Below are 576716 nucleotides of genomic sequence, written 5' to 3' on the forward strand. Positions count from 1 at the left end.
AAGTGTTTCTGTTCTCCGTTTCCTGACAATGTTGTGCAGCAAGTATGGTCTGCTGAAAATAAGACTTGATTTTAAAAAATTGCAGCTGTAATCTGGATCATGCTGAGATGGCAGATTATGAAAAACAAATTGTGAGAAATCACATTTGGGTGAAAACCAAATACATGAAAACCAGGCAAGACTTTGGTGACTTTCGTTTACCACAGTGCAGCTGTCTGCCAAGCAAAAAATAATAAATCAACAAGGGATTTTTGTGGCAAGGCAACTATCTAGTACCTTCACTGTGGTGGTAGATACAGAAACCTACTCTGGTGATAAAACTGTACAAAGCCTGATATGGGGGCTTCCCAGGTGGCACTAGTGGTAAAGAACCTGCCTGTCCATGCAGGAGATATAAGACATATGGGTTCGATCCCTGGGTCAGGAAGATCCCTTGGAGAAGGACATGGCAACCCACTCCAGTATTTCTTGCCTGAAGAATCCCATGGACAGAGGAGCCTGTGGGCTACAGTCCATGGGGTTGCAAAGAGACATGACTGAAGCAACTTAGTGTGCACTCAAAACCTAATAAACATGTACTCACACTCAAATGAGGACAAATATAAGAAAATCTGAATAAGATTACTAGATTGTACAAGGTCAATTTTCTGTTTGTGATATTGTATTGTAGTTTTGTGAAATGTTACCATTGGGAAATGTTAAATTGGGAAAAGTTTACAGAGGATATCTCTCTCTATTATTTCTTATAACTGGTTATGACTTTATAATTATCTTGATAAACATTTTGATTAAAAAAGACTTGCAGTGAAATATATCTGGTTTCAGTATTATATCATGATGATTTTGCCTCTGAAAAATAAGTCAGAGCAGATTCTTTTAAACATTAGGGTGTAAGGATATAGTTCCAAAGGAAAACCATTTCTGAAAATTTTAGCTAACTCATTTGCTTAGAAGAAGGATGATATCTTAATCTAACAATTTCTCCAAAGGAGGTAAAGTTTAAAATTTTCAGAGTCATATAAGCAATTTGGAAATAATGCATAAAGATTCACTTTCAGTGAATTTGTAAATAATGTGATATGCTATTTTCATATGTGAGAATTTAAATTCAGTTAAATATAATTACACAATTATTTAGAGATCAGAGTCTATATTCACTGTTTCCTAATCTGTAAAAGATGAGTTCTTTCCCAGCACATCCAGAATGTAATCTCTACATATCAAATCAAGTAATAAGTAGTAAAACACTAAGTTTACCATTCCAGGTCATTGTTTGCCATTTGAGAGCCTGTGTGTTTATGACCCCAGGAGACCAAATATTTAGTCCAGCTGTTCTCTTACTCAAAACTTTCTCTGAACTTTCTGAAAATGCTTTTGGACTCTATGACACATTAATTTGGATATCATCAGGGGAAGGAGTGTTTGCTTTTCGAGGAGAGTGAAATAGTCAACATCTACCAAGTTAAGTCTGGTAAATAAAGTGGTAGATGAGATTGAATCATATTCTCTCGGGTCAAAAACAAGGAGTTACTATAAAGCAATGCATTTATTTTTCTTGTGTGGTTTATGTATTGGTTCTGAAAAAAGTAAGAAATGTTTAGAGCTCAAAGGGGTAAGTATAATAAACATACTCATTTGTGTATGTTTATTATAGAACCAGAGTTTTAAGACTCTGTGGGCAAATCTGATGCATAAAATGATTTGATACTCTGGGTACAGACCAACCAACAAAGACATATTTGCTGAATACCTTTCTATATTCCAAATGGTGAAGGAATTGAAAAAAAGAGTATTAGATATATTTCAACCCCATGAAATAATCCCATTCCATATATTTAATTTAATTCCTATACTTAATGGGCTTCCCAGGTGGCGCTAAGTGGTAAAGACTCCGTCTGCCAATGGAGGAGTCATAAGAGACGCGAGTTCGATCCCTGGGTCAGGAAGGTCCCCTGGAAGAGGGATTGGCACCCCACTCCAATTTTCCTGCCTAGAGAATCCCATGGACAGAGGAGCCTGTCAGGCTACAGTCTACAGGGTCACTCAGAGGTGGACACGACTGAAGTGATGTTCAGTTCAGTTCAGTTCAGTTCAGTTCAGTCGCTCAGTCGTGTCCGACTCTTTGCGACCCCATGAATCGCAGCACGCCAGACCTCCCTGTCCATCACTAACTCCCAGAGTTCACTCAGACTCACGTCCATTGAGTCAGTGATGCCATCCAGCCATCTCATCCTCTGTCATCCCCTTCTCCTCCTGCCCCCAATCCCTCCCAGCATCAGAGTCTTTTCCATGAGTCAACTCTTTGCATGAGGTGGCCAAAGTACTAGAGTTTCAGCTTCAGCATCATTCCTTCCAAAGAAATCCCAGGGCTGATCTCCTTCAGAATGGACTGGTTGGATCTCTTGCATTCCAAGGGACTCTCAAGAGTCTTCTCCAACACCACAGTTCAAAAGCAGCAATTCTTCGGCGCTCAGCCTTCTTCACAGTCCAACTCTCACATCCATACATGACCACAGGGAAAACCATAGCCTTGACTAGATGGACCTTAGTCGGCAAAGTAATGTCTCTGCTTTTGAATATACTATCTAGGTTGGTCATAACTTTTCTTCCAAGGAGTAAGCGTGTTTTAATTTCATGGCTGCAGTCACCATCTGCAGTGAAGTAATGTAGCACACATAGCTATTCATGGAGAGACCAGCTGCTGCTGCTGCTGCTGCTAAGTTGCTTCAGTCGTGTCTGACTCTGTGCGACCTCATAGACAGCAGCCCACCAGGCTTCCCCATCCCTGGGATTCTCCAGGCAAGAACACTGGAGTGGGTCCAGCTACTACTGACCAATTTTATTGAGACGTTAGTGATTACTGCATTCTGTGTACGCAGCATGGAGTACTTAGCAGGTGTGTGTGAGACCGGATCCTTGTGGGCCAGAGCTGCTGAGTGGGAGGAATCCTTGTCACTGAGCAGAAGGCATCCTGTGAACTCCTAGGATGAGCTGATATAAAGAACTTGTGAGGACTCTTGCTCTCAACAGTCTGGGGAGATTTCCTTGTTCCCAGAGAGAGCTGAGAAGCTCTTCTTGAGTCCTTTACCCTAGGAAGGTAATGCTCCCCTATTTCTCCTCTGAGGGTGCCCAGGCCAGTGCTGTGTTCCCTGTAGTTGAGTGCAGTTCTGTTCCAAGGTCAAGCAATCAGGGAATTCTCCAGGTGTTAAGTGTTGAGCTTGAGAATGAAACCTGTAGACTCTGTGTAAACAGGAATGAAACCTTCATTACATTGGGGGCTGTGAGTTACTCAAAGGTTCCACTCTAGGCCCACAAATTGTGGACTGTGATCAAGTTATAGAATATCTATGTTGCTCCCCCAGTCACCCTTGTTTTTGAATGTTGATATCTTTGATCAAGGATGCAAAGTGATTTTAATCTACTTGTTTACCTGTGGAAGAATGGTTTATTTGCCATCTCAAGTAGGTCATCTAAATTTTTAATTTAATGACCTATTGAGTTCCACAGACTTTAAAAATAAGCATTATATCAATGTAAAATAATGCATATATAGAAAAATTCCTAATAGAAATATTTGGGTTACAGATATCACAATAGGAAGGTTCACTTTTAGAGCATGAGAATACATAAGGTAGACAGCATGGTGTGTTAAAAAAGAGAGGGGAATCCAGAAAAAGGAGAATTGGAATAACTTGTATTTTTCGTTTTTTTTGTTTCTTTATCTTAGGTTTTGTGGGATCCAATTCCATGATAAAATTTTCCCTATTATTCTCCTGTTGAGCCTTATCATTAGGAAAAAACTAAAAATGGATCCTGCCTTGCTACATTTTGGTTTAGTAACCTTAGTTTTGGACTTAGCATGAATACTAATTCACTTCATGGGAAATAGATGGGGAAACAGTGGAAACAGTGTCAGACTTTATTTTTTTGGGCTCCAAAATCACTGCAGATGGTGACTGCAGCCATGAAATTAAAAGACACGTACTCCTTGGAAGAAAAGTTATGACCAACCTAGATAGCATATTCAAAAGCAGAGACATTACTTTGCCGACTAAGGTCCATCTGGTCAAGGCTATGGTTTTTCCAGTAGTCATGTTTGGATGTGAGAGTTGGAGTGTGAAGAAGGCTGAGCGCCAAAGAATTGCTGCTTTTGAACTGTGGTGTTGGAGAAGTCTCTTGAGAGTCCCTTGGACTGCAAGGAGATCCAACCAGTCCATTCTGAAGGAGATCAGCCCTGGGATTTCTTTGGAAGGAATGATGCTGAAGCAGCTGAAACTCCACTACTTTGGCCACCTCATGAGAAGAGTTGACTCATTGGAAAAGACTCTGATGCTGGGAGAGATTGGGGGCAGGAGGAGAAGGGGACGACCCAGGATGAGATGGCTGGATGGCATCACTGACTCGATGAATGTGAATCTGAGTGAACTCCGGGAGTTGGTGATGGACAGGGAGGCCTGGAGTGCTGTGATTCATGGGGTCACAAAGAGTCGGACACGACTGAGCAACTGAACTGAACTGAACTGAATACTAATCAAATTAAGTTTATTAAATAAAATACTGTTTCCTTCAAAATTTGCCTCTGTAGCCCCCATACCTCATTAAATGTCAAGATTAATTCAGTCATAATGGTTACAAGGATTATTCTTTGCATAAGAAAGAAAGAATTGTTTTCCTATAAGTGAGTAGAAACTGCTGAAAGATGAGGCCCCAGCATCGTGCTTTTATCTCGAGTTCCTGGGGGAGTCAAGGTGCTAAGAGATATTATCCATTGCCCTCCAAGGTATTTTTAAAGATCCTTAGGCCTCCCATGTGCTAGAAGGTGAGAGAGGATTTAAAGTCTTTCTGAGAACGATTCCTCACATTACTGTGGGTTTTTTTTTTATTACTAATACAATACTTTCCCAACATCTGTGATAGTTTTTTTTCCCCCCTTCAAGGTAGTGAACACAGCTAACTTCTCTTAAGAAACAGAATAGTTAAGTATAAGTACCAGATTGTTTATACTTAGCTTCAAGTGGTTCAAATCGTTCATCCTCTGAAATACTTTTTTTTCCTAAGAAAAGTACAACTATATGTTTATGAATACTAGAGAAATTCAGCTTTGGAGAGGAAATGTAGCATTCCAGTTGCTGTAGCCTTTTTATTGGGGTGTTAGTTATTATTTATAATAAGAAGCTCCAAACTTCTCTCCTGGGTCTATCTGTTGTAAAGGGTTTAACTTTTCCCCCTCCCCCCACCCCCCACCCCCTGCCCCAGAGTCTACAGAAGTGAGAATGAATCCCCTTTGGCAGTAGAAGTGAAAGTGAAAGTGTTAGTTTCTCAGTCATGTCTGACTTACTCTTGGTGACTGCATGGACTGTAGCTGCCAGGCTCCTCTGCCTGTGGAATTCTCCAGGCAAGAATACTGGAGTGAGTAGTCAATCCCTTCTCCAGGGGATCTTCCTGACCCAGGGATCAACTTCCAAAATATGGAATGTAGTTTCCATGAGGAAGGAGATTGTTGTCTCTCTTGTTTGATGTTCCATCCTGATAGTTCAAATAGTGCTTGGTATGTAGTGGACCCTCAGTAAATATTTGTGGAATGGATGAATGAATCCTTAAGAAAAACTGTGCGTTGTGGGTCTGCTGGAGCTTGATTTCCAGGGACCTTCATATGGGGAGAAATATTATCAATGAGTTGTACCAATGTGTTGTTTCTCCTTTATCCTAAGAAAAGCTCACCCCCTTCTTCCAAGTTTGGTACCTGAGGGAGCAGAACTCTGTGGCCAAACTCTGCAGCTCTTCAAGGGGCTGTAGTTGAGAATTTGAAAGCCCTCAGAGTGGCTGCATCAATCTTGTAGAGAGATGCCCATCAGCAGAGGGACTGTTCCAGGGCCACATGGCAGGCTGGGCTGGGTGCTGGCTAGGTGTGGAAGCCTTTCTCAGACTCATCAAATGCATGCTGTAGGGCTGGTTAATAAAGTATAAACCAGCAACCAACAATTCTATTTTAGAGTTCTTATTTCATCATAAAAAACCCAAAGTATGTGAAGATAGGTTGGAATGTGTAAAGAAAAGCTAAGAAAGCAGATTTCTGATAAGACCAGCATGTGACTTGTATAACAGCTGAATTATAGTCTGAAGGATGGAATGCTGACAGTTCCTTCTTGTGACTGCTAGGATTTTATTCCTCCCTGAAACAGGCCACTTTTGAGCCAATCTTAAGATGAGAAAATACTTTGAAGAATTATGCTTGACATGGAGTGTATCTCCCTTGTTATCAGTGGGGTTTCCACTGCTTACGGGGTGGGTGGAGATAATGCCCATGTCTTTGGACATAATGTCTTTTGACAGACAGACCAAAATAATTCCTTTTTAGCCACGCAGTTGTCTGTAAATCTGCTTAGTTGGTCATTCAAAGTGACGACATTCGAGATATAGTTGATGCACTGTTTATCTTAAAGAAACATTTTAAAATTAATTCATCAGACCTGTGCAATATTTTATCTTTTCAGTTTAATAATATCCAAATGTGCTTTTGGTTGCTTTTGTGAGGCAAAAAAAACATGTGTGTTTCCTCATAAATCAGTCAGTTAGCTTTGAAAATACAGTACATTTCAGATATGTAGCAAAGACCCTCAGAACAGTTATTAAAGCAGCATGAGGAGTTGAGTTTGCTTCAGTTTTGGATTTTTAATAGACTTCACTGTTATGTAGTGAAGACAGAATTGTGCCATAGAAGTCTCTGGTTAAGAGCCAAGATATTTTCTTTTCTATTATTTTCGAGGCCTTTGTTTCTTTTCACAGAAGGAAACATATGCTTTTATACTGTTGGGTAGAATTTGGCTCAGACAGTAAAGAATCCGCCTGCAATGTGGGAGACCTGGGTTCAGTCCCTGGGTTGGGAAGATCCCCTGGAGGAAGGCATGGCAACCCACTCCAGTATTCTTGCCTGGAGAATCCCCAAGGACAGAGGAGCCTGGTAGGCTACGGTCCACGGGGTCACAAAGAGTCGGACACGACTGAGCGACTATGCACATTAGAAAAGATGATTCCTATAAACCTACTCTCTTGACTCTTTAGATGAATATGTTGGCACATGAATTCGAAATTTCAAGTTATGACTTTGTAAGAAATTTCCATGTACTTCCAATGAAGGCATTATTGCACTGGTATTCTTTGCTTGATTTAACATAAAATTATGTGAGACCTTTATGTTTGTCAAGATATATTACAATGTAACTTGAAAGTTATTTTAAAATACACATCAAATTCATCACTTTATTCTGTTAGTTGTCTCTAGATAATTCTATTTCCTCATTTGTTTTAATTGTACCTCTTGTCACACCAGTCCAGATCATCATCTCTTTTCATTAAATGATATACTCAAATAGAATCCTCTCCTAATGTACTGTGATAGTTCATGACACAAGAAACACTTTATGGTTTCTATGTAGAAAAGCAAAGTCTCAATTGAATATTCAAATAAATTGTTGTGGAAACACACCAAAGTGTTAACACATTGATAGAATTAAGACTGTAACTTATTTTTCCCTCATACTTTTAAATATTTTCTAAAAGTTCTACAATAAGCATGAATACTTTTATATATTTTAAGATCCATTCTCATTTAAAAAATTTCAAGCAATACAGAAAAGTTAAGATGAGAATATATGGGGCTTCCCAATGGCTCAGTGGGTAAAGAATCCACTTGCAATACAGGAGACACAGGAGATGTGAGTTTGATCCCTGGGTCAGAAAGATCCCCTGGAGGAGGGCATGGCAACCCACTCCAGTATGCTTGCCTGGAGAATCCCATGGACAGAGAAGCCTGGCAGGCTACAGGCCATGGAGTTGCAAGAGTCGGATGGACTGAGCAACTGAACAGCAGCAGTAAGATGAGAATATATTATCACCTAAAATCTTACGACTTCAAAATAATAGTCAGCAATTAGATGAACACCATGCCAACACTGCTCTCGTTCACGTATATACTCACAGACATACCTACACACACGACATACACATACACACTCAGAGGGCAAAGGACAACTAGCCAACTAGTTCAGTTCAGTCGCTCAGTCATGTCCGACTCTTTGCGACCCCGTGAATCACAGCACGCCAGGCCTCCCTGTCCATCACCAACTCCCGGAGTTCACTCAGACTCACGTCCATTGAGTCAGTGATGCCATCCAGTCATCTCATCCTCCGTCGTCCCCTTCTCCTCCTGCCCCCAATCCCTCCCAGCATCAGAGTCTTTTCCAATGAGTTAACTCTTCGCATGAGGTGACCAAAGTACTGGAGTTTCAGCTTTAGCATCATTCCTTCCAAAGAAATCCCAGGGCTGATCTTCAGAATGGACCGGTTGGATCTCCTTGCTGTCCAAGGGACTCTCAAGCGTCTTCTCCAGCACCACAGTTCAAAAGCATCAATTGTCTGGCACTCAGCCTTCTTCACAGTCTAACTCTCATACATGACCACAGAAAAAACCATAGCCTTGACTAGACGGACCTTAGTCAGCAAAGTAATGTCTCTGCTTTTGAATATACTATCTAGGTTGGTCATAACTTTTTTTCCAAGGAGTAAGTGTCTTTTAATTTCATGGCTGCAGTCACCATCTTCAGTGATTTTGGAGCCCCCCCAAATAAAGTCTGACACTGTTTCCACTGTTTCCGCATCTATTTCCCATGAAGTGATGGGACCAGATGCCATGATCTTCATTTTCTGAATGCTGAGCTTTAAGCCAGCTTTTTCACTCTCCACTTTCACTTTCATCAAGAGGCTGAGTAAGTTAGAGACAGGCAAAAAGCAAAGTTTTATAAATCCAGGATCAAACTATACATGCTTATTTTAAATAAAGGCTTACATTTTGTATTACCTTAATAATTAAAAAAAGCTTTTAATTTTATATTGTAGTATAGCCAATTAACAATGTGATAGTTTCAGATGGACAGCAAGAGGACTCAGCCATACATATACATGATATACGTGTATATTACCTTAATAATTTATATCCCCCCAAATTAAGCCTTGTTAAAAATACAGGGTCAAATACTATCAAATACTGGAACAGAAACATCATACGACTATAGTTTTTTCCTTTATGGATTTAGATACAGGCTGCATCAAGCTTATTGTTGTTATTTTTCAGTTGGTAAGTCATGTCTGACTCTTTGAGACTCCATGGACTGCAGCATGCCAGGCTCCCCTGTCTTTTGCTGTCTCCCAGAGTTTGCTCAAATTCATGTCCATTGAATTGGTGATGCTATCACCCCCTTCTCCTTCTGCCCTCAATCTTTCTCAGCATCAGACTCTTCACATCAGGTAGCCAAAGAATTGGAGCTTTAGCTTCAGCATCAGTCCTTTCAGTGAATATTCAGGGTTGATTTCCCTTACAATTACCTTGATTGATCTTGCTGTCCAAGGGACTCTCAAGAGTCTTCTCTAACACTATTGTTCAAAAGCATCAGTTCTTTGGCACTCAGCCTTCTCGATGGTCCAACTCTCATATCCGTACATGACTATTGGAAAAACCATAGCTTTGACTATTATACAGACCTTTGTTGGCAAAATGGTCTCTGCTTTTGAATATGTTGTCTAGGTTGGTCATAGGTTTTCTTCCAAGGAGCAAGCATCTTTTAATTTCATGGCCGCAGTCACCATCTGCAGTGATTTGGGAGCCCCCCCCCCCCCCCCCCAAATCTGGCACTATTTCCACTGTTTCCATCTATTTGCCATGAAGTGATGGGACCAGAGGTGATAATCTTAGTTTTTTGAATGTTGAGTTTTAAGCCAACTTTTTCACTCTCCTCTTCCACCTTTATCAAGGGGCTCTTTAGTTCCTCTTCAGTTTCTGCCATTAAGGGTGGTATCATCTGTATATCTGAGGTTGTTGATATTTCTCCTGGCTGTCTTGATTATAGCTTGTGATTCATGCAGCATGGCATTTTGCATGATGTACTCTGCATAGAAGTTAAATGCTTTGCCTACTTTCTCATATAAAGCATATAAAGCTCATGCTTCCAGCCCCAGAGGTTGTGGCAAATACCTGATTCCACCTCCCACTGCAGTGACAGCTTACCACTCTGGATTGAAGTTCTCATTTCATTTTTTGGCCTTTGAAAATTTCTACCCCCTTTAAAGTTAATTATATTATTATTTCTAGCTCAGCAATATATTTAAAAGAATCTGAAAATATTATTTAGTATTTCTATGTATCTATATGATGAGAATTTTTTAGAACATTTATTCTACAATATTATTAAAAATGGAGCATACAATACCCTTTTAATTGGTTTTCCCCTTCTGCTTTAGCCTCTTTCCAATCCATTTTCTACATTATAGGCAATGTGATATTAAAATACAAATATGATCATGTCACTTCCATGGTAAAATAGCTTCAGTAGCTTCCTTGTTGTGGGCTGAACCTTTCTGGTATCTGTGACTGTGACCTTATCTGGAAATAGGATCTTTGCAGATGTAATCAATGTAAAATGAGATCATACTGAATTAGTTCAGTTCAGTTCAGTTCAGTTGCTCAGTCGTGTCCGACTCTTTGCGACCCTATGAATCGCAGCACGCCAGGCCTCCCTGTCCATCACCAACTCCTGGAGTTCACTCAGACTCATGTCCATCGAGTCAGTGATGTTGTTATTTAGTCGCTAAGTGGTGGCCATCTTTTGCAATCCCATGGACCATAGCCTGCCAGGCTTCTCTGTCCATGGGATTCTCCAGGTGAGAATACTGGAGTGGATTGCCATTTCCTTCTCCAGGGGATCTTCCCAACCCAGGGATCGAACCCTTGTCTCCTGTATTGGCAGGCAGATTCTTAACTGAGCCATATACTGGATTAGGGCAGGCCCTAATCCTTGGATTAGTGTCTTTAGTAAAAGGGAACTTTGAAGACAGATGAACACCCTGGGAGAGGCCTTGTGGTGCTTGCTGGGAGTTTTGCTGCCACAAGCCAAGGAATGCCAAGGACTGCAGGCAGCCCCCAGAGGCTGGGAAAGGGACTTACAATAGTCTCTCCCTGTGAGCCTCTTTGTAGGAGCCAACCGTGTGATCAACTTGAGTTCGGACTTCTGGCCTCCAGACCTGTGAGAGAAACAAATTCCTGTTGTTTTAAGTTACCCACTCTATGGTAGTTATAGTCACCCCAGGAAGCGAACACACTGGTAAACAGATGGGCCAGTGAGAACAAGGAGAGCAGACCAGAGGAAACTGGACACAAACATGTTCAGAAGTGAAGCCTGGAAACAAGCTGACCAGCACCGCAGAATGAACACTCTTCCTGCGGTAGTTAGTGTGAAATAGAAGAGCCTCAGTATGCGCTGTTATGCCTTGTTGATCTTTCCTGCTTTAGTTTTCTGCCTTCACCTTGCTTCTGCTGCTTTCACTGGCCTGTTGCGGTTCCTTGAATAAGTCAAGCTCCTGTCTGACTCAAGGATTTTTGTATATGCCTCTCTCTCTGCCTAGAGAACTCTTTTCCTATGTTCTGCTTGGATGACTGTTACTCATCATTTATGTCTGGTAAAATGTCACTCCTCAAAGACCTCTCCCATAATATTTTCCCCCCATTTGAATTAGGTTCCTTAGTTACATCTTCTCATGTACTCCCCACCCCTGCTTCCTAGCATTTATCAAAGATTGTGATTAGAATACATATGTTATTTGTATGTTTTTTTAATGTCTGTCTTTCCTGCTAGACTGTATGCTCCATTAGGCAGCAACTGTATCTGTTTTACTCTTCTGTGTTTCCCTAGCTATCAGCATCATGACTGGTATGCAGTAAGTATTTTTGAGTCAATGAAAGCACATTTTGAAGCTTATAATTAGATGGAAGGACACAAAGAGAAAAATATCCATTTTTCAAATTTTCTTCATTATGGCCAGAGTATAGTTGAGCCATTTCAATCATTTTTACTTATGTAGCGATTCTGACAGGATAATTATAAATGACATCATAGTAAAAAGAGCAACTTCTCTTCATTCATCAGAGTCAAATTTTGAAATATATTTGAAATGCCATTTTTAGTATAATTAATATTTTCACTGGTTGCTTATAGTAGACACCATTTAGATACTTAAACTAAGTTGGTTCAGTATTCAAACTCAGTACTCTATACCAAGATAGCAGAAACACTCAGTGAAGATAGCGTAAAATGTGTGCTTTCTCTAAAACTTGAGTACTTTCATATAAACTTGTCATTTTGTGCTTAATTACAGGCAATATCTAAGATTACCCAAGATTTCCTATATGACAGTTCTCAAAATTCTTTCTAGAATGTGGCTCGTGAGGCCCGCATGATGGAATTCTCCACCTGCCTTGGTTTGGCAGAAGGCCAGCTCACTGACCCTTACAGCAGGCTGTGAACTCACCTTTAAAATGATGTATGTTTCCTGAGTGTTTTCTCTGTACTTGTGCCCTGAGACACTTAAATTATGGAGGGCACCGTTCTATAAGTCAAAATATATCACAAATAAGTGTGGCCCAAGGAATTCTGAGAAAATACAACTGAAGGGACAGCTACCATGGCCAGCCCCAGCTACTCCATTAAAGAACAGTCTGCTCTAGCTGGCCTCAGTTAGTAAGGATGGTGTTTTTTTGAGTTTTTTTGACATATGCACCCTGTCTTATTTGTTTGTTTGTTTGTTTTTGGCTGGGTCTCCACTGCTGCCCGGGCTTTTCTCTAGCAGTGGGGAACTGAGGCAGCTCTCTGGTTGTGGTGCACGGACTTGTCGTTGCAGTGGCTTCTCTTGTTGCAGAGCACAGGCTCTAGGCACGTGGGCTTCAGTAGTTGCGACACATGGGCTCCTTCGTTGTGGCTCACGGACCCCAGAGCATGCAGGCTTTAGTACTTGCGGCTCATGGGCTTAGTTGCTCTGAGACATGTGGAATCTTCCCGGACCAGGGATTGAACCTGTGTCCCCTGCACTGGCAGGTGGATTCTTATCCACTGTGCCACCAGGGAGGTTGCAGCAAGTACATTTTAAGGTTATTGAAGAAAGTAAGCAAACATTAGGAGCATAAAGACAGTTTTTTTTTTTTTTACCAACTTAATGGAGACATTGCTGCTGCTGCTGGTGCTGCTGCTGCTAAGTCACTTCAGTCATGTCTGACTCTGTGTGACCCCATAGACGGCAGCCCACCAGGCTCCCCCATCCCTGGGATTCTCCAGGCAAGAAACTGGAGTGGGTTGTCATTTCCTTCTCCAATGCATGAAAGTAAAAAGTGAAAGTGAAGTCGCTCAGTCGTGTCCGACTCTTCACAACCCCATGGACTGCAGCCCACCAGGCTCCTCCATCCATGGGATTTTCCAGGCAAGAGTACTGGAGTGGGGTGCCATCGCCTTCTCCAATGGAGATATTACTTATACACAATAAAAAGTATACATTTTAGAGGTAGTTTTGATGTAGTGGGATAGTGCATGTGACATCACCAGCATGTGGAACACTTACGTCTACTCAGAAATTCCCTCTTGTCCCTTGTCAACCTCCCTTCTCCAGTCGTCTCCCAGCCCCAGGCAACCACTGATCTACTTCCTATCACTATAGGTTAACTTTGCTTCTTCTCAAACTTTGTAAACATACAATCATACAATATTCATACATTTGGGTCAGGCTTCTTTTGCTCAGCATGAAAAAAATCGCATATTTTATCAAATATTTTTAAGAAGGATGATTTTATCTACTGTATCATACAAAATACCAGTTGGCCATTTTATCTTGAAAATACCTCCAACAAGGCTCTCAGCTTGGTCTCCTCTCTGATCATCTTCTGATAGTCTGCTGCAGCTCTATGGGTTTTTGATTGGAGTGGGAAGTCCAGAGGTCCAGGTCAATTCTCAACTGAAAAAAGATTCTCCACCAGAAAATGTACGGACACTCCCCATATATGATGGTCCAATACCCCCATGACTGCGACTCTGAACTTTCAATGCTCCACATTTCATGGCTGTTTGTAATGCTGGAAGCAACCAGGTCTCTTTTTTCCAACTTGGTCACCTTGGGTCTGCTTAGGGAGATCTCTAGTGAAAACTGCAAAGCAGGAGAAATCAGGCTCCGGTGCTTCCCCAATGACCCTGCGTGTTTCCTCCCCTTCCTGTGTCGTCTGCATCACTCTTGCGCCCCAGCAATCTCCCGCTGCCATTCCCACACAGGCCTGTCTTCCACTTGTTTCCCTGCCAACAGAACCCTGGTCTTCAGGGTTTCGTTTCACCCAACGCTGCTTTCAGCTGGCTCCCATTTCAACTAGCTCCCATTAGCTGATGGGCTAATCAACTGCTTCTTAACTGGGACGCAGTCTTGTGCCTAGCACTACTAGAAGCTGTGGTGAGTTAAGATGTGGTCTTGTTCTCAACGAGTCCAGAGAGTGGTGGGGGACCTTCCTTCAGACAACAATTCTAATCCACAAACAATCTTCTCTCCTCTTCTTCAGGGCCCCTGTTGTGTGTTTGGGAAGCGAGGGGACTTGTGGGTCCCCACTGCTCTGCTATTCATGTGGCCAGCCGGTCTCCATGTCATGTGTTTCTCTCTGCACAGCTGTGGGACACTGCTCACTTTGTTTACATGTGTGACTTGGAATCCAAGAGTGTGAACCCTCTCACAGTCACTGTGATACCAGTGCATGAAAAGGAAGTGAGGGACTTATGTGTAAATAAGAAGTTAGTCCCACTTCTAATGGACCCTGGAAACCTGTTCTGTCACCACCCTTCAAAGTTATGTGGACAAATCAAGGAAATGATGGTGCACTAGGGAAGATTTAAAAACCGTCTCCTCATTATTACTTCTTTACTCATCCAAAAGAATAGTGCCCAAGAAGTTAAACATGTGTGTTTTCTTCCTGTTTGTAGTCAAAATAGTCTGTTAAGAAACATAGCTTGCTAAGAGGATTTTCCAAGACCATAGGACATTAAATTTCTGAACTCATTGTATGAAGAGTTCATTTCAAAATTAAAGGTTTAAATAATTTTCTCCCAGAAGTAGGTTTTTAAAAGCATAGATTTGGAAATTGTAGAAAAGCATGTTAAGAAAATTTAAGTGCGCCACTTTTATTTCTGTGGCCCCCAAATTAATATAACACTGTCATTGTCAACTAAAATAGGAGGCATTTAAGGGGCAGAGCAGAGGGCCATAGTTTAGGTGATCTGAAGTTACCTTAATATGATTTTAAGCTCCTGGAATAGGGAGAGATTTGGAACTTAAGGATATATAGGGATATATTAACCTTTTCTCAGAGGTTATATAGCAGAGAAGAAGAGCTCTAAAAAAATTTCTGGGTCTAATGCAGTGCATTCAGACAAATGCTACCTCCAAAATAGGCATATGGATGAATAGATTGGCCAGGAAATTAAGGTCGAAAATGAACACTTTTGGAAATGATGAGTTTGGAAAACAAATGTGTTTTCACTGAGATGTGGAGTGGAAGAAAAAGGGAAAGAGGATATGATTTATGAAGATTTTGTAATCTGGTTCTAAACAAGGTGGACTAGTCATGGTGATTTGGCCTTCAGATAGATACTATCATACCGTGATTTATAGCCGGTCGTGTGGTTTAGTCGCTAAGTTGAGACCCCATGGACAGTAGCCCGCCAGGCTCCTCTGTCCAAGGAATTCTCCAGGCAAGAATACTGGAGTAGGTTGCCATTTCCTTCTCCAGGGGATCTTCCCGACCCAGGGGTCAAACCTGGGTCTGCTGCACTGCAGGCAGATTCTTTACCAACTGAGCTACCAGGGAATTCCCCTGGGAGTGGGTAAAGGATGCTATTTGCATTGACAGTCTTATTTCATCAGAATTTAGATCTTCAAAATAAATGGAAGGCGTTTGATAACATTTGTGTAGTAAATTGCAAAGAATTAATTACAAATGATAAAATAAAAAAGATGTTGAGAATGAACTGGTGAAAAAGATTAAAATGTATATTTGCATGTGGAAGTAAAACTGGCCTATTCAGCTCTGGGTCCAGACTCTTTATTTTCTTATGGTGTGACAGGCAATTTGAACTACAAAATTAAACAGTAAGGGATATGGCTTTAAAAACAAATGAATTTAAATCTCGAAAGAAATCCAAACTTCTTAAAATGTACTTCGTTGTTCCAATGTTCCTTTTATTTAATAAAAGCTTTTGTTTGCAAGAGCTTATAGTGGGTGGCCAACATGGATTTATTGTAAGATTTTGTCACTGAAGAACAGCTTTAATGAAATATCAGAAGATGTGATTTTTGCCTCAGATTCACCACCACTAAGTTGTTTAAGTGATTATCACTTACAAAACCTTTGAGTTTTCTCTCTCTCTCTCTCTCTTGTTTTTTTGGTATTAGTATATTTTATTTGTTTTTTTTTGATGTGCTGGCTATTTTTTTCTTGCCTGCGTCCCCTCTCCCAGAAGCAAATAAAGGATGGGTTTCCAGGGATTTTTCACAATTATCACCCAAAGCAGTTCCTAAATCAAGGATCAGGAAGGTGGTTTTGCCCTGGACCTAGACCTGAGTCGGATCTGACCCAGTGGGCATCTGCTCTGTACCCTTGCTTAGGACCCTGTGCTTAGAAGCATCCTGCACTTGATTTAAACGTCTGCTGTCAAGGTCCTGAAACTCTTAATAATTTTTGAACAAGGATTCCGCATTTTCATTTTGCACCAGGTCCCACAAATCACAGCGCCATTCTTGCTGACAGTAACATGAGAGCTGACATTTATTGCATTCGCACTGTGTACCAGGCATTGTTTTAACTTTCTCATATATATCAGCGCATTTAATATTTATCACAACCCTCAGAGTTCGGTGTTATGGTTCCCACATCATAGAGGAGAAACAGCCCAGAGAGGATAAATAAGGAAAACGAGGCTGCAGTGGAGCAGAGATGCTGGCCCGCGTGGCCTGCTCCTAGTGTGGGCGTCCCTGGCCGCTAACCCCCTGCCTCCATCCCACATGGTTTCTCTTCCAGCTCTCACACAAAATTCTCACTGCCTGCAGTCTGCTGAAACAGGCAACCCTTTGGAACCCCGTGTAAGGTGTGCTTTCTGGGAATGCGTGTGACAGGTACCACCTTGTGACCCAAAGAAGCCAAGCATGATTCTTTAATCTCCTCTAAAGGAAGTAGCTGTTACTGTGGCCGGGCTTCTGGGGGAACAGACCGACAGAAAGGAACTGAGTGAGGGAAAGAGCTTAAAAAATCTAAAAAGGCGAGAGCGTGGGCTGCAGACACGCAGGGAAGGGCCTGGGCAGCCAGCTAGCTCGGGAGGAACGAGGGGCAGTGGGACCCAGGCAGGCTGCTGGAGAAAGGAAAACATAAAGAAGAGCAGTCCGTGTTGCCTGCTTGGCAATTTGATTGCGGCAGATGCTGGAGACCAACACAGCCAGCTTTTAGACTGTTTTAGGGGGACTGAGTGAGAACACTAATTTTCTAATTTGCAGGCGGCTGGGTCTGCGAGGCTGGTGGGCATGTGACTGGATGTGGCTAGTGGAGACCCAACTGCCGGGAGAGGCAGGGAGAGGCCTTCTTGCCGCTGGAGCTGGGTAGAGGGTTTGCAAGCTAACCCGTTTCAGGCCACCCAGGGAGGCCTTCTAGCTGCCCCTCAGATCATGTTATCTAGGACATGGCACCCAGTAGGCACTCAATAGTATGTGAGCAGTGAATGGATGAATCTAGCCACTACCCACTATGTTAGTGTTTAGTGAAAGCAAAAGTTGCTCAGTCGTATCCGACTCTTTGCAACCCCATGGAATATACAGTCCATGGAATTCTCCAGGCCAGAGTACTGGAGTGGGTAGCCTTTCCCTTCTTCAGGGGATCTCCCCAAACCCAGGTCTCCCACATTGCAGGCAGATTCTTTACCAGCTGAGGCACAAGGAAAGCCCAAGAATACTGGAGTGGGTAGCCTATCCCTTCTCCAGCAGACCTTCCTGACCCAGGAATTGAACCAGGGTCTCCTGCATTGCAGGTGGATTCTTTACCAACTGAGCTATCAGGGAATCCAGCTAGTATTTAAGGCAGGCTCAATACTGCAGTCCACTGGGTCTCAAAGAGTCAGACACAACTGAATGACTGAACAGCAACAATACTGAACAAGTATTTTTCTGACTGATTGGGGCTACCAAGTTATAATTGGCCATACTTCTCCACTCTGGCCCTCCTGTAATTCTTGGTGTGCCAAGTGGGCAGGGAGCTGGGATACTTGTGCCTTCTTGGGTATTGTGTTCCCAGTGCCCAGCCTGGCACATGTTAGGAGCTTTGATATTTCCTGAAAAACAAAATGAATGTTGTTAATGGGGGATAACAATCCCAGTTAATATTTGAGGTCCCAGGTTCCATATTTTCCATCCTAGGCTAAGCGCCGTGATCTGCACTGCATTTTTGTATTCTGATGTAGCTTGTTCACTACTGATAAGCTCAGATGCAGGCTGTCTGTTTTGAGGTAGTTAGAGTGCTAAAGGCTGGTAAACTCCCCATTTGCTTTGAAAGAGAGTCAGCTATGAGGAGGCTCTGAAGTATCTACCTTCCAGACAGTGTCATCTTTGGAACGGTATTTTTCTTCTTTAATACCATCAAGTGTAGAGCTCAAAGACCCCGGCAGCCATGTGATTATAGTTAGCTATGTTAGATGTCTGTGCCATGCCTAAAATTTCTATTTTGAGCCTGGCCCCATAATATGTACCACAGCACTCCTAAGTCTATAACAAGGCAGTCCTACATGGGTGCCTTCTTCCTAAAGATTTTACCATCTCCCTCCTCCCCCTGCCCTTTTAAGAACTAGACCTGATCAGATTTTTGATCAGAGAGGTCAGGGACTATTGTTCATGTCACTTCTGATTATTATCACAGCCAATTTCAGGCATATTCTATCACTAGAGCATCTCAGAATATTCTAGTGTTAGAATATTTGCTGAGTCTTCCTATCTAAAGATTCTATCACTTAGAATGGCTCACTATTCATTTCTGGTGAGAAAATGTTCTCTTACTAAATTTCAGTAGCGATCTAAAAGGCCTGATACATTAAATAAAAGGAAGTAACAGAATATTCTCAAATACTAAGCATTTTTAGTTATGTGAAAAATGATTGATTTGCTTAAACATCTGCACATCTGAAAATTCAGACATTTAGACTATGAGCAGGGACTCTGATCATCTTGCGTCTAGCTCACACCGACTGCTAAGACTGTGCCTGGAAAATACTAGAAATTCAGCATTTGTTGACTGACTTCTCAGAATTCTGAAATCATTTTTGTATTAAAAAGCTTTGATCTTGATTTCTGAGGATAATAATTGAAAATGCTGCAGTGAACATTGGGGTACATGTGTCTTTTAATTGTGGTTTCCTTAGGTTATATGCCCAATAGTGGGATTGTTGATCATATGGTAGTTTTATTCCTAGTTTTTAAAGGAATAATCATAATATTCTTCATAGAGGTTGTATCACTTTAATACATGCTCACCAACAGTGCAAGAAGGTTCCCTTTTTTCCATATCCTCTCCAGCATTTATTGCTTGTAGATTTTTTGATGATGGCCATTCTGACTGGTGTGAGGTGATACCTCATTTATAATAGCTAGTACATGGAAGCAATGTAGATGTCCATCGATAGATGACCAGATAAAGAAGTTGTGGTACATATATACAATGGAATATATCACTCAGGCAAAAAAAGGAACACATTTGAGTCAGTTCTAATGAGGTGGATGAATCTAGAGCCTATTATACAGAGTGAAGTAACTCAGAGAGAAGAAAACAAATATCACATATTACCAAATATATATGGAATCTAGAAAGATGGTAGTGATGAACCTATTTGCAGGGCAGCAGTGGAGATGCAGACATAGCGAACAGACTTGCAGACACAGCAGAAGAGAGGGAGAGACTACTTGAAAGAGTAACATTGAAATATACACACACACATTACCACATGGACAATAGACAGCCAGTGGGAATTTGCCGTGTAACAGTGAGCTCAAGCCTGGTGCTCTGTGACAACCTAGAAGGGTGGGATGGGGTGGGAGGTGGGAGGGAGGTTCAAGAGGGAGGGGACATATGTATACTTATGGCTGAATCTTGTTGATATATGGCAGAAAATAACACAATATTGTAAAGCAATTGTCTTCCAGTTAAAAATGTTTAAAAATCTAAACAATTAAAAGTGGATAATTAATAAACTGATAAATTTATTATTATCCACTCCTACTGTGTGTTCTTCAGAGTGATGGATTATGCCCCTAGATGCTGTGATGTTGTAAGCAGGGCTGTTGGATGCCTTGAGGAAAAAAACAAGAGGACAGAATCGAGAGGATAAGAATTGCTATCACCACTAGTTATCCCCTTTTCCTCATTGAATATGGGGCTAGTGAAGGTGGAGGGAGTCAGCATTTCCAAGAGGAATGTGAACGATGACAGGGCACGCACCATTTAGGTGTGGTGTGACTTGTCTGTGTGTACATGCTCAGTTGCTTACTTGTGTCCAACTCTTTGTGACCCCATGGACTGTAGCTCACCAGGCTCCTCTGTCCGTAGGATTTCCCAGGCAAGAATACTGGAGTGGGTTGCCATTTCCTTCTCCAGGGGATCTTCCTGACCCAGGGATCGAACCCAGGTCTCCTGCGTCTCCTGTACTGGCAGGCAGATTCTTTACTACTGCACCACCTGGGAAGCCTCATGGCTTGTCTACCATCTAGTTATTTATCTCCTTAGCCTAAGCATCAGGGGAAAAGCATGGTATCTGAAAGAACATCTTAGGAATGTGATGCAAACAAAGGATGTGCATCTGGTCCACGTGGGAATGTTCTCTGCTACTTAGTTTGGCAGATGGGAATGCTTTTGCAAAAACAGAATCCTGAGTCCTAGGAAATCATTTTCTCTTTCTGTAAGAAAACTCAAGAGGCTGTACACTTACCTTCAGTGGCATAATTCTAGGTGTCTATTAAAGGTTTAAAACCCAATCAGGTGCAAAGTATCCATGTGGTGTCAAGGCACCAGGGAGCAAGGCATTTGCAGTCTCTATCAATTCTAACAGTGCTGGCATCTGCTGTCTCTGTGGGTAGCAAAGACTTTTACAAGCAGTCCTTCACTTCTCCAAGCATGCTAGAAAGGTAAAAATCCTTAAGGGAAATTCCGGATTTAGGGGGAGTTTGAAACTGTACTGGGCTTCCCTGGTGGCTCAGAGGTTAAAGCGTCTGCCTGTAATGCAGGAGACCTGGGTTCGATCCCTGGGTCGGGAAGATCCCCTGGAGAAGGAAATGGCAACCCACTCAAGTATTCTTGCCTGGAGAATCCCATGGACGGAGAAGACTGAAACGTATTATAAATTGCCTCTGCTAACTCCTTGTTGCCAGTAAGCCACAGACTTGGCAATGGAACACATTTCACAGTTTGGGCTTTCCCATCATTTCTTTCAGGTAAGCAGCTGTCCTATTTCCTCTAAAAAGGTAATAAGCCTAAGGACGCACCGCAAGCCTTCAGGGTGTGTGACTGGAGAGGCTGGAGTGGGAGTCCTGTGGTGACTCCTCCCTCCATTAGCGCCTTCACTGTGGTGGACAGCAGGCCCTGGGCAATTCTGTTGTTATGTTTATGCGGACCAGCTGTAAGAATGTTGATTTCTAACCACAGAACCAGACTTCAGAGAACCATTTTAGAATCGGTAGGAATGTCATATTCATTTACGTATTTCTGAACCTCCCCTCTGTGGCTCAGCTGGTAAAGAATCTGCCCGCAATGCGGGAGACCTGGGTTTGAGCTGTGGGTTGGGAAGATCCCCTGGAGAAGGGAAAGGCTACTCACTCCAGTATTCTGGCCTGGAGAATTCCCTGGACTGTAGTCCAGGGGGTTGCAAAGAGTTGGACATGACTGAGCGACTTTCACTTTCACTGGTGGTTCAGTGACAATGAATCCACCTGCCAACGCAGGGGACATGAGTTCAATCCCCGATCTGGGAAGATTCCACGTGTCACAGGGCAACGGGGCCTGTGCGTCACAAGTACTGAAAGCTCACATGCTCTGAGCTTGTGCTCTGAAACAAGAGAAGCCACAGCAGTGCGAAGCCCGGGGCATCGTGGCTAGAGAGCAGCCCCTACTCACTGCAACTAGAGAAGGCCCGTGCACAGAAATGAAAGACTCAGCTCAGTCAAAATATTAATAAATTAATTAAAAATACTTATTTCTGACCACAGAGAGCAAGTTCTAGAATGGAATTATAGAAGAAGCTCTGTATAATCGACACTCAGGGTCCATGGGTTCCATAACTGTGGAGTCAAACCAACCTTGAACTGAAAATATTTGGAAAAAATCTTCCAAAAAATTCCAAAAAACAAAACTTGAACTTGCTGCACACTGGCAATTATTTGTATAACATTTACATTTTATTTATGGCTATTTACATAGAGCTTATATTGCATTAGGTATTCTAAGTAATCTAGAGGTGATTTGAAGTATATGGTACAATGTGTATAGGTTAAATGCAGATACTATGCTGTTTATATAAGCAACTTGGAGGATCCTTGGATTTTGGTATCCAAAGAGGTTCTGGAAACAATCCTCCATGGATATCAAGGGTTGAGGGGCGACTGTTCGTGGAAACCAGATGGACTCTTTGCTTCAGTCACTGGAGTGGGGGAGGAATTCAGCCCAGAGAACTTCTGAAAGAGCCAACATAAGGAAAGAGAAATGGCTCTGAGAGGAACTTGACTCTCCCTGGGCTCCAGACTTTTTTCAGATTCAGTTTTCAGGCCGAGCCAGATATTCTGCAGATTACAAGTGACTGCTGGCTCTTCTCACTTGCTCCCCCAGCAAACTCTGTTGTTCGTAGATAACCCAGTACAGAAGATCCCTGGGGACTGTGATTGCCAGGGACCTTTATCTTTAAAAACAATTTGTGCAAAGTGATAAAAATAATAACATTCAATTATCAAGGGTTTCCTGTGTGTCAGGTAATGTTCTAAGTGCTTTAAAAAAGAGGATGTAACTCTTTCAGTGCTTACCCTTGCCATACAAGGCAGGTGTTGTAGCTTTAATTTTGAATATGAAAAAGAGCAGGCTTAGGGAGGCTTAATATCTGGTCCAGAATCAAACAGCCAGTAAATGATAGAGCTGTGGTTCAAATGTATGTCAGCCTCATTCCAAAGCTGTTCTTGTTAACTACTGCCTCTAAGATGAAAATAAAAATGGGAAAGTACTACACAATATTTATACAGTGCAGTGGTTTCAATCTGGGGGAAAATATTTCTCAATGATTCCAGTTCTTCCTTCTCTCTTCCTTGCCGCAATCCATTGAGAACTACTGGTATTACACTTTATAAAGTTATAAAGGGCTTTCATGAACATTTTCTCAGCCAGAACTTGGGGCTTTTTCAGCTTTTCTATCTCTGATGGCTCTCTTATTTCTTTAATGATGGAGTAAGTTCTAAAATATAATGTAAATTGTAAGGGCATATGAAGTAAGGTTGCTAGATAAAATACAGGGAACCCAGTTAAATATGGATTTCAAGTAAACAATGAATAATTTAAGAAAATATACATACGTACCAAATATTTCAGGGGATGTACTTATAGTAAAATATTATTGCTTGCTTTTCAAAATGCAAATTTACCTAGCATTCTGTATTTTTATTTGCTATATCCAGCAGCCCTAATTAAATCAGAGAGGCTTGCGTATAAAGGCTGAAACTTGAGTTTGCTATTTCACACCACTTGCTCATCAGCCAAAGGAAAACAAATGAAGAAAAAGAAACCTTGGGGCAACTACACTGAGTGCTTAGATCTACTTATTTTATATAACTACCCTTTCCATCAAATCTTGCTGATACCAAGTAGTGTTTTCAGTCATTGATATTTTGTGTAGTGTGGAAACGATTAGAAGCTTTACAAGGGTTGTATTACTTTTATCAATAGTTCAGCTGAAGCTCTACCCAGACAAGAGATTCAGTGTAAACCTTGTTTTAATATTTTCATTAAATGTACTGCAGGGACCTTGATGTTTTCTGGGAAAAAAGTCCTTCCATCAGCAGGGACAAGGACTCTCTGAATTGAGATCAGCATTTCTGCTTTTGAAGGCTGGCATGCAGGGAGCCAGGATTGTGATCCTCAGTGGTGGACTGTACACACTGAGTTCTGGAGTTATTCCCCTAATCACTTTGACTCTGATTCAGAAAAGCTACCTCTTTTTAATAAAATGAAACCACGAATATTTCATAAGTGCCTGCTTTTCTGGGCAAAGGAAGCTTCTTTGTTAATAATATCTTGGTGGTGGTGGTGGTGGTGGTGTGTGTGTCTCTGTGTGTGTGTGTGTGTCTCTGTGTGTGTGTGTGTCTCTGTGTGTGTGTGTGTGTGTGTATCTGAAGAGGTGGATGAAATGGGTGTGTATTTCTTTGCTAGAGTGATATTCACAGAAAAACTACTCATCTCTGGAAGTTTACTTGAAGGATATCTTAGAAATATATCTGTTCATTGAGCAGTACATATTTTAAGCAACAAACCAACTTGTAAAACTGCATTGCAGCAACATTTATTAAAAAAAAAAGTTGCACCTGGTATAAGTAGTGAAACATAAGTGGGACTTAGTGAAAAGAAAGAAATCAAGAAAAGCTTTATTTTCTGACAGCATTTATGGGTTTTTAAGGCCCTGGTTGCCATTGCTTTTTTTCTGAGTTGCCTTCTCTATGATTGATGATGTGTCTCAGATTTGGTTACTTTTCCCCACATGTTAATTTCAGATGTTTTCCACTGGGTGAATATGGATTGATAATACACAGGGAAGTAAAAGTGCACAGGAGAAGTTTAATATATAATAAAAAAGGAATTCTGTTGTAAGTGATCTGAGAGTTCACTTCTTTTATCCACTCTCTGTTTTATTTAACAACTCCCAGTCTATTAAGACTTTGCTTCACTCAACGATTTCATGTTAATCATCTTTTGTTTTATAACCCCTATTTTCCTGCTGCAATCAATATCCCATCAACTTCATCCACCATCTACTCTGTGATCTATGAGAAGGTGCCCGTACGGGGTTGAATTCATACCAGAGCGATTGGCAAATGTTACCAGCATTTTATCCAAAACATTTCTTCCAGCTTATTCCCATAATTTTGCTACTTTTCACAAACTTGCTTCCCTGCTTTCAGAGAATAAGGCGTGATAAGTAAAATATAAAATGTCTGTCAGAAGCTATAAAAACTGGGCTCAAAAACACAAAAGTTAAGTTCATGAAATGATGATACAAGTTAAGCGTGGGCTCTGTTTTCACACTGTGTGGTGATTGCAACACAAACCTGATGAATTCATTTCCACTTTGCTGGCAAAACTGGATCTTTTCAGTGAGACCGTATTTTAAGCCATTTTTTGGATCCTGCTGGTATATTCAGATTGCCTCGACTCAAGCAAAATCAATCAATTTGGCACCCTGTAGATGCATCACACTGATAATCTCAGATCTTTTTCCTTCTCTGTATTTGCCTTCATTTGGCTGGTGGCAGCTGTCCTTTATATCATTAGTATAAATCCAAGTTGCACACCACAGGAGGCTCTGGGTTCTTTGTAAAGATTAATTTAGAAATTAAAAGTGCATTATCCTCCTCTAAAAATACATTACCCAAACTGTGATGCCAGCATTTTTAATCAAATTAATGATTAAGTTACCTCATTTAATCTTATCATCAAATGTAATTGTTTCCTTATCACTCAGAAGTAGGCAATTAATTCTTTCTTGATGTTTGTTAGAACATTTTGTCTCACAAAGGGCTTTTAACAGTAGTGATGACACCTTGTACTTTTCAATGATTATAATATTCCTTTTAGAAGATACTATTTTCTTCTTAAATCTTAAATTTAATTCCCAGTGTCTACATGAGGCAAGTATATTTTAATTTGCTCCAAGATGTCTTTTTATTTTGAGTGTATAATAAAACATAATGAAAAAGCAAGTTCAGCATGTGTGTAAATTCTCCTTCTTGCTGAAATTGGTTAGATCCTTTATGAGGAAGTTCCAACAGCAATTTATTTTAGTGGCCTAATTTGAAGAAGTTAATAATCGGTGCCCTGATATTCTCTCAGGGTTTCTTGGGGAAAATGCTTAAAAAATAAAATTAGTACACAAAGGCAGACTTATTTTAAAAAGTGAGACACATGAGGGATAAACAAGATAGAGTATCTATCAACATACATAATGTCCAGTTATGTTGTTGAAAATTATTGTTAGGAATATGTTAATCACACTTAATGCTCTCTCTGTATATGTGTGTGTGTGTGTGTGTGTGTATAAAATTTTTATTCTGCAACTCTTATTGCATTTTGTCTCTTGATAAGAAAATCCCTTTTGTAGTTGTTATCACCCTCTTTTTTTTAAAAAAAATTTTTTTTGGGGGGTTCATGCTGCATGGCTTGTGGGATCTTAGTACCCTGGCCAGGGATGGAACTGGCCCCCTGCGAGGGAGGCACAGAGTCCTAACCAGTGTACTGCCAGGGCGGTCCTGGTATCACCCTCTTAACCCTGGAATTTTGAAATCAACTTTTACAGTCTGTTGTGTCTGGAACCCAAGCAGATGTTGCTTAAAGTAGTAAATGACATCAGATTTTTCTCTGGGCATCTGAGCTGTAGGTGACCGGCATGCCGATACTTGAGGCTAATTCCTTTCACTGGAAGAGAAGATTGCTTCATAGGAGATTTTCTTTTCCTGGTGCACCGTCTGGAGCTAGACCAGACACAGCCCACAGGGTCTTGGACACATTCATTCAGTTCTTCTTTTTTTTTTTTTTTTTTTAAGATTTTAAACTGTTAATTTTATATTGGAATATACCTGATTACGGAGAAGGCAATGGCAACCCACTCCAGTGTTCTTGCCTGGAAAATCCCAGGGATGGGGGAGCCTGGTGGGCTGCTTTCTATGGGGTCGCACAGAGTTGGACATGACTGAAGCGACTTAGCAGCAGCAGCAGCAGTAGCATAGCTGATAAACAATGCTGTGATAGTTTCAGGTGAATGCTGAAGGGACTCAACCATACATATCCATGTATCCATTCTACCCCAAACTTCCCTCTCATCCAGCCTGCCACATAACATTGAGCAGAGTTCTCTGTGCTATACCGTATATCCTTGTTAGTTACCCATTTAAAATAAAGCTGTGTGTACATGTTGATCCCCAGCTCCTTAGCTATCCCTTTCTCCCATCCTTCCCCCGGCAACCATGTTTATTCTCTAAGGCTATGAATCTGTTTCTGTTTTGTAGATAAGTTCATTTGTATCATTTCTTTTCAGATTCCACATATAAGGGATGTCATCTGATATTTCTCCTTCTCTTGGTGTGACAGTCTCTAGGTCCATCCATGTTGCTGCAGATGTCTGCCACATTAATTTAGCTCTGATCTTGTACCACACCATGCCCTCACAGACTCATGCTGAGAACAACTACCATCTACAAATGAAGATATTTGCTGAGGATTTTGTGCCTTGCTAATAAAATATGGAGAAAGTTAGAGCTATTTATTTGGCAGCAATTACTCAAAAGCAGTGTCATACATTTATGAGAAAACTCTTATATATCTAAAGAAAAGTGATTTACTCACAGTGGGAATAGATTTAACACAGATTAGAAACATCTTTTCCTCCTTGTCTGCTTTATCTTTTGTATTTTACAAGAGGTTAAGACCCACTCTGCAGTATTATTAATATGTTTTACTTTTATTGGCAGAAAGTCATTTTAGCCATGTAATGAAACTCCACCATTTACTAATGATGTCTGCCTTTGAAGTATAACTCTTTCATTGCAGATACAAATTATGTTATGGATGTTATATTGTGCTGTCTAAATGTGAGTTTCTGACATGCCAATTTATAGTGACTGGCAGATGAGGAGAACTTAGGGGAAAGACAAGATCGGCACTTGGACAACTAAAAGGTGCAAGGGTGATGGATTCAAAGATCCATTTTCAGGAAAGAATTATTCTTAAAATATGTATTTAAATGGGAGTAAGTAGAGTAAGTAGACCATGGTTCTTCTTTAGGGTTTATGGATGCCGAATGCCAGGATTGAAAAAAAAAAGAGGTGAAAGATCAAGTAATTTGGGAGACTTTGAACTGATCCTGATTCCACTGTGAACCCAGCAAGAAGCAAGAGTGTCTGAGGAAATGGGTATTGACAGGACGTCAAGGTATCAGGCCAGTTCCCTGAGGTGGTTCCCCAAGTTCCTCCTCCTCCTCTTCATCTGCCTGCTTGCTGCTCTTCTCATCAAAGGGCAAAACAAGATTCCCTCTACTTGAACCCAAGCTGGCCTTGTGACTGCTGTGACCCACAAAATTTGGTGAAGGTGGCATTCTGGTACTTTTAGGCCTAAGCCTGAAGACAAGCTTCCACTTCCTTTCTCTTGGAATATTTGCTCTTGAAGCCTTTAACTGTCAGAAACCATTTGCTATGGACTTCCCTGGTGGTCCAGAGGTTAAGACTCCATGCTTCCAATGAGGGGGTTGTGGCTTTCATCTCTAGTCAGGGAACAGGGATCCCACAAGACATGAAATTATAAAAAAGAAAAAAGGAAAGTGCTTGCCATGTTGTGTAAAGCCCAAGCTGCATGAAGAAGTCATGTAGAAGACACTCAAAATGTTCTAGAATTGCACCAGATAAGCTCACAGCACCAACACAATCCATATGAGTGAATTACTTTGGATATTGCAACTCTAAGCCCCAGATGAACTGGAGTCCAAACTGTTATCACAAGTGGCAGAAAACCCACCCAGCTAAATCCAGCAACCTACAGAGTCATGAAGGGTGCTGCAAGATCTACCCCATGGGTACCTTCTTCTACTCCCAGAAGTATAGTCGTAGGTTGGGCGTGGCTCTGGGTTTTACAGTGGACCAGTCACCAGAAAAGGTTTCTGTGTATCTGTAGTTTACCTGCCTGCAAAGAACTTAAGCCTCCACAGTCCACATGCTGTGCTGTGCTGTGATAAGTCACTCAGTCATGTCCAAATCTTTGTGACCCTATGGACTGTAGCCTACCAGGCTCCTCTGTCCATGGGGGTTCTCCAGGCAAGAATACTAGAATGGGTTGTCATGCTCTCCTCCAGGGGATAGTCCCAACCCAGGGATCGAATTCAGGTCTCCCGCATTGCAGGTGGATTCCTTACCTTCTGAGCCACCAGGGAAGCCCATGAATACTAGAGTGGGTAGCCTATCCCTTCTCCAGGGGGTCTTCTCGACCCAGGAATTGAGCTGGGGTCTCCTGCATTGGTGGATTTTTACATTTTAAAAGGATGGTTGGTGTGTGCTGGGCTGATGCTAGTCTATGGTACCAGGAGGGTTCTCGAGGGTGAGGTTAGAGGTATTTCCTTTATTCTTGGAGGATGATTTTGGATGTGAAAGTGACAGTGGGAGAATGTTGACTTTTAGTTGAAAAAATCTTCTGAGATGTTATCACAGACTTCTAAAGAAACCTTGATCTTTAAGCAGGAAAATGGTGCTTTCGTATTCGAATCCATGTGGCAGAGTTCACAGTTCATGTATTGTTGAAGCTTGGAGAATTTGAGCATTACTTTGCTAGTGTGTGAGATGAGTGCAATTATGCTGTAGTTTGAGCATTCTTTGGCATTGCCTTTCTTTGGGATTGGAATGAAAACTGACTTTTCCAGTCCTGTGGCCACTGCTGAGTTTTCCAAATTTGCTGGCATATTGAGTGCAGCACTTTCACAGCATTATCTTTTAGGGTTTGAAATAGCTCAACTGGAATTCCATCACCTCCACCAGCTTTGTTTGTAGTGATGCTTCCTAAGGCCCACTTGACTTCGCATTCCAGCAGTCTGGCTCTAGGTGAGTGATCACACCATCATGATTATCTGAGTCGTGAATGCTGGCGATGGAATGAAACACCAACACTGCAAAGTGGTTTGAATCTTTCTGCCACTTCTTGCAGCTGCTTTATTTTATATCTTTTGCACAACAATCTACAGGGCAAGTTGCCAAGCACTATGATTCAGCGACTACACAGTGCGCAGATGCGGGGCGAGATAACCTTTACCTTAACTTATTTACTGCAGCTAAGACTTTGTTTTGAGAACTTCCTTATCAACTTAGAATCCATTTTGTCCCTGGGTCTGTTCCTTTTGAGGAATCAGAGAAACATCCCTGTGTGCGAGAAATGTTCTTTTCCCACGGGAACAAACAGAGGATTCTGGGCAGAACATCTCGTTTGCAAGAATGTTCAGCCCTGGTTGACAGTCTTGTTTGCAAGCACTTCCCAACCTTTCTTATACCTTGTTCCCTACACATGAAGATCTTTTTTGTAGTTCTTCTGTGTATTCTTGCCACCTTTTCTTAATATCTTCTGCTTCTGTTAGGTCCACACCATTTCTGTCCTTTATTGTGACCATCTTTGCATGAAATGTTCCCTTGCAATCTCTTATTTTCTTCAAGAGATCTCTAGTCTTTCCCATTCTATTGTTTTCCTCTATTTCTTTGCACTGATCACTGAGGAAATCTTTCTTATCTCTCCTTGCTATTCTTTGGAACTCTGCTGTTCAAATGGGTATATCTTTCCTTTTCTCCTTTGACTTTCATGTCTCTTCTTTTCACAGCTATTTGTAAGGCCTCTTCAGACAACCATTTTGCCTTTTTGTACTTCTTTTTCTTGGGGATGGTCTTGATCCCTGTCTCCTGTACAATGTCATGAGCCTCTGTCTATAGTTCTTCAGGCACTCAGTCTATCAGATCTAATCCCTTGAATCTATTTTTCACTTCCACTGTATAATCGTAAGGGGTTTGATTTAGATCATACCTGAATGGTTAGCATTTTATTCTGTTGCTTTCCTATGTCCCACCCTCTCTTTGTGGTTGTGAATCTATTTGTGTTTTTTAAATAATTTTTTCCTCTTATACCATTTGCGAGTAAAGTCTTTAGTGTGTGTTTCCAAAGAATAAGGATATTATCTTAAATACAGTAGTTATCAACTTTACTACATTTAATATTGCTACAATAATTTTGTCTGGTCTACCATTTATTTTCCAGTTTTGTCAATTGACCTAATCATGTCCTTCATTGTCCCTTTTTCTCCTGAAGTACATAATCCAGTTTAGGAACAGATTGGCAAGCCTCTTTAGTCTCTCTTAACCTGAAACGTTTCCTCAGCCTCTTTTTGCCTTTTATGACTGTGACATTTTGAAGAGTACAGCCCTTTTTTTAGAAACGGAGTGTTTCTCATTTTGCATGTGTCCGATGGCTCCTCATGATTCCAATTTAGGTGTGCATTCCATGACAGAAGTGTATCCTTTTCCAGAGGCACACAATGTCCACTTGCCCCTTGATGTTGGCATTAATTTTGATCACCTGGTCAAGGTGTTCTCCAATTTATCCGTATACTGTGTCCTACCCCCCCTCACATGCAACTAATAGGCTATCTGGGGAGACCCTGCAAACATTCCACTTCTTATGAACCGCCCCTCCCTGCCCCCACACCCTGGATTTGGTCTCTATTGGTGACTCATGCCCAAACCAAAGTTTAGGATGATGGTTGCAGAAATCTGTTTTCTACATTCACCACTTATTCCACATTTACCAGTAAGCATTCAGCATTCCATAAGCAAGAGCCCTTTTCCCTCCCAACTGAGCTTTTATATATATATATATATATACACATATGTATTTTTTATTCAACAAACATTTATTAAGCCCCTACTTTATACAGGTAAGCATTTGTTACACATATGTTAGATGCTTCATATATAAACACAATTTACTCTCATAATTGATGCTTTACAGCCAATGATGAATAAAATGTGAGCATTGTTCTTATGGTAAGTTCAAAGTCCTTCACATAGATTTCTACGCTTCATAATTGCTAAATTAAAGGGCACTTTTTTCTTTCCTTTTGGTCTTTACCACATTCACGTTCTGAAACAATCTGATGTACAGCAGTTATCAGGAACTGGGCCAGGTACTGGGAATGTTCAAGACAGAGTTTGGACTCTAACTCTATGTTTTCAAATGTCTAAAATCCATCACAGTCCTTCATTATTTTAGTATTTAAATTATCTCAAATTAGGGTCATGAGAACATCATGAAGTGTCCTTGTGATGCCCTCATTTTTAAAAAGCACTTTCTTACCTTCTGGCATAACAAGATTTCCAGGTTCATCTTGTATCCACTCTACTCTAGCCCTGAAATCAACCATTTCTTTAAGGAGCCCTAGTTTCTTTTGGTGGGAAATTGTATTACATATAAAGATCTCTTGGCATTAATGTGCTGGGAGCGTGACTTTTGATGGTTAAATTGGCTTTAGAAGAATGCCTTTCACTCCAAATTTTATTTAAGAACTATGGCCAAAATGATATCTACCTACTTTTAGATTTAAAAAATATTTATTTAATTTATTTATTTGGCTACATCAGGTTTTAGTTGTGACAGGTAGAATCTTCATTCTTCATTTGTGGTGTGCAAATTCTTAGTTGCAGCATGTAGGATCTAGTTCCTTGACCAGAGATCTGGGTAGTAATGTGATGCTACTATAAGAAAGCTCTGAACACACAGGTATTTGGGAGAAGAGTAGTAACCTAGTAACTGTATGGAACAAAGGATAAAAAAGTACAGAAAATTTGTAGGGGATTTTTTTTTAAATTTAAAGAATAGGGTGATGGAGATGCTTTTATCTCTCTCTATTTTGAAAATTTGTTTGGCTGTACCAGGTCTTAGTTCTGGCACACAGGAGCTAGTTTCCTGTCTAGGGATCTGGCTCAGAGCCTCTGCATTGGGAATGTAGAATCTTAGCCATTGGACCAGCAGGGAAATCTCTATCTATGTTTACAAAAGGCAAATGACTAATTTTCTGCCTTACACTGAAATTGATACATAAATTCAGGTGACTGTATCAGAATGAGGTGCATATTTGAGGACATCATCTAGTTAAATCTCTGAGTCTGCTCTTAAGGATAAAAATTTCATTTATTTCTCTCTAGAATCTTTTATTATTAGCACTTGTAGTGAAAATGTAAGAAAATTAATGTTTGCTCTATTCTAAGAACATAGACTATGTTACTGAGCACAGATAAGATGTTGAGTGTATTATTTATTGATATTTTAGAAATACTCAGGGGGTTGGCTATAAACTCCTATAATTTCACTTCATGTTGAAATTATTTGCTTGTCTTTGTGCCATTTGTCCAGAAAATTCTGAGATTCAGTACATTTGATGTGTTATGAAAAAAGAATGAAGAAAACCTCAAGGTCCAACACTAATGGGAATATAACAGTCAGAATTAGAATGTAAAAAATTTAGGACCATAAGAAGCAAATCAGGATTGAGTGTATGCCTGAGGAATGTGTGATGAAATTGGTTATAGGGACGCCATGCCACACCCTAGCTGTCAGTGATACGTGTGATATTGAATGGAGTATGTAATAGAATTTCTAAAGGGCAGTTACGCAACGTGGCTGAGAGCAGCTGAGTGTGTGTGTGTGTGTGTGTGTGTGTGTGTGTGTGTGTGTGTGTGCATGCATGCGTGCCTATGTAGGGGAGTTGTGACAGAGGGAAGGAATTTGCCAAGTTTCAAGTTTTTGTTTGTGAGGATGCAGTGGACTGCAGGTTTTCCTTTTTCTAGTTTCTACTATAATAGGGATGATATTTGGAAATCTAACACTATGCTTTTCTTTTTCATTCAGAGGAGCTAATTTGCTTCAGCATGCATTAAAATTATTACAGAAGGAATGTTTTACTTTTGATATTTGAAACAGTATTTCTGAGTCTACGGTAAGCCCCGAAACCAGGGACTGAAGAGTTTAAAATGAGTTTTTAAAATTTCTTTAACTTCCACAAACAGGTCTGTGATTCGACTAAATCACAAAGGTTTACTGTAGGCTGTGGGGCAGAGAGAATCAGAATAGGATGTCAGAAAAATTCCTGTTGTAGAAAAACTGGAGAGCCTCTTTCTCCTGGCCTGGGACTCACAGCGGGCGAAGGGGAGGGAGACGGGACAGATAGGAGGCGAGGCACAAGCGTCATGGTGAAATCTCACAGGAGAGTCATCAGCCAAGCTGAGGGGAAAAGGCAGAGGGACTTTGCTCACCGTTCTGAACTTTGGTGGGGAGACCGAAGTGCAGGGCCACCCTGTAATAACAGGGGGCTGGCATCATGGAGTAAAAGCAGCGCGGTTGGGCAGAGGGAGCTGGAGTCAGCACTTTGGGTCCCTGCTTGGTCACTGTGGCTCAGGCGGTAGAGAATCCGTCTGCAGTGCAGGAGACCTGGGTTCGATCCTTGGGTTGGAAGGATCCCTTGGAGAAGGAAATGGCAACCTACTGCAGTATGCTTGTCTAGAGAATCCCATGGGCAGAGAAGCCTGGCAGGCTACAGTGCATGGGGTCGTAAAGAATTGGACACTACGGAGCGACTAACACTTTCACTTTAAGTCTTCCCTGGTGGCTCAGATGGTAAAGACTCTGCCCACAGTTTAGGAGACCCATGTTTGATCTCTGGGTCAGGAAGTTCCCCTGGAGCAGGAAATGGCAACCCACTCCAGTATCCTTGCCTGGAGAATTCCGTGGACAGAGGAGCCTGGCGGGCTACGGTCCATGGGGTTGCAAAGAATCAGACATGACTGAGCAAATGACACACACTTGGCCATAAGGGGAAAGCAGATGATCATTAGCTCTGTTGATAGCCAGGGCCTTGCTTCCAGGGGTCACTAACGTAAGCAGGGGTGACCCTACTGCAAAGGCCATAGATAAACAGTTCTTTAGGAGAGAGATGGTGACCATGGATGAGAACGAAGGGATGGGGGAAGAATCAGCACTGGTCAAGAAAAGAGAATAAATCACAATCTTTCCAGGCATGTCTTGGAAGAAGTTGTGGTAAGGGACCAGGGAACAGGCAGGCTGGTAATTTTACGCAGCCATCAGCAAAGATATAAAGGACCCATGCAGACCCAAAGCTGCTTCCTTAAATTGCATATTCTCTTCTCCATAAGCCACCATTGTGGATACTTTCAAGACTGAATATTTACCCCCCAAAGACAGAGTCAGTTGCTGAGAGCTGCTATTTGAACTGTAAGATTGACTCACCATTAAATGGCAAGTTGAAAGCATTTCTCTGTAATTCCCTCATGGTACCCCAGTATGATAGAGGTTTGAGAGAAAGATTCAATTAGTCATAGATAATGAAAATATTACATTTTCTTTGCTTGAGTAGAAATGTATGACTTAAGATTCCATTACACACTCTTTGGCAGAGGAAGGGCAGAGACCATTCCAGAATCCTGGCAGGCAGTTTATCTTAATGGGCACCCCCACACCACTCCCTCTTATGGCAGTTCCCACTAATTTTGGAAGCCTGAAAATTGGATGGCTATGCCTGTTGCCCACACTGTGTTATGAGGCTCCATGGAGAGCCCCATGTATATATTTTGAGTTTTCCTGGGTAAGTTGTCCATAGTATTCAGTTATGTGTGAAATAGATTTGGTCCCAAACCGTCTGAACTCAGGAGAATCAACTATAATTGGTTCTGGGAGATAAAATATGTGTCCCCAGGAGCTGATGATTTTGAAAGGGCAGTTTTTCTTCTGGGCCAGATAGACATGAATCATCAGATAGGTGTATAATGCATTATCTTTGTTTCTGCCCACAGGATCCAGACGTATGGCTCTGACTAGTGGTTCCAGGTTTCTGGTCAGTCTCACTGGGTTAGTAATAATTGCTAACATTTGGCTGGAGCTTTAAAGTTTTCCCAGTCCCTTCATGTGCGTTTGTCACATTAGAGGCTGCCTCTAGAAGTGCATGATTTGTTCCTCCACTTTCTGACCCACACTCCCTCCCATGGGGTTTTGTCTCTTCGTAAGAATTTCTTCACGAAGTCGATTCAGTTACTCAAAGCTGTCGTAGAATAAGACAAAAATGAATGATTAGAGAGACCCTTGGCCTTTCCTGCTCTAGAATATCCCAGTTCCCTGTTTGTGGTCATAGAAGATAAACTTTAGTTGGTATTGGGAAGTGTTTTTTCCTCTAGTTTGACCTGAGATTGCTTTTCAAGTACAAGCAGCTAAGACAGCTTAGTTCAGCTAACTTTTTTCAAATTGCCTGTAAGGATTTCTTTGAAAGCATTGGTAATCCATAGCTGTTCTATGACAGGGTGAATCTTAGATGCTGGCCTTTTACTTACATAGGTGGCTAAAAATGATCAGGATTGGAAGAATTCACAACAATTAAGTCCATTTTTAGAAGCACATTAGCATGTGGCTTTGTAAATTCACATTTCATTCCTATAAAAACCAGCAAGCGCTGTCATAGAAAATACTGTCAAGATTTACTGCTTCTTCATGAGGCCCAGGGCCAAGCCAGAGGGACACCAGGTACCCTAAGCCTACTTATAGCTGCCGCCCCTGAAACCCTACTCTGTAATTTGGTAAGTGTTTAAAAAAAATTCTGCTAAATGGCTACCACATGGTGGAAAATTAGCAACCTGGGACTGAAACTTTTGTGTGATATTAAATCCACATATGGAAAAAATTAAATATCATCCTCAATGCCCTCCATGTGCTCAGTTGTATTAAATGAAATGCTTAAAAAGTGTGACATTATTTAACTTTTATAAGGTTTGTCACATCTAGTAAAATTATTAGGGTTCTTTTGAAGAGCTTCATACAGGTGCCTTCTGAGCTCACATCAGTCTGGCTGTCTTATGATATACATATAATTTGTTACCGAGTATAGCGAAAGGCAATCAACAGAACTCCAACCAGGGCAACATAATAGAGCACAGAATGCGGTAACTGGCAACAGGCAGTGCCGCAGCAGTTTGGTCCCTAATCATCTTCTTTTCTATGGAAAGGATTTTATAAAACATAAAGGGTGAGGTATTTACCATAAATTAAGAAAATCTGACACTTTAAATGACTCCAAGTATTTTATATTTTCGTAGATTTTAAACAGTGCCATGCAACATTTGCAAATGTGCCTCTGTTGCTCAAGAAATGTCATAATCATATTGATACCGCTGATAAAGAGGACTTTTCAAGGAAATTTGTCAGCTCAACTCCGTTTACTTTGGTGCAGGGAGGTATTTCCTGAGCTTGAGGGCTAGTTTCTCCATTTACCAGAGGGTGGCTAGTAATGGTGGTGGCTTAGAACCCAGCTGTTCCTGGGAACCTTGAGCTCAGTTTCAACAGGTGTGGTTTACAGCCCATCTGTGTCAGAATCATCTGGAGCAGTGGTCCCCAACCTCTTAGGCACCAGGGCCTGGTCTCATGGAAGACAATTTTTTCCACAGACCAGGGGTTGGGAAGATGGCTTTAGGATGATTCAAGTGCATTACATTTATTGTGCTCTTTATTTTATTGATTTACTTTTGGCTATGCTGGGTCTTCATAGCTGAGCGGGCTTTTCTCTAGTTTGGGAGAGCAGGGGCTACTCTCTAGTTACGGTATGTGGGCTGCTCATTGTGGTGGCTTCTCTTGTTGTGGGTCTAGGATATTTGGGCTTTAGTAGCTGTGGCACATGGGCCCAGTATTTGCGGCTCCCAGGCTCCAGAGCACAGGCTCAATAGTTGTGGCGCATGGGCTTAGTTGCTCTGCGCCATGTGGGATCTTCCCTGATCAGGGATTGAACCCATGTCTCCTGCATTGGCAGGTGGATTCTTTCCCACTGAGTCACCAGACAAGTCCGTGTGCACTTTCTTTCTATTTCTCTTACACCAGCTCCACCTCAGATCATCAGGCATTAGATCCCAGAGACTGGGGACACCCTGACCTGGAGGATTTGTTGAACATGTGTGATCTGGGTTTCATCCTTGATCTACCACATCTGCATGCATATTAAACCCTCCAAGTGATTCTCGTTCATTCTAAAGTTTGAGAGACTCTGACAGTCTAAAGCCCTTTGGTTGTAGAGAGAAAACCAAGGCTGTGAAATCTATCAAGTGGCTCAGCTATATACAGCTGTGTATGCAGTGTGCAATGATGTTTATTATCCAGCAATCCCTGGAGGTTTTCAAATGTGCAAATATGGTCCACAGAGAATTGGCTCCCTGGGATAAGGTGAATTGTAAAGGTGTGTTGACTAACCTACTGTCATGGCAGTCCATGTCAGAAGAACTCAGTGATTTCAGAGTTTCAGCCTGGTGGACAGTGAACAAGGAAACCATTTGTACGGAGACTTCATACCCAGAGGCCTCAATCTCTCCATACAGTTTATGCAGTGTCCTTACATTTCCTACATTTAGATTCCTGTCCTGGAGAGTTAAAAAAAATTTTTTTTTTAAACTGTGGGCCAAAAGAGTTTAATCTGCTCAGATCTGTAATAGATCAAACTTCCAGACAGTTTAAAAGGTGTACTTGGTTTCAAACAGAGCATAGAAAAATTTATCAAACCCAATTCATCCCTGTAAAGAACAGGACTGAAGTCCGTTTTATGGCTTCATACTGTGAGACAATGTCTGCTGGGCAAAAGCTCCAGGGGCTGGTTAAACAATCTTAATGTCATGAGAAATACCTGGGCTCTAATGGCACCCTGAGACGAGCCGGAAGGAGTCAATGACTATGTCTACAGGAAAACAAATGGGCTGTTTTCAAGGAGGATTTTGAGGTTCTCAGGCACAGTTATTCCTATCACCCCATGTTGCTGCTGTTCTCAGTGATAATGTCATTATGGCTTATGTTACAATACCTTTGGCTGCCGCGGTCTAGATTCCCCATGGAGCAGCAAACTGCTCAAGGCAGCTGGCATATGATCAAATGCTCAAAGAGCCACTAAAAATGTAACCACTTGTAAATGTCAATGTTTTCCAAATAAGTGTCTTCTCTTTGGTTCCAAATTTTGTGTGGTACATTCATGTCACTTGGGAGTGGGCATCAGGGTATCTGATGGGACCACTCCTGTGGTTACTTGTTCTCTGTTTCTACAGGACTTCTTCACAAAGCAGTGGTCAAAGCCTGTGAACTGTGTAGTTTCACCCCACAAGTACCTCTTTGTTGCTGTTGTCCAGAGTATTCCTTCCTCTTGGGTTATCTGCAAGGAGTGACTGTTAACTTCTCATGTTAACTTCATGTCTTTGAAGTTCCAACAGAATCACCAGTGTTGGGAGGCAATCCTTTTCCTTCCAACAATGGTTCAGGCTGAATTTTGTGGTACAAAAATACTGTTTGTCATCTTTTGCCACTATTGACAAAAAAAAAATGAGCATTTACCCTCCAGCAGCCAACAGTTTTCAAAAGATTAGTAAAATCCATGATATCTGCTTATTTATATTTTCGGTTGAGAGTGCAGATGGATAACTCTTGGATTTTGCAATCAATTGTACTTTTTAATGAAATATATGGTTCCAGTTGTCAGGAATAGAAGAGTCAACCACCCAATTTTGAATGTGGCAGTTGGCCTTTGATTGCTTTGAGGGGAGATGATGGGGGCTGGGTCCAGTTGGAGTGGGCTGTAGCTTCTTTCCCTGAAGCAGAGATCTGGCATGGTTGGGTCTTGGCTTTCACTTGCCAGGACAGTGTGTGTATTGAGCAGAGGAGAGCTGTTGCATTAAATGAAGCTTTGCTCCATGACAGGGCTGCCTTCTGCATGGGTTAGAGCCCCACAGAAAGTCTCCATGCCATCTGGCTCCAGGGAGGGCTGGTGGGGAGTGCTTCTGCTGCATGAAACCTTAAGTCCATAGTCCAGATGAGATCTGCAAGGACCACTGACAGTTTGTGGACACTTGAAGGGAAAGGAAGTAAAAAAACACAGACGTGTCCTACATTGCTTTGGAAAATACTAGTTAGGAGAACAGTAAAATACTTCAGAATTGATCTTATGTGACAAGATTAAGATGGATAATTTGTTGATTAATTAGTGTGAAGTCATTTGATATATAAGACGTATGTGGTTGTGTTTGTACATCTGTCTATATACATGTGCGGTGCTTAGTTGCTCATTTGTGTCCAACTGTTTGTGACCCCATGGACTGTAGCCTATAAGGCTCCTCTGTCCATGGGGTTCTCCGGGCAAGGATACTGGAGTGGGTTGCCATGCCCTCCTCCAGGAGATCTTCCCAACCCAGGGATTGAACCTAGGTCTCCCACATTGCAGGAGGATCCTTTACTGTCTGAGCCACCAGGGAAGTATATAGAAGTCTGTATACATATTTATAATGGCACCCCACTCCAGCACTCTTGCCTGGAAAATCCCACGGACGGAGGAGCCTGGTGGGCCTCAGTCCATGGGGTCCCTAAGAGTCGGACATGACTGAACGACTTCACTTTCACTTTTCACTTTCATGCATTGGAGAAAGAAATGGCAACCCATTCCAGTGTTCTTGCCTGGAGAATCCCAGGGACGGGGGAGCCTGGTGGGCTGCCGTCTATGGGTTGCACAGAGTCGGACACGACTGAAGCGACTTCGCAGCAGCAGCAGCAGCATACATATTTATGCACATGTGCAGCATACATATTTATGCACATGTATGCACATATATTATTTTAACTTAAAAAGCACACACATATATTGGTTTGATCTGTTGATACAGATCCAAGGACTTTTAAAAAAATTTCTTGTTGGCTGATTGGAATCTTGATTGTCTTTCTTCCAGAAGGCACCACCGGAAGTCATTTTTCATTTCTTTAAAATAGAATGAGAATTTACAGGGACTTGCAGAGCAACCTGAAGGCAGATTCCTTATGAAGTTTTACCTAATCTGATGACTATTTTAAAAATGTGACTCATCTCTATTCTAAAACAATCACCTTCACTTTATTACAGAAAAACAATTCTCTTTTTACACTCTCAATTTCAGTAATAGTTCCTTAATTTAGATAGTTAAAAATGCAGCTAGTATAAAGGGGTTGGGTACAAACTCAACTGACTCATGATACCCAAACAGCCCCTGGGATGGGAGGAGAAGGTAGCAGGTACAGGAGGGTTCTGCAGCCAGAAGTAACATTGCTCAGCTAGCTTTGTAGAGGAAATGGAGAGCATTGATTAATGGAGGGGCTTGGATAAAAGAAAAGTCATTTAATAGATGTTCTGTTGTATTTAAGAGGAGAAAGCCGATGTCTTTCACCTATCTCTGTGATGGACCCACAACTTAGAAAAGTGGTGAGTGAAGGACCTTTCTGAGAATCATGTAGACATGATTCTAATTAGAACTGTAAACCCTGAGTGTATAAACTGTTGTAACTTCTCTGATGGACATAAGCTTGGTCAGATAGGCGAGCACTAGGGTGTGGACCGAGTCAGGCTTCCATTCTTGGACCTCACTTGTCCCAGTCTTACTGGGAAAGTAGCCTATAGAATGCCTTTGCCCTTCTATATATGAAAAAAATTGAGACTTGACAGCCGCATAGAGGAAAAAAAAAAAAAAAGATATTAGTTGAAGAGCAGACCCGAGAACAACATCTGGTTTTGGTAAAATCTGGCCTTTGTGCCCAGTTTTACAGTTAAGCTGACTGAAGTACCACAAGGTCATGACTCGTCTAGGGTCAGCTCGTCGGTCAATAGCTCAGTTGCTATCTGATCCCCAGACTCTCGTAACTTTCAACCCCATATTTTAGCTATTAAGCCACGTGGCCTGCTACAGAATATGCCACAAGACTTCCCAGATGTGCACCGAGAGAAATCCTTCCGCGACCCGGCTAGCATCAAGGCCCCTCCGGACATCCTGGTTATTAAACGTTCTTGGAGACCTCTCCTTCAGTGTAAGCGCATTAACCCGCGTGTCGTGAGGATTTCCCCAAATGACAGTGTTGTAAGATTTTCTTATGAGGTCACTTCCTAGGAAGGCAGGGATTTAAAAGCTGCCACAACCAGCAGTGAAGCAAGCAACATGTGGATTTGCTTTCTGTCATTTTGAGCAATAAAGAATTTATATAGATAAGATTTCTAAGACAGCTGATGTTAGCTTTTTGTTTGTTTATAGGCTTTGGTTTCACCTTGAAAACATCCTCTCTGAACATCAGAAGTGCATTTCATCCCTGAACGGTATATTAACTTCCAACATTTCTGACTTCCAGTCATGAGGATTTCAAAACCAATTCCATATAGCACTGAGGCTTTTCACTTTTAATGGTGCGTTCAGAAGGCCAGCTTTCCCCATTTTCTATGCTATCTCCATCCCATTAACTACTATCAGCTCTGATAGAAACCATCCTTTCGCCTTGAAAAAAAAAATGAACCACATTCTAAAGTTACATCTTGCCTCTTGAAGACAGTATTCATACTAAGAATACGTTGACTGCTGGCATTTATTTTTCCCCAAACCATCACTCAAACTAGTCTGTTATTTCCATTAAGATTGGTTGGTGACTTTTTGCTTGGGCCCAAACAATGATGGGCCCTGTGTAGCTCAGTTGGTAAAAGCATCTGCCTGCAGTGTGGGAGACCTGGGTTCAATCCCTGGGTCAGGAAGATCCCCTGGAGAAGGAAATGGCAACCCACTCCAGTATTCTTGCTTGAAGAATCCCACGGACAGAGGAGCCTGGCAGGCTACAGTTCATGGAAATCGTGAGAGTCAGACACGACTTAGCGCTTTCTTTCTTTCAGTGACACAAAATACAGGGCATTCTTTTCAGAAATGTCATGGAATTTTTATGGGACATTCTGTTTTTATATTAAAAAATTCCCACCTAATTTGTTAACTTAAAAAAAAAGTTTATGAACTTGCTGGGACTTTTTTTTTTAAAAAACACAGATTGACTTCCTCATACTGTCCAACTCTGCATAGGATTGAAACAATTTGCTAACTCTGGGTAATTTGGTATTTTGTTTTCTCTAGAACACACTACCAATCTTGTGTAACCAGCAATTAGCAGCAGGCCACATGACACCCAGAGATAAGGAACATGGCAGGAGAGATGTAGGAAGCCAGGCTATGGGATGAAACGGGCCACCCTGCCAGGAGGCCTTAGAACTAACAGTTCAACCACATCCTTCGGGATGTGCTTCTCTTTTCCCAAGGTGGTTCTGCAAAAAGTCAGGATACCACAAATAGCCTCTGTTCCCAAATCTAACATAGGTTTCTTCATGGAAATCTAGTAGAGCCAAGGTGTGTCTGAGATAATATTCACAAACTTCTGTCACTGCTTCACTCTGGGGCCTTGGAAAACCACTTCAGTTTCTGCTTCTGTCTTGTCCCATGGGTTATATTCTGGAAAAAACATGACCTAAACTGAAATGATGAAAGTCAAATCTAAGTTTTTCATAGAAATGGTGTAAGAGGGAATTATGCCCATTTTAATAAGAAACATCACGTTTCTTTCTTTCTTCCTTCCTCCCATTCCTTATTCTTTCCTTAAGAAATATTGAGTATCTGTATGTGCAAGGCATGGAATACAGTGGGAAACAATACATCATGTGTCCTTTCAAGTCACATATTGTTGTTGTTCAGTTGCCCAGTAGTGTCAGATTCTTTGCAACCCTATGAACTGCAGCACGCCAGACTTCCCGGTCCTTCACAACCTCCCAGAGCTTGCTCAAACTCATGTCCATTGAGTTGGTGGTGCCATCCAACCGTCTCATCCTCTGTTGCTTTCTCCTCCTGCCTTCAATCTTCCCCAGCACCAGGGTCTTTTCCAGTGAGTCAGCTCTGCATCAGGTGGCCAAAGTATTGGAGTTTCAGCTTCAACATCAGTCCTTTCAATGAGTATTCAAGACGGATTTCCTTTAGGGTTGACTGGTTTGATCTTGCTGTCCAAGGGACTCTCAAGAGTCTTCTCCAAAACCACAGTTTGAAACCATCAATTTTTTGGCACTCAGCCTTCTTTATGGTCCAGTTCTCACATCCATACATGACTACTGGAAAAGCCATAGCTTTGACTATACGGACCTTTGTTGGTAATGTCTCTGCTTTTTAATACACTACCTAGTTTTGTCATAGCTTTTCATCCAAGGAGCAAACTGTTTTCCATGAACAGTATGAAAAGTCACACATTATAAATCTTTAAACAGTATATACAAATTAAACATTTATATGCAATACTAAGCAAAATTAAGCAATTCAGTCATTAGCAATAATTATACTTAATTAAGTATTTAATCTGGAGAAGGAAATGGCAACTCACTCCAGTACTCTCGCCTTGAAAATCCCATGGGCAGAGGAGCTTGGTGCAGGCTACTGTCCATGGGGTCGCAAAGAGTCGGGCACGACTGAGCGACTTCACTTTAAATGTTTAATCAAAGTACTTAATAAATTTCTTTTTACTCTCCATCAAGCCTACCTTATTTTGATGGTAATCATTTGTACAGTATAAGAACACTTCCAAACAGGAACCCAACTTAATCATCAAAACATGTTTATTGAATTAAGTGGTGACCATAGACTTCAGAAGGACTTATTTGGGACATTTTAAAAGAAATATATCATTTATTATTTTCCTGACTACATAATATTATTTCATTGCTGAAAAATTTGTAAATTCTAGAAAACATGAGGAAGAAAATAAAAATCATTAATAATTCTGTTACCCAGAGCTAGCTACCACCACTGGTATTCTGATATATTTCTTTTGGCCTTGGTAATGTGTGTTTGTATATAAACAAAGAAAAAAGAGAAATATTATCATATTTATTTATATAAAACAAAGCTGAGATCACATGGTCCATATTGATTTTAAACTTGTTTTTAAAATTTGATTAATAAAGTATGACTTAGTGGACTACAGAATATGGCATCATGTGAATATACACATAAATTGGAGGCTATTTAAAATTTTTAACTGGTATAAATAAATCTGATTATATTTTTTGTTGTTTAAATTCATTTTCTAGATGATTTTAAAAGTTTTATTGAAGTATAGTTGATTGGTAGTGTTTCAAGTGTATAGAAAGAGTTATCCTTATATATAAACCTTTGTGTACATCTTTGGATATTTCTTAGATAAATTCCTAGAAGAATTACTGAAGTTACTGAGCCAAAGGAGATGATTACTTTTTAAAGCTCTTAATTTCCCTCCAGTGTATTTAAATTAGCAGTGAATGAAAATAATTGCATCCTATATATTTTTTAATGTTGTATTCAGAAATTTTAAATGATTACATTTTGGAAATATTTACACAGAAATTATATTCTGATTATGAAAATGGCAATAGGCATGATCTGAGAGAATGAATCTTGGAATATTTTTCAGCTAAGCTTACATAAGTACTATTTACTTTTTAGTTGCTGTGTACAGACTATTCAAACCAGCTAAGTCACTGAGTTATAGAGAATGACTCTGAAGACCTTAAAGATTATATAGGCCAATATCTTACCAAAATGAGACTGTAATATTTCTTTTGTTTTTGGGGGGACTGTGATATTTCTTTTAGAGGGTCATTTAGTTTGTGCTTGAACACTTCCAGGGACCAGGAGTTCACAATTTCACCAGGTAACCCTGATATTTAGTCTTTTCTTATGGTAGTTAGGTTTTTTTTAAAAGCAATTTTTATTGGAGGATAATTGCTTTACAATATTGTTCTGGGTTCTGCCTTACATCAACATGAATTAGCCAGAGGTATACATACAGCCCCTCTCTCTTGAAGCTGCCTCCCATCTCTCTCCATCCCACCCCTCTGCTTATCTGCCTTTGGGTCCTTGGAGGTGATCCAAACAGACTTCATAGCCAGTGAACCATATTGTTGGTTTACATTTCCCAGAAGTCATGTGTGGTACATATTATCTTCAACCCATATTTAAAAATTAATGGTAAACTAGGGACAATTCTAAAAGAATCCAGCAAAATAATGGCACTAGATATAGGTCAGTTTCAAGTTACCTAATTATGGTGTACATGACTATATTGGACCGTGTGCCTCTGCCCCCTAGAATGATGAATTTGCTATTAAGGGGAATGTCTTAGACTGTATATATTCCCTGAAATATAATCCTGTGATAGGGACACTGGGGATTGTGTCATGGAGAGTTTCCTGGTATGCAGAATTCTTAGAAGAAACACTATATTTGTAGGGTTGGTCAATATGATGCCTTCTTATTTATTATTTAGTATTACCATGGTAAATAGTAACATTTATATAGTACTTTTTATTTAAAATTATTGCACTAACATTATTTTCTACTTTGATTTCCCAAATAATCCTGTGAGGCAACTATAATGTGTTCTTGCTATCCTTTTTCTTATTATTAGGTATAACTACTTTTTCTCCACTTTGTGAATGAAGTCAATGTTTTGCCAAAAGTCATAGCTAACTTGAACTGAAATCAGTGCTAAGTTCAGGAACAGAATTCCTGATTCCACATCTTGTACTCTCTTCACCTCTTAATTTAGTCTAGTACTTTGGTGGTTCATTGTTTCTTTTTTTTTTTTCCTTACAGATAAAAAAAATTGATTGTTTGGCAGTGTTGGGTCACTGTTGCTGCGCACAGGCTTTCTCTGGCCGTGGTGAGTGGGAGCTTCTTTTCCTTGTGGTCTGTGGGCTTCTCACTGGAGTGGCTTCTTCCCTTGTTGCAGAGCACGGGCTCTAGGGGCATGGACTCAGTAGTTCTGGCTCATGAGTTTAGTTGCTCTGGTGGAATCTTCCAAGACCAGGTATTGAACCCATGTTCCCTACATTGGCAGGCAGATTCCTGTCCACTATACCACCAGGAATGTTCCATTGTTTCTTTTTGTTAATTTTTACTTTATTTTACTTTATAATACTGTATTGGTTTTGCCATACATTGACATGAATCCACCACGGGTGTACATGAGTTCCCAAACATGAACCCCCCTCCCACCTCCCACCCCATATCATCTTTCTGGACCATCCCCGTGCACCAGCCCCAACCATCCTGTATCCTGCATCGAACATAGACTGGTGATTCGTTTCTTACATGATAGTATACATGTTTCAATGCCATTCTCCCAAATCATCCCACCCTCTCCCTCTCCCTTAGAGTCCAAAAGTCTGCTCTATACATCTGTGTCTCTTTTGCTGTCTCACATACAGGGTCATCATTACCATCTTTCTAAATTCCATATATATGTGTTAGTATACTGTGTTGGTGTTTTTCTTTCTGGCTTACCTCACTCTGTATAATCGGCTCCAGTTTCATCCATCTCATTAGAACTGATTCAAATGTATTCTTTTTAATGGCTGAGTAATATACCATGTTCATGGATCAGAAGAATCAATATAGTGAAAATGTGTATACTACCCAAAGCAATCTACAGATTCAGTGCAAACCTTATCAAGCTACCAGCGGTATTTTTCACAGAACTAGAACAAATAATTTCAAGATTTGTATGGAAATACAAAAAACCTCGAATAGCCAAAGCAATCTTGAGAAAGAAGAATGGAACTGGAGGAATCAACTTGCCTGACTTCAGGCTCTACTACAAAGCCACAGTCATCAAGACAGTATGGTACTGGCACAAAGACAGAAATATAGATCAATGGAACAAAATAGAAAGCCCAGAGATAAATCCACACACATATGGACACCTTATCTTTGACAAAGGAGGCAAGAATATACAATGGAGTAAAGACAATCTCTTTAACAAGTGGTGCTGGGAAAACTGGTCAACCACTTGTAAAAGAATGAAACTAGATCACTTTCTAACACCACACACAAAAATAAGCTCAAAATGGATGAAAGATCTAAATGTAAGGCCAGAAACTATAAAACTCCATTGTTTCTTAATGCTTATTGATTTTCATGGTTTTACTACGAAGTAAGAGTTCTCTATGGGTCTTAGGATTTCCTTAATCCAAAGATTGCTTTCAAAGCACCCTGTGGACTTGGGTCAGATGGAATCTTTTTATTTTTATTTTTTTAAGAGAAGAAATTTGCATTTGTATACCATGTCCACATGGCCAAAACCAATTTTTTTTCCAGACTAGTACAAATTTTATCAACAAGAGTGAATAAAAGTCAAAGTCTTTCATTAGATTTGATTGACTGTCACATTTATTGGGAGGAATTAAAAAAAAAACTAGAAAATTCTGTGACTGGCATGTGGTGAGTATCTGCTGATACTGGGCACCTTCACTGTTGAGGAAGAGAGGGCCAAGTTGGAGAGGGCAAAGATGACCCTTTTTGGGTCTAGTTAGTATTTATTTATATCCATATGCTGTACATTTATAAATATTGGCATTCAAAAGTTGGAAGAAAGAGAGAGCATAGATTCCTTGAGCCACGTACGACCTTTAGCTCCTTGAATGAGAAATGCCAGGGTGAAGATAAAGGTCATGTTGGAAGTGAAGTATCAAGACTTCCATTAGTCCATGAATCAGAATTTTATTTCAGTCTAACTCTTCATGCCGCACCCTAGGGTGTAGTAAAACAGAGTTCTAATCAAAACAACATAATGAAATATAATCTAGAAAAAATAGGTTTATAGGTGAGCCTTCAAAACAGATGTGTTTTGTTATTTTAATAATAAAAGTGTCTAACCAACAAGCTTCTTTTGTAGGTCAGTATGATCTGTAAGGTGCGTTTTTTTCAGAACTTCAAGCAGTCCTGCAGTTAGTAAGGCATTTAAAGGTCACATAAATAGAATGAAATTGGAACTTGGAAAGCTTTCAAGTTAGGAGCAGTGTAGGTAGAGATAACATTAACTTTCTTAGGCATCACTATGTATTTTTTTCTGTGGACGGACTGATTGAACTCAATGAATTTGTTGATTCAGTTAATCAGTAAATATTTATTAAGTGGTGGCTATGTGTCAAGAACATTATTAGATCTTGTACCTTATGTAGTCCTTTACTGCCACAAGTGGACAAGAACGTCAGGAAGTAAAAGGGTAATTGTGAACTGAAACAAATGCATCATATGGTTGCACTAAGCTGTTTGCACAATCTCATATTCTCAGGCACATTGCCTCCCAGAAAATGTTTCAGCTAGGTTTAACTGTGAAGATTTAAGTACCTAATTCCAGAATTATAAAGAAATTAGAAGTTTAGATCCTGTATTTCTCAATTTTTGTACATGTTATCCAGCTTTTGAAAGCAAAGAATTATCAGCAGTCGTAGTCACCATATCAGTGGAAATTATTTTATGGAACTGGTGTTTTTATTATTTCAAAATCCCATGACTCTAACATTTATAAGACAAACAGCTTTCATAGATTAAAAATGTATTAATAGCAGACAATTGAAAAAAACTGACAATAGCATATATTTATTTATGCAAATTTATTTCATATCCTGAAGTTTGGTTCTAAACCTTTGTCACATTCAAAGTCTAGGATTTCTCCTGAATCATTTTTAGTATCTGCAGTGATGCATAGTGTCATGATAATGTATGGCTTTCTCTAACCCACATTCCTGCTCTGTATCTTCTTAGCACTTGGAGAGTTTCTGGCTACTATACCTTGGAGACATATTGAAGTATACTATGTTTAAATATGTTGTTTCACTTTTTCCTTATTTGATTAATAAATCTCTGGAAGGTAGACAACCTGACACTTCTGATAGGTAGATATTTGGAACCTAAGAGAGGAGCCTGTGTGGATTCAACAATAATGTTTCCTAGCTCTGAAAACTCTGTTATCTTTCCCAAGAGATTTGGCTACATCCATATAGGCAATGGGCTTCCCTGGTGGTGCTAGTGGTAAAGAATGCATCGGCCAGTATAGGAGATGTGAGAGACGTAGGTTCGATCCCTGGGTCATGAAGATCTCCTGGAGGAGGGCATGGCAACCCACTCCAGTCTTCTTGCCTGGAGAATCCCATGGACAGAGGAGCCTAGTGGGCTACAGTCGTAGGATTGCAGAGTTGGACATGATTGAAGCGACTTAGTATGCACATGCATATAGGTGATAACAAATTGTAACACTAGTTGCAACAGTAACTTGCACATGGAAAATTTCTTTTGATTTAGATTGCAATATTAATCTTTATTTCAGAAATGTTAAAATATGAAAAACATGATCTTAGAATCAAGGATATAGAGCAATTAAAGCAGAGGTGGCCATGTTGCTTCCTAGGAACTTGACCAACTGGGCAAAAGAGTTGGGGAATTTAGTCTGTTCTTGCGTGATGTCTGATAACCTTTTAGCCACATTGATTCCTCTGAGGGTGAATGTGTATGTTTGTGGTTGACTGCTTTGATATAATTCCATTTCAGTTTCAAAATACCAGAAGCCAAGAGTGACTAAACCAATTTTATCAGTTGTTCACAAGAACACAGAAACCAAATGAAGATCTAGAAAGAGTAAGATGCTTAAAGAAATTATGTTTTTCTGTTAACATTAATGTTAAAAATAGCACTGAAACAAAACCAAAACACAATTCCTTCTCTTCCTAAGAAAAAGTTCAACACTCACACTCATAACTTAAAAAAAAATACAATGGTTATTAAATAAAAAGTATGTTTAATTTTTTTTACAGCATTGATAGGCTTCCAAAAAATATATACAGCTACTGAAATAAAAAGAAAGAAAATCAGCAGGTATTATTTCTGATGCTTGTTACAAATAGTGTGTAGATAGAACCAAATGCGGCTGGCTAGTTCTTTAGCAATGACACATTAATTATCAGTATCAAAAGGAATTTATATAAGTATAAATTATAAAAGTACCGGGCCTTTATTTCTAGTTGTGGTGGGGCTTTTCCTAGTTGCGGTGAGCAGGAGCTACTCTTCATTGTGGTGTGTGGGCTTCTCACTGCAGTGGCTTCTTCTCATTTTGCTGTCAATCTTTCCCAGCATCAGAGTCTTTTCCATTGAGTTGGCTCTTCTCATCAGGTGGCCAAAGTACTAGAGCTTCAGCCTCAGCATCAGTCCTTCCAATGAACATTCAGGGTTGATTTATTTAGGACTGACTGATTTGATTTCCCTGAAGTCCAAGGAACCCTCAAGAGTCTTCTCCAGCACCACAATTCGAAAGCATCAATTCTTTGGTGCTCAGCTTTCTTTGTTTCAACTCTCACATCGTACATGACTACTGGAGAAACCATAGCTTTGACAGACTTCCATCCGCAAAATGATGTCTCTGCTTTTTAATAATACACTGTCTAGGATTATAATACACACACACACACACACACGTACACTTTGTATGGTTTTCATTCTAAAATGTACAGAAAAGTTACAAGCATAATGCAAAGAACCTTTTCCCAATCCTTTTGAGAGCAAATCACTTATGTAATGCCTGATCATTTTTGAATACTGTTTGGTATATTTCCTATAAATAAGAACATTTTTGTACATGTCCTTAATATAATTATCAAAATCAGAAAATTAACATCGATACATTATTACTGTAAAATTTGAAGAAGCCATTCAAGTTTGTTAATTGTCCTGATAATATATTTCTGTGTCACAGAAGGATTCAATTCAAAATCTTGTGTTATATTTAGCTGTCATATATTTTTTGTTTCCTTCAGTCTGGAAAAGTTTCTCATTCTTTTCTTGACCTTCATCATCTTGACACTTTTGAAGATTACAGACCAGTTATTTTGGAGAATGCCCATCAGTTTGGATTTATCTGATAATTCCGCACAATTACATTCAAGATATGCATCTTTGGCAGAAACACCAGACAAGTGACACTGTTCTTTTCATTACATCATATCAGATGGTGCAAATTTCAATTTGTCACATTACTGATAACAAATTGATCTCTTGATTATGAAAGTATCTACCAGTCTTCACTAAAGTTACTCATTTTTCTTTTGTAAATAGCAAGTGTTTTGTGGTGAGGTACTTGGAGACTTTGAAACTTTCACATTCCCAATCAGACTTCAATCAATGTATTTATTTATGTTGGGATGGATTAATGGTTTTCTACTTTATTCAACTGATTACCATCTGTCAGTATCATTTGTTTGATGTTTCATTTTTCCTTGCTTTTACTACTGGGTGCCCCTTTAAGATGACATTTTTTGTCTTTTAACATGTCTGTCTGAGGAGGCCTTTCTCACCCCACTTGGGAGCTGGCACCTTCATTGGGTTTCCCCCCTGCCCCACCTCTTGGATGCCCTCCTTCCCCTGCTCACACTCTGGCACCCTCCTCTGGGCTACTTTGGTTCCATTCCAACCCTCTGTCAGTGGCAGAGACTTCTTTCCTGCCCTGGCTTTTTGACTGAATTGTTCAGGAAGGAAATAGGAGGATGAGCTTTTGTTCTCGGTCCTGCCCCTCAGTGCCTCTTCAGAGCTTCACTAATTCATTTAAAAATGTATTTGGAGCCACAGTGTAGTGCTGCATACTGTCTTGGTCTAGACAGATGAAGTCACATCACTGTCCTGTGTTGAGAACACAAAATCTATCAGGGAAGCTAACATATAAATACAGCCATCTGAAGTTTACAGTTCTAGTGTTCTTTTTAAAAAATTCATTAATTAACTTTGGGCTCTGTTGGTTCTTTGTTACTGAGTGGGGGTTTTCTCTAGCTGTGGTGAATGGAGGCTACTCTTTGTTGCAGTGTGTGGGCTTACCGTTGTGGTACCTTCTCTTGTTGTGTAGCATGGGCTCCACAGTGTGTGAGCTTCAGTAGTCTGAGGCCTGGGCTTAGTTGCTCTGCAGCATGTGGATTCTTCCTGGACCAGGGATCAAACTCATGTCCCCTGCATTGGCAGGTGGGTTCTTAACCATTGGATCACCAGGGAAGACCTGATAGTGTTTTAGTAGAGGCATAAAAGAAGAGACCCTCAAGGGTCATTTTGCCCACAGTCACAAGGGAGACTTCAGAGAAGGGGTCACACCCAAGCTAGTCAAGGACAGTCCAGGCTAGATTGAGGCAGTACAGATCAAGGCATGAAGGCCTGAATATATGTAAAATCTCTGGGGAATAATACGTGGTCTAGGATATGTGGGACCTGGGAGAAAATTAAGGGAAAAACAACTGCATAAGTATAGATTAAGATTATAGCAGAAAAATTGGGGCCAGGGTAAAAGATTTTGAATGTCATGTTAAAGTTCAGAATTTGCAGAGTAGACGAGATTTGTGTTTTAGAAAGATAACTGGTAGCATTGTGGAGAGGCCACTGAAATTACATGAGAGACTGATTTAGGAGGATATTACCCAATCTTTCTTCCTAAGCAAGAGACCCAGCTATGGTCTACATTAAAAAGCCTCCAGAGACAGGGAAGTTGGGAGAATTCTGTCTCTAAGTTTGAGCAAAGACAGTTGTGTGCTGATAAATTTGTTGTTCAGTCACCAAGTTGTGTCCGATTCTTTGTGATCCGATGGACCCCAGCACACCAGGCTTCCCTGTCCTTCACTATCTCCAGGAGTTTGCTCAAACTTGTATCCATTGAGTAGGTGATGCCATCTAACCATCTCATTCTCTGCTGCCCCTTTTTCCTCCTATCCTCAATCTTTCCCAGCATCAAGGTCTTTTTCAGTGAGTCAGCTCTTCATATCAGGGGGCCAAAGTATTGGAGCTTTAGCTTCAGTATCATGCTGGTAACCCAGCTCTTCAGAAAAATACAAAGTTCTAATTTGCAGCATTTGCTGAATGTCTGAGGTATAAACAAATACACCCACTTTCAAGCTGCCAGCATCTCATGACTGAACAGAGCTTGGAAAAGATGAACACAATCTGCTGTCCCCAGTCAGTGCAGGCCAGCTCTAGCACAGTATTGGAAGGTGAAGAGGCTTCCTCTACAGGAAATGAAGCTAGATCATTCAGGTGGCTGCAACAAAATACCGTAGATGGAGTGGTTTAAACAACATTTCTTTCTCACAGTTCTGGAGGCTGGGAAGTCCAAGACCAAGGTGCCAGCAGAGCCAGAATCTGGCAAGGGTCTGTTTCCTTCTTCATAGATGACTCTCTTCTCACCATGTCCTCACCTCAGGAAAGACAAGGCATCTTTCTGAGGTCTCTAAGGGTATTAACCCCATTTGTAGGGCTCCACCCTCACGATCTAATCAGCCCCCAAATGTCTGCCTCCTGATACCATCACATTTCAGTTTAGGATTTTTGACGTATGAATTTTGAGGAGATGCTGGGAAAGACTGAAGGCAAAAGGAGAAGGGGGTGGCAGAAGAGGAGATGGTTGGATGGTATCATCGACTCAATGAATATGAGTTTGAGCAAACTCCGGGAGACTGAAGGACAGGAAAGCCTGGTGTGCTGCAGTCCATGGGGCCACAAACAGCTGGACATGACTTAGAGACTGAACAAACAATTATCTTACAGACACTGTTCTAAACACTTTACATATACCAACTCTGTCATTGTCACTCATGTTATAGATAAGGAAATTTACATTCAAAGAGATTAAGTAACTTGCTGGAGTCTCATATTTGGTGAAAGTGCAGCAGCAGCAGCCTGACTCTACCACCCACTTTCTATGGAATAATCACTCTGCTACACTGGGAAGAGGAAAAATGCAGGGAGGACAAAATACTGCTATCCCCGAATATAATCCACTGCATTAATTATTAATAGGTCAGTTTAAAACTTGGCATATAATAGGTGTGCAATTAAAGTTTTTTTTAAAATAAATAAATGAAAACCTCCCTCACACCACTTAACCTTTTTGGAATGAGTGTTTTATAGTATTATACTTCTGTCTTGCTTTTTAATTGGGGATATTTTATAATTAAGATGATCTTTGAGCATTGTATTTTCCCAAGCAAGAATTTGAGATACATCAGAAGAGTACGTATTTCTTCAGTTTTGAAACCTTGTGCCAAATGTGCTCCTAGACCATGGTGCTCTTCTTTATCAATAGATTTAGTTAGATCAATAATGCATTTAGAATAGCTCTTTCTCTCTTGATCTATTTTGCCCTGAAAATTCTTTATGAGGCTGGCCAGGCTACTACCATGGAGGGTTTCATGAGGTGACAATCAGTGCTCTGAAAATCTGCCCTGATCTATGAGCAGTGTTGGTATACTCTGCCTGACACAAGTGCTCTGGGGTCTGTCTTTACCTTCCTCTGAGCTTGTTGCATCCAAAGAGTCTACTTTTCAGGAGAAGTCAGGAATACATTGTTCCATCTCCATGATAAGAGGCAGATCTTCAACTAAAAGAAGAAAACCTCTGCATTTTGAAAGACCAAATAGGTTAGCACTTAAAAGGGAATTCTAGCTGGTTAATTTAGGGCGCTGAGAAAAACATCCAGCATAAAAACGCTATCTGGCAGTGGGCCCACAACATTTTCAACTGGTTGTGAAATGGAGAGATTTTCATCACGTCGGGGACTTTGTTTTTCATTATCATGACCTCTGACACAGGAGGATAAGTGAGGATGCACAGATTGGTCATGGTATCATGACTACAGTCATGAACATGATCAATGCCAGTTGTAGCAGAACCAGAGATGGCCTCATGCTTGCTGACATATTTGAAGTAAAAACAACTGAACAAAAATTTCAAAATGTTTTCCCTAAAGGTCATTTTGTTCTTTTAGATTTTTGCCTTCTAATTTTTTTCCCCTTTTGTGTCTGAGAAGATATCCTGAAAATGTGAAGAGACTTTAGATAATAGAAGGCTTTAGAAAGTTGTCAATTTTTGTTTTTTTTTTTTTTTTTTTTTTCCAGTTACTTGGCACACAAAATTTATATGAATCCTCTGTGGTACTGGGCAACTTTCCAAGGCAGCTGTCATCCACATGATGACTCAGCAATTCCGACTACTTTAATCTTTTTGTCTGTGAAGTCCATGTAAGACCTCCATGTTCTTGGATGAAAAGAGAATCTTAGAATTGTGCAGAGGTTTTTCATGGCTTCAGGCTGAAAGTGACAAATGTATCACATCTGCTCTCATTTCACTGGCTGGAGGTTTTCATGTGGCCGTGTGTGACTGCAGGGATCTTGGAAGTACAGTCTTCCATGTTCCCAGAAAGAAGAGGACTAGATGTCGGTGAGCACTGATCACGGCTGCCATAGCCATGTTGTCCCCTCAAGCTTGCTAGGCATCAACAGAATCCAAGTGACATGTGATCCAAGTGAATCTATTAAACTCCTAAGTTTTCTGCCACCTGTAAAAGCTAACACAGTGAAACTGCTGCCTTTGTGAAGTCCCTTACTTTTGTTTTTTTCATTTCTTGTTTCTATAAGTTGTTTGAGTTTCTGCAAATGAATTCTGCCTCCCGTAGAAATTTTTTCTTTCTTGTTTGTCTATTATTCTGTTGTTTCAGACAGAGGAATGTTGCTCGAGGCCTTGGGTAGAGTCTAGATTTCTTTAGCTGCAGCTGTAGCTCCAACAACTAATGTACTTACTCATCAGCACTTTCAAGTCTGAATTTCTTCAACTTAAATCTTCCATGCACTGTTTGTAAGAGCATTTAGAGTTGTGTGATGCAGTTGGCCTCAATAGGACTAGTGCACTTTTTCTGCACTCGCAACCTGGGTGTTGGACTGATCTTTTTCCCAGTACATTCTTTAAGGCTGCTTAGTGTCCAAAAGGAAATGGCCAATTTAGGGATGACTGGGGCAGGTGTTTGCATCCAATATTTGTTTATTCCATTTCTAACACTCTTCATGGCTTTGTATAAACTCAAGTTTCTGATATAATTTTCCTTTTTCTAGAAAACTCTTTTTAATATCCTTATAGTGTAAATCTGTGGGCAGTGAATTCTCTCAGTTTTGGTTTGTCTGAGATTTTATCTCCCCTTCATTTTTGGAAAGCTATCTTTATGGGGAGTAGAGCACTCTATTGACAGCCTTTTCTTTTAGCACTTTGAAGACATCACTCCACTGTATTCTGTGTTGCACGTTTTGTGATGAAGAGTCTGTATAATCTTTTCTTACTGTGAAGAACGGTGAAGGGTCTGAGGTTTTACTCTATTCGCAAGCTAAAAACTTAGTCTGCTACAGGTTCATAGGAGCTAGAGGAAGACATGAGATTTCTGAGTGAGAAACAAAGAACTCTGTTACTCATAGCACAGAAAACAGAATGCTGCTGCTGCTGTCATTTCAGTCGTGTCCGACTCTGTGTGACCCCATAGACGGCAGCCCACCCCATCCCTGGGATTCTCCAGGCAAGAACACTGGAGTGGGTTGCCATTTCCTTCTCCAATGCAGGAAGGTGAAAAGTGAAAGTGAAGTCGCTCAGTCGTGCCCAACCCTCAGCAACCCCATGCGCTGCAGCCTTCCAGGCTCCTCCGTCCATGGGATTTTCCAGGCAAGAGTACTGGAGTGGGGTGCCATCGCCTGCTCCAGAAAACAGAATGAGCGCCAGCATATCTGCATCTGTTCCCCTTGCCCCCAAGTCCTACAAGGATGATGCAAATGATCCCAGATGGGCTGCATTATTGGAGAGGAACCTGAAACTTAGGGGACCCAAATCTTTGAAAATGAGCAGTAAAGGTATCTACCTTTTATTGTGGAGAGAGACAGTCTATCTTCTAAGACTGTAAGCAAACCTGCTTTTTGCTCTGGGAAGAGACACCATTTCTATATCATCAGGCTGTTTCCCAGACAATATTGTATGGGTAGTCTGGAATAACAGCCAATCAGTGTTTCACTTACAAAGATATTCAGAAACACATGTGACCTATAGAGAGTTGTCTCGCTACAGAAATATGTCTCTCTCTCTCTCTTTTTTTTCTGATCGTCTTCAGGATTTCCTATTTGTTTTCAGCACTTTGAATGTGAGATACCAGGTGTGTATATGTGTTCATGCCTGCATGTTTGTGTGTGTTTTGTTATTTATTTCTGTTAGTGTTCTCTGAGCTATTGGATCTGAGGTTTGGGGGTGGTCATTGATGTTGTCACACTCTTGGCTAGTATTTCTTCAAATAATTCTTCTGTTCTATTTTCTCCCTCTCTTCTGGAATTCCAGTGATACACATATTAGACCATTTGATATTATCTCACAATCCTGGTTGCTCTGTTCTTTTCCCCCGCCTCATTCCTTTTTTTTTTTTTTTTGCTTTGTCTTTCAGACTAGGTGATTTCTATTGACTTCTCTTTATCTTTGCTGAATCTTTCCTGGGTTTTATGAGATTATTTATGAGGCTATAGAATGTATTGTTCATCTTTATTACTGTGTTTTTCATTTCTAGGATTTGAACTTCTTTGCTTCTTTTTTCCCTTCCAGATATAATTGACATATAACATTGCATAAGTTGAAGGGATACAGTGTGATGATTTGATGTAGGTGTACACTGAGATAATTACCACAGTAGGGTTAGTTAACATCTCCGTCATCTTACATAAGTCCCCTTTTGTGTGTGTGTGTGTGTGGTGAAAACATTTAAGGTCTACTCTCTTAGTAACTTTTAAGTATACAGTACAGTATTGTTAACTACAGTCACCAGGTACATTAGTACATTAAATACAGTGCGTTAGATCTTCAGAACCTATTCATCATGTAGGTGGAAGTTTGTACCATTTTACCAATATCCCCTCATTTCCCCTTTTCCCCAGCCCCTGGTAACCACCATGCTACTCTCTGCTTCTATGTGGCTTCTTTAGATTCCACATATAAAGGATATTACACAGTATTTGCCTCTCACTGTGTGACTTATTCCACTTAACATAATGCCCTCAAGGTCCGTCCATGTTTTGCAATACACACATATGTACCCATATGTGTCATAAATGCATATATATAGAATTTTTAGACACTCAAAAAATAGAACCTGGCCCCACAATCTTTTAAAGCAATTTCGTTCACTATTTCAGAGAAATTATATGTAAATGCCTTAATACACAATGCTATATATAAATCGCCTTTGAGCCTGTCATGGGTTGAATTGTGTTCCCCAATAATTCATATTTTAAAGTTGTGACTTCCACCACCTTAGAATGTAACTGCAGTCGTAAACAACATCTTTAAAGAGGTAGTCAGCTTAAAATGAGGTCATCAGAGTGTGCCTCAGCCAGTATGACTTGTGCCCTCATGTAAAGGGAAGCACAGGACACAGACAGGTACAGAAAATCACATGATGGCAGAAGGAGATGGCAGTCATCTACAAGCCGGAACGAGGTGTGTGGGGCAGATCCTCTCTTCTTAACTCACCTTGAACTTGACTTTCTAAGCTTCCAACATCATGAGACAAATTTTTGCTGCTTAAACCACCCAGTTTGTGGTACTTCATTATAGCTGTTCCAGAAAACTATAATGGGCTTCCCAGGTGGCTCAGTGGTAAAGAATCTGCCTGCCAGTGCAGGAGATGCAGGAGATGCAGGTTTGATCCTTGAGTTGGGAAGATCCCCTGGAGTAGGAAGTGGCAACCCACTCCAGTATTCTTGCCTGGAGAATCCCAAGGACAGAGGATCCTGGTGGGCTACAGTCTGTGGGGTCACAAAAAGTCAGACAGGACTGAGCATGTATGCATGAAAACTAGTATAGGACCTATAGGCATAGACTTCTTTCAGTTACTAGCCCTGTGTAATGAGTTACCCTAAAAGTTTAAAACTTGGAATAACCATTTTATTTTGTTCTTTGGTTGGTCAAGCATTCAAATTGGACAGTAAGGATGAATTTTCTCTATTCCATGCTATCTGAGTCTTCAGCTGGAAAGACCAAAAGACTGGTGGATGGAAATACCTTAAGACTCATTCATTCACATGTCTGGTGCTTGGGCTGGGAGGGTGCAGACTAGAGCTATTGACTGAAGAGCCTGCATATGGCCTTTCCATGTGGTTTGCTTTCCTCATAGCTTGATGGCTTTACAACAGATGTGAGCATGGCTCAGGACTCCAAGCATGAATGTTCCAGCATGCAGGCAGAAATTGTATCATCTTTTATAATCCACCTTAGGAGTCACACAGTCACTTCTGCCATACTCATTTGATCTAAGTGATTATAAGCCTGACAAAATTCAAGGTTGGTCAGGAGGGGGCCGATCTGGACAATGTTTTAGAACCTTCACAACCTCCTGAAATTATTTCCTTGGGAAGACTGGCATGTTTAGCGCAAAGCATATTTTCTTTTAATATAGGTCTTTGTAAGCCTTGGCCTATGTGAGATTAGACAAAAAGGGTAAGGTCAGATTAAATAAGGTCTGAAAGTCAAGTGGAGAAAGTTCTGTGTGGTTAGGTAGGAAAATTAAGATTGATTTAGCTTTTTAGAGATATATGAATGCAATGAATAGAACCTCTTTATCTCCTTTTTAATAAGAAGATCAAATACACCAAAGTCATCCTCTGAGAGTATTAATATGGGGGAACTTTCAGATGAACACATTAATCAAAGCGTCATGCCCTGATCTAAGTAAGAGTTTGCCTGAGCCAGAAGCTCATTTGACAGAATCAGAAACGCTGAAATGCAAACGTCAAAAATATGGTTACAACTTGTAGTTTTATTTATATGAAAGTCAGGGCCAGACAAATGTCTCTTCTCCCTGATAAAAGTGAATTCATGATATATCCAGCATTTAAAAGGACACTTGATCTAGTTGCAAATCAGTTTAACTCCTGGGCAGGGAGCTATGCTAGGTGTTATGGGAAGTGTTGAGATGTGTTAGAACATTGGTGCTCCTTTAAGGAATGTGTAATTTAGTTAGGACAATTCCCATAATAAGCTGAAATAATTAAAGCACAGAAAAGTTAAGTATTCCTTGGCTAATAAAAAAATTTTAAAATGATTCAGGCAGTTCCATATCTTAGAATTTATTTCCCAGGCTATTTTCATATTTTTACTACAAAGAAGAGTTTGATGGGTTTAAAAGATAAGTGAAGGAAGAAGAAGCTTCCTTTCTTTTTGAAGGCTGAAGTCCATTCCTCTGCCTTTCTATTCTGCCAAAAGAGGATATAAGACAAGTGTATTTCTATTTTGCAAATGTTCTTTATAGTGAAATTTGCTGTTTGAAGGATCTTACCAGGGATTCCATCCAAAGGGTTGAGTCACTATTTTATTAAAAAGGCCTCTTCTCTAAGGTGGTATTTTGAATGGGTCTTAAGGACAAGTGGGTTATTGTGGGTCTCTTTTCATAGAAGTCTTAGATTGGCACACCTGTATTTTCCCACTTCTAGAGATCAACAGAAGCTTGAAAACAAATCTTTGTCTAATGCAGACAAGTGTACAAATGTACATGCCACTAAGTTATAAGCAATACAGGAATGTTGCCTGGCTGTTTATGAACTTCTCCAGCAGGAATAACTTCTGGTTTTACAATTTAAAGGGAGATTGAGACAGATAAAAGGAAAGTTTAGATTTGTGTTTATGTATTGTTCTCTGTGGCAGAGTATTTCTTTTTAACATATGTTTGGTTGGTATTTGAAATTGCTGGGTTTGTACAGTGCTATACTGACAAGTCAATACTCCTAAGAAGAGTCATACATTATGTTACCATTTGCTTAAAAAGCACATGGACACAAGATGCCACAAAAAATACTGTTGGTTTTTGAGAAGCAATTTATCTACCTTCATAATTATATGTATGTGCATGTATGACACCGAAGATGTAATGGTAATAATTTCTGTTTTCTAATGCAAATGCCTGGTGCTGCTGCTCTGGCATAGGCAAGTAAATAAATCAGCACTAGCAAACCTGAAATCATTCTCCAGGCAGGGATTCTACTAAACTTATCACCCAAGAAAACAAACACACCAAAAAGAGTAACATGGAAACCTGTGAAATATGGGGGAGTTGGGGCATGCTTGCTGGGAAGCAAGGAAGGAAGAGGAATTGACACATGATAGGTAACCCATTATTAAACCTGGGAGACAGATCAAAGCTCCATTCCACCCTAATTAGATCAAATATGGCGCCATTTGTATTCATTTCTGAATGACAACTGCGTTTATAGTGAAATATCTTTGTAATATATTCTGGGAGATGGAATGCTGAGAATATGGGATGTTGGCAAGGACTAAATTGTATATTACATTATAGATCTTAGGCAAGGCTCTTTTTTTTTAATGCTATAATGAATTCAGGAAAGAATAAAGTGAGGTAGAAGGCGACTTATGATGTGACTGGATGAACAATACTTTAGCATTCCAAAGATGGGGGAGGCATCAGGATATGTCAAGGGATGGGGGCATTTCTGCAGTTAAAAGTCACTTTTGCACAGTTGTGCCAAAGGCAATTCTTCTCTTTCCTTTAGACCTCATGGTTTTATTTATTTAGTTAGTTTACATTAACGTGTTCAGCAGCAGCTTTTGGTAATGTATTCACATTCCCAACACAAGGCATAAATCCTGCAGATTAAAAAAAGTGTGTTTAAGACTATAGGTTTATTTTTACTCAGATTAAAATAAAAGTCCCTCTTCTGATGCTCATTTGCAGGAGTTCTCATATCGGTTGATGCCTCTGATTTTCATCTTTCTTTTGGAATTTGAGGGGTAGCTCAATCTACCGACCCCATATTATAATAGCCTGTCCAGCAGTGTGTGCTCTACCAAGATGGGTTATGACTGGGCCAAAGCAGCATCATTATGTCTTTTGGAGCCTGCTAGACTAGAATTCTATAACTGGCTCTTTCTTGGAGTGAGTCCACTGGGCCAAGTTTTCTTATATCTAAGGTAAGGGGACTGAACCAGGTGCCTTTTAAACTTCTTCCAGAACCTATAATCACTCTGGAATCATAGAAGTGGCCTCTTACTTGTTTCCCCTTATTTCCTAAGCACTTAGAAACAAATTGCCAAATAATGTTTATAAGAGTATAGGAATGGAAGGGACCCTGAAAAGAATCTGGTCCTTTTTCCTGGTTTGATTTGAATACTTCAGATAGATCAAGAACTGATCACATTTGAAGGTAACTGGGCCAAGCCAGGCTTCAGCAATACATGAACCATGAACTTCCAGATGTTCAAGCTGGTTTTGGAAAAGGCAGAGGAACTAGAGATCAAATTGCCAACATCCACTGGATCATGGAAAAAGCAAGAGAGTTCCAGAAAAACATCTATTTCTGCTTTATTGACTATGCCAAAGCCTTTGACTATGTGGATCACAATCAACTGTGGAAAATTCTGAAAGAGATGGGAATACCAGACCACCTGACCTGCCTCTTGAGAAACCTATATGCAGGTCAAGAAGCAACAGTTAGAACTGGACATGGAAAAACAGACTGGTTCCAAATAGAAAAAGGAGTATGTCAAGGCTGTATATTGTCACCCTGCTTATTTAACTTTTATGCAGAGTACATCATGAGAAACGCTGGGCTGGAAGAAGCACAAGCTGGAATCAAGATTGCTGGGAGAAATATCAATAACCTCAGATATGCAGATGACACCACCCTTATGGCAGAAAGTGAAGAGGAACTAAAAAGCCTCTTGATGAAATTGAAAGAGGAGAGTGAAAAAGTTGGCTTAAACCTCAACATTCAGAAAACTAAGATCATGGTATCTGGTCCCATCACTTCATGGGAAATAGATGGGGAAACAGTGGAAACAGTGTCAGACTTTATTTTTTGGGGCTCCAAGATCACTGCAGATGGTGACTGCAGCCATGAAATTAAAAGACGCTTACTCCTTGGAAAAAAAGTTATGACCAATCTAGATAGCATATTCAAAAGCAGAGACATTACTTTGCCAACAAAAGTCCATCTAGTCAAGGCTATGGTTTTTCCAGTAGTCATGTATGGATGTGAGAGTTGGACTGTGAAGAAAGCTGAGCACTGAAGAATTGATGCTTTTGAACTGTGGTGCTGGAGAAGACTCTTGAGAGTCCCTTGGACTGCAAGGAGATCCAACCAGTCCATTCTGAAGGAGATCAGCCCTGGGATTTCTTTGGAAGGAATGATGCTAAAGCTGAAACTCCAGTACTTTGGCCACCTCATGCGAAGAGCTGACTCATTGGAAAAGACTCTGATGCTGGGAGGGATTGGGGGCAGGAGGAGAAGGGGACGACAGAGGATGAGATGGCTGGATGGCATCACTGACTCGATGGACGTGAATCTGAGTGAACTCTGGGAGTTGGTGATGGACAGGGAGGCCTGGCGTGCTGCGATTCATGGGGTCGCAAAGAGTCGGACATGACTGAGCGACTGAACTGAACTGAACTGAACTGGGGAGATAGAAATGAACAAATATTGTTGAGCATTCACCCTGGGACAGGCTAATTGGATCCTCAGAACAACCCTGGAAGAGGGTGGTTACTGTCCTGTCTGGCAGCTGGGGATCTTGGGCTCAGAGCTGCACAGGGTTAGTTAGCTGGCAAGAGGCAGAGCTTCGGTTTGTGCCTGGCTCCATCTACTTCTGGGCTTTCCTGCTGGCTCAGCTGATAAAGAATCCACCTGCAATGCGGGAGACCTGGGTTTGATTCCTGGGTTGGGAAGATCCCTTGGAGAAGGGAAAGGCTGCCCACTCCAGCATTCTGGCCTGGAGAGTTCCATGGACTGTATAGTCCACGGGCTCACAAAAATCTGGACATGACTGAGCGACTTTCACTTTCTGTTTATTTCTAGAGTCACCGCTCTTCACCCTAACTAGAGCCTTAAAAAAATACTGATCAAAATATGTTCTTCACAGTACCAAGAATCTGCTAGAAAAGCAATTTATTTGAATGACTATGATGTGAAGAAGGTGTGGGACAAGAACTGTTCCCACTGAGCAGATGTAGATGCTGAGACTTGGGAAGGTTGTGATGTTGTCAGTGGCAGCTTCAAGGGTAAAGCTCTAGACGTTTTCTCCTCAAATGACCTTCATTTCTCCACCTACTGTAGCAAAGACATATTAAAAAAAATTAAATTGTCTTAATTCATTTTATTTTTTAATTAAAATGTATTTCTTTATTTGAAAAATATGTTATTTTCATAATGAACTTTCTAACCACAAATGTTCAAATCAGATTGAACTTAAAAAGGAAAAAAAATACCTAACATTTTCATACAGCTTTTATCATAAAATTTTTCCAACATATTTTCACCTAATCCTTTGGATATCCAATGGACTCATCAATACATTTTTCAAAGCCTAGTACTCAGTTGCCTCAGCTGTTCTTGCTTCATTTAAAAAAATTATTTATTTTAAATTGGAGGATAATTGCTTTACAATATTGTGTTCATTTCTGCCGTACGTCAACATGAATCAGCCATAGGTATGTATATGTCCCCTTCCTCTTGAACCTCCCTCCCATCTCCCACCCCGTCCTACTCCTCTATGTTAGCACAGAGTACTGGATTTGAGCTCCCTGCATCATACAGTAAATTCCCACTGCCTATTCATTTACATATGGTAGTGCATATGCTTTTGAACTGTGGTGTTGGAGAAGACTCTTGAGAGTCCCTTGGACTGTAAAGAGATCCAACCAGTCCATCCTAAAGGAAATCAGTCCTGAATATTCATTGGAAGGACTGATGCTGAAGCTGAAACTCTAATATTTTGGCCACCTGATGGGAAGAACTGACTGATTGGAAAAGACCCTGATGCTGGGAAAGATTGAAGGCGGGAGGAGAAGGGGACAACAGAGGATGAGATGGTTGGATGGCAACACTGACTCAATGGACATGAGTTTGAGTAAACTCCGGGAGTTGTTGATGGACAGGGAGGCTTGGCGTGCTGCAGTCCGTGGGGTCACAGAACTGAACTGAAGTGCATATGTTTCCATGCTATTCCTCTCAATTCATCCCAGCCTTTCCTTCCCCCACTGTGTCCACAAATCTGTTCTCTATGTCTGCGTCTCCACTGCTGTCCTGCAGATAGGTTCATCAATACTGTCTTTCTAGATTCCATATCTATGCTTCTAAGGTAGAGGTGAGATCATATCTTGGGAGCCAGAGCCATGTTGGGGGGTGTAGGGGAAATGAGTGTTAGCAGCTCTTTCTGTGTGTGCGTTTTGACTGTCTCTCAGCTGTAAACTGCACACAACAATGTGCACCTTGATGTATTGTGAGGTTACCTGAGCTCATGCTTCGGCTGGGAAGGGGCTCAATAAACTCCTTCCCCCATCTTCTGAATGTATTGCATTCAGATGCGAGCAGACATCCACGGCTTGTCTCCACAGTGACACTATTATGACTAGAAATTAGACACAGTGCTTTTGCAGTTTTTTTTTGAAAATAGAAGGCCTTCACAGAACTGTATTAAATTAGTCAGCTCCTACAGGGCTCCATTTTAGGTGTCCAGGGTGCTGCCACTGTAAAAGCATAATCACAGACACAAAATGATTTTCAAAATAATTCAACCCCATTGAAATTTACGCATAAAGACAACATTTAAAGAAAGTATTATTTTCAAAAACAAAACCCAAATCTATAAACAACACACATACGTAAGTATCCTTAAGGTTTGTGTAGTGTTACTGAGCTGTGAAATGAAACTGTCGGCTCCTCTCACCTGAGTGCTGGCATCTCCATCTTTCTTGATGTATGTTGGTGTTAATTATTTAACATCATAAATAAGCATCAATAGGAATCATTCACATTGATAAAAAATTCCTCTTAAGTATGTTCGGTTGGCCAAAAACCTTTCTTTGGGTTTTTATGGAAAAACCCTAATGAACATTTTTGGTCAATCCAATATAAGAACTACTCAAAAAGGAACAATTAGAATATTAAAACAAATATTTTCTTGATTTTAATAATAATTTAGTTAGATGCGGCTGAATGTGCACTGGATTACTCATGTGTACATTACAGTACACATGATTGGAGTCATGTGTACATGGCACAGATTAAGTCTCATGTGCCCAAGATTGCTCATTTTAAGTAAAGTGTCTCTAGCTATATATAGTGAATTCACAGCACTTCTCAAAAATCCTCTGAAGAGAATGCAGAAATAGTCCTTAGCCTGGATATCCAGCAGAGGACAGTAAAGTCCCAGTTTTATTTTCTGAATGCTTTTCTTTCAGATGACTGCAGTTGTAGAGTGTTGAAGCACTGGGGCGGCTGACGTGTAATTGCAGACATTAAACATTTCCGAGGAGAGACATAAAATGTATTGTGAGGTCAATGAAATTCTTTGTCAAGTCTTCTCTGCAGGTCTGACCCCTTAACATGACAGTGCAGACCTGAAGGATAGGCCCAGCACTCACTGACTTGCAGTATCAAGTGTATAATGAACTTCACTGGCCAAGCACTTCCGTGTTTTATTTTGTTTAAACAGCAACAGCTTTTTCTGCAACTGTGTTAGTGTACAATTTCACCAAGCTATTCATAAATGAATTCTATTGTTTTCATATCTTATCCAGTTGCTTTTGAATTTCAAGTTCTCTTAAGCAACAGGCCATTCGGATTTGGTAAGATGGAAGGAGGTTTCTGTTCTTTATCCTCACCCTCCATACCCTTTCCTGCCTTCAGATTTTTCTTGGGAGTTGTCTGGCAATTCGGCATGAGCGGAAAATGAAGAACATTTTCTTTTTTTTAAAAAAATAAATTCTCAGAGGGCTAAAGGAAAATAGAGAACTCTGGTGGAAGTCTTTGGTGAATTTTAATCATGTTTTGGGTGTCAATCCTTGATCTAGGTGAGTAGAAATGCTGTATCAAGGAGGTTGATGCCTAATGCAGGGGCCACACTGAGCTATTTATATGGTCAAATTGGAATAAAATGTTATGGGCATAAGTCGTTCAGAACCACTAATTCCTATGTTTCTTTGGAGAAAATCATGAAAAATGTTGGGCAGTAATAACACGTTCTGATAAACCATATGTTTATCTGTCTTCTGTGTAGACACTCTACTGTTTGTGGTCCATGCTGGAGCTGGCCAGTGGGTAGTCACATTACATATCGTATCAAAGACCTAGTGAGCAAAAGGAGAAAAAAACTACAATGGGCAATATGTATGTATTTTTAGCTTAGAAACTCAGAAAATGACTTGTTGACTATGGTGACTCCACTCAGTGTTCCACTGGTTCTGGACATTAGGAAAGCCTTGAGGGCTGAGATTTTGTTCTTTTTGGAGAGTTCCCAGAACATATGTTCTTAATCTTCAAAGCAGGCCATTTTGCTTACCTGATGAAAGAAATGCCACTGTTTAGATCATTGTCTGCTCTCCACATAAATTGTTGGATGAATGAAATGGATTATTATTTTAAAAAGTCAGGACCAAATCAATTGAAGAGTTTTTTATTAGGCATATGCAATCTATATTTTCCATTACAAACTGAAATTTTTTCCCATTAAAAACTTATTTAGTCCATTATTAAATTTTTGTATTACTCCTTTGGAAATGATTGAAACCTAATATTTATGTTGGAAGTACATTGTACTGTAAGCTTAGATGAATATAAATGTTTTAATAATTACTCACTATGCTAGATATAGAGAGGTAAGCAAAGAAATGGGAAGGCATTATCCTTATCCTTGATGTATACAATGTTACTGGGGAGATGAGGCCAAGTCATGTGAAAGTACTAAGAACAGGATAAGACAGTGTATCATTTAGAGCTTTATTTCAGATTAGCAGCAGCAGCAGTATAATACAGATTAGGAGAATATAAGATCGCTGGAGACGTGATATAGGAAAACTTGTTGTTGAGGTAGGACTTGAACCAGGTAGTGAACATGGTCTGCTGTGGGGCAGAGAAGATGAAGGGTATTCAAGATGTTTATTCTCCTTGGACCTTGAAATAGGTTTTACCTCTACCTTTGTTAGAGCAAGTATCATACTCTGGAAATTATTTACATGTGGGTCCCATATCCCATATTAGAAGTGTAAGCTGTTGAGGAACAGGGCATGTGTGCAAGCTCAATCACTTCATTCGTGTTTGATTTTATGACTGTATGGACTGTGGCCTGCAAGGCTCCTCTGTCCATGGAATTCTCCAAGCGAGAATACTGGAGTGGGTTGCTGTGCCCTCCTCCAGGGGATCTTCCTGACCCAGGGATTGAACCCATGTCTCTTACATCTCCTGCATTAGCAGATCAGGTTCTTTTCCACTAGCACCACCTGGGAAGCCCTCAAGAAGGGGCAGGGACATTATCTTAAATAACGGGGAGTCCTCCACTTTGCCTGGCTCAGAGTAGAAAGTTAATAAATATTGTTGAATTTAAAAAATGGAGGCTGAGCATGGAATGAGCGTGACATCTGTGTGTAGGTTTAGGGTGAAGTGGAGAAGATAGGGCTCTAAGGAAATCCTACCAGCTGAAGCAGAGAATTTGTGTTGAGAGTAGTAGAAACAAGTTTGAAGCAATTGAGGGATGTTACCATTAAGGAAATAAAGGAAGAATTTTGATGAGATATGGTAGCAATAAGAAACCACTTAAGCAGTAATGTGACGTAAAGTTAATGTTATAGGAAATTAATCTGGCTGTGATACAAAACTAGCATCAAAACACTAAAGTATTGGAATTTGACAATAGAAAGGCTTTTTTCCATTTTTTATGTTTTTCTTTTTCTTAATTTTATTAAAAATTTTTTTATTGGAGTATAGTGGCTTTACCATGTTAACCATTATGTTAACCCATGTATTAACCATTGTGTTAACCAAAGCCATTATATGTTAGCCATTAACATGTAAATGTGTTATTTTCTGCTGTACAGCAAAGTAAATCAGCCATACGTAATACAAAGACTTCTAAAGCAGTCATACTTTTCCTTGCAACCTAAAATGATGAATATACACGAATGAATTGTTGGTCAACATAGTTTCACAAAAATAACTTCTTTTTCTATAAATAAGAAGAAAAAATAGTCGCTAAAAGAGAGAGATAAAGCCAGAAGAGTTACCTTGAAATAATGTGAACTCATTTCTTTAGCATGTTCTAAGCAGATTCTTATTACTTTGCAATTTCTAATTTTAGTAGTGAACAAGCAGGTAATAAATGACAACCATTAACACGTAGCAAATAGGCTTCCATGGGATATGGTGGTGGTTTAGTTGAAAGTCTTGTCCAACTCTTGTGACCCCACGGACTGTGTAGCCCACCAGGCTCCTCTGTCCATGGGATTCTCCAGGCAAGAATACTGGAGTGGGTTGCCATATCCTTCTCCAGGGGATCTTCCCGACCCTGGGATTGAACCTGGGTCTCCTGCACCGCAGGCAGATTCTTTACCGACAGAGCTATCAGGGAATTCCCCTCCATGAAATATGCTGCTGCTGCATCGTTTCAGTTGTGTCTGACTCTGTGTGACCCCATAGACGGCAGCCCACCAGGCTCCCCCGTCCCTGGGATTCTTCAGGCAAGAACACTGGAGTGGGTTGCCATGGAATATGGGGGAGCTTCATTTTGAAGCCAGAGATGGTAACTTTAACAGGGTGATGTTGAATGTTCAGGAGGAAAGTCCCTTTGATGTAAATATGGTCTTACTAGAACAGTTCCAACCATCTGGAGAACAGCATTAAGGTTAGGGTTAGGGTTAGGGTTAGCACTACAGAGTGCTGTGTTGTATGTAAACAGGGAGTGTCAGAGAACAACATTAGCAAATTACCTGTGTGACACAGACACAGACACATCACGTTGCTCACAATGAGCAAAACAGCCAGGACTCTAGGATTAGGGGCTGAATCCCACCTCTGCTGGGCCGCACGGGCAGTCAACAGTTGAGGGCTTTAGTGGAAAGACACGTTTGGTTGGCAGGCTTTAGCCTTTTCATTTGTAAATGTGGGAAAAAAATCATCATCACCCATCCTGAGATCTATTCATTCTGTATGGTCAGTTCAAATATTCCATCCCAGCTGTCATTTTCTCTTTCCCCTTGACTCTCTTCCCTTTCTGTTCTTACAGATTTTATACCTACTTATTTGAACTGATCATATTGTATTTTTCAGCACATTTAGTGACTATATATGTCTCTCTCCTCCCACTAGACTCTGATTTTCTTGAGAAGGGGATCCACATTTCATTATCATTATTTTTGTATCTGTAGAACAATTACCCTGGGAAGAAAAATGAGTTAACACTTTACTGACGACAGCATGGTGCGATGATCAGAGATTAAGCTTTAGGCTCAGGTAGGTTTGTGCTTGCAGGTCAGTCCAGGAAAGAGTTAATAACTTAGGCAAATTACTGAACATTTCTGAGCCTTGTTTTCCTCCTCTGAGAAATGAGGAGATTGATACCTATCACATAGGGTCAGAAATGTATTAGAAGAGCTAGTATGTGCCACTGCAAAGCTTGGGTTGCAATTATGATCTCTAACTTCACTTCAGACCTCAGGGTTGAGCAGAAATCCTGTTTCCTTAATAGCGTCTCTTTTCCATTCACTACAGCAGTCCTGTGCATTCACTAGCCCACTGGTTATTTACAGGTAGGTGACATATATATGTACATATTGAGCTCATATGTCTTAAGTTGAACACCTTATCCCAAACCTGTTCTGCTTCTTGTGTCTCTACCCCAGTAAATGAAACTGCCACTCACTCAGCAGGCCAATCTATGGATTTGGATTTTTTTGTTTTAGTTTTTTCAGAGTTCCTTTTTAAAATTGAAAAGTATCCCTTATTAGTAGAATTATCAGAGATATATGTAATAGTCTACATAGTTTTCATCTATTCCCCTTTTCTTTGGCTTACTGCCTCAAAGCTTTTATTTATTTTTAATTTTATGTTGGAGTATATCAAGATCTTCTAGAACTAACACACACACACACACACAAAAGTTCTTTTCATCATAGGGGACTGGAATGCAGAAGTAGGAAATCAAGAGATACCTGAAGTAACAGGCATGTTTGGCCTTGGAGGACAAAATAAAGCAGGGCAAAGGCTAACAGAGTTTTGGCAAGAGAATGCATTGGTCATAGCAAACACCCTCTTCCAACAACACAAGTGGGCTGTAGGAAGCATCACTACAAACAAAGCTAGTGGAGGTGATGAAATTCCAGTTGAACTATTTCAAACCCTAAAAGATGGTGCTGTGAAAATGCTGCAGTCAAGATACCAGGAAATTTGGAAAACTCAGCAGTGGCCACAGGACTGGAAAAGGTCAGTTTTCATTCCAGTCCCAAAGAAAGGCAATGCTAAAGAATGCTCAAACTACTGCACAATTGCCCTCATCTCACACACTAGTAAAGTAATGCTCAAAATTTTCCAAGCCAGGCTTCAGCAGTACATGAACAGAGAACTTCCAGATGTTCAAGCTGGATTTAGGAAAGGCAAAAGAACCAGAGATCAAATTGCCAACATCCGTTGGATGATGGAAAAAGAAAGAGAATTCCAGAATAACATCTGCTTCTGCTTTATTGACTATGCTAAAGCTTTGACTGTGTTTATCAAAACGAACTGTGGAAAATTCTTCAAGAGATGAGAATACCAGATCACCTGACCTGCCTCCTGAGAAACCTGTATGCAGGTCAAGAAGCAACAGTTAGAACTGGACATGGAACAACAGGCTGGTTCCAAATTGGGAAAGGAGTACGTCAAGGCTGCATATTGTCACCCTGCTTATTTAATTTATATGCTGGGTACAACATGTGAAATGCTGGGCTGGATGAAGCACAAGCTGGAATCAAGATTGCTGGGAGAAATATCAATGACCTCAGATATGCAGATGATACCACCTTTATGGCAGAAAGCAAAGAAGAACTAAAGAGACTCTTGATGAAATTGAAAGAGGAGAGTGAAAAAGCTGGCTTAAACTTCAACATTCAGAAAACTAAGATCATGGCATCTGGTCCCATCACTTCATGACAAATAGATGGGGAAACAATGGAAACAGTGACAGACTTTATTTTTTTGAGCTCCAAAACCACTGTGGATGGTGACTGCAGCCATGAATCTAAAAGACACTTGTTCTTTGAAAGAAAAACGATGATTAACCTAGACAGCATATTAAAAAGCAGAGACATTACTGACAAAGGTCTGTTTAGTCAAAGCTATAGTTTTTCCAGTAGTCATGTATGAATGGGAGAGTTCTTTCTTTCCATAAAGAAAGCTGAACACTGAAGAATTGATGCTTTTGAACTGTGGTGTTGGAGATGACTCTTGAGAGTCCCTTGGACTACAGGGAGATCAAACTAGTCAATCCTAAAGGAAATCAGTCCTGAATATTCATTGGAAGGACTGATGCTGAAGCTGAAACTCCAATACTTTGGCCGCCTCATGCGAAGAACTGACTCATTGGAAAAGACCCTTAAGTTGGGAAAGATTGAAGGCAGGCAGCAAAGGGGACGACAGAGGATGAGATGGTTGGATGGCATCACTGACTAGATGGACCTGAGTTTGAGCAAGCTCCGGGAGTTGGTGATGGACGAGAAGCCTGGTGTGCTGCAGTCCATAGGGTTGCAAAGAGTCAGAAACAGCTGAGCGACTGAAATGAACAGAACTGATAGTTGATTTACAATGTTGTGTTAGTTTCAGGCATACAGAAAAGTAATTCGTTTATACATATACGTTTATCTGTTATTTTTTGAATTCTTTTCCCATTTAGGTCATCACATAACATTGAGCAGAGTTCCCTGTGCTATACAGTAGGTCATTGTTGGTTATCCATTTTAAATATAGCAGTGTGTACACGTCTTTCCCAAACTCCTTAACTATCCTTCCCCTCACCCACCCTGCCCCGGGTAATCATAATTTGTTTTGAATTTGTCTTCTTTGCCCTGCATGCCTAAATTAACCCCTGAGCTTTGTCAATCTGTCTACTCCCCTCTTTATCCACTTCTACTCCCCAAACCCCCACTATCAACATTTCTTGCCTTGTTCTCCAACAACAATCTGTAAATGGTTATCTTGCCTCCACAACCATGCCCCCCTCTATCAATTCATTCATATAACACACAAATGTGAGACCATTCATGTTTGGGACTTGTACATCTATCTAACCCTGTGTTCCCTTATCAAAGCACTTATCATGATATATTAGGACACATGTTTGTAATCCTCCCTGTGAACTCCCTGAGGGAGGGAAAGCATGCTTGCACTGACGGCACTGTCAACAAACACTGTAGATGGCAGGTATACCATAAATGGGGAAAGAAAGAACAAAGCAACTAGCATGGATCTTGAAAGAGTAACTCTTCTCTTCATACTCTTATTTTCCCCACCTTCCTTACCTTTTTTTTTTTTTTTAATTTTATTTATTTATTTGGTTGCACTGGGTCTTAGTTGCAGCACTTGGATTTTCAATCTTTTCAATCACTGGGGCCTGTGAACTCTTACTTGCGATATGTGGGATCTTGTTCCCTGACCAGGGATTGAAGTAGGTCCCCACTCCCCTCTGCACTGGGAGCATGGAGTCTCAGCTGCTGGGCCACCAGGGAAGTATTCCCCAGTCCCCTTTTCTTTTCATTCTTTCTTTTTCTCTCCTACATATAGTCATTGGTTTTAATTTGTATCATTGTTTTAACTACGATTAATATCATAATTATTATCATCATCAGTCATCACCTAATGTCCCTTCTAGCAACAGCTAGAACCTGGATGGGGGCCCAGCAGAAAAGGCTGCAGGGACTCTGGTGAAAGCTACTCAGGGGACTTTCGAGAAGAAGGAAGGCATTCTGGACCCTCTTCAGTTACTCATTTAAAGGCCTCTTATGGAGGCAAGAGGGCTTCCCTGGTGACTCAGATGGTAAGGAATCTGCTGGGAAAGCAGGAGACTCAGGTTCGATCCCTGGGACAGAAAGATCCCCTGGACAGGGAATGGCAACCACTCCAGTATTCTTGCCTGGAGACTTTCATGGAAAGAGGAGCCTGGCAGGCTACACTGTCTGTGGGGTCGCAAAGAGCTGGACATGACTGAGTGACTGATACTTAAGGAGGAGAGTAGCAGGTGCACTCCTCACATTGACCTACCTGGAGCATCAGCCTGACTGCTTTCAGTGGAAACAGAATGTCAACTCCATCTCCAGTGGCCTAGCTACTGGGCTCCATCTCATTTGTCCACAAAGCCAGAGGGTTTTGAATGAATTAAATGAACGTAACTCTCTACTCCTTGTACTTTGGTCCTCAATTTTTCTCTTTCAGTATTTTCTTGCTCTCTTTGTCCGTAGGGACCCAGTATTCTCCTGCCTAGAAATTTTTAAATCTACACTCATTATATAGAGATTAAATGAAGAAAGATTAGGCAACTTGTTGAAAGTCACATACAACTAGTCATTTGCAGAACAGGGACTCGAATTTGGGTTTTCTGAATTCTAGTTTTTCCTACCATAACAACTTGCCCAATGTGAAAAACAGAAGTGAATTCAGAATGGAGCAATGGAGATTGTCTATGAGCGTGTGTGTGTGTGTGTGTGTGTGTGTGTGTGTGTGTGTGTGTTTGGTATATGGTGTGTTTGGAGGTGAGCAAGTGTTTTCTGTTGCTCATTCATGTCTTCCTGCCCTCTGCCACCATTTTTACTCCTTCATGCTCCCCACTCCTGTTATCATCTTATTTCCCCCCATTCAGTTGTCCCATTCTCTGCCTGTCTTTGTCTCTCCCCATAAATTGCCCTTTTTCAAATGCTCTCTCATTCCTTCCCCAATCCTAATCCCTTTCATCTTTTGCCTTCTATTTCTCCTTCTCCTTTCTCTGCAGTTCTGAAGGTTCAATAGTTCCCTAAAATATATGAAATGTTGGAGCTTTAAGGGACATTAAAGATGTATAATTTTGATTAATTTATATCATATCCAGTTTTATAAGGACTATTTGATATCCAATGAGCCTTTGGAAAGTCTTAAATTTTTTTTTTCTAAATTGGTAATATTACATTTTTTTTCAGTAAAACTAAGTCAAGCACTTGAAGACCAATTTCTCCCTCGAGAACTTTATATCTCCTCACTAAAGGATGTCTATGCCAATCTTTGCCAGTACAGAAGGTGTATGAAATGAACTCTTCGAAAGTTGTAAATAAAGTTCTATACTATGTATCTATATCAAGTCTTAGGGGGCAGTGGTAGGTGTAGGAGGGCAAGATTTTGAACACAGATTAAGCAGAATGTTGTCAAATTGAGGAATGGTGATAGTGGGACGAAGTCGCGAAGAATTGGTAAAGGCAAGAAGACTGGATGAAGGAAATTTGGAAACTTGTTTGACAAATGGGCAGAGATGAAGGCTGGAAGAACTGTGAAGCAGGCTGTGCTGCTGAGGTCTGAGGTCAGCTCGGAGTCAGGAGTTTTCTCTGTTGGCATAGTGTCCCATTACCATGTGCACCTCCTGTCTTCCTCTACCTCTCATGCTCTGAAGCAGAGCCTACTGAAGAGTCAGGCTTATAAATGCAGGACTTGAAAATTAACAGAAAATGCCCTTATTTATAGCAGATTGCTTATTGTCTGTGATGGATGATCATACCTCCTGGGAATGGATGTTTCAGGGCCTCATATTTTCCTTTAACAATCCATCCATCCTGTTCATTCGGGCCTTTTTTTTTTTTTTTTGCTTTGCCACATGTGTGGTTTGTAAGATCTTAGTTCCTGGAAAAGGGAAGGGACCCTGGGCCCACAGCAGTGAAAGCATGGAGCCCTAACCACTGGACCACCAGGGAATTCCAGGGAAATCCAGGTCTTGATGTTGTCTTTTAGTGACCTAACTTCTGGGGTCCAACACTTTCTGGGAGGACAGTGACAGGAAGTTCTTACTTCTCCTTCTACCTAGGTTTCTTCTTAATAAAAGAGTAACGTAGGGGGCTTAGTGAAATATCAGAGCATCTGAATTAGCTGATACATGGTTTTGGTTAAACATCGTAGACCAGCCTCATACATCTCCCAGTCTGGACACTCGGGACTGCAAGTTCTTTGGTTTCTATTTAAATAGTATAGAGATTAAGATCACAGACTAGGTGTGGTGGGAGGTAGGGGGGAAGTTCGAGAGGGAAGGGGACATATGTATACCTGAGGCTGATTCACGTTGATGTTTGGCAGAAACCATCACAATATGGTAAAGTAATTATCCTCCAATTAAAAATAATATAAAATTTGAAAAAGTCACAGATTAGGGATCCAAATTGCCTCGGTGTTTCTTGTGTGACCCTGGACACATTATTTTACCTGTTTCTTAGTTTTCACAACTTTAAAATGAGGATAATAATAGTAAAAGTAAGGGCATGTTCAGTTCAGTTCAGTTCAGTTGCTCAGTTATGTCCGGCTGTCTGTGATGCCATGAACTGCACACCAGGCCTCTCTGTCCATCACCAACTTCCGGAGTTAACTCAAACTCATGTCCATTGAGTCGATGATGCCATTCCAATCATCTCATCCTCTTTCGTCCCCTTCTTCTCCCACATTGAAGGCAGAAGGGCATATTTCAGTTCACTTCATTTCAGTCACTCAGTCGTGTCTGACTCTTTGCGACCCCATGAATCGCAGCATGCCAGGCCTCCCTGGCCATCACCAACTCCCGGAGTTCACTCAAATTCATGTCCATTGAGTCAGTGATGCCATCCAGCCATCTCATCCTCTATTGTCCCCTTCTCCTCCTGCCCCCAATCCCTCCCAGCATCAGAGTCCTTTCCAATGAGTCAACTCTTCGCATGAGGTGGCCAAAGTACTGGAGTTTCAGCTTTAGCATCATTCCTTCCAAAGAAATCCCAGGGCTGATCTCCTTTAGAATGGACTGGTTGGATCTCCTTGTAGTCCAAGGGACTCTCAAGAGTCTTCCCCAATACCACAGTTCAAAAGCATCAATTCTTCAGCACTCAGCCTTCTTCACAGTCCAACTCTCACATTCATACATGACCAATTGAAAAACCATAGTCTTGACTAGACGGACCTTAGTCGGCAAAGTAATGTCTCTGCTTTTGAATATGCTATCTAGATTGGTCATAGCTTTTCTTCCAAGGAGTAAGCATCTTTTAATTTCACGGCTGCAGTCACCATCTGCAGTGATTTTGGAGCCCCCAAAAATAAAGTCTGACACTGTTTCCACTGTTTCCCCATCTATTTCCCATGAAGTGATGGGATCAGATGTCATGATCTTAGTTTTCTGAATGTTGAGCTTTAAGCCAACTTTTTCACTCTCCTCTTTCACTTTTATCAAGAGGCTTTTTAGTTCCTCTTCACTTTCTGCCTTAAGGGTGGTGTCATCTGCATATCTGAGGTTATTGATATTTCTCCCAGCAATCTTGATTCCAGGCATATTAGTAATAGCTATTATATTTGTTGTGGTTATGGCCAGCGGTGTGTCCAAATTGGTATCAGGGAAGAAGTCTTTTGAGGCTGCTGGGAAAATCTTGCTTTTAGATCTGTGTGATAGATGATATCTGAGCACCCATTTCCTTCTACTTCACCTACCTGTACTACAGAGGCTGCAAAGCCCAAAGCTACATCTTTCTCAGACGTCTTTCTGCTGGAGGTTCTGGATGGAAATTGGCCTTACCGATTAGGTTCTCTCAAGTTAAGATTTGGAAGGCAGAAATGAGAAGGAACTAGTGGATTCATTAAGTGAGCAGCTCTAAAGTATTAGAGGTGAAAGAGGAACTGTTTAGATTGGGCCTGTGTTCTTGTCTTCTTATTTGGACAAAATGTCAAGTCAGATCTCAAGGGATGGGAAAGAGATTCTGGAGGAGCAGTTAAATGAATTGATGCCCACAGGTGAACATCTGGCTGAGGATGAAAACCCCAGATGAGCTTTGAAAGGCAGCTCCCACTGTGGGGTTCCCACGTCATAGAACGAGGTGGGCACGGCTGTACTGATTCCTTCAGGACCTGAGTAAGATGATCCATGCCACCTCTGTGGAGGGGTCTTTCGCCTCAGTGTGTGTCACTGGTAGCTTGGAGTAGTTCCCTTGGACAAGTTAAGCCATTAGCATATTTCTTTAAATCCTCACTGGGAGTGCCTGCATAAAATAAGGCCCTAAAATGTTCATGCTAACCACTTGTCCAAGAAGAAAGAGAGGCTGAAGGTAGAGAACCTTGGTGTGAAATTCCTGGGGCATCTTTGCAAATCAAACGGTGCTGTGCACCTCCTTGTTGGAGGGTTAATGAGTATCTACAAGTGAGGGCGAAGATCAGATTCCTAAGAAGTTTAGTCACACACCCTGGGCCTGGGTGGGGGGTTGCCAGGAACCAGTTTAGCTGGGGACTTGGACAGTCTGGACAGATTTGTAAAAACCCATAGCTTCAGGCTTATTCACTCAGCCAGAGGGCTTCAGTGGGCTGAGAGCAGCCAGCAGATGGAACGATCAGGGTAAACAGTGAAAGTGGATTCTAGACAGTGGGCCAAGGCAGCTCCAAGCCAGGTTTGTGCTCTCTGTGGCTTGACTTTCCTGATTTGAGCCAATTTCTTTCCTCCTTTCCTCTTCTTTTCAAAAACTCAATCTCCTCCTTTTTTTTTAATCCTTTGTTTCTCTCCCTTCCTTCTTTTCCTTACTCCTTCTCTTTCTACCTTCTTCTATTTTTAAAATTTTTAAAAATAAAGTTACACATGGTTTGAAGAGTCAGATAATTGCATTTGGTCTGTTATGAAAAATAATCTGCCCTCCCTCTTCTCTTACCTCTTTCTCAGAGGCAACAGTTTCAAACTTTAATTGCCCTCCCCCTTTTGGTTCTGCTACTGTATAAAGATAGCATGATTTTATTACTATTCCCATATTTTCAATTTTAGGTATTATTTATGGGAGTTAAGGTGTTTTTTTTCTTCTTTCCTTCTCTCCTCTCCACCTCCTCACAAGCATCCTTTCCATTAGGTTATACTTTTGGTTAGATCCACAATCATTGTTTCACGATTGGTGCTATGTAATTACCATCTACTGCTGAGCCTGTGGCAAGCTGTAAATTGCTTTTCTTTTATGGCTTTTTGTCTTTTCTGGATTAACGACTGTTTTTTCATGTGGTTACTTCTGCGTGTTTTTTTATTACTAATACAACCCCAGGCTCCCCAGTGTTTGTCTAAATCCCCTCTGTAAAAGTTCCGATCTGGTGGATGAACCTAGAGCCTGTTATACAGGGTGAAGTAAATGAGAAAGAGATAAACAAATATTGTATATTAACACACATATATGGAATCTAGAAACGGTATTGATGAACCTATTTGCAGTGCAGGAATAGAGACACAGGCCTAGAGAACATGGGCATGGGGAGGAAGGAAAGGGTTGGACGAGTTGAGAGAGTAAATACATAACCAGGTATGAAATAGTGGGAAGTGCTGTATAGCAGGGGAGCTTAGCTTGGTCTCTGTGATGACCTAGAGGGTGGGGTGGTGCAGTGGGAGGGACGCTCATGAGGGAGGGGATGAATGTATACAACTTAAGTTGTTCTACAGCAGAAACTAATATAATATTGTAAACTATTATAGTCCAATTAAAAATATATATGTATATATGTAAAAGTTCTCCTCTGTTAAGTGTTTTGAGTCTCCCATCTCCTAAGTAATCTTTTCCAGAATCTTCAGAGCTGATGCCATCCGACCCTGCTTCCATACCCCACAGTCCGCTGTGCGATCCCCGGCACTCCCTTTATATTATTGTGGGCATTTCATTGACCACTTTGCTTCTCTGTTTCCTGTATCTTAGTTTTCCTTTTAGTCCAGATTCCTTCTTTCTTCCTTTTTTTTTTTTTTTTTTTGGTGATGCACATCCTCCAGGATCTTACAGATAAAGGATTCTGGGAACATCGTCATGACAGGATTCAGATGGCAAACTGAAGTTAAAAACTTCAAGGAGTATCTAATAAACAGAATGTTTACAAAGGTGTAGGAGGCTGCAGTATGCTGGAGCCAGTAAGAGTAAGGCTTTTTTCCCTCCAGTAAGTAAGCCTGCAGGGCAAGGGGAGGAAGCAGTTATTGGAACCTGGAATCAGAAAAGACATTTGAGGGATGCCGTCAGCCCAAGGACTAAAGACGCTTACTCCTTGGAAGGAAAGTTATGACCAACCTAGATAGCATATTCAAAAGCAGAGACATTACTTTGCCAACAAGGGTCCGTCTAGTCAAGGCTATGGTTTTTCCAGTGGTCATGTATGGGTGTGAGAGTTGGACTGTGAAGAAAGCTGAGCCCCGAAGAATTGATGCTTTTGAACTGTGGTGCTGGAGAAGACTCTTGAGAGTCCCTTGGACTGCAAGGAAATCCAACCAGTCCATTCTGAAGGAGATCAGTCCTGGATGTTCTTTGGAAGGAATGATGCTAAAGTTGAAACTCCAATACTTTGGCTACCTCACACGAAGAGTTGACTCACTGGAAAAGACTCTGATGCTGGGAGGGATTGGGGGCAGGAGGAGAAGGGGACGACAGAGGATGAGATGGCTGGATGACATCACCGACTCGATGGACATGAGTTTGAGTGAACTCCGGGAGTTGGTGACGGACAGGGAGACCTGGCGTGCTGCAGTTCATGGGGTTGCAAAGAGTCGGACACGACTGAGTGACTGAATTGAACTGATCAGCCCACATTGATCCTGTTTCTCTTTTCCCTCTTTCGTTGACTCCTATTAGTCAGCCAGTGGTCATCCTGGATGGACACTGTCTTCTTTTTTATTTTGTATCTTTTAGACCCTTAAGGAGATCAGAGCATGCAATGTCAACACGTGCTGCTTTGTTATATTCATTAAATTGAAGACTCTTGAAAAACTGCAATGCAGGGAGAGGTTTTCTCTGAAAGGTCTTTACCTGCCTAAAGACCAATGTCCCCAAAGGAAATCTGTGGTCACAGATCCCCTCCAGGAGTTTCATTATCCAGGAAAGATGGACTTGTCACCAGAAGAGGAAGCTATAAATGACACCATCCTCAGACCCACATTGTCACAAACTATCGTGCCTCCTATCTTCTTCTTATTATTATTTTGGAGTATAATTGCTTTATAGTGTTCCTTTAGTTTCCACTGTAGAACAAAGTGGATCAGCTCTGTGTATACATACACGCCCTCCTTTGTGAGCGTCCCTCCCGCTGCCCCATCCCACCCTCTAGGTCATCACACCGAGTGAGCTCCCGGTGCTATACAGTGCTTCCCTCTAGCTATCTATTTTACACATGGAAAGTGTATACATGTCAATGCTGCTCTCTCAACCCATGCTCCCCTCCCCTTTCCCACCATGCCCCCACGTCTGTCTCTGTATTGGCGTCTACATGCTTTCCCTTCATCAGTGAACCTCCTGTCTGTTCTGCTAGGGCCCATTCAGCCTCCTAAAAATCATCTCCCCTCCCCTTGCCTTATTAAGATGGTATTTAAGCCTGAATTCCAAGCCACCTCAGGGAGTTACTCCTTTTCCTCTAGATAGCTTTCACATATACATGAAGTAAGCATGTTAATAAACTTCTGTTTGTCTCTCTTTGGTTAATCTGTTTTTTTTTTAATTGCAGGGTTTTCAGCCAAACACTCAGAAGGGTAGAGGGAAAATTATTTTTCCTCCCCTACACTATCCTATTGGTGGTGTTCTGAACATGTATACGTATGTTCGGGATCTGGACGTCTATCTGTTTTCAAATAGGCTTCTCAACATTCCTCTGCCCTCACTCTATGTCCAGAGTTATGTGGTTCCGTAAACCTATAGGGATCTTGGCAAGTCAAGTCAAATTGATTATTGGCTTTCCTTACTGCTGGTTGAGGAGTTGTCTTTCTGTGGTCTGCCAATAAATTGCCACATGTCTTTCTGCTCTCCAGCTGTGTTTTTTTTTTTTTTTTTCCTTCTCCCCTTCTCCCCATCCCAGTAGGTCTAGGCCCTGAAAAGCTTTTTTTTTCATGATATTTTAGTGGAATTTTGTGAGGGTGTGAAATTAGATGTGTGGGATTCTTAGTCTCCTTCCTAAGGCAGTTTCCCAGTCCTGAGATTAGGGAGAGACTTTCCCCACTCAGAAAGGCTGCTTTCTCTTCTGGAGGATGTGAGGTTCACCCAAGGATTGGCTGCCTGTGGGCTAGTGAAGGGCTTCCCAGGTGGCTCAGTGGTAGAGAATCTGCCTATCAATGCAAGAGACGTGGGAGACACTGGTTTGATCCCTGGGTGGGGAAGATACTCTGGAGGAGGAAATGGCAACCCACTATGGTATTCTTCCGGGGAAAGTACTACAGACAGAGGAGTCTGGTGGGCTACAGTCCATGGGGTTGCAGAGTTGGACAGGACTGAGCACACGTGGGCTAGTGAAGATTCAGGCCTTTGTTCATGGCTGTGTTCTCTGAGGCTCAGTGTACCTTCTAGGGCCAAGACAGAGGACCTGACAATACCATGCTTGCCTTGAACCTTGGCACCATCTTTTCTTTTTTTTCAAAATTATACCTTTCATTTTTGTGACCACATGCAACCCCAGTTCCTCCCCTGTCTCAGGTGACCCGAGTTGAGTGCACGTCTTCCCGAGGGAACCAGAAATCATTTTCTTTTTTAAACTTTATCTTTTATACTGGAAATATAGCTGATTAACAGTATTGTGATAGTTTTAGATGGACAGCAAAGGGACTCAACCATACATGTATCCATTCTCCCCCAAATTCCTCTCCCACCCAAGTTGCCATGTAACATTGAGCAGAGTTCCCTGTAATATACGAGTGAGCTAGGTTGCTTCAGCCATGTCCAACTCTTTGTGATCCTGTTGACTGTAGCCCACAAGGCCTCTCTGTCCATGGGATTCTCCAGGCAAGAATACTGCAGTGGGTTGCCATGCCCACCTCCAGGGGATCTTCCCGACTCAGGGAACGAACCCAAGTCTCTCATGTCTCCTGCACTGCCAGGTGGGTTCTTTACCATTAGCACCACCTGAGATATGTTCTTGTTGGTTATTCATTTTAAATATAGCATATACATGACAGTCCTAAACTCCCTAACTATCCCATCTCCCCAGCAACCATTAAGAACCAGAACTCATTTTCTGAAGGGCCTCACTAGGGCTAGAGCTCCCAGAACTTTTCCTTTGCCTCTATCATATTTCTCATTCTTTTACTGCCCCTTCACGTTATGGCTTAGCTATTTTGCTGGGTGTATTTAAAAGACTAATAATGGCTTCATGCATTATACCTTAAAGCCCTTTTGCTTTCAAGCAGTAACTCTCTCATGCTTATAGCTCAAGGAATGCTAAAGGTGAACTATTCAGGCAGTATTTGTGACTGAGAGGTTTTCCTCCAGCGTCTGTTTATGTAAAGCCACCCCAGGGGTGACATCTTTGTGACTTTGTTCCCATTTGGGAGCTAAACTAGCTAAGTTTATTGGAAGTAAAGCAAGGTAAACCTTAGGAGTACACAGTTTTTATGGCCGAAAGAGAAGACGCTGTCTTGAAACTTGTTTCTACAGTGTTTCAGTGTACCAATATTCCAGTCTTGCAGATATTGACTGGATTTCATGGAATTTGAAGTCCATTGAAAGACAATCTGTTGGAGTCATTTCATGAACTCAAAGCATTCAGAGAAAAAGTGTTTGCTCAGCTATGGTGATTGAGAAATTGAAGGCAGCTAGAGTGAAATGTCATGCTTGGTTATCTGTTGCTCTGACGCCAGATGAGAGTAAAAGCTTAACTTTGTTTTTGAAAGCCACCGTGGAAAGTGGAAACATTGATTCTGGATTGCTGAGTGGTGGGGTATTATTCATGTATCCAGAAATAGAAGCACTCTTGCCTCAGTGGGCTGAGGTGACAGCATCAGTTCTTATTATTGCAATATACCCCAGTTGCCTTCTTCTTTTTTTTTTTTAATTTTGAAAGAGTAAATATTTAAATAGGTAACACAGAAACATTATTGCCAGTTTTCCTCCACAGGCCATGCCTGGTTAGTGAAAAGAGAGAGTCAGGCAGAATTCACAGGTGGAGAAAAAAATATTGTAGAAATGACATGTGATCCTTTTAAAGCAAGGGCATTGGAATTCTCAACTTGCAATTGGCCAACCTGAGCAAACTTTTCTCTGAAAAGGCATTTTAAGGGAAAAAAATTATGAATTTTCTTAAGCCCTGTGATTAGAGTATAATGCGTATTTATGGTCCCCCCAGGTGATACACAATAAAAATGGTTAAAACCTTTAGTCCTTTTAGTAGTTCACAGTTTTATTGCCAAAGTTATTTTGTAGATTTTATGCTTAAAGCAAGGTCAGTGTATTGCACTGTATAAATTATTCTAAGTAATTGCTCAGTTATTTTATAGCTTAGTCACAGGATTTTTTCATTATTAAACGTAGCCTTTCTTTTAAAGTTAGGATGGGAAGGGCAATATAAATCACAGGGCAGCTTGCCATTGGGGGTTTCAGTTTTACCTGTGATAAGGGTTTAATAACAATCTGGCCCAGACACCAGTTCCCTCTCAATTACCTTTCCACATGGGCATTAGTTCACACTGTTTATTAAAAACTCCCCTTGTAGTTTTTAAATGGAGTGTTTCAGATTAATGGCCCCCATGGAGTTTAACTTCATTGCACTTCATTAAAGCTAGATTGCACAAAAGGTTACTTCAATTAAATCCAGAACTCGACCTTAAATCTGTATAGATTTTTTTTTCAGAAAATGTGATAAAATTGTTCTGCCAATCCTTTGAGATTAACAAGGCAACATCCCTTTTAGTTACCCAAGTGCAAAACTCGTGAGCCTGTTCTGAATTTTCCTGTAGCTATATATTTGGAGCTTTACGAAATTAGAAGCCAATCCATGAAAAGAGCCTGGGGTTATAAGTGGATGAAGTTACCGAAGACCAGACCCACCATGTGAGGCTAGAGAGTTTGTGAAACCTTTTGTTAGAATTTGAGTGGATGCAGTAAGTTGAGTACTTTAGAAAAAAATATTTTTGTTTCCCATATAATAAAAATATATTTCTAAATAGCTTGATTTGTGTGTTCCAGTAGAGAAAGTGATACAAAATTTTCACTCTTCCTAAGACTTTTTCTCCCCTGGCTACAACAATCTGTAAAGCATAGCTTGTGGCAGGTCCTAACTGTTGTTTCCTCTGAAGATTCATGATAATTGGAAGCATTAATTACTTATCCTACTCTGTGAGAGTATGGCCTCATTATCTTCAGGCAATGTGTGAATGGATGCTCATTAATATCATAACTCAATAACTCAATTTTTTTTTCTTTTTGTGAGTTTCAAATGACTCAGTGAAACCACCCCAGATTCATTTTCTCCTCCTTTTGGGTTGGTGAGATGTCAAAATTGTGCCTTTAGCCCATATTTGTATCTAGCTTATAATTTTAAGAGCTCTTATACTTTAGTTTTTTTTTAATGCTTTTGATTTTTATTCTTAAAAAAAAGTCCAGTTGAAAATGTCTACATGTTTAAAGAACTGATACTATCATTGTTTGTCTTTCAATATGTTCCCGTATCCAAGTTTGTTTGTTTTTTGATTTTTGTTTTTCTGCTTTTCTGCTGGTATTTTTGCTTTTTACTGGGATTTTATCTGCTTTTTTGCTTGAAAGTGGCACTTAGTAAAGGACGCAAAATAATCTAAGTATTTATTCCAATACCTCATATTTATACCTGACAATATTCACTGCATGTTTGCATGCAGGGTCAGTACTCAGCAAAGAGAGAAGAGCATTGGGCACCTTTTGTGAGTTTTCCCAGGAGGCTACCACACAGGCGAATTTAGGGTCTGGCTCTCAAGCTGGTAGGCTCAGAGACTAGATTTTGTCAACAAATCATCTACAATTTTTCACAGAACTAGAACAAATAATTTCAAGATTTGTATGGAAATACAAAAAACCTCGAATAGCCAAAGCAATCTTGAGAAAGAAGAATGGAACTGGAGGAATCAACTTGCCTGACTTCAGGCTCTACTACAAAGCCACAGTCATCAAGACAGTATGGTACTGGCACAAAGACAGACATATAGATCAATGGAACAAAATAGAAAGCCCAGAGATAAATCCACACGCATATGGACACCTTATCTTTGACAAAGGAGGCAAGAATATACAATGGAGTAAAGACAATCTCTTTAACAAGTGGTGCTGGGAAAACTGGTCAACCACTTGTAAAAGAATGAAACTAGATCACTTGCTAACACCGCACACAAAAATAAACTCAAAATGGATTAAAGACCTAAATGTAAGACCAGAAACTATAAAACTCCTAGAGGAGAATATAGGCAAAACACTCTCCAACATAAATCACAGCAGGATCCTCTATGATCCACCTCACAGAATACTGGAAATAAAAGCAAAAATAAACAAATGGGATCTAATTAAAATTAAAAGCTTCTGCACAACAAAGGAAAATATAAGCAAGGTGAAAAGACAGCCTTCTGAATGGGAGAAAATAATAGCAAATGAAGCAACTGACAAACAACTAATCTCAAAAATATACAAGCAACTTATGTAGCTCAATTCCAGAAAAATAAACGACCCGATCAAAAAATGGGCCAAAGAACTAAATAGACATTTCTCCAAAGAAGACATATGGATGGCTAACAAACACATGAAAAGATGCTCAACATCACTCATTATTAGAGAAATGCAAATCAAAACCACAATGAGGTACCACTTCACACCAGTCAGAATGTCTGCGATCCAAAAATCTGCAAGCAATAAATGCTGGAGAGGGTGTGGAGAAAAGGGAACCCTCCTACACTGTTGGTGGGAATGCAAACTAGTACAGCCACTTTGGAGAACAGTGTGGAGATTCCTTAAAAAATTGCAAATAGAACTACCTTATGACCCAGCAATCCCACTGCTGGGCATATACACCGAGGAAACCAGGATTGAAAGAGACACATGTACCCCAATGTTCATTGCAGCACTGTTTATAATAGCCAGGATATGGAAACAACCTAGATGTCCATCAGCAGATGAATGGATAAGAAAGCAGTGGTACATATACACAATGGAGTATTACTCAGCCATTAAAAAGAATACATTTGAATCAGTTATGATGAGATGGATGAAACTGGAGCCGATTATACAGAGTGAAGTAAGCCAGAAAGAAAAACACCAATACAGTATGCTAACACATATATATGGAATTTAGAAAGATGGCAATGACGACCCTGTATGCAAGACAGCAAAAAAGACACAGATGTGTATAACGGACTTTTGGACTCAGAGGGAGAGGGAGAGGGTGGGATGATTTGGGAGAACGGCATTGTAACATACTATCATGTAAGAATCGAATTGCCAGTCTATGTCCGACGCAGGATACAGCATGCTTGGGGCTGGTGAATGGTGATGACCCAGAGAGATGTTATGGGGAGGGAGGTGGGAGGGGGGTTCATGTTTGGGAACGCATGTACACCCGTGGTGGATTCATGTCAATGTATGGCAAAACCAATACAGTATTGTAAAGTAAAATAAAGTAAAAATAAAAATAAAAAAAAAACCAAAAACAAAAAAAAACAAGAAAAACAAATCATCTACAATGAGGGTAGAACTCGCAGAAGCCAAACTCATAAGACTAATTTAAAATTCACTTTTCCAAAGTGAACTATAGTGGTTACATCAACAAGAATGCTAATTTGAACATCATCCTGTAGACAAACCTGCTTTAGAAATCTAAACATTTCTAGATGGTCACTTGCCCACCAAGAGGCTAAGAAAGTTCTAAGTTTGGTATTTTTAATCTCTGCCATGCAAGGGGTCTTGCTAATGTAACCATTATGCTAAAATCCTTCAGCTAAGGTTCTCTGTTTGAGACTGCCCTCAATGTCTTCATCTCTGACTTTTTGTTTGCTGCTTTTGACAATCCATTTTACCACTGCCACATCCAATTGTTAAGTTCTTTAATGTGATGAATCAGATTATTGTTTATTTATTTATTAAATTTTCATTGGAGTATAGTTGATTTGCAGTGTGGTGTTAGTTTCTGCTGTACAGCAAAGTGAGCCAGTAATACATATACACATATCCACTCTTATTTAGATTCTTTTCCCATATAGGTCATTACAGAGTATTGAGTAGAGTTCCTCGGCTATACAGTAGGTCTTTATTAGTTATCCATTTTACATATTATAGTGTGTATATGTCCATCCCAATCTACCAATTTATCTGTCCCTCCTTTCCCTCTTGGCAACTATAAGTTCAGATTATTGCTTATTTTGCTGACCTGCAATTTATTCTGTCTCCTTAAGGTGATGTTACTTAGCTTGGTTCTGATACTTTGGGTCTTGATTTCATAATTTAATTCATGAAGAGCGATATTTTAAAGTTTATCTTTGTTAAGATATAATTTGCATATAACATTGTGTATGTTTAAGGTGCTCAACATGTTGATTTGATACATTTATGGGCTTCCCTGGTGGCAGAGCTGGTAAAGAATCCTCCTGCAATGCGAGAAACCTGGGTTCGATCCCTGGGTAGGGAAGACCCCCTTGAGGAGGGCATGGCAACCCATTCCAGTATTCTTGCCTGGAGAATCCCCATGGACAGAGGAGCCTGGCTATGGTCCATGGGGTTGCAAAGAGTCGGACACGACTGAGCAACTAACGCTAACACTATATTTCAATATGGTTTTTCACTGCAGTGTTAGTTAGCACTTCTATCACATCATTTCATTTTGGTGGTGGGTAGAATTAAGATCTGCTCTCTTGGCCATTTTATTAACAAGTTTATAATATAATATTTTAAAATCTGTAATCACTGAGCTGTGCCTTAGGTCTCCAGGACTTACTTATCTACTGGTTTTAAGTTGTACCCTTGAATAACATCTCCTAAATTCCCTACACCTTAGCCCCCAGTAACCAACATTCTACTCTCCATTTTTATGAGTTTGGTTTTGTTAGGTTCCATATATAAGTGATATAATACCCTTAGAGAGTGATCTTAATTTTCTTGTTTCCAAGTACTTGAAATAACATTTTATTACTTTACTGTCAACAACTAACATTTAACTCTCATAATGGCTATGCCAGGAATACACAGCAGATGAGTATCATCCCCAGTAGATAAGGAAACTGAGGCTTTAAAAAATTTATCCAAATTCACACAGAGTAATTGGGCAAGCCAGAATTGAAAGTGACGCATTCTTACTTCAGGCCTTCCTAACGGAAGACTGTTTCTTTCTATCAGCTAGAATACCTGGCAAAGTGCTGGGATCATTGCAGGTGCTTACTACATATTCATACAAAAATAAATGAGAGTCCATCTATGAAAACAAAATGAGACAAATTATTAGTACCTTGAGGCAACATTAATTGTGGAAATCTAGGCTTCTTGCTCCTCACTTAACTCTGTCAAGCTACTAAACTAATTTCAGTTTTATGATTTGGAAAATGAGCATCATAATTCTTCTTGATGTAAATTAGTCAGGGTGTGACTGGACCATGAAGATTCAAGACAGGTTATTGGAATGGCCATGAGTCATAGACATATGAATGAAAGTTTAGGAATATATTAAGCAGAAAGTTTAGGATTATAACCAAGGCTTTCTAGGTCATAGAGTTATAATGGAGGTCAGAACCCTGGATAGATCCCTGGTCTCCAGCAATTGGTAACTGTGAGAAAACTCATCCAGATTCAGTTCAGTTCAGTCGCTCAGTCATGTCTGGCTCTCTGCAACCCCATGGACTGCAGCACACCAGGCCTCCCTGTCCATCACCAACTCCCAGAGCTTGCCCAAACTCATGTCCATCAAGTCGGTGACACCATCCAACCATCTCATCTTGTCGTCCCCTTCTCCTCCTGCTCTCAATCTCTCCCAGCAGCAGGGTCCTTTCCAATGAGTCAGTTCTTTGCATCAGGTGGCCAAAGTATTGGAGCTTCAGTTTCAGCATCAGTCCTTCTCATGAATATTCAGGACTGATTTCCTTTAAGACTGACTCTTCCAGATTAACACCTTTTATTTACATTTTGCTTTCCTGGGTGACCTTTCCCCAGGTAAAATTCTCTGGCTTGAACGTTGAAGGTTTCTAAGTTTGGAGAGAGATTTTTATTAATGAGGTGTGTGTGTGCATGCTAAGTCGCTTCAGTCCTATCCGACTCTATGTGACCCTATGGGTTGTAGCCCCACTAGACTCCTCTGTCCATGGGATTCTCCAGGCAAGAATACTGGAATGGGTCGCCATGCCCTTCATCAGAATATCTTCCCAAGCTAAATCGATTTGGGTCTTTTGCATCGCCTGTATTGGCAGGTGGGTTCTTTACCACTAGCACCACCTAGAAAGCCCATTAATGAGATGTTCAAGTTGCAAGCATCAGAAATCAACTCTGGCTGACTTCAGTAAAAATTAATTAGAAGTAATGTTCATTAGAAATATTTTAGAAGAATCAGTGACAAGTCTGGAGAAGCATACTCGTAAAATAGGGAGGAACCAAATGAAACTAGGCAGCTGAGAACACAGCCATTAGCCCTGCTGCTAATGAACAGTTACTGCCCTGATGCTGCTGTGCTCTTAACTCCTCTGTCACAATGACAGAATATCTACCATCTTCAGAGCTTTGCATCACTTTCTCTAGATCCTAAACCTGAGCAGAAGCTCTGCTTGTTCAGGCTCCGGTTGTTCAGGCTTGGGTCATGTGTCTCTGCCCTGCTTTCTGGGAGCAAAAATATCACATATCTGTTCTTTCTTTGGCTTCTGTAAAGGAAAGCGTTCCAAATAGAAAATGTGGGGAACTTTTATTTTATTATTTTATCTTAATGAATCTTCTCTCTGAATTTCAGAATTCCCACTCTTGGAAGAGATTTTGGACTGGCTTTAGCTTTGGCTCTGAATCTCTTCCACCCACCCGGCCATAAATGTTGTAGCTGAAGCTCATTGACTATGGCTAATACCCAATGGTTACAACTTGATTTTAGTGCTCTGCTTACCTTTCCAGGTTTCTGATTTGACTTAGATTTATAATTCTTAGTATTTCTTACTTTCCTGCCAACTCACCAATATATTCTTAAAAGATTTACAAATACTGTATCTACTACTTATCTTTATTTCCAGTGTCCTTAAAGTGTTAAAAGTATAGTTAAAGGGTTAGTTGCTCAATGGTGTCTGACTCTTTGTGACCCCAGGGACTGTAGCTCACTAGGCTCTTTTGTCCATGGGATTTTCCAGGGAAGATTACTGAAGTGGGTTGCCATATCCTTCTCCAGGGGATCTTCCCAACCCAGGGATCAAACCCCGGTCTCATGCACTGCAGGCAGATTCTTTACTGCTGAGCCACCAGGGAAGTCCCTATAAGTTCAGTTCAGTCGCTCAGTCGTGTCCGACTCTTTGCGACCCCATGAATCGTAGCACGCCAGGCCTCCCCGTCCATCACCAACTCCCGGAGTTCACTCAGACTCACGTCCATCGAGTCAGTGATGCCATCCAGCCATCTCATCCTCTGTCATCCCCTTCTCCTCCTGCCCCCAATCCCTCCCAGCATCACAGTCTTTTCCAATGAGTCACTGTAATCAAACATGCAAAAATAGGAGTTAGGACTAGTTCTTTGAAACTATGCCATTAAAAAGAACAAAAGGATGCATATGGAAATAGTGAAGAAAGTGATTCTTGGAGGTGAGAGGAGGAGGAGTGAATGCATTTAAAGAGACATGCTCAGATGATAAATCGAAAGGACTAAAGAACTATCAATCAATGCTCAGTAAACAGAACCAAATATAAACATCATGACATACTTTACTTGGATTGTTCATTGTGTCCCTGCTATTTCTTCAATTTAAGCACTTCCTTAAAGAATAATATCCCAAGAACACACAGACTGGTGAAACAAAAGAGCCATGCAGTCAAATCTGAATTTAATAACCATGTCAAACCCATAGTATATATTGGAGTTTAGCACCAGGATCAGCTTCTGGCTGAATTTTGAGCATATATTTGGACTTTGCAGCTCAAGAAAATCCCCACAGGTAGATCTGCATGATGAAAGCTATGCTGAAGTCAAGATGGGAGTCCTGAGGTTCACTTTCCCAGCTAGGAGAAGGGAAGAAATTGTTTCTATTTTTATGATTGGTAGTATTTGGTTACTTCTGATGAAGTTAAAAAATGTCTAGCTAATGGAGTCTATTGATGAGGGAAAACATTATTCAGCATGTTAGTCAAGTTGTTCTGAGCTTGGCAGAATGATTTCAGAGGAATCCTTGACTCACTCCCATCTCAGTAGATCTCTTGGTGATTGTGTCAATGAGATGTGCTCCCTAATGTAAACCTGAACTAGCCACACAAACTCCTCGTGCCTCTGATTCTCTTATGGCGAATTTTAGAACCTTGTTAGAAGACTATTTAAAATAGTCATAAAACTTTTAGGTATTGTGTTTAATACATTGATGGTAATTGATGCAGTGCATTGATACTAACGTTGGGTTGATTTTTCATAATTCTGCCATTTAAATGATCAGCTTGAGCAGTATGGAAAATATAGAATTAAATTTCACTGTTGAAACAGCCCAAGGTCAAATAAATACCTTTTCCCTTATAATATGTGCAATGATGTTTCATTTAACCAGCAATAAAGGAACTAGGTATTTCATATAAATGACTTTTTCAGGTAATTGTAGGTTACTCCTTAAAGAACTGTAACTTCTAAATATTTTAACTTGTTTGAATGGAAAGCATTAAAAAGTGCATTGTCCACCTTCTGAATTTGGAAATAAAAGCACAGAAAAGTACAGAGACTAATCAAATCCATATTTCCTTCACACAGATTTCCCTTCTTTATAAATAGAGGATATTGAGTGTAATTTAATATTTACAAAATTACCCTGTTATTATTATAAACATTGTTATTACACCATGCTGTGTGATAAAATATCACTCATGTTTGTGGAGTACGTGGATAGTTCAAAATTTTATTGAAGTGCTTGCAGAAAATATGAAAAATATTAAAAAAAAAACCCAAATGTCTACAAGCTCACTGGGCAGAGGTAATCATTTCTAACATTTGGGCATTATTACTATATCTTAATAAAATTAAAGTATTACTCTGTCTACAATTTTCTAATCCTTTTCTAACTTTTTAATATATTATGAATGTCTTCTCATAGCCTTATATATTCCTGATGATTTATTTGCTAATGGCTACATGATACCCCATTGTGGCACCATTATTTTCATAACCAGTCTCCCACTGTGGTGGCCATTTACTTTCCCAGTGTTTAGCTATTGTAAGTATGCTTCAGTGAACACCTTTGTACATAAATCTTGGTGGATATCTTAATTAACATATTCAGCAAGTGTTTATGGAGCATTTACAACGTATTAGGAAATACTCTCGGTGTTTGGGATACAAAAGTGAGAAATCCTTGTCCTTGTAGGACTTAAATTCACTGACAATAAACACAAATAAGTAAATCATAGAGTATTAGAAAATGATAAGTGCTATGAAGTTTAACAGCATTCCCTTAGGATAAATTCTCAGAAGGCTCTTGACACATATTCTAAAGTGTCTTCCCAAATGGTACTGATTTGTGTTTCTACCAAAAATGTATGAATGTCTCCTTTTCTGCCCTTGAAAACAGGTGATTCTAAAGAAAAAAAAAATACTGTTTTGTTAAATGAAATGTATCTTATGTTTAAATTTGCATTTTCTGGATGCTAGCAATTTTTGAACACATTTTAATATGTTTGTTGATTATGTGCATAATCTTCTTCTGTAAAACTCTCTTTCATGTCTTTTGAATAGTGCAGAGTTTGGGTGGCTCAGTTTTCTAGAGCTCTGTAACAAAGTACCATTAACTTGGCGCCTTAGGACAACAGAAATATTGGGTTGGCCAAAAAGTTTGTTTATCCATATTATAGAAAAATCTGAATGGAAATTTGGCCAACCCAATGTATTGTGTCACAGTTCTAGCGGCTATAAATCCAAAATCAAGATTTTGGCAGGGCCGTACTTCCTCTGAGGGGTGTAGGTGAATCATTCCTTTCCTCTTTAAACTTCTGGTGATTTCCTGGCCATCTCCAGGGTTCCCTGGTTTCTGGATGCTTCCCTCCAATTCCCTATTGTCACATGATGTTCTCTTTTGTGTGCGTGCCTCTTTCTCTTTGTCCAAATTTTTCATTTCTATAAGGACACAGTCATATTGGAATAGGGCCTGCCCTAATGCCATCCTTGGAGAAGGAAATGGCAACCCACTCCAGTATTCTTGCCTGGAGAATCCTGTGGATGGGGGAGCCTGGAGGGCTGCTGTCCATAGGGTCGCACAGAGTCGGACACGACTGAAGCGACTTAGCATGAATGCGTGCATTGGAGAAGGAAATGGAAACCCACTCCAGGATTCTTGCCTGGAGGATCCCAGGGATGGAAGAGCCTGGTGGGCTGCTGTCTATGGGGTCACACAGAGTTGGATATGACTGAAGCGACTTAGCAGCAGCAGCAATGCCATCCTATCAACCTTATTTTAATTTGAACATCTGTAAAGGTCCATTTCCAAATAAGGCTGCACTCACACGTACTGAGGAGTTAGGACCTCAGCATATTTTAGGGAGACACAGTCCAACTGATAACAGTACCTAAATCCCATTCTTTATTCCTTTTACCTCCTGGAGGAAGAAATGGCAACCCACTCCAGGATTCTTGCCTGGAAAATCCCATAGGCACAGGAGCCTGGCAGGCTACAGTCTGTGGCTTCACAAAGAGCCAGACATGACTGAGTGACTGAGCACACACACCTCCAGGCCTTGGAACAATCAATGACAAACGGGAAGTGAGACTTACTTTGTTAATTTGTGTATGCACTCTATGATTCTCTGAGACCAAAATGGAGCAAATTTAATCCTCCAATTTTGGTCAATTCAAGCTCCAGCCCGTCTGCATAGACAGGTCCGAGTTCACAGTGCCCACTTACAATTTATCTACTCAAACTCATTGGCATAGTCAAGGAAGATGGTTGGACTGAGCCACACACCCATTCGTGGGGAGGGGGCAGAACATCTGCCTACAGGGACGTTATGTGAGGGGACAGAGAGAAGAGGACTGTCCACAGTGTCCAGCAGGATATAACAAGTAACTGCTACGTCTGAATCTAGATGCTGAATGAAAGCAACTCAACTGTCTAGCTCTTGCTTCTGAGATTTTGACACACCGTTTTAAACTCTCTTGGCAAGCATTGGATAAAGAGGTAAAGGCAGAGATGGAATTGTTTTCTCTGACACCTTCTGTCTGCTCTCCCTGAGTAGGAGTGGCAATAGAAGCTCCCCCTTCCATGGAAGTGTAAAGAGAAGGGATACGACCAGGTTTTATCCCTCTTCTGTCCCCTACTTGCAGTTCTTGTTCTCTCTGTTCTATTGTCAGGCTATTTGCCATCACTTATTTCTGACAATGTCTGCTTCCAGAAATCTATTTTTTGTTCTCTTGTGCAGAAGCCAAATCATCAAACATGATAATTATACTCTTGGTAATGCCTAAAGGCAGTGCTATGACTTAGTGTAAAAGTTTTGCAGAGCTCTTTTTCAGTAACTGCATTTTTGTCTACTTTTGAGTTTTTAACTGGTTTTAGGATGGGGTAAGCCCATCCTGGAAAGCCCACCACTAGGTAAGGTAGAAGTTTTTTCATATAAAGTGAATATTATGTAGCAACAACCTTGACTAATGAAGCAGCATGTAAACAGAAGACCATTTCCCTCTAGAACTAAAGGGCAGCACCTGTACAAAAACAAAAACAAAACGTAAACAAGTTATTAAGAAAACTGTTAAAATAAATGCGATCTAAACACTAAACTTTGAAATGACCCCAGGAAATCTGAGCTGCAAGAAGTCAAAGGGAAATGTGTTTTCACTTGACAAATGATGATGATAGGAACTACTCACAGTATTGGATAGAAGGACCAAATTCTTTGAACTATCCCAGCCAGTACTAAGGCTGTGAGCTGGTTTCTAAGTAACCCCATTCCACAGTCATCTCTTAGTTCCTCCCTTGTTTGTGTTAATGTTGGTGATCTTTGAAGTAAGAATGAGCTGGTAATTCAAATTTCCTGACTCATTTTTTTTTTTTTTTTTGGTAAAAGGACTAATATTACAATAGTAATTATATAGCTAGTATATTCTGGAAAACTTGGTCTTCTCTCATTTTTATATGCTCATGGATTTGAATATTGATAAGGTAGTAAGTGCTGAAGTGATTTTATCACCTCTTTGGTTCTCCCTTCATTTGTCTACTTTCCACAGGAATGAGATTTCAAAGTAAGCACCTAATGAGCCAAGTTCTCCAAGTGTGAATCTTTTTTTGGAAGGAAGCCCTCTAAGAACTTCTTCAGGAGAATATTGTATCTGCCTGGGCAGGAGCAGAACAGTGTAGTGTAACTCCACTCTGTATGATCCTAGAATTAGAGAGTTGTGTTTGGAAGTCTAACTCCAAAATGAGAACAGAAAGGAAGAGAGACCAACTCATCTTCTCAGGAATTCTTTCAGCCCCATGATAGCAATCTTTCAGTAATTTTTTTTTTTTTTTGCCTGATATTTTGAACTTTCAGTTATCAAGAAACAATATCAGAATCAACAACCGAACAGCAGGCAGCTTGTTACAAGAGAGAACTATCACTTTTGTTAACAGGAATCTTATTTGAGCAAAATGTTGAGAATGACTTTGGAGGAAGGATATGCAATTCATTGAGACATCGCTTCAGTCACACAGCAGTGCAGATTGTATCTCCTTTGCCTCTCCCAAAAGATTCCTTTTCCTTCTGCTCCTGCTTTAGTTTAAGTGTCCTTAATCTCATTTCACTTAGATTACAACTAAAAGCTCCAACCAATCTTCTTGACTTCAGTCTGGTAGCCTTCATTCCATTATAGACTCAACCCCGTACTTATCTTCTAAAAGATAAACCTGATTACATCATCTCTTAAAAAATTTCAGTTACTTTTTTCCCCTTTCAGAGTAAAGTCCAAATCCTAGCCAAGTATCCAAGCTTCCCATGACCTGGCTCCTGCCAACACATTAGACTTCATCTTTCTTGCGTATGGCAGGCATTCGATGCATTTTACATTCTGAGTAACACTGATCACCCCTCAAGGAGGTCTTAATGGTTGGGTTAGTCCTATGTCCTTGGGGTTGAAGTGCACTTCCAAACGATAATGACATATTTTGTGAATAGTAGCTCAGAAATTTTTCACTCTCAGGATCCCTTTACACATGTAAACATTATTGAGAACCCCTAATGGAGAAGATCCAACCAGTCCATTCTAAAGGAGATCAGCCCTGGGTGTTCTTTGGAAGGAATGATGCTAAAGCTGAAACTCCAGTACGTTGGCCACCTCATGTGAGGAGTTGACTCATTGGAAAAGACTCTGATGCTGGGAGGGATTGGGGGCAGGAGGAGAAGGGAACGACAGAGGATGAGATGGCTGGATGGTATCACCGACTTGATGGATGTGTTTGAGTGACTCCGGGAGATGGTGATGGACAGGGAGGCCTGGCGTGCTGCGATTCATGGGGTCGCAGAGTCGGACACGACTGAGCAACTGAACTGAACCGAATTGGACTGAACTGAAGGAGCTTTTGCTTTTGTGGCTTACACCTATGTATATTTAATCTATTAGAAATTAAACAGAAATTTAAAAAATATTTGTTAACTCATTTACTAATGACACTAAGTCCAACGCATTTTTAACATAAATAGCATATTTTTTATGACAAACATCTATATTTTACAAAAGCAGAAAAATCAGTGGAATAAAGCAGAATTATGTTCATTTTTTTCTAAACCTTTTAAATGCCTGATTAGTGATAGATGGCAGATATATTGCTAGATCTGTTTCTGTATTCATTCTGTTGTGATAAATTGTTTCAGTTGATGTATAGGAAGAAAAGTTTCATATGGATATGTAGTTAGAAAAAGGAAGAGTATTTTAATAATCTTTTTATATGATTGTGGACATTCTTCTTTGATATTTTACCAAAACATGACAAGTGGTAGTTTCTTAAAAGTTAGTTGCAGTGTGAAATCTGAAAGCATATCAATACATTTTTACACTTCTACATAAAAATCCACTTGCTATTTTGAATGGGTCTATTATACATTGTGATTTTGTAATATTATGCTTTAATCATTTTGAAAATATTAGTTCATGATTTATACACTTCTTCTAAATATTGACCCATTTAAAAATTCAATATCCAAAAATTACATTCCCTTCTATCATCATCAATCTCATTACAAAAGCCTGAAAGTATCAGGAAAGTTCTCAAGTTGGAAATTTATCATCAGCAGTGAATGCTTTCCTTGAAGTGACAGACTCACTTTGTCCATTTTTGTGAAAATGTCTGCCAAAGGCCCAAGTCTGAACAACCATAGTTTACCCATCATTTTTTTTATTAAAAAATGATGTTTCCTGTAGAAAAAAAAAAAACAAAACAACTGACTAGTTCAGCTCATGACTCAATCACACAAGTGATTTTCTTCAAGCAAAAACTTTAATTCAATATGTATAGCAGAAGCACTGTCCATATATTTCCCATTTTATCACACAGAATATTGAAATAACCCATATCCAAGGATTAAATTGATTAAATTAATAATCTATGTTGCTTCTTTAAGGAGATCCCTAAGTCTCATGGACCACTGTTTGGAAGTGAAAAATACGATAATGCCTGTAGAGTTTGCTGCCTCTGCCTTGATTTGTGCCATCAGCCAGCAGTTTACCTGCCATCGCTACTGCACCATCAGTGTGAATGTTGACACAATGGGAAAGGCAGCCACGTCTTAGTACTATTATGAAAGTAGTTTTGACCTTGCTTACCCCTGATAGGGTTTGTGGACTTCGTGGGTTGGTAGACCTCACCCTGAACGGTACCGTCTTAGAGACCAGCCAGTAAGTACTTTTCCTTCCCAAGAAAGGACTTTTTTTGAATCTCAAGAGAAACAGCAATTTGCATATTTGATCTAACTTTTGTAACCCTAACTCTAAAAAGAATTTTTGATAATTATCTCTGTTGGAGTTAAAAAAAATCAAATTATGCAACAATGAATATTCAGAAGAAAAAGTGTAGCAGTAATAGTATAATTTGTTGAATGCTTTTTATGCTCCAGACACTTTCATCAAATTTTACATATACTTCACTTAATACACACAACAACCTTAATAGACAGGTACTATTTTTTTTTCTCCATCTACAATGAGGAATTGAAGTTGTGTGTGTGTGTGTATGTGTGTGTGTGTGTGTGTGTGTGTGTTAGTTGCTCAGTCATGTCCAACTCTTTGTGATCCCATAGACTGGAGCCCACCAGGCTCCTTTGTCCATGGGATTCTCCAGGCAAGAATACTGGAGTGGGTTGCCATTTCCTTCTAGTGATGTTAAATAATTTACCCAAGGTTCACATAGTTATGGGCTTCCCTGGTAGCTCAGCTGGTAAGGAATCTACCTGCAATCCAGGAGACCCTAGTTCAGTTCCTCGGTTGAGAAGATCCCCTGGAGAAGGGGATGGCTACACACTACAGTACAAAGAGTCGGACAAGACTGAGCAACATTCACTTTTACATAGTTATTAAGTGGCACAGTTAAGTGTGTCAAACTCAGTTCTAACTCAAACACTACACTATTAATCATTACTAAAGTTTCTAATAAACTATTTTCCATCCTAACTGCATAAATGAAAGTTTGGTATACTTTCAGGCATACATTTTGACTTATTATGGATGCTCCTAACTGCAATTATTCAGTGTTACCTCTTCTAGGAAGTCTTGTCCACTTGACTCGATTTAAATTCCTCATTTTGGGGCTTTTATAGTTTCAGTGATTGCGTGTATTGCTGTTTTCCATTATTACTAATATTTTTACCCCTCCTTTATTTCCACTTACTGTAAGCTCCTTTAGGTCAAACATAACGTCTTATTCTGTGTCTATAGTATATTCCAGGCTTCTCTGGTGGCTCAGTTGGTAAAGCATTTGCCTGCAATGCAGGAGACCCAGGTTTGATCCCTAGGTCAAGAAGATCCCCTGGAGAAGGGCATGGAAATCCACTCCAGTATTCTTGCCTGGAGAATCCCAAGGACAGAGGAGCCTGGTTGGATACAGTCCATGGGGTCGCAAAGAGTCGGACACAACTGAGTGAATAATACTTTGCTTCATAGTATATACCAAGTTAACCACTGCAGCAATAGTGTCCCACTCACAAACATTCTGTGAGCTTCAACTCAGCTGTGTGGTGTCTTGCACATTGCCACAATCCTATTGTAGCGCTCATCGTTGAGAGGTAGAACATGTTTTACTTCCTCTTGGATCTGGTCTGACCTTATACCTGCTTTGGGCATAAAATGTAATGGAAGTAACCTCATGCAAATTCCAAGCCTGGGCTTCCAGAAGCTTTGCATGCTTCAGCTCATTGTTTTGGAGACCTATTCAGCTACCAAGTGGATAAGACCCACCTAACCTACTGGAGGATGACAGGTCATGTAGAACAGAAATGAGTCCTCCTAGTTAAGCCATCCCAGAACAGCCAGACCCCAGCCCACCAAGCAGCTGAGCCCATGAAAGTGAAAGTGAAGACATTCAGTTGTGTCCAACTCTTTGCAACCCCATGGACTATAGCCTATCAGGCTCCTCCATCCAGGGGATTTTCCAGGCAAGAGTGCTGGAGTGGATTGCCATTTGCTTCTTCAGGGGATCTTCCTGACCCAGGAATCGAACCCGGGTCTCCCACATTGCAAGCAGATGCTTTACCCTCTGAGCCACCAGGGAAGCCTGCATATGTATGAGTAATCAGCCCAGATCAGCTATATCCAGCCCATATATAATTTATTTATTTTAAGGAATTGGCTTATGTGAGGATGAGGCTGCACAATTTGAAAACTGCAGAGCAGGCTGGTAGGCTGAAGACCCAGGGAAGAGGTGATGCTGTCACTCTACTCCAAAGGTAGTCTGGAGGTAGAATTCCCTCCTCCTCTGAACTCAGTGTTTTTTCTCTTAAGGTCTTCAACTGATTGGATGATGCCCACACACTTTATGTGCTTTACTCAGTATCTGCTAATTTAATGTTAATGTTCAGTTCAGTTCACTTGCTCAGTGGTGTCCAACTCTTTACGACCCCATGGACTGCAGCACACCAGGCTTCCTTGTCCATCACAAATTCCTGGAGCCTACTCAAACTCATGTCCATCTCATCAGTGATGCCATCCAACCATCACATCCTCTGTTGCCCCCTTCTCCTCCTACCTTCAATCTTTCCCAGCATCAAGGTCTTTTCCAATGAGTCAGCTCTTTGTATCAGGTGGCCAAAGTATTGGGGTTTCAGCTTCATCATCAGTCGTTCCAGTGAATATTCAAGATGGATTTCCTTTAGGATTGACTGGTTGGCTCTGCTTGCAGTCCAAGGGACTCTCTGAGAGTCCAACACCACAATTCAAAATCATCAATTCTTTGGCACTCGGTTTTCTTTATAGTCTAACTCTCACATCCATACATGACTCCTGGAAAAACCATAGCTTTGACTAGACAGACCTTTGTTGGTAAAGTAATGTCTCTGCTTTTTAATATGCTGTCTAGGTTGGTCATAGCTTTTCTTCCAAGGAGCAAATGTCTTTTAATTTCATGGCTGCAGTCATGATCTGCAGTGATTTTGGAGCCCAAGGAAATAAAGTCTGTCACTGTTTCCGTTGTGTCCCCATCTATTTGCCATGAAGTGATGGGACTGGATGCTGTGATCTTAGTTTTCTGAATGTTGAGCTTTAAGCCAACTTTTTCACTCTCCTCTTTCACTTTCATCAAGAAGCTCTTTAGTTTTTCTTCACTTTCTGCCATAAGGGTGGTGTCATCTGCATATCTGAGGTTATTGATATTTCTCACTGGCAATCTTGATTCTAGCGTGTGCTTCATCCAGTCCTGCATTTTGCAAGATGTACTCTGCATATAAGTTAAATAATCGGGGTGACAATATACAGGCTTGACGTACTCCTTTCCTGATTTGGAACCACTCTGTTGTTCCATATCCAGTTCTAACAGTTGCTTCCTGACCTGCACACAGATTTCTCAGGAGGCAGAGAAACTCTGCCTTTTCTAAATCCAGCTTGAACATCTGGAAGTTCATGGTTCATGTACTGTTGAAGCCTAGCTTGAAGGATTTTGAGCATTACCTCGCTAGCATGTGAAATGAGTGTCATTGTGTGGTATTTTGAACATTCTTTGGCATTACCTGTCTTTGGGATTGGAAAGAAGAATGACCTTTTTGAGTCCTATGCCTGCTGCTGAGTTTTTCAAATTTGCTGGCATATTGAGTGCAGGACTTTCACACCATCATCTTTTAGGATTCAAAATAGCTCAGCTGAAATTCCATCACCTTCACTACCTTGGTTCATAGTTATGTTTCCTAAGGCTCACTTGGCTTCACTCTCCAGGATGAATGATCACAACATCGTGGTTACCCAGGTCATTAAACCTTTGTATAGTTCTTCTGTGTATTCTTGCCACCTCTTCTTAATATCTTCTGCTTCCATTAGGTCCATACCATTTCTGTCCTTTATTGTGCCCATCTTTACATGAAATGTTCCCTTGGTATTTATAATTTTCTTAAAGAGACCTCTAGTCTTTCTTATTCTATTTTTCCTCCCTCAATTTCATTGCATTGATCACTTAAGAAGGCTTTCTTATCTCTCCTTGCTATTCTTTGGAATTCTGCATTCAGATGGGTATATCTTTTCTTTTCTCCTTTGCCTTTCACGTCTGTTCTTTTCTCAGCTGTTTGTAAGTCCTCCTCAGACAACTGTTTTGCCTTTTTGCATTTCTTTTTCTTGGGGATGGTTTTGATCACCACTTCCTGTACAATGTCACAAACCTGCATCCATCCATAGTTCTTCAGGCACTCTGTCTATCAGATCTAATCCCTTGAATCTATTTGTCACTTCTACTGTATAATCAAAAGATTTGATTTAGGTCATACCTGAATGACCAAGAGTCATTGTTCAGGGGTGAATGTAGGCAAATAGTTGCCTTTCTTAAAGCAGGTTTTGGGTGCCATGTGGAAAATTCTTTAAGTGTTCTTCTATTGCTCATTAAGTAAATATTAATTAACTTCCTTACCTATTATATGTTAGGCCCCGTGCTATACATTTCCTCTCAACATTAATCTCTATTCTCCAGGTATAAAACTAAACTAGAGCATCTTTTTCTCATAGGAGTTCAGCCTCTTCTTATAGCGATTTGCTGTTTTTTATGTTCTATCTCTATTTTGTATGTTTAAGTACTTTCAATAGAATAATATGTATTGGCTGTTCTCTTGGAAGAAATTATTCTTTTTTCCCCCACTCCAAGAAACAGTGTAGTATTGAGCTGGTCCAGCACAGTCCTTCTTGCCAAATTTTTGTTGCTTCATTTTGTTCACAGATCTCTTGAGGCAAGGATTACAAGCAGTGCATTGTTTGTGTTTCTGCCTTTTGGCAGCAAAGAAGAGCTTAAAAACACTCCAAGACAGGTATTTCCCATGCTGTGAAACAAAAGAGCAACTAGATGAAAGTGCTACTCACTTAAGATCTGCAAAACTTTCCAACTACAGCTGAATCTTGGTGTTTTGACTCGTCTTCGGTTCTGAAACAAGGGAATCAGCCTTTCTCTTTGTAAATTTATCATTTAACTGTGAAGATTCTAAATGCATGCTACTACCTTTGAAGATAACTGCATATTGTGCGTAGTCATTCAGTCATGTCCAAGTCTTTGTGACCCCCATGGACTGTAGCCAACCAGGCTCCTCTGTCCATGGGATTTTTCAGGTAAGAATACTGGAGTGGGCTGCCATTTCCTTCCCCAGAGGATCTTCCTGACCCAAGGATTGAATCTGTGTCTCCTGCATCTCCTGTATTGGCAGGCAGGTTCTTCACCACTGAGCCACCTGGGAAAAACTATATACTAGAGAGTAAATATAATCCTAATAAGTACCATTTACAGGAGGCTTAAAGGTATATTAACATTTAAGCCGTTAAAATGCTTAAACGCCATTTACAGGTTGGCATTCTTGGTAGCTCAGACAGAACTCCGCCTGCAGTGTGGGAGACCTGGATTCAACTCCTGGGTTGGGAAGATCCCCTGGAGGAGGGCATGGCAACCCACTCCAGCATTCTCGCCTGGAGAATCCCCATGGACAGAGGAGCCTGGAGGGCTACAGTCCATGGGGGTCACAAAGAGTTGGACACGACTGAGTGACTAAGCGTAGCACAGCACTCAGGTAGTAAGCGGAAGACTGGACATGAACACTGGTGTCTATGTGACTCCAGGGCCCATGGTCTTGAACCTGCTTTAGAAAGCCTGACATGATTAATAAGCCAGTGCACTGTTTACAGAGTGACGAAGCAGTACTAGTTCAGTGACTGAGTGCAGGTCCCAGACCAAGACTGCTAAGTCACTTCAGTCATGTCCGACTCTGTGCGACCCCATAGACGGCAGCCCACCAGGCTCCCCCGTCCCTGGGATTCTCTAGGCAAGAACACTGGGGTGGGTTGCTGTTTCCTTCTCCAATGCATGAAAGTGAAAAGTGAAAGTGAAGTTGCTCAGTCGTGTCCGACCCTTAGCAACCCCGTGGACTGCAGCCTACCAGGCTCCTCCATCCATGGGATTTTCCAGGCAAGAGTGCTGGAGTGGGGTGCCATTGCTTTCTCCAAGACAGAGACTGCCTCGGATCAAATATTTGCTTCTTTACTTACTAGCTGTTATTTAATTGCTCTGTGTCTCAGTTTCTTCGTCTTGAAAATGAGGATAATAGTATTGCCTTCTCCCTAGGGTTATTACAGAGACTAAATGAGTTAATATATGTGAAATGCTAAGAATACCACTTGGCATATACAAAATGCTGCTGCTGCTGCTGCTGCTAAGTCGCTTCAGTCATGTCCGACTCTGTGCGACCCCATGGACAGCAGCCCACCAGGCTCCCCCGTCCCTGTGTTATCTATTCTTACACAAACGTATGAAGCTTTTCCATCAGTCTGTCAACTTTTGGGTTTCCTGCACAGCTAAATCAATAATACATTTAGTTGCTAATGACTTTTATTTTTTCTTTTTCTTTTTTTTTTACTTTACAATACTGTATTGGTTTAGCTAATGACTTTTAGATTAAAGTTGTTTCCACATGACTCTAAAGGATAAAAAAAAAAAGTCAGTTTGGAAACATGTCAAGCCAGTTGCCAACTCAGTGAAAATATTAGTCAGAATCATTATTTGGTCTCAAGGAACAAAAGCAGAAACTCTTTTTGTAACAGAGCTTTTAAAAATCTTTCCATTGGTTGGATGATTTTTATATTGAAGGCAAACTTCAATTTATTAAGAAGAAAAAGAAAGGAAAATTCGTGGGTAGGGAAGTCAAGACTTGCAGTGTGGTTCCATACCATTCCCTCTCTAACATGAAGTAGTCAAAACGGTGGGAGAGGGTCGAGGATGGTCTTTTCCCAGGAGCTTCTGAGGGTGTGTGGGCATCTCAGGCAAATCATCAGTTGTTCCATAATTCAGTTTTTCTTGTTGTAATTAGTGAATAGAAGTTCCTTACTTAACTGCCCCTTGAGAAGGTCTCAAGTGTACTGGTGAATGTTTTGATGTATAGAATAGAAATGCAGCATCAGTCAGGGCTTTCATCTGTTTTAGAATGTCCCACATAATTACAGATGTTTCACAGTATTAAATGTATACACTTTAAATGTTGCAATTTTAATAAATTGTCTTAATATTCTATAAACTTGGGAAAATATAGAAAAGCAAGAAGAATGAGATAAAAATCATGTGTAATCCCCCCATACAATATCAGTACCATTGTCTCCAGTAAAATGTTATTGTTTTAAGATGTTTGCATGCCCTAGTGATGTCTGAAGATGAAGGATGAAATGAAAATGTGATTGTTCATGTCAGTCCCAAGAAAGGTGTTATATGATACTTGATACAATTTATCCTAGCTTTAAAAAATATGTTAATCTGAGCTGAAATAACGGTAGAATTTATTAAGAATTCATCTAAGAGTTATAAGTCAAAACAAGGCTGTGCTATCAAACAGTTTAAATCACAATAATGTGAAGATGAATTGCAATTATGCAGCAAAATCATGATGGTGTTATTTTTTGTCGGGCAGTATTTCTCGTTGGGGTGTTGGGGTGGGGTTGCTAAGGTTGGTGAGTGTTTTGGCTGCACTGGGTCTTTGTGGCTGCATGTGGGCTTTCTCTAGTTGCGGCAAGTGGGGGCTACTCTCTAGCTGTGGTGCGTGGGTTTCTCATTGCAGTGGCTTCTCTTGTTGTGGAGTGCTGGCTCTAGGAGTGCAGACTCAGTAGTTGGGGCACACAAGTTTAGTTGCCATGAGGCATGTGAGAGCTTCCTGGACCAGGGAGGGACTGAAACTGTGTCTCCTGCATCGACTCCTAACTACTAGCCCACCACAGAAGTTCCTAGAGTTGGTGATTTTTGAGGACTAGCAACCTTGTGAAAGGGCTTCCCTGGTGGCTCAGATGGTAAAGAATCTGCCTGCAATGCAAGAGACCCAGGTTCTATCCTGGGTTGGGACGATCCCCTGGAGAAGCGAATGGCAACCTACTCTGGTATTCTTGCCTGGAAAATTCCAGGGACAGAGGAGCCTGGTGGGCTACACCACGGTGTTGCAAAGAGTCAGACACACAGAAACACACACACACACACACACACACACACTCAACCCTGTGAAAAGCAGAGGTATTAAGCTCAAAGATGGCTCCAGGAGTTTAGGTGCCCCTGGGGGACCATCTCACAGCACTTGGGGAACTGTCTAACCACCTCTGTGGTATAACCCAAGCTTTGACATAAAAGATAAGTTGTGCTTCCCACTAATGGATGGAAATGTCAGAATTGGCTGCCCAAGTGGAAATAGCAGTGAAGTCATGGTTATCATCTGCAGCCACATCTATCCTGGTGCCTAAGTAATTCTCAATAAACTCTTCTCCTGGGCTAAACAAATGACCATAATTGTGTTTCAGATTAGTTTTCTGAAAAAGAACTCACTTCATGTCTTTTTCCCACAGGCTAAAACTCCCCTGGAACTCCTTGGAGAAGTTTAACAAACTAAGATTTAGAATGAGGCAGGATGGTACCAAACCTTCCCCTTTGGGGGAGCCTGTGACGAAGCTGATAATGCCAGCTGGCAGGTACAGCTCCTGTCTGCCTTCCCAGCACAGGCCAAGCCATTTATTTCCCACAGTCATAACAGTCCAGCCCATCCATTATGTATCTAGGATGTCTTGGGAGTTCATGGTCACTGTGCTCTTTGCAGCATGCTTCATGTCCATGATCTGGGATGTCTGAGATGCTCTCATAGGCAAATAAATTACAGTGTCAAGTTAATGGTCTGTACCTGAGGAGGATGAGCTGGAAGGTCAGTGCAACAGGTGTGGGCTGTCATTGGATTCAGTGGGTTATGCTTCCTTACACAGTGCCTTGACATCAGCACATAAATCTCTGAATACTGGAGGTGATAAAAGACAACCTACAGCTTTTTGTTTGTTGAGGGAGAGGAGAAGTAGACTGTGAACATTTTTTTCTGCCTCTACTTCTTCCAGTCATCCTGACACATGGAAGGGAGAAGGTAGAGACAGTCGGCAAACAAGAGCATGGTCTTCTATCCTGGTTGATTGTTTTGTTGTGTGTCTTTAGCCTCCTTTTCTATTTACTTTTATGAACTACAGACAGGGTCTTAGGAACCATCTGGTAGCAAGTTGAAAGCACCTAAGATAATAGCTGGTTTAAAACTCAGTTGACTAACAGAGAGTCAGGTTCTAACTTGCCTCTGACCTCAGGAGCAACTGATGATCAGCCTGTAGAACTGGGTCTACTGACCTCCAGACATTGAATTTTTCATCATGTCATCCCATTTTTCTGAGATTCTGAACAGGAATGGATTTATTTTTCTGTTCAGTTATAGTATTCTTCGGTTCTGTGACACCGCTTTGGTAGTTAGATTTTCTCTGTGTTTGTCCATTGTTCTCCCAAGTTCAGCAAACATCTTAATGCCCATTACTTTGAACACTCTGTTGGGTAGATTATCCTTCTGCATTTCATTAAGGATTTTTCCCTTAGGTTTTATCTTGTTCTTTCATTTGGAATATAGTCCTTTGTTTCTTCATTTTGCTTAACTCTCTGTGTTGATTTCTTTGCGTTAGATAAAACAGCCACCTCTCCGAGTCTTGAAGAAGTGGTCTCATGTGGGAGACGAATCTTATGTTTCATCTCTGCCCTAGCTCTCAGCCATCTCTCAAATCTTTGTGATTGTCCAAGCAGCCGGTCTTATTTTTAATAGCTCTTAGGAAATGAGGGTGTACCAAGACCTGTTAAGTGTCCCAAAGGGGAGGCTTTCAGGCAACACCTAGCTTCAGATTGATTGGAATCTGAATCAGTCTGGAATCTGCTAGACCCTCCGGCAACAACTTTTAAAGTATCCAAATGTATTCAGTCCAGTGGGACTGCATGCATAATAACCACTGGCCACTGCAGTCAGACAATATGGAGGTATCTTCTGGGTGACTTAAAAAAATCCGACAAGTATATAAGCTCCTTTCTGGGAGATACAGGTGAGCTTAGTGAGGCCACGGGAGAGAACAGAAATGGTGGCAACTGGCCCTCACTGTCCAAGAGTGCCTCTGTAGGCCTCTCTGCTGTGTGTTGTGGTTTAGTCCCTAAGTCATGTCTGACTCTTTTGTGACCCCATAGACAGTAGCCCTCCAGGCTCCTCTGTCCATGGGATTCTCCAGGCAAGTATACTGGAGTGGGTTGCCATGCCCTCCTTCAGGGGATATTCCCGACCCAGGAATCAAACCCGCATCTCTTGCATTGGCAGGCAGATTCTTTACCACTGAGCTACCAGGGAAGCCCAGGCCTCTAGATGGGTGCCAAACCTTAAGCCTTCCCCTCAGGCCAAAGCTCCCAGAGGAGCAACTGGCCTCTTTCACAGAAAGACTGGGGGTGTGTTTCAGTTTGCGGTCTGTGCAGCGCCCCAGGGTGGTAGCCCTCCCACAACTGTCTCTCCAATAGTTACAAATCTGTGGCACCCAAGAGCACAGGCCTCCCTGGGCTCCAGACCCAGGAGATCAAAGGGCGCCCCCTGGGCAGCAGCCACAAGACCCCAGGTGCCAGGGGTGAAACCCCCTCTGGGCTATCCTGTACTCTGGAGTGCGGCAGAGGGAGAGCATGGAGAGGGTCCCGTTGGCCGGGGTAAGGTGGGAGAGTGTACAGATGCGCCCACAGGGGGAATCAGCAAACAGGGAGCAAATCAACGGCACCTGAGGGAAAAGCAAAAGCGGATGCCTCTCAGGCAGCAGGCCTGCAGACGCGTGCTCAATTAGACGCTCTTACCCCTCAGGCTGAAGCATGAGGATTAGCACATGAGGCTCATTCAGGTCAAGTCTGGACACCTCAGGATGGGCCGCTTCTGCACTGAGCTCTGGGCAGGTGAGCCCCAGCCCTCGAGCCTTTTAAGAGCCGTTTCTCAAATTGTTTTTGCCTTGTGGATCTTGTGGACTTGAACTCTGTTGGCTTTCAAAGCTAGATGTTTGGGGAGCTTATCTTTCAGGTGCAGGTCCTAGAAGTTGGGCTGAGTGACGTGGGATTTACACTTGGCTGCCTGGGAAGAAGCTCCAGGTTTTGCACTGTGCTGGGGGGTGGGGTTTAGGATGAGGTGGTATCCCAGCCTCTAGCTGCCCAGGATCCTCCAACATGGCCATCTTGAGCTGGAACCTGCGAGGTCATACATTACCTTATATTCATCCATGTATTCATTCTTATGCCTTGAAACCTTCAAGGAATCTACTATTAAGAAGTTTTTCATAAGGTAATTAAGGGAACTAGGTAAATCTGAGAGTTCAAAGGTCATGAAAGTATTTTTGTAGATATCTTTTTTTGACTCTGCTGGGTCTTCATTGCCATGTGCGGGCTTCCTCTAGTTGTGGCAAGCAGGGTCTACTCTTTATTGCGGTGCTTTGTTGTGGTGTGAGCTTCTCACTGTGGTGGCTTCCCTTGTTTTGGAGCTTGGGCTCTAGAGTACGTGGGCTCAGTAGTTGGTGGCACAAGGATTTAGTTGCCCCGTGGCATGTGGGATCCTTCCAGACCAGGGATCGAACCTGTATCCCTGGCATCAGCAAGTAGATTCTTAACCACAGGACCACTATCCAAGTCCTTGTGTAAATATCTTATTGGAAGAATCATCTCATGATGAATTAAATAAATCTAGGATATTTTGGTGGAGAAGGCAGTGGCACCTCACTCCAGTACTCTTGCCTGGAAAATCCCATGGACAGAGGAGCCTGGTAGGCTGCAGTCCATAGGGTTGCTAAGAGTCAGACACGACTGAGCAACTTCACTTTCACTTTTCAGTTTCCTGCATTGGAGAAGGAAATGGGAACCCACTCCAGTGTTCTTGCCTGGAGCATCCCAGGGATGGTGGGAGCCTGGTGGGCTGCCGTCTATTGGGTCGCACAGAGTCAGACACGACTGAAGCGACTGAACAGCAGCAGCAGCAGCAGGATATTTTGGTGTCTGTCTCTAACTTTTTGAGACTGATTTTATAGGAGATAATTTTATCCCTTTGGGAAGCATTTTCAGAGGGAGAAGCTTGGAGGTGGAGAGGTTCAACTGGATGCATGTTTTACTCTCTTTTAATAACTGTTGCTATGATACACAAGCTGGTGTTCATTGGCATTCACTTGTACATCTTCATGGAGAACAAGTTTTTGTATTTCTCTGACAGTTTATTATAGAGCAAGTAAAAGCAATACTGGTTTTCTGAAGCAATTCTTAAGTCAACCCTTTTGTGTCATACAGGGCAACACTTTGTTATTAGAGAGGTTTGTGGAATACTGGGGTTCTTAATTAGCCTTACGAAAACACACACACACACTTTATTCCTCCAATGTATGTTGGGGAATAGTATCCACAAAATAACCTTTATAGTGAACCCGACTTCCTGAGCTCTGCTAATGCTGGCAGATCACATCTGGATAGAGACCAGACCGGCGATGAGATGTCTCCCTCTCAATTCATGCAGTGAACTGCTTCATTGGAGGGCAAGGATGGTGGCAGCAAGATGGGGTAGAAGGACCTGTGTTTTAAAAAGTCAACCAGAAAAGAGCAAGAAGTAGAAGCAAAGAGAAACAGCTACTAATCTTCTGAGTAGTTTGCTTTCTGGGGAAAAAGTTAACAGCTGTGTAAGTTTTATGGTCCTGTCCACACACTCAGAGGGCTTGCTGTTTCTGGTGTTTGACGAGATTTGCACGCCCACGGTTCACTTGAGCTCTGTGATTCTGTCATTTACAGCAGACATTGGAAAGAATCTGGCCCTCCTGGTGAAATCATTTTGGTATCTAGATTCATCAGGTATACAGACAATAATTTTTGAAAGGATGCCTATGTAATGTGTTGATGGGGGAATTGAAAGGCTGAGCTGTTTGAGAAAGATTCAAAGGCAGAATCCTGGGAGGTGCTGAGTGTTAGCTCAGTCTGCTGGTTGGTACTTTTCATTCATTTCTCTCTAGCACGTGGTGTATTTGCTTTTGCTTTGTCAGAGAATTCGGTGCCAAGTGTGGGAAGCAATTATTAGGGTTGGTGACAATCCACATATGTGGAATTTTGAGGGCTTTTACAGATTTTATAGATTTGGTGCAGCTCCACAGCAAACTATAAAATCACTATTGCAGCTCAGAAGGTTGTAAAAGTTAAAATACAAATATCTGAATTACGGGGCCCAGGAAAGCATGCAAGCAGCAGTTTAGTCACCACGTTCATCAACATCAGATAGCGTTCTAGTGATTCACTTGGGTAAATATTTTTAGCAGCTTTTTGCCATAATAATTCCTTGAAATAGACTGATAATTTTATTTTCACACTTGGTGATGACATATGGACCAAGGTTATGTAGGGCTTCCCAGATGGTGCAGTGCTACAGAATCTGCCTGCTGATGCAAGTGACCCAGGAGATTCAGGTTCGATCCCCGGGTTTGGAAGAATCTTTGGAGAAGGAAATGGCAACCCACTCCAGTATTCTTCCATGGAAAATTCCATGGACAGAGAAGCCTGGCAGGATACAGTCCATGGGATTGCAGAGTTGGGCACCCCTGAGCACACAAGCAGACAAGGTTTCTAAAAGGGTAAGTAGAGTGAGATCTTTACTTTTGAGATAAAGAAGTTGGCGTATTTTATTAGTTATATTATTACTAGTTACATTATTTTACATATTTTACTAGTTACATTATTTTTTGGTCCTTATTTTGTTCTATTTTTGAATTTGAAGTCTGTTATATATTGATAGAAATGGGTTAAAAGTATCAAATTCTGCCATGCGTCTATACATTTTTGTTCAATACATTTTGGGACACTTTTAGTTGGCATATTAAAGTTTATAAATATTATGTCTTTAGTATTAGCTTAACTTTAACATAATACAATGATCTCTTAACTTAAAATACTTTTAAGATTGTGTTGCCTGAAGCGATATTGCCAAATCTGCTTTCCTTTGGTATAAGCTTGATTAGTTAAAATATACTCAGTCCTCAATTCATTCTATTTCAGCTTTCTATATGTTTCTAGTAAGCAGCATCTTATTGGGCTGTGCTGTTGGATTTTATTTTAGTTCAAATAAGACGCTGCAAATGGAGGTAGAGGAATTTAGGCCTTTAACATCCAGCGCAAGTTTAAGGTGTTTAAACTCATGATTGCCTGTGGTCTTTCCTCTGTTGTGGCTTTGTAGATAGAGACTGGGAGCAAAGCTAAGAGATGTAGAAATGGGGCTGGGACTTCTCTGAGCTCCACGTGGAGTCTTAATTGTGATTAGCAAGGGGCCAGGTGCTTGTTTGTTTTGTCTGCAGGATTATTACACACGCGTCACGTTATGTTCACGCTCTTATACTTTCTTACTCACTTCACACCTTCACATCTCACATACTCTCACATGTTTTACATTTTCTAGCTCCAGAGCATTTAAAATTTAGCACTGAGGGGTGACTGATACTTCCCGTGTAACCTGCTGAGCAATGTTAAGTGACTGCAGGAGATCAAACCCTTTGAGACTCCAGATTCAGAGAAGTGGAGAGCGATCGGGGAGCTGATACCTGGGAGAACACCAAGCATGTCTGGGTCTATCATCTTGGCAGCAGAGGCTGAGATGCTGTCATGTGCACAAAGCAAGCTGAACACTTATTTCCTTCCTCATTTCTGTAACCAGTAAGCAGTGCTTCATCACTACCAGCTATTCCATGGACTAAAATGTTTTATTTCTGTGTAATAAGCCAGACATTGCACATTTTAGGTTACATATTTTAAAAAATAATATTCATTTGTCTCAAGGGGGTACCTGTTCATTTTTACTGAGGATAATTGTACCAACAGTAGTAGCTACCATTTGCTGAGTTTCTTCAACATGCCCACCACAACACTGCACTTAGGGTACATTATCACCAGCTCTTATAATCTAGGACAAGTTTTTATTTCCAGCTGATAGGTGAGGAAACTGAAGCTCATACAGCTAACAGACATCAGAGCACCCAGTGTTTGGCTTGAAGTCCTAGGTCTTCCCTGTTCAAGGAGGGTCCCATCTGGGTCACTCTCTGTCATGTACCAGGTTAGGACACAGCATGGGTTAGAGAATCTGCCCTATTGGGGAAGCCTTTCTCCTCTCCTTTTCCCCATGGGGAAAGCACTAGAACTGATGAGTAGCATGGGTTTGTGGTCTCAAAAAGTGAAAGTGTTAGTAGCTCAATCATGTCTGACTCTTTGGGACCCCATGGACTGTAGCCCTCCAGGCTCCTCTGTTCACGGGATTCTCCAGACAAGAATACTGGAGTGGGCTGTCATTTCCTTCTCCAGGGGATCTTCCCGACCCAGGGATCAAACCCAGGTCTCCTGCATTGCATGCAGATTCTTTACCATCTGCGCCACCAGGAAAGCCTGTTTGTGATCTATTTTTGCCTTTCTAATAGAGACTGAGAGCAAACCTGTAGACGAGGATTAATCAGACTCGAGTGCCCAGCAGTCTGGAGGCTGGTGTCATCTGTTTACAAGAGTTGCTGGAGGATATTAACGGCACCTGGAGATCTTGGACCTGTGGGACATTGCTATGGGGGGAGGGGATGAGACCATTGGCTCTTGGGAAGCTGAACTTGGATGTAGCCGCTCCTTCCAGGGAGAAAGTGGACAGGAGAGTGGTCTCGGCAAGGTGCTGTCCAGGCAAGGCTGAGGGAGCAGCTGGGGCCACTTTGGGCCAATTTGCTTTGAGCGCCACACTCTTTCTACAATATCACACTGTTTTCATGTTGTTTGGTAGGTTTTATTTTTTAATATCTCAGTGGGAGAATGTGTGTTTTGTGAAAGAAATGACCAACCAGTAGAAGGCCTTTCATTTGTAATAAATCTTCGCCAGGTTTGAGTGAATGGCCTCCGAGGAAGGACTATTTAGAATAGAACTGGACAAAGTGCTAAATAATATACTGTCCAGCAAATCTACTGCCCTCAAGGGAGGGAATCAAATGACTCAGTAAGGGTTTTCCATCTTCAGTTTCAGTAACCTGATGTCAGGATCCAACCGCAGAACATTCGGGCTGCCTCAGCATGCTCCTCGTGTCCCAGGTTCCTCTTCTCACGATCGCCTTTCCTCTGTGATGTCAGCCCCAAGGAGCTTAATGAGTACACGCACGGAAGTCTTTCTAATAGTGTTGTGAAGTGAGGGGAGTATAGTGACATGTCAGAGAAATAAAACTGAATTTGGACCACACAGAGATCAGCCATTAACACCAAAGACTGAGTTTTAGTGGTTGCTTTTCTCCTTAGTTGTATTGAGAAATAGTTAACATTCATCACTATATAAATTTAAGGCATAAAACATGATGGTTTGATTTACATATAGTGTGAAATGATTACTCTAGTAGGTTAACATCCATATTCTCCTACAGATACAATAAAAAAAATCCCTCTTTATAGTAGAACTTAGAACTTATTCTCTTAAAGACTTTCCTATAAATCTTACAGCTTTAATCTTATAGCTGCTATAGTCACCATGTAGTACTTTAGATTCCTAGGACTTGTTCATCTTATAATTGAGAGTTTTTACTTTCTGACACATTTTCTTTAATTCTTCCACTCTGCCTCTACTAATCACAAATCTGATCTTTGTATCTATGAGCTTCTTTTTTTTTTTAGGTCCCACATTATTTTTTGTTTGTTTGTTTTTACTTAGTTATCACCATCATTAGGTTTTGATGCAAGTGGAAATTTACAATAAAATGAAAACAAATAGCATCAAGGATCACATACCATTCTATGATAAAGTGATTTGTAATTCAGGCAATGTATTGCTTGAGGCTCACATCTTGATTTCCTACTCCAGTTGCTGGTGATGCTATTTAAGTAAGCAGAAAATACACAGATGAAGAGAAAAATAACTATCACTAGGCTAAAAAATTAAGATCATTATAAGAATATAAATAACAAATTTATAACATATTGCAATACAAATACACAGTATTTTTAGTATAAAAGCTGCATTTGCATTGTTTAGTAACAAATATGATTAAAATACATCAGAAACATGTTAAAGTTGTATGAGTCACATATATACAGTGTCACAGTTCACACAAAGGTTCACTGAGACTAAACCATCTGAAGGACATGTGTCCCGATCTGAAACTATCAAAGGCCTTTCAAGCCAACTTCCTGGTTCAGGAAAGATGCTCAAAAAGCTGCCCCATCTAGGTCCATCTGACTTGACTCCACTTTTGGTTTTCAAAATAAGCTATAATCTTCTAAAAGGGATCATAACTTAGACTGATGTAAACAGATACTGGACAAGAAGGAACTTTCCCATTGGCATTAAGTGATCTTGTATGTTACTTGTCTTTCTGTATTATCCCTGGTGGCTCAGCGGTAAAGAATCCGCCAGCAATGCAGGAAATGTGGGTTCAATCCCTAGGTCTGGAATATCCCCTGGAGAAGGGAATGGCAATCCACTCCAGTGTTCTTGCTTGGAGAATTCTATGGATACAGCCTGGCAGGCTATAGTCCATGGGGTCACAAAGAGACAGATACGATTGAGTGACACACACATATACATTATTTCATTTAGCATAAGGCCTTCAAGGTTATTGTTGTAAATGGAGTATTTCCTCATTTTCTGTGAATGAATTATATATATCTCATAACTTCCATATACATTCATCAACTAGCCCTTAAGGTGTTTCCAAGTCTCGGCTATTGTAAATAATGCTGCTATAAAGGTGCTGTGCTTAGTCTTTCAGTTGTGTCCAACTCTGCGAACCCATGGACTGTAGTTGGCTAAGCTCCTCTGCCCATGGGGATTCTCCAGGAAAGAATACTGGAATGGGTTGCCACACCCTCCTCCAGGGAATCTTCCCAACCCAGGAACTGAACCCAGGTCTCCTGCATTGCAGGCAGATTCTTGACCTTCTGAGCCACCAGGGAAGTCCATGAATACTGGAGTGGGTAGCCTATCCCTTCTCCAGGGAATCTTCCTGACCCAGAAATCGAACTGGGGCCTCCTGCATTGGAGGTGGATTCTTTACCAGTTCAGCTACTAGGGAAGCCCCGCTGCTATGGATATGGGGGTACAAATATTTTTTTTGAGTTAGTTTTTTTAAATTTCTTTAAATATATTCCCAGAAGCGGAACTTCTAGATCATATGGTAGTTCTACTGTTAATTTTTTAAGGATACCTCATGTTGTTTTCCAGAGGGATCCCTTGTGGCTCAGATGGTAAAGAGTCTGCCTGCAGTGTGGGAGACCTGGGTTCAATCCCTGGGTCAGGAAGATTCCGCGGAGAAGGAAATGGCAACCCACTCCAGTACTCTTGCCTGGAAAATCCCATGGATGGAGGAGGCCATGTGGTCGCGAAGAGTTGGACACGACTTCACTTTCTTCTTTCTTTCGTGTTATTTTCCAGAGTGGCTGTACAGTTCCACCAGCAGTGCACAAAGATTCCCTTCTCTCCACATCCATGCCGGCATTTGTTATCATTTGTCTCTTTAATGTTGGCCATTTTAATGGACGTGAGGTGATATCTCATTGTGGTTTATATTTGCATTTCTCTAATGCCTAGCGGTGATGAGGATCTTTTCATCTGCCTGTCACACTTTAATATATCTTTTTCGGAGAAATGTCTATTCAGGTCCATTGCCCATTTTACAGTTGGGTTATTTTATTTTATTTTTGATATTAGTTGTATGAGTTCTTTACATATTTTGGATAGTAACCCCTTATCAGACATGTGGCTTAAAATGCTTTTACCATTCTGTATGTTGTCTTTTTACTTTTCAAATCGGACTCTTTGTATATTTTTATGATATGTCATTTGTATTAATGTGGCTGTTTGTGGGTGAAAGGAGTAAGAGAATGAGCTTTTTTGTTCACTATTCTAGGCGTTTCCAAGACTTGCTGTATAATCAGTGCCTTTATGACCTTTCGTTCTTTTATGGAAGTAGTTTGTTTAAGTACATCGGAGCATTCAAAATTAGGCTGAAAATAGCATCTCTACTGATTTTCTAGCAGCAAGAAACTTGTTCTTTGATGAGGGGGAAATTCTGGTGGGTCAGCAGAGTGTGTTCTGAGGTGGAACTTAGGGGAGGAAATGTATCAACTTATAGATCCTGGGTGCAAAACCAAATTGGTTTCTATTCTAAATGAACAACTAGTTTCTTTTCTGTTTTTTTTTCCCAGTAAGTCTGATGATGATATGAGTAAATTGGAATAGAGAGAGAGGGAAGAATGGTAGGTCAACCTACTCTACTTTCTAGTAAGTGGCCCTAGCCAGCCTCACTCTAAGTTTTAAAATTTACATTTTAAACATTCTTTTGATGTACTGTTCTAAATAAGTTTCTGAACATGTATTTTGGAATATCCAGATTACCTGGTACTGGATGGGAAAGGGGATGTTCAGATGTTCACACACTTCACCAGGGCTCCAGTGTTCTGGGAAGAAAGCTGCTGGGTGATCTCTATTTGCACCAGAAGTTCCTTGTGACTCTTACTCAATGGTCTGAGTGGAGATCCTTCATCCTGTGCCCTTTTAGGGAAGCAGGAAAAAAAAAAGGGTCTTCACAGGTGGCGCCAGTGTAAAGAGCCTGCCTGCCAACAAAGGAAACATAAGAGATGTGGGTTCAATCCCTGGGTCGGAAAGATCCCCTGGAGGAGGGCACGGCAACCCACTCCAGTATTCTTGCCTGGAGAATCCCCATGGACAGAGGAGCCTGGTGGGCTACAGTCCATAGCGTTGCAAAGAGCTGGACACAACTGAAGTGACTTAGCATGCATGCGCAGGAAATAAAAATCAAGCTCCTTTTTTATACGAAAGGAAAGATTTTACAGCTCATTCCATCTTTACTGTCTGTGAATCTCATTCTGATATGTGTTCTGGAATGTACTTAAACACTGACATCTATTAACTTTTATAAATGGCTGATGATGAATGATGGCTCCCACTGCCCCAGGGTAGACTACTGAGAAAATTTAAAATTAGACTTCTGGTCTCATCTTTGGTTAGTAAAACCAAATGCTTGTGAAGAAGTTCAGTTACAGTTTAATACATTATTGGTCTCTCTAATGATGTTTTGCACTGATTATTTTTATAACAACTTCATAGTTTATATTTACAAGAATATTGTGAAATTGGAGTACAAAGAGTTTATATACATATGCTCCTCACCATGTCCCCTATCATTAATATATTATTTCTATTACATTATTGTGGTGCCTCTATTATAGTTAATGAACCAGTAGTGATACATTATCATTAACTAAGTCCATATTTTATTTATGTTTCCTTAGTTTCCACTGAATGTCATTTTTTTTGTTCCAGGATCTCATGTAGGACACCATATTACTCTTAATCGTACACATTACATCACACTTGACACTAAGTTGCCAAATCTCTTTAGTCACCTCTTAGCTGTTTCTTAGGCTTTCTTTGCTATGCGTGACTTAGAAAGTTTGAGGAAGACTGATCAGGTATACTGTAGGATGCCCCTCTTCTGGAATTTCTCTCATGATTAAGCTGAGATTAAGGATTTGGGGGAGAAGGCAATGGCACCCCACTCCAGTACTCTTGCCTGGAAAATCCCATGGATGGAGGAGCCTGGTGGGCTGCAGTCCATGGGGTCGTGAAGAGTCGGACACAACTGAGCGACTTCACTTTCACTTTTCACTTTCATGCATTGGAGAAGGAAATGGCAACCCACTCCAGTGTTCTTGCCTGGAGAATTGCAGGGACGGGGGAGCCTTGTGGGCTGCCGTCTATGCAGTCACAAAGAGCTGGACACGATTGAAGTGACTTAGCAGCAGCAGCAGCAATGTTAGAGGTAAAGTGCTGTAGTTTCCATATTGTATCAAGAGTACATACTATCAGTGTTGCATCACTGTTGATGTTGACCTTAATCATCTGGCTAAGGTGGTATTTGTCAGGTGTTCTTAGTCTTCTTCTCTCTCTTTCCATAGTGTACTCTTTGGAAAGAAGTTACAGCCCACACTTGAGGGGTAACTGATTCTCACCCTCCTTTTCCATGAGATTGTTTTATATTACTTATATTACACTTAGATTCTTTGGTCATGGATTGCATACCATTAGTGGACCCCCAGCCTTCTAAGTGATTTAAAAATATTTGCATACATTAAGGTTTACTCTTTGTTTTGTGAAATTCTCTGCTCTATTTTGCTGCTCTGCTAAGCCATGTCTGACTTTTTTGCGATCCTTTAGACTGTAGCCTGCCAGGCTCCTTTTCCCATGGGATTTTTCAGGCAAGAATACTGGAGTGGGTTGGCATTTCCTTCTCCAGGGGATCTTCCTGACCCAGGATCAAACCCACATCTCCTACGTCTCCTGCATTGGACGCGGATTCTTTACCTGCTGAACCATTGGGTTAAATTTTATGGTTTTACAAATGCAAAACATCATGTATCCACCATTTCCATATCAGAATAGTTTCACTAACCTGAAACTGTCCTCTCTGATTTGCCTATTCAGCCTTCCCAAACTCAGTGTAACCACTGATCTTTTCACTGTTGTTTTCACTTCACTAAGCAAAGCTGTAGTTTTGCTTCTTCCAGGGACTTCCCTGGTGGCTCAGATGGTAAAGAGTCTGCCTGCAATGTGGGAGACCTGCATTTGATTCCTGAGTTGGGAAGATCCCCTGGAGAAGGGAACGGTAATACACTCCAATGGTCTTGCCTGGAGAATTTCAAGGTCAGAGGAACCTGGAGCCTAGCAAGTTACAGTTCATGAGTTGTGAGAATTGGGCATTACTGAGTGACTAACACACACATGCAGTATGTAGCTTTCTCATACTGGTTTGTTCTACTTAGCAATATGTATTTAATGTTCATCAGTATCACTGGGTATGTTGATAGCTCATTTCTTTTTATATGGAATAATATTTTCTTGTGTAAGTATACCACAGTTTGTTCATTCACATATTGAAGGACATCTTTGCTTCTAATTTTGGAAATTGTGAATATACTGAATAAACATTTGCATGCAGATTTTTGTGAGGACTTAAGTTTTTAAACCAGTTGGGTAAATATCTAGAAGTGTGATTGCTGGATCATATGGTGAGACTATGTTTAGCTTTGGAGGAAGCTGACAAGTTTTCTTCCAAAGTGGAATTACCATTTTGCATTTCTACCGGCAATGAATGAGAGTGCTTGTACATGTTTGCATGTTTTCTTCCAGCAATTGGTATTTTAAGTTTTAAATACTTACCCATTCTAATGGGTAAGTAGCTCTTTTAATTTATTTTTCACTGTTTCAATTTATAATTCTCTAATGATATGTGATGTTGACAATTTTTTTTTCACATACTTATTTGGTATCTGTGGGCTTCCCTGGTGGCTCAGATGGTAAAGAATCCACCTGCAATGCAGGAGACCTGGGCTCAGTCCCTGGCCTGGGAAGATCACATGGAGAAGGGAATGATAGCCCACTCCAGTATTCTTGCCTGGAGAATCCCATGGACAGAGGAGACTGGTGGGCTATAGTCCATGAGGTCACAAAGAGCTGGACATGACTGAGTGTTCACACAGCACAGCATTTGGTATCTGTATAGTTTCTTTAGAGAGATGTGTTTAGATCTTTTCACACTTCAGAATTGGGTTGCTTGTTTTCTTATTGTTGTATTGTAAGAGTTCTCTGTATATTTTGGATATAAGTCCTTTTTTTCAGAAATGTGCTTTGCAAATGTTTTCTTCCAGTTTGTGGTTTGTCTGTGATACTGTTTTTCAATGTATTTGCACACTTTAATGGGATACTTGGTGAGGAAATGAAATGAGTCGATTGTAATGTCTCTATGTGAAAATGCTCAACCTACTCCCTCTAGGAATTTATTTTTCCTTGGCCTTCCAAAGGCATTGTTCTTTTCAAAGTCTTAGGCACAGTGTAAGAAAGATATTATGAGAAGATATCAGTAGTGAAATATGTAAAGAAAAAGTACATTAAAAAATTTTTGATTCTCCATGTAGAGTTGATTTATAGTGCTTTCCAGGTCTACTATATCCTTCTACTTTTCCATCCATTCTATTAATTTTTGAGAGTTTGACATTGAAACTCCAACTAAAAATCTTACTTTGTTTACTTAAAAAATAATTGTAATATATAATGGAACTGTATTTTTGTATTTTCCAGGTCTCCTATAAATGTGCTATCATACTTTCATAATTTAAAAAAGAATAAAAGAGTAAGGTAGAAAGAAACAGATAAAGTTCATTTAACTAGTCTATGTTTAACCTGATTTAAAAAATTTGATTCTCACAATGACCCTGTGATGTAGATAAGGTGGGTGTTTGTAATCACATTTGTTATCAACTTTGATAGGAAAGTTTTGAGATAAGGAGACAGGCACCCAGAAAGCTACATGATTTACCCTGAGTTTCACAGTCAGCAAGAGATGAAGCCTTGCCCACACCTCTTTCTTTCTCCTGGCCCCAGATTCTCTTACCTATGTCACATTAGCTGCTGCTGCTGCTGCTGCTAAGTCACTTCAGTCGTGTCCAAATCTGCGTGACCCCATAGACGGCAGCCCACCAGGCTCCCCCGTCCCTGCAATTCTCCAGGCAAGAACGCTGGACTGGGTTGCCATTTCCTTCAATGCATGAAAGTGAAAAGTGAAAGTGAAGTCGCTCAGTTGTGTCCGACTCTCAGCGACCCCATGGACTGCAGCCTACCAGGCTCCTCCGTCCATGGGATTTTCCAGGCAAGCGTACTTGAGTGGGATGCCATCGCCTTCTCTGTGTCACACTAGAATTCTGTCCAGTTAGTGGGAAACCATTATGCTTTGGTTTAAAGTGCAAGCTCACGGATAAGCCACATAGGTAAGCACTTATTTTCCTGATGCCTTTGATCCTTGGCTGAGTCAGATAAACAACTTGTTCAAAATGGAATGAGCTAAGGTGCATCCTGAACTTTTAACTCCATCTTTGCTTTCGTGGTGTTTTGCAGCCTCAGTTATAGTCTATCATCTGATTCTTCCAGAGAATCCTTTATTGGATGCAGTGATTTAGTACAGATAGTCCTTGGCATTTATCAATGTTTTCTTTAAAAGTTTGGGAGGAAAATATCTGGTATTTAACCAAATTGAAAACTGAAAGTTCCTTTAGAGCAGGATTTCTCAACCTTGGCACTATTGTACTTTGGGCCAGATATTTTTTTGTTGTGGAGGGCTCTTGTGCATGGTAGGATACTGAGCAACTCTACCCAATAGATGCCAGTAGCATCCCTCCCAGTTGTCATAATGAAGAATGTGTTGGATATTGCCAAATGTCCCCTTGTGGGGAGGAAACTCTTTCTGTCAAACCCTACTGCTCTAGTTTTAAACTGTTTGGTGAACAGTGATTTAGCCATCAGTAGATTCCCTGGTGGCTCAGACAGTAAAGAATTTGCCTGTAATATGGGAGACTGGGGTTCAATCTCAGGGTTAGGAAGATCCCCTGGAGGAGGAAATGGTAACCCACTCCAGTATTCCTGCCTGGAGAACTGAGTGACTAACTCAGTGACTAACACACACACACAGATCATATTAGGTTAATGTCAAGAAGATACTGATTATGTAAGCTAGCAAAATTCATTGTTCTGTTTTTTTATTACCTTATTGGTGTTGTAATTTAGTATTGTTGTAGTTGTTTAGTTGCTCAGTTGTGTCCAACTCTTTTGTGACCCCATGGACTATAGACCGCCAGGCTCTTGTGTCCATGGGATTTCCCAGCAAGAATACTGGAAAGGGTTTTGCCATTTCCTTCTCCAGGGTATCTTTCTGACCCAGGGATCAAACCTACATCTCCTGCTTGGCAGGCAGATTCTTTACCCCTGAGCCACCTGGGAACAGATTCTTTTAATTTAGTATAGCAAAATAAAACAACATTTTATTCAAAACTGTTAATAACATGGAAGGAATAGGGCTAAACTAGGGGAGGGTTAGGAAAGATGACATGGAGGTCAATTATGGGTTAAATAAATTTTTGGCAAGGTTAAACAATTTATGGCCCATGGAAAAGTTCCTCATAGGTGCATCTTTTGCCTTTTGTCTTTTCATTGTAGAATCATGGAATTTTATTGTCTGTAGGGCCTATAGTGATGAAGTAGTAAGTGCTAGAACAGAATAAAGGGTGAAATATTATTGCTGGATACAGTTTCTATTTTAACACAGTCTATTACTCTGAGTACTATAATATACATACTCTAATTATAGAAAATCTATAGTTCATTATGGGCTTCCCTCCTAGCTCAGTTGGTAAAGAATCTGCCTGCAATGCAGGAGACCTGGGTTCAATTTCTGAGTCGGGAAAATCCCCTGCAGAATGAAATGGCAACCCACTCCAGTATTCTTGTCTGGAGAATCCCATGGACAGAGGAGCCTGACCGGCTACAGTTCTTGGGGTCGCAAGAGTTGGACATGACTTAGCGACTAAAGCACCACTACCATATTTCATTATAGCATTAATTATAGCATAGACATAATCTAGAAATTACACATTATAACACTTGAAAATTGAATTTAAAAACTGTCCCTCTCTGAAACTGGGACCCCTAGAGAAATGGCTGATTCTAGAGCTAGGGGAGGGAAAATTCATGAGCCTGGAATATTTTGTGGTAAAAGTAAGGGGAAAAATGAGAAGTGGGGCATGTCAAAGGAACATGGGTGCTGAATTCTAAGAGTTACCAGTATCCAGAGCTGGAACAATTGAAGCAATAAAAATAAATAATAAATACTACTGAATTACAATCTGAACAATACAATATTCATAAATTCATATTGATATAGAAATAAATGATTGAATGAATATTTAAGTGGTAGAGAAGAGACAAGTCTTTATTACAGAAAAATTCCAAATAGTAAATATAGAAAGAATGAGGGAAATGGAGAAAACACCACTAGCATGCCACAGTAATAACTGCTGCAGACAAGGTTCATGGATGAAAGCTAAAATGAATGGCTGAAATATTAAGGAGCAACAGAATATTTGCTCAAAAACATGTCTCCCAAATATTCATTAACTGCTATTGTGAATTTAGCACATGTCTACAAATTCTTGGTAGTTCAGTTCAGTTGCTCAGTTGTGTCTGACTCTTTGTGACCCCATGGACTGCAGCATGCAGGCCTCCCTTCCTGTTCATCACCAACTCCTAGAGTTTACTCAAATTCATGTCCATTGAGTTGGTGATGCCATCCAACCATCTCATCCTCTCTCATCCCCTTCTCCTCCAGCCTTCCATCTTTCCAAGCATCAGTATCTTTTCCAATGAGTCAGTTCTTTGCATTAGATGGCCAAAGTATTGCAGTTTCAGCTTCAGCATCAGTCCTTCCAATAAATATTCAGGACTGATTTCCTTTAGTATGGACTGGTTGGATCTCCTTGCTGTCCAAAGGACTCTCAAGAGTCTTCTCTAACACCACAGTTCAAAAGAATCAATTTTTCAGCCCTCAGCTTTCTTTAGAGTTCAACTCTCACATCCATACATGACCACTGGAAAAACCATAGCTTTGGCTAGATGGACCTTTGTTGGCAAAGTAATGTCTCTACTTTTTAATATGCTTTATAGGTTGGTCATAACTTTTCTTCCAAGGAGCAAGTGTCTTTTACTTTCATGGCTGCAGTCACGATCTGCAGTGATTTTGGAGCCCCCCCCCCCAAAATAAAGTCTGTTTCCATTGTTTCCCCATCTATTTGCCATGAAGTGATGGGACTGGATGCCATAATCTTCGTTTTCTGAATGTTGAGTTTTAAGTGGTGTCATCTGCATATTTGAGGTTATTGATATTTCTCCCAGCAATCTTGATTCCAACTTGTGCTTCATCCAGCCCAGCATGTCTCATGATGTACTCTGCATATAAGTTAAATAAGCAGGGTGACAATATGCAGCTTTGACATACTTCTTTCCCAATTTTGAACCAGTCTGTTGTTCCATGCCCCATTCTAACTGTTGGTTCTTGACTTGCATACAGATTTCTCAGGAGGCAGGTCAGGTGGTCTGGTATTCCCATCTCTTGTAGAATTTTCCACAGTTTGTGGTGATCCACACAGTCAAAGTCTTTGGCATAGTCAATAAAGCAGAAGTAGAAGTTTTTCTGGAACTCTCTTGCTTTTGTGATGATCCAACAGATGTTGGCAATTTGATTTCTGATTCCTCTGCCTTTTCTAAATTCAGCTTGAACATCTGGAAGTTCATGGTTCACGTATTGCTGAAGCCTGGCTTGGAGAATTTTGAGTATTACTTTACTAGCATGTGAGATGAGTGCAATTGTGTGGTACTGTGAGCATTCTTTGGCATTGCCTTTCTTTGGGATTAGAATGAAAACTGACCTTTTCTAGTCCTGTGGCCACTGCTGAGTTTTCCAAAATTGCTGGCATATTGAGTGCAGCACTTTCACAGCATCATCTTTCAGGATTTGAAATAGCTCAACTGGAATTCCATCACCTCCACTAGCTTTGTTCATAGTGATGCTTCCTAAGGCCCACTTGACTTCACATTCCAGTGTGTCTGGCTCTAGGTGAGTGATCACAGCATCGTGATTATCTGAGTCAGGAAGATCTTTTTTGTACAGTTCTTCTGTGTATTCTTACCACCTCTTCTTAACATCTGCTTCTGTTAGGTCCATACCATTTCTGTCCTTTATTGTACCAAATTGTGCCAGATTATTGTCCTTTATCATCATCAAATTAATAGGATACAAAATCAACTTACAACAATTGGCTGCATCTCTATGTAATAACAATGAACAATTTGAAAAGGAAGTGAAGAAAATAATTTTATTTACAATAGCATCAAATATGAAATACTTAGGAGTTAGCCAAGGAAATAAAAGATTTGTACACTGAAAACTACAAAACATTGCTGAAAGAAAATGAAGAAAACACAAAATGGAAAGACTTCTTGTGTTCATGGTTTGAAATATTTGTATTGTTTATGTTCCAGTACTACCTAAAGTGATTTACAAATTTAATCTATCCTTATCAAATCCCAATGATTGTCTGCATAAGTTGAAAAATCTGATAAGGAATTAATATCTACACTATGGAATAGTCCTAAAACTATAACAACAGCAATAATGAAAAACGTGATTCAAAAATTGGCAAAGTGCTTGACATTTTTCCAATGAAGATGAACAAAGGGCAATAAGCACATGGAAAGATGCTTAACATCATCACTAAGTATTAGGGCAATGCAAATTAAAACATATCTGGGAGAAGAACTTTCTAGGCATAAGGAGCTGGTAGAGGAGAGATTACAGTGTAGATACTTGTCTTTTGCCTTCCTGAGCAAGCAAGCAGGTCATCGTCGCTGCAGCAGTGAATGAGGGTGGAGTTATAGAAGAGGAGGTTGGACAGGTGTGGACGACAGACCGTGGAAGCCTTGCAGGCCATTCAGAGGATTCTGTCTTTTATGCTGAGTGGGGAGCCATGTAGAGGGTGTTGAGCAGAGGAGTGATGTGATAATACTTAATTGTCTCCCCCTTGGGCTTCCCTTGTGGCTCGTAAAGAATCCACCTGCAATGCGGGAGACCTGGGTTTGATCCCTGGGTTGGGAAGATCCCCTGGAGAAGGGCAAGACCACCCACTCCAGTATTCTGGGCTGGAGAATTCCATGGACTGTATAGTCTATGGTGTCGCAAGCGTACGTGACTGATCACCTTCACTTGAGGCATGTAGGATCGTAGTTCCCAGACCAGGGATAGAACCTGCATCCCCCTGCAGTGCAAGCTCAGACTCTTAATCACTGGACCACCAGGGAAGTCCCCAAACTAGTTATAAAGCGATATTTCTGACTGTGGCACCTGGATAGACTTCAGGAGTCAATTGTAGAAGCAGCGAAACTTATTGGAGGCTAGTACAGTATCCGGGCGAGAAATGATGGCTGCTTGAACTAAGCTGTAGCTCTGCAGGTGGTGGCAAAGTCAAGTTCTGGTGGTATTTTGAAAGTGGGATCAACAGATTTTTCCTGAGGAATTGGATATAGTGTATGAGAGGAATAAGAGAATCAAGAATGATGCTCAGGTTTATGGCCTCTTGTATTAATAAAAACCCTTTATATACAGAAATACAAAAGGAAAACATTGTCAAAGATGTTATCTTATAACAACAACACCTGTTTTTGTATTGTAATTTCATACCATTGTTATTTGAAAATGCCAATGGAATAACTCTTTGAAAAAAGAATTCATCTACAACTTATGGTTCTCTGGGAGAAGGCTTCATTTTTCACATCAGCTTGCTGCTAGCAGAGGCACACAGCTAAAGAGATGCCTCTCATGTCTTGTTCTGCTCAGTCTTTGAGACTAAGTGTTGAAAGTATTAATATTTGTTTTTGGTTTTGCTCTGCTTGGAGGAACATCTCATAAGTACTCCTGGTGCTTACAATGATGAAAATAATTATTATTAATTGTGTCTATGGGCATGCAAGGCATAAATATGTACAAGATACTTAATAATAACAGCATTGTGGTATCTATTCTTACTGTTTCAGAGTTTACCTTGGTTAAGAAATTCTAGCAGGAGCACTACACATTGCCTTTTAAATCATTGCAGTAAACGATTATTCTTTTCTTTTTTGGCTTTAAAAAAATTTTATGATTGGAGTTTTTTCATTTCCTAACAGATTTTCAGTACTTAAAAATTGTGATTATAGTGTTTTTAGCTTTTTATTTTGCATTGGAATATAACTGATTAACAATGTTCTATTAGTTCCAGGTGTACAGCAAAGTGATTCAGTTATATGTATACGTAGATCTATTCTTTTTCAAATTCTTTTCCCATTTAGGTTATTACATAATACTTTGCAGAGTTCCCTGTGCTATACAGTAGATCCTTGTTGATAATCCATTTAAAAATATCCTTTTCTAACAGATGAAGGATCTAAAGTCCAGAAAGATTACTTAACCTGTTTATGTTTAAATAGATACTGAAGAGTGGGGCTGGGCTTCCTAGACTCCAGACCTGTTTGTCTTCAAAGACAATGTTCTTTTTGATTTGCTGCTGTTCAATCTCAGGGACTTAGATGAATGATGTATTTGTAGCATGTTAATTCAACAAACATTAATTTAGCGCTTCTGTATGTCAGAAACTCAGTTAGCTTGACATTGGAGGATAAGAAGATTGATTGATTAGTTGATTAAATGACTACTGAATACCCATGATATGCCTGGAGGTGTGCAGTGCTGTAGGAAGACAGAGATGAATGGTCTTTGCTCTTGAGAAAGAATCACTGGTCCTCAGAGTGATGATTGAATCTTACAAAATAGTAGCAGAAAACTGAATGGATAGGCTTTTGTTTGGGATGGCTGTTCTGATTGATTCAGGCATTTCAGAAATTTATTAACTTTCTACTTCTTTGAATTGGAAAGTCTACACAATAGTATTTCAAAAATGGTTTGAGACAGGCCTGTATTTTGCTTTTTTACATATCCTTTTCATTCAAATTCTTATTTTTCTTTAAAACTCACTACTAGATATGTGATGAATAAAGATATAGTATTCAAATCACTTGAAGATCTGAATATATCATTTCACAACACAATTATCGGTACTTAAGAATTCAAGTATCATCTCTTCAGAGATCTTCCTTGCCCCTATTGTCTAAATTAGACCCCCTTTCCAACCACTCGACATCACTTCATACTGTTAAATTTTTTCATGGCTTTATCACTATCAGATATTAGTATCCGTATGCTCATTTGTTTACTGCCTGTCTTTTACTACTAGAGTTTCATGAGAAATTTTTACAGTGGTAAAGAAATTTAACTTTACTTAGGTAAATTAGAAAAACTGATTGTAGTGTTAGAATTTTTCAAATGCTTTAATTCTGAACTATCTTTCAGGATGTTTGTATACAAACCATAACAAGGAGAATACAACAAACACATTGCTCTCATTCAAGTCAAAGTATTTTCTCAGTTCTGAACTTGTCCCTATCACTTCAGGTTTTAATTTTTAACAGAGGTGTTGTTTTCCTTTTTTTAAAAATATGGAGCACTTCAAGAAGTGCATATCATTCTTGCACTGGGGCCATGCTAATCCTCATTCCAATTTTAGTATATCTGCTTCCAAAGTGAGCACTGTTCTTTGTTTTGAGAAAGTGCTTGATTGACACAATATAACATTTAAGTGGATGAAGGGTCAATGATCACCAAAAAAATTAAAAGATATTTTCCAATCGATATGATTTTCTCTTTATATTTTTGTCTATATTAAAATATGTTTCATGTGAAAAAAATCATACTTGCATTCATAGATAGTCTAAATTGCTGGAACTAAATTGAACACATATAAATCCATGGTTGATCTAAAGACAACACAGAGTCAAATATTTATATAAACTCACTAATGTGAATATTTGCCACAAATTAAAACATGAACATAATTGTTAGGAAATAGAGGAGACAGATGTAAACATCTAGAGGAAGAATGTCTCAGACAGAGAAAAGGCAAGAACAGAAGTTTGAAGGGTGGTAAAGAGCGGAGGAGGTGTGCAGTACCCATAGAATGCCAGAGGAGAGAAAAATGTAAAGGTGAGCAAGAACCAACCATGTGGGGCTCTATGGGACAGAGTAAGGAGTCTGCGTTTTATCCAAGATAACTGCCAAGTTAGTGGAGGGCTTAAGCAACGAATGACATGATCTGATTTATGATTTTAAAATATTTGTGGTCCGTTGGTGGAAAAGGGATTAGAAGAGGATAAGAATTAAGACAGGAAATTCAGTTAAGAGGCAATTATAATAGTTTAAGAAACATAATTAGGACTAAGATAGTGTTACTGCAACAGGGAGGAAAAGGTGGGTTCAACTGATGGGCTAGTTGTGGGGAATGAAGAGAAAAGGATGGGTCTGCTAGACTTTGGGCCTGAACAACTGGATGAAGAGTACCATTTACTTGGATTGAAAGTCAAGAGTCTTGTTTTGGATATGTTAAGCTTCAAAGGCCTATTAGATATTTAGTTAGTGGTATTGAGAAGTTCTATCCTACTGGCCTGCCCAAAAAGAGACCACACAGCCCAACCTCTCTGGCAAAAAGGCAGGTCTGCCTGTCTAAGCTCCCCAGCAAGAGCAGCCAGGGCAAAGGAAGCACTGAGCCAGACCTTCAGACCTCATTTTCCCGATGAGGACATATGTACATGCTCAGTTGCTAAGCCCTGTCTGACTCTTTGCGACCCCATGAACTGTAGCCTGGCAGGCTTCTCTGTCCATGGGGTTTTCCAGGCAAAATGCTAGAGTGGCTTGCCATTCCCCTTTCCAAGAGATCTTCCTGACCCAGGAATAAAACCCACGTCTCCTGTTTGGCAGGTGGATTCTTTACCACTAACACTACCTGGCAAGAAAAATGCCCTTAAAAGGGGATATTTTGTATCCACTTCCTCTCTTTTCCTACAGGATAGAAGGTGGATGTTTCAGAGAGACTGTTCTGACCATGTGACTTGATTAGAATTCCCTGAGGGATGTTAGAACAATGAAGCAGAAGGCATCCTAGGTCCTGGATGACTTTGCGGAGTGGAATTACCCACCTGCTCTGAACCACTTGTCTACTTCCATAAAGCGATGTCAAAGAGAAGTAAGTTTTCCCTTGCTTGAGTCCTTAATACCACACTGCTACTGCTAAGTCACTTCAGTCGTGTCCGACTCTGTGTGACCTCGTAGACGACAGCCCACCAGGCTCCCCCGTCCCTGGGATTCTCCAGGCAAGAACACTGGAGTGGGTTGCCATTTCCTTAATACCACACAGTGGTTCCCAAGTTTGGGTTCTGAAAATATGATAGTCTTATTAGGCCATGTCACGAGGTCACATCAACCACCATTTAGGAACGTAAAGCATTTCAGCCCCTTTGAAAAACCTCAGATTACAATGGAGGAGGATCGACACTTTGTTGTTACAACTTTTTGTCAGCTCTCATGACTGTTTTATTTATAGCCAGTGACATTGCATTTTGTGTAATAGGATGTCCAGTCCATATGGGTAGGAATTGATGTGAGAGGATTATCATTACAATTTCAGCATATGTTTTTAACAGTGCCATGGTGTACATTTTGAGTCAATGCTTGAAACCATATGACATTAGGAATGTATAAAGAAAAAGAAATAGGTGAAGGAGATAAAGAGGTGTAAATTTCCATTTGCAAAGTAAGTGAGTCATGGAGATGAAAAGTACAGCATGTAATAATAACATAATATTTGTGTGACATGGTAACTAGACATGTGGTGATCATTCTGTCTTGTATAGAAATATCGAATCACTATGTTGTGCACCAGGAACTAACATAGTGTTTTAGGTCAGTTACTTCAAAACAACCAACCAAACATAGAAAAAGAGATCAGATTTGTGGTTACCACAGGCAGGGAGTAGGGAAGGGGGAATTGGATGAAGGTGGATAAAACGTACAAACTTACAGTTATAATTCTTTCACTTTTCACTTTCATGTGTTGGAGAAGGAAATGGCAACCCACTCCACTGTTCTTGCCTGGAGAATCCCAGTGATGGGGGAGCCTTGGGGGCTGCCGTCTATGGGGTCGCACAGAGTCGGACACAACTGAAGTGACTTGGCAGCAGCAGCAGGAATGTAATGTACAACATGATTGTCATGATTAGCAAGAAAGTTGTTATATATAAAAGTTGTCAAGAGAATTAATCCTAAGAGTTCTGTCTTAAGGAAACAAGGAAACATCTTTTTTCTTTTTTTCTTAATATTTTATACCTATATGAGACGAGAGATGTTCACTAAACTAATTGTGATAATCATTTCATGATGTATGTAAGCTGAGTCATTATGCTGTTTGTGAAAGTGAAAGTCTTCCAGTTGTGTCCATCTCTTTGCAACCCAATGGACTGTAGTCCATGGAATTCTCCAGGCCAGAATACTGGAGTAGGTAGCCTTTCCCTTCTCCAGGGGATCTTCCCAACCCAGGGATTGAGCCCAGGTCTCCCTCATTGCAGGCAGATTCTTTACCAACTGAGCCACAAGGGAAGCCCTGTATACCTTAAATTTATATAGCGTTGTACGTGACTTGATGGGCTTCCCAGGTGGCCCTAGTGGTAAAGAACCTGCCTGCAAAAGCAGGAGATGCAAGAGACACAGGTTTGATCCCTGGGTCAGGAAGATCCCCAGGAGGAGGACACGGCAACCTACTCCAGCATTCTTGTTTGGAAAATCCCATGGACAGGGGAGCCTGGGGGCTATAGTCCATGGGGTCTCAAAGAGTTGGACATGACTGAAGTGACTTAGTACATAAGTGAATTACATCTCAATAAAACTGGGGGAGGGGGAAGAAAAAGAAAAAGAGCTTCTTCTAAGACAACTCATGTGATAGCTATTAATATAATATTGCTATTAATATAATATTAATTATAATATTATTATAACATAATAATTATAATTATATTATAATTATATAATATATAATTATTATATTATAATATATTATAATAATTCAATAAATAATATTGAACTATTTATTTAAGCATATAATTAAGGGAGGATGTGGATATATAATTGATGCCTTCATTAATGCTCTTTCTGTATTTGTATCTTTAAATCTGGCCTATGCTAGTGAAGTCTTTCAGAAACAGTCTTGTAGACCAACAGATGATGGTCAGTCAGTCAGTTCAGCTGCTCGGTCGTGTCTGATTCTTTGCGACCCCATGAATCGCACACACCAGGCCTCCCTGTCCGTCACCAGCTCCTGGAGTTCACTCAAATTCATGTCCATCGAGTCGGTGATGCCATCCAGCCATCTCATCCTCTGTCGTCCCCTTCTCCTCCTGCCCCCAATCCCTCCCAGCATCAGAGTCTTTTCCAATGAGTCAACTCTTCGCATGAGGTGGCCAAAATACTGGAGTTTCAGCTTTAGCATCAGTCCTTCCAATGAACACTCAGGACTGATCTCCTTCAGAATGGACTGGTTGGATCTCCTTGCAGTCCAAGGGACTCTCAAGAATCTTCTCCAACACCACAGTTCAAAAGCATCAATTCTTCGGCGCTCAGCTTTCTTCACAGTCCAACTCTCACATCCATACATGACCACTGGAAAAACCATAGCCTTGACTAGATGGACCTTTGTTGGCAAAGTAATGTCTCTGCTTTTGAATATACTATCTAGGTTGGTCATAACCTTTCTTCCAAGGAGTAAGCGTCTTTTAATTTCATGGCTGCAGTCACCATCTGCAGTGATCTTGGAGCCCCAAAAAGTAAAATCTGATATGTTTCCATTGTTTCCCCATCTATTTGCCATGAAGTGGTGGGACAAGATGCCATGATCTTAGTTTTCTGAATGTTGAGCTTTAAGCCAACTTTTTCAATCTCCTCTTTCACTTTCATCAAGAGGCTTTTTAGTTCCTCTTCACTTTCTGCCCTAAGGGTGGTGTCATCTGCATATCTGAGGTTATTGATATTTCTCCTGGCAATCTTGATTCCAGCTTGTGCTTCTTCCAGCCCAGCGTTTCTCATGATGTACTCTGCTGCTGCTGCTGCTAAGTCACTTCAGTGGTGTCCGACTCTGTGCGACCCCATAGATGGCAGCCCACCAGGCTCCCCCTTCCCTGGGATTCTCCAGGCAAGAACAGTGGAGTGGGTTGCCATTTCCTTCTCCAATGCATAAAAGTGAAAAGTGAAAGTAAAGTCACTCAGTCGTGTCCGACTCTTGGCGACCCCATGGACTGCAGCCTTCCATTGTACTCTGCATAGAAGTTAAATAAGCAGGGTGACAATATACAGCCTTGATGTACTCCTTTTCCTATTTGGAACCAGTCTGTTGTTTCATGTCCAGTTCTAACTGTTGCTTCCTGACCTGCATATAGGTTTCTCGAGATGACGGTATGGCTCCTATATTTGCCAATAGCTGGGGCAAGTTCATCCGGCTTCTCTGGAACTCCACATTCTCACCTGCAACAAAAAGCATTCAGGTGAGGATAAACATCTACAAAAGTAGTATAGTGGTAGACATGCAGTCAGCTCGTGTTTTCTTTTCTACTCCCAGAATCCCATGTCCTGGTGCATAGTTCTAGTTTAGCTCTGTTCAGAAGTAGTAGTATGAGGTCATAATGTGCAGTTTTAGGGACATTAAGAATAGTTTCAGTGAGATAAAGGCATCTTTATATTTTTTATAGACCATTGGGGTCAACTAGGTTTAAAAATCACTGGGCAAAATTTTGCAAACGATCTTAATTATTTTAATGTTTAAAAGCATATAATCTTGTACTTCTGATGTCTGGGTAATTAAGCTTTGAACACCAGTGACTTCTAATCTTCCATAGTTTCATAATCTTGCATTTGTTTCACTGGAGATTGGTCATTACTCATCACCACCTTTCTGCTTCAATTGAAATCATTTTCACTGAGGCCAGGAGGGGACAGGATGGCTTTGATTATAAATTACTGTAAAAACAACTTTTATGTGTTGAGCTTCATGGAATTTTTATTTGCTTACTGAATTTTATTTTATGGTTAAAGAAGGTAACTAACAAGGCAATTGTATTTATCAGATGAAAAGAGACATATGAAAATGATAAATTTAGCTGTGGCTATCTCTGACCTAATATAACAACCATCTCGGTTTCTAAAGCCTAATTATGTTTCACAGAAACTTTTAACTTTGCTGATACAACTCAAGAAGAATTCAAATAACTCCTTAGGTTTTCCCAAAATATAGCAACTTTATTAATCATTGTTTATTAATTGCTTTTTTAGGTTAAAAAATGGTAAAGAAAGTTTTAAAAGTTTAATTCATTAAAATAAAATGGAATTTGACATTTAAATACTTTATGCTTATAAATTATGGGCCATTTTATGCATTACATAAGTTTTCTGGGGTTTTTGAAACATCTTTAAACAGAAGTTGGTTCTTTTAAGTTTATTTTTCCAGGAAACTTTGCTAGCTAGTGAGAAATAGTTTATTTACTTGGTGTGCATGTGTGTGCTCAGTTGCTCAGTCATGTCTGACTCTTTGCAAGTCCATGGACTATAGCCCACCAGGCTTCTCTGTCCATGGGATTTCTTAGGTAATTTCTGGAGTTTTCTCCATGGGATTTCTGGAGCGGGTTGCCATTCCCTACTTCCTGGCGTCTTTCTGACCCAGGGATCAAAACCATGTCTCCTGCACTGGCAGGCAGATTCGTTGCATGCACCACCTCGGACACGTATAAATACTGAGTGTTAAATGTTTGTTTTGGAAAGATAGACAAGGCATCAATGCATCAGCCGCTGTTCAGTTCAACATTTTAAACATACTGTTAAAATAAATTGTCCAAACATACTATGATTTTCAAAATTATAACAAAAGTATGTCATGTCACTGTAACTCTCATAAAATATTGATATATAGATTGTGTGTATTATATAATATATAAGCATATATTATCTATCATGCAGTGATATATATTTTATTATATAAAATGTAATATTTTATAGGAACTGCTTTTTCAAGCAGAATGCCATCTTTTGTTGAGAGTTTATATAAACTCTACCCTTTGAGTATTATTTACCTTTTAGAAATGATATAGCCCTTTGGACAAATAAATCTGGACAAAATTTTCCCTTCTGTTTTCCGCAGAGCTGGTTTAGTTGAAAACATTTTAGTTTTTTAAACTGACATAGATATTTTAGCATGGATTTTATCTTGATTTAACCCAAGTTTGGGATTCTTCTGTTCTTTACTTTGGAGTTGGGAATTAAGCCTCAAGAATGATCTTGTGTGATTGGAAAAGTGGTCAAAAGCAAATGTATCAGCAAGAATGGCAAAACAGGGGGTTGTGTTAGGGGCGGGTGCTCAATCAACTGGCCATTGCACTCTAGGAACACTTGACGAGTGCAGCTGCCATGGAACAGAGCCAGGGTCATGTCCAGGAACACTTGACTGCATTAAAAACCTCAGTCAAAACCCAAAACAAACCAGAAACAAGTACATCAGACTCATGCATAACATCTGCTACACCTGCCTGACATATCACTGCCTGGAACACACTAACAGGTCAGTCAGGTCAGTTACAGGTAAATATCATAACGGCACATTGTCTCTGCCTCTTTCATTCCTGCTTTAACGGCCAGGCCGGCCCATTCACCGTCTTCCAGGAATCTACAAGAGCCTGTCCTGGGCCCTGGGCTCTCTTCTGGAGTCTTTCCCAGATTGCCCTGATGTCTGCTTCCGTGGTTCACTGTTCCCCTTCCATGGTCATTTCATCACCTGGTTTAATTTCAGTGTAAAGAATACAGGGGCTTCCCTGGTGGCTCAGTGATAGAGAATCCACCTGCCAATGCAGGAGACTCAGGTTTGATCTCTCAGTTCAGTTCAGTTCAGTCACTCAGTCATGTCTGACTCTTTGCGACTCCATGAATCGCAGCATGCCAGGCCTTCCTGTCCATCACCATCTCCCGGAGTTCACTCAGACTCACATCCATCGAGTCAGTGATGCCATCCAACCATCTCATCCTCTGTCATGCCCTTTTCCTCCTGCCCTCAATCCCTCCCAGCATCAGAGTCTTTTCCAATGAGTCAACTCTTCGCATGAGGTGGCCAAAGTACTGGAGTTTCAGCATTAGCATCATTCCTTCCAAAGAAATCCCAGGGCTGATCTCCTTCAGAATGGACTGGTTGAATCTCCTTGTAGTCCAAGGGACTCTCAAGAGTCTTCTCCAACACCACAGTTCAAAAGCATCAATTCTTCGGTGCTCAGCCTTCTTCACAGTCCAACTCTCACATCCATACATGACCACTGGAAAAACCATAGCCTTGATTAGATGGACCTTAGTCGGCAAAGTAATGTCTCTGCTTTTGAATATACTATCTAGGTTGGTCATAACTTTTCTTCCAAGGAGTAAGCGTCTTTTAATTTCATGGCTGCAGTCACCATCTGCAGTGATTTTGGAGCCCCCCAAAAATAAAGTCTGACACTGTTTCCACTGTTTCTCCATCTATTTCCCATGAAGTGATGGGACCGGATGCCTCTAGGTCGGGAATATTCCCTGGAGGAAGAAATGGCAACCCATTCCAGTGCTCTTGCCTGGGAAATCCCATGGACAAAGGAGTCTGGTGGGCTACAGTCCATGACGTTGCAAAGAGTCAGACACAACTGAACAACTGAACACCACCACTAATAAGAAATTCAAACTTTAGGTCAAGGAAATGGCAACCCTCTCCAGTATACTTGCCTGGAAAATTCCAAAGACAAAGAAGCATGGCTGGCTACAGTCCATGGGGTTGCAAAGAGTCGGACACGACTGAGCACACATACCTTTAAGTCACAGCTACCACTAGGGTAAATTCTTTAACTTCTCTGTGCTTCAACTCCTTTATCTCTGAAACAGTTTATTACATTAACTAGTTAAAATTCCAAGCCTTGCTAGGAAGGTTTATGGATCATGGGTCTTTTTATTTGCAAGGAGTATGGAAGAAAGGAAAAAGCAGAGAGAATTTAAAGATAAAGGGATAAACTTATTTAGATGACAATTATGTTGTTTGCTTTGAAACGGTTTATTTTATTCATTCATTTTAGAAATTCTTGTTGGTTAGCTCCAGCTGTTTACCAGATACAGTGCTAGGCTCTGGGTCTAAACAAACACAGAGAACACAGCTCCATGGGCTCCTGTTTTCATGGGGAGGGGAGTGGTGAGATATGTCAGCAAGGGGAAGGCATCCACGGTAGCATAGCATTCTGTCTGTGACATGAAAAGTTGTCATAAAGAAGGAGATATTTGCCCTGAATTTTGCCAGGGTAAGGCTCTTCCTAGACTGGAAATGGTGGCGGCTGGCCCAGGATAGGGTTGTATGAACAGTAGGGCTTCTAGGAACAGAGATAAGGGAAGGGATAGAGAAATCGAGGGTGATTAGGATAGTACAAAGCAGGAGGATGTTGCAAAGGATTTGCTTCCAGCAGCACTTTTGTTGCACTAGTTGGCTGTGGTAAACTGTCTAATGAGGACCTGTCTATTGCTCCTAGTACCCCGTTCTGTGCTAGGTGCTGGCAGACACGCTTTAATAACTAACTCGAGAATGGCTTTTAGAATCAAGATTTAAAATTTGCTTTTGTCCTTATAATTAGCAAAATTTTTATATGTATTTTGGTTTGTATTTGAAATGATGAGAAATATGAGGTGTTTCTATGTCTTGTGAGATTGAAAAGATGAAACAGAGATGATGAGGGTTATTTTTGTGGTGGTTGTTCAGTTGCTTAGTTGTTATCTGACTCTTGTGTCCCTGTGGACTGCAGCACGCCAGGCTTCCCTGTCCTTCACTATCTCCCGGAGTTTGCTCAAATGTTCATTGAGTTGGTGATGCCATCCAACCATCTCACCCTCTGTTGTCTGCTTCTCCTCCTGCCCTCAATCTTTCCCAGCATCAGGGTCTTTTCTAATGAGTCGGCTCTTTGCACAGGACATGGAAGGTAGCCAAAGTATTGGAGCTTCAGCATCAGTCCTTCCAATGAATATTCAGGACTGATTGCCTTTAGGATTGACTGGTGTGATATCCTTGCTGTCCAGGAAACTCTCAAGAGTCTTCTCCAGTACCACAATTCAAAACTATAAATTCTTTGACTCTCAGCCTTCTTTACGGTCCAGCTCTCACATCTGTACATGACTACTAGAACAACAATATCTTTCACTATAAGGACCTTTGTTGAAAAAGTTATTTATCTGCTTTTTAATATGCTATCTAGGTTTGTCACAGCTTTTCTTCCAAGGACCAAGTGTCTTTTAATTTCATGACTGCAGTCACCATCTGCAGTGATCTTTACCATCCAATGTTTATATTCTAGTCCTATGTAGAATAAGCTAAGGTTTTTATTCGGACATTCAGTTCAGTTCAGTTGCTCAATCGTGTCTGACTCTTTGCGACCCCATGGACTGCAGCATGCCAGGCCTCCCTATCCACTGTCAACTCCTGGAGCTTGCTCCAACTCATGTCCATCAAGTTGGTGATGCAATCCAACCATCTTACCCTCTGTCATCCCCTTCTCTTCCTATTTGGACATTGATCATACATAATTCCTATAGCATTTCATTTTCATTAAGCTGGGTAGTTATCTCTCATCATTTCTTTGAAGCATCAGATTTTAAAATCACTTTTTTCCTCTGTAAGTTCCCTAAAGTTGTTTTGATTTGAATTTTATTACATATGGGAATGTTAAAAGAAGCCTTGTTAAAAAGGTTTATCTCTTTAGACATTTAAAAATTTTCCCTTTTGTTTTAAAATGATGACTGTGTACATATAGTAGTTATATTTCCCACTGAATGCACACTGGTTGTGCAGGTTACATAACTTTGCCATCCTAAGGGTTAATAAAAACATTAAATAACTTGCATCTGGGAAACACTGATTTAATAGATAAATTGCTTATTCGCATTTCTGCTGGACATGTTAAGTTTCATGCTGCAAAATGAAAACAGATGAGAAAATCAGAGGCCCTGGGTTACACAACCGATGTGAGTGAAAATGTGAGCAGCATCAATAAAATCTAGAGGTCACGGTAGAGAGATGGAATCTATTAACTGGGAATTCATAACAAGGGAATGAGCTTCCCAGGTGGCACTAGCAGTAAAGAACCCACTTGCCAATCCAAGAGACTTAAGAGACATGGGTTCAATCCCTGGGTTGGGAGGATCCCCTGGAGGAGGGCATGGCAACCCACTCCAATATTCTTGCCTGGCGAATCCCATGGACAGAGGAGCTCGGTGGGCTACAGTCTATGGGGTCGCAAAGAGTTGGACAGAGCTGAAGCAACTTAGCATGCACAACAAGAGGATAGAGGGCATCTGCAAAGGAAACCTCAGTTGGCAAATAACAGGAACTGAGGGGTAAAGCATGTTAAGCAGTGGGATTCTAGCTAGTCAGGTAATCAAAGAACACGTTAAATATCTGTTGAGAGATTTTCACAGGAGACCATTACAAAAAGTTTGTTTTGGTTTTTTGGCTGTGGATACAATTTTACTTAAGCAGAAAGATCACCTATGATTTTTCCAACCCTCCTTATCTCTTTTAAGTATTGTACTGCCAGTGAAAGTGAAAGTGAAGTCGCTCAGTCGTGTCCGACTCTTTGCAACCCCATGCACTGCAGCCTACCAGGCTCCTCTGTCCATGGGGTTTTCCAGGCAAGAGTACTGGAGTGGTTGCCATTGCCTTCTCCAGTAGAATGGTATAAGTAGAAAAGCCAGAATCCTGTTTAATAGATTTCCACCCCAACCAATGTCCTTCAACTAAATTAAAAATAGCTCTTTAACTTTTTTATTCAGATCTACTAAGTTTTATTCCACTCCGTGATCTCCTTGCCTAATTGCTCACTTCATCAATATTTACCTATTTTTCTGAATTTTAGGTATCTAATTTTGTATTTCCATGTTTTCATCTGAATTTCTTTCAGATTTTAATTTTCAGTAATTCCCACATAGTATAAATTTGCAAGAGAAATAAATCAATATTTGATAGTGATCTTAAATTGCATCTTTATTTTAACTCTATCTACCTCAGAAAGGATTTGAGAGGTTTTAAAAGAATGAAAAAATAAAAACCCCAAAAACCCCAAGTCATAAAAAGTGTGGAAAATTAGAATCAAACACTACTTTTGCAGAGGCCTGCTAAAAATTTTGTCTGTCTTGTTAACAGGTGTAAAAGCAAATTGGTTTAATATGATAGGTGCTCAATAAATGTTCACCCAGTGAATGTGAGTTATAAGATGGGGGAATGATGATTTTTTTAAATATAATTTTCTTCCATTTTGCTAGGCCTCCTAGGAAGGAATCAGGTAAGGTAGGTGAAAAGGGAGACACAAGGTTAGAGACTGACACAAAGACTTAGAGGGATTTCTCTAACAGTTCTCATCACAAGGAAAAAATTTTTTCTTTTTCTTTTCTTTGTATACATACGAGCTGATGGATAGTCAGTAAACCTATTCTGGCAATCATTTTATGATGTACATAAGTCAAACCATTATGCTCTATATCTTGAATTTATGCAGTGCTGTATGTTAATTAGATCTTAATAAAACTGGGAGGAAATACAGGAATAAGGGGATTTAAAGTGTTTGGGTGGGCAGCACTGATTGTACTGTTAAGGTTCTACACTGAGTCTCTTTGGATTCTGGAGAAAGTTTCAGAATGAGATTCTGAGCAAGGAAGACCTTGTTGGTAACCCTTCACTTGCAAGGTGAGCACTAACCTCTTGTGGCTCAGCTGGTAAAGAATCTGCCTGCTATGCGGGAGACCTGGGTTCGATCCCTGGGTTGGGAAGATCCCCTGGAGAGGGAAAGGCTACCCACTCCAGTATTTTGGCCCGGAGAATTCCATGAACTGTATAGTCTATGGGGTCACAAAGAGTCGGACACGACTGAGTGACTTTCACTTTCCACATCTGTAAAACTGGGATATACTTAGTTCACAACATGATTATGAAAGTAAATTGAGTTAAGAAATTTGGAAGCATTTTGAAGACTTCAAGGTAAAAATATTGTAATTAATAAAATCTCAAAATGAAGGACCTTTGCTTGCTTTATAAGAATAATTTCACAAATGGATCCCAAACACAAAACAAAGGTCCACCTTTTATATTAATAGAAGAAAAAGCTTTATATTTTGTTTGAATCAGAATCAGTTCTAGGTAATCTTAAGCAGCTCTGCACAGATAAAACTAAACCAAAAAATATTTCCTATGAGAAAAAGATTGGGGAAAACTAACTCATACAAAGTTGATGAGTTTGTTTAGAGTGTGTGTTAGTCACAACAAAGCTGACAAATTAATTTACAACTTAAGTGAGAAAATTCAATTCCTCATTAAAAGAGTGTTGTAAGGCCCAAGAAACAAATACTATTTCCTATGACAAATATTTTTTCTAAACTTTGTGGTTAACATGAAACCATATCACATGGGAGCTGAGCTTCATGGTTAAACATTATTTGACTGCTTGCCTGGGAGAAGAAAACAAAAATGGAAAAGAAATAAAACGTACACACCAAGGAAATTAGAATTGAAAGAAACATTTGTACCCCAGTGTTCATTGTGGCACTGTTTACAATAGCCAGGACATGGAGGCAACCTAGATGTCCATCAGGAGATGAATGGATAAGCAAGCTGTGGTACATATACACAATGGAGTATTACTCAGCCATTAAAAGAATACATTTGAATCAGTTCTAGGGAGGTGGATGAAACTGGAGCCTATTATTCAGAGTGAAGTAAGTCAGAAAGAAATATACCAATACAGTATACTAACGCATATATATGGAATTTAGAAAGATGGTAACAATGACCGTCTATGCGAGACAGCAAAAGAGACACAGATGTAAAGAACAGTCTTTTGGACTCTGTGGGAGAAGACGAGGGTGGGATGATTTGAGAGGGTAGTGTTGAAACGTTTATATTATAATATGTGAAGTGGATCGCCAGTCCAGGTTCGATGCATGAGACAGGATGTTCAGGACTGGTGCACTGGGATGACCCTGGGGGATAGGATGGGGAGGGAGCTGGGAGGGGGGTTCTGGATGGGGAATACATGTGCGCCCGTGGCTGATTCCTGAAGATGTATGGCACAAAGCACTACAATATTGTAAACTAACTAGCTTCCAATTAAAATAAATAAATTAATTTAAAAAACAATAACAACAATAACAATAAAACAAGCCACAGTCATTTCTCTTTCCTGAATGAGAGTAACATAAAAAAGAATTGTAATTATAAGAAAAAAGAAAGCGTGTATCGATCCAAACTTAAAGTAGGTCTTTGACCTCCAACAGTTCATAAATCATCAGAATAGTGTCTTCAGCCTTCTCTCTTTTATCTTGCTGAGAAGAACTATGACCTGCACACCGCTTGAATCTTCAAAATAATTATGATCAGAATAATTATTTCCTTTTTAGTTTTCCCATCAAATATCGTTGCAATATGTAGCCTTCTTTTCACTTAATCCAAAACATTCAAAATATCAAGACATAATTCTAATGCCACACTTGTCATGTATCTTTTACACCTTTTACAGTAAAAACTAGCAGTACTTTTTGATACCCAGTGACTAAAAGTGTTCAATAAATCTGTTGAATAGAATGTGAAATTGACGTGAAGTGAGCTTGGTAGACTTATTATTCTTACTTTTTTGAAAAAAACATCAATTTGTTGCATGTTTTTAGAAAGTTACTTTCAGTTCAGTTCAGTTCAGTTCAGTCAATCCTATCCAATTTAATTATACTAAGCCCCCACTGGCAGATAGGACTTTCAAGGTATTATAGAGAACAGTAAAGATATTTGGACACAGCTCTATATTCAAGTAGCTTTCAGACTAATCAGTGAGAAAAAAGCTGAACCTATGAAACAAGGGCTACACTTAGTAGAGACCATAACTTTATAGAAACTCACAATGGGGAGTAAACTTAAAATCAATGACAGTCATATGCACACATTTGTCAAACTCACTGATACCCTACCAGCATTTTGAAAAAGTGAAAGTGAAAGTTACTCAGTTGTGTCCGACTCTTTGTGACCACAGTCCATGGAATTCTCCAGGCCAGAATACTGGAATGAGAAGCCTTTCCCTTCTCCAGGGGATCCTCCCAACCCAGGGATCCAATGTCTTCCACGTTGCAGGCAGATTCTTTACCAACTGAGCTACCAGGGAAGCCCAAGAATACTGGAGTGGGTAGCCTACCCCTTCTCCAGTGGATTTTCCCAACCCAGGAATTGATCAGGGGTCTCCTGCATTGCAGGCAGATTCTTTACCAGCTGAGCAGTTTGAAAAGACTTCATTAATTGAGGAGATATTAAAGAGCAACAATAAATCTTTATATAGTAGATTGATAACTGAAGGAAAGTTAAAATATAATTTTTTCAGATGGAAAGATTCTTTCAGATCATATATCCCAATGCTTTAATTTAAAGATAAAGAATTAAGGCACAGAGAGATTCATAACTACCCTAAGGTCACACAGCACATCATAGACATTGGAGCAAAGCTCATTAGTCCCCCTTTGTGTCCAGAAAGATATGATATTTCTTCTAGAAGGAAATGGGAAGGGATGGTGGTGGGGCCCATATGACCATGTCTTAGGTAATGTGATCATTTTAACAACTTTTAATTCTTCCAGCCTATGAACATGGAATATCTTTCCATTTATTTGTGTTGTTTTGTTAATTTCTTTCATCAATGTCTAATAGTTTTCAGAGTACTGGCCTTTCACTTCCTTGGTTAAATTTTACCTGCTAGGTATCATCTCCTAGGTATTTTATTCTTAATGATGTGATTGTAAATGTGATTGTGTAAGTGATTGTAAAGGCATTTTCTATGTATGGTATTATGTCATCTGCAAATAATGAAAGTTTCACTTCTTTCCCTCTAACTTGGGTGCCTTTTATTATGCATTTTTGTCTCATTTCTGTGGTTTTGCTATTTCTGATAAGATGTCAATAATATTAGTAGCTCTAGGTTCATTTGTGTATAATATATTTTTTCCTCTGATTGCTTTTAGGATTTTTTTCTTATCACTGTTTGAATTAATGTGAGAGAATGTGCCTTTTGGGAGAGGATGTGTTTATCTTTTTCAAATAAGCTTTTTACTAAAGTATAGTATGCATGCATAAAAGTGAACAAGTCAAATGTATACAGATGGATGAATCATCACAAATTGAACATGGCCATATAAATACCAGGGATTCCCTGGTGGCTCAGCTGGTAAAGAATCTGCCTGCAATGCGGGAGACTTGGGTTTGATCCCTGGGTTGGGAAGATCCCCCGGGAAGATTTCCTTGGAAAAGGGAAAGGCTATCCACTCCAGTCTTCTGGCCTGGAGAATTTCATGGACTGTATAGTTCATGGGGTCGCGAAGAGTTGGAAACAGCTGAGCAACTTTCACTTCCGTATAAGTTCAGTCCAAATCAAAACATAAAGCATTACCTGAACTGTAAAAGCCCTCTTCAGCCCTCTTCGGGTTACTGCTCTTAGCATCTACCTCAAAGAAACTACTCTCTTGATTCCATACACGGTAGAATTTCAAATAACTGAAATTATACCACGCATTTTATTTGTGGCTAGATTCTTTTGCTCTCCATTATATTTGTGAGATTTAATACATCTTGCTGCTTATAGAAATAGTTTTTTATATTTATTGGTGTTGTGCAAATATTCCCACACAGTTATCTCTTTATTGGATTGATGGACATTTCAATCCCTTATTTTTTACTTTTTAAAAATAATGCTGCTATTAACACTCAAGTACATGACTTTGGGTGTACATATGTATGAGCATGTATTTATTTTTGTTGAGTCTGTCCTTAGAATTGAAATTGCTGCACCATAAGATAAGAAAAGATTCAGTTTTCGTATCAACCAATAGTACTGTGTTACAAAATGGTTTATACTAATTTGATTTTCACCAGATGTACGTGAGTTTTCCAGTTACTCCACATCCTTATAAACACTTGATATTTTCTTTAAGTTTTTGTTATTTTGGTAGATGTATAACATTATCCCAATGTTTTCTTATATTCTTCTGAAGACTAATGAGAGGGAATCTCACTCTAGTCTTTTTTAAATTTTGAACTCCTAGTCTCCCTAGATCATATCTAGGGAGTGACTATCCCTAGATAAAATGGATGACTATCCCATTTTAGTCACCTTGAGTTACTGTGGTAATATATGAATACATACTTATATATATATTACTGTGGTAGTATTTTTAAAAGTTTAAACCAACTATAGAAACTGCAATCACTGCTCACAGTTCTAAGCTCACAGAGGAAGCTTTCTTCCTCTCAGCTTCCTTTTTATTTTTTGCAAGCTATCCCTAAGCTGCTTGAATACATTTTTTTTTCTTCATGTCTAGGAAGAGCAGGCAGCAAGGAAAGAGAGCTGTGTACTAATACGGGTGAGGGCATCCTGGCTAAAAAGGGTTGCTGAGCAGTTCTTTCAGCTTCGTGTTGCTGGTGGCTCTGGGCTGTTGTCCACTCATGGTCTGGTCTCTGGAAATGCAGGTATAGGCAGCTGAGACTTGGTCTTTTTTCAGGAAAAGTGGTCTGTAGTGGAAAGCTAGGTACCAATTTCACAGCCTTATAGAAGGTATAGCTCTGTTTCTCCCACCAATAGGCAGTTCTATTTGTAGATTCTCCATGAAAGTCCATTCACCTTTCTTGAAACCCTTTGATGAGGGAGATTATTTAGCCACCTGAAACCTTGCTGTCTTCTGTGGCTATTCTGGGCCCATGAATGGCCTGAGAATCTCTGACCCACCAGTCTTTACTCTTTGAGATGGTCATGTCCAAATTTCATAGACTTTTTGAACATGCTGGCCTTATACTTACTACCTTTCTTATAATCACTCAGATTGTAGGAAGGATAAGCAGGCTAGTCTCTGGGTTTCTGAATAGTCTCTTTTAAACTCTCTTTGTTCCTTATTATATCCTTTTTTTAGTGGGCAAAAGTATCCAACCAGTCCTGTCTGGTCCTGATATAGTATGGGAGAGTCTGGCACTAGGAATATAGCTCCCTTTCAACTTGGCAGTCAAAACTATCATCCCTTTTATGTGACCTATGAATTGTCTCCATGATAGTCCTATACTGTAGCTCAGTCCCTAGACTTGGGGCTGGGAAGGGGCGAGTAGTTACCCTGAACTCCTTCCTTAACTGTGGCTCACTTTTGGTCCTTCAAAGGGTCTGTCTCATAACTTTTCCATTTTCGTTTCTATTGCCAAGTACCTGATTTCTATATGTTACCAATTTAAATCATTAAAAAGAGAATCCCTCTGGTTCATCTTGTTCCTGTTTGTACAGAATTTTATTTTATTTTTGGCTGTGCTGTGTCTTTGTTGCTGTGTGAGGGCTTTCTCTGGTTGCTGAGATTGTGGGCTAGTCTTCACTGTGGTATATGAGCTTCTCATTGCGGTGGCTTCTCTTGTTGTGGAGCACAGGCTCTAGGCATGTGGGCTCAGTAGTTGCAGTTTGCCGGCTGTAGGATGCGGGCTCAGAGTTGGGGTGCACAGGCTTAGCTGCTCCACGACATATGGGATCTTCCCAGACCGGGAATAGAACCCTTGTTCCCGGCATTGGCAGGTGGATTCTCAACCACCAGACCACCAGGCAAGTCCCAGTGCAGAACTTTTAATGTCAGGCCCTCTCCTAAGTGGCAACTCTATGGATTGGCCTAACTGTATTCTATTCAACTGGTAGCCCTCAAAGAAGCTAGGACAAGTGTCAAGTGGAATTTTTGATGTCCCAGAATCATTGTTTTGCTCTGAGCAGCCATATGGGGAATGTGTCTTTTGCTCAGTACTTCTGGTTATACTGATGAATTTGCACTGCCTTGTGCATCTTGTGACCAATAGTCTGAGAATGCAAAATCCTGGGGTTAGGAGTGCGGTGGGTGGCACTATGACTGAGTGTTTCTTTGTGTAAGACTATGAAAAATGCAGCCAAGACAATTGGATGTTACTGCTTTCATTTTGTTTCAGGATAGGCCTGCCTGGATGATCAAAACAGATGGAAAAGAGGCATACGGGGCAATAAACCTGTTCCTTCGCCTCCTGGTAAGTCAAGCCTTACATTGAGAGAGCTAATATCTCACTACCCTTCTTCCCTGTTTTCTCTCGTGCTGAGGTCAGCTAGAGTTTACCAGAGATGTTCCTATGTATATTACCTCTATTCTTGAATAGGCTTATATCTCGGTGGCAGACAACATTATAACTTTAATGTTCAGCAGCTGGTTAAGAATTTTTTTTTATTAACTTGATAATGCTCAACTTGATGTCTTTTCTCAGCACTATCAGAGATTGCTTGTACTGCCTTTTATCTTTTGACTATTTATGAGAATCCTGGATATTTAGCCACATGTTCTACATGGATTTTTTGATAGGAATTTAAGTCTGATATTATTATGATCACAAGCATAAACAAGTGTATAAAGATGTTGTGATGAGTTGCAAGGCTGCATTTATTTGTGTGTGTGTGTGTGTGTGTGCTTAGTTACTCAGCTGTGTCAGACTCTTTGCAACTCTATGGATTGTAGCCCACCAGGCTCCAATGTCCATGGGATTCTTCAGGCAAGGTACTGCAGTAGGTTGTCATTTCCTTCTCCAGGGGATCTTTCTGACACAGGGATCAAACCTGGGTCTCCAGCATTGCAGGCAGTTTCTTAACCATCCGAGTCACCTGAGAAGTGTAACCAAATGAGGATGCAATGAATACTTGCGTAAAGAATTGGAATAATGTCAGTCTAGAAACTGCAAATTTTAGGAAGGTATTTGGTATTTGAGAGCAGCGAATTTCTACAAATGGAATGGTTAATCATTCTGATGCATCTTGGGGGAAAAAATTGGGCTAATTTTCAGCAGGAGCTGCTTCTTAGCATTATCCTCACAAGGTCTTCTGAGATAACACAGCAGTTACAATTGCTAATAGGCTTTATATCTATTAAGTTGTTGCCATTTTATCTTGATACACTGATAGAATGAGTTTCAAGAATACTTAATAGAGTGCAATAGCCTCCAGCTGCCATATGCTAGATTTAGTTATTTATCAGGACCAGTGTGAGTGTTTAGACATACTGCTTGCAGTGTAGCACGTCAGCATTATTAAAACTGAAATTAGAGATCCAGTAAGACTCCATATAAAGCCAAAGAATGCCAGTATTTGGGGACCTTGGAGATTTCCATTCAATTTTGTAGAAAAGAAAACTGAGACTCAGGGAAAAGGAGTTACCTCAGTTTATTCAGTAGGTTTAAGGCAGGAGCACAGTTCAATCTCAGCTCTTCCACTTCTCTGTCCCAGGATTTCTCACAGTACTGGACCATTTTATTTCCAATTCCTTTATTTTGTCTTCTTTGCTATGTATTTTGCCACTGCAACCTTATCGATAGCCTATCCTTTACCCAAAATGTTTAATTTTTTATCATTATGTCTGTTTATAAATAAAAATACTAACTGCTTTTGGAGAGAAAACCTACACCACTCCTCCTTGTGTTTTTCTGTTACTATCACACTCACAACATTTCTGACACCAGTTGTGTATGTGTGTGTGTTTTTTTTTTCTCCCACACCAAGCAATTCTGTGCCACCAGCAGGTTGCCCTGCAGTGTAACTCGGTTATGACACTAGTTACCTGGAGAAAGTGTCATCTCCCACAGGACCGTGCCCTCTCCTTCAGATGCCAGTTGCAAGTCCGTGTTGTTGTCTGTGTCTCTGACTGATCAGCTGTAAGTTGGGGGTTCCTGCTAGAATGGCTTACAGAACTCGGAGAAATACTTGTGCTCACCTGTTTATTATCTAGTGAAGGATGCAGATAAACAGTTAGATTGAAAAGAGATGTAGGGCAGGGTCTGGGAGGTCCTGAGCACAGGAGGGTCTGAACCCATGGAGTTGGGGCTGCATCACCCTCCTGATACAGAGAAGTACGCACCAACCCGGAAGTTACCCAAACTGTGTTGTATTAGGACTTTATATCGGCTTCGTCACAAAGGCACGGTCAATTATTAACTCTGTTTCCACCTCTTTGTCCCTCTCTGGAAAATAGGAGATGGGGCTGAAAATTCCAAGTCTCTAATCCTGGCTTGGTCTTTCCCATGACCAGCCACATCCAGGAGCCACCAAGACTTACCTCCTTAGGACGGAAGACACAGCTACCAGGAAATTCCAGGAGTTTAGGAACGGTGTGACATGGATGGAACCAAAGACCAAATGTTAGAGCAAAAGATGCTCCTAGCATTCTCATCACTAAGGAAATTAAAGGGATATTTAGGAGCTCTGTGTCAGGAACCAGAGGCAGGGATATAATTTTTATTTCACAGTTGATAGAAACAATTATTCTATCATTTTGCATTTTGGGTTCAGTGTGAAGTCAGTAACAAATAAATGTTATAAAAAGTGCTCTAGTCCTTTAGAGCACAATAGAAGGAGCTAAATGGCTCTCTTATGGATGACCACATTATCTGACATTATTAACAGATCTGTTAGTCCTCATTGTTTTTTTTTTCCCTTTTGAGAGTGATGGATTTTAGGCCTTATGTTTTAAAAGCTATTTTGAAATATAAATTCCCAGAAACTTACAAAAAATGCACTGGGACATCTTGCGTACTCTTGACTCATTTTCTCCCAGTGGGGACGTCTTGCATCTCTGTAGCACAATATCAAAACCCAGGATGGTTTACATATACAGTTTTATCACATGTGTAGATATGTGTCATCACTGCTACCACAATCAAGATAAAGAACTGTGCCACAGGGCTATCCTGGTGGGTCCAGTGGTTAAGAATCCATCTTGCAATGCGTGGGATGCAGGTTTGATCCAGGAGGATCCCACGTGCTGTGTGGCGCAACTAAGCCCATGCCCCTACAGCCCATGTTCAGCAACAGGAGAAGCCACCGTAATGAGAAGCCAGCAAACCACAGCTAGTGAGTAGCCCCTGCTCACCACAGCTAGAGAAAAGCCCATGTATAGTGATGAAAACCCAGCACAGCCAAAAATTTAGAAAGTAAATATTAATAAATTTAAAAAAGCCTTCATCACAAAGCTTCCTTATATATCTCTTGGCAGTCACACCTCAACCCTTTTCCGCTATAGTTCTTACCCTTGTTAATCACTATTCTGTTCTTCATGTCTATAATTTTATTTCAATAATTCTTATAAATAGAATCATAAAGTATCGTAGGTTCTTTAGGTGGAAGAAACAAGTCAGACTTTTAGCTGACTACAAAATAATTTAGCTCTGCAAAATAATTTTTAACAATCATTTGTCGCAAGTCCTATCTGTCTTGAAAAATGTACTCTGTCTTTTCCCATATTTCCTGATATCAGGATAGAAAATCAGTAAGAGACAAAAAAAAAATTCTGTTTTCTCCACTTGAAATATATATTGTTCCATTTTCACTCTCTCTGTTTTTCATCATAAAAAGTAACTTACTGTTCTTTCCTTCTTCTAAGAAAAGTTAATAATGAGTCTTTCATATAGTCTTTAATGGAAGCCCAGATTATCTTTTAAACATTTTTCATTATATGTGTTCCTTTCTGGGCTTTTACAACAATTAATCAAGATGGAAATAGATACTTAAAAAGCAAAATACGAAATGATCTTGCTCTAGAAATCCATCATTTCTGAGAAAGTACCCCCCTCTTCCAAATTGTCTGTGAACATTATTCACATTGCCATTCACTTTTATTCAAATTCTGTATTTTTTGCAAGTTTCTATAGCTGATGCAGATCCATAACTAAGGTAATGAACTGTAGAACCAACTGATTGTCTACCCATTACAACTGATATGAGTGATGGCTACTGGGAAGCTCCCTATATAACCACTGCACCATATATAAGATCTTGCAAGCTTTGCTGAGTTATTATACAAGGGATTGCCTAAGTGCTAAATGTAAACCTATTGATGCATATAGGAAGCCATTTGTATTAATATGATTAAAAGACCCTACCTAACTCTGATGAAAGATTACTTGAAAGTAACAGAGGAAAGAGTCCTTATTTTAGAGTAAATGAACTATTGGGAGTACTTATGATTAGTCCAACCATAATTGGATTTAATGAGACTTAATAGAAACAAATTAGACATAATTGGAAGTGAAGCAAAAGTCAATTAAATCTTTATAATTTTAACTTTATAAAAATTATTGAATTAAATGACCAGGATCAATTAGCAAAGGAAATAAAGCCATGAAATGCATTTCTAGGAAATTGGTACTTTTTTGAGGGGAAAGACATTGTTTCCTTGAATGATTAGAGTTCAATGAAAATTAATTTAATCAGTTTTGCAGTCTTAGCAGTTTAATAACTTCAAATGAAGTAATTATGCACATTTATAATTTTATCTACAAAGTGCTGCAGAAGTTGTTTTAAGGAATCAAGGAGTAGAATTTATTTGATATAATAAAATAGTGTATTAATAAAATTCAGTGAATTCAGGTGGTTTGGGATAAAGGTATGGCTACTCTTACTTGACATTCACTTCAGAACTGGGTTAGCTGTATAAGAATTACAGTTGATCTGTTGTAGAAATTGTGATTGAAAATATATTCACTACTTTGCTCTTTGCAGACTTGCCCTGGGAATCAGTCCTTATTCCTTTAGCTCTGTTGTCAGCTCCAACTACTGTTGCACTAAAGATCCCAAGTCAGTTTTTATTCAGTAACTTAAGTGAAGTTCTGTGCAACTGGTCACCTAGCAACTCAATGCTAATAACCTGTGGTTGAGGATGACAGAGGATGAGATGGTTGGATGGCATCACCGATTCAATGGATGTGAATTTGAGTAAATTCCGGGAGTTGGTGATGGACAGGGAGACCTGGCATGCTGCAGTCCATGGGGTCACAAAGAGTTGGACACAACTGAGCGACTGAACTGAACTGAACTGAACTGACTGAAACAGTCTCCTCGCAATACAGCCAGAGTCGATCAGACTGTTGTGATTCTTGTATCCTTGGTATGCAAGGAAATGTATATCGTGACTCTTTCTGTAATGCTTAATGACCTTCAAAAGGGCCCCTGAACATGTACTAACTTTGAAATGTGATGGAATTAGACTGCAGTTTTGATTTGGTGAATGAGCTATAATTCTCTAATGATGATATTAATTCTGTAATGACCAGCACAAAGGAAAAAAAAAGTAGCAAATCAAGTTCAGGAAATAAATGTATATATGAGCTATGTAGATGCAGCGCAGCTTTATAGACATGATTCTTTAAATACATTATGTCTGAAATCAAACCATCTTCATACACTGCAGACATGACAAATTTTTTGCTGAAGCATGTTTCCTTTATTTTTTCTTTTAAAGACAAGTGCATATTTAATCAGGTTCAAGTCGATGGAATTATGATTCTATTAATGCAGGGGGTAACTCCATCAGTTATTTTATTAGTGAGATTTTATTAAAAGAAATGAACTGAGAGGTGTTTGAACTCAGAATTTGGAGAATAAAGGATACACATTGGTAAATAAGAAATATCCTCACTTTCATCCCTTATGTACCAGAACACTCTCAGCCCCAACCACTATGATTCTTACATAACATAATGTCCTTCCTGATGCGGTAGGCCTGGCCATCTTCTGCATCTCAGGAAAAGTGAGGAGAATCTCAAGATTCATGGCAAGGGGTGCTAATGCTTTTGTGGTGGTGTGTAGTTGAAGTTTTCTGTGTGCGTAGAGATGCCATGTTAAAGTTAATGGATTTTTAAAAGAATTGGTTTAAAGTCAAATGATTCAAATACCTATCCCTGATCTCTAGACCTTTCAGGGCTTTGGTTATTTCTTTGTGTTAGAGGATGTTAGAAGCAGTGCTTCAATTCAGAGCAGGTGATGCTTAAATAGGAGCAAAGGTGAAAGAAACTGAGGAAACAGAATATCAGCACCTAGGTCTGGCCTTGTGCAGGGTGACTCAAAAGGTCTTCTTGGTCCCCTTTTTGGATCTAACTCATCCTCTGTGATTTTCCACCCATTCTTATCCCTTTGAGGAAAGGGATGGAAGAGAGGGTAGAAGTAACTAGATCAGAAAAACAAGGAGCAAAAGGCAGGGATGTAGAAATGGTGGTTGTGGAAGACGGAAACCTTAAAGTGTGAAATAGAATCGAGTTTGAACTTCAGTTAATACTGCTGTGTGTGTGTGTTCAGTTGCTCAGTCGTGTCCGACTCTTTGTAACCCCGTGGACTGCAGCCTGCCAGGCTCCTCTGTCCATGGTATTCTCCAGCTGAGAATGCTGGAGTGGGTTGCCATTTCCTCCTCCAGGGGACCTTCCTGACCTAGGGATCGAACCTGCATCTTCTGCGTCTCCTGCGTCTCCTGCATTGCAGGCAGATTGATTACCGCTATGCCACCTGGGAAGATGCATGGTTGCTGTAGTTCTCCTCAAATGTGCTCTATTTTTATTCAAGTGTACATTGAATGCTTCTTGTGTGCCTGATATTTTGATAAGATCTGATCTGTTTTTGAGGCTGTGAATCATCAGGGGGGAGGATTAAAGGGCTGATTATTTTAGTGGTCTGGATCCATCACCAGTAGGAAATACACCACTGCTGATGTCTACCCCCTGTTCCCATGCATGGATAGCCTGGCCCATTATCAATGTCACCCACCAGGATGGTACATTTCTTACAAAGGATGGACCTACATGGACACATCATAATCACCCAAAGTTCATAATTTACCTTAGGGTTCACTCTTAGTGTTATGCATTCTACGAGTTCGGATGAAAGTATAATGATGAATATCCATTATAATGATGAATATCATACACAGTATTTTCACTGCCCTTAAAGTCCTCTGTGCTCTATTCATTTCTTCCACCCCCCTCTTTCCACAAACTTGGTTTTTCAAAATTGTCTTCATAATTTTGCCTTTTTTCAGAGTGTTGTAAAAAGGGAATTGTTCAGTGTGTAGCCTTCTTAGATTGACTTCTTTTACTTAGTAATATGCGTTTAAGTTTCTTCCATTCTTTTCTTGGCTTGGTAGCTCACTTCATTTTGGTGAATAATATTCCATTGTATGGATGTCCATTACCTAGTGAAGAGCATTTTGGTTGTTTCCAAACTTTGGCAATTGTAAATAAAAGTGCTATAAACATCCACATGCAGATTTTTGTGTGGACATAAGTTTTCAATGCCATTCAGTAAATACCAGGGATCGCAATTGCCAGATCACATAAGAGGATGTTTAGTTTTGTAAGAAACCACCAAACTGTCTTCCAAATTGGCTGTGCCATTTTGCATTTCCACCAGCAATGAATGAGAGTTCCTGTTGCTTCACATTCTCATCAGTGTTTGATGTCAGTGTTCTGGGTTTTGGCCATTCTAACAGTGTGTAGCGGTACCTCACTTGTTTTAATTTGCGTTTCCCTGATGACTCAAGATGTGGAGCATCTTTTCATGTGTTTATTTGCCATGTAGGTGTCTTCTTTGGTGAGGAGTCTGTTAAGGTCTTTGGTGCATTTCTAAAATCGGGCTGTTTATTTTCTTATTGTTGAGTTTTAAGAATTCTTTGTATATATTTCCTGAGGTTTTAGGGGGGCTTTTCTAAACTGCACAAATAGATTCAGTTTTTGAGTCTAGTTTCATTATTTGTGTTTGAATGGCCACTTTGAGGCATTTAAATTTATGGTGATTACTGATATTTAGATTTATTATACTCTCTTATTTAGGTGGTTTTTTTGCCTCAAATTTTTTATGCTTCTTTCCGCTACTCCTTTTCTGATATCTACTGAATTGATGGAGTTGTAAAAAATTCTTGACCCCGTTCTACTTCTACATAAGGAAATAAGCTAATGTGAGCCAGAGTCAGCAAAACCAACACATAATTTATGTGTTTTGGAGTTTTGATTTGTGGGTGATTGTTCAGCCATTCATTATTGGTGGGAAGTTTGTGGGCCCCAGTTGTGAGTGTGTCACTCAAGGCAAGTTTTATATTCGTTTCAGCCTGGTGTTCCAAAACATTCCCTACCTGGGATTTCTTTACATTTCTTTCTTGGCTTAGGTTTCCTTAGACCCTGCTGAAGTATAAACTCAAAGTCCAAACCTGTTTCAGGGTAGGGCTGTGGTTTTTCATTCTCAAGGGGAGGTTTTTTTTTCCTTTTTCCAGGACTCAGACTCAGAGATGGACAAGTTCTCCTTCCATTTCTTTTCTTTTGTTAGAGGCTTTTATTTCCTGATTCATGAGTTCTGAATTTCTGAATTTATCCAATTCTTTGCCTTGTGGAGGCTCACAGCCTTGCCTTCTGTCCCTTGGACAGCTTTGAGATCCACATTTCAAGATTCTTGGGATTGGCAAATGTTCCCAGGGCAGTCACAATTTTTGTTCACTTTGACCATTCAGGTTTTCTGCTTTGTGGTGTTATTTCCCCTCAACACCCTCTACCCCCATATTTCTCTCACTCTCTTGGACATACAACTGTGTATTTAAATGGATATTTGCTATATTTCATTTGCTATTCTCTATGTGTTTTATAGTAAGGGCTTTTCAGAATATCCACTTCAACTTACTGCTGCTCCTGCTGCTGCTAAGTCGCTTCAGTCGTGTCCGACTCTGTGCGACCCCATAGACGGCAGCCCACCAGGCTCCCCCGTCCCTGGGATTCTCCAGGCAAGAACACTGGAGTGGGTTGCCATTTCCTTCTCCAATGCATGAAAGTGAAAATTGAAAGTGAAGTTGCTCAGTCGTGTCCGACTCTTCGCAACCCCATGGACTGCAGCCTACCAGGCTTCTCTGTCCATGAGATTTGCCAGGCAAGAGGTTATTTTAATGTACCTTAGAAACACCCGATTCCATACAATAACATCTTACATAAAAGCCATTCTTTGAAAAAAAATTTATTGAGGTATAGTTTATTTACGATGTTGTGATAGTTTCGGGTATACAGCAAAATGAATCTGTCATACATTTACAAATATCCAATCACTTCATGGGAAATAGATGGGGAAACAGTGGCAGACTTTATTTTTTGGGGCTTCAAAATCACTGCAGATGGTGACTGCAGCCTTGAAATTAAAAGACGCTTACTCCTTGGAAGGAAAGTTATGACCAACCTAGATAGCATATTAAAAAGCAGAGACATTACTTTGCCAACAAAGGTCCAACTAGTCAAGGCTATGGTTTTTCTAGTGGTCATGTGTGGATGTGAGAGTTGGACTGTGAAGAAAGCTGAGCACCGAAGAATTGATGCTTTTGAACTGTGGTGTTGGAGAAGACTCTTGAGAGTCCCTTGGACTGCAAGGAGATCCATCCAGTCCATTCTGAAGGAGATCAGTCCTGGGTGTTCATTGGAAGAACTGGTGCTAAAGCTGAAACTCCAGTATTTTGGCCACCTCATGAGAAGAGTTGACTCATTAGAAAAGACTCTGATGCTGGGAGGGATTGGGGGCAGGAGGAGAAGGGGACAACAGAGGATGAGATGGCTGGATGGCATCACTGACTTGATGGACATGAGTTTGAGTGAACTCCAGGAGTTGGTGATGGACAGGGAGGCCTGGAGTGCTGCGATTCATGGGGTCGCAAAGAGTCAGACACGACTGAGCGACTGAGCTGAACTGAATCATTTTTAGATTCTTTTTCCATCTAGATAAAAGTCATTCTTGCCTATACTTGAGGCCCTCAAGGGTTTCTGTTGAGCCACATGGTGGTCAATTGCCATGCTCTCTTAATACAACTGTACTTCTCTGAATTAGTTTTATAATTTTGATTATTCCTTATGGATGGGATATTGCCTTCTATTAACATAAGTATACCTAGGTGTCACTCATGCTGTCAATTAATGGGACATTGAAATCAGCTTTTATTCATGCTGGGCTAATGCAGGGTAAAAATAAAGATTACAGAGACTTTAATGAGATCATGGCTCTAGTGTTCTGAAACAGTTCTTTATTCTATAAGCAATTTAGACATGGCCTGAAGTGTCCTAAATGCTCAGTAGAGCAAAATGAGCTACGTTTCCTATGAGTTGTTTATTTGACTCATTCTTTCTCCCTCTCTGTGGTTCAGTGTATTCTTCTTTCTTTTGTAGGAACTTCTTCTCTTTCCTAACTCCAATCATAAATCTCTGCCCCTCACTTTAAGGGTAGGCTCATGACCCAAACCGGGCCAACGATAGAAGCTACACTGTCTACAAGATTTGCCTGAGAGTAAGCAGGTGGTTCAGTTGGACTTATCACAGAAGAAAGTAAATGAAGGGAAACTATTTATCTCAGTGCACCAAGATGCTAGCAGAGAGTCACTGGCTTTGTGTTTCCTGCTGTGGGGAAGAAGTGGGTCTCAGGTTGGAGGGGAAAAAACCAGCACACCAAGAAAGTGGCAATGAAAGGCCTAGGGATAGGGAGCCTTGGCCCATTACAGGCTCTGGTCCTAGCATGAGGCCTAGCTTTGCCCATGATTTTCCTGAAGTTTTGTTAGGAAAGCTGCCTTATATCGGGTACCTGTTTCTTCCAATCATGAGTGCTGATCCCTTAGCATCTTCTGAAAAAAAAAAAAAAGTATTTAAATGCTTTAGTATTATTGATATGGTTTTGGTGCTGAACAAAGTGACTTACTCAGATATAGTATCTGTATTTCAGGGTTTGCATTTTAAGAACTGTATTTCTGGCACTCTTTCTTTAGAACTGCTAAGTTCAATGAATCTTTAATGTCCACTTTTTGAGCACACAGTTAAAGATTAGTTTAATAGTTGACAGTCATACATCTTTCCAAGAGGTTCAGACCTATTTCAGTTAAGCGCTAAGTTACTTTCAGGCTTTGGTGTGTGCAGAACTTTTGCTGTCAAGGTTAAACTGTTCTCTTCTCCAAGAGGTAAGAAAATTGATGCATAAAAATTTTCAGTGTAACAGCTATTCTTTTAGGCCCCCAGGCATTGGGAATTTGGTTATCTTTTCACTCCACAGACAATTGACCCATTGTTTGCACTAGATAATCTGGCTTTGTTCAAGCACACTGCTGTTTGTGTTTTTAATTCCAAATCTTACCTCATTATGAACAATTTTTTACCCTTTGCTCTGGGGAAATGCTAATGCTGCTTGTTTATATAGAAAGTAAAGTGAAGCAGTCAGTGTTACCATTTTGGCTTGCTTTCATAGGCCAAAAAGGGTAGTTCTGTATTCATTTGTTGAAGTTCCTTTCATTTTCTCCTTTTTACGTTGGATGTGCCTTTAAACATAAGCTAGTAGTTCAGCCAGTTTGCTTCATGCATTGGTTACTAACCACCATCAGCAATGTCTCTAATGAGTCTTTTGTTCCTTTTACTTGTCTCTACTTTCCTTGTTCTTAAGCCCATAGTGAGCAACCATGTTTTAAGTGGATATCTGGAATAACAATGAAGTTCACCACTGTGTTTCCTGGGCTTAAATCAAGATTTATCTGATGTGCTGAGACACTGGGACAGACTGTTAGCACTTGGAGGGCCTGTCAAGTACCCATCAGTGATGGGAGGAGTTAAGTAGACTCACACTGTCATATTACCACATGTGTTCCTGATGCTGTCAAAAACACTACCACTGGGCCACCAGGAGCAGCCACAGAGAGTCAACTATTATTTTGTTTTGTAATGAGTCGTTTTATGTGTTTTCAATGAGCTGAAACATTTTCTTTTCCCCATAGAGTTTTTTCCTTTGAGTTATGCTGTTAACTATGTTGTAGAATTTTATAAAAACAGTCCAGTGATATTCATCTTTGCATCTCTTATAAAGTGGTTGAAGATGCTATTTTTATGCTTCACAGTGACTTCTTGATGAGAATCTAAGGGAAAATTGCTTTTGGGACTCACTATTCACAAAATCTGTGCTCTGTCGAAGCAGTTGTTTTATTTACACTAAGTAGACGGTATGAATTGTGTTACCTTCTTTGGACTGACTACAAAGCATAAAACAGGATCTGTTACTCATCTCTGGAAAATGTGGGAACTGGTTGGCACTGTGATGAGTCTTTCCCCTGCCTGTCTTTTCTTTCCCTTGCTTTACATTACACATCATTTTTTCTTTACTTTAAAGCAGCTTTTTATCTTATGATTTTGTATGCATTTTAATAAATTTTTTAAATAAGAAAGCAAGGTGTAAATAGAATGGGGTAGGCATTTCTTTTTGTGACCCCATGGACTGTAGCCCAACAAGCTCCTCTATCCATGGAATTCTCCAGTTAAGAGACAGTAGTCATTCCTTTTTCCAGTGGGTCTTCCCAACTCAGTAGTCAAACCAAAGTCTCCCACATTGCAGGCAGATTCTTTACCATCTGAGCCACCAGGGAAGCCCTATAGTGATGCCTAACCTTGCCCCAGCTTGTATGGTGATACAGTCTTCTGATAGAGGTAGCCTAAAGCAATAAGCAACAAAGTTCTGTACAAAAGCCAAAGTAGATATCTCTCAGTGCCTCCATTAAAAATCCCATGCCCATGGCTTCAAGTGATTCCTTTAGTTCTTATTTCAGAGCCTAATCTTAACATTACAATTTCTTTAAAGAACCTTTAGTGTGTGATTTCTAAACTCACAGTAGATATAAAATGAGACAATTAGAAAGAGGGAGAAAAAGTGCTCCGAAGAAATAGGGAGAAAACAGGGGCACTGGTAGTAATGGCAGGGAGAGAAAAACAAGGAATAGGTGAAAGGGCTAAACTGTGTAAGTAAAACCACATATTTCAATAGGCCTTTTTATATCTATTCTGCATAAATGTATACCATGTCTACTTTGTATCTATATAACAGATTCTATATTAGACTAGAATAAATTATATATTCACTTATATACATAGATTTATATAATATGATATATGATCTATTACATTTTGATATAAATATATAATACTCATGATCTAATATAATGATGACTAATTTAATTATCTAGAATTTTTGACTGTCCAAAATTCTCATATTTCAGACTAAGTAATTGAATTTTATATTATATAAATTATTGTGTGTGTTAGTCACTCAGTTATGTCCTATTCTTTGTAAGCCTATGGACTGTAGTCTGCCAGGCTCCTCTCTCCAGGAATTCTCCAGGCAAGAATACTGGAGTGGGTAGCCATTCCCTTCTCCAGGGGATCTTCCCGACCCGGGGATTGAACCTGGGTCTGCTGCATTGCAGGCAGATTCTTTACCATCTGAACCACCAGGGAAGCCCGTATAAACATTATTATCCTATATTTAAACTTCTAATTCATGTGAATTATGAAATACATTGAAGAGCCACACATGGAAGTGTTTAATCTCTGAAGCTCATATGGCAAAATTGATTAAGTGGATTAGAAATTACATTGATAGAGGCTTAATATCTTCTAGTTTCACTAGAAAAGTGTTGATTAATAGTATGGGATAGATGGGATAGATCTGTTTCTGGGGTGCAGTTCGATCCCTGGGTCAGAAAGATACACTGGAGAAGGAAATGGCAACCCACTCCAGTATTCTTGCCTGGAAAAATCCCATGTTCAGAGAAGCCTGGTGGGCTACAGTCCATGGGTTCACAAAAGAGTTGGACACAACTTAGCGACTAAATAACAACCCAAAATACTTTGAAAGGCTTTCCTCCTGATCTCACACTTGTCCCCATTTGGTTCCCGTGACCCACATTATTAAGATACTATTATCATTAGTTCCTTGTATGTCCTTCCAGAGTTTCTACTTGTATATGCAAACAAAAACAAATATATACACTTCGGTTCTCACTTTTTACAAAAAATATAGTATTACACACACTGTTCTAATCCTTGCTTTTTCTCTAAACAATATTCTATTTCAGTTAGTATGGAGAGTTTATACAGTTTTCAAAAATGACTGCATAGGTATACTATAATGACTGCATAGGTATATCCATTGAATAGATATACTGTAATATATTTGACCTGTCCCCTACTGAAAGATAGTAAAGTTATCTCCCAATCCTTTGCTGATAATGCTTCAGTGAATACACTTATGCATACATTATTTTGCACATATTCAAGTACTTATATCTGTTGTATAAACCCCAAAGTAGAATTGCTCTGTCAAAAATTATATGTATTTGTAACTTTGATTTGCCTTCCATGGGGATAGTAAAACATTATACTCCACAGCTCCATGGCTGGCATATGTCATGAAACTTTTTTTTTGCCAGTCTAAAAGGTTGAAAATGGTATTTCAAGGTAATGTAATTTGCATTTCTCTTTTTATAATGAAGTTGACATCTGTCAGAGCCATTTGACAGAGAATTATCTGTTTATACTTTCAGACCCTTTCGTTTATTGTTGCTAATCTTTCCCTTATTGTTTTCTAAAACTTCCTATTATTAGGAAGATTAACCATTTATCTGTATTATGGTTACAGATGTTTCCTCTCAGTTTGTCATATACCTTTTAATTTTGCTTCTTACTTTTTGCCAAATGGAAATTTTTTTCTTTATGTAGTAAGTTGTTAGTATTTTATGGATTTTGGGTTTTCAGAAACAGAAAGGCTGTGTTCCCTCTAAGGTTGTAAAGGAGTTCTGTCTTATTTTATGTTACTTTTATGATTTTATTTGTATTTAAATTTATGTTTTATTTGGAATTTGTTATTCTGGAATGCAAAATGAGAAATGGATTCAATTTCACTTTTTAATATATCTATACTATTTATGGAAATATTCCCTCTTTCCCTCATGATTGGATTAATCCTCTTTACTTGAAGGGCTGGTGACTGAGCTGAGAGATGCTGGCAACCCGCCTCTCCTGGGGCGAAATCATAACCTTTTGGCTGGGAGTGGTGTTAAAAAGGAGCTCCCATCCTCTCGGCCTCAAGAAAGAGAGGAGACATTTTGTAATATGTAGCTGGGGAAGGAATGGGAACCATCTTAGATTCCCAGTGTTCTTATAGACATTTAGGAGTTTTCTTGAGTAAATGCTTATGGATTTGCAGTATGCCTTTAGGTCAATTTCCAGATATTTTAAATGTTTGTGTTTTGTAATTTTTACCAGTTAAAAGGTTGTTTCACTGGGGAGAGACATGTATGCCAAGTTTGTCACAGTTATTCTGGAAATCTGAACATTCTTCAGTGTGTCCTTCATCAAAGGTTTAATGATTGTTTGTTTGTGCATAACATTTGTTTATATTTATACATATATATATATCACATGTGGTATATATTATTTTCATATTTATTAGTATAATAGTTATGTTTGTTTCTTCATTTGCCTTATGACAGATTTTATATATTTATAAGTTTTCATAAGTTTCTCACTATGTGGCCTAATTTATCAGTTTATGAACAGTTTTTCTTTTAGCTCAGTTTGGATAGTTGCTTGGTGGTTACCTGTCAAATGATAGTTCTGTGTAACATTTTTGGTCATCCCTTAATTTACATGGTAGTTGTTGCTTCCTTGTTTGCTCAGTGTTAAAATTAGGTGCTTTCACTTACTGCTTGTTTCTCCCTTCTCACCACTGGATTTAATCAGTAGCATTATCAATGTTTCAGTATTTGCTATTTGACTCTTAAATTTGCTTATATTTCTAAAATTTTATTTTTGTTGCTTTACATGATACACCCTGGCTTCCAGGTAATATTATAGAGAAGGTGATTGCGGTCAGTCTCCTCAGGTCTGCTGCCTGTGGCTGTGTGCATTGTGTCTACACAACTCAAGGGGTTGCTGTTCAGGTCAGGGTCCAAGTGAACGATGCCCCTCAGAACTGTGCACTGTAAAGAAAAAGTAAAATATGGTGACCTAAGGAGGAGAAAATTTGTTTTGGATGTTATCAGGAAAGATTTCCCAGAAGAGGTATTGTTTGAAGGTTACATAATGTGTGCTGATTTCTAAGGGAGTAAATGACTGATTCTTAAGAAAGATGAAAGAGACTTAGGGCCCTTCAACAATATGCAGAATAGATAAAATGCAATAATCTTATGGAAGATCATCTTCCACACAGTGTGAATGAAGAAGTAATAAGTAATAGTAAAACTCTAGTTTCTGCGTTTAATAGAATATTATCAATGTAGTATTTTCACTAGTTTTCAGTATTGCAAGGGAAATATTCATATGTACTGCACCTTTTATTTGTTTATTTACAGGCTCAATAGTTGTGACTCGCAAGCATAGTTCCCCCATAGTATGTGCAACCTTAGTTCCCTGACCAGGAATCAAACCCATGCCCCTTGCATTGGAAGGTTGATTCTTAACCACTGGACCTCCAGGGAAGTCCCTACAGCACCTTCTTAAAAATTGCAATCAAAGAATGCTCTCAATGATTACGTTAAAATTGATTTAATGATTACCATTCAACTGAAATGCTAATGTCAGGAAGAAGCTGCAAATAGAGCAAGAGTTTATACTACTAACAAAAATGCTTCAGAGTCACACCTGGTCATACTTTTAAATGACAGGCACACGTACACAAAGGGAATTTCAAATAAAAGAGGTTTGTTAATGCTCTTTTATTTAAAATAAATGACAGGAGTCTGGATTAATGATTTGCATGGTGATCACTCCATTTGTATTGAGAGCCAATTAAGGTTCTATTGGCATTTTCCTTGTACCAACCAGTGTCGCACGATGTAGGAAGCACAAGGACTGGAGAGGTCACATCCTGATGTCCTGAAACTTTGAGTGATTACAAAGCACAGAAGTCCCATGAAGAAAAACCATTACCTGCTGTGTCCCTTGTCTTCAAAAGTCGTAATCAGATTATCAGCTGTAAGAATTTTTTCCCCTTTGGTTACCGAACAATGAAGCTTTTATAATAGCAGATCAGCCTAGAATAGCATCAGCCAACATTAATAAGTTAAAGGCACCATTGGGGCAAGAGAAGAACTGGCAGGATTGCTGATCTTGTTTATTCTCCATGTTAGTTTTTTTTTTTTTTTCTTTCTTTCTTCTAGGTTCATTTCCAGACAATCTCTTTCATTTCTTGTGTGTTCATCTTTGCAGTATAAAATGCCTTAGTGGTAGCAGAAAGTAATTAGCACATAGAGTCTGGAATCTCAACTTTTAAATTTTATTAATGAGCCGATTTGAGTTCTCCTTTATCTTTTAACTGACCCCAGGAGCATTAATGAAAAGTATATAAATATGAATACAGGTGTAGTAATAAAGGAGAATTATCCGTCACCCTTAATTTAATTGGTGTCACCTTAGCCTTTAGTAGGCTAATAGGGTAGTATTGCCACCCAAAATCATTCAAGACTACATTGCTCACTAATTAACTCACTTAAAAAAATTAAATGACCTTTCAAAAATGAGTAAAACAGGATCTGTTAGGAACCATTAAACTATATATTTGTGAAATAGCATTGGTAGAATATTTAATCATAGAATCTCAGAGTTTTGAGGGACCTTAGTGATTCATTTCCTACAACCTCTACACTTGAATCTCCTGAAACAGCCTCTTGGTACAGACTTTCTGAGACTCTAGTAACTGGAAGTAATTTCACCGTGTCTGACACGCCAAAATCTTTTATCTAATTTCATCAATTCTTAGATTCTTTGTATGAAAAATACCTTGTAGAAATAGTTAATGATTGGGAACAATATTTCACTCTTTTGGATAAAGGTGCAATTTATTCAACCCAGTACTTGTGGCGTATGCATTTAAACTCTATTACGACTACTTTTGGCACATAGAGAAACACAAAGCATTGTTGTGCTGCCTTTGAAGAGTTGTAATCTGGGATCTAGGAAGAAACATACGAAGAACAACTTCATATAAAGTTGAATATGACATCATCCAAATTAAACACATTTGCTAAGAATTATGAGTAACCATGCACAATTAACAAAAATAGACATAACTGCAAATCAAGCCAGTGGGCATGGCATCTCTTATTCCTTAGGAAAATTTTCCACATTAAAGAAGCTTTCAAAATGACAGTTTTACATAGGAAATCCACAGGTCATTTTTATTTAGGAGACATACCAAGCAGTTCACTGCCTTTGTTGTATGTATATGTTAATTGAAATGCTTTAACAATGCTTGTGATTTTGGCTGTTATCTGCTGTATCAGAAATGGATTCAAGCTAGGGTTTTCAGCTTTTTCACTTTAATGAGCATGAAGCAAAAATTTACTAGCATTCAGTGCCTCCCCCAAGTGCTAATCCAAAGCAGGTTTTCCCATTAAAAAAAGTGTCTCCTTCTCTCTGATGGTACATCTCCAAGTGAGGAGGGAGTGTGTTTAAGGGTACATGACGATGAGTTAACAATGGGCACAACTGATTTTTCTTAGGACAGTTTGTCTTCTGAGCATTCTTCTAACATATCCTTGAGATTTCAGTAACCATTTCAGTAGATTTGATGGTATACATTATAGCTGATAGTTCACGATTGGACCCAACTGATATCAAGTGGCCTCATCCTGCAGCACCTTGAAGCAGGATTTCAGCTCCCGGCCAGAGAAGAAGTGAGGCTAAGGCAGAAAGGGTGTTCAGTCCTGGCCACTACACCACGGGGGATCACTGGCCAGTGACAAACCCTGGCCTGTCAATTTTGTAGAGATGAGTTTCCACATTGAGATGGAGAGTAGTGAGACAAGTGTTTATTAGGAGGAAAAAGACTATAGTACATGTGGATACATACATGGGTGGACTCAGACAGAGTCATGTCCCCATGGCAATTTTAATTACTTTTGGGGGCATTTCTTCTGGGTTTCCTCTGGCCAGTTACTTTGCTTTGCCTGGTTCTGAGTCTGTATTTGGTATATTTCACAACCACTTACTATTACGTGTTCTCTTGTTTCTCTATATAAACTGTGTACTGTAGCAACTAATAATAATTGGTATAATCACTTATATTTGTTCACCTATTGCTATTTGCTAGGAACTGTTAAGAACTTCATATTCATTTATTTCATCTTTGCTACCACACTATAAGAATTCTTATTCCCACTCTACAAAACAGAAACAGAGTCAAAGAGGGGTAAATTTCCTGATACAAGGCAGAAGCGCACTTCAGACTCTGATCTGTTGGACTCCAGAGCCAACACTGGCAGTGGAATTTGCTCACCTGGGAACGTGTTTCCAGGAACAATTTCTTGGAACATAGCTAGTAATTTTCCATTTCTCTGCATTTGTTTTATATGTTGTTCCCTCCCTGATGAATGCTCTATGCTGCCCATTTAACTTTTTATCTTCAAAAGCTTATTCTTGTGCCTGTCCTACTTTGGTGAGGTCAGTAAGAGATATTCTAGAATTACCAAAATGCAACTGTGCTATGAAGTAGTAGTATGAACCTAGAAAGCATATTAAAAAGCGGAGACGTTACCTTGTTGACAAAGGTCGGTCTAGTCAAAACTGGTTTTTCCAGTAGTCAGATATGGATGTGAAAGTTGGACTAGAAAGAAAGCTGAGCACCAAAGAATTGATGCTTTTGACTGTGGTTTGGAGAAGAGTCCCTTGAGAGTCCCTTGGACTGCAAGACGATCAAACTAGTCAATTCTAAAGGAAATCAGTCCTAAATATTCATTGGAAGCACTGATGCTGAAGCTGAAGCTCCAATACTTTGGTCACCTGATGTGAAGAACTGACTCACTGGAAAAGACCCTGATGCTGGGAAAGACTGAAGGCAGGAGGGGAAGGGGATGACAGAGATGGTTCGATGGCATCACCAACTCAATGGACATGAGTTTGAGCAAGTTCTTGGAGTTGGTGATGGACAGGGAAGCCTGGCGTGCTGCAGTCCATGGGGTCGCAGAGTCAGACATGACTAAGAGGCTAAACTGAGCTGATGAAGTATTAATAAGCGTAAAAGTCTATTACCCTCTTTCTCATTTTTAACACAGTCTTAAAACTTGAATTTTTCTATTGAAAGAATAAAGGGTTATTCTAGAAATACATACATTATTAAAATTTTTATGTTATTTTGGAGTATAGCTGATAAATATACTGGAGTACATTAATATTTTATATTGGAGTATAGCCGCAGCCTGGTGTGCTGTAGTCCATGGGGCTGTGAAGAGACAGACAGACTTGGCAACTGAACAGCAACAATGTAGCTGATCAATAATATTATGATAGTTTCCTGGAGAGCAAAGGGACTCAGCCATACATGTGTATGTATCCACTCTCCCCCAAACTCCCCACCCATCCAGCAGAATTATATTTGTAAAGAATCTTTGAAACATGCCTCGATGTTTCTCTGACAGCTTTAAGAGAATCTGCAACCTACAAATGCTCTTTCCTTTTTGTATTATGAGCTTTCTATCCAGATAGCATGGTGGGATGTGTCAGATGAAAGGAATAATAGTATTAAAAGGTACCTGTATTGGAATTTTGATTTAAGTTGCTATGGAAAATAGTCCATGGACATTGGTTAGGGAACAGGAACATTTTTCTTTCCTTTATTGGATAGTTTTTTTTTTTTAACTTATAACTTGCTTCTGTGGAATTGATGGAAACGGTCCACTGAAATCTGTTTTTTCTTTAATCTATAATATTTTTGGTCTGACATTTATTGACTGAATATATTAGATTATATCTGATAGGTCAGTGTTTCATACGCCACTTAGCGTCAGAGATAAAGGTGCTTTTAAGGAAGTCCTGCAGCTATTCTCCTTGTACCAATATAGACTGTATTGAGGATGGAGACATGTCTCCCATGTGACATTGTAGGGCATATCTGCCAGCAAATCCCTGATTAATAAATTAATTGGCTTTACCAAAGTATTGTGATCAATGCAAAGAAATAGAGGAAAACAATAGAATGGGAAAGACTAGAGATCTCTTCAAGAAAATTAGAGATACCAAGGGAACATTTCATGCAAAGATGGGCACAATAAAGGACAGAAACAGTATGGACCTAACTGAAGCAGAAGATGTTAAGAAGAGGTGGCAAGAATACACAGAACTATACAAAAAAGATAATCATGATGGGTATGATCAGTCACCTAGGGTCAGACACCCTGGAATGTGAAGTCAAGTGGGCCTTAGGAAGCATCACTATGAACAAAGCTAGTGGAGGTGATGGAATTCCAGTTGAGCTATTTCAAATCCTGAAAGATGATGCTGTGAAAGTGCTGCACTCAATATGCCAGCAAATTTGGAAAACTCAGCAGTGGCCACAGGGCTGGAAAAGGTCAGTTTTTATTCCAATCCCAAAGAAAGGCAATGCCAAAGAATGCTCACAGTACCACACAATTGCACTCATCTCACATGCTAGTAAAGTAATGCTCAAAATTCTTCAAGCCAGACTTCAGCAAGACGTGATCTGTGAACTTCCAGATGTTCAGGCTGGTTTTAGAAAAGACAGAGAAATCAGAGATCAAATTGCCAACATCTGTTGGATCATTGGAAAAGTAAGAGAGTTCCAGAAAGACATCTCAGTTCAGTTCAGTTCAGTCGCTCAGTCGTGTCCAACTCTTTGTGACCCCATGAATCGCAGCACGCCAGGCCTCCCTGTCCATCACCAACTCCTGGAGTTCACTCAGACTCACGTCTATTGAGTCAGTGATGCTATCCAGCCATCGCGTCCTCTGTCGTCCTCTTCTCCTCCTACCCCAAACCCCTGCCAGCATCAAAGTCTTTTCCAATGAGTCAACTCTTCGCAACAGATACTGGAGTTTCAGCTTCAGCATCATTCCCTCCAAAGAAATCCCAGGGCTGATCTCCTTCAGAAGGGACTGGTTGGATCTCCTTGCAGTCCAAGGGACTCTCAAGAATCTTCTCCAACACCACAGTTCAAAAGCATCAATTCTTCGGTGCTCAGCTTTCTTCACAGTCCAACTCTCACATCCATACATGACCACTGGAAAAACCATAGCCTTGACTAGACGGACCTTTGTTGGCCAAGTAATGTCTCTGCTTTTCATCTACTTCTGTTTTATTGACTATACCGAAGCCTTTGACTGTGTGGATCACTACAAACTGTGGGAAATTCGGAACCAGACGGGAATACCAGATCACCTGACCTGCCTCTTGAGAAATCTGTATGCAGGTCAGGAAGCAGCAGTTAGAACTGGATATGAAACAACAGACTGGCTTCAAATCGGGAAAGGAGTATGTCAAGGCTGTATATTGTCACCCTGCTTATTTAACTTATGTGTAGAGTACATCATGAGAAACACTGGGCTGGAAGAAACACGAGCTGGAATTAAGATTGTTGGGAGAAATATCAATAGCCTCAGATATGCAGACACCACCCTTATGGCAGAAAGTGAAAAAGAACTAAACAGCCTCTTGATGAAAGTGAAAGAGGAGAATGAAAATGTTGGCTTAAAGCTCAACATTCAGAAAACTAAGATCATGGCATCTGGTCCCATCACTTCATGGGAAATAGATGGGGAAACAGTGGTAACAGTGACAGACTATTTTTGGGGGCTTCAAAATCACTGCAGATGCTGACTGCAGCCATGAAATCAAAAGACGCTTACTCTGGAAGAAAAGTTATGACCAACCTAGATAGCATATTAAAAAGCAGAGACATTACCAACAAAGGTCAATCTAGTCAAAGCTATGTTTTTTTCAGTAGTCATGTATGAATGTGCAAGTTGGACTATAAAGAAAGCTGAGCGCTGAAGAATTGATGCTTTTGAACTGTGGTGTTGGAGAAGACTCTTGACAGTCCCTTGGACTGCAAGGAGACCCAACCAGTCCATCCTAAAGGAAATTAGTCCTGAATATTCACTGAAAGGACTGATGTTTAAGCTGAAACTCCAGTACTTTGACCACCTGATACAAAGAACTGACTCATCTGAAAAGACCCTGATGCTGGGAAAGATTGAAGGCAGGAGGAGAAGGGGTCAACAGAGGATGAGATGGTTGGGTGGCATCACCTACTCAATGGACATGAGTCTGAGTAAACTCCAGGAGTTGGTGATAGACAGGGAGACCTGACGTGCTGCAGTCCATGGGGTCACAAAGAGTTGGACACGATTGAATCACTGAGCTGACTGACTGATCAAAGTATTGAGTTGGACTGGAAGTCAGTAGACCTGCTTAAGCTCTTTGTCTATTATCTGCTAGCTGAAGACCTTAAAGGAGGCTACAGCAGCCTTACTTCCTCACCTGTAAAAACAGTGAGCTAAACATGATGTTCTAATTGAAGCCATCTTCCAGAAGTTAAGTTCTAGAATTGCATATCTCCTGTTCTACCTGCCAGCTTCTTTCTCTGTGTAAAATGGTTCTGGATGGTCATTCTGATTTCTTATTGCACTGAAGGGTCTACCTAGCTGATCAGAGATATTTAATCTGCTGCTTGTGCAGTTCATGGGAAGATTCTTGATCACTATAGTCACTCTGCCCTTTTGGGGCTGAGTAGCATCACAATATGCCACTTTCAAATATGCCATTTTGACATGTGGATTGTTGAGCTGAAGGCAATTGAGAATCAACCGATTCAGAAAGAAGCCTTCTCAGAACTTCCCTTATTTTACTAAATGCAGGAACTTCTGAGAAATGAGAACTGCCATCAATCTCCTCTCTGTGGGAATTCTATAGTCAGGAAGAAGATGGCAAGTCGGCACCAACAGTCTGCACAAAACCAACCTTATTAAAGTAGCTGTGTATTCCATTAGTTTTCACATATTTTTCTTTCCACAATTGGCTGTTCCTAGAAGCCCAGGCCCTCCTTCCCTTTTTCTAGGCACATCTCCATAATTTATTATCCTCTGTTAAAATGGCATATAAGCTACCGAGTCTAACCATTCCTTGGAGGTTTTACTTCTTTTCTGTATAGACCCTGTGAATGTAAAGTTAAAAACATCATTTAAAATTTCCTTTTTCTCCTATTTATCTGTCTTGTATCAATTTAATTCATAGGTCCCAGATACAGAATAGAAGAAGGTAGAGAAAATCTTTTTTTCTTACCTCACAAAATGCTGAGGATGAAAGTATTCCTATTTGGTTTACAGTAATGAGGGATATGATTCTTTGCTTGCTCTCTCCTTCATGCCTACAATTTGAGGATTCTGTAACTCTAAAAAGCTCCCAAGCTTATTAGCACCCTGACACAGCTAGCCCTGGACTGCAGCCAGCACTTTAAAATTTGAAAACTTACAAGCTACTCATATTGTCATAAAGTAGGCAAGGTAGAAATTATCCTGTCTCCTAGCATGGGTATATATAGCATGGCATGGCTTTTTGCCAGTTTCACATCACATCTGTCTCCTGGTTTAATATTTTATATACAGGGTCACACAGTCAATTCTAGACTCATTAAAAACCAGCTTGTTTCTATATTATTAAATGATTCATAAGGAGCCAAATTCTTCTAAGTCACTGTGGGACAATACCATAAACTTCCCAAAGACACAAAATTATCACTCTTACAATAGAAAAACATTTGGCTAGGAATCACAAAACCTACATTTTAACTCAAGGTCTGGTACTAATTTGCAGTGTGACCTTAGGCAGATCATTTCAAGTCTCTGAGCCACAACGTCCTGAGCTTCAAAGCCACAACTTTGAACTAGATGGCTTCTTTGGCCTCCCCTGAATATAAAGTTTGCTCTGTGCTCTAAGGCCGCAATTTAGTTTATTACTCCAGTAGTAACATATTTTCAGGCAATAACTTGGAATAAAATTCAATTTTTATAGAATCTCCAGATAATTGGAGGAGAGAATTTTATTTCAGTGTTGTTGCTCATGGATGGCAGTATGTCCCAGGTCCCATCACAATTCTTGAAGCATTGTAAAATATGAGAGCCAGTAACAAAGACAGTGGTTCTCTCTCACACTAGGTATCAATTTTAAGAACCAAAGGAGATTTGCAAGCATTTTTGCAACTGAGCCAAGATACCTGTGAAGGTAGAAGTACGGTTTATGTAAAAAACAAAACAAAACAAAACTATTCATTTGTATCTGACTACAAATATAGAAACATCTGAAGGCTCAATTTCAGCCCATTCTTCAGTATGTGATGTGTTTTGGGGTTTCTAGTCTCTCCTTCTCAATTTAGAAAGAGGATCAGCCTTATTTTAACTCCGTATGAAAGAGACTCTGGGAAGTCACATGTCATTGATCAGATTCCTGAGAGCTTTGTAATGCAAATCATACTGCTCCTTTTTTCTTACCAACAACTTAATTTGGGACAGGATTGATTGACCAGAATGTTTGCTAATCAGTTTGAAACAAGACTAGGCCAGGGGCCAATGGAAACTTGCCAGAACCTCCCTTCGAAAGATGAGGTCGACAGCTGGTCTCATTTTGGAAATGCTTTTGCCCATTATCTTATCATTTGGTCCATTTTATGCGGTCCACATCTCAAACTACAATAGTAGTTTTGAAGGCAGTCCAGAGAAAAGGGCGGGGGGAAGACATCACACAAAATTTAGAGATACTGATTTAACAATACTTTGAAACTTAGGCTACCCTGCTGCAGATTAAATAGCCTTCAATGCCACCTGTTTTTTTTTTTTTTTTTTTCCTATAGAGTTGTTAGGTATACTGACGTACATGCTTGCTAAATCATTTCAGTTGTGTCCTTCTCTTGTGACCTCATGGACTATAGCCCACCAGGCTCCTTCATCCATGGGATTCTCCAGGCAAGAATACTGGGGTGGGTTGCCATGCCCTCCTCCAGAAGATCTTCCAGACCCAGGGATTGAACCCCCATCTCTTATGTCTCCTGTGTTGGCAGGCGGGTGGTTTGGGGTCACAGAGTCAGACACGACTGAGTGACTAACACTTTCACTTTTCCATAGGTGTATTGCCAGTTACTGCTGAACTCTAGTCTTTGGATGTAGCTAATGTGACAATATGTGCAGATGAAGTAGGGAGAACAACTTTCTAACCATCAGAACATATGGATTATTTGTGTAACTCTCCAAAATTTCAGAATAAAACTGGTTAAATGCACTCAAACCAAGATATTACGAAGTCACTGAGATTGCAGAATCAGAGGATCCTCTGAGAGCAGCCCTCCATTGACTTATAGGAAGAATGCGTGTAGCCACATTAGGTGATAGAATTTCAGGTACTTCTAGCTTAATAACTAGTGAGTTAGATCAGACAACACTGGATCCATGCAAAGAGCCCTTGAGAATAGTCATTCTGTGAGGTTATCATTATACATGATGCTTACAAAAGGCAGAAAGAATGGCCTTAAATACACTAAAATATGAAAGCTTTTTCACTTTAAAAATATTTTGCAACTTATAAACCACAGTATGTAGTTATAGCGTTACATGACTAGTGACATAAATTTTAAAATTGCAAAAATTAATATTTAGTAATACAACAAAATAATATTTCATTAACATATCTTAATTGATCTAAAGATTTTTCTGGCTCACTTTCCTGAAAATTCGTTTATAATAGATGATCAAAATTTTTTCTTTTGTAAACTTCCATTTTAAATCTATGTAATTTAGAACAACTTCAGGAGAAAGTAAGACTGCAAAAAACTTTTTTTTTTTTAAACTTTTCAAGTCCTTCAGCTTTACTCCAGAAAACGCAGAATGAAAATGGCGAATCTTGTTCCTTCCCTTCCCATTGCAAAAACTTTCATAAATTTTAATTTTGTGGAGGATCTTTCTAATGATGAGATTGTTATTGGAAATTTTGAGAGTTTTTATAGTATAGCTGTGACAAGATTGGCATACTTTTTCTTAGAAACCTGTTATGGTATTATCTTTGTTGATGTGGTTATTAATTATATATAGATGAAATGTACACTGCTGAGAAATGATATCATATACAAGAAGAGAATCCATAGAAACAGATTTATTGTATGATTCATAATATCCTCAACTATCAAAACATTTCTTATCTACTATCAGAAGTAAACAATGAGCCATATTTTGGTGCACATAGGTACAGATAAAAATGAAGAGGCAGAGCAACCAACAATCTCTAGAAAAAATTTGTAAAGCTATTTATAAATATTTTTTCATCTTTTGTGGTAGTCATCTTCTGACATGGTCCTAATGATCCTTTCTTCCTAGTACTTGTCCCTTGTATAATAAGTATGTTACACTTCTGGTAAATTATTTTGATTATAAATTTTAGTACTTCTAGAGCTGATGATTTGTGCAGGGCAATTTTTCTAAAAAGATTTCACTCTTCAAAAAATCATTTTCAAGTAAGTTTGAATGCAATTTTGGTTGTAAATTTATACAATGGCCTTTTAATATTTCTTCCCATATTGCCTGTAACTCATGGAAGTTATACAAGTGAAAGTGGTGTCATGATTTGTACATATTTCAAAATGGTTATTTACATATTTTCTTGCTATATTTTCAATTACAAGAAAGAACTGTCTTCTTTATTAATAATAAGTTCATCTGGAGTTTAACATGGTAATAGTATTCCTTCCTGCTGAATGTGATGATTTTCAATTTAATTTCTATTTCTAAGCCTGTGGCTATTTGCTTTGCAGTGTAGCAGATTTTGAAACTGGAGACTCTAAACTTTTAAAGAATTCTACAGACTCCCTGATATGATTTACTGTGATATCCCTGTGCTTGTTTTTGCCTGATAACAATTTAACTGGTAAGATTTGCTGCCCGAGAGAAAGCAGTTCCTGCCCTAGTGCCCAGTCCAGAGTTCATACTTGTGCGGATGCTATAGGCCAGGCTCTGAGGACAGGGGCAAGTGGCTTCCCATAGCAGTCCCGGGAGCTGCCTCCCCGCCATTCAGAGCCCTGCTTTCTCCGGAGGCCCCTGCCACTTTTGCTGCTGCCTCTGCGGTTGCAGCAACCGATCTGGGCTGTCTGCCTAGGACTGTGGTGCCAGGAGTGCCCCGAGGCATGCTCCTCTGCTCCCAGGCTTGACCCCACGCGTGTGCACAGACTTCCACTGGACCACAACCACGCGCATGCGCTGCTGCCTGATGCATCTTCCCTGCCCACGCAGGTGCTCCCTTGTTCCACTGGACTTCAGAGAACACGATTTCAAAGAGGACATTTTTAAGAATTTCAAGATAGAGATAACAATGCATTAAACCTTCCGAGTACAGGGCCCTGTGTGACTGTCCAGGTCAGATGCCAATGAAGCTGGCCTGGTCACTAGCTCCTAGGGCGCTCTGACATCCTGCTACTTCCTCTCACTCCTTCAAGGAGAATGATTATCCTTTTTCGAAAGCCTCTAACGTTTCCTCTCCTATTCTCATTCTTATTTGTTGACACTGGGCCATATTTCTTCGACCCCCTTCCCTCCCCGTAAAATAGAAGTAATAAGATGAGAGCTTCTGTAAATGTCTATAAACTGTTACTCCCTCATCAACCCACTTGTCTATGTCTACATCCACACACTCTGTTTCTCCCCTGTTAGTCTGTGTGTTACACTTGAGCACTAATCCCAGCATCTGCCTCTGATTCCAGCAACTCTCCCCTCGGCCTCCTGCAATATCCTTTTTAACTCTGTCCACTACAGCATTCCTGCCAACACGTACAGTGGTGTCTTCCGTCTAAATATGACCTTTCCTGATCTTGTATCCCTCTCTAGCTACAACCTCATTTATGTTTTCTTCTGAGTGAAATTCTCTGAAAGAACTTTCATATTCTATCTCTGGGTTGAAAAGATCCCCTGGAGTGGGAAACGGCAACCCATTCTAGTCTTCTTGCCTGGAAAATCCCATGGACAGGGGAACGTGGCTGGCTACTATCCATGGGGTTGCAAGAGTCGGACACAAGTAAGCAAGCATGCAACTCATATTTACCATCTCCAAATTATCTTTTCACTTTTGCTTTTAGACCCACTTCAATCAGATTTTTGCCTCAGTCACTTCAAAGAGATGGCTCGTTTCAAGAATACTACTAACTTCCACGTTGTTAAATCCAGTGGTTAGTTCTTGGTCCATTAAGGACATCAGCATTTGCACCCCTGGTGGTTTCCTCCCCTTTACTTGGTTTATAATGCCAGCCACGCCCCTTCCTCACTGGCCACTCCTGCTCTCTGCTTGGCTGGTTTCTTCTCTTGTCCTGACCTCTATACACTGCAAAGCCATAAAGCTCAGTTCTCTGTCATCTTCTTTACCTTCACTTACTGCGTAGGGCTCTCACACAGTCTTATATCTTAAAGCATCGTTTATATGCTGATGACTCCCAGACCCAAGTTTTAGTCCAAACTGTCCCTGAACTCCAAACCCGTATAGTCCTCTCTCACTATCCTAAAGTAGTGTGTTCCTATGGAAACTTCGTAAGCCGACATGGTGTAAAGTGAAGAAGCAGTTACCTGAGGGCACATCTTGCTAAGGAATGCATAAAAGAAATCTAGGTAAAGCACAGATGCTCACACAGACACAGTTCGAAGCTGTGGGGCTTGATGCTGAGGCAGTGAGTGTAGTTCTGGGAGACAAGCTTGGTGGGGCCACTCTTACTGCTGGGGTGCACACTGCCTCTGAAATGCTCAGTGCTATTTTCACCTTTCATCTTTTTTTGTTTGTTTGTTTTGAAAAACAAATATCCTCTTGGATGTCTTTCTGTTAGTAAAAGCAGGCACTAACACAGGTCTTTCATAAAAGCAAAGTGGCTTAAAGCAAACTTACGGAAAGGGGGTTCCTGTGTGTTTAACGATGCTAAAGACCATCCTTTCCTTTTCTTTCTTAATCTGTCAGCAAATTCTGTGTGGCGCCATCTTCCAAAGTGACCCATGTTCTGACTACTTCTCATCACCTACCCTGCTGTACTCTAGTCCAAGTCACCATAATCTTGCACTTGGATTATTCCAGTAACCTTCTACCTGGTCCCCCTCTTCTGTTTGTATTTCTTGGCAGTCTGTTCTCTATCTGGGGGTCCTGTTAAACTGTAGATCTGGTAATATCAGTCCTTTGTATCAGTACAAAACCTCCAGTGGTTTTCCACTTCACTCAGAAAAACAACGGGCCTCTAACAACACTTAAGACCCTCACTATCTGCTGTCCCCACCGCCCTTCTTCCTGTTTCCCTTCCCACCTTTGTCCTTGGTTTGCCTTGCCCTATACTTCTTGCTACTCTTTGAACTTGTTAGGTGATGCTCCTTCCTCTGGGTCTCTGCTTGGAACATTCCTTCTTCAGGTATCCTTGTGGATCGCCCCTCACTATGTCTTGCTCAAATGACTTCTTCTAAGTGAAGACTTCCTTGACCACCATGTTTAAGATGTCAGACTGACACTGCCTGTCTCTGCACTGTTTTTTTTTTTTTTCTTTTTTCCCATGGTATCAGGCATTTTTGTTTTGCTTAGAGCCTAAAAGTACTTGATACACACTATGGCTGCTGCTGTTAAGTCGCTTCAGTCGTATCCGACTCTGTGCGACCTCATAGATGGCAGCCCACCAGGCTCCCCCGTCCCTGGGATTCTCCAGGCAAGAACACTGCAGTGGGTTGCCATTTCCTTCTCCAATGCATGAAAGTGAAAAGTGAAAGTGAAGTCGCTCAGTCATGTCCGACTCTTAGCGACCCCATGGACTGCAGCCCACCAGGCTCCTCCGTCCATGGGATTTTCCAGGCAAGAGTACTGGCGTGGGGTGCCATTGCCTTCTCCATTGGTACACACTAGTTATTCAGTATATATTTATGCATTGAGTGAGTAAATGGAAGTTGTGAATGAAAACAGGATGGAATGTATACCTCCAGGACTTAATGATGAATGCTTACTCAGTCGTGTGCAACTCTTTGCAACCCCACGGACTCTAGGCCCCCAGGTTCCTCTGTTCATGGGATTTTTCAGGCAAAAATACTGGAATGTGTTGCCATTTCCTTTTCCAAACCATCAGAACTTTGAGATTGTTGGCAACTTGTCTCAAGATCTCTGCAAGGAGATTTCACACTGTAAGAGGTATCAGGTCAAACTGACAAGGCACTGACCTTGTGGTCTTGCATTAATTAGCATGTTGTGATATAACCAAAAGATATGCAAGAACCAAGACAGCTGTCTTTGCAACTCCACTAGTCAGTATCCATCTTGGTTATGACTGCACGAGCCAATAGGCCCTGGAGTATATGAAATCAACGGTATACATAATAAACAGCCTTTCTGCAGGAAGCTGGATCAGCTCTTTTACATCACTGAGGTTCTATCTGTGATGAAGAAATAGCAAATGTGCTCCATGCTGTGCTTGAAAAAGCACCAAGGGCTTTAGGGTAGAAAGCCATCCCACTTCCTTTCAGTAGAGCATGAAATCACCCTATTACCTTTTACCAGGTTACTTACATAAGGAGATTGTGCCTATTAATAAAATGTCATGCATCCTTGTTTCTCCAAGGAAAATGATGACAAAATGGTGCCGTTTCCTCTGCCCATTTCTTTGGGGTCATCTTTTTGCTCTGCTGCCTTGTGGTCAGCATGGGTGGGCCATGAGGTTAGATTGTTCGTCTGGATGACTTTGAAGTGAGTTTCCTGATCCTGAGGTTTTCTGTTAAGTCTGTATTAGGGGATCTTTGTTTTCTGGATAATCCATGTCTAATCGGGAGAGAGAGCAGTGCAAATACAGTCATATACATTGCATTTGTCACATGTTCATGTTGCTGGGTGATGCCATTCATGGTTCTCTTTCTTTCCTGGAATAGATTTGTTTTAATTGATGCCTTACTTTTCAGTTAGGTTGTGCTTGTCTCCTGACTGAGTCACACCCACTCACTGATGTTATTCTAACTAATTTTTCTGCCCTTCTGCTCAGCTGGTTAAAGCTTTCCCACACTCATTTTATTATCAGCTAATTTGAACTTTCTTTCAATGTCTGACTCTCCATTTTAAACTAAGAATTAAATCCAGAACTTTTACAAAGTTGCTCATGTAGATATTAATTACAATCAAAAAAATAACTGCCTATTAGTAAGGTTGACATAGTAATCCAAAACACTATGATAGATATACAAAAAATTCTTAGACTACCATGAGAATTTGAAAATGAGAACACCATCCCATATATGATGGTGTTACCCAAACATTTTGGTTAAAAATCTGTATTTTTGGTGTTTCTGTGTAGTATAACATAGACAACCTCAATATATTAAGGCATCCCACTTAAAATGCACATTAGGGATTTAAATTTCTGTTAACTATTTTTTAGTTCCTAAGTTGGCACATAAGATGTTCATCACCATTATTTCTAAGAGGGAATGATAAACTTAAATATTTAACAAAAGAAATAGTAAAAGATGGCATATTCATACAATGGAATGTCATACAGCATTTAACAACAGTTAAAAATGTTTTTAATATGTACAAGCACTTATTCCAAAATATGGAAAATAACAGGAAAATGTAGTTATTTTCCATGTACAATCAAAACTATATAATACTATGCATAAGAAAAAATGCTGGCACGAAATACATCAAAAAATAAAAAAATTGTATTTATAATCTTAAAATTTTATTTAAGATTTTAAATTTAAATGTATTGATGTTTATTTATTTTTAAAAATTTCATTGAGTTTTTGATTAAAATTATTTTACTAAGCATTTTAAGACTCTAAAACTAAAAATAAATCAAAGAAGAATTGTTTTACATCTTTGCAAATCTTCTTAACATGTTACTTAATAGGCATCTGAATTTCCTGTTTCTGTGTTCAATAGGTTGTGATATTCCCCATCATGAAGATTCTAGAAAACCCCACCATGTTTATGAGAAAACAAGAGTGAAAGGGCAAATGACATCTTAGTATTATTATGAAAGTAGTTTTGACCTCAAGTAACCACTGATAGTCTCTTAGGGCCACACTGGGCTGGACTTTGAGAATCCCTGATCTGGGTCCTCTCTGACCTGATCCTATAAGCTGGCCCACTGAGCAACATGGAATTATATACTTGCCTATCCTGAACCCTGATCCCTTCCATTCAGTTCATTGCCCAAACAGTTCACTCTTCTGAGTTAAGGCATTATTCTCTATCAAAGTGCAAATACCAGTGGGAGAGATAACATATTAAGCTGTTAACAGCTCTCAGTTCCTTAGGGTGAACAAATTGAATTCATTTCCAGGAGACCAAAAGGAAGTGAAGGAGAGAGAATAAGGGCCAAAAATAGGGTATGGAAAGACCCCTCTCCCCAGCTGAGGAGCAGCCTTTTTGGTTTCATAGCAGGGCCTGAGAGCAATCTGGTTCTGGATACTTAGTTCACAGCTATGAAAAGAAGCCATTTCCTAATCTATTTTAATTGCTTATCCTCAAGAGTTACCTGAGTTGCTCTACCCCTGTGGTTGCTAATATCCAATTTTGGACTCACTGATCCAGAAAATGGAATTACAATCACTAATAAAAAGCCAATCAAAATAAACCCCACTAATGTCTATAAAAAAGCATTTTTTATTGCTAACCATGCAGGATACTCTTTATTAATCTATCCTCACCCTATTTTGTCTTTCAACTTCATGTAAATGTAGAGATGCCTTAATGCTACCTTAACTCCTTATGTTTTTCTTAAATAATTTTTTCTTTGCTTATGACTTATCCTTATGGACACGAGTTGCTATTTCTTCATTCCTGGAAAGTAACCACAGTACACACAAGAAGACAAGTAACTGCCCTAGATTGTAAATTTTGAGGTGGACCTCTTTCTTAACTTCCAGTGTCCTTTGTCTTAAGATTTGGTGCAATATGTCTTTAGACCAATCTAAAAAATGAGTTTCTAAAGAATGAACAGAAAAAAAAAAAAGAAATTAATCATTCCATTTGAGCATCTGTGCTGAGACGTCCCTGGAAATTAAACTCTAGTCTTTGTTAATAGAGCAAAATGGAAATACCATGTCAGGTAATGCATGGCAGTTCAGTGTACTGGTAGTTTCTGCTGATGGAATCACTACAAACACACTTAATTGGGGATGAAAAAACCCAATAAACTTTAACTACTCAACACACAGGTTTTTGCATTGTACTCATTGGTTTCTTTCCACACGGGCTGCAGCAAGCACCTTTGGAGAGTAAAGCTGACTTCTCCCTTGTGGGATGCATCTGATGGGATTGCTGGCCCAGTTACCTGGTGCCGGCACCTTCTTGAAAGGTGAGAGATCTGCCATTTTCAGGCTGATATTGGGTCACTCTAGGGCTGGTGGCTTAGTGGTAAAGAATCCGCCTGCCAATGCAGGAGACATGGGTTTGATCCCTGGCCCAGGAAGATCCCCTGGAGAAGGAAATGGCAACTCACTGCAGTACTCTTGCCTGGAAAATTCCATGGACAGGGGAGCCTAGCAGGCTATAGTCCATGGGGTCGCAAAGAGTGGACACAATTGGGCAACTTTCACATCACTTTGCTAATCACTGATATTATTTTTTGGATAATCAGTTGAATGCATAGTTTTACCACCAGCACTGTGGACAAGGAGCTTCCTCCCAGCCTCATTCACAGGAAACTTGCCTTCTCAGGTGCTACTGCTTCTGAGGTGCCCCTGACTCTCCAGTGGTCAGAGAAGTTGCTGCTGACAGTCCCTGGTCTGGACAGTCCAGTGCTAATGGAATATCACTTATCTAATAAGTTGAGCAATTTTTTTTAAAGGTAGTTCGGAAAGAAAATGGACAGCTGCTCCAAACATTTTGGGACTGGAATGAGAGATCATGGATTTTCTCTTTGTGGAAGTCTCTATAGACAGATGGCTTCTGGTTAATGAGAAGTGTGTGTTTTCCTCTGATGCAGTGCTGACTCTTCGTGCTTGCCTATTTCCCTCTCCATCTTTTCCCTCCCGCCACCCTGATCCTCCTATGGATCTAGTCTTGCTGTGTCATCTCCTGCTGAGGGATTGCCGGGAATTTCTACCCATCTACTCGTTCTTAACTGCTCACTCACAAATCCTTTTCTTTAGAATCCTTACTGGATTCTCCACACAGTCCTGTACTCTTGAAGTTCTCTGTTCCTCTGTGACATAGCACACACCTCAGTGGGCTATGCAATGTGTTTTAATTTATGTGATGATTTGGGTGATGTTTTCTGCTCACTGATTGAGAGCAGGGTCTTCTGTCTGCTTTTGTTTACTGCTCCATCCCCAGTGTCTGACATGTACAGGGAGCTTAATAAAGGCTAATGTATGAATGATGGAACAAGCATGCAAGCCTTTATTGAATACCTACTATGTCCCAGGTACTGCTAAGTGATGAGAATATACCAGTGAAATATGTCTTGTCTTCTGGAAGCTTCAGCTCCCATGACAGAGTCATGTTAAGAGATAAACTGGCAAACAGAGTGATAAGAACTGCTACAAAGATATAAAAGGAAAAATGAAGAAATCAATAAATACCAAACAATCAAAGATAAACTTTGAGGATATAGAGCAATTGTCCCCAACCTTTTTGGTTCCAGAAACGGGTTCATGGAAGAACATTTTTCTATGGACCATAGGAGGGAAGATGGTTTCAGGATGATTTAAGCCCATTACATTTATTGTGCACTTTATTTCTATTATTATTGTATCAGTTCTGCCTCAGATCATCAGGCATTAGATCCTGGAGGTTGGGGAGGGGGCCCCTGATATAGAGTATATAGCAACTAATCCTGCCAGTGGGTATTAGGTAATGTGGGCAGAGGCAGGGTGGAAAGAGCCAAGCCTTGGATCAGGCAAACCTGAGCTTGAGTTCCAGTTTTGGTACTGAGCCTCTCTTATGTTCCTCTTCTGTGAAACGGAAATAATAATACTTAACTGATACTTACTGGGCAGGGAATTATGAGACTTACTTAAAAATAATGCTGCTGCTAGTTTGGGTCATTTCCCTAAAGATCTGGCTAAGATTTGTGTATGTCTGTCTTCTGTCTGTACCAGTGCAAAGCCCAAAGTTCTTCCCCAATTGTCTGCGCATTTGCACAGGATTTACGTCTCATGGTCATCTCCAATTTTGCTTTCCTCCTCTACTGAATTATTTCTCTCTGCTTGTTCTTTGCTCTCTTGTTTCAAATGAGAAAGTTTATGCCATTGAATTTCTGGAGGCTTTCTGAAATTTCAGTTGGACATAAAATATGACTTCAGAATGTCTTCAATTTCTTGCAGTTCCTCATTAGCTAGCATTACTCTCCAAACTAAACTAAAATTCACCTTGTCTTAAATGACAAGCTATTGCCTAACTGATGAGTAATTTTAATTTGTCAGTTGAAAAAACACTGACTTCCTCATGAATAATCACATCCAGCTTTAGTGTGCTTTTTCTGAGGGTGCACGGTGAGAGCAGAATTGAGAATAAGAAGCGTTCTTATCAGAGTATCCTGGATACTAATACATCTTGTATGTAATTTTCCACAGAAGTATTGATTTTAATCAGCCTTCACGATGTAGCACCACATTTGTCAAAGCAGAACAACCCAATGTGCAGTTTTTTTCTTAGTGGAGAACTGGCCATAACGAATGTGCTAAAATATATTAGTTATCTATTAACCTCAACATGCAAGAAAGCACCAGATCATTAGCTTGTGTCATGAAAAAATGGCAGCTGGTGGCAGCCTGACTCACTGCAGTAGAAAGCTGAATCAGCAGAGTGGGTGGCCTGTGAAGATGGCAGTTTGTGAGAAATGCCTGGCTGAGTGTGAAACAGGGATCTTATTAAATGAATGCATACGATGCATGGTGAATTATACCACTTACGGCAGGAAAACATCACCATTTTATCAAACCAGTGTGCTGCATACATCAGAATTCATGGGTTCATCTATCTCTGGGATACTGTGAGAGTTTTGCAGTTCTGGAAGGGTTTCAAGTTAAGTTTTGATTAATTCTTGGTGGTTTTATCTGGTTATTGAAGGGTAGCTTGATTGTGTGTATTTCCCCCCTTTTCTTTCAAGCTCTGACAATCTTGATTAAATTTCCCCTTGAGGACTGGGAACAAAATGGCAAGGTAACTGTCACATCTTCTTGGAGATGAATGGCTTTAAGTAGCTTGAGCACAGCATCCCAGTTACCTCTCTGGAAGATTAGTGGAAGGCAGTAACACTATGAAGATCATAGCACCTGCTAGCTGTTGATGTTTCTTTTAATTGATTTTAACGGCTTTCTCCTAAGGTCAGACGCAGAATTTATTTCTGTTTCTCTCACAGTGCTTCTCATCTCATAATCAAACAACCGTCGTACTGCTGACGTGGTCAGCTTCAGTGTTCGGTGTGTAAGTTGTATGGGTAAAGGATTCAGTTTGTGTTGCTGGTCCAAACTTTTGCTGTAAGAAAGCATAAGCCAAGTCTGGAGTAGATAAGGCTTTTCACTAGCAAGAATGAAAAAGGTTGTTACTTATGCTTTATAGCCATGTTGTGGACTGTGATGAATAGAATTTCACTCACAATCGCCAAAGAGAAATCTACATGGTCTTTGAATGTGCAATTTACCTACAAATCTTTTGCAAATCGCCTTCAACCCTAAGTATTTACATTTGTGATCTTCCTAACTGTGACGTACAGTCTAGAGTTAGCCCTTATGGGATGTTTTAATGGACCTGCACTTGATTTATTTCACAGTTTGCAGGGTTAATTTAATAAGCATTGTTGCACACCAATTAAGTCCTGGGACCAATGCTACCATTGGACTCAAGGAAGTGTAAAACTCTCTCAAGGGTCTCATAATCTAGTGCTATAGAAATATATAAAAAATATAGGACCTAGAGGAGGGAATCAACATTGTGTAGGACCCAGAGATGATATAGTATACGAAAGCCTATGTACTTGTATTTATCTATGAAAATTCTTTATGGAAGAATAAAATCTTCAGGACTGAAACACATTTTAATTTTATTAAATTGGTGATTTCTTTTCTTTGAGCTTGTAAACATCACTGATTGTGGAATGTTAATGGAATAAGAACAACACAGGACAGACGTATCACTTTATCAGGTCGAAAATAACCAACTGACACATAGGAAAGACACATAGTGAAGTTTAATTTTTAGATTGTATTTAAAGAAATTAAGTAGGGTAAGTTGTATAAAACCAAGAGCTAGAAGGATATTTTCCAGGAGGCTATTTTTTAACTTTAGTTGGAGAAAAAGAAGGTGAAGCAGTAAAGTTGAATTACACTGAATTACACTAATATGTGCTAGTCTGACAGACACACACAAATAAACATGTATATATGTGTGGGCATGTGTATGTACATTAACACACACACGTGGTTTCCTCTGGTGGCCGATAACTTAAAACCTGATGGCTTAAAACAAAAGAAATGTGTTCTTTCATACTTTGGGGAGCTAAAATTTTTATTATTTTTTTTAAATTGAATTCTTGATTTTCTTTTGGGGTATACCTGTGAATATACCTATGAATATTATAGCTGCTAATAATGTTGTGATAATTTCAGGTGAACAGTGAAGGGACTCAGCCATGAAAATACATGTATCCATTTTCCCCAAAACCCCTCCCATCCAGGCTGTCATATAACATTGAGCAGAGTTCCATGTGCTATACAATAGGTCTTAATTTGTTACCCATTTTAAATATAGCAGTATGTACATGTCCATCCCAAACTCCCTAACTATTCCTTCCCCCTGTCAACCATTTATGCATATCTTTCTGTTTTGTAAGTAGGTTCATTTGTAACATTTCTTTTTAGATTCCACATAGCAGTGATGTCATACTATATTTCTCCTTCTCTGTCTTATTTCATTCTTTATGACACTCTCTAGGTCCATCCGTGTTGCTGAAAATAGCATTATTTAATTCCTTTTAATGGCTGAGTAACATTCTGTTGTATATATGTACCACATTTTCTTTATCCATGCCTCTGATGGACATTTAAGTTGCTTCCATGTCTTGGCTATTTTAAACAGTGCTGCAATGAACATTGGGCTGCATGTATCCCTTTGGATCATGATTTTCTCCAGATATATGCCCAGGAATGGAATTGCAGGGTCATATGGTAGCTCTATTTTCAGCTTTATAAGGAACCTCCATAGTGCTCTCCATAGTGGATGTATCAATTTACATTCTCCCCAACAGTGTAAGAGGGTTCTCTTCTCTCCACACCCTCTCTAGCATTTATTATTTGTGGATTTTTTGATGATAGCTATTCTGGCTGGTATGAGGTCATATTTGATTGTAGTTTTGGTTTGCATTTCTGTAATAATTAGTGATGTTGTGTGTCTTTTCATGTGTCTGTATGTCTTCTTTGAAGTAGTGTTTATTTAGATCTTCTGCCCAGTCAAACATACTCACACATATGTGTGTATGTATATAATATATGGAGCTTCCCTGGTGGCTCAGTGGGTAAAGAATCTGCCTGCCAATGCAGGAGACCCAGGATAGATCCCTAGGTCAGGAAGATCCCCTGGAGAAGGGAATGGCTACCCATTCCTGTGTTCTTGCCTGGAGAATTCCATGGATAGAGAAGCCTGGCAGGCTACAGTCCATGGGGTCACAGAGAATCAGACACAACTGAGCAAATAACACTTTCATTTTCACATATATAGTATATGTTAGTAATATTAATTATGTATATATGTAATATACATATTAATACTATGAGTGTTAATTAAAAGAAAAACTTTCATAGAAAAATTGTCCAAATATTTGGTTGGCCAAAAGTTTGTTCAGGTTTTTCTATAAGCTGCTATGCTGCTGCTGCTAAGTCATTTCAGTCGTGTCCAACTCTGTGTGACCCCAGGCTCACGGCAGCCCACCAGGCTCCCCCGTCCCTGGGATTCTCCAGGCAAGAACACTGGAGCTTCTATAGAAAAACCCAGATGAACTTTTGGGCCAACATATTGGCTGCTGCTGCTGCTAAGTCACTTCAGTCATGTCTGACTCTGTGTGACCCGATAGATGGCCGCCCACCAGGCTCCTCTGTCCCTGGGATTCTCCAGGCAAGAATACTGGAGTGGGTTGCCATTTCCTTCTCCAACCTATTGGAAAACCAGATATTTCACTAAAAAGAATACAAAAAGGTTAATGAAAATGAACACTAGGCTCAAAAGCATAAATAATGAGGTATATCAATTCATAAGATACAAATATTTTAGCCTATCAAATTAATAGATATTTTAAAAAAATCAGTGTTGTTGACAGCATGAAATAGGCATTTTAAAACATCAATGATGAAAATTATATAGTGCTATATGTCAGTTACTTCTTAATAAAATTAGAAGTAAAGAAAGAAAAAAAATGAGACTAGCAAAGAAAGCGCAAAAAATATTTCCTTTCTTCCTTCTTCCTCCTCCCTTCTTTCCTGCTTTCCTTCCTCCTTCCTTCTCTCCCTCCCTCTTCCCTTCTTTCTGTTCATCACAAAGATCAGATCTGCATTGTGGTTTGGCAGTTCTCCCATCCAGCCCCCTCCAGCCCCTTCCTAGTTTCCCTCATGGGCATTTCTCCCAGTATATCTCTTACGTGCCTAATACTACTTTGGTGTCTGCGTCTCTGAGACCCAGCCTCACTGTGTGCCAGGCAGAGGTTACAGAAGTATAAAGTCCTGAGGAGGCTGGCATTTTTAAAGATCATCAAGGAGGTCAGTGTGGTTTTCTTGAAGTGAAGAGGGAGAAGAGTAGAAGGAGATGAGGTCTAAGATACATATGAAGTCCTTTCAGAAGAAAATTAGCTGCCTTGGTTAATATAAAATCCTTTTAAAAGAGAGGGATCAAAAATGCTAAACAATGACATATGTGTCAATTACAGAATTTAAGCAGAGGGCATTACAAACTGAGTATCCAACAGTCTTCTCATTAGCGCACTCAACATCTGTCTCCATAGTAAATGTAAGTGGCCAAGTTCTGGGCCATTAAAATTTTCATGTAACCCATTAAGGCGACTTATGGGCCTTAGTTCAAAGGGTGTTGCCATCGTATCTGTGAGAGTGGTAGCAGTAGAGTCTATTTGATGCAAATCTAATAGATTCCTAATGAATGATCCTGCTTAATAAGCTAGTTAAACCATTTGAGCATTTACTTGCGAGTGATCATACACGTCTTTTTCTAAAACTATTTTACAGTGCTAATCGTTTAAGTATAGCAGCATTTAACATAATGCCAAGCGCACAGCAAGCTTCTTTTGTTCTTGACAGTACAGATAAAGATGGGGGTTCTTATGTGGTGTCAGCCACTCAGAGGAGCCACCAGACACTACTGAGTGACCCGGAAGTAAAGAGACTAGAAAGTATCTTTTTGGAGGTTTGTGATTTAAATCCCTGTGTCACCACAGACTGTACACTTGCCCTAGTCTGGACTTGAGGGCACTTTCCACAGGGCACTTAAATTCTTTTACCGCCTCTCTTTTATGTCCATTGCTCATAACGTTTAACTCTGTTAAACAGTTTCTCTGTTTAACTCCTGGGAAGCAAAAGATTAGAAAATCCTTTTAAACTTCAGAAACAGACCAACATTCAGTCAAGCGATAAAAGCTTCAGAAATTTGTCTGGAATATTATCACTGTATATCAATTGAAGTCAGATGAAGAGCTCCACATTCATCCAAAGTTCTTTTTCATACCAATTAGATACTCTTCAAAGGTGTGATTACCATTTAAAAATTACTTTGGCGTACAGGATGAAGTGAAGTGAAGTCTCTCAGTCGTGTCCAACTCTTTGCGACCCCATGGACTGTAGCCCACCAAGCTCCTCTGTCCATGGGATTTTCCAGGCAAGAGTACTGGAGTGAGGTGACGCTTCCTTCTCCAGAGGATCTTCCCGACCCAGGGATCGAACCTAGGTCTCCCGCATTGTAAGCAAGATGCTTTACTGTGTGAGCCACCAGGGAAGTGGTGTGATTCAAAGGTGTGATTACCATTTAAAAATTACTTTGGCGTACAGGATAGACAACAGATTTTTAGTGTCTTCCACTGTCTTTCTGTGTTCCTCATATTTCATTGGCAGTTTCTTATTTCCCCAGTGAACCATGGGATTACCAAGGACTTCCACACCCCCGCCTCTGTAAGTTAAAATTCTGAACAGAAACTCAGTTCACATGCAGAACTAGTTTCAATTATCAGGGAAAGTCTATAATAATTAAAAATGGGATTGCATGGATTGTCAGTCTGCCCCAGACTTCTCCTTTCACCCCCACTTTGAGCCCCCATTTCCGGCCCAGAGGAGAGCTGCCTTGTGCATAAGAGGAGGTAAACTATGGAGCTGGGCAGTGTGTCACAGTCATCATCCGTGGCACAGCTGAGATCCCCACTGTATCTCTGCCTTGCTCTCGGCCGTGTTTCTTGCTATCTTATATCATCTCAGAAGGATAAGGATGGCATGGAAAAGAGTTCAAGTTTGTGAGCATGGCATGGGGACTCTTTAGGGAAGGGTGTAAGTTTTGTGATCAAATTAAAAAAGCCTGTCTGCTTTTCCAGGGTTATAATGAACTGCCCAGAAAGCAACAATTTCTTTTCTGGGTGGCAGCTGATCCAGGCTTAATGATATAGAGGGTAGCCTCTGACTTACAAACCTTCAATGTCTTACTGTTTCTCTTTGGATAAAGTACAATTCCTTAAAATGGCCTTCAGATCCCTCAAGATCTGCCACTGCCTGTTTAATCCAGTCTAGCCTTTCACAAGCTCCTCTGTTCCACTTCCTTCATCCGTTGTATTTGCGTTGCTTCTTCCCAGGATAAGGGCTTTTGTATTCTAGACCCTCTGCCTGCAACACCATCCTCTTCTCTCTTTGTCTTAATAACTCCAGCTTGTTCTTTAGATCATATCTGCATCACTGCTTCTCAAGAAAACCCGCCCTACCCTCTGCCTGGCCCAGGGCCTCCCAGTCGCCTCCTTCTTGCTGTGTGTATCTCTCTGTTCGTGTGAATATTTGATCTTCTCCCCACCCCTCCTCCCACTAAAGCATGCATTTCTCAGGATAGGCACTGGGTCTCGTTTAGCTAACCAGTGTGTCTCCAGAACATAGCACACTGCCTGGCACAGAGAAGGGGGAAAGTGCTCAATATACATTTGTTGACCCTGTGCCTGAGCAAATGTTGTAGAAGAATGGTTCTGGCCCTCACCACACAGGAGGCTGGCCTCAGGCACATTCTGATGTTTTAAATGACTCAATAAGTGGCATGTGATGCTTTGAGAAGCGTCCTGTCCAGAGTCAGGTACCTGCAATCCTTTCTTAGTTCTGCTGTTAATGAGCTTTCAGACTTTGGCAGGTCATTTAATGTCTTTATATCTCTTCATATGTAAAATGGATTGTCAGCATCTGCTTTATTTACCTTACTGTGCTATCCTTTTATACCAAAGGATAAAAGACATTAAAGGTCTAGGTAATATTTGTGTGATCCAGACATTATCTGGTAAAAAGGGGTTGGTTTTAGGCAGTTCCTTGCTCTCATACACTGTGGATTCCTAAAAATGTATTTGAAAGTTGAAAAACAGTCATATGGGTTACATATCCAGAGAACTAAAATGTTTTAAAATTCCTAGTAATGGGTTGTTATGTGCTGCCTGTATCAGATTCAGAGACCCCATGAGGTGGGTGAGACCTACGCCTGTGTCCGTACAGAAGGCTACCAGCTATCCCTAGGGATGGGAAAGGTGATCCGACTGTTTCCCCTTCTCCTGGGCTGACAACACCTCCTGCCCTTTGCACAGCAGCTGAAGCATTTACTCCTCTTTAAGTAGTTGGAAACAGATGTAGCAAAAGGGGGTTCTATCTTTGCCACCTATAGTAGCTGCGAAAATGACCTGAATGTTTATATTTACAGCCTCTGCTGTATAATATTGTAGAACCCTCCCAGTTTTATTTTAAGCTTAGTCATGTATCTTAGTGTCAACATTCTCCAGAGGAAGAGAATCAATAGAATCGATCTATCGCTCTATTGATTGATATATTGGTCGATCTATCTCGCCAGGTTAGAAACATGATTGTTATCCTCACAGACTCTGGACTAGCCCTACCTACCTGAGTGTTTTAGGAAGCTAGCCCTGTGTTGTCAGTCCCTCCCATCACACCAACTTACATAAACCTGCCTGCCTTGTCACAACCAGTAGAGATCATAGAAAGGAAGGGTGTCAAGCTCATATCCGGCTCATACCCATCTCTGTGTCTGTGAATGGAATTGATCTCGAGTATTTCATTGTGCCACAGCTAAGTGAAAAGTGTCCCGTGGAAGGGCAGGGGGTATGGAAGGGGGAGGAGAGGCCTGAGGTTTTACTTTGAAAGCATTTGAACACCTAACCCTTGGTTCAAGTCATCCTACTCAGGATAGGCCAGGTCTTGCTGTGGATTAAACAACCATAATATCTTGATTAACCCCAAAGCTGCTTATGGCTCATGTGCACATCTGACACTGGGGACCGTGGTCCACATGGTCACTCAGGAAGTCTGATGGAGGCACCATCTCAGTGTAAATTGGTTGAGATGGCACTGGTAAATACTGAAAAAAATTTGAAACAAACTCCTGGTGCCAGAGCATGGCATTGCTTTTAAGCTTTCAGTCCAGAGTGAGAAATCTGCACAACTGATTTTGAGTCAGAGGAATTGGGACAGCGAACTTCACAGGCTCAATCCAGAACCCTCATCTCAGTAGAGACCTCAAAACCCTTCAGGCCACAACATTCCACAGACAGCATGTTGCCAGTAACAGAAGAGGCAGGGCAATGAGCAAACCACCCTCTGTCCACAGACAAGAACACTCAAATGTTTGGCCACAGTCCCTGTCTGTGCAGCTGGCTCCCTCCGTCAGCCCTGGTGGGTTTCCCTGCTGCATGGCGCACATGCTTCTTGACATTCAAGACAGCACTAGGGCTGGGTGAGCTGTGCAGCTCTTCTGCTTTCCAGCCCCTGCCGCTTGGCTTATGCAGCTCGAGTCCCCCACAGGCCTGGCATCTGGTTTCCTTCTGGTAGGTATCTGCCTGCTGAAAGAACGGGAGGCTGGGGGAAGAATAGATAGAACGCGATCCACAGGGCTCTGATTCTCAGGGGAAAAGCAGCATGACCGTGGCCCCGTGGTTCTGTTCATGAGAGGCTTTAAGTAGAGGTCCTGTTGATTCCTGTGAGAAGTTTGGACAAACCAAAATGATGCTGTTGGAAGGAAAGCTTCTGAACACTGGGAGAATCCATATCATAAACAAAAGGGGCCTTTTGTATGCTCTGTATGCCCCCTACAAAGTGTGCTCACTAAATAACTACATGCTGTTCTGTTCTCTGAAAAACGCAATGACTGGAATCTTTAATACCATTTCTGAGATTTCCTGTGAGGGTTGATACACACATTCTACTAAGTTCAAAGCACCATTTTCCTCTAATTGTTGTCAATATTTCTTCATATGGTTAGTGTCTTTCAGAAAAGCATTGGCAGATTGCTTTCCTTAGGAGGATAAAAGAGAATCAAAATCCCATGATTTAGTCTTTTAAAAGATGAGAATACAACCCAAACATCTAAATTCAGTGCTTTTTCTAGTTTACAAACTAACATCTAAGTAATGTCCAAAGTCTGCTGCTGTCTTATGTTGGCAAAACTAGAAAACACATTGAAAAAAGTTTGACTTTATGAATATTCTCAGAAATACTTGATATAAAATTTCTGATCTTCTTTAGAGCAGGGTTTCCAAATTATTAGAGAAACTAAAAATAAGGCTTCTAAGTTCTAGTAAAGTCAAAATCTTCAAAGGAAGGACATACCAGAAAAAATGTAGTGGCGTCTGAAAACCCAAGACATCTCTCTCGAAGCCCTAAACATTCTAGAAGAGGTCATCTGTTCTCACTGCCCTTATTAGATCTTTGTTCTTTCTAGCACAGATTAAAAGTAGTTTTATAGGTCACTCTTGATTTCATGGTTTTAATACATGATAGAGAGGAGCAAAGTGAAAGGAAATCTTCTTTAGATCAATGCTTTTTTTCTGATGCCTCAAAAATATCAAGATAATTAGATAATCCCTTGATCTGCTTCTTTTATAAGTATTCTCAGGTATGACTAAATTGGTATCTAGATAGACCTCATTGAACTCTAATGATAAGACCTGAGGGTTTACATTACACCATATAAAGACCAAATGTTCAGGTGCTAAGTCGTGTCTGACTCTTTGTGAACCCATGAACTGTAGCCCATAGGCTCCTCTGTCCATGGGATTTTCCAGGCAAGAAAACTGGAATGGGTTGCCACTTCCTTCTCCAAAAGGGCTGAGGGGAACCCTTAATAAAGGTGGTTGGATCAGAGGTAGGGTAGGACTCAGTTCTCAGCTGTGCTATTAGCCACATTTTCTTCTGAGTCTGTATGGAAACTGTGCCCCTCAGAAGCAATCTTAGCCTTCATAAGTCAAGTTCAAATGGCTCCTTGCCAAGCCTTGTGGTTTACTTCTGTCCCTGAGTAGCTGGTGTCCTACAATTTCTGTTTGTCCTCACTCATCTTTCTTCATTTCCAGCTTCCTTCCCATTAGCCTGCTGTCCTCCAGGGTGGCTTCTCTTCAGTGGGTTCTTAAGAGTCATCTGCTGTTGGATCTTTCTTGCTTTATCAGGGGTTTATGGCAACCTCTCGGGGTCTGCTGAATCAAAACCCCTGTTCTGGTTTCTTGTAAAGCTCTTCCTCTGACTTGACAGGTGACCTTGTTTCCTTTCATACTCCTCATCTTCGAATCACACCCTCCCTCTTCTTTTGACTCCTTTGTTTACAGCCAGGAAGCATTTGATGGTGGAACATCCTTTGGTGTGGGAGTGAGGACAACTGGTTTCTAGTCTCAGCTTAGAAAACTCCAGACTGCAAGTCTTTGGGAAAATGACTTAATGCATTGGGTTCAGTCAGTTTAGTCTCTCAGCCGTGTCTGACTCTTTGTGACCCCATGGACTGCAGCACATCAGGCTCCCCTGCCCATCACTAACTCCTGGAGCTTGCTAAAACTCATTTCCATCAACTTGGTGTTACCATTCAACCATCTCATCCTCTGTCGTCCTCTTCTCCTCCTGCCTTCAGTCTTTCCCAGCATCACCGTCTTTTGTAATGAGCCAGTTCTTTGCAACAGGTGGCCAAAGTATCAGAGCTTCAGCTTCAGCATCAGTCCTTCCAATGAATATTCAGGACTGATTTCCTTTAGGATGGACTGGTTGGATCTCCTTGCAGTCCAAGGGACTCTCAAGAGCCTTCTCCAACACCACAGTTCAAAAACATCAATTCTTTAGTGCTGAGCTTTCTTTATAGTCCAACTCTCACATCCATACATGACTACCAGAAAAACCATAGCTTTGACTATATGGACCTTTGTTGAAAAGTAATGTCTCTGCTTTTTAATATTCTAGGTTAGAACTGTACATGGAACAACAGACTGGTTCCAAATAGGAAAAGAAGTACATCAAGGCTGTATATTGTCACCCTGCTTATTTAACTTATATGCAGAGTACATCATTAGAAACCCTGGGTTGGATAAAGGACAAGCTGGAATCAAGATTGCTGGGAAAAATATCAATAACCTCAGACATGCAGATGATACCACCCTTATGGCAGAAAGTAAAGAACTAAAGAGCCTCTTGATGAAAGTAAAAGAGGAGAGTGAAAAAGTTGGCTTAAAGCTCAACATTTAGAAAACTAAGATCATGGCATCTGGTCCCATCACTTAATGACAAATAGATGGGAAAACAGTGGAAACAGTGGCTGACTGTATTTTTCTGGATTCCAAAAATCACTGCAGATGGCAACTGCAGCCATGAAATTAAAAGACGCTTACTCCTTGTTAGGAAAGATATGACCAACCTAGACAGCATATTAAAAAGCAGAGACATTACCAACAAAGGCCCATCTAGTCAAAGCTATGGTTTTTCCAGTAGTCATGTATGGATGTGAGAGTTAGACTATAAAGAAGGCTGAGCACCGAAGAATATATGCTTTTGAACTGTGGTGTTGGAGAAGACTCTTGAGAGTCCCTTGGACTGCAAGGAGATCCAACCAGTCCATTCTGAAGGAGATCAGTCCTGAAGGACTGTTGTTGAAGCTGAAACTCCAATATTTCGGCCACCTGAAGCTAAGAGCTGACTCATTTGAAAAGATCCTGATGTTGGGAAAGATTGAAGGCAGGAGGAGAAGGGGACAGCGGAGGATGAAATGGTTGGATGGCATCACCGACTCAATGGACATGAGTTTGGGTAAACTCTGGGAGTTGGTAATGGACAGGGAGGCCTGGCATGCTGCGGTTCTTGGGGTTGCAAAGAGTCAGACATGACTGAATGACTGAAATAAACTGAACTGAAGGTTGATCATAGCTTTTCTTCCAAGGAGCAAGCATCTTTTAAGTTCATGGCTGCAGTCACCATCTGCAGTGATTTTAGAGCCCCCCAAAATAAAGTCCATCACTGTTTCCATTGTTTTCCCTTGTATTTGCCATGAAGTGATTGATGGGACCAGAAGCCATGATCTTAGTGTTTTGAATGTTGAATTTTAAGCCAACTTTTTTACTCTCCTCTTTCACTTTCATCATGAGGCTCTTTAGTTCTCTTTATTTTCTGTCATAAGGGTGGTGTCATCTGCATATCTGAGGTTATTGATATTTCTCCCAGCAATCTTGATTCCAGCTTGTGCATCATCCAGGCCGACATTTTGCATGATGTACTTTGCATAGAAGTTAAATAAGGAAGGTGACAATATAGAGCCTTGGCTTACTCCTTTCCCAATTTGGAACCAGTCCATTGTTCCATATCCTGTTCTAACTGTTGCTTCTTGACCTGCATACATATTTCTCAGGAGGCAGGTAAGGTGGCCTGATATTTCCATATCTTGAAGAATTTTCTACAGTTTATTGTGATCCACATAGTCAAAGGCTTTGACATAGTCAATGAAGCAGAAGTTGATGTTTTTCTGAAATTCTCTTCCTTTTTCTATGATCCAGCAGATGTTGGGAATTTGATCTCTGGTTCCTCTGCCTTTTCTAAATCCAGCTTGAACATCTGGAAGTTCATGGCTCATGTACTGTTGAAGCCTGGCTTGAAGAATTTTGAGCATTATGTTGCTAGTGTGTGAGATGAGTGCAATTGTGTGGTAGTTTGAACATTCTTTGGCATTGCTTTTCTTTGGGATTGAAATGAAAAGTGACATTTTCCAGTCCTGTGGCCACAGAGTTTTCCAAATTTGCTGCTATATTGAATGCAGCATTTTAACAGCATGATTTTTTAGAATTTGAAATAGTCAAGGTGGAATTCCATCACCTTCACTAGGTTTGTTCATAATGATGCTTCCTAAGACCCACCTGACTTCACACTCCAAGATGTCTGGCTCTAGGTGAGTGATCACACCATCGTCATTATCTGGGTCATGAAGATAATTTTTGTATAGTTCTTCTGTGTATTCTTGCCTCCTCTTCTTAATATCTTCTGCTTTTGTTAGGTCCATATCATTTCTGCCCTTTATATGCCCATCTTTGCAAGAAATATTCCCTTTGTATCTCTAAATGTTGAAGAGATCTCTAATCTTTCCCAGTCTATTGTTTTCCTCTATTTCTTTGCATTGATCACTTAGGAAGGCTTTCTTATCTCTCCTTGCTATTCTTTGGAAATCTGCATTCAGATGGATTTATCTTTCCTTTTCTCCTTTGCCTTTCACTTCTTTTCTTTCCTCAGCTATGCGTAGGGCCTTCTCAGACAACCATTTTGCCTTTTTGCATTTTTTCTTCTTGGGGATGGTCTTGATCATAGCCTCCATTACAGTGTTATGAACCTCCATCCATAGTTCTTCAGGCACTCTGTCTATCAGATGTAATCCCTTGAATCTATTTGTCACTTCCACTGATTAATCATAAGGGATTTGATTTAAGTCATACATGAATGGTCTAGTGGTTTCCCTACTTTCTTCAATTTAAATCTGAATTTGGCAATAAGGAGTTCATGATCTGAACTACAGTCAGCTCCTTGTGTTTTTTTTCTTTTTTACTTTTGCTGACTATATAGAGCTTCTCCATCTTTGGCTGCAAAGAATATAATCAGTCTGATTTCGATATTGACCATCTGGTGATGTCCATGTGTAGAGTCATCTCTTGTGTTGTTGGAAGAGGGTGTTTGCTGTGACCAGTGCACTCTTGGCAAAACTCTGTTAGCCTTTGCCCTGCTTCATTTTGTACTTCAAGGCCAAACTTGCCTGTACTCCTGGTATCTCTTGATTTCCTACTTTTGTATTCCAGTCCCCTATAAAGAAAAAGTTATCTTTTTTTGGTGTTAGTTCTAGAAGATCTTGTAGGTCTTCATAGAACCATTCAACTGCAACTTCTTCAGCATTTGTGGTTAGGGTTTAGACTTGGATTACTGTGATATTGAATGGTTTGCCTTGGAAATGAACAGAGATCATTCTGTCATTTTTAAGATTGCACCCAAGTACTGTATTTTGGACTCTTTTCTTGATGCTTCGGGTTATTTTATAATGAGATTTCAGATGAGTCAACAAAAGCTATTGGTTCTGAGCATGAGCACTAAGTAGGGACTTAAATTATAGTGCCTCTAAGCTTATCTCCTCCTGGAAGCTTCTAATGCTCCCTAGGAAGGAAGTATTGTTATCATGTATCCTCTGGTCTGACAACTGGCATCAGCAGTGCTGTGGTGGTTGCCAAATGAATAATCAATATATAATCCAGATATCAACTGGGATTTCCCTGTTCCTATGATCGAGATAAGAGTGGCCTAACAAGCATGTGTCTTCCTATAGCTGCTTAGTTTATGGTTTGTATCACTTATGCGTGATGAACCTGTTCCCCAGGGCATCCAATCAGTTATAAAATTCCACCTCTTCTTTGATTTCCATATAAAACCACACTTATCCAAGGGCAAGATGCTTGGAGATATGAAGGTGATATAAGGAGTGATTACATTGCAGAAATACAACTTCTAGACGAATGTTAGATGACATTGGTCTCAAATGTCCCCCCCAACCCTGCCCTCCCCAGTCTACATGCTCCATATCCCTGAGATGAGACTTGATAAAAGGAGCTCTTTTTCTCCGTAAACATAGCTCATAAAAGGAATTTTGAGAGCTTTTAATATATGATCTAAGAACCATTTGTTTTAGAAAATTCACTTTTAGACCATTTATTTTAGAAAATTCATTCATTTTCTTATTCATTCTAGATTTCAGAAAGAATTGTGAAAATAATTCAGTATTGCCCCCTTCTCCATTCCCACCCCCTGCCATCCCCAATACACAAATGAAGGAATTTTTGAAATAACTGAAGCTGAAATCTTTTTAAAAATATTTATTTATTTGACTGTGCCAGGTCTTAACTATGGCATGTAGGATCTAGTTCCCTGATCAGGGATTGAAAACAACCCCCCCATCCCCACATTGGGAGCACAGAATCTAAGCCACTGGACCACTAAGGAAATCCATGAAAACAAATGTTTTTTTGTATGAATCATGTAGTTTTCAAAGTGAGCCATTTGACCATCTATGGCTGGTTGGTTAGTGTGTTGTGTATCACTAATACTAGTGTGAACCTTCTAAGATGAAAGTAGCTAATCAGTGAAGATGAAGAGCCAAACCACATGAAACAAATCTATAGCTTCAGTTCAGTTCAATTCAGTCACTCAGTTGTGTCCAACTCTTTGCGACCCCATGGACTGACCTCCTGTCCATCACCACCTCCTGGAGTTTACTGAAACTCGTGTCCATTGAGTGCTGATGCCATCCAACCATCTCATTCTCTGTCATTCCCTTCTCCTTCTGCCTTCAATCTTTCCCAGCTATCAGGGTCTTTTTCAATTAGTCAGTACTTCGCATCAGGTGGCCAAAGTATTGGAGTTTCAGTTTCAGCATCAGGCCTTCCAATGAATATTCAGGACTGATTTCCTTTAGGATGGACTGGTTTGATCTTGCAGTCCAAGGAACTCTCAAGAGTCTTCTCCAACACCACAAATGAAAAGCATCAATTCTTTGGCATTCAACCTTCTTGATGATCCAACTCTCATATCCATACATGACTACTGGAAAAACCATAGCTTTGACTAGATGGACATTTGTTGACAAAGTAATGTCTCTGCTTTTTCATATGCTGTCTAGGTTGGTCATAACTTTTCTTCCAAGGAGCAAATGTCTTTTAATATCATGGCTGCAGTCACCATCTATAGCTTACAAAAATATTATCAAGCTCTGCATGATTGGCATTGATTGTCCCAGTAGATGTTTATTGACACTTACAGACCGAAGAAAGGTACACAGGAAGGAGACTCCAGAGCCTGAGGAGAAGGCTGCTTTTTGCCACTGAAACATTTCTGGGTAGGTAACAGCACCTGGAATGTCACTTGTAAATGTGGGGCCTTAGGTAGTTTTTTGGGACAGCCTAGACCAGCTTCCCTGGTGGCTCAGAGGGTAAAGCATCTACCTGCAAAGCAGGAGACCCAAGTTCGATCCTTGGGTCAAGAAGATCTCCTGGAGAAGGAAATGGCAACCCACTCCAGTACTCTTGCCTGGAAAATTCCATGGATGGAGGAACCTGGTGGACAACAGTCCATGGGGTAGCAAAGAGTTGGACACTATTGAGCAACTTCACTTTTCACTTTCAGATCAGTTAGTGACTAGGGTGTAATCTAGGACTGACACACAAAAAGCTGACTGCTTCTATCCATTTACTTGTCGTTTATTCAATAAATGAACCCTTTCCAACTGTGGCCACCAATTTTGATGTGTGGATTTCCTCCCCACAAATCCAAGCAGTGATCAGATACCAGTTGAGTGTCCTACAATTCGCTTCAGTTCTGACAATATCTATCCAGAGAGAGCATCAGATCCTTCCAGTGTAGGACTCAGTCCTATAAGACTGGGTTTCCCCAGTGGGCTCTGTGGTAAAGAATCTGCCCACAATGTGGGAGACACAGAAGATGTGGGTTACAGTCCCTGTGTCTTGAAGATTCCCTAGAGGAGGGCATGGCAGCCCACTTCAGTCTTCTTGCCTGGAGAATTCTGTGGACAGACCGTGGGGTCACAAGAAGTTGGACATGAATGAGTGACTTAACACTTTCACTTTGGGACTTTCCAAGTGGCACTAGTGATAAAGAACCCACCCAGCCAGTGCAGAAGACATAAGAAATGCGGGTTTGACCCCTGGATCAGGAAGATTCCCTGAAAGAGGGCAGGGCAATCCACTCTAGTATTCTTGTCTGGAGAATACCATGGACAAAGGAGCCTGGCGGCTACAGCCCATGGATTCACAAAGAGTTAAATACAACTGAGCACACACACATGCACACTCACAAGACGGCCCCTACTTTAGAAGGCAACTGAGAACAAGGTGATTATCTCTGCTTCAGATCAAATGGCTATAAATGAAAGGTTTCCATGACCCCCTCCTTGGGTTTGGTTAATCTGCTTAGAGCAGCTCACAGAATTTAGGAAACCAGTTTGCCTAAATTTGCCAGGTTCATTGCAAAGGATAGCCAGATTCCAGGATTAAGAATAACCAGATGGAAAAGACATATAGGGCAAGGAATGGGGACAGGACATGGGGCTTCCATGCTCTCTGGATGTGCCGCTCTCCTTGCATCTCCATGAGTTCACCAACCTAGAAGCTCTTGAAATCTTCCTCCGCATTTTTGTGGTATCTTCATTACATAGGTATGGCTGATTAAGTCACTGATCTTTACTGATTGATTCAACCTCTATCTCTTTTCCCTTCCTGAGGTTGGGGAAGGGGTAGGATTGAATGTTCCAACTCTCCAGTCTCCTGGTTGGTTCCCCTGGCAACCATCTCCCATCCTTACATGAGATCCAAAAGTCTCATTATTCATGTAACAAGAGACACCTTTGTAACTCTTATTACTTAAGAAATTTCAAAGGCTTTTGGAGCTCTGTTCTAGAAACAGGGATGAAGACCAAATAAATATTTCTGACTATAAATCATGATATCACACCCTTAATAATATTGTTATATATAATAACTCTTGATAACCTCCTACAGAATTTGTTGAGCATTTGCTACATGCCAGGCACTGAGTTAGGTGCTGACTAAGAAAAGTTGCCTTTGTCACCATTCCCTAAAAACTTATTATGATTTACTCTGATCGTGATCCCTGCTGTTGAAGTCTAACTGACATTTTGATAAATATTTATCTCTATTGATTCACTTTGTCAATAGTTATGTAGGGAGGCTGGAATATAGAGATTGTGAAGACCCTGTTTGCAACTGGTATAAAATGTGAGGGATGTTTTCTCTGTGAACCTGTTCACTTCAAGACAGTTTAAATCTGACATTTATCTTCCGGTTTATTTTTAGGAGAAATCTGATATTGGTGAGTGTAGAGAAACAAATAAGTGCTGGGAGATGAAATGCCATTTTTACCTACCCCACCATCATCTTTGGAACCAGATTCCTTTCTCTGCTTAGCACTTCATCTGGTATTGTTCACTGTATTTTCAGGTCTGTGAGGAGTCTAAACTCTCTTCTATTTCCTGTCTGTTTTATCCATGTTGTTTTCTTAGCTTCAACTTTGCCCCCTCCTGGAATTTCAATGAACGTTTTAGCCATGAGCTTTTGCGGGGCCTTTCCTGGTTCCTCTACCATTCTGTCAGCCCTCTTTTTTTTCTACATAGCATTTTTTTGGTTAACTTTTATTTACTATTGGTCTATATGATGCTTACTTTTTCTTTTTTTGCTTTGTTTCTCTTGTTAGAAAATAAGCAAGGGCTGGGTCTAGCTTATTCACTGTATTATTTCCAGTAGTCTACCTGGTAGATAATTAATAAATATGAATAAAAAATTAAATATTATGAATTATATTTTGTCCTTTCTTCATGCAGTTTTCCACAGAATCAGCTTGGGTTCGTGTGTGTGTGTGTATTTAGGTTATCTTTTCATAGTATTATTCATGAGAATAATACTTTTGAAGAAGTCCATTTATCTTATTTGTAGACCTGTATTGTAGATCTACTAATTATAACTATAATGTACTAACTATACCAACTAACTAACTATAATATACTAACGAATAATGCTGCTTTGAATTTTGTCAATAAAAGCATTGTGGAAATCTGTTTTAACTCTTCTCATATTAGTATCTATGTAATATGTTTAAGAAGTTGGCTTAAAGCTCAACATTCAGAAAACAAAGGTCATGGCATCTGGTCCCATCACTTCATGGCAGATAGATGGGGAATCAGTGGAAACAGGGTCAGACTTTATTTTTTGGGCTCCAAAATCACTGCAGATGGTGATTGCAGCCAGGAAATTAAAACACAGTTATTCCTTGGAAGGAAATATATGACCAACCTAAATAGCATATTCAAAAGCAGAGACATTATTTTGCCAACAAAGGTCTGTCTAGTTAAGGCTATGGTTTTTCCAGTGGTCATGTATGGATGTGAGAGTTGGACTGTGAAGAAAGCGGAGCGCTGAAGAATTGATGCTTTTGAACTGTGGTGTTGAAGAAGACTCTTGAGCATCCCTTGGACTACAAGGAGATCCAACCAGTCCATTCTGAAGGAGATCAACCCTGGGATTTCTTTGGAAGGAATGATGCTAAAGCTGAAACTCCAGTACTTTGGCCACCTCATGTGAAGAGTTGACTCCTTGGAAAAGACTCTGATCTTGGGAGAGATTGGGGGCAGGAGGAGAAGGGGACAACAGAGGATGAGATGGCTGGATGGCATCACTGACTCGATGGACGTGAGTCTGAGTGAACTCCGGGAGTTGGTGATGGACAGGGAGACCTGGTGTGCTGAAATTCATGGGGTCGCAAAGAGTCGGACATGACTGAGCGACTGAACTGAACTGAACTGAATATGTTTTATTTTTCCTTTTCACCCATAAATCTTAAAATATTTACAGTCTGGCCTTTAATAGAAAAGTTTGTTGATGCTTGATCCAAAAGTCCTTCAGTGAACTTGAGTCATGACGGTCTGTGTTCCTAAGTTCCCCTGGGAATGTAGCACATTGTAGAGATTGTCCATTTGATGAGTCCCTTGTGAACATTTTACTGAAAGAGCAGTGTCCTAGATTACACAAGTATTGAGGGATTCTAGTAGGTAAAGTGACAGGGACGTGATGACAGGCTGGCCATAGGGCTGTAGACACGTGCTCCCATCGCATCTGCCCTGACCCCATATCTTTGTGCCCCTGAAAAATGAAGGCAAGTGGAGGAGGTAACAGTGGTGTTCTCAGCCACTGCTCAGGATCCTCTGCACTCTGCTTCCAGCCTGCACTGGTTATACTCCTGTTTTTATTAGCGTTGGTCTTGAACTCACTTGCCATGCTTCGGACGTGGTGCTGGTCTTCTGTTTATTTCTTTGGTTTGGATGCCACCTGTCGTAACCTGACATGGCTTGGATGCAGCCACTCTGTTTTCCTCTGCTCCAGACCACCCTGAATGAGCCTCCCTGCCCTGGCTCTTGGCTGGTCTGCTCAGCAGTCTGCAAAATTCAGCCTGTGATGGTTCCTTTTTGGGTAGATGCCAAGGCATATATATCCACCAAATACTTTACCCAGAGGAAGCTGAGAGTAAGGCTGAGAGAGCCTCTCATTCAAATGCATGTTTGTTAGGGCAAGCTGTTCATCTTCCATATCGTTCTTCCAGTGGAGAGAAGGAAAGTGCCAGGCAAGTATAAAGTGGTTTATACAGAGTAGCTCAGTTGCTTTCATTCTTCTGAAATTAATAGTTGATTTTCATTCTTACAATGATACCATTTCACAGTTTGATACCAAGCATCCATAGAGATGATATTTGGAGTCAGTGAAAAGAGAATTTTTGCAAATGTCTTAGGAGATAAATTAGCTCCAGAATAAGATATCTATTTGCATTGCGCTTCACTTTTCCGTTGTAGGTTTTCACTAAATTGATTCCATTACAGCTTTGAATTATGAAATAAGCCTGAGGCACAGATAGCTGTGAAAAAGTTTTGTTGAGTGTTTCAGAATTTAGAGGTTTAACCAGAGTTTACAGAATTGTGTGAATCCGCTGCCCCCCACCCCCAACCCCATTTTCCGCATTTCACTTTTGTTGCTGTCTTTTTTGTTTCTGTTTCATTTGGTTTTATTTTCAACCCTGTACAGATTACACCACCCAGCTCTGTCAGTAACTGGAATTTCCAGAAACCAGGGATTCCAAGTAGAGGTTTGCCTCTCTTGCCCTAGAGATACTGCTCTGTCCTAGAGACCCCTCTGTACATTATGAGGCTCCCTTTGTGTCCATGATTCCCCCTGGCTTTCTCCCAGCCCTGGAGCACATTAATAATGGAGGGAATAAAGCAGACAGCCAGACACAGTGGAGAAACTGCAGGCCTGGGCAGCATTTTCCACCCAAATTGGAAAGCCTCCAAGGAAGGTGGGTGGCATTGGGAGGTGATGGAAAAGGAAAAATCTGAAAGAGTCTCCTGGGGTTTTACAAAGCTCTACAGAAACTAGAGCATGGACTAAGCTATGTACACTGGAGCTAATTATGTAAACAAACGCTTTGCTGGAGGAAAGGCTTGAGGACTAGTTTGGTTTTCTGCTTCTCAAGTATATTTGGACAATGGCTGTTCCTTTCCATTGTAATTCATTTTTTCTTTGAAGGCTGATACTCACTTAGATTTTTAATTCTTGTGTATAATTAGAAAAGTAAAAGTCACTCAATCGTGTCTGATTCTTTGCGACCCTATGGATTATACAGTCCATGCAATTCTCCAGGCCAGAATACTGGAGTGGGTAGCCGTTCCGTTCTCCAGGGGATCTTCCCAACCCAGGGATCGAACCCAGGTCTCCTGCATTGCAGGCAGATTCTTTACCAGTTGAACCACGAGGGAAGCCCAATTTAAATCTAGATTAAAATAATTCAAAATTCTGAAAGAGATTGCTTCACTTGTTTTAACTCTACGTGAATGGATTCCAAATTGATTTTAAGTGATAGTCCATTCTTGAACTGTCTCTTGTTTTCTAAAGACACTTGGTTTCTTGCCTTCAGTTCAGATTGATTTGCCCCAATTTTAACTCCTGGTCCTCCCATTAAATGGGTCCTCACTCAACTACCTTACTCTTTTTATGGATGCTATTATTGTCTCAGCTTCCTGCATTCGAAACTAGATTTTGCTCCCTTTCTGCCCTACATCTGCCGTGTCTTTGTGTTTCCAAGTCTTGTTAATGTAGCCTTTGTGCTCCTGCCTTTGGTTTCCGTTTCCACGGCGCCGCTCTTGATGCCTCGTCTTGCTGCCCCACCATGACCGCACAGGCCATAGTCTTGATGTTGTTTTACTCTTCTCTCACATATTTTCAAAGTTGACCCACATGACTTTCTAATACAATAAGCAATATTCTCCTCACTTTACAGATGAATAAACTGAGAAGCAAAGAATTTAAAGAACCTGTCCAAATTCATACAGATGGTTCAGTATCAGAACCCATCTTGTACCTGGTGTTAAAAGATAAACGGAGACATATGAAAAATTGAAGAGTTTATTTGAGCAAAAGTCTATTCAAATCAGGCAGTATCCCATCTAGCAGATAGAAAGGAGTTCTGAGGCGCTGTTCAAAATGAAAAGCTTTTACAGGCAGAAGGGAGTGGGAACAAGAAAGCTAAACAAAGAGTGAGCTGGTTTTTTTTTTTGCAAGTTATTATTTTTTTTAGGGTGTGGCAGGGGGGTCTATCCAGGCAGATGACCTAACTAGTACTGATCAGGTGACTCCTGAGTGTCTGGTTTAAGATTCTGTTTCTGTGAGAGGTGAAGCTATGATTAAGTCTCAGTTTGGTGACGTAGAGCTTAGCATAGGCAACACCACTTTCAGTTTGTGTCTTATTTTTGATACCAGTTCTTATGAACATGGCCTGCTGGTTGCCCTGTTGCAGTAGTTTCTTCTCTTCAGCTCTTCTCAGTGTGCATACCCTTCACACTCTGCACTGTTCTTAGCTGAGAGCTATGTACAAAGATTTTTATAACCTGAAAGGAAAGGTCAAAACTCCTTAGTTGGCATTAGGTATCCTCCCCAATCTTTTTAATTTACTTATTTGATCTTCTCTTACTCTTTTCAGTTACTAAAAAAATATGCTCCAGCAAGACCTGTTGAATCCTTTGTTCTTAAGCACCCTCTGCCCTCTTCCCCTGTGAGCTCTTGATCATTTGATTCCTTCTGCCTGAAATGCCTCTTTTCCTTATGTTCAATCCCACATTTTTCATGCAGCCTTCCCCACTCGCTCATTTGGGTCATATGCTGCTTTGTAACATGTATGGCAGGGACTGCCTAGCTGCTCTCTGATCTGTTTCTTTTTGGAAACATACAAAGACTACTTTTCTCAGCCTGTCTGATGGTTATGTTAGTAGCGTATGACTGTGATCTGGCCAATGCTATGCTGGGCAGAATTGATATATTCCAATCTCTTTTCCTTATGTGGTTACCTAGGAAGTCACGTGTTGCAGTCACGTGTAACATGAAAGCAGACCAGATCTCTGAGTTTTCCCTTAGAAGAGAGCCATGAATTTGCATAATTGAGACATGAACTTTTATTATGTTAAGTCACTGAAATTTGGGGGCTGTTTGTTATAGCAGCAAGTGAGTGTTGTCCTGGCTAGTTCATCATGTCTGTTTTGATTGATATATGTAAATAGATTAATATTCCCATTCAGATTTTAGAGTTGAGGATGGAGCTGCCACTTACTTCTTCCCTTTTCTCCACTTTTCCTTCCGTTCCTCTTTATCTTTCATCCCCTCCCTACTTTTCTTCATTCCCCATTTAATCCTAGTTGAGATTTTACCAGGGAGTTGATTCTGATGACTCCAGAGATTTAATAAAATAAATAAAGAAGGCTGAGCACTGAAGAATTGATGCTTTCGAACAGTGGTGCTAGAGAAGACTCTTAAGAGTCCCTTGGACAGCAAGGAGATCAAACCAGTCAGTCCTAAAGGCAATCAACCCTGAATATTCATTGGAAGGACTGATGCTGCAACCGAAGCTCCAATACTTTGGCCACCTGATGTGAAGAGCCAACTCATCGGAAAAGACCTTGATACTGGGAAAGATGGAGGATACCAGTAGAGAATGAGATGGTTGGATGGCATCACTGACTTAGTGGACATGAGTTTGAGAAAACTCTTGGAGATAGTGAAGGATGGAGATGCCTGGCCTGCTGCAGTCCATGGGGTTGTAAAGAGTAAGACGTGACTGAGTAACTGAACAACAAAAACAAATAAAATCTGATCTTGGTTCTCAGGAAAGTAACCATTTAGTAAGTAACTGATAGTCTAGTACTTGTGTACAATTTAAGCTTTTTTTTTTCAGTTTAAGCTGTTTACTTCTCCATAACACTTAACTCCATTGTTTAGGCATAACAGATGCTCAGTGACCAGTCATTGAATGCATATTGGGACTTCTAGGGTTCTCAAGATTTAACTGGTCTTAAACGATGTAGGAATGATGAGTCAGGGCCAAGATTATTTTATGCTCGAATAGCCGCAGATGGTCATTGGCTGGGCAATGTGGTTAAACTGCATGCTGCAACATGGAGAAATGACAGATCACTCTGATTTAGAAAGTGAATTTGGATGCGTATGGAGTATTATTTGCATAGCAAAGGATCATTTGGGGGCTCCTGACTTTGTGCTCTCTGAACTCCTAATTCTCTGGCTATCAGATGATATATATCATCCTGTTCTCATCAACTGCCAGGTGTATTTTTCCAAAGCACCGTGTGGTTCTGCATTTGCCCATTATTTTAGTTTGCATGTTTTTGCCCTGGACTGATTTTTTTTTTTATCATTATGATGTCAGCCTCCATTTTTATGCTGATGATACAGTTATATCTGTCTTTGATTTCTGACAGCTTTTCTCTTTCTTTGTCTGGCAGGCATTAAATCATTAATGTTTCAAAATCACATACAGCTGAAACTTTGTAAAACAGAATTTCTAGTGATGAGCTCCTTAAAATCACAGAAAATACAGCTCTCTCTCTCTTTTTTTTTTTTTTGCCTTTGCTGACCTCCAATTTCACTTCAAACAGGTATCCAGTGGGTTATCTTTGATTGATAATTGTTTTTCCTGATCTTATAGGTATGGAAACCTGTCTTTTATCATGGAAATCTTGCTAGAATGTAGGTGTTTCTCTCCGTTACTGATGCAAGAAGGTTTTCAGTCATGATTTATATCTTTCAGGTTAAATTACTGGGAAACATGGCCCTTCCTGAAGCCTGGCTATCTCCACAGCAAAAATAGTCCTGACTTTGCTGCTTTGTTTTTGACACTTACAATACATCATTGCACTGCCTGCTTGCTAATTAGCAATTGCTTTTCCGGTCTTGTTTTTCCACTATGGGGTTTTTTTGCACAACTTTCTTTCAAGTTAAGCTTCCATCTTACTTTCCCAAGCATCCTAACTACTGAAAACAGTTTATCTTTCACTAGGGAGCCACTACTTAAAATCCCACAAGAATATCAGAGTGGTTCTTCTATTGTGAAGTTCAGAATACTGCATCCAAAAAAAAAAAAAGGGGGGGGAAATGGAAAAAAAAAAAAAACCCCTAACCATTATGAGATTCATCTACATTAGGTAACAGCCATAATATTGTCCTTTGACTATCTTATTTAATTCTTACTACAACTGCATGAGCTAAAATCAGATGTGAAAATTGATGAAGAATTTAAGGGACCAAATAACCTGCTCTAAGTCCACATTGTGGACTACATCCAAAGCAGCAGATCCGGATATACACACAGAAATGTCTGATTGACTGAACTCTGGCTTTGGTCACTGTAAGAGAATTCTAGTGGGAATACTAAACACCAATTCTAATACTAATGCATATATTCCTTGAAAGACTGGAACACTGGAAACAATGTAAACAAGTAAAATGTAAATAAATAAAATGCAGATATAACTTACTGTGTGTTATCACTGATTTGGAATGCTTTTCCTGATAATGTCTTATCTACCCTGAATATAACATTTGTATACGTTTAAGCATATTTTTACACTTTCTCATTGTACAGAGCGTAGTGTAGCATTTAGCGGGCTTGGCTGTGATCAGTCTTTGAGGCCATGTCAAACCTGTGAATGGCAGTGTCTGGTCAAGAGTCTGAATGCTTCGCTGAAAAGGGAAAGAGAAGAGAGAGAAAGAAAGATGGAGGCTACCTGTTTCTATTTGTTTTGTCCTCTTGCCCTGCTGGTCCTCTGGGGCCAGGCTGAATAGGACAGTGGTAGTGTCTTTGGGAGAATAGTACATGAGAAATGAAAAAATGCAATCCCTGCTGAGGGTGGGTTTAAAAGTGTCCCAGTACTGCCTGGGACATAGCACTTTGTTATTAGAGTGGCTCCTCCTTTTTGAATATTTGCATCCTTTTGCTATGATAATGAAAAGTGAAAGTGACATTCAGTCGTGTCTGACTCTTTGTGACCCCATGGACTGCACAGTCCATGGAATTCTCCAGGCCAGATTACTGGAGTGGGTAACCCAGGGATCAAACCCAGGTCTTCTGCATTGCAAGATAATAAATATAGCTTATTAATAACTTCCCCTTAATATTACTTATCATTTCAACATATTTCTTATGTCAAAATACTGTCACTTCCTTTCCTAATATCCAGCCTCTCCAACCCCTCCCCCCACAATTGCTAGCTGGGAGCCCTTGGTAATTTAAAGTCATTGTCTTTATGTCTTTATGTCTTTCTTCTATATTATAGATATATAAACATTAAGTGTGTGTAAGGTAATTATACTCACACACATATACTACTAAATATAAGAAACGCCTTGACTTCTATCAATGAAAACACTTTATTAGAATACAAAACTTCTCACTTACAGAGTTTGAGTACCCATAACATTTGCCATGCCATTAATGCATGGAATTTAGAAAGGGAGAAGGTGAAAGCAGTGACAGATTTTCACTTATTGGGCTCCAAAATCACTGCGGATGGTAACTGCAGCCATGAAATCAGAAGACGATTGCTTCTTGGCAGGAGGGCGATGACAAACCTAGACAGCGTGTTGAAAAGCAGAGACTCTGCCAACAAAGGTGCATATAGTGCAGGTCTTCACAGTGGTCACGTGTGGTTGTGAGAGCTGGACCATAAAGAAGGCTGAATGCCAAACAAGTGATGCCTTTGAAATGTGGTGCTGGAGAAAATTCCTAAAAGTCTCTTGGACAGTAGGGAGATCAAACCAGTCAATCCTAAGAAAGACCAACCCAGTATATTCACTGAAAGAATTGGTGCTGAAGCTGAAACACCAGTATTTTGGTCATCTGATGCTCACAGGTGACTCATTGGAAAAGTCCTTGATGCTGGGAAAGATAGAGGGCAGAAGGAGAAGAGGGTGTCAGAGGATGAGCTGGCTGGATGGCATCACTAATGCAGTGAAAATGAACTTGGGCAAGCTCCGGGAGTTGGTGAGGGACAGGGAGGCCTGGAGTGCTGCGGTCCATGGGTTGCAGAGTCAGACACAACTGGGTGACTGAAAAGGAACAACATGCATGAACAACCTATTTTTCTATTTGCAATACTCTTAAGTATTGATGCCTTTTTTAAACTATTTTTACTTGACATTTTAAAACTATATGATACATTTTTCTGCCTTGGCAAGCAGAGAATAATCCAAACCTTTCCTGATGCTTCAGGTTCACCATGATCACATATCCTTCTGTACTTTAGATACAGATTTTTGGCTGTGTCCACTGTCACATATTCTCTTAAATAACTTCTGGATTAATTTATTTTCATGGGCACGTTGCATGGGCATTTTTATAGGACTTTTAAAGGCAACCAACAAGGATGGCAAATCAAAGGATGAAGTTAACTTCTAAATTGTCTCCTGTATTCAATTCTCTAATGTTCCCATCTTTACTAGTATCCATTGTATCTGGACATCCATTTCAACCTCCTCGAATTTCAGTGCTGTTATTTTCAGAGCAGTGTGTTACTCACCTTATTTCTCTCTTTTACATTTCCCTTGGCTAATTTTTCTTCCCTCTGTATTATTTAAGTACATTTTTGTTCTTCCTCTTTTATTCTCTTTCTTTCTCTGTGTTTATATTCATAAGCCTAGGTGATAGAAAATTCTGGACTTCTCTCTTGAGCCCATGTAGTCGTTTTTACTTTTGTACTTTTGATTATGTGTATTTTGGATAAAGAATTTCTTCTGAGGTCTTATTTATTTATTTTTCAATTGGAGAAAAATTACAATGTTGTGTTGGTTTTTGCCATGCAACAACTCAAATCAGCCATACACATGAAGAACCTAAGCCACCCCGTTTTGTTAAAGAAGACTCCATTTTGTAAAGGTTCCCTGGGAAAGAGCTTCTCGGAAATCCCTTAACCCCACCCCACCACCTGTGGACCAATCAGAACCCGTGGCCAGCCTGGGAAATGGGAACCAATCAGAACCCAATGCCTAACCCTTCCACAGAAGGTAACCAGTTAGACATCTCCCAACCCGGAAACTCCCATTTTTCAAATTTTTCCTGTGAGAATACCCTACGTAAGCATTGTAACCCAGAGCTCGGGGGTCTTCCCCATAGCCGCTATGTCAGTGATGGTGGGAGCCCCAGCTCGAGCTTGGTAATAAAAACCCTCTTGCTTTTGCATCGGATGTCAGCTCCCTAGTGGTCTTTGGGAGATTTTGCGACTTGGGCATAACACACACATCACCTCCCTTTTGAGCCTCCTTCCTTTACCCCCATCCCACCCCTCTAGGTCATTGCCAGGCTGAGCTCCCTGTGTTATGTAGCAACTTCTCACCAGTGATCTATTTTACACAAGGTTCTATATGTAAGTCAATGCTACTTTCTCCATTCGTTCCACTCTTTACTTCCCTCACTGTGTCTGCAAGTCTGTCTCTATTTCTGCATCTCTATTCTTTCTCTAGAAATAGGTTCATCAGTACCTTTTTTTCTAGATTCTATATATATGTGCTAATATACCATATTTTCTGAGGTCTTAATATCATCATCTTAGGTAGTACATTCTTTTTCTTCATTTTTGGATGAACCGCTGCTGCTGTTGCTACTAAGTCACTTCAGTCGTGTCCGACTCTGTGTGACCCCATAGATGGCAGCCCATCAGGCTCCCCCGTCCCTGGGATTCTCCAGGCAAGAACACTGGAGTGGGTTGCCATTTCCTTCTCCAGTGCATGAAAGTGAAAAGTGAAAGTGAAGTCGCTCAGTCATGTCCGACTCTTAGCAACCCCATGGACTGCAGCCCACCAGGCTCCTCCGTCCATGGGATTTTCCAGGCAAGAGTGGGATGAACTTCTCTGGGATGAACTGCTAGCTTGCTGTAATTTCTTTCAGAGCACAGTTTGCCTGCAGGATCCACAGTCAACTTCAAGCATGGGAATCAGAGGGGCTTTTTGGTCTTCCCATTTTCTCATTATCATTACAGAATAGAGAGGAATTTCTCTTGTCCAAAAGTCTGAGAAGAGTACTCTGCTTTATTACCTCCAATTTAACTTTGGTTCAGTTCAGTTCAGTTCAGTCTCTCAGTCATGTCCGACTCATTGCAACCCCATGAATCGCAGCACGCCAGGCCTCCCTGTCCATCACCAACTCCCGGAGTTCACTCAGACTCACATCCATCGAGTCAGTGATGCCATCCAGCCATCTCATCCTCTGTCGTCCCCTTCTCCTCCTGCCCCCAATCCCTCCCAGCATCAGAGTCTTTTCCAATGAGTCAACTCTTCGCATGAGGTGGCCAAAGTACTGGAGTTTCAGCTTTAGCATCATTCCTTCCAAAGGAATCCCAGGGCTGATCTCCGTCAGAATGGACTGGTTGGATCTCCTTGCAGTCCAAGGGATTCTCAAGAGTCTTCTCCAACACCACAGTTCAAAAGCATCAATTCTTCGGTGCTCAGCCTTCTTCACAGTCCAACTCTCACATCCATACATGATCACAGGAAAAACCATAGCCTTGACTGGGCGGACCTTAGTCGGCAAAGTAATGTCTCTGCTTTTGAATATACTATCTAGGTTGGTCATAACTTTTCTTCCAAGGAGTAAGCGTCTTTTAATTTCATGGCTGCAAACCCTCTTTTTTAATGGATCTGAACTGATATAAGCTATGTTTGTGGCTATCTAAGCTTGTAGTCCTAGAAATTTCTGTTAATAGGAATTTATGAATTAGCCATTCTTTTTTTCAGAGGCAAAGACAATGATGTATCAGAAATGTAGACAATTTGCTTTTACAGGAGCTTTTTCAATTTAATTCTTAGAATGCTGTGGTCCATTGGGGAATAGTTAATTGAATCACTGATACAGGCATGCCAATCTCACACTACAGCTTATATATTACATACATCTTTCAGAATCAGGGCTATACTCTGAAGCTTTCAATAACACCATTGTGTTCTTGTTTTGATGCTCAAAAACATTTTTTGAGACTGTGATATCTTTTGAGCTCTATAATTGACTCACACTCCCCCTCTGTGATTTCTTTTAGAAAATATTTCTGCAACTTTGTTCTCAGAAATGCTGAGCCACAAAGTGTACCTTTTTCATCGAGTAATTGATCACAATAGTTATTGCCAGCCCTTCTGAGAGCCTGGAGAGAAATGTGTCTGTTTTCCTGCTTTTTCATACTGATATTTGCAAAAGAAGCAAGTAGTTTCTCATCCCATTTTTGAACTGATTGCAAAAGGAAGAGCCAGATGACAGAATGGACCATCAAATCCTGGTACCATTCCCTTTCATTCTTGTCCTTTACTAAGTGTTTCTGTGCTTGGAGAATGAAGGGCTTTGAGACAGATTAATGTGGCAAGAAGCTCACTGTGCTCCCTGGAGACTCTGATTGCTTCCTGGTGTTCTCTTTGGCTGTAGGAAGTGTCATCTTTCAGGTTCATCATCCGTGATGATGGAGTCTCACATTTGAAAGGTAGCAGTGCCGTGTACGTCTCCACTATCTGACTTTCTCTGGACTGACATGTATTGTTAGTATTGAGATGACATATTTCAACCTTCAGTTTTGTTTTCTGCCTCCTCTTATTGTCATGTTATTAAAAGTATGTTTGTGTTGGGGCCTGGAGGGTGGGTAGGGCTGGGGGAGGATGGGAGAAGAAGGGAGCTAAGACACCAAAGACATAACTTGCTTTGAATTTAAAACTCCATGAATGTTTTGGGTAAAAAGTCTTTTTTTTTTTTTTTTTGGCCAAAGTAAATATTTGATTGTTTCCAATTCTTTTAAAATACCCTGTTTTATTCTTGTTAAGCATCTAGGAAAGTTTTGGCAGCTTTGTTCAGCCAAAGAACATGAATACAATCACCATGTCTTATAGTTATTGCTTGGGGGTAGCTCAAACAAGGCATGAAAGAAGTTAATTGGAGTGTGCTTCTAATTTATCAAGAATATTTAGTCAAATTAAATATTTGATTAACAATTTAAACATGTTGAAGATATTTTAATGTCACAGGAGTGATTGTGGCCAAAGGTATACATGGTATCAAATAGTTCCTTACGTTACTGGCCAGCCAGGGAATGGGTTTTCATTGGTTAGATAGCTTTTTGGAACTGAAACCATGTCTCTGAGGTATGAAGGACCAATAAACAGAATATTCACATAACTGGACCTAATCTTTTGGTCTGTTTAGTAAGCCAGTTTTAGGGTAATGATATTTTCAAAACGCTAGATTTATAAAGTCAATCAGTGAGGCTATTTCCTTTAACTTCCTTTGTCTGTAGTTTGGCTATGTTACCATCAGAAAATAGTGGTTCCTTGGTTCTTTTTTGGTTTATGTATTAAGGCATATCCTTTTACAGTCTAAGCTTAATCTTTTTACCAACAGAAACACAGATACCCTCATTTCTAAATTAAAAATAGATATGTAATTACTTATTAAATGATACAAACATGATAACCTCAATCAATAATTTGAATTCTTTAAATTTGGAAATTTTAGAACTGAAAGAGAACTTGCAGATCTTGCCTAAGCCTTTAATTTTAAAGGTGAAAAGCTTCCCAGGTGGCTGGTGGTGCTAAGTGGTAAAGAACCTGCCTGCCAATGCAGGAGAGTTAAGAGACGTTGGTTTGATTCCTGGGTCGGGAAGATCCCTTGGAGGAGGGCATGGCAACCCACTCCAGTATTCTTGTCTGGAGAATCCCATGGACAGAGGAACCAGTGGGCTATAGTCCATGGGGTCGCAAAAGAGTCAACATGACTGGGCTCAGAACACGACACAGAAAGCACTGAGATAGTCTGCTGTCAGTGTTTTACCTGTATTACTTCATGTATTTCTTTTGACTTGATAAAGTAGTTATTATTATCCTCATTTTACAGTTAGAAACTTAGGCCTGGGGAGGGTTGTTTCTCTTTTGCGGTAAAACAGCTGGAAGGCAGCAGAACCACAATGCAGACTGTCTAGCCCTGGAGGTCACGTTCTTAACTAGCATTGATCTTCACTGCCTTGGAGGAAATAAAAACACAAGGAAATGAAAGGATTTGCCAAGGTCACACAACTAGTCAGTGGTAGCAATTGCATCATACATTAAACATATATAAAGACCAAATTTAACAAATAAACACACACAAGTTCATACTGGTTCTTATTCTAAGTAAATTCTTAACCTATTTGATCTCACTCTAACATGAATCTTATGCACACACTTCATTAGGCTATTTCCTTATAATCAAACCAGATTATTTAAACTTGCCCTCAGATCTTCATGTTTCTGCTCTTAGTGGAAGCCCTTGCTGGATTGCTTTGACAGTCTTTGGCTTTCACTAGTAACACTCTCCCTTCTGCTTTATAAAGGGCAGGTAGGAACAATGAAGGGGTCAAATTAATGTGGGTTTTCTGAAGTCAGAAGGGGGCTTCCTTTCACTGAATTTCTCAAATTAGAGAGAAAGTGCTTCCATTCTCAACAGGAACTGCCCTTGACATTACGTATAAGCATTTTCTATAAAATGACCTCTTTAATAACCAGCTATTTTGAAACTTCTGTTAAAATTATTTTTTTCAGAGATCTAGTATTCCTTTGGAACTGTTATTTTAAAAGAGGATCTTGACCTTTATTTGGATTATTAATATAGGCTCAATTGTAAAGAAGTTGGAAAATATAGAGCATGAAGGAAAAACTATACTACTTTCTTTAACATTTTGGTCTATTTCCTCTAGGATATTTTATTCTGCGTATTTTCAAACAGAATGGGAATAAAACATAGATATATTTGTATCTTTTCTACCTTAACATGGTATTGTGAAAATTTCCATGTTATAAATATTTCTCAAAACTAACGTTTTTGTTTTGTTTGTTTTAACTTAAAAAAAAAATTTTTTTTTTTTGGTGTGCATGCAGACATAACCACTAGGCAGCCAAGGAAGTCCCCAGACTAACATTTTACATCGCCACATAGTTATTCACCACTCGATGGGCCAGACTTGGTAATTTTTCTGTTTTTCAACATTTAGTTTGTTGTAAAATTTTGCTGTTACAAAAAATGTAGAGACCTCCTTTATATAAGTTTCGGTCTGAATTTGTTTAGACTAGGTTTCCGAAGGAAGAATACTGAATTTGAGATTATACTGATTGTCAGTCTTGAAATTTGCTACCAAGGCTTTTCATGAAATGGTTTTAGCAAGATACACTGCTATCAGAGAATGACTGCTACACCATGGTCAATATTGTCCACTATCATTAAAAAATAAACCACTCAGTAATTTGATAGGCATTTCAAAATGTGCTTTAATCTGAGTTTCTTTAATGGATTATAAGATTGTTTATCTGAGAATTTTTAGTTCAACCCCTTGGTTAACTTTTCTTCGGTCTCATTGTTTTTTAAAACATCTTATGGGATTCTCTGTGACCCACCTCCCAGAATACTGGAAATAAAAGCAAAAATAAACAAATGGAATCTAATTAAAATCAAAAGCTTCTGCACAACAAAGGAAACTATAAGTAAGGTGAAAAGACAGCCTTTGGAATGGGAGAAAATAATAGCAAATGAAGCAACTGACAAACAACTAATCTCAAAAATATACAAGCAACTCATGCAGCTCAATTCCAGAAAAATAAACGACCCAATCAAAAAATAGGCCAAAGAACTAAATAGACATTTCTCCAAAGAAGACATACAGATGGCTAACAAACACATGGAAAGATGCTCAACATCACTCATTATCAAAGAAATGCAAATCAAGACCACAATGAGGTACCATTTCATACCAGTCAGAATGGCTGCGATCCAAAAGCCTACAAGCAATAAATGCTGGAGAGGGTGTGGAGAAAAGGGTACCCTCTTACACTGTTGGTGGGAATGCAAACTAGTACAGCCACTATGGAGAACAGTGTGGAGATTCCTTAAAAAACTGGAAATTGAACTGCCTTATGACGCAGCAATCCCACTGCTGGGCATACGCACCGAGGAAACCAGAATTGAAAGAGACACATGTACCCCAATGTTCATCACAGCGCTGCTTATAATAGCCAAGACATGGAAGCAACCTAGATGTCCATCAGCAGACTAATGGATAAGAAAGCTGTGGCACATATACACAATGGAGTATTACTCAGCCATTAAAAAAAAGTCCATTTGAATCCGTTCTAATGAGGTGGATGAAACTGGAGCCAATTATACAGAGAGAAGTAAGCCAGGAAGAAAAATACCAATACAGTATACTAATGCATATATATGGAATTTAGAAAGATGGTAATGTATGTGAGACAGCAAAAGAGACACAGATGTATAGAGCAGTCTTTTGGACTCTGTGGGAGAGGGAGAGGGTGGGATGATTTGGGAGAATGACATTGAAACATGTATAATATCATGTAAGGTTCGAAGTAGGAAACAGGATGCTTGGGGCTGGTGCTCTGGGATGACCCAGAGAGATGGTATGGGGAGGGAGGTGGGAGGGGGGTTCAGGATGGGGAACTCATGTACACCCGTGGCAGATTCATGTTGATGTATGGCAAAATCAATACAGTATTGTAAAGTAAAATAAAGTTAAAAAATAATAAATAAAATAGATAATTAATGAGAACCTACTATAGAGCACAGGGAACTCAGTGCTCTGTGGTGACTAAATGGAAAGAAAATTCAGAAAGGAGGGGATGTATAGCTGATTCACTTTGCTGTACAGCAGAAATGAACACAACTTTGTAAAGCAACTGTACTCCAAAAAAATTTAAATGAAATAGTGAAAACAAACAAAAAAAATAAAACATGTATGAACAATATTCACACTGTGACAATCCCATTCTACTTCAATTTGCACTCTTTCAAAATGCTCCTTTGCTATTTTCCATACCCTGATTAGTAGTGGAGAGGTCAGTTGCCTGCTACTTCCACATCTGCTTTCTTTTCTAACATCTTGCCCTTTAGAAAGGGGGTGGGGGTGGGAACATCCTCAGATAATCTGACAGCCTTCTCCGGGGAATCGCAGATCAGAAAAACCATGGGCCAAGTAGGCAGGAGGTGGGAAATTGTTTAAATACTATCATGCAGCTGCCAGCAGTCCCAAGTGTGGTTTCCTTGTGCCCTCCTTTTATTCCTTATGCTCCTGCTAACCATCTTTCAAGAAAAATGTACTTGGTGCACAAAAGGAGTATTAGGACATGAATGTTATGACCTGGCAGAAGAGAAAAGATTATATACATGTTGTATGTGATGATATATTCTTGGACATATTCTATTAATTTTCTTTAAATTTTTACTTGGAGGATAACTGCTTTACAATGTTGTATTGGTTTCTGCTGTACAACAGTGTGAATCAGCTGTAAGTATACATATATTCTCTCCCTCTAGAGCCTCCCTCCCACCCTCCTGCATCCCATCCCTCTAGGTTGTCACAGAACATTGCCAAAGCTCCCTCTGCTACACTGCTTATATTCTTATATACAAAGAATATAATCTTGTTCATAATATCTTGGAATGTGTGATATCTTGAATATATACATTTTGAATATATATTCTTTTATATATATATTTGTATATATCTATACAATGTATATATCTAATATACTATATGTAAATATAAATATACATGTATCATACAAAATATAAATATATTCATCAATCTCAATGTGTTAATTTTATTATAACTCTATTGTATTTTTTATGATATACATCATATATTATAAACAATGTATAATGAAATTATATAGAATATTAATACATTTAACAGCATATTAATACACAATAATAATTGTAATATGCATATATAGGGCTTCTCAGGTGGTCCTAGTGGTAAAGAATCAGCCTGCCAATGCAGGAGACATAAGAGATGTGGGTTCAATCGTTGGGTCTGAAAGATTTCCTGGAAGGGGGCATGGCAACCCACTCCAGTATTCTTGCCTGGAGAATCCCACGGACAGAGGAACCTGGTGGGCTACAATCCATGAGGTCGCAAAGAGTCAGACAAGACTGAGGTGACTTAGCATGTACTCATACATATATAAAAACATACATATAAACATATATATATAATATAAATGTGTGTTTAATAACTTCCTGCATATGTTGTGGTACACATCACACACACATACACAGATGGAAGAACACGGCACATGTTACATTCCAAATAAATGAAGCAGACAAGTGCCACACAGTGGAGGAGACAGAACAGTGAGGACTATGGAGGCTGGACAGGCTTGACCAAGCACGTAGGACTTAGACCCGACACTGAGGAATGAGGCATCACCAGTAATGAAAAGTCTGAGAGAGCTAGAAGTTCAGCCAAGTTGTTTCTGAGTAGTATTTTCTTTTTTCTATGAAAAATCTCCTGCCGAAGGGGCATGTGGAGGAATGAGCACAGTACGTTCTAGAAAAAATACCAGGCTGTTCTGGTCCAGAGGGTTTGTTTAGGTGAATAGTGGCACAGATGTGGAGATAGTGGGTTGCATTTTGAAGTGTTGTATGTTTTGGCCCATTGAGTAGGTTTTGACCACGGTCAGTAGGGAGCCACTGTAGGTATGATCCAAGCTTTACAGCCATTTGACTAGAGCCCATTTCACCAGGGGATGGCCTGTGCCCACTGAAAATGAATGAATTTCTAAAGTGACCAGCATTTCTCTAACTTGCACAGAGCACTGGTAAAATCTGTGAATGACTAGCGCTGTTCTCATCTGACTGTGGCACAGACTCGCCTCTCTAGGCTTCCATGTGCCCACAGATCTTTGTTAGTATCAGAATAATTATCAAACTATATATCTATAGCATTAGTATAGCCACAGAACATGCTACTGTTTATATGTTTTATGCTAAAATCTGTTATGTTTGTCTTTAGGGTGGGAGCTGAATTTAATTCTCCATGTTTAGTAAAGTCTATTCCTTAAAAAATACGTGCTAAATGAAAGAACAAGTGTACCAGTTTTGTAATTTCTAAAAGAGAACTGGTAATTTGTATTACGAGGGATTAAAATAATTGAAATGATCCAAAAGCCTTTAGAACATAGAGACAAAGTCTACATGATCATAGCATGGCAATTTTAAGATGTTTTCCCAGATAATTTAAGCAAAATATCTGTTTCCATCTGAACCATTTCAATTTTCCACTTTGCTTGGATGAGAAAACTCACTGCTCATTAGTATGTGTTGGTCACTCAGTTGTGTCTGACTCTTTGCGACCCCATGGACTGTAGCCCACCAGACTCCTCTATCCATAGAATTCTCCAGGCAGGAATACTGGAGTGAGTAGCCATTCCCGTCTCCAGGGGATCTTCCTGACCCAGGGATCGACCCAGGGTCTTCTGCATTGCAGGATTCTTTACCCGAGCCACTGGAGAAGCCCCTAATGATCATAGGGAAAATATTTAAAAAATAAAACTAGAGAGGGTCATGGGCCATTTTGTTCTGCTTTACACAATACTCTGTAATTTGATGGCAAATCTCTCAGATCTGTGGGCAGTCTCAAAACTTTCTTTAAGGTAACTATTTTAATACTTATATTTGTGTGTAGTACCCAGAAAATGGTCATCAGAGTTATTGACCAATGGATTTTACTCTGTGATAATATAACAATTCCACTTTATTTGATTCAGTGTGAGTTGTAGAGTTCCCCTAATGAACTATGTGTGTTTATCACAGGGACATGCTCCTACCCTGTCCATATAGTTGTGTTCAATTGCTCAGTCATGTCTGCCTCTTTGCTACCCCATGGACTGTAGCCCACCAGGCTCTTCTGTCCATGAAATTCTCCAGGCAAGAATACTGGAGTGGGTAGCCGTCCTCTTCTCTAGGGGATCTTTCCAACCCAGGGATTGAACCAGTGTCTTCTGCATTGACAGGTGAATTCTCTACCACTGAGCTACCTGCAAAGTCCCAAAATTTCTCCTTAGTGTTGGTTTACTTTGTATCCAGTCACCTGATAAAGAAAACATTCAGTGTTTTCCAAGTTAAATATTCCTTTTTTCCCACTGACACGATGCTTTGATTGCACTGCTTAAATTGAGGGTTGAGATTCCGGAAAGAAACTGTAAATTATTCCAGTTCAACAGGAAGAAGGACGGTTTTTCAACTACACATATGAGGCTACAGTTGAGAGACCATGGAAAACATTTGAGGCGTTACAAATTAGACAACTGTAACATTTTATCACTTATGATATTTCATTTGGTATTTACAAGATATACCCAAAAGGATCCTCATCTGCTTTGCCATATGGAAAGTTTATAAATGTTAGAGTACAGAGCAAAAGCAAAATGGGAACAGGAAAGAATTTTAAGGTGGTTTAGGTACTCAAGAGCAGCGGCCTTTCCTTTTGTTGAGAAACAGCTGTTGCTTTAGGGGAAGGTAAGCGCAGATTATTTTCCTCCTTATTCCTTTGGGGTCTGATAAAAATATTAGAGAATAAACATCCCCACCATTTATTTCATTTTCTGTCATTTTCTAAAGGTGACTTTATTTCATGATACAGTTAACTGACAGAATCAATCATGTCAGAGCATTTAAGTGGAGGATTTGTATTTATTTCTTAGTTAAAATAAAGGAAGAAGAAACTCAGGTACTCAAAAACAATTTCTGAATCCAAGTTTGCATTTTTTCTCTGTACGTTGAATTCAGCATCATAAAAAATATTTGAAAAGAAAAAAAATTGAAAATGGGCTAAATTTCTGGAACATAAAACAAAAAAATTATGTAAAAGCTAAGAAATTGAGTATCCAGTACAAGCCCATCCACAAAGGGTCAAAATATTAATTTAAATGTGGGAAAAGTATTTCATTTACTATTTAGAGTTGTTGAGATCAAATCAATAACGAGAAACACTAATACATGTTTCGTAAAAAGGACAAATGTCAAAACATGATATGTTTCATAGGAAAATACTTGCCTCGATTGAAAGAGGTGTCTTTCCAAAGCTTCTGGGAATTTGTAAAAATTCAAAATCATGTAAAGTGTTGATTGTTGAATTAAAGTGAAAAGTTCTACCTAGCGTTTAGAAAGATTGGCTTTTTTATATCAGCAGTAATTCTAGTTTCTTTTAATAGTTTTGCTTTCAAACAATTCCACCCATTTTTGTATATTTATAATCTCAGAGACTGACTTGAGACATTTTTCATTTCTGTTCATGAATATTCAACACATATTGTTGATCATTGTGCTATTGATCAAGTGCTGTGCTTGGAAGTTGGGGTTTGTCATGAGAAGCCAAGGTCTTTACGGAACATGGAGTCCACTGGGTAGATGAGAGCTGGGAGGATGAGAAGTGAGAACAGTCGCCACCCACTGTGGTGTGTGCTGTGAGGCATCTAAGCAGAGACCCAGAGACCCAACTCGGTTCCCTTCCTTTCTAGACATGCGAAATCTTTAGAACAAAGAGAAACTCCTTAAATCTCCCTCTTAAACTGGAGAGAAAAAATGACCCATGACATGAATAAAACTAAGCTCAGGAAGAAAATACTGTGGATAACTACTTTGACTTTTAAAAAGACTTAATGTTTTTAAAACATTTTAGGCTTACAATAAATGTGAAAAAGAAGTTCAGAGAGATTTCCCACTTAGTCACTGGCCCTAAACATGCATAGCCTCCCCCATTATCATCACTTACTAGAATGGTACTTTTTCTTTTTCTTGCCAAGGATGAATCTACATTAGCACATCAAATTCATGCAAAGTCTGTAGATTTATGGTTCACTTTTGATGTTCAATCTATGGGTTTTGGATAAAAGTGCAAGGATATATATTCATCATGATAACATCATATGGAGTATTTTCACTGCCTTAAAGCCCTCTATACTCTATTCATCTTTCCACCCTCCCATCTCACTGATCTTTTTACTCTCTTCATAGTTTTGCATTTTCTAGAATGTCATATAGTTGGAATCATATGGTATATAACCTTCCAGATTGGCTTCTTTCACTTAGTGATACACATTTAAGATTCTTCCACGATTTTTTTTTTTTAATGGCTTAATAGTTTATTTCTTTTCAGTGTTGTGTACTATTCCACTGTCTGGATATACCACAGTTTATCTGTTCATCTACTGAAGGACATCTTCCTTCCACATTTTGACAATTATGAATAAAGTTGCTATAAGCATACATGTGCAGGTTTTTGGGTAGACATAAGTTTTTAGTTCCTTAGGGTAAATACCAAGGAGCATGATCACTGGATCACATGGTGAGAGTACATTTAGTTCTGTGAGTATTCTCCAAACTGTCTTCCAAAGCGGTTGTGTCGTCTTGCATTCCCACCTGTAATGTATGACAGTTCCATCATTCCACTTTCTCACTAGTTTTGCTGTTGTCAGTGTTTTAGATTTTGCCCTTTCTAGTAGGGCTTCCCTGGTGGCTCAGGTAGTAAAGAATCTGTCTGCAATGCAGAAGACCTGGGTTCTATCCCTGGGTTGGGAAGATCCCCTGGAGAAGGGAATGGTAACCCATTCCATTATTCTTGCCTGGAGAATCCTATGTACAGGGGAGCCTGGCAGGCTACAGTCCATAAATTTGCAAAGAGTTGGATACAACAGAGCAATCAACACCCACCCACCCACAGGAGGGCCTCCCAGGTGGTGCTAGTGGTAAAGAACCCACCTACCAATGACATAAGTAAAGAGATGTGGGTTTGATCCCTGAGGAAGGAAATGGCAACCCACTCCAGTATTCTTGCCTAGAGAATCCCATGGGCAGGAGCCTGGCTGGTTACAGTCCATGGGGTTGCAAAGAGTCGGCCACAACTGAAGTGGCTTAGCACACACAGTAGTTGCATAATAGTATCTTGTTGTTGTTTGAATTTGCATTTCCCTAATGACATTAATGTGGAGCATCGTTTATGTGCTCATGTGCCGTTATTCTGTTAAGGTCTTTGGAGAAAAATCCTTTATTAGTTTATGTTTTTACTGATTTATTTTCTCACCAAAGAAATGCAATATAGTTTAAGCCTTTTTCCCAGATATCTTTATCTGATCTAATATTTTGATTTCAGTCCCCTGAGACTTTAAGAGTTGAATATAACATTGAAAGTCTTGATAAAGTAAATCATATTCCATTAAGAGTCTATGGAAAAACATTTTCTATGAACTTCTTTGAGGACAAAAATCTATCCATGGGTTTCCTGAACCTCAAGGTACAGTTTAGTCTTTTCTGTCTTCCAAAGGGTTCACAAAAGGCTCAGATTCCTCTCTATACAAACCAATTTAAGGCCACAAGTGTAGATTAACTTGTTTTACTTTAGTTTTGGTTAGTCACTGAAAAGTACTGTTGATGTGGAAATACATTTTCTTTCTGAGCGTGGCAGTAAGTGTTTTTCTGTTACAGACTCTTACTGTTACCTTTATGTGAATAAAAGCCACACACAGACACACACATGTGTGTACACATTTCTGCTATTGACTTAGATTCAGAAGATCAAATTTTTACTGTTACTCTTTTGACTTCTCTTTACTTTTAATGTGTTTTTGTTGTTGAGATGAAGCTTTGGGTGAGAGTTTACCATAGTCTAGAGTAGAATTTCAATTTTGGATATCTCTTTGACTTTTTACAACTTTCTAGTCAACTAGAAACTTCACAAGGGAAAAGAAAAAAGAAAAAAAAATGCTGCTAGATCTTCAACTGTAAGTTTCATTTATTTTAAAATTGACATTTCAAGTATGTCTGTATTGCTTAGTATATTATTTCAGCATATCTATATCTATGTTACTAGATAATGCAACTGTCTTTGATACTTTGTACAACCTAATACAATATTATTTTTTGTCAATGCATGGTGGTAGAGTGTTCAGAGGTAACTGGCATCTGAGAAAGTGTCTTTAAAAACCTAATGACCGTCTAAGTCTTATTGGCATTTTTCTTTACTTGTGTCAGGGGGAAATCCCTCAGAAGGGGCACAGAAAACATATAAAAGTTTTATTACAAAGCTGCCAGCATTTGACCTTAGAGCAGGTCCAATTGACAAAGAATCTGCAGGATATGAAACATTCTCATTATGATGTCATGGCAACATTGCTCAAGTTATTAACTATCCAAGTGGGGTGATGGATGTTATAGGGTGGTGAGGTCCTTGGCAGAACATATTGCTTAATTATCTTCTTTTAGTACCATCATACAGTCATATGCCTATGATCAAGTACCATTCAAGTGAATATGAAACGAATTCATAAGGAGAGAATATTTAAAGATCTTATCCAACAAAAGAGCAGATTAAATGTCAGATCTTCATTAAAGGTTCTTTAATCAAACTTCTTTTTGTGGTTTTATGACAAATCCTTCCATTTTGGCACTTGAACCAAAGACCCTTGTATCTGAAATGAACTAGTCTGTCACTTGAGCTAAAGGGTAATTTAATGATTTTTAAAAGAGAAATTTATGGTCTGGTAGGTTAGACTCACGAGTAGAATCTGGAAAGCCTTTAATTTTAGTGTTGGAATTAATGTCTCATCTCTGATCTTTTATAAGCCCTTGAATCCCTGTGACTCAGTTTCCCTAGATGTTAAAAACAGAATGCAGTAAAATAGTATGAATACTTGTAATATATATGGTGATATTTGTCACGTACCATCAAGATTCTTAACAGTCTGTGACTGACTTAGATAATTCTGAAAAAATGCTGTGGCTTTAACAAGTCATTTACTGCAATTGTTTTAATTAGTTACCCAACTAGTTAATGTTTAGGTGAGTAAGTTTTAAAATGGAATGCCCAGTGGGATATAATTTTATTCAGACATGCAGCAAAACAGACTTCAGTGCATGCTTAGTCACTCAGTTGTGTCAACTCTTTGTGACCCCATGGACTGTAGCCTGCCAGGCTCCACTGCCCTTGGGAATTTCCAGGCAAGAATACTGGAGTGAGTTACCATTTCCAACTCTAGGAGAATCTTCCTGACCGAGGGATAGAACCCATGTTTCCTAAATTGGCAGGCAGATTTATTACCACTGTGCCACTTGGGAAGCCAAACTTCAGTAGTACTGTGTTTTTTTCAAATGAGAAGAAGCTTACATCGAAAGAAAGCCCCAACATCAAGGAGCTTCAGGAAGGCACAGCCTAGGGAACTTCATGTAATCTTAAATACCACTGATGGGTGAACCTTTTAATCAAATATTGTGAGATATTTAAAATATCAGTTCCCAAATAATAGGCTGGTGCACTGGGATGACCCAGAGAGATGCTATGGGGAGGGAGGTGGGAAGGGGGTTCAGGATTGGGAACACATGTACACCCGTGGCAGATTCATGTTGATGTATGGCAAAACCAATACAGTATTGTAAAGTAAAATAAAGTAAAAAAAAAAAATCAGTTCCCAAATAATAGCATCACATTTTTAATTTTAAAAAGGCATTACATTGTGCTCAATTAATTTTAGGGGTATTTTCCTGCTTTTGGAATTAAATTTTTATTCTGTTGCCTAAAAAATAGTATCAGATCCAAATACAGCACAGCTTTGCCTCAGAGCGAGCTGATCTATAGAGGAATGATTTTGTGGTAATAAAATTGGAAATAATTTATTATCTATTTACTTTCATGGCACTTGTTGTGGGAATGTAGAAATAAACCTGAGAAGTCAAATAACTTGGTTATCTGAAACCAAATCTATGTGTTGGTCAGTTCCATACCTTGGTGAATTGTATGCTTTCAAAGCTAAAGTTAAGTGTTTGCCTTATCTGAAAACTTTTTGTGTGAGAGATTATAGCATGAAAACAATTATATAGGGTTAAAATATGGGAGAAGTAGTTTTATTAAGAACTTTTATTCATCTATTAATTTTTATTGTTCAAAATGATTAAAGAAGACAATTTAGGTGGTTTACACACTTTATTTAATACCACATGAAGCAGAGAACTGCAAAATGAGGTGGGAGTTAAGAAGCTTTTATAGGATAAAGAATAAAGAACAAAGAAGAGAAAAATAGAAAATATCTGATTGACTGCGGCCAGAGTCAACCTTGTTTAGAGTAAGAAGATCCAGAGTTGGCTTGGCATTTGGCAGTTGGCTGACTGAGTGTACTTCATTTCTGGTCAAGCAGAGAATTTACAGAGACATCAAGTTTTGCTTTGCTGTTGTGTCATCCTAGGCAGAAGTAGTTCTATCTTGGGCCTAGAAATTTATTTCAACAAAATCATCTAGAACTAGTTTGCAGATGGCCTAACTATTGTATCATAGTGTCGCTATTAACTATGGCTTGACAAAGTAATATTAAGGCAATTATTTAAGACAAAGTAATCAGATTCTGAATCATCAAGGCCAATGATTTATGCTCAATTGAGTATGCTAATTAAATTTTGTGTTTTTTTTGAAACCAGGAATTCATATCTGATAAATATTTATTAATTAAGATGTTTTGATTATTGAAAACATATGAATCCTGGATTCTTGGTACACAGGTTTTGGTGCTTTTGAAGATCAAAGGAAATCAAATAGATTGTTAATATTGAAGATATTATAATATAGAAAATTTTATGAAACAATATTATGTAAAGACCTAAAATAGAAAATAATGAACAACTAGAATCCATTTGAGTCACATTAAGTCATTAAATCAAAACATTATTTTAATAGGATAGTGCTGCCTGGTGGCTCAGACAGTAGAGAGTCTGCAGTGCAGGAGACTTCGGTTTGACCCCTGGGTCAGGAAGATTCCCCTGGAGGAGGGCATGGCAACCCACTCCAGTGTTCTTGCCTAGAGAATTCCATGGGCAGAGGAGTCTGGTGGGCTACAGTCCATGGGGTCGAAGAGAGTCAGACATGACTGAGCACACACACACACACAAATGTAGATTACTGGTGTGCAGGATACTATGAAAGTCATTGTTTCAGTACTTTTGAGATTTGTTGTGTTTTGCCCAGAGTCCAAGTCCCCAAAACTGAGAGAACAAGACATCCACGGCTATGCAAAAGCATGAAGGGGTTTTATTTCTAGCTCGAGCTAGGGCCCCCTGCCACATCCAGTGCAGTGGAGTGAAGCAAGAGCCCCGAGCCCAGATTTACAGCAGTATTTATAAGTTTAGAACAAAGACAGGGAGTTGGCAAGGGTTGATTGGCTGCAGGGGTTTCCTGGTATTTACTGATTGGCCAGTTATCATCCCTCTGATTGGCCAGAGTTATTATCCCTGGAAGCCCCAGAAGCATGACTCAGGGATTATTTTTGGCCTAGTGCACCTCTCTGAGCCTGTCATGGCTCTGGTGAGGTTGTAACAGTTGAACCACTTTATTACAAGGAACATGTAGCAACACGCATGCTTCATTAAGCAAGTTGGGGGAGTCATCCCATGGAAATTTCTTTAAGAATGCTGTTCGTATTATTTTAAAACATAATGGCATCTAGGGATTTTAGCATGAACTGTGTTGTTCAATGCTTTGTTTTTCATCCCAACACTAAATGGCCTTCAAAGACGCCTTTATTTTGCATTTAACAGCTTGTATAACATTTCTGTAAGTGTTTTTTTGTTGCTGTTGTTGTCGTTGCTATTGAAATTAGCATTCGCACATGAGCATAAACGGTAACTTCTTTAGCTGATAGCAGTTCCTTTAACTTGTGGATTACTTCAGGAACTACACATACTTTCTTAGTTATGTATTAACATGCTAGAAGAGTTATTTATTTGAGACAAGTTTAATAGCTAAAGATTAAGAAAAAATGTAGTGTTTTAAGTGTAGTTTTGCCTTGACATTGACTCTATGTTCAATATTTGAAGATTAAAATATGATAATTTATGCTGTAAATGAAGAAAAACTAAACCAAATTTATATGACAAGATAATTTTAAAATGACTTATTTCAGTAATAAAATAAGTTTAATTTAGACTCTCTTCTATAATCTAGCCTTATCTGAGAACTCATCTTTTCTGCTTTACTAATACTGTCTAGATGAAGGAATTGGGCAATGTATTTTGAAATCCACTAGTAATTTTTTTTTTTTTTGAGTTTTATGTCAAGAATCAGCTTCCATTCCCTCCCATTAGTTATGGTATACCTCAAACGTTAGAACTAGATTCTTTTGTGAAAGGAGGAACTATTCCCAAGATTGACATTTGACTTTGATGTACAAATGCTTTTCATTGCCAATGAATGCCATCATTTGCTTAAGGAGTGTTTGTTGGAGCCATGGAGAGACTCAAATAGTTCTAATATCAACAGTACCTAGAAAGTAATAATAGATGTTAGCCCAAATAGCTTAAGAAGAATGAATCATTTGCCCAGAGGTAAAAGATAAGAAGTCTGCAGTGCTTCTTTAAGGCTCTTCAGTGCATTATCAATATTTTCCCAAAATTTGATTTGAAAACTAGATCTTTAGTAGATTGTCAATGTTAATACACAAAGAATACTTGGTGTTGTATCAGCATCCACTTTATATGTATAACCTTACTCATGATTCCTCCAGTGTTTTTAGTGTACATAGAACTAATATTAAATATAATTCCTAAAAATGTTATTATCAAATGGTTGACTTTTTGTGAACCTTAACATTTTAGAAGAGAGTGGATTTCACTGAAATGGACTCACCATTCTTCATTTAGTGCCCTACTTAATATAGACTCCTTTTTTTTTTTTTTTGTAGACATGTTACTACATTTAACTTCTAGAATGTTGTGTTCCTCACCAGGAATAGTTCTTATCCATCCACCATGTAGATAGATTGAAGTTGTTTGTGGAATGAATGAGAAAAATAATTCACTGGCTATGCAGTCCTGTTAAGAGAGCTAACATATATTTGAATTGAAGGAAGTTCAGAAACCACAGGACCAAACTTTGGGTTGACAAATAGAATAGTGAATTTTTCATTTGACACAAGCCCCTAGTCATCACAAACACTTTCCTTAATAAAGTTGAAAAAAGATGGCAAACTAACATCCAGGGGTACTGAAAGCCTCTTGTGATAGAGTTCAAACACCATATTTTATTGACACCTTTCTGAGTGATATTAGAAGCACAGATATAGAACATTTCTGGCCAAACAACCATGATATACACTGCAGATTTGGAATGAATGCTATTAAGACAACATGTTTCTCTCTTTTAAGGGCTGACTAACCATGTGTATCTACCTCTTCTACTTTATCATCAAGAATGACTGAGTGAGATGGGGCCAACAATTTTGATGAGCATTGATCTGTTTCAGAAATGAATTAAGTCAGAGATTTAAGGGCTCAGAAATAACTTTAGGCTTTCCCTTTTAAACTGATGATATCTCATTTTCTGAGTTCACAGATGAGAAAAGAGAAGCAAGGTAAAAACTCAATTGAAGTCTGAAGGAGAATATTTTTTTCCTTCTGTGTTGTATTTACCAGCCGATAATCCTACAGTGAAAGTTTATGTTTTCCAGCTAGTGAGAGTTAGGACAGAAATACAGACTGTTAATTTGAAAGTTATCCCTGTCATAATATTTTTTCATTTTGCTCCCCTCCTAATATAACTAGGAAAAATATTATTTTCATAAAATACCAGAGTGAGCATAACCCTGGAATTCTAGTCTTATAACTACTTTCAGATGGAGGTACAAAAATGATACTTCAAAATGTTAAAAATAATCAACGTGAGTAAAAATTGGACTTTGAATATTCGACTGCAGTGTTATTACTTCCTCTTGGTGGTGTGTTTCTAATTTCAGGTGCTGTGGGGGAAGGACAATCTCTACATGTACGTGATCTCCCAATATTGACTCCATTCATTTAGAAGACCTAATGGTTTTATTTTCAGACTTAATGCCCTTGAGAGTCCTTAATAATTTCAAATTCCATCAGAAATGTCCCTACCTTCAAAATCATGTATAATGGATTCATTTCTTTTGATTTGTAAAGTGGCAGAGTATATAAAATTGATATTTATCACAAATATTGCAAAACACCTTCATTAAGTCAATTACTAAGAATGGCTTTAATGGATAGTGTTTGGGGATCCATGGCCTCCATATATTTCTCCCATGGTCACTGTTGGAATTAGAGTGTGGCTGATTGAACAAAAGAATTAGTATGTGTAAACTTTTCAGCTGACCTATTCAAGGGGAATGGGCTATGAGAGGAGAGCTGATGAATGATCAAAACAGATTATAAAGGGAATGTTTAAAACTTAAAAATACAAGACAATTATTACAAACACTGAAAGCTTATAAAAACAATATACTATAAAAATATTCTGGAGACACAGAAAAGCACATTTTAGAGGTAAATTAAGAGAGCAAAATGGCAAAACAGAAAGCAAAATAGCAAAACTTAAAATTTAGGTGTTTGTATGTCAATAAATGTCTTCTCCAGTTTGAAAACCAACTAAGTGTCTATGTATATTACATTATGTTTAAAAAAGTCCTTAGAGTTTAGGGACTCTTTTAAAGTCATATATATTTCCTTGTATAATATTTGATCATTTGCTTACTTTGTAAATCGATTGTATTCATTATACTGTGTTAAACAGTTGTATCTCACCATTATATTATTATAATTTCGTTTAAACTCCCCAACAAAATATTGCTTAAATACAAGTATTGCCTTTCTTCCTTTTGAATTTTATTCAAGAATAAAATTTCAACAAGCCTACTGAATAGATCAGCTTTTTAGAAGACCAAGGCTTTCCTTGAAATAGAAAGTTACAGAGTTTTGCCTTTTAAAAGTTTCTTGAATGTACACATTATGGGTTGTTTCTCTTCTTTCATTATCAGAGACAGCAGTGCCTCCAGCCTAATGTCAGAGTCATCTGTTTGAACCAGGAACACTTTATCAAAGTCAGGAGGGTGAAATAAGGCTGGATTTTCACCAAGTGTATTTGTTAGGTTCTTGAATATTAAATCACAAGCTGAATCACTGTCTAATTTCTTTCTTACCTTTTTTTTGTTGTTGTTGTTGGAGGGGGCAAGTCAGGAAATGGCTCTGCAGAGATAAATTCTGAATTAGCCATTATTAATAGGTCACAATTTGTACAGAAACCTGTCTCTTTTCATCTTTCAAGATGAAGCTCATCTTCATTAATGTGATTTTTTTCCTATGAAGTTTCCGAAATCATTCAAAGGCTAAGGAAGATCCATGCCTTGGGTGACTCAGTATATAGTAATCCTTGGACTATAGCAACATAGCCTGAATAAAGGAAAGTAATCACTACATTGTAACACCAGAGTGAGAGCAAGCATCTAATTTGTGCACTCATGGGCTGTTAGGAGATTTTTGTTCCATATACCATTTTTTTCAAATAGACAGTAAACATACATTCGATTTTCCACAGACGCTTCAGCACCTCTTTTCGCAGATACAGTTGAAAAGGTTAGGACCTATTTTGCTGTCACTGTAGTCTAAGCTTTATACCCTTTCTTTGGCTTGCTGACTATCCACTTGGAATTTGGCTGATTTCTCAATAAATTTCCTGTTCTAGCTGTGGGTTGCCAAATTGAATGTACTCTATGTGCTTTCTAATATTATCTCCAGGAATTGAACAATGACAGTTAAGAGCGTCATCTCAGCAGGGAGTAAGTAGTTTATTGGCGTTTACTCTCCTTAGAAATATATTAGGAAAGATGCTAGTGTTTTTGAAATATTGTTTGCATCTTGTTGCATGCCTTTAACATGTCCCTCCCACCAAATAATGATGACAGTGATAACAATGGGCTTCCCTGGTGGCTCAGACAATAAAGAATCTGCCTATAATGCAGGAAACCTGGATTCAATCCCTGGGTCGGGAAGATCCCCTGGAGAAGGGAATGGCTACCCATGCCAGTATTCTGGCCTGGAGCATTCCATGGCCAGAGGAGCCTGGTGGGCTACACAGTCCATGGTGTTGCAAAGAAACATGACTGAGCAACTTTTGCTTTCTCACCGAATAATGATAATAATAACAATAATAAAATTAAAAAAGAGAAAGATCTGTAATATTCATATGAAGCCACAATTAATTGCAATTAGCAATTTGTACCTACATAAGGAACAATTGATAGTAGTGGTCACAGTTTATACACTGCAGTGAGCTAGGGGTAGTAGTTGAATGTGCTTTGAACAAGGCGGTACTGCGTTGCAGGCAGACTCTTCACCGTCTGAGCCGCCAGGGAAGCTCCTAGAGTGCTCAGTCTCTGGTCTTTTGAGCAGGTCTCCTTGATTATGGTTTGTTCTAATTGGGTGTGGCTGCATGCTTCTTCACGAGCTGCAGTGACTCGAGGGGACAGATTCTCACCCCTTTCAAGTCCCTATTTGGTGCTGGCTGTTCATTCTCAATATTGTTGTCCAGAAACCCTAACCCTGTCCCCTAGGAGCCAGTGTTAAAGTCTTGGTAACTCAAGTTTTCTCAAAGACAGAATCAGTTGTGGCTCCCCAGAGGAAACAAACTTGCCTCCCAGATACCCCCAGAAACTAATACTGTTTGTCTGAGTCCTGGAGCACTCTGCAATGAGACTGAGTTAGACACTGCAGAGGCAAGTCCGGGAGTTCATTATGTGCTCTGTTGCAGATCCAAACAGTGAGATCCCCATGGCTGTCTTCGGTGTATATGAACGGACTTATAGCATTTGAATTTCTTTCAAATCTAGAGTCTAAATGAGGCTGTGTTCCTCAGAAGCAGGTAATCGATGTCAAAAAGCAATTTTCTGAGCTGCTCATTAAACATCTCACCGAAAGACTGAACCTCTGGAGCAAGGGAGAGGGGTGAATGAATAAAGTCACACACGTGGTTAACTCAAATCACAGAAGACGCAAGTTCTAAATTCTAAGGTAGAACAACCCTCTGATGAGGAAAGGTAGCATCTTTCAGAGAGGGAGGAGGTGGAATGTCCCAATCTAATACAGACCTCTTCTGGGGTCCTTAGCTTTAATTCAGAGTCTTCATTTTGTTCAGTCTTAGCTCTGGCTTAAACCATCAGCTGCTGTCTTCCCACTGAATGGCTTCCTTTTTAAATAGGTTGCAGTGGGTAACCACAGTGACCTCCCAGTCCTAAACTGTTTCATTCTTTACCACCAACTTTTCATTCCTTAGCTTGGAAGTTATCTCATAATTTGGCCTTGAACTCCAGGTAGGAGTATTTACCTAGACTCCAGGGACCACTAATCAGTGGTTCATAGTGAAAACTATTTTCAGGTAATTGGGTCTCATCTTACTCCTATGTGTTTTGTTCTACATGTTTATAAACGTTGTTCTAAGAAAGGTTATATTGGCTTCCCCAGACTACCAAAAGATGCTCATGGCCCCCCAAAAGCTGTATCTCCCTCTCCTCACGGTAAGACTGCTGCCTCTTCCTTCAGTAACTCTGGAGTCCTTTGATCTTGCAATCAGGCTTCATTCTTCAGTCTTTTCTAAATTAATTTTAGCATTTTAAGTGTTTTTTTCTTCTTTTCAGGTGGACCATTTAAAAAGCCCTTATTGAATTGTTACAACGTTGCTTCTGTTTTATGTTTTGGTTTTTTTGGCCATGAGGCATGTGGAATCTTAGCTTCCCCACCAGGGATTGAACCCACAGCCCGCTGAATTGAAAGGTGAAGTCCTAATCAATGGACCACTAGAGAAGTCCCTCTTAGAGTCTTTTTTTTTAACTAAGGTAGAGTTTATTTACAATATTACATTAGTTCCAGGTATACAACTCAATAATTCAATATTTTATATATCACATTTAAAATTATTTATGAAATAACGGCCATCTTTCCCTGTGCTATACTATATATCCTTATAGATTACTTACTTATGCATAGTAATTTGTGCCTGTTAATTCTCTGCTGATAACCACTAGTTTGTTCTCTATATCTGTGAGTCTGTTTTTGTTGTGTTCATTCCTTTTATTTTTAGATTTCACATATAAGTGATATTGTACAATTATTGTCTTTCTCTAACTTATTTTGCTAAACATGATACCCTCAAGGTCCATCCATGCTGTTGCAAATGGCAAAATTGCATTCTTTTTTTATGGCTGAGTAGTTTTCTTTTGTGTGTGTGTGTGTGTATAATATATATATGTGGAATACATATGTGTATGTATACATATATGCATATACATGTATGTGGAATATGTATATATACACATGTATGTATATGTACATTCACACACATGCATGTATGTGCATATGTATATGGAATATGTATGTGCATGTATACATATATGCATATATGTATGTGTGTGGAATATGTGTGTATACGCACATGTATGTATATGTATGTATGGGTGTGTGTGTGTGTGTGTGTGTGTGTGTGTGTGTGTGTGGAGAGAGAGAGCACACTGGAGAAATAATCTTCAATTTTCCTCTGATTTCCTGCACAAAGTATGGGTAATGCTGAGATCTGTGACTTTGAAAACCATATTTATCTTTTTTTTAAGTTAAAAAAAGAGAAGTGGGATAATAAAAGGGAAAAGACATTCCTTCTCTTTTCTTCTGTGTGGCACTAGGGGCATACAGAGTCACATCTGTAATTCACAAGGCCTATGATTTTTGAAAGGAAATGATAGTTATTAATCTGGGCAAGTTCTTTTTGCAAACTTTGGGTATGTAAAAGAACTGAATTTTGAATTTCATCTTTAACCCAGTGTTTCCATGTTAGAGTTGTAAGCAAGTCTAGAGTTGTGAGTGTGGGTGTTAAAGAAGGATGTGGCATTTTCACAGTCCATTCTCTTAACATTTCAAGTTTGGTAAAATCCCATTATAACTAAGAGTATTTCTCCACATGCTCAGGGCTTCCTGACTCACAATTCTCATCAGAAAATAATTAAGATACTCTACAAGTATTTCACTGTTCTCTTCAGTTTTATTGGGCAAATGCCTAGGCAGTGAAAGTCTGAGCTAGTTCTTGTTCCTTAGTTACCCTGGAATTTGATTGTTTAGAATAGCCATTGAAGAAAGTACACTAGTTGGTTAGGGCTGGTCTTACAAAGGGCCTGGAGTTATGAAAAGTTGGGGAAAGCCTACTCAAAATCCGGGGCAAGGTCAATGAGGCTTAGTCCCTCGTTGAGTCTATGAGTCCAACATAACGAAAGGCTGGGAAGAATCTCCAATACTATCTGCCACAACACTTCCTCTGGGTTACTTAGAGATTAGCTAAATAAAATTGCTCTTTGCCAGCACCTCAGAGGCTGCTACACTCTGATCCCATATGCAGAATGATTACGAGTTTTTATAATGGGCTAAGCCAGCTGAGACTTGGTGGGTGGACTGCTCAGCAGTGCGGTTGGATCCATTATCAGGGTGTTTCCATAGACTAAGCCCTGGGCTATGGCACTTAAAATCAGCAGGCCCAGCAAGCACACCACACCTCTTTAAACTGCAGCCTGCAGTGCATAAAGAAAGTAGGAATGGATTAGTCTTTTGGGGGCTCACCTCCAAGTGTAAATGCATTAGAAATTACAGCAAGTACAACTTTCTAAATTATTTTCTTATGTATCATGCTGTTCTTTAGTCTATATTTTTAGCGCTTCCACTTACTGACTTCCTTCTCTTTCCTGCTATTTCTAGTACATCTCCAATGATGTATTTTCAACGAGAATTCAATTATCTGGAGAGACAGATGTGGTAAATGGCAATTTGAGGACTATTTTTTTTTCCATGTTGATTTCAGTGCTGACTCATGATTCTAGCTCTGGTGCTGTCAGGAGAGACTCACTGTCAACAGGCTGTTAAAAATGAAACCTAACAATGAGGGAGAATGGAAGAAACATCAAGTAAATCTCCTTGTTCTTACCGATTGCCTCATTTAATTAGCATCATTTTATTGACTTTCTAATAAAATGAAATGAGATTTTAATGCAATCTTATTGAGTCTAGACCTACTTCAATACATTAATTTATTATGAATCTTTCCTCAATAATTTATTTTGTATGAAGCTATACAACCAAAAGTTTCCCAAATTGTCAGTTACTTGTCAACTCTCAAAATTTTCTCCTAAGGAGTTATTTGTAATAATGCAAAAAAGCAAAGTGAAATCACTCAATTGTATTTTGTTAACTCTTGTGTTAGTTCAGGTAGTATGAGTGCTTAAGATATTTATACTTGCTAAGTTTTCATAAGCTTGGAGACTGAACTTCAATTATATTAACCCTTTAAACATATAGAACAATGGCAATAACTATATAATCCTCTGATGCATCTGACAATGGGAAATCATAAGAGGTTTCATTTAATGGTATAATCTGGTGAGTCTTATTGCAAATCTTATGCTTAATTTGAGTCATACGGTATGACTTATTTTAGGGGAAATTTTTTTAATGTCTTTTTTTAGGGGAAATTTTTGGTTCCCCTTAAAAAGTCCTGAGGATGCTTTTGCCCATTAACTGTTTTTGATTATTTTATTCCAATGTATTCAGAGAATTGGCATAAGACTTCTCAACCAGAGTTCTTAATGAACTGCAAACATGTAGAGTTCCCTCTATTTTAATAAGGGGATAATAAAGCCAGAAATATATTTGGAGTTGCCCAGAGGAAAAATTATAAAAAATCAAATAATTTATTGGTATTGGGCTTCCCTGGTGGCTCAGAGGTTAAAGCGTCTGCTCCAATGTGGGAGACCTGGGTTCTGTCCTTGGGTCAGGAAGATCCCCTGGAGAAGGAAATGGCAACCCACTCTAGCATTCTTGCCTGGAGAATCCCATGGACAGAGAAGCCTGGTAGGCTACAGTCCACGGGGTTGCAGAGTCAGACATGACTGAGTGACTTCACTACTCACTATGAATAGAAAAGCTTTTGATAAAATTTACAGTGGTTCATGTGACTATATTTTTCTATGAAGTTTATCTTTAAAATACTTTTAAAATTGTATAAGTAATCTATTTTTATTATTGAAATGTTACAACCATAAATAAATAAATAAAAATCACTTATAATTTAAACCCAGAGAGCCACTATTGATATTTTAGGTAATCATGTAGACATTTCTATTGGTGTGTTTCAAAGAGGGTGAGGAAAAAACTGTTCATAATGTTTTTTAATGATTTTAGACTCAACAATATATTACTTGTCAAGAAAATATCACAAGGAACATATTTTTTTAGTGACTGCACAGAATCTTTTTGTGTGGCTCTGCTAAAATGTATTTAATCAATCCTCAGTGTTGGTTATTTAGTCTATTTTATGTATCTTTTCTATTAATGCTATAAATATTGCTGTGACAGTCACTTTCCCCATAAAGTTTTGTGTACTTCTTCAGATGTTATGATAAACTCCTAGCATGAGACTGAATTCATATCTCTGACAAATGACTTTGAGAGAACGTCAAAATCTCAGGACAACCTATTTTAAGTCTTCCTACTTTATTCAATCAATGAAATACTATTTCAATAGCTACTTAAAAGAACAGATTATTTGCGGGGGCTGGGGGAGGCGTGTTGCATGGACAGACAAAAAGGAAAAAAGAAGAGAACGAATTATTCTCCTGTTCCTGAATCCAGAGCGGAAGTCATTGCCCCTACAGTGGATATTACTTATGGAGAATCTGGTGTCAGGTGTTGTCCTGAACCTTGGCTAACATTGTCTTCATTATCCCTGTTCACAGGTGAGAAAGACAAGTACTGCTGGATCTTAGCACATCACCTTGGCACTATGGCCTTCATTCTCAGATTATTTGTACAGCTTGCACTGCTATGTTAGTTTCTTGTAGTGGCACAAGTCACCACTCACATAGTGGCTTAAAACAAGAGCAGTTGATTCTCTCCCAGTCCTAGAGGTCTAAAATCTAGGTGTTGGCAGGACTGCACGCCCTCTAGAGGCTCTAGAGGATAATTATTGCTGCCGTTTCCATCTTCTGGTGGTTTCAGACATTCCTAGGTTTGTGACTGCGTCACTATAACCTTTACCTGTAATCTCATTGCCTCTTTTTTCTGTGTGTCTCTTACAAGCATGCTGTCATTTGATTTAGGGCCACGCGGATAAGTCAGGATGCTGTCATCTCAAAATTCTTACTTAATTATATCTGCAAAGACTCTTTTTCCAAATTAGGTAACATTTATGGGCTTTGGGGATTAGGGCATGAGCATACCATTTGGGGGATGTCATGTTGGACTCAGCATCAGAGAAAGGCGAGGCTCTCATTAGTCCCTCTCTTCCAAATCTGTTACAGCAGAAAGGAAGAATGGGACCTATTCCAAAGGTCACATTTCCTCTTGAGATCGAGGCTGAAGAGTGGAAGTTTAACTATAACTGGCATAACAACTTCATTATGCTTGTGGATTTATATTTAATAAAATAGAGTTTTTTTTTTCTTTTCTGGATGGAATGTATTGACTGGTCCTAAATCACCTTGATTTATTTCCTGTTTTGAATCTCCAGGTATCCACTGGCTGGACATTGGCTACCTGGGGTTTAAAATTTAAAATTCTAAATAAAGTTTCTTAGCTTTCCTCTCAGAGAAGGCAATGGCACCCCACTCCAGTACTCTTGCCTGGAAATTCCCATGGATGGAGGAGCCTGGTAGGCTGCAGTCCATGGGGTCGCTGAGAGTTGGACGTGACTCAGTGACTTCACTTTCACTTTTCACTTCGATGCATTGGAGGAGGAAATGGCAACCCACTCCAGTGTTCTTGCCTGGAGAATCCCAGGGACAGTGGAGCCTGGTGGGCTGCCGTCTATGGGGTCGCACAGAGTTGGACACGACTGAAGCAACTTAGCAGCAGCAGCAGCAGCAGCAGATTTCCTCTAGGTGGTGAGTGTTAGTGTTAGTTGCTAAGTCATGACTAACTCTTGGTGACCCCTATGGGCTGTAACCTGCCAGGCTCCTCTGTCCATGAATTCTCTAGGTGAGAATACTGGAGTGGGTAACCATTCCCTTTCCTGGGGATCTTCCTGACTTAGGGATTGAACCCAGGTCTCCTGCATTGCAGGCAGATTCTTTACCATCTGAGCCACCAGGGAAACCCACCTTTCCTTTATAACCTAACAGTTTTGCTTCCAAGATACGTAAGGTGTGGACTTTAGACAAATTCTGTAGCTTTTTCGAAAGGTCTTTTTGTCTTTTCTCCCTCTTCTAGTTATAGAAAGAAGAAAAAAGAGCTAGAAAGACAGGGAAAGAACATAGTCTCTTTGCTGGCTCTGGGCTTCCTTTCTGTTGACAAAAGTCTCAATTCCCCAGCGATCGCCAACCTTTTTGGCACCAGGGACTGGTTTCACGGAAGACAATTTTTCCATGGACTGGGGCGGGGGGATGGTTTCAGGATGATTCAAGTGCATTACCTTTATTATGTACTTTGTGTTATTACATCAGCTCCACCTAGATCATCAGGCATTAGATCCTAGAGGTAGGAGACCCCTGGTCTGAGACACAGAACAGGTTCAGGAGCTTTGCAGGCTGGCTGTGCAGATGAACATCACGTGCTCCCCTCAGAATTCCGAGGTGGAAGAGGTCTATGAAGCTGCCCCTGTCTAGAGTGGCGTTTTGAAGTAGGGGTGACAGTGACGCATAACCGACTGAGCTGAAGCTGGCTGACCCTAGTCTTGTGTCTTCTCCCAGGAGAGGCAGTTTATACTCTCCATTTGTCCGTGGGACTCTTCCTGAGATATTTTCTGAGGTCTGGTGGTGCTAGTGGTAAAGAATCTGCCTGCCAAAGCGGGAGACACAAGAGATATGGGTTCAGTCCCTGGGTCAGGAAGATACCCTGGAGAAGGAAATGGCAATCCACTCCAGTGTTCTTGCCTGGAAAAAGTCCATAGACAGAGGAGCCTGGTGGGTTATGGTACATGGGTTCTCAAACAGTCAGACATGACAGAGTGTGTGCATGCATGCACGTGTGCACACACACACATACACACACACACCTTAATTAAACAGAATTATTCTCTAAGGCTCTAACATATCCTGGTATTATAATTGTGCAACTTAACTTTGGAGACAGGTCCATAATGGTATTGGGTGGGGGTTATAAGAAGTTCAAGGGTTTGTACAGATTTCCGTTCTTTAGTTTTGTATCAGATATGAGTGAAATGAAGTGAAAGTCACTCAGTCGTGTCTGACTGTTTGTGATCCCATTGACTATACAGTCCATGGAATTCTCCAGGCCAGAATACTGGAGTGGATAGCCATTCCCTTCTCCAGGGGGGTCTTCCCAACCCAGGGATTGAACCCAGGGTCTCCCAAACTTCAGGCAGATTCTTTACTAGCTAAGCCTCCAGGGAAGTCTGGCATCAAATATATATGAACATTAAAAAGCGAGTTTTCCCATATTTCATTTACATTAAAATATTGGTTAGGCCAAAAGAGTCCCTTTGGGTGTTTCCATTATATATTACAGAACAAATTTTTTGGCCAGCTCAATAGTTTTTGTCTATGTGCCTTTCCATCTTTATACCTAACGTCAAGAAAACAATTCTTTCAGACTCTAGGCTTGAAAATTCAAAAAAAGTGATATACTGACAAATATTGATAATTTTTTATATCAATAATATTTCTTTCAGGGAAGGCTAATGTGCTATTAAAAAAATACTATTGAAGCTTTCCCCCTCCACCCCCAATTGGTGCTTATTCTATTAGTGAATATGAAAGTTTGGCTTTTTTCCTTTCAGTTTCATTGAGATGTAATTGACATACAGCTCTTTATAAATTTAAGTTGCCCAGCCTAATAACTTGACTTACACATATTGTGAAATGATTATCATACAAATTTAGTTAATATCCATCATCTCCTATATATTTTATAAAGTGGTTTTTCTTCCCCTTGTGATGAGAACTTTTAGGATTCACTCATTCAGCCAGTTTCAAATATATCATATAGCGTCACTATAGTCATCATGTTGTACATTACATCCCTGGTACTTATTTATTGTACAACTGGAGTTTGTACCTCTCAACCCCCTCCTCCAATTCCCCCTCCTCTCCCCTTGCCTCTGGTAACCACAAAGCTGATCTCTTTTTCGATGAGTTTTTTTTTTAAGTATATGAAAGTGAAGTGTTAAGATGCTCAGTCGTGTCTGACTCTTTGCTGCACCATGGACTGTAACCCTCCAGGCTTCTCTGTCCATGAGATTCTCCAGGCAAGAAAACTGGAGTGAGTTGCCATTCCCTTCTTTAAGGGATCTTCCTGGCCCAGGGATAGAACCTGGGTGTTCTGCATTGCAGGCAGATTGTTTACCGTCTGAGAGAGATCATACAGTATTTATTTATATTTTCCTGTCTGACTTTACTTGGCATAATGCCTTCAAGGTCCATTCATGTCATCTTAAAGGTTGACTTCTTTTGAGAAAATTTTAAAATAGCAATGGGTTAAACAGGTAACTTGTTTCTCTCTTGTTTAAATCTGAGTTGACGTAGCAGCTCTGCTCCACAAAGTTGTGAGGGGTGCAGGCTCCTCTATTGCTGCTGCTCTGCAGAAATTAGAGTCCGCTAGACTTTGGCTTCTCAGGTGGTTAGAAAATCCACCTACCAATGCAGGAGACTTAAGAGTTGTGGGTTCAATCCCTGGGTCAAGAAGATCCCTTGGAGAAGAAAAGGGTAACCCACTCCAGTATTCTTGCCTGGAGAATCCCATGGACAGAGAAGCCTGGTGGGCTCCATCCAGCCCATGGGGTCACGAAAGAGTCTGACATTGCTTAGGGTCTGAGCATAGGCTTTACTCCAACGGGGCAGGGCTGCACCCACTGCTGTACTGACAAACGTTTAACAGCTTCCTGGACAGAGGCTCTCATTTGTAGCATTTGCCAGTTTTCCTCACGTGCACACTCGCATCATGATCCATTTCAAGTTACTGGTATCATGTCCCTAAAAATGGAGACAGGACAAGAAACACATAATTGGCTCTCTGGAGCTGGTATGATGGAATCCAGCTCTTATACACCACTCTGCACCCTGATGCAGGGAGCAGATCTGGTTTTTCTTGAGGACACGGCTAGGACAGGGGTTCTCAGTCTCAGCATTGCTGACATCTTGAGTTGATAAATTCTCCATTGTGGGGGCTGTTCTGTGCATCATAGGATGTTTAGCAGATCCCTGGCCTCTGCCCACTAGATGCCAGTAGTATTTCCCCTGTTGTGACATGTAAAATATCTTTAGACATTACTAAAAGTCCCCTATGGGCAAAACTGCCTCCAGCTGAGAATTGGCTTGGAGGAAGGGAGAGTTGGCTCAGTATAAAAGCTGTGCAGTTGTTTTCAGGGTCTTGCTCACATTTTGAGGCCAGAGAAAAGGCCTGATGTTTACTGTGAGCTTGATAAATGTCTGTCAAATATGGTCGGTGCAAAGCCAACACTTTCACATATTTCTGGATTGTGGATTTATGCCTCTTCTCTGGCTGATGTGTGACAGGTGGAGTCCCTGCAGTCTGTTTAATATACAAGGCAGGGTTTTCAACAGTAGTTGAAACATCTTAAAGTATTGATTTTCCATAACTGGGTTATCTCTAGTGAAAACCATATATTGATCAGTTCTTTCATGTTTAGGTGTATAAAGAAACTGGCTGATTTAATCTATAAAAGGTGGAACCCCTTACATTGTTTTCTATGAGAACTAAAACACTGAACTAGAGAGAGGTCAAAAAAATTTATAGGTCTTGGTTGGGGGCTTTAAATGTCGATCAAGATATCAGCAAGGTAGGGATTTCCCTGGAGGTCCAGTGGTCAAGATTCCACACTTCCATTGCAGGGGGCTAGGGTTCAGCCCCCGGTCAGGGAACAAGGATCCTCCATGCTGCACGACTTGGCCAAAGAAAAGAGAAGAACCTCAGGTTAAACAGAGTGAATGCTTGCTGAATTCATGGTTTTCATGATTTGGAGGAAAGATGTTAGAGATGTTATGGTGGGCAGATATTCATTTATTTAAAGGCTTTATTGATGGTGGGAAATAAAATTAAGAAATGTAAATTTAATGGTTTTAGTATTAATTATAATACTAACAAAATATCAGTATTTATTTAAGTTTCATTTTGTGCTAGTACATTCAGACTCTCATCAATTGTGGTAGACTGAAAAATATGGCCACATGACTTTGCAGCTTTACTGAGAGACGTAATCATTTCCCTATCACTTGACTCTGTGCTGACCCTGTGACTTGCTTTGACCAACAGAATGTGGAACAGTAATCTAAAGCCCCTGAGACCTTGCACTTTTTGTGTTTTCTTTCTTAGAATATTGCTGCCACCATGTGAAGAAGCTCATTTATGAAAAACTACACGGAGAGAGAGGCTGAGCTGTCAGGGCTGAGCCCAGATCAAACCAACTCTTCAACTCCATCCCAACACAACGTGAGCCCACATTGTTGTTGTTCTGTCTCTAAGTCCTGTCCGACTCTTTGCAACCCCATGGGCTACAGCACGCCAGGCTTCTCTGTCCTTCACCGTCTCCTGGGGTTTGCTCAAATTCATATCCATTGAGTCAATAATGCTGTCTAGCCAACCCATCCTCTATTGGCCCCTTCTCCTCTTGCCCTCAGTCTTTCCCAACATAAGTGTCTTTTCCAATGAGTCAGCTTTTCTCATCAAGTGGCCAAAGTATTGGAGTTTCAGCTTCAGCATCAGTCCTTCCAATGATTATTCAGGAATGACCTCCTTTAGGATGGACTGGTTGGATCTCCTTGCAGTCCAAAGGACTCTCAAGAGTCTTCTCCAACACCACGGTTCAAAAGCATCAATTCTTCGGTGCTCAGCTTTATAGTCCAACTCTCACATCCATATATGACTACTGAAAAACCATAGTTTAGACACTACAGATCTTTGTTGGCAAAGTGATATCTCTGGTTTGTAATACCCTGTCTAGTTAGAATGCCCCAAATCCAAAACACTGACACCACCACCAAGTGCTGTGGGAGAAGTGGAGTAACAGAAACTAATATACATTACGATGGGAATGTAAAATGCGAACAGCCACTTTGGATGAGACCTTGGAAATTTCTTATAAAACTAGACTTACTCATACCATGCAATCCAGGAATCATGCTCCTTGGTATTTATCCAGTCATTGAAAACTTATGTTCACACAAAAGTCTGCACACAGATGTTTACAGAAGCTTTTTTCATAATTGCCCAGATTTAGAAACAACCACCATATCCTTCAGTAGGTGAATTGTTAAATAAACTGTAATAGAGTCAGACAATGGAACACTATTCAACACTAAAATGAAATAAGCTAGCAAGCCATGTAAAGACACAGAGGAAGCGTAAATGCGTAAGTTAAAGAAGTCAGTCTATGGTGGCTACATACTGATTCCAACTGATTCTGAAAAAGGCAAAACTATGAAGAGAGTAAAAAGATCAATGTTTGCCTGGGGTTGTGGGGAGGGAGGGATGAAAAGACAGAGCACAGAGGATTTTTAGGGTGGTGAGAATATTCTGGTATTATAGTGATAGAAACATATCATTGTACAATTGTCCAAACCCATAGACTGCACAACACTGAGTCAAGTCTAATGCAAGTTATGGAATTTGAGTTAAAAGGATGTGTCATGGTAGGTTAATCAAATGTAACAAATGTATCACTGTGGGGGGATGTTGATATTAAAGAGAGAAGATACATGTGCGGGAGCAGAGGTATATGGGAAATGCCTGGACTTTCAATTTTGCTGTGGACCTAAAACTGTTCATAAAGTACATTTAACTAAAGAATATTTCAGTGTGTTTACACTCATATATTTCTTTCACACCCCTTTACCCTACCACCTACAAAGCGGCTCACAATTATTTTTGTTAACAGGGGCTAAATAATAGCAAATTCAGAACATGCTATTTGTGAGAATTACAATGATAAATTGATTGCTTTTCTTTTGACTCCCTGATACTGGTGATGTTAGTCAGCCTGTATATGTTCAAGCGAAAAAATGTCAGTTGCTCAGTCGTGTCCAACTCTTTGCAATCCCATGGACTATAGCCCGTCAAGCTCCTCTTTCTATGGAATTCTCCAGGCAAGAATATTGGAGTGGGTTGTCATTTCCTTCTCCAGGGGATCTTCCTAACCCAAGGACTGAACCCAGGTCTCCTGCATTGCAGGCAACTTCTCTACAATCTGACCCCCCAGGGAAGCCCCAGCCACTTACATCCTCAGACCCTGGGTAAATGGCACTGCCAAGTGGCCTGCTCCTTCTCCATCAGTACTATTCTAAGAAGATCTCTTTCCTGTCTTGGAATCCCTTTTGTGGTCTCAGAGGCTGTATTTCTGTATTTGTTTTAATTTGTCTAATGAGGGAGATTGAAAAATCCTTCCATCTCCATATGCTTTCAGACTATTTTTTCCTATCTTTGAAAATTACCTTTTCTTGTCTTTTGCCCATTTTTTATAGAATTTCTGGTCATTTTATCCTAGTTTGAAAAGTTATTTGTAAGTTAGGAGGATTAATAATTTATCTGTGATTATGTTACTAATATTTTATCTTCACTTATTTATCTTTTGATTTTGTCATGCAAATTTTATTGTTAAGCAATCAGAATTATTTCATTGCATCTGGATTTAAATAAGAGTTAGAAATCTTTCCCTAGTCAGAGGTAATGGGTACAGAGTTTGTTTGGGGTGATGATAAAGTTCTGGAAATAGATTGTGGTAATAGTTGTATAACATTATGAACATGATTAATGCCACTAAATTGTACACTTAATGATGAATACTATGTTAGGTGTATTACACCTTTTGTATTTTTTTACAGTAATTTTAAATGGAGGTGGTTGGTTTTTTCAAATCCTTTATGTTTCACCTGCAGGTTTTATAGTTCAATGCACTCTTTTCTGTCAGTTTTGTCCTCTTCTGTGACGTTTTAATAGACGGTTTTGAGGGAATAGGGGAAGGTTAGGTGCTTCTCTCTGTTTTGTTTTCTCAGAGTACTCAATTTTCCTTTATTTTCTTCTTTCCTTCCCTTCCTCTTCTCCTTCTATTGGGTTATTCCTGTAGATGCAATTCTAGACTGCCACATTTGGACCTACAAGTTTTTGAAGTGTTAGTTGTTAAGTTTTACCCGACTCTTTGCGACACCATGAACTGTAGCCTACCAGGCTCCTCTGTCCAAGGAATTCTCCAGGCAAAAATATTGGAGTGGGTTGCCATTTCCTTCTCTAGGTGATCTTCCTGACCCAAGGATCGAACCCAGGTCTCCTGCAATTCCAGACACATTCTTTACTGTCTGAGCCACCAGGGATGCAAGTGCCAGGGGTCCTTTTTGTCCCTAGTGCTGTTATGCATTTCGGCATTCGACGTTGGACTTTCTCCTTTTGAGGGTGACATTGTCACATGGTCTGTGCTTTGTCTAACTTCATCACTTTGCTTGTCACTTTTTTCATGAATGACTATGGCATTGACTGAGATTCTGATTGACCCATAGGTAGTTTAAAGATCAAAGCAACTGGCTTCTTTGTTATGTCAAAGGCATGGATTATATATGGTTGTGTTTTTTTCTCCTTATGGGTTTTATGGTTTTCTTAATTTAAGGTGGAGAGAGGAAGGGTGTGTAGCAGATTGGCAATCAGTAAGCTGCCATTTAGGGCTTCCTGAGTGATGCTAATAGTAAAGAAACTGCCAGCCAACGCAGGAGACATAAGAGATGCAATTTTGATCCCTGGGTTGAAAAGATTTCCTGGAGGAGGGAATGACAACCTACTTTAGCATTCTTGCCTGGAGAATCCCATGGACAGAGGAGCTTGGTGGGCTACAAGTCCATGGGGTTGCAAAGAGTTGGAGATGACTGAATGACTAACACTTTCACTTCCAGTATCAGGAAAGTGCTTGAAACAATTCCTGGCACATGTTAAGCCCTGTGTACGTGCTAGTTAAAGATGAACATATGATAAAATGCAATGTAGTAAATTGAAAATTAAAGGTGGTGTATAACAAAATAGATGAGTGGTGATAGGGAAAGGGAAGGCCAAGAAAGGTGATGAGAGCCCTCTTCCTCTTGGAAAGCTGTTCATAGGATACGGTGGCAATTTGGAGGGACTCACATGTGTTTATCTGAAATTTTCACACTTGAGGAAAAGATACAAAATAAGTCTGTTTCTACTCAAATTTTGCATGAAGTGAACCAGGATGAGAAGGATTTACTGTATCTTGCTATGCTCATGTAATTGTCATGTTTTATAATGGTTGTTTGAAATGTGGCAGACATTATTAAATCATAAACTAAACCTTGATAGTTACATGCCTGAGCAAGTATAGAATTTACTCATCAGACAACTGGCATTCAGAGGTAGATAGTGGGTCTAGAATATTTGCATTTGAAAATGATGCTGAAACGTTTCATCATTGGACTATCAGAGGGTCTTAATCAGGATCACAGATGATTTCTGGGGTCATCAAATGTAGGAAATGTTTGTGTACAAGTGCTTTTGTGCATTTGTACACTTTTCCTGGGAAAAGACCTTTCAGGTGATCATAGGGGTCTGTCCCAGCAAAGGTTAGGAATCACTGGTGAAGAAACTGCGAATCATCTGATTTCCTAGTTACGTACATGAAAGTATTTCTTTTAAAACTCTTCACCATTTTAGGATGAGATATCTGAAAATTACCTTATTATATGTAAAAGGACAAGAATCAAGAAAATGAAATGCATACTATTTATGCCTAAAATGCATTTTTTTCTTTACTTGCTTTTCTTTTATATATTACTATAATGGCATTATATTAATTTTTTAAGTTTGGAAATCACCTCTGTTTACTATCATACTACTAATGTTTGATGTTTTTTAAAAGACAACAAATTTAAAGATTTTAAAAAATAAATTAGGTTCCAGGTAGATTATATTGTCAAAGGATTTCATTTCAGGGTAATAAATGGGGTGTTACATTTTTTAAAGAGGGCCCTAGTCTAATAGGATTGGGAACCATTCTGCTGTGCTGTATGCAAATAAGTTCAATTGGGAAAAATCTAATATTGATACTTTTCAAGCTGCCTCCAGAGAATTTAATGATTTTAGGGCAGGAAAAAAATTGTTTTTAGATAAGCTCTGTGTTTGAAGGGAGAGGTTTAAAGAAAAAAGCAAAATTCTATAACAAAGGAAGAAAAATGTAAATGTAAAAATGACTCTGTGTCTCTTTCTCTTTCTTAGTCTCTTTCTCATCTTTCTCTCCATCTGTGTGTGTGTGTGTTCAGTTCTATCATGCATTATCTTTATATCATCCTATACACAGTGATTCTTGCACAGAGCAGGCATGTAATGTCTCTGTTAATTGATTCATATTCTGCCCGATCACCAACTCTCTTGTCCTTATCCCCCCACAACAGGGTTCCATAGTACTGACAATGGAAGGGATAATAAGTGAATCTAAATTTAATCCCTTTTTGTTTAAACTAATCTCTCTCTAATTAATGGCTGCTCATTCCATTAATGCTAATGAATCAGGAGACTTCTCTACATCCGTGCAGGAAGCACTCAATTAAATCATCAATTTGAAAATTAGAGGGGAGATCAGAGTCCAGCTTCCCATTGTTCCCTGGGCGACTTTTTGCCTAAAGAAAAGGGTGTCTGAAATACAAAGACTGAATGAAGCCTTCTCCCTCCAGTGCAGGCCTCTTAATTCTGGATTGTATCCTAGCTTTTTCCACACATTTTAAAATCCACGTGTTGTAAGGGTTCCGCACCATAGAAGATTACACAGAGGGACTCGACCCTCCTGAAAATCCATCCCCTCTCTCAACTGAGATCTGGTCAGGAAGACTGAGACTAGATCTGGGTGTGTGTACTTTGAGAAGCCCCCTCTGGATGACTTCTGTGTCACAGACTGATCTCAGCAAGGCAGCAGTGAGCGGTGGCATGAAGCGAGATCTTAATTTCCTGCCCAGGAACTCAACTTGGGTAGCCTGGATGAGGACCAGGAATCTTAGCCACCAGAGCAACAAGGGCTAGAAGCTAGAAGCTATTTTTCCCCCAGGTCTTTGCCCCCAGTGAAAAATGCATCGATCATAGAGGCAGAAACTGTAAACACAGGTACAAAGTTTATTAGAGACACAGCCCAACAAGAAATGGGAGAGCATATAGAGAAACAGTTTGTTTAGTTAAGACAGATACAAGGCAGAGATGCATACCCAGAGAGAGAGTGTGGGCGTCCCCCCTAGTGAGGAGTGTAGTAAAGAGGTGGTTAAGTCATTTATATAGGGCAGTCCTTCCACGTCTTTGTCTTTCCTTTGGGCCAATTATTTGGTTTCTTCTTCCTGACCTACCCTGGGACACTCCCCTGGGTGATGCACCCCTCAGCCATGACGGTCTCGAAGTGAAGGCTTCTGGGAAGAGCAATACTCATCATGGTCTGGTGTTATCCCCTGAATTTTGACCCACAAGAAGCCTTTCTGCGCATGTGTAGTGCCTCCCTTGTTCCGAAAGAGCAGGGAGGGAGATCCCTTAATCCTTTACTCAAACAGGGTTTTGTGCCTCTTTGTCCTTACCATGACTATTACCTCGACTTCTGCCGTGACTATTACCTGAAGGGGTTACAAGAGACAAGGACTGGCTATTTATCCTGTTTCTGTTGTTACTTCCATTTTGGAGAGCAAAAAGGAGGCTGATTGTCCATGCCTTAACAGGAGCCCACCTATCTATTGTCCCAGAAAATGCTAACCATTATAAGTATCCAGCCTGAAGCACCCTTCTTCGTGCCCCATGAAATGTAAACAGGAGGCCAGTTGTAAATGTCTAACCTGGAGCCCATCTATCTCCTACATCAAGATGACTTTCACCCCCGCAACCGCTCACACACACATCCACAAGGTGAGGTCCTCTCTAAGAGGCCCCTACCACAGCCATACAAGTATGCTTTCTTCATATGGCATGGCTTAAAAAAAGAGGGAAACTTTTGTTCTTTAATTGTTTGGAACTTCACTATTTGAAGCTACTTTAAAGTAGCTGACAGCTGTGGAGTCATAGTACAAAATATTAAGTGTTGATAGCTTCATGTGTAGAAAACCTTTTGGGCCAGGAGCTGTGCAGGGTGATGGAATGTACCTAAATGAAGGGCACGGGACTGGCTTGCAGAGACTCCTGGGCCAGGTACTCAGAGACACCTGCATGTCACAGGCCTCAATACTTAAATGCCAAATTAAACAGAAGTCTTGACATGCGTTTGCCATCTGTTGCCTAACTGAGATTTCCAAATGGAATTTTTAGTCACCTCCAAAAGAATCATTAAGAGGTACAAACTATTGTATATAAAATAAATAATGTACAAGGACATACTGTATAGCACCAAGAATATAGCCAATATTTTACAATAGCTATCAATGGAGTATCAGAGAAGGCAATGGCACGCCACTCCAGTACGCTTGCCTGGAAAAGCCCATGGACGGAGGAGCCTGGTGGGCTGCAGTCCATGGGGTCGCTAAGAGTCAGACATGACTGAGCAGCTTCACTTTCTCTTTTCACCTTCATGCACTGGAGAAGGAAATGGCAACCCACTCCAGTGTTCTTGCCTGGAGAATCCCAGGGATGGGGGAACCTGGTGGGCTGCCGTCTCTGGGGTCGCACAGAGTCGGACACGACTGAAGCAACTTAGCAGCAGCAGCAGCAGCAGCATCAATGAGTATAGCCTGTAAAAACATTGAATTACTATGTTGTACACCTGAAACTAATGTAATATTGTAAATTGACTACACTTTAATAGAAAAAAGTGTACATCTCAAAACCCCCAAGAAGAATCTAATTATGCATACTTCATGAAAGCACAATTAGTCAAGTCATACACCCTAAGAGATAGCATCAGTGCAGAGGGTAACAACCTGGTATATGAGACCAAGCTCTTGAGAGGTTAGCTCTGTCCTTAGAAGAGTGCCAGGACATAGGAGGTACTTCATAAATATTTTTTTTGAATGAACAAGTAAATGAACCTAATTGACATTTTTCTTACTAACCTCTGTGGATTTTATACATATTTCAAACTATATATTATTATTTTCTTTTTCTCCACTTTCAGTGAGACCTCAGCAGATAATATGCGAAATTTAGAATGCCTTGGGCAAGGATAATAAGCATGCCCCATCTCCATCTGTAAATGTTCTCTTGGTTTGGACTGAAAAGATACAGCCAAGAGGATAAAAAGGAAGAGACAAAGAAAAGTCCATGTGTACTTAATGTTTGCCAGTGCAGTAAATTTTTCCAATATATAGAGAAAAGGCGAAGTTTCTTTAATTGGATCCAGTCTCTTTGAGTTCTCTTTCCCTATTGTTCCCTAAAATAAAGAAAGTGGGAGTGGGGACCTAGCCAAATGATGATTTAAGTTTAGTCAAATATTTTGGGGGATGCCAATTCAAGAGGTTGCTAAAGTTTATTTCTCTTTCCTTCATGGAGGTGCATTTCCAACTCAGACACATGAACTGGACTGGAAGAGCAATCAGTTATAAAGAAAAAGTGCATTTGGTGTCTGCCTCTGTTAGCTGGAAAAATAATCGAAAGCATGAGTGTTGTGTGGTTTCTGTAAAACTTCAAAAGTGTACATAATCACAGAAAGGAGAATGCCATCTGCTTGTTGTTAAGGTCATGTTTTATTTTCTTGCTTATTCTCTCAACATATTCAGAAAACATAGGTTTATAAAGAAAATTAATTATTATTTATGCTAGGTATAGATCAGCAAGGAATTTACTCATTTCCCTCTTTCCATTAGTAGCAGAGTGGTTGTAGATAATAGATTAGAACCATTTGGCATTTAATCACCGTCACCCACTCTTAGAAATTACTCACTGGCCAAAATAATCAGAAGAAACACTTTCTCAGAAAAAGAAAGAACCCATCTTTTGTATACCTAATAACATGCTGGCAGCTTTGCAAAGTTTGGTAACAATTGCTTTTGTTCTGCAGTGTGTAAGGGGTGCACTGTCAAGTAGAATTTATAGGTCATTTGCTATCAGCATTCATCTGTCCGAACATCTATAGAATCGCTAATGTTCAGCGTTAAAGGCACAGAGTGGATGATACCAGACTTCAGAACTTTAACCTCAGACCCAGGGAAGTGCAGAGGCCTGCCCACGGTAATCCGGTTACTGACTGGCAGAATTGGGGCTGGAACCCAGTTCTCCTGATTCCCGGCCCAGTGACTGTTCCCACTGTGAGTGTTCTGTGTAGGCCGTATCAGTCTTTGCTAGAATAGAAGCGGCTCATATTATTCCACGAGTGGCTCATGTACACGTCACAAGCATGTATTTAGGAGAGATTGCATCCCAGGCCGCTTTAGATAGACCACACCATGGTTTCACATAGTGTTTATTCCATAGGTTACTTGATTAGTTGCTTTACTATTTTGAAGTAACAGCAAGCTCAGCCTATTAAGTCATTATTTGTGAATTCAGTTCAAGGTACTGTGTATCAGTGGTAAAGAGTCTGCCTGCTAAGGCAGGAGATGCAGGTTTGATCCCTGGCTCAGGAAGATCCCCTCGACAAGGAAATAGTAACCCACTCCAGTGTTCTTGCCTGGGAAATCCCATGGACAGAGGAGCCTGGTGGGCTACAGTCCATGGGGTGGCAAAGAGTCGGACATGACTTAGCTACAGAGCGCAAGCACTGTGTATAAATTGTTAATGAGAATCAATTATTAGATACCAGGATTACAAAAGAAGCACAGGCCCTTGCCTTTCAAGAACCTACAGATGTGATATTTAGAATGAATGGGCAAAATGATACTGAGTTGAAAACACCTTTGTTCAGATGCTACCTTGAAAAAACAGTTTTCCTTCCATTTCTTAGGCTATTTTTTTCAATCTGCTTCTTCTTCTCCCTCTACAGGAAGTATCTCTTAGGTGCTGGGGTTCCTTAGGGCTCTGCCTTAAATAATCTGCTCTATTCTCTTCCTGAATTATCTCATCTAATCCTGCAGGTTCTATTATTATCCATCCGAGCACTTATTAGGGTCCAGGAGTCTGTGACTTCCCTAAAAGTCTATGCAAACTCAGTGTGCCTGCCCTTAGCTTTTGTCAGGTTCACAAGACTGCAAAGCCCTGTGATGTGGATAGTTCCCAGGACTGCCCCCAGGGTACCACCACCACGTGGGGAGTCACAGTCTCTTGAGGCTTAAAGGGCACAATGCTTTTCACAGTCTCTCATCCCCTTCCCAGGCCTCCCTCCAACCCTCCCAGCCGGTTTCCATTCCTCTTTGTGTGTTTCCTATCTTAGTAAATAACATCACCACCCACCAGGTTGTCCCAGACAAAGTCCAGCGACTTCAGAGATCTTTCCTTCTCCCTCAATCCACACATCCGACCTAAGTCCTGTGGGTTCTCTCTGAATCTCTCTCCAACCCCCTCCTCTATTTCCAAAGCCACTGCCCCTCTCAGAGGGCCGCATCCTTCAGTCGATGCAGTAGGCTCGGCGCTGGCCTTCCTCCTGTCTCTCTTCAATCCTTTCTATGCACTGAGGTTAGAGTGCATTTTCCAAAACAAGACAAGACCACACCACTGCCTGGCTTAAACCCATGAGTGCATCCCTGTAAACTCCAGGGTTCAACAGTACAAGAAGTACGTAACCTTGCCGAAGTTGCTTTACTCTCCGCAATGTCATTACTTGCTGTAACCTCTCCCGTCTTTTGCCATGTCCTTCCTACAGCTCCTTAAACCTCCGTGTTCTCTCTCATCTCCTGTCCTTGAGATTCTGCTTTCACCTCTTCGGCCATTCTCCCCTCCTCCCCTCTCACCACCTCCACCCCAGCCCTCTCCCGTTTCCCCCATTCTCCTCATTCACCAAGCTGACTGCAATTCATCCTTTGGTCCTCACTTCCTTGAGGAGGCTGATCAAGCTTCACCTCCCTGCTATAGGCTCCCATCCCCCACACCCTCCCACTCAGTCGTTTAATCCCCACGGTGCTTTGTTTGTCCCTCCTCCTCCAAGGGCTCCCCTGGTGTCTCAAATGGTAAAGTATCTGCCTGCAGTGCAGGAGACCTGGGTTCATTTCCTGGGTTAGGAAGATCCCCGAGGGAAGGGAATGGCAACCCACTGCAGTATTCTTGCCTGGAGAATCCAATGGCCAGAGGAGCCTGGCGGGCTACAGTCCATGGGGTCACCAAGAGTCAGACAAGACTGAGGAACTTTCGCTTTCCTCCTTCAAGGACTAAAAGCCTCGTGAGGGCAGGGCTCACATGTCATGTTTCCTATTATATTCTTACAGCATCTAGGACAAGGTTCATACTTGCAGGCACTCTGTAAATATCTAGTGAATGAATCAAAGCCAGTTTGTATCAAACAGACAGTGAGGTGCAGGTAGAGATCTGCAGAAAGTCACACCATTGGTCACATTGTCACCCAGTGAGTAGGGCTTGAGCTCACTGGTGAAAGGTGCATAGGGTGTGGCTTGGTCAAGACAAAGAGAAGAGAGCAAGACATGGGGGAAAATAGTATTAAATTATGAGGAAAGTATTTGAATTGACTCACAGATGAAAAGGCAGTTATGTGATCAGTGGAGAGAGGGGAGGCCAGGGAGCCTGGCTCACGGCTGGTTTACGTCTAGTGCAGGCAGCGGTTGGCCAAAATTGTAGGCGTTGGGTGGGAACAGTGTAGATGGCCTTGAATGTTGGAGTGAGGAGGAAACTCAGTGAAGTTAGAGCAGGGGAGAGACATCATGCAAATGACGTGTCATTAGACAGGGGCAGTGTTTCAAAAACTAGCCATTAGTGAATACCTTTGGGATTTTCTTCTAAATATTGCTTCATCTTTCTCCTTATATTATTCTTCTATTTAATTGGTCTATTTTCAAAGGAAATTGCATCACTGCTATACATGAAAAACAAACACCACTTGTCATTAATGGAAACAAACATAAAAAAATAAGTTGAATAAATAAACATATAGATAAATAAAAATCAAGAAAATAAAGAAAAAGAAAAAAATGGTGAATTCTAGGTAGGTACCATTTTCTGTCTACATTTCTAAGTCTGAAGTCTATTCTCTTTTGGACATAAAGATAAACAGATTCTAAAGAGGTAATAAAGATCTGCAACCAAACAAACCTTCTCCTTCGTGAACCATAACAATAGAGAGAAAATTAAGAAGGAAATTCGTGTCTCACTGTACGACTAGATATTATTTGGTTCCATATATGCTGTGCTGTGCCGTGCTTAGTCACTCAGTCATGTCAAACTCTTTGCGACCCCATGGACTGTAGCCCGTCAGGATCCTCTGTCCATGGAATTTCCCAGGCAAGAATACTGGAGTGGGTTGTCACGCCCTCCTCCAGGGGATCTTCCCAACCCAAGGATCAAACCCAGTTTTCCCACATTGTAGGTGGGTTCTTTACTGTCTGAGACACCAGAGAAGCCCAAGAATATTGGAGTGGGTAGCCTGTCCCTTCTCCAGGGGATCTTCCTGGGCCAGGAATCAAACAGGGGTCTCCTGCATTGCAGGTGGATTCTTTAAAGCTGAGCTACCTGGGAAGCCACATAAAAAAAATCTCCACTTCCATCAGTGTTACCTGCCCTCACTTTGGATAGCAGTGGTGTAGGGCCAGGACCTGCAAGCTTTTTCTCCACCTATTTTAGGCTCTGGGGCCATGCAGCCTCAGTTGCATATACTAACTCTGCTGTTATAGCATGAAGACAGCCAGAGATAAAATACAATTAAATAACATGGCTGTGTCCCTATAAAACTTTATTTCTAAAAACAGGTGGGACTTTTGGCTGGTGGGATGTCCAGTTGGCCCTCTGTAACTGCAGGTTCTACATCTCTGGGTTCAACCAACTGAGGATCAAAAATGTTTGAAAAATAAAAATTCTAGAAAGTCCCCAAACACAAATACATAGCATTTGCATTGTGTTAAGAGGTTTTATAAATTATCTAGAGGTGATTTCAAGTGAATGGATGTGTCAAGCTTATGCAAATATTATGTGTACAAACATTATGCAAATATTATTATGCATGTGTTATGACATTTTATTTGAAAGACTTGAGTAACCACAGATTTTGGTAGTCGGGAGGGGTTTCTGGAACCATTCCCCTGTGAATACTGAAGGATGACTGTAATGTGCTGACCCTTGATCTATATCAGTGGTTTACAAATTTATGGTGTGGTAGGGATTACTTACAGAGAAGGCAGTGGCACCCCACTCCAGTACTTTTGCCTGGGGAATCCCAGGGACAGAGGAGCCTGGTGGGCTGCAGTCCATGGGGTCGCTAAGAGTCGGACACGACTGAGCTACTTCACTTTCACTTTTCACTTTCATGCATTGGAGAAGGAAATGGCAACCCACTCCAATGTTCTTGCCTGGAGAATCCCAGGGACAGGGGAGCCTGGTGGGCTGCCGTCTATGGGGTCACACAGAGTCGGACACCCCTGAAGCAGCTTAGCAGCAGCAGTGGGGATTACTTATGGTATGCACCGAATTGTGTCCTCCCAAAGAAAGGGCTTCCCGGGTGGCACTAGTGGTAAAGACCCACCTGCCAAAGCAGGAGACATAAGAGACGTAGATTCGACCCCTGGGTTGGGAAGATCCTCTGGAGGAGGAAGCAGCTATCCACTCCAGTGTTCTTGCCTAGAGAATCACGTACAGCGGAGCCTGGTGGGTTACGGTCCATAGGGTCGGAAAGAGCTGGACACTACTGAAGCGACTGAGCACAGCACAAAGAAAGATATATTGAAATCCTAACCTCCAGTACCTCAGAATGTGATGGTATTTGGAAATAGGTTCTTTACAGAAGTAATCAAGTTAAAAGGAGGCCATTAGAATGGATCTTAGTTCAATATAACGGATGTCCATATAAAAAGGGGAAATCTGGGCTCAGAGACAGACACACACAGAGGGAGGTGTGAAGACATAGGGGGAAGTGGGCATCTCAAGCAAGGAATGCCTGAGGCTACTAGAAGCTGAGAGAGAGGGCTGGAGGAGATCTCTCCCTTGTGCCTTTAGAGGGAACACAGCCTTGCCAGTAGACCTCCGGCCTCAAGAACTGTGAAACCAGAATACACTTCAGTTGTTCTAAGCCACCAAGTTTATGATACTTCATTACCATAGACCTAGGAAATTAATATAACCTGTTTTTTTAAAATATAAAATTTGGGGCCCTACCTAAGACCTACTGTATGTGTAGGGACCAGGCATAGGGCTTTAAAACTAAATCATCATACCTGCCACAGTTGATTCTAAGCCCATGGTTGGTTCACAGCCCCCTGGTCTTCATGGCAGAGCAGAGAAGGCAGATTGGTCTCAGACCACCTAAGGGGAATCAACTGTAATAATCCACGTGGGTGGTGATGCGGGGCTCAATTAAGACTCAGGAACTTGGACTAGAAAGGGAGGTGCTTTGATCGGTCTGATAAGAAAGGCACAGTAAATGTTTGGGGAACAGCAGCTGGAGGTGAAACAGATGCACTTGCCCATCCCAGAGGAAATTGACTGTAGGGGATGAAACATCCACATGAGGTCTGTGTTAGAGACAGATGCTTTAGGATCATCCCCATATTTAACATGAAAACCAGTGAGTGCTCAAAGGGTGAGGGGAGGAGAGAGAATGCTCTCTGGGACTCGATGCCGTGATAGATGGTGGAGGGAGAGAGAGCCAGAGAGGGAGAATGAACAGGGACGGTGTGATGGATAGGAGGAGAAATTATCATCAGGGCAAGGGTTTTTAAGAATAAAGGAGTCATTAGAGTCAAATTTTATAAAGAGATCAAAGGAAGGGAACATAAGGAAGCGGTAGATGTGGGATTCATGATGCCTTGCCAGCTTCGAGAAACCACCTTCAGCAGTGTGTGGAGCAAACTGAGCTTTGTAAACATTAAAAGTTTTGTTGTAAAAGGAAACGGCAAACATGAGGGGAAGAGATGGCTCATTACACATTGTCCCCCCCAGTGTGGGAGATCTGTGCCTGTTTGAAGTCAGAGGAAGAAACCAGTAAAGACACACTGAAAATTACTAAGAGTCTTCAGAGGGAGTGTGGCCCTGCCAACACCTTGATCAGAAGTGGATTCCTATTCCCACTGGAATGGAACTGGGAGGGATTCTTTGCTTCTCAGTATTGTTCCTCTGTTCCCAGTTTCTGGTGGAGATTACTAGTCCTTTCTTCCACCCTCCCTCCCTCTGCACCTCCTTCCCTTCTTCCTTTCTCTCAATAGGATCTGTTTATCAAAGCCTGCCATTTCTTTAAAAATTTTTTTTCGAATCTTGTCTTTTATAGTCCAGGCAATTTTAAGACAGGAGTTGCATTTGTCTGGAAACGCCTTCTAAAGGCTCTGAAATATTTATTCATTATAATTCCCTGAAAAAATGTTGTTCATATTAGTTGATCTCTGTCTCTATCAGTTTATCTTTCTACTTATCTAATACATATTTCATCTAAGGAATGATTGGAGGTGGCTGTTATAAAATAATTATAAATTATAAATGGATAGGTGTAAATATTTATTACTCAGAACAATCTAAAAATGAAAACTAGAAAATGACAGATTAATCACTTTAGTCATGAAAATGCACAACAAGAAATTCCAGGATAGAACCCACGTTTGACAAGAGAGAGAAAGACTCAAACAGGCTTTGCTCCTGGCCAACTGGATGGACGCATCTGATTTTACCAGTTGAGGATAAGACAGAGCTAGCTGAAGCTCAGGCCAGAAGAGATGAGGTACACCATGGAAGCCCGTGTGCTTGATTATGACATCAGCGACTAGTTCTAGACTTCAAACACATGGCTATGGAACAAAAAGGGTTTTAGTGAATTTTCTCAGCATTTATTCCAGTACTGACATGAAGCAAATAGCAAAAAAAAAAAAAATTTTTTTTGAAGTCCAAAATATTAATACAAAATAGATAGGGTCAAAGAGAACAGAAGATGCAAAGAGCCCGCACGCTAAGCGTTCACCAGTGCCCTGCTAGGGACCATGTGGATTTTAATGCCACTCCAGAGCAATAAAAATGAAATGTCCCACCATCTTAAAGGTTTGGGACTTGTAATAGAATAAGCATTTGATTAATGAAACAACATGTACTATAAAGAACAAGGGATCATAAAAAGCTGGTTTTTAACAGCCTAAGTACCTTTTGCAGCTTGAAGTTCTTTATCACCTTGTAAATCACTGCTGGAGAGAAATAACCAAAGTGAGACAAGGCCAACTTCCATTACCAGTCTGGCCACCTTGGGGCTTTGGCTCCGGTTTCTCAACCATATTCTGTTTGCTAACACTCTGCGGTACCTTGCCTTTATTAAGAGGAAAGGAAGGCTGGGTCACTGTGGTGACTCTGCTTTTAGTAAATGTCTCAGAACAAATATGCCCCCTCAAGAGGCACCTTCCTCCCCCTCGGTGTCTCTGTTCCACCGTCAAGCATGCCTCCATTAGTAGAAATGAACAACCATGGGTATTAGCCAGCCCGGACCCCCAAATCTTGTGGCTGACATCAGCACAGATTAATTTGTCCCAGGTTGGTGTGTAGGTTGGCTTCAGTGGAGCTCAGGTCTGACCCTCATGCCTTTCATGTCCAGGGTGCCGGTCAAAGAGCATCCGCACAGGGGCAGGATTTTCCTCACAGCGCAGGAAGGAACCCAGGAAGCTGAGTCAAACATCATGAGCTCATTGGGAACTTCTGAGCAGGCGTGGTAGACTTTACATCTGCTCACGTCCAGTGGCAGAGGCAAGTCACATGGCTAGGCTCAAAGTCAAGGGAGGGAGGAAGTGTATCACCCACAGCAAATCCTGGCCAGGATAAGGAGGTAAGGATGAACTGGGATCAACTCATCCCATTCAACATACTGTGGATTATGCAGGTCGGCTGGTCATGCAGTCATGTAATTGGATGGCCTGGATCTTCACCAATGATCTCTGAGGTCAAAGTGGGTGTTCTAGAGAGGAGAGAGGTGCTCTCTGTGTGGTGTATCTTATTAAAATGTCAGGAAAGAACTCCGACTTTCAGAACTTTGACTCAGTGTACAGCCTTGACATCAAGCAAATTCTTGGCAAAAATAGCTAATTGATTCTAGGAGCTGTGCTAAGCCGGTTAAACACATGATTTCATTTAGTTCTCACAATTGTCTGAAGTGGGTCTTTTTATCCCCATTTTTCATGTGAAGGAACTGAAGGGTAGAGATCAAGTTGCATAAAAAGACAGCGTGCGAGGCAGTCCAGAGCTGGGGTTTGAATCCATATATGTTGGACTGCAAATTATTGTGCCACACTGGAAGGTGTCTCAGGTTTAAACTAGGTGAGAAACTGACACTCAAAATATATGTGTAAAATTTTGTCTCATGTTCATATCCTTTGATTCTCAACAATTACACTTCAAGGGATTTATCTTAAGGATAAATATACTTATCCAAGGGATGATATATTTTGATATAAAAAAGGTGTTCTAAGACTGAACATTAATATAAAACTATGGACTTTGAATAATAATGATGAGTCAGTCAGTGTAGGTTCATGAATTGTTAACAAATACACCACTGAGGTATGGAATGCTGACAGTAGGGGGCGCTGTGCATGTGTGGGGACGGGCTAAATGGGAACTGTGCTTTCCGTTGAATTTTACTATGAACCCAAATGTGTTCTAAAAAAAATAAAGTTTATTAATCAAAAAAGAAAAAAAGTAGGAGAATGCCATTGCCCACAGAGTGGGTAAAAAAAGGTACTTGAATAGCAATGGTCATGGCAATCCTATTTATAATGGAGAAAAACTGGAAATAATCTGAAGGATTATGCATAAGGGATTTGTTAAGTAATATGATACATCTGGAGGTGGCTGTAAAATTACTACTTAAAAGAATATTTAATGTCATTGAAAGTGTGCACAGTGAGAAGAGGAGACCTTAACAATATGCATAGTGCAACCACAAATTTGTAGAGAGAATAGTCATATATGAACTGCAAATAATTCTGGGTAACATATGTCTTTAGGTGACCCACCTCCACATTCCCACCAAATTCATCACATAAAAATATTTTGAATTTGCAGCTAGAGACTTGTACTCTCTCAGCAACACACACTCTTCCAAAATGGTCTTGTAGCCAGATTCAAGCTGGGAATATCTTACTTTCATCCATTCCCTGGGAGTACCACAGAGCAAGCTGAGCTTCTGAGCATGTCCTCTCTAGACCCCAATTTGGGATCCAGGGATAATAGGTGTACAAGGGGTAGATGGTCTTGTGGGAATTGTACTTGCCCTTGAATGGTGATTAATTACTTGTTATTGCTTCCTAGAGTGAAAGTGAAAGTCACTTAGTCATGTCTGACTCTTTGTGACCCATGAACTACAGTCCATGGAATTCTCCAGGCCAGGATACTGGAATGGGTAGCTGTTCCCTTTTCCAGGGGATCTTCCCAACCCAAGGATCGAACCCACATCTCTTGCATTGCAGGCAGATTCTTTACTAGCCGAGGCAGCAGGGAAGCCCAAGAGTCCTGGAGTGGGTAGTCTATCCCTTCTCCAGCAGATCTTCCTGACCCAGGAATCAAACTGGGGTCTTCTGCATTGCAGGCAGATTCTTTACCAGCTAAGCTGCCAGGGAAGCCCTCTTCATAGATTTGACATATTTTATTATGAACATTTTTATTATAGTAAGACACATAAAACTTACTATTTTAACAATTTTTAAGTGTACAATTCAGTGATATGGTATTTAGTACATTCATATTGTTTAACCATCATCAGGGATACTTAAGTTTGTTGTTTATACTTCTTGTAGAAGTCGTATATATCCCCCAAAGCAAATGATAAAAATATTTTCCCATCTCTTAAGCATATAATTTTTAAAAATTTTTAAAAATTGAATTCATATTTATGTGTTTAGATATGTATACACACATGGCTATATGCACACAAGCATGCTTATAATGTTTTACATAGACTAATTACAGGAAATGCATACTTTTATTGAGCCCTGCACTCCCTTTATCTCCTGTTTTGGGTGCAAACTTAGATGAGGCAACAGGAACATAACTCCACGCAGGAACACTGTGACACACAGTGTAACACTTAAAATTGGTTTTGGTTTTAAATGAGAAGGCAGACACCATTGGCTTTAAAAGAACACTTGTTTGGGGATTGAGTAGCTAGCATATTTGTCAAAAAATAATAAAAAATAAAAAACTGAACTAGAACAACAACCACAAAATCCAGAACACTACACCTCATTAATGTTTGTGAGAAAGGGGAATATATTTCTCACCAGTAAATCCTTCTCAAGGCAGAACAGACAAGAAATAAGAACTGTGGTTATTGACTATTTGTCAGTGGTAAAACTTTCTCCAGCTTGAAAGCAGTGCTGCAGACTCCCTAATAATCGTATTGCTGAGAGCTAACATTTACTGAGTGTATATCAAGCATTTTCCTACCCAAATCATGTTTTAGGGGCATTTTGCAGCAAGTGATTTCAACGTTTTATTGGTCTAATTTATTCATTAAGTTGCTTGAAAACACTGAGTTGTTCTAGATCAGGTTTTTCTTTTTCCAATGAAAGGGAATCTGATAGCTTAATTTAATCTGTTGAACTTTTTTTTTTTTTCTTGAAAAATTAACCCATGACCTATTGGATGATCCTAAAGTCATCTAGTCTTTATTATAATTTTTTCTTATATAAGATAGTAACATCAAGTTTATTTTAACCTCAGGATTCAATTTGGTTTCAATGAGCAATTTAGGACACCATTAGAGTGAAACAAGAATTTAACTCAGAGTGGGTAGATAATAACTGATTTCTAAAATGCTTCGAAACAGCTATTAACTTTCTAATACTATGTTAAAAGCTTTGCCAAACTAATAACAAGTCACTGTGTTTATGCAATTATTCTGAGTGCTGACCCATTCACAACTCTTGAGAATACAAAACTCTCATTTAAACCTCTGAAGTTTTTATAAAATGTAGTCCTATTGTCCAAATATTATAGCTCTATACTTATAAAGTATAGACAAAAGGAGACCAGATGAATTTGACAAAGATTTTGGAATGGAGGTCCTGACAGTCACAGTTTATATTAATCAAAGTGAGTCGCTAAATCCAAGCAGATAACACAATATTTTTGCTTTTGCAACAAAGTAGAGAAGACTAGAAAATTGTTAGTCAAGGAATCATACAATTGGAAGCAAGAATTGTCCTCCATCTCCAGATGAGGCACCAGAGGCCCAGAGAGGTGAAGTGCTTTGTTGAAAGTCACTCGGTGGTTGTTGTCCCTCTGACCTCTGACTCTTGGCATATGACCATCTGTTTTCACTAGAAGAACATCTGAAGGAGATATTTTGAGCTTTTTTGGAAAGATCACCGCTCTCTTATTGAAAATGTCTTTGTTTGGAAAATCTACAGTAACTTGGATGGAAATGAAACTGGGAATCATCCAAGTTAATGTTCCATACAGAAGTCAACTACATCCTGGGCTCACCTTGCACAGGTAAACCTTCTACAAGTAGGTGAAGGTTTGAGAGCAAAAAGTATTAAGAAAGAACAAGTGTTGTTTTCCAGAAAAAAATGAAAGGATCTGTTGTTCTTGTCTAAAGTAAAATGGATTTTATTAATAACTGTATTCACAGCATGGGTGCGTATGTGCTCATTCATGTCCAGCTCTTTGCCACCCCATGGACTGGGGCCCGCCAGCCTCTGTCCATGGAATTTCCCAGGCGAGAACCCTAGACTGGCTTGCCATTTCCTTCTCCAGGGGATCTTCCCTACCCAAGGATCGAACCTATGTTTCTTGTGTCTCCTACATTGGCAGGCGGATTCTTTACCAACTGCACCACCTGGGAAGCCCATTCACAGCATGAGGAAAAGCATAACAAGGGAGCTTCATTTGCTGATGGATGATGACCCTTCACTAATCCATATGGTCCCCATTCTAACTGCTTGTGGACCGTGTAATGGACGTGCAATATCACTAGCCACCTCGCGGTTTAAACTTAGAAGGAAAGTGAAAGTCACGACTTCAGCCCTCATCACCTTTATCCTCATTTTTCTTGTCTTTGATGATGAAAAAGTGCACAACCTCTAAAAAAAAAAAAATGTCCAAAGTGAGTTGCTGAAATCACTGAGTATTGTTCAGCTATCTGGTTTCATCCTCTCATAGAGAACACAAGAGTGATACGGATGCAACTCATATATAATGCCCTCTTTTCTCCTGTTATGTAAGCATTCCAAAAAGGGAAACAATGTTAAAAATTGAACCCAGAAAAGATGCATCGTTATGAATTATGATTTAGCGGCAGAGTCACTGCAGGGGAAAGAGAACCTGTCTCTCTTACCCTGATGGTACTTGCGATAAAATACAGGAGGATGTGGCTCTGCTCTCCTTGATAAATTGAGCACTAGAAAAGCCATGAATGTGGAATTATCTAGCACATGATAAATCTGCTGCAATAAATCAGAATCCAATAGTCAGAAGGAGTAGGAACTGCGTGAACCAAACTTTGCTTCAAACTCTGCCCCTCTAACTTTGGGCAGGATTCCAGGCTCTCTGGGGACCGTAAAATTAGGCTCTTTAGTTCATCATTAGTACCACAAAAATCCTTGCCTGGAAACAAAAAGCCATGGACCATGCAAGTTTCACCTTTAAAAAATATGCCCAAAGGGTTCGTCAAGATAAATGTGGAGTTAGTTGAAAACTTGTTGTTCCTTTCAAATGATCAGGGTGGCATCATTTTCCAGGGACTTCCCTCATAGCTCAGTCAGTAAAGAATCTGCCTGCAATGCAGGAGACCCGGGCTTGATTCCTGGGTTGGGAAGATCCCCTGGAGAAGGAAATGGCAACCCATTCCACTATTCTTAACCTGGAGAATCCCCTGGGCAGAGGAGCCTGGCAGACTATAGTCCACGGTTCGTAAGAGTAGGACATGACTTAGTGGCTTAAACCACAACCACCACCACTGTCTTCTAACTGACATTGTGAGAGATTATGTGTAGGAACAAGATAAGTCTTTTAAACATGCTTTTAATTTGCCTCTGCAAAACCTGTTTTGGCATCCAGGCACACATGAAGATCATATTTTAAATTATTTGCAAAATTCTAGAAAGTGTAGTCAGAAAACTCCAGTTCTCCCCTTCATAAATAAGCTAATCAACAAAGATATATTAAACACCTCCAAGACTAGCAGCTCATTAATATTTTTACGACAACAAAAGGAGAATTTAAATTCAGTTCAATTTATTAGAGTACTTTTTGAACAAACTCAAGGATTCAGAAGTTTGTTCATAATAATTTCTGATTGTTGAAAATGTGACTCTCGTGATTGAGGTGAGCAGGAGTTAAATTAAGTGATATTCTGTGTTGTTATAAGAGAATTTCTGATGCTTAAGTACGTTACTTAATGGACAGATCAATACCAAGTGCTTCACCTCCTAAAAGCTGAATCAGTAAGAGCAGCTGGGCCTGCAGGTGAGGTACCCTCAATATGAGAAAGAGGTTGTAAAAGTTCTGCAAATAAGTAGGAGAAATAAACACAAACAGTTTATTAAGGATAAACTGTTTGTGTACCGCATGCTCAGTCACTTCAGTTGTGTCTGACTCTTTATAACCCCATAGACCGTAGCCCATTAGGCTCCTCTGTCCATGGGATTCTCCAGGCAAGAATATTGGAGTGGGTTGCCATACCCTCCTCCAGGGGATCTTCCAGACCCAGGGATCATGCCTGTCTCTCCTGCATCTCCGTCTCCTCCATTGGCAGGTGGATTCTTTACCACTGAGACCAGCCCGATAAACTGTTTATGTTTGTTTAAAATATTACTGCATCATGTTATTCAGTATAGCTACAAAAAAGAGAAAGTGCTATTTTTCATAGCTTGATGAATTACAAATGCCCCCCCTAATGGGTCTCTTTTACTCCCTCCTTATTTTTCATTGACTTTAATCTTTGGTGATAAACCAGAGCAGAAATGAACACACTTCTTCATTTATTTCCATACGTTTTCCTCTTCATCCTTATTGATTGTGAGCCTGTGGTCTATGCTCCTTGCCTCAGTGACAGGATATCACAGGGACATTGGTCTCCTTTGATTTAATTTCTAAATATCTGTGACATTAGGCAACCAGAAAGAACTTCAGGTAAACCAAGAGAAGAAAGGGATTGTTTCTTTTATCCCTAAGACTAGAAATTCCTCTGGATGCAGACAAGTGGGATGCTGTTAGAATTGTAGCTCCCATAGAGGGAAACCTTACTTTCTAGATCCCAGGAATAGGTCTGGGTGGTCTGCAAATCCTCAGAAAGCTTTGTGAACATAAGAGCAGAGAGGTCATCCACACGGAGAGAGCCATGAAGAGGTGGAGAGGCGACAGCTGCAGAGTGAGTCTGGGCAGTGACACAGACAGAGTCGCGAAGCTTTCCATGATATTGGTGGCACCGGATCCCGTGTCTCTGTCTATGGCACAGAAGTAGCCAAGAGATGCACGAACCAGGAGAAACATGTTCAGAAACGTGTCACCGGTGGTGACAGGCATATATGGGATGGAATTCCCCACGTGATGACAAACCTCTCATCTGATGCTGGACTGCTTGAACGATGTCTCAGACCAGCTGCTTCCCCTGTACTGATTCCCTGGCACTTAGATATCATTTCAGAAAAGAAGGAGAAGCAAATTGACTGATAACTAATTTTTCTCAATTCCAGTAGAATTAGAATCTCAAAAAAGAAACTCAAAAAAAGCAACTCTTTTTAACTCATTTTCTGCACACATTAGTTTGCAGACCGAGGCATACTGGTTCACTGTATATTCTGACTTTCAATAAAGAGCTTAATTGCTTGGAGAATACACACATATGATTGCTTATATGGGAGGCTTCATAGGGCATTGGGAAGAGGTTAGATGAGGAGGCAGAAAAGAATATAGAGTCTCTGGTCTGTTCCCGCTCCTCTCTTGGCCTCAGTTTTCTCACGTGCAAAGTGAGGAACTTGGAGGGGTGATGTCTGAGATTGCCAAATTGTTGGCTACTGCTACCAGATTCAGTGTTGCCCATAAAATACTCACCTAGAAGCTTGGCACTTCGGTGGTCAATGAATGCTGATTTCTGTCACCCTTTCCCCTCAATAACATTATTTGATGACCACTTTGCTAAGATCTAATTCACATGAAGGGCCATTAATTTCTCCTTCCTGTATGTTTCCAGGGCAGATCTTATTCTGGAAAAGCCACGTAATGTGCTGCTCTATCAGTGTATTTGTTCTGAGCATCCCCTTCTGCAGTTCTTTCACCTGTGGTTGAAAGGCTTCTCTCTGTGTTCTGAACAGGAGCAGTGGCAAAGGGCTTGGAGAGTGGCTGGGATCAGCGGGCTATCCCGCTGGCTCACTGGTGTTGGGATGACTGTACACTTGTCCTCTCCTGAGAGTGTGGGCTGTTCCGTATGTGTGTCAAGTCTGGCTGCCTGGTGCATTTGCTGGCTAAGTATTTCTTACTGATGATCTGAGTAGCTCCATCTTGTTCTGTTCTCTCTCGCCATTTCCTAGTCATACCTCATGACCTGCTATTGCTTGTCTTTGATGTGTGTCCCAGCCAGTGAGGCATCTCTGGTTCTGAGCTGACAGATTTATAATTCTACCAAGTTATTGGGAATAACTTTTAGATGCTGTCAAACTCCGGGGGCCCTTTGACAGTCTGGTAAAACCCTGTCTCAGGAAAACCTTTTAAAACGCGTCAGCTAGCATGCATATGATTATAAAATAATGAATTATGTTCAGTCTGCTTATCAAAACATTTTAAAGGATGTTGTGATACAAGAATACATGTGCCTCCTTATTAATGCATTAAATAATAAGAAATTGCTATAAGTTTGATGATTACTATAAATTTGAAGAGCTGATGATCATAAATATTTTGCAGTATCTGTAAAACTGTGCTGTAATATGAAAATATCCATAATTTATATTTTGGATCACAAATATTGCTAATACTATTGTGGTAGCCCTCATATTCATAATCAGAGGAAGTGCTATAAATTTCAGTTAAAGAAAATAAACATACATTTTCCCTTTGTACTTATGGTCCCCTTAAGTGAATTTTCAGAAGCCCCAGTCTAGTTTGATTTCCTAGTTTTATCAGGAAACAATGGGCCAGACATGTAAAATGAATTACCAGGATCACATAGTTCATAGTTGACCAAACGGGATTCAATCTTGATCCCCTTAATCCATTTCTCTTTTTTCCAAGCTCACTGCTCCTTGTTTTTACTGAATTGCAAAATGGCCTTTATTGAGGATTCTGCTTTATGATTCTCCCACATTTACGTTTTCTCTGTGTTACGTTTGATTCTAGCAGTTCCATATACTTCTCTCTGAGGAGCTTTCATTATGTCTGGATATTAGGGCATTTGGTTTCCTTCCTGTCACTCTGCTGTTTTTGAAACACTTTCTAGATTGGAATCCCATTCATATTTTATTAATCTTTAGATTTTATTTTAATTGTTTGTACATATACTTGAAAAATTATTTTTAATTGGATTATAATTGCTTTAAGTGTGGCGTTAGTTTCTGCTGTACAACAATGTGAATCAGCCATATGTGTACATATATTTCCCCTCTCGAGCCTCCCTCCCACTCCACCCCATACCATCCCCCTAGGTCCTCATGTACACGTACTGTTTTTAAAAACTGGTTTTAAATTTATTTATTTTAACTGGAGGATAATTACTTTACAATATTGTGATGGTTTTTTCTGTACACCAGTATGAATCAGTCATTGGTGAATGTGTGTCCCCTCCATCCTGAACCCCCTCCCACCTCCGTCCCCACCTCATCCTTCCAGACTGTCACGGAGCACTGGCTTTGGGCGCCCTGCATCATACATCAAACTTGCACTGGTTAGCTATTTTACGCATGGTAGCAAAGGAGACACAGATGTAAAGAACAGAGTTTTGGACTCAGTGGGAGGAAGAGAGAGTGGGATGACTTGAGAGACTAGCCTGGAAACATATCCATTCTTTTAACTCTGTAAGTAGGCCACATGCTTTTTGAGCTTAGGGAATGGATATGACATATTTTATTTCTTTGCATCTTTCACAGCCCCTGAAGAGGTGTTGTCTGCAACTACACACATACAGTGGACATCATATCAGCTTTCCACTGAGACAGACCAGCGCATGAATATAATAACCTCAGTCTTATTTTGGCCCAGTATTAACACAGCCATGCCTTACATTTCCTTACCTACTAACGTTTACCTGTGCAGAGAGTCTTAGAGTGGGAGGCACTGTGGAGCAGCCAGTTAGGACAGCATCTAGCACACAGCCGAGGCACATTATTATTATTATTCCTCACTATTTGTTTGATTTGATGATTCTTACTTGCTGGTATCTGGGGTGTCTCTCATATATATTTTTTATGGTAGTGGTAGAAAATTAGAGCTAAATAAGGTGAAACTTGTGGAGTGGAGCAACATTGAGCTCACCCATACATCTTAGTAACTTTTTATTGTGGGTGTGCCATGTCTATCTTCTCCCTCCTTCAAAGAATTGATCCCATTGAACAGGGCCATGTTTTAGCCTCAGATTTTACAGCCCTGTTTACCAGTCAGTGAAATTGTTTATAAGGCTTTCAAAGGGCTAAGAAAAGGAACCCTTGCAAAAGGGGAATTATGTTGGCATTTTAGGAGGCTGATACATGACTCATTTTTCCCTGTGGAGTTCAGAATATAATGAGGCATATATGCAGAAGACAGAAGAATGGAGACCAACATTTTAAACTATGTTATATATTTTAAAAATTCTAATCATGTTGGGAAATGACTTTAGCTCTGCTCATACTTCCCCCTAAACTGAACTCTCCTTCCCCAGGCAAAACAGAACAAAATACAAAGCCAGAGGGTATGCTCGTGTGTGAGCAGACAGCCTCCCCTGATATATCGTCTCTCTCTGGGCTCCACACCGAGAAAAAGGGAGAGGAAGTTTCTCTGCTGTGTGTTGTTTCTTCTCCCAAACTCTATAGTGAGATCAGCCACTCCTTGCCACAGAAGGACTAGATGAAAGAGGCAGAGAAGGCTATGCATTCCTGAGCCATCCTTAAAATGTGGACCATGGGCCACAGGCATCAGCACCTCCTGGGCATAGTGATAATGCCAACTATGGACCACATTCCAGACCTCCTGCAGTGTGGGTTTAGCAATCTGTGTTTTAACAAGCCCTCCAGGCAACTCTGATGCTGGCTTCACAGTCTTCCCTGGTGGCTCAGACGGTAAAGAATCTGCCTGCAATGCAGGAGACCCAGGTTTGATATGTGGAGAAGGGAATGGCTACCTTCTCCTGAAAGGATATTCTTTCCCAGAGAATCCCATGGACACAGTAGCCTGGCGGTCTACAGTCCAGGGAATCCCGAAGAGTCAGACATGACTGAGCCTTTACAATATGGTAGACAGATGCTCCCTATTGGAATTTCTGAAGTAGGGCCTAGGCATCTGCACTGTTGTGGTTATTAAGATTAAAGATTATGCATGTTGGGGCTTCACAGACAGAAAAAGTTTAAAGTTTAAATTGGGATCCCCGAGAGCAGAGCCTTGGGGACTGGTGTGTTTAGAGAGGTCCTCAGGTGGTTCTGATGTGCAGTCAGGGCTCAGGGCTACTACGCACTCTAGCTCATTCCTGTCCACAGGGAAACCGGGGTCCTGGGAAGGAAACGAGGAACAAACGCTGGTTGTGACTTTGAGCTCTCAGTCCTGCCACTTGGGTGTCTTCTTTCTTTCCATCTCACACTTGTCAGTGTGAATACTAGGAAGTCACCTACCACATGAGTGACCACCTTGTGGAATCTGGTGATGAAGAGCCTTGTGGGATGGTAGGTTCCTGAGGCACAGGAAACACTAAATGAATTGCAATGGTACCTGGCCAAATGCCACCGACACCTCTAAACTTGTCACCAAGACATGGACGACACTCTTTCCCAACTTAGCAAATCTCAAGTTAGCAGAAACTACCTAATGTGTTTTAAAATGAATGTTTCTTACATCTTTGAAAGGAATCCAAGCTCAAGACTGTTTTGACACCGTGGATTATGCTTCAGAAGGCCAGTAAAAAATTAGGAAAGTAACAAAAAAACTGTAGGTTTGTAGGATGAGTGTATATTTGGAAGAAGAAAATGTTGTAGATGGTTTCTGTTGGCAGTGCACGCAGAGGTCTCCTGAGAGCTTTTTAAATGTGTCTTTATATGCACATTGGGGCATTTGTGGTTAGGAATCCACCTGCCAGTGTAGGAGATGCTAGAGACGTGGGTTTGAATCTGGGTCAGGAAGATCCCCTGGAGTAGGAAGTGGCATCCCGCTTCAATATTCTTGCCTGGAAAATCCATGGACAGAGGAGCCTGGTGGGCTACAGTCTACGAGGTCACAAAGAGTGAGATATAATTGAGCCACCAAGCACAGAACACGCACAGTAAACTGGGTAGTTTTTTCCTCACAAAAACACATTGCACATCCATTCAATCCTTTGCTTTACATAGACTCATTGGGGAGTGAGGTCATGCGAGCTAAATAAGCAGCTCTGTATCTCTCACCATTGCTCTGGAGAACTCCCAGGCAGCTTGTCTGTGCCTTTGCACAGGGCCACCTCTGCAAGAGCCCTCTGCATAGAAATATGTGAGCTACAAATGTGAGCCTGTATGAAACAAGATTTCTCCAGTAGCTACATTAAAACAAGTAAAAAGAACATGTGCAACCAATTTTAGTAATATATTTTATTTAACCCAATGCATTGAAAATATTTTTTATTTGAACATGCAAGTACAATAAAAAATTTATGCTGAAATAAGTATAAAAATATTCTTTTTTGTACCGAATCTTTGAAATCCCCTGTGTGTTTTACACTGAAAACACATGTTAATCTGAAGAGGCCACATTCAAGTACATCAGAGCCTCAGCAGCTTAGTGGTTGCTATACTGGGTAAAGAATTCTAGAATCTGGCTCAGTCATCAAGTTTGCCTCACATCTTTCTTATAGTTTTCTTTCTAGTAAATAACTTAAGTTTGAGGAGTAACTTAGTGTTTCCCCTTGGCATTCTTTGTTAATAATTAAGAGCATATCACCAATAGTTGTTCTCATTAGCATTAAGAAAATATTTAAGAAATCCTATTTCCCTTTCATGCTCCTCATTTATTTTGAAAAACAGCTTTTCTGTTATAGTAACTTTGGCAGTGTCGTTTTTCAAAAGCTTTGAGCTTATAGCTGGACAAGGTTGAGATTGCCTGGAAATGCTAACTTGAGAGGAATGTGGGCTAATATTTAAATATTCTTTAAAAATCAGTAAGCAGTAGTTCAGTAGTTCTAGAGACAGGGGCTAGAATGAATCTAATCATGCAAATATAAATGAATTGTGAGTAGACAATTATTATTGTATTTCTTAGGTTACACTTCCTTCTGTCTGGTTCATGGAATTTAATATACTGACCAACTATCCACTGCTTTTATGAAAAATAGAAGTGAAGTGAATTGTTAGTCACTCAATTGTGTTTGACTCTTTGAGATCTCATGGACTGTAGCCTGTCAAGCTCCTCTGTCCATGGAATTCTCCAGGCAAGAATACTGGAGTGGGTAGTCATGACCTCTTCCAGGGCATCTTCCTGACCCAGGGATTGAACCCTGGTCTCCTGCATTATAGGCAGATTCTTTAGAGTCTGAGCCACCAGGGAAGCGTATTATGAAAGACAGCCAGGTAACAGTTGGGATGGCTGCAGGAAGAAATGCAGCTGCTAACATATTTGATGTATTACAGCAACAAAGATTCAATAATTATTGACTGATGCAGGATACAGGATGCTTGGGGCTGGTGCACTGGGAAGACCCAGAGGGATGGTATGGGGAGGGAGGTGGGAGGGGGGTTCAGGACTGGGAACACATGTACACCTGTGGCGGATTCATGTTGATGTATGGCAAAACCAATACAATATTGTAAAGTAAAAAAATAATAAAATAAAATAAAATAAAATGGTGGAAATGCAAACTAGTACACCCACTATGGAAAACAGTGTGGAGATTCCTTAAAAAACTGCAAATAGAATTGCCATATGACTCAGCAATCCCACTGCTGGGCATACACACTGAGGAAACCAGAATTGAAAGAGACACATGTACCCCAATGTTCATCGCAGCGCTGTTTATAATAGCCAGGACATGGAAACAACCTAGATGTCCATCAGCAGATGAATGGATAAGAAAGCAGTGGTACATATACACAATGGAGTATTACTCAGCCGTTAAAAAGAATACATTTGAATCAGTTCTGATGAGATGGATGAAACTGGAGCCAATTATACAGAGTGAAGTAAGCCAGAAAGGAAAACACCAATACAGTATACTAACACATATATATGGAATTTAGAAAGATGGCAATGATGACCCTGTATGCAAGACAGCAAAAAAGACACAGATGTGTATAATGGACTTTTGGACTCAGAGGGAGAGGGAGAGGGTGGGATGATGTGGGAGAATGGCATTGTAACATGTATACTATCATGTAAGAATTGAATCACCAGTCTATGCCCGATGCAGGATACAGCATGCTTGAGGCTGGTGCACGGGGATGACCCAGAGGGATGTTATGGGGAGGGAGGTGGGACGGGGGTTCATGTTTGGGATCGCATGTACACCCGTTGTGGATTCATGTCAATGTATGGCAAAACCAATACAGTATTGTAAAGTAAAATAAAGTAAAAATAAAAATTAAAAAATAATAATAAAAATAAATAAATAAATAAAAATTTAAACTTTTTTAAAATTTAAAATTTAAAAAATTTAAAAGCCACCCATTTTGTAAATCTGCTGACCAGAATTACAAACACTAATGGTGTTAGGGATACTTTGGAAAATAAGAGATCAGAATTTTATTTTATTAAATCTGAAGCACACAATTATATATTTCATATGAAAATAGGTATATTTCACTTGACATGAGAACTAGGGGATTGTGTGATTCAACCTGAAAATATAAAGAAATAGTATAATATGTCTAGCTGACTTTAATCTTTTTTTTGTAAGTTTGAGGTGTACAGCATTATAATTTGACATCTGTATATACTACAAAATGATCTCCATCATAAAGCTCGTTTCCAGTCATCACCATACAACTGACTCCCTTCACGCATTTTACCCATCCCTAAACCCCCTTCCTCCCGGTAACCATCAGTCTGTTCTCTGTACCTGTGAGTCTGTATTTGCTTTGTTTTGTTTGTTTGATTTGGTTTATTAGATTCCGCCTATGAGTGAAATCATATGGTACTTGGATTTCTCTGTCTGACTTATTTCACCTAGCACAATACTTTCAGGGTCCTTCCATGTTGTCACAAATGGCAGGATTTCATTCTTTTTAAGGCTAAGTAGTAGTCCTTTGGGTATATAGACCACATCTTCTTTATCCATGTATCTATCCATGGACACTTTGGTTGTTTCTACATCTTGGCTGTTGTAAATGATACTGCAATGAACATATGGGTGTACACATCTTTTTGAATTAGTGTTTTTGTGTTCTTTGGATAAATACTCAGATTGATATTGGCTCTTAACAAATAAGCACATGCGATGATATCATGAAGAGTTAACTACAAAATCAGATGTGTCTTCCTGGTATACTTTATTTAAATCTTCACATCCATTCGGACAGTTGATAATGGTCATATCTTGGATTTATTCAGTTTCAATATACAGAATGGAGTCAGGGGAACAAACTAACTGTATTTCATACATTCTAAGCTGCACAATTTTTTCCTTCACATTTTAGAATTTTTTTTGAAATTAGGGTGAATCTTAGAATTGATTATAGCTTAGTATTAATTGCAGTTAATATTTCTTTGAGTTGCGTAAAATGATGATGTATTTTACTATCTTTTATGTACTCAGTTCAGTTCAGTTCAGTCGCTCAGTTGTGTCCAACTCTTTGTGACCCCATGAATCCCAGCACACCAGGCCTCCCTGTCCATCTCCCACTCCTGGAGTTCACTCAAACTTATATGTCCATTGAGTCAGTGATGCCATCCAGCCATCTCATCCTCTGTCATCCCCTTCTCCTCCTGCCCCCAATCCCTCCCAGCATCAGAGTCTTTTCCAATGAGTCAGCTCTTCGCATGAGGTGGCCAAAGTACTGGAGTTTCAGCTTTAGCATCATTCCTTCCAAAGAACACCCATGGCTGATCTCCTTCAGAATGGACTGGTTGGATCTCCTTGCAGTCCAAGGGACTCTCAAGAGTCTTCTCCAACACCACAGTTCAAAAGCATCAATTCTTCGGCGCTCAGCTTTCTTCATAGTCCAACTCTCACATCTATACATGACCACAGGAAAAACCATAGCCTTGACTAAACGGACCTTTGTTGGCAAAGTAATGTCTCTGCTTTTCAATATGCTATCTAGGTTGGTCATAAATTTCCTTCCAAGGAGTAAGCGTCTTTCAATTTCCTGGCTGCAATCACCATCTGCAGTGATTTTGGAGCCCCCCAAAATAAAGTCTGACATTGTTTCCACTGTTTCCCCATCTATTTCCCATGAAGTGATGGGACCAGATACCATGATCTTCGTTTTCTGAATGTTGAGCTTTAAACCAACTTTTTCACTCTCCTCTTTCACTTTCATCAAGAGGCTTTTTAGTTCCTCTTCACTTTCTGCCATAAGGGTGGTGTCATCTGTATATCTGAGGTTATTGATATTTCTCCCAGCAATGTTGATTCCAGCTTGTGCTTCTTCCAGCCCAGCATTTCTCATGATGTACTCTGCATATACTAGATAGATAAATTGCAATTACATGGAACACTTATGTGGCATACTTTGTGCTAGACTCTATGGTAGGCAAATTTGAGAACTCCCATTGTATCTTCACTATAAGTCTCTTAAACAGATTGGAAAATGGAAATGGAGAAGAGTAAAATAACTCACTTAATTTCATACTTTTAAAAATTGTGGGATCTAAATTTCTGATGTCAGATGCTACCTTTGAGTGTCTTCAGCAATCTGTTCTTTCCCGTCTTCTTGTATTTGAACCAGATTCTCTTTATGCTTAAAACATGGTTTCATCCTCCTTCTCCACCTCCTAATCCCCTCTGAAACTTGGAGAGATTCCACCTTCTTCAGGAAGCCATCACAACATCTCTGAATTAGAGGGCCGTGTTTCCATGGCACCCTCTTCCTATCCCTAAATCACATTTCACTTTTTGAATTTCGTTTCCTCCCCACTCGGTATGCTTTAACACCTGGCAGAGGGTTTGCTGTGGAGTAGACCTTAAGTATGTATTTGTTGATTGATTTAAGGTTGTTGTAGCAGTAGCTAGCTGTTATGCTTCATCCATGTTCTTTTTTTCATTTGCTGACATTTTTCTTGAGTTTCTAAGTAATTTGCTCCCTGTTTCTAGTAAGACACTTCAAAATTCTTGAAATCCTCATCAAATATCATGAATTTTGCTTCTCTGTTCTCTGGCAACTTCCATGTAAGAAATATATAGAAACATACATAGCCTTGGGTATTTCTATACTTCCACAAAATACCCTTTTAGGGCTAAATAATGGAACTTCATTTTCAAAGTCTTTGTTGGAATTTTTACATGATCAAAGGCTACTTGATATAATCAAGTTGTATTTAACTACTTGGCTTCACATTTGATTTTCTTCTTTCCTATTTTTAATCAGCTTCTCAGAAGAAAAGGAAAACATTCTTTCAGGCTATTACCAAAACAAAGATAATTCAAAGGTGAATTTCAGATTTGTGAGTCCCTAATACAAGGCTTGTTTTTGGCTCAGCTTGGGGCAAAAATCAATGAAAAACTGTCCAATTTTTAATAGAGTAGGACTGTAAAACATAATTCAATGAATGTAACAACTAGACATGAATTTTATATTATATAATGGGTGGTGTAAAGGATGAAGGAAAAGGAAAGAGAAATGGGGCAAAGGAAATGGAGAAAAAGAGAAAAGATAAGAAAAAGAAAGAGGAATAAATGAGGACAGTAGAATAGAGAGACAAAAAGTCAGAGGAAGAGAGAAAGAGGGGTGCAGGCAGGATGCTGAGAATAAGGTGCCAGATGATTGATTGGTCAGTATATCAAGTGTGAGGGAATGGCCTCTGGTGTTGACTTGGCCCCTGGCCTGCAGTCTATTACATATATTCCCACTCTGCTTTGAAATGATTAATTCTGGCCCGTATTCACAGATAATTCACTGCTCTTCATTCTTTAAATTTCAGAGATGCTACCCTGAATGGGATGTCATAATAATCCCACAGAGTATAAATTAGTCATGAGCAGCAGTGTCAGTGATGAAACATTAATTTGAGGTCCAAGTGAAATCAAAGGAAAGGTTACATCTACCTAGGTACATGAGGTTTCCTATTCTGACTCAGAGACCCTTACAGTTGGAGTTCATTGATCATTTGGAAAAGAAGCCATCTCTGAATTCAGTACATATCTGAAAAGCATAAGTGAAATGACATTTCTACAAATTGCTGCCAGTAAAATGCTGAATGAACACTGAGAGAATTAATGTGCCTTCAACAGTGAGAAGTTCAACCTTCACTGTCCTGAGGATCAGACCTAAATAGGGGTTATTTCAGCTGTGTGACTGCTGGTTGTGCTTCTTGAGTTATGGTTGATTGCTAAGTCACTGTCCTTGCAAATTATTCTGGCAGCATACCGTGCAGTGACAGGCTGAATCTAACCCATCTATCAGGCTACAGGGCCCAATTTTCCTTTCTGATTTTCTTGGCAGACTTTGGGTTCCCTTAAGGAAACTATAGTACTTGCTATTCTTGGGAGATTATTAGAGGTAGGTAGTCAATCTAGTTTTCCCTGAGATATCTGAGAGTATGCCATTTACGTGCTTGAAATTTTTTATTTCCTTCATTTGGTAGAGTAAGATCCAAGTAGCAAGAATAGATGTGTGGTGATGAATTGTAGTGTTGTTATTTATTTTATGAACATTAGATAACTACATTATAAACATATATACTTAAACATATTCTAGAAATCTATTTACTTATATTCTAAATATATATTCTTCTCATATATATGTTCTCATATATATTCGAATGCCCTAAGTATACTGTGCTTCTAGTAACTACAGGGACAGGTAATGTAGTAGCAAGAGCATGATCTTTGGAATTGGCTAGATGAAGAATGTGAGGCTAAGTGATTTCTCTACAAATATAGTGCCGGAAGTGAAGAGCTGCAGTTTTATCTTGGAATTTGTGTGTGCGTGCTCAGTTGCTCAGTTGTGTCCAACTCTTTGTGACCCACGGACTGTAGCCCACCAAGCTCCTCTGTCTCTGGAATTTTCCAGACAATACTTGAGTGGGTTGCCATTTCCTTCTCCAGGGGGTTTTCCCGACTCAGGTATCAAACCCGAGTCTCCAGCATATCTTGGAATATCTGGATTTAAAGCTAATAGTCTAAAGTACTATTTGTCTATTTCAGAAGCCAATTCTGAAGGTTTTTAAGGCTATGGAAAAATTAAAAATAATATTTGCAAAGGATATAAAATAATGACTAACACACAGGGGACATTCAATATGTTATAGTTTTCCTTATTATTGTTCTATTATATATTTTTTAAAGAATAAAGCTGGAGGAAAAAGATTCTGAATGAATAGTGATATACAAAATTGATGACTTAAAGCAGATGATTTTATTTTCTTGGGCTCCAAAGTCACTCTGGGCAGTGACTGTAGCCACAAAATTACAAGATGCTTGTTCCTCAGAAGAAAAGCTATGACAAACCTACACAGCATATTAACAAGCAGAGACATCACTTTGCTGACATAGGTCCATTTAGGCAAAGCTGTGGTTTTTCCAGTAGTCATATGAGGATGTGAGAGCTGGACCACAAAGAAAGCTGAGTGTTGAAGAATTCATGCTTTCAAACTGTTGTTCTAGAGAAGAATCTTGAAACTCCCTTGAGAATTTCAACAACAAAAACAAAGCTGATCAGGCTATTTTGGCTTCATTTATTCACAATTCTAATACATTATCTAGGTTCTGAGTCCACTGATAAGCAGCAAATTAAGACTGTTTAAAAAAAACAATAATTATGAGAATTGATAGTTGAAAGCATGAAAAAGACAAAATTGTAAAATTAAGCACATGAATGAAAACATAACAGAACAAAACCAAAATCAGCCTACTGGGATTATTTCATTTAGGAGGACAGTAAAATCATTAATTCAGCTGGTCTTGAGGAATACTTTGATATAACAATTTGCATTGATTAATCATCTGTAGCTTTTCTTATAGTGTGGTATGCTGCTAATGAATTATTTCTGCTTTCATGTGTCTGGAAAACTATAATTTACCTTCATTTCTAAAGGATATTTTTACTGAACAGAGGAGTTTAGGTTGATTTTTTTTCAGTCTATTTGCAAGGTTTTGCTCCACAGACTTCTCACTTGCACTTTTCAATGAGAAATACGCTGTCACCCTTATCTTTGTGCCTCTCTGCACATTGTGGATACCTCTTACTGACCTGCTTCCAGGTTTGCTACTGTTTTCTTCTGCAGTATCTAATCTGCTGTTATTCCCTTCTGGTGTATTTTTTAACCTTAAAAAGTGCAGTTTTTTTTTTATCCCTAGAAGTTCAATTTTGGCCTTTTATTAAATAGCTCTCATGGCTCTACTCAACTTTTTAAACATATGGAATGAAAAGATAATAACTATTTCAATGTTCTCTCCTAGTAATTATAACATCTACATAACTTCTAGGTTGGTTTCAATTAATTTGATTTTTGTCTTCATTATAAGATGTATTTTTGTCTTCATTATAAGATGTATTTTTGTGTTTCTTTGCTACCTGGTGATTTTTGATTGAATGTTAGATGTTGTAAATTTTCTCTTTTAGGGTACTGAAAATTTTTATCAATACTTTAAAACTTTGTCCTGGGACAGAGTTACTTTGTTTAAAAAAGGTTTATTCTTTTCAGATCATGCTTTCAAGACTTGTTATGTGAGAACAGAGCAATGCTTAGTTTAGGGATAATTGACACCCGTTACTGAGACACAACCTTCTCAGTTTTCTATCTAATAATCCATAAATCATGAGTTTTCTATTCTAGTTGGTAGGAAAAGACAATGTTCCCAATGATTTTCCCTCGAATCATTTTTTTTTTAAATTGGAGGATAATTGCTTTACAGAATTTTGCGGTTTTCTGTCATACTGACGAGTACTTTGGAGATTGTGGGCCACTGTAGCTGTCTACCTGACTCATCTACCACCAGTTAAATAGTAAACAATTATGTTGTTTTTCTTGATGTGAAGTACTTGATATTACTTGCCTTTTAGACATACTCCCAATCTCCTTGTATCTAGAATAATAGGTGCAGTGTTTCTGTTAGTTTATAAATAAATTCATGTGAACTTGTGACTGTCTGTTCATGAAGACAATGCATGGGGAATACTTATTGCATGCTATCTAACATAGAAGATTAGTCCCACTAGTGGATTTGGAATGCTGTGTGGACGGAGACTGCATCTTTACTCCTTTCGGTAGTCTAGTTATTGGTAATAACTTTATTACAGTGAAGGGCTTCCCTGGCGGCTCAGATGGTAAAGAATCTGCCTGCAATGGGGGAGATGCAGGTTTGATCCCTGGGTGGGGAAGATCCCCTGAAGAAGAGAATGGCTGCCCACTCTAGTATTCTTGCCTGGAGAATCCCATGCACAGAGGAGCATGGCAGGCTACAGTCCATGGGGTTGCAAAGAGTTGGACATAACTGAGTGGTTAACATAACACATAGTACAGTGAACAGATACATTTGTGGATTGTGGGCACACCCAAGAGAAAGGTTGTTGTTGAATTAATGACGCCGGGATTCTTGGCCCCCGGAGGAGAAGAATTCAATCCGGGGCCAAAGACGAGGCTTGATCGCTCAGAGCTTTTGTGTAATAAAGTTTTATTAAAGTATAAAGGAGATAGGGAAAGCTTCTGACATAGGCATCAGAAGGGGGCAGAAAGAGTACCCCCCTGCTAGTCTTTAGCTGGATGTTATATAGTTATCAGCAGTCTGTTAATGAAAGAAAGGAATGTCTCAAAACTTAGAATGGCATCAGGCCCCTCACCCATAGGATGTATTTTGGGATAATCTTGGCTCCAAATGGTTTATCTTGGGTCATAAAAGGATTAACTTGAATCTTGAAGAAGAGCAGAACACTATACAAATAGTGTCATTTACATAGATTAGAGTATAACTTACTGGTTTATCAAGTAGGTTTTGAGCCAAAAGGCAGAACCGACTTGAAGACAGAGTTTGGGGTAAATGCATAGTACATTAGCATAGCCTAAGATAAACATTTCCATAAGAAAAAGGCATTTGTTAACTTCAGGTGAAACCAGGTGTCATGGCAACACAGAATTTTAAGAGAAACCTCCTTTTAAATTTGTATAGAGAAGGAAAAAATATCGCTACTTTGTTTCCTCCTGCCGCTTAAGAGAGATAAAAATGTCTGACACTTGCAGGCTATTTCCTCTATTTGGAGACCCCTGGCCTTCCTGCCTGTTACCCTCTCACAAGCAGGGTATCAATGCTGGTAAGGTTTCTTGAAAGAAACACCAAATGTTACACCTAAATATTATTAAGGAGTAGGACTAAATACGTAATTGCTGGGCCCAATGACAAATGAAGAACTGATGCTTCATTCAAAGCATTGGAAGTCCTTCATTGGGAGGGCTGATGCTGAAGCTGAAGCTGAAGCTCCAATACTCTGCCCACCTGATGTGAAGAGCTGACTCATTGAAAAAGACCCTGATGCTGGGAAAGATTGAGGGCAGGAGGAGAAGGGGACGACAGAGGATGAGATGGTTGAATGGCATCACTGACTCGACGGACATGAGTTTGAGTAAAAGACAAGGAAGCCTGGAGTGCTGCAGTTTGTGGGGTCCTAAAGAACTGGACATGGCTTAGTGACTGAACAGCAGCTGTGAGGACAAATGAAAAAGTGAGTCAGCTTGTTAAAAAAATATGAAGAATTTCAAGACAGTGACAGAAAAGCATTAAGCCAAGTGCTGGGCTCTGTGTGACTGCATATGTCACACACCTTTGAAACCAGCCCTGTTAAGGACTGTAGGAAATAGAACCCAATTTCAAGTGCAAAGAACAAAGACAAACCAAATAGTACCACTCAAGGTTTTCAGTTGTCTAGGACTGGAGAACTTAGTATTTTTTCCAAAGAAGAAACCTATTAAGGTTAGTTTGAAAAGAGTGATTGCTATATGCTATATACCACTGGTCTAATTAAATTTGCTATACTTAATTCTATCATTATGAAAAGTTAGTAGTTGAAGTCTTAGACTTTAAAAGAAAAACTGTGGATATTGTAAGGACAAGCATTGAGCTTTGTATTTGGAGAAACATTGACCTAATATTTCACTGGTGATTGAATATGCTGTGGCTGTTTGAGCATCTTGAATTATTAGCATTACTTTTATACTTCAGTTTTGAATACTTCCAAAGTTATGCAAAAACTTAAAGCCTTAAGCTTAAATTAAATACTGTAGTTAAGACTATTAACTTGAACATATAAAACTAAGCTCCTTAAAATATCTCATAAGAAATATATTTGCTTTGGGGGAACTGAATAATTTTCTGGGAAAACATCTTTCATTTGTTTGATTTAAAAAAAGCATTCATATATGAATTAATAAGCCATAAAGTTTTGATTTACAATCTCTAAAAGCCATAGTAATACCATCTACAAAACTGTCAAGATGCATTTTGGGCTGTCCTTCTCCTTCCATTTTTTTTTTCCTTCTTTTCTTTCAAAGGATTTAAATGCAATTGGGATTATAAAAATCACATTAAGATTGAAAGACTGTAGAATAAGTTTCACTTGGGGTGCTTGTTAAAAAATGCAGTTTCTGGGGTTTCATTTCAGATCTGTTCAGTGAGACTCTGCAGGCGGACTCCTAGAATCTGCATTTGTTATGCTTTCCAGATGTTTCTTATGAACACTAAAGTTTGAAGACTGCTGCCCTCAAGTTTTAATTGTCATTAAAAAGAACTTTTAGTGGATACAGCCATCATTTCATATTATTGATTGATAGAATCTGCTTCAAGTACACAATCACTAAAATACATAGCCTTATGCACTAAGATATACAGATGTGTTGCCTTGCTGGAGAGAAGGAAAGTCAAAGCTCTTGACTGCGTCATGTCTTAAGCTCAGCTGTGATATTTGATGACTGGCTAAACCTAAAAGCCAGGAAAAATGTTTATCTTCGGTCCCCACCATCCTCTGACACCACCTCACTGTCTTGAGGTTAATCTGTATATAGGAATGCTTTATTCCTGCTCCCTGAATTTCTATAGAAAGACATGGGTTACAAAGTCAGGCGCTGCAGACTTCTGTAGGCTTCTCATCCAGAGTCAGTGACATAGCGCTGGATCAGGCAGCGCTCGCCACTGATTTAATTTGATCTTTCCAGGGAGGATTAAAAATATTGTTCTCACCCCAGTGAGAATGCTGCTGCTAAGTTTCAATATGTCAGAAGCTTTTTCATTTTTCCAATGCCAGTGCTGGCTAGGATGGTAAGTGACAACTCTGCCCTATTTGCATTATCTTCCTTAGCCTGCACATTTTTCAACCGTGTCAAAGAAGAGGTGATTTGAAGGGAAACTCATGGAGAATATAAGAAGGGCTCTCAGCCCGTGCTCTGCAGGATTGGGAACAGAGCTGAACGTGCCTGCAGGGATGAGTAAAGCCTTTTATTGTGGGCTACCTGCCCCTCACCACCATGCGATTTTGTACATTGCCAGCAATGCTACCACTTTGCCTGGAAATCAGAGGCCTCGGTTGTAAATTTTATAGCAGTCTCCAAAAGTGGGGCTTCACTTAGTGTGTGCCTGATTTAAAGGTAATTAATATTGTATTGATCATGTCATGTTTGTAAAAACCCTGTACTCATCAAAGTGTCTGCAGACACATCATTTCATTTAATTCTTGCCCAAATCCTCTTAGGCATACAAAGCAGATACTATTATTCATGTCATGGAGGAGGAAATAGAGACTCAAAAGGTAATTAGTGGAGTCAGCATAGGGCCCTCAATTAAAAAAAATTTTTTTTGTCCATTTTTGCTGTTCTTCCAGTGGATTTTTTTTTTTTTTTTTTTTTGCTGTTTTGATCCTCATTGTACTGTACTTGCTCAGTTGCCCCGTCGGATGTGGGATCCTAGTTCCCCAGTCAGGGATCAAACCCACGTTCCCTACACTGAAAGGCAGATTCTCAACCACTGGGCCACCAGGCAAGTCCCAAGGGCACTCAATTTTTGAACTTTAAGATTAACAAATAACTCATATCTCTGAGAAGAAAATAGGTGTACATGGTACATCTGGTTTCTTTTTTTAGAAGTGTGGCTTTTTGGGTTTTGTTTGTTTCCTTAGATCATGCTGTTAGCGTACTCTTGGCTATATTCAGCTCTGAATACAGCTGATCAAGACACTGATCAAGACAGTGTCACTTCTTCTCACTCTAGGGGTTATGGGTGATATTCCTCCAGAATTTAAAATGTATTTTGGTTATAAGTGTGTCCTGAGGTGCAACGTTCATTGCTCTCATTTGTTATAAGTACATTATCAGCATGTTATTAGCCTTTATGTTCCAAGACTCGATGGACATGAACTTGAGCAAACTCCAGGAGGCAGTGAAGGACAGTGAAGCCTGGCATGCTGCAGCCCACGGGGTCTCAAAGAGTCGGACATGACTTAGCAATGAACAACGTGCTCCAAGATGCAAAATGACGTGTGGATTTTTAAAAGTCCTACCTGCTGATCTGATTGGCTAGTGTTCCAGTCGTCCTCTGTTTATAGCTCTGTAACCCCTGGGATATTCTGACAGGCCCTAGTATGTTTCTTGTCCAGAGTAAAATAGTGACAGTACAGGATGCTGTGTTGGATCTTATTAGGCATTAAAATTCGAATACCTCATGCTTGTGACAAAGATGATAACAGGCATTGAAAATTCCACAATAGGAATCTATTCTCACAAGGAAGATTGTAATGAGCTTGGGAAGAGCTGCAGAGGGAACCCATTCTCATTATGTTCTGAAGCCCAATTTCCTGCCTTCAGCTTGAACTGTGGTGTCTGGGCTCCTTAATCAAGAATGTTCCATTTGAGGAAGTAACACAGCTAGCAGAAAACATAAATTCCACTTCTGAGCACCTATCCTATAGGAGAAACTGTTTCTTCATTCAATTAACCAAACTGTAATAAAAAAAAAAAAACCTCATTTAAGAAGCCTCATTATAGAAGATAAATGTGTGTTTGTGTGTGTATTATGATTGTGACTAATTAAAAATTAACTGATTTAGTACATTTGAGGCAAAGAAGTGTTCCCATCACCTTCCTCTAATTGCAGTATTTACAAACGACCTGGACTGTACACTTTCTGCCCAGATTATTTTGCTGTATGATCGTAATGCTTCCTCCTGTGATTAGAGAGAGTTCATAAGTATTGAAACAAAAACTATTTTGTTAGCTTTCTTGTTGTTGTTAAGACTGCTTTAGGTATTTTACTTTTTCCATTTCTGTCTTAAAAAGGGTTTACTGCTACGAATAATGGCTTACATCACTCCAGGCAATAGTAAGGCATATTGTCTTTTCTATTTTACTCTCATTGTGATTTGAGAACTGGACCAACCAGATGTGCTTCTAAGTGAGTTCGTGTCCTTTTGAAGCTACCAGCATGGGTATGTTTTCCGATTACAAATGTGATAAAGTATTAAAAAACGCAACCAATGACAAACCCAACAGGCAATGCCAAACCGAAGGAAATTCTGTCTGTCCCACAACTTCAGAAGTTGGCTCTTTGCCACACCTTCTGGGAAGATAAGACTTCCCTGGGAGCTCTGTCGTTAAAGAATCCACCTGGGATGCAGGAAGCCTGGGTTCAATCCCTGGGTGGGGAAGATCCTCTGGAGAAGGAAATGGCAACCCACTCCAGTATTCTTGCCTGGGAAATCCCATGGACCGAGGAGCCTGGTGGACTACAGTCCATGGTGTCACAGAGTCAGACACGACTTAGTGATTAAACCACCACCAGGGCAGATAATGCATTCAGAGCAGAGCCTCTCTGAAGGTCCCTGGACCTGACGATAATGAAGGGTCACAAAGCGAGATCATGGGTATCTCAGATACTATAGATCCTGATGTTATGAAAGGAGTATTTCATCCAAACATGGCTAAGAAGATAAATCTGAGTTGGCAGTTTTAGAAATCCCATCTCATGTATGATGTCTTTTCTGACATGTTTTCCCAAACTGGAATATTTCTGCTGACTAGTTTCCGTGGCTTCCTCTCTTCAGACTATTCTTCATTGACTGCACATTCCCAGTGTATCCTTACTAAAATGTCAGCTGATGTAGGTATTTTTTTCTAGTACATGCAGCTCTCAGTATAACTTCTGTGTAAGTATTTATTGAGGAGAAAAGGCATGAAGGGGGTAGACGACTGGAGCTCGGGAAAGAACTGGCACTGGCTGTTGAGTTAGGGAGTGTGAGGAGGAGGAAAAGGGCTTTGAGCACAAGCTGATTGAGACAGTACGCGTGGGCTGAAGAGAGAAGCATGGAAGCTTCGAAAGAGAGGTTTGGTTTAGGGTGCTGACATTTGCATAAACTGCACAGGCATGGGGAGGGTGATGACAGAAGGTGGGAAGAATGTGATATTTGGGTGGAAAATAGCACTTAGAAATTGGCTCATCCCTTAGCTGTAGCGGAGGGCACACACTCAGCCACATCACTGGGAGGTCACTGGATCCATGGATCTTGAGCAGTCCTGTTCATATGATGCGATTCTATGGCTTTTCCTGATTATCGACCTCCAGAGTTCTAAAAGCCAAGAGAGACAGAGGTCACAGTGAAATCAATATTTCCATTATGAGATAAGAAAATCTCATAAGGGGAACCTACACAGATGAATTTGTATACAACCGAACCTAGACTTAAGAATCTTTTGACGATAGTACTAGGATTATGTCCCCAGTTTTTAAGCTTCTTTCTTTATTTCACTTTGATTTATATTTGCTCTCTACTATTTTATCCCTCTTTGAAATAAAACTGTACAATAGTATGTTATAACTGTAGAATCAACAGATATTTAAATCATGTTTTCAACTGCTATCATTTAGAGTGAAATTAAATGATCAGATAGTTACTTGGTCAGTTACTGGCAAAATTGCTTTAGAACCCAAGAATCATGACAATTAATCCATACATTGTCTATTGAATCCTATCAAAGGCTTGATTTTATTCAAAGGGAGGAAGAGAAAAATAAAGAGCATTAGGGAGGGAGGAAAGAAATGAAGAGAACAGTAGAGTCACTGCAATAGCTTCACTTTATTCCATTCTGTACCTGCCCTGAATTAGTAGGGACTAATAATACACTGATTTGTCTGCAATAACATAGCATTCTGTACTTTAATGCAACCTTAAATTATACATGCTCTTCTACTACCACTGACTAGAACTAGTATGAAATAGGAACAGTTGAGCTCAGCACCTTTCTGTGGCTTTTAAATCTTGGGAGTTGTTCTTACTTTGATTTAATGTAACAACCTTAATTCATCTTTGGTGTTCTTACTCAACTAGTGGAAGAACACGTATTCATCGGGAAACCTTAGGGAAGATCTAATTGGAGACATGCCTATACTTTTTTTAGTTGAAAAATTGGAAACATTATCTCCTACATTGATAAATTTATATTCAGTTCATACTGATTGATGTTCAGTGAACATAAAATTGATCAGTTTATCTTTGTAGCATTAAAAAACCCTGTTATTCTGTTCTTCCAATTTCCAGTTTTATTTTGAAGTGGACAAAGAGCATTTTCTTCCTTTTTTAAATTTGAGTTCAGTAACTTTCAAGGCCCTAAGTTTATTGGCATAATTTAATGGAAAAATTTATGCTTCAAAGCATTCATTTTTCTTCCTAAGCTTTGTGGTTTCCAATTTCTCAACTGCTAGGTGGCTTTTAGTTTACAGGGCAGAACAGAATCTTCTCAACTTTTAAATTCCCTTAATAAACTATAAGCCAAGGACACGATCTCATCCTTATTCATGTCTTTGTGATTGCTGAAATGCAGTTACTCTTACATGTATTTATCTTAATAGCAAGCTTAAGCATAAATTGTCCTCTTTTTTTCACTAATTTGTTCCAAAATTTATTAAGCCTGAGTGCAAATAAAACAACAGTTAAACAATAGCTTTTTTCAAATTAAACTTTTATTTTGTATTGGAATATAGCTGATTAACAATGTTGTGATAGCTTCCGGTGTACAACAGAGCAACTCAGCCATACATACACATGTGTCCATTTTCCCCCAAACACCCTCCCATCCAGGCTGCCACGTCACATTGAACAGAGTTCTCTGTGCTCTACAGGAGGTCCTTGTGGGTTATCCATTTTCAATATAGCAGTGTGTACCCATCCTCCCCGACATCCTAATTATCCCTTCCCCTCATTTTTTCCCAGGCAGCCATAAGTTCTGTTTCTGTTTTGTAGGATCTTCCTGACCCAGGGATTGAGCCCAGGTCTTCTGCATTGTAGGAGGATTTTTTACAAGCTGAGCCACCAGGGAAGACCTTCCTGTTTAATACCAGCCAAACTTCATGGCATGGTCTGGGTATTCTATAATTGACCACACTGTACAAAGATTAACCTGAAATTATTTTTTTGTCAATGACAGGAAGGTCATTTAAGCTAATATTTGCAATTTTACAGAATGTACATGATAAAGTATGATTTGGGGCAAGGTTCTGGTTGATGTGATACCTCTCTGTTGCATGGCATGATATGCTTTCAAGTTGGAATTATCCTTAAATTTTAAGACTTCATCTTAAAGATGTGAAAATAAGAATTAGTTTAGGAAGAATAGGTGGCTTGCATAGCTATTTCATGGCAGAAATGGTATTCAACCCCAAGCTGATTTATCTATGGTCCTATGTCAGATGAAAGTCTTTTTGATAACTCAGAAAATATTAAGACTCCAGCTCCAAGGAATATTTGATTTCTATTTTGAAATCTACACCACTTTAGCAGGGCTACTCTAGAGGTGCTATATATACCGTCTTCTGCCTGTCTCTGCTACCTTAGATTCGAGTGGCTTGTGTTCATAATAACTACATTTCGCCCAGGAGCCAATTTTTTTGGAAATATAATACGGGCCATGGTTCCATCCAGTTTTGAAGCATGCTGATTGTACGTAGCTATATTTATTGTAACAATTGAAAGGAGAACACCATGAAAATAAAAGTCTTCCGTAAGTAGGACACTATTTCATCTGATTTAGAATTGCGTAAGTTGAAAGCAAAAATAACAGAAAGATTTCTCTAACCTTTCTAAAAAGAAGTCCTAGAAAAGAATGAGTTCTTTTTTTTTTTTTTTTCCAATGATTTCTAAGTAATGACTGTAAATATGCATGTGATTTTGGAACATATAAGAATATTCCTGGTATTTTGTTGTGGTTCAGTTGCTAAATCATGTCTAACTCCTTGCGACCCCATGGATGTCCCTCTTTTGGGCCAGCATCACATTTTGCTTCTTTCACTTTTTGTTCTTTTCCATTTAAGATGGGTGAAAAGAAGACCTGTACAATATTTCGTGCTTACACCAAGACACATGTACTTTTTCCCCCCTCCTTTTTCCAAGACAGTATGTTGTTCCGTAGGAGTTAGTGTGGTGCAGAAAGTGGAAAGGAAAAAGAAAGACCTGATCTTGGTTTATTTGTCTGCTGCTTTTGACTTTAGTGAGATGTGAAATCACCCTCGGGCTTTAGTGTGCAGAGGCGTCATCTGGGCCTTGTTAAAAGCATGTTCCTAGATCTGGCTCTCTGAGGTCTCTTCTTTCTGGAAACGCACTGGGAAATGCCCGTGGCTCTGGGCCTTCTAAAGAGTGCCATCTGGGAGTCTGAGTGCCCTTAGAAAGGAGGGAGGTTGCTGGAGGTGCTTTCATGACTCTTTCCTTGCCCAGTGACAACGTTCTCAGTGAGTTGGAATTTCATATTTTTCCTTTCTTTCTTCAGATGTTAAATCTTTGTGGGTGACTCTTTAAAAGATGACTGGGAAAAATGCAAATATATTGAGCATTCACACGTCAAAGAAGGAGATTTCTTGGCAATCCAAGAGGAGGCCCAGATGCATGTTTTTTTTTTTTTTTTTTTTCTCTCCCATTCTGTCCACTGTGGAGGATACCCAGTGGCTGCTGGCAGTACTGCGTGAGGAGAAATACCCTAGTCTTCCTTTCCTTCTACACCTCAGTCTCTTGTCTGGGTTTCCCATTTGCTGAATCCAGTCAGACGTAAGCAGCTTCTGAACCAGCTGAGCCCCGGAAACACAGCTGGCAGGAGTCACGAGCTGGGATACAGAGCAAAGCCTGCGAAGACAGAGAGAAAGAGGCACGAACTGGATCTGAGGGCCAACAGGCCAGGAGCTGGCGAATCTTCTTGGCCTGAGAGAGGATCGGGCTTCCCAGGTGCCTCAGTGGTAGAGCATCTCCCTGCCGATGCAGGAGATGCAGGAGAATTGGGTTCCATCCCTGGGTCAGGAAGGTCCCCTGGAGGAGGAAATGGCAACCCATTCCAGTATTCTTGCCTGGGGAATCCCATGGACAGAGGAGCCTGGCGGGCTACAGTCCACTGGGGTTGGAAAGAGTCAGACACGACTGAGCGACTGAGGACACACACTGAGAGAGAATCAGGACAAGCACATTGTCTAGAGTGAGTGCACACAGGGAAAACAGAGCCCCAGGGGTCTGAAGATCCAAGTCCATCCAAAGTGGTGGAGGCTGGGCACTGTTCTCAGAGTCACAACTGAAGACCACCCACAGGGGCTCTTTCTATTTCGGTAGTCTAAGGTTCCCAGAAGAGCAGGAACTTTGTCACTGGGTGGCCTCATTCCACCTGAGCACTGAGACAGGCATTTTTGAATAGAAATGACTCAGCTCAGACATCAAGCAGAGATGATGCCTCAGCAGTGCCATGCCTGGCACCCCCCCGCCCCCCGCCCCCCCCACCCCCCTCCCCCTGTCCCCCCACCCCATGTCCCCAGTTCCTGTCTGGGGTCTATTTGGAATGTCTGGCTCTCATTGCCAGAGTGATTGGAATGCAGCAGAAAGCTAGGATTGGCTTCCTTGGAGACGTTAAAAAAATAAGCTACCAACAATTGCATTAACTGTGTAAGAATAAAAAAATTAGGGCAGATGGGCCTTGGTGACTGTTTATTTTCTATGGAGTAATAAACTCTGTTCGTGTTTTCAGACTGTCTTCTGGACAATAAGAGAGTAAATTTGCAGTCAGGTGATGGCTAAAGAATTTGGACCGTTTCTTTCCAAGTGCCAGGCTCTTTTAGGGCCAGCATCAAATGAAATTTGGGATGTGTACATGAAGCTAAGTGACTAATAAATGTCATAGTCTGCACGAGGCTCCATAAATTCACACCATGGACAGCTGTCTAAAGGGATTTTCACTTTCGCTTCACATGGACTTGAAAGGCACTTTACTAGCCTGCAGCCAGTCCGGAGGCCCCAGCTGGAGCAGACAAGCTGTGTGCGGCCAACACCTGGCCACCGACTTTCCCGGGAACCCTGAGGACTTCTGATGCGACAATAGGAACTGGCCCACATAACATTTCCTGAGAGTAAGCTTGGTTTTAACTTCATTTCTTGGTTAAGAAGTTCTTGTGTTTCAGACAGGTGTAACCTTTCCCTTTTGCTTCCTGACGAAGGACACGTGCGAGGTATTCCGGCTAACTTTGGGAGATCGGTCATTGGTTTTTTGTCAGCCTTGTGTTTTAAAAAATCTACATATTGCTTCCCCTGTTCAATCCATCAGTTTACACTTGAAAAGGTCATGTTTCTCTCAGCAGGAAACCTTGGAGAAATCCTTCGCTATGATTTATCTTATGTTACATGCCCTGATAAGAGACTCCTAGGAAGCAAGGCCCATTAGTTCCTGGTATGTCCATTACCCCAGTGTCCAGTGTGAAATAAGTACCGATGGTTGAGTTTGGCGTATTCTCTTGGATGATTTAAAGGCAGTAAAGGCAATGACTGGTTTTCATGCAGCAGCTTATATGGTTCAGACACATGAGTTACAAGAGAGAGTCTCCCCTTGTAGGCGCTAGAGTGTCAGTGATAGCTCTTACATTCAAATGTGCCCCTCCAATATTTGGTATAAAGATAAGCATGCTTCCAAATATTTAGTATTTTATCATCTTCATAGTCTGTGGCGGTTTTAAAAACCTATTAATATGTTACAAACAATAACCGTTTTCTTAGCCCTTTTCCCACTAAACTTCTTCAGGATATTAATCATTACTGACATGATAAAGAAAGTCTAGTTACCATTTTTAAAAAACACGGCATTTCAAAATAATATTCAGTGAATTTCAGAGCAATTAAATGTCTACAGTATTCAACTATGAACTATTTTTAGTGGAAAGGTCAGGCAGCTCGAGGGGAAAAGCCAAATATGAAGTTAAATAGTTTGTTTTCATGTCTGGGATGACATTTTGAGGGAGACCAGTTTTGGGAGACAAATCATATATGATTTGTTTGTGATAAGGACAAAATCACTTATTATATGCAAAACATTTATGACACCCATTCAATTGTAAAATATCATTATTTTTCCCATTCTGTATCTCAAAAATTTAAAATATATCAAGTGTATTTATTTGGTTCCCTCTAAATAAGTGACCCAGGGCTTCCCTTGTAGCTCAGTTGGTAAAGAATCTGCTTGCAATGCAGGAGACCTGGTTTCAATCCCTGGGCTGGGACAATCCCCTGGAGAAGGAAATGGCAATCCACTCCAGTATTCTTGCCTGGGAATCCCATGGACAGAGTAGCCTGGCAGGCTACAGTCCATGGGTTGAAAGAGTTGGACATAACTTAGCAACTAAGCCACCACCAAATAAGTGAAAAATATTAGTGACTCAGTCATGTCCAACTCTTTGTGACCCCATGGACTGTAGCCTGCCAGGTTCCTCTGTCCCTGGAATTTTCCAGGCAAGAATGCTGGAGTGGGTTGCCATTTCCTTCTCCAGGGGATCTTCCCAACTGAGATTGAATGTGAGTCTCCTTCATGGCAGGCAGAGTCTTAAATTCTTATCTCAAATGTTAATTTCAGCCAAGAACATTTACTCAAGAAACACTGTATGTCTCCAATGTATAAAGTCCTAGGTTGGTTGCTAAGAATGTAACAGTAAACAGGACAGAAAGTCCTCCTCTCAGAATGCCCTGTCAGAATGTGGTGGGTTTCCTGGCACTAAATTCTGCTAGTGGGACTGTCAGTTCAGTTCAGTCACTCAGTCGTGTCTGACTCTTTGCAACCCCATGAATTGCAGCACGCCAGGCCTCCCTGTCCATCACCAACTCCCAGAGTTCACTCAAACTCATGTCCATCGATTCAGTGATGCCATCCAGCCATCTCATCATCTGTCGTTCCCTTCTCCTCCTGCCCCAATCCCTCCCAGCATCAGAGTCTTTTCCAATGAGTCAACTCTTCGCATGAGGTGGCCGAAGTACTGGAGTTTCAGCTTTAGCATCAGTCCTTCCAAAGAACACTCAGGACTGATCTCCTTTAGGATGGACTGGTTGGATCTCCTTGCAGTCCAAGGGACTCTCAAGAGTCTTCTCCAACACCACAGTTCAAAAGCATCAATTCTTCAATGCTCTGCTTCCTTCACAGTCCAACTCTCACATCCATACATGACCATTGGAAAAACCATAGCCTTGACTAGATGGACCTTTGTTGGCAAAGTAATGTCTCTGCTTTTCAATATGCTACCTAGGTTGGTCATAACTTTCCTTCCAAGGAGTAAGTGTCTTTTAATTTCATGGCTGCAGTCACCATCTGCAGTGATTTTGGAGCCCCCCCAAAATAAAGTCTGACACTGTTTCCCCATCTATTTGCCATGAAGTGATGGGACCAGATGCCATGATCTTCGTTTTCTGAATGTTGAGCTTTAAGCCAACTTTTCTGCTCTCCTCTTTCACTTTCATCAAGAGGCTTCTTAGTTCCTCTTCACTTTCTATCATAAAGGTGGTGTCATCTGCATATCTGAGGTTATTGATATTTCTCCTGGCAATCTTGATTCCAGCTTGTGCTTCTTCCAGCCCAGCATTTCTCAGGATGTACTCTGCATATAAGTTAAATAAGCAGGGTGACAATATACAGCCTTGACATACTCCTTTTCCTATTCGGAACCAGTCTGTTGTTCCATGTCCAGTTCTAACTGTTGCTTCCTGACCTGCATATAGGTTTCTCAAGAGGCAGGTCAGGTGGTCTGGCATTCCCATCTCTTGAAGAATTTTCCACAGTTCATTGTGATCCACACAGACAAAGGCTTTGGCATAGTCAATAAAGCAGAAATAGATGTTTTTTCTGGAACTCTCTCACTTTTTCCATGATCCAGTGGATGTTGGCAATTTGATCTCTGGTTCCTCTGCCTTTTTGAAAACCAGTTTGAACATCTGGAAGTTCATAGTTCACATATTGCTGGAGAATTTTGAGCATTACTTTACTAGCGTGTGAGATGAGTACGATTGTGCAGTAGTTTGAGCATTCTTTGGCATTGCCTTTCTTTGGAATTAGAATGAAAACTGACCTTTTCTGGTCCTGTGGCCACTGCTGAGTATTCCAAATTTGCTGGCATTTTGAGTGCAGCACTTTCACAGCATCATCTTTCAGGATTTGAAATAGCTCAACTGAAATTCCATAACCTCCACTAGCTTTGTTCGTAGTGATGCTTCCTAAGGCCCACTTGACTTCACATTTCAGGATGTCTGGCTCTAGGTGAGTGATCATACCATCATGATTATCTTGGTCGTGAAGATCTTTTTTATACAGTTCTTCCGTGTATTCTTGCCACCTCTTCTTAATATCTTCTGCTTTTGTTAGTGGGACTGTAGAGAAGCTTATTAAGGGGTAGAAGATAGTTGTTTAAAATCAAGTTCAGGTGTGCGTGGTACACCTAAACACATCTCTGCCCTCATTTTTGTCTTGAGTGATTTCTCCAGTTGCACAGGTAGGTTTGACCTGCTCCCCCTAGAGTCCATTTCCCCACAGCTGGCTTTAAACAAGGCATGAAGTTATAAGGCTGTTTAGCACTTGGCTTGATCGCAAGTCTATAATAAGGGCTTCAATATAAGAACTAGAACTGAAACTAGAACCTGAGTCTTAACCCCTAGGGACAAAACTATCAGTGTTAATAAGCCATATAAATTACACTGAAGGACTGGAGAAAGAAATGGAAGGAAATCAGATTATCGTGTCATGAGTCCTGGTAATCAGGGCATTTTGGCTTCATGTGGTCAGTGTTTCTGGATTGCTTGCATAATCTTCACTCACGATTGTTTCTCTTTACTCTGTAGACCAGCACCTATATGTCTTTAGTTATTATCGTTTGTATTTGTAGGTTTTGTGTTAGTATTGCTTTCTTAACCATGACAATAACTGAAGAGGATATCAGGATCTGTTAATAGCTGATGCTTAGAGCTTATAATTTTCAAAATATATTCTTAAAATTATTTAACTATAAGGAAATTTTGCCAGAAAGTTTTCAGATTACTCTGCACTTTAGAAAAATTATTTGGTCCTCTGACTGGTAGGAGGGAAATTTCTTCTTAGTTATTCTCAGACAATTAAAATGTATATTATTATTTATGCATATTATGCTGAACTAAATATAAGGGGAAGAAGTCTTTTATTACCTAGTAATTTATGGACTTTGAAATAGATTTTGAAGTAGTTTTAGGGGTATCACCTTGGTTGGTTTATTGATATTTGATGATCCTGACTACCTTTCTCTGAGGGAAATCATTTGACCTTCTCTCCTCATTTCCCACCCAACCTTTCCTTGATCACATGGTGTCATAGAATAAGGACTGGAACCTTGCATTTTAGTCTAATCTATATATTTGCTTATTTAAAATCTATAAAAATCTTTGATTTAAATCTCCCATTGAGAGCCCAGCCTGTGATGCTCTGTGATGACCTAGGGGGTGGAATGGGAAGTGGGGTGGGAGGGAGACTCAAGAGGGAAGGGATATGTATTTTATATATATATATAATATATATATATATATAATGACTGATTCACATTGGCAGAAACCAACACAACCTTGTAAAGCAATTATCTTCCAATTAAAAAAAAATTTTTTTTTAATTTCCCTATTGTTGCACTGAAACCTAGAGTACAAACTCATGCAACTCACAAAGTCTCAAATGGGAGAACTGATATATGTGAAAAGATTTCTAACCGTACAGAATATTTAATATATGTAAGGTATCCTAATCACTAGACTCTGGCCTAATACAAGGTAATCTCTACATGTGGAAAAATATCCATGTGGTGCAAAAAAGCACACAGCAGAAGGTTTCTCTGTCTGCTGTTTCCCCATTTTTCAGTCTCCCAATTTCACGTCCTGGAGGCAGCTGCTCTTTCTGGTAAGTTCTGGAGACCCTCTGGGGACACTGACAAAGCAAGAGATTTTCCTAAGCACATTTAATAGACCATGGGCCTACTTCTAAGAGAATACACTTTTATATTTAGTAGGTCATAGTTCTCAGTGTGTGATATTGCTCAAGATTTAAGGAATGCATCAGAATCATTTTTCCTGTTTCAAGTAGGAAAGAGTGGAAAGCCGCCTGCTGTGAGCTTGCTGAACCGGTGAATTTCTCAGGTATGTGTTGAAGTTCACGGAGCACCACCTAAAGAGGTGGAAGTAATGCTACACGGGAATATGGCCTTTCAGCAACACACACAATTTCACACCACATGTTATTAGTTCTTGTAAAAGCTGCTGCCTCTCTTTCTCATTTCTAGATCACTGGATGACGGCTTTGGCAGAAACAAATAGCAGGTGGGATGACACGTATTTGTGGATTTTAGGTTAGAGCTTGACTTTAGCATATTCCTGTGTCTCTTTTTCCAGACTTGCCTTCCTTTCAGGGGCTCAACACCTCTTGTTAATATAATGATTAGATTCAAGGCCTGCAATTTAGTCAAGATGGAGTCACGGGTCAGTGGGCCCCTATTATCACAGCTGGGGTTGCAGTCCCACGTTGACTGTTCCAGAACAGCGAGTGTATTCATCTCAGCTGTGCCATCCTGGGCAATGTCAAACACCCCTCACATTCCTTTCCAGGGAGCCGGTTCTCTTAGATTTCTTTGTTTTTTTTTTTTTTTTTTTTAACTATTTCAGGGTCCATGAGGACTATGTCAGATGTCTCCTAGATCTTTTACCCTTTAATTTGTCCACTTTTTGCCTTAGAGGTCAGTTCCAACTGGATATGATCCTAACAGCTGAATATGACCAGGGGCCAGGTTTAGAGGCACCAAGAGGGGAAATTTAAAAGGGCAATATTTTCACTGCTCATCAGTAAGAGTCAATTGTATTCATTATTACTTCTCATAAAATTCTACTTCAAACAATGAAGAAAGCCTCACTCTAAAATGTTTATGTCACCTAAGCTGGCAGAGATACTTGCTTGGGATTTTGGCCTTGAAAACTAGCTCATCTTTGGAAAAAATAATTAAGTCTTGCTGATGAACAAGTAAAATAAAAAAGGATAATTAAGTTCATTATTTCAACACAAATAGCAGGGAGTTAAAAACTCTGCAGACCTTTGGATAGACTTAGAAATCTTAGGGTTGCAGGTATTGGCTCAAGATAATATTTTGCTAAAGTATTATATCTCTTTTCTTGAGAATCAACATTCTGAAATAATCATATGGTGAAAGAATTCCCAATAGAGAAACTTAAAACAGTATGAGCACAAAATATGGTTGAGAGCCTAAGGTCTTGAGTGAAACTATGAGTAATTTTTCAGTTTATGAAAACCAATAAAGTAGCAGAGTGATTGTGAAAACATTTCACACATATTAAATTAACGGGTACAGTATGATTGACTTCCATTTATTATCCAACAATCACTAGAGAATTTTCAGACTCTCCTTATGTAGTTTCAGAAACGTGACTGGAATTAATTTTACTTTGATACGGACACGATGTACACCGAGTTAAATTTTTCCTCTCTAGTTGGCTATTCATCGCCATAGTGATTCCATAATTCTGAGATGATGACTTCTGCCCTCTTTACTTGTCTGGCACCGTCTTGGCTTCAGAGACATAAAATAACTTGGACTTTTGAGATGAATAATGTTGGTCCAATTGAGTAGCTATTTCTCTACCATCTTCTCAAATAGATAAGGTTGTATTGCTTTAGTTCCATTGTAATGCCCTTCTGACCCTCCTGCACACAGATACTGCTGTGCTGTTTTAAGGAAGAGGATTATCGTGCTCCCACATAACTTTGCCTTTTTGAAAGCTGTATTCCAGGTATCTTTACTCTTTCTTGTTCATCCTCATCCATTCAATGCTACTTCCCTTTTTTCTTCCCAACTTCCATCTGGCTGCTTATTTTAAAACTATCTCATTCAGAATAAACAAAATTGTGATACTGCTACATTTCATAAATGGATACAAAAGTATTGTCAAGTTTATCAGGGATTTGTGGAAGAGAAACAAAAATAATGATAAAATATATTGTTTATTTAGTGCTGACTGTCAGACAGACACACATTATCCCCTTTAATTTTTTTCAACAATCCAGTATGACAGATGACATATTGGTTTTAAAGGGAAGGTAGGTAACTTATCAGGGTTACATAGATAACAAGTAGGAAGTTAGAACCCAAGAACCCATACTTTGGGCACCATGCTATACTATACTTATTGACCTGTGTTTTGAAGAATATCAAATAATGAGGGATCTAAGTATGGAATATTTGTCTATAAATAACTTCTATGATCTGTGCCATGTTGAATAATCTTGCCTGGAGAATTCCATGGACAGAGAAGCCTGGCGGGCTACAGTTGATGGGATTGCAAAGAGTTGGACCCAACTGAGTGACTAACACAAGGTCATGAATATTTCCCCCTATGTTTTCTTCTACAACAGACTTTCCCAAACTTTCTTGGTTTATGGAACCTTTAATATATTAGTAGTTTTTTTTTAGAGAGCTCCTAGGCCAGAAGAAATACCTAACAATTCTGTTTATTAAGTAAGTAGGTACAAACAACTTAGAGCTTCCCAGGTGGTTCATTGGTAAAGAATCCTGTGGGAGACATAGGAGACGCAGGTTCGATCCCTGGGTTGGGAAGATCCCTTGTAGGAGGAAATGATAACCCACTCTTACATGGGAAATCTCATGGACAGAGGAGCCTGGCAGGCTGTTGTCCATAGGGTCACAAAGAGTCAGACATGACTTACTGACTGAGGATGCTTGAACCAAACAATAAGGATTTATGTTCCAAATCACGTGTGTGTGTGTGGTGTGCTCAGTTGCTCAGTGGTATCTGACTCTTTATGATCCTGTGGACTGCAGCCTGCCAGGCTCTTCTGTCCATGGGGGTTCTCAGGCAAGGATACTGGAGTGGGTTGCCATTTCCTCCTCCAGGGGATCTTCCCTGACCCAGAAATTGAACCTGCAACTCCTGTGTCTCTTGCATTGGCAGGTGGATTCTTTACCACCACACCACCTGGGAAGCCCATGTCCAAAATCCTAGTATATGTTTGAAGCAATAATATAAATTAACCGAGCCTCGTAGGCTACAGTCCATGGGGTCGCTAAGAGTCGGACACGACTGAGCGACTTCACTTTTACTTTTCACTTTCATGCATTGGAGAAGGAAATGGCAACCCACTCCAGTGTTCTTGCCTGGAGAATCCCAAGGACAGAGGAGCCTGGTGGGCTTCTGTCTATGGGGTCACACAGAGTCGGACACTACTGACGCGCCGTAACTAAAGGAAAAATAGTATTTCTATTTTCTTCTTCAATACCCTAATTATTTACTAGTGGGGTACATGCCTATTACAGTTCAGAACTCCTCAAATCTTGGAAACTTATTGGACACCAATACCTTCATACTCTATCCATGTTAATTTTCACACAATACTTATGTTTTTTGTTGTTCTTTTTTAAAATTTATTTATTTGGCTATGCTGAGTCTTAGTTGTGGCATGCAAACTCATAGTTGCAGCATGTGGGATCTAGTTCCCTGACCAGGGATTGAACCTAGGTCCCCTGCATGGGGAGCACACAGTCTTAGCCGCTGGACCACCAGGGAAGTCCCAGTAGCTACCACTGAGCACCTGGTTTTGCAAAGGTATGGGTGGAATAAAATGTAGCACAATGTAACACTGAGAACATGAGTGCCTTGAGTGGGTAGTCTGTGAAGCGTCTGACAGAAGTTTGTATTACTGTTTCTCTCACCAATGTAAAATATTTGATGGCATTTGAGTTTGCTGCAGACCCCCAAGGCACCTTGACAAACAATCTAATTCTAGATTTATTGTTTGACATTTCACATTTACGTTTATAATCTCTCTCAAATTAATCGTTGTGCACAGTGTGAGGTGAGTACCACAGTTCTTTTTCATTCTTGTTCTTTAAGACTGTCCTGACTTTTTATCCTGTTTTTGATCCTTTGCCTCTGCACATATATTTCAAGATTCATGTGTGATATTCCACTGTATCCATAACTCTTCTTTCAAGTGCAGTGAGACCTGTCTGTGACTATCGTCAGGTTATATGTCTGGGGGAAGGTAGAGGGATTTCATTTGCTCTTTCATACGTTCCCTTCCTCCCCTTTGTGGTGATAGCTCTGCGCCCTCAGTGTGTTTGAGGGCAGCGTAGGGAGGAGGAAAATGGAAAACATCTTAATTAACCAAGAAGGATGCAGTCTTCTTGTGGGCTGGTTATGGCTCTTCATGTCTCAGTGAGTGTTGGTTGGGCTTTGGGGCACGTGGGTGGAAGGTACCTAATAGCTGGTTCTCGCACTGGGACATGTGCATGGACTCTCCAGAGGCCACCTGGGGAGGAGGACCTCGTGTCTGACCTTCGCTATGCTCCCCTCCACCTTGGCACATTCTGCTGCTCTTATTTTCACCTCTCCCTACACACCACTATCATCTTGGTGCCGGCATCCTTTATCTAAAGGAATGTCTCGAGTGGAATGTTGGCAAGAATCCTCAAACCCAGCTGCTTAGTATGGCTCTATCTTTCTCGCAGAGCACTCACGTTGTCCTGTCATCTCCATCTACTCTCAGATTCTCTTTCCCCAAACAGGATAACGGAGGTGACTGGCAAATACCTGGCTGAGCGACGTGTAGCCAGAGGATAAGATGCCAGTTTCCTCTGCTTGCCTGCATCTCTGGTTTTACGGTTGATGCTCACTCTCTGTCTTTGTGGTGGAAGAAGGTGAAGAATTTCTCCACAAGCACTGTATTTTAATGACAAGTTCCAGCGACAAGTTCATGCCTTCACCTTTATTGACTGTACAATGGTGGTTGTTGTTGGGGCCATTCTGAGCAGGCATTTCTCAGTAAATTAGGCAAACTGTTGGCAGAATTTGAACTCTGTGTGGCCATTAGTGACTTTGGTTTTTAGTTTTGGGTCTCAGACGTAATTCCCCCCTTTTAAGAAAAACAGCAACGACAACAAATAATAATAATTCCATGGCCTCTGGTTTAGGCTAGTTTTTTTGTTCTAAAATCTTAAAGAACTAAAGAATAGTCTTAAACTTGTCTCTCAAACCTGCTTATCTATTTTTAAAAAGAATGTACTCTTTTTCCAGCTTCGTACAAGATTAATAAAGCAACAAATGAGACCAAGATATTGAAATTCAAGAAATACGTATGAAGGTTTACTATGAGTTCAGCACCATTCCATCTTCTAAATCTATATGTGAATATATCTGATTTAATGCAAACAAAGTTTAGAAATTAGGCATTATTTTTACTGAAGAAAACTAAGATGCTGAGAAAATTGTTGTTCATGAGCCCTGGTTTAATTTGCTACTGAGATTGCCATTTCCCCAAAGTAAGTAATATTTCATGAATACGACTTAGGTGTGTATCCATCTGCAACTCAAAAATGGATGACCTCTTAATATATCAGTTGTCATCTTATACTAAAGAAAGCATATTAAATCTCGAAAATCTAAGGTCATTGAACTTCAACCAAAAGTGATTTTTTAATTAGATGATCTATAAACTACCTAGAGACTCCCTTTATGAGGTTAGCATTGAATCAATAATTTGCCTCCGTGTTCCTGGAGTTACTTGTTTCTTTGATCTGGAGACGCAAGGAGAAGTAGTGCTAGAGATAAACAGGGAGAAAAGACAGGATGAAAGCACTAAATTTACTTCATGTAGCTTGTTGACTTCCAAAATTTAGGAAAAATTGCCAAACACGTATTTCTTGTGACTTGATTGTATTAAACTTGCAGGTAGTTGGAGAATCTGGCAATATCAAACACTGAGAATCCCAGGGAAGGGGGAGCCTGGTGGGCTGCCGTCTATGGGGTCGCACAGAGTCGGACATGACTGAAGTGACTTAGCAGCAGCAGCAGCAAGTTAAAGAAACAAAACCATAGTTTCCTTGGATGTTCAGAAAAGTGTAAAGCAATCTCTCCTTTCAATTAAAGTTCCTTTTCTTGCTTTTCTCTCTCTCCCTATTTCCTTTTCAGAGTGGCACCCAATGTTTTTATCAGAGTTTTCAGCTTATTCCCAGATTATTTGGTACTTTTAAAATGAGTTGATTTTTATTTGACTATTTGCATCCAGTTTTAACTTAGTGATTGTGGCATATATTGACAGATACTTTATTCTGTTGGAGAATCTCATTAGAATTTTTTTTTACTTTTTTGTTTTAATTTCATGTAAGCTATAAAAACCCTAGTTAACCTGACTTGAATCTGATTTGAAACGTAATCAGCGGAGGCCTACCTCTACTTCATTAAGATGTTGGAAAATTTGTGTTTTTATTCATCTCACTGTATAATTAATTTTGGTTTTGCTTTTTGATGCAAATCTGAGTTGTGTTTTTTTCATACGATAAAGGCACTGGAATAAATCACCACCTTTATACTATCACATAGAGCAGATGGCCCATATCATTGAAATTTACAAGATAAGTCAAAAGCCATTTTTCAGATACTAAACCAAAGTTGATGAAGGATCTTTTTCCTGGAATTGGAGAGAAAGGTACAAATTACCCTCAATAACTTTCTTTAACTTTTTGTTGTTTCATAATTTGATGACTCGAAGATAACGCTAACCTATCCAGACTCTAGACTTCCTTTTTTTTTCTATAGATTACTTTAAGCTATGTTTTAAATTAAATATAATGCTTATCTGTCTACACTATATTTATAGATTATTTGGGTCAGCATTGTTAGTAGCCAAGATAATTAGAACACTAATATAAAGTGGTTTCAAATGTGTGTGCATGCTTCACGCTTTAATTAGAAAGTCCTTTATAGTTTCATGTATGGGGGACACCCTTATCACTTTTATGGGAGATTTTTTTCTCCAAAGAATTAATTTAAATGATTTAGAAATTATGTATGGAGAGGAATCATTACTCTTAATGACTGAACAGAGGGAATTCATTTGAAAAAATATTGAAATTAATAATCAGGAGTCCAAATACAAAACTGTCTTATGGAACTTTGATTTTATTTCCAAAATGAAGTGTAAATTCCTCATCCCAGGAAGAAATAAAGATTTGTTAATCCAGATATGTTATATATGAAATTATCTTCACCTCATGAAGTAAATTTTTTTTCATGTAACATTGTGTAAGTTTAAAGTGTACAAGGTGATGATTTGATATACATGAATATTTGATAAATGATTATCACAATAAAATTAGTTAACATATATATCATCTCACTTAGTTGCCATTTTTGGGAGGTGATGAGAACTTTTAAGATCTACTCTCTTAGCAACTTTTAAGTACCCAATAAAGTTGTTGCTATTGCATGGTTAACTACAATTATAATGCCGTATATTAGATTCCCCAGAACTTATTCATTTTATAGCTGAAAGTTTGTACCGTTGAGCAACTTTTCCCTACCCTCTCCCTGGCAACCACCAATCTGCTCTCTGTATCTATGAGTTTGATGTTTTTAGATTCCACATGTAAGTGAGATCATTCAGTATTTGTCTTTCTCTGTCTGACTTATTTCACTTAGAACAGTGCCCTCAAGTTTCATGTGCGTTGTCACAAATGGCGAGATTGCCTTCTTTCTGTAGCTGAATGATATTCATTGTCTCTGTGTGTATATATATATACACACACCATGTCTTCATTAATTATTCATCTGCTGATGGTCACTTAGTTTGTGTATCTTGGTTACTGTAAATAATGCTGCAGTGAACATCGGGGTACAGATATCTGTTCACGATATTGATTTCGTTTTATCCACATATATGTTCAGAAATGAAAATGCTTGGTTGTATGGTAGTTCTATTTTTAATTGGTTGAGGAACCTCCATACTGTTTTCCATACTGGCTGCACCGATTTACATTCCCACCAACAAGAGTGGGAAGGTAAATATGCCCTGCAGCATCAACCCCATGGTTTTTGCGAACAACTTTTCTAACAGATGTGATTTGCACTTCTCTTTGCATTGAGCACCTTTTCAATGTACTGTTCGCCATTTGTATATCTTCTTTCGAGAGACAGGGACAGAGAAAGTAAACAATAAAGAAGTTATGGGATAAAATGTTAATAATATACAAATCTTACTAAAAGCGCTTGCTTACTAATGGGTGTTCTTTGTACTACTTTTATTCTTATCTCCTTTTTTAATTAAAAAGAATATATTGGCTCATGTAACTGATAAATCCAGGGATAAATTTTAAATATGACTTTAAAATACCACCAGTAATTTTCCTCCCTCTCTGTGCTTTCCTCTGAGTTGACTTCACTTAGAGTTAGTTTTGCCAGAGACAGGGAGGTAGTAAGACCTTGCTGTTGTTCAGTCTCTCAGTCACCTCCGACTCTTTGTGACCCCATGGGCTGTAGCACACTGGGCCTCCCTGTCCTTCACCATCTTCTGGAGCTTGCTCCAACTCATGTCAGTGATGCCGTCCAACCACCTTGACCCCTGTCATCCCCTCCTCCTCCTGCCATCACTGTTTCCCAGCATCAGGATCCTTTCTAATATCTCATAGACTTTCTTTAAGTTTGAAGTGATTTCCAACTAAAAAAAAAGATATAAGCTTCTGAACTGGAATTCTAAGGTTTATTAAAATACCTGGGAACAAATCTTAAAACTTTTAGGATATCTTAAAATGAGTTTCCATTTAAGAGACTTTATATACTTCTTGAATTATTTGTACCATTCAGCTGTATTTCTATGGTATAAAGTAATTAGTTGATAGCTATTTAGCCAGACTGCTTTCACGGGAAAGAAAAACTGTGGTGGAAGGGACAGGCAGAGGGCACAGAGTTCATGGGAGAAAGCTAAGGTTACTGAGCAGGAACTGGGCTTTGATTCTACCCTGACCCAATCCTGAACTCTGGCAAACAAAACTCAACCGCAAGTCTGAACCCAAAGCTGTAGGACATAAAGTTCTTCCGTTGCTATGGAAGAAGCTTTCAGCAAATTGAAGATTAATCTGCAATCTTTGAGACTGAATTATTCTCAATTTCAATAAAATAAAAATTACCTCTTCCATGGGAGTTTGTGGGATTTGCATGATAATTTACTTCCATGTGGCGTCTAAGTTCTTCCATAAATGTAACAAAACATACAGCAAAACAAATTTAAAAACCTAACATATAAGTGAAAGTCACTCAGTCGTGTCCAACTCTGTGACCCCATGGGCTATACAGTCCATGGAATTCTTCAGGCCAGAATACTGCAGTGGGTAGGCTTCCTTTTCTCCATTATTTAAAATAGTTTATTCCTACTTTTATAGATATTAAAAAAAAACCCAACACTTCATCATTGTTCTTTGTTCTTTGGTAAATTGCCATTTTCTCCTAAAGCTGCTTATGAGTGGAAAGCAGATCAGAATGCTATACAGTCCTCTTAAAGTCTAGAGCTGAACTCGTTCCCCCTCATCCTTGCATTTGTAACCTCACATTTATATAACCTTTCAAGTGAATTTCAAAGATCATTCAAAAATTCTATTTGATCAGTTAAATTTGCCAAATTGTATATTCCTTTCTGTAATTTTCTTTAAAGTTCGGCTTTGAGAACAAAGATGTCCACATGTGGTTTATAGATTCCCTTGGAAAGCAAGGCAAGGAGGAGGGAACTAGAAAGGCAAAGTAAATGATTTTTTTTTTCTGGTCTGTGTCTGATTTTGATTATTTGGGACAGAGTCAGTGTTGAACTAAGTGCAAAATTAAGAGTAAGCAAGTTGCCTGAAGTCAACCACCAGCTGATATTGTAGCCAGAGCTCAATACTGACACTGTCCTAGCGCTATGCCGTATGTGTGGGTCTGTTAGTCGCCCAGTTGTGTGTGACTCTTTGCAACCCCACGGACAGTAGCCCATCAGGCTCCTCTGTCCATGGGATTCTCCAGGCAAGAATACTGGAGTGAGGAGCCATTCCCTTCTCCAGGGCATCTTCCTGGTCCAGGGATCGAACTAGGGTCTCCTGCATTGCAGACGGATTCTTTACTGTCTGAGCCACCAGGGAAGCCCAGATGTTATGCTACCAGAAGTCATAGTTTGAAGAAACCTCCCTTACATCACGTGGTTTATTTTCCTTTCTTTCTTATTTGCCCAGTGAATGGGGCAGCAGAACTGATTTGCTAGAACTCAAATGGCAGAGAGACAACTCACCTTGCAGAGCTGAGAGAACCTGCCAAACAAAACAACGGCCAAGTTAAAAAATACCTTAGAGATCACCTATTCTGCCTCTGCGTTCTTCAGATGAAAAAGACAAAAAACCTCACAGCAACAAATAACTAAGGTCTGGAGAAGTTTAATTGGTTGATCAAAATACCCTAGTTTGCAAGATGACCGTTGGGCAAATCACTTATCCTTTCTGAATCAGATTGTTCGTTTGTTGAAAACATGTGAGTATTTATTAACTAGGCTGTGTCTGACCCTTTCAGGACCTCTGTTCATGGGATTCTCCAGGCAAGAATACTGGAGCGGGTTTCCATTTCATTTTCCAGGAGATCTTCTTTACCCAGGGATTGAACCTGAGCCTCCTGCCTTGGCAGGTGGATTCTTTACTACTGAGCCACCTGGGAAACCATTATAAAGAGACGTAGGGCTATTGGAAAGTTAAGATCATGTTTATGAAGAACCTAGTATACTCAGTGTTTGACAGGTATAGTTAGTGCTTGACACCCAATTAATGTGGTCTTTAATTGTTAGAATCATACCTTAAGTTTTAAGATTATTAATGATGAGTACATTTATCATTGTCCTGATTGAAAGCAGAAAGGGGAAGGCTTGGTGCTGCTTGAACTTTTCTTGGCGCTGCAGAAATCCTGGATCCAGAGCCTTGTCACACATGGTGAGATCTAGTCTCATTTGAAGTAATGATCAAAGTTCTGCATGGTTTGTGCTGAGAGGTAGTTTTTATTTTTCTTTTTTCTCCCATGTGCCCCTTGCTTTCATTTTGCTCAGCTTTAAAACATTTGTTCTATTTACATGAATGTATTCAACAGGCAGATTGTTCCTTGCCTGAGAATTCTTCCCTTGAATGCAAATAACATTTCTTAATCTTTCACAGCTGGTTCAAGAAGTATGCCTGATGAATCACCTAGAGGAGATAGAAAAAAGGATAAAGAGAAGACAAACAAAAGCAGAACATTATACAACCCTTGAGCAGCCCATTAACCATTTATGCAAAATATGCACTGCCTGAAGAACTGTTTTAGATGGAAGCCATAAGGCTTTCTCTCGGGCTGTAGAAAGACAAGGTCAGACCTTTGATGCGTTAAAAATGCAGAAAGGTTATAGTCAGTTGAGATTTTCACGCCAACCATGTGAAACAAACTTGGGTCCAAAAAAAAAGAAAAGAAAAAATCTTGAAGCCAGAAATGCTCTGGGTATATTTGAACCCTTTCCCTGCGGGAGAGGGAAGGTATTTTTCTCAGAAAACATTGGTCCTCCCCAGTGCTTTTCTAGGGAAATTTGGTACTTACATAGGCCATTGCGTGTGTTTGTGTGCGTGCCTCTTCAGTCACGCGTGCTCAGTCATGTCTGACTCTTTGCGACCCCATGTACTGTAGCCCGCTAGGCTCCTCTGTCCATGGAATTCTCTAGGCAAGAATACTGGAAGTGGTTGCCATTTCTTCCCCACCCAGGGATAGAATCTGTGTCTCTCTTGAGTCTCCTGCATTGGCAGGTGGATTCTTTACCACTGTGCTATTTGGGAGGCCCACAAAGGTCATTGGTGGTCTTCAATTTTATTTACCAATTAAAAACAGCTATAAGAAGATTTGTTTCTCTTTCCTAAGAGAGGTGTTAGGAAATTGCTGGAGGCTGTGAGCTTGCCTGGCAGCAGGCAAAGAGCACAGATTGGACACTTCTGCTGAGTTTGCAGAGCTAGGTAACATATTTGCACACAGAATTGAAGTAGAGAAGATGCAGGCCCTGCTCCCACGGAATTTCCATCCTGGTAGATAAGTGTTCTCACAACTTGGGAGGAGACCAGCTGCTGAGAGTAAGCAAACTGTGAAACATCTTTTTTATCAAATGCAAAAGTCAGCAAGCAATTCAGTGTGTCTCCATATATTTCAATGGGTATCTCTATGTTGGCACATGCCTCTTCTCCCGCAGTGAGGTCTGAATGTGAAAAGAAGTGAGTTATAAGGGAGAAAAATGGGTTGGCTTTCGCACTGCATAAAGTGGTGATGAAAAGACAGTAATACTGAGAAGAGGGAGTGGCAAGAGATAGGACTCAGGAGGCACAGACTACGGTAAACTGTGGGGTTGGGAGGAGATGAATCCACTCATTCCTTCCTGTCCTCCTTTACTCAGCAAATATTTATCCTAATCTTATTCCTCCCCTGGTTAAAACCCTTCAGTCATCTTCTTTATACCTAAAGTGAAACAAATGTCTCTCCCAGACTGTCATGGGTACAATGACATGAGCCCTGTCAACCTTCTCATCTTCATCTTACACCATCTCTCTAGTTCTCCTGTTCAGGTACAGTTTTCCTTTCTGAACTGAACTCTTTTTCCTGTAGGAAATACTGCGTAGCATCACACCTCCGTCACACCCCACCACATCCTTCTCTCTCTCTCATGCACTCACACACATACACTTTTCCAAGGGCTGGTTGCTTCTCATGTTTCTAGGCTCAGCTTAAATCTCAGCTACTCAGAGAGATCTCCTCTGACCAATCTATCCAAGCCCAAGTGCTTTTCTCTATCTCAGAGCTGTAGAAGGGCTTTCCGGGTGGCTCAGACGGTGAGAATCTACCTCCAGTGCAGGAGTTCCGGGTTCAACCCTGGGTCAGGAAGATCCCCTGGAGAAGGAAATGGCTACTCACTGAAGTGTTTTTGCCTGGAGAATCCCATGAACACAGGAGCCCGGTGGGCTACAGTTGAGGGGGTCGCAAAGAGTCAGACCCGACTGACAGAGCTGTATTCGTTCCTTCATAGCTCTTGTCACCACATAGAGGTGTTTTATTTGTTGGTGTATTTGTTGTGTGCTTCTGCCTCTAGAAGAAAGGCTTCCCTGATAGCTCAGTTGGTAAAGAATCTGCCTGCAATGTAGAAGACCCCAGTTCGATTCCTGGGTTGGGAAGATCCTCTGGAGAAGGGATAGGTTACCCATGGTAGGATTCTTGGTTTCCCTTGTGGCTCAGCTGGTAAAGAATCCGCCTGCAGTGCAGGAGACCTGGGTTGGGAAGATCCCCTGGAGAAGGGAAAGGCTATCCACTCTGGTATTCTGGCCTGGAGAATTCCATGGACTGTATAGTCCACGGGATCGCAAAGCGTCGGACACGACTGAGCGACTTTCACTTTTTTACTTTCAGTGCCTGGCACCGAATAGGTGCTCAGTAATGAATGGACCACGGAAGGCTGCAGAGGCTGGGATGTTGAATGAGGGTGGAAGAGGCTACTTAGTGAAATCTCCTTAGTCTCAAAAGCAGCCTGTGGCTTTCATTTCTAAGCTTCTTCGGGGACAGAGACCTCCGGTGGAGCAGCGTCCAGCAGCACAAGGGAGGGGGGATTGGAGTCAGGCAAACCACAGTAGATCAGGGTCCTGAAACCCTCAGAAGAGCTTGCTGCTGGATTCTGTTCTGAATGTGAGTATTTATGAGAACATGTTTTGCTAATGTGGGTTCTTTCATCCTATGTTGCCTATTGGCCAGTGGCTCTTGCAGATTATTCTCTTCATACTGGAAGGCAGTGCCAAAAAGCACCAGTGCTCTCAGACAGGGCAGTGTGTTGAAGTGTGAATATTTTGGTCCTAGTTATGGCAGAAAGTGAAGAGGAACTAAAAAGCCTCTTGATGAAAGTGAAAGAGGAAGTGAAAAAGTTGGCTTAAAGCTCAACATTCAGAAAACTAAGATCATGGCATCCTGTCCCATCATTTCATGGGAAATAGATGGGGAAACAGTGGAAACAGTGTCAGACTTCATTTTTTGGGCTCCAGAATCACTGCAGGTGGTGATTGCAGCCATTAAATTAAAAGACGCTTACTCCTTGGAAGAAAAGTTATGACCAACCTAGATAGCATATTCAAAAGCAGAGACATTACTTTGCTGACTAAGGTCCGTCTAGTCAAGGCTATAGTTTTTCCTGTGGTCATGTATGGATGTGAGAGTTGGACTGTGAAGAAGGCTGAGCACCGAAGAATTGATGCTTTTGAACTGTGGTGTTGGAGAAGACTCTTGAGAGTCCCTTGGACTGCAAGGAGATCCAACCAGTCCCTTCTGAAGGAGATCAACCCTGGGATTTCCTTGGAAGGACTGATGCTAAAGCTGAAACTCCAGTACTTTGGCCACCTCATGCGAAGAGTTGTCTCATTGGAAAAGACTCTGATGCTGGGAGGGATTGGGGGCAAGAGGAGAAGGGGACGACAGAGGATGAGATGGCTGGATGGCATCACCGACTCGATGGATGTGAGTCTGAGTGAACTCCGGGAGATGGTGATGGACAGGGAGGCCTGGCGTGCTGCGATTCATGGGGTCGCAAAGAGTTGGACACGACTGAGCGACTGAACTGAACTGAGTCCCTGGCATCTCACTGAGCCATGGTTAGTGCCTGGGTCACCATCAACACCCTCTGCAGAGCTGTCGAGAGCCCCAACTTCCAGCGAGTGGGCCATCTAAGAATCCTGTATGCAGTCCTCTTGGTGTGGCGGTGCGTGTGGAGTACCAGGCTGGCCCTTTGCTCTCCACAGATACTTGCATCCTGCCCTGATGGAACCACACTCCCCTCAACAGGGGTTCTCCTCCTGCTCCTCTGGCCGCCACATCCCTAGGTTGTGACACGGTTGGACCCATGACATTCAGCTCATAGTTGGCAACCTCAGGGGTCTAAAGAACATGGCGGTACTGCTCAGTTCTTCAGAGTTCAAGAACAGATATGCAGATCCCTTCCTAAGACTCTCACCATTCCCAAGGCCGTTACGAAAGTAAATTCTGATAATGATTACTCCGGCTCTTTCTTCGATCAGCGTGAATTTAGAAAAGGATGGGGGAGGTAGTGGGGAGTAGGCTCCTACAGTGATTGCCATCTCGGCTCCCTTTTCTGGTTGCTAATTTCTTCCATCTCTAACTAAGAGGTAGGACCAAAGTCGAGATTTCCAAACTCCAAGGTAACACACTTAAGTCCAGAAGGTAGGTGCTGGTTGAATTTCATAGAATGTTGTATCATTGCAGTTAACTTTGCTGGGAGCAAAGAAAGAAAGTTGTTGCCTTGAGAAGAGAGAGGCATCCGCTCTTTGAGGCATTTGAGGCTTGTGATTCGGCTCCTTTGTAATGAAGCCAAGGTGTTGGCAAAAAGAACTGATGGTGTCTCTGCTCGGCTGCATTTAATGAAAATGAATCTGCGTGAAGAGGCTCCAGGTAAACGCCTCTCCTCTGGGGATGCCTGAAAATTCGTGCAACATGCCAGAGGAATATAAAGCACTGGCTTTTAAAAGCTAAACCTTTTAAAACATTTTCCATCCTTTCATGCTAAATTGACAGTGTTTCTCACCTGATCATTTCATCCACAACAGGGAAAATTTGTTTTCTGTTAGAACATGAAAGGCAGTGAGAACAGAGCACATTACAGAAATACAGACACTGCACAGTGCCTGAGTAACAGTAAAAGGAATTCTCAGGCTATTTATAAAACATCTTAAACTAGTTTTACATCAGAGTCATATAACTTCTGCAAAATATATCCCTTCTGGGTAGGGACTGAATAAGCTTAAGGGCATGTAATCATGTATACTGTTTATAAAGAGCTGTGTAAACAGGTGTTCCGTGGTGTTCTCAGTAACTCGTTTCCATCAGCTTATTAAAATAGTTGTTGATCAAGGTCGTCTCCAGGTACTGAACTGATAAAGCAGAATTTCAGACTATAATTAGGTATGGTGTAAAGAAACTCTGAAGGTTTAGTATTAACCTGATATAGTTGTTGTTCAGTTTCTCAGTCGTGTCTGACTGTTTGTGACCCCATGGACTGCAGCATGCCAGACTTCCCCGTCCATCACCAACTCCCGGAGTTTACTCAAACTCATGTCCATTGAGTCAGGGATGCCATCCAACCATCTCATCCTCTGTCACCCCCTTCTCCTCTTGCCTTCAATCTGTCCCAGCATCAGGGTCTTTTCTAGTGAGTCAACTGTTTGCATCAAGTGGCCAAAATATTGAAGCTTCAGCTTCAGCATCACTGTTTCCAATGAATATTCAGGGTTGTTTACCTTTAGGATTGACTGGTTTTAACACTATTATTATTACTAATGTGGTTTTTATTAGAGGGGCCATTGGCACATAACAAAGGCCATCACTTCTTTCTTGGTTTTTCTCCTGATTATTCTCCTTAAAGAGGTGAAGTCTTCCTTCTTGGGCTATCACTGGCTGTATAGTACTATGTTCCTTTACTATGTCTTTTTTCACGGAAACACTCTGGTAGGTGCCTCATGTGAAGCCTTTCCTTCTTTTTCCTGAATTCTCTAAGATGAGTGGCTTTGGAAAAGGAAGCCATACAGGCATTATCCATGTGATTGAAACAAATTAAAGGAATTATTTCAAGTAACAGTGCTTAACATCTCAATACCAATTAAGGAGAGATTTCTATCAGTTTTTTAAAACTTAAACAGACCAAATAGACTGGATTACTTTTGATTAATTGAATTAACCTTTAAGAGTTTATAAATTTCTATTAACATTTGGCTAATTCAACTTTGGTCATGAGATAAACTTTGAAGAACTTCTCTGGGCAGCTAAATTTTATGAGATGGGAATAAAAGTAGCACAACTTTCCCAATAGTTTATAAAAAATTTTAAAAACCTGCCAACCATATCCACATTAATATAGAAATTGCTGATATATTTAATTTATCTTACCTACTTAAAAGACCAGGGCTCCCCTGATAGCTCAGTTGGTAAATAATCCACCTGCAGTACAGGAGACCCTGGTTCTATTCCTGGGTTGGGAAGATCCACTGAAAAATGGATAGGCTACCCACTCCAGTTGGAGAAGGCAATGGCACCCCACTCCAATACTCTTGCCTGGCAAATCCCATGGATGGAGGAGCCTGGCGGCCTGCTGTCCATGGGGTCGCAAAGAGTTGGACATGACTGAGCGACTTCACCTTCATGTTTCACTTTCATGCATTGGAGAAGGAAATGGCAACCCACTCCAGTGTTTTTGTCTGGAGAATCCCAGGGACGGCAGAGCCTGGTGGGCTGCCGTCTATAGGGTCGCACAGAGTCGGACACGACTGAAGCGACTTAGCAGCAGCAGCAACCCACTCCAGTATTCTTGAGCTTCCCTTGTGGGTCAGCTGGTAAAGAATCCGCCTGCAATGTGGGAGACCTGGGTTTGACCCCTGGGTTGGGAAGATCCCCTGCAAAAGGGAACAGCTACCCACTCCAGTATTCTGGCCTGGAGAATTCCATGGGCTGTATAGTCCATGGACTCACAAAGAGTTGTACACGACTGAATGACTCTCACTTTCACTTAAAAGACTTATTGTGATGAGCCAGACAGGAAACATATAGGCTGAGAAGTAGCTATTTTTAAAACCAGGTTTGCATTTCTTTAAGTTTTTAAGATTATAACAGCTTTTGCTTTTCCTTGGTAATTAAATCTCAGCCCAAAGTAGAGTTATAATTTGGTAAATAATTTTCTGATTTACAGAGGTTCAGTATTATTCTTAAAATTATATATGAAAATTGTCTTATAAAATGATGGCTTGTAACAGTACTAGATTACCTAAAGCATTCTGGTTTGTGCCTCTCATCTAGGTGTATCAATAATTGCAATCTCTTCACTTTCAAAAGTGTCCTGGTTTGGACAATAAATTTTATAGTTACCATATTTATTCATCACTGGTAGATAAAACTCTACCCAAGTATCCACACCAACAACAATGATATTAACAACATTATTTATAGAGTAACAAAGAGAGGGTTATTTTAAGCTGGACCATAAATGAAGAATAGCATTACAGTTAGTCAGGAGAGGATAATGGAAGACCGTTTTATCTGCTTTGGGTAATGTGAGTTATTAGCGTGGGCCATAGGTTGTATTACTGGAGTCCAGCCATGAGTCTGAACCCTTTGGAAGGCACAGAGGGTCTGGTTTGGTGCAGTAAGAAGTGGTGAGTTATTGAAACGTTCTGAGAAGATATGTGATAGATTTAAAACCACTGTAAGAAAGCTAATATAGCAACAGCATACAAAAACGTTAGAGTAGTATGTGGTATTATTCCTAGACCATGACTACTGAAAGTGGAGCCTAGTGGCTAATCTAAAAGGCAGTTCTAAATCAATAAGCAAGCAAAATAGCTGATACATCACCCACAGGAGTCATCATTCTAAAAGGAATGGTAAGAGGTATATAATAGTTACGAAGACAGTAATATGGAAACTGAGTAGAAATGAGATTGGAATGGGAAAGTTGAAAAACCTGGTAATTCCCTAAGTCTACCAGTATATGGCTTCAGTGGTCTTTTTTTTTTTAATGGTTTTTATAAGGTGGTACCTTGAGGATTTAGCTCAGGATTGAAATAAGTAATCGTCTCCCTTATTCGTAGTTATTATATGAAGCCATATTTGAGACATAGTGGTATTTCATGTTTAAAAGAACTGTGAATTCTTTTAGGTTAAAATTAAATGGAATTTTGGGCTTCCCTGACAGCTCAGTTGGTATCTGCTTGCAATGCAGGAGACCCTGATTTGATTGCTGGGTCAGGAAGATCTGCTGGAGGAGGGATAAGCTACCCAATCCAATATTCTTGGGCTCCCCTTGTGGTTCAGGTTGTAAAGAATTCACCTGCAATGCAGGAGACCTGGGTTCAATCTCTGGGTTGGGAAGATCCCTTGGAGAAGGGAAAGGCTACCCACCCCAGTATCCTGGCTTGGAGAATTCCATGGACTGTGTAGTCCATGGGGTCTCAAAGAGTCAGACACAACTGAGCGACTTTCACTTACTTCATAAAGAGGTTGAAACAGCTGTAGAAGTTTAAAAAATGTAAATAAAATCATGGTTGTCTATATGGAGTTTTTGAAGGTTCATTTAATGTACTCAGGAGACAACTTAATCTTGTGAGTACAGCATCATAGAAAATCATAATGAAACCCTCTCACAAATAATACTATGACATTTGACAGAGACAGTATACACAGAACAATATTATTTTGTCCTCACTCAGGATTTATTTCTTCTATTAAGAAGTTGTCTGCAACTTGTGTAAGATAAGATGTCAAAAGCTAGAGAAGACAAGGGTGATCTATCTATCTATCTATAATATGATGCAATTTTCTCAGATAATCCTTTATTTTAAATTGCCAAGTGATTCAATTTTTATAATCCACCAATATCTCTATTGCTTATTTTCCTTCTTCTTTAAGTATTGATATCTCATATTTTATCTTTGGGCTTCCCTGGTGGCTCAGTGGTAAAGAATCTGCCTGCCAATGCAGGAGACGTGGGTTTGATCCCTGGGTTTGGAAGATTCCCTAGAGAAGAAAACAGCAATCTACTCCAGTATTCTTGCCTGGGAAATCCTATGGATATACGAACATAGCGGGGTACAGTCCATGGGATCACAGAAGAGTGGGGCATTCTAAACAACTAAATAGCAATTAGTGACTAGACAACAACAATGGCAATTTGATCTTTACTAACTTAGAGCTAAGCAGTAGTAAACCTTTCGAAAGGCAGAATCAAAGAATATATTGGAGAACAAAGAAGGAATCACTCACTTCCATGTGGTTTATATAAACATCTTAAAATCTTAGTTGACCTATCAGGAACTCGTTATGTATGTAGGCAAAAAGGGTGAGGGGCAAATACATCAGAGGTATTGAAGGGTAATGTCTCTAATAGGACTTCCTGGTGGCTCAGACGGTAAAGCGCCTTGCTTACAATGCTGGAGACCTGAGTTCAATCCCTGGGTCAGGAAGATCCTCTGGAGAAGGAAATGGCACCCCACTCCAGTACTCTTGCCTGGAAAATCCCATGGACAGACGAGCATGGTGGGCTACAGTCCACTGGGTCTCAAAGAGTCAGACATGACTGAGCGACTGCATATGGCTTTCCAATTGTACAATCATGAATGAATTCACTGTTTTTTATAACTGATGCTAGTCTTGGTTAAGGCTACCCACTCCAGTATTCTTGGGCTTCCCTCGTGGCTCATATGATAAAGAATCCTCCTGCAATGCAAGAGACCTGGGTTCAATCCCTGGGTTGGGAAGATCCCCTGGAGAAGAGAACCGTTATCCACTTCAGTATTCTGACCTGGAAATTTCCATGGACAGAAGAGCCTGGCAGGCTGCATGGGGTACAAAGAGTTAGACATGACTGAGTGACTTTCACTTTCACTTTTCAAGCACTGAATCAATATTTAATAATTAAGGATCAAACGTTGTATAGGTTTTGTAATATGTTTAATGGATCAAAAGAAATCATTTCTAAAGGATTAAAACTAAGTATGGTAACAGAGTCTCAACTAGGAAAGAATATCAATAAAGAGAAGTTGTAAAAAAAAAATTGGATTTGAAAATTGCAATCATTGAAATAGAAAATTCACTAGAGCAGCTCAGCAGCTTATGTGAAATGTCAAACGAAAGCGTCAGAAAACCTGAAGACAGTTCAGTTGAAATTGCCTAATTTGAGGAACAGAAAGAAAGAAGAATGAAGAAAAATAAACACCTTCAGACACCCATGGGACTCCATCAACCATATCAAAATAACAGATGTTCCAGAAGAAGAGGAGAGAGAAAAAATGTCAAGAAAAAAAGTGATTCGTGATATATAAGGGATTTTCAACAAGATTAAATGCTGACTTCTCATCAGAAACCATGGGGGATATAAACAATAGGATGGCATATTCAAATTGCTGAAAGATAAAAAAAAATCAACCAAGATGTCTGTATCCAGCAAAATAATATTTTTAAAATGAAAGAGAATTAAAGATATTTCCAGATAAATGGAAACTGAGAGAACTCATTGATAACAAACTTGAAAAATTTTGAAAAGGTAGTGAAAGGTGAAAAATTAAAAAGGTAGTAGTACTTCAGGATGAAATGAAAGGATCCTAGATAGAAATAGGATTTCACACAAAGAAATACTGATCAATAAAAAAAGAGAAAATTCAACTTAATAAACTCAGGAAGAGTCACTGCCAACCTTACAGAAATAAAAATGATTATAAGAGAATACAGTAAGCAACTTAGTGCCAAAATACTATATAACTTGGAGAAAATGGACAAATTTCTATGACTACTAAAACTAACTCAAGAAGAAACAAAAAATCTAAATAGATACATAACAAGTAAAATGACTTAGTGATTTAAAACCTTATTATGAAGAAAAGCGTAGGTCCAGATGGCATCAATGAAATCTATAAAACATTTTGAAAAGAATTAATACTGAAACCACCTTCTCTTTAATAAAAAAGAGAACTGAACGCTTCCCAATTAATTCTGTGAGACCAGATTTACTCTATACACCGGAACTAGACAAAAATTATGAGGAAAGAAAACTATGGCTCTTTTGAATGCAAAAGATTTGATAAAGAGCATCTGTGAAAAACATACAAGCACCCCTCATACCTAATAGTTGAAAGATTGGATGCTTTCCACCTACAAGATCAGAAGAAGACATGAATGTCTAAACTTTTATGCAACATTGTACTGAAAGCTTTACCCAGGGCAATTGGGGTGGTGGAGTAGAGGAGAGAGAGAGAAAAAGGGCATCAAATTAGAAAGGAAGAAGTGAAACTATTCCTATTTATAGATGACATAATTTTATATATAGAAAACCATAAAGAATCCACTAAAAAGCTACTAGAACTAACATGGGAGTATAGCATGGTGGGCTGCAGTCCATGGGGTCACGAAGAGTCGGACACGACTGAGCTACCTCCCTTTCACTTTTCACTTTCATACATTGGAAAAGGAAATGGCAACCCACTCCAGCATTCTTGCCTGGAGAATCCCAGGGATGGCAGAGCCTGGTGGGCTGCCGTGTATGGGGTCGCACAGAGTCAGACACGACTGAGGCGACTTAGCAGCAGCAGCAGCAGCATTGTTGCAAGATGCACAGCTGAAATAATAAATAAATTGTATTTCTATATACTTGTAACAAACAATCTGAAAATGAAACAATGAAACCAATTCTGCTTAGCATCAAAGAGGATAAGTACTTAGGAATAAATTTAACAAAACGTTGCAAGTCTTCAACGCTGAAAACTACAGAATATCGTTGAAAAAAAGTAAATAAAACCTAAATAAACAGGACATTCCAAGTTTATGGATTGAGCAACTTAATATTATCTTAGATGAACACATCCCAAATTAATCTACAGGTTTAATGCATACCCTGTCAAAATCCCATCTGAATTTTTTGCAGAAATTGAGAAACAATCTTCAAATTCATATGGATATGCAAGGAGGCTTCCCTGGTGGCTCAGAGGTTAAAGCGTCTGCCTGCAATGCGGGAGACGCATTCAATCCCTGGATCGGGAAGATCCACTGGAGAAGGAAATGGCAACCCACTCCAGTATTCTTGCCTGGAGAATCCCATGGACAGAGGAGTCTGGTAGGCTACAGTCTACGGGGTCGTAAAGAGTCAGACACAACTGAGTGACTTCACTTTTCAGTCACAGATGGCCAAAAGATATTTAAAAAGAAGAAAAGATTTGATTACTTATATTTCCTGATTTTGAAGCTTACTTCCAGCTATATTATCTAAAATAGTATATTTCTGGCACAAATGAATAGTTAAATAGAATTGGGAGTACAGAAATAATTTACATTTGTGGTGCACTGATTTTTGACAAGGGTTCAAAGATGCTTCAGTTGGGAAAGAGTAATTTTTTCAAAGTCTTCCCAGGTGGCGCTAGTGATAAAGAACCGGCCTGCCAATGCAAGAGACGTAAGAGATGCAGGTTGGATCCCTGGGTTGAGAAGATCCCCTAAAGAAGGGCATGGCAACCCACTCCAGTATTCTTGCCTGGAGAATCCCATGGACAGAGGAGCCTGGCAGCTTTTGGTCCATGGGGGTCACGAAGAGTCAGACATGACTGAGCCATTAACACTTTCATTTTCAATCTTTTCAACAAATGGTGCTGGTGCAACTATATGTCAATATGCAAGTGAATAAAACTGGAGCACTAACTTACATCATCCAAAAAAGAAAAAAAAGAGACCTAAATGTAAGAGCTAAATCCATGAAACTCTTAGAAAAAGCAGAGGAGTAATTTTTTTTGACTTTAAGTTACAGCATTTCCCTAGATACAACACCAGAAGCACAGGTAAGAAAATGAAAGATTACCTAACAGGAAATTAATTTAGCACTTTACAACTTATTAAATAGGTAAACTGGACAAATAATTCCATTTAAAATAAGCAAAAAATCTAGTAGATATTTTTTCAAAAAACGAATACAAATCACAAATAGGCACATGAAAAGATGCTTAATCTTTAGTCATTAGGGCAATACAAATTAAAATTATAATGAGATATAAGTCCATAGCAAGTAGGATGGCTATAGTTAAAAAGTAAAAATTATTAATGAGGACTGGAGAAATTGAAGTCTACATACATTGCAGATGGGAATGCAAAAATTGTACAACTACTTTAAAAAGCAGCTTAGTAGTTTTTTAAAATGTGAAGAGCAGAGTTATCATGTGAACCAGCAATCCTATTCCTAGGTATCTACACAAGAGATAAAAATGTATATCCATATAAAGGCTGGTACATGAATATTGATATCATTATTATTCATAACAGGCAGAAAGTAGAAATAACTCAAATGTCTATTAACTGATAAATGGATAAGTAAAATGTGATTTATCCATGCGGTAAAATATTATTTGTCAACATAAAAAGAATAAAATATTGATATATGCTACAATATGTATGAACCTTAAAAACAATATAGTAAGTGAAAGAAACAAGAACTAAAAAAACTCATATGATTTCATTTGTATGAAATGTTCAGAAGGGACAAATTTATAGAGAAAGAAAGTAGATTAGTGGTGTTCAGAGCCCTAGGTTGAAGATAGTGAAAGAGGGCAAGTAGAGATGACTGTTAATGTGCATAGGTTTCTTTATGGGGTGATAAAAATGTTCTAAAATGATTGCAGTGATGATTGTACAACTTTTTGAGAATATTAAAAGACATTGAGTTGTTTGTTTCTCTAGAACTGCAAAGTAGTGAGGTTCCAAACCCAGGGACCTGGGGCTCACAAACCACTGTTGGTACAAAGCAAACCTAGGCTACCCTTTCCTCAGTGAGATATGGCCAAGTTGAAGTTGAACACTGGCCAGAGAAGAACACGAATCCCACCTGTGTAGACATCTAAGTATGAACAAAAGCCATCAGCATCAGACAAAACCAGAGAGAGCTTTAAATGGGCGAAACATATGGTGTGTGAAGTGTATCTCAATACTTTTGTTTTAAAAAGTATACTGATCTTTAGTTTTCAGAGATTTTTCTTAGTTTCTAAGCCTGAGACATTGCTGCCTTGCTTGAATGTAGGCCATTTGAAAGGCAGTGATGAAGTTGGTTTAGAAAAGACTGCAAATCAGGACTTCCATAGTGGCCCAGTGGCTAAGACTCCACACTCCCAATGCAGGAGGCCTGGGTTCAATCCCTGGTCAGGGAACTGCATCCCACAGGCCACAGCAAAGAGTTCACATGCCATAGCTAAAGCTCCCACATGCCAGAACTTAAGATCTGGTGCAGTCAGATAAATAAATAAAAGTATTTTTTAAAACAGTAGAAGATATAAAATTAGGATATCTCAGTATTCTTGACTCTCATATAATTGGGGCATAAAACAAAATTGATTTTTTCAATATTTTACAATGCTGCATATTAAATACCTTCTTCCCTTCATACTCATATACAAGTTAAAATTCACCCCTCTTGCAACTAGAGCTTTGATCTTGTCTCCCTATGAGTATGTGTGTGTGTGTGTGTGTGTGTGTGTGTGTGTGTGTAGCTGGAGACTGTTATGATCTGGCTTTGAGATACCTCCAACCTTTCTTTCCAGGGATAGCTCCTTTGATGTTGGAGCAGGGACAGGAAGGAGGATGCATGATGCAATCAAAAGATATGCTTACATAATGAGTGCATGACAATGCAGAGGAGCTAACCTTTAAAATCTCGTTTAGTCTATTTTTTTTCTGATGCTGATGGTTTTATTGATGTCAAGATGTCTAATAGGCAGTATTAATGTTTATCTCTGGTCATCATTCAACTTTAATTTGGTCCCCATTCTCACTAAGGAAAGAGTATCTAGTTTTCATTTGGCACCAAAAGTGATTCAGGTCCTCAAGTCCTTGTCCTTGGTTTTGTTCTTGTTCAGTCGCTCAGTCATGTCTGACTCTTTGTAACCCCATGGACTACAGCACGCCAGGTTTCCCTGTTCTTCACCATCTCCCAGAGTTTGCTCAAACTCATGTCCATTGAGTCAATGATGCCATCCAACCATCTCATCCTCTCTCTTTCTCTTCTCTTGCCTTCAGTTTTTTGCAGCATCAGGGTCTTTTCCAATGAGCCAGTTATTCGCATCAGCTGGCTAAAGTATTGGCGCTTCTGCTTCAGCATCAGTGTTTCCAATGGATATTTAGGGTTGATTTCCTTTAAGATTGACTGGTTTGATCTCCTTGTAGTCCAAGGGACTCTCAAGAGTTTTCTCCAACACCACAGTTCAAAAGCATCAATATTTCAGTGCTCAGCTTTCTTTATGGTCCAACTCTCACATCCATACATGACTACTGGAAAAACCATAGCATTGACTCTACAGACCTTTGTTGGCAAAGCGATGTCTCGGCTTTTTAATATGCTGTCTAGGTTTGTCATAGCTTTTCTCCCAAGAAGCAAGCATCTTTTAATTTCATGGCTGCAGTCATCATCTGCAGTGATTTTGGAGCCCAAGAAGATAAAAGTCTGTCATTGTTTCCATTTTTTCCTCATCTATTTGCCATAAAGTGATGGGACCAGATGCCATGATCTTCATTTTTTGAATGTTGAATGTTAAGCCAGCTTTTTCACTCTCTTTGACCTTCATCAAGAGGCTCTTTAGTTCCTTTTAGCTTTCTGCCATAAGGGTGGTGTCATCGGCATATCTGAGGTTTTTGAACTTTCTCCCAGCAGTCTTGATTCCAGCTTGATTCATCCAGCCCAGCATTTCGCATGATGTACTCTGCATATAAGTTGAATAAGCAACCTGGCAATAAACAGTTTGACATACTCCTTTCCCAATTTGGAACCAGTGTGTTTTTACATGTCCAGTTCTAACTGTTGCTTCTTGACCTTTTTTTTTTGCAGGAGACAGGGAAAGTACTCTGTTATTCCCTTCTCTTTAAGAATTTCCCACAGTTTGTTGTGATCCACACAGCCAAAGACTTTAGCATAGTCAGTGAAGCAGAATATTTCTGGAATTCTCTTGCTTTTTCTATGATCCAACAGATGTTGGCAATTTGATCTCTGGTTCCTCGCCTTTTCTAAATCCAGCTTGAACATCTGGAAGTTCTCAGGTCATATACTGTCAAAGCCTGTCTTGGAGGATTTTGAGCATGACCGTGCTAGTATGTGAAATGCGGGCAATTATGCAATAGTCTGAACACTCTTTGGCATTGCCCTTCTTTGGGGTTGAAATGAAAACTGACCTTTTCCATTCCTGTGGCCACTGCTGAATTTTCCAAAGAGGCTGTTCTTGAATTTGGGGCCTCATTAACAGGCAGCACTAGAGTAACTTCTTCTTTAGTATCCTTTTGCATTCATGTGTAGCTGTGGAACTGCTAATTATCTTTCCTAAGCATTCACAGTGCCATGGGGAACTGTGATGGAAAATGACTCCATCTTTTCCTTTCATGTATGTTCTAACATATTGCATTCAAATCCTTTGGTTTATTCTCTGGCTGAGAGATGAATGCTCATCTTAATGTTCACATATGATCCTAACTTCACAGTGCAGATGTCTAGCTCTTATGTAGACTCTCTCATCCAGCTCTACCTTTGGGTGGCAACATCTGGACTTGCAACTTCTCCAGCAATGTAAATATAAGGCCAAAGAATGATATCCCAAATTTTCATTCTTGCACACTCCATCAGTATTAAACCCCTCCTCTCTTACTAAGAATTAGAATGCTGCTCTCCCAAAGAGAAAATATATAGTCACCCCTGTTAAGACCTGAAGACATAAAATTCCAAAAGAAACAATCTGTAATGTCAGTCTTAGCAATGATTTTATAATTCCAACTCCCAAGCCAAGGGAAACAAAAACAAAAGTAAATGACACTACATTTAACTACAAAGCTTCTCCAAAATGAAGGAAACGATTTCAAAACCAAAAGGCAGCTTGTTGGATGGAAGAACATATTGGCAAATCATATATCTGTTCAGATGTTATCCAAAATGTATAAAGAACTCATACAAAAAAGTCAACAAGAAGAAGATAAATAACAGGAGTAAAAACTGGGCAGAGGAGCTGAATGGACATTTTCCCAAAGAAGACACATATATGCCCAACAGGCACACGAGAAGATGCTCCATATCACTGATCTTCCGGGGATTGCAAATCAGAGCCACAATGAGTCAGAATGGCTATTACTGAAAAGACAAGAAATACCATGTTGTGGAGAATGTGGAGAAAAAGGGAAGTCTTATCCACTGTTGGTGGGAATGTAAATTGGGGCAGCTCTCCAAATTTGGCTCAAACAGTAAAGAATCTGCCTGCAATTCAGGAGATTTAGGTTCAGTCCCTGGGTTGGGAAGATCCCCTGGAGAAGGGAACGGCTACCTGCTTCAGTATTCTTGCCTGGAGAATTCCATGGACAAAGGAGCCTGGCAGGCTACACTCCATGGGGTCACAAAGAGTTGGATATGACTAAGCAACTAACACTTTTACTTTTCTGTGGAAAACATTATGGAGTTGCTCAAGAAATTAAGACTGGAACTATCATATGATCCAGTCATTCCACTGTTGGGTGTTTATCCAAAGAACATGAAAACACTAATTCAAAAATATATATGCATCCCTATGTTCATTGCAGCATTGTTTACAATAGCCAAGATATGGAAACAACCTGTGTCTATCAATGGATGAGTGAATAAAAAAGATGTGATATATATACACAGTGAAATACTACTCAGTCATAAAAATATAATGAAATCTTGCCACTTGCAACATGGTTGGACCTAGAGGGTATTATGATTAGTGAGATGTCAGAGTGAGAAAAACAAATACCTTATTATCTTACTTACATGTGGAATCCAAAAGACAAAACAGAGACAGAAAGGAGAATAGACTCATAGATACAGAGAACAAATAGGTGGGTGCCAGAGAGGAGGGGATGGAGAAACGAGTGAAACAGGTAAGGAGAATCAAGAGGTACAGACTTCAAGTTACAAAATAAATGAATCATAGGAGTGAAATGCACAGCATGAGGAATGATAATCAATTATATTCTAATATCCGTGAATGGTGACATAATGACGAGACATATTATGGTGATCATTTTGTAATGCATAGCAATAGCTAATCACTGGAACTGACTTAGTGTTGTAGGTCAATTATACTTCCGTCAAGACAACAACAACAACAACAAATCATTAAGAGGGTTATTTCTTATTTCATTTCTCTGTTTTAGTTCCAGGTCGACGATCAGGTCTCATATTCTTGTATTAGATTTTAAATCATCTTTTAGTGTTTTTTTTTAAGTATGTATTTTAAAATTTAAAATTTATTTTTAAGTGAAGCTTTACAGTATTACATTGGTTTCTACCACAGGTCAACATGAATCAGCCATAGGTTTACCCATGTCACCATGTCCAATTTTTAATTGGAGCATAATTGCTTTACAACATTGTATTGCTTTTCAATATTGTGTTGGATACATTAGCCGGAATCAGCCATAGGTATGCGTACATCCCCATCCCTCTTGAACCTCCTTCCCACCTCCCATTCATTCTCACCACTCTGGATTGTCACCAAGCAATGGTTTGAACTCCCTGTATCATGCAGCAAACTCCTACTGGCTATCTATTTTTATATATGGTGTATATTTTAAATCATTTTATGTCTTACCTTCCCAACTATTTTTTGAGCTATTTGAGGGCCCAGGTATTAATATGTTCCTTCCTTGGAGCACCTGCAATGCTATGCACATATTAGGTGCTCAGTATACATTTTTTATTAATGTCTTTTTTTCTTCCATATGAATTGGAAGTGTGGCAATTTCCTATCATATGATTTTGAAAAATTTTGTACTGTTAAAAAAGAAAATAATTCTTCAGGCTATTAAAATACTGATAGTAGAATGTAGCAAATGAAATTATTTTTCTTACAGCTGTAAAACCTAAAATAAAACCTAATGGCATCTGCCTTAAGACCCTTATTGGTGTCAGTCTGTTATGTGAACTTTTCCATGCTTATTAGACACTTGAACTTAGTTTATATGGATGAGATTAAACAGATTAACCACTTGTATGAGAATGTAGCTACTGAAAAATCCCCTTTGGCCCAAAACTCAATCTACATACTGTATGAGTAAGAGAGATGGACAGGAAGATGAAAAATCACTGAGTCACTGCAAGTAATTTAATTATAAATAGAGTTTTTATTAGTAGTGTTAATGTGTGCTACCTCAGCTAACCTGACAATAAAGGTTTCACAAGCTACAATGACATCTGGAACCAAATCACATGTAGGAATTATGCAGCAGCAATAAAAGCCGCATAATTAGCATTGCAAATAGTGTTCCAGCATTTATGTGATGTCTGCAAATTTGCATACAGATACATAATTACATAATTTGCAGCTGTTGTGTTTGTTCCAAAAGACCTTGCCACTTTATTAGCAGAATATGTAAATCAGGAATTAATTCTCTTTATCATTTTCATTCTCAGCCTTCCAAAGATGTGTGGTGAATCATGGTGGTTTGGTGCAACTCTTTTATATGGACTTGATGACCTTGTCTTAGATTGGTTTTAGAACAAAACTATATCCTGTGACTTATTTAGTGAGAGGGATATTTTTGAATGATTTGTAAATACCATTTGTAAGTATTTATTATCTGACTTTGCCTTTTCATATCTGTCTTTGAAGTCCTTTACTTACTCTGTCAGTCTAGAAATATGGCCTATTTTTTATGCTAGTTTAAAGAGGTTAATCATGTATTTGCTCTTATCTTTATCTTTCAGAGAGTAGTAACTATCTCATAGTCTAAATTAATGCAGTCCACTGGAATGGAAGAATCTAATCAAAATGGAATAACATCTAATAAGAGTTTTAGATACAGAAAGCTGAGCAGTTTGGGAATTAAACATACAATAGAAAAGAGGTGCACTCAACTTATTGTCAATCTTTCTGAGGAAAGACTAGTTGAACTAACAATAGAAAGTATTAGTATAATTCCATGTAGTAGAATCATAATTTTGTATACTTCAGATCTAGAAGTTGTGAGGGAAAAAAATCCCACCATGGCTTTGTGATTTACTATAAACTAATCAGATGAAAAAATATGCAATGAAGTTTGCTGTGATGTCTTGAGATGGTCTAAGCTTAGATATAGTTAGTATAAGATACTGCAGAGAAGTATAATGTATCTTTTGATAGACAGTGGACTTCTATATGATATCCTTGGGTACTGGAGTAAAAATTAATTTAGAACATCAGATTAAATGTAGAAATAAATAGTGGTCTTCAAGGAGAGGTGCCCGGATAGGATGAGATTTAAAGATATAAACTCCATTATTCATTCTTTCATCTATTCATTTAATATTTATTGAAATAGGTGTTGAGGAAGAAAAGTCAAGCTAGGTTATAAAACCGGGGGCTGAAGATAAGGGAGACTAAAGTGTTAAATCTTACCGTAAATCTCATAAGTTAATATTATTGAAAGTGAAAGTGAGAGTGTTAGTCTCTCAGTCTTGTTCGACTCTTTGTGACCCCATGGACTGTAGCCTGCCAGGCTCCTCTGTCCATGGGATTCTCCAGGCATTCTCTAGGCATCCAGCAGTGGAGTGGGTGGCCATTCCCTCCTACAGGGTATCTTCCTGACCCAAGGATCAAACCTGGGTCTCCTAAGCTGCAGACAGATTCTTTACCATCTGAGCCACCAGGGAAGCCCCATTATTGGTTAGTGTCAAATAATGGGATTTCCTAGATGGCGCAAGTGGTAAAGAATCTGCCTGCCAGTGCAGGAGGCACAAAAGACTTGGGTTTGATCCCTGGGTCAGGAAGATTCCCCCTGAGTAAGAATTGGCAACCCACTCCAATATTCTTGCCTGGAAAATCCCATGGACAGAGGAGCCTCCTGATCTATAGACCATGGGGTCACAAAGTTGGATATAACTGACTGTACATGCACACATCAGATGTGTTTTCTCAGTACCCATCTTTATGGAGTGCTGGGCTGGCTATAGTGAAAGTGAAAGTCTCTCAGTCATGTCCAACTCTTTTTCTGTCTGCCAGGCTTCTCTGTTCGTGGAATTCTCCAGGCCAGAATACTGGTTTGGGTAGCCTATCCCTTCTCCAGTGGATCTTCCCAACCCAGGGATTGAACCCAGGACTCCCACATTGTAGGCGGATTCTTTACCAACTGAGCCACCTATAATTCAATTTAAAAAAATAAAATTCCTACCTTTATATGAATCTTAAAAGTAAAACCCATGTGCAAAAAATAGATCATTAAATTAAATATAAATAAATGAAACTCTGATTGTATGTTTTTTGTGGCTTATGTTCAGATGGGGAAACAGTAGAAACAGTGTCAGACTTTATTTTTTGGGGCTCCAAAATCACTGCAGATGGTGACTGCAGCCATGAGATTAAAAGACGCTTACTCCTTGGAAGAAAAGTTATGACCAACCTAGATAGTATATTCAAAAGCAGAGACATTACTTTGCCAACTAAGGTCCATTTAGTCAAGGCTATGGTTTTTCCTGTGGTCATATATGGATATGAGAGTTGGACTGTGAAGAAGGCTGAGTGCCGAAGAATTGATGCTCTTGAACTGTGGTATTGGAGAAGACTCTTGAGAGTTCCTTGGACTGCAAGGAGATCCAACCAGTCCATTCTGAAGGAGATCAGCCCTGGGATTTCTTTGGAAGGAATGATGCTTAAGCTGAAGCTCCAGTACTTTGGACACCTCATGCGAAGAGTTGACTCATTGGAAAAGACACTGATGCTGGGAGAGATTGGGGGCAGGAGAAGGGGATGACCGAGGATGAGATGGCTGGATGGCATCACGGACTCGATGGACGTGAGTCTGAGTGAACTCTGGGAGATGGTGATGGACAGGGAGGCCTGGCGTGCTGCGACTCATGGGATAGCAAAGAGCTGGACACGACTGAGCGACTGACCTGAACTGAACTGAAGGGAGGAAAAAATCCCCATATCCTTTGATATAGGGTTTCTTAAAATTTCTTCTGTCTTCATGATAGTAGCTATTAAGTTAATGCCTTTAATCATTTAGGAGAATGAATATCTTTCATGTGGTTGAGCTCACTAAGAATCTGTGTAACTTTCTCTAATTGCTTTTTCTCTTTTCTACTTCTTGTTGTTCAGTTGCTAAGTCATGTCTGACTATTTGCGACCCCATGGCCTGCAGCATGCCAGGTGTCCCCATCCTTCACTATCTCCTGGAATTTGCTCAAGTCCATTGAGTTGATGATGCCATCCCACTTTTCTCTCTTGACAGGATATTTTTACTCTTTTACAGATTCTTCAGCCACGATTGTGTATTCTTGGATGTTTAAAATTACCTGTGTGGAAAATATATAATTTGATTCATAATGGAATTAATAAAATAGAAAGCATTCTGCCTCAGGCTTGCCGTAAGTTTTTGATCATTAGAATCTTTAGTGACCCCCAACTCAGTAAGCTAATTTTGGTCACTTGATCTGGTAGCCCATTCTACGTTCTGAAGATGGTTCATTGACTCCAGTAGCAGGGATACAATAGTACTTTCACAGCGACTGCTCTTTGAAATGGAAGAGGTGGCCACACAGAGGGATGATGCAACTTCTCTGCAAGTGTCTGTGCTTCTGTGATTTAGTTCTTCTCCTTTCTTTCTGATTGTAGCTTGAGATAATGTTTAGACTTTCACAAATACAGCCTTGCCTACAAAACTAGTCACAAAAATCGCTCTTTTTCTCAGTGTAGAATCTTGACATTTTTCGCAGAACTGGCTGGAACAGTTTCCAGGCTGTGGCCTCCATGGCAGGTCAGTGTGCTTTGTCTCATCTGCCCCATCTCTAGATTCTCATGGAAATGTGGCTTATCTCAGTTCCCCCAACTCCCATTGTGCCAACTCTGTTCTTTAAGTGTTTCTTACTGTGTTCATAGAAAAGTGGGATGATTATTACTGTTAGCCTGGTGGGCTGCCGTCCATGGGATCTGTATGTGGGTATGAGTCACATCTTCCTCTGCACTCGTTCAATTGGGTAAACTGATTTGTCTGCTCTGTAGCTTTAAAAATGCTTATGAACTTATAAACTTTTATAAACTACTGCTCTTCCTTCTTAAACATCAGAAATTATAATGATAAAACGTTTTTATAGTAGAAAGGTAAAAAAAATATTTAAAGGATAATTTGGCAATTTTCTACTTAAGTAATGAAAGTGAATTAAAATTATGCCTTAAATTACAAAAATTATTATAATATTAATTAACAGTTTCTACTATAGTCATAATCAAATGACTAAGTAGTTATTTCCTGAATCCAACAGTGTTCCTTACAAAGAGGTGGAAAGTATTTCTTTTATGCCAGAGCAGTTATTAAATTCTTTCCTTTCACCTATTACGGAGCAAACTGTTCTGGAATTTTATGGCTTCTATTAAGTTACACATGGAAAAAAATCAGGTTCAAAACTTATAAAGTTGGATTTACTCCAATGAAACAAATATATTATTAATTCATTTCATTTTGTAATAGCAAGAGTACCATATTGATAAGCTCTAATAATATAAACTTTATAATATCTCAGATATTTTTATGTTTACTCTGACACTTTTATTGGAAGTAGTAAAAGAAAACCTATAGCTTATGAAAAAATAAAGTCTTTAAAACTTACTGTTGCACTAAAAAATAGCCAATTTCCATGTTAAGATGGGTATTATAGAGAAGGGGAAAAAAAGCTATCAGTTAAGGGGGTAGGGTTCTGTTCAAAAACCAGAAATTGCTCCAGGTTTTTCAAACAGGATGGTATTTAATTCAGGGAACTTAAATGACTGAAGCGACTTCAGCAGCTGCAGCAGCAATGCTTTCAAACTTCATGAGATGCTGGGAAAGTGAAGCCAGGGCAATGTGTATGAACTCTTGGATCACTCTAAGCTTTTAGAGAACCAAGGGGTCACAGATTCAAGAAAGGGATGCCGATCATCGTAGTTTTTCTCTAACGTTTAGGAAAGTGATTTTCACGAGCTCACCTGGAGGCCACCACGAAAACCTCCTGTTTTCTGCTGCTGCTGCTAAGTCGCTTCAGTCGTGTCTGATTCTGTGCGACCCCATAGACAGCAGCCCACCAGGCTCCCCCATCCCTGGGATTCTCCAGAAAAGCCCTTGCAAGGATCCAGAATGGAGAAGAGAGGCAGAGGCCATCTGAATCTGTCTCTGGACACAGCAGGCAATTATGCAGGCCTGTTTTCTGCATGCCTGCATAATTGCCTGCTGTGTCCAAAGACAGGTTCAGATGGCCTCTGCCTCTCTTCTCCATTCCGGATCCTTGCAAGAGCTTTTCATCACCAGCTCTGCTAGGTGGGGATGAAGTGATGCTGGGAGGCTCTTAGGAGTAGCACAGGACTGTGTGGCCCAGAGGTAAGCTACAGCAGGGTTATTATTATGAGCACTCTAGAATCTTTTAATACAGTCGAGTATCTCTCAGTTAGAGGGATCTGGCATTGCTTACAGAAGGAAATGGCATAAAAGAAAGCAGTAACATTATCCCTGCATGGTACTGAATTCCTGGCGTGATTAATCTGAGAATGGGAAAGCCCACCCATTTCCGTATTGGGAGGTTTCATCATCTACATTTCCCATCACCTGTGGACACAGCATTTCTACAGCCCCTGCCTGCATCTTCCCAGGCTGATTTGCCTCCCCACCGCAGTTCTTGTGTGTATTGCATTTGGGTGAGCTTCCTATCCTGTTTCCTAATCATTTCTTCCTTTCTCTCAGCCATGCCTGCTATTTTTCCTATTTGTAGCACTTCTTACCACGGGAATTGGCTTAGCAGCGTGGCGATGGTAAAGATATTTACATCCAGAAAAGACCTGTGAAATCTTTTTCATCCCTTACTGGACTGATGGTTATTTTAATCGAGCAGTTGATGAGCTCAGCATCTTCCCCTCTTAACTGCAGCTTCTTCCTATCTTAGCCAAATTTGTTGTTGCTGTCCAGTTGCTCAGTTGTGTCTGACTCTTTGCAGCCCCACGAACAGCAGCATGCCAGGCTCCCCTGTCCTTCACTGTCTCCCAGAGTCTGGTCAAATTCATGTCCATCAAGTTGATGACGCCGAATTTAGGGAAGAATAAAGACTAAGGTGAGATGTATCATCTTCTGGTTTATCTTACTTGCTTTCGGTTCACAGTGATGAAGCACCCAGCACTTCTGCCTCAGTTCTTTGTATTTCTCTCATTTCACAGTCTTCATTCATGCTCTGTAATCACCATTCTCTCTTAGGCTTATCCTCTGGACTTGCTGTCACACAGAGTGGCTTAATATCTGAAACGTGCCCTGACATTTTTTCCTAATGCCTTTTGCTGCCTGTATCCCCCCTCCTGACTGGCTTGTTTTCTGATCTCACCTGTACTTCAGTTTCCTCACCCGTCCTTGTCTTCTAATGTATTATGTACTCTTGACTCTTCACAAATGCTATTTCACCTGTGTCTTCCATTATCTCAACTTTAATTTCACTTTATAAAGTTAATTTCTAAAGAAGAAACGACTAGAACCCAATGGATTTTTTTTTTTAATCCCTAATGGAAATCACACTTAGGGGAAACTCAATTGGTTAAATACACAAATGAACCTAACTCCTTATTTTCTCTACTTTTATTCCTGGGGTGCTGGGAAAAAGCATCATATAACTCTACTTAGTGACTGAACGTACATTTGTGATTTCTGTATTCAATGGGGCCCTTCATTTGTAATTAATCCTTTTTCTAATTCCTAATTAGATAGTGTCTCTGCCTAGGTTTCTTAGAAAATAGTGCTTGAGACAAATATTAGGGGCTATGGTTCAATATGAGTGCAACCCAAGGAAGTAAACATTAGGGGAAGGGTGAGTCAGACTGAGAAAGAGGGAATAAAAATATAAGGGGGTTGTTACTGAGTTGGTCACAGCCATGTCACGTAGAATGTCATCAGCAGAGCCGCAAGAGGGGCTGCCTCTCCGAACAGTCCATGCAAAAGCAGAAAGCACCAGAACTTACCTGCTTGTAGCTGTCTTCCATTGGTCAAATTTCACCCCATGGGGCACCCTCTCCCTCCCTTTTGGGTTCCAGATATATGGATGTTGGGAAAGTTCTGTGGCATCTTGCATCTTCGTATCAACTGGAACCTAACGGGGGAGAGAAGAGGTGGCTGGCGTAGGTATCAGGTGGGTGCTATCAGGTGTAGTTCATGGTTGATATGAGGGCAGGGGTGCAGCCCAGCACAGGACATGCCTCTGGTTTGAACTGGCAGCAGTGACCGGCTCTAGAATCGAGGCACTGTCACAGGTTCTTGTCAGAGATTCCACGGCCAGAACACAAGCCAAGTGCATGTATCCGGAAAGGCACGTCGATGAATGTCACTTTTCTTCTCTGGAGGTTTTCACAAGTCATTACTATTATCAGGTGACAGAGTAGTCCGTATGAGTGACACATTCATTATGTTTTGATATTTCAATTTTTATTATTTTTCAAGGACAGAATATCTTATATGTATAGTTTATATTGTTCTGTTATATGAATGTGTTGTGTCAAAACAGCTCAATGAGTAGGCTTGGGTAGTGTTAAAACATTAAATTTAATAACAACACAGAGACTCAGAAAAGGTAAAAGCCATGTCCAAAAGTCACAGAGCTATAGTATTCTGGTAAAAAGAACTCTGGACTGGAAGCAAAAAATTTAAATTTTCATTCTAGCTCCATATCTTACTTTTACATTTGTTGTTGTTTAGTCGCTCAGTTGTGTCTGAGTCTTTGCAACCCCATGGACTGTAGCTCACCAGGCTCCTCTGTCCATGGGATTCTCCAGGCAAGAATACTGAAGTGGGGTGCCACTTCCTTCTCCAGGGATCTTCCCCACCCAGGGGTGGGATCTGTGTCTCCTGCAGCGGCAGGTGGGTCCTTTACCATTGAGCCCCTGGGAAGCCATTTCATCGTTGTTTGACCTGGGAGCACCGATATCCAGACCAACCTGGAGAAATGGGCTAAACAACCTCTGGTCTTGCACTGTACTCCTATTAAATAGCTCACCAGCGTTTTATGGAAGTCAGTATGTCTGCACTGTTAAGATTGGGATAGAAAGAGAATGAGAACTATGTGGATTACTTAGCTTAAGACTTCTGTGCATTAGAATTAAAGCCAATTTTATCTGTTTATTAGAAAATGTCTTTTGGTTGGAATTAAAAATCTGGTTCCCACTAAAACAAAACATAAGAGAAAAGTTCTATTTCTCTCTCATTTTCTCTCTTTTGATAGTGAATAATTTTGGTTTTTACATTATAACATTTCATGGTACTAAAGGTATTATTTTATAAACATAAGTCATACTAATTTCTTTGAGGTTCAAATATGTAAATTAAGGTTAAGGATCAGGATTTTTTTTCCTGCCAAGGATATGATTTTACATCCAATTTCACAACTAAATAGGCTTTCAGAAAATAACAAAGAACTATAATCAAAGGTAACAGGGTTTGGGAAGCCTAATCTGCAATCACAAACAATTTTGGTCTTAAGGCTGAACAAGCAAAAAGAAATAAATGAATGGGTCATCATGAATATGTTGGCCTCTTTCTGTTGCCAGGGGATGATATAACTTTTATGTCTTAAAAATATGCAGGTTGCTTCTTCCTGGTGCAAACAGTCATTTAATATCATAGTTATTTCTGCATGTTCAAAGTTGATTTAATTAATCCTCTAGTTGGATTAATTCAACTGGCTCAAGCTGGATGTTGCGAACCATTCATCCTGTTTGCTGTTTTGTTTCCTCACCGTTTCTTTGCATTTACATCAGTATTATAGCCTAACTGGTGGTGATCTCATACAACCAGTTGTATGCATTGGTTATTGTAAGCATTTCTTAATAATAATTTTCCAGAATATTTTTATTTCCTAGCCAAAATACGAAGTAGCACAAAATAGTTCAGGCTCCTTGCCAGCATGAAATATGGATGTAAATGAAACTCTGTAGTTGGAAGCTGATTCAATGTTTTCTTCTTGATCAAGAAGAGATAATTAGCACATCTACAAAAAGGATGTCATTTTTATTATCTGTGAAGACATTGCTACAATGAACACATCAATACCTGTACAAATAAGAAAGAAGAATGCTACAATTCATTTTCTGAGCTGCTATGAATGGGGAAGAAAAACAATTTGACCTTATCTTTTTCTTTGTAATTAGCATTGCTGAAACAACTCTAAAGGCAAAACCAAAAGCTGATAAAAATATAGACTGGTAACAAGTTGGGAAGGGTTTATTTTAAAAGAGACCTGTAATTATTTAAGGAATATACTACCTAGGAAGGCCTGTGCTTTCAAAGTGTGGAACATTGGGCAACAGAAAACTACTGATTCTTTAATAAGAAGTAACAGAAGGAACATAAAGCAAGGGATTGGGCTCTCTTAGAAAAACTGAGCTGCCGGGAAAGGAATATATTAACAGCTTGACAATGAAATATGCAAAATGCATCTTTAAATTGCTGATAAAGTTCACAAGGCCAAGTTCCACAAAGAGCAGAATCAGGACCTTTGGGATATAATCTTTGATCTTGTGCCATTGTTTATATTCATAAAGACTCTTGGCTTTGTCATGTGTAAAATTATGATAAACTCTATGGCATTCTCCAGTTTGCCAGTGGGCTGTGTTCCAGGATTGTTTGGATCCTAAAACATAATTAGAAGTACCTGTATAGAATCTCTCTATGTATTGACAGAGGGGCCAGGAACACAGAAAACCCCCTTCTGAGGTAACCAGAGACCCCCATGGCCAGGAACTTCCCAGGTGGCCAAGGGGTAGAGAATCCACTGACCAATACAGGAGGTACAGATTTGACCCCTGGGACAGGAAGACACCTTGGAATAGGAAATGGCAACCCACTCCAGTATTCTTGCCTGAAGAATCCCATGGACTGAGGATCCTGGCGGGCTACAGTCCATGGGGTTGCAAAGAGTTGGACATGACTGAGCACACACACACACACACACACACACGCTTGCACACACTTACACTCACATGTGTTCCTCAAGTGTTCCTCAGGGGAGTAGAGAGGTGATCCCTGCCAGTTTAGGGACTGAAGATCATGGGCAGATCAGATTTTCTCTGAATTAAACATGCTCAGGGCTGTCTCTGAGTCTTATGTCAGTTGCTTGCTGTCATCCCAATCTGCCATTTTTTCTAATTAAAGGGACATGGAACTAATTTGCCAGCTCTTGTTTTTTTCCACTGCTACGGCAGCTTCCAGCAATGAACTCTCTACTCCTTGACCCACTGGAGGAAAGGGTACAGTGAGTCACCTGCCCTTCTGTTGCTAAAGAAGCCTAAAGCTTATCTGAGGTTTTATAACATTTATTCTTTGAATGGGCTCTTTTTTACAGGACATATTATGTTTTAGACTCATGATTAGACATTAGCAACATACAGATGGAAAGGCTTAGTTCTCTCTCTGGAAGGAAGTCAGTGCGAGACAACAGATAATTAATAAAGTATGAGACAGTCACTGAGGATGGCTACTGTCAGAAAAGCCAGAACATGAAAGCGTTGGTAAAGATGTCAGAAAACTGGAATCCTTGTGTGCTGTTGATGGGAATGTAAAAGGTGTAGCCACTATGGAAAACAATATGATGGTTCCTTAAAAAATTGGATCCATGTGATACAGAAATTCCAATTTTGGATGTTTTCCAAGGTCTCAAAGAGATATCTGTATACTCATGTTTCATAGCAGTATCATATAATAGCCCAAAGGTAGAAGCCACCTAAGTGTTCACTGATGGATGAATAATAAACAAAATATTACATACATACAATGAAATATTAAAGAAGAATGAAATTCTGATACATGCTGCCATGTGGATGAACCTTGAGGATATTATGCTAAGTGAATAAGCCAGTTAGAAAAAGACAAATACTACATTATTCGACTTATATGAAGTATCTGAACTAGTCAAATTTGAAGAAACAAAGAGTAGAATGGTTGTTGCTAGGCAGGTGAGGGGAAATCGGGAGAATTATTTAAAGGGTGTATAATTTTAATTTTGCAAGATGAAAAAGTTCTGAAGATTTGTTGCACAACAATATGAATGTGTTGTTGTTCAGTGGCTAAGTCATGTCCGAATCCTTGTGACCCCATGCACTGTGGCATGCCAGGCTCCTCTGTCCTCCACTGTCTCCCAGAGTTTGCTCAAATTCATGTCCACTGAGTCGGTGATGCTATTGAACCATCTCTACTCTGCTGCCCTCTTCTCCTTTGGCCTTCAATCTTTCCCAGCATCAGGGTCTTTTCAAATGAGTCTATTCTTTGCATCAGGTAACCAAAGTATTGGAGCTTCAGCTTCAGCATCAGTCCTTCCAGTGAATATTAAGGGGTGATTTCCCTTAGACTTCATTGGTTTGATCTCCTTATTGTCCAAGGGACTTTGAGTCTTGAGGAGTCTTCTCCAGTACTGCAATTTGAAAGCATTAATTCTTGGGCATGAATATATGTGAATGTATTGTGTTAATAGGTAACACAATTAAACTGTACCCTTAAAAATGGTCAAGCTGGTAAACTTTATGTTGTGCATTTTACCATAATTAAAAATAAAAATATATAACATATGGCAAATTCTATCATAGATGTATAATGTGGACTATGAGGATAGAGAAAGACAATACCAACAGTTTCAGGGGCTCGGGTACATGTGTGGAAGAGCTGGCCTGTTAAACAGTGAATGAGAAGCTCCCCAGAGAACGGGCAGAAAGACATCCTGAGCAAAGGAACAAGCAGATCCAGGCAAGATGCAAATCTTGCTGCTCTCTATGGCTGGGATGAAAAGAGAGAAAAGACAAGAGGAAAGTCCAGATTGTCAAATTACTTAGAATGAATATTTGAACTTGGCATTAATTGGCCCTGCAACTGGAAGTGGATTTCAGTCTTTTCAAACCTCTCGTTAGCGTTGATAGCCATATCTTTTTCCGCACCGGTGAGGGTCACAGTGGAAAACTCGGATCGAAAGGGCATAGCCCCACATAGGCAGGCTCTGCAGAATGAAGTGGGAAGGGAGAAGAGCAGAGAGAGATTATCAGTAAAAATGCAATTCAGAGGGGCTCTGGCTGCCTCATTCAGCCACAGATTGCGTTTCAGGCCCAACGAGGAGGCAGGAGATACCTGTACAACATATGAGATAACTAAGAAAATATTTGCAATGTGGGGTTTTTGAAAGGGGTGCTTTTGTGAAATGGGAAGTTGACTAAAAGGTAATTGTCTTTTGAGACACAGAGTGTTGATCAGTAATATGACGAGGTTATCAGCAATACTGAGCTCAAGGCTGTCACATGATCTGTCTTTTACAACCAGTTCCCAAAACATTTTGACCCTGGTGGCTGCTTTCTCCTTCCAGGCTGCACTGCTTGTTGAACCCTTTCTTTCTCGACTTTGAGAGCAGATTCACCCCCTTCTTGTGGCTTACGTGTGGAGCATACACTCAGCCAAAGTTGGCCTTTTTCATAATGGATAAGGCCAAGCATATTTCATATATATGAGTTTTCAGGGAAATCATGGTAATTAATTACCTTAAATTTTAATTATAAAGATTCCATTTTAACGATTATGGGAAACATAAGATATAATACTTTTAAAGTAAGACATACAACAATGCAATTAAAAAACACAATCCTGAAAGTATAAACTAGCTTCATTCAGAGGTTCTTAGATTTCTCATCATCTCCTTGGTGGGTATTAGTTGAGTGCCTCTGATGGGCTTTCTAATTCGAAAGTTACATGAATCTGTATTTCTTGTCTGGCTCGAGGGCCGAAACAGTCTTATGTCTCACTAGCTCTCTGCTCTTATCCTATTTTCCTCCCCTTTCCTCATGGTGATCTGGCCATGCAGATCAAACACACCTCAAACACACCAGGCCTGCTTCTGTTCAGAGGCTCTGCGTAACTGTTCCCTGTGCCTGGAATCCCTGTGCCTGGAACTCTGCCCTCCGATTGCTCTCTGGAGCACTCCTTTGAATGCCACCATCCACATTCACCTTGTTAAAACTCTCTCTCTCTCTCTCACACACACACATTCTAGGCTCTTGCCCTACTTTATTTCTAGAGCACATATCCTCATAAACATACTATACTAATTTAGATGTGCTTTTTATAATTTGTGTAATGACTTTCTCCTGGTTTCCAGAACTGAATCTCTGTGAGTTAGATGAGTATATGATGTATTGTATAATCTGGGATACTTTGACAGTGCGTTGCTTTTTATTTACAGTTATACTAAACAGCTGTTTTATGCAAACAGGGATGTGGTCATTATATTTGTGAAAGCTGAGGTTTTGACTCTACCAGTACCGTTTTTCAGTGTTTAGTTAGCTCATAGTGCCTAGTATAGGCTCAGTGTCTAGCTAGTTCATGGTTCCTAGTAAAGGCTCACGGTGCCTAGTAAAGGCTCATGGAGCCTAGTATAGGCTCAACTAATGGGAATGCCAGACCACCTAACCTGCCTCTTGAGAAATCTGTATGCAGGTCAGGAAGCAGCAGTTAGTACTGGACATGGAACAACAGACTGGTTCCAAATAGGAAAAGAAGTACATCAAGGCTGTATATTATCACCCTGCTTATTTAACTTCTATGCAGACTACATCATGAGAAATGCTGGACTGGAAGAAACACAAGCTGGAATCAAGATTGCCGGGAGAAATCTCAATAACCTCAGATATGCAGATGACACCACCCTTATGGCAGAAAGTGAAGAGGAACTAAAAAGCCTCTTGATGAAAGTGAAAGTGGAGAGTGAAAAAGTTGGCCTAAAGCTCAATATTCAGAAAACAAAGATCATGGCATCTGGTCCCATCACTTCATGGCAAATAGATGGGGAAACAGTGTCAGACTTTATTTTTGGGGGGCTCCAAAATCACTGCAGATGGTGACTGGAGCCATGAAATTAAAAGACGCTTACTCCTTGGAAGAAAAGTTATGACCAACCTAGATAGTATATTCAAAAGCAGAGACGTTACTTTGCCGACTAAGTTCCGTCTAGTCAAGGCTATGGTTTTTCCTGTGGTCATGTATGGATGTGAGATTTGGACTGTGAAGAAAGCTGAGTGCCGAAGAATTGATGCTTTTGAATTGTGGTGTCGGAGAAGACTCTTGAGAGTCCCTTGGACTACAAGGAGATCCAACCAGTCCATTCTGAAGGAGATCAGCCCTGGGATTTCTTTGGAAGGACTGATGCTAAAGCTGAAACTCCAGTACTTTGGCCACCTCATGCGAAGAGTTGATTCATTGGAAAAGACTCTGATGCTGGGAGGGATTGGGGACAGGAGGAGAAGGGGACGACAGAGGATGAGATGGCTGGATGGTATCACGGACTCGATGGACGTGAGTCTGAGTGAACTCTGGGAGTTGGTGATGGACAGGGAGGCCTGGCATGCTGCGATTCATGGGGTTGCACAGAGTCAGACATGACTGAGCGACTGAACTGAACTGAATACTGTGTTGGGTGTTGAATTTGCCACTTCATGGCAAATAGATGGGGAAACAATGGAAACAGTGAGAGACTTTAATTTTTTGGTCTCCACAATTACTGCAGATGGCAATTAAAAGATGGTTGCTCCTTGCAAGAAAAGCTATGAACAACCTAGACAGCATATTAAAAAGCAGACACAATACTTTGCCAACAAAGGTCCATCTAGTCAAAGCTATGGTTTTTCCATTAGTCATGTATGGATGTGAGAGTTGAACTATAAAGAAAGTGAAGCACCAACGAATTGATGCTTTGAACTGGTGTTGGAGAAGATTCTTGAGAGTCTCTTGGACTGCAAAGAGATCCAACCAGTCGGTTCTAAAGGAAATCAGTCCTGAATATTCATTGGAAGGACTGATGCTGAAGCTGAAACTCCAATACTTTGGCCTCCTGATGTGAAGAACTGGCTCATTTGAAAAGACCCTGATGCTGGGAAAGATTGAAGGCAGGAGGAGAAGGGGATGACAGAGGATGAGATGGTTGGATGGCATCACTGACTCAACAGACATGAGTCTGAGTAAGCTCCGGGAGTTGGTGATGGACTGGGAAGCCTGGTGTGTTGCAGTCAATGGGGTTGCAAAAAGTTGGACATGACTAAGAGATTGAACTGAACTGAACTGGGTGTTAAATAGATGAATAAATTTTGAGAGAGATCTAAGTTTGAATTTACATCATTCCTTGCTTTTCATTGGTTTTCTTGACCCCCTTCCCTCTTCTATCCGTTCTTCTCATTGCTAATTAAGCAACAAGTCACTCTACTATCTAAAAAACTCCGTTATCATCCCAGAAGTTAGAGTGTATGGTCCAAAATGCTCAGTGTGACCTGCAAATCCTGCCACCATCTTGGTTACTTCAATCTTCTTTTCAGCACATTTCTGAATGAAAATATACCACTCTTGAGATTCTTAACTTGTTGAAAACATCCTTGTTTCCCACAGTATCAAGCTCATTCACATAGACACTTTTGCACAGTGCTATCTCTTCTCCCTAAAATCACTTTTCCTCCCTTAATTTTGCAAACTCATTGTTCATCTTTTTTTTTTAATTTTAATTTAATTTTACTTTACAATACTGTATTGGGTTTGCCATACATTGACATGAATCCACCACGGGTGTACATGAGTTCCCAAACATGAACCCCCCTCCCAACTCCCACCCTATATCATCTCTTTGGATCATCCCCGTGCACCAGCCCCAAGCATCCTGTATCCTGCATCGAACATAGACTGGCGATTCATCTTTTAAAACCTCACTCACAGGTTACCTTGTCAAGTCCTCGAGACACCCAAGTATTTTGTTTGGTAATACATATATTACCTCTATATTTTAAAAGAATAACCTCTACGCATCTCTCATATTTGTTACAAGATAATATATTTCAAAATATCATAGGATTTTACATCTCTCCCTCTTGTTTGTGTGTACATTAAATTCATTTCATATTCTAGTGTATTTGTATTTGAAAGACTTTAGTATTTAGTTTGTATTTGATAAAGACAAACTAAAGACTTTAGTTTGTATTTGAAAGACTTTAGTAAGAATTTCACACTTTAGTGGTATCTCGGCAGGTAGTTCAAGTCTCACTGTAATGCCACAGCAGAGGGTTTGTTCATTAGCATAGCGAATACTCAAAATAGTTTTTTTTCCCTTTGTTTAAATGTACAGTTCCCAAGATAAATAGCTTGCTAGAAAAAGATTTATGGACTTTGCTATCCCTTTGTGAATGACATACTGGAACCTGGCAAACTCAACAGGGTCATGCCTTTAGTGTTGAGTCAAAGTTTTCAATGCCTGTTTCGTCTCTTTAGCCCACTCCTGTCAGGACTGTTCTGCCTAATCTAACTTAAAGATTAGCCAATCTTGTCATTAGAATGTAAGTGATTCTCTTAGAGTAAACCTTCCATTTCAAGCGCTTCTCAGAGTGGCTAGGGCAGATAGCAGGACCTCACTGAATCTTTTCTTTATTTTAAGTGCATGGCTATTTTGAAGCCCCTTTGCTTTTAAATGTTTGAATTTGCAGCAGGATTGGTTTGCAACTGGTTAAAAAAAAAAAAGTTCCTACCTGCTGCCTACTGCTAGAGAAAACATATATATAAACACTTAGATGTTAGTAAACACGTTTGCTAGGGTCAGCCTGAAGTGGTATTACAGTGATTCAATTAGGGTTGAGGTCAACTCTCACCACCAGGGTTGTGAACTCTTTGGATGTGAGCTCCGTGCATCCTGCCATATTGGTGAGCTGCCTCACAAGTGCTTGTTGAGTGAATGAATGGAGACATACCACAGAGATTGTTAGGGTTCAGTTCCAGACACCACACTAATGCAAGTATCTTTCAATAATGTGAGTGTCCCAGCACATTTAAAAGTTATATTTACACTACATTATATTCTATTAAATATACAATAGTATTATGTCTTAAAAACCAATGTACCTACCTTAATTACAAATAGTTTTATTGCTAAAAAATGTATTACCTGAGGGAGTTGTACCTTCTGTGAGTTGTAACCTTTTTGATAGTGGAGGATTTGAAATATTCCAAGAATTACTAAAATGTGAACAGAGAGACAAAATGAGCAAATGCTGTTGGAAAAATGACACCAACAGACTTCCTCAACGCAGAGGTACAGTCCTGGGAAATATAGGGTTGATCACCCTGCTGTGCCTTTTTCTTGTTTTTATTTAAATATTTATTCACATTAAAGCATTTTTAAATATGTGAGGTAAAACTGAAGAGACTAATGATTTCCTGGTGCATATAAATTCTATCTAAAATCCTTGGAATTAAATCGCAACAAGAAATTTCTGGATGTTATCAAACATTGTTTAATTTAGGTAGCCACAAATGATTTTTTATATTCTCTAACTGCAAGGAGATCCAACCAGTCCATTCTGAAGGAGATCAGCCCTAGGATTTCTTTGGAAGGAATAATGCTAAGGCTGAAACTCCAGTACTTTGGCCACCTCATGCGAAGAGTTGACTCACTGGAAAAGACTCTGATGCTGGGAGGGATTGGGGGCAGGAGGAGAAGGAGATGACAGAGGATGAGATGGCTGGATGGCATCACTGACTCGATGGACGTGAGTCTGAGTGAACTCCAGGAGATGGTGATGGACAGGGAGGCCTGGCGTGCTGCGATTCATGGGGTCGCAAAGAGTCGGACACAACTGAGCAACTGAACTGAGTATCCTCTTAAATTGAAAGATGTTACAGATGGTTCTGCAGAACCATCTTATGTAATAAGACCCTTTTCTTTTGTAAAGATCTCTATGGTTTTTAAGACATTCTAAAAAAATGCAATTTCATCTTCACAATAAACATTTAAGGCAGGTAATACAGTTATTCCATGGGAGTTACTGTGAGAATTCATCTAAGAACTTGGAACTCTGAAAGAATTTAAGTCTCTAACATATATAAAGACACAATTTCTCTGAGACTCTAGGTATCAGTTTCCTAATTATAGATCAGCTATCAGTATTAATATATATTGGGAATGCTTTTACTAAAAACAAACAAAAACCAGAATTTCTCCTAGAAGTGGCCTAAAATGCCAATAAAGTCATTTAACGATCTATCACAAGAAGTTTAGATGGGCAATTCAGGGTTAGGAGTGCCTTGATGATGCTACTAAAACCCAGCTTTCTTCTAGATTTATATTCTGTTTCAAGTGTGTTGGCTTGACTCCTTTCTTCATAACTGAGTTTGTGATGCTGCACCTCCAGGTCTCATGTCTTCAGTAAAGATAGGAGGAAGGGGACAGGATGTCTCCTATTTTGCCTGCCCCTGGTATCAAGAATACAAACATTTCCCAGGAAGAGTCTGGCAATCTTCAGCTCATCTGTATTGACCAGAAGAGCGAGGAGCTATGCCTAGTTCCAAGAGAGGACAGAGAAGCAGGTATTTAACTTCTTTACTATCAGTAGGCTAGTGAATGAGTTTGGAATTAGGCATCGTCTTAGCCAGTCAAAAACCTAGGTTTTCTGTGTAATATTGATCAAGCCCCTTTAACCTCTTGTGTGAAAAAGATCGTTATAATTTTATAGTGGACATCTGTTCTACTGCCTGCCCAGCATCCCTTCTTTGCTTTTCAGGGGTCAAGTATTTATCATTTTCTTTCCCAGTGGGTTGGATGGAGCTGACCTCCACTCCTGGCCAACAGGAAATTCATGTAGCCCTGGCCAGAGAGCTGGCTTGGGGATGGATTCACAACCCTGGCCTGACCACACTTTGGACTCTTACTGTAGCTCTCAGGCAAAAGGTGTTTTCTTACACTTCTGAGGTAGGTTTATTTAGTAGGAAGGCTGGTAGCCCACACTATTGGTGACCCTGCTTGCTATCACACAGGGGGAAGGTAACTGAGAGTAAACACAGTGGAGAGACAAGAGACAGAGACAGGGAGATACAGGGACTACATCCTGGTGCCATTAGTTAGCATTGGAAGCCACCTCCACCTGAAATCAGAAACTCCCTGTTTCTGGCAAAATTATATAACTTTCTATTTACTTGAGCTGGATTTTCTTCCATTTGCAATCCAATCATCTTAGGGCTATTGTTAAGACTGCTGTCTACCACAACATATAATCATGAATGTAAACGATCTTTATAAACTCTAAAGTGCTATATAAAAGTGAGGGATCATTTCTCGAAAATAGAACATTCTTCCTGCATAAACCTCTAAATCCGATGCCAGATGCATGTGATGCAGTGAATCACAGAGGGGCAGATCCTAGCCCCGCATACAAACGAGTAATTTCTACTCCCAGTTTTCTCGAAATGCCACATAAGAAAATTCCTATTACAACCGACAGGTTTCCATGACTGTGAAGTAACAATGACTATTTTCTCCTTCTCCTGCCCTCTCACCCTGAGAACTGGCTTCACTTTATTGAGCAGCATAGTTTTCCCATGTGACTCAGTGGTAAAGAATCCACCTGCCAATGCAGGAGAATCAGGTTCAATCCCTGGGTCAGGAAGATCCCCTGGAAGAGGAAATGGCAACCCACTTCAGTATTCTTGCCTGGGAAATCCATGGACAAAGGAGCCTGGTGGGCTATATAGTCCATGGAGTCAAAAAAGAGATGGACATGACTGAGCACATAGTTTTTCTTGGCCTTACAGGGCCCCTAGGCAAATATATTGTATTTTGAGATTTGAGAAAATGCCCAGATATGATACTTTCAGGCTCCCCATATGCAGAATTTTCTTCCTTGCCTGATTTCTCACGGCCAGCTTCTCTACTCAGATCACTCTTCGGCCTGTGTTCTTCTGCTTCAGTACCTGGATTCAGACTCCAAATCTTACCACTGTTTTTCCAGTTTAATGGTAACCTGGATGCTCAATAAAAGCTAGTTCTTCAGCTTCATTCAAATAATTTCGATGGGAAAACTAGGTTTTAAAAAGGGACTACTCTGTCTCTTACCACTTACTATTTCCTGTATAGAAATGTGAACTAACATGAATTGGAAAACCCAGAGCCAATTTGTATCATCTCAATATTTGTAACCCTCCTAGAAACCCAGCGATCTTATGAGGAAGCCTTCTCTGTGACCATTTTTGCACATATAAGGGTGACCTGGAAAGCTCCAATAGGTTGAAGGTCTGGCCAGTTCGTGAGAGTCTGTTCTGTGGCGCAACTTCTTATCAGTAAATCTAGTTAACCATCACTCTATCTATCTATCTATCCTCTATCTATTCCTTTCATCTGCCTCTCACCTGTCTGAACTACCACTATTATCATATCTGAATTTGGGACAGTTATGCTTTTAAAATCTTATAACTCAGAATTCTTGATGATGCTTTTGGACTTGATGATATCTGATTGTATTTTAGGGAAACATAAGAAAAATCATTTTGGTTTCTTCGTATCTTAGGCTGAGATGTTTTTATTTTGTATCTTCCATCATTATTCAGCATTTTAAAAATTCCTAGAAAACTGTACTTCAAAATAGAAGCTTTCAAGCACACACTTCATTTAGTATGCTTGAAGAGAACGTTTTAGATCAAAATTGAATCAGTAAATTTATCAAGTGGTTAAAAATAAGGTAACTGAATTAGTTTTGAGAGAAATACATTGAGATATTTAGTAGTTGCAATACATTCTTCTTGATGATTACTTAGTAGGGTTAAGAAATTTATGTTATTATAATAATTAATATTATAGAGTAAAACATAAAAGCCTTAGATCTGAGCAGCAAGTATTATGCATTTAGCAATTACTAAAGTAAAGCAATTACATGATAGACTCCGGCTCACATGTGAAAGGAAGAATACATATTTAAAAGTGCCCACAAGTATAATCTATACTCCAGATAGTAACAATGCTCCAGAAATTCAGAGTAGGTCTATTTTAGGTTCTTGTTACCAGAAATAACTGTTTCTGAAACAGCTTAGATTTCCTCCAGGTGAAAAGTTAAAAAGCCAAAGAAAGAAAGATTAAACATTTTGCTCACAGAAAGCAATGGAAGAAACTTACCCATTTCCAGGTTTGAGTGTGTGGAATTCTCAGACTGAATTCAGCAGGGGAGTCCAAGCATGGTGGTTGGCTTCCAGCATTCCATCCCACTGGAATGAGCATTTTGATTTGACTTCCAGGGTTAAGGTTGTTACCTACTTATTATTTACTTTCTGGTTCAGAGTTGTGTCATAAAGACTGGCACCATGGTTTTCACTGATGTGAAGAAAGGGCTTCCAGAATCTCACAGGGTTAATAAAATCTGATGGGATATTTCTTATGCTAATGGATATTTAGGCATATGGTATTTCTCACAACCAGGAGACAAATTTCCCCTGAGGACAGGGGTTTGTGGTTAGCACAGACAATCAGTTAATCTGGCTTTCTAATCCTAAAGTTTGCACTGGATTTCCATACAACCTGCAGAGGGGGATTAAATTGTCAGCACTCTAATCAACCAGAATTTAAAAATGGGCTAAGTCTAAAGAATTCATTTTTGTTCTGTGCTCTTAATTAATACCTGTCAAGAGTCTGGGGAAAGATTTGCTACTGAACATAAGGAATTATTTGGATGTAAATCCGTATTTTAATTTCTAATGCATTTACCTGTGGATAAAAATATGGAAGCTAAGGTCCTGCTTCAGGGAATGACAAGGCAAATTATCTACTTTATTGCTATAATTATCATTAATTAATTAATTTTTTAAGTTTGTGGTAGGGGTTTGATATATAATTATGGTTTTAATAATATTTTTACTGATAAATGTATGTCTTTGTTTTCAGAATATTAGCTAACATTTATGTAATACCTCTTATTGCCAGGAGCTGTCTAAGATATATAGGTATATGACATATAGAAATATACATACATATTTCAATATATATGTATATATGCGTATACCTTTAGGTATGCATATATATGTATTTTGTTGTTCAGTTGCTCTGTTTTGTTCAACTCTTTGTGACCCCATGGACTGCAACATGCCAGGCTTCCCTGTCCTTCACCATCTCATGAAACTTGCCCAAACTCATCCTCTATTGCCCCTTCTTCTCCTGCCTTCAATCTTTCCCAGCATAAGGGTCTTTTCTAGTGAGTCCGCTCTTTGCATCAGGTGGCCAAAGTATTGGAGTTTCAGCTTCAGCATCAGTCCTTCCAATGAATATTCAGGATTGATTTCCTTTAGGATCAATATGTTAATTAAAATACCCTTAGTTAATAATATTAAAAAACACTTATTAAGGATTAATATGTAATAAACATTTCCTTGGGCTCCAAAATCACTGCTGATGGTGACTGCAGCCATGAAATTAAAAAACACTTACTCCTTAGAAGCATAGCTATGACAAACCTAGACAACATATTAAAAAGCAGAGACATCACTTTGCTGACAAAGGTCTGTATAGTCAAAGCTATGGTTTTTCCAGTAGTCATATACAGATGTGGGAGCTGGACCATAAAGCAGGCTGAGTCAAAATATTGTTTTCTTCAGCTTTTCAATTATGGTACTAGAGAAGACTCTTGAGAGTCCTTTGGATAACAAGGAGATCGAACCAGTCAACCCTAAAGGAAATCAACCCTTAATATTTGTTGGAAGGTCTGATGCTGAAGCTGAAGCTCCAATAGTTTGGCCACCTGATGGGAAGAGCCAGCTCATTGGAAAAGACCCTGATGCTAGAAAGATTGAAGGGAAAAGGAGAAGGAGAAGGCAAAAGGAGAAGGGGGTGGCAGAAGATGAGATGGTTGAATAACATCACCAACTCAATGGACATGAATTTGAGCAAACTCCAAGAGATAGTGGAGGACAGAGGAATGGGAATAAGTTTGGCCTGCTGCAGTCTATGGGGTCAGAAAGAGTTGGACACGACTTAGAGACTGAACAGCAATAATGTAATCATTCTCATAATTTTCTTTTGTTAATTCATTTAGTCCTCAAATAAAATCTATAAAATAGGTTTTATCATTGTTGTTCTCATTTTATAAATAAAAAAAGTAACTTTCCCAAGGTTGCACAGTTAGTAAGTAGATGATCTAGGATTTGAAAGAGGCAGTCTGGCTTCAGAATCTATATTCTTAATTGACATGATACTGCCTATTGTTAATAATAGTACTGCTGCTGCTGCTTCTGCTAAGTCGCTTCAGTCATTTCCGACTCTGTGCCACCCCATAGACGGCAGCCCACCAGGCTCCACCGTCCCTGGGATTCTCCAGGCAAGAACACTGGAGTGGGTTGCCATTTCCTTCTCCAATGCATGAAAGTGAAAAGTGAAAGTGAAGTCACTGAGTCGTGTCCAACTCTTAGCGACCCCATGGACTGCAGCCTACCAGGCTCCTCTATCCATGGGATTTTCCAGGCAAGAGTACTGGAGTGGGGTGGCATTGCCTTCAATAGTATTAATGCTGTATTTATCAAAATGGTAGCCATTAAGTGTATTCATCAAGTATTATGTGCTGGGCTCCAAGTTCATATTTAAGCAAACTTATTCCATTTAATTATTTTTAGAACTTCCAAAGTAGGTATTTGAGGCTCATTTTAGAGATGAAGAAGAAGAGATTAGAGATTAAATATTCTCAAGATCTCACAGCTAATAGAGGGAAAACTAGAATTCAATTCTGTTCTTTCTGATTCCAAGGCCTATGTTATTTTGCCCACATTTCACATTGTCTGTAAACTTTCTACTGATAACATGCTCTATTACAGTAATAGTTGCTGTGGGCTTTGTACAAAGAATAATGTATTGGGAATATGAAATGCTCAGAAACTGCAGGTCTACAAAGGAATGAAACTGAGCTAGCATTGTTTTTAAGAAGGGAAATTATAGAGCAGTAAAATTTGACTCTAGTGAATGATATCAAGGAAAATAAAAATCAACTAGATAACCAAGTTATGAAAAAACAAACAAGAAACTAAACAATTAACAATTATAAGTGGCATCACTGATTTTATTTTCATTAAAACTAATTTTAAAGTAGGCATGTGTATATGTTTTTGTATCTGATACATATTATGTATTTACATACATTTTTGATACACATTCAAAATCTGTCTTTGATAAATGACTTCTCCAATTAATTTTCAGTATAAATAATATTCATTTCAATCACTCAGTCTTTTCCAATTCTTTGTGACCCTGTGAATCACAGCACGCCAGGCCTCCCTGTCCATCACCAACTCCTTGAGTTTACTCAAACTCATGTCCATCGAATCAGTGATGCCATCCAACCATCTCATTCTCTGTCTTCCCCTTCTCCTCCTGCCCTCAATCTTTCCCAGCATCAGGGTCTTTTCAAATGAGTCAGCTCTTAGCATCAGGTGGCCAAAGTATTGGGGTTTCAGCTTTAGCATCAGTCCTTCCAATGAACACCCAGGGCTGATCTCCTTTAGGATGGACTGGTTGGATCTCCTTGCAGTCCAAGGGACTCTCAAGAGTCTTCTCCAACACCACAGTTCAAAAGCATCAATTCTTTGGCACTCAGCTTTCTTCACAGTCCAACTCTCACATCCATACATGACCACTGGAAAAACGATAGCCTTGACTAGACAGACCTTTGTTGGCAAAGTAATATCTCTGCTTTTTAATATGCTTTCTAGGTTGGTCATAACTTTCCTTCCAAGGAGTAAGCATCTTTTAATTTCATGGCTGCAGTCACCATCTGCAGTGATTTTGGAGCCCCCCAAAATAAAGTCTGACACTGTTTCCACTGTTTCCTAGAATTATATCTTACAGGTTTGAAAATTATAGATTTAATTTTTTATGCTTTATGATTTAATGGACTTTCTTTCCTTAATAACACCCAAAGGACATTCATTCATTTTTTTTTTACATATGTTGTTAGTTGTTAACATGTGTACTTGTGACTCTGCATACATATGAGAAAGGTGGTAATGCCACTTATCCCAAGAGGTAACATATTTACCCATGACTTAAATGGACTTCAACACTTCATCAATCATCTTTTATTTTTCCAGCTGCCCCATCATGAAAGGTACTGAATCATGTATTCTCAAATATTATTGTTTTGAACATGGAGATCTTTAAAAAATAGCTAAAGCAGTTTGTAATATAGAATGAATTAAAGATGCATATTTCATGAAAACTTGAGGAAAATGAGATATAAGTTGGGCATTATTTTTTAAAATATGCATAGTCCCTAGATAAGGATTCAAAAAGTAATGTAGATGGGACCACAATAAGTTTCAGTATTTTATTAATTCCCAGAGATTTTGTGTATTAAGTCATGTTTTTTTATTAGTACTCACTGGTCTTTAGACTAGGAGGGTCAGAAGTGGTTAAGCCCTCAGACTTTGAGGGTTTTGTGTATATTCTTAGGAATAAAGTGTAATTGGCTTATGTGTGTGCTCATTCAGTCGTGTCCAACTCTTTGTGACCCCATGAACTGTAGCCCACTGTCCATAGAATTTTCCAGGCAAAAATAATGGAGTGGGTTGCCATTTTCTACACCAGGGCATCTTCCAGACTCAGGGATTGAACCCTTGTCTCTTGTGTCTTCTGCACTGGCAGGTGAATTCTTTATCACTGAACCTGCTGGGAAGCCCAGTTGGCTTATGGGAATTCTAAATATAATCACTTTCAATGTGGCCTTTTGTATATTAATTATTGCCTTTGTTTTAAAATACTCAATGAGCTTGTATGTGAGTTATTTTAAAATCAATATATATCTACCTTTAAAATATTTACTTGTTATATCTGTGAATATATCATTCACTTTTTTATTATTACTACTACTTACTTTTATTGCTATCACTACTAACCCTTCCCTACCTAGTATCTTTTCTTTAAATGCCCTTTTCCCCTACCTTTTTCTTTTTTTAAATTGAAATATAGATGATTTAAATATTGTGTTAGGTTTAGGTGTACAACAAAGTGATTCAGTTATACGTACATATATAGCTATTTTTTTTCAGATCTTTTCCTCTTATAGGTTATTACAACATTAAGCATAGTGCCCTGTGCTATATAGTAGGTCCTCGCTGGTTATCTGTTTTATATATAGTAGTACACTATTGTTAATCTCACACTCCTAATTAATCCCTTCCCCTCGCTTCCCCTTTGGTAACTGTAAGCTTGTTTTCACCACCTAGTGTCTTGAAGGAAATAATAGACCATCCTGAGTACTTTATTTTGAAATTTGAGTGTTTCTTAGGATGACATTTTTTAAAAAAGAATTTCTGTTTTGAAGTCATTTCATCATTTGTGATCATTACTATTTGAAAAATAATGAGCAAATGTTCCTGGATGACAGAATGGTTTTCAGAGTCAGGTTTCTGTCAAAACAAATCTTTATTTCCAAATTGAAAAATAGAATAATCTTGGTTTGGAAAATATATATGCGGTACCTATATTTCAGGTTTATGCAAGAAAAATGTCAAGACAAAAAGGAGAACATTTCTCCCTGCAAGCAAAGATTTTGTGAGCTGATAGAACACTCTAAGAAAACTACATACCAAAGATAAGTGGGGAAGCACACAGCTTGATGTCTGACATGCACCATGGTTTAGTATATTTCATATGAATCAAAGCTTTAGCTCTGTGATCTGGTAATAGTTAAGACTTAGTTTGTTGATAGCTTGAATGTCAATGACTGGCATCTACGTACTGATTCTAGGAGGTAGTTTGGCAACTCGAAGAATACAACTTTGATTCTAAGCCTTCCCAGAAAATGCATGTTCTCTGAAGCATGTGTGGTACTGTAATGTCTGCTGTTAATTCTTCACACACCAGCTTTCAGGATAATTATCCCTTATATCTCCATGACACTGTATCGATTATCCAGTTTGTGGATTATCGAGGCCTTGTATCAGACTTGGTGCCCTTATTTTGGCTCTTTCACTGTATAGATCCTACTTTGGAAAGCACTGAGGTAGAGAGGCACAGCAAAAGTTGAAAATGTCACTTTTGCAATAATTTGCAGTATTTTAAGCTTGCATATCAAAAGCGTAATTAGGTAGGAATAAAACAATGGTTCCAATCCACTCCAAACTATAGCAATCGTTTATACTATTCATAAATTTATAATATGGACAGAGCTGGTGAGGCCAGCTTGTCTTTGTTCTAAGTATCATCTGTTGGAACATATTGACTGGGCACTGCAGGATTCATTTCCAATATGGCGCCCACATAACTGGCCAGTTTGGAATGGCTGGTTGCTGGAAGCTCAGTTTGGACTATGGGATAGGGTCTCTGTTTCTCTTCACATGTTTTCCCACAGACCACTTGGGCTTTCTCTCATTGCATGGTGGCTTGGTTCTGAGAGTAAGTCATTTGTAGAGACGTGGATGGAACTAGAGTTTGTCATACAGAGTGAAGTAAGTCAGAAAGAGAAAAACAAGTATCATATATTAACACATATATGTACCACACAAATGGTACAGATGAAACTATTTTCAAGGCAGGAATAGAGATGCAGATGAAGAGAACAGATATGTGCACAGAATCGGGGAAGGTGAGGATGGCACAAACTGGGAGATTAGGATTGACATAGATACACTGCTGTGTGTAAAACAGCTAATGGAAATCTGCTGTATAGCACAGGAAGCTCAGCTCCATGCTCTGTGATGACCTAGATGGATGGAATGGAGGAGGGTGGGAGGAAGGTCCGAGAGGCAGAAGATATAGGTATACATATAGCTGATTCACGTTATTGTACAGCAAAAGCCAACACAATGTTATAGAGTAACTACACACCAATTAAAAAAAAAATGGAAGTGAAGATGTCTGAGTCATCACTGATTGTACACTATTCTATTAACCAAGCAGTCAGATACCTCAGATTCAGGGAATAGGACATAGACCCACTTCTTGACAGGAGGTGTGTCTGGAAATTTATGTCCATGTTTCAATACTGCCACATAAACTAAACTAAAAACAAAACAAAACTAGCTTTCAGATATCCAGTTTATTCATATATTTGAAGTCCCTGATGGAGCTAACTTCTAATAGCAGCACCAAACCCAGATGAGAGATTTCAGTACAGATGCTCGAATTCTTGCTATGATTTTTCCTGTTCTGGTTTCCTCACTACTCCCTGAAGGCCATCAAATATTCAAACAATAATGAAAATGCAGAGTAAATGTAAACTTCCCCTTCTTCTGGAAGCTGCACCTGAATGAAATAAACAGGGGTCCATACTGATCTCTAATGAACCCTCAATTTCCTCTGAAATAAGCCAAGACCAGGAGAGCAGAGAGCTCCTGCCTACACGTACATTACTCCTTTCTCCTCCCTAAAATAGCTTGAGTTTTTGTTAAGTAATTCTATTTTCCTACCACATAACTCATGTCTTTTCTCTGGAAAGTCACCTCACCCTCAATTCCAAACATGTATCTCAAAAATCTATTTACAAAGATCATAAATGATGTTGGATCCCATTGTTTCTTCTACATAGGTAAATGACATATATTCATGTATTGTTCCTTAAAAGGAATCACAGGGCCAGTGATGAGAGAATTCAAAGAATCCATGCCCAGTGATGCCTCTGGACAAATGGCCTGTGATGAGCAGTGAAATTGTTAAATAAGGATAGCAAATACAACCAGTGTGATTTCCTCTGTATTTTCCACATTTGGCCTTCAGAGGCAGGGTAGTGAACTTTGGAATCAGACTATTTTAATTCAGATCCTAGCTCTGTAGCGCTGTACTATTAGGAGATCTAAAGACAATGATAATTTCTCTGAGAACTGATTTCCTAATTTGTAAAAGAAAGCTAATATTACCTAACTCATAGGCTTGTAATGAAAATTATATAAAATAATACAAAAAAACATTTAGCATAGTGATAGTATATAACAGTATATAAACAGTGCTCAATAAATACCATTTCTAATAACAGTTATGCTTCAGTTAATAGACATTAAATGAAAATATTTAAGTTTAATTCATATCAGAGACAAGAATATGTATGTTGTTCAAATTACTACTGAAAAAGAGTAGACATATACTCTACTTGTGTCTAATTTTATGAAAGAGAAAGTACATCCTTGTTATATATTCTTTCATTTAATAACTAAGTATTGAGCACCACATTTGGGCCTCATACAGATCTAGCACTGAAGATATAGAAATGAATGAAAGAGTAAAAAATAAAAAGAAAGTTTTGCTCTTTGTAATACATCATAAAGTAATAAATGCTATGGTGGAAAATACTAGAAGGAAGGCCAGTAAGGAATGGTGCGGGGAAGGATGTTGGAGTTTAAACACAGCAGGAATGGCAGGCTTGACTTGAGAAAGTGATATTTGGTGAGAGGTCTGAAGGATGTGAGAGAGTGATGCATGTGTAGTACCTGAAAGAAAAGCGTTCCAAGCTGGGGGAACAGTAAATGCTAAGTACCTGAGATGGGAAGGCCCGGAGGCCAAGAGGGCTGAAACAGAGAGGGGGGAAAATTAATTTAAGGGAGATTACAGTTGTAAGGAGATCTACAATTATAGGCCCTTTCTAGTTATCGCAGTGACTTGGATTTTATCTAGTATGAAACAGAACCCATTGAAAGGCTTTAGGTCGGGCAGAAGTGAAGTATTAGTCGCTCAGTCATGTTCGACTCTTTGCAACACCCTGGACTGTAGCCTGTCAAGCTCCTCTGTCTATGGAATTCTCCAGGCAAGAATACTGGAGTGGGTTGCCATTTTCGTCTCCTGGGGATCTTCCCGACCCAGGGATAGAACTCAGGTCTCCTGCATTGCAGGCAAATTCTTTACCATCTGAGCCACCAGGGAAGCCCCAGGCAAGGTAGAAGCATGCTTTAATGTAAATTTGAACCAAGAAAGAAATGACACAGTTTACGTTCTACCTTAGAACCACCAATTAAAATATGACCTGCCATTGATTTTAAGTCTTATGCCAATCTCAGAGAATCTTAAAGTGTGAAAAGTAGTATATCTTAGAGATGGAACTCAGTATTTAGGAAGTAGATTTGTTGATGAGTGGGATGAGCATGAAAACGAAGTCAAGGGCAGTGCTACAAGATGACTTTAACTTTGTTCAGGCAACAGAAAGGATGGAATCACTTTTTATTTAGACAGAACCATTTGAGAAGGATCTTTGGAAGGCCATTATGATTAGACCTGGATCTGAAGACTAAGACCCGAGGACCTCCGGTGTTTGGAGATCACAAATGGTGCAGATCAGCAAAGGAGGATGAGAAGTGGCCATTGAACTAGAGGGAAAACCAGGATCGTGTGGTGAACTGGAGGTCAAGAGAGCAGTCAGCCATTTTCAGAATGGAGCAGTGACTCAAGTGTTAGAGGGATACTGGCTTGTTCAGTCCAGTCACATGAGATTCAAATCCTGGTGTTTATAGGGAGAAGGGGAGGAGAAATATTCAGAAGCAACAATGAGGCTGAGGAAGATGCCTATTTCATTTCCAAAGAAAGATGCATAAGAAACAGTGTCTTTAGAGAAAAAAGTAAAGGAAGTTACTTTTCAAACAGATTGAGGATATAAGGGATTAAATGAGATTTAGATTGAATGAGCTTCTGGAGTTAGAAATTAGAGATGGAAAAGTATAAATTAAGAAAAAGTTAAGGGGAGAGAGGCTTCCCTGGTAGCTCAGTCAGTAAAGAATCCACCTGCGACTGTCTGTGTTGCAGGAGACCCAGGTTCAATCCCTGGGTTGGGGAGATTCTTTTCCCAAGAAGAGGAGGAAATGGCAACCCACTCCAGTATTCTTGCCTGGGAAATCCCATGGACATTGGAGCCTGGTGGGCTACAGTCCACAGGGTCACAAGAGTTGGGCACGACTTAGCGACTAAACCACCACCACCAAGGAGAGAGAGGATATTCAGAAGATTAGTAGCTGGGGTACTAGGAAAAATAGGAAAGGCTGGGCTTCCTGTGTGTCTGAAATAAATAGGGATAAAGGACACGAGGAGAATTAGTCATGATGGAGCAAGGCACACAGTGGGACTGAGATCTTGCCAGGAGTATGCACAGCTCGGAGCGTCCCGTTTCACTTGTACTAGTAAAGACTTGGAGCTCAGTGGAGAGAGGGTCGGCTTACTTTTGACTTTATTCCTCCTTAGCCACTCTCCATGGAAGCTAGCAAAAGAAAAGTCTTATTCTCAGCATGTTCACGTCTTCTCCACCCTGTGCCTAGATAAACATGTAAACATCATGGTAATGCTGGGGAGAGAGTATTGGACAGAATACACAAAACATTCATAGAGATTCTCTGAGTAGTAAAATCCTAGACCGTGTTTTCTTCTTGGGCTTCCCTGGTGGGTCAGATGGTAAACAATCTACCAGCAATGTAGGAGACTGGGTTCAACCCCTAGGTTGGGAATATCCCCTGGAGGAGGGCATGGCAACCCACTCCAGTATTCTGGCCTGGAGAATCCTCATGGACAGAGGAGCCTGGCAGTTTTCTTCTTAGACATGTCTCTGTGAAAAGGAATTATGTATATAAATCAGCATGAAATGATTATGGTTGACATAAATAAAATAAACATTATGTAAGGCATGGAGGAGGGTTGCATATAATCCCCTTCTCTTTTTAAACCTAATTCTGGATTTCTTGGTTATTAGCTTCTAAAGGGCAAAGTGATTTTCTTTTCAATTCTGTGTCTCAACCCCTAGTGTGAAATAACCACCCAATAAACACTTGTTGAATGAATGAGGTGGGGTGCATGCCTTGAAGTGTGAGAAACCATCAAACAGAAAGGCAGTGTAGGGCTATGTAAAAAGATGTACTACTTTTGCATAGCCTAGTTCAATTATGGAGCTTATTACTCAGAATAAAATGTAAATTTATGTAGGAAAGGTATGATAACAGATATCATATCCAGACAGAGGCTGGGTGTGATTGAGGGTGTAGCTCCAAGTTTTTAAGAAAGATATAAAGTATGAGACAGTTCTACTTACTACATCACAAGCCTTAATGATGTTTCTCAGACAGGATAAAGAATTTGAGTGACCACGTCCCTGAAGGCATTTTTATTCACTGACACTAATCACATTCTTAACTTTGGGGGACATTTTATTGTTCATAGAGTATTATATGTTATTTATTGTCATCATGGCTTTGACTCATGCACCTTTATTCTAGGCATTCAGGCTTTAAAATTCATAATCAGGTACTCAATTGTCAAATTTGTTTAATATAATGAATTGCTTATACTACCCATTTGCATGCTGGATATACCATTTATTTTCTAAACTAGAACATTCTGGGACATCTCAAGAAAAAGGCACTAAATTTTAAAGTTTCCTGGCCTTCTGAAATCTTTTATGTCCTTTATTTCAGTGAAAAGGACCATTTAAGCCTTGGACCCAGCACATTTGTATTCCTTGAAAATGTTTCCAAAATCTATATCAATGTATTATGTATTCATTTGAAATGAGGTTCCACACTTCATAAACCTATGTTCTGTATTAAACTTCATCTGAGGAAGTCTGTATCAGTTTTCTAGGGTGTAAAGTGATGGAAAAAATGAATCTTGTTTGAATTGATGTTAGCTTGCTTATGAAATAGCCTCTTGGGGCATGAAGGAGAGTGGCTGGAAATTTGTGTCTGCAAAGAAGACTGGAATCTGTTAAAAATTACCTCCAGATAAGAGGAATGAGCTGGGTAATGAAATGATTTCAATAGTATGAAACATTTGTTTTTAATGTAGAAGGCATTGGACATGAGAATTGTCTGCCTATAGTTTTTTTCCTCCCTGACAAGGGATTTCCTGCTCTTAAAAATATCCTTTCTAAATTTCTGTTGAATTGTTTGCCAAAGCAATCCAGAAATCTTGTTAGTCTAAGGTGAGAAAATCGGTATTAACTTTCCTTGTGCTAACATTTCCACTATTGACCTAGGATTAAGAAGCCAGAAGTGTTCATCCCAGAAACACACTTGAAAATGAGTGACACCTGCATCCAGATGAAGAGGTATTTTAGTAAATGCCCAAAACAGAAATCCAGCTAAATTTTGAACAGTGATTTGATTTTCATTGTGAATATCATAGCTTTGCCTTATATTCTGAATTTAAAATATGTAATATTGTTCTATATAAAATACCGGTAACTGTGTTAACTCACTCTAAATGAGTTAAACGTTTCTTTACAACTGGCGCATTAAAGAACTCACTAATCCCTGAAAGAAATAGATTGATCTTAAGACCCTTAACTTTACCTTCTGTTTCTTTCCTATGTACTATTTCCTAGTGCTTCTCTATAAGGTGGCCTCTATTGTGTTTAGAATCTGGGTAAACAGAAAAAAAAAAAAATGCCTGGTCACCAAAAAATATTTTCTCAGTTTAATTGGCAGATTCATTTGCAATCAATTTGCATTTTCTTTCCTCTGAATAATGAATTCAGAAGTTAGGTAATAAAAACAATGTCTCATCTTGAAAGCTATTTGCATAAAATATGTCCTAATGTTCACGGTGATTTTACATTGAAAATAGCATCATTAGCAAAGAAAAAAATAGGCAAACTTCCAATAGAGTGTGTGTAAATCCTCCTGTTCATCACCCCTGCTCTTTTTCAGAAGAATCTGAATGGCACGATCTGGTATTGCTGATGTACCGTTCTCACCAATAGTCTTGCCCAGAAAGAAAACCTTTTATTTCTACTTTCTTATATTGGAGCACTATAATTCCCAACCCGATTTCAAGCCCACCCTAAAGGATTCAGCCAATATCTTCCTTTGACATAACCTTTCCATACCAATATAGACACTTCTGGTACAATTTTGTTTTCAGGGAAAGAGAGATAGAGAGGAAGAGAAGGCAGAGGAAGTAGAGAAGGATAAGAAAGAGAAAATGAGGAGAGGAAGAGGAAGAGGAAGACCATAGGAGAGAAGAGAAAAAGTGAGAAGAGAAATGGGAAGAAGGACGAAGGAAAATCATACGTCTTATTTGCAAAAGATAAGGTAAGGTGAGGTGAAGTTATTCAGTTGTGTCCGAATCTTTGCGACCCCGTGGACTGTAACCTACTAGGCTTCTCCGTCCATGGGATTTTCCAGGCAAGAATACTGGAGTGGATTGCCATTTCCTTCTCCAGGGGATCTTCCCGACCCAGGGATTGAACCTGGGTCTCCTGCATTGGAGGCAGATGCTTTAACCTCTGAGCCAAAAGAACAACCAACAATTTGATATAAAATGTCCCAGGAGTAAAAGAAATCATAGAAACTCCCCCCCCCCACACCACCGCAAATGGATACATATTATAATAGTTCTTTAAATATCAAATTCTTCAAAAGCTGAAGAATTGATACTTTTGAACGGTGGTCTTGGAGAAGACTCTTGAGAGTCCCTTGGACTACAAAGAGATCTAACCAGTCCATCCTAAAGGAAATCAGTCCTGAATATTCATTGGAAGGACTGATGCTGAAGCTGAAGCTACAATACTTTGGCCACCTGATACAAAGAGCTGATTCATTGGAAAAGACCCTGATGCTGGGAAAGATTGAAGGCTGGAGGAGAAAGGGATGACAGAAGATAACATGGTTGGATGGCATCACCGACTCAATGGACTTGAGTTTAAGTAAGCTCTGGGAGTTGGTGATGGACAGGGAAGCCTGGCCTGCTGCAGTCCATAGGGTTGCAGAATCAGACACAACTGAGTGACTGAACTGAACTGAAATATCCATTTCTCCAAACAGCCTTGCAAACCTTTCCTTTGCAAGTGTGGGTCTTCTTGGCACTCTGAGCACTCAAAGCAAAATATGAAATAGGGTGTCACGTTGGTTGTTCAGTTTGTATAGTTCCTTAGTGTTCATTTAGGTATTGGGCCTCTAGTTTTTATTCTTGCTTTTACTTTAATGTCTATTTATTTGGCTGTGGCAGGTCTTAGTTGCAGCACACGGGGTCTTTAGTTGTGGCATGTGGGATATAGGTTTCTGACCAGGGATTGAACCCAGGCTCCCTCCCTTGGGAATCAGCCACTGAACCACCAGGGAAGGCCCTCTAATTTTTAAAAGATAGTTTCTTTTTAAAGGATCTGTGTTTTTAAAATTTGCAAATGAGATGGAATATCTGAGTGACTTTGAAGGTCTCATGAACTGTATTTTTTCTTTGAATGTCCAGTGTTCATCAAATGACATTGAAACATCAATATTTAATTAGTTGTGCCTCTTATTTTGTAGCCTGTTCAAACTCTTTTTCTCAATTCCATCTTCTAATAATTCTAGTCTCTTTTCTCTGTGTCTCAGATATGTACCAGGGTCAAAAATGGAAACTTGAAAGATGTTTTAACCATTAGGACCTAAAATGAATGGTAATTTCTGGCTAATCCTTTAATAAAACTACTATTCATCATATTTGAATTTTTTTTTGGTAGCTCAGTACTGTTATATGTCAAGTATGTGTATATGTATATGTGTGTGTGTATATATATATATATTCAAATGGTCTCACTGATTTAGGTCCTATTGATTCCTTGTCCTATGATAAAAATGAAATCCTCCTGATTATCTTAAATTGATTTTTTTTCTTCTTAAGAAAGAGACTAATTTAGCTTAAGACATGCAAGGCTGGTGAAATTATTTGCATTTATCTCCTCTTTTTGCTTTACATTTCAAAATCATAGGATGTTTTTGATGATTATAAATGATTTTTTTTTGAGTTGCTTTTACCATCTATCATCTCAATATGTGTTTATTGTGTTTAGCTGACTCACTTGAAAATGTATGAAAGGAAACAGCAGCATCCAAACAGAAACAATAAGAGGCATTACCGATGAAATGAAAATGACATATTTGAGCTGGAAAAACTTGTCTGATTATATCTGAGCTTAAAAATATATAAGTACCTTTTCATCAAACTCACAACCAATGAGTTGTGAGAAAATAACAAACATTTTCCACCTTTAAGTTTTCTTGGAAGAGAGTATTTTTTCAAAAATATTTTCATAGATTAGATAGTTCAGTTGCTAATTTCTAGGTGAGGAAATAACAGAATAAATTAATGTAAACAAAGCTGGGAACAAAGTAAAGGTCCAACAAAAGGAAAATGGTGCAAGAAATGGTAGTATAACCAAAAAGTAGAAGGCAGTGATAAGAAATCCTGTTATTAACAGCAAAGGAAAATTCAAGTAAAAAGGTCACAACATCTTAAGGATATAAAGACATATACATATATATGTATAAAAACACATTAACTGGTACATACATACATATTCCTAAAAGAGGAGAACAGATACTGAAATGTACACTTTGATTATACCTGCATAGTGGCATTTCCATTTTTCTTTCCCTTGCACAATTTTGCTTATTTTTTTCTAGTATAGGTGTTTAATAATCAGAAAAATATTATTGGAAATGCCCAAAATAGCAAGAGAAGAGGCCTGGTATATTCTATTAATCCCCAAACTAAAACATGTATGTATGCATGCTCAGTCATTCAGTCGTGCCTGACTCTTTGCGATCCCATGGACTGTAGCCCACAAGATTCCTCTGTCCTTGGGACTTTTCAGGCAAGAGTACTGGAGTGGGTTGCCATTTCCTTCTCCAGGGGATCTTCCCAAACCAGGGGTTGAACTTGTGTCTCCTGCATTGCAGGGACTCTTTACCTGCTGAGTCATCAGGGAAGCCCTCCAAACTAAGATAATACAATTCAAAACAAAGCCAAATCCCTCGGTGCTCATTCAAGGATGAGAGAAAGAGGATGGTTTCACTGAATCACACTGGGCTTTGTCATTACAAAAACCTAGTTCTGATCTTTTGTTGAATGGCCTTGTAGAAGAGTCATAGCTTATGGTGAACGATGTTGGATTCGTGATCTACGAAGAAGATTTGGCTTCGGGACCAAGGACTGGGTTTGATCACTCAGAGCCTTTGTGTGGCAGAAGTTTTATTACAGTGATTAAGGACAGAGAAAGCTTCTGACAAAAACATCAGAAGGGAGATGGAGAGTGCCCCACTTGCAATCCTATCAAGGTCTTATATACTTGATCCCTTGGAAGGCAAGGAGATCCAACCAGTCGATCCTAAAGGAAATCAGTCCTGAATACTCATTGGAAGGACTGATGTTGAAGCTGAAACTTCAATACTTTGGCCATCTGATATGAAGAGCTGACTCATTGGAAAAGACCTGATGCTGGGAAAGATTGAAGGTGGGAGGAGAAGGGGATGACAGAGGATGAGATGGTTGGATGACCTCACTGACGCAATGAGCATGAGTTTGAGCAAGCTCTGGGAGTTAGTGATGAACAAGGTAGCCTGGTGTGCTGTAGTCCATGGGGTCGCAAAGAGTCAGACGTGACTGAGCGACTGGAAACATAAGGAAAAACATACCCTTGAGCAAGATAAGCTCTGGGCTTAAGGAAAGTTAAAGATTGTTGTCATAACAACTCAGAGTTTAAAAACAAATGTCTTATGTGACTAAGACAAAACAATTTAGGAAAAAAATGTTTGTCCCTTTCTCCTCCTCGAGAGCCCCAGATCCCTTTCTCCTCCTCCTCAAGGGCCCCAAACTCCTTATCTAAGAATTAACTCTCTCAAGAGGTGCTTGATATTTCTGGGCCTTGTTGTGACTTTTAATGAGAGTTCATAGAAAGAGCCCCAAATGGTAATTCTTGTTTTTAAAATTGTGTTCATTTTATTGTAGGGAGTAATTTCTTCACATTTTGTTTTGGAGATTCATGATGCTACAACTTGTCTCCTTCTAGTCACTATTGCCTTTGGGATCTCCTTCCTATCATTTACTAAAAAGTTCAGTGCTCATTTCATTTTTTAAAATTTTATTTACTTATTTAGTCTGTTATTTTTGGCTGCTCAGGGTCTTCGCAGGCTTTCTCTAGCTGTGGCCAGTGGGGTTTCTCTTCCTTATGGGTACACAGGCTTCTCATTGCAGTGGCTTCTCTCATTACGGAGTGTGGGCTGTAGGGTGCGCATGGATTTGCTAGTTGCAATTAACAGGCTCTAGACCATGGGCACAGTAGTTGTGGTATGGGGGCTTAGTCACTCCTTGGCATGTGGAATCTTCCTGGATCAGGGATGGAACTCATGTCCCCAGAATTGCAAGGTGGATTCTTAACCACTGGGCCACCAGAGAGACCCTTAAGGGCTTATTTCTTGCTTTCCTCTACTAGTGAAATATTTGGGGGGCTTCCCTGGTAGCTCAGTTGGTAAAGAATCCACCGGCAATATGGACCCAGATTCAATCCCTGGCTTAGGAAGATCCCCTGGAGAAGGGAACAGCTACCCACTCCAGTATTATTGCCTGCAGAATTTCATGGACAGAGGAGACTGGCAGGCTACAGTCCAATTTTGCTGTTTGCAACTTTAGCAATGCAATTTTGTATATGATTTATACCTTAAAAAAAGTCTTTATTGACGTTGTTACAATATTGCTTCTCTTTTTATGTTTTGGCTTTTTTGTCCCCAAGGCTTTATGACCAGGGTTGAATCAGCCCTCTGCTACATTGAAAGGCAAAGTCTTGACCCCTGGACTGCCAGGGAAGTCCCTATGCTTTATACCTTTGAAAATTTTTATTAAAGAAACTTATTTGCTAATGTTTAAATCTGGAGCAGAACATATTTCCCATATTATAATTTAAATAAACACACTTATTTTAGTGATTAATGACTATAGAATTAATTCTACAATATTTGTATTAATAATATCTTAAATTTTATTTTTTTTCCTGTGTAATCAAAGCCTTTACCTTTACTAAAAGTAATTGAAATATTTAAGTAGCAGTTTCCAAAGCTACAAGGGACAGGGAGAGAAAAAGACTCTGAGTTCTTTAATCCCTGATATTATACCACCATGGTGGCTATCTATTGAAACTTATATAAAATGAGCATGTGAATATTTCTACCACAGACAACAAAGAGTATTTTAAACGTATTAGAGACTTTTCCTCTGGCTATAAATATGAGTAATAGTGTCTGTGGACTCACTGTTGAAGAGCCACTATATGAACTAACCTGTTGCATAATAAAAAACACTAATGGGGTGCCATTCTTAATTACTCCTGAAATGTTTCGACCAGAAATTATTTTCTCATTGATAAATACACTGATTGATTTGGCAAATATTTATCCAGTATCTATTCAGTTGTAGACACTATTCTTTATATCTTAGTTAAACCAAAGTAGATTTAAAAGACTGATCATTTCATTAGTATTTTAATAGCTGGTATCCTTTCCCTGTCCATACTCTTAATACTTACTACTTTTATTTGGTAACAATTGACAGTTAAGAATATATACCAACATATATGTTTGACTCTAATGAAACCTAAATAGATAGAGGGATACCAGATAAGATAAGGCATATGGAGTGTTATACACATGGAACAGATTTCAGAAACTTTTACTGAGAGGGCGACCAAGGCTCAAAGATACTAAGCAGCTCCTCTTATGTAACATGTTACTTACCTATGATTAACAATCTATGATCTGATGTTGATGACATCACAGCTCTGGGCAAGGTCAAGCAGACCAGGCTTTGATACAATTTCTTTCTTTTTTTTTTTTGGCAATTCCAACTTGTAGCAATACTTTCATTATTCTTAGACACACTTCTACTTTCACATTTTCTCACACACTGGAGGGGTTTGAAGTGTGGTGTGAATGAACCTACATCTCCACACATGTTTTAACCAACGGTGGGAGGTATCCTGGAATTTGTTGACTGTCATTGACACAGAGGGAATCCCTTGTGCAAACTCAGACTCCTGTTAGGGACAGCACTTGGCCTTCTGGGAGTTTAGTCAGATAATGAATGGTTGCTTAAATGGGTTTAAGAAATAGAAGTGTTGAAAAAAGAAAAAGAGAGGAAGGAAGAAAGAAAAAGAGAGGAAGGAAGAAAGAAAAGAAAGAAAGCATCATTGTTTGCTTTGAGAGAAGAAAGCATTCAGTCTTCAGCTGCTAGCCTATAAAAATGCAGGTGGTTTAGTATTAGTTTTTGACCTCAGAGTTTATTTTGTGAATACGAGGTACCTTAATCACTTTTAGAGGCATGATTTGGGTCATAGAACCTAGTTTATTCAATTCTCACTTTCTAACACATTTTCACTATGTTGACCTCCTTGGAACACAGCTTTAAAGACAGATAAGAAATCAGTGTAAGAGTAATGGTGAGATTAATGCAGCTTTATTTCCCTAATGAACACCTACCTCTTTTCAGAGTGGCTATTTCCTGGGATACAGTTAAGCGCAATTTAAATACAGCAGGATTTAAATTAGGCTTATAAATAGAGATTTACCTTCACTAAAGCTTATAGCAATTGAATTATTTTATTGCAGTGAGCTAGTTCACATAGCGTATTTCTTGAAAGAAATGGGTAACTGGCTGCAGCATAGACATAGTTCTACTACATAATTCTTTGAGATAACTAGCTGTACTTTTATATTAAGCCTGCAGACATAATAATTATAATTATAATAATATAATAAATACCATTCTTCACCTTTTACACTGTTGTTGTTTTAGTCACTAAGTCCTGTCTGACTCTTTGCAACTCCCATGGACTGTAGCCCACCGGCTCCTCTGTCCTTGGGATTTTATGGGCAAGAATACTGGAGTGGGTTGCCATTTCCTTCTCCAGGGGATCTTCCCGACTCAGGGATCAAAGCTGAGGCTCCTACACTGGTAGGCATTGGCAGGCAGATAGTTTACCAGTGAGCCATCAGGGAAGTCCATCTTTTACATTACTTAGAGCTTATAAGTAGATCCACATAGATTTTTTAAAGGATTCATGACAATGTATGGCAAAACCAATACAGTATTGTAAAGTAAAATAAAGTAAAAATAAAAATTAAAATAAATAAATAAATAAATAAATACTGCCTGGAAAAAAATTAAAAAAATCTATAATTTTTTATATAGATAAAAACATAGATTCTCAAAAACTATAAAACATGTGTGAGTCCTTGTTTTGGTAGTAAGGAAACTGAGGTCAGGTGATTAAGAAGCATCCCATGACCTCACAGTTTATAACAACAGAGCCAAGACTTAGATCTGGCCTGTCAGGCTTTCTGTCCTGCACTGGTCCCATTATTATACTATGCACTCTTGAATTAACTGACCAAGTTAGGTGGGTTGTCTAGAGAAACCCAGCCCAGTGGGATAATTTGTGTACAGTGTTAAAGTCTAATATTTTGCTTACTGAAGCATGGGGGAAATCCTGATGCTCTTAAATTTGATACTCTGTGCACTGCCTGGAATGATGGCAGACTGGTTACTAGAAATACAGAGCAGTCAAGTCATTTTGGAAGTTTCAGTGATAACTTATCTGCTAGGATCTTGTGGCAAGGTGTAATTTAGTGAGAAAGACTTGCAAAAAGAGTCAGTCTTGGATCAATGTATTAACAAGGAATTAATACTTTCAAACCCTTGGATTAAATCCTAATAGATAGGGAAAGGAAGAGTCAAAGAAAGCCCAGAACTCACTAATAAGACTAATATCTGATATGTAATTGGCCATCTGTATGTCTGAAAAGTAATTTGAAATCTTCTTTCAATTAGAAATAATTGATTCAATTAATTTCCATGAGATTGCTTAAAACCACTTAATTCTCTATTTCTCAGCTTCCCTCGTGGATCAGCTGGTAAAGAATGTGTCTGCAATACAGGAGACCTGGGTTCAATACCTGGGTTAGGAAGATACCCTGGCAAAGGGTTCATTTAAATAGAATTCTCATTTGGATAACTGGAAATGTGTTTTGATTTTCATGAAACTATTCAGTAACAGAGCTGTTGGGGAAAAACAATATATGTATGTAAATATAGGCAAGAATAGACTGGTTGCCCAGAAACAATAATCTACCTTTCTCATGAGAACATAGTATAAATACAGATGTGTTCTTTTTATTTCTGTGTTTAAGGTTAGAAATTCTTGTGCCTAAGCCTTCTTTCACTCTAGTTCTGGAAGAAATTTATTTGTACTTCAAGCCCTCTGTTTGGTCTGAGAATGAACTAGGCAGATTGCCCACTTCTAAATGAAACATGGATGAATCCTGAAAATTTTTATTGGTAGGAGGACCATTAACTAGCAAATATACTTAGTTTTGCTGGAAGCAAGAATGAGGTGGTGGTGGTTTAGTCGCTAAGTCATGTCTGACTCTTTTGTAACCCCAAGGACTGCAGCCCTCCTCTGTCCATGGGATTTCCCAAGTAAGAATACTAGAGTGGTTGCCATTTCCGACTCCAGGGGCTCTTCCCGACCCAGGGATCGATCCTGGGTCTCCTGCATTGCAGGCAGATTCTTTACTGACCGAGGTGCCAGGGAAGCCCAAGGAATAGGTAAAGTCACTCTGATAACCAAATGTATTATCCTGGATAGCAATATTTAATTCTAATCAGAAAAGGTCTTATAATCACAGAATAATGACAAGGTAAATTGAAATTTGCTTTAGTGAAATTTAGTGGATACATATCACGGGGGATGGGGGTCCATGTGTGGCGCTTTTCCAGGAGGGAGACAGAGGAAGGAGGTTTGCTTTTGTCTCTGATTCCACTGAGATCCACGTTTCAAAAGAACAAAATTATATATAGGTTTTCTCAAATAAGGTAGCGTGTAAGAATTTTTTTTTTACTTGTATAGTTAGTGATAATATTGTGTTTTTACTGTCTCTTTTAAAAGAGGATGGTAGGGAAGAAGAACAAACTTGTTCATTTGTTGTTGGTACTGCTACCCACTCAAGGAAAGTCTGTTTTCACAAATAAAGCAAAATTTGAATATGATAGAGGCCTTCATTTTTAGCTATGATAGAGTAGCACAGAGCATATCAAAGGCCCTTCTGAGAACAACTGGAAAATCTGAATAAATTTTGAAAATCCATCTCTTTGAAAGGCACCAGAGTGCCTCTGAGACAGCTAGGCTTTGAGGAGTAGGATCCAGACAAACTAGAGCTCTTTGAGTGTGAATTTAACATTCCGTGTGCTTCATTTACCCTTTACGTCATTTGCTGATAGGAATAGAGAGGGGATCTGAGAGGGGGTGAAAGGAGGAGGGGAGGAGAAGTGGAAGGGCTGAGAGTCCTGAAGAAGGTGGCCGCTGAGAAGTAGTGAGAAAGTCGCTCAGTCGTGTCCGACTCATTGTGACCCCATGGACTAGACAGTCCATGGCATTCTCCAGGCCAGAATAGGGAGTGGGGAGCCTTTGCCTTCGCCAGGGTATCTTCCTAACCCAGGTATTGAACCCAGGTCTCCTGTATTGCAGACACATTCTTTACCAGCTGATCCACGAGGGAAGCTGAGAAATAGAGAATTAAGTGGTTTTAAGCAATCTTATGGAAATTAATTGAAAGGAAGATATAAAAGCTGAAGTTTGAGGCTGTCAAATTAGCCATAAATAGAGAGGCCAAGAACTCTGAGAGAAAGGAGCACAGAGAAGTAAGTTTGATACTTACTGAGCGACTAACACACACACGCACACATTTAAGACTGAAACCATACCTTGAGACAGCATGCTCTATTTGTGATGAAGTTGATGTGATTGTTGTACGTGTTTTACATCAGCTGTTGACTAGATGACAGGGCAAATCCTCTGGGGTGGAAAATATTCAAAGCCTCTATAGTTTTCTCATGTAAATGTCCACATTCAATAAAAATTAGCACACCTCTATGAACAGGACAAGATAAAAAAACAGACAGTAATATATCCAAAGGTGATTAAGATACTGACATTATCAGACATGAATTTTATTTATTTATTTATTTATTTAAATTTTAAAATCTTTAATTCTTACATGTGTTCCCAAACATGAACCCCCCTCCCACCTCCCTCCCCATAACATCTCTGTGGGTCATCCCCATGCAGCAGCCCCAAGCATGCTGTATCCTGCCAGACATGAATTTTAAAGTAACTGTGATCAACATGTTTAACAAAATAGGAAATAAGATGGAGAATTTCACGTGAGAACACAAATCAATAAAATGGATCAAATAGAAATTCTGTAATTGGGACTTCCCTCATGAGTCCAGAGGTTTAGACTTTACCTTCCAATGTAGGGGCTATGGGTTTGATCACTGGTTGGGGAACTAAGATTCCACATGCCTTGGGGCCAAACAAAACAAAACAAAACAAAAAAATAAAACAGAAGTGATATTGTAACAAATTCAATAAAGACTAAATTTTTTTTAAAGAAATTCTATAACTGAAAAACACAATAACTGAAATTAAGAACACCAGAGATGTATTTAACAGTCTATTGACACAGATAAAGAGAGAAATAGTGAACTGGAAGACAGGTTTGGAAAAAAAAAAATCCAGATTGAAGCATGGAGAGAAGAAAGGATGGGAAGTAGAGATGCTTGTAAGGAGATATATGAAATGGTAAGAGAATATGAAATATATATACATATTGTTGGAATTACAGAAAGTGGAGGGAGAGAATGTAACTGGAACAGTGTTTAAAGAGAGAATGCCTGGGAATTTTCAGAACTGATGAAAGGAAAACTTAGCCACAGATTCCAGAAATTCTATAAACCTCAAACAAAAGAAATACTAATAAAATTACTCCTTAGCACTACTGAAAAGCAAAGGCAAGAAAAATTTAATAAGCCATCAGAGAATAAAAGTAGTATCATCAAAAGAACAATAAGACTGACTGATTTTTCAAAAGAAATGAAAATGGATATCATTTTAAAGAGATAAAAGAGAACATTTGTCAACCTAGAATTCTATTCCTGGCGAAATAGTCCCCCCAAATGTGAGCAAAATGAAAACAGTTCCAGAGAAGCAAAAACAAAGGGATTTTGTTACTAGTTGTTTAGTTGTTAAGTTGTGTCTGATTCTATGACCCCATGGATTGTAGCCCACGAGGATCGTTTGTCCATGGGATTTCCCAGGCAAGAATACTGGAGTGAGTTGCCATATCCATCTCCAGGGGATCGTTTAGTAGACTGGCATTAAAAGGATGTTCTTTAAACAAAGAGGAAATTTCCCCAACAGAGAGAAAAAAAAAAAAGAATGAGGGAAGGGAGCAAGAAAAATTGTAAAAATGTGTATAAATATAAATGAAAGCATATTGCATATTGACTGTATCAAACAATGCTAATTAAGCACTGTGGGACTATTTAATATATTCTAATATTGTAAGGTACTTGTAGCATCAATTTGAATGACAAAATCACACAAAGTGGGAGAATGTAGTGGACTGCAATAAAGAACTTTAAGAACCTAAACTTGTCTAAAAAGTGGTCGAAGCACTAATTAATAATTGATTGTAACAAGCCAAGGATGTCTGTTTTAACCTCTACAGTAACCACTAAAAGAATAAGGATTTATAATTCACAGCCTAATATATTTGGAAATGCAATAGTAAAAGAATAAAACTGATTACTCAGAATGCTTTCTTTGAAATGAATTTCTGTGTTTCCCCCTCAGGATCATCTTTCTCTAGCCTTAACAAACTGACTCACTTTATTATTATTATTTCAGTGCAGGTTAAAGACAGATTAATTACTTCTAGGTGTATACATACAATTTGTGTGTGTGTGTGTGTGTGTGTGTGTGCCTGAAACCATCTCCATTTCACTTTTAAACTTGAGAAACATATATATACATATATTTTTACTGGACACTCAATACTAACTAGGCAGTTATTTGGTACAAAGCATTTCAAAGAAAGCTTTCTGTTCTCTTCTGCCTTCAATTAACATCTATGGAGAAGGCAGCTCCAGTCTTGTTTTTCTCCACTGACAGTTAAGTATTTTCCCTTTTGTTGTTTACGATTCACTACCCTTCTCCTCATTTTAGCCACTTTAGTGTGATCTGTCTAGGTGTATTTCCCTTTGAAATTATCCTGCATGTACTTCTTGTATCGGTGAGCTGAGGGTTTTTTTTTCAGGTTTAGAAAATTCTTCGCCAATGTGTCTTTAAATATTGCCATTTTCCTGATTCTTTTCCTCCTCCTCTGGAATTTTGTTTATAGTTTCTTCTCTGTCTCTTACACTTGGTTCTATATTTTTTATTCCTTTTTTCTCTGTTTAGTTTATAATGGCCAGTGTTTTAGTTTGCTAGTTCTGTTTTCTTCTGTATCAAATGTATGAACTGATTTATTAAGGATTTCATATTAGTTATGGTATTAATATTTTTCAATTCTAGAATTTATATTGTGTTCTTTATTAGTGACTCCTATAATCTCAAGAAATTAATCTTTTATTTCCATCATCTTGTCCTCTATTTTCTACACATAATAATTACAGTTATTTTAGATTTTTCATAGTTTAAGCCAAACATCTCATTTATTATTATTATTATTAAGCCCAACATCTATTTCTTTGTTTTTTCGTTTTATTGGATTTTAGCTGTAAAATCCTGTTTCTTGTCTTTCCTAGTATTTTTTAAATTGAATGCCATTTATTGTGCATAAAATGATTGTAGCATCTCCATACAATGGTATCTCCATCAAAAAATGATTACTCTTTCTTCTGCTGGTGAAATAAGCTATGGTAGGGACAAGAAAAACATTGATTCAGAATGTTTTCTCATCATAGAACCGGTAGGATTTGACACTGGGTGAGTGATGGGTTAGGTGTCCAGGTGCAGGAGAATGTGAGGAACTGAAGGTGCCTGCCAGAATGGTGGGTCAGGAGGCTTGGTAGCTTACGGTGCTATTGCCTGGGCTGGGCGACACTGAGGATGGACTTGTGTGAAAGGTGGTGTGAACAAGAGTTCACTTCTGTATGTGTGAATTTAAGGTGTCACTGCCATCTGAATAGAGGCAACGTTGTATGCGGTTTCTTGTCTGAGTCTGTGTCAGCTTTGCCTTGGGCTTGGCTTTCCAAAGTCACTCAGCTCTTTCAATCTTGCATCAGAGAAAGGGTAAATAGTGCAACAATTAAAAGTTACTGTGTTTTGGCAAGTATGTTTTTCTTCAATTAGTGCAATCTGGCTCCTTGCCTTCATTTTAATGATTATGGAGAAATCTGTTAACTACTACCATCTGTGCCCTCACAAAACGGCATAATAGCTGTTGTTTGATTTAAAAAGGAGGACTTATTGTCCACATCTATTTTCTCAGTTTGCAGTTCTTAAATTTACTTTAGCTGACGTTGAAAGTGGTGCCTGTGAGCTGCAAGCTTGGCATAGCTATCCATGAGGGCAACATACTCACTCTGGGCATGGGGTGAATTTGATGGACAAGCTTGTTGTGTTCTAATCATGTATTACAATCCCCACAAACTCTGAGTAACCTGAAGATTTTCTCTTTGACATTTTTCTCTGCAGGAATGGCAATTAAAACACTTCCTGGATTTCAGCTAACTTAACATTTTAATGTATAAATAACAATTCACCTCCTGGCTGTTGATAGACTATTGCTTATTGTTCTAGAAACTTTGATTGAAGAAAATAGTTCTCAACTCATTAAAACCAGTATTCTTAATCCTGAATATGTTTCACATACTAAATTTCTTAGTGTTCAGCCTGATCCTGAACTATTCTCTACATGGGTAGTGTTTTGATTGAGACTATTGATTTTGTATAAAATGTATCTACAGAATAGCCTTTTTTTTTTTTCCTGAAAAGGCTGCTATTTCTCCCCCCCCCCCCGCTCAAATTTTCTTTTCTTAGTTTTTTTTTTTCTTAAAGAAAGCATGAGAGAAGAAATCCTGCCTGCTTCTCATTTTCAAGCTATTTTTTATCTTCTTTATATTCTGTATGCCCTAATTTTGTCAGAATTTTTCAGAACCTTAACTATCAGGTTCTTGAAATCCAAATCGAGATCTTGAAGCCAAAAATGCATCAGAAAACCAAGCTTCCTTTTTTAGTACTGTATCCTTGGCCCCAGTAGCAGTGCATAGCACATAGTAGGCATTCAATTTTTAAATAAATGAGTAAAGGATAAATGGATATAGTGGCCTCTGATTGCTCATTAATGAGGGAAAACTGTACTCTGGTACTTACACCTCTAAGACGTGGGCCAACCAGCGCCACAGCTCAAGCTCAGTCTATTTTTTGAATCATTTGCAAAAGACAAATGAGTCTTTCTTCAAGTTTAGAGTAAACAGGTCATGTAACATAAAGATAGTGACACAAACTACAGGCTAATTCAGGATAGCATTACTCTTTATTTTTTATTGCACACATAATCTACTCAAGGAAAAGAAACAAGCTTGACTCATCGTCTGTAGAGAAAACATATTTTTGAGTTCTATTCTAGGCACGTTATAGGTTTTCCTGGGATTGACCATAATCTATTTATTATGGGGTCATTAACTAACAATTTTATATTTCATTCTGTTTGTTCCTGAAGCTAATTATAATCATTAGATATCTTAAATCCTTTTCTGAGGGATATAAATTTACATTTTTAATAAATAGGTTCTTTCACAATATGTTTGGAGAAGGAAATGGCAATCCACTCCAGTACTATTGCTTGGAAAATCCCATGGACAGAGGAGTCTGGTAGGCTACAGTCCATGGCGTTGCAGAGTCGGACATGACTGAGAGACTTCATGTTCATGTTCACAGTGTGTGTCTTTATATAACACTAGAGGCTCCTAGACTGTTACAACTCTTCTTGCAAGATAAATTTGTAAGCTTAACTCCTGTACAGCCTTTTATTCCCATCTAGCAATCAGTACTCTTGCTTGGAAAATCCCATGGATGGAGGAGCCTGGTGGGCTACAGTCCATGGGGCTGCTAAGAGTTGGACACGACTGAGCGACTTCACCTTCACTTTTCACTCTCATGCATTGGAGAAGGAAATGGCAACCCACTCCAGTGTTCTTGCCTGGAGAATCCCAGGGATGGGGGAGCCTGGTGGGCTGCCATCTATGGGGTCACCCAGAGTTAGACACGACTGAAGCGACTTAGTAGCAGCAGCAGCAGCAATCGCATTAATACAAAGGCTTTGCAGTCACTCTTAGTATGCGGCTGAAAATTGAAAAGTTCTTGACTGTGAAGGATTGAGGCTTTTTCCCCCACAGTGGTCACATCTCCTAGTCTTTTACAATTTCAGCGTTTGGTCCTGACCCAGTATTACCTTTTCTCGATAATCCAAGGACAGCTTGTGCTTCATCGCTTGCTTTTTACTGGTGAACTTCTCTGCCATAAGATAACTTTGTTTCCAGTAGACTGGGATGACAGTGAAGACTATGACAGACAGAAAGCCTTTATCTAAGCTTGGTGGGCCCAGTTGTGTCAGCAAAGAAGGAAGGGTGCGATGGTGGTCAAAGTTTTAGTCATGCTTGATGGTGCTAGGAGAACGATAATCCTGGAAACCATGTGACTTCAGTAGTAGAAGTTTCTGTTATTACAGTAAGATATTGTGCTGTGCTTCAGTTCAGCCACTCAGTCGTGTCTGACTCTTTGTGACCCCATGGACTGCAGCACACCAGACCACCCTGTCCATCACCACCTCCTGGAGCCTACCCAGACTCATGTCCATCGAGTCGGTGATGCCACCCAACCATCTCATCCTCTGTCATCCCCTTCTCCTCTTGTCTTCAATCTTTCCCAGCATCAGGGTCTTTTCCAATGAGTCAGTTCTCATCAGTTTCAGCTTTAGCATCAGTCCTTCCAATAAATATTCAGGACTGATTTCCTTTAGGATTGACTGGTTTGATCTTCTTGCAGTCCAAGGGACTCTCAAGAGTCTTCTCCAAGACCACAGTTCAAAAGCATCAATTCTTCGTCACTCAGCTTTTTTTATGGTCCATTTCTTTACTTTTTTATGGTGCTGTGCTTATTCAATGGCACCCCACTCCTGTACTCTTGCCTGGAAAATCCCATGGACAGAGGAGCCTGGTAGGCTGCAGTCCATGCGGCTGCAAAGAGTCAGACATGACTGAGCGAATTCACTTTCATGCACTGGAGAAGGAAATGACAACCCACTCCAGTGTTCTTGCCCAGAGAATCCCAGGGACGGGGGAGCCTGGTGGGCTGCCGTCTATGGGGTTGTGCAGAGTTGGACACAACTGAAGCGACTTAGCAGCAGCAGCAGCTTAGTCATTAGTTGTGTCTGACTCTGTGACCCCATGTCTGTAGCCAACAAAACTCCTATATCTATGGAATTTTCCAGGCAAGAATACTGGAGAGTATTTCCTATTTCTTCCTCTAGGGGATATTCCCGATCCAAGGATTGAACCTGTATCTCCTGCGGCTCCTGCATTGACAGGCAGACTCTTTACCACTGAGCCACCCAGGAAGCCAGTATATTGTAGCAAAATTCAAATACAACCTTTCCTAAGACAATGAACATTTATTACTAATTACATATTTCTTTCACTCATAGAAAGGAAACATATAACTTGTAGATAGTTTCCATCTATTGCATTTTCCAGGCTCCTTTTGCCCTTACATTTGAACATTTTTAGATGGAAATGTCTTACAATTAAAGCAGATCTTTAATTTGGTACCTTATTTTTCCTTGTAAAGTTGTTATTTAATTCACTGTATTATAATTCTTCTACTTCTAAATTCTATTTCTATTTCTAAATAGAAAGGAAAATAATAAGGAAGGAGAAATTATATAGATGGAGATCAAAATATCTCTATATGCTGACTGATCTGGACTGGTGGCTACATTTAAGATGTACGTGGTCTGGAGTCCACGCCTACTTTCCGTATATGGCAGCAGGGGCAGAGAAGTCTACCACTGCTTGGTAGTTTGAGGTGGTATTTCCTGAGCTGGGGAACACGAAGGAAGGGACTTCTTTGAAAGAGGGTGTGACCACGAGTTCACTTTTGTACCTGTGAATTTGCACTGTCTTTCTGTCTGAGCAGAGGCAACGTCGTGTACAGGTTTCTGTATGAGCCTGTGTCAGCCTTGTGTTGAGTTGTGTTTGGCTTTCCACAGCCACTCAGCTCTTTCAATGCTGCTTCTGAGAAAGGGCAGATAGTGTAACAATGAAAAATTACTATGTTTTAGCAAGCATGTTTTTCTTCCATTAGTGAGAGTTCCTCCTTTGAGCAAGGTAATTTGAGAAAAAAAGAAAACCCAGAGTTTCTTTTTCTAGGGCCCTAGTAATTAGTCCTTCCTGTTTCCTTGGGGAAGCAGTAAGTTTGGGAAAGAGGAGCAATGTTCCTCCTCCATTTTTTCTCAGCTGGGAGTTGGGTAGAAGTTTTCACCACTTTTGTAAGACCTCTAGAAATGAGGAATGATCGTCTCTATCGTTAGAATTGAGGAAAAGTTATGGAATATACAACGTATTGCCTCTGAGTAGTTAAATCAGGATAAAAGCATGCGAGCTCAGTCGTGTCTGACTCTTTGCAACCCCATGGACTGTAGCCCGCCAGGCTCCTCTATCCATGGAATTTTCCCTGCGAGAATACTGGAGTGGGTTGCCATTTCCTTCTCTAGGGTATCTTCCCCAACCCAGTGGTCAAACCTGCATCTCTTGAACCTCTTGCATTGACAGGTGGATTCTTCACCACTGGGCCTCCTGGGAAGCCCAAATCAGGATAAACAGAAAAAAATAATGATATTGTTATTCTAAGATATCTTCAAACCAAAATGTAGAATTTATAAACACTGAAGGAGCAAGAGAGGTTTTCTTCTATAGGTTAGGGAAAAGCATCTAAATATTTTGTCTCTGTCTGCCAACCCATGCTGACAGCCAGTTAAATGCATTCAGGCATCAAACAATTAACATTTTAGAGGCATTTACTAAGGCTTGATTAGAGGTCATTTTGGAAGTAGAATAAAACCAAGACACATATTTAAAATACACTGTGTACTCAATTAATGAAACTATCTATTTAAGCTTTATCTGAAAGTCACCATCCTAAGGTGACTGTTATCATTTACAGTGATTGTTCTTGAAGAGGTGTGGTTATTCAGCAGAAGGTATAATCTGTCAATTAGAAGAAGCTGCAATATTGGTTATTTGTAGGTATGCAAATCTCCCAGAAGCTCTGCAAAATTGGCTCAAGGTTTCATTGCTTTATTTTTATTCTAGAAACTGACCTCTTGAAGTTAAGTACTAGTAATACAAAGTTCCCCAAAAAGAAAGAAGGGCTGAAATCTTACACCCAGGGTAGAAATGGTAGTTCATCACTAATACAAGTATTGCAAATAAAACCAAATATCTTAGATTTAATATCCTAACTCCATGGTTGCTGTTCACAGATTTATTTTTTCTATTCAATATTTTCTATATTTGTGGGAAATATTCTCTTGATGTCCCAAATTCTTGTGATTGGAAAAAGTCAGATTGACATTTTTTGTTATGTAACTATAAAAATCTAGTTAGCCTTTTTAGGAAGTGTCTATAAACATTTTCACAGAATTTAGAATTTTCTGTAGGGATTGGTTTTGAGAATGAACTGGAGTCCTGTTTTGCAAAACTAGATGCTGTTCACTAACATTCAGTATGGGCAACACATATTCCCATGAAGATCGATCACTTTCCAAGTACAGGATTAAGTGGTATTTAAAAAGATTGAATGACCACATATTAGAACCCCGAGGCATAGATGTATCTTCAAGGAATTTAACTAATTTAGAGAAGTAATTACATATGAAGTTATTAGCTGTTTGTATGACCTTGTTAAAAATGGCTTCAACTTTCTCTTCAAATCCCTCCAATGAGAAATGAGAGGGTTGGCCCAAATAGCTGCCAAGGTTTGATTCAGCTCTATGATTCAGGTTGAGAGTAATTTCAGAGTAATATTGTCACAGTAACCAGAAGGCAGGTTATGTACTTATATGCTAAAGACTGTGAAGAATTGTATTGCTCTGAGTCTTGCAGAATGCAGGAGACATGGATTGGCAGACAAGGAAGAAGGGCTGTGATACCTTCTGCTGAGACAGCTAGGGTAACCTTCCAAACTGTGCTGTTACCTGTTGAAACCATTTTATCTGTTGTCTCTCTGAGCATGTACTTTCTCCAAGCCAACGAGATCAGTGGCTCTCCATTCCCTACAGCCTGGGTTTCAACTGCACAGAATGGTTAACCCCACACCCCCACCCACCATGGATTCTGACCCAGGAACCCTGTGCTTCTCCAGCTCTGGCACCTACTTACACATTATTCCTCATCTATCCTTTCTAAACTGTTTCCTGTTTCTATTCCTCTTCCATGCTATATCCTCTGTCTCTTCCAGATCAACATTTATAAAAACAACTGGTGCTTCTAGACAGCTGACATTTTCCTTGGGAGAGCTCTGTGATGCCAGCTGCAAGCCACTTTCGGTGTGTGCGCGCATGTTAGAGATGGCATGGAGGATGTTTCTCTTCCTCTCCCTACCTTCCACCTGAGGTCACAGAGAAAGGACTTGCTGCCATTGCCTTCAGTCCATAGTGGAAGTGTCGAGAAGTTGTTCCTGTCGCCTTTCTCCTGTTTGCTATTGGAGGCCCCTTGAGCTTGACGATTCTTCACTGTTTAAGACTGTGACTCTCAGAACAGTGTGGCTTCCCTATGATTGTATGAACCCAAAGCACTCTCTTTATTTAAACCCTTTCTTTCCCCCAGTGGTCCTGTCTGACCCCCTTGAGAACCAGAGTCTCCTTACTTGCTCCCCTTCTTGGGAGATGGACTGATAAGCCTAGGGAGATTGATGACAGCTCAATATTCATTAGCCATGGTTCTCTAATGGGCAGGGCTGAGATGGTAAAATTCCCTTTTCTCTCCAACCCATCTTAATGATGTACAACTGACAAATAAAAACTAAATATATTTAGAGTGTACAATGTGATAATTTAATATGCATATACAGTATGAAATAATCACCAGTTATGTTAATAAACATATCCATCACTTCACATACTTACATTTCTATGTGTGGCAAGAGCATTTCAGATTTACTCTTAGCAGACTTGAAGTATACTTCAAGTATACTTGAATTAACTTTATCATTAACATATATTGAATTAACAATAACATTAACTACAGTTACTGTGTGGTATATTAGATCCCCGGAATCTATTAATCTTATAACTGATAAATTATACTTTTTAACCAACTTCTCTCTACTACCACCCTTCCCTTATGCCCATCCCTGGCAACCACTGTTATACTTACTCTCTGGTTCTGTGAGCTTGACTTTTTTGGATTAGACATATAAATGAGATCGTACAGTGTTTATCTTTCTCTGTCTGATTTATTTTACTATTTCCCTTAGCATAGTGTTTTCCAGGTTCATTCATGTTGCTAAAGTGGCAGGATTTCCTTTTTTAAAAGACTGAATAATATTCCATTGTATATATATATATAAACACTTGTTATTTAATCATTCATTTTTCATTTTTTAAAAATTATGACTTTATTGCTGAGTATGATTGATGAAATGTATGGAAAGAGTATACTCAGCTTTTTTTTTAAGAAAGCACCAAACTCTTCCAAAATGACTGCACTACTTTGCATTCTTACCAGCTAAGCCACACTTTGCAGGCAGGACCTATTTGTTTGTTTTTCTTTTCCTTGCTCTATGCTTTGGTGCAGCAGGCTGACAGCATCTCTGTGGGCTCACACAGGTCCTGTTGAAAGGTTTGTGGAGAGGATGCAGAAGGCTCCCATTCTATCTGCTAGTGTATCAGAGCCCAGAGCCCAGGAGCAGTTAAGCTCTTGCCTGTCATTATTAATGAAATGGACCCTGGAATTACATTTAGCATCTTGTATCTGTCTTCTTCTCTTTCAGTTTGGTCAAAATAAATTAATGGATATTTTGAGTATCTTGAGCCTCCTAAGACTTAGAAACTCTTCTTCAGCTCTGTAAGTGCTTATAAGTTAAGCCCTTCCTTACATGGGTTGAAAATTTTGTGTGGGTTAGGATTTTGTATTATTGATTCTCTATCTATGGGGTCGCACAGAGTCAGACACGACTGAAGCGACTTAGCAGCAGCAGCAGCAGCATACTGCCTAAAACTCTTAGTGCCTTGTTCATTTTAGGTACTTAGTTGAACTGAATAATACTAGCTACACTGAGTGTTTACTATATGTTTACTGTTTTAAAGTTTCTATATGTATTAACATATTTAAAACAAAAACTTTAAGAAGGTATTACATTTATTAAACCACTTTATCCATGAGGACAAACAGGCTCTGACGTGTTAAATAATTTCTTCAAGAGCATCCAGTTAGTAAACATCCAGTTAAGTTTTGGAATCAGGCAGTCTGACTCCAGAGTGTGGACCATTGCATTGTGCCTTCAGAGAGGAAACTAACATTGACAGTGACAAAATAAAATGACACTTGAAAAGCTTTTGTTGTTCAGTTGCTAAGTTGTGTCCAACTTTTTGTGACCTCTTGGATTGCTTGTCAGGCTTCCCTGTCCTTCACTACTTTCTGGAGTTTGCTCAAACTCATGTCCATTGAGTTGGTGATACCATCCAACTATCTCATCCTCTGTTGCCCCCTTCTCCTCCTACCCTCAATCTTTCCCAGCATCAGAGTCTTTTCCAATAAATCAGCTCTTTGCATCAGGTGGCCAAAGTATTGGAGCTTTAGCATCATTCCTTCCAAAGAAATCCCAGGGCTGATCTCCTTCAGAACGGACTGGTTGGATCTCCTTGCAGTCCAAGGGACTCTCAAGAGTCTTCTCCAGCACCAAGTACTGTCTTTTAATCTTAAAAATGGACAGTATTATTTTTTTAGCCTTAGTAGCACCTTAGGAAAAGAGTATTAGTGGCTGGAAGACATCTTGAAAGATCATTTAGTAGGGTTATTTTCAAATTAGGCCGTGTGTGTGTGTGTGTGTGTGTGTGTTTGTGTGTCTGTGTCTGTGTGTGTGTGTAATGACCTTAACTTCTATACACTAGAGTCGCATGTGTGATTTCAGTTGAAAAAAAGGCTCCAAGCTGCTAAAATAACTTGTTTGGAAACTACACAGAGGGCTTCCCAGGTGGCTCAGTGGTAAAGAATCCACCCGCCAATGCAGGAGACACAGGTTGAATCCCTGGGTCAGGAAGATCCCCTGGAGAAAGAAATGGCAAGGCCCTCCAGTATTCTTGCCTGGAAAATCCCACGGACAGATAAACCTGGTGGATTCCAGTCCATGGGGTCGCAAAGAGTTGGACACACACATGCACTAAAACCACAGAGAACACCACCCAAATTTCCTAGAGTGACTGGAATTCTATTGGTTTCCATACTTTATAAGGTGATTTTTTAAAACTTATTTTTAATTGGAGGATAATTGTTTTACAATGTTGTGTTGGTTTCTGCCCTACAACAACATGAATCAACCATAAGCATATCTATGTTCCCTTCCTCTTGAACCTCCCTCAAACCATCCCACCCTTCTAGGCTGTCACAGAACTCCCTGTATTATACAGCAACTTCTGGCATGAATATTTTAATCGTTTACTCTGTTAAATGAACCAGAGAACTAAAAACACTTTGTTACTTCTTCAATAGCCTACTTAAAAATATTAGAGCATTTTCTTACTAGGTTAATAGACAATCTACTCAATTGTCAATAACATGGAAATACAACAAACAAATCTGAAGTACAGAAAATGTTTTCCAAGTGAGGCAGTTAAGATGTCAGATATTAGCAGCAAAGGTATGCTTTGTGGTAGCTGCAAATCACAGCTCTGCTTTGTCTTCCGTACCTTAAATGCTCAGGCTATAAAATCAGGTCATGTCCTTGCTAGTTCCTTTCCCTTCCGTAGATCAGAACTTACATTCACACATTTTCTTTGCATCTATGCCCACTGCAAGGTTCTTTTCCTTTCCTGTGCTTCACCTGATGCCGTCTGGGCCCCTTCAGTAGAAAGCCCATAACTTTTGGAGTACTATATTTACCACTTCTGTTTCTATAATGTGTTTGAATGCAATGTAAGGGTAATGACCATTTTTCCGGATCTTGAATTCATGGGCTCATAACAAATAAAAGTTGTCAAAACTTCAAGGTCAAATGAATAATTACCTACATGCCTTGAGAGAATTAAAAGGAAAAGTGTAGAGAAAAGAGACACTGTTTAATAGCTGCATAGCTTTACATTCACAGCAAGTAAGTTTTCAAAACAGATATTTAGTTTTATTTCAACAGGCGGAAAAAAAGACAAAAAGGATACAGAGTAAGTTACTTAAGGATTAGAAACAAAAGGAAAATCAGCAAATATATAAGTAACACAATTCTCAGTAATAGTTGAACCTCAAAGTTCTGTAGTACCCATTGAATTTATGTTAATTGCAAATTATCATAAAATAGGTTTGACAGCTTTATTTCACCTTTAAATTTTCAGTTCAAATCAACTTGCATTTGGGAAAACAGATAAAACATAGATGGTTGCTTCTGCCCTGAGATTTAAGGAAATGACTTAAGTAAATACCTAACCAATTAATTAAAGGGAATTATTCTTGGAAGAATGAACTCTGAGAGATACTTGAAGTATGTTTTTTATTTCCTGTTCCAACCCTACAGTAATTTAATCGCTGTTTAATTTGACAGGCATATACTTGTGTTCATACTAAATTCTAGCAAATTATAGTACATTCATAGTTTCAGACTGTACAGGCCAATATTTTTCCATACTAGCAGTTGATTACTTAGTAAATAACCAAGCCTCATTGAAACTAGGGGTTAGGATTTATGTATAAAAAAGAGGAATAAAACAAGAATTATGAACACAGTTTTTCAATGATCTGGAAGATTGAATCAAAATTAACCTTTTGGTCTGAAGCAAAAGGTAAACACAGGTAGAAATAGTTAAAATGATACTTAAAAAACTGGTTATTTCTTTTCTTTCTAGGAAACCTTGTCTCATATACAGGAGTATCAATGTAGGTTTTACTTCTCAGGCAATATATTATTTGTCTGGAAACTGAGTTATGACCCAAGGTAGATGCAACCATTTTGCTACTTTCAAATCAGCAAGAAAGGTCATTTCTATTTTATCTTACTTTGTGATACAGTAATTTCCAAGCCATCTGCTCTTTGGAATATCTATGCAGAGGAAATGAAGAATTCCGAGATTTATGCAGAAACCTTAGAATCCGTCCAGAGCTCACCCATAAGCCTTCAGAGGACGTCAGACAGACATTAGATACCCCAAGACAAAGGCAAACCAGAAACACCTAAGAAGGAAGTAGTCCAGACGGCACAGCTCCCCTGAATACCTGGCTCTGTTCTTATGTATCTGATCTGTATTTTCTTCAGGAGGGAATTCTTAACCATCATAAATTAACTTGCAGAATCACACTATTAATGATAATACTATAATTCTAATTATACCTGAAAACCAAACCAGTTTAGAAACTATAGACCCTCTCCCCTACGAAAATACTAAAACATGATGAAAGATGAAGTAAAGAATTCCTATTTTTCCCAAGAGACAGAAAAAAAAAAAAAAAAAAAAAACAGGAAAAGACAAAATCAGACAACTGGAACTTCTCTTCTGGAGCTAATTGTGGTTCATTATCTCATGTTTTATGATCAGCAATTCAGACTGGGGGTTGACAAACACCACTTACCCAAAAGCAGTTGGCTGTGTCGGCTAAAGCAGAGGTTGCCTGCGAGATTTCTGAGTCAGTTATGCTTCGAATCAACATTTGGCCAACGTTGAAATGCCAGGAGGGAGTGCAGCTGTGAATGAGACCGGTTTTGCTGGTGCATCCAGCAGACCCATAAGCTGTGTTTTTATGACAGGGCCTGGCTTTAATTTTCTTGGTTTGACAAAGTCTGACTGTCTCTGGCAGAGCCATCTGTCCATTTGACACATTTTGGCCTCAGCATTATAGGAAGAGCAGGTCATGCAGCGAGGGACTCAACAGTTAGAGCATGCTTCAGTAAAGGAGAGACCTTCCACCAACACGTGCAGTGTTCTGGGGAAAAGGATATCAAGGGCCTTTTTTTATGCTGGATCAGTGAACACACTTGGTGTTTAAGGTGAGGTCTCACGTCCCATTGCTTCACATGTTGGTGGGAAAGAGGCCCTTTTGGCCCATGGAAATATTAATTGGGATTCCTCACAAACGCACAGCCTTAAGCCTAGAAATTCTGTTATTAAATAATATCCATTATTTCTTCCCTTTGAGAATCTGAGAAACCAAGTGGCCTTAAGAGAGAGTTTTGTCAGTCTTTGAACAGGGATCTTTACTTGTTTTCCAGCAGCACCCCTTCATCCACACTTTCAGTTACCCACAGTCAACCCTGGTCTATTCCATCAGAAAAGAACAATTCACACATGTGCACCTTCTGAGTAGGATGATGAAATCTCGCGTTAAGACATCTCGCGTGGTCTGGCTCAGCCGTGACTCCTCCCTTTCTTCAGCAAACCCCAACCATCTAGTAATTTACCAGTTAACTTGGTAGTCAGGCCCGCAGTCTTAATATCGGCAGGGTTTATATTCAAATGACCCTTACTCACTTAATAACGGCGCCAAAACTCTAGAGTAATGAATTGGCAATTTGGGTATGCGGAAGAGAAGTCGTAAAGTGCTTCCTCCAAGTGAAAAGGTGACGTAAGAAGGAAAGAAGTCCTACGAGGAGGTTGCTTAGACCTATGGTAAGAACAAATCTTTTATTCTTGAAATTGCAAACAAAGAACAAGCAATTTGTGCTAGTTTTGCTGTCGCACCTCAGACTGCGAGTTATATAACTGCTTAACTGCTTAATTAAGATGAAAAAAGCATTACACTTGTAAAATAAAATATTTCAAGAGAGACCGTGAATTGCTGAAACTCAGCCTCTGTTCACTGGTGCTGAACAGAAACACAGAGACAAAGGGTTTTGGGTGAAGTAGAAAGAAATAGCTTGACTGCTTTGCCAGGCAAAGGGGGCCACAGCGGGCTACTGCGGTCAAGACTGTGTGTCCTGTCCTGGAGCGGGTAATGCCCTGTCTTAAAGTGTTTAACAAGCAATGCGACATCAGCTGGTGCACATTCTTCTGATTGGTTGGTGGTCAGGTAATCAGGAGTCAACACTATCAACCTGGTTTCAACCAACATGGGTCTACCTGCTTGTGGGCAGATACAGTTAACTTTTCCCACCTGGTGTGGGTTTCAGTATCTGCAAAACAGTTCAAAGGATATGGCTGAGAGTATTCCCTAGTCCTTGAGGAAGAGCTAAAGGCCCTGGATTTTGATGGCTAAAGCAGTAGCCATTACAGACTTGCTTGACTGTTTTCCTTTCTTTTCGCATTTTCTCATTCCTCTGCTTAATCTTATTCTTTGAGTAAAGTTTTTCTGTAGCAAAAGGCAGGCGGAGGACATGGGTGGGGTCTCTTCTGGGAAGGCCTTGCAGGGTCCTGCTCAGATACACACATTCAAATAACTTTTATTACAGGATATTATAATCTATATTATTATTGGTTATTATTGTTAATTTCTTATAGTTTCTGATTTATAAATTAAGCTCTATCATAGGTATATATGCATAACAAGAAACATAGAACATACATGGTTTGATACGGTCCATAGTTTTAAGCATCTGCTGGAGTCTTGAAATGTGTCCTCCCAGGCTAGGAGGGGGTACTACTGTATAAAGTATTTTGCCACAAAGTGTACAGATATACAGAGTATAAACTGTGGGTAAGTGGTTTTAATTTTGGAATTGAAATAGAGAATTCAGCATTTCTACTTGTTCTGATTAATTTCTCCTTAGTATCTAGACTCTGTTGGGTTATGAATATGAAGTTTATCAACATCTCACAATGAGTTTGAGAGTGAAATACATCATTTAAACAAAGTAGACGACAGGTGTTTGTTAGCTTCGAAACTAGCATGACAGTGCTCATGCAGAGATGATCAAAGGGGGTTGTGTTTACTAGACTCTCACCATTTGGAATCTGTGAAACGGAACTGAAACTAAAAGCAGCTCTGTTCTCACTTTATCACCCCTAATAAAATTTTCTAATTATTGTTGTTTACCTGATATCAAGATGTAAATTACTCATGGTTAATGCCACTTCCCATATGATCTACCACTTTACTGGTTTCAAAACTCCACCTGTCATAGGTGAGTTGGTTTTTTGGAAAGCTGTAAAATGCAGTAATACAAATAGCCAGTGGATCTAATTGCAGAGAGCTCAGTATGTCAGTGGAGTATGCACTTTTGTTAAATATCAAGACAGCATTTATTGTGATGAGGACTGTAGTGAGAAAGAAGGGAAAATTGCATGGTGACACTTTCTCATGCCAGCCATGGACACAGCCTGAGACATTAACATAATTTCTTCCACTCTCATTAGATTCATTTCAGTTTAAGCCTTCTCTGGTGTTTCAATCACAGGGATGTGAACATACAGCATAATTTAAAGGTGATTCTTATTGTTAAAATGTTCCAGGTGTAGGCTATTTGCTAGAAGAATTCAAACACAATTTTTAATCTCCCTCATTCTTTGTCCTTTCTCCAGGTTTTTTGTTTTATTTTTGTTTTTAAATCATTCCCTGGGTATACTAAGAGGCACAGTGCTGTGAGTTGGGGTCTTGAGCAAAGATATTTCAGTCAAGATACTTTATTAATTGTCCTTTGTAATCAACAATTTCCAAATGCTCGGGAACGAATCAGTAGGATGGCCTCATAAAACTCATAGGTAAGCAGAGATTAAAACTGTTTTCTCAGGAGAAACAAAAATGTTGCCAAACCCGAGAGATTTCATAAGAATCATGGGGACTGAGAGCTGAAATGTCCTTGGAAATGATCCTTGTGTTCAGATGATAAGCCAGAGGTCCACAGAGGTGAAATGAATTGCCTAAGATCAAACAGATACGTTGTGGAAGTGATCTTTTCCTCCCAGCACTCTTAACATGTTTCAAGGTGAGGGGTGTGGGGGTAGTGTAGTGAAAGTCTACCAGTTAAAGTAGCAGGAAAAAGATTTAATGTCAGAAGTGATCTCTAACCTATGCCTCTGTACTCTGTCATTTGCAAACTTGACAAGCTGATGTGTATATGTGTGTGTGTTCGTATTAAAAAAATATTTCTCCTGGAAGGTATCTAGAAGTTTCCTTTTAGGATGTTATAAATCAATGAAAAACTTTCCTTTTTGGACTTGTCTCAAGTCCTAATTCTATGCAATTTATAATATGGGAGAATCTTCAGTGTCATTCTGAGATCAGTCAGTCATACCATTTTCAGAAATCTAGTTGGTAATAAAACTGTCTTCAGTGAGTATTATACTTTTGCATTAAAGGCTCAAAAATTATTTTTTTAACAGGCTTCTTTGAAATTTGGCAAAAGAACATCCAGCTCACTGGTCTGGTCTATGATTCTTTGCTCCCCTTTTCAGCTGTAGAATATTTTCAGTTTTTCTTCAGTTTTTCCCTGAAGAGCTGCTTGAAGTGCTCTGAAAACAGCTCAGAAGTCTTACCAACAGGGCTCTGGGCACATTGGTGGGGTGGATTCTGTCGGCTGGCCCACCTGGGCTCTGCCAGGAAGATCCCGCCATGGGAGACTTGGAAGAATTAAAGGATGTCACTGAGGCAGTGGCCACACAGGGGCAGCTTGCTGGAGAGATTTTCTTTCTCTGGGATGCCCTGGTAGAGGTTTAGATGGTAGAATCATGTGTGTTAAGTCACTTCAGTCCAACTCTTTGCCATCTGATGGATGGTTGCCCGCCAGGCTCCTCTGTCCGTGGGGTTCTCCAGGCAGGAATACTGGCGTGGGTTTCCATGCCCTCCTCCAGTGGATCTTCCTGACCCGGGGATCGGACTCACGTCTCTTGGGTCTCCTGCTTGGTCAGGCAGGTTCTTTACCACAAGCGCCACCTGAGAAGCCCATGAGAGGCAACCAAAATTGGTTTCCTTGCCCTGCTAGAGATTCTGTTAGCCATCTAGTACCCTATAATTAAGCAGTTTCAGTTCGTATTACTCTGCTCAGACTTCCTTAACAAAATGTTATAAACTAGGTGGCTTAAACAGCAGAAATCTATTTTCTCATAGTTTTGGAGCCTGGGAGGTTCCAGCTGAAGGTCCAGCAGGGTTTCTATCTGGGAAGAGGTCTCGAACTGGCCTGCAGATGGCCACCTTGCTGCATCCTCATGTGGCATTGTGTTGGATCAGGGCCATCTCTTATGACCTTCAGTTCAGTTGTGTCCGACTCTTTGTGACCCCGTGAATTGCAGCATGCCAGGCCTCCCTGTCTATCACCAAGTCCCGGAGTTTACTCAAACTCATGTCCATCGAGTTGGTGATGCCATCCAGCTTATGACCTTAATTACTTCTAAATATAAAGGCTTCATGTTGAAATAGTCACAGTAGAGGTTAGGGCTTCAGCATAGGAATTTGGGGGGGCACAGCATTCAGTCCATAGAATGGCTTAAATTATTCGAATGGATTCTGCTTTTGGAAAATTTTTGACCCCAAAATACATGGGGTATACTTTCTGTGCTTTAAAACTTGAATTCATTGAGAAGAACTAGACACTTTTGTGCAATCCTCTTGTAAAACTTTTATTCTTTTCCATTGATGTTAAATATAGTAAATGTCCTTTAATAGTAAGAGTAGAAACAAAATAGAGTATGAGGTTTTCTCTTTTCTCTCCATTTTCAGTTAATATGTGATTTAAAATACACGCACCCAAGGACATTCTTTACAATTGCCTAATGTGGAAACAACCTAAGTGTCCATCAGCAGATGAATAGGTAAGGAAGGTGTGGTGTATGTATGTATACACACACACACACACACACACACACACACACACACACACACGGAATGGAATACTACTCAGTCATAAAAAAATGAAGTCTTGCCATTTGCAGCACTATAGGAGGATTTGGAGGGCATTGTATAAATCAGACAGAGAAAGACAAATACTGTATAATATCACTAACACAGAATTTAAAAAACAAAGCAAAATAATGAATATAACAAAAAAGTAGATTCACAGTGAGAACAGGAAAGAGTAATGTAGGTATGGGAGAGTGAGAAGTACAAACCCTTGGGTGTAAGATAGTCTCAAGGATGTATTGCATAACATGGGGAAATACAGCCAATATTTTATAATAACTGTAAAAGAAAAGTAACCTTTAAAATTACATAAAATTAAAAAAAATTAAAACACTAAAATTAAAAAATGGAAAAACTGTTATATGAAAATCCCATAAACAGTGATATGTAAATATATTTTTAAAATTGAATACATTTTAAACTATATTAAATGATAAATTAAAAAACAATAAAAAATTCCTTGGTATAGAGTTTTCATATGGTAAAGTTAATGCACCCTTTGTTTTTTTAGCTATCATTTCCAGAATCCTGGGCTGTTTTATCACTTACTTAGTTGCTAAATTACTTTTTAATACTATTTTAGAAATTGAAATATAGTTGATTTACAAAATTGTCTTAGTTTCAAGTGTGAAGTGTGATTTCATTTTTTAATGCAATCTTTTAAAATGTACAGTGAAATAAATTTAATGTATATTCCCTGTAGCCACCATCACATGTTAGCTATAGGACATTTCTATCACTTGAAAACATTTTTTTTTGCCCTTGCTTAATGCTAAGTTTATAAACTTGTATATATAGCTTTGACCATAAAATCACCCCAGGCAACCCCTGATCTAATTTCTATTACAATAATTTAGTTTTACCTGTTGTAGAACTTCATATAAATGGAACCATCAGCCTTTTATTCTAGCTTCTTTCACTTAAATATTTTTGAGGCATATCCATCCTGTGGAATGTGTATACAATTCATCTCTGTTTTATTTTTTGAGGCTCATTTCATTGCATGCCATTATTTGTTTATCTGTTGACCTATTGATGGTTGTTTGAGCTGTTTTCAGTTTGAGGCCACTATAAATAAAGGTGTACAAACTTTCAAGTAAAAATCATTTTGTAGATAAAATTTGGATTTCTCTTATATGAATGCTCAGCTGTAAGGTGGGCCATAATGTAAGTTAATGTTTAATTATTTAAGAAACTGACAAATGGTTTCTAAAGTGGTTGTACTGTCTTACATTTCCACCATATATAGGAGTTTTAGTTGCCCCATAGTTTAACCAGTGCTTGCTGACATCAGTCTTACTCTTTCAGCCATTGTAGTGGGCATGTAGTAATATCTTATTGTGCTTTTAATTTGCATTTACTTAGTGGCTACTGGTGTTGATGATCTTAAGCTCTGTATGCTAATGCATGACTTTAAACTATTTTATGTTTCTTACAGCTCCATATATGTACAGTCTAAAATCCTTTACGCTTTTCTACATTTTGTTCTTTATATTTTTCTTTTTCTCTGGCTTTAACGTATCTTTAATGATAGTCATACTTTTTTCCATATGTGTTCTTAATAATATACAACTCTTGTATCTATTGTTCATAACTGTTTGAATCTGAACTTATTAAAAGTTTTTTTTTTCTTGGCCAATTACCCAACCATGGACTGAACCCAGGCCCTCAGCAGTGAAAGTGCAGTGTTCCAACCACAGCACTGTCAGGAAATTCCTCCCACTCAAATATCTGTAAGTACCTGGTCATTTTCTTCCTCATTCTATAGGTTACAATAAGAGTCAGAATTTCCTTTGAATGATCTTGCCTTTTAGAGTCATCATAGAAGCTGCTGGTTTTTATAATTTTTTGAAATTTGCGTTGTTTGTAAACTTAAGTTATAGATCGGATCATGATTCATTGTACCTTTTCATTCATTCAATCATTTGTTTATTAATTCAACAACAAAAAAATATTGTGCTAGGCCTCATTCCAGGCAGTGGGGATATAGTGATGAGCAAAACAGACATGCAGTATTTTGGAAGATTCTAGATGCCATGTGACTTTCTAAGTATATTCTATTTTTTTTTTTTCATTTCAGTTTAACTATTGTTTGATTGCTTGAACATATTTAATGAGCACTTGTATGTGCAAGGCTTGGCAGAGAAACAAAATGAATACATTCAATGAATTTTTAGTCTTATATGGGATATGTCAGTAGTTATTAGTTGAGTAAAAATCATATACTAGGAATGTCATTAGGTGCTGGGGATTCCCTTGTCAGGAAAGCATGGCATGGTTCCAGTCTTTATCTAGTGGTGGGACGGGGAAGCAGGCATTATTCAAATCATCATGCAGACATGGAATGAGAATCAGTGGTAGGGTGTAATGAGAATGTGTGCAGGAAGATCCAATATGGCGCATGGCTTGTCATGTTCAGGGAAGGCATTGCAGAGGAAGTAACATCTGAGACGGTTAAATCCAAGTAAAGGCAGAGAACATTAAGACCTTTATCCAGAGGCAGCCTGACATGTCTGAAAGCTGAAAATGGCCAGTGTAACTGGAGTTAGAGAGCAAATCACTCGAACAATGTTAATTTGGCTCTTCAGTGCATTGCAGTCTGGCTTGTACCTCCAGTTCTTTCCTGGAATTGGTCCTGCAAAGGTCGACAGTGACCTTCTAGCTGTGAAATCCAGTGGATGCTTTCCATTCTTCTCACTTCCTGGACCCTTTCAAATACTGACCACTCCCTTCATCGCGAAGCTTCAACCTCAATTTTAGGATGCCCCAACTGATTATCCTCCTGTTCTCTCACCACTCCCCCTCAGTCTGCTTTCTCTTTGCGTGACAGACGAGGCTTCTTGGATTTTGGCTGCTATCAGCCTTGTTGGAGCTCCGCTGGTCTGCATTTAGTCATGCATGATGACATCGTGTGTGCTGTCTGTGCCATAGGAAAGCGCTATGCTCTGATTACAGCGACTGAAATGGGGTTCTGACATTTTAGGAGCAATTGTATATCTAAAGCTAATAAAATATTTTTTTTCTCTTATGTTTCTGAATAACCTAAGTGGGACTTGATAATCAAAGATTTATCCTGATTGTTTACTTACAACAAATGTACCCAGGCACCGTACTAGATGATATAGAACATGACAGTGAAGATTTCTGTTGTAACTGTCCTTCTGAATGCAGCTCGTGGGCTACTTTTTCCAGGAATCTTTCCTGAGCCTTGACGCTTCACCAGATACCCTCACTATGAGACCTCATAGTAACGTGAACTTTTTTCCTGCATATTTTATACCACTTTGGAAGCATCAGTTTACTTTTTATCTTTCTTTCCATATTGAGAGTCTTCTCCTTTATACACATATGTGCCTAACAGACACACATGTCTACCCTCATTATTTGCAGAGTTCATATTTGCAAATTTGCCTGATCACTAAAATATATCTGTAGAACCAAAATCAGTAATTGTGGGGTTTTGTAGTCATTTGCAGATGTGTTCAGTGATGTTTGAGTAGCTTGATACATACGTTCCCAGCTGAGGTTGAACACGGAGACACTCTGCCTTCTTGTGTCAGCTTTTACTCTGTAAACAAGTGTCCTTTTAACAATCCATTTAGTACTGTATTTTTTCATTTTTGTGCTTTTTGATAGTGGCTTAATTGTTTAAAATGGTCCCCAAGTGTTGCGCTACAGGGTTGTCAAGTGTTTCTAAGTGCAAGGAGGCTGTGATATGCCTTATGGAGAAACTACTGTGTGACAGATGATCTTCATTCGGGTATGAAGCTGTAGTGCTGTTGAGTATAAGTTCAATGTTAATGAATCAAAATATATGTTAAATAAGGTGTTTAAACAGAAACAGAAAAGGTTATGTGTCAATCAAAATGATGACAAAGATGTTGTGACCCGTGACTTGCTGCCATTGTCATTAACCCTGTCATTTTCCCCAGAAAACTCAGTATTTGTTAATTTCAGTGTTTATAGCATCTTTATAGAACTTACGTCACTATAGCAAATAGTGAGAGTTGACTGTGCGTGTGTATGTGTGTACTATGGAAAGACAAGGAGAGAAATAAATAACATCTGATAATTGTTCAAAAGGGAGAAAGATTGTCTTCTCAAAGGTAGAATATGATTCATATAGAAGTTGCTATTCATGATAATCCTTGATTAAAGTATAGAATTTCAGTAGGTGGAGCTGAAGCATAGGCAATCCTAATGGAAGATAACAAAACATGGTCAGAGATTAGGGATGTTCGTGGGTTCCTATGCAGTTTAGCTCAAAGTAGAGTGCAGATAAGTGGTTAGTGTCATTCTCTGTTGAGCCTCATGTGGGAGGGTAAGATGATTTTGGTTTATTTGGTAATAAATATTTAATAATAGTGTTTAATGTGTGAGCGTGTTTGTGTGCACACTCAGTCATGTGAGACTCTCTGCAACCACATGGATCATAGCCCTTCAGGCTTCTCTGTTCATGGACTTCTCCAGGCAAGAATACTGGGATGGGTTGCTATTTCCTCTTCCAGAGGATCTTCCTGACTCAGTAATCGAACCTGTGTCTCTTACATCTCCTGCATTGGCAGGCAGATTCTTTACCAACAGTGCCTCCTGGGAAGCCTGTACTAATTTAGCATTCATCTTTAAATGTTTTTTTTTTGTTGCCACTTAAATGGTTTTTTAAATATGGTTTTTAAAAATCTGCCTAACATCCTCTCCTAACTTTCCAGTAGAATATCTATTAATATAAAAATAAATGCCAAATTCACAGTAACATCTAAAGTAGGTCTGATTACACTGCTAAAATTTGGAAGGAATTTTCAGCAAATAAAAGGCTGATAGCATTGATTGCCTCCTGGAAACAAGAGCAGAGTTCCTAGTTCTGGCTTGGAAATGTGAGGTGTTTAGGCAATTATCTTTTCTATGTAAATGTTACTTTTGGAGCTGCCAAGACACAAAGCCTTCTTTCTTTAGACAAACTAATATGCTACTGAAAACAAGTGGGGAGAAATGAAAGGAACTGTGTGGATGGTGTTACTGCACAAATATATCCTGGGTTGTGTATTTTTCTGCCTCAAATACTGAAAATTTACCTGGAAGTCAGATAAGGAGTAGTTGGGTTTTGTAACCCCAGACATGAAGGGGCAGCAAGGGGAAATAGTTGAAAATGCTGAAAGGGAGAGTCATATGAAAAGGTCAAAGATGGGAGGAACTGTGAACTCTGAGAGCTGTGTTCAACTGGAAGTGACACTTAGGAGACGAATTGAGAGACCTCATGTCTCAATGCCATTCCTTTCCCTCCATCTGAGTTCTTAGCCTCTGATGAATACAGCCAGAAGCCAGAAAACAAGACAACATTTTGATTTTGTCTACATGGATCAGGTTCCCAGGGCATACAGGAGAGTAGAGAAGCCTGGAAAATGGATCTGAAATTACTAAAGGGGAGAACATGCACACATACACATATTGTATACAAATATAGCATAGGTGACATCTAGGCCTTCAAATTTCCTAAAATCCATTCTATAGTGTACTGTGAAGAATAATTCAGTTGATATTTGATTTGCCAGTAGTCCAGATTTCTATTAACAGCAATTAGTAATTTCTGAAATAAGTTGTTCAGATGAATTCATTAGTTGAAACAATTCCCCTTGATATAAGAGAATGGCTAAATATCTGTCTTCAAGAATTTAAAGCTAGGGCTGCCTAAATGTAGAAGACTTGGCTCTCTCACTATATTAGTCCTGTATCCCTTTGGTCTGCAATAAAAGAATGATACATTTCAGGGACTGTCCTGAGAGAGGAAATTACTGAGTAGAAATGTAGTTCTAGTGATAAGTCTAGAGACTTTCTGTTACATAAAGAGCTTGGTAGTTATCACTCTGTCCATAAAGCAGGAAGCCTACTAAACTGAACATTAGCAACTTTTCTTGGATCTAGCAGAGACCTGAGGTCACATGGCAAACCACCATCCTGAAATCTGGAGAGACAGTGAATACATAGAATCACAGCCAAGACCAGCTTTTTTGGAGCAGAAGCAGTAGGAGGCAAAAACTTGCAGGAACACTTAATTGGTAATGTTTCTAAGGTGCTAGGCTCAGATGGTAAAGAATCCATATAGAATTCAGGTATTGCAATGTGGGAGACCTGCATTTGATCCCTGGGTTAGGAAGATCCCCTGGAATGGGCAACCCACTCCAGTATTCTAACCTGGAGAATCCCATGGACAGGAGGGACTGGCAGGCTACAGTCCATGGGGTTTCAAAGAGTCAGACATGACTGAGAGACTAAGCGCAGCATCGAGGAGGAGTGTGGAATGATGTGCAAGTGAGACACTTCTGGGGACCCTAATCTTTGGGAGCCCCGACACTCCAGGTGCAGCATAGAACCCCGCTAGGATCTCATGATGCAAGGCTGAGAGAGAGCCTCTGATGGCTCTGGGGAGAGTGAAAGAGTAATCCTTTCAAAAGATGTGCGGAGCCTTCTCTGTAGCAAAGGTCCAGAATCCATGGGAAGAAAAGATACCTCTGCTCCAGCCCCCTCTAGACTTCACACACTGCCATTGAGAAAGGGAGGGAAAGCTAAGAAATATCTGTGATGCCCAGGAATAGACGCCAGCTAAATCACTGAGATTTAACCGTGAGGTTCCAGAATGCTTCACACCCTCCACACCTGCACAAAGGACTCCAGTAAAGTAACAGTGGATTACAGATTAAAGGGCTGAAGTTCAGTTCAGTCACTCAGTTGTGTCCGACTCTTTGTGACCCCATGAATCGCAGCACACCAGGCCTCCCTGTCCATCAGCAACTCCCGGGGTTTACTTAAACTTATGTCCATTGAGTCGATGATGCCATCCAACCATCTCATCCTCTGTCGTCCCCTTCTCCTCTTGCCCCCAATCCCTCCAAGCATCAAAGTCTTTTCCAATGAGTCAACTCTTTGCATAAGGTGGCCAAAGTACTGGAGTTTCAGCTTTAGCATCATTCTTTCCAAAGAACACCCAGAGCTGATCTCCTTTAGAATGGACTGGTTGGATCTCCTTGCAGTCCAAGGGACTCTCAAGAGTCTTCTCCAACACCACAGTTCAAAAGCATCAATTCTTCAGTGCTCAGCCTTCTTCACAGTCCAACTCTCACATCCATACATGACTACTGAAAAAACCATAGCCTTGACTAGATGGACCTTTGTTGGCAAAGTAATGTCTCTGCTTTTGAATATGCTATCTAGGTTGGTCATAACTTTCCTTCCAAGGAGTAAGCATCTTTTAATTTCATGGCTGCAGCCACCATATGCAGTGATTTTGGAGCCCAAAAATGAAGTCTGACACTGTTTCCACTGTTTCCGCATCTATTTCCCATGAAGTGATGTGACCAGATGCCATGATCTTCGTTTTCTGAATGTTGAGCTTTAAGCCAACTTTTTCACTCTCCTCTTTCACTTTCATCAAGAGGCGTTTTAGTTCCTCTTCACTTTCTGCCATAAGGGTGGTGTTATCTGCATATCTGCATATCTCTCGGCAATCTTGATTCCAGCTTGTGCTTCTTCCAGCCCAGCGTTTCTCATGATGTAGTTTGCATATAAGGTACATAAGGAGTGTGACAGTATACAGCCTTGACGTACTCCTTTTCCTATTTGGAACCAGTCTGTTGTTCCATGTCCAGTTCTAACTGTTGCTTCCTGACCTGCATACAGATTTCTCAAGAGGCAGGTCAGGTGGTCTGGTAAAGGGCTGAAAGACAGATTCTATCTGAGGAGTCCTTAAGGAAACGCAAAGGCAGCTGTAGCATACGCAAAAGCATTAGAGTAATTTGAAGTCTCTGGCATCCATGGCTATCGTAAACACTGAACATAGCTCAACTGCTAGCCATACTACCATAAATCCTCACACTACAGGCCAGTCCCTGTTAATTAAAAATTCATCTCTTCTAATTAAAAAAATTACAAGGCATGTCAAATAAAAACAATCTGAAGAGACAAAGTAAACATAAGGATCAGACTTAGAATGACACATTTTGGGATTAGTAGACAGGGAATGTAAAATAATTATGATTAGCATGTTAAGGGCTCTAATTAAAAAAATAGACAACATGTAAAAACGGGTGGATAATATCACCAGAGAAGTGCAAACTAAGAAATAATCAAAAAGAAATTCTAGAAATCAAAAATATGGCCACAGAAATAAAGAATGTGTTTCATGGACTGATGAGCAGTTAAGGTGCAGGTGAGGAAAGAATTAGTGACCCGGAATGTATGTCGGTAGAAATGTTCTAAAAACAGAGAGAAAAACAATTTAAAAAAGAATATCCAAAGACTGTGGGACAATTACAGAAGGTATAATACACATCTAATAGGATTACCAGAAGGGAAAAAAAGAGCAGAAGAAATACTGAAGTCATGATGGCTGAGAACTTTTCAAAATTAATGACAGACAACAAATCACAAATCTGGTTACCTCAGTGACACCCAGAAGGATAAATAGTTAAAAGTATACACGGAGGGATATCACATTCAAACTTCAGAAAACAAAAAGAAAATCTTGCAAGCAGCCAGAGATGGAAGAATATTTTACTTAGGAAGGAGCAAGGATAAGAACTGGCAACAGAAATCATACAAGCAAGAAGAGAGTGGGGTGAAGAGAGCAATGAAAAAAAGAATTAAGAAAAATATACCAATCAAAAATTCCCCATCAGGAGAAATTATCCTTCAAAAATGGAGGAAAAATAAAGACTTTCTCAAACAAAAACTGGGCGTATTTGTCACCAGATGATATTTTTTTGTTTGCTTTTGTTTGGTTGCTTTTTTCACCTCTCAAGCCCTTATTTATTTCAACTTTCCAATTGCAGGAACCCCATCTAAGAATTCAAGTCCAGATGAAAGAGATGTATAATTTCCAGGGGAATTGTTGAGGGAAAATTCAGTGAAATGACCACTGTTAGTTTTAGTTGAACAGTCTGTGGGACCCTCAGAAATACTGTCCAATCAGATGTTTAATAGAAAAGACTGCAGAATACTCTGAAACCAAAACCAGGGAACATTCTCTTGCCGAAGATGATATGCTTTGAAAGAAGGGTTCCAAGTAGTTTACAGGAAGAAGAAAAGTGGTATAGGTCAGAAACTTGAATCTCCATAAGCAAAGGAAGACCATTGGAGAAGTAAAGAAAGGCAAAAGTCTTACTTTTCTTAATCTTAATCCATCTAAAAGATAATATTTTTAAAGTAATAATAATAGCGACACTATGATTATATAGTTAAGTGAAATAAGTGATAGTGTATTAGTCTGCTTAGACCGGGTGCCTTAAACAATGCATGTTTATTTCTCACCTTCTAAGGCTGGTAAGTTTAAGACAGTGGTGCAGTGCAGTTTCTGGTGGAGGACCCTCATCCTGGCTTGCAGACAGCTCCCTTCTTGCAGTGTCCTCACATGGTTGAGAGAAAAAGGGCACTCCGGTCTTTTCTCCCCTTCCTTTTCTCCCCATCTTGAGATCCAGAAAATGCCGTGACTTCTAAATCTATCTATCACCCAATGGCACTGTCTCCAAGTACTATCGCATTGGAGGTTAGGGCTTCAACATATGAATTTCAAGGAGATACAAGTCAGTCCATTGCAATAGCAATGTCATAAGGGATAAAAGGGAATGATGGGGAATATTCTATTATAAGGTACCTAAGTGGCATTTAAAATTAATAGCTTAATTAAAAATGTATTACTCTAAGGAAACCACTGAAATCTTTAAAAAGTGTAATTGATATGCCAGGAGAGGAGGTAAAGATGAAATCATGTACAATGCCCACTTAAAATGAGAAGAGCCAGAAAAGGGGGCTTCCCAGTCCTTATCTCAGTGTTAAAGAATTCACCTGCTGGCGTAGGAGATGTGGGTTCAATCCCTGGGTCAGGAAGATCCTCTGCAGAAGGATAGGGCACCCCACTCGGGCATCTTGCCTGGAAAATCCTGCGGACAGAGGAGCCGGGGGGGCTACATACAGCCTGGTGGGTCACAAAGAGTTGGACATGACTGAGCAACAAAGAAAAGAGAGACAAAAAGAAATAAAAGCAGTAGAACAGTTTCAAACATAGTAGATATTTACCCAATTATATCAACACTAACTTTAAATTTGACTGGTCTAAATATACCGATAAAAGTACAGAATACCAGAATAGATTAAAAAAATAAGACCCAGCTGTTGTCTACTTGAATCCTATTTTAAATATAAAGACTTAGATAGATGAGAAGTAAAAGAAATCAGGACGATGCATCATGGCAACACATATACTTTGTCTAGGGCAGTAGTGAAGGAAGTGAAGTTACAGATTTATATGCTGTTGCTTTTATCATCTGAAAATCCAGAGAGAATAAAGCAGTCATCCACACTTTGATAAGGAAGGGAAATGGAATAATTGTCAGTTTTAGCATTAATTAACACTTTTGGTGATAGTGATTTCCTAACTGCCCTTAGAAACCAAGCATCAGAATAGATTGATTCTTCAGATTTACCTGCGATTCATTTTCAGGGATGTTTTAGACCATGGTTGTCCTGAAGAGAAGATAAAACAAGGCTAATGTGACAAGCAGAGAAAAAAATCCTAAATAAGTTGACTGCTTAATTTCCTCCTTCCTTTACTCTTTTAAAAGTGACTCCATTAGTGGTGAGGACTTACCCTTTAGAATTAATGACTTCATTTGGATATCAAAAGTAAAATCACTCCATATCATAAATAATCATGAAGGCGTTTCTTCTGATTCTCAGAGAGAAAGTTGGCGAACATTCTAACAGCTGACATGATGTTCTTTTTTATGACAATCCTCCGATTATTATTTCAGAGTGCCACCCACATATTACAATTCTCTTTGTCTTGTCAAGAAATGATGTTGAAAATGTGAAAGGTTGCTAAGTGCTTTTGTGGAGATAACAAGGCGAAACACATTATTTAAAAAAAAAAGTTCCATGCCAAAAAACAAAAGAGCACATGTCATATCTTGCCATTGAAAAATCTTACAATTCATAGCTTCTAAAATGTATACTGGTAAAATAACGTCTTCTTTTAAAGGAAGAAACACCATATTTTCCCACCGTGACATTAATAACATGTAACTTCCTTGAGATGATGTTTTAAGGATGTATGCCAGACTAAATTTTGGAAAACGATTGGGTTAATTAGGCTGTAAGTACATTGGGTCATATAAGTGCAACTTGTGTTTAGAGAAAAGGATGACTACTACTAGCTGTTTTTATATTTCTCATTGGAATTAACCTCATATGTCCTGTAATAGCATTAAAGATACACAGCACATTTTGTGAATTTCTATTCACATGTTGTTCATGTAAAATGATTCAGATGGCATTCCTGAATCCTTGCGCTCTGTAAGTAAATAGCTATGACTGCCTTCCTGCAGGTTTCCTCTTCCCTGGGCTGGAGATAATATACTGGATAGTTTCCTTGCCCATCTGGCCAAGCTATTTGGTGATATATATATATATACACACACACACACACACACACGTGTGTGTGTGTGTGTGTGTGTGTGTGTATGCATGTGTGTGTGTTTTGAAAATGGTCAAGTGTCATATGTTATTGGAGTTGCCCTTATTGCTTTATGGCACCTTAATTGTGGCCTCTTTGATTGCGCTATTAACCAAGCAGTATTTTGTAAGTATAGCCTGCCTCCAAGAAAGGCCAGCAATGATCAGGGAACTAATTCTTCACTTTCCTTTTCTAGGGAGAATAGAAACAAATATACAAGTTGGAATCCTGCATAGTGCTATTTATTCCAAGTGTGTTCTAAGAGACTTCCGCAGGCAGCTCTGTTTCACATTTCTGGGGTACATGACCTGTAGCTACTCTAAAATTTTCTAGAGTCTCCAGGGCCAAAACTCTTATATGAAAACAATGTATTATTCAGTTGGTGACTTTATGAGAGAACAGCATCTCTGCATTTACAAACACTGAGGAAAGTTAAAACCCAGTGAGGAGGGAGCCCTAAGCCTCCAGCCAAGCGAGGTTTGCACCGTGAGGGAACTGACGCTCTCAGCTGAGGTGCTGGAGTCAAAGATTCCTCACTCTGCTATTAGAATTCAGTGTTACATCCCTGTCTTCTGCTTGAGGCAAGAGCATTTTAATTGTAAGAAAAGCAGTTACTTATCTCACATAACTCTTTAACTTGGCTGTTTGTCTAATCATCACTTTATGAAACTGTGCTGCCATTTTTACTTACTAGAGTCCAAGGGGAATTAAAAGGCAAGTGCCCTTCCTCATTCCAGATAGACAACTAAACTCTTGAATATTCAATATTTTATTTGGCTTTAAAATACAGTATTAAGCCTGGGATAGCTTGTAATATCAGAGAGTAAAGTCGTGTTCAAAAAAACCCCGATGATTTGGGAGAATGGCATTGAAACATGTATAATATCATATATGAAACGAATCGCCAGTCCAGGTTCGATGCATGATACAGGATGCTTGGGGCTGGTGCACTGGGATGATCCAGAGGGATGGGATGGAGAGGGAGGTGGGAGAGGGGTTCAGGATGGCGAACATGTGTACACCCGTGGCGGATTCATGCTGATGTATGGCAAAACCAATACAATATTGTAAAGTAATTAACCTCCAATTAAATTTAATAAGTTTATATTTAAAAAAAAAACCTGAAAGAATGGGAGCCTGACAAAAGAACACAGGAGCCAATCTGAGAGAATTCCCAATGGCCACAGATGGACAAATTAAGGCAACAGTCCCCAACCTTTTTGGCAGCAGGGACTGGTTTCGTATAAGATATTTTTTCCACTGACTGGGAGCAGGGAATGGTTTGGGGATGATTCAAGTACATTACTTTTATTGTAGATTTGTTTCTATTATTATTACATCAGCTCTACCTCAGATCATCAGGCGTTCGATCCCAGAGGTTGGGGACCCCTGATTTAAGGGACAAAATAGATAACATTAATATTGGATTATAACCCAAGGAATGAAGTTAATACATATGCACCTATACTGATATGAATAAATGATTAAAAATAAATGGAGAAGAAGTTGCAGAAAAATACCAAATAATATAGGTAGTTATTTTGCTTTTTAAAAGGTGAAGCTTAATCCCTGCTCTCTGCCCCCATCCCTCTTACCCACCATGGGCTAGGTCTAGTGACTCAATTCAATAGAATAGAATAGGGGAAGGAAAAAAGTAATGCTAGAGTGGGAAAACCTAGCAAAAACTATCTTAAACAAGTGATAAAAGTTCACATTCCCATGCCATGTGGATGCCAAGTACTCCTGATATGATGAGAAAAGCGTTTCATCTCTGAAGTGTTTTTCTCCCCAAATCTATAAACCCAGTCTAATCATGAGAAAGACTTCAGACAAACCCATATTGGAGTGAAGTGGGTGGTTTATGGGATAGCTTGCCAATACACCTCAAGACTCTTCAGGTCACGAAAAACAAGGCAAGTCCAGGAAACTGTCACAGACACAAAGAGATGGGGGGATGTGACAACTAAACACATCGTGTGGTGCTCTGCATTGGATCCTGGAGTAGGAAGATAACATTGATGGAACAATTTTTTGAAGTTTCAGTTCAGTTCAGTCACTCAGTCGTGTCCGACTCTTTGCGACCCCATGAATCGCAGCACGCCAGGCCTCCTGTCCATCACCATCTCCCGGAGTTCACTCAGACTCACGTCCATCGAGTCCGTGATGCCATCCTGCCATCTCATCCTCGGTCGTCCCCTTCTCCTCCTGCCCCCAATCCCTCCCAGCTGGCTGCAATCTCCAATCCCTGCCTCCATGATCACACTGCCTTCTCCCCTTCTGTGTCTCTCTGTGTTTCATTTGTCATTGGAATTAGAACTAACCAGAAAATGTGGAGTGATCATAAGATCCTTAATTACATTTACAGAGGTACTTTTTCCAAAGAAGGTAACATTCACAGGCTCTGGGGATTAGGCTGGGGACATCTCTTTAGAAGGAGCCACCATTCATCCCACGACATTGTATATTATTAGAGTTTTTCCAATGAGGTGGCCAAAGGGATGAATGGTGGCTCCTTCTAAAGAGATGTCCCCAGCCTAATCCCCAGAGCCTGTGAATGTTACCTTCTTTGGAAAAAGTATCTCTGTAAATGTAATTAAGGATCTTAAGATCACTCCACATTATCTGGTAAGTTCTAATTCCAATGACAAATGAAACACAGAGAGACACAGAAGGGGAGAAGGCAGTGTGATCATGGAGGCAGGGATTGGAGATTGGAGGCAGAAATCGGTATCCCAACAACTACTAGAAACTAGGAGAAGCCAAGAGCAAAATTCCCTGTAAAGTTTTCAGGGGAAGTATGGCCCTGGGGACCGCTTGATTTTGGATTTCTGGCCTCCAGAACTGAGAGAATAAATGTCTGTTATTTTAAGCTGCCATGATTGTAGCAATTTGTTACAACAACCTTAGGACACTAATGAATGTACCAACCTCAGTTTGTTGTTTTGAATGATGAACCACAGCAACATAATATGTTAATTTTAGGGGCACTAAGTACAGAGTGTACAAGAACTCTCTGTACCGTCTTTGCAAACTTTCTGTAAATCTAAAACTATTCCCAAAGAAGTTTATTAAAATAACACAATTCAACTCAAAAAAGGTATAGATTTTACTTCTACTTTGTTAAGAGTCTGACTTTGAATAATACAACTACTATACCATTAGATTTCTTACAGATAGGGAGCTTCCCCAGTGGCTCAGTGGTAAAGAACCTGCCTGCCATGCAGGAGATGTGGGTTCGATTCCTGGGTTGGGAAGATCCCCTGGATAAGGAAATGGCAACCCACTCTAGCAGTCTTTCCTGGAGAATTCCATGGACAGAGGAACCTGGTGTGGTTGTAGTCTATGGGGTCACAAAAGAGTTGGACATGACTTAGCAACTAAACAACAACAATCTTACAAATAAAAGCAAGCATTTCTAGAAGAGAAATTTTTCAGGTGGAGAATGTTGATATGATAAAATGCCAGCTCTGAAACAACAAATTCACATACTTGGATTTTGTTGTGTTTCAGAGCTCCAGAAATTTCCTTCTGGTCTGTAGTTGATTGAGGTGATTGGTCTTAACCAGTGCTGTCAGTAACACTGACACAAAGTACCCTTTGACCTTTAGTCAAGTATAAATCTACACTATTTTGCTTCCCTGCTTCTTAAGTTTACATCAATGGTAGCCAGTCAAGGTTGTTTTACAAAAAACTCACTGATCCAAATAAAGTAGCTTTTTTTAAATGTCATTTTTATTTTAACTAAAAGTACATGACTCGAAATTTATAAGCAAAGTGATGCACTTTTTGTAATTTTTAAATTTTCATTAGAAAATATGGAAATGCTAACCATGGTCATCTCACTCTGCTCAGTCCAAAGAAGAACCCCTTAGGCATGACTAACAAAGGTCCATCTAGTCAAGGCTATGGTTTTTCCAGTGGTCATTTATGGATATGAGAGTTGGACTGTGAAGAAAGCTGAGCACCAAAGAATTGATGCTTTTGAACTGTGGTGTTGGAGAAGACTCTTGAGAGTCCCTTGGACTGCAAGGAGATCCAACCAGTCCATTCTGAAGGAGATCAGCCCTGGGATTTCTTTGGAGGGAATGATGCTGAAGCTGAAACTCCAGTACTTTGGCCACCTCATGCAAAGAGTTGAGTCATTGGAAAATACTCTGATGCTGGGAGGGATTGGGGGCAGGAGGAGAAGGGGGTGACAGAGGATGAGATGGCTGGATGGCATCACTGACTCGGTGGACGTGAGTCTGAGTGAACTCAGGGAGTTGGTGATGGACAGGGAGGCCTGGCATGCTGTGATTCATGAGGTGGCAAAGAGTTGGACACGACTGAGCAACTGAAGTGAACTGAACCAGTCTGAGGAATGCTACCTAAAATTAGGACTTGCCTTTAAGGGTATGAGTGACTCAGGGCAGAATGTGAGGGTTATTGTGTTGAACTGTATGTATTTAGTAGGAAATAACAGCTGAAGATATGGGCAGGAAGTCCTTAAAGTGAACATTCTGTTTCTCTGTGACTGAAAATTACACAACTGCAGAACTCAGGGGTCAGTTAAATACCTAGAAACAAATGCTTAATACTCAGGAAAAAAAGAAAGGAGAGACTCTATTTTTGATAGCATGAAGTAAAGTGAAGTGATTGTGACTATAAATCACCACAGATAGCCTTGCAACTGTTTTTGATGTATCATTGGTACTTCATTGACTACTTTGTGAAGCCCTTGTGGCCTCGTCACTGGCCTCATCCCAGCTCTCCTTACTCCTTTGATCAGGATGAATTATGAAAGACTATATGGAGAAGGCAGCACAACATATATTTTTTCCTAGTGAAAGGAAATAATAAAAATAAAATAATCAATTTTTGGTTACATAAAATAAATAATAATTATCAATTTTTATCTACTGAAAATGGCTAGAAAGGGCCATAAAATAATCAATTTGGTTACCTAAAATAATCAATTTTTATCTACTGAAAATGGCTAGAAAGGGCTATTGAATTTTTGTATAGAAGAAATGAAGATATTCAAGACTATAAATTTTTAGAATAAAAGATACACTCCTTTTAAAGTCATTATAAAGCAATGCTATCATGGGAGAAAAATAAATAGCACCAACTCATACTTGTACTAATTTTTTAAAGTTTTTTTTTTAAGTTCCAAAAGCTAAAACCAAGTCCTTTAAAAGATGGATCTTTCTCATTTGTAAGAATACAAATTCTTAAGTTTATAAAATGTCTGGTTTTCACAAAGATACAGGGTTTCCTGGGTGGCACTAGTGGAAAAGAATCTGCCTGCCAGTGGAGGAGACACAGGAGTTGCGGGTTGATCCCTGAGCCTGGAAGATCCCCTGGAGGAGGAAATGGCAATCTACTCCAGTATTCTACTTTGAAAATTCCACAGACAGAGAAGCCTGGTGGGCTGAGTCCAGACATGGGATTGCAAAAAAGTCAGATATGACTGAGCAACTGAACACACATATTTGGCCAAAATATTCTTTTTCCAAATATAAAGCCCCTAATTTAACTTTAAGGCAATAGTAGATTCTCAAACTGATAAACAATGATTGAAAAAAATCACATTATAAAGTGGCATAGTCTGAAAGGGTGAAAATAAGCTAAGTCTGTTATTTCAATAGTCATGAGTATGTTAAACTCAAGGCCAAGAAAAAATTTCTCCCATGGAATATAATAAAACCAAATAAACTTATATTAGCATTATTTCATCTTTCCTTTTCCCGGTCATGGAATCCATTTGTTGTCAATCAGTGACACTTCTTGATTACTCCCTATTCTCTGAGCACTTCTATTGAGACCTTTGTGGGAGTGACTTGAAGAGAGAGAGTACCAACAGTTTTCCTTCAAGGTGTCTAACTTCTATTTTTTTTCTGTTATGGACTTTGTTGTTTATGTAATGCTCATTCTAATATTCACTTTTCCATCTCGGGCTTTCTTAAGGTCACTACTATTGACATTTTGGGCCAGTTAAGTCTTGCAGGGAACTCTTTTATGCATTATAGAATAAGTCCGTATGATAGCTAATTTTACATGTCAACTTGGCTAGACCACGGAGCCCACATATTTGGTTAAACGTTATTTTGTTTGTTTCTGTGAATGTGTTTTTTTTTTTGGATGGGATTAGCATTTATTATTATTTTTTAAAATTTTTTATTTTTACTTTATTTTACTTTACCATACTGTATTGGTTTTGCCATACATTGACATGAATCCACCACGGGTGTACATGCATTCTGGGATTAGCATTTAAATCAGTGAATTTAGCGTAAAGCAGATTGCCCTTCATCATGTGGGTAGACCTTATTCAGCCAGATAAAGGTATTCATGGGCTTCCCTTGTGGCTCAGCTAGTAAAGAATCTGCCTGGAATGTGAAAGACCTGAGTTCAATCCCTGGGTTGGGAAGATCCCTTGGAGAAGGGGAAGGCTCCCCATTCCAGTATTCTGGCCTGGAGAACTCTATGGACTGTATAGTCCATGGGGTCGCAAAGAGTCGACTAAGTGACTTTCACAAAAGTTTTAACAGGACAAAGGCTGACCTCAGAAATACAGGAAGGAATTTTGCCAAAAGATAGCCGTAGGCCTTGAACTGCAACTGAGTGTCCAGTCTGACAAGAATTACCAATCTGCAATATTTTGTACTTTCCAAGCTTCCACACTTCTTATAGTTCCTGATAGTTCTAACCTCCTCTAGGTAATGGCCTTCAAGTCACTTAAGGGTTGGAAAGTAAGATTTTGAAAAATCCTTCATTATTTTGTGCAGATGAGCTCTTGCTTGGAAGAATATTACGCTTTTGTCAGTTAACTTCTCTGCATGAGGCAATTAAAAAAATAAGATCTCTGTGGCTTTTCCTAGGCTTTTATTGTTTTGTTGTACCTCATGTTCATGCCAACGGAAAGAAAAAGAAATTTGTTCAATTATTTAATAATTGAAGACAGATGCTAGGAACTAGAATGTCTTCTTCAGAAAAAACCCAGAACTCCTATACCAGAAAAAGTAACCTGATAAATTAGAAAGAGAAGACAGTGACCACAGCTAAAGCAGCGAATCTCAACGTAGTTTTCCTTGTTCCCTGCAGTCTGCGACAGGAGCACACAGCCAGGTCACTATTTGCGCATGAAAGGGGCTTGCCCAACCCAAAAAGACTGGTTCACGCTTGGCTCTGCCTTTATATTCCCAGACCTTATATCTTTAGTTTGCAACAATACTCACTGATAATATTTGAACATAAGGAAATTTTATAAGCACCAAAATTTACTTGCACCTGAGTGAGTTTATTTTAATCAAACTCAGGTTCAGGAAGACTCAATCTTCATGTTAGGGTAGAAAGCAGTGTCCCTCCACATTTGCTGGCATTTTAGAAGTCTCATTTTCCTGTAAATCTTTTGGGGGCATTAAGGTTTTATTTTTTTAATTTATTAAATTAGACTTCATCTTAGAAACTGGGTGGCAAAGTTCCCATTTCTTCTGTAGGAAGAAAGAGCTGAAGATTAAGTTTGCTGCTGGACTGTGTATGTGATGATAGGACTAGAGTTGGACGCTGGATGAATTTGTTTCACTACATAGTTAAACACTGGTGTTAATTTGATATTTCTTCATAGGTGTGTGAAGTACAGGACTTTATGTTAGTAAAAAAATAATCCAAAGCAAGTGTTTTCATAAATGCTATCTTTAGAAATTTTTATTAATGGGCATTTCAGTTGTTTAAAGGAGGAGTGTGGCCCATAAAGGAAAGTACAAAGAGAAGAGAGGGTCAATTCTGAAGTCATGAATAGTGACAAGTGAGATTATATGGAGAAAGGAAATCAATCCTCCCAAATGAGAAAGGGCAAAGGAGGAGGTGAAGTAAATGAATCATTACTCACAAGAATCCAGTGTCTCCACATTTGTGAGCTAGAATTTGCAAAAAGCCTTGATGCACTAGGTAATAAAACATTACGAATAAATTCCAACCACCTTCAGCGACAAAGACGTGAGAGAGGATTTGAAAAGTTCCAAGGGAGAATTTCTTTTCAAATTTTATTTTTCTCCTTCCATTTATGGCCATGGAACTCTGAAATGGTGTAGAGTTCAGATGGGTCTGTAAACTTTATTTGACTATATCAACCATCAACCTGTGCAAAGTGGTAGCACAATCCTGATTTGAATTAAAATATTGCATTTGAGTCTGAGCATCACCTCTGATGAGCTGTTCTGCCTGGACAACATATTCACCTTTTTGGTGCCCCTTTTCCTTTTCTCTTCTAAAGGCTAAAGCTGTGGATCAGCTTCTCTTTCAAGTTCACTCTGACTGAAATTCTATGAGTGAGAAAATGACATTGTTGATGTTCTGTTGACTGGGAGAGTATTCAGTTTTCCTTTAAAAACTGTAATATCTGAATATTAAACTATTGCCTGTTAAAAGTTGAAGGGGGTATTATAAAAAGAGGAGGATCCTGACACTTTACCAAAACTGACTAACAAGGTAAAATTGACCCCATCTTTCGAAAATCTTAAAAGAATTTAAAGATTGTGTTTTGTAATATAGCTTACTCTGTCTTTCTGTGTTGATTAGGGTTCACCAGAGAAACAGAGCCAATTTATATATGCATGTACATATATATGTATTTTTTTTTGTGTGTATATATATATATATATATACACATATACACACAGTATTCTGTACCTCAGTATTCTTGCCTGGAGAATCCCATGGACAGAAGAGCCTAGCGGGCTACAGTCCAGGGGTTTGCACAAAGTCAGACATGGCTGAAGTGGCTGAAACGCACATGCATGTGTGTATACATATATATGTATGTAATATTACACACACATCAATAATAATAAAAAATCAAGAGACTTATTATAAGACACTGCCTCGCATGATAATGAAGTATGACAAGTCCCACAGTCTGCAGGGTGAGTCAGTGATCTGGTGACTGAGGAAGACCTGATATCTTCAAGCTAGGAATCAGGAAAAAGTGGTGTCCTAGTTTGAAGGCCAGCAAGCAGGAGAATTCTTACTCAGGTGAGGGTCAGTGTTTTTATCTATTCAGGCCTTCAACTGATTGGATGAGGCTCACCCCTGTTATGTAGAGCAATCTGCTTTACTCAGTCTGCCTTTTACAGTATTAATCTCATCTAAAAAATCCTCACAGAAACACCAAGGATAACGTTCGACCAAACATCTGGGCACTCCATGGCCTGGTTAAGCTGATAGAAAATTAACCATCATACTAGCTAAAACGTCATAGCTATTGCATTCTGTGTTCTTACTTTATTTTATAGTGTACGTGGTTTAAATTTGGCAGAGACGCTGATGTGCTATTTCTTAGATTCTTTTGGAATCCAGAATTGGCACCTTGCCATTTGAAATGCCTAGTGCCATTAAGCATATGTGTTCTCAGTTAAGTTAGTTAATGAGATCCCATTTGCTTGGAAGAGTTTATGCTCCTTGGGGGAATAAAGTATGCTCTCTGACAAATTATTTGCTTATCCTAGGATGGAACCCATTATTATAATCTTGATAAAAAAAAAAGGATCTGTAAAAATTGAATAGTGGGGTCATGTCTAAACAACAGCATATATTTCAGCTAGGAATGAAATGACACATGGTTCCAGGGTTGGGGGACCCTTCATTACAGATGTTTAAGTGACTATTTAAATTCAGAATGAAAGTAAAGGAGGATAAGTCTAGCACAAAAATTAAGATGGGAAGAGAGAAAAGAGGTAGGAAAGAAAGAAACAAACAAAAAAAATAGGGCCTACTTGTCTGTGTAAAATGTTTGTGACACTTCTCTTTACTGTTGTGCAGTTGCAAAGTCGTTCCAACTCTGTGATTCCATGAACTGCTGAATCCAGGGTCCTCTGTCCTCAACTATCTCTCCGTTTACTCAGATTCATGCCCATTGAGTTGGTGATGCTATCTATGCACTTCATCTGCTGCTGCCCCCTTCAACTTTTGCCTTTGATCTTTCCCAGCATCAGGGTCTTTTCCAGTTAGTTGGCTCTTTACATTAGGTGGCCACAGTATTAGAGCTTCAGCATCAGTCCTTCAAGTGAATATTCAGGGTTGATTTCCTTTGGGATTGACTGGTTTGATATCCTTGCAGTCCACAGGACTCTCAAGAGTCTTCTTCAGCACCCCAGTTTGAAAGCATCAGTTCTTCAGTGCTCAGCTTTCTTTATGGTCCAACTCTCACATCCGTACATGACTACTGGGAAAACCATAGCTTTGATTTTGTCAGCCAAAGTGATCTTTCTACGTTTTAATATGCTGCCTAGGTTTGTCATAGCTTTCCTTCCAAGGAGCAAAGTGAAAGTGAAAGTCGCTCAGTTGTGTTGGACTCTTTGTGACGCCCTGTGGAATTCTCAAGGCCAGAATACTGGAGTGGGTAGCCTATCCCTTCTCCAGGGTATCTTCCTGACCCAGGGATCGAACTGGGGTCTCCTGCATGCAGGAGGATTCTTTAACAGCTGAGCTATCAGGAAGCCCTTCCAAGGAGGAAGCGTCTTTTAATTTTGTGGCTGCAGTCACCATCCACAGTGATTTTGGAGCCAAAGAAAAGAAAACCTGCCACTGCTTCTCCCCCCACTTCTATTTTCCATGAAGTGATGGGACCAGATGCTGTGATCTTAGTTTTTTGAGTGTTGAGTTTCAAGCCAGCTTTTTCACTCTCCTCTTTCACCCTTATCAAGAAGCTCTTCAGTTCCTCTTCACTTTCTGACATTAAAGTGGTATGTAATCTGCATATCTGAGGTTGTTGATATTTCCTGGCAATCTGGATTCCAGTTAGAACTGGGCATGGAACAACTGATAGGTTCAACTTTGGGAAAGGCATATGACAATGCTGTATATTGTCACCCTGCTTATTTAACTTATATGCAGAGTACATCATGTGAAATGCTGGGGTGGATGATTCATAAGCTAGAGTCAAGACACTTCTCTTTAGGGCAGGATTTTATGGCTCTGCCCTGAGGAGAAGAAGCTGTTTCACAGGTGTCATTCTGATCACCCAAAGCCTGACTCCTAAGGCTTAAAGGGTCACTTTTCTGAATGACCTTTTGTCCTCTTTATTCTGCCCCCTATAAGACTCTCACCTTCCCATGCACTCTACCTTTGCATATTCCATTCAAGGGTTAGGCCATCTTTTAAAACTGGATTATCATAGTAAGAGGGGAGCGAAAGACTTTCTCTAAATGAAGAAATTGAATGTTCCCTTAACCCAGATATCCTTCCCAAGAGTAAAGGATTAAATTCTGGCTCACCATTTTCTTAGAAAATTATAAAAGGGTCCTTTTTAAAAACCTAAAGTTGTTTTTGCTGGGAAATGTGAAGAAGCATCATTTCTGAATCTGAATAAATTCTACAAGCTGCATTGGGATTCTTCAACTGCTTGATTAATAGACATTCCTTGTAAATATAAGAAAACATGCTTAAGGGATTTATGGACAGATCAAGCAATATTTGTTTATATACAACTTTATACTTCTTCATGTAATATAAAGAGTTATATTTTCATGAGAGCTTTTTGTTAAAATCCCCTTTCTGTGTTCCCTCTTCTAGTTCTGACACACAACAGATTCACTGTCAATACAACTGAGAGAATACTGGGGAAGAAGGAGAGGGAAAGTCAGAAATTTAGTTCTTGTTAATGAGTGATGCTCTGTCGGTAATTGTGATTTTGCCTGACTGTCCCCAGCCAGCCATTCCTGAATTCTGGCTACAGGACCTTTCAGAGGTAACCTCCTCCTAAAATTCTAATACACATAAGAGCAGACACCTTTAAATAAATAATATTGATTATTTAAATAATATTGATGATCTCTTACTGGGGATTAGGATGACTTAGAACAAGGACTCAAGGATCTGAAGAAAGATTGGGTGGGCATTGAAGTCAATTTCACTGACTTCTTGTGTGTGCTCAGTTACTAAGTCATATCTGACTCTTGACTGTTTGCTGCTCTGTGGACCAGAGCCCGCCAGGCTCCTCTATCCCTGGAATGCTCCAGGCAAGAATACTGGAGCAGGTTGCCATTTCCTACTCCGGGGGATCCTCCCAACTTCGGGAATGAAACCACATCTCCTGCATTGACAGGCTGTATGTATTCAACACATATTTATGGATAATTTATTACATTTCAGGCACAGTTCTACCTGGTGAGCAAGAAATTAGGTTCTGCTTTCAAAGAAAGATCCAACATTTGTTACCAGTGGTAATGCGGAAACAGTTAAAATTTTTGTTAAAAAGAGAAATGATCAAGCAGTGACATAAACAGTGATAAGTATGGGTGTAGCCTGGGCAGTCAGGGAAGAACTCACTAAGTGAACCTGAGACTGATTCTTGGATGATCCAAAACGGCAAGCTGAGCTCAGAGGCCAGAACCTTGCCTCACTTCATCCAGTCTGCACTTATCTGTTTTGTGCAGTGGAGTTTAAGTCTTAGAAACTATGAGATTAGATAAAATTGAAAGAGCCTTAAGGCTTATAAAATTCTAAGATGCAGGCAGCCCTTGCTCTTTTATGAATGATGGGGGCAAAGATACTAAAAATGCTTATGTTTTTACTGACGACTAATTGTGAGCTTATTGAACACTCACTACTTCGCAGTTACTATCCATTATTTCATTTAACGTTTGAAAGACTACAGTGCATTAATGCCTGTTGCTGGTTCATGATCACCTTTTACTGTTCTATCACCTAAGTTTCGACAGTGTTTCTAAAGTAGAAGATGCCTCTACATGACCTCCAGTCTGCGGTGTGAATCCATCTATCTACTTACCTATCTATCTGCGTACCTGCATGTGTGTGCTCAGCTGCTCAGTCATGTCAGACTCTCTGTGGCCACCTTGGAAGGCCACCCACCTACCTACCTACCTACTTCTTACCTCTATCTATCCATCTACCTACCTTTTCTCTCTCTCTATCAAATGTTATCAACTATCTTCTGAAATAAGTTTTTCAAAACTATTTATCTTCTGCAATGCATTCTGATAGTTTTCCCTTTGATTCTACTCTATTTCATGTTTTAAAATAAATAGTGGTCATTAGTAACTAAGTTGATTTACAGCTCATTCCCCTCCAACTCTGTCAAGGTATAATTGACCAAGGTGTAAGATATTTAAAGTGTACAAACAGTATGATGTTTTGATATACATATATACTGTGAGAGGAGTCCCCTCAAAGAGTTAATTAATGAACCCATCACCTCACATATTTATGTCCTTTTTGGTGGGATTTTTAAAGATTTATTCTCATAGTAAATATTTCAATTATACAACACAGTGTTATCAACTCTAGTCATCGTGTTGTTCGCTAGAACTTAGACCTGGTTCGTGATCTTAAAACTGAACGTTTGTACCTTTTAATGAACCTCTATTTCCCCTGCCCTACAGTACCTATCAATGACTTTTCTCCATTCTATGAGTTTGATGTTCTGTTTTGTTTTAAAATTCCACATATAAGCAGCACCATGTAGTACTTTTGTCTGTAAAGTGAAAGTGGAGAGTGAAAAAGTTGGCTTCAAGCTCAGCATTCAGAAAACGAAGATCATGGCATCTGGTCCCATCACTTCATGGGAAATAGATGGGGAAACAGTGGAAACAGTGTCAGACTTCATTTTTGGGGCTCCAAAATCACTGCAGATGGTGATTGCAGCCATGAAATTAAAAGACGCTTACTCCTTGGAAGAAAAGTTATGACCAACCTAGATAGCATATTGAAAAGCAGAGACATTACTTTGCCTGTCTAGTCAAGGCTATGGTTTTTCCTGTGGTCATGTATGGATGTGAGAGTTGGACTGTGAAGAAGGCTGAGCACCGAAGAATTGATGTTTTTGAACTGTGGTGTTGGAGAAGACTCTTGAGAGTCTCTTGGACTGCAAGTAGATCCAACCAGTCCATTCTGAAGGAGATCAGCCCTGGGTGTTCTTTGGAAGGACTGATGCTAAAGCTGAAACTCCAGTACTTTGGCCACCTCATGCAAACAGTTGATTCATTGGAAAAGACTCTGATGCTGGGAGGGATTGGGGGCAGGAGGAGAAGGGGACGACTGAGGACGAGATGGCTGGATGGCATCACTGATTCGATGGACGTGAGTCTGAGGGAACTCCAGGAGATGGTGATGGCCAGGGAGGCCTGGCGTGCTGCGATTCATGGGGTCGCAAAGAGTCGAACGTGACTGAGCGACTGAACTGAGCTATTTCACTTAGCATAATGCCTTCCAGGTTCATCTGTGTTGTAAGAAATAACAGGTTTTTCTTCTTATTCAAAGGTAAATATTCCATTATATAAAATTTTTCTTTAATCATTCATCTATTGATGGAGGTTAACTTGTTTCCTCCATTATTGTTGATAATGTTCCTTTAAACTTAGAAGAACAGAAATCTCTTCAGGACAGTGACTTCATTACCTTTGGATAGATATCCAGATGTGGAATCGTTGGATAATTTGGTAGTTCTGTGATTCATATTTTGAAGGATCTCCATAATTTTTCTATAGTGTAGATGCCAGTTTACGTTTTTACCAACAGTGTGAAGGGCACCCTTTTCTCTACATCAGCACCAGTGTTTACTGTCTCTCTTATTTCTGGCAATAGATCCTAAACAGGTACGAGGTGGTATCTCTGTGTTGTTTTCACTTGTGTTTCCTGATGATTAGTGATGCTGAGCAATTTTTCATATACCTGTTGGCCATCTGTACATCTTTTTTGGAAAAATGTCAGCTTGAGTCCTGTATCAGTTTAATTTTCTGGGGTTTTGATACTGGGTTGTATGAGTTCCCTGTGTATTTTGGATATTAACCCCTTATCAGATGGGTGATTTGCAGTCTTTTCACTTGTTCCATACATGACCTTTCCAGTCCATTGATGGTTTTCATTTCTGTGCAGTTTTTAGGTTTTTGTAGTTCCATTTGTTTATTTTTGCTTTTGCTGCCTTTGCTTTTGGAGTTACAACTCGCTTTTGAAAATCACTGGTATGCATCGTAACAGTTGTGGTTCTGTATTTTGCTTCAGGATAGGTCTGAATTTGAATCCTAACTCAGCAATTCACCACTATTTGAATTTGAAAAAAAATCACTTTACTTTTTCAGTATCCTTTTCTGTCATCTGTAAGAAGGAGTCAATAAAAATAACTCTTTTAGATAATTTTGGGGGTATATTAAATGAGCTAAATCAGTTGAGTTCAGTCACTCAGTCATCTCCAACTCTTTGCAACCCCATGGACTATAGCACACTAGGGCTTCCTGTCCATCACCAACTCCCAGGGCTTGCTCAAACTCATGTCCATTGAATCAGTATAATATGTAACACAGTAAGTGCTCAATAAATGGTATCTAATTTGTATTATTAAAATTTTCTCTTAAAGTGTGATACTTTCAAGTATCTATAGTGAATAAGAACATAAACTTCTGATACTTTCAAGTATCATTTTCCAGTTATTTTCTTTCTGCCTGCCTAAAAGAAACAAAAATTATACATAATAATAAACATAGCTCATAAATTAGGCACATAACACATCTTTAATTTAGGATGAAGTTCTAATTTACTATATATGGCTTACTTTATTCTGATATATTGTAGCAAAAGTCTTCCAAAGTAAAATATCTCATATAATGAAGCCATCTCCAGGTGGCCTATTCCATAGGCCCACTGTCTTTAATCACTTACTCTATAAGTGAAACTTGCTCAGTCACATCTGACTCTTTGTGACTCCATGGACTGTGGCCCACCAGGCTTCTCTGTCCATAGGATTTCCCATGCAAGCATACTGGAGTGGGTTGCCATTTCCTCCTCCAGGGGATCTTCCCAACCCAGGGATTGAACCTGGGTCTCCTGCATTGCAGGCGAACTCTTTACCATCTGAGCCACCAGGAAAGTCCACTAGACAACTGAATTAAAAAAAAGATATTGTAAAAATATGACTAACATAAACAATAATATCTAAATTATGATTTTTTTTCTAATATTCTCCCAATTGTTCTGAAGTTTGTATGCTATTAGGCTTCCCAAGTGACGCAGTGGTAAAGAATCTGCCTGCCAATGCAGGAGATGCAAGAGATGAGGGTTCCATCCTTAGGTCAGGAAGAGCATCTGGAGTAGGAAATGGCAACCCACTCCAGTATTCTTGCCTGGAAAATTCTGTGGGCAGAGGAGCTTGGCGGGGTTGCAGAGTCAGACATGACTGAGCACGCATGCAGAGATTTTCTGAACTTTCAAAAAATGACATTATTGATTGCCAGTGACCCAAACATTGGCCTGTGTCAATACACATCCAAACATTGGCCTATATCAATACATTGTCTATATCAATACATATTAAGTGATACCAGTTGGTATTAAGTTAGTCACTCAACACTTCTCATATCATTTCATTAGTCAGAAGCTTTTGTAGTATAAACTCCATAAGAAAAGAGTTGATTGTATGTGTTTATGTTTGATAGTTTTCCTTTTTAGTATTCTTTATTGCAGATTTGGAAACAAATATTTAAGCCTCAAAAAGTGAATACTCTCACAGAGTATTAATAAATTCTTAAATGTAAAACTACAAAAATATAATTCTTATCTAAGACGGGTTTACATTTTTATGACTAGAAAGTACAAGAGATTTCATTTTGTATGTAGATTTTTTCCGTAAGGCACTGTATTTCCCTTTCATTTATTCGTTTCTTTCCTTCTTCCTAATAAGCACTTGTAGTTCCTGTGAATTTCCCAGGTGATTCATGGAATCCTATATTTCTTTTAGCACATTAGTTCTTTAATACTAATTTTTAAAAAACTGAACTATGTTTTGATAAAATGTGTTGTGAATTTCTGCTTGCCTGGTCTTTCTTTAAGTTGACTCTAGTTATGGTGAAAGTTGCATAATGATGCAATTTACTGGCCTCTGGATTATTCCAGCGTTGATGGACTGTGGCTAGTCTATTCAGCTTCAGGACAGGACACAAAATGGCAAGCTTGATGCTGAAAATCGTAAAGTTCATGAGTTGACATTCAAAATAATAACATTCATTCCTCAAAATAATGGCACTCTTTTTTGTTCTACAGTTGTGTTATTGAATAGTCAAGAATTGTTTGTTGCTCCATGAAAAATTTATCTTGAATGTTCAATTCTGTCTGGTTCAGCTTCATCACAGTTTATGTATAGAATTAATAGATGCTAAGGATAAAATGTTTTTCAAAGTTTCTTTTAGAACTGATGCCTGGTTACAAGTCACTAAAACACATCTTTAAAAAGCAGCATATCTGGTAGCTTGTTATGCTTATTTCAAGAGTGAAATAGAGTTAATATTATCTTACGTTGACCATTATAACTGAAGGACCAAATGTTGTTAGAAATAGCAACTACTATTGTATAATGCTTTAGAATTGGCAAAATGTTTTTCTGTGGATTGTATCAGTTGATCCTCATTCCACCCTGTGAAATATTAATCTTACAAAAATAATAAAAGACTCAAATCAGTTATTTATCAGTGCCTTATATGTGCATTTTCTTACAACTAACTTACAGGCCATTTACTTCTATTATTTGTATACATTATGCGCTTAAGAGGGTTAAACACTTGCCCCTAACCTCATACTTATACTTAGTAGTTGGTAGATATATTAATAGAACTTGAACTCTAGTCCATCTGATTTCAAAATTATGTCCTGAACCAAAAGTATAAAATTGGCTTTTTAACTACTTTGAACAGAGCCTTCAATATGGTGTGGCTAAATTTGAATGTTTGAACTGTGATGTGCAAGAAAAAATAGTCTGTGTTTCTTTAAAGTTCAGATCTCATCACCACTAATGGGGTAAAAGTGGAGAAAGTTTTCAACTCAGTGTAAGATAGAATGTCTTAATAACTAGTGCTTGTCAAGAATAAATCAGGCTGGTTTTATAATTTTATTGTGATAAAATACAGCATAAAATTTACCATTTCAACCATTTTTAGATTCACAGTTCAGTGGTATTAAATACATTCATAATATGCAGCCATCACCATCATCTGTGAAAGAGCTATGAAGACTTAGCTCATTTCATCTTGTGAAACTGAAACTATACCCATTAAATCCATTAAATATCTCCCCATTCATTCCTTCCTCCCTCAGCCTCTGGCAACCAACATTCTTACTGCCTCTGTAGTTTTGACTCCCATACATTTTTTATATGAATATAATCATACACTATTTGTCTTTTGGGGATTGGTTTATTTCATTTAACATCATGTCCTCAAGATTTGTCCATGTTGTAGCATAGGTCAGAATTTCCTTCTTTTTAAAGGCTGAATAATAATCCATTTTATGTATATACCGCATTTTGCTTATTCATTCATCTGTCAATGTACTTTTGGATTGTTTTCACATTTTAGTGATTGTGAATAATGTTGCTGTGAAGGTGATTGTACAAATGTCTCTTTAAGACTTTACTTTCAATTCTTTTGGGGTATATACCCAGGTAATATGTTAATTCTATTTTTAATTTTCAGAGGAACTACCACAGGGGCTGTACCGTTTTACATTTCCATGAAGACTGCACAGGTGTTTCAGTCTGTCCACAGCCTCACTGATGCTTGTTACTTTCTGCCTTTTTTGATAGTAGCATATCTGCTTGTGTTTTGAAGTGATTTCCCAATCATTGGAACTGTGCATGCAGTCTGTCAGGGATAAGAGAGAAGCAATTTGTGTACCTGGTGTGATTTAGACTGTTCCTTGGGTGGCCTTTTGAATATTGGATTCTGTGGTTGTGTTTATATGAAAATGGATTCGTCACTACTGGGCATATTGAAATAAGCTAACTGTAAAAAGAAAATGATGATGGAGGGTATGTTCAGTTTTGCATTAAATATCTCTCAAATTCCATAATAGACACTTGGGATTTTAAAAAGCTATTCTAATAATTAAATGCAGTTATTGTGCATTTAGGTCTTCTCAGCTGTAAAAGGTATAAGATAATCATGAGAACATAAGATTGAAAAAAATGGTGATTTAACACTTGTGGGAAGAATGATTCTTTCTGCTGGAATCAGCGGAATGCCTTGCTGATGCTAAATATTACAGATACACATTGCACATTGTGCTGCTAGGCAGTGTTTTACCGACAGAGGGAGCACTTTCACATTGAACTCTAATATATGGAGATGACATAAGTAAAGAATATATATCCTTAAGTTTTCTCACCTCATACTATTACAGTTAGAAGTCTGCTGCAGACAGTTTGACTATTCTGTTGTTCTTGTCATTGCTTGATATGAAACAGCAGATACCTTTGTAATTCTGTATGTTTCCAACTCCAGTATATGTGTGATATTTTGAGTTTAATAGGTTTCTCTTGTTATTTATTTCATGAGAGATACAGTAATGTTCATGTTTGTTTGGCAGTAAGGTCAAGGTGTTTTATATCTAAGAATATAAATTTCTCTCTAAATTGTTTTTAGTTGCTCTATTTTTGTGAGGGTTCTGTTGGTATTTCTCAGTACTTTTAGTTTTGCCCTTCTCAATTTTAATATTTGAGTGGTTTCAAACTTCAGTTTACTTTTCAAAATTATCTTCCTTTTATTACACAAGTAATATATTCACTCAGTAAATAATTCAATACAAAAGGCAGAGTTCTTCCACCTAGCTCCTCTTCCACTCCACAGAGCTCATCTATGGTATTTTCTCCTGGTGGTCACATTTATGTTTCAAATAATTTTCTACCTTAATTTGTTGTTACATCAACTAAAAGCTATCTGTAATAGGAGATCTCTATTACAACAGATGACAAGCTTAGCTCACTTACTCGAACCCCCACTCACTTCCTCATCTCTTCCTTCTGCTGTTTGATAGATTAGTCAGTTCTCTCCGTTTGATATCTTTATAATATTAATATATTTAAAATTAAACTAAATATATTTAAGTTTGTATTTATCCAGCAGCTTTAAGCAGTATACCCACTTTGTAAATTTAGAATTTAGCATCCCTCAATGTCTTTTCACTATCCACTATCTCTTAAAATTTGCCGATTTTTACACTTAGCCAATTTCTAAAAATCTTATGACATTTTCTTTCTTGAGGACCATCTCTTTTTAGTAGTGTTTTACTGTGACTTTTCCCGGCATTTTCCCATCACATTTTTTCCTTCTTGTTTTGCAAAATAATAATGTACCTTTACACTGTCACTAACTTCATCCTGTTTCTTGAGCACAGAACTGATTTTTATAAAACCCCACTGTCTTTTTGAAGGTCCCTTAACAGGCATCCTGAGTTTGTTCATGTGTGGACATCCTGGATGGTACTGTGCATCTAAGTCAGTTCTGTTGTTTGGGGTGTCTGTGTATCCTTCTCTCTTGGAATTTTTTTTCCTATATTCTTAGAATAAACCATTTAGTAAATTTTTTTTCTATGAAAATGTTTGGAAGACTAAAATATACAAGTTTAGAATATCTAAAATGTCTTCTCTTTCCTTCTCATCAAACAATGGTAATATTTTGGTTACTTATAGTTTGCTAGATTGAAAATTTATTTTCCTCATAGTTCATTGCAGAGGCCAACTTTTTAGCTTGTCAATATCCCATCTTTTTCTTTCCCTCCTGGAAACTTTTGTCCTGGTGCCAAATCAAAGGTCACTTTGGCTGCAATGTAGACAGTAGGCTGAAGGTGCCTGAGTGGGGCCTGAGAGCAGTGAGGGGGCCCTGAGGCAGGTTAGGTGACAGGTTCTGCTGGTTTGTATTTAGGGACTAGTGAGAAATGGGGAGAAGTAGATGGATTCCAGAAGGGTTTAGGATTGGACAGGCTGGATATGAGAAGTCAGGGAGAGGTGATGTCAAGTATTGATACTAAGGTTTCTAGGGCTAAGGAGCTGTGTGAGTGACAGTGCCAAGGTCTGAAATTAAGGGCGGCTCAAATGGGAAAGAATCTGCCTGTAAAGCAGGAGACCCGGGTTTGGTCCTGGGGTCGTGAAGATCCGCTGGAGAAGGAAATGGCAACCCACTCCAGTATTCTTGCCTGGGAAATCCCATGGACAGAGAAGCCTGGTGGGCTACAGTCCATGGGATTGCAAAGAGTCAGACACAACTTAAGCAACTAATACAACATGAAAGAGGAATGGGTGCATGCAGGATTATTATTTGATTGTGAATATGTCAAGGCTCATTTCAGACACCTAAGAGGTAGGATTTATGAGTCTGGGACAAAAAAATTATGTTTGAACTGAAGATATAAAGTTGTGAGTTATTTGCTTATAGGTGGGAATTGAAAGTGTTGAGTGCATAAGAATCAGGTAGGGAGTGTAGAGATGAGGAAAAAAAGAAGACTCAAGATCCTGAGTAATTACACTGTTATTGGCGAAATTCTGGTCAGAGGAGAATGGGTTCAAACAACAGACAGATAAAGAGGATCTAGATAATTTTGAGGAAAAGCAGACATTTTTGCACAAAGAAGCAATGAAAGGAACTTGCTTCCGAATGAAAGAATGGTTGCTAGTACAGAATCTCTCCAAAAAGACAAGTCAGATGAGAACTGCTATATTTATAATCCATGATGACATTACTGAAAGTGTGTTTGTTAATGTGATAGTTCCTAGAAACAATTTGGTGTGAGTTGATATATGAGTGAGAGACTAATATTGAAAACCCTCCAGACAAATTTGGCCATGAAGAGAGAGTAAGGCTGTTGGTTGGAACAAATGGTAGAGTAGATCTCATTTTATTTGCTTTTTTAAAACATGGAAATAACCTGAATATGTTCAATAACAGTAGGTAAATAGCTTGTTAGAAGGCTTAGTTGAATATAAAAGAAAGAAAAGGCATAATCTATGCTAGGAGATGACAAACTTTTTCTGTTAAGCGCCAGATGGTAAATGTTTTAGGGTTATAGGTTATATGGTCTCTGTCCCAACTATTAACTGTGACATTATAGACCTAAAGCAACACAGACAATACAAAAATGAATGAGGATGGATATTTTCCAGTCAAACTTTATTTATGGATGCTGACATTTGAATTTTATATAATTTTCACACATCATGAATATTAAATTTTTTCTAATCTTTTGAAAATGTAAAGCCAATTTCTTAGCTCTGGGCCATATAGAAACAGGTGAGAATAAGAGATAGTTTATCTCCTGGTTCATAAAATTTAAGACTCCTGAGGAAGTTGGTGGGGATTTTCAAAGAAGAGGTAGAGAAGATTTGTCTTAAATTTAGGAGAAAGGGACAAATTCTGGTTTCACTGCATAGCAGCGCTCTGACCTTGGGAAAGTCCCTTAGCAGTTCTGGCCTAGTTTTCTCATGTAGATTACCATACTTGCAATCCCATAATCTTTTTCTTTTCTTGAAAGATATAGGCTAGGCCCTCCAACATAACTTCTGACACATTTAAAAGATCGCAGCAACATTGCCAGAGTTATAATAATTGTTTGGGTAATTTCTCTCTCAGCAACAGTGACTTAAGGCCTAAGGTAGACACTGAAATACAATTGAATCCTGAAGGCAAACATCGCTTCTTTATTATACACCTATATTGCTCTTATTCTAACTTTCCAAACCACCTATACAAAATGAACAAGTGTCTGTTACTCTGAATGTCAAGAAAGTCCTGAATTGAGAGGTGAATGATAGGATGTTTAGGTTTTAGTGAATTTTGCTAGTGATTGCTGTTGTTTCATATCACTCTGTATGAGCTTCCGTACTTAGTAAATAGAGTTATTTCAAATATTAATGCTAATAATCAAAATTAGTATGGTCTAATATGTTTCCTCAGTCTTACTACTTTCTCCCTGACATCCTTCAGAGTATAGATATCAGAGCAAATCGTAAAACACACAAAGAAATAAAAAATAGATCATACCTTGTATTTTAAAGATATTTGGAAGCTGTTTATCATCAGTACCTTTCTTAATACTTAATTACAATATTTAAACATAAATAAAAACCATCTGGTATATATCCCCTTCAGCACCCTTGGCATAAAACAATAATCAGTCTTGACACTTTGCCCTGTTGAACTTGGAAATAGTTTCAGAAGTCCTCTCCTCACAGGATCCTGGAAATCCCTACCTCTGTTGGAGGAGAGGAGACCAACATATTCTCACTTGGTTAAATATTTAGTATTCTCTTTTCATTTTGGAGCACTGTAAACTTTGCTAATAAATTACACAATTTTGTGATTCTTTGTCACATTGTTGGAACTGAAGAGAGATCTCATCAATTCCAGATTAACAGGCGCTCAGTTTCAGGCTATCAGTTTTTTAAAAGCAGAAACATTATCTGTATGAATTATATCAAATTGCTTTCTCCTCAGTGGCTGGCACAGTGCATAGTACAGAGTTGGTGCTCATTCATTCATTCATTTCACAAAATACTGAATGCCTTCATCTGTGTCAGGAATTATTTCGGGAAACAGTAAGAGGATAGTGAGCAAACAATGAACACACATCTGTCTAGTTATAGGGAGAGAGAAGACAAGCAAATCAGCATATAAGGCATACAATGGACAATTTGGATAAAAAAATTAAAATAATGTTAAGAAAATAGAAAGTGTTTTGGGTGTAGGGCCAGAACTGGCCTCTCTGAAGAGGTGACATTTGGATAGACCTGAAAAAAAGTACAAGCAAAGGAGAACATTGTTAATAGAATGAGGATGGCTGATAATCCTGTGGTACTGCACCACCTGAAAGATGAAGTTGTTTTTTTCCCTCCTGAGTTTGGATTTGTCCTATGACCTCCTTTGACCACTGAGCTATAAAAAATAAAAAGTGATGCTGTGTAAGGTCCATAGATGGAATTTAGGAGATCTGGAGCTTCCACTTTCACATTCCTAGAACATTCCGCTTTTGTAACCAAGCCACCACATTGTAAGAAACTCTGGTCCCACGAAGAGACTTTGTGGAGGAGAACTAGCTCGAGTGGAATGCCCACATATCAGCCAGTATCAGCTGCTTGCAGGAGAATAAACCTTCTTAGATGTTGCCACTCAGTTCTATGTGATGACACCTCTAGCAGATGTCATGTATAGAAGAAATGCCCAGCTTGAGCACAGCCTACACACAGAATCATGAAAGATAATAAATGTCTCTGTTGTTTTAAGCTACTAAGTCTTAGTATCATTATTATGCAGCAATATGTAGCCAAGTTACATCCTAAGAAAATATAGCAAGTGCAAAGGACCTGAGATGGAGTTGTATTTGGCACATTCTGAAACAGGAGAACATTGTGAACAAAGTGGAGCTATTAAGAAGATTATTAGCACAGAGATCCTGAAGCCACATCATCTATGGTCTTTTATACCAGGGATCAATAACCAAGGCCAAAGTTTTATTGTAACACAGCCGCACCCATTCATTTATGCATTATCTCCGGCGGCTTTCATGCTATATTAGCAAACTGAATAGTCATGAGATCAATCATATGGCCCTCAAAAAAAATCTAAGTTATTTCTTACCTAGCGCTTTTCAGGAAAAAATAAAAAGCCAATCTCTGGAATAAACAGGATAATGCTTTGTAGTGCGTGAGCAGACAATTTCCACGATATGGCTGTGTTTTACCAACATCTCTACTTTGTGGAGAACGAACTAAAGAAGGGAAGACGGAAGCAGGAAGACTACTAAAAATGCTACAGTCAAAAGATGGCTGAGTAGAACTTGTACAATTGTGAAAACTGGTCAAATGCAAGATATATTCTGTGTGTGGAGTTGGCTGAGGTTTAGACTGATTAAAGAAAGTTCAAGTATGACTCCAGATAATTTTTGGCTTCAGCAACTGAGAAAATCAACTTAGAAACATTTGTTGATTATTTTGATGTAGTGATGGGGAAAATTGGTTTTGGTACAACATATACAAATATTTTACAGATTTTCTTTTCTTAAGGTTTTTCTTTTTTTTTTTTTTTTATAGAGTCCATTTAAAAAGCCTTGATTGAATTTGTTACAATACTGCTTCCGTTTGATGTTTTGACTTTTTGGCCATGAGGCATGTGGGATCTTTGCTCCCCAACCAGGGATTGAACCTGCACCTGCTTCCTTGAAAGGCAAAGTCTTAACTACTGGACCCTCAGTTCAGTTCAGTTGCTCAATCATGTCCAACTCTTTGCGATCCCATGAATCGCAGCACGCCAGGCCTCCCTGTCCATCACCATCTCCCGGAGTTCACTCAAACTCATGTCCATTGAATCGGTGATGCCATCCAGCCATCTCATCCTCTATCATCCCCTTTTCCTCCTGCCCCCATTCCCTCCCAGCATCAGTCTTTTCCAATGAGTCAACTCTTCCCATGAAGTAGCCAAAGTACTGGAGTTTCAGCTTTAGCATCATTCCTTCCAAAGAACACCCAGAGCTGATCTCCTTCAGAATGGACTGGTTGGATCTCCTTGCAGTCCAAGGGACTCTCAAGAGTCTTCTCCAACACCACAGTTCAAAAGCATCAATTCTTTGGCGCTCAGCCTTCTTCACAGTCCAAGTCTCACATCCATTCATGACCACAGGAAAAATCATAGCCTTGACTAGATGGACCTTTGTTGGCAAAATAGTGTCTCTGCTTTTCAATAGGCTATCTAGTTTGGTCATAACTTTCCTTCCAAGGAGTAAGCATCTTTTAATTTCATGGCTGCAGTCACCATCTGCCATGATTTTGGAGCCCCCCCCCCAAAAGTCTGACACTGTTTCCACTGTTTCCCCATCTATTTCCCACGAAGTGATGGGACCAGATGCCATGATCTTCATTTTCTGAATGTTGAGCTTGAAGCCAACTTTTTCACTCTCGTCTTTCACTTTCATCAAGAGGCTTTTTAGTTCCTCTTTACTTTCTGCCATAAGGGTGGTGTCACTGGACCCTCAGGGAAGTCCTTATTTTACATATTGTCTAATGAGATGAATATTCTAGTAGAGTATATAAGCCAGTGTTTCCATGGAAAGCCTAGGCAAAGCAGCATCATTTTTCCTCTCAGCAAAACATGTTTTGCTGGTGGTGGTGGTGAGTAGTCCTTTGTTGACTGATTCATTGAAAATGGTCAAATGGTAAAAGGAGGACAAGCAACCATTAGGGTGTCCTGCTATGTCAGCAGTTAGTCTCTGTGGGGAGTCACTCTGGGTTTGGGGGGATCTTGTTTTTATGTTACCAGATGGGAAGCCATGGATGGTTAAGTCCTTGTCTTTCTTGGTAAGATTTATCTATTCTTAACCCCGAAAGCCATTTTGGACATGGCTGCTTGACTACACTAACCAGTCTCCACTCCACTTTTTCACATAAATTGTCTGCTCTGTTAAGAGGGAGGCAGGAGAGGCGGGTCTTCTAAAAAATAACCACAAACAAAGGCTCAATAAGGGAGATGGATGCTCCCCAGGGAAACGGGAGATGATCTGCATTAGCATCCCAGGAAAGAGAAACCAGCAAGCGGCTGTGCGTATCTCTGCAGCATTATATGGCCCAGCTACGGGAAGTTTTACACAGAAGAAGAAAGCTCATTTAACAAATTGCCTTTCCTATGCCTTCCTGAGGGAGTTGTGCTTGCAGCTGTCACTTCCAAATCTGGTAACTTATTAGTTTCAACATCAAAAGATGTGTGACCTGCCTTTTCTCTAGAAATGGGAGCCTTCGCAACACCTAGAAATTCTCCGTTGATTAGAGACAGTGCTTTGCTCAGTGGAAGCAACTTGTTCCTGTTCACAGTGAACCCTTGGGGCACTTGGCAGGCAGCTTCCGGTCCCCCTTTGAAGAATCTGGCCACAGAGTTTGTCTCTCGGCCAAATCCCTCTACAGTGACAAGGTATTGTTGAAAATGTCTGCTCAGCACTCTGCTCTCTAATAGAGACTTCCTTTCTCTCAAGTCAGGGTTTGTATGAGAATTTTCTTTTTTGGGTTAAGTTCTGGTTTGATCCCTTTAAAGAGGAGCAGAGAACAGGACAGCCAGGGACAAAGTGTTCAGGAACAAGAGCTCCTTTTGGAGAAGAGATGAGAAAGTACAGGTCGGCCACCCGGAGGCCCACAGGACTGTGGAGCACTGAGCAGAGAGCCCAGGGGGGCTGTGACGTTCATTAAACAGATTTCTATTACCTTTGAGACTTTGTCACCAAAAATGCATGATAGGCACACTTAGGTATAGTCTTCTGAATTCAGTGAAAAGATGAACCTATTGGTGAATGACTGTAGCACAGCTGGGAAAATAAACAGAGCTCAGAGAACTGAGGGGCCTGTGACCGATGGCCTGGCGTCCATTCTGAACTCCTAACCAGAGAGGACCGGAAGCTCCCGCCTCGAGAGCGTGGAAGCTCTCGCCCCAGGCTCAGCCCTAAACGAGAATGATATCAGATGCAATTATTAAGCACTGACAACTTTTTAAACTTGGGAATGGCTCCCCTTTACAGCTGCTTGGCAGAGACTTTCGTATTTACGAGCACTTGGTGATTGCCGTGACAGGTTTATTATTTGTTGGCTTTCTCCGGCATTGCACAGTAAAAATTGTTTTCAAAGCGTATTCAAAAGTGGAGCTGGCTGTCATTGTAGCAAACTGAATCCATCCTCTGATAGATTTCACTCCCTTGATTGATAACTGGCTCCACGGTTTGGCATTTCAGGAAAAGAGTGGAAAAAGAACAAGTCTCAGAGGTCATTAATCCTTTTTCTCACTCAGACTCTCCTGGGTAGCTGCTTGTGCCATTATCCACATTTCTGCCTGCTGATCTCAACAACTCTGTGCTGGCCCCAGACTCCAGGTGCCCCTTCTCCTCATGGCTGTGCTCCTGTCTGGATAAGGCGCCTCCACTGAGTAGTGAAGAGGCCACTTCCTGGGCAAGTACTCCAAGCCTGGGGTGGGGGAGGGTCCCTTAGATCACAGCTTTTCAAAAGGACCCTTCCTGGCAGCTTTCCACACTCAAACAAGGACCTGAGGGAAGTTTCGAGAAGCCCTTTTTGCCGCTGGAAGCAACACAAGACACAAGAGTGTGTCAAGTTTGAAGCGGGCGTTCACCTGCACATCCTGTGAATCCATTTCCATGGCCATTTGATATAATTATTCTTGATGTTCCACCTATTGTGCTGTGAGTGAGTACGGAGGAGAGCTATAACTGTTCATCTATTTGACAGGAGCGAATAAACCTTCTTTGCTGTCAGGGAGAGAGGCTGTTATTTTTTATAGCTGGAAAAAAGCTCAGAGTGTACTGGATGAAATGTCAGGCATTGTTAAAGCAAACCAGGCTCCCAAAAGAAAGAGCAGTCAGTGATTATGAAAACCTGGTATCTCTAATTAATCAGAACATGAAACTTTAGGGGATTAGGGTTGCACGAATGTTTGGGGTGGAGGCGTGGAACTCTCCTCAGGGTCCTTTCCTGGCTTGCCTTATTTCAAAGAGAGAACTCTAGCTCCAGATGGGTTCAAAACCCCTAGCTTTGAGATCCTGTTGAGGATTCAGGATAAAGTGTTCCTGTCATTTGCCAGGAACCTGGGGGTGTTTCTCTGCTGCTGTAAGTGTTAACTTTTGCAGAACATTTAAATTAAACACAAATATCCTCTCCATCTGTCCTGTATGGAATAAATTCTTCTAGACAATACTTCCCCTCCCACCCTGAACTCTTCCTTTATTATTACTTTTTTTTAACAACTGGAGCTTAAGTATTCTAAACCCTTCAAATTGCTTTAATTTCCATTGAATGCCACTTTATCTACTGAATCAGTATTTTTTATTGTTTGGAGGAAGCAGTGAACCGAACTTCAATGGGAAAGTTTTAAATGATATGGGATAGATAAGTATATAAAAATCTGTAAGTCTGTTCCCAGTCAGTAAAAATGAGTAATAATGGCTTGGAGGGGCCCTTCCAATTGGTTCATTTACTGCTCAGGGAAGGTTTTGGGATTTGGGGATTAAAACAAGAGGAAATGGATGGGGCATTATCCCATAGGCTGTTAGGCAAAATGCCAGGCTCACCCTCACTGACAGTGCTCTCTGCCCCTCTCGCTGTCTCTAGGACTTTAAAAATGAAATCTACATTTCTGTTTGCCTAGTTATTATAAACGTGTGTGTGTGCATGTTTGTTTTCTTCCCAAAATATATGTGAAAAAGATATTTGCAAAAATCCTATAGTGATCTTTCTGATGAAAACATGGATTTCCAAGTACTCTTGATATGTTGCAGTTTTTGAGAAATCAGTTGCATTGAGATATGGTTTACATAAAACAAAATTTACTCATTTTAAGAATTATAGTTGAGGGGCTGTGACAAATATATATAGTCATACAACCACAAGCACAGTCAAGATTTAGAACTTTCTCATCACTCTATAAAGTTCACTCGAATTCTTTTGAAGTTAATTTTCTTCCCTACCCCAAGTCCCTGGCAACCTACTCATCTGCTTTATGTCGCTAAAGTTTCACTTTTTCGAGAACGTTGTATGTGTGTTTCTGTTTAGTATACGGTCTGTCTGGCTTCTGTCATGAAACATCTTGCTTTCTAGTTTCATCCATGTTGTTTTGTATATCAGCCATTCCTTTTTATTGCTGAATATCATTCCATTATGTATAGATACAGCACAGTTTGTTAATCCATTCACTGGTAGGTGGACATTTCAGTTGTGTCCTGTTTCTAGCTATTATGAATAATGCTGGTATTAACATATTTACAGGACTTTGTTGTTGTTGAGTCGCTGAGTCACGTTTGACTCTTTGTGTCCCCATGGACTGTGTAGCCTGCGGGGCTTCTCTGTCCACAGGATTTCCCAGGCAAGAACACTGGAGTGGGTTACCATTTTCTTCTCCAGGGGATCTTCCTGATCCAGGGATTGAACCCAGGTCTCCTACTTGGCAGTCAGATCCTTTACCACTGAGCCACCAGGAAAGTCTTACAGGACTTTTTGTAGACATAATATACTCTGTGTTTAGCCTGTACTTTGGAGGCTGTACTTTGCCTAATAGGTTTTTTCTAGACATCATCGAATTATTATTACTTAGTAAAGATTCTTGAAATTAGTCATTAGGATTAATGGTCTGGCTGCTTTACGTTAGAATCTGAAACTCAAGAGTAGTCACTCACCATTATAGGCTGAATGGTACCCTCCCAAATCCATATGTTGAAGTTCAGTATCTCTGAATATGACACTGTTTGGAGATAGGATCTTTAAAGAGATAACTGAGGTAAAGGAGGTCAGATTAGTGGGCCCTACTCCAATATGACTTGTTTATATATGAGAAGAGAAGATTAGGATGGAGCAACACAGACCACAGGACAACCACATCAGGACACAGAGAGAAGGCGATGGCTTCGGTGCCAGGAGAGCGGCTTCAGAAGTAACCAAACCTGCCAACACATTGACCTTGAACTTCTAGTCTCCAAAGCTGTGAGAAAATAGATTTCTGTTCTCTAAGCTGCGTGGTCTGTGCTACTTTGCTATGAGCACCAAAGAATTGATGACTTCAAACTGTGGTGCTGGAGGAGACTCTTAAAAGTCTCTTGGCCAGCAAGGAGATCAAGCCAGAAAATCCTAAAGGAAATCAACCCTTGAATATTCATCAGGAGGACTGATGCTGAAGCTCCAATACTTTGACCACCTGATTCAAAGTGCTGACTCATTGGGAAAGACCCTGATTCTGGGACAGACTGAAGGTAAGAGAAGGGGATGACAGGTGGAGATGGTTGAATAGTATCACTGACTCGATGGACATGAGTTTGAGCAGACTGCAGGAGATGGTGAAGGACAGGGAAGCCTGGCATCCTGCAGTCCATGAGGTCACAGAGTTGGACACGACTGAGCAACTGAACAACGACTTTGTTATAGCAGTCCTAGCAAATTAATAGATCAACTCATTTATTTAGTAAACAATCATTTATAGCAAAGTTTGTGCCAGACACTGTGTAAGGGACAGTATCTAGAGATGCAGTTACTTCCTGTTCTCACAGAGCTTAAGCTCCAGTCGGTGAAAACAAACAATAAAAGTAAACAAACAAACAAGACAAACAAAAACCCAAGAAAATATTAGGCAACAATAAAAGCTATGATAGAAAGAAAATAGAAATGTGATAGCAAGGGGTTAGAGGGTTACTTTTGACTGGATTTTCAGGAAAGTCAGAGGAAGATGTTTAAGCTTTTAACAGAGTGGTAATAGGGAGTCAAGCCTGAGATGATTCAAGGGAAAAGGACTCCAGATAGTGAGAGCCACGGCACAAAATGCTGTAGGAAAATGGATAAAATTAGTGTTCTGTGAACGTCTGGTTTTTATCAAGCAGGGTGCCAGGCTCTTGGCACACATTATATTTAATTCTCATCAGAACTCAGAAAAGCTATTTCCATTTTTACAGAAGATGAAACTGAGGCTGGTTGGTGAAATAACTCACCCCACACACTCCAAAATCCACAGTCATAACATACTCATAAACGTACACATTAATGTATTTCTATCTAAACATTCCTTTGCGTATTAAACCAGTGGGCTCTCTACTGGACCATGTGTATCCTGAGGGTAAACAATGACTTCCCAAGAGGTACTAGACTTGGGTGGTATGAAGGGAAACAATTTCCAGATTCTAACTTTATTTTTTAGTCTCTCCTAAAATTGATCTTCCTTGAGAATATCCCTGAGATGAAAGAGCTAGTCTTCCCTCCCCCCACCCCCATTTTCTCTTTCACAATAGGAGAGCTTCTCTCCTCACAAGGAATCTTTCCATGCATGTGACCCAAGGATGTTAATGGATATAAAGGGAGGATTTGAAATCTTGTTGTTAGTGGTGAGAGAGTGCATGGCTCTGATGGCTTGGTAAAAATACTTTTTACAAGTGGTAGTTTTCCTCTTCTTTGCTCTGCAGGAGAACCTGCTGGTTATTAGCAATGACTTTTTTCTTTAAAAAGTCAGAAGGATTTTTAAAAATTGAGTGGAGTTGCTATAACCAAACTCTGAGTTCCTGTCTACTTCTTTATGTGAACAAGGTTTTCAGAGATTACACTTATAACAATGAAAGGAATAAAACTGATGCTGAATTCTCATTCTAGCAGTAATAGCCACAGATAATATGACCCAACTGAAAAACTAACCAAACCAGCTCTACTCGTCTCATTAAGAGATACATTTGCAATGAAAACTGATTTTACTATTAATTACTTAAAAATATATATTTTTTCAACTGGGTTCTAATAATTATTGTGATGAAAATTCAGTCTTGAAGAAATTTAAACACTTGGAAACTTATGGTCATATAAGGATAGCAAGTTTCAATGTATATTTAGAACATTGAAAAATGTAATTGAGTGATCAATAAAAGGCTCTTTAAGCATAAGAACATTATATAAAAATACTATTCTGTGAGAATGAAAATTAAAGAGAAAAGAGCAAGACAAAATTTCTGGCTCTTAAAACTTATTTCTAAGTATCAATTTTATATAGTACCTTAATTTTTTTTGTATTTAAACGTATAAGTTAACCATTGATTTAAAATTTTCAGTATTAAAATATGCTGAAAATGTAATCTTTTACAGTAAATTTCAGATAATTTTTAAAAAATGTCCACCCAAGTCTCTGTTGAACATGTCAGTGCTTGGGTCCTAATCTAAGCCTAATCCTGTTGCACCCACAGTGGTCTCACTAATAGCCTTGTTTATATCTGCTATACTTGGTCTACTTATTTCAGAGAGAGTCACTGTTGGATCATCTGTTCTTAGAGTCTTAACACTTCCTGCTGCAGTAAACATTCTCCTTGGTGACTTACAGTGTGAATGTGACTGGGGATATAGGTTTATGTAATGCATGAGGCAAAATATGATGCAGAAGTTAATATCTCAGTTTATAGTTGGAATTCAGACTTTACTTCTTCTTTTACAGCTGCTTTTTGGATTCTTTTAGTGTAAAATTTCTATGTGCTTTTTTTTTTTTTTCATTTTTGAAATGAAGATAGCAATTACTTCCTAGGATTTTTGTGAAGATAAATAAATATATGTAAAGTGCTTAGTGGAGTGTTTAGTCCTTGGAATAATATCGCGTGCCTTTTTACACATTGCTGGCAGAGATATTCATTACCTTATTACTCACCTCTGTAAGTCAGCGTCTTTCTATACTGTAAAACTTACCAAAATTCAGTGAATATATGTTACCACCTTCCTTAGAATTACTAACTAGAACTTCAACATACTTTCATACAAAGGAAGTTTCATTCTATACAAAACAAGCCTTTTACGTGCTCCTGTAATTCCATTTGAGTACAAAGTTCATTTACCTTATTTTTCAAATTTGATTATTTTATAACCAAAGGTATATTTTCTATGAGGAATGCGAAGACTTATGTATGTGATGGAATAGTTTCTATGTTTACATTGAGATTAAATAAATTAACTAGTGATCTAACTACATTCTTTTTCTTTTCAGTAGATGTGGTTTTCTAATCTTTTGCTAAAATAAGTGATTAATTTCCTTCCTTAGCGTTTAGCGAGTAAATGAAGGATTAATAGTCAGAAATCTAGCTTTGAACCACTTGTTGGATTCCTTTGGTAGTCTTGCTCTTCCCTGAGCCTCCCTCAGCTTCTCTGTGGCCCAGGCACACTGAATCCATTGCTCTTGGGTGAATTCCCCTCTGCCTCTTCATTCATTCTTTCTTTTTAATCCTGTAGGTTAACCTGAATGACTTGAAATTGATCCACACTGATTGCGCATGCATGCTGGGTGTGCAGGTGCACCAGGGCAGCTCACTCAAATGTTTAGGTGAGGAGGGAAGAAGATCTCATAATACATGTTTCTTTACACGGCACAGATGTAATATTTGGAGAGTCAGGACTTGTTAACTTGATGATTCACCACCGGTGGGGGAAACTCAACTTCTGTCTTGTGTTGAACTATTTAAAAGGAAAGAATTGCATGACAATTATGTTATTGTCCTAGAAAGATTCATATTATTGGGAAGTATCCGTTTTACTTAAATTGCTAACACATAGTTCTTCTGAATATCTAATTTGAACTGGGAAAGGGAAGCAAGACAATTATCAGTGCAAGAAAGTAAGGGAATTAATTGTGTACTCAGGATCTCAGTGCTGGTCTGTGGTGTAGATGATCTTGAAAGCAAAATGCTGTATACTTTAATTAAACATTTTTCCTTATGTCCTATGAATCAACATATAACAACCCTGTCTTAGTATATTAGAAGTTTATTAGAACTAGTGCATCCATTCATTCCAAAAAATATGATTGAGTACCTACATCTAGGTACTATATAACTAACGGAGGCTAGCAGGTTTTTCCTTTCTGCTTTTAATTTCTGAATTTTATTAGGGGAAATATGTTCCTGTCTCTTACTGAAAGTTGATCTAGTGCTAGCTGGTGAATATTTCACTTCAAATAATATGCAAAGAGTTGGATGGTCCTTCATGTCTTTTATCCCTAAAATAATATACAAACCTTTTGTTACTTCCTCCTGAGTAAACCAGGTCTACCTGTTATTAAGCTATTTTTGTTGGAGAAATTGATATAAGTTACTTATTCACTTTTATTTTGTAGGGTCCTTTCTTTTCAGTTAAATCATCCCTTTTACCATGAGCAGGTGCCATCTCTAACATCTCCAAAAGAATATGGTTGTTGCATTTCTTATTCCTAAACTGTAATGTGAATTTTTGAAAACCCAATTTTTTGTATGGTATTATAAGCATGTGTTATGTAGCAAGACCAAGTGTTTCTGACCTCCTCTAATTTTAAAGTCCTGTTAGTTATGGGACTTTAAGTATTTGAAATTAAATATTTAATTGACTGTATCATGTTGTTTTGTTATACTTCTTAAATTACTGCTGTGGCTGCTGCTAAGTCGCTTCAGTCGTGTCTGACTCTGACCCCATAGACGGCAGCCCACCAGGGTCTGCATTCCCTGAGATTCTCCAGGCAAGAACACTGGAGTGGGTTGCCATTTCTTTCTCCAATGCATGAAAGTGAAAAGTGAAAGTCAAGTTGCTCAGTTGTATCTGACTCTTAGCGACCATATGGGCTGCAGCCTACCAGGCTCCTCCATCCATGGGATTTTCCAGGCAAGAGTACTGGAGTGGGGTGCCATTGCCTTCTCCATCTTAAATTACTAAATTATATTATTTTAGTATAAAGTAAAATAATACTAACTGTTCAGTTCAGTCACTCAGTCATGTCTGACTTTGTGCGATCTCATGAATCGCAGCACGCCAAGGCTCCCTGTCCGTCACCAACTCTCGGAGTTCACTCAGACTCACGTCCATCGAGTCAGTGATGCCATCCAGCCATCTCATCCTCTGTCGTCCCCTTCTCCTCCTGCCCCCAATCCCTCCCAGCATCAGAGTCTTTTCCAATAAGTCAACTCTTTGCATGAGGTGGCCAAAGTACTGGAGCTTCAGCTTTAGCATCAATCCTTCCAAAGAACATCCAGGGCTGATCTCCTTCAGAATGGACTGGTTGGATCTCCTTGCAGTCCAAGAGACTCTCAAGAGTCTTCTCCAACACCGCAGTTCAAAAGGATCAATCCTTCGGCGCTCAGCTTTCTTCGCAGTCCAACTCTCACATCCATATATGACCGCAGGAAAAACCATAGCCTTGACTAGGCGGACCTTTGTTGGCAAAGTAATGTCTCTGCTTTTCCACATGGTATCTAGGTTGGTCATAACTTTCCTTCCAAGGAGTAAGTGTCTTTTAATTTCATGGCTGCAGTCACCATCTGCAGTGATTTTGGAGCCCAGATAAATAAAGTCTGACACTGTTTCCCAATCTATTTCCCATGAAGTGATGGGACCAGATGCCATGATCTTCGTTTTCTGAATGTTGAGCTTTAAGCCAACTTTTTCACTCTCCACTTTCACTTTCATCAAGAGGCTTTTTAGTTCCTCTTCACTTTCTGTCATAAGGGTGGTGTCATCTGCATATTTGAGGTTCTTGATATTTCTCCTGGCAGTCTTAATTCCAGCTTGTGTTTCTTCCAGCCCAGCGTTTCTCATGATGTACTCTGCATATAGGATAAATAAGCAGGATGACAATATACAGCCTTGACGTACTCCTTTTCCTATTTGGAACCAGTCTGTTGTTCCATGCCCAGTTCTATCTGTTGCTTCCTGACCTGCATACAGGTTTCTCAAGAGACATGTCAGGTGGTCTGGTATTCCCATCTCTTTTAGAATTTTCCACAGTTTATTGTGATCCACACAGTCAAAGGCTTTGGCATAGTAAGTATTATTAATTTAATCTTTCTATCATGTTGACATTTAAAATATTATTACTCAATAAAAGTAATATTAATTCATCTTCTTAAATTGTTTATCTAGTTAAGCCAAGTAATATATGTAGACATTTTAACTATAAAAGATTCAAGGAATACATGTAAAGTAATTTGGAAACCCTCTTCATTCTATTCTTTTCAATTCTACTTATTTTACTGGAGGTATCATCAATAGATGCTTTTTGATCTTTTCAAATAGTCTCCTGATATACATTGTATGTATGTGTATGTATGGATCTTTACTATACATCTATCATGCATATGCACGTATGAATACATGTATTTTTAAGTATTTTGTCCCTCTCCACTGCTATCTTTGGTGTAAAATATGGTTGAATAACAGTCTTATCCTAAATTCATCATTCTGGGTTGTCTTCTGTTCTTAGAAATTGCTTTATATCATCCTTCTAATTACTTACACTTCCTAAATATACTCCTCCAGCCATTTCTATTTTTTAAATTTTCTTCATGTTTCTGATGCTCTAATAAATTCCATACTCAGTCTTTTTGGATAGTTTACTAGAAAAGTCTTTCTTAATATATCAACTAACTAATGAGTTTTTCAATTGAGTAATTTTATTCTTTTTGCTCATCTATTCATTATATTGACAGATTTTTAAAATTTCTGATATCTACTGGTGGTTTTTTTCATGGATATACAATATCCTCTAAGACCCTTTCATTGTTATACTTTTTAATTATATTGTCATGTCATGGTGTTAGTTCCTTGGGTTTGATGTGTTTTGAGTTGGGTTTACTTTGGTTTTGACACACTGCTCACTAAAGTGCTGTTTCAATTTTGATGCTCAGTTCATCTCTTGCTTTGAAAAAGCCTTGTCCATCAGGCCACTCAGTTTTCACGAATAGGAGTTGAATGACTGCCAGTGAGGCATCACAGTGTCTGAGGGCTGATGGGGGTGAAGGAGTTCCCTGATGTAGCTAACTGGTACATTTTGTTGTCTTGCTCAGGGAACCTCTCATCTGTTTTCTCAGGGGCATTTGTTCTTCTTTACTTCTGCTCAGTAAAAGGGGAAGACAGTGGAGGGACTGGTGGGGTGCAGGAGCTTCTGTTGGTTATGAAAAGAATCATTCCTGATAACTATCACAGAGCAGTTTCTAATCTGTGCAGGCTTAGTGCTGAACTCCTTGCAAATCTCTCTTACATCAATAACATTTTTTCCAGATTGTTGTTATTTATGATTTCTTTCTGGCTATTATTTTTCCTCATAGTTGGCTCAGTACATTTCCATTCTTTAGGAATTCTTCAGACCTTTTTTATATTTTTCCTTGTTTCTTGAATTTTTGTTTTTGAAAAATTTATTTTTCCATCATTACATGGGAAGTAAGATAGAAATGATTTGCTCAATCAGGGTGATACATCACATTAATAGAATGAAAGAAAATAATATTAGGTCTGTATTTTTAGACCTAGATATTCCTTATCTTATACTTACACATTTAACTTTTGTGATCCCAATTGTAGGACATCATTTTTATTCATGTGACATTCTGTCAGAGTATTTATAGTTCAGTTTTCTGACATAATTGATATGATTATTTTCAATCTTGAGGTTATTATGCAACATATTCCTTTCTTTCTATGCTTGGTGATGTGTAGATTTCAAAAGTATGACTTGGGCTTTGTTGGAATCAAAATTGCTAATGGGAGACATCTAGGAAAAAGCACTGTGGTACTTCACCAAAGACCCCGTGTTAGCTGATATGAGACACTGAACCCTCTCTAGAGAAAGTTATTCAGGATGGCAATGAAAACAGGACTTACTTTGCTTTCAAGACTACATCCTATAGCAAACAAATAATAATAAATGTTTATTGAATTAAGTGCCCAACACTTTTCTAAATGCTGTCATATGTGCTAACTCAATCCTCATAGTATACCTTTGTGTAGATGTTATAATTAATGATTATACCCATTTTACAGATAAAGAACCTGAAGTATAGATTTGTTAAATAATTGGTAGAATTGGGATTTGACCCCAAGAAGTTTGATTTTAGACTTTGTGTTCTTTTTTGTTTGTTTGTTTGAGGGTGTTTTAAAATTTATTTATTATTTTATTTTTAATTATAGTTGACATACAAAAATATATTAGCTTTAAGTGTACAAATAGTGATTTGACAGTTTTATAGATTACACACATATAAATTATTATAAAACATTCTTAACTAATATGTTCCATTATATACTTGCAATAGAATATTTGGAAGGTGTTTTTTGCCTTTTGAGAAATGTAGTCAAGATATTATTCTTTGGGCATGAAACCCATTTTGTATTCAACTGGGGTGATTTCATTAAATCTCCAGATAATTGAAACTAAAAACTATTGTGAAAAAAATGACCATTTGGAAGAAGACACGCCTCCAAAACCCACAAAACTCATCTATGTACCTATATACATTTTGAAAGTGAAACTTTTTTGAATGAATAATTTGATGCCCTTTTTGAAGTTTCATTTAAACTTGATTTTTGTTTATTTTTCCTGGCACGTTATTTACTTTGGATCTCAATTGACATGTCTTAAATTTTGCTTGGTACCTAGCTAGTCAGGTGTTCTGAGAGAGGTGGTGTCTTGGGACAGAGGTCTCATCAGCCATAGAGCGTCTGCAGCAGTTTTTTAAAGGTAATATATCATTTGAACCAGGCTGTTCCCAGTGCAGTTGTTCAGGGATTATGTTTTATAATCCAGCCGTTTTCTGTTGACACCATTTAATGTGCTGACCTGTTCTGGAAACCACATTAACTCTTTCAGGAGACTAGATTCTGTGTAATGTTCTGAAACAGCAGATTCCTAAGTAAGTCCTCTTGAACCCTGAAGAAGTGACTTTTATTTCCAGATGTGCCCTGTTTCTGAGAAATAGCTTTAGATCCATAGAGAATTCATTCAGTGAATGTTAATTGATGATGATAATGATGAGATGATGATGATAATGGTACCAGAGCTATAAATCTATCTTCTCTGCAACCAGTATAAATGTTATTTTCATTCCTGACCCTACAAAAATGTCTTAAATATTTGACTGAATCTGATCAAATATAAATTGTGTATTTTAATTAATTTTAACATATTTCCTTTTTCTTTTCTTCTATTACTTTTGAATGCTTACTAGTATGCAATGACATTAGTAAACTGTTTTAATGTTGGAACTATGTTGTTACATTCTAGCTGGAATAAAGAATCTGCTATTTTCTAAGGAAAACAAGGCATACATTTATAAAGAATTAGAAAATGCGCATAGAGTAAAAGGAAAAAAAAATACCTCTAACACTACCAGACATAAGTACTATTAGAATTTTATATGTCACTGCAGTATTTCTCTGTCAGTGGCTGTCTCATTTTTATATTTTACAAAACATGGAATGACATTAGTTTTTAATAATAGCATTTAAAGTTTTTAACAGGTTAAGAATCTCTTTCCTGCATCATAGTCTTATGCCACATTGTTTTAAACTAATGTATATATGTTATTGCCATAATTTAACTATTGCTTTATCAGTGGGTATTTCAGTTCTTCTATTATTTTTGCTTTTGTCACAATAAATAACATGTATGTTTCCAAGAAGGAAAATTATTAGTTCAAACAGTTTGCAAAAGTTTAAAGTTTTGCAAAATTCCCTTATAGAAGAATTTTTCAGTTTACACTTTTGACCACTGTATATGAGTAGTGTTTTAACTGAATTCTAAAATTTCTAGTACTCATGTAAAAAAATAACTATATCTAAGACAACACAAAAAGAACAGAATATGAGGTGAACTGAATTTCCTGACATCTGTTATACTTACGATGACCAGGCTTGTCATCATGGGTTTGCAGTAATTCTCTAATCACAGATTCCAGAAGCCAACAGGAAACAAACCCAAGAAAGGAATGATTATTGCTTTCTCTTCATTGCAACAACAAAAATATTTTCATGGTGAGGAAAAGACTTTACATAGCATTGTTTTCCATTTTCTTTCATTTGACAAGCATTGTTGACAATAGAATAATAATACTATGTATTGGTCTTTTACTATATGCCAGATACTATTCTAAGTGCATTACATATTTGATTTCACATCCAAATGATGATTTGATATGAGTTAATGGAAACATCTGGCTCATGTTTTTAATTAAGTAGACCAAAAGAATAAAACATAGGTAGTCTGCTTTGCAAGGATTTGCCCAGCTATTAGCTCTTACTTGCCAGAGATGTTGGCTCTGCCTTTTGGATAGCATGATCACCCCTTGACCATGAACCAGTACTTCTACTCATGTCCAGTTTTCCAGTTCCTTGACTTTTATTATCACGTAGATATGACCTTATGCCTCTTATTAGTAATACAGAATCTAAGCTCACATTTTATATTTTAGGTACAGCACATCTTCTTTATCCATTCATCCATCAGTGAATACTCAGGTTGTTTTCATGTTTTGGCTATTATAAATAACACTACTATGAACATGGAGGTGTGGATATCTTTTTGAGTTTGTGTTTTCACTTTTTTTATAGTGTCTGCACCGCGTCGCATTCCCACTGAGAATGCCTAAGGTTTCCTTTTTTTCACATCCTTGCCAGCATTTGTTATTTCTTATCTTTTTGACTATAGTCATTTTATCAGATGTGAGGTGATACCACGGTTTTGCTTTTCATTTCCCTAGTGTTTTGTGATGTTGAATATCTTTTTCTGTGTCTGTCGGTGATCTGCATATCTTCTTTGGAAGATATTTACATCATCTGCTTATTTTTTAATCAGATTTTTTGCTTTTGAGTTATATGAGTCTTTATGTATTTTGGGTATTAAACCCTTATCAGATATATCATTTGCAAATATTTTCTTCCATTTATTGGATTGCTTTTTCCATTTTGTTGATAGTCTCCTTTGCTGTGCCGAAGCTTTTTAGTTTGGTGTAGTCCCATTTCTGTTAAAAATTTTTTTTCTTTTGTTGCTTTTGCTTTGATGTCAAAACCAAAAAATCATTTCAAGATTCAGGGAGTTTAGTGGCTGTATTTCCTTCTAGTAGTTTTATGGCTTCACATCTTACATTCAAGTCTTTAATCCTTTTTGAGTTTATTTTTGTTACGGTGGAAGATGGTGGTCTAGTTTCATTCTTTTGCCCATGGCTGTCCAGTTGACCCAATACCATTTATCGAAGAGACTGTTCTTTCCCCATTGCATATTCTTGGCTTCTTTGATACATTAATTGATAATGTATGCCTGGGTTTATTTCTGGGTTCTCTATTCTCTTCCATTGATCTATGTATCTGTTTATATGCGGATACTATAATATTTTAATTACTATAACTTTTTAATGTAGTTCAAAATAAAAAAGTGTGATGCCTCTAGCTTTTTTCTCCTTTTTAAAGATGGTTTTAGCTATTTGGACTCCTTTGTAGTTCTTGCATTCAATTCTTTAAACGAGTTTCTCAATTTTTAAAATAAATGAAGAAAACTATAATGCTATATAACTTTAAAGATTAAACCGAAGAAGAAAAACAATATGACCAAATAAAAGCCATGTAGGCTACCAGCATGGCATCCTAACTACACTCCTATTCTGTATTCTTATTCAACCAAATTCATTTTTGCTTAGATTATCTTTATAAAAAATAAAATAATTCATACTATCTACTTTTTAAAACCTTTCATCAGCTTTTCCTAGCTCTTGGGGTAAGTGTGAACTGTCTGAGAAAGCAGTCACAGGAGACCTGCATCCTGTTTGCACTCTGATCTCACCTGGCAGTATTCTTCCATTCTCTCTCTCTGCTATGTCTATCTGCTCTCTCTTTCTCTCTTCCATTCTCTCTATCTGCTATGTCTATCTGCTCTCTCTCTCTCTCTTCCATTCCTATCTGCTCTAGGGATAATAAACCTTTCTGTTTCTTACTGTGGCAGACTTGTTTCTCTCTCAAAATCTTTTCACTAGACATTGGCCTTATAAATAGCTGTGAAAAGAAGAGAAGCGAAAAGCAAAGGAGAAAAGGAAAGATATAAGCATCTGAATGCAGAGTTCCAAAGAATAGCAAGGAGAGATAAGAAAGACTTCCTCAGCGATCAATGCAAAGAAATAGAGGAAAAGAACAGAATGGGAAAGACGAGAGATCTCTTCAAGAAAATTAGAGATACCAAGGGAACATTTCATGCAAAGATGGCCTCAATAAAGGAGAGAAATGGTATGGACCTAACAGAAGCAGAAGATATTAAGAAGTGGCAAGAATACACAGAAGAACTGTACAAAAAAGAGCTTCACGACCCAGATAATCACGATGGTGTGATCACTCACCTAGAGCCAGACATCCTGGAATGTGAAGTCAAGTGGGCCTTAGAAAGCATCACTATGAACAAAGCTAGTGGAGGTGATGGAATTCCAGTTGAGCTCTTTCAAATCCTGAAAGATGATGCTGTCAAAGTGCTGCACTCAGTATGCCAGCAAATTTGGACTGGCACACAGTGGCCACAGGACTGGAAGAGGTCAGTTTTCATTCCAATCCCAAAGAAAGGCAATGCCAAAGAATGCTCAAACTACTGCACAATTGCACTCATCTCACATGCTGGTAAAGTAATGCTCAAAATTCTCCAAGCCAGGCTTCAGCAATACATGAACCGTGAACTTCCAGATGTTCAAGCTGGTTTTAGAAAAGGCAGAGGAACCAGAGATCAAATCGCCAACATTCGCTGGATCATGGAAAAAGCAAGAGAGTTCCAGAAAAACATCTATTTCTGCTTTATGGACTATGCCAAAGCCTTTGACTGTGTGGATCACAATAAACTGTGGAAAATTCTGAAAGAGATGGGAATACCACACCACCTGACCTGCCTTTTGAGAAATCTGTATGCAGGTGAGGAAGCAACAGTTAGAACTGGACATGGAACAACAGACTGGTTCCAAATAGGAAAAGGAGTACGTCAAGGCTGTATATTGTTACCATGCTTATTTATCTTATATGCAGAGTACATCATGAGAAACGCTGGGCTAGAAGAAGCACAAGCTGGAATTAAGATTGTCAGGAGAAATATCAATAACCTCAGATATGCAGATGACACCACCCTTATGGCAGAAAGTTGAAGAGGAACTAAAAAGCCTCTTGATGAAAGTGAAAGTGGAGAGTGAAAAAGTTGGCTTAAAGCTCAGCATTCAGAATATTCTGAACTGAGACATTGTGATTGCCTGGAGTATTCATGTCTCTGGTCACTTCTGAATCTACTTAAATCTCACCTAAACAAAAAAGACTTTTCTGACTACCAGTCTATGAAAACTATGCAACAGACATAAATCACCATTCTATTTTAATTATCTAAATAATTCTTTCTACTAGATAATGTTTTCATGTTTGTTATCTGTTTGTTCTATTTCATTAATTATTTTTACTGATTCTAAACCAAAAGTCTTAAAATATTTTTATATTTTTGAAATCAGAATCTGTCTTACAGTAACATATATATATAAATAAAATGGTGTTACTTTTTAGGCAGACTATAATAAATATATTTATATAAATGATTACATAAATAATATTATAAATATAAATTATATTTTATTTTATATTTATAATATAAATACAAATACATTTATATAAGTGATTTCCATTATTTTCCATGAAATCCCATAATTTCAAATTAATGGAAATTCCATAGACAGAGGAGCCTGGTGGGCTATAGTACATGGGATCACAAAAGTCAGACACAACTTAGCAACTAAAACAAAGCATAATATATGATGGTAAATCTGAAACTAGTTATTTCTTTGATTCAAGGGTTATAATACTTATGTAATTGTTTATTTATTTTATGACTACAATTAAGTAACTCATTACATTAGACTGCAAATTCTACTAAATCAAGTATCTTGTCTGATTGGTTGTATCAGCAGAGCCTAAAGTAATGCCTATACTGAAAATTTTTTGGTTAACAACAGCAAGCCAATATTTAACAGGAAACCATTGAAACAGTCTGTTTAACTTTAGTTATTAGATAAGAAGACCTAAAAGCTACCTTATGTATAACAAATTTTAGGAAATATGACTTTTTGAAAGTAAATTTAAATATTATAAAGCCAAATTGATTTTATTTGTGGAACATGACTAGCTTTCTAGAAAAGAGGAAAAATATTATTAGTATTGTCTCTAATTAGAAGATTAAATATAATTGTTTAGTACTTAAAACACATGCTCAAATAAAAAACTTAGGAAACATTGACATGAATTGCTTGAAAACATAATGTTAACGTAATTAGTTAAAAAACATAAAGGTTAACTAAAACTATTGTACAACAGCAATAAAATCAGAAATCCTAAGAAAGTAACTGAGTAAAAAATGAAGTGAAATATGACTTTACTAAATGAGGCAAAAGAAAATTCAGCCTGGCCAAAATATCATTTTTCTCTGAATTATTCAATAAGATGAATGTAAGTATAATGCAAATCAGTAATCTTTTAGTGTAGCAAATTCATATACAAACAGAAAACAGAATGGAAAGTTCAGAGACAAGTCCAAGTATATAGAAAACATTTTAAAATGTAAATTTTCCCTTTTTCTGCTTTTTGTGGTTTTAATCGACCACTTAATTTGATTATATTTTAGCTTCTTTCTTAACTTTTCAGTTATACTTCTTTAAAAATATTTTAGTTGTTTCCTTAGAGTTTGCAACATTTACTTTTATCTCATCCCACTTTGCTTTAAAGAAACAGCACTACTTCACATGTAGCGCCTTATTACAGTAGCCTGATTTCTCATCCACCCCCATCTCTTGTGACGTTGCTGTCATTTATTTCACGTCTATGTATGTTATAATCATCCAGTAAACTACTCTCATTACTGTTTTAAACAAATCATTATCTTTTAAATTAATTAAGAAGATAAAAACTAAAAACTTGTGTTTTACCTTCATCTAGTCCTTGCTTCGTGCTTTTCTTTCTTTATGTAGATCCAAAACTCTGAACTATTCTATTTTCCTTCTGACTGGAAACATTTCTTACTGGATAGGATTGCTGGCAACGGTTTTTGCTTGTCCAAGAAAGCCTTTGCTTTTCCTTCACTTTTGAAGAATAATTAGACTAGACGTAGACTTCTTATATTGTGGCATTTTTATTTCAACATTTTAAATATTTATTACATTCTCTTCTTGTTTGCTTGTTTTCTGGTGGGAAGTCTGTTGTAATTCTTTTTCCTTTTTCCTCCAGAGATAAGTTTTTTGTTTCACTTTGTTTTGCTTTGTTTTACCCCATCTATCTATTTTTTTTCCCAATATTTTCTCTGTTCTAGTTTTCTGAAGTTTGAAAGTGATCTGCCTTGGTATGGCTATTTTGTAATTTAACCTGCTTGGTATTCTCTATGCTACTTGATTGTATTTGTGGTTCTGTATCTATTATAAATTTTGGAATATTTCTGGCTAGTATTTCTTTTGCTCCATTGTCTGTTTATGTTCCTTCTAACATTCCAACTACATACATGTTGCATTTTGTGATATTGTCCCACATTTGTTGGATATTCTGTTTTGGCTTTGTTGCTCAGACGCTAAGTCATATCTGACTCTTTGTGACCCCATGGACTGCGGGCTTTATCATCCTTTATATTCTTTGAGTTTCAGTGTGAGTAGCTTCTGTTTAGGAGAAGGCAATGGCAACCCACTCCAGCATTCTTGCCTGGAGAATCCCAGGGACAGGGGAGCCTGGTGGGCTGCCGTCTATGGGGTCGCATGGAGTCAGACACGACTGAAGCGACTTAGCAGCAGCAGCAGCTTCTGTTTAAATATCTTGAAGTTCACAGACTCTTTTTGTGGCCATGCTGAATTTAAGGCATTCTTCATTTCTAATATTTTGTTTGTGATTGCTAGACTTTCATTTCATTCTTAGAGTTTTCATTTCTCTCCTAATGTTACCCTGTATTTTTGAATACAGTCTATTTTTTACTTTAGAACCCTTACCATGTTAATCTCAGTTACAATAAACCCAAATATGTATCATATCCAAGTCTGATTCTTATATTGCTTAGTCTCTTCAGATTGTGTATTTTCCTGGCACGCTTTGTAATTTTTGTTACTGTTGTTGCTGGAAGCCAGACATGTTGTGTCTGGATCTAAGATAAATGGGCTTTTAGTGTAAGGGTTTACATTAATCAGGCTAGGAGTTTGGCTGTGTTTCTAGTTATTGTAGCTATAGGTATAAAGGCATCACATTCTTCCTGCATTCTTGGTTTTCTCTCCCTTCTTGATTTTGGGTTTTGGTACATAACTCCTCCTCAAAGAAATTTTGGGTCATGGACCTTCCAACGGTAATCTACCTTTCTTGTACCAGAGGCCTCTTAAAGGTATACAAGAAGAGGAGAGTTCTATAGTTTTCCAGATAAAGTCTAGTCTTTTAGTTGGCCAAGTCCCTGGATTGTGACCTTCATAAATGGTTTACCTTTCTTCCCTTTTTCCCTCCTCTGTTCGCTGACTGCAGGTTTCCCCAGTCTATGCTTTGAAGCTTTGAGCCTTGTTAACCATAGTTATAAGCTTGTTTTTGTTTGTGTCTCCACATAGATGAGAGAAAGACTAGAGATGGCTGGAGAGAGTAGTAGTTTTCTTCTCCCAATTGGGATAAGATTTCAGAATTGAGGCTGGGCACAAAGTTCTTTCACCTGGAAAATAGGCCTTTTCATAGATCAGGCTGTGGCAGGTTTCACAGTTGTTGCTGTTCCTTCTTCCCTGCCAAGCTCTGAGATCTTTTGCACATCCACATGGTGAGAATCTGATCAGGATTCTCGAAAGACAGCCTATGAATGTGGGGATAGAGGAGCTAAGACTATGGTCTGACGAGTTTCTCCCTTCAAGCTATTCTACGCTCAGCCTCCAACCATTTTTAAGTATTAAATTCAAGTGTTCCTACCAGTTTATGGCTCAAGCAGTTTCTGCTTTAGGCTAGTAGATCTTGGTTGCTGTAAACTCTGAAATGTGACTCTCCAGGTTTTGGGCGATGGTTTGTCCTACAAATTCAGCGTCTTCGGCTGGTCCAAGGAAGTCATTGACTTGCAGTTTAATCAGCTTTTTCTAGTTACAAAGATGGAAATGACAACATACTAGCTATATACACACTGGGGCTGAAACAGTACACATTAATTTTTGAATTTTAAATTAGGAGAGAGTTTATTAAATTTATTAAGATATTTATCTGAAATAAAAACTTTATAGCTCTTCCTCACATACAACACTCAAACAAATTAGAAAGATTTCAGTATACAAAATGTGGTCACTAAGTACTACAAATCAATTTAACATGATAAAAACATGTTAACACTTATAGTATAACCGGGCTAAGTTTTTCTAAATTCATCACCAAATCCTGACAAAGGCTGAAACCATACATGATTAGATTCACAGATTTGACTACATATATAAAGGACTTTCCCACTCTACATCAAACTGAAAACAAATAAGAAAATAATCTGTGTTAAACAATTTTAAAGTGCAAATACTGAAGAAAAATATTTAAGCTAATAGATAGTGGAATTCTTGCGATTGTCATCTGATAAAGGAAAACATTGTACAAATAAATTACAAAGTTATTTGTGTAACATTCTGGGTAAAAGGAAAGTTCAAATGACCCACAACCATTTGAATGATTGTTTAAAAGGAAATGAAAATTTTATCATTTTTCATTGATCAGGATGACACTGGTGACAATTTCTAAAAAATAAATTATTGTTTAGGGCTTTAATACTTGACCTGGAAAAATGCTCTTGATTCTTTTTTTTAAGTGTAGAAAATATATCCAGGAGATAATGAAAATGGAAACTGTGCTTATCTCTAATTGATAAAATTATATGTCATTACATGACATTATTTCTACTTCTAATAATAAGTATTGAATGCTTTCTATGGTAGAGATGCCTATAATTATATCCCTCACCCTGAGATCTGTCCCATTCAGAGGGCTTGAAGAAGGGATTTGAGGATCTTACAAGTGGTTATGGACCCACTTGCTGCCAGAAATGATTAGAAGAGGGCTGGTCAGATGATCTCAGTGGAGTCAAATAGATTTGTTTTGGTCTTTTGATAATTTCATTTTAGACTTTCTGAAATTGGAATCAAGTAGAGCTATAAGACGTTTCTCTGGAGGAGGGCATGGCAACCGACTTCAGTATTCAAGCCTGGAGAATTGCATGGACAAAGGAACCTGGTGGGCTACAGTCCATGGGGTCGCAGAGTCGGACATGACTGAGTGACTTAGCATGCACACACACATGAGATTATTTAAACACAGAAGCTATTGTAGTGGATAGCTATAATGAATTACATGTAATCAAGTGGGTGAGCCAAGGAAAAACTGGTTAGTGATTAAAATCAAGAGGTAGTAGCTTGGAAGGTATAAAAGAAAGAGTACCACCACCCCAGAAGGAGTAAAAGCAGGGATAAGAGAAGGAACAAGAGTTGTTTTATGCAACTTGCAATTTTCTAGTGCATTTCTCAAGTGGCACAGCTCTATTTCTGTCGTTAGAATCTAAGTTCTCTCATTAATATATTCTTTTTCTTCTGGCATGGTTTTATCCAGATTTCTATAACCTGCAAATAAATGATTACAAGACACTTGTAAAATAAGAAAAAGAAAACACTTAAAAAAACATGTGTTCTCTTTGACCCAGCAATTGTATATAAAGGAATTTATCCTAAGTGAAGAATTATCAATATATACACAATAGAACATTTATCCAGCAATGTAGTCAGAATGCTGTTTGTAAAAATGAAATCTGAAAATATCCTGTCTATCCTTTGTGGGCTGTATGAAATAAAGAATATGGTTCTATTTTGGTAGAGCGCCTATGATCATGGGAACAGAAGACACAAATATTAAGAGTGTTACAACTGTGTCAAGGCTACCTTTTATAGTTTTGTTTTCCCCCTCTCTTTTCTTTTTTTACAATTTTATTAAACATGTTCTATGTTACTGTTTGTAAAAAGAACACGAAAGTATGTTGTATGTTGTTTTTAAAAAAGATAAAAGTGGTTTTCTCTGACTCAAAGGAGCTGTCAGACCTCATCTCTGATCTTTTCTTGTTATCTGAGCTTTGGCTTATCTGAATTTGCCCCTTTATTCTGTTCCCCTTCCTCTGTCTCAGGTAGTCAGAAAATCTTAGATTCTTAATTCTCCACGCCTAACACTTTGTAAGAGCCCTAACTAGTGTATTTTTCAAACATGAGTTTGTTTCATTTCCTACTCTTTGCATTCATTGTAGTCGCTGCCTGAGTTTAGATTCTCATGATTTCTCCTTTTCTTCGGTGATCTTCCTCCCTCTGTGTACTCAACCATCTGCTGATTAAATGGCTAAAACACAAATCTGTTCTCATTACTACTGCTTAAAATATGTCACTGAATCCCCACTACCTAATCAGATGTTGGCAAACCTTGTCCGTAAGGGGCCAGATAGTAATATTTTAGGCTTTTCAGGTTACTGTCAACTATTTGAAAGCAGCTAAAGACAATAGGTAAATGAACAAGTGTGTCTCTGTGCCAATAAAACTTTATTAGAAAAATACATAAGTGGTGGGTCAGATTTAGCCACCAACCACAGTTTACTGACCCCAGCTCAAAAGAATAAAGTCCAATCTTAATTGTATTTACTTTTTCATATCACATTCTAGTGTCTAGTCCCCAGTGTCTCCACTTTAGACTCTTAGGTCCTCATTCATTTACAGTGATTTACACTTCTATGCAATGGAAAGTAAAAACAAAAAACAAAACAAAACAGTATTATTTCCTCTTCTTGAAAGAACTCTTCTTTCCTGACCCCTTGACAGAGGCTTATTTTTCTTTCAATACTAAGATTTGACGGCAACTTTGCTGAGAAAACATTTCCCTGATCACTTACATTCTTGACCATTTTACCATATAAACTTTAGTTATTGTGCTTATCACACTGTGCAGCAATTACCTCCTTTTAGGCCATCTCTCTCTCTTTCCAGACCATAAGCTACTTAAACACAAGATCCTGATAGCAATCCCTTAATGAATGTTTGGAGAGTCCAGTAGAATTGCATGTGAGAGTGGGGCTTCGGAAAACATCCTTCGTGAGCATTGGTGGCTGAGTGGTGCAGACTGAATACTTGAGCAGAAACAGAAGGCTTGTTAAACAGCTTTCAGGAGAGCCTATGTGATTAGATCTACAGACAAAAGAGGGCTTTAAGCACAGAGTCACAGGAACCATACACTGATATTCAGGGAAGAGGGTCATAGAAGGAGGCCCTGCACTCTCCAGGCATTCCAGTTATGAGGACCAAGAAAACTTACCTATTTTTATGTTAAAGTGCTTTTTGCTTTCCTTTCTGACTTACATGGGGGAAGGGGTTGTGAAGAAGTTAGAAATATGAAGAAAGAAAGGATTCATTTTATTTTTGCTTTTGGTTTCTATCTTATGCTTTATGTTTTGTGACAGTGCATACGTGAGGTTATTTTTGTTGATAATATAGCAAAATAGACCCCGCTGAATAGATGTTAGTGATCCTGAGTCATCAATAGAGTCCTGCCAGCTGTTAGGTTTAGCAGAGATGCCTCAAATTGCTAACACACCATTTTTAATGCCTTCAAAATTAAAGGAACTAAGAGAATTTTCACAAATATGTTAATATAAGGAAAAATTTATGAGATGAAAGATGAACATACATTACCATGAAAATATCTGCCCTTTTACTACATCTTTACGTTTTTCACACGCTTCCTGGGTATAGGATTCTTTTGTTTCTTTTTCCAGGTTTTTGTGTTATTGTCCACTTTTAGATAACCTCAGTTTTAAGAGACCCTGATGATATGGCGATAATCAAGGCAGAAACCCAAACTGAAAGCCCACTTTAACTACCCGTGTAACCATTTTCAATCCCCACTATGTTTAACTCCATTTGGAGCATCTAAATTGCACAATGACAAGGTTAGTGAAATAGACATTTAAGCGGAAGACTGTTAAAGAATCAAAGATATGATAGAGCACATTATATGGAACGATCAATTTCTTTCGCACCAGGGGAAAGATTGACATATTCCATTTAATCAGGATCTATAGATAAAATACTAACCTGGATAGATCTCTCTCTTTTTCCCTTTCTTACACACAAACATACTCAACATTTCTGAACAACTCCTTGAAACTGTAGGGTGCAATGGGAAATTGGTGTGTGCCCAATTAAAAGATGAAGTATGAACCTGAGGTTTATTATTATTATTTTTAATTGGCAAGTCTAGCATAGCCCTGGGACATGGTAACAGATAATGTATATTTAGGGTGAATGAATCTGTTTTACATTTCTGTCATTTTCGGCATCAGATCCTGCTTTTGATCTACATGAATGAACTCAACCTAGATTGCTGTAAGATTGCTGACTTCATGATGTTCAATTTGATCTAGCCATTAAGTGCTATTTAGACTTTTTTGAAAAATGATTCAGCCCTGATTCTGACTTTTATGCTGGTAATGATGCAATTCCTTTCAGTGACAGAGATTTTACAAAAGAGTTTCAATCAGGTGTTATGCTGATTTAAGTGGGCTGAATTATGGAAAAAACTCACCTTTGGTGACTTAATCAGGACAAGAGGCACAAAGAAGCATGACTTGATACAGGATGCAGATTAGGACCCAGCAGTCAGGTAAAGAGGAGGGGAAGAAGGGAATCTGGCAAGTAGGTGACATACCTCTTAACATGATCTGAGACAAATTAAATATCTTATATCTGATTATGCAGTAAGAGATTTCAGATTAGAAGAAATAGAATTGTTTTTAATTGTACTGAGTACTGGGTGTTGGGCTTCCCTTGTGGCTCTGCTGGTAAAGAATCTGCCTGCAATGCAGGAGACCTGTGTTCGATCCCTGGGTTGGCAAGATCCCCTGGAGAAAGGAAAGGCTACCCACTCCAGTATTCTGGACTGGAGAATTCCATGGACTTTATAGTCCATGGGGTTGCAGAGTTGTTCACAACTGACTGACTTTCACTAATAACTGGGTTAGTTCATAATGGTTACCTTTTTTTTTTTAAATTTCCCAACTGTTCATTTCCTAAGCTGACATATTATTCTTATGCTAATTTGCTTTCTTTTTTTAATTTACTGATCTTGAATTTATTTTGCTTTACATTTTCTGTAAGTACTTTCATTAAAATATCACATATTTATTGTTTGAAAAGAAAAACAAGACTGTGTATAATGAAGCATAGAATTTTCTGCCACTTTCACTGCATTTCTGAAAGTTTGATATATATCTCTCCTTTTTGGTCCTTGTTCACCCAAACTTATATAAAGTCTGTTTGCAGGGATATTTTTTAATATGCTGGTACCATAATTGTTCATGGATGTCGCCCCATCTAAGGATATTCTTTTAAATTATTTATATGTTTAAGAGTTAAGCATTTAAAAATCCATAAAATTAAAAAAAATAATGAGTACTCATCACACTGTATTAACACACTTCAATATTTTGCCTATTTTCTTTTGTGTTACAAAGATTGAGTTCCTTGTCCCTCAGCCATTCCTCTTCCTCCTCAGAGGCAACCATTTTCATGTACTTTGGGGTGTGATCTCCCATTATAATTCTTACATTTTTATGTTCAGAAATGAAATTTACATAAAGTGTAACATACTGTAGATATTCTTTGATTTGTTTTTCATTTTAAGTCTCTTGTTAGGAATAGTACTACCACATGATTCTCTCTTTTGAATATTCCATCATGTATTATCCATTCTTATTTTTATGGAGTGTAAGATTGCTGTCGTGTTGCTTCGCTGCTTCTATGAGCATCACTGTATCTGTTGACTGGTACATGTGCATAAGCTTCTAAGGAACCTTCTTACACAATGTATGTCCACTGTCAAGCAGCATCAGTGTCACTTGGAAGCTTGTAGGAAATTCAGACTCTCAAATTTCATCCAAGATTGACTGAATCAGAATCTGCATTTAACGAAGCTGTCAGTGACTTCTGTGCTTATTAAAATTTGAAAAGCATTGCCTTAGAAAGAAGTACTGGAAAGTGAAATCATGAAGTCTCTGAAACTAAATGATTTTCCTAAATGGTTACTACCGTATATAGTCCCTACTGTCAGTGTATGAGAGTTGGTGATTCCTTGCACAGGAGTCAACATTTGATGCAAGCAGAATTTTTAAAATTTTGCCAGTTTGGTTGATGTGAAATAGTATTTCATTGCAACTGTAATTTTCACTTTCCTGATTACTAATAAGATCACTTAGCAATTACTCCTGCTTTCTCCTGTATCTTCAAATTTCCCTCTCTCTACATCAAATATAAATAAACTTTAATTTTTTCAACCTATGCAAAGAAAGAGAAAAACAGAACACCTCTTCAATTTATTCTCCCAGCTATGGATCTATTTCTCTCATTCTCTTTATAATAACAAACCTTTTTGGAAAAGAAGTCCATATCTACTGTTTCAGAAAGCCTGTGACTGTATGGATCACAACAAACTGTGGAAAATTCTTCAAGGGATGGAAATACCAGACCACCTGACCTGCCTCCTGAGAAATGTGTATGTAGGTCAAGAAGCAACAATTAGAACCGGACACGAAACAACAGACTGGTTCCAAATTGGGAAAGGAGTATGTCAAGGCTGTATATTGTCACCCAGCTTATTTAACTTATATGCAGAGTACATCATGCAGAATGCCATACTGGATGAATCACAACCTGGAATCAAGATTGCCTGGAGACATATCAATAACCTCAGATATGCAGATGACACCACCCTTATGGCAGAAAGTGAAGAAGAACTAAAGAGCCTCTTGGTGAAAGTGAAAGAAGAGAGTGAAAAAGTTGGCTTAAAACCCAGCATTCCAAAAACTAAGATTATGACATCTGGTCCCAACACTTCATGGCAAATAGACAGGGAAACAATGGAAATAGTAAAAGACTTTATTTTGGGGTGTTCAAAATCACTGCAGATGGTAAATGCAGCCATGAAATTAAAAGACAGTTGTTCCTTGGAAGACAAGCCATAACCAACCTAGACAGCATATTAAGAAGCAGAGACATTACCTTTCCAACAAAGGTCCGTCTAGTCAAAGCTATGTTTTTTCCAGTAGTCAGGTATGGATGTGAGAGTTGGACTATAAAGAAAGCTGAGCACTGAAGAATTGATGCTTTTGAACTGTGGTGTTGGAGAAGACTCTTGAGAGTCCCTCGGACTGCAAGGAGATCCAACCAGTCCATCCTAAAGGAGATCAATCCTGAATATTCATTGGAAGGACTGATGCTGACGCTGAAACTCCAATACTTTGGCTGCCTGATGTGAAGAACCAACTCATTGGGAAAGACCCTGATGCTGGAGGATTGAGGGCAGGAGGAGAAGGGGTCAACAGAGGATGAGATGGTTGGATGGCATTACCGACTTGATGGACATGAGTTTGAGTAAGCTCCTGGAGTTGGTGATAGACAGGGAAGCCTGGCGTGCTGCAGTCCATGGGGTCGCAAAGAGTTGGACATGACTGAACTAAACTGATGGTATTTGGTCTCATTTACTTCAAAAATGCTCCTCTTTCAAGAATATGCATTATTTCGATACTGTTAAATCCAATGAATAATTTTCAGTCCTTAATTTACTTGACATTTCAGCAGCATTTGCCACAGATGATCCCTTTCTCCTTTCTGAAATAATTATTCTCTTAGCTTCCATGATACTAATCACTCTTGCTTCATCTGCCTCACTGGCTACTTTTCTTTGAGTTGTTTGTGAATTCATCCTGTTTTCTGTCATTTGGAATGTCATAGGTTTTACTCTTTAGTTCTTTTCTCTATCCATGTCGACTTCTTAAGTGACCAGATTAAATTTCATGATTTTAGAAAATATCTCTCTGCTCATTGTTTCTTCAGTTGTACCTGCAGTATGGTTCTCTCTTTTGAATTGTAAATGTCAGTATCAATTGCCTATTACCTGTAAAGAAGGTGTGAGTTGCTCAGTTATGTCTGGCTCTTTGTGACTCCATGGACTGTAGCCTGTCAGTGTCCTCTGTCCATGGGATTCTCCAGGCAAGAATACTGGAGTGGGTTGCCATTCTCTTCTCCAGGGGATCTTTCCAACTCAGGGATCGAACCCAGGTCTGCATTGCAGGCATATTCTTTACCATCTGAGCCACCAGGGAAGCAAGCTTCTTTAATGTATCTGAACATAATGTACACTTTAACACGTCCTCCACCTCAACTTATAAATATTTTCTGTGGTCATTTCCATTTTAGCGAGTGACCAATCCCTGCTTCCAGTAGCTTACATTCAAAATATATTCACTGCCTATTTTTATCCGACACTCTGCATCTAACCCATCAATAAACCCCTTCAGTTGTAACTTCATCATATATTCAGATTCCAGTCACTTCTCACCACCTCCACCATGACCCAGCTGATTCATGTCTTCTTAGTCCTGAGCTATCATTATTATAGCTCCTAATTATCTCTCTGCTTCTGGACTTGCCTCCTATCCCAGTAAACTATACTCCCCACTTCAGAGTTCTCCTTTTAAACATAAGACACTGTCCTAAAACAGGGCACAGGCTCCTGTCTCACAGCCCGTGACCAGTGATTGGCTGACATGGCCCAGTATCACTGCCACATTTGGGGGTGACTGCTAAGGGCCATTTCAGTCCGACAGTTCAAGGGAGGATCAGTCAAGATGGTGTAGTCACAGCACTGGATCGGTTTTTCCCTCTGCCTGATCCCACCTTTCTTGCTGCCTCATAGAAATATCACCCAAGCACACATCTTAAGAAATTTTCTATATGCAATTTTGTGTGCCAGAATCTGTTTGTAAGAAACACAATCTAAGACAGCTACTTAAGTAATGTTTTAAAAATGTCACATAAATGCCTTACCACATTTAGCTGAATACTATGCCTGCCAGTTAATTCTGACATGGTGACACCTGTCAGTCACCATTTATTTGGCACATGTGCTGTGAAGTGCATTTTAATATATGTTGTAGGTTACAGAATACGTAAGAACAAGATTCCTATCTTCATTAGCTCATACATTTGAGAGAAATGAGACAAACAGTAAAACATTGAAGAATAACCATTACAAGGAAACTGTCCAGCATGTGTTTTTCCAGGTAGCACTAGTGGTCCTCACAATGGTGTGTGTGTGTGCTAAGATACAGATGCTCAAGTGAAATACATGACTCGTTAGTTCAGTCGCTCAGTCATGAACCACAGCACTCCAGGCCTCCCTGTCCATCACCAACACCCACAGTCCGCCCAAACCCATGTCCATTTAGTCGGTGATGCCATCCAACCATCTCCTCCTCCATCGTCCCCTTTTTCTCCTCCCTTCAATCTTTCCCAGCATCAGGGTCTTTTCCCATGAGTCAGTTCATCGCATCAGGTGGCCAAAGTATTGGCGTTTCAGCTTCAAAATCAGTCCTTCCAATGAACATCCAGGACTGATCTCCTTTAGGATGGACTGGTTGGATCTCCTTGCAGTCCGAGGGACTCTCAAGAGTCTTCTCCAACACCACAGTTCAAAAGCATCAATTCTTCAGTGCTCAGCTTTCTTTATAGTCCAACTCTCACATCCATACATGACCATTGGAAAAACCATAGCCTTGACTAGATGGACCTTTGTTGGCAAAGTAATGTCTCTGCTTAATATGCTGTATAGGTTGGTCATAATTTTCCTTCCAAGGAGGAAGGAAATTTCATGGCTGCAGCCACCATTTGCAGTGATTTTGGGGCCAAAAAAATAAAATCAGTCACTGTCATCACTGTTTCCCCATCTATTTGCCATGAAGTGATGCCGTTTTCTGAATGTTGAGCTTTAAGCCAACTTTTTCACTCTCCTCTTTCACTTTCATCAAGAGGCTCTTTAGGTCTTTTTCACTTTCTGCCATAAGGGTGGTGTCATCTGCATATCTGAGGTTATTGATATTTCTCCCGGCAATCTTGATTCCAGCTTGTGCTTCTTCCAGCCTAGCGTTTCTCATGATGTACTCTGCATAGAAGTTAAATAAACAGGGTGACAATATACAGCTTCGACATACTCCTTGTTCAATTTGGAACCAGTTTGTTGTTTCATGTCCAGTTCTAACTGTTGCTTCCTGACAGGTTTCTCAAGAGGTGGGTCAGGTGGTCTGGTATTTCCATTTCCTTCAGAATTTTCCACAGTTTTTTATGATCCACACAGTCAAAGGCTTTGCATAGTCAATAAAGCAGAAATAGATGTTTTCCTGGAATTCTCTTGCTTTTTCGATGATCCAGTGGTTGTTGGAAATTTGATCTCTGGTTCCTCTGCCTTTTCTAAAACCAGTTTGAACATGGCTCATGCTTGTCTATCAACTTATCTTTCTTTATGCAATAAGTATCAAAATTAACAATGAGCATTAAAAATTTTAAAGCAACTTTATAGGATACTTTTATATCTACTATGTTCAGTATTTTTTAAATGGGGCTCTTATTTATAATTTTTAAGATTACAGTTTCCTAATTATTTTTGTTATATTTTGGATAATTATTAGTCTGAAATAGGTTATAAAATAAAACTTTTCTCAGTTTGAAAAGTACTATAATGGGATGAAAAGTGAATAAATATTTGACTTTACTTGGAAAGGAGTACTTTAAACAAGAAAAGTATTGAAAACTTTGGTATGGAAAATTTTGAATACGGTTTTAAAATTGGTAAGGAAATTGACTAATGAAGAGAAATAGATAGGAATGTCTTGTGGCTATGCTTTATATGCCCCATATGTGGAAAGTTGTATCAATTGCATAAAATCAGAGAGCAGAGGGATGGAGGGAGGTGCCTATACCTTGATTTCTGCTAGTCACAAGTTTGCCAAGGAAATTATTCCCAGTGAAACTCCAGTGGTCAATAGGGCAGGTGGAGTGAACTCAGGATTACGGTTAAGTTTGAGTCAAATGGACAATCTTGAGGAAGTCCTAGGATCGAGCAAGTATGTAGATTCCTGTTTCTCTGGAAAGAGTGAGCCAAGGTCTGTGTTGACTCTCTGGGCTCCAATAGGAAGGGTCCTGGCTTCCAGAGAGATTTTGTGTGTGTGTGTTAAACCTAACAACTAAAGGCCTTTGGGCTTTAGAGGCTGCTGCAAATATTTAATCCAGTCAGGCTTACCATCCTTTCATTTTAAAAACACACATTCTGCAGATCCACATTAGCAACTAACCACAAATATCAGTTGACAAGAAAAGTGTTTATCACGTGATAAGATCTAAAATCTAGAACTTGCACTATGACCACAGAACTATGGAAGGGCTCTGCATAACACTCATACATCAAAAATACTGAAGGGATATACACTGAGATATTAGATGGGAATATTACTATTATGTCTTCAGAAATATGAGTGATGTTTTCTTCTTCCTACTTTTCTATTTTTCTAAAGTTTGAATAATAAGTATACATTTATTTAAATATAAATAAATATGTATACATATATGTAATACTTTTAATAGTAAACATATTTCTTTAGACACATGTATTGTGAGTCTGAATAAGAGATAATAAAAATGGGCAATACTCTGTTGACATGACAAAGGTAAAGGAGAAAATTTGGGTGTTTTCTTAATTTGAACAGAACACATTAGAGAAAAAGATTTTAGGAGACAGATATAAAAAAAGAAAAAAAAACATTTAGGAGCTATTAAGGAGTCACGAATGATTTCATAATTTCAAATTGGTCATTTGAAAAGATAAAAAAATAACAGCTAACTTAAATTGAATAATTGCTAACATTAATTGAGATGTACCATATTATAAATAGTATTTCAAACATTTAGAGTGAATTCATTTATTGATAAGTAATGATAATGAGATGCGAGAATTAAGATAATGAGGTCTCTGTTTTGGGAGACCACCTGGGAGAAATTTTTGACCTCTCTTGTTCCTCTTAGCATCTAATTCATTTAATCAGTCTATGTCACATTTGCAAGAATCACCTTTGCAGATTACAACTGAAATTTCAAAAGTAATACAGGTACTGTTTCCAGAAACTGTTTTATATTTGACAATCTCAAATATAAAGGATAAAAAATTCACAATGTTGAATTTCTGCCGTGGTGCAGCCATTACAGTGAGCGTTTTATGTATTTTCTTACTCTTCTTAATCGTAGATAAGGGGTATTGTAGATTTTACTTTTTTGTTTCCCAAAAATGCTTATGTCTATGGTTATGTAGATTATTATTTAAATTGATCAGCATCCCCTCAGAGAAGGCAATGGCACCCCACTGCAGTACTCTTTCCTGAAAAATTCCAAGGACGGAGGAGCCTGGTGGGCTGCCGTCTCTGGGGTTGCACAGAGTCGGACACGACTGAAGCGACTTAGCAGCAGCAGCAGCAGCAGCATCACCTAGCTCTTAAGGGAAAGGTCTAGCATCCATTCTAGGGTATATGTAGTTCCTACTGAATGACATAACCATGTTGATGTTGTAAACTGTCAGATGATTGTTTACATAATGATACAATTAGATTCACTGATATGTCTTAAATTACTAATTCAGTAATGCCATAAATCCAAACAAACAAAATTGTAAGCAGTTTTGAAATTTATTGACCTAGGTTGCCAAATAAAATACAGGACACCCAGTTTAATTTGGATTTCACTTAAGCAATGAATAATTTTTTAGTAATCATCATCTCATTATCATAATTATCGTATTTCATACCTATGGAGTGGTATTCAGAACATTTTAATTAATTTTTATCATGGCCCTATTCGATAGTTACTGTTAGTATGTCTCATGCAATATTTGGGACATATTCATACTAATAAAACTAACTGTTTTTCTGAAATTCAGTTAAAGTATGTCCTACACATTGCATACTTTTACTGAAAATTTATCTGAAATACAAATTTGTGTATCTTGTATTTTTATTTGCTAAATTTAGTAGCCTTGTTCTAGACACTTGTATCTAAACTTATAAATACAGCTTCAAGCAGGAGGAAGAATTTAGGAATTATCCTTGTCTCTTTGTCGTCACCATCATTATAGAATAGCACCCTGGAGTGCTATTCTAAGCATTTTATTTAATCTTTACCATATGAAGTAGTTACCATTAATAACTCTATTTGATGAGTTAAGTGAAGCAAATATATAATCATTTTAAGATAAAAAATTAAAACCAATGATTTAAAAATTTGATGGATCTTAAAGTATATTTGGATATTTAGGAGCCAGAAATATGATTCCCACACCTGGATTAGCTCTATTAAAATTACACATTTGAGATATCATTTATATATTTCTAAATGTGCTCATAGTAAGACAGTATACACTGTGCTATGAATTTAGCATGCATGAAACTGAGACATTTTTGATAGCTGAAAATTTAGGAGCGGCCTTTAGGTAGAAACTGTAGTATATATTTATATCCAGCAGCATTTTGTTGGTTTTTAAGTTAGTACTTCTCAGTATAAATAAGCTACCTCTGAAGGCTATTTTTAGCATGCTTAACACATTTAAATTTAGGGGTTATAATTTACAATTTTGGATAAAGTCACTTCTTGCAATCTTAAAGTATCCTCCTCTCCTTTGATTTTATAAACCCAAAAATATCAATCTTGAAAGTTCTGATGATGTTGATAGGATTCAGAAATATTCCGCTGTTTTAGTATTGCTGCTGCTGCTGCTGCTGCGTCACTTCAGTCGTGTCCGACTCTGTGCGACCCCAGAGACGGAAACCCACCAGGCTCCCCCGTCCCTGGGATTCTCCAGGCAAGAACACTGGAGTGGGTTGCCATTTCCTTCTCCAATGCATGAAACTGAAAAGTGAAAGTGAAGTCGCTCAGTTGTGTCCGACTCCTAGCGACCCCATGTTAGTGTATATTAATCTGTGGTTCTAAGAATTAATGCTTTTGAACTGTGTTGTTGGAGAAGACTCTTGAGAGTCCCTTGGACTGCAAGGAGATCCAACCAGTCCATTCTGAAGGAGATCAGCCCTGGATGTTCTTTGGAAGGAATGATGCTTAAGCTGAAACTCCAACACTTTGGCCACCTCATGCAAAGAGTTGACTCATTGGAAAAGACCCTGATGCTGGGAGGGATTGGGGGCAGGAGGAGAAGGGGACGACAGAGGATGAGATGGCTGGATGGCATCACCGACTCGATGGACGTGAGTCTGAGTGAACTCCGGGAGTTGGTGATGGACAGGGAGGCCTGGTGTGCTGTGATTCGTGGGGTTGCAAAGAGTCGGACACGACTGAGTGACTGAACTGAACTGAAAGTGTTAAAAATTTTCCTGTGAACTGTATATTACAGCATTAATTATTTGACTTTCCATTCTATTTTTCAAGTTTTGGTTGCTACTATAATACATTAGTTTATTAATTTTAGTGTTTTCATCTTAAGTTGCTTCCATTTCTCTAGCAATAGAGTTGTTTATTAGACATTTTAAAGATTAGAATTCTGTTATGCTATTGTATTTTATTTACATAGCAAAGAATTTCTTGCAAAAATTGTTGCTTCTTTTTACTAAAAGTTATTTTATCACATTCCCTTAATTTTGTCCTATGGACATTTTTGTTGTTGTTGTTGCAGGCATGCAATTATTTATTCGATTATGCAAATAAATGGGGGAATATGCTTAATAGAAATTTGCAAGCAACTTTTCTAGGAGATGTATTTGTTTGCATAATAAATATGGCTGAATAGTTTACTTTTTTCAGGACAGTTGACTTTCAAGGCTTCTTTAAGAAGGGCACTCTTCAAGTCCCTTCTTATCTCCATGACTCTGTGATATGTTATAGTGCAAGCTGTTAAGTGGTTTAGTCTATCTAGTAATACAAACACTGACTAAAGAGCTTTATAGTCTAACACCCACTTGACAAGACGTTCTGCTTTAAGTGGTATGCATAAGGTCCCAAGACAAATTTCATTCCAAACCAACTCATTCTCACATATAATCTAGGTGTAGGAAACCAAGAGTGTCATTTTCCTTTCTGCTTTATTATATCAGTATTCAGTAACTGTTTAATGGAGTAATTAGAGTTCTTGTTAGTGGAAATTGGAGGATGCCTTCTCATTCTAGTGATCACATCTGTTAAATCTGAACTCAAACAGAATATTTTCCTTCTGTAAGACAGGAAGGTGTTTTCTTCTAATAATTTGGGATGGGAGGACTGTTACTTCATGACTATTACATTCAAAAGTCTCACACAAAAATGATAGAGGAGAATAACTTTTCAAGTGGAAAATTGCCCTGATTATTTGAGAAGGGTGAAACTGACATTTGGGAAGTATCATTTTATGAGAAACAGATGAATCTGAAGTTAGAAATGAATTTAGTGCCTACTACAATTAAATTGGTAGAATACCAGTTATGGTGATCTCAAATCGTAACAGTGCTCACAATTTCGAATAAATAGATATCTTTAGAATGGAATAGAGATGGTAAGGAAAATAATGATTTGTTAAGAGCAACATGGTATTATAAAGTGGAATATATCATACCATGGTAGTTAAAATCTTGAGATCTGGGGTTAAACAGAATTGAGAAAAAACTTGACATTCATTTCTCATCAGCAAACTGCCTCAGTTTTCTAAACCTCAGTTTTCTTTTATTTAAAATGTGGGTAATAACATGTAACTTGTAGAGCTAATGCAAGAAAGGGTGCCTTCAGTGGATATGTTGTACGATATTTCTGGAAGATGGAAAGCACTGGGAATAAGATTGGTAAGAGAAAATGGAAAAGCTCTGCAAAAAAAAAAAAGTTCACAAGAACACTATGTTTCATATGAGTAAAAGTACATATTCATGTTAAATCTAGATGAAACTGTAAAGACCTGGAGGGGAAAATGGGCAGTCAGGTCACTGGGTTAAAGAAGGGCATTCAAATCACCTGATTGGCGAGAGCATCCCTTTCCTCCATTCCAGCCCTTCACACTGGACCTGCAGGAAGCAGGGCTGGACCATGGACTGAAAACCAGAGCTACTCTGGGACACAGGAGAAATGCTTGTCTAGGGAGAGCTCCTATAGCAAGTTTGGGGAATAGTGAGAGAAGCTGAGCACACTGAGTGAAGAGAACAGGGCTGAGGAATTTAACAAGAGATAGACAGAAACAAAGCCTGTGTTCTGGAGAAGAGCATACTCCCTGAATAATGGCAACTGGTCAGAAGCCTGCCTACCCCTCCAGACTTGCCTTTTCTAAAGACACTATAAACACGATAAATCAAGAAGTAGAAGCAGGTTAGTTAGGTAAATAGATTAGAGCAAGAGGTCATATTTGTGGCTTTCCGCCTTTGAATTGCTTTTTTATATTCGCCACATTCTCACTTTTTAATACCCCATGGTCACCCTCTGAAGAACCAAAGAACCAAATTCCCCAACCTTCCTCACATTCACGATGCTAAAATAGGGCTTAATCCAACTGCTTTTACACTAATGTGAGACATGAATTCAGAAGAGGGGAAAGACCAGTAGACACTCTGCTTGCCAGAGGACAAGGGAGAGAGAAGTTTTTCAGAGACAGTGGAGGCACATGTCCCAGAAGCAGCCATGCCAGTGACCCAAGGACTGGGGGTCCATCTGTAGCTAGGCCAGCAGGACAGTTCAGGAATTGTCCCTCCCTGGATAGCTTTCAACTGGTTCTTGTATCCTCCTGGGGATCAGTTCAGTTCAGTCGCTCAGTCATGTCCAACTGTTTGTGACCCCATGGACTGCAGCACGCCAGGCTTGCCTTCTGTCCATCACCAATTCCTGGAGCTTGCTCAAACTCATGTCCATTGCGTTGGTGATGCCATCCAACCATCTTATTCTCTGTCATCCCATTCTCCTGCCTTCAACCTTTCCCAGCATGGGGGTCTTTTCCAATGAGTCAGTTCTTCACATCAGGTGGCCAAAGTATTGGGGATCATGTGTACTAATGTGAATTCTTAAATTTACTTTCTAAATAAAACCAAGAATCTGTTCTCTTGCTTTGATCAATGAACCCCACATAGTATAGTAATAGACGTCAAAGACACTGGGAAGTGGAACTTGGTTATCAGACCATAGGATGGGACTCTTGTAGGCTGAAACATGCAGTGCCAAATTGGAATCCCAATGTGTGTACAGGGAATAAAAACGAGCAGGTTCACAGCATTCAACATTATCACCCTCTAAATCAATAATTTAAAATATTTATTCAAATTATTGGCTACGTTTGTAATTTGTTTTTCATTGCTGAGTGGTATTTCATTGTATGTTCATGCCACAATTACATTATCTTTTCTCTCATTAATATATATTTTGACTGTTCTAGTTATCGATTATCATGGATAAAATGGCAATAAATATACAAGTCACTTTAAAAAATGTATTATTAGTAAAGAATGCCAGGAATACAGAGAGTGTTGGCAATGTCTCAGTTCAGTCGCTCAGTCATGTCCGACTCTTTGCAACCCCATGAATCACAGCACGCCAAGCTGCCCTGTCCATCACCAACTCCCGGAGTTCACTCAGACTCACGTTCATCGAGTCAGTGATGCCATCCAGCCATTTCATCCTCTGTCGTCCCCTTCTCCTCCTGTCCCCAATCCCTCCCAGCATCAAAGTCTTTTCCAATGAGTCAACTCTTTGCATGAGGTGGTCAAAGTGTTGGAGTTTCAGCTTCAGCATCATTCCCTCCAAAGAAATTCCAGGGCTGATCTCCTTCAGAATGAACTGGTTGGATCTCCTTGCAGTCCAAGGGACTCTCAAGAGTCTTCTCCAACACCACAGTTCAAAAGCATCAATTCTTCAGCTCTCAGCTTTCTTCACAGTCCAACTCTCACATCCATACATGACCACTGGAAAAACCGTAGCCTTGACTAGATGGACTTTTGTTGGCAAAGTAATGTCTCTGCTTTTGAATATGCTATCTAGGTTGGTCATAACTTTTCTTCCAAGGAGTAAGCGTCTTTTAATTTCCTGGCTGCAGTCACCATATGTAGTGATTTTGGAGCCCACAAAAATAAATAAATAAATAATAAATAATATTTCTCCTGGCAATCTTGATTCCTGCTTGTGCTTCTTCCAGCCTAGCGTTTCTCATGATGTACTCTGCATAGAAGTTAAATAAGCAGGGTGACAATATACAGCCTTGACGTACTCCTTTTCCTATTTGGAACCAGTCTATTGTTCCATGTCCAGGAAGAGATACCCCACGTTCAAGGTAAGAGGAACTCAAATAAGATGGTAGGTGTTGCAAGAGAGCAGACACACTAAAACCATAATCACAGAAAACTAGTCAATCTAATCACACTAGGACCACAGCCTTGTCTAACTCAATGAAACTAAGCCATGCCCTGTGGGGCCACCCAAGACAGGCAGGCATGGTGGAGAGGTCTGACAGAATGTGGTTCACTGGAGAAGGAAATGGCAACCCACATCAATATTCTTGCCTTGAGAACCCCATGTACAGTACGAAAAGGCAAAATGATAGGATACTGAAAGAGGAACTCCCCAGGTCAGTAGGTGCCCAATATGTTACTGGAGATCAGTGGAGAAATAACTCTAGAAAGAATGAAGGGATGGAGCCAAAGCAAAAACAAATACCCAGTTGTGGATGTGACTGGTGATAGAAGCAAGGTCCGATGCTGTAAAGAGCAACATTGCATAGGAACCTGGAATGTCAGGTCCATGAATCAAGGCAAATTGGAAGTGGTCAGACAAGAGATGGCAAGAGTGAACGTCGACATTCTAGGAATGAGCGAACTCAAATGGACTGGAATGGGTGAATTTAACTCAGATGACCATTATATCTACTACTGCGGGCAGGAATCCCTTAGAAGAAATGCAGTAGCCATCATGGTCAACAAAAGACTCCGAAATGCAGTACTTAGATGCAATCTCAAAAACGACAGAATGATCTCTGTTCGTTTCCAAGGCAAACCGTTCAATATCACAGTAATCCAAGTCTATGCCCCAACCAGTAATGCTGAAGAAGCTGAAGTTGAATGGTTCTATGAAGACCTACAAGACTTTTTAGAACTAACACCCAAAAAAGATGTCCTTTTCACTATAGGGGACTGGCATGTAAAAGTAGGAAGTCAAGAAACACCTGGAGTAACAGGCAAATTTGGCCTTGGAATACAGAATGAAGCAGGGCAAAGACTAATAGAGTTTTGCCAAGAAAATACACTGGCAATGTCTAACTGGGAATAAATTAGCAATGTTAAAACTTTGAAATCTCAATGTAAGGTATAGTGACAAAATCACAATGTTTCAGTGACCCTTCCTCAATATGTGTGCACAGAAGGAGGTGTGTAACAACAACAACAAAAAATAATCAAAGCCAGTTTATGGTTGATAAAGATCGAGGAGCTGATGACTAGGATGGAAGCATCAGGGATGATGCACATGAATCAGAATAACTGCAGTTCCTAAGCCCAGCCTTGCCTCCCTTATCAGCAGAAACAGGTTCTCTTCTTCTGTTTGATAAGACTGTTCTTGACTTGACTGCAAATGCTATGGCAGCCTGGCGGGATGAAGCAGCTCTACCAGAAGAAGCAATTTCTCCTCAGGTGCCATCCAGCCACCCCTCATTGTCTTCAAAATCCAGCACGCCCCAAGGAGCAAATTACTGAGTCAAACCTGGGAAGTGGCTGGGACAACAACAGAGAGGCAAATATTTGGCTTATCTTTACTTTCAGAAATCTGTCTAACGTTCATGGGGACGCTTCTCAGGCTGCTCATTGCCCCTAGGACAGTGGACGAGAAGCATAGCTTCTGGCTGGCAGGACTGCACGGCATCGCACCCTCAGCAGAGACGGTGCACCCCATTCAGCCACCCAGGCGGCTGGCAGTGCGTCCACTTCTGCAGCCTGTGCCTCTTCCTAGACCCAGCAGAGGCGGTAGAAATGAGGCTGAGGTGCCATTGATGCCTTGGTATAATCTACAGGATGGATTTTGACAGTGAAGACATGTAGCATTATTGGCATGAACAAATCAGCTGTGACCCCCTCCTCGCTTCCTTCTCTATGATGGCAACCCCCTCCAGTATTCCTGCCTGGAGAATCCCATGGACAGAGAAGCCTGGCGGGCTACAGTTCATGGGGTTGCAAAGAGTCAGACACGACTGAGCAACTACACACACACACACACGAGCAGATACATTTTATTTTTTCCTCTCCAGTCTGGACACCTTTTCCTTCTTTTTCTTGCTTCATTATCGTGGCAGAAACATCTAGGATTGTGTATAGACTAGAGTAGAAAAGGTCAGAGTGGACGCCTTTATTTTATTCCTCATTTTTGTGGAAAAGCGTTCATGTTTCACCATTAAATATGATGCTGCTGCTGCTGCTGCTAAGTCACTTCAGTCGTGTCTGACTCTGCGCGACCTCGTAGACGCAGCCCACCAAGGCTCACCCATCCCTGGGATTCTCCAGGCAAGAACACTGGAATGGGTTGCCATTGCCTTCTCCAATGCGTGAAAGTGAAAAGTGAAAGTGAAGTCTCTCAGGCATATCCGACCCTCAGCTACCCCAAGGACTGCAGCCTTCCAGGCTCCTCCATCCATGCGATTTTCCAGGCAAGAGTACTGGAGTGGGATGCCATTGCCTTCTCTGAAATATGATGTTAACTGTGTGGATTAGCTTTCTATCTGTTTCTACTAGTTTGTTTATTCCAGTTATGACTCAATTTAGAACAATTTATTTTGTCTTCACTATGTATATTTTTGTTTCTTTAATGCCTCATAATTTTGCTTGAATACCAGACATTGTGAATTTTACATTTATTGTGTGCTGGATAATTTTAGCTTTGTTCTGAGATAGTTCACTTACACAGAAAGAATAAGATCCTATTTATTTTTTTTTAGGGGGGAAATAGTTTCATCCTTTATTTTTAAGGAGGAGAAGTCTGTATATTATAAATACAAATAGTTGTATCATTGAGTACAGAGTTCACGTTGCAAACATTCAAGCATGTTCATCACATATCTGATGATATAAAATCAAAATTGCTTTTAAAATCTTGTCTTTCACTGTTTCTATCATGAAAATCATGTCATTACATTTCAGTGACACACTATTGTTTAAAGGCTCCTTTTAAGTAAAAATAGAACCCAATAATTTTTTAACCAAAAGTGTATCCTATAATCCTGTTTGCTATAGGATCAGTAAACACTATACTAAGACATTGCATTAGACATGAAATATGTCTAAAACCCTTGAAGAACACAATTGAAATAGGCAAGACATTTAGAATGCTTTAATCTTTCTGGTTAACACCATTTGTATTAGTAACTGCAACATTGTAAGTTTTATTGCTTTTCAGCTTTGTTAGCATCTAGTCTAGGGCTATTTTTTCCCATTACCACAACAAGACCCTTCTGAAGATCTTACTCAATGCCCAGTGAATTACAAAACTTTCCAGCCTTGCTGTTGTTGTTCAGTTGCTCTATCATGTTCCACTCGTTGCAACCACATGGACTGCAGCAGGCTAGGCTTCCCTGTCCTTCACTATCTCCCAGAATTTGCTCAAACTCATGTCCATTGAGTCGGTGATACCATCCAACCATCTAATCCTCTGTTGCCCTCTACTCCTCCTGCCCTCAATCTTTCCCAGCATTGGGGTCTTTTACAGTGAGTCAGTTCTTTGCATCAGGTGGCCAAAGTATTGGAGCTTCAGCATGTGTCTTTCTAATAAAAATTCAGGATTGATTTCCTTTAGAATTGACTGGTTTGACCTCCTTGATGTCCAAGGGACTCTCAAGAGTCTTATCCAGCACCATAATTTGAAAGTATCAATTCTTTGGCACTCAGCCTTCTTTATAATCAAACTCTTAAAACCATTAATGACTACTGGAAAAACCATAGCTTTGACTCTACAGACCTTTGTTGGTAAAGTGATGCCTCTGCTTTTTAAAATGCTGTCTGGGTTTGTCAGCTTTTCTTCCAAGGAGCAAGCATCTTTTAACACCATGGCTGCAGTCACCATCTGCAGTGTTTTTACAGCCCAAGAAAATAAAGTCTGTCACTGTTTACATTGTTTCCCTTATGTATTTGCCATGAAGTGATGCCATGATCTTAGTCTTTTGAACGTTGAGTTGTATGCCAGCTCTTTCATTCTCCTCTTTAACCTTCATCAAGAGGCTCTTTCGTTCCTCTTCACTTTCTGCCATTAAGGTGGTCATCTGCATATCTGAGGTTGTTGATAAATTTCTCCTGACAATCTTGTATCCAGCTTGTAATTCATCCAGCCCAGCATTTCCTGCATCAGGATGTGGCTACATGTATAAGGCACACTTAACGAAGTTCTCTAGAGTTCTGTCTGTGCATTTCTCTCCTTTCCGATTATTTGTCCTGTAAAGTCTAGCAGTCTTTGCCTTCCAGTCTTCTAGTTAGGTCTCCCCAACTGTGTGACATTGCTGATCTTCGCTTACAACTCCCTTACCTACATTTCAGTCTAGAAACACCCTCCAAGCTAGGACGAGTGCAGGGCTTATCTTGTTTTTCATCTCTCAGGGATCACTGTCCTTCATTGCGTAATGTTCAGTGTTTTGAAAAATGTTGTTTTATATATTTTGTCCATCTTTCTAATTGATTCAGGAGGGAAGACAAATCTGGAATGTTTTACTTCATCTTGGTCAGACGCAGGTGTCTTTTATGTACATTAAAAATTTGGCGATCATAATAGTGTGGATTTCAGGGGCTCAGAGCTCTGGTTTGAGTCTACCACTCAAGCAGTGATACTCCTAGGCAAGTTATGGAACTAATTTGCGTCTCAGTTTCCTCATCTGTAAAATGAGATGAGAATACCTACTTTATGAATTTGTTGACTTTAAATGAGAGGAAGTCAGGGAAAAGGGGCTTCTACTTTGCTCTATGCTATTTTCTGTTTTTTTTTTATTTTAATTTTTAATGTCAAAAATTAATGAATATATTAATATGCAGTTTTAGAATAGAGTAAGAACCTTTATAATCTAGTTTTCTATTTAGTTGCTAGCAGTATAGAAGTCTGCCTGTTGAGGCAACATTCACCATCTTCTCTAATTCTACAAAGTATGCAATATAAAACCACCTTTACCAAAGTATATAAAATTGAAGTTCTCAGATGAGCACTGCATGAATGTGGGCGCTAAAAGTACTTTAAACCTATTTAATTTCTTCAAAACAAAAAGGGCTTGAATAAATAAGTGAAAATACGTTTATTTTGAATTATACAAATGTGTAAAGTATATAATAACTCTTTTCTGTAAATTACCCAAATTTAAAGATATATTTCTTTGAAACTTTAAGGCAAATTTTACACTATCATAAACTTGTAACAACATTATATTGGGGACAAAAAACAGCAATCTGAAACATGTACTAATTTCTTATTCAAAACTTTTAAAAGAAGTGAATTTATTCAAGAGTAATCCTGTGTTACATTTTTATTTTTTGCTTTCTCATCTCTTAAGATTGGAATGTTAATAGTGACAAATAGAAGGAGGATGTGACAGTAACTTGTAAACCATCTTGGAAATATCTGACAATAAAATGTTGTAATAAGAAGAATGGCATTTTTATATTTGAAAAATACAAATTATCCCACTCCTGTTATCAGAAGTTATCCAGAGAGATGTTTTAGCAAACACGTGCTTGTTCAGTCATGAGAGCAAGTCTTCCTTTTAAAGAAAGATTCTTTAAAATGTTATGACACATGGTGAGCTCTTGTTATATATACATTAGGAAGATCTTTCTGATTACCATACCTATGTTGTGGTATTAAATTTTTAAAAACAGAAATGTCATTTTTATGTTTTTCTCCAAGGGATAGATTGCCTATTTCCTACAAGGGAAATAGGTTTATGCTTCTGTTCTTTGAATCTATGTGATATAATATTCAGAAATACTTTAGCATTATTTGGTCACGTGCAAAATGTCAGGAATGTTTTATTTTTCACCACATTTCTTGAATATATGTCTGATGAGACCCTTCTGTTTCTTGTAAACTGGAAAGCACCACTACAGGGCTTGCTGTGAAAGGATGACAAGCGAGTTACTGCAAGCCCATTTGTGCAAAATGATGGCTGTGGTTCCCTGTTAGGAGTTGCTCAGCTGAGAAGATGAAAAGATGGTCAAACAGAAAGTTGCTGGGTCCTGGAGATCAAGATGCAGTCTTCTGTGTGTCTTGCATGCCTACATTAGCATACCTGTTTGTAGTAGGAGTTTGGGAGGGTGCCTAAGCAAGAAAACGGTATTGGGCATCAAATGTGTGGTCTTTGTGTTGTTATTGTTCAGTTGCTAAATTGTGTCCAACGCTTTGCAACCCCATGGACTGCAGCATGCCAGACTTCCCTGTCCTTCATTATCTTTGTAATAATTTACTATTAAACCTGATCCATTTTTGTCTTCTAAAATTCATCCTTTGTAGTTTATTTGTAACAACAAGGGACATCAGTGTGAAAGGATGGAGTGGCATGTGTGACTTGGAACACTTGATAATGTATAAAAGAACAAAATAATAACCGTCTGAGCACCCAGAGCAGTACTGCCTCACACACCAAGCAATCAGTTGTCCTTTTAACAATCTCAGTGATTTCTCTGGCTCTTTTTTCCTCAGGTTAAGTCAGGAAACTTGGTTCTATGAAAGAAAAATAAATATAACATAGTTATACAATTTAATTTAAAACAAAACCAAAGAGCAGATCTAAGTGTCTGTGACTAATGAAACTTCCCAACCGTCTAGCATAGGCAGACAGAACAACATGGTCCAGGAACACAACATAAGTTGCCTTCTAAGTTTGTGTTTTTGTTTCCCTAAGAAAAATAGGCAGCTAGACAAATGTCCAGTTGGTCTGTGTTATGCTCCAATACTGCTGATGAAGCTTCCTGTCTTTTTTAAAAAATAAATATTGCTCTATAAAGAATCCTTTACATGCTCCAGATTTAATGTTATTAATTTGATGGGTAAGTCTGTAGCAAAATGAAAAAAGGGCAAGAAAAATCATTTGTACATTAGATCCTGAAGGGATCCAAGTTTAATCCCAGGTTCCTAACAAAATTGTAATAGAAAAACTGAGCCATATCATAAATTCCTTGTAGAATTCATCATCCAAATAAGATTTTTTTCTGCTCCATTCCTGTGCTAAATGTCTTAGTTCAGAGAGGGATTGTGCCTACTGTAATAGGTTTATAGCACTGTAATATGAACTGATGCTCTCATGATGTCTGTTACCTTTGATTTTAGATTTATGCACTAGCTCCAGTTTTTTAAGCAATTTTTTTTTCTTTCCCTCCTATGAGACATATGATCAGTGCTAAACCATCATAGACAACTGGAGACACTGATGATTTTCTGTAATGAACAGAAAAGGGTCCCAGATGCCTGATGAAACACTCATTCTTTCTGAGACAAATAATAGTCACAGGCTAGAGACAAATCTTTCAGTTTTTCAGCCTCGATCTCTGCTACTGAGATAAAGGAGAAGATATAATGGATCTGTTTCTAATAACCAAAGAGGTAATGAGTCTGTTTCTAATAAACTTAGTTCTAGAATAAAGCAAAAGCCAAATAAAATGCCAACTGAAATTGTAATTACAATGAAACCGCTTTCTAGGAGAAGACAGATTAGATCATTTAGAAGCAAGCTTTGAACACATTAAAATTTTAAACTGTTCAAATTCTACCAGAGATGTGGCCTCTTCAAACACTTGTGATTGACTTGCAACCTGGCGGCTTTGAATGGCAAGGTATGGTCCTTTCAGGGGCAGGTTGCAAATTAAAATTGTGGTTTGGGAAATAAGAGGTAGGTTTATGGTAAACAGGTGGCTTCTGTTCAAAAGAGAATTGCTGAGGACTCTTTTATGACCATGCTGATGCTGTGACATATTAAGTGGAGCTTGTCTCTTTTCCATCTGCTGTAGACAACTGCTGGAGGCGGAACCCATTTAGGAGATGGTATACGCCATGCAGCTGCTCTGCCATATCTCATAAATAAAGAATCCAATCATGCCTTCATTCTGCTTTATTAGACCCAATTTGTCAGGACTGGGTCCTTGTTCTTTTAGGCAATTGTCCACAGAGTATGGCTTTTAAAGAATTTGTTTTGGAGATTTGATTTTTTAAAGATTAACTCGGTGTTAACAGAAAAATTGTGAGTTGCCTTTTGGGTTTATATGTGCTTGATTATACTTGACCTAAATGACTGGGCTTGATAAAAAACCCTTCCCTGGGAAGTGTAATGCTTATTTGTCTCACAAGAACTCTGCTAAAAAAAAAAAAAATAAAGGAAGAACTCTACTGACTTGCTTTAATCTCCCCTTGGACACACTTACCTTAGAGTTTTTATCTCTAAAAGAAGCAATTTGGTAGAATGCTCTGTTCTCTGCATACATCATCCAACTCATTTACTTATTGCCATGTTACTTTTGTGATTCACAGATAAAAACGAACATTAAAAGAAAGGTACTGTTTTCTAGCTTTTGTCTGTTTTTCCCAGTAGGGAGTTTGATACTTCATCAAATGAGAGAGTACTGAAAAGACAAAAGGACGTATCCCTTTTTGTAGATATCAAACTATTTTGTTTAACTTTTAATAGTTTGCAAATCCTGACTTAGTGTTTTGCTCAGAACCAGACCTCTTGCTGTAATAAGCGTGTTGGTGGAGGAATGTTTTTTCCCTGCCTTGAATCTGGATTGCATTCAAATCACTGTATAGATTAAATGACATTTAGTATATGTGATTTGTCTGAGAAAAACTTAATGTTAGGAAATTTTGACTTTTGTTGGCAGAACATTCTCACATGTCATGATGTCACTGGCTGATAAAACACACAAAACCACCAAGTCTAATCATGTTTGTAGGTTTCCAGTATGTTTGGTAGCAAAAGAATTTGAGTCCCTGTGTTCATTCAAAGTTCACAGAGTATAGCAGGCAAAGAAAAGTATATCCATCACCAGGAAAACATTGAGGGACTCATGAAGCATGAGATGCCTACCTTGCTCAGAAATTAAATAGTGTAAGTGATTTTGAGTAGCCTTTTAAGGTCACCTATGAGTCCTTTCTCCTCATTCCCCTCCATACATAACTGTCAAGATGTGGTATGTGTTTAGGAAAGATACACATTTTTGTAGCATAGACAAATGTCTTTGATCCTATCCAGAAATTATGAGTCTGTAAAATGTATTATCAAGCTAATTAATCTGATATGTTCAATTTAATAAAGCAGAAGAAAATCTTTAAACATTGTAATAGCTTGCTGAATTCTGAATAAAGGAAAATAAGCCATGTGTTTGAAAGACCAAACTTGAAAATTGAAAGATCTTTGGGAGTTGAAGTGAACACAGGTAGGTAGGTTAAACCTCTGCCATTTCATCGTTTGCTCTTTAACAATTGAGTCTAAGCATGTATTTAACAGACTGCTTTTATAAATGATGATCTTTGCTTCCTTATTATTTGAAGCAAGTGGCTGAACTATTGGCATCACTTCCTATGTACCAGAACTAGTTTCTTCCTCTATTTAATAGTTTCACCATGATTTTGTTTAAGTAGGATGCCCATCTCTAAAAGGTTTTTAAGACTGTAAAATGTTACATCTGCACAACTGTATTACTATTTCATAATAGTGTTGTGATTTTTGAGCAAATGCTAAAAATATTTTACTTTTTTCCATTTTAATGCATTTACATCGTGTTGGCTTTCCTCCTTTGTTTTTCTCCATGACTTTGATGTTGTTAAATAAGAACTAAAGAATTTAGAAGAACAAGTGGTATTTTAGTCTCCTTTCAAGTTCAAGTCTTTGGCAGTGAAATGATAAAGCATAGATTGCGGTTAAGCAACTATCTATCTAGAAGGTGTCAAATAGCAACCTTTAGCTATCTGACATGGATTTTTTATAAAATGATCAACTTATGGCCAGAGTTAGAGATACTTTCTGTTGTGAAGATTTCACTTTGTAAAATCTTACGCCTGCTTTACTAAGGGAGAACAATTGTTAGGGCAGTGCCTAGTAATTTTCTGGAGGATGATGTAAAGAATTTCATCTCAGAACATTGAGAAAGCATTAAATTTTAACAAAAGCAAAGGGACATGATATATTAGGTAACAGTAATATGTATTGAGATGAAAGTCATGCTTATGATACGTCAGCCGAAGGAGATAATCGTTTTTCAAAAGAATCTGATCTAAAAGAAGCATGGGGTGGCAGGTACAGGTACATGGAGAACTGTGATGGACAGGTTCTGATTGAGGGGCCATGGTGAATAAACTGGGTGGCAGTGTGGTGAGATCACGCTGGAGATTGCCTGCTAGATGGGGGAGAAGCTTAATACTTTTCTAATAGAGTTCACAAAACAGAGAAATCATTGTGCTGATGACTGACCTCAGACATTCAGAAGACTCCCAGAAACCTCATTCCTCTAAAACTCCACTCATGAGTGGTATCTGCCCTGACTTTGTGCTGATTTCATTCCTTGCTTAGCGGAAACATGAAACTCTTCCACTTTTAATTTAAAGAACTCTTTGTTAAACTATAAATGACAGTTTATTTAATTATTTGGCTTCAGGAAGCCAAATGAGAGTGGTAGTTTCTCAGACCAAGAGGTGTGACCGTGGAGATGGTCACAGATATTTGGATGGTAGTTTGTATTTTGAAGAGAGAATTTAACAGATTATATTCCCAGTAAGCAGAGTCTTGACTTTAGAGGCTTTTTAACTACCAGTGTCTCTTGAGAAGCTCATAACCTCAACAGACAAACTTCTTTTATGTTTTGCTTTTTTAAAAAATTTTATTTATTTTAATTGGAGATTAATTACTTTACAAAATTGTATTGGTTTTGCCATACTTCAACATGAATCTGCCACAGGTATACACATGTTCCCCATCCTGAACCCCCGTCCCTCCTCCTCCTCCCTCCCCCTACCATCCCTCTGGGTCATCTCAGTGAAACTGGAGCCTATTATACAGAGTGAAGTAAGCCAGAAAGAAAAACATCAGTACAGTATACTAACACATATATATGGAATTTAGAAAGATGGTAATGATAACCCTGTATGCGAGACAGCAAAAGAGACACAGATGTATAGAACAATCTTTTGGACTCTGTGGGAGAGGGAGAGGGTGGGATGATTTGGGAGAAAGGCATTGAAACGTGTAATATCATATAAGAAACTAATCACCAGTCTAGGTTCAATGCAGGATACAGGATGCTTGGGGCTGTTTGTTTTTAAATCAAATTTGGTTTTAGTCTTCTGGCTGTGTGAAATTGCTACTGTAGAGGTTGTGCCTTTATGAAGTGCATTCTGTAATCTGTACCTCATGAGTTCTGTTTCAAATTTTGTCTCCTCAGAGTCCAGGTTTCACACTCAGTGGTTATATGTCACTTTCCTACAATGATTCTTTTTCTCTTGACTGGGACATTGAGAGAGGATAGACCTTGAGCTATCTAGGACAGGAAACACTGAGATTGCTAGAGAGGGATTTTAAGTGTCTGAAATTAAAGGAGAGAAACCATACCAGAAGGGGGTTAAAGGAGGAACCACAAAAAAGAACTACCTAATGGCAGAAAGTGAAGAGGAACTAAAAAGCCTCTTGATGAAAGTGAAAGTGGAGAGTGAAAAAGTTGGCTTCAAGCTCAACATTCAGAAAACGAAGATCATGGCATCCGGTCCCATCACTTCACGGGAGATAGATGGGGAAACAGTGTCAGACTTTATTTTTGGGGGCTCCAAAATCACTGCAGATGGTGACTGCAGCCATGAAATTAAAAGACACTCCTTGGAAGAAAAGTTATGATCAACCTAGATAGCATATTCAAAAGCAGAGACATTACTTTGCCAACTAAGGTCCATCTAGTCAAAGCTATGGTTTTCCAGTCGTCATGTATGGATGTGAGAGTTGGACTGTAGAGAAGGCTGAGTGCTGAAGAATTGATGCTTTTGAACTGTGGTGTTGGAGAAGACTCTTGAGAGTCCCTTGGACTGCAAGGAGATCCAACCAGTTCATTCTGAAGGAGATCAACCTTGGGATTTCCTTGGAAGGAATGATGCTAAAGCTGAAACTCCAGGACTTTGGCCACCTCATGCGAAGAGTTGACTCATTGGAAAAGACTCTGATGCTGGGAGGGATTGGGGACAGGAGGAGAAGGGGACAACAGAGGATGAGATGGCTGGATGGCATCACTGACGCGATGAACGTGAGTCTGAGTGAACTCCGGGAGTTGGTGATGGACAGGGAGGCCTGGCGTGCTGCGATTCATGGGGTCGCAAAGAGTCGGACACGACTGAGTGACTGAACTGAACTGAACTGAATAAGTGTCCATTAAGTTTAGAACACGGCTGACTGTGGCTGTAGAGATTCAAGCTATATGCATTTACCTTGTTCTATACTAAACATTTATGAATTACAGAGTCTACTTTTTGTACCCACAATGGAACAGGCCAATAATTTAATCTCCCTCCACTGTTTTTTAGTTAAAAAAAAAAGCCCTAAGATATATGGTTTTTAAAATTACACAACAGTTTTACTTTCTCAGCTGTTTACCTGCCTTCAAATACTATTTTCAGTGTGAGAGTACATAGTAAATTGAGCTGCCAGTGTTGTCAGCAATAATGAACTTACACTGTCAAACACTAATTTCTCCCAATCTTATCTCATTAGACTACCACAGTACTTCTGCAGTGAGTTCCTTCATACTAAATATCCATTATTTTATGTGACTGTCAAAATGAACTTAAGAATTCAGCCATAAAAAATGAAAATAGAGCCACTTTTGAGACTCTTTCTAAACAAATGGGTTCTAGCTTTAGTATGAACATATATAATCACAAAGTTAAAATCATATGTGTATGTATACATTAGTTCTTTAAGAAGTTAATAAGCTAGTTGATTTGTGTCTTCATAATGGATATTGGAGTAGGTGAAAAAAATCTCAAACTTACTGAATCTAATCCTTAACAGTTGACTTTTATCTTGGTATTCATATTATTGGATATTATGCTTATGGCTAGGATCAGAATTTGTATATCTTCTGCCAAGTCAATTTTTGTGGTCATGATCACTAGCTACTCTCATTCCTACCTATCATTCCTAGTTAGGACTCTAGGAGATATTAACATAAATGAGATATGAAGGTAAATTTATTCTTCCCGTATATATTTATTAGATGCCTCTCATACTAGGGAAATAGTAGAAAAGAAACAAAACTGCAAGCTGAATACTGTTTCCAGTTGGGGAGGAGACAGATAGAGTTTATATCCTAGTTGGGGAGGAGACTGTAAAAATAAATAACTATCTACTTTGTAAAATGACTAAATGTTATGAAGAAAAATAAATCATGACAAGAGTTTAGGGATGAATGGGTGTGGACAGCACTATTTTACATAAAGGAGTAAATACCTGGTCTTTATTAACACTTACTACTGTGATAACCAGCCTCTGTAGATCCATAGCCCTCATGGGTTCTAATGAGTGTTGTTGAGCTACAAGAAATCTTTGTGCCTAAACCAATAGCTAGCCTAAATTGTCTTCCTTTTCTGTTGACCTAACCTTGGAATTTGCTTAGCTTCTCAGTGTTGTATGAAACTAGTATTATCATATTAACAGATGAGAAGGGAGTTTCTAAATAGCATGGACTCAAAAGAATAATTAAAATCCATCATCTAAAAGGAGACATGCATGAAATTGTCCAGAGGACATGCTAGGTAAGCAAAAAATTTTCAATGCCTTACCTATTTATTCACAGTGGAAGCATCCCTCCAGCAGGGTGGCCCAGCCCTGTATTCTTCAGGGCGAGATGCTATGATCTCAGGGTGGGGTTAAACCTTGAGTTATCAAATCTGGCTGATTTAAGAATCCCTTGAAGATTATTTTAAAAAGTAGACTTTGAGTTGAAGGCTTAAACCACATGAATGAATATGTAGAGGTGAGGTTCAGGAAAACTACTTTAAATAAATAAAGTTCATCAGTTTTATTGCTTTCCAGGGTAACACTTTACCACTTTTTAGTGATGGGAGTAGGGGGAAGGAAGGCAATACAATACCATATCTCCCTAAAGTAGCACTTACTCATTGATGAGCCATATCCACATAAACAGAAGTAATGTGCAGAACACAGCTTCAACAAAATAATCTCTCAGTGTAGTGTCCTCAGAAAAATTTAAAAAATATTTTATACTTATAAAGTGTTATGTTTTGTGCAAACATGTAAACAACAGAAAGTTAAAGAAAGCCTCTTAGAGATTAAAAATATAATTTCCAAAAAATATAAAAAAAGAGTAGTGAATTTCAATCCAAGTATGTCTCCAGCTCATAGAGATAAAAGGCAGGGCAGAAAGGGAAGGAAAAGAATTAAGGTGACCATTCAGGAGATTCAGTGTTTAATTCATAGAACTTTTAGCAAAAAAAATGACAGAGAAAATCAGGAGGAAGGAAATAATAAAAGATAAGAAGAGAAAGAAAAAGAAGAAAACAGAAATTCCCAGTGTTCAAAGGGACAACTGAGACTTCAGAATGAAAGGGACCAGAACAAGTGAATAAGATTGAACACATGCACCAGTCTTAAATAGAAGATTCTAAATGTTTCCAGAGAGGATAGGAAAAGCCAAACAAAAATGACAATCCATTTACAAATAAATGGGAATTCAGTTGGCATAAAGCAAAATACATGTTAGTTGACAACACAGCAAATCCAACCCATTAGAGCCTAGAATTTTGAAGCTAGGAAACAATTAATTCTGTTTAACAGGATAAAAATATTTTCAGATACTCAGGAGCAGCTCATAAAGTATACTTGCTGTGAATACATTCTTAAGAAAGACTACCAGGCAATTGGCCACAAAAGCCAAGGAAGACAGTGGTGAGAAATAAAAGAAAGGGCCAACCAAAGTTTTTATACCATTATGTGTACTGAAGCTCCTAGTACTTGATTTTTCAGATGCAAGATATAATATTGTCCTGCCAACCTAACATCCATAAGGTGATCATAAACTTATCCTAGTTCTTTTTCTCTCTGGATTCTGTATTTTGTTAATTTATTATTTTAATAATATATTTTATAATACTTATCTACTATTTAAAAAAATTGTGGTAAAATATACTTTTTAAACCATACAGTTCAGTGACATTAGGTACATAGACATGTTGTGTAACTATCATGGCTATTTCTAAAGTTTTTTCCTCATCCCAAACAGAAACTCTGTAACCATTAAAAAATAATTCCTCATTTCTTTTACTCCCCAGCCCCTGATAAACTCTAATCTGCTTTCTGTTTTATGAATTTGCCTATTCTAGATATTTCATATTAAGTGAAATCATTTTCCTTTATTCCTTGTTTATTTCACTTAGCATAATGTTTTTAAGGTCCATCCCTTGAAGCATGCATCAGAATCTTGTTGATTTTTATGGTTCAATAATATTCTACTATATGCTTATGCCATATCTTAAAAGACCCATTTATCCACTGATGACCCTTCACTTTTTCCTCACTTTTTTGCCTTGTGAGTAATGCTTCAATGAACAGTGACAGACACATGTTGGAGTCTCTGTTTTTTATATTTTGGGTATATACCTAGGAGTAGAATTTCTGGGTCATATGATAACTCTAAACTTAACTTTCTGAGCAATCATTGAACTGTTTTGCACAGGGGCTATACCACTTTACATTCCCACTAAAAATGTAGACGTTACCAGGGCTCCAGTGTTTCCACACCCTCACCAATGCTTGTCATTCTGTGTTTTTTATCATTGTTGTTGCTGTTTGTTTGCTTTATTAGAGTCATCTTATCAGGTGTGAAGTTATGAAAGTGTATCTTGTGTTTTGGATTCACATTTCCCTACTTATGAATACTATTGAGCATCTTTTACTGTTCTTATTGGCCCTAAGTGTGACTTCTTTAAGAGATATCTAAGTCCTTTGCCCATTTTTGAGTTTGGTTATTTTTTTTTTTATTGTTTTATAGGAATCCACTATTTTTCACTTTTATGTACCTTTTTAAAGTGTGAGTTCTATAATTAAATATATTTGGTGCTCATCACAGATTTTTATATTTGAAACATCTCTAATCATTTAATGGTTTATGAGGCACATTGATAAGTAGTTTCCTTAGAATAGGCTAAGGAATGCCATGTCCCTCAGTTCTTACACGTTCTTCTTAGTGGCAAAACATCAATGATAATTTGGCTAGATAAAAAAAAAATCCTGGGTTCATATTTTCCTTTCTTGAGAAGTAAAAAAATGTTCATCTGTTCTTTTTGTAGCATATAATGTTATCAATAATCTGATGCCAATTGGATTTTTTCACTTTTATAAATCATGTGGATTTGTTTATTTTTGTAGGGCCTGGATGACAAAAACATTCTTAACTTTAAAATCCAATTGTTATATTAGTATTCTGGGTCAAACTTTCCAACTGCTTGGTATCTCAATATGTAGAGTCAAGCCTTCTAATTTCAGGGCAGTTTTTAATACATTTTTTGTGTTCCATTTACTACTCCAGATATACTTGTCTTTATTTTTTCCTTTTTATCCTTTCCTCCTATTTTTCTTACTGAATTTTCTACAGTGTTATTCAGTCTTGAGCTTTTTCAGATTTAGTCTTTATAAAATTTGATTCTATCTTAATTATTTCCTACAATTTGTCAGTTCTCATTTTGTATCTTCCTTTGTCGATTCATTTTCTTCCTGAGCTTATTATTTCTGATGGTCTTATATCCAAGTTGTATCATTTCTTAAGTTGATTTTAGCTCATTTTGCTAAATGTAACTTACAGTCCACGCCCTGTATTGGCTCATCGTTTGTATCCACTGTTCTGTATCCACAGATTCAACCAAGTGCAGACCTCATAGTACTGTACTATTTACTGAAAACAATCCTATATAAGTCAACCCATGCAGTTGGGTCAAACTCATGTTGTTCAAAGGTCACTATATCATTAAAATTAATTTATGCATTGCTTTTCATTTAATATAGCTATTAGAATATTTAAATTTACATGTGATCCACATTATATTTTTATTGCAAGTGCTGATTTAAAGAGGCGAGGAAAGACTATGTAGACTTGCACCTAAACAACAGATTGCCTCACTGTTCCAGTTTCTTCAGCATGGTTCATTGTGATATCATAAAGGTTCCTATGCTACATAAATTACCCCAGGATGCCCCTATTCTGAATTTATACTGAAAATTGATGGTGCTTTTAGGAGTCAATAGAAGATTACAAGATCCAGAATTCCAGCCAAATATATACATCGTTATCATAAACATGTAAAAGGCTCATGACAATGTTATGAGTTTTCTACTTAATGGAAGAAGTTCAAACAAATGGTCAGGACATCATATGTACAGTTAAATATTTAAACATTTATTCAGTGTCAGTAGCCTTTTAACTTTATTAAAGACTCATTATTATGGACAGAGTCCTTTTTCATAATCATCCAAATCTCAATGTTTTCTCACAATTTAAATAATAGAGTTTTCCCAATCTAATAAATGGTGGTAGTATAGAAAATGGACATTAATAGCATTGTAAACTGATGTTTTAAATATAAAACTTTATATTTAATTTGTAAAGTAACAATCTTAAGGGTGTGTGGAAATATAATAACAGAAAAACTAATTTTCTTTCTATTTAAGTCAGCAAAATGGAATGTCCAGAGGGAGTTTTTGTTGAATGAAAAGAAAAGTGTAAGGTGATGATGAAATATACAGTTTAACTTATCATTTATTTAGAGCCTAGGTTCTCATGCCAAGCCTCAGGATCCAGCTTGTCCTAAGAACTTTTTAGCACTCACTTTAAATGAGGTCTGATGCTTCCATAGAAAATAAAGAATGATAGGGCCATTAAGAAGACATTTTTCAGTTCTGAAAAGGTAATGTAGAGGAGGTCAAACATTACTTACAAATGGTCTAAGGCATTTTCTACACTGAAAGTTAAGCACATCCCTTGAAGATGCTGTATTTTGTTACAGTAAACTAATAAATCTTGCCCCCAAGGTGAGAACTGTTGTTAGTTGACACGAGGTACTGTTGGTGTTGAGACCTCTGGGACTCCCACCACCAGGTCTGAGACAGGGGGCCGGACAAGCCCATACAGGGTGAGATGTGAGGCTAATCTGTCAGTAGGGGCTGGGGCAGTGAAGACTAAGTGTCTGAACTGGTGGGCTTGAGTCCTGCTTGCATATGGTTAGACTAGAGTTGTCAAGGATAAAGATTCCAGCATATTGTGTCTGGCTGGTGATCGGAAATGGATCATGTGGGGCAGTCGTCTAGCCATCATTCAGGAAGGTGGCCCGTTATCTCCTAAAATCTCGTGGAAAACACAGTTGCAGGCCCCCAAGACAAGAGTTAAGAAAGGCTTCCCACTGCCTCGTAAACTAAAGGAAAGGGTAGTGACCAAGCCCTTCTCCTGTGCCGCTGAATGCCTTGCTGCTTTTGTGTGCTCTCCCGACACCCAAGGGTATCGAGTGGCACACCCATGGTGGCCAGTGATCCCAGCACTGATAAGAAAATAAGGGGGTGGGAAGGAACATTTGAGACTCATCTGCTTTTCCCAGGCAAGATCCCTAGCCAGTGTGCCTGGGCTTTCCTTAGCACTGTGGCTTATCATCATGCCTGTGGACTGCTTAGCATCCAAGGGCTTGAATGCCCCACCTGGTCATAGAGAAAATGCCCTAATCAGAGATGGTGCCCTGGTCCCAGGAAAACTGATTGACATTCCCCAGTGGCAGTGGGAGGCTTTAGGACCTTTCCCTCTTTTCCTATAACCACCCATAAAGTCTTCATTGTGAATGATAAGATAAAAACACAGAAAACCATGAATATGTGTGTAGAGGCCTAAAACAGAAAAAGAAAAGAGAGGAGCCCCCCAGCATGAGAAATGGGGCTGGAAGAAAGAATACTTTTACTCCAATACCTCTGGGTTGTGCACCCATCGGCTGTTCCGTTAACCTATTTACCATGCTTACAAAAGCCCTAATTCTGAGAGTTACAGGGAGAAATGCCGTTGATCCATTGTACCCCCCTGGCACAGTGAAGGGGTTAATTCAAGTTCAGCTTAGGTCCAAGGTCCTTAAGCCACACAGTCATTGCCATGAGGGAGGCCCTTAACCCCAAGGATACTAACTTTGGGATATTTCAAGGAAGAAATGGAATAAGTATGAGCAAAGAGAACATTTCCCTTCCCCCTTTTCACAAGTTTATTAAGTGACCAAAAGGGTGGGGGTGGGGAATGAAAGAGAAGAACGAGATAGGAAGAAAGAGGAAAAAACAGCTATAGCTCCTATCTTCCCCTAAATCAGTCATATAATTACACTTATATAGTTCTTGTTTATCATCGTATTTGACAGCTTAGAGGTGAAAGAGTTTCTTGATTTTAAATTGAGATTGTGGAACATTATATAATCACAGAAAAATCATGGCATATACATAATATCTTATTAGCATAAAGTTACAATAACTAATATTTATTGTGTAATAGTACGGTTATACCTGGGTATCTATCTATAGGGGATGGTTCCAGGATCCCCTGAAGATACCAAAATTCAAGGATGTTTAAGTTCTGTATATGAAATGGCATAGTACTTGTAGATAATCTATAAGCATCCTCCTATATGCTTTAAATCATCACTAGATGACTTATAATACCTAATACAATGTAAATGCCATGTAAATAGTTATAATGTAAATGATGTGCAGACAGTTGCTGGCATGCAGAAAACCTAAATTTTGCTTAGGAATTTTCTGGATTTAAAAAATATATATTTTCCACCCGTGGTTGGTTGAATCCACAAATGAGGACCCCGCTGATTCAGAGGATCAACTGTGTATGGCACAATTGTCACATGCATGTAGACAGTGCTATTATTACTCCCACCTTGAGTTTAGATATGATAAACCCTAGCAAAGTAAGTTACCCCAAAGCCCTATACTTATTAAGAAGGAAAGGTAAGTGCAAACCTGGGCCCACTGATTTCAGAGCCCACTTACTTACATGCTCAAAGTATGTAAGTACATACTACCCTGGTGAGTGTGAGTAATAGAGAGCCTGTCACATGTGAGGTAAGGCGGCGTGTGTCTAACTTGAGTGTGTCCATGAACCACCTGGAGATCTTCCTGTAGACCGTGCTTTGATCAGCAAGGATGGGGGTCAGAGTATGGTGATGAGTGTTTAGAAGATAGTGTTGAGATTCCAATGCTGATTTGGGCACTGGCTCACCCTCATAATAACCGCACTCTAGGACGTCTATTGCTTGCTGGAAAGAAACAAGGATTGTATGTGATATCTGTATTGAATATCTGCTGTGTTCTGGATATCGTCCTAGACACTAGAGATAAAAAGCAAATAACCCATTGTCTCTGTCTTATAGGAGCTTCCTTCACAAAGGACTCTGAATGAAGTTGACAGTTTCTCTTCTCATCAAAATGGGTGAGTACTATCTCAAAGATGGTGAACTGGATATTGCCCAGTGAATTTGAGGGGGAAGACCACATTTAACCATGCTCCCATATAACTATGACAGTAGAATATTCCAATGCTACAAATGCTGCCTCTATTCTTCAGGATGACATTAATCACTGTGATTATAAACATTTCCTTCTTCCACCCAAATGTCCTTAAGTTTAGCAAAGATACAACCACAAAGAGCATTTTTGACTATTAATTATATATTCTTGATGCATGACAGTGTTATTTTTAAGTTTTTCTCCCAATTTACAGAATTGATTAAAAGAAGAATGAGGTTTAACTGCATATCTGTTACAAACTTCACATATACTCTGTGAACGGTTTTAAAACTTATGCTGTTGCCTATTTGTATTCTGGAATCATGTTGGCTACCACTTCTTCCAACTTACATTAATTAGGCTACAAACAGATGAATAAGGCAGCTAGTGAATCAAGATGACTAGCAACAGGTGTAGTAGAATAGAAAATCAGTAACTATCAGAGTAAATACAAATTTCTAAATTTAAACTGGATTATAAAATAGCTCAAAAAGACCAATGAGAAACAGAAATCTAAATTAAGGTTGTTAAAAAAGTAGTTCAAGTGATTCCTATCTGGTTTATGTACAAATGAGAATGAAATATTTACATGTCACAGGTAGCTTCATAATGCTGACAGCAAAATCAATTGTTCTAGCAGATGCTGGAAAAATCTATGGCATCATAGAGTTCAAAGCTGATACCAACTCATAAATACAATATTCAAATCTAAAAGTGAGCACAGCTTAGAGAAATATGGAGCACATGTGAACTGAAGCTCATTATTAATCTTATAGAGGTATTTACTTATCGGTTTATTCTCTTATTCAGTTTTATTCATTCATTTTTGTTCATGGGAAGATTCAAATCAGCGTATACAGTCACCTTGTAAGAGTTTCAAGTAGGGAAACAAGGGTATGGATATTTAAATATATTTAGGAAATGACCCAGAGAAGGCAATGGCACTCCACTCCAGTATTCTTGCCTGGAAAATCCCATGGACGGAGGAGCCTGGTGGGCTGCAGTCCATGGGGTCATGAAGAGTCAGACACGACTGAGAGACTTCACTTTCACCTTTCACTTTCCTGCATTGGAGAAGGAAATGGCAACCCACTCCAGTGTTCTTGCCTGGAGAATCCCAGGGACGGGGGAGCCTGGTGGGCTGCCGTCTCTGGGGTTGCACAGAGTTGGACACGACTGAAGCTACTTAGCAGTAGCAGCAGGAAATGACCACATAACTTTTTCTGCTGTAATGTCTAGTGGTACAGTCTTCACAGACATAGACTGGACGTCCTATCTTATGGGCTCTTGTCAGTATTTTCAAAATCAGATAATAAGTAATGGCTAGATTAAATTAGAGTATCTCTTACTGGCATCTCACTAAACCACAGTCATGCTTTCCAACAGACCTCATAAAAAGATCATTGTTCTTGAGAAGCCTAGCACATTTACCTACTTCTCCAGATTCTTATACAAATTTAGTGTCAGTATGTATTTTATAGCCTCTTGCCACAAAGGTCACAAAGTACACACACATACACAAAATGTTTGTGATGCCAGAAGGCATTACAAGTTCAAGATAAATAACACCTAACAAGTTAGAAAAGCTTGACTTGGATGTGCCCAACAGGTAACAGAGGATGGATGTCATTGTAGAGAGAATTTTCATTACAGGAAAAATGAGTACTGTTTGACAGACAGTTCATTTTATGCTTTTCATGCCAAGATTATATCCCAAGAGTTATGTTTCAAAGTCATGAAAAATGGGGAATACGTTTAGAATTTCTGACTGAAAATAATAATAGTAATTAGCTCATCTTTGAGGAGATGTGATAAAATATTAATGACTATCAAAACTTATTGAAAGCACAGGATTTGCAATGATTTAAAATAAATAATCTTTATATACTGCTCCTGCTAAGTCTCTTCAATCGTGTCCAACTCTGTGCCACCCCATAGACAGCAGCCCACCAGGTTCCCCCATCCCTGGGATTCTCTAGGCAAGAACATTAGAGTGGGTTGCCATTTCCTTCTCCAATGCATGAAAGTGAAAAGTCAAAGTGAAGTCTCTCAGTCGTGTTCGACTCTTCATGACCCCGTGGACTGCAGCCTACCAGGCTCCTCCGTCCATGGGATTTTCCAGGCAATAGTACTCGAGTGGGGTGCCATGGCCTTCTCCAATTCTTTATATAGAAGTAGATATTAATTTGTTGAGTGCAAGTTAAAATTAGAGTGCTTTGGTAAATCATTCAGATGTCTGTATGTCAGAAGGATTACCCTTGTATTTCTTTATGATAAGAACTAAATTTCAGTTCTTTACAAAGCAAATAATAGAGATCTTATGAGGTAAATATCTTCAGCCTTTGTTAACAGTGATAGTATACATGCTTCAGAGGAGAAATCTCAATTCAAAGTGAAATATTTGATTTATACAGCCTAATCAGAAATTATGAAGATTAACCACCCATCCTCCTCCAAGATTTTAGAAATAATATATGGAAAACAACTCAGTTTCCTTTAAAGGTAACACTCACAGCTCCACATAACAAATTAGAGATAAAAAATCTTAAGACATATTTTGCAATGGGAATGAAGTTTCTTAAGTGCAGTTTCATGAAGGGGGCATATTCCTTAAAAGTGTTTTTGACCTAATTAGGAATCTCTTTCATTAACTTTGGTGAATGCTTTTCAGTAAAATGAGAAAGACTGGATTTGATTAGCTGAGTTTTGGCTTCACAGTGCTGCTTGTGGATCTGCGCTTATATACATATATTTATACATAGTCTCTTTACTTATTCCAGCACCAATAGAGTATGTTACCATCCAGGGTCACTGAAAACTGGGTTAATTTCTAAAAATTAGGACTGCAGGTGTGTCCAGTATTGTGTGTGTGTGTGTGTGTGCGCGCGCACGTGTAAGTGCTCCTCCTGGCCAATCAGCATTATTCTTCCAGATCAGCATGCTCCGTGTTGGGAAACACAGTAAATTACAGTTCCTGTAACAGGTCTTTCATAATTCTTCCAGAGATGGACTGAATCTTTGTTGCAGTGGCTGTTTGAGACATCTTATGAGAGGACCTGATTGTCATGACTTAGTCAACAGCCTTTGTGACTGCGGGTCAGTGTTCCAGAGTAGGGGCCTCGTTTGGCTCAGATCCTACACCCCCCTCCCAGGTCAATGTTGCTGGAGGGGCAGGACTATGTTTTAACAGAGTGCAGTTAATAATAAAAGCATAATTTATATAACTTAAACATATTATAAGAAATGAACTTTTAACATTTGATATAAATTTTTTGATAGTTATTTGCCTTTGGCATTCTATATGGTAATATTCAGTTCAGGTCAGTTCAGTCGCTCAGTGTCCGACTCTTTGCGACCCCGTGAATCACAGCACACCAGGCCTCCCTGTCCATCACCGACTCCCGGAGTTCACTCAGACTCACGTGCATCGAGTCCGTGATGCCATCCAGCCATCTCATCCTCGGTCGTCCCCTTCTTCTCCTGCCCACAATCCCTCCCAGCATCAGAGTCTTTTCCAATGAGTCAGCTCTTCGCATGAGGTGGCCAAAGTACTGGAGCTTCAGCTTTAGCATCATTCCTTCCAAAGAAATCCCAGGGTTGATCTCCTTCAGAATGGACTGGTTGGATCTCCTTGCAGTCCAAGGGACTCTCAAGCGTCTTCTCCAACACCACAGTTCAAAAGCATCAATTCTTCGGCACTCAGCCTTCTTCACAGTCCCAACTCTCACATCCAAGGAAAAACCATAGCCTTGACTAGACAGACCTTAGTCGGCAAAGTAATGTCTCTGCTTTTGAATATACTATCTAGGTTGGTCATAATTTTTCTTCCAAGGAGGAAGTGTCTTTTAATTTCATGGCTGCAGTCACCATCTGCAGTGATTTTGGAACCCAAAAAAATAAAGTCTGACACTGTTTCCCCATCTATTTCCCATGAAGTGATGGGACCAGATGCCATGATCTTCATTTTCTGAATATTGAGCTTTAAGCCAACTTTTTCACTTTCCTCTTTCACTTTCATCAAGAGGATTTTTCGTTCCTCTTCACTTTCTGCCATAAGGGTGGTGTCATCTGCATACCTGAGGTTATTGATATTTCTCCTGGCAATCTTGATTCCAGCTTGTGTTTCTTCCATTCTAGCGTTTCTCATGATGTACTCTGCATATATAATGTGTAATTATTTAACATTTTATACAGTCTTTATGGTTTTTTCTTTGACACTATAATTTTTAAAGATATCTATTCCAAGAGGAGAAAAAATGCATCTAACTTTTTCTCTTCTTTAATTTTTTATATTTGACATTGGGGTTAATTTCAGATTAAGTGTGAAATCATGATCTTACTTTCATTTTGTATTCTTTAATAAGTATTCAGCACCATGAGTGAACAGTTATTCTCATTTTACTGCTCTGAAATGTTACCTTGTTTTTCCAGTAAATTCTTATATGTAGGTCTATTTCTGTGTTTTCTAGTTTCTTCCATGTATATGTTTATCCTTCTATCATTTCAAATTTGTTCAATTTCTAAAAGTTTTAGTAATTTTAGATATCCCATGGTATTCTCTAATAATATTTATTCTTGTTATGTATTCATTTACTAGATGAATTTAGAATCATTTGTCATGTTACAAAATATTCTTGTTGAAAATTTATTTCAATTTAAATATAGATATTTGCGAGTTGACATACAACAGATTAAAGAGTTAATATAGTATAGTTTCCTATCTATAATGTGATGCTGCTGCTGCTGCTAAGTCGCTTCGGTCATATCCGACTCTGTGCGACCCCAGAGACAGCAGCCCACCAGGCTCCTCCGTCCCTGGGATTCTCCAGGCAAGAACACTGGAGTGGGTTGCCATTTTCTTCTCCAATGCATGAAACTGAAAAGTGAAAGTGAAGTTGCTCAGTCGTGTCTGACTCTTCGCAACCCCATGGACTGCAGCCTACCAGGCTCCTCCGTCCATGGGATTTTCCAGGCAATAGTACTGGAGTGGGGTGCTATTGCCTTCTCCGAATGTGATAATACTTTAGCTCAAATTCCATTTTGTGATGTTTAGTCAGAATTAATGTTTGACTCCCTTTTTATATTTCATGCCTTTCATTTTCTTGTCTCTTTTATTTCTTATATTTCACTTATATTTTCATTGTTTTCTACATTATGTTGTCTCTTTTTATGTTGTCTCTTTTCTGTCTACTGATTTGAAAAATATATAGCCCATTGCAATTTTAAAAACTTTAAAAATACTAAATATAATGTATTTTTTAAGAGTGGTTTTAGGTTCACAGCTAAATTGAGTAGAAAATACAAAGAGTTCTCAGATTCCTGTCTCCACACATAGTAACCTCCTGCATCACATGGTATTTTTGTTATAAAAGATGGACCTACATTAACACATCATTATCACCTGAAGTCATTAGTGTTAATTCTTGAGGTGGTACATTCTATTGGTTTTGACAAATGTTTAATGACAGCAGAATATTATTCAGATAGAAATCATCTATCAAGCCATGAAAAGATACAGAAGAAACTTAAATGGATATTACTTAGTGAAAGAAGACAATCATGAAAAGCTACATATTGTATGATTCTAACGATAATACATTTTGGAAGAGGCAAAACAATGGAGAGAGTACAAAATTCAGTGGTTGCTAGAGGTTAGCATCATATGCAGACATGAATAGGCAGAATATAGAGGATTTTTAGAGCACCAACACTGTATAATACAGTGTGGATACATAGTGTTACACACTGGTCAAGCCCTTTTGATTTGTAATTGTATTTTTGTTTTAAAAACCATTTGAAAATTTTCTGCAATTATTGCCATCATGAATGTAACTAGTTGGCTCCCAGCAGATGTAATTGGACTCAGCTATTGTGTAGCTCCAAGGTGGACTCAATAGCTATTTTCTCAATAGGAGACAAATCTAATCTCTAACAATAGAATCACTTCTCAACATTGAATCAGGGCACAGGAGCCTAATCAGCTCAAAGAGGTCTCTCTTCTTTCTCAACAAATGGCTCAGTTTTTAAAGACTGTGAGACAGTCAAGGCTGTATTAACACTAACACCCAAAATATTCTCTTGCTGCTTATTTCATGAAGAGTTTCCACAGACCTAATAGTTCTAAAAAATCATATAATAGTCTGTGTGACTGATTCATTATATAAAACATCAATTTTCAATGCAGTCCTTCCTCCCCTGCTCTATCAAATCTGTATTACTCATCATATAATGTCTTAAAGACTATAATTTTTCATGCCAGTTTATCACCACTCTGTATTATACATCAAATAGTTAAGCAGGTACAGAGGAAATTCACTGTGCACCGAGTGTTAAGGTGAAAATTCATCCTAAGGTGTAACAGGGAATTATAGCTTGACTCAAGGATCCCTTAAGATGATCCCAAAGTATAATCCAGATTTCACTTAAAAAGACTCTCTGCCCCTTAAATATTTCGATTTACACAATTCACAATCCAAACCTTGATTTCAGACCTTACCTTACCAGGTTTTCCCCTTCTATTTGGTTCTGCAACTATATAGACCATCAGTTTCTACTTCAAGGCCAACATGGATGCAAAATTTTGCTCCATCAGTGGCTCTTTTATCAGATATAACAATAATTTTTTTTTTTTCTGAAGAATTAGAATTTTCTGGGAAGGAGTCAGAGCTACTATACATGGCCTTTGAGGCAACTTAAAAAATTTCTCCTGCTTCTGCCTTTGGTCTGGGAGTCTGTTCGCACTTCCCATCCTCCCCCCCAGCAACTCGTGCCCCTTATATGGTGCCTGCCTCCCAATACACAGCTCAAGATGAGGGTGTGTTCAGGCCTTCCTCCATCTGCTGCTTTTGTGGGGGAGTAACTGTTTCAACCTTGCCTATTTTTCAAAGTCCTTCAAAGCATTATAATGAATTTTTGGGTAAATGTTTTCCATTTCACATAAGTACAATTAACAAGTAATTCTTCTCACTTGTGAACCCATATATTTCAGTATAGATCCATTCCATAGTCACAAAATCTCCCTCAGTGATATTTCTTATTTGGAAGTGCATGTACTAAACCTTTTGCTTCTAGCAACATATGGTTTTGGTCCCTAAAATCAAGACTGAAGAGCTAATATTTTATTTCTTGGGTTGGAAAACTGTTTATATTAGCCTTTGAATTATATGTCAACCAAGACATACAAGCTTTCGTTTGACACCATTTTAAAGCACACATGTCATGCATCATTTTTGTATTTTTAAAGCTTTTATTTAATTATATATTAAAATAATAGGTGATTTAACAAGTATTTTCCACCTATCTAAGACTTAAAAATATACTGTAAAAGTCAGAATAAAATATATTTCAGAGTACCTTTTAATGAAACATTTTGAATCAAGTTTCATGTTGACTACAATGTATCCTTTGGCCCGTTTCTGGAGCAGATTTATATATTGACGGCAGTTGTCAGGAGACAAGAATTATGATTGTACTCTAAAATTTATTTTACTACAGACATAAACCCTAGAAAATTTTTATAATATATTTGTCCCAATTGGTTTCCACTATAAACTGTGCATTTTGAAATACCATGAGTATTTTAAAGTCTATAAAGGAGTGAAAAGGAAGATTTACATCTCCCAAATGTAGCTTGTCATAGATCCTCCACATTTGTAAATGGACTCTGGTATTTAAGAAAATGAGTTTTATCTAAACTATATTTTTGTTATTATCAGTGTTTTGCATTATATTTTCTCTTTCTCTTAGACATTCTGCTGAGTTGGCACCTATTGTGGGTCAGGTTATTCTAGGTGCTGGGGCATACCAAGACCAAAACAAAGACTGTCCTCATGGAGTTCACTTTCTGGGAAAGGAAGATAACAAACATGAAACAAAGTGAAATAGGATATATTAGATTGTGTTAGGTATATGGAGAAAAATCAAGCAGGCAAAGAGATGTAGATTAGATGGTGGAGACTTAGGCTAACTTTTATTGAGTTGTCAAGGTTTTATAGACAGTGGTCACCCTGATAGGATGATATTGAGTATAAAGGAAACAATAAGCCAAGTAGATTATCTGGGAAAAGAATATCCCCTAATGGTTCTGGGGAAGGGCCCTGCTTGCTACTTTTAGGACTAATAAGAGGCTAAGTGTGGCTTTTAGAGGTGCTGCCCTGTGGAAGTGGTTTAACTTGTCCAGGACACAGTTTGCTTCCATTGTAAATAAGAACCATGTTAGCTGAGTCAACTCTATGTAAACTTCTTAAATGACGAACAGTACCAAAGAATAAAAGAGGCTAGATCAGGATTCAAATGGCTTCTGCTTTTACCAAGAAGCATAGAGAAATGAAGGCAAGGGAATCAGGCAGTGAAGATTCAAATGGATGCTCTTTGATAATCTATGTGTGCAAGGAGGGTAGGCACTAGCTTTTTTTCTTTTTGGTGGTTTAGATTTGAGTCATCAATGGCAAAGTCAAAGGGGGAAATGTCTCATGTGATTTTTCTCACCACAAACAGCACCAGCAGTAAAATCATTGGTGAATTTGACTGCTCTTCCGTCTCACTCTAGGCAATTGATCACAAATTGCTTACACCTTCAAAACATAACCAAAACTTGTTCCTTTTTCATGCATTCCACCCCTACAAAGATGATCTAAGTCACCATTCTTTTTTATATGAATAATTGCAGTAGTTTCTTAATTTTTCCTGTTTCTAAAGGTTCATCAATATTACTATCTCAGAGTAAGTCCCAAATCTCCCAAGGTCCTACCTCGACCTTCATTTGCCCCACCTCCTATCAGATTTCATTCCCACCACTCACTCATTAGACTTCCCTGGTGGCTCAGAAGGCAAAGCATCTACTGACAGTGTGGGAGACCTGGGTTGGATCCCTGGGTCAGGCAGATCCTCTGGAGAAGGAAATGGCAACCCAGTCCAGTACTCTTGCGTGGAAAATCCCATGGACGGAGGAGCCTGGAGGGGCTACAGTTCATGGGGTCGCTAAGAGTTGGACACGACTGAGCGACTTCACTTTATTTTACTCACTCATTGACTCTGATCTCTTCCATTCTTAAATAACAAGCACTGTTGTGCTTAGGGCTTCTGTAGTTACTATTCTCTGCTGGAAATGCTCTTCCCATGGATGTCCATTGACTTCCTCCCTTCCTATGTGTCTCTCCAGTGTTACCTTATCTGAGGCTTTGCCTGAGTGCCCTGTTAACATAGCATTGCTTATCTCCTATTTACCATGGTAATAATCACCACATTACCCTGTATTTGTTGACATTTTGTTTAGGTATTATGTGCTATTTAGTACTTAGCCAAAGGAGTTAACAACTTATGTTCACACGAAATCCTGCACATGAATATTTATAGCAGATTTATTTATAACTGGCAAAAATGGGAAGCAACTAAAATGTCTTTCAATAGGTGAATGGGTAAGCTAACTGTCGTATGGCCATATAATGGAATACTATTCAATGATAAGAGGAAATAAGCTATCAAGGCACAAACAGATATGGAAGAAACTTACTGCATTATGTTAAGTGAAAGAAGCCAGTGGTGTAAGGCTACACACTATATGAAATTCTGGAAAAGGAAAAACTAGAGACAGTAAATAGATCAGTTGTTGCTATGAGTCAGAAAAAAGAAAACAAGGGATGAATAGGTAGAACACAGGATTTTTATGAAAAAAATCATACAGTGAAATTCTTCCATATGATAATGTAATGGTGGATACATAACAGTTTACATTGGTCAAAACCCATAAAACTGTACAATACAAAGAATGAATTGATGTAAATTATAGATCTTAGTTTATAATAATGTAGCACTATATATTTATCAATTCTAACAAATATACCACACTAATAAAAGATGTTAGTAATACAGGAAACTGGGATGGAAGAGTGGGAGAAATGAAGTATATTATAACTTTATAATTTTTGTGTAATTTTTTGCTAAACCTAAAGCTGTTTTAAACATAAATTGCATTAATAAAAATACATTTATATTTTCACCAATATAAGCATGCTTATTATATAAAGTTATAATAGAATCTAGAAGGAAAAAGAACAGTTCAGTTCAGTCGCTCAGTCGTGTCCAACTCTTTGTGACCCCATGAGCTGCAGCATGCCAGGTCTCCCTGTCTAACACCAACTCCCGGAGTTTACCCAAACTTATGTCCATTGAGTCGGTGATGCCATCCAACCATCTCATGCTCTGTCGTCCCCTTCTCCTCCTGCCCTCAATATTTCTTGGCATCAGGGTCTTTTCCAATGAGTCAGCTTTTTGCATCAGGTGGCCAAAGTATTGGAGTCTCAGCTTCAACATCAGTCCTTCCAAAGAACACTCAGGACTGATCTCCTTTAGGATGGACTGGTTGGATCTCCTTGCAGTCCAAAGGACTCTCAAGAGTCTTCTTCAACACCACAGTTCAAAAGCATCAGTTCTTCAGTGCTCAGCTTTATTTGTAGTCCAACTCTCACATCTGTACATGACCACTGGAAAAACCATAGCCTTGACTAGATGGACCTTTGTTAACAAAGTAATGTCTTTAATATTGTGTCTAGGTTGGTCATAACTTTCCTTCCAAGGAGTAAGCATCTTTTAATTTCATGGCTGAAATCACCATCTGCAGTGATTTTGGAGGCAAAAAAATAAAGTCAGCCACTGTTTTCACTGTTTTCCCATCTGTTTGCCATGAAGTGATGGGACCGGATGTCATGATCTTCGTTTTCTGAATGTTGAACTTTAAGCCAACTTTTCCACGCTCGTCTTTCACTTTCATCAAGAGGCTTTTTCCTCTTCACTTTCTGCCACAAGGGTGGTGTCATCTGCATATCTGAGGTTACTATTTCTCCCAGCAATCTTGATTCCAGCTTGTGCTTCCTCCAGCCCAGCGTTTCTCATGATATACTCTGCATATAAGTTAAATAAGCAGGGTGACAATATACAGCCTTGACGTATTCCTTTTCCTATTTGGAACCAGTCTGTTGTTCCATGTCCAGTTCTGTTGCTTCCTGACCTGCATACAGGTTTCTCAAGAGGCAGGTCGGGTGGTCTGGTATTCCCACCTCTTTCAGGATTTTCCACAGTTTATTGTGATCCACACAGTCAAAGGCTTTGGCATAGTCAGTAAAGCAGAAATAGATGTTTTTCTGGGACTCTTTTGCTTTTTTGATAATCCGGCAGACGTTGGCAGTACTATAACAAAAAAAAAAATTGAGAGGGTATTAGAGGCTGTTGGAATGTGAGTGGATAACTGTGTATTCAAATTTTCTAATTTTTCATTGTGGGAACACAATAGATACAGTATCAACTCATTTTAATATCAGAATTAAATATTTGATTGCATATATGTTGTGTTTTTCCTTGACTACACTTTTTGGAGGAAAGAGTATTTCTTGGTCATCTCTGTATTCTTTTTGAGTGGCATCATGATAAGGTCATAGTAACTGGATGAAAAAATATTTATAGAGCAAACAAATAAAAGTCCCCATAATAAAACATAGATCATGAAGGTCATTTGCCATTATACCATTATATCAGTATTATAAATGTTTATAATAAATCTTATTGTTATCACAGAATTGTATAATACTTATTCTAAAAAATTATATTACATCAAAACTATTTGAATATTATTTAGTGAATATTTAAAAGCCAGCCTCTCCCTTACTGTGATATCATTTGGCCTTATTGATAAGGAAAATCTCATATGGATCAAATGTATACTTATAGAAGTCTTTTAGCTATGTAATTTTATTTTTAAAATATCTGTGTGGATCACAATAAACTGTGGAAAATTCTGAAGGAGATGGAAATACCAGACCACCTGACATGTCTCTTGAGAAACCTGTATGCAGGTCAGGAAGCAACAGACAGAACTGGGCATGGAACAACAGACTGGTTCCAAATAGGAAAAGGAGTGCATCAAGGCTGTATCTAGTTACACTGCTTATTTAGCTTATATGCAGAGTACATCATGAGAAACGCTGGACTGGAAGAAGCACAAGCTGGAATCAAGATTGCCAGGAGAAATATCAATGACCTCAGATATGCAGATGACACCACCCTTATGGCAGAAAGTGAAGAGGAACTAAAAAGCCTCTTGATGAAAGGAAAGTGAAAGTGGAGAGTGAAAAAGTTGGCTTAAAATGTAACATTCAGAAAATGAAGATCATGGCATCTGGTCCCATCACTTCTTGGGAAATAGATGGGGAAACAGTGGAAACAGTATCAAACTTTATTTTTTTTGGCTCCAAAATCACTGCAGATGGTGACTGCAGCCATGAAATTAAAAGATGCTTACTCCTTGGAAGGAAAGTTATGACCAACGACAAAGCTAGTGGAGGTGATGGAATTCCAGTTGAGCTGTTTCAAATCTTGAAAGATGATGGTGTGAAAGTGCTGCACTCAATATACCAGCAAATTTGGAAAACTCAGCAGTGGCCACAGGACTGGAAAAGGTCAGTTTTCGTTCCAGTTCCAAAGAAAGGCAATGAAAGAGAATGCTCAAACTACCGCACAATTGCACTCAACTCACATGCTAGTAAAGTAATGCTCAAAATTCTCCAAGCCAGGCTTCAGCAATACATGAACCGTGAACTCCCTGATGTTCAAGCTGGTTTTAGAAAAGGCAGAGGAACAAGAGATCAAATTGCCAACATCCGCTGGATCATCAAAAAAGCAAGAGAGTTCTAGAACAACATCTATTTCTGCTTTATTGACTGTGCCAAAGCCTTTGACTGTGTGGATCACAATAAACTGTGGAAAATCCTGAAAGAGATGGGAATACCAGACCACAGGAATACCAGACCACCTGACCTGCCTCTTGAGAAATGTGTATGCAGGTCAGGAAGCAACAGTTAGAACTGGACATGGAACAACAGACTGGTTCCAAATAGGAAAAGGAATACGTCAAGGCTGTATATTGTCACCCTGCTTATTTAACTTCTATGCAGAGTACATCATGAGAAACGCTGGGCTGGAAGAAGCACAAGCTGGAATCAAGATTGCCGTGAGAAATATCAATAACCTCAGATATTCAGATGATACCACCCTTATGGCAGAAAGTGAAGAGGAACTAAAAAGCCTCTTGATGAAAGTGAAAGTGGAGAGTGAAAAAGTTGGCTTAAAGCTCAACATTCAGAAAATGAAGATCATGGCATCTGGTCCCATCACTTCATGGGAAATAGATGGGGAAACAGTGAAAACAGTGTTAGACTTTATTTTTTTGGGTTCCAAAATCACTGCAGATGGTGACTGCAGCCATGAAATTAAAAGACGCTTACTCCTTGGAAGAAAAGTTATGACCAACCTAAATAGCATATTCAAAAGCAGAGACATTACTTTGCCGACTAAGGTCCGTCTAGTCAAGGCTATGGTTTTTCCTGTGGTCATGTATGGATGTGAGAGTTGGACTGTTTGGAGAAGACTTTTGAAGGTCTCTTGGACTGCAAGGAGATCTAACCAGTCCATTCTGAAGGAGATCAACCCTGGGATTTCTTTGGAAGGAATGATGCTGAAGCTGAAGCTCCAGTACTTTGGATACCTCATGCGAAGAGTTGACTCATTGGAAAAGACTCTGATGCTGAGAGGGATCGGGGGCAGGAGGAGAAGGGGATGACAGAGGTGAGATGGCTGGATGGCATCACCAACTCAGTGGACATGAGTTTGGGTGAACTCTGGGAGTTGGTGATGGATAGGGAGGCCTGGTGTGCCACGATTCATGGGCCACAAAGAGTCAGACACAACTGAGCAACTGAACTGAAGTATGTACAATTTCTAGATTTGTTAAGTTTACTCCGTTTTTATATGTTAAAATTAAGCATTGAAGACACCTTCATTTCAATTTTTTATTTTTAAAAAGTGGGCTCCATTTGATTTTTAAATAGTTTATATATAGCTAGCAGCATTTGGGGAAGGGGGAGTTTTGGTGATGTTTATCTGAATGCCTCTTAGAGAGCTAAGGGGTCATACAGAGCAGACCTGGGATAGAAAGAACATTCCAAGCAACTACTTTCCTCACTTTATACAGGAAAGCAGCAGTTGAAGAATCAAAGAGTGCTCTTTCTCCACGTGGGAAAGTACATGACTTTTCCCCCAGGCAAAAGCCTGTATAAGGTTCTTTTCAGCAAAGGGCAAGGATGACTTCAGTAGAGTCATTTTCTAAAAGGCCAGGAAATAGCTGCTCGTTTTCCCTCTACTACCTTGCTCTAGTTACTCTATATTTGAAAAGGTGAAATAAAAGCTGGCGTGTTTATGTGAGGGCCACGCCAGAGTGCTTCTGGCCTTATTGCTCTCCTGCTTCCCTGAGCCATTTTCTCTTGTGCTTGCTCAATACTTCTGCTGCTCTTTCTGTCTCAGAGACATCTGAACAAACTGGGACTCTCTTTAAAATTGTTTTTGTATTTTTTAATAGCTTTATTAGGTATACTTAAATAAAAATTGTGTATATTCAAGATGGAGAATGTTCTGATATGCATATACATGGTGAAATAAGTGTCACAATCAAGCTATTTAACATGTTCATCCCCTCACATGGTGATGACTGTATGTACATGTGTACCTGTGGTTTGAACACTTAAGATGAGAACTGGGCCTCTTTTACCATTCTAACCCTTCCAGTGCTTTTCATTGTCCTTAGCCGCCTCTAGATAGGAAGGGTAAGAATTTTGTGCATTTGATCAGTGCTTCAAACTTGGATTTATGAATGAGAATATTGGTTTATTGGTTCTCATCACTAGAGCATCCATTGTGCCTCTCACTAAGATGAGAAGAACCTGAGACTTCCCTTTTAAAAGCCCATCATACTTAATTTTCTATACTTCAAGAATTTATTTAATAAAGTGATTTTTTTCTGCTTTGGAAAGGTCTTGAAAATAAAAACTAGATGTTTGGGAAAGGCATAGCCCGAAGAATGAGGTAGTGAGCATTTTGTTGTCGTTCAGTTATTAAGTCGTGAAATGACGAGACCAGATGCCATGATCTTGGTTTTTGGAATGATGAGTTAGTTTTGAGCCATCTTTTTCACTCTCCTCTTTCACGTTCATCAAGAGGCTCTTTAGTTCCTCTTCACTTTCTGCGACTATGGTGATATCCATCTGCCTGTCTCAGGTTGATGATATTTCTCCTGGCAGTCTTGATTCCAGCTGTGCTTCATCCAGCCCAGCATTTCACAGGATGTACTCTGCATAGATATTAAATAAGCAGGATGAACATAGGTAAATACTTATAAATAAATTGGTAATGTAATCCCAGGATGGGCAAGATTGTCTTTTCTTTTTTTACAACTTAGAATATCATCCAGTGTATAGTAACTACTTGAAAAATATTTTAGGAATGAATGAATAAAACCAAACCTAGATCCTCTTTGGCTAACTGACAATGGGGAAAACCTTTCTACTTAGAGATAATGAAGAAGGAGCGAAGGCAGCCCTGCTCCTCTGATGCTTCTTTCATTTGTTGAAGAAACAAGTGTGTGAGCATCCTGACAGAGGGTGACAGGGCCCAGCTGTCTGCATAGAGGCTGCACCATCCAGACCTCAGCAGCCCAACTAATTTAGGGTCTTAACCTTGCTTCTGGCAGTAAGTACAAATTTGCATAGACAATTGTGAGATATCTGTAATTATTTTAAAACCCATTATTTACTTTGTATTTTGTCTTTCTCTTTTCCCTCTAGACAAGAGAAATCAGAATCCTCCCCCCAAATTACATGCAAGTGTTACTATTTAGGATCTGGCCTTTCTTTATGAAATAGCATAGAGTATTTGACTGTTAGCTGTACCCCCAGCAGTTCTATTACTACTTCTTAAAAAAATTGTTGCTGGGTTTCAAACATGCATCATTCTGATCAAATGTAAAATCATTTGAGACACCATGACAGGTCTAGCACCAAATGATGGTAATATAGAAATAATTATTAAATTGTCACTTAGAATAGTAACAGATGCTCAACAAGGAATAAAGTCAAAGTCTTGTTTTTGAGACTGTATTCTAATTGCTGTCTTATCTATGAATGTATAGGAGCATGTATCTTATGTCTAGGGGGTTATGAGTTTCAGAAATAAAAGTTATTAACTTGAACTGCACAAAGTATTACAAATGTGAAAGTGGATGTTTGCCTAATTCCATACATAATTTCTAATAAAATTCATGATGCTGATACTGAATTGAACACAACTTACTTCCAAAAGGTAATAAGCTTATGGTAGATATGCTGTAGTCATGCCAAAGAAACACAGATTTCGTAATTGTAGATCAAAGACTGACCTTCACACTTTTATGTGTGTATGCACATATAGATTGTGCAGATAAAGTACAAGTAATAAAAAACAGTGCTTTAGAATTGATTTAATTTCTATGTTTGCAAAATGTTTATTTCTATGACCTAAAGACTAAAAGTTTCCAACTTATCATGATCCCAAATATGAGAAACAAAGAAAATGCTTATAACTAATGCTGGAATGATGTAATTGGCTGCACTTTGAGGTACACCTGTTTAATTTACAATCTATTCAACCACCCTAGTGGTGCAAGTACATAGTGATCATTTTTTTTAACCTCTAAACTGAAACTTTAAATAGTGTAAATATTTATGGATCTCTTGCAGCCCCCAACCTGGCAAAGTTTGTGCAGACCTGATTGAGCATTGTTGAGGAAAAGGATGGGAATGGAGAAGGGGGTGGGGAGAGAGAGAGAGAGAGAATTTAAAATTGATAGTGTATTCAGAATGGAAAGTTGGACTCTCTGAAATTTTCAAAGAATGCCTAACTGTATGTTAAAAGTGATTTGTCTGCTTTATAATTTTAAAGTATTAATTTATATATACAGCGTGTATATATTTGGGCTTCCCTGGTAGCTCAGACAGTAAAGAGTCTGCCTGCAATGCAGGAGACCCAGGTTCAATTCCTGGGTCAGGAAGGTCCCCTGGAGAGGGAAATGGCAACCCACTCCAATATTTCTGCCTGGAAAATCACATGGATGGAGAAGCCTGGTGGGCTACACCCCACGAGGTTGCAAAGAGGTGGACACGACTGAGCAACTAACATACATGTATTAATTCTGTTACAGTTTTAGTATGAAAACTCATTATTTTTGAAATTGATTTTCCTTATTAATAACAGCATTTAGTGAGAAATTTAGGTTTCTATTCAAACAAGAGTGTAAATACCATGATACTCTAAGAAAGGTTGTATTTTATTTGTATGGTATAATTTTTAATATCCAAAAGGCTATCACATATAAACCTCATTTATTTGGCACTATAACGTTTTATCATAGGAAGAACAAGTATTGATGTTTTTAACAAAATATAGTTTAAGGCATATATCCAATCTTATTAACAAAGAAGTGCTAGTTGATTGGATTACGAAAAAACTATAACAAAACTAGCATCTATGAAGCAGGTTCTATGTGCTCTGCTTTCAAAATGGCACTCTAATGATGGAATTTTTCTCCCCATTTTACCTGTTTGAGAGACAGAACTGGAAGTAAAATAAAAATGTTTATGTCTGATTTTTTGTCGATTTTCATTCTACCAAACATTCTTGCTTATTCCTATTAGAGTTTTTACATATGAACTTGAGTTATAACTTAGATATACTTGCCATACGCAGGAGTAGACTGTTGAGTTATTGATATTTTTAGAGTCCTGAGAACTGAGCTGGAGTATACGAACTTTTTGTCCAGAAAGCCCTGGAAAAAGCATATTTTAAGATAGGAGAAAGAATTTTAATTTTAACCCTTTTGGAAATTTTGATATACCTCAAACCATTAACATTTCAACATTTTAAATTTCCAAATAAGTTTTCTTTTCTTTTCTTTCTTTAAATTCCTCTGTCATCCTATTTCTAATTCTTACTCTTTTATGGATCTTAGAACTCTGAATCCTACCACATCTTTCAGTCATGGGAGGAGTACATGGACTCTGGCATGATTCAGGATGCTTTTAGTCTATGTTGATGCATATAGTTGCAGTGAGTTCACATTTCACAGCTTACACACTTTAGGTTAGGAGGAAAAATGTAGATTTGTTTTTCTATATCAATTTGATTTATAACATTAACTGCTATTCTATTTTGGTGGCTAAAAGTTTAATCTCATGTACTTCTGGGTAAACCCAGTCAATTCCAGTTTCTTCCTGGAATTCCATTTACATTTTGGAGAGATTTATTAGAAATGTCAGTGTTTGGAGAAGTGAAGGCTGCTTGATTCAGTTGTCATCTCTTCATACTGGCATAGAATAAGATATACATTTTTCTTATCCGATCTTTGGTTTCTTTCATTAGCCAGTCTGGCATATTTTGCCAGATCCTGAGTTCAATAATTCTTGCAATACAACCTATACCAGGAATGCAAAACTTGGTCTAAACCTGTGGATATATGACTTTTCCCTCTATTTTCAGTACAGAGGATCTTAATTTCCTTTGGGGTAGAAAAGTGACTTTCATTTTGCCATCCATTCTTCTTCATCTGTTATTTATAAATTAACTTTTGTTTCTTGAGTCCTTCCTTGTTCTAGTATTCAGTTTTCAAAGAGATTTGAGAAACCTTGTCTCCCATATAAAATGTCTTTACAGTGAGTTTTGAAAGCTTTTTTGAAGAAAAAGCCAACAATAGTCTTGCTATACTCTTCCTCCTCTGAAGTAGAGTGTTACCTACACTAATAGGTATAAGGATAAAAAATGAATTATTTAGAGGAACGTAGATTGGTTTAAAAAAAAAAAAGAAAATTCTAAAAGAGTAATGGTTTAAGTTAGAACATTCACCTTCATGAGATGAATCAAAGCGACCATTTTAGAGTATGTTTTCAAAAGCATTGTAATTGGAGAAACCAGCACTCCTCTCAGTTGATAGAATATCTAGGCAGAAAATCAGCAGGGATGTAGAAGAACTCATTCAGCAAACAGGACATAATCAACATTCAGAACACATTATTTCAGTGACACAACTGACTTCCTTTCAAGTGCGCACAATGTAATAAGCCAAAATAGACCATGTCCTTGGTCATAAAAAAAAAACACCTCCAACACATGTTTTTAAATTGAAATCATGCACAGTATATTCTCTGACTACAAGTGAATCAAACTATAAATAAAGATAACAGGAAGATTGTCAAACATTTGAAATCTAAACAACAAATTTATGAATAATTTATAAATTAAAAAGAAAGTCATAAGGGAAGAAAAAATATTGAACCAAATGAAAATAAAAATAAAACATACTAAAATTTTGGGGACACAGCCAAAGCAGTGCTGAGGGGAAAATTCATAGCATTAAGTGAACAAATTAGAAAAGGGAAAAGTCTCAAATCAGTAATCTACAACTCCAATTCAACAAACTAAAAATATCAAAGGCAAAATACACTCAAAATAAGCAGAAAGTGTAAGCAACAACATACTTATAGAAAATCAATGAATCAAAAGTTGATTATTTGAAGACAACAGTAAAATTGTCAAACTTCTAGCAGAACTTACAAAGTAAAACAGAAACTATTAATATGAGAATGAAAGAGGATATATCACTAGATCTCTTGCAGATTTTTGAAGGACAATAAGAGAATACTGAGATCAAATAGAATGATTTCTCAAAAAGTGCAAGTGCCTGCAATTCACTTAATATGAAATAATTTAAATAGATTTATAATTTTTAAGGAATTTAAATTATGAGTTGAAATCTCCCCCCCCCGCAAAAAATCTCTTTGTCAAATGATTCACAGAGAAGTCTATAGACATTTAAAGCAAAATTAACACCAAGTTTACACAATCTGTACTAGAAAATAGAAAAATAAAGAGCTCTTCTAAACTCAATTCTGAGGAGAGTATTACTGTGATATCAACAATAGAAAAAAATTAACACCAGAAACTGAGGGCCAGTATCCCTCATCAGTAGAGATACAGAAGTTATTCATAACATACTGACAAATACAATTTAGAAATATACAAAGAGAATTATTTACCAAATCCAAGAGAGAATTTTTTCAGAGATGCAAGTCTGCATCAGCATTAATAAATTAATTTGTGAAATCTACCTTATCAATAGGCTAAAAAAGTCACATGACCACATTCATTGATGCAAAATAAGCACTTGACAAAATACAGCACTTTCTTGATTAAAAAAGAAAATAAACCTCTCAAAAAACTAGGAATAAAGAAAAATGTCTTTGACTTTATGAGGGACACATAAAAAACCCTACAACTATCATAATTCTTGATGATGAAAAATTGAATGAATTTCCCTTAGTATTGCTGCTGCTGCTGCTAAGTTGCTTCCGTCATGTCCGACTCTGTGCGACCCCATAGACAGCCCACAGGCTCCCCCGTCCCTGGGATTTTCCAGGCAAGAACACTGGAGTGGGTTGCTATTTCCTTCTCCAATGCGTGAAAGTGAAGTCACTCAGTTGTGTCCAACTGTTAGCAACTGCATGGTCTGCAGCCTACCAGGCTCCTCTGCCCATGGGATTTTCCAGGCAAGAGTAATGGAGTGGGGTGCCATTGCCTTCTCTGTCCCTTAGTATTGGGGGCATATAAAACTAATAAAGAAGTTCAGCACATATGCCTAAAACTAGCACAACATTGCTAATCAACTATATTCCAATATGAAATAAAATTAGAAAAACAGAAACAAAAAGAGGGTTCAGCAGTGTTTCAGGTTAAAAGATTAACATAAACAAATCAGTTATATTTTTATATAGCACTCCCATTGAACCTCCATACTGTTTTTCCCAGTGGATACACCAATTTATATTCCCACCGCCAGGAAGTATAGGACACCCTTTACTTCATGTCCTAGCAACATTTGCTATTTTTGTTTTCTCTGATGTTAGCCATTCTGACATGTATAAGGTGATACCTTATTGTCATTTTGATTTGCGTTACCTTGATGATCAGTTATGTTGACCATCTTGTCATATGCATGTCAACTATCTGCATTTTGTCTTCAGAAGAAAGAAATATTCTTAGATTGGAAGAATTAATCTTGTTAAAGTGACTGTAATAACCAAGGCAACCTACATGTTCAATGCAATCCCTATCAAAATATCAAGGGCAGTTTTAGAAGAACTAGAACAAATAATTTAAAATTTTGTATGGAAATAGAAAAGTCCCCAAATATTCAAAAGAATCTTGAGAAAGAAGAAACAATCTTGAGAAAGAGAACAGAGATGGAGGAATCATGCTCCCTGACTTCAGACTGTACTACAAAGATACAGCAATCTGCAGTAATCAACACAGTATAGTACTGGAAACAGGGATAGAGAGCCCAGAAATAAATTCATGTACTTCTTATTAGTTAACCTACAGTAAAGGAGGCAAAAATGTATGATAGGAAAAGCATACGATAATTGTGCCTAAAGAAAATCATGCAATATATTTTCTTTAGGCACAACTCAAATTACTTTAGGCATCGGAGAAATCACACTGGAGAAAGGCCTTATGAGTGCAGTGTATGTGGTAGACTGTTCAGTCAAAACTCCTGCCTCATGCAGCACCAAAACATCCACACCAGAGAAAAAACTTATGAATGTAGCAAATATAGGAAATTCCTCATGGACAGCTCCACCCTCATTATTCATCAGAGGGTCCACACTGGAGAAAAACCTTATGAGTGCAGAGAATGTGGGAAAGTCTTCAGGTACAACTCCAGCCTCATTAAACATTGGAGAGTTCACACTGGGGAAAGGTCTTATGAATGTGTCAGCTGTGGGAGAGGCTTTAGCCAAAACTCCCACCTCCTTCAGCACCGAGAAGTTCACACTAGAGAGTACTGCAAACAGGGGAAGACTTCAAAGTCTGGTCTGATTTAGCACTGGTAGGTGTTTAAAAATTTTTTAATTGTTATAAATTACATGTAACATAGAATTTACAGTCAACCATATTTAAGTATAAGTTCAATAGTACTAATACATTCACATCATATACAAATTTTTTAAAAAAGTTGTGCCTAAAGGAAAATATATGATAGAAAAATCACTTATCGCTTTGATAAAGGATGCTGGAAAAACTGGACAGCTACATGTAAAAGAATGAAATTAGAAATTCTCTAATAGTATATACAAAAATAAACTCAATATGGGTTAAAGACTAAATTTGAGTCCAGCTACTATAAGTCTCCTAAAAGAAAGCATAGGCACAACACTCTTTAATATAAACAGCAGCAATATATTTTTCAATCTGTCTCCTAAAGTAGATAGACGCACAAATAAACTAATGGAACTTAAACTCAGAAACTTTTGCACAGCAAGGAAGACCATGGACAAAGTGAAAAGACAACCTACTGAATGGGTGAAAATATTTACAAATAATTGGTAAAGGATTAATGTCCAACATATACAAAACCACTATAACCAATATACAACCAAACTCTTACAACCAATATAGAAGAAAAATTAACCTGATTAAAGGATGGGCAGAAAAACTGAATAGACATTTATCCGAAGAGAAAATGCAGATGACCTACACACATATATATGTTTTATATGTTTATATATATATTTAAACTTTACCTGGGGTCAATAATAGCAACTTGAATATAAATACAAGAGAGAATTAAAGCCAATAGTTAAAAGTACTTTAAAAAACAAAACCAGAAAAAGAACATACATATATAATAATAGTAACCCATTAGCTGGTGGGCTGCCATCTATGGGGGTCACACAGAATCAGACATGACTGAAGCGACAGCAGCAGCAAAGACAAATTGGATATTTTTCACTGATAAACTTTATATGGATATAATATGGTGTGTCACTTAGTGATGTAAGTTTTTGTGTTGATGAGAGGGCATTATCTTTTTGCCTCTGGCATTGAGAATACAGAGAAATTGAGCGGGGAATTACAAATGATAGATTTGAATATGACAAGGTTTATCTACAACCAAAACAAGAATACTTTCTCAGACTAAGAGACATCACTGTTCCGAACAATTTTAGATTTTCATTTAACAACTCAAATTTGAGCCACGTTGGTCTTGAATATCATTTTGATAAAGAATAAATCATACTTCAAGAACAAACGAAAGACTGAACTCCCTGAGAAGTACCACTGCAGATGAAATGTCTGTTCCACTTTAACGGATTATGAAGATGTTTTCCCTCAGTATATGTTTTCCTTAAGTGTTCAAGTTAAACAATGTGTGTTAAGTTTGTGACTTAAGGTGAAAAAATGTAGTGGAACAATTTCGAGTTGTAATTAAATTATTGTTGTTCTGCATTGCCGTATGTGATTCTTCCCTTGATTTGCAGATGTGCTATTCTTGGGCAGATTTGAGAGCTTTAATTAACTGGAGCTGGGTTTCTATGTAAAGGTACAGAGTTCCTAAGTGAGAACAAGAGGTTCTTGCCGTTACATAAGTGATTTGTTTCATAGGATGAAAATCAGGAAGGATCCTGCTGTCTTATAACAACACGCGAAGATACACTCCTGGGCCAGTCTGGTGATTGTCTCTTTGGTATACTCAATTAAAGCAGTTTTATTCTGACTGTATTACATTTAGATACTAATATGGTATAGAGCCAGGACTGTGGAAAACTGTTGGCCCAAAATGGCATAAATAACTAAAATTTCAAGTAGTCTTGTGAATTTTATATGGATACCTTATTACTCCAGGGAACACTGGCTCTGAGAGTGTCTGTTAGTTGTAAATTTAAGTTTTTATTTTTAGATCCTATTTTTTCCTCTTAACAGAATTATTTCAGTTGCTAAGAAACTTTGTTTTCTTCACTAAAGAAATTAGTTAAGATCTTGTTATAGAGTTGCAATTATCTTTTTTCTTTTGTTATCTAATTGATTTCTCTATTAGATTAAAAATATTTTATATTGAGGGAAAAGTTTCTTTTTTATAAAACCAAGATTTTCCTTAAAAATGGAAGAAGAAAGTAATCTAACTTCTCAGTTTGTCATTAGCTTTTTAAACTTGTATAATGCAAGGACTCTCATTTGGGAAGTTTCTACAGTGATTTGTGCAGTACATTACTCATAGTAGAGTCTATTTAATAACTTTGAATGTTCTTGAATTAATAGAAGTTGAATATTAGAGGTACATTGCCCAGTTTAAATTGTAAATGATCCTCTTTTCTTAGACTATTTTGCATAATATTTGGGTTTTGAAAGGGTAATAATGAATCAACTACAAAACGTGACTGGTTTACTAATAGAAGCTTTTTTACTGCACATATAACAGATCAGTGAGGGTGCTCATACAATTGAGTAGTTATCCTACTTGCATTGATTTGGGAACCTGGGTTTTGTTCTTTTTGTAGTTTTGCTCTTTCCTAGGACCTCCCGTGGCACTCCACCCCAATACTCTTGCCTGGCAAATCCCATGGATGGAGGAGCCTGGTAGGCTGCAGTCCATGGGGTCACTAAGAGTCAGACATGACTGAGCGACTTCACTTTCACTTTTCACTTTCATGCATTGGGGAAGGCAATGGCAACCCACTCCAGTGTTCTTGCCTGGAGAATCCCAGGGATGGGCGAGCTTAGTGAGCTGCCATCTATGGGGTCGCACAGAGTCGGACACGACTGGAGCGATTTAGCAGCAGCAGCAGCAGGACCTCCAAATCTCTGAATTTACTTAGTAGCAGATTAGAAAATATAGGGAAGGTACAACCACTTCTTAAATGCCTAGTCATATTGAAGGGACTCTCCTAATTACTAGGGAAGCTCCTTATTCCTAGTTATATTGACTGGAACTAATCTCAGAGCTATGCCCAGATGTAAGGGGAGAGACAGAGAAGTGGAAGGGGGAATTTTAAACAGAAGGAATTAAAATCAAAACAAGAAAGCACAAGAATGCCTGGCATATACCAAGAAGGGAAAGTTGCCTGCTGTGTCTTCAGTATTATGCGATGGAAAATCTGTGAGTGGGGCTGAGCTGAAAGATAAGGTAAAAAAAACTGAAATGTGAAGGATCTCGAAAAGGAGGTGAAGAGGTTTTTTTGGGGGGAGGAGGTTACCTGAATTTTAGAAGATGGTATATATTTGTAGCCCTGTGGAGGACTGGAATCATGAGTGTGGATTAATTTAGGGAACTAGATACTTCGGAAGAAAACCTCAGACACAGGGGACACAACTTAGGCATTTAAGTGGTGGAAGGAGGAAGGCACTTCAGTTTCTCTTTGTGTCTGAGAGCTCAACTGAGTGCAGCATACAAACACTCAGCTGGGAAAACAGAGATGTTTAAAGAGACAAGACTGTGCCAAGCTAAACCTGGATATTTTATTATCATCACCGCTCTCTCCAGATCTTTGGAAATTACACACATAACACATAATCTTTAGGAGTAACAATTTTGCCTCACCCACACAGGTTTTTTTCCCTCCACTTTTACCTATTACAAATAATTAACCTACACCTGCATACTTCAGGTAATGTGTGTAGGTAACGTTTACCTGTTACCTATAAAGCAATAACATGTCTATTTTAACACCCAGCCCCTCTTCCCCTGCGCAGGATATCTTTTGCTTTTAGACTAAAACACACAAGTTTACATTATGATCTCTATAGATTGCGTTTATCTAGGATCTAAAATATCACTGGAATGTACCTTATTTATTAATAGAAGTTAGTGAGGATTTATGGCAAATAAATGCAGTTATTACTGTTAGTATAAAGCATATATTACTATTAGTTTGATTTCTCCAATACTGGATGTGAAGGTAACATTTTTGTTTAGTCCTGGCTCTCTTTAGCAAAAAAAGTATAGAAATGAGAATGAAGCTGCAGAACTAAGAAATAAAATAATTTGACACCGAAGTACCATGGCTTTAAAAATGATCTAGACTATAATAGTCCCTTATTCTCAAGAATATTATTAATGATAATTTATTTTCTAGCATAATGGAACAGAATTGCCTTTGTTTTGTTGTTTAGATAATTGGATAATCAATATTAGTGACAGTAATAAGTAATTTGAGTTTTCATTTATTTCCTGAGAAGTAAAAAATAGTGGTAAGAAAAAAATAGCACTTGCTTTCTGGCATTTCAGTAGCATCGAAAGTGCCTGTTCTGAATAGTCACTTGCAGTGGAGCAGTACAAGTATCCCTGAGGGGGAAAATAAATATTGAAATATTTTTCTTTTGATTTTGGATTTTCATGGATGATAAAAGTACCTTCAAGGAATGGACAGAAAAGCTACATAAATTGAGCTATAATAACAAAGTAAAGCACCAAATTAATCAGAAAATCTAGATGAAATCCCATTGTTCCGTGACAAGAAAAAAGCCATTATCGTTACTTCTTGGTTAATTGCAATGGATGGTATACTCAATGTTAAATCTTAAGAGACTGATAATTTAGAAGAGAATCAGTCATCTTGTTTCTAAAAATGAAAGAAGCATTTATATGCTTAAGTTGGAATAGCATGACTATTTTACATCATATGCAACCATATCATGTGCAGAGTTAGGGCAGAAACAGCTTATTAGTGTTATTCAATTCCCCATGACATATATGGTTTCCTTTATAAATTTTCTCTTTGGAGAGCACAGAGAACTTTTCATCTCTTTCCCTGGCTGGCAAATGAAGCAGCGCTGCAGTGCCTGTTATTGGTATTTTAAAAGTTGGTCTGCAAATTGAGGACACTAAAGAGCTATTTCTAAGTAATAGAGTATTTCCAAAACTATAAAATTCAGAGCAAGTTATTATTCCTTCTGTAATGCTTGTTAATTTTCTATAGTTAGAAGACTTTTAGAAATGATATTATTTCTCACATATCAGATTGGCAAATATTATAAACTCTGAAAACTCACTCTTAAGCAGGATGTGGAAAATCAGGCACTCTGATACATTGTAGGTGGGGAACAAATTGATAAAACCCTTGTGCAGGGGAATTAGCTAAGAAAATCATCCCTCTGCTTATTCCCTGCCTTAGCATTCTCATTTCTATAAATATAGCTGGAAGATTTACCTCCCCAAATAGGAAAAAAAAAAAAAACATGCACAACATTCTTTTGTGTGGCATTATTTGTAAAAAAGAAAAGATGAGGGAATAAAATTAATGTCCATCAATATAGGATACATAGCCAAATGGAATATTATCTAGTGTAGACATTCTCTCTCTCTCTCTCTCCCAGGGAATGAAAAAGGTTTCTGAAATAGCAGTTTGAATGCTGAAATATATTTGTAAGTGATCAAAGAAGAGAGTGCAGAATGCTATATATATTGTATAAAAAGAAATAATACATACAGCTTTTTAAAATGTGTTTAAGGGGAGTTATGTATAGTAGGAGAGTTGTCCTTATTTCTACCAAGACATAGTGTTTTCAACTTATGCAGCCCTACACTATCTAAATATTTTTTCATTGCTGTAATTAATTCTCAAATTGGCTCTCTTATCACTCTATTAACTTGCCATTTTCCTTTGGAACTTTGTTTCATTAAAATAAATTCATATATATGGGGAAAAAAGAATACATACAGACACTAGACACATAGTATGATAAACAAGGAACTGATGACAATGGTAGGTAGAAACAAAATAGCGAGCTTGGAATACAATTAAGGCTTTTCTGAATAAGTCTTTAAACAATGGTTTTTGACTTTGAATTGTGAATGATTTCACATATGCAAAAATTAAATTGGATTAAAGTGAAGAAAATGAAAATGACTAAAATTGAAATTTACAACAAAAACAGCAGAAAATTTTGAGAGACTAAATTAGCATAATGATATTGAACATCAAAAGCAAGAAGTGAGCTAGAAAATTGATAGAGGGGCTTGTGGGTTTAGTAATCATCATCCATAATTTGGAACTTACCTCTAGTTTCATGATATTGAAACTCTTAATAGACAGTCTGTCTTCACATAAAATTCCACTCAGTTCTTTGCCTTGCAACTGAGCCGGAAGGTTACAGCATAGTCTTTTCTAGTCAGCCCTTAAAAAAAATATTTGGTTAGTTTAGTTTTTCTTATGAGATGACTGTGAAAATAGTACACTGTGCCCATTGATGTGTTCATAAGCTGTGATGAGCCCAAGTGACTTAATTTAGGTTCTGATTGCTTTATTCATAGTGCATAGAACTTACCAAAGAGGTTGTTGAAGAGAAGATAAATAGAAACTGATTACAGCACAAACCAGGTGTGCAAATAAACATCATAATCTCATTTTAACTTCCCGGTGCTATGGGTGGGTGTCATTTTATCCACTGTTGTTGGCAGTTCAGCAGTCATCACTCATGCTCAAGCAGGGTCAGTACCCACTCTGAACTGATGAATCAAGCATTGTATCCCTGACCATGGATGCTTTCATCACACCTCTTCTAGACTTTGAGAACAAATTCAAAACTTTCTGGCCTGGCAGGCCGGGCTCCTGATGTGCTTGCTGCATGTACCTCTCTAGCTCACTGAAATGGTTCTATTTGAAGACCTATTATATTCTGCCTTCTACATGTCAAACTCAGGTTTTCTCCTACTCTAGATTTCTATACTTTGTTATATGCTTTACTCTGTTTTTATCTTTTTTTCCCCCATGATGATATGACTAAGGCACTTAACTTTTTTAACATCAGTTCTCTGTTTTTGCAAATTAAGGGGTTAGATTAGGTGATCTTTAAAACCACTTTACATTCTAAAGTATAATTTATGATTTAAAAAATATCTGAAATTCTTCCATTGTGTTTTAATAAAATTAAAGGAAAATAGTAGAAAATACATATTTATTTCTTTTTACAAATGAATAATAACATCAATTCTTGGGATTTCATATTTTTATATTTTAGGTACTTGTGATGTATTATCTAATAATGTAAAGAAAATAGTACTTAGTCTAGATATAAATACTTTATTATTTTCTTCTGTTAACCATAACTTAAAGATACGAGTCTATAAAACAATATTTGCTGTGAAGCACCGATTGAAAAATTTTGGCAATTATGAATATCTTATGTAGGTTTTTGTGGGCATATATTTTTGCTTCTTTTAGTGAAATAACTAGAATTGGAATTACAGAATCTTGGGGTTTGTTAGTTTTATAATAAATCTTTTTTCAAAGTGATGCTGCCATTTTACATTGTCACTAACAATATATGAGAGTTTTTGTTGTTATAAGTCCTTGCACATGTTCAGTTCAGTTCAGTCGTTCAGTCATGTCCAACTCTTTATGACCCAATGGACTGCAGCATGCCAGGATTCCCTGTCCATCACCAATTCCCAGAGCTTACTCAAACTCATGTCCATTGAGTTGATGCCATCCAACCATCTCATCCTGTATCATCCCCTTCTCCTCCTGCCTTTAATCTTTCCCAGCATCAGAGTCTTTTCCAATGAGTCAACTCTTCACATGAGGTGGTCAAAGTACTGGAGTTTCAGCTTCCGCTTCAGTCCTTCCAATGAACACCCAGGACTGATCTCCTTTAGGATGGACTGGTTGGATCTCCTTGCAGTCCAAGGGACTCTGAAGAGTCTTCTCCAATACCACAGTTCAAAAGCATCAATTCTTCTGTGCTCAGCTTTCTTTATGGTCCAATTCTCACATCCATACATGACTACTGGAAAAACCATAGCCTTGACTAGACAGACCTTTGTTGGCAAAGTAACATCTTTGCTTTTTAATCTGTTGTCTAGGTTGGTCATAACTTTTCTTCCAAGGAGCAAGCGTCTTTTAATTTCATGGCTGCAATCACCATCTGCAGTGATTTTGGAGCCCTAAAATATAAAGCCTGTCACTAATTTTTTTCTGTCTTACATATCTTATTGTATTTAATTTTGTCACCTTTTCCCTTATGGCTAACAGTTTTGAACACCATTTCCTGTAAATATTGGCTATTTGTAATCCTTTTCTGAATAACTGCTGAGATATTTCATATAAGGTTGATTGTCCTTTTATAAAGGTAAAAAACTTTATTTTAAGAGTAATTTTAGGTTTACAACAAAATTAAGAGGAAGGTACAGAGATTTTCCATATTCTCCTTGCCCCCAGAAGTATATAGCCTCCCCCAGTATCAACATCACCAGCTGGAGTGGCAATTTTTTTTTTTTTAACTAAGGATGAATCTACATTGACACAACATATGGATTATTCAAAGTCCATAGTTTAGGGTTCACTCTAAACTATGTATTGTATATTCAGTGGCTTTAGATAATGTCCACCATTATAATATCACACAGTATTTTTACTGTCCTGAAAATCCTCTGTGCTCTGCCTATTCAACTCTTTTCCCCTCCATCCCTGGCAATCACTGTTCTTTTTGTGTCTCCACATTTTTGCCTTTTTCAAAATGACGTGCAATAGGAATCAAACAGTTGTTAGCCTTGTCAGATGGCTTATTTTACTTAGTAGTATAAATTTAAGTTCCCTCCATGTCTTTTCATGGCTTGATAGCTCATTTCTTTTTAGTGTTGGATAATATACTTTTGTCTCAGTGTACCACAGTTTATTTATCCGTTCACCAACTGATGGACATCTTGGTTGCTTCCTAGTTTTGATAATTACATGTAAAGCTGCTAGAAACATTCATGAGCACATTTTTGTGTGGGCACAAATTTTAAACTTCTTTGGCTAGGTCCAAAGGAGAGAAATTCATGGATCACATGGTAATAGTATATTTAGTTTTATAAGAAACCACCATGCTGTCTTCCAAAGTGGCTGTACCATTGTGCCTTTAATCAGCAATGAGTGAGTTCCTTATGCTCCACCCCCTTGTCAGTGTTCTGAATTTTGGTCTTTACAGTGGTTGTATAGTGGTATCTCATTGTTTTAATTTTCATTTCCCATGATGATATTTGTGGAACATCTTTTCATGTTCTTCTTTGCTATCTGTATACCTTCTTTGATGAGCTGTCTTTTAAAGGATTTGTTTCCCTTTTAATTCAAGTTGTTTATTTTCCTATAGTTGAGGTTTTAGATTTCTTCGCATATTTTAAATAGCAGGCCTTTATCAGATGTGTCTTTTGCAGATATTGTCTCACAGTCGATGGCATGTCTTTTCTTCTTGACCTTATCTTTGGCAGAGCAGAAATGTTTTATTTTAATGCAATCTAGCTTATCAATGATTTCTTTTTCTAGGAGTCTGCTTTTGGTGTTGTAACTAAAAAGGCATTGCCATATCCAAGGTCATGTAGATTTTCACCTGTGTTACCTTCTAGGAACTTTATAGTTTTCTGTTTTACATTTGGGTCTCTATCCGTATTAACTTAATTTTTGTGAAAGATGTAAGGTCTGTGTCTATATCAGGTTTTTTTTCCATGTAGATGTTCATTTGTTCCACACCATTTGTTGATCTCTGAGAAATTTTTATTACTGTTTTAAAGATTTCTCCTGTGTCTTTCTCTCTCTCTCCTCCTTCTGGTAGTCTCATGATTTGAGGTTATATTTTTTGTAGTTGTGCCACAATCCTTGGATAACCTATTCTGTTTTTTTCCCCAGTCTTTGTTCTCTCCATTTTTTGGTTTTCATGGATTCTATTTATATATCATCTAGTTCAGAGATTCTTTGCTCAGCCACAACCAGTCTGCTTATAAGCCTGTCAAAGGCATTCTTCATTTCTGCGGCAGTGTTTTTTATCTCTAGCATCTCTTTTTGAGTCTCTCTTGGATTTTCCTCCCTCTACTTACATTGCCTTCTGTTCTTGCATGCTGTCTACGTATCCGTTAGATTTCTTAGCCTGTTGATCGTAGTTGTTTAACATTTCTGATCTTATCATTCCAACATTCCTACCAAGTCTGATTATGATCCTTGGTCTGTCTCTTCAAATTGTTTCTTTTTCCTTTTGATATGCATTGTAATTATTTGTTTGTAATAGCTGAATATGATGCTCCTGATCAAAGGAACTGCTTAAATAGACCTTTATGCTGTGGTTTAAATGGGTCTTTAGTGTTGTGAGGTGTTGGGTGAGGAACAGTGTTCTGTAGTCGCATGATTGCTGCTGCTGCTAAGTCACTTCAGTCGTGTCCGACTCTGTGTGACCCATAGACGGCAGCCCACCAGGCTCTCCCATCCCTGGGATTCTCTAGGCAAGAATACTGGAGTGGGTTGCCATTTCCTTCTCCAATGATTAGGTTTCAGTTTAGTTCTCTTTCTCCCTCACGTGGGACAGGATGGCTAGACTGTGCTGGAGTTGGGCATTTCCCTTTCCCTGCTTAGGTAGGCTCTGATCACACCCCAGCAAGTTAAGGTTATGTTAGTTTCCCCTAACAAGGGCAAGCCTTGTTAACCACAGGGAGGTCTTCCGTATTTCAAAATGATTCCTTCCCCCTGCCCCTTGCCAGAAATTTGTGGGGATTTTTCTGTGGGAATCAGATCGAGTTCCTTTCGGAAACTCTCACAATATTGTAGACCTTCCCTATGACTGGGTTCCCCCTGGAGTTTTTAATGCTCGAACTTGGCCTTGTCTGAACTTAGCCTTGGGTAATTCACCTGCTACAGTTCAGGTTTTCCTACTCCGGCACTTTCCACTCCTGAGTCTCTGATCAGTGAAGCAGCAACTCTCTCTGCTTGTCTGTGTGATTCCTCAGTCTTAAGGGCAGTGATTTGCACTGAGTTCTTTCCATCCTATGGATTCAAAAAGAATAGTCAATTTTCCAGTCTGTTCAGCATTTTGTTGTTGTTGTTGTTGCTAAGACAGAATAACAGCTACAAAGTGTGGAACTGGAAACCAGTGTGGAACTGGAAACCTGATTGTTCTTTTATTATTTGATATAGGAATTCTTTATAAATTCTGGATGTAAGCCTTGTGTTAGAGATATGTTTGGCAAATATTTTCTTCTACTCTGTTGCTTGTCTAATAGTTTTCACTTTATTTCCTTTTCTTTTCCAAAAGCTTCATGGTTGTAGTTTTTGTGCTTATTTGTATACACAAACTACTGCAAACTAATTTTTGTGTGTGGTGTGAAACAAGAGTTAAAATTTAACTTTATCATTTGTTACTTTTTTTGCCATTTGTTGATAAAAATCCCATTTCCCATTTACCTTTGTGAAAATCAGATTACTGGGATGTAGTTTTATTCTCACTATTCTGTTCTATTTGTTGATTATAAGCTAATACACATAGTATTGTTAGTCTTAAAAATCAGATAATACGAGTTCTGTGACTTCATTGCTTTCTGTTTCATTGTTATTTTTGCTTATGTTCATTTAAATGTGAATTTTAGAGTTGGCTTGTGGATTTCTGCAAAAATATCTGCTAGAATTATGTTTGGGGCTTTACTGAACCTGTAAATAATTTGGGAATAATTAACATCTCAATATTGACCTTATAATCTATGAACATGGGGTGTGTCTCAGATTGTTTACCCTTTAATTTTTTTCACTAATATTGTGTGGTTTTCTGTAGTGATGATACCCAATTTTTCTCAAAATTATTTTTAAATAGTTGATAGGTTTTGTTGCTATTGTGAAGGACATTAATTTTTATTTTCCAATTTTTTGTTGCATTATAAAAAAATTCAACTGACTTTTAAATTTTAACATTGGGATATGTGTATCTTTTCAAAATTATATATTTTTTCTGAATAAATGCCCAGGAATGCGATTGCAGGATCATATGGTGGCTCAGAGGATAAAGCATCTGCCTGCAATGCAGGAGACCCAGGATCGATCCCTGGGTTGGAAAGATCCCCTGGAGAAGGAAATGGCAACCCACTCCAGTATTCTTGCCTGGAGAATCCCATGGACAGAGGAGCCTGGCAGGCTACAGTCCACAGGGTCACAAAGAGTCGGACATGGCTGAGTGACTTCACTTCACTTCATGGTAACTCTATTTTTAGTTTTTTAGGAACCTCCAGACTGTTCACCATAGTGGTTGCATCAATTTACATTCCCACCAACAGTGTAGGAGGGCTTCTCTTTCTCTGCATTCTCTCCAGCATTTATTATTTGTAGTCTTTTTTTTAAATTTTATTTTTACTTTATTTTACTTTACAATACTGTATTGGTTTTGCCATACATTGACATGAATCCACCACGGGTGTATACGTGCTCCCAATCCTGAATCCCCCTCCCACCTCCCACCCCATATCATCTCTCTGGATCATCCCCATGCACCAGCCCCAAGCATCCTGTCTCTTGTATCGAACATAGACTGGTGCTTCGTTTCTTATATGATAGTATACATGTTTCAATGCCATTCTCCCAAATCATCCCACCCTCTCCCTCACAGTCCAAAAGTCCATTCTATACATCTGTGTCTCTTTTGCTGTCTCGTATAGAGGGTCATCACTACCATCTTTCTAAATTCCGTATATATGTGTCAGTATACTGTATTGGTGTTTTCCTTTCTGGCTTACTTCACTCTGTATATTCAGCTCCAGTTTCATCCATCTCATCAGAACTGATTCAAATTTATTCCATTTACCATTGCAACGAAAAGAATAAAATACTTGGGAATATATCTACTTAAAGGAACAAAAGACCTATATATCGAAAACTATAAAACACTGATGAAAGAAATCAAAGAGGACACTAGTGGAGAAATATACCATGTTCATGGATTGGAAGAATCAATATAGTGAAAATGAGTATACTACCCAAAGCAATCTACAGATTCAATGCAATCCCTATCAAGCTACCAGCGATATTTTTCACAGAACTAGAACAAATAATTTCAAGATTTGTATGGAAATACAAAAAACCTCGAATAGCCAAAGCAATCTTGAAAAAGAATAATGGAACTGGAGGAATCAACCTGCCTGACTTCAGGCTCTACTACAAAGCCACAGTCATCAAGACAGTATGGTACTGGCACAAAGACAGAAATATCGATCAATGGAACAAAATAGAAAGCCCAGAGATAAATCCACACACCTGTGGACACCTTATCTTCGACAAAGGAGGCAAGAACATACAATGGAGAAAAAGACAATCTCCTTAACAAGTGGTGCTGGGAAAACTGGTCAACCACTTATAAAAGAATGAAATTAGATTACTTTCTAACACCACACACAAAAATAAACTCAAAATGGATTAAATATCTAAATGTAAGACCAGAAACTATAAAACTCCTAGAGGAGAACATAGGCAAAACACTCTCCGACATAAATCACAGTGGGATCCTCTATGATCCACCTCCCAGAATACTGGAAATAAAAGCAAAAATAAACAAATGGGATCTAATTAAAATTAAAAGCTTCTGCACAACAAAGGAAACTATAAGCAAGGTGAAAAGACAGCCTTCTGAATGGGAGAAAATAATAGCAAATGAAGCAACTGACAAACAACTAATCTCAAAAATATACAAGCAACTTATGCAGCTCAATTCCAGACAATAAATGACCCAATCAAAAAATGGGCCAAAGAACTAAATAGGCATTTCTCCAAAGAAGACGTACAGATGGCTAACAAACACTTGAAAAGATGCTCAACATCACTCATTCTCAGATAAATGCAAATCAAGACCACCATGAGGTACCATTTCACACCAGTCAGAATGGCTGTGATCCAAAAGTCTACAAGCAATAAGTGCTAGAGAGGATGTGGAGAAAAGGGAACCCTCTTACACTGTTGGTGGGAATGCAAACTAGTACAGCCACTATAGAGAACAGTGTGGAGATTCCTTAAAAAACTGGAAATAGAACTGCCATAAGACCCAGCAATCCCACCGCTGGGCATACACACTGAGGAAACCAGAATTGAAAGAGACACATGCACCCCAATGTTCATCGCAGCACTGTTTATAATAGCCAGGACATGGAAGCAACCTAGATGTCCATCAGCAGATGAATGAATAAGAAAGCTGTGGTACATATACACAATGTAGTCTTTTATATGATGGTCATTCTGACTGAAGTGTGGTGATATATCATTGCAGTGTTGAGTCACATTTTTCTAATAATTAGCTATGTTGAACATCTTTTCATATGCCTTTTGGCTGACTGAGTGTCTTCTTTGGAGAAATGTCTGTTTAGGTCTTCTGCCCATTTTGTTGATTGGGTTGTTTTTTGTTTTTTTTTTACATTGAGCTGTATGTGCTGTTTGTATATTTTTGAAATTAATCTCTTGTTGGTTGCATCATTTGCAAATATCTTCTCTCATTGTGTAGGTTGTTTTTTTTCTTTTAATGGTTTCCTTGAAGTCTTTTGCACTCTCATCTTCCCTCTTGTTGGAGTTCTTACTGAATTTATCCAGTCCATGATGGTACTACCTTTGGGTAAAGTTTTTCCCAATGGTTGTTTGTGCTAAGAATCAGAAATATACATATCACAAGAAAAGTCCATGGATAACACTATCTAAGCCTTATCTGCCAATCTATCTCTGTGTGTAACTTCATTCCTGACTTAGAATAGGTGCTTATTATATTTGGATAAATGAATGAAGGGAAGCAAGGGTGCTATTTTCTGGGGACAGGAGGTGTGAAAGGAACCATATGAAAATGGTAAGTCAGTAAGGACACTGGGCATAGGTGAAAAAAACCAGACTTGCTGTAGAGTATCTGCTGAAGAAGGAAGGAAAGGGGAGTTTGAAAGGGGATGCATTTTACTGTTGCTGAGAATAGGCCTGAAGATTGGAGAAAGCAATAGGGAGGGAGCAGGAGGCATTATATTCCGTTTTCAGAGGAACATTTAAAACCAAAAGTGTAGCATTCTGGAATCCTGTGTCAAAAGATGGATTCAATTATACCAATATGTTTATTTAGATTTATGATGGTAAGAGGCAACTCGTCTTTAAACCTTTATGTTTCTGCTCCATTTAGAATGTAGCCCAAAGGCCAACCACATTAACTAGGTAAACTTTGCTTAACAAAATTTGGGTCATGTCTGAGTGAACAACTATGAGATACTACATTGTATTATATATTTTTAAGTGTTTGGCAGCATATATCGTGGTTTGTGCTGAGTTATGTGTGGGGTGAATCTAAGACACATTATGTGGGATCCATGAAATCTTGATAATTATTTTTGACAAAGACCTGCAGATGCCTCTTACCAAGAGCAGGAATTGAGTTTCACATAACCCTCTCAAGTACAGCCCCATATATCAATTTCAGATATGGTCAAGTGTTTCTGTTGGTAAGAAAAGTACAAGAAAAATTGATGGAAATATAAGAACATGGAAACATTAGAAGAGATGAAATCACCAAATTATTTATGTTAAATAACCACAAAAGCACAGAAAAAGAAAATGTCTAGATATCTGCAGTACTAGGTATGAATTATATGGGAGTAAGTAAAAGTGATAAATCACTCTTCAAATAGCAGTCTTCAGATGTCCTCATGTATTTTATATGTATAAACTTGCTGCTGTTCCTGCTGCTAAGTCGCTTCAGTCATGTCCGACTCTGTGCGACCCCATAGACGGCAGCCCACCAGGCTCCACCATCCCTGGGATTCTTCAGGGAAGAACACTGGAGTGGGTTGCCATTTCCTTCTCCAGTGCATGAAAGTGAAAAGTGAAAGTGAAGTCACTCAGTCGTGTCCAACTCTCAGTGACCCCATGGACTGCAGCCTACTAAGCTTCTCTGTCCATGGGATTTTCCAGGCAAGAGTACTGGAGTACTTGCTAGAGTATATCAAATCTTCATGAAAATTTTTAGAGAAATAGAGGAAGGGAAGAGATATATGGTAGTGGAGAGATAGAGAAAATGCAGATACTAAATTTTTTCCAGGCAAAAATATAGACCAGCTTCTGTTCTTCAGCTCCAAGGGTCAAATGCCCTGGTGGGAATAATGTCTAACACATGAATGCAGTCATAATATGGTCTGCACATATATTATGCTATTTGCTTCTGCATATACTCACTGATATGTCCCTAGGGTCTACGTCAGCACCTGGTGCATATAATGGTTAAATACTCAATAAAATGTTTATTGATCTGAAGCTAACTTTTATATGAGAGACATGGACATTTGGAGTCTGGTTTTGTTTAGAGGATTTTTTTTTAAGTGTTTATTCTCTCCACATAAAAATAAAGATATTCTTCATTTCTGATGCTACACATAAAAACTTGGACTCAAGGCTGTGTTTTCTACCTCTTGAAATCCAGGAAACCTCCAACTTACAAATGAATTTTTACTACAAAGTTTGACTACACTGTTTCTTTTTTACCATTGCATTTTTCACTAGCACATTTTATCAGTTCACTTTGGTAAATATGTGTTACATGTACGCACAGAAATATTTTGTAAATTCCAAAGATGAAACACATAGTTCTAGACACTGAGAGTTTAATGACTAGTGGAGAGAACACAGGTATAGGGAAATAATGTCAATAAGAGGCTGATGGTCAAACATGCTAGGATGGAAAACATAAACAGTTTGATATTTGAAGATAAGATATAAATTCTAAGTGGCTGAAAAATTTATTTTAGTAAAGTTATAAGACATAGAAACAGATGAGTATATTTTAAAATTGATAATTTTAAAACTAAGACTATGTTTAAATAAAGTTGATTTCTAAGACAATACACGTTATATTATTGCAGATGAACCTACAGTCAGAGAAACATTTATTAAAGTTCTACCCATTGATCACACAGTTTAATAAGTTGAGAGCATTTTGAAATGTGCTATTTACAAATTATTTTGAAAATCACCAAACAAAAAGTAATTGCTGCTTCTCAGGGATTTTATTTATTTTTTTAAATCTGTTTTATTTATTTATTTATTTTTACTTTACAATATTGTATTGGTTTTGCCATACATTAACATCAATCTGCCATGGGTGTACATGTGTTCCCCATCCTGAACCCCCTTCCCACCTCCCTCCCCATCCCATCCCTCTGGGTCATCCCAGTGCACCAGACCTGAGCACCCTGTATCATGCATTGAACCTGGACTGGTGATTCGTTTCACATGTGATAATTTACATGTTTCAGTGCCATTCTCCCATATCATCCTGCCCTCGTCCTCTCCCACAGAATCCAAAAGACTTCTATACATCTGTGTTTCTTTTGCTGTCTTGCATACAAGGTTATCGTTACCATCTTTCTAAATTCCATATATATGTATTAGTATACTGTATTGGTGTTTTTCTTTCTGGCTTATTTCGCTCGGTATAATAGGCTCCAGTTTCATCCACCTCATTAGAACTGATTCAAATGGATTCTTTTTAATGGCTAATATTCCATTGTGTATATGTACCACAGCTTTCTTATTCATTCGTCTGCTGATGGACATCTAGGTTGCTTCCATGTCCTGGCTATTATAAACAGTGCTGCGATGAACATTGGGGTGCATGTGTCTCTTTCAATTCTGGTTTCCTCAGTGTGTATGCCCAGCAGTGGGATTGCTGGGTCTTATGGCAGTTCTATTTCCAGTTTTTTAAGGAATCTAGTTTGCATTCCCACCAACAGTGTAAGAGGGTTCCCTTTTCTCCACATCCTCTCCAGCATTTATTGCTTGTAGACTTTTGGATCACAGCCATTCTGACTGGTGTGAAATGGTACCTCATTGTGGTCTTGATTTGCATTTATCTGAGAATGAGTGATGTTGAGCATCTTTTCATGTGTTTGTTAGCCATCTGTACGTCTTCTTTGGAGAAATGCCTATTTAGTTCTTTGGCCCATTTTTTGATTGGGTCATTTATTTTTCTGGAATTGAGCTGCAGGAGTTGCTTGTATATTGAAATTAGTTGTTTGTCAGTTGCTTCATTTGCTATTATTTTCTCCCATTCTGAAGGCGGTCTTTTCACCTTACTTATAGTTTCCTTTGTTGTGTAGAAGCTTTTAATTTTAATTAGATCCCATTTGTTTATTTTTGCTTTTATTTCCAGTATTCTGGGAGGTGGATCATAGAGGATCCTGCTGTGATTTATGTCGGAGAGTGTTTTGCCTATATTCTCCTCTAGGAGTTTTATAGTTTCTGGTCTTACATTTAGATATTTAATCCATTTTGAGTTTGTGTATGATGTAGAAAGTGATCTAATTTCATTCTTTTACAAGTGGTTGACCAGTTTTCCTAGCACCACTTGTTAAAGAGATTGTCTTTTTCTCCATTGTATGTTCTTGCCTCCTTTGTCAAGGATAAAGTGTACACAGGTGTGTGGATTTATCTCTGGGCTTTCTATTTTGTTCCATTGATCTATATTTCTGTCTTTGTGCCAGTACCATACTGTCTTGATGACTGTGGCTTTGTAGTAGAGCCTGAAGTCAGGCAAGTTGATTCCTCCAGTTCCATTCTTCTTTCTCAAGATTGCTTTGGCTATTCGAGGTTTTTTTGTATTTCCATATTAATTGTGAAATTATTTGTCTAGTTCTGTGAAAAATGCCGCTGGTAGCTTGATAGGGATTGCATTGAATCTATAGACTTCTTTGGGGAGTATACTCATTTTCACTATATTGATTCTTCTGATTCATGAACATGGTATATTTCTCCATCTATTAGTGTCCTCTTTGATTTCTTTCACCAGTGTTTTATAGTTTTCTGTATATAGGTCTTTTGTTTCTGTAGGTAGATGTATTCCTAACTATTTTATTCTTTTTGTGGCAATGGTGAATGGAATTGTTTCCTTAATTTCTCTTTCTGTGTTCTCATTGTTAATGTATAGGAATGCAAGGGATTTCTGTGTGTTGATTTTATATCCTGCAAGTTTACTACATTCATTGATTAGCTCTAGTAATTTTCTGTTGGAGTCTTTAGGGTTTTCTATGTAGAGGATCATGTTCTGCAAACAGTGAGTTTTACTTCTTCTTTTCCAATCTGGATTCCTTTTATTTCTTTTTCAGCTGTGATTGCTGAGGCCCAAACTTCCAAAACTATGTTGAATAGTAGTGGTGAAAGTGGGCACCCTTGTCTTGTTCCTGACTTTAGGGGAAATGCTTTCAATTTTTCACCATTGAGGATAATGTTTGCTGTGGGTTTGTCATATATAGCTTTTATTATATTGAAGTGTGTTCCTTCTATTCCAGCTTTCTGGAGGGTTTTTATCATAAATGGATGTTGAATTTTGTCAAAGGCTTTCTCTGCATCTATTGAGATAATCATATGGTTTTTATTTTTCAATTTGTTAATGTGGTGAATTACATTGATTGATTTGTGGATACTGAAGAATCCTTGCATCTCTGGGATAAAGCCCACTTGGGCATGATGTATGATCTTTTTAATATGTTGTTGGACTCTGATTGCTAGAATTTTGTTAAGGATTTTTGCATCTATGTTCATCAGTGATATTGGCCTGTAGTTTTCTTTTTTTGTGGCATCTTTGTCAGGTTTTGGTATTAGGGTGATGGTGGCCTCATAGAATGAGTTTGGAAGTTTACCTTCCTCTGCAATTTTCTGGAAGAGTTTGAGTAGGATAGGTGTTAACTCTTCTCTAAATATTTGATAGAATTCAGCTGTGAAGCAATCTGGTCCTGGGCTTTTGTTTGCTGGAAGATTTCTGGTTACAGTTTCAATTTCTGTGTTTGTAAGGGGTCTGCTAAGATTTTCTATTTCTTCCTGGTTCAGTTTTAGAAAGTTGTACTTTTCTAAGAATTTGTCCATTTCTTCCACGTTGTCCATTTTATTTGCGTATAGTTGCTGGTAATAGTCTCTTATGATCCTTTGTATTTCTGTGTTGTCTGTTGTGATCTCTCCATTTTCATTTTTAATTTTGTTGATTTGATTTTTCTCTCTTTGCTTCTTGATGAGTCTGGCTAATGGTTTGTCAATTTTATTTATCCTTTCAAAGAACCAGCTTTTGGCTTTGTTGATTTTTGCTATGGTCTCGTTTGTTTCTTTTGCATTTATTTTTGCCCTGATTTTTAAGATTTCTTTCCTTCTACTAACCCTGGGGTTCTTCATTTCTTCCTTTTCTAGTTGCTTTAGGTGTAGAGTTAGGTTATTTATTTGACTTTTTTCTTGTTTCTTGAGGTAAGCCTGTATTGCTATGAACCTTCCCCTTAGCACTGCTTTTACAATGTCCCATAGGTTTTGGGTTGTTGTGTTTTCATTTTCATTCATTTCTATGCATATTTTAATTTCTTTTTTGATTTCTTCTGTGATTTGTTGGTTATTCAGCAGCATGTTGTTCAGCCTCCATATGTTGGAATTTTTAATAGTCTTTCCTCTGTAATTGAGATCTAATCTTACTGCATTATGGTCAGAAAAGATGCTTGGAATTATTTCAATTTTTTTGAATTTACCAAGGCTAGATTTATGGCCCAGGATATGATCTATCCTAGAGAAGGTTCTGTGTGCACTTGAGAAAAAGGTGAAATTCATTGTTTTGGGGTGAAATGTCCTATAGATATAAATTAGGTGTAATTGGTCTATTATATCATTTAAAATTTGTGTTTCCTTGTTAATTTTCTGTTTAGTTGATCTATCCATAGGTGTGAGTAGGCTATTAAAATCTCCCACTATTATTGTATTATTGTTAATTTCCCCTTTCATCAGTTCAGTTCAGTTGCTCAGTCGTGTCCGACTCTTTACGACCCCATGAATCGCAGCACGCCAGGCCTCCCTGTCCAGCACCAACTCCCGGAGTTCACTCGGACTCTCGTCCATAGAGTCAGTGATGCCATCTAGCTATCTCATCCTCTGTTGTCCCCTTCTTCTCCTGCCCCCAATCCCACCCAGCATCAGAGTCTTTTCCAATGAGTCAACTTTTTGCATGAGGTGGCCAAAGTACTGGAGTTTCAGCTTTAGCATCATTCCTTCCAAAGAAATCCCAGGGCTGATCTCCTTCAGAATGGACTGGTTGGATCTCCTCACAGTCCAAGGGACCCTCAAGAGCCTTCTCCAACACCACAGTTCAAAAGCATCAATTTTTCAGCTCTCAGCCTTCTTCACAGTCCAACTCTCACATCCATACATGACCACAGGAAAAACCATAGCCTTGACTAGATGGACCTTAGTCAGCAAAGTAATGTCTCTGCTTTTGAATATACTATCTAGGTTGCTTTCATACTTGTTAACATTTGTCTTACATATTGCAGTGCTCCTACGTTGGGTGTATATATATTTATATTTGTTATATCTTTTTCTTGGATTTATCCTTTGACCATTATGTAGTGTTCATCTTTGTCTCTTTTCACAGCCTTTGTTTTAAAGTCTATTTTATCTGATATGAGTATTGCTGCTCCTGCTTTCTTTTGGTCTCTATTTGCATGGAATATCTTTTTCCAGCCCTTCACTTGCAGTCTATATGTGTCCCTTGTTTTGAGGTGGGTCTCTTGTAGACAACATATATAGGGGTCTTGTTTTTGTATCCATTAAGCCAGTCTTTGTCTTTTGATTGGGGTATTCAACCCCTTTATATTTAACATAATCATTGATAAGTATGATCCCATTGCCATTTACTTTTTTGTTTTGGGTTTGAGTTTATACACTCTTTCTGTGTTTCCTGTCTAGAGAAGATCCTTTAGCATTTGTTGGAGAGCTGGTTTGGTGGTGCTGAATTCTCTCAGCTTTTGCTTGTCTGTAAAGCTTTTGATTTCTCCTTCATATTTGAATGAGATCCTTGCTGGGTACAGTAATCTGGGCTGTAGGTTATTTTCTTTCATCACTTTAAGTATGTCCTGCCATTCCTTTCTGGCCTGAAGAGTTTCTATTGAAAGATCAACTGTTATCCTTGTGGGAATCCCCTTGTGTGTTATTTATTGTTTTTCCCTTGCTGCTTTTAATATTTGTTCTTTGTGTTTGATCTTTGTTAATTTGATTAATATGTGTCTTGGGGGTGTTTCACCTTGGGTTTATCCTGTTTGGGACTCTCTGGGTTTCATGGACTTGGGTTTGACTTTTAGGGCATTTCTTAACATTGGAGTTCAGTTCAGTCACTCAGTCGTGTCTGACTCTTTGCAATCCCATGAACTGCAGCACGCCAGACCTCCCAGTCCATCACCAACTCCCGGAATCCACCCAAACCCATGTCCATTGTGTCAGTGATGCCATCCAACCATTTCATGCTCTGTCATCACCTTCTCCTCCTGCCCTCAATCTTTCCCAGCATCAAGGTGTTTTCAAACGAGTCGGCTCTTCATATCAGGTGGACAAAGTATTGGAGTTGCAGCTTCAACATCAGTTCTTCCAATGAACACCCAGGACTGATTTCCTTTAAGGTGGACAGGTTGGATCTCCTTGCAGTCCAAGGGACTCTCAAGAGTCTTCTCCAACACCACAGTTCAAAAGCATCAATTCTTCAGCACTCAGCTTTCTTTACAGTCCAACTCTCACATCCATACATGACCACTGGAAAAACCGTAGCCTTGACTAGATGGACCTTTGTTGGCAAAGTAATATCTCTGCTTTTTAATTATGCTGTCTAGGTTGGTCATAACTTTTCTCCAAGGAGCAAGCGTCTTTTAATTTCATGGCTGCAGTCACCATCTGCAGTGATTTTGGAGCCCAGAAAAATAAAGTCAGACACTGTCTCCACTGTTTCCCCATCTAGAAGTGATGGGACCAGATTCCATGATCTTAGTTTTCTGAATGTTGAGCTTTAAGCCAACTTTTTCACTCTCCTCTTTCACTTTCATTAAGAGGCTCTTTAGTTCTTCTTCACTTTCTGCCATAAGGGTGGTGTCATCTGCATATCTGAGGTTATTGATATTCCTCCCGGCAGTCCTGATTCCAGCTTGTGCTTTTTCCAGCCTAGCATTTATCATGATGTACTCTGCATATAATTTAAATAAGCTGTGTGGCAATATATAGCCTTGTAATACTCCTTTTCCTATTTGGAACCAGTCTGTTGTTCCATGTGCAGTTCTAACTGTTGCTTCCTTCAGTTGGTTTATAAAAGTGCTACATCAAATTCTGCTTGCTTTTTGCTTTGCTGTTAGTCACTTACTGTTTATTTATGTTGGAAACAATGAACTACTTCATATAAACAAAGTTCCAAATTAGAATACTTTTATTGACATTAGTAGATATTTTTAGAAGGATTTGGTCACTATCAATCCTCCATAATTTTAATAATCATTATATATAAGAATCCAATCACCTTCTAAATTTTCACTTTTAATCATATGAAACTTTCTTTAATGAATCTCATTTAACAGTGATTGTATTCAAATTTTGATTTTCCTGACAGTGGTTACATTATCCATGCCTTGCCTCAGTCATAAGCATAGAACAGTGAATAGACTGACATGACCCTGCAAAATAAGTAACACTGGAGGGGACAGACAAGCAAGGAAGATCATCAGTTCAACAAGTAAATATAATAATGTGGGGACTGTAGGCACACACAGAAGGAAAGCATTTTCAAGAACAGAGGTCAGAGAAGGCCTTTTGGCAGAGGTCACATTTATGCTCAGTCTTGCCAGCATGAGAATCCCTTCTCCAGGTGAAGAGAGAAAGAATGAGTAAGAGGGTGCAGTTAGTGATGAAGTGGTCTTGAGGCAGAAAAGAGCACAGACGTGAAAAATATGAAGAAACTCAACATTGTTGATGGATAGAGCACAGGGAAGGTATTGACAAAGGAGGAGTGAAGAAGCAGGTAGAACTGAGATGGCAGAGGACTTTGGAAGCTATCTAAGGACTTTTAGTTATAGTTCAACAGTCAGAAGTCAAGGGGGTCTTTCAAGTCTTATACAGGGCAGTGCTGTGTTAAGGAAGGAGACTTTGGCTGCAATATGAGAAATCTATTGCAAGGGTACAGAATGTGTGATAGAAAGATATTTTGGGCATGCTATGGAAGGAAAATAATGGAGGTCCACATTAATATAGAGCCTAGGGATAGAAAAGAGTTGAGTAGCAATTGCAACTGCCAAGATCAGACAAACAGATTCAAGGGATTATATCTGATAGAGTGCCTGAAGATGTATGGTTGGAGGTTCGCGATTTGTACAAGAGGTGGTGATCAAAATCATCCCCCCACCAAAAAAAAAATAAATGCAAAATGCAAACAAGTTGTCTGAGGAAATCATACAAATGGCTGAGGAAAGAAGAGAAGCAAAAGGCAAAGGAGAAATAGAAAGATATATTCATCTGAATGCAGAAGTCCAAAGAATAACGAGGAAAGACAAGAAAGCCTTCCTAAGTGATCAGTGCAAAGAAAAAGAGGGAAATAATAGAATGGGAAAGACTAGAGATCTCTTCAAGAAAATTAGAGATACAAAGGGAGCATTTCATGCAAAGATGGGCACAATAAAGGAAAAAATGGTGTGGACCTAACAGAAGCAGAAGATATTTGTAGAGGTGGCACGCACAAATAGAACTATATGGAAACAATCTTAATGACACAGATAATGACAATGGTGTGATCACCCACCTAGAGCCAGACATCCTGGAGTGTGAAGTCAAGTGGGCCTTAGGAAGCGTCACTACAAACAAAGTTAGTGCAGGTGATGGAATTCCAGCTAAACTACATCAAATCCTAAAAGATGATGCTGTGAAAGTGCTGCACTCAATATGCCAGCAAATTTGGAAAACTCATCAGTGGCCACAACACTGGAAAAGGTCAGTTTTCATTCCAAGCCTAAAGAAAGGCAATGCCAAAGAATGTTCAAACTGCCACACAATTGCACTCATCTCATATGCTAGCAAAGTAATGCTCAAAATTCTCTAACTAGTCTTCAATAGTATGTGAACTGAGAACTTCCAGATGTTCAAGATGGATTTAGAAAAGGCAGAGGAACCAGTGATCAAATTGCCAACACCTATTGGATTATGGAAAAAGCAACAGAATGCCAGAAAAATATCTACTTCTGCTTCATTGACTATGCTAAAGCTTTTGACTATGTGGATCACAACAAACTATGGAAAATTCTTCTACCTCTTGAGAAATCTGTATGCAGGTCAAGAAGCAAAAGTTAGAACCAGACATAGAACAAAAAACTGATTCTAAATTGGGGAAGGAGTACATCAAGGCTATATATTGTAACCCTGCTTATTTAACTTATATGCAGAGTAAATCATGTGAAACGTCGGGCTGGATAAAGCACAAGCTGGAATCAAGATTGCAGGGAGAAATATCAATAACTTCAGACATACAGATGACACCATCCTTATGGCAGAAAGTGAAGAACTAAAGAGCCTCTTGATGAAAGTGAAAGAAGAGAGTGAAAAAGCTGACTTAAAGTTCAACACTCAAAAAACTAAGATCATGTCATCCTGTCCCATCACTGCATACCAAATAGAAGGTGGAAAAGTGGAAACAGTGGCTGACTTTATTTTCTTGGGCTCCAAAATCACTGTTGATGGTGACTACAGTGATGAAATTAAAAGGCCGTTGCTCCTTGGAAGAAAAGCTATGACAAACCTAGACAGCATATTAAAAAGCAGAGACATTACTTTACTGACAAAGTCTGTTTAGTCAAAGCTATGCTTTTTCTAGTAGTCATGTATGGTTGTGTGAGTTGGACAAAAAAGAAAGCTTAGTGCCAAAGAATTGATGATTTTGAACTGTGGTGTTCAAGAAGACTCTTGAGATTCCCTTGGACAGCAAGGATATTAAATCAGTCAATCTTAAAGGAAATAAGTTCTGAATATTCATTGGAAGGACCGATTCTGAAGCTGAAACTCCAGTATTTGGCCACCTGATGTGAAGGGCTGACTCATTATGAAAGACCCTGATGCTGGAAAAGATTGAAGGCAGGAGGAGAAGGGGAAGGCAGAGGGTGAGATGGTTGGATGACATCACTGACTCGATGGACATGAATTTGAGCAATCTCCAGGAGTTAGGGATGGGGACAGGGAAGCCTGGCGTGCGGCAGTCCATGGGCTTGCAAAAAGTTGGACACAACTCAGTGATTGAACTAAACTGAAGATCAGACAACTGACTTGGTATCAGGAGGAGGTGTTGATGATGTTTTCCAGGATTTTCTCTTAGGTGATCAGACTTCTGAGGCAGAACACTGAAGTAAAAAAAGTAAAAAAGAGTTGTGTTGGGGATTGATCTGATGGAAGGGAATGAATAGTTCAGTTTGGGATATGTTGAGTTCAAAGCACTATGAGACCTCCCTACAGGTGAGGATGTATAGAAATTTACTGAATGTACAAACTTAAAACATAGTAAGCTTAAATCGTAAATATTTGTCTGTCTGTGTGTGTGTGTGTGTGTGTGTGTGTGTGTGTGTGTGAGTATTTAGAGAGATGATGGCTGAGGTGAAAACTAACATCTAATGGGTTGATAGATAATAAGTGTCAAAAATTATTTAGAAGGATTGATGGAAGATAGAGGAGGAAAAATCACATAAGTGGTATGGTAGAAGAGAGAATTTTCAGAATAGGACAGTGCACAGCATAAAATAGCCCTGAGAAAACAAGCACTGTATGTTATTAATTGTGTTAAGAAGACTTCCCAGCACAAAGTCTTTTCTCCTTTGCAAGGTGGCTTGTAGTGGATGCTTGGGGTGAGAGCTCAACTTCACTGCAGGAAAGATTTCTCAGTTCAAGATGGAACATGTACCCAGAGCTTGCGGATAAGTTAGTTTCAGAAATTTGTTCTTGAAAGTGTGAAGACAGCTAGTGTAATAACTAGAAGAATAGAGTTAGTTTAAAGAGATCATTTATTTTATGTGTGTTTGTTATATTGGGAAAGACCTGAAAAAGTTTCATTTCAGTGATGATGGGAAGGGGCCTATAGAGAGAGTATGAAAATATAGTAGCAGCCATAGATGGAATATAAACTGAAATGACTGTGAAGGTAGAAGAAGGCAGGATATAGAGTCAAGAAAGGAAAATTAACTGTGCATAAAAGAAACACCTTCTAGCAAACTATGGCAGAAGAAGGAAAAAGAAGGTATGGATTCAACCAAGGCTTTATATTTCATGATGGAATATCTGAAGGGGTTCCTTTTTGATGATGGGTATTTTCTCTAAGAAGTAGGAGGCAAAGAACCACAAAACTACTAGATTTGGCAAAATATCATTTTAATATCTACCTCATCTAAGTGAAGTGAAGTGAAGTGACGTCGCTCAGTCATGCCCGACTGTTTGCGACCCTGTGGACTGTAGTTTACAAGGCTCCTCTCTCCATGGAATTTTCTAGGCAAGAGTACTGGAGTGGATTGCCATTTCCTTCTCCAGGGGATCTTCCTGACCCAGGGATCAAACCCAGGTCTCCCGCATTGCTGGCAGAGGCTTTACCGTCTGAGCCACCAGGGAAGCCCACTTCATCTAAAGATAGTGATATTAGTTAATATTTGACCAGTTTCCCCTGGAGATCAGATTGAACGTGCATATCCTTACACATTTTTCACTTGATGTTGGAAGTTACATAGTGACATCAAAGAGAGGATATCAACCTGAGTATTGCAAAGTTTGAAATATATATGTATCGTGATACAAATAAATATGTATTATTTGAGACATATGTATCTCCAGTGATTGTATGTATGTGGGTGTGTATGCAAGTGTTTTATTCTTACAATTGACCCTTGAACAATAGGGCATTAGGGATGGTAACTCTATTCTAAAGTTGAAACTCTACATATAACATTATAGTCAGACCTCCAAATAGGGGCTCTGTGTTCAGAGATTCAATCAGCTACTAGCAAATCATGTAATATTGTTGTTATTTCTTGAAAAATATCTGCATATAAGTGAGCCCCTACAGCTCAAACCCCTGTTGTTCAAGAGTCAACTGTATCTTTATGTATATAGGTGTGCAGGATTGACTGACAATAATTGGATCCAACCTGTTTTCATTGTTTATGTATCTAGTGACTAATTGAACTCTCTTCTCACTTCCTCCATCACTACCACTTTTACCGTCACCATCACTAAACAATTCTGTGAGTCGAATGTCTTTTAATCATCATATCTATCCTCAAAGGTGATTAATACTAACATTTGCGTTTTAATAAGTTGAGGAAACCAAAGTTCAAATAACTGGTCAAAGGTCACACAGTCTGTAAGAGACTGAGCCAGGATTCTATCCGGATAGTCTTGCCTACAGAGCCCTTCTCCTGGCTGCAAAGCTCTAATGACAGTGAGCAGTGTCCAGTTCAGTCGTCATTTGAATGAGTTACTTGGAGTTACCTTGGAACTTTGGGTTCAGAAAGAACTTTTGCTTCAGAAAGAAGCATCTGGAGAGGAGTTATTCCACTATGTCCTATATTGATAGATATTCCAGAAAGTAAGACAGCTAGAATGAAAATGTAGTTATCATTCTTCCACATACATGCATATTTTGAAAGTTTTCGAATACCTAGTGCCCTAGGAATAGCTGCTTATGTTTTTTTATCCTATATATTTTAAGAAAATAAAGAAAAAATATCATCTTTTACTTTAAACTACCTTATTCAAGTGTTCATGATTGCCTTGAAATTACATTCATTTTATAAATTAGTAAATAATTTTTTCTCATTAACATTTTGTGCAAACATACTTCATCCAGATTCATTTCAACTTTTGACTTTCGTGGTAAATTAATAATTTTATTTACTCCAGTATGGAAGACCATTTCATTCATTATGGATTCTTAAATTCATATTTCATTTAAATATTTCATAGAGGGGAAACAGAAAGCTGTTCCTATCTGGGTATTATATAGAACATTTAGTTTCTATACCTTTCCAAAGCTATATTTTCTTTGGTTTTGAGTAACAACAGAGACATATCCAACTTTGATATACCTGGGAGAAAGTAAACTTTTGGATTTGGTCCACTTCGATTATAGACTATTTGTCACCATAAAGTTTGACTCATTCAAGTTGAGAAACAGGACCTAATTTTGGCCTCATAAAGACATGCCACCTTTTTGATCTATGTGCTTAGCCAGCAAACACAAACAGAAGAGGTACATTCATCTAGCAGATAGGCTTTCACAGTATCTCCGCAAGCCAACTGGATCTGTGCCCCTGCAGAACGAGTGAGTCAGTATGTCTATCGGCTCTGATAACCTTGAGAAATTATCCTTACATTTTCTATGTACCACACTAACCAGAGCCAAGGGGGAAATTATGTCCCTACTTTGGCATTATCTGTCTGAAAAGTGTAAATACAAAAAAATGCTTTGCAATTTTTACCATAGTCATTGAAACTGATATTTTAATCTAAATAGTACCTTAACATCAGTGGGACATTCCAGAGTTACTCTCTCATGGAGTTTTAATTTTCCTCTCATTTTGGAGAAATGACCTTGCACTACTGTGTTAAACAGCAAGTAGCTGACTCGATATTTACGTCAGGGTTTTTCAATACATTTCAGTATAATAATGATAAATGAGAGAATGCATTTTTGCATATTATAAGTATCTTCTGAAAGTTGTGAAAAATGGACTGATTAGGTCCATTTTCTGTTGTATGTAATATTGAATTTATTTGCACGGAAATGCCTCAGGTGAATACAGCTCTTTCCAGCTCAAGGTTTATATTTGGGGAAATAATTCACAGAATTCAATGAGTCTAACTTTGATAAATTTATTGTCATGACAGCACCAAACGTCTTTTTCTGATACTTGCTCTCACACACAGACTCAATGGGCCAGGTGATGAGAAGCAGAGATTTAATGCAGGTGGTTGTCCTGGTTTCCACATATTTGGTATTCACCTCCTGTGCTCATGTTTACTTGCATGATGCATTAGTGTTTGCTGAGAGCTGCCATGTCCATTTCTCTTTGGTACAAAGCTGTGGCTGTAATTTCTGAATGACTCTGAAACTCTCCTGCTCGAGAATGTGTGCACTATCAGTCCTGCTAGAACTGCACATCTTTGGACATTGTTATTGCTTCTAGATAAAATGATGGGGAGAGGAGAAGTGGTCAGGAGTAAGAGTTGAGGAAATATGTTTCACTTAACAAAGATCTCATCAGGAGCCCAGTGGAAATCAGCACTTACTTTTAGAGAAAAATTCTTCTTCCGGTAGAACTTCTTGACTTATTGAAGATAAAGGTGTATTTTTTCACTCCTGGCTTTTTCCAGGGAAAGCAGCACCGTTATTCCTCACAGTGATGTGGGCCAAGACTAGTGGGAGCTCTGCTCTCCCACAGTGAAGCCACCATGTAGAACCTGGGTAGGTTCAATATGGCAATCTGTTTGTGTCTTTTCCTTGTTGAGAACACGTCAAGGGGTTCTCTTTGTCTGAAAAAGTAAAAAGTGAAAGTGTTAGTCACGTAGCTGTGTCCAACTCTTTGCAACCCCATGGACTGTATCTCACCAGTCTCCTGTATTCATGGGATTCTCCAGGCAAGAAGACTGGAGTGGGTAGCCATTCCCTTCTCCAGGGAATCTTCTCTACCCAAGGATTGAACCCAGGTCTCCTGTGTTGCAGGCAAATTCTTTAGCATTTGAGCCACCAGGGAAAAATAAGTAACATGTATGCTTCTTTGAATGGCCTGTCAGGCTCTAAATATTTTCACCCTGACCTTCTACCCAGAAATTTTTCTTAAAAAATTTAAAAAACCACTTATTCCTTGTAAATGCTTTCCTTGAGGAGGAAAAAAGGAGAGCATTTAAATGACTCAAGCTAACTTTTGAAAATTAAGACTGTTAAAGACTCATTTATCTTCTGAAACCTTTTCAGAGTTCCTTTTAGATGTCAGTTTGTTGGCATCCATGAATTAAAAAAACAACAACACTTTCTGCATTGCTTTTAATAATGTGATGTGTTTCTGTGGGAAAACTGGTTTGGATCTTAGTTGCAAGTATTGACTGATAACCACCTGCAGTGAATGGCTAGTTTGGCTTCCGTTCAAGGAGCAGACAATAAAAGGAATCAAATTAATGTTGGGAATTCTCCTCATGGAGTAAAGGGGTTAGATGGCGAGCTGCCCTTGGAGCTCTCTGTGCCAAGACAGATGGTGGGAGAGGGAGACAGGCCGTGGGACCCTTAGTGGAGAAAGCTGTCTCACAGGGGCTCCAAGCACTGTGCAGTTCTGCCCGCTGGCGGATTTGCTCACGTGTCCCCAGTGCCTGTTGCCCTCCCGTGGGTCTGTACGCATTGTCTACCTTCTGTGCTCTTCTAAGAGTGATGATTAGTATAGCTATTTAGAAACTAGCCAGAAACCAAGTCATTATTTCTTAGTTAAGGCAGCATTTTAAAGTGCAAGGGACTCCCAATTCGTCCACTGCCTCCTTCCCTACCTGTGTCCACACGTTCATTCTCTACGTTGGCCTCTCACTTTTGGCGCATAAAACACTCAGTGCAGTTCAGTCACTCAGTCACGTCCGACTCTTTGCGACCCCATGAATCGCAGCCCGCCAGGCCTCCCTGTCCATCACCAACTCCCAGAGTTCACTCAAACTCATGTCCATCGAGTCGGTGATGCCACCCAGCCATCTCATTCTCTGTCGTCCCCTTCTCCTCCTGCCCCCAATCCCTCCCAGCATCAGGGTCTTTTCCAGTGAGTCAACTCTTCACATGAGGTGGCCAAAGTACTGAGTTTCAGCTTCAGTCCTTCCAGTGAACGCCCAGGACTGGTCTCCTTTAGGATGGACTGGTTGGACTTCCTTGCAGTCCAAGGGACTCTCAAGAGACTTCTCCAACACCACAGTTCAAAAGCATCAATTTTTCGGCGCTCAGCTTTCTTCACAGTCCAACTCTCGCATCCATACATGACCACTGGAAAAACCATAACCTTGACTAGATGGACCTTTGTTGGCAAAGTAATGTCTCTGCTTTTGAATATGCTATCTAGGTTGGTCATAACTTTCCTTCCAAGAAGTAAGCGTCTTTTAATTTCATGGCTGCAGTCACCATCTGCAGTGATTTTGGAACCCGAAAGAATAAAGTCTGACACTGTTTCCACTGTTTCCCCATCTATTTCCCATGAAGTGATGGGATCAGATGCCATGATCTTAGTTTTCTGAATGTTGAGCTTTAAGCCAATTTTTTCGCTCTCCTCTTTCACTTTCATCAAGAGGCTTTTTAGTTCCTCTTCACTTTCTGCCATAAGGGTGGTGTCATCTGCATATCTAAGGTTATTGATATTTCTCCCAGCAATCTTGATTCCAGCTTGAGCTTCATCCAGCCCATTGTTTCTCATAATGTACTCTGCATAGAAGTTAAATAAGCAGGGTGACAATATACAGCCTTGACGTACTCCTTTTCCTATTTGGAACCAGTCTGTTGTTCCATGTCCAGTTCTAACTGTTGCTTCCTGACCTGCATACAGATTTCTCAAGAGGCAGGTCAGGTGATCTAGTATTCCCATCTCTTTCAGAATTTTCCACAGTTTATTGTGATCCACATGTTCAAAGGCTTTGGCATAGTCAATGAAACAGAAATAGATGTTTTTCTGGAACTCTCTTGCTTTTTTGATGATCCAGCAGATATTGGCAATTTGATGTCTGGTTCCTCTGCCTTTTCTAAAACCAGCTTAAACATCTGGAAGTTCACAATGTTATGGATGTTATCTGACAAATGTTATGGATGTTATCTGACATATGTTATGGATGTTATCTGGAATGCGATATTATCTGACATCGTCTCATGATACAATCCTGAATACTTGTGCTTCAGATATCATTTATGTAGTATTCTATCTATTTTAGCATCATTTTGCTCCTCGATTTTTGGATTTCACAATTCAGTAATATTTGAAAACACAGAATGGGATACCAACAATGATTATCTGATTTTTAATTTTTAAAGTTAGAATACTAAAATTTAAATTAAATTCTTGTCACCTAATGTCACAGTCATTTATTTCATCTGTCTGTCTATCTTTATTTTTTAATTTTACTATAAACTGGAGCACCGTTGACCTTCCTGGGTAGACAAAGCCCTCTTTGTTCTATTTTATATTCATAAATTTTTTTCACTAGTTGTCTCTTGTTTATTCTTTTTCCAGCAAACAATGTCTCATTTTCATTTTTACATGGGAATCTTTTTCTATCCTGCCAGTTTACAGACTTCTGCTCCATTTGTGCCTCTCATAATTACAATTGAAGAACCTTCAGAAATAAACAATCATAATTACAACTAATTCATCACTGAGTGAGGAAATCTTACTTCTTCTTAATATGCAAAGCAGCTAAAATTGACATAAAATAGGTAGCAAGTCTGATGGAATATTCCAGAAATATTTATTTTGTGAGATTATAGTATAACTGTCTCTATATTCAAATATATATGCAGAGGAATAGGAATGAAAGTTTCAGTCATTCCAGTCTTCTTCAGTCCATGGGGTTCTGTTACTTCCTGGGTATTATTAATTGGATGTGGTAAACACCCAGTAGGGGCTTGACCCACCCATTCCCTTGCCTTCAGTATTGTAGCAAGCTTGTTTAAAGGGTGTTATCTCCCCACTGTTAGAGACAAGAACCTGTATATGATGTTAGTAAATGCTGTGAATGAGTGAAAAAAAAAAAAAAAAGAAGAAGAAGACAGGTGTATGAAGATCCTGTGCGATTGCTACATATAAAGACTAGCAAATTCAGCTAGCCAGATTTTGAGTAACTTCAAACTTTACCCAGTTGCACTGAGAAAACCTACATGATGGGAAAATATTGGTACTTTACCTTCATTTATTCTTTAATGGTGAAGAAATCCAGAATAGCTTTTAAGATTTTTCCCTAAGTATTTTATTTACCAAACTAATAATATAAACGAGTTACCTCTTTTCCATCTTTACAGTTCATTACTGTCTCTTAACAGAATTGTGTACAATGATACTATCAAGATATTTACATTTTCTTGTGCTTAGTCACTCAGTAGTGTCCGACTCTGCGACCCAATGAACTGTAGCCCACTAGTCTCCTTTGTCCATGGAGATACATTTGCTTAAGCCTATTAAAAGAGCCTTAGATCCTTTGTTCAGTTTAATTCATGTAGGAACATTGACCTAAGCATTCTTAAATATATTTTCTCTGAACCCTGCTCCTCCAAATATGGTACTGTATGCCGGATGAAATGGTAAATAAGATAGTTAAGATAATTGGATATCAATCAAGCTCATATTTTAGAGAGGGAGGTATGCAATAAACAAGAAAGCAGGTAGAAGGAAATAAAGAAGAGTTACTTCCTGTGAGCTCTTTGAAGCTTTGTTGTTGTTTAGTTGCTCTCTTGTAACCCGAAGGACTGTAGCCCACCAGCTTCCTCTGTCCACGTGATTTCCCAGGCAAGAATACTGGAGTGGATTGCCATTTCCTTCTCCAGGAGATCTTCCTGGACCAGGGGTCGAACTCATGTCTTCTGCATCTGCAGGCAGATTCGTTTCCACTAAGTCACCTGGGAACACCTCTTTGAAGCTTAGGAAGTCCTAATTTCTGTTGAGTGATCAAAGACAGCATCTTTGCGATACTGACATGTAAGCTGAGGTCTAGTAAATCAGAAAAAGTCAGACCTGCTGCCCTCAGACAGAGGGAACAAGAGGTGAGGAGGTGCTGGGTGAGAGAAAGAGATGGAAAATGACAGAAGGCCAGCATGACCTGAGATGCCAAGTGCAGAGGAGGACAGAAATTAGGCTGGGGTGGGCAGTGGGAGGTGGGATGGCTCATTGAGCAGGCCTCTTAGGCCAGGAGACAGTTTCCACTGAAGAGTTTGCACATCTCACTGACTTTATTACTGCATAAACAGCTTCCAGAGAATTAGGTTTATTAAATAGCTTTATGTTCATATACAGGAAATGAATGTGTAACAGAGACTATTGAAGAAGTAAGAAGAGTGTTTTCATGCCTCAGCAAAGCCAGTTCGATGCATTCTGTCCCCAAGAATCACAAATAAGCTTTCAACAAGGGCTGTTTTTGTGAGGCTTTGTTTATAAGAGCCCACAAGCCCCAGCTGAAACTCTCTTTAACAATCAAGTACAACTTGGTCGTTTGCATCTTGGTTATGAATCCCTTCATGGATTATTTAAAGAGTTCACACTGGTTTGTTTAACCACAAAAATTATTCTGGAATCTCAGAATTACAATTTCTTAACGGTGTTATTTAAATAAAAACAATCATAATGAACAATATTTGAACACAAGAATTTCTATGAGGGTAAGATGGGTTTCCTTCTTTCTCCCTTCCTTCCTTCACCACCGTTTAGTACAGTATACTTACTGGAGATTCATACTCAATGAAAAAGCTTCAATATATGACTAAGATAAGTAGAAATCAGTGAAATAGTTCTACAAGAAAAAAGTTTCTCTCTATTTAAAACACAATATCAAAACATAATAAATGTAGAATGAGAGCCTCTCTGCTCTGTTTTTCCTCGTTCCCGGCTACTGGAACCACACTTGAACCTATAGTAGGACATACACATTGCTGTGACTCTACTCTCCTGGGGCAGTTTTGCAAGTGTGCACATAATTCTGGTTTACATTCTGCATTCTCAAAGAATAGCAGAGACTGGATTTAACCAACTGGTGTTTATGTCTTACTAACCAGAGGAGAGAGAAGTGTGTGTTTGACACAGGTGTGTTTATTGTTTTTTGTCAAGAATCTGACTCAAAGTCCTATTGCTGCAGATCACCAGACAGTGAACACTTTAATAGATTTCCTTTTGGAATTTTAAATTGTAGATTTGTGATGTTATTAGAAACTTCTTCTCGCTCTCAAAACTAGACACAGCTTTTAAATAATTTTTTTTTCTTGACTGTATTTGTTAAAACAGTACTTTGGAAACACTCATATATTCTTTTCCCCAATTTTTTTTCTTTCATTACCTAATTTGAGAACATACACTTCATTCAGAATATTGTCACATCTTACAAGTGCAACGTAACTAAACAAGAGGCTAGCTCTTTTATTTAGAATCCCCAGTGTTCATGTGTAATTTTCACAGGTAAGCACTGGGCCATAAAGAGGGGCATTAGCATTTTAATTTAACAAGGTAAAGACTGTAGAGATATTTTGTACTCCAGATCATTAACAAATCACAAAGGATGGCTTGCTGATGAACCAAAATGGCAGCAAGAAGAGACCCAAGAATAGGGAAAAGGGACATTGGGTTTCACTGAGATAGTCTTTAGAAAGTGAGGAAATGCAGTTGAGTACGGAAAAGCCAGGGTGTCTGGGTTCTTATGCTATTAGGATTCATTCTCTCTCTCTTCTCCGCTCCCACTCCCGTCCTCCCTCCCTCTTGTTCTTGTCATCAGTACAACTCTCACACAATCTCTGTAATGTGAGTTTCTCTCCAAATGTTACATTCCCCTTCAGGTAATAGCCTATTTCCCTGTTTACAAAGTTCAATGTCATCTCTTAATACAGCAATTTAGGAAATCTATATTTGCTTTCTTTGTTTCTTAAATACTTAAATGCCCACTCACTTTATCATAAGTTATTTCTTTACATAAACTATTCTCTGCTGAGCTGTGTTCTGCTAGCAAACTCCTAAAGGAATTGTACTATATTTTTTCTTATTTTTACAATTATCTATCAATATAATCCTAACACTTTATCATACTGTATTATGCTTTTCTAATTCTTGGTAATCTCTTTCTATTGAGTTAGTGCCTGAAGGGCAGAGAACATGTTTAATGTACTTACTGATGTATTCATAATGTCTACTGCAGTACCTGGCATATAGAAAACTCAAATAAATATTGGTTTAGTTAGAATCTTAACAAATTAGTTGTAGAAACTTCAAAAGGTAAAAATTATGCAAAAGAAAATGAAATTTTAAAAGTTTATATTTCCATCACTCAGAAGACTTTAGTTAAAATTATATGTTTAACTCCATATTTTGTATGTGTGCCGACTGATTTGTTTCATTGTGTTGAGTCCAGATTTTTCTTACCTTAAAATCACCATTGTTTCTTGAAATGTTTTTTTTTCTTTCCCCAAAGTGAAATTTTCTTCATATCCTTTTTACCTTTACGTATGTATTCCTTTTTGTATTTTATACATGCTCACACACATACTCTACAGCATACATACAAATTTGAGGATTCGATTTTGTTTTAGACATTTTGCATTGATTAATGTTTTCTCTCTTAATTTTCTGTCCAGTTCCCAAACCATGAGGAAGACAGTTCTTCTTTGTCTTTCTGTCCTGTTAAGCCATCCAGCTCTTGCCTCTAGTGTAGATACTGACATAGCAGCTTGGATGCCATTGATGGTTTTGATGTTTTGTGCTAACTTTTAGATGTCTGGGTGTTCTGAAAGAGCAGGTTTCTAGGATTTGGAGTATCTGGAATTTTGGAACTTTATTTTTGCTTCCTTTCTCTGTAATTTAAGAAAAAATTAATATACAGGTCTTCTATGTACATAATAACCTCAGATATACAGATGACACCACCCTGATGGCAGAAAGTGAAGAGGAGCTAAAAAACCTCTTGATGAAAGTAAAAGAGGAGAGCGAAAAAATTGGCTTCAAGCTCAACATTCAGAAAACAAAGATCATGGCATCCGGTCCCATCACTTCATGGGAAATAGATGGGGAAACAGTGGAAACAGTGTCAGACTTTATTTTTTGGGGCTCCAAAATCACTGCAGATGGTGACTGCAGCCATGAAATTAAAAGACGCTTACTCCTTGGAAGGAAAGTTATGACCAACCTAGATAGTATATTCAAAAGCAGAGACATTACTTTGCCGACTAAGGTCTGTCTAGTCAAGGCTATGGTTTTTCCAGTGGTCATGTATGGATGTGAGAGTTGGACTGTGAAGAAGGCTGAGCGCCGAAGAATTGATGCTTTTGAACTGTGGTGTTGGAGAAGACTCTTGAGAGTCCCTTGGACTGCAAGGAGATCCAACCAGTCCATTCTGAAGGAGATCAGCCCTGGGATTTCTTTGGAAGGAATGATGCTAAAGCTGAAACTCCAGTACTTTGGCCACCTCATGCGAAGAGTTGACTCATTGGAAAAGACTCTGATGCTGGGAGGGATTGGGGGCAGGAGGAGAAGGGGACGACCAAGGATGAGATGGCTGGATGGCATCACTGACTCGATGCACGTGAGTCTGAGTGAACTCCGGGAGATGGTGATAGACAGGGAGGCGTAGCATGCTGCAATTCATGGGGTTGCAAAGAGTCGGACACGACAGCGACTGAACTGAACTGAACAGATGTACATACAAAAGATTTCCCTTTTGCATCTTTTGCCTTGCAGAAAAGCAACCTAATGAACATTTTGGCCAACCCAGTATCTCTTTTACTCAGACTGAGCTGCCAATTGCCTTAATAGCTTCAGGCTTTCATTCGATGTGTCTTTTTTAAACGTGACATTTATGTTTGTTTGTTGACATTGTTGTCATTCTTTTCCTCAAGACTGTAGTCTTGCATAATTACATTTCCCACATAAACACACTGATTACTTGCTTTGGCCAGAGGTGGGGTTACCAATTTCTTTCCCCCTTTTTCTTTCCTGGGTATGAAAGTGAAAGTGAAGTTGCTCAGCCGTGTCCGACTCTTTGCGACCCCATGGACTGCAGCCTACCAAGCTTCTCTGTCCATGGCATTTTCAAGGCAAGAATACTGGAGCGGGTTGCCATTTCCTCCTCCAGAGGATCTTCCCCACCCAGGGGTTGAACCCAGGTCTTCAGCATTGCAGGCAGATGCTTGACCTCTATGAAGAAGACACCTAAGTGAAGTTTTATAGCTTCAGGTACCATGACAACACACGAGAATATCCTAAATTTGTCTCCCAATTTACTCCAGTTTACAATTCTCCAGAATCAGGTTGTGTAGAATTTTCTAACACTGGGGAAAAAAAAAAATCTTCAACTTTCATGAACTTTGGGATCCGTTAGTTGTCATGCCAATGGTATATTCCTTCCTCTTCAATTTTTCTTTGATTATTTGAACAGTATTTTATCCTTAAATATTAAGGATATTGATACTTTTGCAAGTAATTGTAAATATTTTGAGATGTTTATTACAGTTAGGATATTTTTGATTTAGAGAACTTAAAGTTTCATGTAATCAAATCTAGTATTTAAGGAGAAATATTTGCTTCTCTATTTATAAGCTAGATTGATTTGTTACTTTGCTATATTTCTAAGGTTTTAGTACCAGCATTGTGCTAGCTTCATAGAGTCAACTAGGTAAAATTCTACCTTTTAGTAAGCCTTGTAATAATTTTTTGAAAGAAAATTATTGCTAAAATGTTCAGAAGAATATAAATGCACTTACAGGGCAATCAAATTTTCATCTCAAAACAGATCTCTTTTTAACTATTGACCCCCCCACCGCCATTTTGAAGTTTCAAAAGCTTGCTTTTATATTCGTATAATATATGTTGCTTATATTTCCATAACGAAGATATTTCTAAGGAGCATTTCTCAAAGTCTCTCTGAAAATACCAATTCCATAAGAGATTCTCAGAAAGTAGTCATCAGTTCTAGATACATAATGAATATCAGCATATTCTAGGTACCAAAAGATCCTGAAATACAGAAATCATTTTAACATTTAAGTCAAAATTTCAAATATATATTTTATGACAAGGCCTTTGTCTCTTACCTTTTAGTAGCTTCAGAATAAATTCTGAGACCAAGACTTTTGGAAATGTTAGTCAACAAGATGACTCTTATTCAGGCCTTACGTCGGTATTTGTTTTTGTGTGATTATTTTCTCTTGAACATGGAAAGGTCTGTAGACACCAATTGTTTGCTGACTGAGACACTGGAGAATCTCCTTGTTTCCCAGTATCTATGACTGATGAGTTTCAGCATGCTTTGGTCAGATATTCAGCGAGCAGTTTGAGATTTGTATGGTTTCCGTGGTGCTTTCTGTTGTCTAGCAGCCATTTTTCTAAAATGAATCTTCTGTACTGAGGAGGAAGCTCCAGTTTCTGCTACTTCTTATACTTGTTATGATTCAGTTTATTTTTATATCATTTTCAGTGATTTTAAGTCTCCCCTTTTATAAACTACAAGTTGCAAATTGCAACACCAAGATATATATATATATATATATATATATATATATATATATATATATATATATATATATATATCTTTTTCTGTTTCTCTGGAAAAACCCAGATTAATACAACAATTACTAGGAGGCTTTGGTTTATTTTGTGTTACATAACCCTACTTTTCTTTGATTCTTCATTTCCCTTTTCGTGCCTTACATTGCAATGATCTGATGTTCGTTAATTCATTTTCTTCTCTACTAGAATAAAATTTGTGCTTTCTGTTTATCTTCTTTTTACTGTTGTTCTTATGTATATTTTAACAGTAACTTAGTTAGTTTTGCTGTGCTGGGTCTTCGTGGCTGTGCAGGCTTTTCTCTAGCTGTGGAGTGTGGGGGCTGCTGTCTAGTTGTGGTGTGCTGGCTTCTCACTGCTGTGGTCTCCCTTGCAGAGCATGGGCTTTGGGGAGCTCAGGCTTCAGTAGCTGTGGCACGTGGCCTCAGGAGTCATGGCTCCCTGGGTGTAGAGCACAGATTCAATCATTGTGATGCACGGGCTTAGTTGTTTCATGACGTGGGGGATCTTCCCAGACCAGAGATCAAAGCTCTGTCTCCTGCGTTGGCAGGCAAATTCTTTACCGCTGAGCCATCAGAGAAGCCCTGCTCTTATGTTTTTAAAATGCAAACTAACCATTAAATTTTCTTAATAATGTGAATATCTACTATGCCTTTCCCACATACTTAAGAAGATTCATAGTGCTATGATTATTTTCTACTATCTCTCTTCTTGTAATCAAGTATTTTACTTTGGCCTTGAGTTTATCTCAACAATTTATTTTTCTAAATATTTTTTACACTCAAAGCTGACTTAGGCTAATCAACTTGCTTTTTCCTATTTTTCATGATTTCTTTCTCTATTTTACCCCATCCATTTCATTCAAGGTCTCTTAATTATTTTTAACATGAATCTATAGATGATAAGAGCTTCCATGGTGGATCAGTGTTAAAGAATCCACCTGTAATGCAGGAGATGTGAGAGACCCAGGGTTCGATCCCTGGGTCAGAAATATCCCCTGGAGGAGAAGATGGCAACCCTCTCCAGGGTTCTTGCCTGGAAAATCCCATGGACAGAGGAGCCTGGTGGGCCACAGTCTATAGGGTTGGAAAGGGTTGGATAAGACTAAGTGACTGAGTGTGCACACATACATAATAAAGATTTTGCTTTTGAGTGTCTGAAAATAACTTTACAGTATTTTTAAAAATGAGATTTTTGAATTAGACTCTGGCTCTTTTACTTATGCATGATCGTGGAATATATTGTTTCATTGAATCATGCATATATCCCAAATAACATATTTAATTATACAGTATAAAGAATCATATTTGTTAATATCACCAGCAATGTCATCAGAATAGTCTTTAACTACTCTGAAACCATAAAGCTCATTGTAGTGGGAATGTGTTTTCTACAATTCTGATTTTTCAACTGAAAGTTTAAATTTTATCATTGACCACGAGTATGTCCACTGTTTCCCTTGATGTGACGGCTTCAGTATGTTCATTTCTGGGGAAAAAAAAGAGTTTCCCAAATACTCAAGTCTGAATAAACATAGTTTTTTATCAGTCATGAAGCTCCATGATAAAAGTATTTGGTTCTGCTCACAGCTCAAATAATGGGCCAAATGCTTTTCCTCAAGACAGCTAGCTTACTTTACTGTGCTGGAGTGCTTTGTGCATATTTCTCATTTCATCACACTGAATGTTTTTAAAATGTGCTTACAGGTCAAGGTTTGATAAAAAGAAATCACTGCTTCATCAAGGCGTGGAATAAAAAGTTACTTTATTCCTCTGAGGGTATGATTGTGGAGAAGGCAGTGACTGCTGGTAATAAACATGTTTGACGTCATGGACCCCCTGAGTCTTGAAGACCTCCTTTGGTCTTCTCATGGATCACACTTTTCATGATAAAAACATAGAAAAAGGCAAAGAAATAATATTTTTATTTAATTTAAAATTTTTAATTTTTTGCTATAGATCACTTTTTTCTTAAATTCTATTTTTAGATAGCATTTTTCTTTTGATGGTAAAAATAATGAGAGATATTAAAAAAATATTTTAATGTATCTTTATACTGTTCTACTGTGTTTGTATTATTTTCATGAAGAAGAAAAAAATACTGTGATTCAGATTCTTGGCTATAGGTAGGTTTCTAAATAGATAAAAATAAAAGATACATCTTTTTTGCTAAATGTGCAAGATAATTGGGCAGGTTTTGGCTGAAAGTAAATGATGTGGAGGAGGATAGGTCTAGAGATAAAGAAGAAGATATCATTGAGCAAAATAGGTCCCAGGTGACAAAAGGGGAAGTGAGGCCAAAGCGTGTGGCCCATTTACCATCACTTAGGGACATGGCAAGACAGGTGCTGCTACTTACATTCTTTGCAGATGATCTTAGGGTAAATAAATGGAATGAATGTCAGTTGAACATACAATAATATGTGAAAGAACTGGGGGTATTAAGAGACCTCTATTAAGGATAGACTATATAAAGCATGGTATCTAGTACAGAAGGAAAGTTGGGACTCCTTGTTCCAAAATTATTAAAAATTTCAAGATGACTAGTACGTTTGAGGTCCTACTGAAGCCCGAAGGCTACCAGGTATCTACAGAGGCTGTATGAACTCTTGCTAGTCTGACAATCTAAAAGTGTTTTAGAGCCACAGTTCTATCCCCTGAATTATTCCATCCCCTGAAATATTCAAATGTTTTCCTCCAATATCATAATGACAAATCTAAAACAACTGGATATCTACCAAGTATGGGCTGCTGCCTTTTTATTTTTTTAATTTTTTGCTTTTGGGGGCTTTCAGTAAAGTTAAAAATGTTGGAGCTTCATTTATGGAAATGAAAGTTCAAAGGATCACCCTTTGTAATGACTATTTCTAAACTTGACATGTATTTTCAAGTTTGTTCATTAAATATTGCCTCAATTTCACATCTTGGTAGTTTATAGTCAGTCATTTCAGCATGTGTCTCCAAATGTAACACTGGCTCTTGCATGTTCAGTTATAACTATTTCATTGTAAAATGTCACTGATATCTAGAAGCATAATTTATGAGGAAATAAGTGTAAAGAGTTTCAGAAAATTAAGGCAATCATATAATAGGTGTTCACTAATAAAAAAGGAAAATAAATATTAAAATTTGTATTTTAATCTATACATTGTTCTTTCAACATGGAAGATTTATTTTCTGCTTTCTTTTTTATTTTTCTTAAAAAAAAGAGTCAAACCATGTTGTCTTATGGTGGGTCAGGTAGAAAATTTATTTATTTCTCAGGATGGAAAATCAATACCATGAAATGGTGATAAATGAGACATGATTTTTAAAGTTGATCTCATGTCCTTTTTTGTATGTAGTGAGCCACTTTAACTGATGACAGCTGTTTCTTTTTTAGATACATTTTCTTTAGTAGGTATATTTGTATTTAAAATTTTATTTTAATGACTTTTTAATATTTTTATTAACAATACATATTTGTTATATATAACTAGAAATACAAGCATAAAGGAAAAAATTAATGACCACTTATAATCCTCCCCCCAGAGACAACCAACAGTAGCATTTTGATGCATTTTTTCCATGAGTCTGCATGTTTATTTTCAGTTGAGATATAATTACCCTCATCACTATGTTAATTCCAGGTATGTAGCATAAGAGCATAGTGATTAGCTATTTCTACCTATTAAAAAATGACCACCCTGATATGTCTAGTTACCACCTGTCACCATTCAAAGATATTACAATATTACTGACTATATTCTCCATGGTGTACATTTCATCCCTGTGATTTTTTGGGGGGAGGGGTAACTGGATATTTGTACCTCTTAATCAACCTCACCTATTTCACTCATTTTCTAATCTCCCCTCCCTTCTGGTAACCAGTTGTTTGTTTTCTGTATCTATTAGTTCTGATTTGTTATGTTTCTTCAATTGTTTTTTGTATTTCACATATAAGTGAAATAATATGACATCTGTCTTTCTCTGTCTGACTTATTCACTTAGCATAATACTCTCTAGGTCCATCCATGTTGTCTCAAATGGCATGATTTTATCATTTTTTATGGCTGAGTGATATTCCACTGTGTAGTGGACTATATATACACATACACACACATACACATATACACACATACATGGAGAAGGCAATGGCACCCCGCTCCAGCACTCTTGCCTGGAAAATCCCGTGGACGGAGGAGGAGCCTGGTAGGCTGCAGGCAAATGGGGTCGCGAAGAGTCAGACACGACTGAGCGACTTCACTTTGACTGAAAAGCTTCATGCATTGGAGAAGGAAATGGCAACCCACTCCAGTGTTCTTGCCTGGAGAATCCCAGGGATGGGCGAGCCTGGTGGGCTGCCATCTATGGGTCACACAGAATTGGACACGACTGAAGCGACTTAGCAGCACACATACATATTGCACCTTTCTCATATATATAAAATGTATCTTTACCTATTCTCTATCAATAGACTTTTAGATTGCCTCCATATATTTTCTACTGTAAATAATGTTGCACTGAACATTAATGTGCATATATCTTTCAAAATTTATCTTTTTGTTTTCTTCAGGAAAAAACCCAGAAGTGGAATTGCGGGATAGTATGGTAGTTCCGTTTTTAATTTTTTGAGGACACTCCATAGTGTTTACATTCCCACCGACAGTGCACTAGGCTCCCATTTTTCCACATCCTCGCCAACACTTGTTATATGCTGTCTTTTTGATAATTAATCATTCTTAATGATGTAGAGTGATATCTTATTTGGTTTTGATTTTCATTTTTCCAATATTTAGTGATGCTGAACATCTTTTCAAGTGTCTGTTGGTCATCTTCATATCCTCCTTGGAAAAATGTCTATTCACTCCCTCTGTCCAGTTTTAAATTGTTTTTGTTTTTGACATTAAGTTGGAAGAATTCTTTGTGTGTGTTGGATATTATCCTGTTATCACATAGCTGTACTTTTTGTTTTATTGGTTAGTGTTCTTCACTGTGAAAAAACGTTTTAATTTGATGTAGTCCCACCTGTTTAGCTTTGCTTTAGTTTTTCTTGCCTAGGCAGATATATCTAAAAAATATTGCTCAGGTCAGTGTCAAAGAGACTACTACTTATGCTCTCCTAGAAATTTTGTGATTTGAGGCCTTTCATTTAAGTCTCTAATCCATTTTGAGTTTATTTTTGTATACGGTATGAGAACATTTGATTATTTTATTGAAGAGGCTGTCTTTTCCCCACTGTTTATTCTTGCCTCCGTTGTCACAGATTAATTGATCATATGAACGTGACAGTTCTGTGAAAGATGTCAGGAATTTGTCAGGAAATGTGTTTGTTAGGAATTGCATAGAATCTGTAGATTTTCTTGGGTAATATGGTAATTTTAACAGTGTTCATTCTTCCAATCCAGGAGCACCATATATTTTTCCATTTGTTTGTGTCAATTTCAGTTTCTTCCATCAGTGTCTTAGAGTTTGCCAAGTACAACTCTTTTATGTCCTCCTAGATTTATTCCTAGATATTTTATTCTTTTTGATACAACTGTAAATTGTTTTCTCAATTTCTCTTTCTGATAAGTTGCTGTTAGTGTGTAGAAACCCATCAAATTTCCATATATTAATTTAGTATCCTGAAGCCTTGCTGAATGCATTGATGAGTTCTCATAGGTTTTTGGTGGGATCTTTAGGATTTTCTATATATAGTGTCATACTTCTTCCTTTCCCATTCAGATTTCTTTTTCAGTTTTTCTGATTGCTGTTGCTGGAACTTCCAATACAATAATGCAGAAAAGTGATGAGAGCAGGCATGCTTCTCTTATTCCTAAACTTAGAGGAAATGTTTTCAGCCTTTTCCCATTGAGTATCATGTTAGCTGTGAACTTGCCATATATGACCTTTATATTAAGGATATATTTTAAAAATTCAATAATCACATTTATCCAATCTAAGGATTTATAGTTCTATTAAGCCTAGTTTGTTATTAAAGTATTGATTTACAATATTACGTTAGTTTTAGGTGCACAGCAAACTGATTTGGCTATACATATATATTTATTTATCTATATTCTCTTAAAAATTCTTTTCCATTATAGGTTTTACAAAATATCGAATATAGTTCTGCTATTTTTAAGTTAATACTTTTTGTATAGGAACAACATACACATTTTAATGCAATAAAAATTTGGCATGTATGTGTCTGTGGCTGATTCATGTCTGTATATGGCAGGGGGCCAACACAATATTGTGGAGCAATTATCCTTCAATTAAAAATAAATTTTGAAAAAAGAAAAAAATTTGATCAATTCCTAGAGGTTCTTTGAAATGATATATATTAGATGTGTAACTATTTTACAACAGGGAAAATGTTGGGTCTTATCAATGGAAAGAAACTGTATTTCATCTATATTGCAATATATTTCTGAGAAATCTACTCAATATTTTCCTAAAGGCTCTATGTAAAAGTGAGCACTACATTTATGAAATTGAGTTTTAGTTTAACTAGAGAGGGGTTATTTACTTCCTCATAGATGAATTTGGCTATTTTTAATTACCTGTTGTAGGTTTCAGATCATACAACTTATACTAAACCAGTACTGACGCATGGATTAATTTTTCTAAGGTGTTTATTTATAATTAACAAACACATGGTACTTATTATGTAGTATGCTCTTCTAAGCCTTTCATAAATATTAACTCATTTATTCTCATAACAACCCCAGGATGAAAGTACTATTATTATCTCCATTTCACAAAAGAAGCAAAAAAAAAAAAAAAAAAGGCTAAGTGGCAGTGTTGATGGAAGCCAACAATAACTGCTCTCTGTTATTAATAAAAAGTTGGGGAAAAAAGAGACCACATGTTTTGCTCAAGATTATACAAGTTATAAATGGCAGGGCCAGGATTTGAACCCAAACTTATCTAAGCGTTTAATCACCATGGCATTAGGATATTTTTTGGAGATACTGATTTTTGGTTTTCTCTTTGAATTTTCTACCACTGAGTCTTTCCCATTCCACCATAGCAAGACCCCTAATATTTACCTACCTCAGAGATCTTTGCACAAATGAATCAAAATTTCAGGAAGACAGTTGTTGGTTTTTTTTTTTCCTTTTCTTTTCTGACTTTTTTTCCCCCTTGCATATAAAAACATAAGGACCTTGAAGACAGAAGTTGTACAGAGGGGAGAGACAAGAGATTGTTGTTGAGTGTTACAGAAGCATAGGTTAATCCCAGATGCTAGTGAGGAGATAAAGTCGGTAATTCCCTTATTTTTAAGGACCTCTTCCAAAGCAGTATTCAAAGATGGTGGCAAGTTTTCAATGGGGATGGCTATGGGTGAAGCTAAGGTTGCTGAACCCAGTGCCCCAACACTCTCAGCTTTTACTGCCAAGGGAAATAGAGCTGAGGGGCTTCCAGGGACTGCTATGGCTTTCATCAGTGACAACTGGGTAGGTATTAAATGCATGTCTTTCACTTTCTAGGCATTATTTGAACCTGTAGATTATTTGAATCAGTTGTACTATTTTTGTATGTGTTTACTTAATGGAAAATCATTGCTTTGGGAAAAATTAGGGAGTATAAAAGAGAAAATTTTAGTGTAGATATTTCTGTATTATATATATATAAAGAGATATAGTTCTTCTTAATCTAAAGAGGTGTTTTTTTCTGGTTATTTTTCTAATGCACATTCTCTTGTTTAGCATAAAATAGGAAGGAAATGAATAATTGTAAATGAATGACCAAGATATTTTTTTTGAGATTTTAAAAAATACATTCCCATTTGTATACTTGGAGTAGGCCTTTTGCATTGACCTGCTTTTTTTTTTTTATATATCAGTTTTGTGAATGTAATGAAATTTCTGAGGTTAAGTACAGATATCTGCAATTTAAATTGACGTTAAAAAAAGGAGTTCTGAGTTTCTGCCAATCTTGAATATTCAGTATGTGTAAGACAGATCTCCTGATTTCAAGAATAATAAAAAATACATGACATCAACTGGCTGAATCGTGCTATTGTGTACTAAAGGGAAAAGAGAGTGATGGCTTCTCTCTGGCTATTCCTGGTTACTAGGATATCACTGGGGAAAATAAGAGATAGGAAACTCTATTAAAAGTAGATCATCATTCATACGTATTGCAAATATCATGACACTCCCGGGCTTTCTCCAGGTCTCTGCACTCAGCACTGGAGTCAGGGTAGTAGTTGCTTTTTGTCAACTGAAGACAGCAGTAGTGGCTTCTGGCTGAGTTTAGAATTAATTATTTATCTAGTCCAGATCCAGAGTCACTTGGTATGGTATATTGTCATTTTGGCCCAGAGGCATAAAATCACAAGGGCAGCAAGCGCAGTGTAGAAATTGGTCGAAAGCCTCAAGATGGCTCTTGGGAGAATCACTGAAAACTGTACACAGTTGATTGTTGCCTTGTCTTGAATTCTAAGCTCTCTGGGTGCCAGAGAACTATTAATGCTTTATAATTTTGGCCGCTGGAGGCAATTTTTGTTTGTCTGCTTCGAGGAGCCAAAGTCTATTGATGAGTCAAAGACAGTTATTGTCTATAGCACACAGTGACTATGATTGGACAGTCTCCTGTGTTTCCTTTTCAGAGACCAAATTGTTCTTGAAGCCATCACTGTTTTCTCCTGCCGAGCTTCTGACTCCTTAGATGTTCTGTCTATCCCTGAGGCTATGAAACCTGCAATATAAGAATTTAATATTCTTTTCCACAAGAGGCACTGGGATTTATGTTCACTCTCAGAGTAGTGGGCCTAATAGCCTCCTTTTTTGCCTTTGTAAATACAAAATACATGAACAGCACTATATTGGATGTGGAGCTTTAATTTTTTTTTTCCCCTGGAAAATAAACTTTTGGGGTTTTATACATAGGAAAATGCTTTTACGAGATGACTTTTCCATTTGGGATTTTGCCCAGGTTTACAATTTTCAAAATCATGTACAAGATCAAAATAATTCAGGAAATGTTTTATGAGGTATAGCCCTAGGTGGTTGAGTGAAAGCTAAGGTAAGTCATTATGACATAATAGTAGGTACAAAATGGCTTGATACTGTTGGAAAATAAAGGCAACTTTGAGTAAGGAATTTGATCTATATTCTGTTCTCACTGAACCTGTTTACACTATGGTAAACTCCAAGTTTCTAGAAACCTTATCCAATGAATTTGTCATTTTCTTTTACTTACTCTTTGGGAGTAATTGACAATATGAACATTCTTTATCTTGAAATTCATTTTTCTCTTACAACTTGCCCCCTCAGTTTCCTTTGGTTTTCTTCTTTTTTTCTAAGCACGGCCTCCCGCATCTCTTTAGCACATTAATTTTTCTCCACCCATGTCTTAAATAATTCTGTTTCCAAGGATTGAAGCCTAGGGTTTCTTTTCCTTCTATTTTATTGCTTTAATCAGGCTCTTTTTTTTATGTCTCTTCTTTCATCTGCTAGTTTATAATAATGAATCCAAATTCATATTTTGATCTAGAATTTTTTCATGTGCTCTAGAATTATATATATTTTGGCCACCTGATGCGAAGAGCTGCCTCATTTGAAAAGACCCTGATGTTGGGAAAGATTGAAGGCAGGAGGAGGAGGAGGGGACAACAGAGGATGAGATGGTTAGATGGCATCACTGACTCAATGGACATGAGTTTGGGTAAACTCCAAAAGTTGGTGATGGACAGGGAGGCCTGGCATGCTGCAGTCCATGGGGTTGCAAAGAGTCGGACATGACTGAGCAACTGAACTGAACTGAGAATTATATATAGAACTACCTTTTAGACATTTCATGTACTCTTCAGACAGCATTTCAAAATTTGGAATTAGTGGCTTCCTTTTTCTTATCTGAGATACTTCTTCTACAGTTCTCTCATATTGCAGCACAGACACTGACATCATGGGCCTGACATTCATTTTACTTGCCAACTCTTTCTTCACTTGCATACTTTGCCATAAGTGATACTATTAATGCTTGTTAATTCCATATCATATTTGGTCCCATTTTTACCCTTTCTATCCTCATTGGCATTGACTTATTACAACCCTCCCTCCAGCAACTCTGATTCACTCCTTCCAGCCGTGTCCTCTCCAATCTATCTTTCACACGGCGAAAAAGAACCTTTCGAAAACGGTAATTTGAAATCATTATCCAGATTCCTTATCTCAGTGACTGCCAAAGTCTATAAAATATTCAGATTTCTAACATGTGCATGCATGTGTGTATTTTGGAATTAAGTCTCGGACTTGATTTCCTATCACCAGATTGTAGTGATGGGGAAAGGGAGCCTGTAGCAATCAACTGTATCTATTGGAGGCTGATTATCTTCTCCCTAGATTAGGTAAGACTACAACACAGGTTAAAGTCTTTATATTAATTTTTAAGAAAAACAGAAATCACGAAAGTTTTTGAGCTGACTTTGGGGGTTAGTATATGATGCTTTTGAGACACAAAAAAGGATTACTCACTGATTGAAAATTGGCTTCAACTCTTGCTAAAATTGGTGAAATTTTATATAAATTTAAACTCTATATATTCGTGTTGATCATCCCAAATTTGTAATTATTTTTACTATTCAGCATGCTTGGTAAGTTGCTTCAGTCAAGTCCAACTCTTTGCAACTCCATGGACGGTAGCCTGTTAGGCTCCATTGTCCATGGAACTCTCCAGGCAAGAATACTGGAGTGGGTTGTCATCCCTTCTCCAGGGGATCTTTCTGACCCAGGGATTGGGCCACATCTCTTGTTTTTCCTGCACTGGTCCTTTTACTGCTCTTACATCTGCTAATAATCATAATAGCACATAGATCTCAAATCAAGTATTGTTCTCAAACTTGGGACTTTCCTGGGTGAAATTTGAAACTAGCCTCTGTATAGAAGACAAGGAAGGACTGAAGAAAAACACAGACCACTCTAGATTGGTAGGCAGCAGATTTAATAAGAAAAGGAACTTCCTTACAAGGCTTATCTTGGGCGGCCACAAGATGAGTAGATTTCCAAACCTACCACTAGAATCTTTACTTTAGAAAGGGACCTTTACCAGGCCTTTAACACAGTCCAGATGGTTCAAATACCACACTGGTCTCTCCAGTCAGGGTCTGTGAAATAGCTCCCACTGTGGGAATGGTGGGCAGAGTGTACATTCCAAGGACAAGGAAAGAGGTGAGAAGCCCAGATTGCCCAGGTCCTGCTCCTGGGTCAACTGGTAGCCATGACCTATCAATGATCTCCTTCAACTCTTTATCCTTTGTGACCAGCACTAGCCATCTTAGATGTCCTCCTCTTTTGTAATGTGCCCTGGGCATTCATCAAGGTGTTTTACAAGCATGGAGGTTCTCATTCCATGACAATCTGGCTACTTTGGAGGCAGATACCTTAGCAACAATAAAGGCACATTCAAGAGCAAGCACAGATCAAGATAATGGTTCCCAAAATAAGTAACAATTTTTTTTCATCAAGAGCCCCATGGTCCAAATTTCTAATTTATCAAGTCCCCTAAGCTGAGGGCAAGATCATGCAGGGTATTTACTTAGGTTGTAAGGGATTTGATAACAATAATCCCTTACTAGACTCATCATGTATGAACATGGAACATTTTGTTTGGATAGTGGCACAGGGTGCCTCCTTGCAAGAAGTAATAATTTCAAGGTCATCCTATTTTGGAGGAGGATTTTTGTTTTTATTAGAGATATTTTAATGTTTGGTAAAGCCAAGCTTTGTTGATTTTCATTTAAACCTAGTTAGATGAATTTAATAAGGGGGCTTCAATATGTGTTATATTGCCCTCCAGGTTAATACAAGGTGCAAAAATGGTAGCCAAATGATCTCTGATGGTGGAAAACAGAATATGTTCATCTTGCTTTAGGAGAGGGAGGCTGGTAACTTGTTATCATGGGTGAATTCTTTCCTGTGCACAGGGAAAATTCAGGGAGTAGTGGTCCAACCACTCAGTAGGAAGTCATGGTCAAAGATTTGTGCCATATAGTTACTGAGTCTTTTTTGGGATAAGCTATTCAGTCTCTACCATGTGAAGGTAAATTTATCTTGTGATTCAGTGAGCAGGAATCTTTATGACTTTGATGCATTTGTGGTCCTGTCATGCATACTGTGCAACTAATTAATGAATAATTTTGCTTGTTTGTTTGGACTTTAATATTTAGATTACTCTAGGGCATTATTCTTCAACCTGTTGTAATGCCAAAAATTTAGACATTCTCATATTACTTCTCATTCATCTTTGTATTTTTTATTGACGTCTTTGTGTGCTCCATGCTTTCTTGTAGAGTATTGGCTACATCAGACTTGGTAGTTCTTTTCCCAGATCCTGAGAAGAAGTCCCCCAAAGCTCCAATTCAGGATATGTTTTGCAATAGTTAATCTGAGACCGATTTTCCCCTTCTGCTACTGTCGTACAACAGAGCAAAACTAGGCAGTCAAATAAATGAAAAATAATAGTGAGTGAAAATAGCTCTCCAACTAGTTCTTTCCTTCTTGTAGCAATTTTGATAAATGCTAAATTTCTCTGTTGTGGAGTAATGAACATCCAGGCATACCTTATGAAATGATCAAAATTCAATTAAAGTTAAAATATCAAGTTCAGTTCAGTTCAGTCGCTCAGTTGCGTCCGACTCTTTGCGACCCCATGAATTGCAGCATGCCAGGCCTCCCTGTCCATCAACAATCCCTGGAGTTCACCCAAACTCATGTCCATCGAGTCAGTGATGCCATCCAGCCATCTCATCCTCTGTGATGGGACCAGATACCATGATCGTAGTTTTCTGAATGTTGAGCTTTAAGCCAACTTTTTCGCTCTCCTCTTTCACTTTCATCAAGAGGCTTTTTAGTTCCTCTTCACTTTCTTTTACTTTGTGTCAAGCTATAAAAAATTTTAAATTTACTACTTTCTATTAAACTTAAGATGTAGCAGCCATAGTTATACTTTAATAACACCAGGCTATGTTATATATTTGTCTTAAGTGTATCAACCTGTTGGGAAGAAAAAGAGTCTGAAAAAGATGTTAATATTTCAGTCTCTGACAAGCTGTCTACCAAATGCCTTTCCTGTGACAATAAATAGGTTTTGTTTGACATGTTTATTTACATGCTATTTAATATACCTTGCTTTGAAAGGAGAAAAAGAATAACTTGAATCAAGGGCAGATTCCTTTGCTTCATGCAGATAAGATAAATTCAAGATCTCTAATACAAAAAAGCACTAATCTTTCACTAGTGAGAGCCAAACATTCTTCATGCCTTGCTTTCGTTTGTTGCTCACTTAGGGGAAATCCTATTCTTGTTTTCTCCTTTTGAAGTGAATGGACTAACAATAAAGAGAAAACAATAAATATTATAAAATTCTAGGATTCACTGCACAATAGCTTTTCCCCTTTCACAAATTTGCAAATAATACATTTATTAGAATATAATTATGAATATTTTTCTTTTTCTATGGTTTATCATTCATTATTTTGGAAGAGTTACATTAGATTTTTTTCTATTTTAGAACTCATACAGCTCCTATGATTAAAGACCAGCATTAGAATCTTAAAATGTACAGTATTAATTTTTTTCATAAAAATGTCTTCTTAGATACAACAACGTTGCTTTTATACTACAAAACAAAATGATCTGAGTAGGTGGCTTAAATTTAACATAATTTGGGGCTTTGTGCAGGTAAATTGTAGATTAAATACAATTCCTATCTGACAGCAATTTCAGAACTTGCTGAGATATCTTCTCTCTTACCAATAAATATCACTTTGATATGTTTTATAAATGACCAATATTGCTATCTATAGCAAGCCTTACTAAGTAAAGGAAAGGGGTTCTGGGTTGCTATTGCTAGAAAAAAATGCGGGGTGGACAATGTAAACACTGTCCAAAACAGCCCTAAGACCCCTCACCTTGATCTTATTGTACTTAGACTTTGCACATAAGGTAAAAGTTTAAACAACTGACACAAACTGGCTGACTGGAGACCAGCAAGGTCAATACTGTATAGGTGCTAAAACCTCTATCACCACAGTAATTCTCTTATATCAATAAAAACATAGTTTTGCAAATAAATAAATTCATTAGTACATTCAGTTCAGTTCAGTCGCTCAGTCGTGTCCGACTCTTTGCAACCCCATGAATCGCAGCACGCCAGGCCTCCCTGTCCAGCACCAGCTCCCAGAGTTCACTCAGACTCATGTCCATTGAGTCCGTGATGCCATCCCGCCATCTCATCCTCTGTTGTTCCCTTCTCCTCCTGCCCCCAATCCCTCCCAGCATCAGAGTCTTTTCCAATGAGTCAACTCTTCGCATGAGGTAGCCAAAGTACTGGAGTTTCAGCTTCAGCATTATTCCCTCCAAAGAAATCCCATGGCTGATCTCCTTCAGATTGGACTGGCTGGATCTCCTTGCAGTCCAAGGGACTCTCAAGATTGTCTTCTCCAACACCACAGTTCAAAAGCATCAATTCTTTGGCACTCAGCTTTCTTCACAGTCCAACTCTCACATCCATACATGACCACTGGAAAAACCATAGCCTTGACTAGACAGACCTTTGTTGGCAAAGTAATGTCTCTGCTTTTCAATATGCTATCTAAGTTGGTCATAACTTTTCTTCCAAGGAGTAAGCATCTTTTAATATCATGGCTGCAGTCACCATCTGCAGTGATTGTGGAGCCCCCCAAAAAATGTCTGACACTGTTTCCACTGTTTCCCTATTTCCCAGGAAGTGATGGGACCAGATGCCATGATCTTCATTTTCTGAATGTTGAGCTTTAAGCCAACTTTTTCACTCTCCTCTTTTACTTTCATCCAGAGGCTTTTTAGCTCCTCTTCACTTTCTGCCATAAGGGTGGTGTCATCTGCATATCTGAGGTTATTGATATTTCTCCCAGCAATCTTGATTCCAGCTTGTGTTTCTTCCAGTCCAGTGTTTCTCATGATGTACTCTGCATATAAGTTAAATAAGCAGGGTGACAATATACAGCCTTGACATACTCCTTTTCCTATTTGGAACCAGTTGTTCCATGTCCAGTTCTAACTGTTGCTTCCTGACGTGTATATAGGTTTCTCAAGAGGCGGGTCAGGTGGTGTGGTATTCCCTTCTGTTTCAGGATTTTCCACAGTTTATTGTGATCCACACAGTCAAAGGCTTTGGCATAGTCAATAAAGCAGAAATAGATGTTTTTCTGGAACTCTCTTGCTTTTTTGATGATCCAGCGGATGTTGGCAATTTGATCTCTGGTTCCTCTGCCTTTTCTAAAACCAGCTTGAACATCTGGAAGTTCACGGTTCATGTATTGCTGAAGCCTGGCTTGGAGAATTTTGAGCATTACTTTACTAGCATGTGAAGAGTTTATTAAACTTTTATATTTCTTAAGATATAGATAACCATGGAAACCTCTATTAAAAGTTATAGAAAAGGAAAAGTGGAAGTAATTACATGCCTTCCTGAGAATCTTAGGTTTTGCTGTAGTTATCTACATTCTTCGTGTGTCTGAAAGTTTGATGTGAATATTTGTAATACAGGATATATTTCTCCATTAGCCCACATGTATCTGTGGTCTTCTGCACATCATACCTGAGACATTGCTCCAAAATTTTGTTCAAATTACCAACAAAGAGATCATTTTCATGTTTGTCAGGTTGACATAGACATATCATTATTGCTTTTGTAACAGGTGTCGAAGTTGACATAAAACTAAACATTCAGAAAACTAAGATCATGGAATCTGGTCCCATCACTTCATGGCAAATAAATGGGGAAACAGTGGAAACAATAGCTGACTTTATTTTTCTGGGCTCCAAAATCACTGCAGATGGTGATTGCAGCCATGAAATTAAAAGACGCTTACTCCTTGGAAGAAAAGTTATGACCAACCTAGACAGCATATTGAAAAGCAGAGACATTACTTTGCCAACAAAGGTCCATCTAGTCAAGGCTATGGTTTTTCCAGTGGTCATGTATGGATGTGAGAGTTGGACTATAAAGAACGCTGAGCGCCAAAGAATTGATGCTTTTGAACTGTGGTGTTGGAGAAGACTCTAGAGAGTCTCTTGGACTGCAAGGAGATCCAACCAGTCCATCTTAAAGAAGATCAGTCTTGAGTGTTCATTGGAAGGACTGATGCTGAAGCTGCAACTCCAATACTTTGGCCACCTGATGTGAAAAGCTGACTCATTGGAAAAGACCCTGATGCTGGGAAAGATTGAGGGCAGGAGGAAAAGGGGATGGCAGAGGATGAGATGGTTAGATGTCATCCCTGACTCGATGGACATGTGTTTGGATAGACTCTGGTAGTTAGTGATGGACAGGGAGGCCTGGTGTGCTGTGGTTCATGGGGTCACAAATCGTCAGAGACGACTGAGCGACTGAAGTGAACTGGTGTCAGCATAAAAACGTTAATTCAATGACTTTTTTCCTAACTGTGAGCTTCTGATCAGTTAAGATGGTAAAGAATCTGCCTGCAATGCGGGAGACCCAGGTTTGATCCCTGGGAAAGGAAAATCCCCCAGAGAAGGGAATGACAACCCACTCCAGTATTCTTACCTGGAGAATTCCATGGACAGAGGAGCATGGTGGACTGCAGTCTAGGGGGTTGCAAAGAGTCAGACACGACTGAGGGAGTAACACTTTCACTTTTCTTCATCAGAAAGTTAGACAACCTATAAGCAGTCTGGGTGAACACTTAAGATACCTTTCTTGAAATTAAAATTAAACTCAAGAAAAAGCAATTCTGAAAAATATTAATATGAGTTTATGTGAAGAGTTTCAAGTTTATCATTTTAATCTCCACACGAATAGAAAATAAAATTTGTAGACTAACCAAGCAGAGTGCAAACCGTTGAAATACATTTTAGTCCCCAAACTGAGGCTTATTTTCAGTTGGTGGCCTCATTGGAACACTGCAGTTTTCTCTTGCCACTTAATGGCAGTGCAGAATCCGGCAGCTGCTTTGTATCCCAATTGTAAGCTGTCAAGGTAAGTAAAAGTAGGTATGAAACCTGATAACTTTGGTCAATTACAGGAACAGTTCTCTAACTGCAATTATGCAGTGAACAAATAGTTCATGGCATTAATTCAAAAGGTCCACTCTAGATTACTGAGGCTCTCAGCCCTGGGGGGAACTGTTATGTTACTGAGCAGGCTTTGGAGCCCCTATTTATCCAAAGTGACAATGCTTTCATCTTGAATTTTTCACAGTGCCTCTCCATTTCAACTGACACATACAAAAGAAGTTCCATCTTTATAGATATGCAAGTAATCATGCTTGGCTTTTTCTGCTTTGCAGTGCCGGTGGTCAACATTTTGCTATCTGCATTACTGACAAATAAAGATACTAAACTGTGAAAATTGTGTTATAGACTCAAAAGAAATTCAGAAAAAGCTACCTTCCTAATGGCATTGTCTGGCATACACAACAACGAATGCAAAAAATCCTTTAAAAAGAGCGTAAACACTTTTTACATACAATGAACATACAAAAGATGAACTTTCGGCTGCCTGATAAAATCTTTTGTTAATGTCCAAACTTAATAGTTAAACAGATTTTTTCAAATATCTGTATATATTTGTGCATACATTGAAAATTTACCTACCCCCATGTCTCTCTTTTAATATACATATGTACATTTTAAACCTCTGCTGATACTCTGATCCAATAATTAACTACAAGATTCAGCTAAGGAATGTGAAATTAATCTGAAATGTTGTAGGAGTATTTGAAACTTGTTAGTCTCTCAGATTTGCTTGTCTTTAGTAAAAGAAGGACTTCTGCTTACAAATTATTCTCATCCAGTTTGAGCTTTCCTTGTGGTTCAGATGGTAAAGAATTCGAATGCAATACCGGAGACCAGGTTAGATCCTTGGATTGGGGAGATCCCCTGGAGGAGGAATTGGCAACCCACTCCAGTATTCTTGCCTGGAGAATCCCATGGACACAGGAGACTGGTGAGCTACAATTCATGGGGTCACAAAAAGTCGATTCTACTGAACAACTAAGTGGGTTCACACACAGGCACTTGAATTCCACTACTGCGATATAACATTGACATCTCCTCGTTATTTCTTTATTTTTTAATAGAGACATTTTTACTTTTATAGACTTTTGCTTCAAACTACTTTAGAAAACAGGAAAACATTTATAAAAATAGTAGAGTGATGAAAGCTCTTCTGAGTTTTAAGAGAGGCTATTACTTTCTCTTGTGGTGCCTGAGCGGTAGGAGCACAGATAGAGCACACATGTAGGATAATTTCATCTAGTGGTTTTTTTACCTTCTTTTTTTTAAGTGGACCATTAAAAACAAAACAAAACTCTTTATTAGATTTGCTACAGTTTTGCTTCTGTTTTGTTTTGATGGTTTGGCTGCATGGCAGGTGGGATCTTAGGTCCCTGATCAGGGATCAAGCCTGCACCGCCTGCATTGAAGGTGAAGTCTTAACCCCTAGACCACTAGGGAAGTCTCCATCTAGTAGTTTTTAAAGAAAGTATTAATTCTCAAATTTGTCCATTTTTGTGTTTGTAGATAAAATCTATTTTTTTCCTCCAAGGATTCCAAACAATAACAATGTGTTTTTCAAATGTTTAAGTATTAAGAAATTCATGTACATTCCCGCAAGTCATAAAGGAGCCTAAACACAAGTTTCAAGTTTCTAAAGACTAGTTATATATAATGAAAGAAAAATTTTTTTTTTTTCATGCTATGGGAAAATCTGTTGAAAGTAACCATTGAGCTTTGTAGATCGTAAAAATCAATACTTGATTTTTTTTTTGCCAGCAAGATGTTCTTGCAACTTGTTCACTACACAAAATGATTACTACTAATATATATAATATGTATGTGTGTATATATATATATATAATTTTTGGAAATAATTCTTTTGGTACTGTCCAAAACTGTGAAAAGATTGTGCTACTTGATAGCAGCTTTTATTGTTGATACAGCTCAAGAGTTCAAAATATAATGTTTTTTCACACATAGTAGGACTGATATTATGCTTTGGAAAAATGTCGCTTCATTTTAAGGCAATGCAAAATACAAACAAAGCAAGCATTACAAGCAAGAAAGGAAAATACTCAGATAACTGTTGCTGGGAGGGATCGGAAGGCCCAGTGTAATGGTTGATGTGAATATTGCAACCAGTTATAGGCATAACATCTAGGGGACAGGAGGTGAGTTTTCCAATCTATTTGAGTAGAAAACAAAACTGAGCCCCATACAGAAAGCCAAAAATCTAGACGCACTGCTTCCTCTGTGGAATGGAGACTGGGAAAAAGTGCCCTTAGCCTAGAGAAGTATGTTACCAACACAAACTGGAATACCAAGCAGGTGCCATGTGATACTATTACCTCTGATTTCACATGACATCGATGGCAAGGCAGTTCTCATGAGAAACACACAATTAGTCTAGATTCTTTGAAAAGCTTATAACCCTAACAGGACAAGTGTTACCAACTGAAACACTTCTTACAGAAAGGGAGAACCCATCATTAGATCACCATAAAAAGTTACAGCGTTACCAGTAAGCAAACTGCTAGGAGTGAGACCTAGCTGATTAAAAACAGGAGGTTTGTACTCTAAGAATGAAGTTTCTAAATGTATAAATCAAGTATATTGGAAATGATCTCAGAGAAAGGAAACAAATCATTAAATAAAAATGAGACTGTATTAAAAATAGATTTTCTAAGTTAAAAAATCAAATCACCAGACATTTTAGATTATCTAATGATGAATAAAGCATTAGCAGACTTAATTAATTAGAATATAGCTACACAATCACTGAATATAGATCAGTGATGGAAAGAGGCAGAATATATGAAAGTGAATTTGAAAAATGGAGGCATGCAGGCAAAGTTCCAGCCTTTATCTATTAAAAGTTGCAGAAACAGGTAATTGAGAAAACGGTGAAGATATGTGATAATCTAATATAGTTTGTTAAAATTTTTCCAGGATTGAAGAAAGACAAGAGTGATCAGATTGAAGGTTTATACTGAATTCCAAGCAGCGCAAATAATAACAAATGCCCACACAGACACACAGTGGCACAGAGGCTGAGCATCAGAGACAAAGGGGCACAGCAGATGACATAAAGATCAGATGGTAGCATCAGTAAAATTCAGGTGACAGTGCAGTAACTCAGGAAAATGAAGACAATTTCAGACAATAAATCAAACAAAAAAGAACCCAGATGAAGAAAATGCAAAGTAATTGTATACAAAATTAATTGTAACAGTTGTAAAAGTTGTAAAGTTTTGATTGGTAAAAGTTGTTACATCTGGATAGGTATTGGCTGGAATTAAGAAGTCAGATGACAACACTAGTAAAAATTTTTAAAAGATGGACATTAAATGCCTCATTTAAGCATGAGTATTCAGCAGTTAAATGATAAAAGTGCACTGCATTAATTTCAAAACAGAGAAAACAATATGGGAATCAAGGAAATGCAATCTATCCAACAGTGGGCAGGAAAAGGAGACATAAAAAAGTGAAAATACTGTTAATTAGAAACCACGAAACTAACTCATGGAAACTGTTTCACAAGGTCAGTCATAATAAACCAAAACTCCTGTTAAGTTAAGGCAGAAAGTTACTTTCTCTTTTTTTAACTCAATATTTTATATTGGAGTATAGCCAATTAATAACATTGTGATAGTTTTAGGTGAACAGTAAATGGAGAAGGCAATGGCACCCCACTCGAGTACTCTTGCCTGGAGAATCCCATGGATGGAGGAGCCTGGTGGGCTACAGTCCATGGGGTCACAAAGAGTCGGACACGACTGAGCGACTTCACTTTCACTTTTCACTTTCATGCATTGGAGAAGGAAATGGTAACCCACTCCAGTGTTCTTGCCTGGAGAATCCCAGGGATGGTGGAGACTGGTGGGCTGCCGTCTATGGGATCGCACAGAGTCAGACATGACTGACGGGACTTAGCAGCAGCAGCAAAGGGACCCAGCCATAAATACACACGTATCCATTCTCCCCCAGACTCCCCTCCCATCCAGGCTGTAAGACAGAAATTTTCTGAGTGAATAATAACAACCTGATAATGTGAAAATTATAAGATTCTTAAGTGTACATCATGAGAAACGCTGGGCTGGAAGAAGCACAAGCTGGAATCAAGATTGCCGTGAGAAATATCAATAACCTCAGATATGCAGATGACACCACCCTTATGGCAGAAAGTGAAGAGGAACTAAAAAGCATCTTGATGAAAGTGAAAGAGGAGAGTGAAAAAGTTGACTTCAAGCTCAACATTCAGAAAACGAAGATCATGGCATCTGGTCCCCACTTCATGGGAAATAGATGGGGAAACAGTGGAAACAGTGTCAGACATTTTTTGGGGGGCTCCAGAATCACTGCAGATGGTGACTGCAGCCATGAAGTTAAAAGACGCTTACTCCTTGGAAGAAAAATTATGACCAACCTAGATAGTATATTCAAAAGCAGAGACATTACTTTGCCAACTAAGGTCTGTCTAGTCAAGGCTATGGTTTTTCCAGCAGTCATGTATGGATGTGAGAGTTGGACTGTGAAGAAGGCTGAGCACCGAAGAACTGATGCTTTTGAACTGTGGTGTTGGAGAAGACTCTTGAGAGTCCCTTGGACTGCAAGGAGATCCAACCAGTCCATTCTGAAGGATATCAACCCTGGGATTTCTTTGAAAGGAATGATGCTAAAGCTGAAACTCCAGTACTTTGGCCGCCTCATAAGAAGAGTTGACTCATTGGAAAAAACTCCGATGCTGGGATGGATTGGGGGCAGGAGGAAAAGGGGATGACAGAGGATGAGATGGCTGGATGGCATCATGGACTCGATGGACGTGAGTCTGAGTGAACTCCAGGAGACGGTGATGGACAGGGAGGCCTGGTGTGCTGTGATTCATGGGGTCACAAAAAGTCGGACACGACTGAGCAACTGAACTTAACTAAACTAAACTCCTTGAAAGGAAAGTTATGACCAACCTAGATAGCATATTCAAAAGCAGAGACATTGCCAACAAAGGTCCGTCTAGTCAAGGCTATGGTTTTTCCAGTGATCATGTATGGATGTCAGAGTTGGACTGTGAAGAAGGCTGAGTGCCAAAGAATTGATGCTTTTGAACTGTGGTGCTGGAGAAGACTCTTATGAGTCCCTTGGACTGCAGAGAGATCCAACCAGTCCATTCTAAAGGAGATCAGTCCTGGGATTTCTTTGGAAGGAATGATGCTAAAGCTGAAACTCCAGTACTTTGGCCACCTCATGCGAAGAGTTGACTCATTGGAAAAGACTCTGATGTTGGGAGGGATTGGGGGCAGGAGGAGAAGGGGACAACAGAGGATGAGATGGCTGGATGGTATCACTGACTCGATGCACGTGAGTCTGAGTGAACTCCAGGAGTTGGTGATGGACAGGAGGCCTGGCGTGCTGTGATTCATGGGGTCACAAAGAGTCGGACACGACTGAGCAACTGAACTGAACTGAACTGCACTGAAGTGTCTATCAGTTAGAAACTGGCATAGAAAATTGTAGTGCATTTGTAAAATGGCACAGTATAAGGTATTTTAAGTGCACTGGATCTATGTGTATTGACCTAAGATAAACCATGGAAACAATTTAGAAAGAAGGAAGTAAGATGCAAATGATACATATGGATTAATATCTCAGTGGATAAAAATCACAGTTCAAACAGTGGCTTGCAAGCTTACATCATATTATCCCTGACTATCTAACCAGCTTCTCTTAGCATTCTGCCCTTAAATTATTGTGACCTATTCACAACTGACCTTTTGCAGTAACTGAGCCAGTGGGTCTTCATGTTGGTGCTGTTCACTCTGCCTGAAATGTTCTTCCTTCAGATTTACATACACCTGTTTCTGCACTTCATTGAAGTCTGCTCACTATCACCCATCAGCGAGGCTTTTCCTCCCCACTCTAACGTTACATCTCCTGTTGTGGTTGTGCTCTCTTCCTTTATTCTGTCCCTGGACATTCAATTAGATACTTAATTTTTAAATTTATATATTTTAAAACCATTTTATTGAAGTAGGGTTGGTACAAAAAGCTGCTTATCTGTAATGTATACATCTTGATGAGCCTGGTGACAGAGAAACCCAAAAGATGATTAAAAGGTGGTGGAGACTCATGGAGAAGAGAATGTGAGTGAAGACTTGTTAGTCGTGGGCAGAATAGGAGGTTAACCAACCATGTTCCATTGGTGTTAAAACACAGAATGAGTTTGCTGCTGCTGCTGCCCAGTTACTTCAGTCGTGTCCGACTCTGTGTGACCCCATAGACGGCAGCCCACCAGGCTTCTCTGTCCCTGTGATTCTCCAAGCAGGAATACTGGAGTGGGTTGCCATTTCCTTCTCCAATGCATGGAAGTAAAAAGTGAAAGTGAAGTCGCTCAGTTGTGTCTGACTCTGTGCAACCCCATGGACTGCAGCCTACCAGGCTCCTCTGTCCATGGGATTGTTCAGGCAAGAGTACCGGAGTGGGTTGCCATTTCCTTCTTCACAGAATGAGATTAACTACTTAGAATTCTGATGAAAATTCCTGTTTCCTGGGACGAGAGAGAGAGATGAAGAGAATATTTTTAAATTATTGTCCTAGTAACTTGACTAATGGTAGATAATCTAGATAGAAAACATCTTTTTGAAGATAAGGAAGCATAAATGGACATATTGATGAATAATAATCCCCACAAAATGTTGAAAGTAATAGCAGTAACTTCATTGCTGCTTAATTGTGGGACCAAGAGCCCTAGGTTTAAAGCTGAGCTTACACACAGTTTAATGACACGTAGATACTGACAGTCAAACATTCTACTGAAATACTTTTTGTTAAGCCTATTACAATACATTTATTGATCAGTTGAATGCCTTCACTCATTAATTCATGCATTTATCATGTATTTAACTACAGACTTACTCATTAAGTAAATGGAGTAAAGCAGTAAGATAGAGTGAAATTAGCAAGAGTTAATTAGATCATTCATTCTTCACATTTAGAGTGCATATCATATGCCAGACAGTAGGACTGTGGTTAATAAGTAAAGCTCCTTTTCCTTCAAGCAGATCACAAAATAAAAGAGGACTGTACATAAATGCATATTTAAGAAATCAGACTGAGTGCTACAGTAGATATACGTTAGCATAGTGCAGTGATGTCCAATGGAAGGAGGAACCTATATTTTTTGCAGGCGTCCAAAAAAATGACATACCTGGAATTTCAGAGTGAAGAAACAGTGTGGCAAAAGCAGAGATAAAACATTGTCACAACTAAACAACCCAGTAACAAAGTGAGCTTCAGGCAATTGAATTTAAACAAGTATGGTTACTTTAAAATGTCAATTTTTAATGAAGCTATTTTGGTCATCAATGAAATTTCCTGTTTATTATCTGCCATCTTACCTCTTCTAAGAATGTGAAGACTTGCATTTGAAATACCACCACTCTTATGCTACTGCTGCCAAGTCGCTTCAGTCGTGTCCGACTCTGGGTGACCCCATAGACAGCAGGCCACCCACGCTCCCCATCCCTGGGATTCTCCAGGCAAGAACACAGGAGTGGGTTGCCATTTCCTTCTCCAGTGCTTAAAAGTGAAAGTGAAGTCGTTCAGTCATGTCCGACTCTTAGCGACCCCACTTTTATACAGGACTATTAAGAGGTGTTTCTTATATGCTAAGTAAAATTTTGTTCAGAAAATTTTAGTGCTTTTCATGACTTCTCTCCTGAATTGTGATTTCTTCAAAAGCATAAATATACAGATTAACCGTACTGATTAATGACTTATTTTTTGTAACAATTTTCTCCACTGTCTATCAGAATAAAAAGATAATTAGTGCAAAAGTATTTAGTCAATGGCTGAGAACTTAAACAGAAGTTTATCAATATTATCATGAATAACATTGGTACATTATTTAGTATATATAACCTTAGCTCAGTTATACTCAAAAAGATACACTCTCATCTGTGACAAGAGACCTAAAAACCTGGATTAAAGAGACATTATTGGGCTTTCCAGGTGGTGCAGTGGTAAAGAATCTCCCTGCCAGTACAGGAGATACAAGAGACATGGGTTTGATCCCTGGGTTGGGAAGATCCCTGGAGTGAGAAATGGCAACCCACTTCAGTATTCTTGCCTGGAAAATTCCAAGGACTGAAGAAATTGGTGGAGAACAGTCCATGGGGTCACAAAGAGTCAGACATGACTGAGCAACTGAAAACATATACACATACCATTGCCCGCAGAGCAAAGAAGAGGAAACAAAAGGAACCCCAGTAATCAGCAATCCGCAGAATAACCTTCAATTTATGGCCTTACTATGCCAGAAATCCCATTAACCATAGGTAAAGCAAGAAAAAAATGGCAGTCACAATTCTCACCACATATTTCCTGGAGATGAAAGTAGAGTTAATGAGAAAATGTTAGTAAAACATTTTAAGCTTCTTTGTAAGGGGACACTATATAAATACAGAGCAATATTATTAGTCATTTTAATGGGCTGGGAATTTTTACTGCTTGAGAATTCTACCCCGTTTGACTTATGCTGGTCTTGCATTGCTGTATATTCTTTGCTTTACAGCTCAGCAAAGGTATTTTAAATTTCTAACTTCCTATTATCTCTGAGTATTAGGGCTGTGCCAACCAGCAACTCTGTACTTAAGAGTTCCAAAGGTAGATATTTGATATTTAATGACTTTGGAATTCCATGGCTGGGTAGCTGTGTTGAGAGACAGATTATTTATTATTGTGCTGTGTACAAATGAAAATCACAGTGAAAAAGGCAAATTCTTATCTAGAAAATATAAATTCTTGGTTGGATAGGTGGCTGCAGAAATCCCAGGGCAAAACCTTTTTTATTATAACTCAAGAGCCCCACTCCCCTTACTCTCTCAATCAGTTAACAGGCCAAGCAGATGATTACAGGTTCAACCAAAGAGCAAAGCTTTCAAGGATGACAGTGTACTCTTCACTCCACGTTAACTGCAAACAGTTATGTTGGGGTCCTCATAAGTAAGGTGGTGTTAACCATTTCTTAGGGAACTAGATTTTACCAATATATTTCAGAAAGTGAAACTTCAAAGCTGAGTTTGTGTGAATATATTCAGGGAGGCACACTTCACCTTTTCCTCTGATAGATATATCAAAGTGGGTAGTGCTGCTAGAATAAAAGGTTTTGTAGTAAGAAGATTTCTTATTATTTTAAGGGCTGCAGCACACAGTACTAACAGGCTTTCTCCTTTATGAATCTTCCTGCTTGAAGCACGCCGAAAGAATAACAACTAGCATAAGGACGTCCCCCAATTCTCCTCTACCTTTAACTTTCTAAAGGTTTGACACCCACGCTTGTTATGTGGCCCTTTATTGGTCATATTTCTGTATTACTCAAGTCATGTATTTTTTCCCATTCTGTATCCCTCCATCTTCATGCTAACTTACAATGTCCACATCGATACCATCACTTTGGCCTCACAGAGCTTCAACCCTCTCAACTCAGGATACATTTTTTTTGCCTCTCTTAACCTTCTCCTGTGACTGATCATTAGATCATATCATCTCAGACCATTCAGTTTCTGGGAAAAAAAAAATCCTTTCTCTATACTTATTCCTTAAATGCGGAGCTTGCTTAGAGGTATGTTCTCAGCCCTATTCTTTCTGTTCTTGATGCACTTCCTGGGTTCTGTTCATTCAAGACTACAGTTTGGGGTACTTAGCCACCCCCTATTCTTACATAAATACGTACACTCTTGCTACACATACCCACACAAAGACCCCCATACAACTTGTGGCTTACGTTGTTTAGGTTTATACATACTAGCTGTGATTTTCTTTACTTTAATCTTACTTGGGGTTTACTGAGTTCTGCGAGGCTACACATTTAAAATTTTCATAGTATTTGGGAAGTGTTTGGTCATATTTTAAGTTTTGCTCTCTGCCAGATGTCTCTCTCTCATCTTTTGGGAATTTCAGTTACTGCTCTATTGGAATGTTGAAAATTATTCCATCTATTACTTATGGTCTTGTTTTTCTTTTTAAAAAAGATTTACTGTTCATAGTGAATAACTTCTACTCATCTAACTTCCTGGTTAAGGATTCTTCTCCATCTCAAATCTTCTATTGTGTTCTCTGTTTTGTTTTTTTTTTTAATTTCAGATATTATACTTTGTAATCTCTAGAATTTTTGTATCTTTTTCATAGTTTCCTGTTTCTCACTGATATTACCTATATACTCAAATTTATCAATTTTTCATTATTATTTCAACATATCTTCCTTTGATTATTTGAGCCTGTATATTATACATGTTGTCTACTAAATCCAAAATCGGTGCCTACTCAGAGTTTCTATAGCCTTTTGTCGGGAGGTGAGGGGCTGGTCTTTCAGTATATTATAATTTTTGTTTGAATTTTAAGCATTGTAGACAATACCAGATAGCGACTCTGGATTCTGTTTTGTTCTTCAGAAGGTTGTTAGTTTTGTTTTGTTTGTTTTCTTTTAAT

At 39.0% G+C, this 576716-nt stretch overlaps 1 non-coding gene and 1 pseudogene across 1 annotated transcript; one reads left to right on the forward strand and one right to left on the reverse strand.

The window, feature by feature from the left end:
* Positions 1 to 129549: 129549 nt before the first annotated feature.
* LOC138079393 (U6 spliceosomal RNA) lies at positions 129550 to 129647 on the reverse strand (annotated as a pseudogene).
* A 51603-nt stretch (positions 129648 to 181250) lies between these two features.
* On the forward strand, positions 181251 to 181374 carry LOC138079442 (small nucleolar RNA SNORA81). The gene has a single exon (XR_011144910.1). It is a non-coding gene; the product is annotated as a small nucleolar RNA SNORA81 (small nucleolar RNA).
* Positions 181375 to 576716: the final 395342 nt, after the last annotated feature.

The sequence above is a fragment of the Capricornis sumatraensis genome, chromosome 4, assembly GCF_032405125.1.
Source record: "Capricornis sumatraensis isolate serow.1 chromosome 4, serow.2, whole genome shotgun sequence".
Classification (NCBI taxonomy): domain Eukaryota; kingdom Metazoa; phylum Chordata; class Mammalia; order Artiodactyla; family Bovidae; genus Capricornis; species Capricornis sumatraensis.